The sequence below is a fragment of the Camelus dromedarius genome, chromosome 3, assembly GCF_036321535.1.
Source record: "Camelus dromedarius isolate mCamDro1 chromosome 3, mCamDro1.pat, whole genome shotgun sequence".
Classification (NCBI taxonomy): Eukaryota; Metazoa; Chordata; class Mammalia; order Artiodactyla; family Camelidae; genus Camelus; species Camelus dromedarius.
In genome coordinates, this window is record NC_087438.1 from 33,627,668 (window position 1) to 34,204,383 (window position 576,716).

At 37.9% G+C, this 576,716-nt stretch overlaps 4 protein-coding genes and 4 long non-coding RNA genes across 10 annotated transcripts; 3 read left to right on the forward strand and 5 right to left on the reverse strand.

Annotated features, from left to right (window-relative positions):
- Positions 1 to 56,001: 56,001 nt before the first annotated feature.
- Positions 56,002 to 188,146, reverse strand: LOC116150587 (uncharacterized). Of its 2 annotated transcripts, none has more exons than XR_004134320.2 (3): positions 187,600 to 188,146; positions 186,893 to 186,940; positions 56,002 to 56,099 (listed from the first exon to the last, which is right to left on the reverse strand). It is a non-coding gene; the product is annotated as an uncharacterized LOC116150587 (long non-coding RNA). The 2 variants fall into 2 exon arrangements; XR_010378267.1 differs by lacking the exon at positions 56,002 to 56,099 and adding an exon at positions 88,102 to 89,089.
- Positions 169,723 to 176,177, reverse strand: LOC135319561 (uncharacterized). Its single transcript, XR_010378268.1, has 3 exons — positions 176,127 to 176,177; positions 175,559 to 175,668; positions 169,723 to 170,027 (listed from the first exon to the last, which is right to left on the reverse strand). It is a non-coding gene; the product is annotated as an uncharacterized LOC135319561 (long non-coding RNA).
- Positions 176,299 to 329,469, forward strand: ITGA1 (integrin subunit alpha 1). The gene is made up of 29 exons (XM_010974354.3): positions 176,299 to 176,810; positions 229,096 to 229,216; positions 241,381 to 241,493; positions 243,902 to 243,990; positions 244,108 to 244,219; positions 244,823 to 244,950; positions 259,585 to 259,733; positions 263,274 to 263,424; positions 269,447 to 269,612; positions 274,959 to 275,032; positions 275,708 to 275,852; positions 282,065 to 282,207; positions 284,999 to 285,142; positions 286,290 to 286,547; positions 289,018 to 289,148; positions 292,831 to 292,997; positions 294,367 to 294,503; positions 296,587 to 296,697; positions 298,542 to 298,751; positions 299,982 to 300,062; positions 304,402 to 304,478; positions 307,073 to 307,162; positions 308,526 to 308,628; positions 311,659 to 311,772; positions 313,651 to 313,755; positions 313,917 to 314,021; positions 315,000 to 315,092; positions 317,400 to 317,516; positions 322,247 to 329,469. Exons 1-29 carry the CDS (start codon positions 176,750 to 176,752, stop codon positions 322,289 to 322,291), a joined length of 3,540 nt encoding a protein of 1,179 aa, XP_010972656.1. The 5' UTR covers positions 176,299 to 176,749; the 3' UTR covers positions 322,292 to 329,469.
- On the forward strand, positions 188,246 to 190,188 carry PELO (pelota mRNA surveillance and ribosome rescue factor). The gene is made up of 2 exons (XM_031444884.2): positions 188,246 to 189,286; positions 189,555 to 190,188. Exons 1-2 carry the CDS (start codon positions 188,561 to 188,563, stop codon positions 189,984 to 189,986), a joined length of 1,158 nt encoding a protein of 385 aa, XP_031300744.1. The 5' UTR covers positions 188,246 to 188,560; the 3' UTR covers positions 189,987 to 190,188.
- Positions 329,470 to 351,430: 21,961 nt separating the features above from the next.
- On the forward strand, positions 351,431 to 446,870 carry ITGA2 (integrin subunit alpha 2). 2 transcript variants are annotated; one of them, XM_010974368.3, is made up of 30 exons: positions 351,431 to 351,605; positions 375,844 to 375,964; positions 389,975 to 390,084; positions 392,604 to 392,695; positions 396,177 to 396,291; positions 396,453 to 396,580; positions 398,906 to 399,054; positions 403,746 to 403,896; positions 404,165 to 404,330; positions 406,863 to 406,939; positions 409,024 to 409,162; positions 410,476 to 410,621; positions 412,208 to 412,351; positions 414,156 to 414,359; positions 415,065 to 415,201; positions 416,433 to 416,572; positions 419,724 to 419,875; positions 422,059 to 422,169; positions 422,752 to 422,834; positions 425,576 to 425,717; positions 426,816 to 426,908; positions 427,494 to 427,570; positions 427,657 to 427,740; positions 431,004 to 431,106; positions 432,533 to 432,643; positions 433,623 to 433,727; positions 435,531 to 435,644; positions 439,275 to 439,364; positions 442,561 to 442,677; positions 443,141 to 446,870. In XM_010974368.3, exons 1-30 carry the CDS (start codon positions 351,548 to 351,550, stop codon positions 443,219 to 443,221), a joined length of 3,540 nt encoding a protein of 1,179 aa, XP_010972670.2. In that variant the 5' UTR covers positions 351,431 to 351,547; the 3' UTR covers positions 443,222 to 446,870. The 2 variants fall into 2 exon arrangements, with proteins under 2 accessions (XP_010972670.2, XP_064336637.1); XM_064480567.1 differs by lacking the exon at positions 443,141 to 446,870 and having other exon boundaries at positions 442,561 to 443,130.
- On the reverse strand, positions 407,020 to 412,127 carry LOC135319564 (uncharacterized). The gene is made up of 3 exons (XR_010378272.1): positions 412,105 to 412,127; positions 408,222 to 408,372; positions 407,020 to 407,094 (listed from the first exon to the last, which is right to left on the reverse strand). It is a non-coding gene; the product is annotated as an uncharacterized LOC135319564 (long non-coding RNA).
- LOC105084271 (uncharacterized) lies at positions 441,999 to 447,391 on the reverse strand. The gene is made up of 3 exons (XR_836681.3): positions 446,993 to 447,391; positions 444,747 to 444,904; positions 441,999 to 442,779 (listed from the first exon to the last, which is right to left on the reverse strand). It is a non-coding gene; the product is annotated as an uncharacterized LOC105084271 (long non-coding RNA).
- A 4,797-nt stretch (positions 447,392 to 452,188) lies between these two features.
- Positions 452,189 to 460,151, reverse strand: MOCS2 (molybdenum cofactor synthesis 2). The gene is made up of 6 exons (XM_010974386.3): positions 460,030 to 460,151; positions 458,697 to 458,841; positions 456,393 to 456,520; positions 455,655 to 455,805; positions 454,644 to 454,767; positions 452,189 to 452,763 (listed from the first exon to the last, which is right to left on the reverse strand). Exons 2-6 carry the CDS (start codon positions 458,792 to 458,794, stop codon positions 452,695 to 452,697), a joined length of 570 nt encoding a protein of 189 aa, XP_010972688.1. The 5' UTR covers positions 458,795 to 458,841; positions 460,030 to 460,151; the 3' UTR covers positions 452,189 to 452,694.
- Between the last annotated feature and the right edge of the window lie 116,565 nt (positions 460,152 to 576,716).

Sequence of the window (576,716 nt, forward strand, 5' to 3'; positions counted from 1 at the left end):
AAATGTACCCCAGATACATTTTTAAAAATTTAACCTTCTATATAGGTCTGTGTGTCTCAATCTGACTGTATATGGTGTAGGTTAGCAGGAATTAGACATGGAAACCTTAGCTGCCTTCTCATGTCAGCATTCACACTCCACAATGAAATATTGTTTGTCATATGATATTTGATCAAATCACAATGTTAGGTGATTAAACATGAGAGATCGTCTAAATTTCTCTTGAAAGATTGTATTCTAATTGAAGAATTTGCTTGCCAATAATAACATGCATTCTAAATCACATGGGGTTGAATATAGCTCAAACTATCTTGCAAAGGAGTCATCATTCTTTGATAAATAAATATTTACTGATCTGATCTTGTACTCTAAAAATTAATCTACATCTGGAATTCATTTCACTTTTCTTCTAAAATTTGAATGAATTAGGAACATGCCTGCCATTTTTTTCCTCCACTGTATATAAAATCATGGTTACAAGCCCTCTTATTAAAATAAGATAATTATAAAGGCAAGAGCCCTGTTAGGTAATAAATGTTTAAATTCTGTCAATGCAATTTAAGAAATGGAAATGAAAAGGAGTGTAACCTCCTGTGGGATAATCAACTTCTCAGATGACTGGGACTTAGGCATTCTTAGTCAGGCTCACAACATTCATAGTTTATTTACCTGTGCTCAAGGTTATGACTGGAGAAAGAAGGATGAAAAAGTCATAAACACATTCAGGTTAAAAAAAAAGTTATCCAAATAATCTTAGTAGAGTGGTTTCAACAAGAAAAATTCACTCAATTTTTTTTCCAAATTAAGCTTATTTTTTGTGGTTCCTTAGGATCCTTGCTGCTCCTAGACCAAAATTGCTACTAATAAAAGATTCTAAGGAATCACAAATAAATAAGACAGAGTCTCTGCCCTCAATATGTCCACAGTCTTAGTGGAAGATACGGATACATAAAAAAGCAATTATATTACAAAGTGATGAATTCTGTCAGAGAAATGGAATGTGCTGGGGTACACATGAAGATGCTAGCCCTTTGAAAGCCCTGTTTTACTGTTAAAAGTGAAACTATATAATTGATTTTATAAAAATTACAGAGTATGTAATTAAAAAGTAATTTATAAATATTTATTGCAAGCAAGTATTAACTAAACAACCTAGAAATCAGATAAAACTTTTCATTATGAAAATAACCATTATTGGAAGCCTGTATTCAAATGTTCATTTTGTGACTTTTTAATGAAAATTTAACCAAAATGGAAAGTTTATATTAGAAAATCAACAGTTTGCATCTGCATTAATTCATAAACAAATCAGAGAAGAAAAAAATGGAAAAAGAATCAACATCATTTTGCCTGGCTCAACTCTCAAGTCAGAGAGAACTGCTTGGAGGAACCAGTGAGCTCCGTAGTCCTCTGATAGCTACCGCTCCAAGAGAAAAGTCAGCACAAAACAATCTGTATAAGATACTCAATAACAGAAATATGGTGTAATAGACTGGCTTGTGGGCACTATCCCTCCTTTTTTTTTTTTTTTTTAATTTAAAACCAAACACCCATCTGCTGGCATATGAAGTAAAGAGAGGAATGAATAAAAACAGTTAACCAAACAAAACCTAGACTAGGCATCATCATAAGAAAGAAAAACACTTAAATCTCTATTCATGATAAAAATGAGTAAGCATAGTGATCTGGAGGATAGAATAGATATATTCTATGTACGTGATTCACACAATCTATATACTGGATTACTTTTGACTCTCTAATGCAACTGGCATATGTGAAAACTCTTCACAAACTACAAGATACAATGTAGCATGAGCTTATAATTATCAGCTTTAAGCAAAATGGTTTTGCAGGAGTTACTTAGTCTTAAAACATTGTCTTTCTATTCAAGAACCAAGAAAGATATAGAAGAGCGGGCCTAAGTCTTGCGAAAGGGGAAAGGTGTGTTGAGAAATAGACAAGCATCTACTTGGTAAAACCTGGTAAACCTTACAGATGGGGACAACTAACTTAGATCAAACCCAGAGCCCCCTGGTCCCACGAGAAAGTCTGTCTGACTTTGGCCAACGATAAATATGTTCAGTCTGAATCAGGGAGGCAGAGCAGAAAGGCACAGATCCTACCCATTGGGGGAGGATGCCTCCTCTTCAATCACAATACAGAAATGTGAAGGTCAACTAGAACTTTGCGGTATCTGTGTCCCTTTTATCAAAGTCAAGAAGGTTGTTCTACATGCATGATACTCTCTGTGGCAGCAGAATTTCCACATGAGGTGATTTCCTTTAGCAAATGATTCCAATCTGTCATCAGCTTCATACACAGCCCTCTCCTTTATGCTTATTAGACTTTTCTTTATTAAAAAACTTAAGCATATTACTCTCTGATAAATAATTCCTCCCTAAATTTGCATATGTTAGTGCAAATTTAGCAAGCACATCACTCACACTGTCATGTTGAGCTTAACCTGCAGCTTTGCAGAAGAAGGAATGAAATTACACCTAAGTAAAGTCTGCAGTTATCCTTAAAATGAGGTGACCCCTTGGAAGAAATAATGTCATTCTGAAAAGCTGCATAATTCTGAGCACATCACTGAAGACTGATTTTGTACTTAAGTCTGAGAGGAAGAGAAAGAAAAACTTATTACCTTGATGATCAGTAGCTTTTGCTCAAAGAAAATGATTCATACAGTTTTCCTGTTTGAAAATCTTACCAATACATATCTTGTGGAAATGTAAACTTTGACTTGTAAACAAGCTTTAAAGAGACAGGGATGATACTGAACAGTAGTTTTCTAGATGTCCTTTAGTCTTTCCAAATAATTCTGTAGCATTTTTTTTCCTAGCCCCGCCTCACTCCTGCTTCTGATTTGCACTTGATTCTTTTAGAGGCTGAATAAATTACTGTTTACATATGCTTCCTCGAGCCTTGAAGGGGAATTTAATGTAGTTGTTCTTGTCTATGACAAAACTCAGGATGCAGAAACCTAGGAGTAGTGTTAATGGTGCACGTTCGCAATTTACAGATGCTCTGCATACTGCAGTATCATGCGGAACTTAGGTGAAAGAGAGTAAGTGTAACCAAATGCCAAAATAATAGGTTTTTACCTAGGCGATTCAGGATGAGAACATTTCAGCACGCCCTCCTGATAGACAGGGAGAAGGCACAGGCATTTGATTCTGTTGAAGGTCTCTGGTAACAAATCAGTCAAATAAAATAAAATAAAGAAAAACATCATGATTAATTAGGTAAGAGACTTTGAAAAATATAGAAATAAGCAAAATACACACAGCTGTGTAAAAATCTAGGCCCCACTGAGTTAGAAGATCCTCTCTTGATGAATTATAATAGCTGTATTGTGTAAAAGTGAAACTGACCCTAGAACACTTCAACAGAGATTCAGTTCTTACACTGAAGCACTTATCAATATTAGTTCATAAAAGTAAAAGGAATTGTCTCTATTCTGAGATAATCCACCTGCTCTTTTGCTTTATTTGAGGCTGCAAATATTCATTTAATAACAAAAACTGGTACACAGACTTGAGTTTTCATAAGCTAAGGATTTTCCAAAACTTCAATTTCATTCAGATCTCAGTAGATAAAATTCTGATCGGGCTATATTTTAAAGAGCAAAGCAACCACATTTCCATTTCTTAAAAAACAAAACAAACAAACCCCAAAAAATCCCTAAACAAAAAACTACCTACTTGAGAGTTCTAAATTAATGAAAATTAGCACAATGAAAATGTTTTCATCCTTTCCAACCTCTATGTTCATTGAAATCCAATTATCCATCCACTTTACTCCAGAGGGAGAACTGGGCATTTAGGTGAAACACTTGTTTTAGGACAAGCTGTTTTTCCTTATGTCAGAAACAGACTGAAAGCTTTTCATGCTTGGTGAACAGTCTGGGCTCCTAGAAGGAAAGAAGCGACTCTGCAGAGTGTGGGGCCAGAGGCTGCTGCTCTCACGTGCACCTGTGCCGGTTGTTGATGCTCTGGCCCACAAATCACCTCCTCATCTTTGTCAACCTCAAAGCCTCTGTTCTTCTCCAGTGACCTGAGGCTGATGCAACAAAAGGAGGCAATTCCAAAGCAATGTCAGAGGCCCTTTGCTACCAAAAATAACACCCTGCTAAAACCTGATAGCCAGAAATCTAAAAGGTAATGTTTGTACTGGTTTTTATGTAAATCATCTTAAAAAGAAGACAACTGAAGCATTGTTAATGCAAATTCTGAGATGTTAATCCAGAGTGGGCTGTAAGTATTAAGTTCTATAGATAAAACAGAAAAGAAATATAATTATGAAGATTATAGCTCCAGCAGGCAGCCGCGGAATCTCTGGCCCAGAACAGCAGCACCTCCTCACTAGCTGTTATTAACCCCTTCAGCAATCCCTGCTTCTTTGACAGCAGCCAGTTCATGTATTCTTATGTACCTCTCTCTTCCTCTTTACGGAAAGTACCAAGCTGCCTTCTATTGCTTTTACACACATGCTGCTGCTGTCGCCAAGTGTATTTACAAAGGTATTAAAAATGAAATTTAAATTCCAAGGATTTAAATATATTCACATATAAATATAAACATATACCAAAAAAGGAGCTTAGAAAATACACTTTGATAAATTACTTTGTTGATATATTTTCAAAAAGTAGAGGAAGGGCTTTCTGTTTAGAAATAGTCCAGTGCTACTCACAGCCTCATGGTTTCCCAGATTTAAGTGTTTTCTGATGTGGATAATTTGGTCCAATGTGCTTTTCACATTCTTCTACTTAATATCATTTTACTAGTGCAGTTTTTCTTGCCTCCAATTTCTAAAGATACTGTGGAGATAAAGAAAATACTAAGTCATTTCTAAATGATTTTACATCTATTAAGCACACAAAATTTGGTCATCTTTAGGCAGCCCTAAAGGGAGGCATGGAGGAATTACAGCTGCAATGACACAAATATACATACTTCTTGAGTATTAACTATGTGCCGGGAATCGTGTTAAATCCTTTCCATGCATTATCGCATTTAATCTTCCCAACGAGCACATGAAAGAGTTAGAATAACCATTGTAATCTGACAAATGAGAAACAGGTTTAGGGAGTTCAACAGCACATGGCATTTTTTATACCTGGCAAGGAGAAGAGTCATATTTGAAATTCCTCTAGTCTGAAAATGTTGAAGTTTACAATTCAAAATATAAAGTCTGTACCCCTTTCCCAATTCTTCCCTTGCCATTTTGCCAAAATATGCCTCCTCCCTTTTTTTTTTTTTTTTTTTTTTTTTTGAGCAGCCTCCATCAAACACTGGAAAAGGTCAAATAACAGAAGAATAAATATCATCAAAGCACACCTACAGGTCACCTGGCAAGATTTCCTTGTTGTGAGAACAGCAAAACCCTTGTCAGCAAAGTGATTTCAGGTGGTTGCCAAAGCAGCCTGTCTAGACCCCTTAAAAACCAGGTACAGAAACAGGTAAGAATGGGGATTTGTTTGGAGAATGAAAGTACCCACATAAAGAGCAACCTCATAGTAAACTTGAACCATTTACACCTGCTAAGAGAACGGTCCAGGGGTCCCTCCAATTTCCTCCCTATCATGGATGGATTATAAATTCCTTGAGGCCAAAAAAGAGTTCTTGTATATGAATGGCTTCTGTATCCCCACTGGCGCCCAGTATTTCTTGAATTAAATTAAATTAATCAATTAAATTAAATTTATCTGGGAGGATAGTCGGGCAAGACTGTTAAATTCTAAATAGTGTTCTCAAGTCTCAGGTGATGCATAAGGTAGCATTTCCCTCTAATTAATAACAAGATGTTTCAACTGAGAGAAAGATCAGATATCATTCAGCTCAGTCTTCTCACTCTACTTTTCCTAAATGTTTAATCCTAAAATGTTCTTTTTCTATCTAGAAGACCAATTTTGCCATTTTTAGGATTTTTTAAAAAAAATTTACATGGATTAATAGGAATCCTGTCAATTAGGTATCCATTTACACAGGGAGCTGGGATCAGTACATTTAAATTAAGGAAATGGAAGTACAGTGAGCAGCTAACACAGTTTGCTCAGGACTTTTCCGGTTTTAGAAATGGAAGCCCACATCCTAAGAAACCCTCTATCCTGAGCAAACTAGGATGGTTGGTCACCCCCAAACATCAGAAATAATTTCAATAAAATAAATGTAACTTTATCTGAAGGAACCAATCAGATAGTAAATATTTTATGAGCCCCCAATTGTTGCATAAGTTTTTTTATTTGGGTTTGTTTGCTATTTCTTTGTTTATTTGTGTGAGAACTAAGTGGATTTCCCAATCTCAAGACCTCTACAGTCTGTAGGCAAATAAATTCATTCTAATATTAAATATTTATATGCTCAGTCTGAGGGGCTTGGGGGGTTAAAGTTTGAAAGTAAGCTGGTTTCATGCAAGCAGTGTATTCTAGTGCAGAGAAGAAACACATCTGATTAAACAAGAAAACATGACTGAAATTAAACAAGGGAAAATTCAAGGAGAGTACCTAAGGCAATGGCTTTCAGAGTGGGGAGCTGTGAAAAACTACTCATGCCTGGACCCCATCCCAGAGATTCTGATCCCATTTTACTGGGATGGAGCCCAGGCAGAAGTATTTTTGCAGGTTCTCCAGGTAAATGTAATGTCTATTCTGTTATCCTCCCTTGAATTACTACCGTATTTTTGTGGAAATAAATACCTTTAACAAGAGCAGAATTCAAGTTGAAATGGGCCTTTTGATTAATAACTGGTTAATAATTTGCCTTTTCATGCTACTATAAAGAAATGTCTGCATATAGTTAGGTTTTCTTTTAGTCTGGTTAGGAGTTGAGAATTTTTAACTCTGTCGATAGAAAATTTATGTGTTAGCAGATTACTCAGGTGGCAACAATAACTAATGGAGACAACGCTTCCATTCCATGAGCTTGGCAAAGCATATACCATAACTTATCTATGTGTACACATGCAGGCGTGAATGAAACAGTGCAACAGAATTGATTTTTTAATCAGATAAGGGAAGGGAACAAATTATCATCAGTAAAAGTCCTCTATAATGAAACCCAAGGACACAGATAAAGAGAAATGGACATTTGGAATTGGTAATAGGATATGAAGACAATGACCTCTTAAATGCTATTCTAAAATTTTTTCAGATCAATAATAGCCAAATGTTCTAATATACTGATTTCCCAGTGACCCATGTCAGTTGACTAGATAATGTAAGTCTTACAAGTGAAAAAATAATCAATATTTTAGCAACAAAATTGCATGAATGGATACTTCTTATAAGATATTTTAAAAATCAAATCGAGAAAATACTTGTTTACATTCTGAACAATTTTAACTCTAAGTCTAAAACACATCAGATCTAGAAACTCTAAAAATACACATTGTTAATAAGAGGTTGCTTGAATTGATTTGTTCAGTAAGAAATACACATAAAATAGCATAAAAATTTAGGACTTTGGAGATTTAAAAAGGGGTGGTAAACTGAAAATCTGTTCAGCGTAAATGGTGAGAGGAAAATGAAAAGTCAAGCCAGTTCTGAAACAAGAAATTGAAAACAAACTGGGATTCTATTACGATGACTAGCTCAGGGATAGGAATTTCAAGTCTTATTCCACGCTCTGTTAGGCAATTCACTTTGCTGCCTGTGACCTGATTTTACATTTGAAATATTGACTTTAAAAACACATACACAGAACTTGCTATTTGTATTATCTACAATGGTTAGGTTGATCAGGTAATCAGAATAAGGCTACTCATTTGATTATCATATTGACCAATCAACTTAGAATCAAAACTCTGAAATCACAAGCTAAATTTACAAATTTAAGGAGTCATTTTTCAAATGTGTATTATTTATCATGAGGACAGCTGAAAAAGAATACATCCTTCTATGGTACCTTCCCAGCAACATCTTCATGCCAAGGTTTTACAATAATATGGGGTCTAAACTGACAAGTACTTTTCTAATAAAATCTTACCAGAAATAAAACCCAATGCTTGTATTTTTATAGTTGGAAAAAAAAAACAATATTTCAATAGAAAACACCCAATACTTGTGTTTTTATAGTTGGAAAAAAAGAATATTTCAAGAGAAAACATTTCCAAATGATAACAATTTGTTTCCATCTTTGCAGCTGAAATAAACATTTGGTTTAATGTTATTAAAATGCCTAAATGCCCTGAAACTATTTCCAAGTAATAGCTGCTCTGTCATCAGATGGAAATTGTCCAGCTATTTCAGCAGAGTTTTTGAGCAGTAAACATGGTTTTAGCCTTGATTAGCAGTAAGAAAAGTAAAATTTTAAGACATTAATATGTCTTGCTCCTTCTCAACCACCGTAAGATCTTCAAAGAATTTTATTCCTTTTTCCATTTCAGGTACTAATGATGTTATCAAATGATGCAGGAAAACATATAACTCCATGTCCCCAGTCTTAATAAATACCTCTTATTTAGCTTCTGTCATTTTTTTCTCTAAAATTATGTTAAGTTTTCAGTTGTCCCAAGAAAACTTTAGACAGACCAAGTAGCAAGTGTTGCCAACCTCATTTGTTAAGAACTTTAGCAAACCATGAAACTCTTACTCAAAAAAGTATGTTAGGGGAAGAAAAGGGAATGGTTTCCATCCTTTAATAGCCTATTTAGGTATTATAGGTGTATGATATAAAGTAACAATTCACATTGCTTTTAGCAGCTACGGGAAAGCCCAGGTGGACCTGTTAGGCTTTGAGCAAAGGTGAAAATGCACGCTGCTCATGCGAAAATGTACTGAATGCAAAAAAAAAAAAAAAAAAAAAAAAAAAAATTAGTGTAATATATTCTGTTTTTCCCATCATATTGTGATTAGGTGATAGCCTTTGTAAGTTCTTATTCAAAGACCCAGAGTGAAATATATATGGAAAAGAAGGACAAGAGGTCAACTTTGGTATTCTCAGTGACATATTACTCCTAACAAAACAATCAACATGACTTAATAGCAGTAAAGTGAAATGAAAAAATAGTTATTGTCCCACTGTTTAATCATAATGTAGAAGATGAAGATAAAAACTCCAACATAGTACCTAGAAATTCCCAAATATTGCCAAAGGGCCAGGCAACCATAGCACACTGTGGCAGTTGCGTGCTAAAAAGGAAAGAGGAAAGGAAGCATTTCCCTTAGCTAATCCACGGTGCAGTTCAGCCAGGATGCTTCACAGAGGATCACGAGAAAAGAAAGTTTCTGCCTTCTGCAGCAGCTAATTCTACTTCACACACGTCCAAACTGCAGATTTTTGGGGGATTGGCTGCTGGCTTACAATGTCCTAAGCTAGACAGCTAGATCCTTAATTTCTTTGGTATTGTAAATCTACCAAGTTAATCAAATAGCCAGAAATTCTTGCACTTTTTTGTAGCAATGAAGCACGGGGACAAAAAGATTAATTTTGTTTTTATCAATAGCACTGATAAGAAGGCCAAGAGACTCAGAGTTCTGCTAATCTTCTCAAACTTTACCTATTCAATGTATTCCAAGCATGATTCTTTTATTCTGTTCTAAACTTTAACCCCAACACAAAGCAGGGTTGTTAAGTAAGCCATTGTCTCATTATTCATACAAGTTAAACTCACTCACATCTGGTTCTACCCACTGTAACCTGAGAAAATACATATGCATACATATCATGTTAAAGATATTTTATATATGACATATATTTTTTAAATACAAGTAATTTAAAAAAACAATTGCTCAGAGCTTTCACCTTTGAAAGCACGCACTTACTGTCATCTTCTTTAATCTACTGTATAATCTTGATTGAAACTAAACCAGGTATTTATAAGATTAAAGAAATAAACAAAAAACAGAGGCACAGGGAGATTATGATTTGCCTAATGTTTCAAAATCAGTGAGTGACGGAGGCAAGTGATCTAGAATCCAGTGTTTTGGCCCATGGCTCTTTCCATTAAGCAAGAGATTAACGAGGTTGAGAGCAAGTATCGTTTTTCAGGACTTACTCTAAAATATTGAAGATGCTGATTTAGTAGAAATTTTAAAAGAAAGCAAACAAACAAAACAAAACAGAAACAGATTCACTAATACAGAGAACAAACTGGTAGTTGCTAGAGGTGAGAGGAGTGAGGGGATGAACAAAATAGGTGAAGGGGGATTGGGAGGCACAAACTTCCAGCCATAAATTAATTAAGTCAAGGGGATGTAACATACATATAGGGAATATAGTCAATAATGCTGTAATAGATTTGTAGGGTGATGGATGGTAATGTGTTATTTCAATGATCATTTCATAATGTATAAAAACACTGAATCACTATTTATACACCTGAAACTAATATAATATTATATGTTTAATTATAAGTAAATAAAAATAAGGTGTTTACTAACAATAATGTTTAAAACTTTTTTAAATAGAAAATTCATACTCCAGATAAATACAAGTTATATTATAATTTTATTTGAACTGAATTTTTTATATATCTTGCTTGTACAGTCTTGCTATTTAAATTTTTAAAATCAAATATTGTATCTGCTTCACCAGATTGTAAATTCATGAAAGTCATGAAGAATCATCTTATTCAGGATGTCACATCGTACCAAGAGACACATACACACTCGACCAGCACAGTTCCTTGCACATAGTAGAAAATTCAACAAATATTTGTTGAATGAGTGCATGGATTTCTCAAATAAATGATCTAAAAGTTCCAATAAACATCTGGAATGACAGTTGTCAATTATGTACTATTTCTGAGTTTACTCAGAATGTCCTTCATCTTCATATTCATACACTCATATTTAGATTACTGGGAAACTTCTTATCTAATTGTCAAAACATGAATCCTATATATTCACATAAGTTTTGATTACAAGCATCATTCATACACACAGAGTAATGGCTTCTTTCTGTCAAAATAATCCATGTTTCCTCCTCCGTCCTTCTCCTCTTACCCTCCACAGGAAAGTCGGATTTGGACTGAGATATGATGCACTCTGTATTGGTTTAAATTTTGTTACAGGCAATGAGAATCCACTCTGTTTCACCCTGACTCTCCACCAAGAGTTATCCTCAGCTTAATCTCAGAGAAACAATTGGGGAACTCAGACCCAACTGAAGAGTACACGATGACTAAAATAGCGACAAAGTATCATTGCATTATCAACACTACAAAATCAAGTCCCTTTAGTTTCATCACCACTGATATACTTGCTAAACTCATCTACTTTGTCCTATTTCAACCATCTCCACTGTCTGCACTCAAACTTATATAGTCTCGCACCTAAACAACTAAGATAGCCTCATAACTGATCTCTGTAGATCCAATCATATTCTTTCACCAAGATGTTTCCAATCCATTCATCACAGTGCAGTGACAATCACCTTTTGAAAAAGCAAATCAATCCTTTGACACTGTCAAGGCTTCCTTTTGCCATTTGGACCGAAACAGAAATTCCTAATGTGGCTTTAAAAGGCCTGCATTACCTCCCTCTACAGTATTATCTCCCATGGTTTCAGTTATCTGTTGTTGTGTAACAAGACACCCAAAACCTTAGCAGCTGAAATATGATCATTTATTTGTTCATAATTTTGTAACGTGAACAGGGCTTGATAAGGACAGCTCGTTTTGGCTGCATGTGGCGTCAGCTGGGGCCACTCACCTGGTGTACTTCCATGATGGCTCACTCACATGCCTGGAAAGTTGATTCTGTCTGCAGGCTGGGAGCTCAGAGCTGTGAGCAAAGGGCCTCGATTTTACAACTTATGGCCCCCACTACTTGTTGCTAATTGGGCTTCCTCTCAGCATGGCAGCTAGATTTCAAGAAACAGAAAATTAAAACCATCTTTCTTTTTAAATTCTAGTATCAGAACCAGTACAATATCACCCCTGCCATACTTTATTCACCAAAGTAGCCAGAGGCCCAAGTTAGATTCAAGAGGAGCAGTATCTGGACTCACCTACCAGTGGGTGTGGTGACAAAGAATTTGCAACAATATTTAATCCCTCAAATCCATCATATTCCTTCTTTCTTTCTTTGTTCCAGTCTTTTAGCATCTATTACCATAGAATTGTATATGGATAAGAAAATGAGAAAAATAGATCTAAATCTATATCTGTTCTCTTTAATACTTACACAATTTTACATTGGTGCCATGGCCATATCCTGGATGAAAGTTTTGTAAATTGTACCTTAGGTTAAATTATCAATCTTTATATTACTAATGAAAGTTTCCTGAAAATGCAGGCCCAAAGCATAACTTATGTTTGCTCTTCCTGCTCTTTTCCTAATCTTTTCACACCCTGATGCTCAGTTTGTGATATACCTGGTCTCACTAGACCATCAGCCAGAAAATGAGAGGAAAGATGATACACAAGTACAGAAAGGTGGGGGCGTGGAGGAGGCAGCAAAAGACAGAGAGTGAGAGAAAGAGTACGCAGAGCCCTTAAATAAACACAATTAATTCTGCAAAATCTCTTTAGCTCTACATTCACTTTAACTCAAATATAATAAATCAAACATACTTATTTTGTAAAGTTTCTTCTGCAAAGAAAACCACTAGAAATATTTGTATTTGTAAAATAAAATCATAATAGATATTTTCAAAAATAAAGCCAACCTATATGCCCAGAAAAAAATGTAAGTATTTATAAATTATTTGACAATATTTTAATTAAGAAATAATTTGTATCCAATTAATTGCTTTGAAAGCAAACATTAAACAGAGACATTAGGGATTTGAGGACTATGTTATACCAAAAAGAGATTCAATTTTTCTTTTTTTCCCGTAAGAGGGATTCATTTAAAGACTCAAAATACATGAAAATTTATCATGAATCAACGCTATAGTCGGTAAAAATGTATATGGACTGGTCAAGACTATACACATTCCCACAGCAAATTTTATACTAAATTCATAATCATCTAAACCATTAAAATGCTTTATAAAACATTATACTCTAGTTCTCAATAAATTGCACCATCTATGAATGCTTAGTACCGAACATGAAATAAATACATCAAGTTTTATTTACTACATATAGATTTTATATCCTAGAAAGATAACCTTCCATATCATATTTCACATATATAACTGACATATTACACATAGATGAGCTAGAATCTGGTTGTGACATGTAAAAGATGTGCAATGAGGATACGGAGAACTTACAAGAAGAGCCAAACAGTCACAAATTGGTTTCAGCTCATTTTTAAGGTCAAGTTTTGTACATTCTATGAAAAGACTTAGGAACCAGAGCTCTGACCAGACAAAGAGAAAGAGTGAGGTTTCCTGTATAGAATTATTTTTCTGGGCATTGGAAAGTCAGCTGTTCTTGAACAGTTCAGCCAACATGACAGCACAACATACAGAATTCATGAGAAAACCATTCCTTACACTTTCCTATACAGTTTACACATTAGATTAATCTTCTTAAAACATGAGTGATTTACCATATGCTTCTTTTTAACCAGGGAGACTGAAGAACTTGTGGTTAGTGATCCTATAGGTGAGGAGGAGGAGGAAGAGACCTGAGGGGAATGAGAGCAGTTTCCAAGGAGGTAGAACACTTGTGAGAAAATCTTTGTCTCTGCCACCATGTTGCCTAAAACAATTTCTATAAGATAAAACCAATGAAAAATCATGTCTTTAGAACTGTGAGGTTAAAAACAAGACGTATCAGGGAAGGATAAAACCAAATGGCTAGTAATAAAGTAATGATTAAATTAGTGAACAGTTTCCTAGATGGAATATGTTGGACTTCCTTAAAAATTAAGACTTGAAAATATAAGCTTGAAATAAAGTTCATTGAAAAAATACATTTATAAGTTCATTCTGCCACTATTCATACAATTATTACTTATAATATACATATACATGATTATATATACATAAATATGATAATATATAATAAATAAATATACATAAATATGATTATATCAATATATTTATTTATACCATGACAGGTGATAATAGGTGAGTGTTTTACTTCCCATAATTTAAATTGTTTAAAGCTAAATTATACTTTAATTAAAATGAAGAAATTGTGAATACCCCAATGACCATTGTTAGAGAAAATACAAACACTAAGAAGGAATTCTTGGGGTAAAATAGATCATGAAACTATAAACAGAGGGAACACTTATTTTTGTTCCATTCTAAGGAATAATAAGCAGGCTCTAAAGGAGAGGCTATGCAAATTGTTGGTCAAAGAGTTGGTCCAGGATACAGACTATTAAGAAACTAAAAACTGATTTTAGCCACGATTGTCTACATTAGTTGGTTTTCTTCAATACTCCCAATATCAAATATTTCTTCAATATTCTTTTGTTGCTCAAAAGATCATATGACATTTTCCACTGCACTAGTATGAAATCCTGTCAGGTTTCTTCTTCTCTTATCAGTCCACCCCTGGGTCTGGGTCTCAATTTCATGCCAAGGTGCTGACTTAGCAGAAATGCCATGCACAGTGGCATGGTGACTTCTACCCCTAACCATGAGACATTTTTCATTTATATTCATCAAGGAAGGACTCCACAGGCATCAAACCATGTACCCAGATCTCAGTTTGTTATTTGATTATCCAACTTAATCCCATTAGACACTGATCTTTTAAATAGCACAAAAACTGCTGACAAAATGCCTCTGCAAACATTAAAAATTCCCCATGTGAGGAGGATTCAATTCCACAATTAGCTTTAGTAAAAGCTGATGTTTACATTTATTTAAATAATAATCAGAGACAATTTCAAGTGAAAATGAAAAGAATTGAAGGTCTTAAGAAAATGAAATCCTGCAGGACACAGTGAGACTTGGTAAAATGAGCTGACCTCTTTACTTTCACATTTAGGCTCCAATCTGGAAATTCTCAGGAACACTTTCTCCATAAAAGGAAAAATGGTATACTCTCTTCAAAAAGCCACATTTAAAGTCTGTTCCCACTTTACAGAGATCTTTTAACTCACAGGGAGTTTAGGAAAAGTATTATATTAATATTAGTACATAAGTGTACTTGTGGAAAGCAAATCTTTACAAACACTGAATACTTTTTTAAATGTTTCCTTTACCAAAATGATCAAGGAACAGAATAAAAGGAAAATTTTAAAAGCACACTTTTATATAAAAGGTTTCTACAAACTTAACAGAATCTTTTTTTCTAAAGACAATGTGAATTTTAGAAAGTCTCTAAAAATCAAAATAGTGTATCAACAAATAGTATAAAATATTCACAATACTGAAGAAATTTTCCATGTAAATTAGTAAGTGTTAACAATCCTCCTGAAAAGACAAATTCGGGTTTTAGTTCTGACTGAATGGTGTTGGCACTATTTCATGGGTGGAAGATAGGAAGGACATATAGGGCTAAATTGAAGTCATTCCCTAAGTTGAATAAGAAATAATTTCTTCTCTTGCTCTTACTGCCCATCTTTATTTTCTTGATGTTTGTCTTAATTGGTACTTAAGCTATTGTATATTTTATCATTTAACATTCATTGTGCAACTACCATGTACTAACCTTTGTGCTAGGAATCTGAGATACAGTCCCTGACTTTGATGGTTCACTGCTCACTGGAGAACATCAGGAGACACATTCTCTTACAATAAAGAGTCAATGCCCGCTGTTGACAGGAGTGCAAATGGACTTACACATTTTGGAAGCAACTTGTCTTTTTCTTCTGAAGTTGAACAGGCATATATTCTACCACCCAATAATTCCAACTCTAGGTATATGCCCTAAAGTGACTCTTGTCCATGTTTATTCATGGAATGCTCAAGAGTGCTCATAGCAACACAATATTTAAAAATTGAGAAAACAAAGCATTCGTCTTTAAGAAGATATCTAAACAAATGTAAAATTGTCTCACAATGGAATACAATACAATTGTGAAAATAAATTATCCTCAGTCCACAGGCAATGCTACAGAAGAATATTAGGAATACAGCATTGAAACAAACTGGTAGAAGACTACATATAGTATGATACAATTTTAATAACATGCAAAAAAAAAGAATATACATCCATTACATTCTTAAAGATACATGCACACCTGGTTGCACTTTTTTACATGCAAAAGAATCATAAACCCTAAATTCAGCACAGCACTTACCTTCAATGGCAGGCGGGATGGAGGCAGTGGGAGGTGCATCCACGTAGCTTCAATGGAATTGTCGTAACTAGTTCATAAGCTGTTAGGTGGCCTCACAGTTCATCTTATTACTATGCTTCTTCACTTCCTACACGTTAGGGATATTTTTGTTTGCATCAGATTTCTAAAAACAAAAAGTAGTTAATTAAAGGAAAACAATGTCAAGAAACTGCACAAATTCTTCTTGAAGGTATTAGGGAATGAAGGCAGGTAATTTCAACAGGGCAAGACAGATGAATTAATTTTCCACGAAAAGGGCAACTCAAAGACAGGAAACCTTATGAGCAAGGGCCCAGAGATGTGAAAGAGCAGTGTACTGAAATAATGAGAAATAGGTTGGGGCTGGAGTGTAGGACACATGGAAGAAGAGACAGAAGATGATACTAACAGAGGACCTCACTGCTTCTGTGGAAAGCCTTATATGCCATGAAAGGAAGTTATCTGGTAAACAATGGAATGATGCCTATGTCTTGTTTTAAAACAGGTAAGTTACAAGATCATGATTTAGGGGAAGAATAACAATGGTGGCAGAACTGTGGAAAAGAATTAGTAGAGGTAAGATAAGTGTCAGCGACAGCAATTAAAAGAGTGATGTAATAGTCTAGGTGACACAGATGAAGATTTTCATAAAGATTTTAGTGGTAAAGGAGAACAAAGGAGATGGGCTTAAAGATATTTAAGGGTCCATTATAACTCAATAAACCTGATTTTTTTTAAACAAAGGCACTTAAGGGGTAGATTTGGTAACTAAACAGATAGGAATAACTGAGCCATAGACAACCCTAAAATTTGATATTTAATAGGTTGAAAGATGCTGAAGCTTTCAAGCAATTAACATGAGGGAAGAAATGGCTTAGCAGGGAAGATAAATTCAGTTTGGGACTTGGTGTTAAGAAGGTTTGGGAGATCCATGTGGATATGCTGGTAGACACTTGAAAGTATAGTAGCAAGTTGATATAGAAATTCAAATTTATACACTCTAATTAGTAATTGTGACCAAGGAATCAAATGATGTCTTTGGTAGAGTACGTAGAGAGAAAGACTTGAGGGTACCAGGGATAGATGAAACTCTGGCAAAGAGAAATAGAAAGAGAGAGAGACTATGAAAACAAAATGAAAAAGGAAGACATGGCTGAGAGCACTAGACTCTGGAACCAGAGGGATAAGGTTCATAACATCCTTCCACCATCCTCGAGAAAGTTACCCCAACCCTCTCTGCCTCAGTTTTCCCCAGCTATAAAAACAAATATAAGAACAATTACTTCATAGGACTGTTTTGTGGATTAAATTAGACAATGTGTGTAAGATGTCTGGCGTGTATTTCTTATCCATTCAACAGTTTATTAAAAGCATGTACTGTAGACTAGGCGGCTGGCGCGACTGTGCAGGACTGTGGCTGTCCGTTACCTGAGAGGTGTTTGCACGTATGCTGTGATTTGAAAATCCAGAAAGGATACTTTGCTGCTGCTGCCACCACACTCCCCAAACCACCCAATATATCTCCCATCTATTGATTAGTATCAAAACACTTTTCCTGGTGGCAAGACTTTTAATCCACCACCCTAAGTAAGTTCAATAATGCAGAGTAAGACAACAGCAACACAGTAGTTTAAATTTACAGTAGAAGACTAAAGGGCTAAACTTAGATCCTTTCCCAAGAACATATTTCAAGGGAAAAAGCCATAAGGCACTGAGCACATGACGTGGAGTGAGAGGACCAGGCCAGGAGACAGCCTCAAGAAAGCTGAGCCTGGAGTGAACATTCAACTCCCTTATCTTGCACTGAACTAACTCCTCCTGACCTAAAAGTTTTGGTGATCCGTGCTTTTCTGTCATAACAAGGAGTCGCTCTAGCACAGGACCTCCATTTTCTCTTTTGTGGACCAAGTGATAAAATCTGCATAATGTACTTGGCATGGTGTCCATCATATAACATGTGCTCAGTAAATGTTGTCCACAGCTATCAGTGCTTCAGGCTGTACAAAACTCCTGCTAACTCACAGTAATCCATCCCATTCTCTCCCGCTGATGTGACGCAACTGTTAAGAAACACTCTGAAGAATATCTTATGAAGGTGAATTTCTATGCCTGGGAAAGAGATGATAGCGATAAAGGAATAACAACAACAACAATATTAATACAGAGCGTTTAGCGTGTGCTAGATACTATGCTATCACATTCCATGCAATACTAAGTACATAAAGTATTTAGTCTATGGATTATCTCTTTCATTAACAAATATTATTACCAAATTTTGGCTAAGGACATAGGTTTTTTTTTTTTAAAGAAGTATAGTTGATTTACAACATTGTGTTAGTTTCAAGTGTACAGCAAAGTGATTCAGTTATACAGATATATATAGATATATAGATACATAGATGTTCTTTTTCAGATTATTTTCCATTATAGATTATTATAAGATATTGAATATAATTCCCTGTGCTATATAGTAGGTCCTTGTTGTTCATCTAGAATATAGTTATTAATGAAAGATAAGATGGTGCTAAAAATTTGTGAAGGTATCAAATGAAAAATTAAATCAACAATAGAACGAGTTAATAGGCGAGAAATGTGTCATTTCATTAACACCACCATGGACAGCTGCCCAGAACGGCACTGTTATGAAGAGTAACCATTGATACTTTCCCTTTTCCCTCTTTATTTCCTTCTGTCCCTCTTGAAAGTACTAGTCATTGACTGTAAAATTCATGTTGCTCCTCAGAAAGTCAAGTATAACTGACATTTTCAGATATTTTGTAGCTCTCCTCTTACTTTTCATTAGTTTCAACCCCAAGACTTGAAAGCTATCTATATACATGCTTACTATTTTTAAGATCAACTACTCTATAATAAGATGAAAAGACAATTTTTTCAAATGGCTAAAGAATAGAAATTTGAGTCCAAAAAAATGTGTGAAAGAAATAAACATGGAGGGAAAAAACAGTCAGCTGCTTTCTCTGTTGGTGCCAGTTCAGGACTGAATTTTTCTTTAAGGAGGAACTCAACAAAATGAAGATGAACACACAGAAGCATAATTCAAATTATCATCATTAGACCAGTTATTTAATGCACCTAAACAAAGTTTCTCTAAAATCATATGTGGTTTCTCAGTCAAAAGGTCTTCTTTATTTATGGTGCCAAATTTTGTTTAAAATTATATTCCTTTTTTAAAAATCCACAATCATTTTAGAGTAGAAGCATGTTAATGCTTTATGTACAATTAGATAAAATGTTTTTCAGTGATTACATATTACAATGAAAGGAATGTACAATAAATGAAAGAGAAAACCATTTTATTCTGGTTTTAAGTGAATTTGACAAGAGTGAGACAAAGAAAATCATAACAATGAAGAGACTTTTCTCCTTATGACATCTTAAATACCTGCTTCAGGTAAAAATCATGTTTTTTAAAGTTTTCTTCTAAATATTTTTCACAATAAACTTGTTTTTATTTATCAGATATTTACTTTCACATAATATTTTGGGTAGAGGAAAGGAATATCTGACTTTAAAATAAAAATGAATTACTCAAAAACCACCAGTGATCAGACAACATCAGAACAGAGGAAGATTTATATAATATAGGCTTTTGCTGCCCCCTTTTGGAATAAATAAGCTAACACTATCAAAATGAGTCTGCATTCCTGCCATTGCCACGTTGCTTAAGGAACAAAGAACTAAGACTCAATTATCATATGCCTTGTTGTTAAAATATTGAAAATTTATTTTAATTTTAGAGATGCAAAAACATGTTATTTAGCAGAGGATTATTTAACAGTATACTAAATGAAGTGTAATTGTTCTGAACACAACAAATCTCAATTACATGATAACACCACAAACTGAAATAATAATCTTATAATCAATATTTTGGGTTTCATAAAGCCTTATAAATAGTTATAATAATTTAAGTGTAACTTTTTAGTGTAAAATACTAAAGTAAGGAATTTCATTATGAAAAACACTAGAAAAGTTTTTAGTCTAGCATAATTAACAACTGAGTATATCTTAGTTTCTAATATATTTATACCCACTTTGGCAATAACATTGAAATTTTCTGGTTATACTACTATCATTCAAAGCTAGTATTCAAATATATGGTGAGCCTGTAGAGATTTTTAAAATTAGGTAAGTTCAGACAAAGTTTAGGTGTGATCACAGAACTAGAAAAAATCAGAACTAGAAATCATAGAAAAAATCATAGAACTAGAAAAAATCATAATAAAATTTATACGAAACCACAAAAGACCTAGAATTGCCAAAGCATTACTGAAGGAAAAGAAAGAAGCTGGAGGAATAACTCTCACAGACTTCAGATAATACCATAGAGCTACAGTAATCAAAACAGCATGGTATTGGTACAAAAACAGACATATAGACCAATGGAACAGAATAGAGAGCCCAGAAATGAACCCACAAACTTTTGGTCAACTAATCTTTGACAAAGGAGGCAAGAATATACAATGGAATAAAGACAGTCTCTTCAGCAAATGGTGTTGGGAAAACTGGACAGCAGCATGGAAAGAAAGCAGAGAAGCTAGAACACTCCCTTACACCATACACAAAAATAAACTCAAAATGGATCAAAGACTTAAACATAAGACAAGATACAATAAACCGCCTAGAAGAAAACAAAGGCAAAACATTATCTCACATACAGCTCAAAAATGTTCTCCTAGGGCAGTCTACCCAAGCAAAAGAAATAAAAGCAAGAATAAACAAATGGGACCTAATAAAACTTACAAGCTTCTGCACAGCAAAGGAAACTAGAAGTAAAGCAAAATGACAACCTATGGAATGGGAGAAAATTTTTGCAAATGAAACCAACAAAGGCTTGATCTCCAGAATATATAAGCAGCTCATACGACTTAATAAGAAAAAGACAAACAACCCAATCTAAAAATGGGAGAAGATCTAAACAAGCAATTCTCCAAGGAAGACATACAAAATGATCAATAGGCACATGAAAAAATGCTCAATATCATTAATTATCGGAGAAATGCAAATCAAAACTACAATGAGGTATCACCTCACACCAGTCAGAATGGCTGTCATTCAAAAATCCACAAATGACAAATGCTGGAGAGGCTGTGGAGAAAAGGGAACCCTCCTATACTGCTGGTGGGAATGTAGTTTGGTGCAGCCACTGTGGAAAACAGTATGGAGATTCCTCAAAAGACTAGGAATAGACTTACCATATGACCCAGGAATCCTGCTCCTGGGCATATATCCAGAAGGAACCTTACTTCAGGATGACACCTGCACCCCAATGTTCATAGTAGCACTATTTACAATAGCCAAGACACGGAAACAGCCTAAATGTCTATCAACAGCTGACTAGATAAAGAAGAGGTGGTATATTTATATAATGGAATACTATTCAGCCATAAAAACTGACTGCCATTTGCAGCAACATGGATGCTCCTAGAGAATGTCATTCTAAGTGAAGCCAGAAAGAGAAAGAAAAACACTATATGAGATCGCTCATATGTGGAATCTAAAAAAAAAAAAAAAAAAAAAAGAGAGAGAAGATAAATACAAAACAGAAACAGACTCATAGACATAGAATACAAACTTGAGGTTGCCAAGGGGAAGAGGGGTGGGAAGGGACAGAATGGGATTTCAAAATTTGTAGATACTGGCAGGCATATGCAGAATAGATAAACAAGATTATACTGTATATCACAGGGAAATATACACAAGATCTTGTGGTAGGTCACAGCGAAAAAAAAGTGACAATGAATATATGTATGTTCATGTATAACTGAAAAATTGTGCTCGACACTGGAATTTGACACAACATTGTAAAATGACTATAACTCAATAAAAAATGTTAAAAAAAATAAAATAAAATTAGGTAAGTTCAGACAACATTTAGGCATGATCCTACCATTCATCATCCTTCCCTTCTTCCACCAGAAAAACTACCAACAAAAATGCAGGATCCCAAATATTAAACTTCAATAATAACTGTAATTACGTCTGACATCAAACTGAACAAAGCAAAATCAGCAAAGTTAAATATATGCATATGCTTTTGCTAAGAAGGACCCCAAAACATCAAGTACAGTGTGTATCAAAAGTCCTAAGAATGTTGAAATCTGGCTGTTTCTCAGTAACATGAGCCCCCTGGAGGGACGCACCTTGAAAATATGACAAGAAAAATAGGAAAAAAATTACTGCATGTAATAATTCTAGGTGGGAAGAAGCTAACACCTCAGGATTATCAGACTATAACATCATACACAGAACTCAAAACAACAGCAAACAAAACAATGAAGTGGATAAGACAAACCTGTGGCCAAAATCATCATGAGAAAGAAGAATCATTGTTTCCTTGAGAAAAACTTGTTTTTGAGTATATAAAAAAAGTGAAGTTTTAGAAAAATTTATTCCTAAAATTAAATTCTTCTACTACGGTGTACAAATTATGACAGCAGTTTTATGTGTGGACAAAAACCTGCCATAATTATTCCATATAAAGAGAAAATTTGAAACTTCTTGGCTACAATAAAACGTATCAAGAGCTAGGATCGACAATTTCAGATATTAGCAGGAATTAGTATAATTTTAGTATACTAACTTATTTTACATAAATAAATTGTAATCAATAAAATATCTATGCAATATATGAAATTTTTTAATTAGTAGTCTTCATTCCTTTTTAAGTAGTTTTGCAGCCCAACCCTACTCACCATTATTCCATGAGACTTAGATACCTAATCAAAATACTTGTTAACTGAATTAATATTTTATAATTATAAATATGTCTCACCATTCAAACCCCCATATTATTTTTAAATTGCATAAATTTCAATTAGTTATTATTATTCAAAAGTAACAAGATATCTCAACACAGGTAGCAAACAAAAATTATCAACTGATTGACAAGGATTAGATTATCAGAAGTAAGTAAAATTTCTGGATAACCTTTGGGCTAGAAGGCCATCCTGGAAACGAGGTATAAATGAAATTAAATTATGTGGTCCTGCAGGAGTCAAAACACCCAGGTGCAAGTAACCATATTGGATATTGTAGAGTAAGCCTAGATCTATAGATAAGTAATTTGTTTGATTTGGGGTAAGAAAATTAAATAGACTTTGTCTAGACAGGATGACCTCACTGCATACATTTGTTCCCAAAGAAGCCAGACTCTAATGAAAATTCTAAATTACTTTATTAAATAAATGTCTTTAGCTATGCATATGTGTTGCTTTCTATTGAGTCCCTGACAGTTCTACTGTGGCAGTAGCAAATTTCATACTGCATTGAAAATTGCAGAAAAGTCCTGTGACTTGAACATAACAAATTGACCACACTCTTATTTATTACTTTTTTGTACTTACTGACTTTTATTTAAATTTTCTACTATCAGTGAATGATTATGCAGTCTCGCAGGTTCCTGCAGACTAAATTTGGTGATTTCAGGACATATTGTATAATTGGCAAAAACAAGAACATAAGGAAAACTCCAATTTGCTTTTACTGTCCTATGGCAATGTGTGCACATGTGTGTGCTACTATGTTTTAAATTTAATTTAGTTTTGTTGTTCTTTTGATTGCAGCTTGCTAAGTTGGGGAAATGGAATATTTCACTGAAGGAATATATAGGGAAAGGTACGGATGGAACTTTACAGTTAGGATTGAAACTCTCCCTTGATTGGCTTAAGGTGTCAACAACATAACTGTCAGGAGAAGTTAGTAATAGGAGATATGCGGGCAGCAAAACTAAACTTTATATTTGGGCCACTTGTATTTCCTTTTTATATAACCAATCTTTAATGAATCATGTCACAATGGAAGGATCAGATCCTCACAAATCAAGTTAGAGTGCTGACAATTATTTGGGCTACTTTAAAATACAGCAATGAACAAATGTTCATGATGAATAATTTAAGGAAGAAACAATGATTAAGTGGCTACAAGAAGTCTGAAAAAGATGCACTGGTGTAAGTCAATGTCCTGTGATTTTACAAATTGTATAGATTAGCAGGTATCATATTTATGCAGTGGCTGTGGATTCTCAGAGCAACAGTAAAGCAGCATCTGTTGCTTCATAGTTTGTGAACTAAGGACAAAAAGTGAAATATAGCTGGTCAGATATAATTATATAGAAGGTACCTTCATTTAAAAACAAAAAATTCTGCTGACCATGCTATTTCCAGCAGAGCTGAAATGTCTGTGGGTAATCCGCCTTTCAGCATGGCTCCATACTGTAGCTACTGAGGCTTTTTCTTTTCTTTCTTTTCAGTTATTGGCTGCTGCCTACAATCAATTCCTATTGCCGATGGTAAATCAAACTTGCAACACGTCCATCTTTCAAGGCTTAGCATAAAAGCCCAACTCTGACGTGGCACAGAGAGACTTTATCAGTTGCTATTCTTTGTTGGACTATGGGTGTAGGGAGACCAGAGGCAGGCTGGGGAGGAGGCAGGGAAACACCATCTCTTCCCCGTCATGTGCGTGGTGCCAGAGGAAATACCAGGATCTATCCCAAGGGAAACATGCGAACAAATGAAATGGGATAAATGTCATATACGTCGATTCCCACACCAATTCGGACATGAGGCTGCCAAAATTGAACTCCTTTTCTGTGAGAGCCTGCGTCCCCTGTCTTGGGGCAACAGACTGATTACAGGAGTTCATGATGGGTTAGTGGGTAGCATGGATGTTTAAAAGAGAGGTTACAACGCATGGAGGACAGCAGCTCTAGAGAAGAAGGGAGAAAAGGCCACAAGGAGCTCATGGAGGCCACCACATGAAGAAGTCAAGGCAGCAGTCCTCCTGGTCCCAGCACGGGCCAGTGCTGTCCACGGGTCAGGAGAAGGGTCAAAAATAGCAGTCCTTTTAGGAAACTCTTTAAGCTACTTTATTCCCGGGAGGATAGATTGGTAGCCTTGTTGCACAGAACACATATTATCCAGGTGATGGCTGACCTCCAGCACCTGGTGAGCACTCCTAGTCACAATGCAAAAGGCATTACCCCCTTCTTCCTTGCTAAGAGAACCCCAGTTCAGTATGCATGGCAATGTGGTCAGCCACAAGGATGTATCATGTTTAGCAGTCACATTCCACCTTGCCCAGAAATTTATGCAGGAATATGTGTGTAGCCACACATACCCACTCATATTAAACTACAGGGAAGTTGGCTGGGTGTACAGGATAACACATGTAATGAAGAACACTTTTTTTTTCCTTCACTCTTGTGTTTGCTACCTAGGATGCCACCGTAGGAAGATATGAAGCTTAAGGCTTAGAGCTCTGGCCGTCACTGATCATAAATGGACCATTGGGATGCTGATCCACTGGGCAGGAAAGACTAGAAAGAGGGAAAGAACCTAGATCATTGTAACATCACTGAGCTGTTGCCACCATCTGTACAACCAGACTTCTTGCTACTTACAATAACTGTATCATTATTATTTGTTACTCTTTGTTGACCAATTAGTATATACCAGACATTAGACTAAATATTATCTTGATTAATCCTAGTAACAACCACTATCCAGGAAAGTCCCAGACATATAATAGGTCTTCAGTAAACTTACATTCATTAGAAAAATAAACACAGGAATAAATGACATAACTCTTACTAATTCCATTTAACAGATGAGGAAATTAAGTTTCAGAAGAGTTAAGCAAATCATCTAAGGCTACACAGATAGTAAACGGAAAGGCTAAGATTTAAGATCATGTCTTTCCAATTCCCAAACTCATAACCTTGAGAAGTTGCTGCTGAGGTGTTCAGTGAATGACCGTTTTTAACATTTAAAAGCAGGTAATGTACTTATGTTGGTGTGGGCTGAGTTTCTTGAGTTTATACCAGATGTCTTATTTCTGATGTTCTGAGCACTCAGCTACCTGGGTTATGGCTGACTGAATACTGGACACCCCCAATTTGTTGATGTACTCTTCTGTTCTCCATCTTGATGGAGGTGGCTTCTTGAATGACGTGATCTGCAAGCGAGGCCTTAAGTGGGAAGCCCCCACTGCCCTAATGATGGGTGTAGGGTTGTGTGGACACTGGAGTCCACCAAGTGTGGCTCCGTCCATAGAGATTCTTGAAACTAGGGCCTCAATTCGGGAACAAGAGTCCACCAGCTCCAGCTCCTTAAAGAAAGATAATGCCTCCCTATTTCACACCTCGAATGCTGGTCAAGTATTAGCAGTAAAATTATAGAGTTTTGTGGGCCCTGATTTGTCCCCTGATATTCTGATAGCTTGAATGTATTCCCACAGTTAGAGTCTAATGTCAGCTCTGGCCTGGAAGCCAGCTTCAAGGAGGTTGATTCTACTCTATTTTGTGCAAGGTTACTTGGGCTTCAGTCTGTTCTCAGGTACTTATTTAGAGTACCTACTTATATAAGTAGCTTTCTTTTATAATTAACCAAGTGACACCTATCATTAGGAAATAACTGACATATGAAAATCACAAATAATTAATACTAATCTAGGTCCTTAATGTGAAATGCACTTAATGTAGCTGCTGATAAATTTGTGCTTGAAATTCATAAAATCTATGAGATTTGCAATAGATGTATACATTTTCTTCCATATGGCATATCTGCAGAAAAGTTTTCTTTTTATCTAAGGAAAAAAATCATATTTATTATCAAATAACAATCAATTAACCTCTATTACTTATTAGTGGTTAATTATTCATTAATTTTAACAAAAAATGAAACACTATTAATGATGGCCAAGAATTCACTATTAACTATTGGTATGGAAACACCAACTAATAATTATCAGCTACTTAATGTGAAATATGTTAAATATAATTGCTGACAAATGTTTCCTGGAACAATCAGGTTGTCTTTGATTTCTTTATGGCAAAAATTGCTTCCTTAAGGCATTGTATGTCTTCATAAAATTATTATTTTATTCTGAGGGAAAATTGCTCTAATCACCAGAGAGTAATTAATCAGTCACTTTTCACAGAGTGTAAGCAGTGTGTGTCCTAAAAAATTACTTACTAGGTTAGTGCTAGATTTAGGTTGCCCTAAAAGTTTTTAGGTAGACTTTTTTTACAATCACAGTTTAGATAACATGTGTGTTCATGTGTAATAACATGTAGAGTTGGTATGAACATTTTTGAGCATAAGAATAGAAGTGTGTCCAATGTATGATGAGTTTAATCATCTTTAAAACTTGAATTCCATTTCTATGATAAAAATATTAGTAAACAAGCATAAAATAGGTTCAAAGCCTAGAAAAGACACACGTAAATAAGGAAAAGGTTCTCAGCATGATTTTCCACATTGCAAAAATCTGTATCTTAATGCTTTACTGTAACTTTGCTGAAATGTCTTAAAAAGTTGAGTGATGTGCAGCAGTAATGATGTCACATTTATGTTGTCCAATTAGTTGAACTTTCTGCGTTGCAGATATATTTTTAAAAGTAAAAGTGTACACTCACACACACACAAATTCTTCACTCTGATAGAAATACAGCTTTATAGATAGCCATGTGCAGAATAAGCTCTCAAGAGGTACACAGAATTTCTAGAGATCAAAGAAATTATTTATCTGGGCCTTGACTATATAAAGCAGAAGTTTAAAGCCTGAGATTTTGAACACTCTTTTGTCATGGATTCATTTCATAGATATTATATCAACAGTAGTACTAGACATTGAGAATTTAGAAATGAATACAGTATAGTCTCTACCTTCAAAAACTCTCAAGTGCATAAGCAAGAAAGATGGAGATAAATCATTAGGCCAAGTGGCAAGTGATTTAACAGAATGTAAACAAAGTTTACAACAACAGAGAAAGAACCACTAATTTAACTTGGAAAGGGAACACTTCACAGAAATATCATTTGAGCTGCCGTTTCAAGGATGAGTAGCATTTGTTAAAAAAAAAAAAAAGAAAAAAAAAAGGCGGTAATTCCTAGTTTAAAATGAAGACTTGAGGATATAAGTTTGGTAGATTTAACCTTCTAATACCTTATCAAAATGACAGTAAAATTATTTTTCAAAATCAGCAGACCAGCAATTTTTACATATTTCTGAATAATGGAAAGTTACTCCACTTATACTTCAAAGTAACACAGAATAAAGGGAACAACATTAGGGACCATGCTTGGCAGAAGACTTCTCTGACCTGGAAAATATCGATGTCTTAAGTTGGCAAGCTTGGTGCAAAAAATTAGTTGTCAGGCATCAGTGAAGACGGTTAATTAGAGAAGTGTTTAGAGAAGGGCTAGGTTAGATACTCTTCCTCTTCAGCTGACAGATAAATTGACTGCAGTATGTATTCTTATTGGGAAATAGGAAGCGGGGGTCTCTTTGGGTAAGTGGCTGATGAGAGCAGCAGAATAGAACCTAAGATAACGTTAGACTTCTACAACATACCCAGAAAAATATTGGGAAAAACATGTCCAATTAGGAGTCAGAGACTCTTAGGTACTCTTACCCTAGATGAAGCCCTCCTTATTTTGAACCAGTCTGCCTCTGCTTTATCATCAACTGTGACCATCCATGTCACAGATTCTACCTTCTCTTTGGGAGAATGGTATTTTTCGTAAACAGATCTCCCAATTGCTACTAAGGCTAATTAGCAAGCCCTTCCTACATTATTTTCTTTTAAATTGAAAATAAGGAAAAAAAAGTAAATAAAAAGGGAAGAATTTTTTTAAGGAAAAGAAAAAAGACAATAAATTTACAAATCATATCTGAGCAAAAATCAATAAATGAATAAAAAAGAACCAAAAAGAAAAAAAGTTACTGACAGCAGAGGAAGCAGATTTCATGCAAGAAGGAGACAAAAATATTTTTAACTGGTACCCTCAACAAGCTGTATGGGAAAGAAAGCAATGAGGGAAAAGGAAGTGTTTCTAGATAATAAAAAAAAAGTGATTGCCTTTTTTTTAGAGGTGAATTATAGCTTGGGCACTATTGGAAAATCCCTCAGAAAGTAAATCTAATTCTTGTTAAATGCCACCAGAAAGATAGTGATGGGATTTTATATTTTAGACATAAACTCTTAATAGACAATAAAAGAAGACATCAACAAAAAATATTTCAGAAGCTGGGAAAGCCTATAAATGGGTTGTGACAGATTGAAAAGATCTGATATCTAAGCAAGCAACACGGGGAGCCCAGAGGATTACCCTTTTGTACTCCAGAATCCACCCCCCCGCCAAAAAACTTAGGAACTGGCAGCAGAGTGGGGTTGACAGTGAGGCTGATTAATAAGCACTGGCTGTAACCCTATTTAAAGAGCAGGTGATACCTGAGACTTTCAGCCCCATACAGCTGTGAGATTGTCTATACCTCCTCAAATCTGAAAGTCTACTTCCCAGAGAGGGTCAAGCAGAGGAGCTCTGAACTAGTGACACAAGGGCAGCAGGCAGAACTGAAGGTTGTGGTATTTTACTGAAAACAAACAGCTCCATCTTGGGCCTAGAAAGTTATTTCAACAAGAAGATCATGCAATAGATATGGCTTTACTTCTTATTTTCCAATCTTGAAGTTTGCTATTTCATTTTCTTGCCTAATTGCTCTGGTTAGAAACTCCGATACAATTTAATAAAACTGGTGAGGGATTAGGGCTTTATCTAGTTTTTCTTGGACACAGGTATAGTCCTGAACACATGCATGACCTTACAGTTTTCCAGGAATATGTCAGAGCTTTTCAGAGTCCCCGATGGACTTCTTATTCTCCTGATTTTCCTCTTAAGTTTTTTTTGGCCAATCTGTTGTTTGACTCATTTGGTATCGCTACCCTAGGCAGCAGAGATGTTAATAATTGCCACTGATTATTTTCACCAAATTCCCTGGGCGTAAGGTTTCTTAGTGAGTGAATTCTGAGTCTGGTCAAATAAAGACAATCCAAGAAAATGAGGCTTTCCAGACTGCTACCAGACAGGTCAAATTTTGACGGCTGTTTCTACATGGCCTTTGAGGGGAGCTCCAAATCCAATACGTCCTCTCCAGTGGCTGACAGGCTATACACAAGGGTTCCCAATCTAACAAACGGAATGGCATACCTACTTTAACTGATATGCAGAAGCCTCCAAAAGTCTTCAAGATTAAAAAATAGATTCACGGAAAAGGCTGATGAAAAATTTAAGACATAAAAAGGTACCCAAAACAAAAACTGTATGATTGCCATGACACCTACTCTCCCCTCCACCCTCTTTGACCTGAGTACTCACAGTCTCTAATCCTTTATCTGAACTGCTTTTCCATTCTGAGGAGACCACAAGAAAAAGCTACCGCTTTCTTGTTTGTCTCATCTTATGCCCTGAGAACTTGATGGCTTTCTGTCTCCCGGGGCACGCAAGTTGCAAATTCTCGCATATGAAGGCAGCTCCTCTGTCTGTTGGGGACACAAACATATGGTTGAACAGAAATGTGGGTTTCACTTCATTTGCAGCTAGCGTCAGAGCAACTGTTGCCAGATCTTAGGAGAATTCTCTTTCTTCCTTTTGGCTATCTTTGGGAGTGGATCTGGATCTTGAGAGGATAGTGTCTTCTGCACCCACTCTGGTGATGCCTCTCTCATCCATGGTGCCATTTAACACTGCCTACTTTAATGCCACCCAGTTTTCCTCCCTTGATGGGCATTTACCAAACAACTTGCAGTTAAACAAGTTCACAAGACTAGGTCTAGGCAATAAGCTGAGGGCGGGAGTGACTTATGAATTCTAGGCTAAAGCATAGAAGAGAAGAGGCAAGACCATCAGCTGACTCTTGATGCATCAGCTAAGCCGGCAACATATTCAGGGTGGTCCACTACACTTGTGTGTATGGGGAGACAGAGGAAGGAGCCCTCAGTATGAATAGAGATGCTCCGGACAGCCACTTGGTCTGTTAGCAGACTTTACATGAATAAGAAATCACCTTCTGCCATGGTAAGCAATTTAAATTTGGGAGCTTGTCTAAGACTGCAGCACAATCTAGCCCCTTAGGTTATAATAGCCAGTTGTGTAAAATGACCCACATGACTGATTTTCTATAAATAAATTCCACTCGGGAATGGGTGAAGGCCATCAAGTCCATGTTCACTTACGTAAAGTTTATTTGGTCAAACTATGCCACTCATTAAGATATTAGTGAATTGAATCTATAAAGAGTCTAAAACATAACTTTAATTTGAAAATTGGATTTTAGAAAATTTTGAATATACATTTTAATTCTCTACAATGTTATCAATGCTATTTTTATGCCAACCTTTAACAGAGGAGCAAATGATCAGTATTTTTAATTTTCTACATCACTTCTTATGAGGGATGAACTATTTCCCTTCATAAAGAAGAGAATGCAGACTTAAGGTGACATTTGTCATACTGAATAGCATTTACAGGTCTTTTATCTGGGCAGATTCCAAGTTTGGACTAGGACCGGTTTGGTGTCAGTGGTAAAGTGAAACAGAACATAAGCCTATAACTTTCTGCACAGGATTGCCAAAGCCTGCCACCGCCCCATGGTGTGTGGGTATACTCTCGGTTTCTCTCCAACAACGCGCAAGGGCTGGAGGGGTTAGCGTAATGGGGAGGTGAGAGTCAAAGGCCAAGGGCTGGGGAAGTGATCCCTGGCCATCAGCTATTTTACTATCAATTCTAGTTTCCTTAAGGGGTTTAAATCTGTCATTCTGTTCAAAGGTTTAAGCACTTATGAAAGCTTTGGGCTGCAAAAGGGTAGTCGATTTTCCACTCTTAATATTACAGTAGCACTTGTGCGGTAGTAAGCTGTGCTCACATGAATTTCTGGGTCTAGTGGGATATAATTTCCAGTGTGGCAACTTTACAGGGACTGTTCCCAGCCTTAACATGAGTTTCAATGTTGAGAAATGGTCTTTTCCTCACCCTTCACAGTGATGGCCTTATTTTTTGTTTGTTTGTTTCCTTTTGTTTTAAATAAAAGCAGACAGAATATAGTTGCATTTCTGAAATGTTTTAGCACTGTTTATGAAAACTGGTGAATAATGAAGATCTGTTATCTTCATAATAAATCACATGTCCTGAGACACTGTGATAGTTTATATATTCTGTAATTTTATTTTTTTGTTCTAAAAGTTATCCATTCAGAATTTTCATTAAAATATAAGAATATCTTTATGAATTGATTGAATGAAATATACCTATCTAAGTTTTTGCATTTGTGGTCATGGAGTTTTATTATTGAAATACCAATTACTATATACTTAAAGCTTGTAAGCAGTCGGCATTAATAATGTCATATTTTCTGATCACATCTATATTTCCCTGACAAATATCAAAGTTAAAAAGGAAAATAGGTATTTCTAGAATTAATTGTAGACTTGGGAAAATTGAACTTTCTCCAATAATTGGTGTAACCTGCATGAATAAAGCACTGTGATATTATAAACCCTTGTCAGATGGTCTATTTAATATGTATGATTTACAGTCACAGAAATGTTTGCAAAACAAAACTAGAAAACAAAGAGCATATAAGCAATAATAATATCATTATAAGAAGCTTTATATTTCAGTTATAAGATGAATAAGTTTTGGGGATCTAATATACCGTGTAGTGATTATAGTTAATAATACTATATCGTATACATGAAATTCGCTGAGAGTAGACCTTAAGTGTCTTCACCATACACATATACACATACACACACACGGTAACTATATGAGGCGACGCATGTGTTAATTACCTTAATTGTACTAATCATTTCACAATGTATACATACATTAAATCATCACATTGTACACCTTAAAAAAATCTCATTGTATAACCTAAATTTGCACGCTTTTTTGTTAATTGTACCCCAATAAAGCTGAAAAAACTATAATAAAATAAAAGAAGCCATATACAGTGAACATTCATGAAGGTTCATGTGTATTTTGAAAAGTAAGTCCTTAATTAAAAAAAAAAAATCAGTTATTTACCTTGCTTTGATTGTACCAGAATAAAAAAATAAAAACATACTAAACTTTGTCTAAATTTAGCCAACATTGCCTTCATTCTAATATACTTTTCCAAGACCATATTAAAAAACAAAACCAAACCAAAAGCTAGTTATCCCGAATATCAGCATCTCATTTAGGTAACAGTGCAAGTCTGTGGAACAGAGAGGTGGGGTTTTCGGTCAAAGCGTTTATTTCATAAGCTTTTCTGAAACGCTCACCTATTTAGGTCAGGCTACTTGACTGGATGGTCTGTGTGCAAGCTCTGTAAGGGTGTTTACTAAAAGTGAATATATTTGAATAAAGGCATACCACAAGTATGTTTATCCAAACAGGAAAGTTGAAAGTAGGACTGAAAGGAAGTGAGCTATGGCTCATAGAAAGTACAAAAATTATTATAGTTACTTTTTTGAGCACTTAATTAGCTCCCAGACACTAGGCAAAGTCCTTGACATAAATCATCTCATTTCATCCTTACCCCGATAATAAGATCCCATTCATCATATTTTACAGCTGGTATTTATAAAGCATGATGCATTTTTAATAACATCTGTCACTTATTTCTCAAAATTATACTATGGAACAGGTCTAATCACTTTATGAAGAATCAGAGAGCCATTTAGCCAAGCTCATTTAGGGGCAACTGCTGCTCTCCAAAAGGAGGACTTTGCACCAAAATTTCACATTGCTATGGCCAAACAAAGGAAAAAGGATCTGAAAGCTGAAATCCTGGTGACCAAACAAGTTCTTATACTTGTTCATCACACTGAATTTAGTGATAATTCAACTTCTGGTTCTAATTTCCCACAAGACTTAAAATTTCTCTCTTTTAATCTGAAGACTATATGATAATATTAAAAAAATTCATTAGTAAATAAGCATAAAGTACATATTTCCATGCTTTGATTCTAATGATCTTCAGGGAAATATACTGATTAAGGGCAGAGCAGCGTGAGCATCAAGGGCCTGGGTCCAGGGTCAGAATCCCAGCCCTCCTACTTTCTCAATGCGACCTTGGGAGTCGCATTGAACTTCAGTTTTAATAGTACCTACATCACAGAACTCCTGTAAGGACTTAAAGGGATTAATCCATTTAAAGAGCTTGGAATGGTGCTTAACCCAAGAGGGTTCTCAATTATTCTTCATGAGGACTGTGCAAGTAGGCAGACATAGCAATATGTGTACCCAGCTTCTGCCCTCAAAAATATTAGTAGGAAAGATTGACTTACAAAACTATTTTTTTTAACAATGTGATTAAATTTTAGTGCTTCAAGGGCAGGGTAAAGCTCTGTGGTAAAGTACATGCTTAGCATACATAAGGTCCTGGGGTTCCATCCCCAGTACCTTCATATAATAAGAAGAAGGAGAAGGAGAAGAAGAGAAAGAAGAAGAAAATAAATTTTAGTGCTTCAAAAGACACCATGAAGAAAATAAAAAGATAATCCACAGATAGAGAAGATATTTCAAATTATATATCTGATGAATAATTTGTACTTGGAATATGCAGATAACCCTTGTAATTTTATAATAAGACAAACTCAAGATTAGTAACTCAAAAAATGAGCAAGAGATATATAAACAGCCATTTTACCAAAGAACGCCTAATAAGAACATCAAAATCATGTTCAACAACATGAGTCATGTGCATATTTAAACCACAATGAGAGACCACTTCACACCCACTAGGATGGTTATCCTGAAAAGACAAACAATAGCAAATATCAAGGATACAAAGAAACTGGAACCCACCTGCCTTGCTTGTGGGAATGTAAAATGATACAGACACTATGCAAAATAGTTTGACAGTTTCTTACAAAGTTAAATAAAAATGTATCATACAACTCAACACTGCCACTCTTAGGTATCCAGCTAAGATACTCAGTGCTCTAGACATGGATTTTAGAACATCACAGATCGGACAGATGCAGGAAGCACTAATCGTGCTCAGAGGGCATTAGAGAAGGCGTCCAGGATAGATGTTATCTGAGTTGGGCCTTGAGTGATCAAGCCCCTGGGAGTGAAGAAGAGCGAACACACATGCCTGCAACCCCTTATATGCCTGGCAGGGAAACCAGGCTCAAGAAGCAACAGGGGTACCCTTTCCCTAAAACTTCTTTTGAAGACCCCGAGTGTCATAGCAGACTCTGCCAGTCCCACACGCCCCCTTGGCACTCAGAGTACCCTCAGCTTCTTACTACACACACTGGACCCTTGTCTGAAGGCTTTCTCTGGGCTCAGGAGCACATGAGGCCTGCAATCAACAGGCTGGAAGGCTGCGTCATAGCCCAGCAACAGTCCTCAGCCCTGAGCTACATTCTACCCGGCCTCCAGAGGTCCCAGGGATGCGGGCCGAGTTACCCGCAGAACCTGCCCATTAATGGAGTCTATACATTGACTCCTTCTCCTGTCTCCCTTCCCCACTCCTCTAGTGGTATTTCCTTTCATCACCAACTTTTTGAGTTACTGATCACTGTGTAACAATTACCCTAAGACACAGTGCCTTCAAATGACAGCCATTTTAATTTGCTCACAGTTTTGTAAATCAAGAAATCAAGCAGACCCCACTGGGTGATTCTTCTGCGTGGCATTGACTGAGGCCAGTAGGTAGTATAGTCAGCTGGTGGACTGCCTGCTCTGCGGGATACAGGACTGTTCCACTCCACACTAGATGACTTGGCAAGAATGGCCAGAAGGCTGGACTCAGCTGGGACATCAACCCAAAGAGCTACTTTGGGCCCCTCCAGAACTCAGGCTTCTTATCTGACACCGTGGAGCTCGCACATGGAGCACTCCATAAAGTGGCCAGTGGAAACCGCCATTCTCTTAGGGCTCAGAAACCGTGGTGTCACATCTGCAGTATGGACTGGACACAGAAAACACCCCAAGAAAGAAAACACTGTAGACCTCAGCTTGGAGTGACAGGATTAGCAAAGATTAAAGATCAGCCTCCAGGGCAACTGAACCTAAAGCACAGGTGTTCAGATTAAGCAGGGCCGTGGAACGCCCGCCTCACGGCTCACAACTCCGGTAACAGCCAGAGGCTAGCTCATCAGAAAGCAGGCGGGCAGTCCTGGAGATGGGGATTCCAGGCCTTCCTGAGGAGTCCAGCTCTGTGCGGGTGATCCTGCTCCTATAAAATCCCACCTCAACTCTCTCGAGAAGAGCATGCACGCCTGTTTCCTAGCACACCCACATGCATGCCAGTGCCTTGCCCCAGCCATGGGCCGGGCGTGTCCCTGAGGTCACTTCTCTCACCAGCCTACTGGTGGCTCTGAGAGGCTCGATCCCCACTCTACCACAACTCTAAAGCTGACACTGTCAGCTCGTTTAGGGGAGGTTGTGCTGTGACTGCTACTGATGTGGGTGGCCTGGAGTGTGTGGACACTGACAGAGTGCAGGCATAGATGTTCAAAGCTCAGCTGAGTATGGTTGTTGAGGACGGGTAATAATATCTTAACTTATTTTTTCTTTTTTGATTTTTCTCTACTTCTTGTGTTTTTACATGAACAAAAAGTAACTTCACACAAAGGGATCTTATGGCTGGCAGAGACAGTCATATTATATCATTTTAAGGGTGTTGGTTTTATATATAAGCCTTACATGATTTAGTTTCTCCTAACTGACACATTGCAATAATAATCTTTCTTTAGCCTACTTCACAGAGATGTAGAAAGATTAAATGAAATAAGAGATGGAGAAATGACATGGAATCCACAATAAGCCAATGTTGGTTAAATGTCTCAGTTCCTTGAGGGCAACAATCATCAGTATTCCTGGATCACAGCACACAATAGTAATAACTCAAAATGAATAAAAGCATTAACATTTAGTTCTGTAAAAAATTAACAGTAGCTTGTAAATTATACAAGATGCTTTAATTTCACAGAATAAGACCCAGCAAATAATTAGAACCAGCCAGTAATTATCCTCTAGCAAGAAGTATTATGAATTGTCCCAAACTTAACATGTTCAGGGAAACTGCAACATATAACTAACCCTAACTCTAACCTTAACCCTTGCCTAGCGCATTTCTAAGAAGGAAATTTTTGGTTGCATTAGAAACAGGAAATAGTAAGGAGACAGAATTTTTCTATGAAGCAGATGGATTTTTTTTTTCACTCTTAGGAAATACTGTAACCAGCCACCATAAAAGCCTCTGGCTGAGATGTTTAAAGGTGAGCAGTTCCAGCCTTCAACCAGGCAGTCTGGGGGGAGGGGTGAGTCACTGTGCTAAAAGAACAGGGAGTCATGTGGTCCAACTGTAAAATAGAAAAATTGCATGTAATTATTTTACAAGCAGAGTGCGATGATGTGAAAGGAAGAACTAATGATGGTGCACTCAGCTTGTTAGAGGCTTTTCCTTCTGGGGAGCTCAAGGTTACAAGAAGTACTGCTCACTGGAATTTTTTTTCTTCCTTTTCCCTGGATACATAATGTTACAATAAACCCTGCACAGAGGGGGTTAATGCTGCAAGGATGTTTTTAAATAATTTCTGTGACCAAAGCCGGAGATACAAGCCTGGCAATAATTCTCCCTGACTTCCAGCATCCTGTATTGATTGATTAATTATTCCACCAATGAACTAACAGGTATTGACCTTATCTGGTTGAGTAGCATTTAGCCAAAAGTCAGTAATCTACATCGATCACTTAATGGAACATCAAAGCTCAGCATTCTGACAGGTTTATGTCATTCAGCAAAAATCTGTCTATGTTTTGCTGATACCTTGACCTTTCATATCAAGCAGCCTTTACAGAAAACGAAAAAGCAATGACAAAATTAAATCTTGGAAATAATGCTTTGTTATGTAAAAGGAAGTTCTTCTTGGACTATTACAAACAGCTTCTGCTAAGATTCCATTGAGGGATTTTTTTTTTTTTTTGCAAACTGAAAAGCAGTTTTCTGCATGCTTGCAATACATGATACTCTGCTGAAGCATAAAATTATCAAAACAATGAACCCTGAGCTAACTAACACAGAGCTTCATAGAGGTAACACTGAACAAATTACATTCTCTAGGGAGGGGCCCATGTAAAGAGGGCTTGGACCAATGGCTCAGAATGGCAGGTCTAGGAGGTATCCATCCTTGCCATTTTGAGTAGCAGAATCCTAATTCAAATAGTCAGACAAATCCACTGACCCAATCAAATACCCATATATCTACGTCAAAGACTGGAAGAATTTTTTTTAATTCTTTTTAAAAATTCTTTTTATTTATTTATTTTAGATTTTGAGGAGGGAGGTAATTGGGTTTGTTTGTTTGTTTATTATCTTTTAATGGAGGTACTGAGGATTGAACCCAGGACCTCTTACTTGCTAAGCACACACACTACCACTGAGCTATATCCTCCCCTTAGAAGAGTTTTCACAACAGAAGGGTCAGCTGATAATATCTAAGACCACCTTTATAATGATAATTATATACTTTGATATCAGATTTATGGATGGCAAATATGAAAATACACAGGGGTTTCTTGTTATCTATCTCCTCCTCATTAAGGAACTGGTGATGAAACCCTTAACAAACATGGCCCAGGCAGTGGTCTCTAGAGTGGTCCCTCTAGAATCCCCTTCTGTGACTCCGATGCTACTGCCATCCCAGGAGGTCTGGCTGCATAAGGATGCTCACATCTGACTTGAGAGGTCTTATTTTCACATTTTAGTGATTGCTCATGCACTTGACTCCAGTACAGCTCCTGGGTACTAAGGCTTGCCTTCTTAGGAGGATGCTGCCACCTTCCACTATGTTCAGATGGTGGTCCGCCTCGGCAGTGCTGTATCACAGTGCAACGTGCTCTCTCGGCATCTCTGCTCCTACACGCTGCTTCTGGTCTGGAGGATGCACCTTCTAATATGCTATGGAACTGAGGCCTGTTATGTTTAAAGATGTTTTAGTGTGAAGCAGCCATTCCTGCTCGAAGTCTTACTTAAAATGCTTCTGACGATTGCCAAGCAGTTTCAATTCATCACGTGCAGTGCCCAGTATGCCTTATCTGTCTGCATTTGAAGACAAGCCCTGTGCCATGACTCCCCTACAGTTTGATAAGCTTGTACGCTTCATGACACTCTAAACTCTCGGCCTATGTCTATGACTTGTTTATTGACTAAAACTAAAATTTGTCTTTACCAATAATGCTTATTAATAAATGTTGAATATTTCCACAACTAATGTAATAATCACTGTCTCTAATAAAAATGGTAAACAGATTTCAGGCTAGATTCCTTCCATGCTTATTCATTATTTCTGTAGTGCTGGACAAGTCACGTGGCATCCGTTTCCTTACCTGCAGAATATGGGTGTCAGCCTAGGAGAAACTTAAGGTCCCTCTATCACTTACAGTTATTATGCTTTAATGAGTATTCATCAATAATTTATTTCAGAATATGTCGATAGGAAAGCTCACACACACACACAAATAATAATACGCTGGAGTAGCTTTTCCTCCAAGCTAAAAATGCAACCAGAAAAGGCATGAAACAGGAAAAATACACTAACCTTAAATGATCACATGGGGTGATTTGATTGACAGATAATGTTCAATGCTTTTGAACTGAAAGTTGGTTTCATTAAGAATCTGACCTAACAGGCACAGAACATGTGATGTCATAATATTAAAAAAAAAAAAAACCACTAGATATTTAGGGTCTCTGAGAAAGGAACTCAGACTTTCATCTGGGCCTTCGGTGCGTTTGCGGTGCATTAACAATGATGAGAGAACTACTGGAAATCTTACATGGGTAGTTTTCACATTAGAATCATTTTCCCTTTAAATATGAAGTAATTAAATTAAATCAAGGTGGCTAGAAGAATGTACATCTCTTGTTATGGTTTTGTAGAATGCATGATGTACTTTGTCTGAAAGTAGTCCTTACTTTTGGCCAAAACATACATATTAATACTGACTGTTGACTGATACTGTAGTCACTTGTTTGGATTTTGTGTTCATTTTGTATAAACTGTAGAATTTTGTCTCCTTATATATTTTGCTCCATGATATAAACTAGTCAATTGAATTTACATTAATGCTTATTTATCTTCATAATATGCATAGAGATCCTATACACTAAGTAGAAGATACATTATCCTCCTGGAGGAATAAAAATGAGATTTACTTTTCCAAAAGCACTAACCTTTGGATTTGAAAACGGATCCATGTATCTCCTCGGTAAAACAAGTTAGCAGAATAAACAGCCATACAATTGGCAGATCTTGGTCCAGGTAGCTTGGGAAACAAATGCATAAAATATTAGTGAGTATAACTAAATTAGATAAACTCATACCAACTGTAAATTTCTAGAAGCCCAAGTCACTGAAGAGAATGAGGAACCAGGGATCTAAATATATGAAATCCAATGATTAAAATATAGACTTTGATTAACAGAAGAGGCATTACTCTACTACAGTTCAGGGTTCCCAAGTGTTTTGGTTTCAGGACACTTTTATATTCTTAGTAATTACTGAGGACTTCAAAGAGTTTTGGTTTCTCTAGGTTTTACCAATTGACATTTAGCACATTAAAAATGAAAACTGAGACATCTAAAAAAAGTATGCATTAATTTATTTTTAAGTGACATTAACAAATATTTTACATGTAAAAAATTACAGTTTTAAGAGAAATAAGTACACTTTTATGAAAAAAGTTAATGGAAAGAATGACATTGTTTTACTTTTTTTCCAACTTTAACATGTATCTTCAATGAAATAGCTAGAATCTTTAATCAACACTTATATTTCATCTGTTGCAATGTTATTTCCACTGAAGAAACTAAAGAAAATCAGACCTCACACAGAACTATAGTTGAAAAGGGAAGAATATTTTAATAAGTTTTTCATTTAATCGTGGGTATTCTTTATTGATACTACAGCAAAACTCACTAAGCGGTAGCTTCCTAAAGCTCAGTTGCAATGTGAAATCTACAACCATATCAATGAACTTTTTGTACCCCAATTCATGAAAATTCTTTATTCTATCTATTGTATGGGGTTTTTTGTTATTATGTATGGCATTTTTTTATAAATTTTTTTACCCATAAGTGGTTTTTAATAGGTTTTATTTTTTAGGACAGTTTCAGGTTCACAGCACAACTGAGCAGAATATAGAGAGATCCCCGTAGACCTCCTGCTCCCACACATGCATTCCTTCCCCCATCATCAACATCCTGCACCAGAATGGTACATTTGTTACAATTGCTGAAACTACATTGACATATGTCATTATCATCCAAAATCCATTGTTTACATTAGAGTTCATTCTTGGTGATGTACATTGAATGGATTTTGATAAATGTATATTGACACATATCTATTATTATCATATTATACAGAATAGTTTTTCTGTCCTAAAAATTCTGTTTCACTTATTTATCTTTCCCTCCCTCCAACCCCTGACAAATACTGATCTTTTTACTGTCTCCATAGTTTTATCTTTTCCAGAATATCACAAAGGTTGGAATCATATAGTATATAGGCTTTTCAGATTGGCTTCTTTCACTTAATAATATGAATTTAAGGTTCCTCCGTGTCTTTTCGTGGCTTGATAGCTCATTTCTTTTTAGTGATGAATAATATTCCATCACCTAGATGTACCACAGCTTATCCATTCCCCTTACTGAAGGACCTTGGTTGCTTTCATATTTTGGCAACTAAATAAAGCTTATATAAACACCCACATGCAGGTTTTTGTGTGGATATAAGTTTTCAACTTCTTTGGGTAAGTACTAAAAAGCATGACGGCTGGATTCACGGTAAAAGTATGTTTAGTTCTGTAAAAATCTGCTAAACTGTCTTCCAAATTGGCTGCACCATTTTGCATTTCCACAGCAATGAATGAGACGTTCCTATTGCTCTCCAACCTCCGGAGCATTTCATGCTGTCAGTATTTTGGATTCTCCCCATTCTAATAGTTGTGGAGTGGTATCTCATTGTTTTAATTTGCAATTCCCTAACAACACATGATGCTGAGCATCTATTCATATACTCAGATTTTATCACTGGCTGTGTAGACTGCCAGTTGTTTTCCTTTGACTGGCTCACTCACTTTTCAGAAAGTATGTCTCAAACACCCAAATCTGAATAACCATATGTTCGTCATCCATTCTTTAGAGTAAAAATGGTGTTTGGGGCAATAAGGACACCTAGTTAAACTCCTTTCTCAAATAACTCCACAAATGTTTTTCTGTGAGACAGCCATCATACTTCTCATATTGTCATGCAGAATATTAAAAAGCCATATACTTAATGGTCAAGAATCAATAAAATCAACTTTTATACTTCATCATTTGTAAGTTAAATGGCTTTTAAAAAAAACTGTGAAAGCATGGCAGTGAAAAATACAGTGACAATAGTATAGTTTCATGGTAAGTGGCTTGATTTTGTGCTAAGGGGCCATCAGTTTTAGCCACTATTAATTCTGCACCATGCCACAGTGAAAGGCAAATAATGTCTTAGTATTGTTATATAAATAGTTTTGAACTTTGGACTCCCTAGGAGGGTCTTAAGGATTCCTAGGGTTTCATGAACCCGTCTTTTAAAACTGCTGCTGTGTGTTTTACTTGCCTGTTACAGAAGTCTTGAGGAATTGCTGAAATATGTACACCTTCTTTCTAGCAAAGGTACACATGCAAAAACCTTTACATGTGGTTTCAGGGATTCATGGACAACAAAGAGGCCACCACTGGACAACCAGAATGTAGTTAATGAACCCTACCCAAGACTCACGGGTTTTATTAGTTGCCCATGTAGAATTTTCTACCACAAAACTCTGAAAATCCTTAAAGTAAAAGTGCCTTTTTCAAATAAAAGATTCTAGTGTCCAGAAATCATGTTCGTGACATAAACACATGGCATAAATAAAGACTAGAGTCATTTAAATAATAACAATGATGTTTCTACAACTAAGGTTTAGAAATGTAATTTCTAAAAATCCGTAGATCTGTCCCTTTAATTTCTTCCCTATTAAGGAAATTAAAATAAATTATTTGCAATGATTGTTTAAATTTTGACGTACCTGACATTAAATGAACTGGTTAGATGTTCATTTTCTGATGATTTCAGTTTTGTCTTGTTTTTCTCACCATACTCACAGACAAGGAGCATAAATAAAGTTTTTCTACAGTTGAGCCTATTGCTGCCAATGAACCCAAGAGAGTATCCCACATAACACCAGCCTCAAGTCAGTTTCAAAGGTATTCACAACAGAGCAGCCACACTGATGCTCTACCCTTGGACCAGTGATACAGTAGACAATTATTGGCATCTGCAATTTTTAAAAACTGCCAGTCTGGCATTACTTTTAATCATACAAATAGACACATAATACTCGCATCTTAACAGAAGCATTTTCTGGAAAAAGGGAAAGTAGCCTTTTAGTACCTCACTGCCCATAAACTGGGCTTTATGTTCAGGAAGATACTTTACATGGATAATAAACCTAACATACAACAGTTATTTCTGGCAGCTAATTTACCTTTATAGTTTATAGAGGTGTCTTCTTCATAATAGTACCTTCTGATTCTACTTTCCCTGAGTTCAGCAATCAGTGAAGATTACTGCCAGTTTCCATAGCAACGAGACAACTAACGGTTTTTTAATCTTCATTCATGGACTAGTTTTACAAATAATGTAGAGTTTGGAATGACTGCTTACTGAAGACATCATGCTTGAAACAGATGCCAAAAATTTTAAGCCTTCAAATGATATTTAAATTTTTTTGTGTAGTTTTTACTAATAATAGACCCACATATTTAAACATAGTGATCTACAGATGAAACACTAAGGGGATTAAGTGACCTCCCCTAAACGGATTTTAAATGAATTGTATAATATGGAAGCAGCTGTTGAGCATCATGAAACCTGAGTTGTTAGTACACACTGGCTGTAATTTGTCAGAAGCTTATTGTCCCTATCAATATTAAAGAAAATCCAGACTTTCCTTTAAAAAAAATTAACATTTAGAAAGACTTCTAAAAATTAAGGAGAAAGAAATGCTGTTAAAGTTAATATTGTTAAATTACATGGCTTTAAAATGCATTTATGATCTTAAGTAGTGATGCCAAATGTTGGTCCTTGATAAGTAGTTACTTATTACCCAGTCTTGGAACTTTCCCTATTTGTAACATAAATTTAATGTGTGGAACTCTTCTTAATAGTTTCTTTTTTTAGTGCATGCTATGGTTGTACATGGATAACACATTTGCAATCCATTTATAGCACTTACCAATTAATTCAGTAATTAAAATACAATTATTAAAAGCAACACAAATCAGAGTTCCATCAATTAGCGTGTCTCATTAAAGCTGGGATCTTACTTTCAGCTCTATAACTTCCCTCAAACCATTTGCAGGATCTATTTTTGTTTTGCTAGCATCACTTCACACCACTGAGATCACAGCTGTAATGCCAGGTTTTCCTATCACCTCTCCCATCAATACGATGCAGCAGCAGATTACTAAACTGCATCTTAAACTGCCCAAGGGGGTTTGGGAGGAAGTATTTTCTGGTCTTAAGGGGCACTGGAAAGGTGGAAAGGTACTAGTTTTCTGAGTTTTTGCCCTCCATGTACATTTCAACTTGAGTTAACAACAAAGCTTCATATTCCTCCACTTAAGCACATGGTGTCACATCTCTCATTTCAGAACCAAATCTGCTGGGGGTCCTCTAATATGGTGCCACCTCACACTCGTTGCAGGGTGTAATTTATAGTCATCAAGGGTGCTTTATCTGTGACACTAAAGTTAATCCAAACCTCACTTACCCTCAGAGAAGATTATGCCTCCTTTTGCAGGTTTGGTCTTAAGTAGAATGTTTGCATGACTGTTATGTGCCTCAGTGGGGTTACTTGTCCCACATTTGCTAATGTCTGTTCATGTCAGGAGTTCACCATAGCTGGAGCTCACTGTTACCTAGCATTTCAAAGGCAAGTTAAAAAACCCCAGCAGGGCCCAGCTGAAATATTTTCTTTCAGTACAGCCAAGCTGCAGGCATAAAACACAATGGTAAAATATACAATGGAAGAAAGTAAAAGGCCTTTATAACAGATCTTTGTCCTGCCACTGTGAGTATTTCATAACATCAGCTACTGTTTTTCTCAATTGACATCATATAGGTCTCAGTTAATGAAAAGAGACACGGAGCATACTGCATCAAATAGACACTGGACAGGAAACAGAAAATGGATCATGAATCCAGGCCCCCTAGCTAAAGCAGTCAAACCTCTGAATAGCGAAAGGACTAATGTGTTTTAGCTGTTCTCCCTTCCAGCCATAAACCTAAGAGCAACATTGAAAGTATTTTCTTTTCTAGGTTGCTCACCAGCCCCCTACCCACCCCATCCCACCGTGAAAGCCAGTCAGCAAGGATCAAAAACATTTCCTCTTAAATGAATCATGGCAATCCAATAAAGATGCAACACGCAGATTATGTTCAAATCAATGAGGGAACCAGAGCCGGTATCAGCAGGCCTCAAGGAACAAAAATTGCTCACAGTCAGGGAGTGTCTGGTCAATAATGAGCGGTGGGGCTAAACACAGAACACATGCTACGCTCTGGGCAAAAGCCCTGGAGCTTCCACTGTTCTGGCTTCTTTCAGCAACTTTGGGCCATTGTAGTATTGTCTTCCTTCTTACCTCCCCCCAGGTGGGCCGTGACGGCTTAGCTTAGCTTTCTGAAGGGAGCCTTCAGTGACACAATTACATCCGGGAAACAGATGAACAACTGTAATTCTAACATCTAGAAATGTTCACATAAATAGGGGACAGGACTGACTTAAAAGAGTCAATTATAATGCATGATTATTCAAGAATCCTGAAAAATGAATACAAAGAAGATTCTTAAGTGTTCAGGGAACTTGCAAACAACTGTCAATTGTTTTGTAATTGCTGTTCATTGCAAGTGTTTGAGGGAGGAGATATTTTTCTATTTGAAAAGCAAAGGGAATAAATCTATATATGTAGTGCTATGTACCTACATTTTAAAAAATATTTAATAGCATCCACCAATTTGCAGACCTGTCTAATTTCCTTACATGTCTCTTCCCCAGCAATCACTATTGTTCTTTTCATGCAACACTGAAAGTTAATTTTCATATTGGCACAGAGAGGAAAGCAGGCTGACACGAGGTTCAATAGGCTAAAGCATGAATGGAAAGAGAAAAGGATAATCAAGGATCAATCAGCAAAATCACAGAACATGTTTCAGAGATGCAGGTTTTCATTCCAGAGTTACATCGATGAGGTGTAAGACTTCAGACAAGTCATCCACCCTCCCAGAGCTTTAGTACTTCATCAGCCACATCTTTTCAGCTCTAAATTTTCATTTTCAGAACTAAGAGTGTGCTTCCAATTAAAAGAGAAGCAACCCAGAGTCTTTCACATTATTCAAAAGAAAGTTGATGTCCTTCAGTCTCTTTCAAAACCACTTCATGTGCTACATAAAACTGGACAACAGTGGATCTACCATAGACTATTTTTTTCTTTCACATTAGAGAGCTACCTTATTTAATCCATTACCTGCTAATAGTCTCCTCTGTGATTAGCCCAAAGGTCTAAAATAATAACTAATAATCATCTGCTTGTTAGAAAACAATCTGCTTCTGAGCATGCTCCTACTTCCTCTGAATTCAGCAGCCCATTGTGCTTCACATTCATATTCCCAGGGCTTTCTGATCTCCGTGAGCATCAGGGCATATGGCACAGTTATCCTCTCTGGGAGGAGAGAACCAATTTATTCCAAACAGAAAGAACTTATCAGATCTAGACAGATCTCTAAAACACCTGTAAGATAATTTGGATTCACAGCAGTAATAAAATAGCAAACAAATTTCCCTCTGAAATGACAAATTACTGTATTTCATTGAGCAGACCTTTCCTTATCTGATTTGTTTTAAAAATGATAAATATGACTCCATAAATCTGAAGGCAACCCAGGAGTCACCATCTACCTAATTGAATCAGAGGTTGTAGGATTCGAAGAGATAAGAACACATTAAACAAATGAGGATATTTTACACTGCAAAAGTGGATGTAAAATTCACCTTTGAAGAATACAGGGTGAAACATAAATACTCAAAACAGATGAAGTATCAAGGCTGAAGTATAATTAGTGGGGGCTGTCGCCATTTATGGATAAAACCCTGCTTGAAATCTCACTTTTACCTCTGCAAACATTCTGACCAGTTTTCTTATGATTTCCTTGTACATTTACTTGTTGATTACCCAGTTCCTTGCAGTTTATAATGAAATCTTTTGTCAGTAAATTTTCCTTTCTGTTCATGACCTCAGTGTTTCCATTATCAACTATGAAATGTTCTGTGGTTTTGATTTTCATCTTTTCAGGAAAAAAAAATCCTCTTTCCGATACACACTTCTGCAATTCTTGCTGTCAGCATCCTAGCTGGCTTCTTGTCTCATTCTTCTCTCTTCGTGGGCTCTGCCCTCTTCCACCTTCTGGCTGCCCTCCCATTGAGACCTCTGCTTCATTTCCTCTGAACTCTGTGTCCTTATTTTTTATTTTCTACTTTCTCTTCAATTCCTCTCAAAGTAAGACTTTAGCTCCTTCTCTGACCACTTCTGGGCAAATGTTTGGCTTTGGAACTCTGCTTCTGGTTCATTATTTCTGCCACATGGCAGGAGGAAATCTGAAAACTCACAGTGGCTTAAAGAAGAGCTTGGTCTCCCTAAACAAGTAAAGAATGAGTTTCCTGTTGATTTTTTAAATTTATTTTTTATTTTATTTTACTTTTGGGGGAAGGTAATTGGTTTATTTATTTATTTCAAGGGAGGTATTGGGGATTGAACCCAAGACCTCGGACATGCTAAGCATGCACTCTACCACTAAGCTATACCCTCCCACTACCACTGATTTTTATGAACAAAGACACTGATACCATTTGGAATCAGGAATCCTTGACACTGTCTCTCAAGCTAGAAAAACAGAATCTGTCTTTGACATGAGAGTGGTAGGTAACTTTCATTTCATATCTGGAGACCTTTCAAAACAAAACAAAATTCTTTCTTTTCAGATGGCTTAAGTGAATACTACATGAGATCAGTGAACCTTTTTCAGTTTATAAATATATACATATATCTAATTATTTTAATGTAAGTAAAAGGAAGAAAAGAAAAAATGATGGGGTGAAGAAACACACGTCTGAACAAACTATGGCATAGGAGACACTGGAAAGCTTTTGAAAATACAAATGAGATCACAATACTCCCAGATAAAAATCTCCAAGGGCTTCCTGTCATATTTAAAATAAAATACAAACTTCCTGTTATCATCTACAAGGCCTGACATTATCTGGTCCTGGCCAGTATCTCCAACCCTGTACTTCAACCTTCTCTCCCCCCATAACCCAAACCCTGTCCCCGACATGATCCACTGGAACTTCTGATGCATTTGGTCCATCTCTGGAGCAAAACAAGCTCATTCCCCTCTCAGTGCAGTAGTATTTCTTGCTCCTCTTTCTGAAATGTTCTACCTCCAAATCTACTCATCTGCTCAAGGGTCTCTCTCACTCCTGTTGGCATATGATCTCCTCAGAGACACCTTCCCCAACTCTGTTAAAAAAAAAAGACAACTTTTCCTTACCATTATGCTTTTATGCTTTATTTTTTTCTAAAACACTATAGAAAAGAGAGCCAAGCACAAAACACATAATCAAAAATTATTTGTTAAATAAATGAATAGAATAAATTAGTTTATTTTGAGTAAAATGAAATAACGTATGAAGAGTATTTAGTACGGCAACCTAGTACATAGTAAGTGTTCAAAAAATTATCTTCTACAATTTTAACTTATTATATCTATCTTTTTCTACCAGATGATTAAGTTCCTTAGCAATGATCATGTCTTTTTTTTTTTTTGCTTACTATTCTATTCTCAGAACCTAGGAGAGTTCCTGGCTCATAAGAAGTGCCCACGCTAAAGCTTTTTCTTTGAATGGATGGAAGAAAGAATATTATCACCTTAACATAGTTACTAACCAAACAAACAGTGAAGATCTGAACAATACCTCCAGCTCAATCACCTAGTGTATGAAATTAAGCAAGCATTTAAATTCTCCTCACTCAACTATATTTATTGAGAACTTACTATACACAAAATGTTATGCTAAATGCAGCAGAAGAAGTAAAGATAAGCAGCAATAGATGCAGCCCCCACAAAGCTCAAGATAAAACTAAGAACCTGGCGCAGAACCATTACCTGGTGTGGAAATGAGGGAGCGCAGTTAGGCAAAGATGCCACAATTTTAAATTGGATACCTTGGAAAATTGTATCAATAACTGAATGGAGAAAGAAAAAGGAAGCTAGTGAGTATCAAACTACAATGTAAATAAGGGAGAAATTCACAATCCATACATCACATTTAATCTCGTTAATTAAGACATATCTACAGTTTTAACAATTTTTGATGCAGTTAGTATCACACAGCAAGAAAAATACATTCATGCCATTTTCTCTAAACTATTGTCTCCAAGAGGGTAACACTTTCACTAAAATCTCCTAATAATCAAGTGTAACAATAAATTTCCAGATCATGAAAAAAATAAAAAGATAAAGTATTTCAACTAAAAATATCTAAAGACACAATCCACAAGGTAAGAGACACAAATATATGAAAAATTATATGATTATTTTTAGGGCACCAGGGATGAAATCTTCATACAGATATTATAACCTACTTAAAGACAGGGAGAAGAATTTTAAAGCCTTTTTAGATGCTTCATTTTTAAAACCGTGCCACATCAGTTTACAGCACAAAAATGAATCCCAGTTTTCGAAATGTATGTGCTGAACTCCTGATTTTGAAGCAAACTACAACTGAGGAATTATTCCAGAAGCATACACAAATTGTCTCTTTAATTACAAAAAAAAAACAAATGATGTTGTATAATATTTACCAATCATTCTTTTTCTAAATGTACAAAAATTTGATGAAGTATTTTCACAATAATCTACTCTTAAAAACAAGAATCATTATCTTATGAAGTCAAGATAAATTAATTTTTTAACTGCTTCTATTATATGTGTTTCCCAGCTAATTACTACAATAGTTTGAATTAACATATTAAATTATATTCAGTTGGTAAATATAACATAACTTCTAAATGTATTCACTGGACCTAAATTGAAATGCTTCTTTAATTAGCTTGGAATTGGTGTTTTTCTGTAGCTAAGAGCTTCCTTGCAGCACCCTATTCCATACAGTTCAAGTTTAGTAATGAATTAAAATTGTTAACATAAAATTATTTTTTAAAAAAGAGAATTGCATACTTCTGCCTCTACACAGTTCCCTTACCTTACAGATGACTCATATCTGATATTATGCTCCCATAATCAATACCACCCAAAAATATGTATCAAAAAAACTAAGAAGAGAAAAAAAAAACCATTACTCTAGGACATAGGCTCGAGCCCATGTTTCATGCTAACTTTAAAGAATAAATTCTGATTCGTTTTTCATGCTTATCACAGTGAAAGAAGCAGAGGACGGGTCACCAGGGCTGCTCGGATGGCCAGGGGCTGCCATGTAGTACTGCTAGTTTTGTTCTCATAGAGTAGACCACTATTTAAAATAGTTGAACTTGAATAATATTTCTCCTTTTTAATCATCTGAACTTTCCCAAGAATTCACTATACTAAAATAAAGAGGAAACTATCTTGATGGGTAAAACTCATTATTTCAAAAAGAAATAATATAACTCCTGCAGATTCACTTAGGAAACAATATTAGCATTAATAAAAATGAAAAGATTTACAAATACACCAGCTGATGAAAACAACTGGGATGTCCTTAATGAGAGAATCATTTTCTACACTGATATGGCTGATCTGTGCAAACATTTGCAGGCTAGCCCCTCATGGGGGACCACAACACGGACCTGCGAGTCCTCTCTGACAATGATCATTCTGGCCTCATAAATGACACAGAACAGAAAGAACTTGAGTATAAATTCTGTGCATACTAGTATATATTTTATGACTCATTTGGAAATTTATATTGTCAGAATACTAAAATGCTTCATTTAATGTTACATTTTAATGAGATTATTACATTTTTAGTTATGATCTCATTAATTCTCAAAAAACTTTAATTGAATGCCACAAAAAATTCAAGGAAAATGAATTTACAGTGATTCAAATCTCAGAGTTCTACTTGTGGAAAATATTTCAGTAATGAAGTGTAACCAGCACATTAATAAGCATGGTGTGGACCTGTGATCAAAATGCATTTCTAACTTTTTCTCTAAATATCTCTTTAAACTTTCCTCAGTTTCCACCTATTCTTCCTCTGTCCCTATAAGAAAACTTTTGAAGAGTCTGAATTTTCTACTCACTCTCAGGTGATAAGACAAGTCTACAGTCACTAAAGACTGCCAACAACCTTAAGTCGAAATTTAGGCTTTTCAATTCTCTGCAATAATGAAAAATCTAATCTCAATTTAAACCCTCTTTTCTCTTGAGGTTTGAAACTTGATGTGTGAAAGGGGTGCCTAGCTGCCGTCTCTTATGCCCCTGCTCACTGTCTCGCCCCTGCCTCTAACTGCTTTTGCACTCCCTCTAGGATGAAACATAGGAAAATTTGGAGAAATAAGGACAGAAAAGGTCTTTCTGGGCTTAATAAGTTCTTCCTTTCTGGTTCTAAAGATGTTTACAGATGAGTTCATTTAATGGAGTGCTCTCAAGGCTCCTTGGAGGTTCCTTGTTAAAACTCTCTGCGTTTCCTTTGACTAAGATAGATGCTTTCTCAGATCCCAAGAATCCACTAGATCCAGGCATCCAGTAAATCTGCTGAGACTTTCAGTCTTTTGCAGACTTTCTGGAAGAGAATCCAAGTTGATCCCTTTTTGATTGTCTCTACAGTGTGGTTCACATATGTATGGAAAACACTCACTCATTCTTTAACTCAGCAAACTCTTGGACTGTTCTCAGCGCTACACCACTGACTGTCCAGGCTCTTCCAACAAAGCAGCTAAGTCAACCCTTCCCTTGCTTCTGGGGTTCTCAAGAAGACAGCATCCTCTCTGCCTCCCGGTGTTCCCAGGAGGCTTCTGAAAGCTCTTCTTCCTGTGGTAGGAATTAGTATACATCCATCCTACCCTTCCCCAAAGACGGGTCAGGAGCCTCATAGCACGTGACTACTCTCACCAAAGAAACCTACATACAGTCTCCCTTCTCACAAAGTCCTCTGTCCAGCCCTCTTTAAAAATTTGGAACAGAATCTCTCTCCATCCCCTTTGTTAACTCTGCATATATGGGCCAGCAGGGTCAAGGGTGAGAAGAGGTCTTGTCTCACAACACTTTGGTTTCTTGATATCTGTCACACTGTGACCTCAAATGAAACTGAAGCCAGTCCATGTTGTGAGTTATGGCAATAGCTTAGTTACTCCGTACATGGGCAAATGCAAGAAAATAAGCAAGAAAATAATGAACTCTGATATCCACATATACATTGTTTTCACTCCTCAGCTTTTGTGATACCTTAGGTTTTCAACATGAACTAAGTCTCCATTGTACTAACACTTCTGTACCGTCCATATAGCACTGAATCAATTTTTTAGCTCTTTCCTTAGTGATTTGCATTAGAAAAGAAAGGATATTAAGCTTTCTGACATCTAAGCTTTGGGGCTGCCATTGATGTTATTTACTTTCAATTATGTACCAAGTGACAGCAACAATGCTGTGCTGTGAATTAAATGGCTTTGATTCTCCATGTAGTGTGAAATCAAAGCTCAAATAGAGATATACCCAGGCACGATAGAGGTGAAATCCAACAGGGGTCCTGCAAATAATGGCATTTAGTTTAAATAGCCACGTTTTGAACTTGTACTCTCCCTTTATCCTTTTCAGCAAGTAGTGACCATTATAACCAAGAACCAAAAGTACTAACACTAGGGGCTACAGGCAAATAAATGGTGCTTTCACCAACATTTAATACAGCCTGTAATTATTTACTTATTTGATTAATTGTTTACTTTCCTGTCTATATTACCAAAATGCATATGCATTGGTCTTTCTTAATCACTATGTATTTCCAAGTTAACTAGAAGAATAATGTCTAGCACAGAGTGAGCATTTGGTCAACATTTGATCAATTAAAATGGGTTGAAAATGAATGAATAAATTAATAAAAAAATAAATTTGGGGGTGAATACTGGACATAATTCTAGAATGGAGATTTAATGTGTTATGCTTTCCAGTTAATGACCAGCTTTAAATTATCTCAACACTGATTTTTATTTTTAACTATTACCATAGAACTTTAATACATTCCCAGAGCTTTAAAAAAATAGATTTCACCATGAATAAAAGTGGAAAGAGCGATCAAAGGCAATTAAAACAAATACACCTCTCACATTAGCTGGAACACAACATCTAGAGAATAATGTCAGAGAATAATGTCGGGCATGAGTTATCCGTAGTGTTAGGTTCCTAGGGCTGCTGTAACAAAGGACTACAAACTGTGTGGCTTAAGAACAACAGATACTGATTCTCTCACACTTTTGGAGACTAGAAATCCAAAATCAAGGTGTTGGCAGGGTTGATTCCAGAGGCTCTCAGTCTGTTCCAACCTCTCTCCTAGCTTCAGGTATGTAAGCAGCTCTTAGCGTTACTTAGCTGGAAGCTACTTAACTCCAACCTCTGCCTCCATCTTCATTTGTCTTTCTTTTCTCTGTGTCTCAAATTCCCTTTCCTTTCTCTTATAAGGACATCAGTCATTGGACTTAGAGCCCACCCTAAATTCAGGATCATCTTACTGGAGATCCTTAATTTAACTACATCTGCAAACACCTTATTTCCCAATAAGACCATAATCATAGTTACTAGGCTTTAAGAAGGACATACCTGTGGGAGACACAGTTCAGTCTACTGCAGTAACTTCCAGGTATTGGCCAATGGAAGCCAATACTACTGCTCTTGAGAACTAGAAATCATTAAGTTCACGTTATTTCCCAGTCTTGGTCTCTGAATCAAGTGCTCTGATTTCTCCACATAGAGGTTCAAATGCATTCCAAATCCCAGACTAATCCAGGCCTGATTTAGTCTTTCCTGTTGGACTGGATCCTGCTTATGAAGTCCTGCCACACTAAGATAATGACCACCTGCCTTTCCAGCCCCCAAGTGCCAACTTCCACCTGCCATCAGACAGGCACTGTGCACGCTAGCTGCCATATCACTTCCTTTGGCAGGAATCTAAATCACGGCAGAGGCCTCAACACTGAGCTTTGCTCACCTGTAGTTTTCTTCCCTGCTCACCTCTATGTTCAACACAGAGGACACATTTCATAGGAGGTACGCAAACCCCACCTGTCTGTCAGGAAAAACTACAACGTCTTCTATATTCAACTGCCCTGAAAGCAACATCCTGCCCTGACGTTTCCTCTTTGCTGAGCTAGGAAGTTGTCTGAAATTCAGCATTAAAGTGTTTGATCCTCAAATGCCTTCTTAGCATTGCTGAGGTGGTGTTCTGCCAATAGACAGAGAAGAGAGCTGGGAGGAATCAGGGAAACAGAAACCTGGGAACTGACTAGAGGAGCCGCTGCCTTTGTCAGATATTTCCCTCTACCTGACTTGCCTTGAGTCCAGCCACTCTCACTAGTAACTTTCAGTGCCTCTCCCCCAGCTATCTCAATGGGATGGTGAGCATGGAAGAAGGAGAAGGTCACAGTTTCTCAAAAGTGCAATCCGTAGTATTTTACTTCATGAATTTCTACTGCAGGCCCTGTAGAAATTTTAGAAAAATAAAAATTGATCTAACACATGTTCTTTGAGGTTTGCAAGAAATAGCCTAACAGAAAGGAAATTCAGCTGGACATGGTAGGCACCATGTTTTTCTGGAAAATTCCCTGAGCCAGGCAGATGAGACCAGCCACTTTGTCCTGAGCAAGCTACTAGCCTGCTTTGTGAGTTCAGACTATTGGGAACATAGCTTCCTCCATCAATATAAACCAGCACAGAGATTAGATCCCTCTGAACTCTAAATAGCATAGTTATAATTGTTAGATAGAATTCAAAAGAAAGATTCATCACAAGAAGAGAAGAGCATTGAAGCAGTCATCTATGCAGTAGCAGTCATTAGTACATATGCCTAGATGTTGACACCTGGTGCTGTAATGCACATTCTGTCACCTAATTGAAACTAGAACCTTGTATTCATTAAAGTGAAAACTGAGATACCAAAGGATGGTAGTTTGTCAGATTTTAAAAGTTAATAATTTCAAATCAAATTCTAACTGCTCTTGAAAAATCAGAAACTCTTCAGTACTGAGTATGCATTTCCACAGGCATTAAACAACTGGAGCTGAATGCAGCTGCCTGCTTTAGATAGGGCACAGAATTTCCAGTTTGCCACAGTCCCCACCACTCCCTCTTGTCTCCCTGAGGCTGTGGCTGAAAATCAGTTGCTATGCCCATGCTATTTTTCCCACACTAGGCCTGTTTCAGGCACTTACAACACAAACCTGTCCCCTAGAAATCTACAAATTTGAAATTTACAACCTGTGGTGTAATATCCCAAAAGGTCCCCATTTTCTGTGGAAGGATGGATCCTTTAGAACCTTGACTTCTAGAGGGAGGACAGGCCTTGACTGTGAGTCTCTGCTCACTGCACTAGGTACTGAACTGTGGACTTTCACTCAGCCAACACTTAGCTCTCTTCCTAGGTGCCGGAACCATGTGACTCTAGAATTTCTGCGTCAACAAATTGCATCCATGAAGACTTTGGTAGTGCTCTGGAAATAGCAGTATGGGACTGAGTAACATCAAGAATTTAGGCTTACCTCTTTCATATAGCTTTCTCGTCAACCTGAGCCTCTCTCCCTCTTTTGCTTAAGACAGCCAAAAGGGTGGAAAGGCCTCTAAAGCACCCTGGAAATACACCTCGTAGCATGTACTTACCTTTGTCTTAATTTGACATTGGATCTCTTCTTCTGTGTTGTAGAGGATGAAGTCCAAGTCCTTTGGGCAGACTGTGGAACAATCCATTTAGGCTTCTACAGACTTTGGAGGATAGGCAGGATTGATCGGTTTGCAGTGCAATAATACCTCAAGCTGACCAAGGATAAAGTTCCACCTCTGAAACACAAATTAAATCAATTTTTAGATGTTCCTTAGCTAAATCTTGCTAATAGCAGGCTTTTTGCATTCTCTCAGCTCCCTCATCTGCTTTTGAGATTTCTGCATGCCAGGGCAGAAGAAAAATAAAAACAATTCCATAATGACTGAAAATGAAGCCCAGTTCTTCTCCTACAAGAGACAGAGAGAGAGAGCGTGAGTGAGCGAGGGAGCAATGAAGATGTTACATGTTGGGATAACTGGATACAATATAATCAATTTCTCAAGAATTTACCAAGTTATCATCGAGTGATGCTCCCCTTCCCTTGTGTGAACATTGGCAGACACTTAAAGTGGTGTACATGTTGTCTGAGTTATGAAGGTTTTGAGGTGAGAGCAATAGAACCACAAGACTTTGTTTGCACAGACAAACGGTGTGATAAAGGAAGACAATGTCTAAATGCACTATTTTAATTATCTGTACAGCTTGTTCAGCTGATCGAGAGAATATTAGCTTCATAACCTGACAGAAGCATAGGTCACAAAACTGAGAGTTTTAAAACAACTGAAATGGTCTCTGACTTCATCAATATTCCTTTAACCTTTGCTGGGAAAGCTACACAATTCATCACAATCTACAGTTTCCATTAGAATCAGCCTTTACCTTGAGACTTCAGACTCCTGGAACATATCTGACTTTCTCTGCTATTTATTCTAAGTAAACTTTGCTGAAGACAGAGATTATAAAGAGGATCTCCATTTGTTATTGTAACCAAAATTTCATCTAGGTCAACAAATTTCTGACTCAAATATCAACTGTTCCCAGTAGCCTTCCATTGGTCAACTTACCCTTGTGTTAATCTTAATTACTCCATGTGTCAAATTCCAAATACAAAAATATATTCAGCTTAGGTTTTATTAAAAAAAAAGCAGTAACCAAATATCAAACCCTAATCAAAGGTATACGTGCAGAAGTGCTTAGGGGTGAAGTCTGAAACTTCTAAGAACACACACACACACAAAATAAGATGGATTGACGGATGGCCAGAAGGATGATGGATGTATGTGTGATAAAGTAAATACAGCAAAATGTGAATTGCAGAATCTAGGTAGTGGGGATACACAATGTATAATTTTTTCAACATTTCTGTATGTAAAAATGTGAAAGGAAAAATTCTCTTGCAATATGATAGTAAAAGATGTAATAACTGGAGTGATGTGGGCACTGACCAATCAGAACAAAAGCTGGCAGTTCAAACTGGCAGGGACAGGCCAGTTCTCTGCATTGAGTCACCCCTACTAGTTTGAAATCTAGGAACTCTGGAGGATATAAGAGATATAATTAAGATACCAGGCCCTGACCTCTGAGAGCTGACACTTTTATGGAGGATAAAGGTTTATACGGTAGCATGGTCAAAAATAAAATTTGCACAACATGAGTGCATTAGGGTTCTCCAAAGAAACAGAACCAATAGGACATATACAAAATATTTTTATAAGAGGAGATGTTTTTAAAGGTATTTGTTCACGTGGTTATGCAGGCCAGGAAGTCCCACAATCTGCCATCTGCAAGCTAGAGAACTAGGAAAGCTAGTGGGGTAATTCAATCCAAGTCCAGAGGACTGAGAATCGAGAAGTTGATGGTGTTAAGTCTGGTTTGAGTCCAAATGCCAAGAACCAAGAACACTGATGTCCAAGAATTTGAGAAGACAGATGCCCCAGTTTGGGCAAAGAGAACAGATTTGCCCCTCCTCCACCTTTTTGTTCTATTCAGGCCTTCAACCAATTGGATGATGCCCACCTGCACTGGTGAAGGTGAAATTTTTTACTAAGTCCACTGATTCAAATGCCAGTCTCTTCTACAGACATCCTCTGAGACATACCCCGAAATATTTTATCAGCTTTCTGGGCATCTCTCAACCAATCAATCTGACACATAAAATTAACCATCATCATGAGAAAATGAAATTCTTTTGTTTTTAATTAATTTGCCATTTCTCCTGAGATCCTAGATATTGGCAGCAGAATAGAAACAACTTTCATCAGGTTTTTAATTTTATTGTGATCTGATTATTTAAACAGTTCCTTTGTGATAGTACAGCTTTTTCTTAGAGAAATATTCTGTCTCAGACTTCTTGGTCTTCTCTCCATCTCTCAGGCTCCTCTCCAAAATTACATGTTAATGTATGTGCAGAGGGAGGGAGGTGCGTGCTTTCCACCACCTCACAGTGGCAAGAATGAGCTAGTCTCTCTCTGGGCATTGCCCTCTCGCCCTCTGGTCTCCAAGGCAATGCCATCACTTTATTGCTGCCTGCTTTATTTGCATCTGCATCTGAATCCAATAATTATGAGAACTGGGGAATCTCTGCTGTGCTTGATCAGGTCTCCAAAGAGTTCCCTGTGCCAGTGGGCTGTACCTTGACTTCCAGCTGCCCCTTAGACCCTGCAGTGGAACCTGCAGTGACTAATTTCACCTCTGCACAGAGGAACCAACTGCTGACCAGGAAAGTTCAACTTCAAAACCTCCTCTTGCCTAAGCAAACGACAACGCCAAGCTGCCTTTACCACGAGGTAATGCATTGACCCCCAGGCAGGTAGAACATCTTGTGAGACCTCCTTCCAGAGGCCCTCCCTTTTCCAGCAAGTGTCCCCTTCTGCAGTCTTTAGCCTTGAAGGATTTGTGAGGAGGCCAGGTATTGGCGCCACATGATTTATTACTTTCCTTCAGTTTTTCTTCTCCCAGCAATAATGGTGTATTATTTCCTATCACTACTATAACAAATTACCACACACATAGTGGCTTTAAACACCCCTAAATTATCTCATCGTTCTATAGACCAGAAGGCTGGGCACAGTGTGGCTCAGTGCAGACTTCTACTTAGAGTCTTACAAGGACTAAGCACGGGTATTGTACACAGCTACAAGTCCTGTGGTCTCTGCTGGAGGCTCTGGGAAAAACCTACTTCCAAGCCCTTTCAGGTCATTGGATAAAAGCAGTTCCTTGTTGTCGTAGGACTGAGGTCCTTGCTGGCTATCAGCAGGGATAATTCTTTGCTTCCACACACTGCCTGCATTCCTCCTCATGGGTTCCATGTGACCTCCTTCCATCAACAGCAGAAGGAGAGCTGCTCTTACACTTCAAATCGCTTCCTCTTCTGCTGCATCTCTCTGCCTTCCCTTCTGCTTCTAGCCAGGGAGAGTTCTCTGCTTTTACAGGCTCATGGGATGAAACTGAACCCACTTGGTTAATCCATGATAATCTCCCAATTTTAAGGGCTAAAACATATTCATATTTCTAGGGATTAGTGTTTGGACATCGTTGGGGTGCTTTATGATTTCCTTTTCCTGTATGGACCTCCGTTAGGTAAAACACTTTGATCTAATTACCTAGCTTACTATTTATATATTACATGAAAGCCCCCTCAAAAATTGCTATAGCAGTTTTGACCTATTGTACAGATAGGAAAATTAAGGCTCATAGAATTTAACGGCCTTGTTCCCACACTCTGAATGTTCAGTGTCAGTGATGAATCATATAAACAATACACATACTAATTTTTTCCACATTCTCCCTCTGGTACGTGGAGTTATTTTTTCAGTTCTGACATCTGGAGACAGCCCCCAGGAACTATGATGTCTATTTTTAACACTGTGGTACTAGATCAGTCTGGTTAAGCAACATGGGCTTATGGCAGGCACTGGCTTCTCAGGTTTCCACTTTGCCTGTGGTGCTGAGGTACCTGGGGACCCAGAAAATCTCCATGATGAACATCAAAGAGTAAAGAGAAGAAAAAGAAGTCATTTTAGAGAAGGCAGGAAGGATTGTCACAAATCCAACTGTTTGCTTCATTTCTTTTTACTTTAATAGAGAGGCATGCTATGCACCACAAGAGGCTGAATTTTGAAGCATGAGTCGGGGTTTATGCAATTTATCTCCAAACCTATTTTATACTATTACAAGAGTCAGGCAATACGCAGAGAAATGTGAACAATTTAGACAATACAGCAAAATGTGCCATTTGGTCTCATTTATCATAATAGGAATTTAAAAGGATACTCATGAGCCATTTAGAACCTATGAGTCAGTTGAGCAGAACAAGTGGTTTTGCATAAGATCTAAACTGAAATCATTCAGTGCCTGTTGCATCATTAAAAGGAAATACTAAAAAACAAAACAAACAAACAAAAACCAAAAACCTGTAAGAGTCATAACAATTAACTTCTCAGAAAAACTATTTCACTACTGCTTAAAGGGCTTGTAAGTTCAGGAGGGCCATTTTTATTCTGAATTCCAATCCCTTTGGGATACCAAGGTGCATTTTCCCTCAGTTTATATGGAACCTGCTGGGCCACCTCCATCCTCCTGGGTAACAGTCTCCAGCTACAGTATGTTCACCAACTCTAGGCACTCTGTCCAGCAGAAGAGAGAAACTGCCCACAGCCAATTCTAAGACACGAACACTGAACACAGAGCAAGAACAAAAGGAAAGGGTCAGCTTTGTGCAGCAGGCTGTTCTGCACGCTGGGACATGTGAAAACCAGATCTAGCCTCCTGCTCACAGGCATCAAGCTCCTTTCGTGGACGAACACAGCACGAAGGGATTCACACACGCCCCTCACAGTAGACACCAGAACAACAGACTGGGGTCTCTCTTTTCCTTTTTTTTTTTTTTAATTGAAGTATAGTCAGTTACAATGTGTCAATTTCTGGTGTACAGCATGTTTCAGTAATACATATACGTACATATATTCGTTTTCATATACTTTTTCATTATAGGTTACTACTTGATACTGAATACAGTTCCCTGTGCTATACAGAAGAGATTTTTTTTAAGTCTATTTTATATGTAGTAGTTAATATTAGCAATTCTTGAACTCCAAGTTTATCCTTTCCCAACCTTTTCCCCCCGGTAACCACAGGTTTGTTTACTATATCTGTGAGTCTGTTTCTGTTTTATAGGTAAGTTCACTAGTGTCTTCTTTTTTCTTTCTTTTTTTTTTTTTAATTCCACATATAAGTGATACCATATGGTATTTTTCTTTCTCTTTCTGGATTACTTCACTTAGAATGATGATCTCCAGATCTATCCATGTTGCTGCAAGTGGCATTATTTCATTCTTTTTTATCAGTGATTAGTATCCCATTGTATAAATATACCACAACTTCTTTATCCAGTCATCTGTCGGCAGACATTTAGGTTGTTTCCATGTCTTGGCTACTTTAGATAGTGCTGCTATGAACATTGGGGCACAAGTATCTTTTTGAATTAGAGTTCCCTCTGGCTATATGCCCTGGAGTAGGATTGCTGGATCATATGGTTAAGTCTACTTTTAGTTTTTTGAGGAATCTCCATACCATTTTCCATAATGGCTGCACCAATCAACATTCCCACTAACAGTGTAGGAGTGCTCCCTTTTCTCTACACCCTCTCCAGCATTTATAGTTTGTGGACTTTTTAATGATGGCCATTCTGACTGGTGTGAGGTGATACTTCATTGTAGTTTTGATTTGCATTTCTCTGATAATTAGTGCTATTGAGCATTCTTCATGTGCCTATTGGCCATTTGTACATATTCAATGGAGAATTACTTGTTAGGTCTTCTGCCCATTTTTGGACTGAGTTATTGGTTTTTTTTTTGTTGTTGTTGTTGTTGTTATTAAGTTGTATGGGCTGTTTATATATTCTGAAAATTAAATCTTTGTCAGTCACATCATTTGCAAATATTTTCTCCCATTCTGTAGGTTGTTTTGTTTTGCTTATGGTTTCCTTTGCTGTGCAAAAGCTTGTAAGTTTAATTAGGTCTCATTTGCTTATTTCTTCTTTTGTTTCTATTGCGAGGGTAAGACTGCCCTAGGAGAACATTGCTAAGATTTACGTCAGAGAATGTTTTGCCTATGTTTTCTTCTAGGAGGTTTATAGTGTCTTGTCTTATATTTAAGTCTTTAAGCCACTTTGAGTTTATCTTTGTGTGTTGTGTGAGGGAGTGTTCTAACTTCACTGATTTACATGCTGCTGTCCAGTTTTCCCATCTGACACATTTCCAGTTTACACAACTTGCTGAAGAGACTGTCTTTTCTCCATTGTATACTTTTGCCTCCTTTGTTGAAAATTAATTGACCATAAGTCCGTGGGTTTATTTCTGGGCTCTCTATTCTGTTCCATTGATCCATATGTCTGTTTTGGTGCCAATACCACACTGTTTTGATTACTGCAGCTCTGCAGTGTTGTTTGAAGTCTGGGAGGGTTATTCCTCCAGCTTCATTCTTTTTCTTCAGTATTGCCTTGGCAATTCTGGATCTTCTGTGATTCCTTATAAACATTAGGATTATTTGTTCTAGTTCTGTGAAAAATATCCTAGGTAATTTGAGAGGGATCATATTAAATCTGTAGATTGCCTTGGGCAGTATGGCCATTTTAACAATATTGATTCTTCCAATCCCAGAGCATGGTACATATTTCCATTTCCTTAAGTCACCTTTAATTTCCTTAATCACTGTTCCTTAGTTCTCCACATATAAGTCTTTCACCTCCTTGGTTAGATTTATTCCTACATTTTTTTGAGGGGGGATGCAATTTTCAAATTGATTGTTTCTTTACTTTCTTTTTCTGGTATTTCGTTGTTAGTGTAAAGAAATGCAACTGATTTCTGTATGTTAATCTTGTATCCTGCTACCTTGCCAAATTTTTTATCTGCTCTAGCAGTTTTTGTGTGGAGCTTTTTGAGTTTCTATGCATAGTATCATCAGATTGAGATCTTTTAAAGGTCTATAAATCAGTGTTCTGATGTGAACACAGGAGACTGAGCCCTACAGTGAAGAGATTGCTTCGAATACCAAGCACAGTTGGTCAAAATTCTCCCAAGAGGCAGAGACTCTACTAATGAAGTCTCTCAAAACCACTAAAGACACTGCTAACATCCTACTTCAGGATCCATGTGCTCACATTACAAACCGAGGGTACGGAAGATATCGATAGTACATGCAAATTCCCACTGGACTACATCATCACAGCTACCATGACATCATTTTGCTGAGTAGTGTTATAGCTCTTGTCATAATACATCACAATTATTTATTTAAAATTTAAGGTAAAGTTTACATATGTTATCTCAGTTGATCCATACAGTAACCTGAAGAAGTAGACACCATGATTGCCCTATGTTCTAGGTGAGGAAATGGAAGTGGTAAAGTTAAGACATTCCCTACCAGACCACACAGCAGCTGCTAACCCCAGTCAGCCTGCAGAGCCTGGCTCTTGAATTCTGAGCTAATAATACTGGGAATGGTTTGCCTTTCCTGCTGGGCAGTGAGCTCCCTGAGGGCATAGGCTGCTTCCTACACATCTCTGCAGCTTCGATGACTGATGCACAATAGCTGCTTAGAAAATGATAAATAAGTGCCATATGAATAGTCCCAGATCTCACCCAACACATTCTACTGATCCTTTCGGCTAAAACATACTTTCTTTAGGGCCGCGGACAAATATTCATGCATAGGAAAAACAGATTGAGGAAGTGGCAAGTGAAATCTGGTCAAGTGGCCAGTAACACTCCTTAGATTGGCTATAGGACTAGTTACTTGCCCTTATCAAGCTACTGGAGGCCAGGCTGACAAACTCATTTGGCCAAGTTTCCTTGACTTGGTATTATTATTTTTGCTTTTGAAGTACAAATTTTTTTTTAATTTTATGTAATTTTAAAGGTTGTACTTCACTTATAGTTACTATAAAATATTGGCTATATCCCTCATGTTGTACAATATATTCTTGTAGCATGGACCAAGTATTATTACACATAACACATGAGTTATTAATCAAGTTATAATTTATTTACCTACATAATCACTATCTAACAAGTATTACTATTCTCTTTATTACCCAATTGGGAGATGAATTTGGAGGGAAAATTCAAATACAGAAGTACACACAGGAGAAGATCAAATCCTCTAACTATGTTTTCCTCCCAGAGGTAATGACTATAAACAAGTGAGTGTGTATCTTGATTTGCATTTGTATATAACTTCTTCCCAAATTAATGAGATTGCGTAAACTGTTGCTAGACCAGCAGCACTGAAACTAGATTAAGCCCCATAACAAAGTAAGAAAGAGGATGGAAGTATAACTCTTGGCTCAGCAGAGACTGCTCGAACAGTAATGGGGTGGGTCTTTGGGGCTCACACTCCCACCCTCCATTCCCATCACTTTTCCTCCTATTCTGGGAGTTTCCTCATTTCTTATAGATTTCAGAGACCTTCAAGCTTTGTGTGAGCCTCTGTTAGGAAACAGGAGCAGATTCATTTACTAACATGCTCAATACCCCATACTGCTCAGTTGTTGCTTGAGTAAAAGTGAGAGTAATTTTAAGTGAGTGAGTCTGCAGTTTCAGATTTCAGACCATGCCTTTCAGACTTGCCTTGCTTGGGATCACAAGATCCTTATTGATTTTATTCTAAGTAAATCTTGGACATCCTTCCATTTTGTTAATAATTGAGTAATATTCTCAGGTCTTTCTGTTCCATAATACAATTAGCTATTTCCATTTGATGAAGGAAATTTGGGCTCTTCCAACTCTTTCCCTATTAGAAACACTATTATAATACATTTCCTATAAAAACTGCTGGACTTACTGTAGAAAAAAGGTGTCAAATGTGTATTAAAATATATGTAAAAGATAACTATTATGGACTGCATGGTTACATGCCCCCAAAATTCATATGAAACATCTAAAAGGAGATAGTGTATTAGTAGGTATAATTTTTAGAGCTAATTAGGTTTAGATGAGGTCAGGTGGGTGGAATCCCTACAATAGAATTAGTGTCCTTAAAAGAAGAGAAATAGACTACAGCTCTCCTGCTCTCTGCCATATAAGGGTACAGCAAGAAGGCATCCTCTGCAAACCAGAGAGTGCTTTTACCAGGAACAGAACGGACTGGCACCTGGATCTTGGCCATCCCAGCCTCTAGAACTGTGAGAAATAAAATTTTGTTGTTTAAGTCACCCAGTCTATGGTATTTTTGTTTTAGCAGCCCAAACTAAGAGAGAAATCCTAACTTAAAAAGATAACTGCTGATACTATCTTGAAATCTTTACTTATTTTGAATCATTTTCCCAAGTATGCAAAATACTAGTTTATGTGTTTGGCTAATGCTGTATATTTGATTGTACATCCTGCTTTATATTACACTTAACTTTCTATCATAACATCATTTCAATCTATTATTTATTAAACACATGATTTTTTCAAGGTTGCCTAATGCATCATATGCATGTGACAAAATTTACTCACCCATTCCTCTATTTTGGCCATTTATAGTTTCCAATTTTCAGTTATAAACAATGGTCAAACAAATATTATAGTCAACCTGTAAGGTAGTTAATGTTATAATGAAAGTTTTATAGATAGAGACTCTGAGCCACAGGAAGGCTAAGATTCTGGCTAAGTATCACAAGCATACAGAGTAGAGAAAAAGAGGAAAGAATAATGAGGGTTGTTTCCCACCATTACCCTCAATATCTTACTGCCTCCCAACAGGGTAATTAGCATCAAGTAAACAAAATGTTAAAATAGTTTTGAAAGAGAATATTATCATGGAATACTTACAGTGTCCAGATTTTAAGTTAAAATTGAAGGTGAATCTCTACTCCGGGAAAAGAGTCAAATATAACTATTATTTAAACAATTTCCATGCAGTGGGAGTTTGTCTGAAGATGACAAAATTGTGTTACTGTGTGAAAATAAACAAACTTGCATTGGATACTTAGAAAATTGACTGTTCTTAAATCTCGCTTTATTGTTCCTTGGTAGTTCCTTTCTACCATCTGAGTTGATTCCAGAAGTATCCATAAGAAATCAAAACATTGCTGATGTCTTTGGAAATCCTTAAATATTAAATCGAGTTTCTTCAATTACACAGTATAGAAATTCCCACTCAAACTAGCTTAAAACTGTAAAAGGAAATTATTGTCTCATATTACTGAAGATCCAAAGGAAGTTCTGAACCCAGGAGAGGTTTTATGGAGCAATTCCAAGGAGGTTACAAAAACTCAGTTCTCTGCACCTTTGCTCAACTATCAATGGTACTCACTCCATCCCTGAACTCTCCAAAGAGGCCCAGCAGTATCCCAGGGCTCTGCTTTGGTGATAGCAAGTTTCTACAAGGTTCCAAACCTTGCATCCTCAAATTATATCAACTATAGGAAGAGAGAAAATATCTAGGATCCAGAAACACCAGTAAACATCTCCTCATGTCTCATTAACTATGACTGGGTTATTGCCAACCTCTGAACTGGCCAGAATGAGATTTGTTGACTGGGTTCAGTCACTTAGGATTCAAGGCCCATAATTTGGAGTGGAGTGGACACTAGTCAAATACCTGATGGTTATTTGGAAATATTTAGTATCCCAAACCAAAATTAAGCTATTCTTCCATTGGAGGGGGACTGGATGCCAGGCCACAACAGCAACAACAGCCCCACAGATGGCTTTATAGCTGTTGCGCTAATGTTTTAGAAGAGGGAAGACAGTGAAGGGACAAAAGGTAACGCTATCATGACAGCACGTAAGATCCAGATGTTGTTCTAAGGTCTGTAAAACCAAACAGATCAAGAAAGATTTAAGTCCCTTAAAAAACTAAAAATAGACTAAACATATGGTCCAGCAATCCCATCACTGGGCAAATATCTGGAGAAAATTATAATTCAAAAAGACACATGCACCCCAATGTTCACAGCAGCACTATCTACAATAGCCAAGACATGAAAACAATCTAAATGCCTATCAAAAGATGACTGGATAAAGATGTGGTATATATATGTGTGTGTGACATGGTATATATATGTATGTGTATTGTGTATGCACAATAGAATACTACTCAGCGATAAAAAAGAATGAAATAATGCCATTTGCAGCAACATGAATGGACCTAGAGATTATCATATTAAGTGAAGTAAGTCAGACAGAGAAAGACAAATATCATATGATATCACTTATATGTGGAATATAAAAAAACACAAATTCTATTACAAACCAAAAACAGACTCACAGACATAGAAAACAAACTATGGTTACCACAGGGGAAAGGACGGGGAGGGATAAAATAGTCACTGGGGACTGACAGACACACGTTACCACATATAAAATAGATAAACAATAAGGACCTACTTTATAGTACAGAGAACTATATTCAATTTCTTGTGATAACATATAATGGAAAAGAACCTGAAAAGGAAAAAAATAAATGTATGTGTATGTAAAACTGAATCACTTTGAATTACAGCTGAAATTAGCATTGTAAATCAACTACACTTCAATAAAAATTTTTTAAAAAGAAAGAGTTAAATCATACGACCTCACACAGCAACAAACAAAATCTTAGAAAAACTCACTTACCTGAGTTGCATATGCCGACGAAAAACGTGTAAGGCCATTTTCTCATCACTACTGATGTTAATCAGTTTTGAAAGAGCACTTATTAAATGTTAGAAAAATTGGAAGAAATATATGATCCTCAGAAGACATTTCAAACATACATTAACATAGTGACAAACCTTCTAAAAAGCAGATAGTAATACATAAGGTAAAAACATTCTTAGTCCTTTGAAACATGAGAGGAAAAAAATTCCAACCCACTCTAAATGGAATAGAAATTCATTGTAGGAGGCAGATTTTAATGCCACTTTGAGAGAGTTGTTATTGTCTATTATGTCAGCTCTCGCACCTTCCTCAACACATCTTTGTCACTGCACAGTCATTCAAAATACGAAAAATCATAGCCCTCAAAATGTTTAGAAATCTGCGGTTTGTTGGCAGTGCATTAGAAGAAAACATATTTAATAAGATCAGAAAATCCAACACAAGTCAGTAATTCTCTGAGTCAGAAAGCAGCAATGCTTTCTCCGCAGGTAGTGAGAGAGAAGTTGGCATCACACCAATCAACCCTTAGGCTCAGGTGCCCCCAGGAACCGACGCGCAATTCCAATCTATTACGCTGCTCAGCTTCTCTCCTACCTGAGAAATTGGCAATCTAACCCAAGGGCCTGAAGGGTTCACGATTCAAGTGTATGGGACTCAGGCTGCTGCCTCAGGGCATGTTGACACAAGAACTTATGGACGAAAAAACATGTGACACTGACTGCAAAAGATATTTCAACTCATTTATTTATTTAATAGACAATTACTGAATAGACTTTTGTGCCAGGTATTGTGGTTTGCAATAGAAATAGAAGCCGTGACTAATAAAGCTTAGTAATGGACAGTGACGAAACTACCGTGTGAAACAGTCTGAGTTTGTAATTGAGAACTGAGAGACATGAGCTAGGTCTGTGGGATCACAGAGAAAGAGAAGCCCACCTAGAAGGGTCAGGTCTGGGGTCAAAAGAACTGGGGATGGCTGGAAAATGCACTATGATGACCATAAACTTGAGTACTTAAAGCAGGAGTATTCAAGAGTCTCTGTAACTAGTTAATGTAAACAGGTATTTCCTAAAAGAGCGTTTTCAAACCTTCATGCACATAATTGGAAACTTGAGTATCATCTTCAAGGCATTCATTTGTCCCAGTTTGCCCGAGGCAGCACTGATGTATACCTGCTGTTACAACAATGTTTATTAATGGCACCCCCTTTCATCCTTAAAGTATCCTGGTTTGGATGATAAATTACCCTATTTTAAGAAAATGTCAGTGGGACCTTCTGTCACTCCTAGATTTAAGAAAATTTGACTAGAAGCCTGTCCCTTCCCTCACACTGTCTTGGCCTCTGGAAGCCCAAATCACTCCCTGAGATTTTAAGTTCCCAGGGTCTTATATTAACCCAGACTTCTGGGCTCCCATGACCCTGCATTCTCCCTGTGGGCTGCCCTCATGGTCCCAGGCAGAAAACTCATCTCTTCAAACTCCACAAAAAATACACTCCCACAATTAGCACTGAGATTCTTTTCTCGCAAGGACAAGTGGAAAACAGAGCAGAGGTGTGCAGCGCTCACCACCCAGAAAACGAATTTCATCTATAAAGAGCGTGTCTTTCTTCTGATGGAAATGGCTCATCAGTTTCCTTCTTATCTCGTCCCCCAGGTCGTGTCCAGTCTCCCATGTTTCCAAATCCTCTCCCTCCTCAGTTTCTTTTCTCCTCACTCCCCTTCTTTACCTCTTCCCTTCTTTCAAGGAATCAATTTAACCATTTTTCCCTTCAGCCAATATACCTTCAACATGATGCCTCGGGGACCAGCTAACATCTGTTCTAACCAACCACGAGGCGACAGAGGCAGTTCTCTCTCTAACTGCAGTGCCAATGCCAGTAGAAGCAGAGTTAGAAGTATGGGAAAACGAAGAGGCAGTGTGTCTGGGTGAAGACCAACCAGGACAAGAGAGCAGAGACCCAGATAAACACAGGTGCTGATTCTTACAGCCACTTCTAAAACTCATTACCCTAAATATGACCTAAAAGTGTCCTGTTCTTGATTTTCCTTTTATAGGTATTTATTATTCTGGGGAAAAAATTCATAGCTTCTTAAAACACAAATGAGATTACATAGAAGGAAAACATAGAAGGAGAAAAAGTTTGGTTAGTACATTTTTTAAAAATGCATTTCACACGGGCTAGAAAAACAGGCTGCAAATTTGACTCAGCATTTCCTAGAAATAAAAGCAAAGAATGAAATAAAACCAGTGAAAAGACTCTTGGTATCTATAATTAAAAACAAAAGCAAAAACAAAACAAAACACATGAACAGATGATTTTCTTATTACTAAGATCTGAGAGAAACTTCTCTTGTGAGTTCTCATTAAAAGCGAACTCTGAGATGCAATGGACCCTTTTCTCAGTGATGACCCTGTAAGAACTTTAAGTGGATTTCCTTTGCATAGCTGCTTCCTCCATTGCTAGTTAACAGCATACACGCAATGTAACTGATTAAAAACCTTTTTAGAAGAGGCTAAAACTACATGGTAAAAATTTGGAACATTCTTACAGATTGAGACACATTTTTTTTAAAACCATCTATAGCACTTGAGGATTTGCTAGCTTTCAGTCAATCCCCCTTGATTATAATTTCTCAAAACCAAAAGTTTGATAGGAATTGAATAGCAAAGATTTCAAAATTGTATTCTTTGGCTAGAACTTACAGTGCAGATATTGTGTGCTGCTGATTAAGGGCAAATCCAAACTCTTTGACAATCAGCTGAACAGGTTTCCTATAGCAATTAAATAGCCTAACCAAGACTTGTTGCTGAATAGGTGGCTACCCCATCTACACATCGGGGTGGGGCAAGAAACCCCTATTGGCAGAGCAAAGAATTCCTCAGAACAGTTCTGGGCCTACTCCAACACCTTGACAAATATGCAATCAACATCCAGGAATTCTATGCCACGGAGCATGGGCATAACACAGCAGCAAGTTGAGCAAGTCTTAAGGTGAGCAATGTCACTCCCCACTGCACTCTAGTTCTGGTTTGCAAAACACACTATATGATATTTGATCTGCTGAATAGAATTTGATGATCTCAAGCTATCAAATATTGGGTGACAAAAACTGAAAACAGCAATCTGGGTTTTGAATCAGATTATCTTGAACCTTTCTCTGTAACAACCATTAGCTAACTGAACTTGCTTAAAGCCATTCATTACTTAGGATAAAAGAATGAGGAAGTCCCTATTTTCTCATAATGGCATGAAAGAAAACAAGGTATTCTTCTGCAGGCTGAAGAATCCCTTGAAGAAGTGGGAGATCCATGCTTGAAACACACAGAGGTGCTAGCCGAATTCCACTGGGGGCAGTGCGAGGCACGGCTGCGGAAGCACAGAACCACAGCCTGAGGGCCGGGATCTGAGCTCCAGTTGGAGTTCTACCATTTATCTGGTGTGACCTGAGTCCATCACTTAACCTCTTTGGATCTTTGCCTTATTTCTACTAGGAGGAAAAAGGAAGGTCCAGAATAGACTAGTGGTTCTTAGGCATTTTAAGATATAGAATTTCTTCAAATAAAAATTCGTTGCTACATTGTGTAATATAGGTGATTGCACTGTTGACCTGAAGCAAACAGACCGCCAGGCATTTCTCCAACAAAGATGGGTTTATTTGGGGTCAGCAGAGAACTGCAATTTGAGGTCTGCAAACATAGTGAGCCACGTGCAAGTCTCTGCAGAGCAAGGGAAGGAGAATGCTTTGGGAAAAGGAAGTTGGGAGGGCTACAGCAAACACAGAGTCCATGGCTTTTCATTGGCTGAGTCCTTGCCAGGAAAGGAGAGGATTCTTTCTTCTCCCTGCTGGGCTCTGCTATCATCAAAGGGCATGAAAGTTTCCCTTTCTGGCTTCCCAATTGTATTTAGTTGAGGCTTCTGTTTATTAGATGTTTTTGCAGCATCAATATGCCTTCATCAGCATGTTAAAGCAATTTTTTCTTCTCCAAAATTAATCTGTCTTCCAATTTAGAATAATGAATATGAATAATACATCTCCATTAAAAGAGAACAATGTGGAGCTATAGATAAAATATACAATATTTTCACCTATATACCCAATACTTCAACAAAGGTGTATTTTTTTCTTCAGTTGTATATAGATTCAGTGGAATTTTACACATATGAGAAAAGCTACCAACATGGAGTTCCTAGGTTCTCAATAGGGGAAAATGTCAATCCAGACATTTACATATCCCTATTTTACATACCCCTATGTTAATGAAAACCATTTTCTTTAATGTTGTCTATAAATAAACTTAATTGTGAAACATGTGCATTATTTTAGTACCACACAGATCAATGTATACAAATAGCCTTCACAGGAAACAAAAGCTGAACTCATTTTTCACCAGCGTGGACATTTGCTTTCCAATAATGCTATATATGCACGTGGCTTCCACATAGTTCACTGGTGATGGTTTCCCTCTGAACCAAAGTGGGTCCTTCAAATGCAAAGGAATCGACCACAGATAAGGAGTCTATTTAAATAACTCAGCAAAGACTGTGTGTTTCTTTCCTTCTTAGTAAAATCGAACACTCTCATGTTAATCCTCCTTGAACAGAGTAAGTCCAATATTCCATTATGCACAATGATATGAAGGCACACTTTCCCCCATTCGATGATCATTTATAGATTTTAAATAGCTTTAATCTTTTAAGTAGAGTTCCTCTTTCACAAGTCTTTAAGATTGTATTTTCTAGCTAGTTAACCTTCAATTCACACACACACACACACACACACACACACACACACACACACACATGGTAGTTATTTGAAAAGTCAACCCAAGTCTTAGATTGGGTCATATACTATTCAAGTTATGCCCAGTAGCTCACCAGCCAAAGTGCAAATTTTAAACTATAATTTCTTTCTCACTTTTATCCTCATAAATATGGAGACTAAAGAGGAATCCATTACCTAGAGAAGCATCATGTCCACACAGAAGGGGATCAAAATGGATTCTGAATTTTTCAGAAGAAAACATAGACTATGAATTTCCCCAAATGTGTAACATTTAGCGGCATTAAAACTAGTATGTGTTACACCAATATGTGGTAAAACTGCTCTGGTTTCGGGTGAAAATGATCACTTCTTATTTGTTCTGCAAGGAGGTAGGTAAAGCAAAATACCCAATTCCTTCAGCAGTGTAATTAGGAAAGAAAGAAGAAAAAGAAAAAAAAAAAAAAAAAAAAGAAAGAAAAAGAAAAAAGAAAAACTTAACTGTAAAGGCAATACTCCCATCTTGTGGCTGCTGTTGAAATAACATGTTTTAAATGAGGACTGGCTGCTGCAGAAAATTTAATTCAAAAAATCATCACAGTCATCACTGCTATTTGTTGATCCTTCCTAAGTGCCAGGCACCATGTTAGGTACTCTGTGTAAACCATCTTATTTAATATTCATAGCAACATAAAATGCAAACATGCCATTTACATTTTTCAGTAAGTCATGTAATTTTATAATAGGAAAGTTACTTTGTGCTCCTACAATTCACTTTTTTAATTTAATTGATGAGAACAACTGAAATCCTAGCTGGACTCATCATCATTGATTAGTCATTTATTCTAATAGAGTGGACCTCCTGGTTTCCAGTCTTGTGCTAAAATATCCCATCCCCTCTTGTTTTGTATTATTCTCAGTCATATGTGAATGGGAAATACCTCTAAATTTAAAACTAGTCATAGTCATTATGATCTTCAAGTTCTTTTAATCAAAACAAAGAGGATTAATTTCTCTCTCTTTTTTTTTTTTGGCAATTGGGTACAGAGTTACAATTGGTCTCTTGCTGAAAAAACAACCTAATGCTGGATCAGGTCAAAATACTACTTCTGACTGGTCAAAGGCGACTGAAAAACTTCCAGAAAGAACAAGTACAATTCATCTTCAAATGACAGAAGTTCACAAAGTTCATATGAGAACATAACCTGAAATTTCATGAATAGAAACATACATTATTAGCAAACTCATTTTATAAAAAGCAATTATCAAACCTCCATGCTATGGAGCTCACTTTACTGTATCATCTAATTCTAGTAAAACCAATGAAATGCAGAGAGAGAAACAAAGAGAAACAGAGACAGAGTGACAGAGACAGAAAGAGATGCTCATTATAGTCACATCTCTTTTAAAAAGAAAGTTACATTTTCTGGAACTGTTCCATAGTGAATATTTGTTAAGTTTTCTCTAAAGACTTCTTGGCAGATGCAAGAGACAGAAAATGACATTACTGTAAGAAGTTATCCACTTCAGAGACCCCAGTTGTTGGTTACTGGTTTGGAGGCCTCTGCTCTTAGATCATGGCAGTGAGCTAAGCTTAAATAAAGACTTCCATTTTTAAAAGCTTGCTTAGGCTTGGAAAAGATAAGATTGTGCAGATAAAGCCATCTATCTTAATCACTATCTTCTGGTCATTTCCAGCCTGTTGACAATGTGCAGATTCTATTTTGTGTGAGGAGTGGGAAACAACTGCTACCTTACCCCTGCCCCACCCCTCACTCTTTTAACATAAATTCTCAGATCTGTGGGAACTGAAGAGAACTTTCTTACTTTACTTATACAGACAAGAAGGATGGAGCTTTCCGATCTATTTTTATATTATTATTGGGAATATATATCTTTCCTTATTTTAACTGATAAGAATAAGGTAAAAACATGCATATAAGTTAATTAAGAAACTAATAGGACTACATGTTCTTATTAAAAAGAGAGCAAAAATTATACTAACTGCACACACTAAGTCTTAGGCAACACGATCTGGTTTTTGAGTAAGTTTAGTTGTTAAAAAAAAAAGTATACCTGATAAAAGTTTTCAAATTATTTAAAAAACTAATCTAAATATGGTTTAATCTTTTTATAGTAAAAACACTGAAACATCAGAGCAGAGTTGTCAGCTCAGCAAAACATGGTTCCTTTCTCCAAATACATGCAACACTACATACCATCCCAAAATAAATGTTCTCATATTTTCAAAAATAAGCCCAATTTTTCAAGTGAGCTTTCATTCTTGCATATTCCAAATGTGTGACTGAATCTCCAATTATTCATACAATGTGAACATAGTTTTACCCCTATGCTATTCCTATGTTATAACCCCCTAAATTGCCATTTTATGACTTCCGAAATGAGTTAAATCCAGAGACTAGCACTGTAAGTTGAAAGGTTGCCTTAGAAGTTGTGTGTATTCTGCCCTTCTTGACCAATAAGCAAAAGATTGTGTGTGCTGCATAAATTAGCCGCTGGAGGGAGGAACTGATCAGTAACACAGTACAGAAGGTGTAACAGTCTTCACAGCCTGAAGGAACCCCTGAGGTTGTATCTTCAACACCTGTTTGCATGCCTTAGCACTGGAGCTACTGTTAACATTGAGACACCAAGCTGGGATACATACAATGACTAAAATAACGCACCACTGCTTCTCGCTACTGTCAAATTCCACGAGGCTTTCTTTCCCCTGAATTCTGCCATCACCTCCTTCCACTAAGAACAGCAATTGAATAAAATGAAATATAAGCAGATGGTATCAAATCCGGAAAGCACCATTTCGATAAAGGTCTCTAAAACAACAGGATGCCTATTGGATACTTTGAAACAACATGTGGAGAGTGGTCATGCCTAGACTTACAAAGGGTATATCCATTCATAAACCCATGGATTCTTGCTCACCTCAGGGGAGACACAGAATTCCCCTAAATTCTCAATTGCCCTAACACTTTGGAATAAAAAGTAAAAGTAGATACAACATCTCTCTCAAGCGTTCTTCAGGGCCCTTCCTCTGAGGAAAGAACCTTCTTCTTCCCAGTAGAAATCTAAACTCTATACACCCAGCCTCTGTAATCCTGACAGTGCTTGGGGCAGCCTGGAGGCAAAGAGGGAAGAGAGTTCACAACTCACATAGGATGACAAGAGTCTAGATAAAATATGTGTCCACACATATGCCCTGATTTGAAGAACACTTCAGGAAGTATCATCCTTTCTCTTTGAAAGCACTGAATTGCCAGCATTCTAAATTCACTCCTTTCATTTTAATGCCAGAACTTTTTGACATTCAGGAGTTCCTTACTCAAAGGCAGTTACCCTCAGGCAGGGTAAAAACCCCTCTGCAGGTAACACTTAAGTGAGGGTCAGTTGACCCTTGGCTGAAAAGAAGTTGAAGAAGAAGACAGTCAGTTGCTGGTTACTTACCAGCAGAGAGAGAGCAAATGGCGAAAGCACGAGTTTTATAAAAATACACTTTGTCTAGCATCTAATTTTTCCCAGGGCTGATATTCTGCTCAAAATATCTGCTTTTGGTGGCTCCTCTAGGAGTAAATAGCTATGATTTGTGCCTCTCAAAATAAATACAAAGGCTGTGGGAAATATCTCACATCCTCTCTAATTCACAGGCACAGGATATACTTTGTGTTTGGAAAACCTATATTCTGATTTCTACCACTGAGATTTCTACTAATGTGGTACTCAAGAATATCACATGACTGAGATGTTTTATTATATAAGGGAAGTGAGAACCAAAAAGCAAGGGAGACGTTAGTGACAGATCTGGATCTCTTGATTCCTACTGTATAGTTCTTGTTTCCATTTTATCAAGAAATATTTCCTAAATACTCATATTTTCATTCATTGGTAAACTTTTGTTCTCCAGAATTAATATTTTACAAGACATCGCCTAGTTGCGTGCATTCTTGTTAGTTAACTTGTCTGTCTTCTACAAATGTGGGAAGTGATAGGAGGAGGTCAAACCTGGAGAAATGCACATGATAGGAGCCATTGAGACGTCACTGGAGACTCCTTGTCTCCAAGGCTCCAGGTCTTCTGGGTGTGCTGCTGTCCTAAAGTCTTACCCTCTAGGAAAAGCCCGACATTTATTGAGCCAATTTCAAAGAGATAATCTACCAGACCTAAGCAGGGTACCTCAAAGTGAGAACAACCACTGGTGAAGCAAGCACTGTTAATATAAAGAACAACAACTGCTCTCACCTGATCGGAGTATACATTTCTTTAGCTATTAGCACCTTTGTACCAAATTACCTTTGCTATCTTACTGTTCTCTTTGGGAAGTGGGTGTCATTGAACAAGTTTCTCTCATCTCATAAAACTCCTAAATTTGATCTCAACATATAACTTCTTTCATCTAATCTAAGTAAGGAAAAAATATATATCAAAACTCCCGAATTCAGTGAGTAGGTCTTGTCCACTTTAGATTAAAATATTTCTACTCTGTTTCAAACAGACTGAACCAGTTTCTTTCTGTGCCTTTGGTGGCAGATAAATCCTGGACTATATTCTTTTGGTTAAGAATGAAGGCCATAAATATTGGTGTACTATGTGTTAAATATCTGAAACTTTTAAACAGGAGTCTCTTCAGATTAAGGAAAAATGCTGAACACTTCAAGGTTTAAAGTGTTTTGTAGATTCTTACTGAAAGAGAAACCAGAAAACAAGAAATAGGTATTGAACTAGACTGAGGGGATAAACATTTCTTCAAATAATGTAAAACAGTATTTATCAAATTATTTTCACTCTGGCTGTGCGATGCTAAATTTGCAATGTTTGAAATTGTGGGTTCCTACTTACAAAAGCAACCCCCCACCCTTGGTTCTCACTTCTGTTTATATTTGGCAAATGGTGTCTTCCTGCTTTTAGGAAAGGAAGGCTTAAGGAGGCTTATGACCACCTACACATCAAATAGTTGCTACAGACATCTTCCTTCTTAAATACAAGTTAGATATGTACGTAATAATTATAAAGTTGAACTAAAGTGGTCAGAACAAAGTACAGGAGACCAATTCTATCAACTCTTAGCTATTAGAAAGCTCTCTTGAAGTATTCATGAAATGAGAACTACAGCTGAATTCCCACTTCCTTCACATAAAACCATCTTGGCTATAAAAACTTGGCTTACCTCCAGGAGAGGATGTTTAGTGGACCAACCCCAGAAACACATAGTGAACAAGCCCTGAACTTCATTCCCAAGGATTCTGGAAAGCCAGAGAGCATGCAAATGAGACTTCCTAAAGCTTAAAATGATTTTAGCTGTTTAAAAATATCTAGATAGATTCATATAAGCATTTAAATCATAATTATATATATATATATTATAAAATAGATAAACAACAAGTTTCTAGTGTATAGCACAGGGAACTATATTCAATATCTTGCAGTAACCTATAATGAGGAAGAATATGAAAAGGAATATATGTGTGTATGTGTATGACTGGAACATTATGCTGTACACCAGAAATTGATGCAACATTTTAAACTGATTATACGTCAATAAAAAAAACTATATATACATATAGGCATTATATGGGAGTAATTTCTTATAAAGCTTGACAACTCTGCTTAAAATATGCTGAAGCCTTTCATCTTTAACCTTTTAATCTTTTGTCCTCTGGTTCAATTCACTTTTTAAATATCTCTCAACTTACAGATGGTTTCTGAAGTGAAAATCCAAGACCTAACACCTACTTACTTGGGTCTACTTGGCTTTTCATGGACAAGTGTCCTATAAGAAGGAAGACAAATGAAATGAGACACTGTTAAGAACCAATAAACCAACTAAGTCTAAGAAGACGGTCACCACCAGACTGTCACCTTTCCTTCAGACAGTAAGATGGCCATCATTCAAATCCTGCACCCAGATGTTTTTAAAAATTAAAGCAGGAACTGCAAACGTGGCCATAAATCCCAACAGACAAGCAGAGGTCTGAGAAAACCTAAATAAATCAAACATAAGTTGAAGAAGCTCTGAGGGTAAGAGAGAAGTTAATTCCAGGAAAGTCAATAGCAAAATTTAAAATCTCTTTATTCTCAATCAAAGAATTCATCCTATATCAATTTAATGAATTCTAGTACCTACTGTTATTTGGATTTAGCCTTAAGAAGAAAAACTATCATGGATCCAAAAAGGTGTTTTTCTCATTAATCTCATAGCAGAACATCAAACACAGCAATCTAAAATGGACCAGCTCCAATCCATCTGGAGCAATCAGACTGTGGTTTCCAAAATCAGAAATGAAAACTGTATCAAAAAATAGTCATCTCACAGGAGGAAGGAAGCCTCCATGCCCCTCCCTTCCACCCACTACCTCATCCCGTTACTTCAAATAATCCCCAAATCTGGGAAACATCAGTAGAGTTGCTCCAGCTGACCCCCACCACTGTCCACAGTAGGTGAAGGTAGTCTCTGCAGTGGCAAATGTCAAGGTTGAGCATAAAGTGTAACGTTCATTTCAATCACAGAGATACTGTATATGAAATAAAGAGGCCATTGATAGAGAAACGCATAAATGTCTGACAAGCAGAGAACAACATCCTGGGTGAGGAAGTGATAAATAATAAAGCATTCTGACCACACCTGCTACTCGTTAAGAGACAGAAGCCTCTTAGACACCATTAATACTTTCAGCATCTGCCAGAGGAAATAGAGGGCTTTATAAAGGACAAGATGTTTTTTCAAAGGTGGTGTTAGGACCGAGCAGATGTGTGTCTATTCGCTGATTACACTACAGTGAGATTTAGTGAATAAAGGTTTAATAATTAAAGCTGAGGCATAAACAACATAGATCAAACACAACTTATCTAAGGAAGTGAAGAGATTCAATTCAACTCAGAAAGACTTGGTTCCAGTACCCACTCTGCAGCTAACACTGTAATTAAAAGTTATTTCTTAACTATTGGGACATCCTTTAGAATTCTATAAAATGAGACTTCTTAAAGATAGTTTTCAGATATTTGGATTAAGAGGGAAATGAATAGTATAAACAGAAGCCAGTCCTTTCTTCATAAGATGAGAAGTAAGCTGCCTTAAGTGGCCCGAAGTGGCCTCTGGTGCTTTTGCAAGGCCCCCTGTCATGGGGGACGAAAGCAACAGTGTGCAGACAAGCCCTTGCATTTTCTCAACCCAGGAATGAACTCACAGTGCTTAGGAATGGGGGTAAGGGAACCAGTAGAACTACAGACCTCTGGAAACACTGAAAGTCGTACTTTTTCTATTCCCACCTCTCTCTTCCTGCCCAGAATCACTGGGACCCAAAACAAAGCAAGCTGTACTAGGAGAGATCCACAAGGCTGGAGTTCTTCCATCCCAGGAGGCCTGCACCTACAGAGGTTGCCTCTACCCCCGGCTTGAGTGTGAAAAGGAAAAGGAAATTTGGCAGGCAAGTTAATTTCTCTATTAGAAAAGCATTTGGTTTGAGTCCTCAGAGCCTGAGTTTCTGGGAGAAAAGCAGCAGGAGCTTTAATTCTTTAGCACCACTGAGGGATTATTTAAGCTATGACTGCTGGGCTGCTATGTGTCCCTGGATCCATTTTTAGTGGCTTTGCAGTGCGACTGACTTCTTTCCCAGAGTCTGCTTGGACATTAAGGGAAAGTGATTTGATAACTCTTGAAATTTTGATTAAGATCAAGGGTCCTCTCAGGGGACTTAGCCCACTCTCAGCAATCTGATTTTTTTTTTTCCTATCTCAATAGCTAAACTTGAGGTCTAACTCTTGAATACAGCTTTTGCTATTTCAAGTTGCAACCACAAGATAGCAGAGTAACTTAATTTGAGCTCCATCCGGTGAGGTAATGGATTCCAAAACTGATAAGAGTAAATCAGGAAACGTGAGAAATATGATTATGATGTGGTACAGGACAATATAAAACAAAAATTAAATTAATGTAACTATTTTAAAAATATTTTCAAGAATTTAATGCAGAAATACATTATTTTTAATAGTCGATCATAAAGGAATATTACAGAGAAGTTTATAAGTTATACAACAAACTGAGTACTTATTAATATAATGATGGCCATTAATATTAAAATTCCATTTTCAAGTCATTACAGATTAAAATGATACATATGAATATATGTAAATATGTGTTTCTAAGTGATTCCCAGCCCTTACTATTTTGAATGTGTCTCCATAAAATTCATATATTAATTGTAGAATGAACATAGAAAAGGAAAAGAATGTTGTATTAGGGTTTTTTTTTTTTAAATTAACTACTGAAGTAATAAAATATTCTCTAAGAATATTTAAATAGACTAAAATGTCTCATCTTAATAGTCATGGGTGATTCTTCACAGAGCTAAACTATAAACATGTCTCAAAAATCCTCGCCAGTCCCTGGAGATTTCGCAGAGCTTCCTTCACATCTCCTCCAAGAGCAGAGCCTGAGAAAACAGATGGGTGTCCCTCTGTGGCCCCGAGGCCAGCAGTCCCAGCCTCTGGGACTAGCCAAGGGGAGGGGTTTCAGGGCCAAGGGCCCTTCTCAAAAAACATTCCGCTTCCTTTTCCCGGGAATCCAGATTGAGACTGTAATTCATACATCATCGAGGATGTTGCCTCTCAACAAATTACTAGATGTCACACCAGATTCAGTCTAAAAAAAGACAAGGAAAAGATAAACAGATTTGGGAGAGTAAGCAAACCACTTAGAGGATAACGTTTGTTAGCAGGAGAAGTCAAATAACGTCATAAGATATAGTGGTGCTATGTGCCGTAATTATGGACTGAAGTAAAATAAGTATAAAATCAAGCAACTTGAACTTGGCCCTGAAAGAGAAAGTACTAAATGTTAAGTATGCTTATAAGAATGAATAGTTAGTACCACACTGGGGGCAGAAGGATAAAAAATGCACAACTGGTGGGAAATGATGCAAAATGTTTTCTCAGCCTAAGGAATTTTGAGAAGTATTTATGAGAATGAGTAAATCTCAACACCCATATTGGGAACAGAGTAGGAACTCAGTAAATCACTGCTGGAAAGGCTGTACCCATCTTCATTCTTTATTTCTGTCTCTGAAAAGACTTGATTTCATAAAAATGAAACGAGAAGAGTTTGGGGCTACATGACTTCCACACAACAGAACTGGAGGTGGGAGTGAGGTGTCATAGGATCTTATTCTGTTTTCATCAAAAATGTCCCCAAGTTATCACTATTTTTAAATACACTATTCTTCAGATATACATTCACACGACTGTCCTCAACTTCCAACTCGTAACTAGAAAAGATTAGCAGTTATTATGGTTATTCTAGTAAATATTACAATAACTGTCTTCCTTCAAAACTTCCTTTCCTATATATCCTAAAGCAGGAGAGATGAAATTAGTTTCCTTTAAGCATAAATCTTTTCCTTCAAAGCCTAGGGGGACAAAATGGCAAATCACTGAAAAGACGTTAGGCCTGCTTGTCCTTGCATCCTGTCCCAAAGCAGACTTTGGAAAAATATTTATATTTTCACTTAAAAGCTGATGAACCTCAAATTATATCTCCATCTCAAACAGCTCTCTTGACACCCATATTTCTGGATTCAGCTGCCTCATGGACACTTTAGTCTGGATGGTCTAGAAACCCCCTAAATTCAGCAAGTCCAAAACTTCAAGGAACAAATGAATTCATACCCTTTCTTGCCAAAGCATTTCCTCTTTAGAATACCTTTCCTTCATTAATTCCATTACCATCCATTCACCAATCATTTTTTTGGAGTCTTTCTCATCATCCTCTCTGCCACTACCTTAATTTATGGCTTCATCTCTCTTGCCTACAATATTGCAACAACTTTTTGAACCACGCTGCTGCCTCTGATATTGAATCCTTCTATTCTCCTACCAAAGAGAAATTTCTGAAAAGCAAATCTAAAAAAGTTACTCCCCTACTTAAAACTCTTAGTGGCTTCCCTCCAGTAGAAAGCTGAAACTTCTCAGGATGACATAGGACATGCTTCTCTGCTATAAGGAAGGTCCTCCATGTATGCTTGAATTTAAGGCTTCATGGATACATTTTTCTTTTGCACTCCCCTAACTTCTTTATGTACTAATCCCCTCGTGTTCTAGACACGCGGAAATACTTGTAGTTATCCAGCACCATGCCATTCACACCTCTAGGCCACTGCCCAAGCTCTTCATGCTCCTTGGGTGCTCTACCACCTTCTGACTTCTGAGCAAACTCCTTCTTCAAGCTCTTTAACATCTAGATCTCTCAAGATATCTTGCTCTGCCAAATTCTCCTTAAATCACCCACTCAAATTTGATTACTCCTTCCTTTGTGCCAGACTGTACCTGGAACATAATTCTAACACTACACACATGACACTTTAAACTAATTTTCAGAATGTCTTTCCTACTCGATTTTGAAATCCTTATAACAGAGAAGCATGTCCTTTTTTCCCTTGTGTTCACAAAGACTTGGAGACTGTTTGGTATGAAAGAAGTACTACAAATTAAATTTAAAATAGCTAAGAACTGAATTAAAGTTATATAAATTCTGTGATTTGTAAGTCATCATTCTAGGTATTGTGGGGTTACAAATACAAATAAAACAATGTTCTACACTTGAGCTCATGGAGGTCACATGACGTGCATGTAAATAAAAATATAGCAAGACAGAAAGCCATATTGCTGTGAGAAATTAAGAAAGAAGGGATTTTTTTTTTCTAACCAAAAGGACTAGAAAGTTTTCATGGGAAAAGAGGAAATGGATGTAAGCATTGAGAGACTCATGAAGCCAAAACCCAAACTGAAGTGCCTGACATTTAACTGGAATGAATCAGAAGCCCTCGACGTTTTGCAAGCATGAAAATTAATGTTCAGAGCAAGATTTCAGAATGATTTATTCAATAGCAGTATAGAGGATAAATGGAATAAATGAAGGATAACTGCAGAGAGGCCATGTAGAGAATTATTATAATATTCCAGACAAACCATTCTGAGAGACTTTAGACTTAAATTTCAGAAATGGAACTGCAGTTGGGAACGCAAAGAGGTGGGAATAAACCTGGCATATTTGTAAGACAGGATCAATGAAACTTAGTAAATGATTTCATACAGGGCCAAATAAAAGTATCCTCACCCACGAGGAATTAAAAGTTTTAAATCTAAAGGATTGATAGGCTGGTGGTACCATTATCAGAAACAGGGTATACATCAAGAACAAGTGTGAAAAGGAAGATTCCTTCTGTTTTTGTCACATACTTGGAGACAGTGGTACATCCAAGTAGGGATGTTCAGTACAAAACTGGAAAGTTGTCTAAAAAAGCTGAGGGGAATTGTGACTGAAAGTTAAGATTTTGGTCATTCATCTAAAGAAGATATTGAAAGACAGAAGAATGAGCATTAATGCCAAGAGATAAAACATAGGAAAAGAAGAGGCTTGAGAAAGAAACGCAGGAACAACTTACATATAGGAAACTGGAGGAAGAAAAGAACCCAAAAAGAGAGCAGAAACAACAGAACAATCATGAGACCATGATCACTGAAACCAAGGAAAAGCAAAGTGTAAATACAAAGTTATTGACAAGATCTAATGACACTGAGGTATTGAAGCTGTGCTGTCCGCGAGAGCGGCCACCAGCTCATGTGCCTATTTAAATTTAACTAATTAAAGTTAAAAATGTAGTTCCTCAGTTGTATTAGTCACATTTCAAGTGCTTAACACCACATGTGGCAAGTGGCTTCCACAAAAAATGGTGCAGATGTAGAATTAATCTCTCATGACAGAAAATTCTTTTAGTGTTGGATTGAGGGATTTAAAGAATGGGAGAAAAGTGAACAAAAAGGTGGCCTTTCAAGGCATTTAACGACATTGGTTTTACAATTAAGTCAGAGTTAATTCCTCCTTGTTCCACTTACTACCTGTGTGTCCATCCATAAATTAATCTTTCTACCCAATTTCTAGCACTTATCCTGTAGAGTTCTTTTCTAAGTTATTAAATGGTGACATATGATATTTTTACCATAATTCCTGGACCACTGTTCATCCTCAATTAAGGGGAAATAGTCGTAGCACCAGCAGTAGAGTGCAGAGGGATGATGCTGCAGTGCTGATGATTAAGAAGAAAACAGGTGGTCAATGTGTGGATGCAGCAGGTCTGGACCAGACCTTCATGAGACAGAAAAATAGGCAGGTGGATGATGCAAGTAATAGTCTGGGGAGGAGTTCTTTTTAAATTAGGTATCTTGAGGAGGCATGAGCATAACGGATGACAGAGAATACATGAAGAGGGAACAGATAAGAACAAAGCTGGAAGGATGGATAAGTGTCAATGTGTACTTTCTAATTGTAGAAGGTATGGTTGTGTCATCTGTCAAAGATAATACCACATATGCGTGCAGTGATTAGCTAGAAAAGCTTTTCACTGAGAAAGGTCAGAAGGAAATCAAACTGGGACCAAGAGATGTCTCCCACTGTCTCTGAAATCACACTATTATTAGGGCAGGGATTGATTCATTTCTAAAATCCAAGTCTGACTTCATTGATAGTTGCTGCTTCAAGTCCCATGTTGAAAAACATTCTGAGGCTGTATTTGAACTCATTGGGAAAGAGTGCGTGAATAAAGAGCACTTCCACATAGACACAGAAGTCAACTCTGCATGTGACCCTGCTTCACTTGGTTGCAGGTGATTAAATGGTCACAGCCAGAAAGAACTGATCTGGGCTTTTCTTCCCGACAATGTCTCCTGCTTCTGGGACATAGACTAAAAGGGCTTAGATTCTGCCCCTGGAGAACTGCGCTCTTCTGTTCACATCCATGTAACCGACAGGCCATGTTGTATTCCTTCCTTCGCCAAATACAGGATAAATTCTCCGGGCTCTCATTTCCCACCCTTCCTGGGCTCCAAGACTTCCAGATGACCTCAATGCAAAGTTCATCCCCACTTGCTCTCCAAGGTCCCCTGAGACAACACTGGCCCCCACCCCTGGTGGATGTTGACATTCCTTCTGCATACCATTCACAGCCACTTGAACCTTGAAAGGCAAAGAGCTGTTACTTAAACTGGTTCAGGACACAGGTCATGAAAGATTGAGGCTGAGATTAACAAAAACAAAAAGTGGTGACACAGAGACTTTAACCCAGGTCCTTTTTTGTTTTGTTTTATTTCCATGCAGGATTGAAGGTGATGACATTGAACTGATAGGAGGAAATGCATCACTAAACGTGATGACACACATTGGGAACCTAAAAAGGAAGCAGTTTATAAAGATTCTTTGTAACAGGCTCTGAACACTATTTATTTTTGTGTGAACTTGGAGTATCTACCAATCATCAGTGTATGTATTTGACATTGGTGATAAAACGATGAGCAAGATGTCACTCCTGACTTTAAGGCAATTAAAATCTTGTACATAGTAGATACACAGTGATTTCTGCTGTTTTTAAGTGAGTTGAGAATGATAATGAGGTTTCTATTCGACTATGTGTAAGAGACATTAATTTCAGTCATTACACTCTCTTTACACACACTGTGCCTAAAAACTTCTTAAAACAACAGTGGTCATGCTCATCATCAATGTGTCAGAATAACTTAGAGATGTATTTAATCAGATAAAATGAATGAATTTTTCAGATTCCCTTAATAAGTTTTAATCATAGTCCAGCATCATCCACAACTGAAGAAAAAAAAAATGGGAGAACACGGCTCACGCCCTTGTTCTCAATTAAAACCCCAGCATGGCTGCTTATGTCCTGTCCTTTCTCACTCTCCTCAACAAAAATACTCAGTTTGGGGAGAGAGGCAACTTCCTGGATTAGGTCAAGTTTTGCCAGAAATATAGTAGCCAGACATTACCACATGTTTAGTTGTTCTGTTCTCATAAGTTTTTCTTCTTTAAATTGAATCATGTATGACAGGTTTAGGAGAACTCAGAGAAGAATGGAAGATTCAGTTTGAATGATCCTGTTTGGGAGTGGAAAAAAAAACCCTGGAATTAAGCCTTTTCCCCTTTACCTGAAGGATCGCTAATGCTTAAGGTTTTATTCTCTGCAATCAAATGACTTTGAAAAATTAAATAATTGGGGAAGTGAGACAAGGAGTGTTTAAGCTAAAACAGAGGCCTCTCAGAAGTTTGTCGAGCCACACCAGAAAAACAGGGCAACGTGAACCTGAGAGAAGGCTTGCTCTGTGAATCTCAGTGCTGTGACACCGGAGCTCTGTGGCTACTGGAGCCCAAAAGAGCCTTTCATTTCTCTCTGAGGCAAATGTTTCTACGTAGATACAAGAGGTCTGTAAATCAACCAAGCCTTCCAAATCAGTGCCCCAACTCTCTCTCTGTTTATATACACTAAGCATATGCTTCCTGTGACCACTTCAAAAGAAATATAACTTTCTTAAATATTACTTAAGTGCAGCTCTATGGCTGTGAGAGAGAGAAAGTATAAATGATTTTGAATCTTTTACTACACGGGTGGAGAAAGAAGGAAGGAGTGATTGAAATGTTACGCTGACCAGTCTAGGAAATGGGCAATAACTTGTGATTAAACGCAGATGTTAACCTGAAAATTCAGTTAATCACAGATATTAAACATGCCTGGAAGCTATAAAAAAGCAGAGAGTAAACCAATGAATAACCTTTCATTGAAGTTGTGTAGTGACACACAATTCGCATTGGAAAAAAAAAATAACGGACTAAATTTAAATCACTCCAACTTTTCCATCTTGTATAAATGTTTATGTACAAATGAACAGACCATTACATGGACTAGTAACCAGGGAACGTTGGCAAACCAGATAAATCAAAATCAGAGTGGAGAGGGCCCTGAATGACAGGTGTGTAAGCAGCACTTGGAAAGAAACAAGCTGAAAAATATTCCATTTGAGTTCGCATGAACCACACGAGAAACATTACAAATAGGCTTTAAAATTGAGAATGCCTGTTGTATCTAAAGATAGAGCAACACTTTAGAAAGCAGATCACAATTTGCCATAAGTGGTGCTTGGAGATCACAACTAAGCATTTCATAGCTAATGCTCCCCAGCCTAGCACTGGGCTTGGCACATAATTGCCACTCCACAAATGTGGGTTCTGATTTACTGTTAGTAGTACTCCTCCAAATAAAATAGCTCAATGTTATAGTAATAAGAGGCCTTCAAATTGAATTCAAATAAGTAAGTGTAATTGCTACTATAATATGTATATTCATACATTTGACCAGCAGTCCCCACCCTTTGCCGTGTCCAGTAACCAATCTAACATTGTTGAAAAGCACCTATATTTCACTTTGAGCCACAATGAGTCTCTCATTCATCATTTTCAGCTGCTGATTTATCACTTTCAGCAGCTGGTCCTTCAAAGCACAGTCGTAATGCAGACAGGAGTTTGGGGACAGAAGAGGAGAACCACAGGTTACAGACCGGCTTTTTTGAAAACAAAACAAAGCTATTTCTTACCATATTTGTTTTCCAAAGCAGCTTCCGAGATGCATTTTCACAAAATGTGGGGATGTGCCACATCCATATGTCAAAGGAAAAAAAAAAAAAAACAGTCCTGAGAGCTGCAATATTGGTCAAATCACATTAGGAAGGTTGAAAGAGAATTCCAAAGTTTTGAATAGGAGACAAGCAAAATGAAAGGGTTTGGTGCTGAGGAAACCAGTGAGACTGAAAACTGAATTTCTAGTGCCATCGCTGAAATTATATGCTTTTCTCCACCAGATTAAATGATTATGCAGTATTCTGGATCTATAAGGACAATGTCCTTCTAAGACAAAGGGAAAAAATTTTTGATGAATTTGGTAAAAAAAAAAAAAAAAAATCCAAACTGAGCATGCAACCCAGTATAGAAAACAAAGGAAGCAGGCCCCTTAGGAGGTTTGTAAATTGGAATAAAACGATGGAGTGGAGGGGTAAGAGCCTTGACGCGCAAGTCGTGGCCGTGCCACTTAGAGCAGGTCAGGTCAGATTCTCTTGCCATGAGGCATATTCAGCATGAAGAACTAGTCTACAGTTTCTGCGTCAGAAAGGGAGAGACGGAGAATATGAAAGTTGAGAAGATACCTCAAATTTCATACTTACGGTCCTTAATAGTAATTAAGGAAGAAAAGTCTAACGAATGAGGCTCGTAGAGATTCCATCGAATGCCATTTCTTATCTTTCTAGCATATGCAAAATCCCACATTTTGGATGGGCCAATGTTTGCAAAGTTGGTAATGTTATCATTGTGTTTCTACACATCAGTTTTTCTTATCACAGGAAAAATGCTCTACAAAACTTAGGCTGACAAAACTGCAGAAAAAAAAAAAAATCCCCAGTCATTTCCAGTGCTGAATTGAGAAAATCTGAATATCAAAGAGCAAAGAGTCATTGTCACAGCCGGAATCGTGCTATAGCTTTTGAAGTTCTGGTTTCTCATTCAGTGATACATGTCTATAAACATGGAAATACAAGTCAACTCGCTCAATTAGAGAAAAACTATTTTGACATTTTTCTTCCTTTTTATTCCCCCAAGCACACTACTGAAATAAAAAAAGAATGATACCTATCTCCCATGATCCATTTTAAGTTTAACACATAGTTGGATATATCCAGGGATGAAATAGGTTAGACACAGAGTCTGCAGTCTCTTAAGAATTTAGTGAATTCCATCTTTTGTCAACTGTGGCTTAGCCATTGAAGATCTCCAGTCCATTTGATGAGGTCAGTCACTTGGTTTATCACAGGCCTTTTCAAATAGAACCTTTTTCCTGGTTCATCAATACTCTGGCTCCATCCCAAGATAGCTCACCATGCTCCTTCACCTCCTGAGATCTCTGTGGGTTTTGATGCTTATTTTTAATCTTGAGATTTCTTTACCTGAAAACAATGATTTTGTTAGAAAGAACTGAAGCCCACTTAAGTGCATCATGGCATAAAATAAGAAGATACCAATGAAGCAGCCTGCAAATATGAGCAAACAAAAACTACAAACTCAGCAGCTCTTAGTAAACCACAAACACTTTTCATTCAGGAAAATAAACTTCATTAAAGCCAGGAAAAATTTCATTGCTTATAACTCCAGAGCCTACAAGGGTGCCTGGTTTATAATAGGTGTTCGATTAAGATTTATTGACTGACAGAGTGAATAAATGACTGAAAAATAATCTGGGATTTATAGATGGAATTAGTCAAAGGATCCTAACGCATATAACATTAGTCTGCTGTACCCAAAACTGTGGGGCAGTGAAGGTGATAGATGATTATTTGTGGTCTCATCCAAGATTGCAAACTCAGTAGAAGGTGCAAAGTGAAACTCAAAGTATTCAATTATTTCTACTTACATGTCTTCTTAAAAAACTTTTTATTTTGAAATAATTGTAGACTTATATGCAGTTGTGAGAAAAAATGCACAGAGACTCTGTGGACCTACTATTCTCCAATGGTAACATCTTGTATGGCTATAATACAATGTCACAGCCAGGAAGGTTATACTGATACAGTCTGTCAACCCTAGAAATATATGCACTTATAAAGTGTGCATTTATAAAATATGGGCTGATTTGCATATACATGTGTATTTAGTTCTATGCAATTTTATCACATATGTAGATTTGTGTGATCCACTTAGATGTCTCTTATTATTTTTAATTCTATTTTATTTCAAGGAATTCTGCCAGAGAGGAGGTGAAGTGGCCTTAAGTGGCAGGAAAATGACTGAAATCAGGAAGGCTACTCCAGAATCTGGATATGTGAGTGAACATAAAAGACAGTCTTTTACAACATACACTGAGGGAGATACAAACATGAAGAACAGGATGAGATCTGCCTAGAGCTGCGTAGATAAATAAGGAGCTAGTCAGGGACACCTAAAGGAATCAGGTAAATGACAGAATACAACAGCGTGAACACTGGAAATCCGCTTATGTGAAAAAAGGCAGGACAGAGAGGAAAAATTCCAGATGTTGGGCACCATGGGAAAATATCCAGGGAGAGATTTAGGACTATGAAAGAAGGCTATGCCATTCTTTTTCTGTAATATATATGTAAAATTTATTTCTGTTTGCCAAGGTTATCATCTTCCTTGTCTCATTAGTCCCTACTAATTTCATGCTGCATTCATTATTAAAGACCTGGTTAGCAAAACCATTGGGCATATTTAAATAGTTCAGCACAGTATTTTATAAACTATGCAAGATATGAGTTATAGTTTTTTTTAAAAGTTTTCTTTCACACACATACATAAACACGCACACCCACAAACTTGGAACGACATCTACTCTCAGGTAGAAAAATAAACACATCAGGTAAATGTCCTAAAATTACTGACAAGTCTTATTAACATCTCTTTCCTTTATTTTAATATGCTTGAGAAGTAAAGAGACAACCACAAAAAGAGTACAAAAACTGGAATAGTGGAAAAAGTGGTGTGTTTATAGAAAAACACTCTAAAATATATCTGTTCCCCACACGAAGTTTGAGTCTAAATAGTAGTGATGCCTCTTGAAATCTTAGCAAAAATAAACATTTGCCATTTTGATCCATATTATTTCTTCATGTAATTACAGATTTATCTCTAAAGGTTTGTTTATAATGTTAATCACCCCAAGTAAAACTCTGAAACCATGCCATGCCTTAGAGTTGTTGCAATGCTCAGACATTATGAATTCCTTTTGAATCTTGCTTACTTGCTATATAAGGCTTCTGACAGTTTTTCCCAGAATATCTACTGGCTTTCTGCCCACATCACCCCCCATCCTCCATGGTAACTGACCTAAAGAATTTATTAACATTTTAGTAATTTCTTCATTCTTTTCTTTTTTTTAACATTTTTTATTGATTTATAATCATTCTTTTCTTTAACCAATTTTCCTTCGTTTTTTAATAACAGCTCTATCACATCCATACTTCTGATCTCCAACCATATTTATAATTAACTATTCACATTCTTGAGGGATTAGGCATACAAATTCTTTGGAAGCCACTAAATAGTACTCTCTTTATATTTCTAACTGAGATATGAATAAAGAATTCTTATAATAAGATTTGGCACTGGATTGAGAAGAAACTAAGACAGACAAAATGACATTCCAAGCGTGGTCTCACCAAGAAAAACAAAACAAAACACATATATTGGTATCTTCTTGATAACTCTGATTTCACACACAAAGGGATTATACCTATGTATGTATAACAGCTTTTAACAGAAAAGAAAAAGGGATGAAAGTTGGCACTAAAATAAGATGCCATTCAGATAACATAGGAAAATTCAAAGTGAATCGTAAACATCTATTTTAAAAATATATTGGACAAGTGTCTTTATGATTCAAGACAACTGAACAGAGGATAAAATGGCTTAAGGTAGAGTTATTTCAGTACATTAAACACTAAAACAGCATGATTAAACATAAAAGGAAGTGAAAAAACTTTATACATTCTTTCCCGACTTTCATTAAACCCATAAAACAAAGATTAGAAAAAACTTTAAATGCTAACCACTAGCCTGGAAAAGTAATAAGAATGCTTGCTGAAACCCAGAGCAGTAAAGAGGGAAAAAGACTTTGATAAAAAGACATCAGAACTCCAGCCTCATTCTCTATGTGAGTTTAAAATCTAATTCACACCAAGCAGAAAATTTATTGTAAAAATTGGTCCAAAATCAGAAAAACTCACGGGGATCCAATGTAGGTAAGTTTAAATCTACCCCTTACAAATGTTTCCTCAGACCTGGGTATCAGTATCCATGAAATCGATTGGAGTTGAAGATGTAGCCAACTGTTAAATGCCTGTATTCTAGGCAGATATGGGGAAGCATCAGTAGGCTCAACAAGAGGGAAATTCTGCACCCAAAGGACAAAAAGTAATTTTTAAAAATCAGAAGGAAGCTTCAAATAAATAAGTTTAAAATGTTCTACGAAATAAGGAAACAAATAGGAACAATAAGGTTTCTTGTACCAACAGAAGAAGGTGAAAAAAAACTAATTTAAAAATGGCCAAAATAGAATATTTGGAAAGAGAAATACAGTTGGCCCTTGAACAAGACGGATCTGAGCTGTGCAGGTCCACTGACATGCGGATGTTTTTCGATGGTATCTGCAGTTGGCTGAACGCACTGAAGATACAGAACCCTGGATACAGAGGAAGTGGGGATAGAGGGTTGATTATAAATTATATGCAGATTTTCAACTGCTCAGAGGGTCAGCCTTACTAACCCCTGTGTTGTTCAAGTGTCAACTGTATATTTTGTGTGTCAGGGCTCCCCAGGGCCACTCCCAAGCTCAATGTTTCACTTGAAGGACTCACAGGACTCAGAAAAGCTGTTAAAATCATAGTTACAGTTTGTTATAGCAAAAGAATCAGATTAAAATCAGCAAGAGATAAGGCACAGGATGGGGCAGGGGTGAAGTCAGGAGAAACCAAACTCAAGCCTCCACGTGTCCTCTCCCAGCAGAGTCACACAGATGCTCTTAAGTATACCAACAATGATGTGGGATGACACAGGTGAAGCACTGGCACCCAGGGAAGCTCACCTGAGCTTTGGTTCAGGGTTTTTACTACCGGTAAGTCACATAGGCATGCAGCACCTGCAGGACTTTCCTTAGCTTCTTAGAGTCCAGCCCCACAAAGCAAAGACAGAGGTTTCTTATAAATCACATTCATTAGCATAAACTATCTGATTAAATTGGTACTGTGTGGCCCAAAACCTCTGCTCTTATCAGAAGGAATACTGGAAAGGGAAGGGAGGGTGGGTGGAGGTATAAACTGGGAGTTCAGGATTTGCAGATACTAACCACTATATATAAAATAGATAAACAGCAAGGTCCTACCGTATAGCACAGGGAACAATATTCAATACCTTGTAATAGCCTCTAATGAAAAAGAGTATAAAAAGAAATATATATATAACTGAACCACTATGTTATACACCAGAAATTTACCACAACACTGTAAACTGACTATATTTCAATTTAAAAAAAGAATTAAAAAATTACACAAAATAATTAAACAAAGAATACTCCAGAACTCAAAGAGCTCAACTTCCAGGAGCTGTCCAAGAGCCAGTTCTGAAAACAGGTCTTTCTTGGGATTGTGGAGGGTTTGAACAACTCGCACCTGAAGAGTTAACCCTTGTCTGCACACATTTATAAAATTAAAAGGAAAAAAATCAGTGAGTGAGTTGAAGACAAGAATAGACATAAGGAAAACATAAATGAATAAACTGAAAGACTGGTCCAAGGACATCTCCCAAAATTCAATTCAAACTGACAAAGATAAACATAGACACATGAAAGATGGAATGGGAAGGCCCAGTGGCCCAGCAGGAACAGTTACTGAAGGAGAAAACAGAATTAGAGAAAGGCTTTCATTTTTCAGACAGATAAAGAAGAACGTGAATCTCAACTTGAAGGAGCCCAGCAAGTCACTGGCAGGATAAGGAAAGCAAATACATACCCAGACCTATCAAAATACATCTGCAGCATAGCAAATAAAAATATTTAAACTTAACAAAAAGAAGAGATTCATTGTCAAAGAAAACAAAATAATTGGACAATATATTTGCATCAGCAGATGTCCGTTAAGGATAGAATTTCAGAGTAGTTATTTTCTCTTCAAAATGTATTGTTCCATTACCTCTGGCATTCATTGTTGGTAACTTTTAAGAATTTTCCAGCCTGAGAAATGTGTTTATTGAATCTGTGCTCAGTTTCCTCATTTATGAAATGAAGATTAAAAATTATAGTGCTTACTTTATGAAATAAAATCCGGACATTTTCAAGTATACATAGGTGAAGAGTTCATGATTTGGTAGGTCATTGTTAAAACACATACTAAAAGAGGTGATTCAACAAGAAAGAAATTGAAACCAGAAGAAAAGAATACAAGAAATAAAGACATTTTTAAGCTTGTTGGTAAATACAAGTAAGTATTGGCTGTAAAATATGTTAATGGTGAAATGGAGAAGCAATGTTAAAACAAGTTGGAATTAAAATACCAGACAACATGGGATAAATCAGAGTTCACTTTTTCTAAGATCCTTGTACTTTATAGGTATTCTATAGGAGGAGGGTATAAAGATACTAAACTAAACATCTTTCAGTTAAATATACAAGTTAAAATTTAAGATAAACCATTAGTTTAAACATCAAGTGAAATGAATACTCTCTGAACCAGAAGACAAGAGAAAAGAGAGCAATTCTGTCAAAATAAAAAGGCAAGCAAGGAGTAAATTTGGGGGGAAGAAGGAGGAGGGAAAGAATAATTATAAAATTATATGATTAGATAAATTATATTGAAAATGCAAACTAACTTGTAATAAATAGTCAAATATGGCAGTAATTACAAAGAATATGAATGCATTAAATCTACCCTAAAAGACAGAATATCAGATTTGATTATGAATAAAATCCATTTATATTCTGTTTATAGGTAAGTTCACATGTCCCAGTTTTCCTTAGGACCATCGTGGATTTCATCTGTTGTCCTAGCATAATCATGAATAGCATCCCTTATACTCTCAAAAGTTCTAGTTTAGATAATAAATGACACACTAAAAGCAACATTATACAAGTAAGCTGAAAATAAATGGGTGAAAATATAGACAAATAAATATTTACCAAAAGAATACTTGTATAAAAATATCAATAACAAATAAAACGGAACTTAAGATGAGTCGTTAATAATGACAAAGGGGCATCTCATAAAACTATAGGGAGCAAGCCACCAAGGAGATTAAATAATCATTAACTTGTAAGCCTTCTAAAACATCATCCTAAAATATATGAAGCAAAAAAAAAAAAAAAAAAGAAAGGAAAGACATAAATACAAGGAAAATGGAGAGGTTCATAATAATGGTGGGATATTTTAATATAATTCCCTGAGAAACTAATGGGTAAGTCAGAAAAAATAGTAAAGACAGAAGCTGAAAAAAAAACTTGATTTTTATAGAAAATACACATAGTTACCAAGTGAACATGGAACATTTATAGAAATTACCCATTTACTAGACCATAAAGTCTGTGCTCCCCATTTTTACTACCTTGAGGCTCATGGCTGCAGTGACTAGCTCCGTCCACTCCAAGCCCAATCCTTCTGTGCCAAGAGCTGAAGAAATCAACACATTGACATATCTGTACTCTATTCATGGTTGAGATGCTCTATTCCACAAGTTCTGAAGAATCAGTATAATATTGTTAATGTTCTCTGCCCAATATGCACTCCATATTCTTAAGAAATAGATTGGCAAGAAAACCACAATAAAAATTATGGAATATTTAAACTGAGTGACAATAGAAATAATGTTTTAAAACTTGTGTGATGGAACTAATTACTAACTAGAATGTTATTTCTTTGAATGCCTTTTTGAAAAAGTACAATTTTAAATAAATATAGAAAAAGAAAACAGAGTAAATCAAACGAGGAGGAAGATAATAAGATGAGAGTAGAAATTAATAATCCAAAAAAACAGCCAAACATAAAGAAAAATGATTATGAAACAAAAGTTGGTCTTTGAAAAGACTAGTAAACTACAAAAATGTGTAAAAGATTAATCCAAAAATGGGACACAGAGACACACACACATATGTATGTATATCTATATATTAACTAAGGGGTGTGTGTGTGTGTGTATTAAGGTTACTTATCCTTTAAAAGGTGAAGGTTTGAAAAACTGGTAGTTGGTAGGATGAAACAATACACAAAAGTTTGAGTAAGTGGAATAAATCTGTAAATATCAGAAGTAAATCCTCACAACATAACAGTATGGAAAGAGCAAACTGCAGAATGTCATCTAGAGCATGGGCATTATTTGCGTAAGTATAAAAATAGTATGAAATTCTTACTGTTTATGAATACATATATATGTGACAAAGGTATAACCACATGGGTTGACTCTACATCTAGTTTATGATAATACTTTCTTCTGAAGAAAAAAGGAAAGAAAGAGGAAAAGAGGATTTCAGAGAAATAAAAAGTTACACTTATTTTTAGTGTTCTGTTTGTTTTCTTTTAAAAATCTGAAGCAAAATGACAATCCTTTCTTTTTCTTATAAGTTATAGGTGGGTGGCTCAATTTGTAAGGTATTAATCTTTAGATTCAAATACTTCTCCATCAGCTCTTCTGATCCAAGGGATATCATCAGAAATCTGGGATTCAGACATATTCTGAGGTCAATTTGGTGATCTACGGTATCTTCAACATTCCCTACACTAATGTTATGGGCTGTCATGAATCTCCTACAACAGCGGTTCTCAATCCTATTATACCCAATACTCCACCATCTTCTAAACAAAGAATTGTATAATATACCATCCTAAAATAAAATCATTAAATAACATGGAATGACTTCATGCAGTTCTTAAAAATTGATGTATATCCTAACTATAAACTGACGAAGAAATCAAAGTAATTTAAAATAAAACAGTATGTATTTAAATATGTAAATGCTCAGGCACTATTATATTTGAAATTGCAATGAAGTATTCAGTTACTTAAGTCTATCAAGCTATCAAATAGACAGATACAAAAGCAGATCAATGTATGTGTTACATACACAGCCATGTACAGCTTAACACCATAAACATTGTGATTTTCTAAAATGATTGACACCTCTTGATAAAGACCTCAACAAGGTATTATAAAACCTTCCCTCAACTTATACAGCACTGCATTTTTGGTAAATTGGGTGTATACTACAAAGTTGAGATCTAAGCTTAGATCCGTGGTTCTCAACGTTAATGTGCAACAGAGGCTTGATAAAACATGGATTTCTTGGTCTCACACCTGAGTTTTTGATTCAGTAGGTCTGGAGTGGGGCCCCAAAATCTGCATTCAAACAATTTCTCAGATGATGATGGTGCTGTTGGTTTGGAGGCCAAAGTTTAAGAATCACAATTTAGAAAATTTTAAGTGTGCTTTTTACACACATGAATGCCTTATAGAACATTCGAAAGACAAGTGTAACAATTTTCCATGTGGCACGACTGCCCCACTGTTTTGGAGGTATAGCATCCCTGGTACCCACGCACTAACCACCAAGGTAGCTCACCTTCTTGCGTGGTAGTTCAGAGTTCCCTGCACAAGTGTTCTAAGAACAGGAACATGGAAACTATCCATCTTTTACATCCTGGGCCAGAAACTGGCACTTTTATTGTATTCTATAATTCATGGAGTCAAAGACACTTCTCAGATTCAAGAGGAGAAGAAACAGACCCCCCTCTCTCAATGGAGATAGCAAAAAGTAAATTGCAGACGTCTTTGATTTATCATAATCTACCATATTACTACAAAATTTACATTCCTCTCACATGGAAAATTACTTTCTTATCCCTCCCCAAACTCCCACCCTTTAAGGCCTAAGAGCTTGTCATCTCTACCAGGTTCAGGTGCAGGTGAGGTTCTTCAGATACAGTTATCTCAGGTACAGCTCAAGTACCATCCTTCTCTGTGTGACTATCTGCCCCCCCACACACCCACCATAACAACGTTGGGACAGAGATGACTTCAGTGGATACTGCCATTCAAAAAGGAGAGAATGAGAGGCACACAGCAGTCTTTGGTCCATAGATATTTTGAAATTCATTGCACGTATGCTACTAAGATCTGAATTGTGTCCCCCTCTTCCCAAATTCATACATTGAAGCCCTAACCCCCATCGCAATGGTATTAGGAGATGGGGTCCTTGGGAGGTAATTAGGCCATGAGGCTGGAACCCTCATGATGGGATCAGATATGAAAGAATTTTCTCTCTCTCTCTCTCTCTGTCACATGAAGTCGCAGCAAGAAGTCAGCCATCTGTCAGCCAGGAAGAGGCCTCTCATCAGGAACTGAGTCTGCCTGTACCTTGATCTTGGACTTGCGAGGATCCAGAACTGCGAGAAATTTCTGTTGTTTGAACTACCCAGTTTATGACGTTCTGTTACGGTAGCCCAAAGAGAGTAAAACACATTCCCTAGATTAGTGCCCAGCTCTGCTTCCAGGTAAAGATTGTCTGCAGCTCTTGGCTCCACTTTTTGGGCTCTTAATTCCAGTCATTCTTCCTTTTCCATTAAAAATAACTCACTTTTGCAGCTAAGTAACCCAGGTTTCTAGCTAGGTTTGGGGTCTAAAGACCTCTTTCCATTTTGCACAGTTCTGCTCCTTCAGTCCAAACTGATGCTATTTCTTTTAACATATGTAGGTTTCCTACAAATTGGTTTATAATCAACTTTGTTAAACAAAAGTCACAACTATATTTCTTTCCAAGACAAACTTCTTTATACCTATTCCTAAGAAATCACTGTGGGATAATATACTTAATATTCTTGAATATACTACTGTCCAGTTGAAAAGGTTTAAGAAACATGCCTTTAAAATACTTAGAAGGTATATGAGGTCCTGCCTTAAATCTTTCTGAGACCTTAACAAATAGTCTTATAGCCACCTACATCCTGAGTTGATCCTTTTTTCTTTTCTTTTTTTATTGAAGTATAGTCAATTTACAATGTTGTGTCAATTTCTGGAGTGTAGCATAATGTTTCAGTCACACATACACACACACACACATATATATATATATATTCCTTTTCATATTCTTTTTTATTATAGGTTACAAAATATTGAATCTAGTTCCTTGTGCTATAGAGTATAAACTTGCTTTTTATCTATTTTGTATATAATAGTATCTGCAAATCTTAGACTCCCAATTTATCTCTGATTTGATCCTTACCTTAAAGGAATTTCTTTGATAATATTTTGCTCAGAGCAACTGGGATGAAAAACATCCCCCTACTTTGTTTTTAACTCAGCAAATCCTAAATTCTTTATATTTTCTCTAAATGTTGCTCAAAACATGAACAGTTCTATTTAGCTCATCTCCCTTTTTCCTAATCTATCATATGCAGCTAAAAATAAGCAAGTTGGTACTTTAGGGATTCCACTTAAAAACTTTACCTGATACACCAGTTTATTTGATACCTTTTCTATTTCCCACATGACTGTAGGCAACAACTTCACTAAACTTCCTGCCACTACATAACAACACAATCCCATGTTTTTAAGCCTTATCAAGAGTCTCCTAAAGGACCTGCCAGTTTTAACTAATAGCTTCCTTGAGGCCTATCCAACTTCTACTCACTGCCTCATCGTATAGGTGTATGAGTGAGATAGCACTACCCCAAAATCTTGCATGTAGCTTCAGCAAGGACAGCTAGAGTGCTGACCATGTAGGACAGCTTCCATCTGGTCTCTCCTGAAGATCAGACAGACTTCTTGTACGGTGGGTCAGGGCTCCACAAGTGAGAACTCTGAGGGAGTAAAAGGAAAGCCACCAGTCCCTTAAGGCCAGGCCCCAGAGATGGGCACACGATTTCTTCTGTCAAGCATTTACAAAGCCCACCCATTCAAGGAGAAGGATATAGACCCCACCTTTCAACCCACAGAGCAGCAAAGAATTTGTGTCTGTCTTTAATGCACCACACCTCCTATCACTATGACAACCAAAAATGCCCTTTCCTGTTTCAAAAATTCCTCCCAGGGAATGGGAGCACACCCTGTGAAATTTCTGTTGATAAGACAAAGTTTTCAACTCCACTTTAGGAGAACTACTATTCCTAAGAACCTGAGTTCTCATGTCCAGCTTCAGTGAAGGAGTTGTTCTCTCTGGGGAAGTGGCCACACCCACAAGCAGTTCCTGGACCATGCTGGGTTCACCTCTGTGGGCTAGAAAGGGCTTTACGGAGAGCAAGTGCTCTTTTCCTTGGGATTAACTTTTCCTCTTTTTGAGGTGGGGCAAGGCAATTACCAAGTGCTTCTGTTTTGGCCAGCAAATACATTCCTGGTTTATCTCCAAGGAAGTCCCAAACTGAGTTTCCTATTTACAAGCAGAGAGTCTAGACTTATAAATCCTTTTAGATTTCTTCTGGAAGAGGTAGGAACAGGCGTCCCTGGGCTCTGACTGCTCACTGACTACAAAGCTCCTTACAGAGACTATGCTTAAACATCCCTCTCCTCCTGCTCAGCGGGATCTGTCCTGGGCAATGCTGGGACAGAAGAGAATAATTAAAAGGCTCCAGATTCAGCCAGAAAGGTGCTAAGGGCCTAAATTTCTGCAGAGCCAGAGCTACTCTGTGGCCCAGGACTGGAGAGAAGAGGTCATCTGTGACACAGACATGCAAAAAAACCACAGAGGGAGGGCTCTTTGCTATTCTTCTGTCCACAGCCTTTCAAAACTTCTGCTAAGACACAGACATCCTAAACTACATTTCAGTTGTATTAACTTTTTTTCCGAAACTAAGTCTGACTACAGACATTTGTGTAAAGCCAGAAACTTCAGAACTGGGGGCTTTCCCCCGGGCAGTAGCCTCCGTAACACCTGTGACTACACACCTTCCTCCCCTTAGCAATGGGCTATAAGGATTCGCTAAGCTTCTTGCCTTTGTGGAGGTGAATACGTTCTTTCAGTTTGGGGTTTGCACCTCTCCTACTGCTTAGAATTTCTTTAATCTTCTATTTACAGTGAGCCATGATTAAATACTGAGGTCAGCTGTAGGGGCTCAGGTCATGGAGTTAAATGCTGTTGACTTTGCCATTTCCACTTTAGTTACAGATAGATTACGCTTGTGAAGAGTAAGCATGAAATAAATATTTCTGCATTGCTTACTAATCTAGGATTCTCTGCTATTTTGTAATCTAGTTCTCCTTTTTTTGAAATTTACTAATTCCACATTAGTGCCCCACTCAACATATTTCAAACCATCTCAAACCTATGTAGCCTTGCTGTATTCCTGATTTAGGGAACTGAGACATAGAGCAATAATCCAAAGTATTAACATTTTGTGTCTGTGTCAAAGCTTCTTTTTTTTACATCCAGAAGAATTCAGCTGAATCACGCATGTGATCTACAAAAACAAACACAGAGAAACTATTGGTGACTTTAAATTAGTTAGAGGTGGAGAGAAGTTTCTTTTGTTCTTTTAACAAAGAAAAACCTTTGGTTTTCTTTTGCAAGCCCTTAATCATGTTCTAAGCAATTTCAAGGATGAGTTTATCATTGATGAATACAAACTACGATGGCTAATTTTCTTTGATTTGCTTGGGTCTTGTAGACTAGTCAATAGATTAACTGCATGAAAAATGGCATGTTACATTATTTCTTTTTTTTGTTGTTGTTAAAGAGCAGATTAATGTTTTAAGCCAAACCTAAATGAGGCATGTTCCAAAAAAGTCACAAACTATAACTGTAATTTTATAACACATGGGAATTTAATCTGTGCCAGTTGAAACTTGGAAGGAAACAGTATAGAGTTACTTGTCTCTTTGTGCAGGTCATGTTACAGTGCTTCTCAAAGACTAATTCAATATTCAGTGTGTGTTGTACAGTAACATCTACAGTGAGAAAGGGGGAAGAAAGGCTGAGTTGGTCAAATGCAATGTCCTCTTTCATGAGGTCAGCCAATAGGAATTGTAACAGCTAATATCCTAGACAGTGGGAATGCAGTAAAGGATTTTTTCCCTTCTTTCCCAAGAGAAAAAATAAATATCAAGGCAGTCATTTTGAAATTCAGAAGAATCACAGCTGGAAACCCGAAATAAACCGTCCTCAACTCTCAGATTCTATCACTTGAGCTATTACCTCCTTGAGAGTCCAGCTAAAGGAAGATATTAACTTTACAGGGAATTTCATCCTGATGTCTATTAGGAGATATATTGCCATTTGGATTAAGGTTTATGTCCACCTTTAAAGTTTAATAGCACTTACAATTTAACATAAATGATTTTCTTACTCTTTTACATTCTCTTCCAGCAACCTGACTTTTGTCATCTTCTTCACCGAGTTAGATAAGCCTTTATGAAGTTTAACCTGGATGCTTTCCTGAATTACAGATTTTACTCCCTCACGACCTTTACCTAGATGTCAGCTCCCATTCTTCCTACTTTAAAAGGCTTCATCCCAACTCTCAGCCCCTTGCCTGATGAAGTGGGGATAAGATGTAGGATTCTTCAAAATCATGGCACAACCAACCAACTTCTCTCCACAAGCTGCATCTACTGCCCTTCTTGCCTTATTTCTATTTGAAAGCAAAAGGACAGCAAAAAAAAAAAAAAAACAAATAAAAAGCAGAAAAAAAAAAGGACCAAAGGATGGCTACATCCAGCCTTTCGTATTTTACTACTGGTTTTACAGTACCTGATTGTGCATTTTATCCATATAGATCTTGGCTGTATTCTGTGTCTAGTGATGTTGGCCTCAATATAAAATAAACAAAGTAAAGATCAAATGGTAAAACCAAACCATCTCCATTGCCCATCTAACACCTGTTCTCAGCAATACTCAAAAATCTTCTTAGCAACTGAAAATCCTCTGCATCATACTCCTATAAATTCTGTTAGATTAACATTTGTTAAAACTCTTCCCCCAAAGTATTGATGGGAGCTTATGTACACTATAAACTTATGTTAAGAAAATATTCTCTCCATAACCATAGCATACAATTATATGGCACTTCCCATGTAACATGGCACTGTTTTCAGTATTTCACAAACACGGACTCATTTGAGCCTCCCCAGATCCCTGGGAGGTAAGTATCACTACAGCCTCATGCTATGGTATAGATGGGGAAGCTGAGAGACATCAGGCTAAGTAACTTCCCAAGGTTACAAAGACAGCAAACAGGCTGTGGGTTTGAACTCAGGAAGTCTTGATTCCATCCTCTTAACTATGATGGTATGCTGCCTATCTGGCCACCAGAGGTCAGCTTCCCTGAAGGAATCAAGATTGACTGAGGTGTGGCGCTTGGCCAAGGGAAGCGGAAAAGAGTCTTCGAGATTACCACAGTGTTTACACCCTGGGGTTTCTACACAAAAGAACACTGGCAACAGATGAGGGATCACAAATATGCCTTAATTCAGAAATTTCCTTATACACAGTTCTTCGGAGGCTTGTTTGCTAGAAGCATAAAACATTTCTGGGAATAATATAGTTTGAGAGACGCTATCAGCTACCCAGAGTACAGAGGAGCAGAGCTGCACATGTATCATTTTCTGCTGCTCATCAAGTTAATTCTCCAAACATTTATTAGGTACCTATTATTCATAAGACACTAGACTAACAGGGGGATGCAAAGATGAATTTTGTTTGTTTGAAGACTGGAATGCATGAGCTTCCTTATTAAACTCAACTTGTAGAGTATTGGTTCTTGAACTTTGTTACATATTATAATCATTTGGGGAGGCTCCAATTAAATCCAATGGGAAAAAGTCCAATTTAGAATCTCTAGGGTGGGACAAAGACATGAAGATTTTTTTTAAAGCGCCTTAGTTATTCCAGCATGAAGCCAGGGTTGAGAATCCTGAGAACCACTGCTTTAGGGTATCCTTTGTGTCTGAGCCTGCTTGCCTTCAGCAAAAGGATCTCTCTTGCCCTTGCATTTTCTTTTTCTTTTTCCTTTCTGGACAGATAGATAACAGGCTGTAGTTTCCTTACTGCATTTTATTTAACCCATTTAGAGTGCCTTTATCTGGAGCATTTGTTTGCTTCTAATTCAACACTGGCAGCAGGTGGAGTGGTGTAGGGTAGAGGCCATCACTGCTATTTGCTTTCCACTTTGGATTATGGGAGATTCGAGGGGCAGTTGGATGGGCAGCAGTAAAATGTTGTAAAAAGGCCTGGGCTCTAAAGATCCCAGTTCACATCTCAGCTATTTTACCTCATATTATGACTTTGAGGGAACTGCTTAACTCTTAGTCTTGGTTTCCCTTTTTATAAAACAGTTAATGCCTGTTGGCAAGAACTAAGCTAAATAAATAGCATATAATGTGTGGTACAGGGTAGGTGCTCAATGAATGGCCCCTTCCCCTCTACTATAATTATCTTGCTAATTAAAATGAACTCTGCCCCTTTTTGAGGCCTTCTTTGCTAGGCTCTTTTATAACTTATATGCTGTGTGATGAAGCCGAGGGGCTATACTCCTTTTCAGGCAAAAGTCTCTGAAACCCTCCATGTCCTTTAGCAGCAATTTCCCACACTGGCTCACTGAAGTCTCATCTTGGCTTCATCCTAACAGTTTTCAATTCTTCAGATTCTTTTGTCTCTTTCATTTTTCCCCCCATTTCCTCAGACTTCCACTTTAAAAGTGGTCTTTGCTCTCAAGATCTTTCCATATAGTTCTTTCCCGTTAGCTTTCTCCTCCCTGTGCTGAATCCCATTTTAAACCCTCACCATGATTTCAAATACATAAAATGGACACTAAAACTCTTTCTCACTCCAGCTTTTTACTTTAGCTTTTACTTTTAATATTAAGGTTATAAACCCAATGAATATTTCATATGGAGCACTTCTCAGCCTTCGTTTGCTGAGGTAGATGTAATAACCAGCAAAAAGCTGTAATAAAGTAAACTCAATAAAGATAACCAGACAGAACATATTAAGAGACCCAAATTTATGACTGTTTGATGAGTCAAATGTTCTAGAAGAAAGTTTGCAAGTTCCCTTTTTATCTCACATTCTTCAATCTCTTTTCTCAGTGCTGTTTGGCATCATCCTTCGTATCTAACCTCTACCGGCTTCCTTTTTTAAAATCCAAGAGCACTTTTTATTCTTCATTTCAAGTACTTTGCTTTCACTTTTATCGATTGTGAAATAGACTGAGAGCAATGATCTGCTGAGTCCCTCCTAATATCTCTGAATATCACAACACTGGCCCCACTTAATGCTCCAGAGCTACTGCTCCTCATTTTTCCCTTTCCCACGATTCTAGCCTAATGATAGACGGCTCTGCTGTGCGCCTCCTTTCAATGCATAGGGCAGAGTCTTCTGTGGGAAGCTAGACTTAATCCTGATGCTGCTTCTTCCCACCAACCCACCCACTGACTAAGGAGATGCCAAACATGGATCTGTGAGGTGCCACGCGTGCTAGGCAGCAAAGAGCTCATATTCACTATTTTAAAGAAAGCTACGTCTTCAGCCAGCCTAATGCTAGTTGGTCTATCCATCTTCTCATTTCTAATTTAACCATTTTTCCCCACTTTCTGAACCTTTTAATGTAGTATGCCACCTTCCTCTGACCACTTCTATCTGTGACTTTTATCTACTGTTGCTCCTGCTAAATTAGCTTTTCATCAAGGCTGCGAGGTAACATCTTCAATTCCCTTTGTCATAAATAAAGTCTGTAAGGGTTTTTTCTTGTAGATGATTATTTTTAAAGAATCCTTTGTCTTAGCCATGCTATCACTTAGTAATTCAGAATCTTCTGAATATGTGTACGACCTAAAAGCAGACTTTCTTCAAGGCCATGCCTATTGCCTATTAATAACTGTGAGCCCTTCAAATAAGTACCAGTCTGTCAAAGTTCTGTAAGCTTTTAAAAATGGTAAATCTTCACTGCTGCACGATTTAGTTTATTTTTGTAAAAGTTGCAATAATACTGACAAAATACAATCTCTAAAATCCAGAGATTAATTTACCCAAAGTTACTTGTTCTCGTCAAAAATTTTATAAAATGCACTGATCCTAACACAACTAAGACTAAATATATTCTCTACATTTATGTGACACCAAAATTGTGGGCTTTAGAGAGGAGCAATAAAAGGTCTCTGAACAAGAAATCCCAATGCATTCCAGGAAAAAAATTCCAGTGGGGAAATCACAGAATCAAATACCTGAATGCAGAAAAAACAGAACCTTTTTAATTTATACCAAATACTACGCTATCAAGCACAGAACTACATACACAATAGAATCTGCAAAAATACATGGTAACGTGTTGAATTTAGATAATGATATTTTAGCCTAAATGGATAGTTAGGAGAAGGCCATCATCTAAGCAGCTCAGCTGTGATATTACTATAAATATAGAATCAGAGAATTGCTTACAAGTAATAATTTTTTTTATAAAAAGACAATTGAAGTCATCAAGCTCAGTCACTGAAAAACTTACATAAACAAAACGAGAGCTCCTTCTCCTAAAAAATCCTAAGAGATAAAAACAGTTTCTGGCTTAAAGAATGGGTGGAGTAGAGCCCCACTATGTCTAAGCCCACCCAGCCTCCCCACCCCATGGAGATCTGTTTGAAAATCTCTGACTCAGGTCAATGTATTTATCTATGAGTGAGGACACGAAGTCCTGAACAGGCTAAAGACCTCACCCAAGGACACCGACCTCATTAGCAACACAGCATAAGCAAGAACTGAAGCCTCCCAATTTCTGGCCTGGAGGGCTCTGCCTTGTGTCATGTTGTCTCCTCTGCAAAGAAGTCCGTTTTGAAAATCAGACTTTGGTCTCAAAGGTTGTAGTGGTGAAATGTCTTGAGATTCTGCTCAAAATCATGAAGTGTGCATTTCAAGAAAACAAGCAGACAAGGTCCATCACTGTGTCTGCATGCGTCCTGTGCTTTCTGTACTCTTGCACTTATATTTGTGAACTTATTGTTAACAAATGGGTTGTGTAGAAGCTCATAGCTGAGAATTCTGAGGTTTTACATAGTATATGGGAAACTGTGATTATAGCTATAATAACAAAGATAAAATTATATAAATATTTATTATAGGACCATTCAGCTGCATTTAAATTTAGGTAAGCTTTAGTGTATTTGAGTAAGAAATATTTTCAGATATATTCAATAAGGGTCACTGCCCTACAGTTATGACTCAGCCAGTGACAAGAATCAGCCAACAAATAAACAAATTTCTATAAGCTGAAGTTTTCTTGGGAATAAGATATTATCACAAAGCTTTAGGGATCATTAAGAGGATAAATCATGCTTATAAAAGACTATGAAAACTTGTATATTATTTATTCATAATGACTAAAAATAATCTAATTTATGAGGCCCTCTGAATTCAGAACCTATGACACTTACAGTTGATACACACTTTCTTAGTCAGCTTGAGCTGCCATACTAAAATACCTTAGACTGGGTGGTTTAAACAACAGAGATCTGTTCTGGGGGCTAGAAATCCAAGATCTGTACACAAGCATGGCTGAGGTCAGGTGAAAGCTTTCTTCCTTACTTTGCAGACACTGTCTTCTTGCTGTGTCCTTAAGTAGCAGAGAGAGTGAAATAGAGGAAGAGAGAGAGAGAGAGAACTCTTTGGTGTCTCTTCTTAAAAGGATGGTAATCTTATGACCTCATCTAACCTTAATTCCTTCCATAAAGGTCCTATCGCCAAATACAATCACATTGTATGTTAGGGCCTCAACATATAAAATTAGGGGAGACAAAATTCTCATTAAATATAAAACTTGGAATATATACCATAACATAGGCCCTTGATATTTATAGCATATATTATAAAATACTCTCTCTTTACACAATTATATTGAAATCCATATTGCATCTATGTTTAAAATATGTCTAATATAGAGGGAAAAACATTTGTCAAATATCATGTGGGAAAAAACATCTAGTACATATGAATTTTCCAGATAGGGAAGAATTACCATTACAAGAATTTAATGGAATTATTTGCTGTATGTTCACAAGTTTCCTCTTACAGACAGCCTATTTAAAATGTTAATTCAAAAATATTTTCTTGACAACACAAGGCCATCATTTAGAAGATCAAGCATTATACTCTGTAAGATGTGCAACACTGTTTCTCTCTCTTATAAGACATTCAAGATTCAACATACTCTATTTCTATGAGTCTGTTTCTGTTTTGTTTCATGTTCATTTGTCTTTTTCTTTCTTGTCTTTTTTTTTTAGATTCCACATACAAGCAATCTCATATGGTATTTTTCTTTCTTTTTCTGAATTACTTCACTTAGAATGACATTCTCCAGGGACAAACAAGATCTTGTGGTAGCTCACAGTGAAAACAAAAAAAAAGCCACAATTAATATATGTACATTCATGTATAACTGAAAATTTGTGCTCTATACTGGAAATTGACACAACATTGTAAACTGACTATAATTCAAAAAAAAAGATTCAACATACTCAAAAATAAAATAAACACAGAAAAACTACAATCCCAGATACTTCAGAAAACAGACCATCTATTGTACTGGTCTACACTGCTATTATTTTTTATTGAAGTATAGTTGATTTGCAGTTTCAGTTGTACAACAAAGTGATCTGGGTATATATACATATATACACATATATATTATTTTTCAGATTCTTTTCCATTATAGGTTGTTACAAGATACTGAATATAGTTCCCTATGCTATGCAGTAGGTCCTTGTTGTTTATCTGTTTTATATATAGTAGTATGTAACTGTTAATCCCAAATCCCTAATTTATCCCTCCCCGCCCCTTTCCACTTTGGTAACCATAAGTTTGTTTTCTATGTCTGTGAGCCTGTTTCTGTTTTGTAGATAAGTTAATTTCTGTCATTTTTTTTAGGTTCCACATACAAGTGATATCATATGATATTTGTATTTCCCTGTCTCACTTACTTCACTTAGTATGATAAACTGTAGGTTCATCCAGGTTGCTGCAAATGGCATTATTTCATTCCTTTTTCTGGCTGAGTAATATTTCATTGTGTATATCTTTACCACATCTTCTTTATTCAGTCATCTGTTGATGGACATTTAGGTTGCTTCCACATCTTGGCTACCGTAAATGGTGCTGCTATGAATGTTGGGGTGTGTGTATCTTTTAAAATTAGACTTCCTGTCTTTTCCAGATAACTATATTGCTATTTACTGTATAAATTGGTACATTAAATTGCAAAGCTTCATTTTACATTTAATTTTGAATAAATAGGAGGTGGCCTAAGGGCCTGAAGTTTCATCCCTAGGAAAAGAATATGAATTCTGTAATTTTTAAGTTTGTTGCTACACGTCCTTTATTTATTTGTGCATATGTGTGTTTTTAGTTTAAGTATCAAAGTTATTAAAAAACCAGTGATATGTAAAAACTCATTATTTGAAAGAAATCAAGTTGCATTTAATTTAAATATCACATAATTCAGGCTTTTCACTAAATGTATTTGTAAGTATAAATTTGGATTAACTTAGCATTAAAGAAATGAATGGGAAATACTATACTATATGGGTATGAGGATAATTACTGAAATATAATCATGTAAATATTTCTCAGTTCCATTGGGAGTAGCTTAAGTACTATTTTTAATGTATGTACTTCTTTTTCTCATAGATTCTACATATTTAAATAATTTATACTAATAAAAAATTTTTTATAGTCACAAGAATTTGACTATGCTTTCTCATTACAATAACACCATTTTATACATTTTCAATCTTTATTTCATTTCTACTGAGCTGACTCATGATGTTGCTAAGAATTTTTATAGTTATTTTGATAGATTTTTATTACTATTGGTGAAACTAAACCCTAAATTGTACTTTACATATACAGTATTCATTCTTTAAGTAACATTCAAGTATGTATTAAATGTATAGCGTGTCTATGTGCATTTTGAGGTTTTAGAACATATTCTCTTTCAAAATTCAACATGAACAATTCCAGGGAGACAAAGTAAAAGCTATTGGTTATTAATGTTAATGAAGAGATCAGTTCTAGATATGTCAGAATCTATTTCTTAAAAAGATTTTGCAAATATTCTATGTTGAAATCTGACTAAAACTTCTGATCTATTTTTTCTTAAGATTATGCTAGTGCTTCATTAAATGTTATTTTTGTTGAAAAGAATTTGGCCTTGGTTTTCTCTCTGCCAACCTCAACCTGGTAGATCAGGCATTTGGATTCCAGGAAGCTGTTACATAAACTTCACGGACAGTGATTTAAATAATAAGTTATTTTTAAAGTCCTTCATTTTCACAGTCATTGGCAGAAACTATGTGGTATAGTAGAAAGTTTTAAACTTACACCAGAAGTTTTGATTCGAAGTAATTTGGGTATATGTATCAAGAAACCAAACTATCACATCTTTTGACTTAGTATTTTCCTCTTGAGAATCTATTAATAAATAGGAAAATATTAACTGATACTGAAACTATGCACAAAGATAGACATCAGGGTATTATTTACATTATAAACATCTGGAAAAATTCAACTTATCTAACAGAATATTATGTTGTCCTAAAGATGTAGGATGAGGCCTAAAACTAAGACCCAATATTATGTTCTGCCTTGACAGCCAGTGAACTCAGGAAGGCCTAGAATAGCCTAGTTCCCCTCCACATTCTGCCCTCACATGTAAGGTATTCCTAGCCAAACAACCCTCTTTAGCAAGGGGACCAGGTGCCTTCCTGCTTACCACTGAATAATGAGTTCCACAGAATTATTCAAATAAGCAGGCACATCTTCCCACAGGAACTCAGGGGTGCCCCGCCCTTAAGGTACCACAAAGCCTGCCTTGCACAGCTCGTAGGTGCTCATTCTGTTCCTGAGTGAAATGCTTGTGTAGCCCTGCGTGTTGTAGTGTCCTCGTCCCTTGGGCTGTGAGTTTATATGACTAATAAACTGCTGTCAACCTCATCCATCCAGTGTTGGGTGTCTTGCATTCTGCCGTCCTTATAAGCCCAAGGTGGGGATCCCTTCCTTGTCAATAAAGTAAATGGGAAGCGATTAACACATTATATGGAATAACAAAAAATGTATACAAAAATTTTTCATTAAAAAGAAATTTTTAAAGGACTGGGAGGAAATGATAAATATATTAATAATGATTTTCTTTCCATAGTGAAATTCTGTATTTTCCCTTTTTTCCTACTTGCTTTATTTATCAATTATCTAAAGTTTAATATACATAAAAAAATTTTTTAAATAGGAAGCCCTATTTTTCCTTAGCTACAAAAATTTGAACAGATAATTACACTCTCTACTCCTCATTTTATTCCCCCAAAGGGGTATAATAGTCCATTCCAGAGTCATTGCTAGACTCAAATCAGAGTATTTTTGAGACTACCTTATAAATTGTAAAAGGTTGTATAATGTAAGGCATTTTTGTTGTTAGTTATTACAGTAATAAACCAAATTATTTCCATTAACACGGCTAGAGTTAACTAACTGCACAGAGACAATTTCCTGTCTTCTAGGCTGTGCTAGCTCTATTAAAAAAAAAAAAAAATCCCATAGTTAGTAAGCTGACATCAGCATTTCCTTCCTCGCCCCAGCATCTCATTGTTATCCTCTGGATGTTCAGGGCCCCCAGATCTCTCTCGGACAAACCACAGAGAACCTCACCCCTCGATGTGGCTTTGCCCTTCTTCCTCCCTCTTCCCATCTCTTGTCAAAATAGACTGAATTGTATTCAAGACTCTCTAGTTTCTCCTTTCTGCTCTCCATGATAACAATCAAAAAGCCATCTAAACCAAGCTCTATAATGGGTTAAAAATCTGTCAGCAGCTTGTCTATCCTGGGTAAGATGTGTGTATTTTAACAGTGACTTCTTATAACCTTAACCTAAAGAAGTGAGTCAAATAGAAGTCATTTATTTGAGTCTAAAACTCATTCTATTACGTCCCTGGATTTATGGCACCAAAGCTGATCAATAGAGCAAATACATAAATAAAAGTGGAGAAACCCTCTATACCGCCTCTGCCCAACATATTACAAAGTCCCTCAAGGAGAAAACTGGATGGAAATGTAAGGAAAAGGGTGTGTCCAGGATTGGCTCCACAACCTGCCTGAGACACTGTGAAGGAAAGGGCTAATGCAGCCAAACTTCTAAAATGATTGGTTTCTATTTTCCAAGTTAAGTTTAGGGGAGAGGGGAGTTTAAAAAAAAGAAAAAAAGGAGAAACTCAATGTGAATTCAGTCACATACAAAAACGTACCCTGAGAAATGAATGTAATTTATATTCTCATTTTCATTTTTACTTGTTACTCCTTCACGATGGTGGATGTCAGGAAGCCACATTTTTCAGGCAAGTTGCAACTGCTTCAGAACTGGCATGTACACTGTGGTTACACCCTCCAGGGTCGACAGCCGAACCCCAATGGCCCTTTCCAACTCTATCAGCAACACTTTCTCCCTTTGTGCCTGGAATCCAGGTGCTTGTGTACTCCCGTTAATTCTGACATGACATTTGGTACAGGCTGGGTTTGAGCTATCTTTTTAACTACTGATCTTCAAAAGACTGCTTCAATCAGAATTTCAAACATCTTAGGATGTCTGTTCCCATCTAAACTGTTTGATCTCATGTAATTATAGGTTAATACTCTATTTAGAAAGGCCTCGGTAACCACCCTTGGAGGCATTCACAGCTGTATGTGATGCATTATACAGGACGTCAAGAGTACTTCTGGAAAAGTAAGGTTAATAGTGACAGACAGTGGACTGGAATATGGTTTGAGTGATAATAAGGTGCTGAGTGAAATTAACTGAGTCAGGGGAGAAAACAGACAAACAAGCAAAAAATTTTCAAGACCTATTCTGCAGTCAGCTGCCATTAAATAAACCACTTCCTTCCCTTGAAAATGAAAAAAGGTAAAATAAATTTAAAAAATCAAAAGGCACAACAGAACCGAGAGAAAGGCATGCCATCAGATATGAATTCTTTCTGATTGTCTCTCCTGAATGGGTGTGTTTGCTTTCATCCAGAGATTGTAAATTAGTTCCTTTCTGTCCAACTGTCTTTACAGCTGTGGGATGGGAATTAAGAGTCTCTTTCCCACAAAAACACCACCAATTATAACTTATATAGACAAAGAGTCCAGTAGCTATTTTTAAGAATATTTTGGCTGCTTTTCTTTCGAAAAATATTAAGGAATGTATCTTAAAATCCACAGAAGCAATTTTGGAAGGCATGAAAGTATTTAACTCTTTGACTTAAAAAGAGTTCTCAGGGATACGGCGCATCTCAATATGTCCTGCGGAGTCTGACTAACGGGAACAGCCAGCCCTCCAGACTCTTCATTGTCAGGTTTAAAACAGTAACCACCACCTAGCCTTCCATAAGAAGGTTTTCTAGAGTCAACTGTCCTGATATTAGTGACATAAAGTTTTATCTGCACATGCTTTAGGCAGAATTATAATAGGTACCCTTGAGTAGGACTTTCAACTTACAATAGAAGCTCAGGAGGAAGGAAGGTGCCCCTTATAAGAAAAGTGAGTGTGTGGGGGGGGGTGCATGGGGTGGGGGCAAGAGATTTGCTGTGTGATTTACTTTACAAAGGCATCAATATCCTTTGCACAAGTTCACAGCTATACATTAAACCACACACACGTGAATACACACAAACCTTTTTGACATTAACCCAACAGATATTTCCCCATCTCTAAGACCATATTTATTAGATCACTTCAACATCTAATTATAAGTTCACATTAGAATTCAGCTCTTGGCAACATACTTATTGAGGCACAAAGAACAGTTACTCTTTCCCAGTCTCAGGAACTGGGACCAGAGTTAAAATTTTATCAAGGCCAGAAATCTGTCAACTTTCAATTCATGCACTAAACAAATCAACCAATAAATATGAACAATTCTTTCCATGTAATTTTCTTAGAGCTGTCAGAGCAATGAAATTTGGTTTTGCTTCTTTATGTATGTGTAGGGGCATCTAGCTAAATATTTCTTGAGGAAACTGCCAGTAACATCTTTTTGCTACACCACTGGTTAAATACTCACAAAAATCATCAGTATTGCCATACACTTTTGTGACAGACAAGCCTGAGAGAAAGTTTATCTCCTTAAACTTTCTCTCATGTATATGAATTTACTAGTTTCAAGCCAATTAAGAGTAAAGTCTAGCGGAGAAGCTCTTAGTGGAACCACATGTAAAATTTGAGTATTAATAGCAAAGCCCAAAGTTTACACAATTCTCAAATCATATCTTCAGTTCATGCTCATTATAAAGATCCCACATTTTTCTCACACCTCTGTACTTACAGTTAACTTTAAGACTGAACACGGAAGTGTTCAAATACCAAAGGCATTATTCTTTTATGTTATTTATGGCTAGGGCATATATTTTATGTTATATTATGACTAGGGCAGGAAGTATCAAAAACCTCAGGAGGATTCCCTCCCTCGTGTTATTTTCAGCGTCATGTTCCATGTTTTTGAGGTCTGCATAGTTCAGAGGGCTTTCTCAAAAGCAAATGAACCTGAATCTTTTCCCAAAGCAAGTCCAAAACATCCTCAGAGTTGTACTCTAAATTTTCTAAGAGCTAAGAGATACGCTTCCCAGAAAGCTATTTCCTGACCTATAAACTAGATTCCATGAAAAGCAAGAAGGTGCCATATATTTAAAAGGTTTCATCTAAATCTTACTCAGTGTGTGTAAATAGTCACACAATTCGCATGCCCATGAATAATATTGCCCAAGGACCCAAGTTGAATATAGAGCATACAACTCAATATACTTATCCCCATTGCTATTTGACCAACAGCAAGTTTTGCTGATTCCATTAAAAACACCAAGTCATAAAGTTTCCACAGAAAGGAGGGTATGGAAGAGTAGAACCAGATTTCACCACCAGAAATCATAAAGGCACAACAATAACTCAGCAAAAGGATAGTAAGCTACAGTAATTCTAACCAAGACCACTGCTATTGTCTATCTCTCCATCTGGAGGGATGTAATTGAAAAGGTATCTCCACCAGGAAGACACATTGGAAAAACAATGCCCTTCCTACAGGAAAAGGCATTTGCAACCTAGGGTACATAGCGTGGGGGATGGAGCACAGGCTGAAGAATTCTGCCCCTACCTGCCTTTCTGCCACCGCCTTTGCACCCAACTGTTTTTTATACACAGCCTTGACCGCTGTCCTAGTTCACGTGCTCAAAGCCTAAATCAAGTCAGCAGGAGCTGGATTTAAATCCTCGGAGAGTTGCTGGGTGGGTCAGGAACCCAGAAGGTGTTTTCTACTGGTGGGGTCTGTATTCTCTTATTCTTCCGAGGTAGGAAGCAATAGAAGGCAGAAAAGAGCAGGAAAGGGGCAGAATAGCACTTGTTTGTGCAGGGTTAGTTGAGACTACATGAATTTTGTGCAGCAAAAATCACTTTTTCAGGCATGTTGAATTTCATAAACTATTCGCAAGGCTGACAAATGTTCAACAAAAAAATACCTCACAAAATGGCTGAGTATTTGCCAAAACAAGGAGACAAAAATATTTTTGTCACATACATTATCAGTGACAGACTCACACTGAATTATGTAAGAATTTCAGATGGCTGTAGCCCTGCTGGAGTTACCGTGCTGTTCGTTCTGTTCTCTGTTCTAACCCAGGGGGTTGTCGGGTAGATAGACAACTATTGAGTATTAAAAGACTTATAAACTATCGTGTCAAAACTCTCCAATAACAAGCTGACAGACGACACGGTGCACTAGGTTGGAGAATACATTAGCTTGGAATGTGGATGGAAAAGCTTTAAGGCAACTCTGCTCATTTGATGCTCTTAGTTTGCCTGCAGGTTGAACAGCTGCCACCCACGTTTAGAGGGGAAGCACCACCTAACACATTCTAGCTACAGTGTTCATTTGGATTCAAGAGCATCCCTCCCCTTGCACTGTATGTTCTAGCAACTTGACAACAGCAATGCTACAGAGAAGCCTGAGGGCACATTTTATGGTCTAGTTCACCTTTAATACAGCGTAGGAGAGAATCAACCAGCATGCTAGACCTAGGGTCAGCAAGTGATAGCCCCCAAGCCAAATTAAGCCACTGCCTATTTTTATTAATAAAGTTTTATTAGAAACACAGCCACCCTCATTCACATCGTCTCTGTGTCTGCTTTTACACTGCAACAGCTAAACTGGGCAGTTGTGACAGAAGTGATGTGGCCCACAAAACCAAAAATATTTCCTACTTGATCCTTTTACAGAAAACGTCGGTGGGCCCTTGTTTTAGATGCAGCTGTGTCATTTACTATCGGTGTGATCCTGAGCAAACCACCCAAGCTACCTGACTTCTCTGGGAGAAGGAAAGCTCTGACCTCCTCCAGCTTTCGTGAGGATTACAGGAGATGAAACCGGTGCAGCACCTGACCCCAGGACTGGCTACAGAGGAAACCAGTCTGATGGAGGTGGGGAAGAGCTGATCTTAACTCCGTCAGCAAGTTGTTGGATTCCATCAGAGAAGCTTTTGAAAACCTTTTGCATAGTAGCTCCTGGCAATTACAGTTGGAAAAGTAAAGAAGAATTTTTAAAAGGCTTTGGTGTGTTTAAGGCAGGAGGGAAAAGGCAGGAGCAGAGGGGACACATAGGAACAGAAGCACGTGCACTGTTGGACTGCCATTTATTTTTCTTCCTGAACCTGCAGACTCTCCTCATGGCTTTTTCTTTTTTTTTAAAGTGAAAACAAGTTTATTTAGAGAGATACACATTCCATACATAGAATGAGGTCCATCTCAGAAGGAAGAGCAGCCCCTCCTCATGACTTTTATTTGCAACAAGCATCCTGAACAAGACAGAATACCCCGAAGCACCCACTCAAGGGTGTTCATGAAGCTGTAGGGGTGCAGACTGTGTGTTCATTACTGATGTCACTCTAAAGTAGGTGACAGTGAAGAAATGCTAGAAAGACACCATTTTTTATGCTGGAAAAGGCATACAGAGGTTTTTGGGGGGCTTTTTGTCTTTTTAATCTTAAAACAAAATCAAAACTATCACCTTAAACCTAATAAACCATCTCTTGATATAATCAGAAATTACTCAAAGAATCTCCCTACACAAACATCCATCTCTCTGTGGTTCTCAAACAAGTTTTTCCCCCATACCTTCCCTCTCTCCCCCTTGGAGACATGGGCAAAGTCTGGAGATATTTTGGTTGTCACAACTGGATGGGTGGGGGGGTGCCACTGGTATCTAGTTTGTAGAGGCCAGGCATGCTGCCAAACACCCTACTGCCACCGCCCCTTGCCGTACCCCAAACAAACGCACACCAACCAAATGTTTTCCAGCCCAAACGCCACTAGTGCCAAAGCTGAGAAAACCTGATCTAATTGAAGTCATATCAAAAGTCAGAAACAGAAACCGAAAACTCGTAACAAAAGAACGAGTCTCTAACACCAGGTAGTCCTCTTAGAATGGACTTGAAGTGGCCTGGATTAAATTTCAAGTAACTATTCTTTCTCAGTCCTTATTTTAATGACACTCATACAACTGTTTAATTACTTCACTGTAGGTACTAGGTAAATGCTGCTAGGTAAAATGCAGAAGAAAATACCTTCTCTATGGGGCTTACTAGTAACTCTGATATGATGTGGTAAGTGTTACAGGATACTTTAGTGGTGCAAGAAATGAATCCCAGCCTTGGGGAGCTGGGGGGGATTTCCAGAGGATGTGACAACTAAGGAAGACCTGAAGAAGGCATACACATTGCCCAGACAAAAGAAGGGTGACTGAGGCAAGGTGGGAGGGTTTCAGGAAGCTGTAAGTGTCTCAGTGTGGTTGAAGCACAAAGAAATGAAGCCGACAGCTAAGCAGAGCCAGATCGTAATGAGGTTTATATCACATATTTGACGTTTGAACTTCAGCCTAAGGGCAACTGGAACTATCAACAGGTGTTACAGAGAGAGAGACATGATCTAGTGTGCACTTTGTAAGGTCATTTTTAAAAAGATAGGAACAAAAATAACATGGACACTGGCAGATGAAGAGAAATTTGTAAACCCAAATAGGAGGCAGCTGCACTAAAGCTACTGAAAAAGATTGTGACCTAGAGTAAGATGCTGGGGGAGGGTGGGTGGAGATAAACAGGAGATTTTGGAGATGTTTAGGAGGTAAAACAGACGTGAATTGATTGTTGACATAGTGAGTGAGGCCAGAATTGGAGGATGATGTCATTTTCTGGCTTAGGCAAGTGAGTAGAAGGCGGCACAAGATGACAAGTCAAATTTGGGCCATATTTTGAAGTCACTGTGAGACAGTCTAACGGGACTGTTTGTTAGGAGGTCGAGTATGTGCCTCCCCCTGCTCCTCTCCACCCTCAGCCCAAGTCCAAACTGATCCTTCTCATTAGCATTTGATTCTATTTGGCATAAACGAGAAGTGGGAAAAGAGAACAAACTAACATGCACGACTACTGACGCGTCACATTCAGTGTTCCTCTCACCATCCTCCACGCCTCATCCAGCAGGAGGGGTTAGCTACGCGGAACCAGGAGAGGACAGAGGGAGTGATGTGCTGGCTGAAGAGGGACATCTGCTATCACAGGACCCCTTTCACTATGCAGGGCAAAGAATTACTCAAATAAACATTTTTATTATGTGCATGTGAACATGATATTTAATTGCAGATAGCATATTATAAGGCATTCCGGTGGCTGGTTATGGAGTGCCATTTCAGCCCATACCATTTTAGAAAGTTCTAAGGATTAATATCTTGGGACATTTCACCCAATAAAGAGTTAAATCCTGGGACTTGTGGCTCACTATTTGAGAACTTCCTCTGGATAAGCTGACATTAACCCACCAATGACTTTTTTTAAATGGGGTGGTTAACCAATTACGAATTCCTCAACAATAGTATCAAGAAGTTCACACTTGTGCACAAGGATAGCATGATGTGTTTTTACAATCCTCCGAATTCAGAGATACAGCGGCAATGCCTTCCTCATCTTTGCCTGTCGTAGCACCCTACCAAATAAAGGAAGTGAGGTGTTCATAGCATGATTTGGTTTCCTCTGAAACTATGAGGCTTATGATAATGAACATTTTATTTTTAGGGTGGGTGCAGACCACTGGTTTATCAGTTAGGTCTAGAATTTTGTCTTGGATTATGTTGTTACTCTCTAACTTCCAACAGTCTTTTTTTTTTCCCCCTTAGTGGCAGATGATCTGCTAGTAACTTAACATCATTTTCTCCCCCAAGTGCTCTCAACTGAATCAGAAGGCTGAAGGGCAGACAAAATGACGATTCTCTGCTTTTTTATTTTACTTTCCATTCTCATATCCCCATTTTAAAAAGCAAACCTAGGAACTCTATTTCCTAGAATCCCTGCCAGTAGTTTCCACTCTAGACATGAGACACTCAAGCAAAATTCAGAAGGAAGGAAAAAAACAACAGGCAGAAGCCACATTTTTGGTCCCCCACAGGCCAGAGTAGAAGGAAGACCCATGAACATGAGCAGACGTGAAATTATAGCAGCTTCTCCTTATTTCCCTGAAAAGCACCTTTCTTGGTGCTGGGAGCAGCTGTGATCATTGTCAGCCATTCAATTTCCTCAAAGCAGCAAACCTGAGATCTAGAGGTAAGCTTTCCTCCTGCCTTTCCAGAAGTCTCATAAGCACCTAACGTCTGGCTTGAGTTCTTTATGCCTGAAATACACAGAGGGGCTTCTGTTTTCCTGACTGTTAAATTTCTCATTTAAAACAATAAGAGAGTCAGTATTGCATGGTGATTAACAGAGTGGACTGCTTTTTCTTTCAGATTTTTCCATCAGAAGCTTTATTTTACAGGGAACCAAGTAAAGTTATTTTTATCTACTGTATTCCAACATTAAGCCTAAACCTGGAAATACGTCAGTTTTGGAAATGGCACTTAGGACCCGTCATGATTGAATGAGAGTAGCTATTTATAGAAGAAAGGGGGGAAATGGCACAAACTAATTTTATTAGCAGTAATGGTTAAGATATTTAGTCTTTCAAAGGCAAAAAAACCCATGACATTTAAGAAAAGTCACTTTTTCTCAAAACATGGACACTCATATGTGGAATCTAAAAAAAAAAAAAGAACATAAATATAAAACAGAAACAGACTCGTAGACATAGAATATAAACTTGTAACCAAGGGGGAGGAGGGTGGGAAGGGACAGACTGGGAGTTCAAAATTTGTAGACACTGACAGGCATATGCAGAATAGATAGACAAGGTTATATATTAGCACAGGGAAATATATACAAGATCTTGTGGTAGCTCACAGTGAAAAGAATGTGACAATGTATATATGTATGTTCATGTATAACTGAAAAATTGTGCTCTACACTGGAATTTGACACAACATTGTAAAATGACTATAACTCAATAAAAAAGTTAAAAAAAAAACTACTTACAGGAAACATGAATGGAAATTCCATGTTTAAAATTATGCCTAAGTAAAGTTAATATATATAACATAAAAAAAAGAAAAGTCACTTTTTCTCAAAACATGGACATTCTTGACGCATACGTCGGTGAAGCCAGATTCTTCTTAAAATGCCAGATTCATCCAGAGAATTGTTAGCTGAGCATTTCTGTCACTCCAATGCAAGTAACATTCTCCTCTGGAGTGTCAGACATAAGTCTTCATTCAGTACTTGGAAAAATAAAAATAAGGGGAAGTTTCAGAGGAATTCAGGCAGACAAAACGACGATTCTCTGCTCTTTAATTTTATTTTCCAGTCTCATTTTAAAAAAACAAAACCTAAAGGAGACAGTGTTTGGCTTCCCAGCATTTATCAGCTTTTGCACATTAAGAAAAGAAAAACTGCAAAACATGAAGGCAAATGGCTTCCTAAGAGGGCTGAGCAAAATCACTTATTCAAAAAGCCCATGATAGGTTTTGTGGTTTGGGTTTACTGGTGTTCCCTAAACATCATTTTCTGCTCATCTTCCTGCATATTCTGTAAAGGAAGTTTCTGTTCAGAAGAGAAAATGAATACTCAGAATCAAAGACACCAAGAAGTGAACTTTAATTCTTGCTATTTGGTTATTTATTTTTATTCTACTCTCAAATTAAATTAAAGATAGTCTAGCATATTAGATGTGCTTGCTTATTTTAAAATAAAAGAGGCTTGATATCCTTGTGTGCCCATTATTCCTGAAATAACCATGAGGAAGAACCCCATGTATTCAACTTGTAACAAATATTTAAGGCCTACCTACAAGATTCAAGTCATGATTATGGTTTTAGCTTCTGGGTTGGATACCAATATGGAAAAGCCATAACCCTTGCCCACAAAGGGCTCAGAGTTTGTCATTCTAGGCAACAGATCTTACTGTCCTGTGGTTCCTATGCCTTTTCTTCAGCAGTAAGGAGGGAAAATAAACCTAAGGGTGAAAAATAAATCTTCTGGCCTAAAGTCACATGTATGTAAAGAAAAGAGAACAAAAAAAAAAAAAAAAAAAAGCACTGGACTCTTCAAAGCTTTAGAGTTTTGTGTGGGAAAACTTCCAGCAGCAAAAATGACCGATGGAGGTAGTTAGCAAAACACTGGACATCCTGTCAGATCTTCCTTGTTGGCAAACTTCACTACAGACCTCACAGGAATGCATGCTATTTGTTCAAGAGATGTCTGGTGTTTCCCCAGGAGTCACTGATGGACGGGTCTGAAATGTTCACTTCCTCCTGCCACACGAGCCAGAAGCAGATGGCCTGTTCTTCCCACACTTAGCTCAGCTGGAAGGATGCAGCAGCCCAGGGCTGTGGTCTTTAGGGCCGACGAACAATTCCAGGACTGAACGCTGCACTTGCCATTTCTGTGTACGTGCTGCTGAACCCATCACTTTCACGCCCGTTTAAGCTGTGGGTACCGTGGGTTAAAGGAGCAGCTTGTCCTGCTCTTAGTGACGGGTTTCTCCTAGACTCCCCAGGCATCTCCCTGCAGAGCTGATGGAAAACTCAAATTCACCTGGATCAAAGGAGAACCCCCATCAGACACTGCCTTTCAAGGGGACTTCTACACCCCAGTTTAAAGCTGCTCCCTCAGCATCTCCTACACCCTCTCCTGCTATGTTTACAGCATTTACTGCTTTCTAACTCGCTGTAAAATGTCCTTCCTGCTTATTAACTGTTTCTCTCCACTAGCATGTTAAGTGGGACTTGACGTCTGTGTCTGTTTTGTTCACTGCTGTAGCCCCAACCCTAAATTAGTGCCTGGCCTATAAGAATGCTCTGTCAATCATTATTCAATGATTTACACGTAATCTTTACTGAAACTCATTGTGGACATATATGGTCCACGAGCCTGGGAAAGACTAAATAACACTGTGGACCTCTTTCAAACACAGATTTGTTTGAGGCAGTGTCTGGTGTGATTAGCTGCAAGGCCCATACACTCAGCCTGTTGAGTTCAAGTTCCAGCTCGACTATTCCTTGCTATGTTACCTCATCTAAACCTGTATTTGCTTTCTGTGAAAGGAGGATGAGGGCACCCTGGAGGAGTGCTGTGAAGATTCAGTTAAACATACATTGTGTGTATGACAGTATTGCTACTTATTTCTGCTTATTTCCACCTAATGCAGTCTCAGTATGTGTGGCCAGGCTGTATTTACAACAGCTCCTTTCACTCCACAGGGCAAATATTTCACTAGGGAATCTGCCAATCATCACAGATAGTTGACAGACTTCCATTCCTCATCTTTAACTCAGCTGCCAAACTGACACATTCTGGGATCAGTGACCCAGGAGGAGGCCACTTTCACAGTGTCTTCATTAATTTCAGAAAAGACTATACTCTCTTTCTAGGAGTCGCCTCTCCCAAGCCATCTCCTCCACCCCAAAAAACCTAGAGTTATAGCATCCCATAGACTGAAGAAATTTCTTTCAGATTTCATCAAGTCCTCTCTCACCAACCACTGTTCTCACTCTGACCCCCGCACACTAGATCCCTTCCAGAATTTCCCTGGAGAGGTGGCCATACAGCTCCTGTTTCATCTCTTGCAGTTGCCTTCCGCCCCTTTACCAAGAAGTGTGTCTCATATACACCGCATGTATTGTTTGAAGCCTTCCTCACACAGAATTAAATCTGGCAGGGTAAGATGGCTCCACTTTCCATGTCCTACTCATGGCAAATTAAAGAAAACCTTGGTTTCTCTTCCCAGATGAAACATTCCTGGTCTTTGTGACCATTCCTCTTATGGCAAAGTTTCCAGATCCTTCTTCATCCTGCTCCACCTTTAATATTTTTTTTCACTCCAACAATGACCCTTTGAATTATGAACCCCATGATATGCCTCTAAATTGTAAATGTGGTGTGTCCTGCACTGTGCCCTGGAATTTGACCATCCAGGCTTGAAAATTCAACCTCTTTAAAGGCTCGTGGGCCTTGTACAGACAATTTTAGAAACTATGTCACACTGTTGGCTCAGAGTGAGGTTGTGCTCAAGTAAAACCCCAAATTTGTTCTATGTGAGCTGCTATCAAGTCAAATGTTCTGGCTCCTTTGTAAACTTGGGTCAGTGCTCTGTCCTCTTCAGATGCTTCAGAGCTGTGTGGACTTACACGTGGTTTTCTTTTAGCAGGCTCTGCGCTAAGCTCCAGCTACAAGATTGTCCTTAAGAAGCCCAAGCCACAGGTTTGGTGTCAGGAGGAGACAAACCTGAGATATGTCTGAAGGAACTGAAAGGGAAGGTCTAAGTTCTCACAGAGAACTTGTTAATAATTCCTAATCATTAATAATTATTCATGATCTTAAAGTGATTTGAGGAATCCCATTATATATAAATATAAAGTTCAAAATCTGTTCTACCTAGGTATTCTTATCCTCAAGCCCATGGATATACTTCAGGAAGTCAGTGACCTTCCTCAAAGCTATGCACAATTTAGTGCAAATACGCATTCATAAATCTTTCTGGGGAGAGTATCTGTAGATTTCATCAGACTTATATAAGCACCCAAAACCAAAAAAAGAGATTAAGAACTGCTGTCAACCTCCTTATTTTAGAAAGGGCATATTTGAGCCCTGGAGGTGTTAAGAAAATTACCCAAGGTCCTCGTCGTTCTTTAGTGCCCAGAAACTCTCAACCGCTTCACATTCTTCCTTCCCAGACAAATTTAATCTTTCTTACTATCTGATTAGTGATCATGCTCAACAGTAACTCCCTCCATAAAGTATTCACTCAACTCGTTCAACATCAGGAGTTATTTTTCTTAAGAGAATCTACTGACCTTTATTTGTCCTTTCTCTTCTCAAGGCCAGTTGTGTAGGGGAAGGGAGGGTGCTGTGAATCCCCCCTAATCATTAGTAATGTTGTCTCCTCATACTAGTTTTGACCAAGGTTGTAGTGGGAGCTCTAAGAAGATAGGGCTTCATTCTTTTTGAGAAAACCTCATCAACCCGGGTCCATTAAGCCCAAACAGCTTAAAGCATGCATGTGTGTGAATAAACTTATCTCCTACACATCTGGAATGGCACCAACTATTTCCATCTTTAAGAATTGAGAATGTAGTCACTCAAATCACTTCTATACAGCTTAATTCTCACATGGAACTGGCTGAGAAAGACTGCTTGAGAGAGCAGATTAAGGTTAAAAACAATTGCTTCTCTATATGATCTGCATAGCATCAGGAATTACGACTATCAGATTCTCACAGCCCTGAGTGAATGGCACAGTGCACAGCATCTGATGAGGATTTGTGGAACTAATGAATAAATGATTTGGTACTGGTGGGTCTATCCAGATAAACCTAAGTCCCAAAAGTCAGGGCCCCAAAGTCAACAAACAGCAGAAAACACCTGACAAAGATTAATTTGTACTTTAACTGTGCCTAGAAATTTCTTAGTGACAACTTGCTCATATTAAACCGTGACTACATGAACTCCATCAGTCCCTCTCTCTGTTGAAAAGGTTCAGCTGTGCACCTGAATGGTATGAGCTGGAACACAGTGTACCACAACAGACAAGGAAATTTCCAGAGAATAGAGCAGGAGAAAACCCCCCAAAGTCAGTGGTTTGCTCTTTGCAGACACTTGTCTTATTTTTAACTTGGAACCCACCACATTGCCATGGGGGTAAGGCCAATGCTTGGTCTTATGATATTTCTAAACCACTCACTGCTTGCTGTGTAAACCACAGCCATCAACCTCTTCCAGCAAAACTTCCTGTTGTTTCATTTGTCAGATGACGTTTGATAAAAGCAAGGTGGGGAGTCAGGGTGGGCTTTGTTCTGCTTCTCATCTCTGATAGATAGGGCTCCGTCTCCATGCAGCAGACAGCGTTAATGTGTAAAACAAACCACATTCAAACTGCCAACAAGCTGCTGGAACCTCTCAAACTTGTGTGTGTTGCAAAGCTGTCTCACCATGTTTTGGAGTCAAGGTGATGAGTATTTCCTTCCTTCTTCCTCTACTCTTCTGTTCCAACTAGACTGTGGATTCCTGAACTTTCAAGATGACATGGATCTGCAAGAGCGGGCACACCTGGGTTCTTGGTCAGATTCAACAACAGTAATTACAGAAACAGAACATTAAATACATGGAAGAGCATAAACAATGGGATCCCAGAAGGCAGCCAGTCCCACAGCCTTGAATGGGTACTTATCACAGCAGAACTCTAATAACTGGACACAGGTGGAAGACCCAGTAGGGTCCCCGAGCAGCTGCCATCCTGTAAGTTCAAGTAGGGCCATGTGTTCAGACTTTCTGGAAAGTTCCACTTATGTGTGTGGGGAAAAAATAAGTATTGGCCTTTTCAAAAAGTGGAATAGACTACAGCCTAACAAATGAGTTCCAGATGTCTAAAATTAGACAACTACAGGGAATTCCATATAAAAATATCCCCTAGGACTACAGCATTCTCACTAAATTAGAACTTGAATGTTTCATTCACTGATGATAGTGGCCTCTCCAAATTGAGGCTGGAGGCAGTTTGAAAAGTATTGATAAGCATGTTGGTTGTAACCGTGCTGTCTCCATGACTTAAATGGCTTACTTTACTCACATTTAATGTTGTATATTTTTTAAAAACAAAATACTTGAGTCACCACTCAGAAGACACTAATCACCCTGTTTGACTCCTGGGAAAGCAAAAGAGTGTAAGCTGGAAGAATTCTGTGCTAGGATGCAGGAAACCTGGCTAATGATTTCTGTGTTACCACTTGTCAATCATATGAACTTGGCCAACTCTCTTCATCTCAGTTATGCAACTGTAACACAGAGATGATGTGTATGTTGACAGAACATCCTAGTTGCCTGAAGTCCATTCTAGCTCTCACATAGACAATACCATGATCTTCCTGTTATGGACTGTATTTTTTAATATATATCTTTAAATCAAATATAGACACGTCTAACTCGGCCCCTTAAACTGGTGAGGGTTTTCTCCAGGAGGTGTGTTTTACTTCTTCCCAGGCCTTCTTCCTGTGATAAAGATCCTAATGTGACAAGATCCTTCCTGGTTTCTCTTCCGCTGGTCTTAGAGTCAGATCTTATGACAGTGTTTGGTCCGTTTTAATTACAAAGCCCGCCACTCTTGTTTCATTCTTTGAAATAGCAGTTTGGCTGACAGTTACTCAGATTTAATGCAAAAGACAACTCAAGCATGCTGAGTTTTTTGATAAGTTCTAATTATTTATCAGAAGTTATACAAAATTACACAAATATTATTTATTAAATATTTGTAGTTAGATATTCAGTATATAACATCTCCGTAAAATGTTTATGATGCACATGGCCCCTCCTGAGCTGAGTGACTAAAACATATTTCTTCTTTAAAAGATTTCCATGTTAAATGACTTGGCACTGCGCCACCTAGACGTGCAGGGTGAATCTGAAAACCACAAATAAATTCTTGTCGTTCTTTTGTCCCTGTTTATCCTTTCAAAAAAAAACCTTCCATCATCTAAGGCCATGCTTCTTAAACATAAACAAACAGAAATGCACACAGGTTGACAAAAAAAGGGGTCATTCAAGTCAAATAGTGAGCTTGATGCATCTTCCTAGAACATTTTTGTTTTAAGATTGTTTGAAAGTTTATACGATTTTTAAAAATAAGATAGAAGACACAAAATAATTCTCCAATTTCCTACACATGGCTTGAGAACATGCTAACAAACCCAAATCCCCTACAGATTGAAGATATCATTCTTACTCTTCTGTCACTTAGGGACACTTGAGGTGAACAGCCCTATGAAGATCTGAAAGTGTCTCTTCCCTGAAATACAAAAGTACCCATGGAATAGAAAATATACATATCCATTTTCTTCAACTGTATAGGTAACTCACATTCAAGTTTATATCTAAGTATCCTGAAGTCCTTGGAGATTTATTTGCCATCAACCTTTTCGCTGCCTACTCACTTGCGCTATTTCTCACCCTTCGATACTTTCCCCAGTGTACCATCTCAGAGTCTTAGAAGGGCACCCTGGTCCTGGAAAGATGCTAAATGTTTCTCATCTGATAAGTTCCATCTGTGCCAAATCAATCAGCATTATTCTGCGGAAAATCTTGTGAAAATGAAATAGGCAAAAATTTCAAACCTTTCTCTAGTTGTAACAAGGAAGAAGAAAATGATACATCTCTTGCTCACACACACACATACACACATTCACACACAAAATAATTCTTAGAACAAACAAAAAGAATCCTGAGGTAGAGAGAGTTTCTGAAGGGACTGGAGTAAGAAGATAAATATCACACCAGGAATTTGGCCCCCTCCCTCACTGTCTACCCTTCAGCATAAAAGAACCAGCTTTCTCTAAAAATGTTTTGTTCACAGAATGCTGGAGAAGGCTGGGTTTCCTTTCCACTCATCTGTCTTCCATATCAATGAAGCTTGGGTCACAGACTTTACACGGCCTGTTCTTTGGAAAACAACTCTGGCACACTAGGTGCAGAGAGGAAAGAGGAGACCAGAAAATAGAGCCAGCTTCACTCTGAGTCAGAGACCGAGAAAAGAATTGTGGGAAAAAGAGCTGGCCCCCAGGGCCTTCCCGTCCAACCACTCTTCCAAGCCTCTCCTTTGTCCCGAGGGAAGGAGTGGGCTGAGATCTGCTGCCACCAGAGGAGATCAGTCGGCTCCCTTTGGGCAGGAAGAGCCACGTCCCCTGGCTTGCCAATGACAAAGGATTGATTTCAAAGGGAGAGATATGGCAAGTCAACAACCAATCAATCCACATGCTGCTTTTCCGCAGGGAAAACAGCCTAATTTTTTTTTATTAAAAATACCACATGTTTATCCTACAAAACTCAGACAACATGTAAAAGCACAAGGAAGAATGAGAAAAAGTCATCTGAAATAGGCATAAGTTTTTGAGAATCGACTCTGTGCCCAGCGTTGTGTGCAACCCTGCTGGTCATAACGTTGCTCCCCAGGAGTTTACCACCTGGCAGCCCCCTAGTGTTTGAGGCCTTCTCAGACAGGAGGACAGAGGAGACCTCTAGACACATATTGAAGCCCTCGGGGTGCTTCTCTAGTCAACAGAGGGTTGGTCGAATGCCCATGGAGAGAGGGCACACTGGGTGGCTCTTCTCATTCCTCTGAAGGAAGACAGACTTGTAAAGACCCTACTGGGGAGAGAGAGCACCCCAGGCACTCTCCCCTCTACTACTTTTTTTAAATGACATTGAGAAACACTGAAGTGCTGACTCCGAGTTCAAATAATGACTCTGCCACACACAGCAGTGTGACTTTCAGTGAATCTGTTCAACTGTCTGATTATTTAAAGCCAGCATAATAATGTCCACCTCACCAGGCTGCTGTAACATATAGTAAATCATTCAGTCCTCATAACAACTCTAGGAGGGAGCTAGTTTATTATCACCACTCTACATATGAGGAAACCAAGGCACAGGAAAGTCTGTGCCATTGGCCCAAGGTTACAGATACAGCAAGTGGTGGAGCCAGGATTTGAACCCAGGCAGCCAAGCTCCAGAGTAAATACTCCATCCTCTGTAGCAGTAGTCAGTCACTACTGCCTCTGCTTTTTACTGAATTTAGTAAAAGCCCAATTGCTGCATTCGAATCAGAGTCTGGTGAAAACAGAAGAAGTGATTTTTTAAAGCCTGGGGAGGTGGCACTAAAGAACAGGCTTAATAAAATCTTAAACAGAGTAATAATAACAGTGGTTGATGTGCTTATCAGCTGAAAGGCCTTATACCAAGTAATGTGTGAGGGGGCAAATGTGTGTGTGCATGTGGGTGTGTAAATGATCTCATTTAATCCTCACAATAATTTGTCGGTTATGACTTATTCTCATCACTCTACAAATGCAGCACCTGGGGCCACGAGGGTTTTAGCTACCTCCAGAAGCCACAAAGCTAAAACAACACAATGCTCGAGTTAGGGTGATGGTCTGTGTGACCAGATTCTCAACTCTTGGCACGAATTTGTTGAGGCAGAATGTTATGCAGGCACTATGAAAATGAGAATAAATACGGGAAAGAAATGAAAATTCAGGGATCGTCTCCTCCACAGTGTGAAAAAGTGACTGACAGTGGCACGGGATGCCTGGGTGCTGATCCCAAGTCAGCCACTAATGAACCACATGGTGCGCAGCAGATCACCCAGCGCCTGTGCTCTGGGTTCTCCATCTATCAAACGAGAGGGGTGTAATAGGTTACTGGTTCTTAATCCCTTGATGATCATAAACCACTCTTATGAATTCAGTGAACTCTCCCTCCAGAAAAATACATACATGAACATAAGACACACATCTCTGCATTCAACTTGGTATGGACATCATGTATTATATATTAACTGCCAAGCCTTTCCACAGAAATGTAATATCCATGAGGGCAAGGGACTTGGTCTTTTTCACATCTGTATCCCCAGTTACCCTAATAGAACTTGGCCCATCGTAAGTTTCCAAAAACTATCAACTGAATGAATAAATGGATTAGGGCCACTGGTCTCTTTGAGGTCAACCCATATTAACTCGAGGTTAAGAAAACTTGGATTAAATTATATCCAACGTCCCTTTTGGTTCTGAAAGAGCTAAGGTTGAATCACATGAAATTGCCAATACTCCACTGCTTCTGACCCCAAAATGGCAATTTCATTGTGCTTTAAGCCTATAGGTTAATTTACAGTTTCACTGACTCTCCTGGTAGTGACTATGTAGCATGTGTGCTTTGATACCTGGTGCTAATCTTTTAGTGCTAATCGTGTTTATCTGTGACAGCTGTTACTCACCTTGCATTTACACATGATGAAACCCAGGCAAGCAGATAAATGTATTTCCTGCTTCTCGTAAACTGCCCATGAATGCGAACAGAACCCATTTCTGTTCAAGGTACAAATCAGTTGTAGTTTCTTCTTAAGTTACATAATTTGAAATTTATCAGCATTTATATAATTCCAAATGCTTCCTTAATGAGGTAGCAACTAAACAGGTTAAGACTGGATTTCATATAAATAAGGCAGACTTTTGGAATAATTGTTAAAACAAGAAACTCTTCTGTGTTCAACCAGAAGCAAACCTTTTTAAAATGCATGCCAACTATAAACTTCGGGTTGGTTAAAGTATAGAAAAGCTATTCCATTGTGTGACTTCTGTATTTGATCATAAAAACATCGTGTTTAGCATTTATTCAGCATTCCAGGTATCCTATAATATCCAGTATCCACTATTCAAGCATTATGCACTATGAATTTTTTAAAAGCCTCTAGAGATATTTGCAGAAGGCTTTTAATATTAAAAAATTTTAAAAGACTGCTGAAACAAATAGAATACACTTTCATGAGTTAACCTGATACAGTTTAACTATTGTGATAATATTTCTGAAATATTGTATAGAATGTCTTGTCTAATTAAGTCTTACCAATTACTTACCAATGGTAAGGGCAGTTTATGTGGATTTGTGAGAAAAACAAAGTGACAACATGCGGCAGTTCTGTGTGTGCTAAGACCGCTCCTACATCTTCTTGACAAAGATTTAATAAGCGGTGCGAGCGGGGCTTCAGCGAGACTCCTACCAGCCTCTAGCTAAACTGCCTTTTTCCTTCTCTAAAAGAATGTTTCCATTAAGATGGGTTGAGTTCAGGTCAGGTAGAATTAAGATTAAAAGAATAAACCAAAGAAGCTTCCTGCAGAAAGGGCAAAATCTAAGAGAAGTCCGGGGCATGGCAATGCCTACCTAATAAAAGAGGAACAGAAATAATATGACTGGGATATTATAGCATTTAGCATGTATTCCCCTAAAGTATTCCCACTGTCTGTTATATTCATTAGGAAATCCTAAGTGGGGAAAAAAGAAGTAAAGCTTTTTTTTTTTCCATCTTTACTGGCTGCATTTTAAAAATATTTGACTTGCCCATTACTAGCTGAAGATGTCCAAAAAAATGACAGAATTGGATGAAAGAAATGAGTAGCTGAATCTTAAAGTAATCCAAATTCCTGAAGGGGGTGTGTGTGAGTGTGTGTGTGTGTGTGTGTGTCTGTGTGTGTGTGTGTGTGTGTGTGTGTGTGTGATGTGTCCAGGGGCAGGGGAGGGTATTAAACTAAAAGCAACAAACATTGTAGGCAAAATATTAAAAATTAAATATATTTACTCTTCAATTGAATGAGTAAGTAGGAAACTTATCACTATTACAAAAAGGTACTGAATAAAAAGGAGAGAGAAAAACAAAGATTGGATCATCTAACCTGGAACTACCAAACTTTGTAGTCCTCCCCTGTCACTAGGTCATAGGGAAGCAAACCTGAAATCTATTTTCTAGGAAATGGATATTATCAGCACACCACAGAACTCTCCAAGATACCTCTTTCTGAAAACAGTATTATCACCATCTAGACTTAAGCATCCATGTTCTGGAACTTTTCAAGGTAATTAAATGATCGAAGGGGAGAAAAGATGCAAATCAGATCTGCTTATAAACTATACTTGTAACAAAAAAAGGTAGAGAGAAACTTGAAACTATTGGATACGATGAAGTTGATGACTCTGTTAACTTTATTAGTTCTATATTCACCCCTTTTAATCACAGATAACGTAGTTGTCTAAACCCAGTAACAGTAAGTGTATTATGTTTAGAATTTAAAGCTATATTTCCCTCAAGGAAATGCCTTTTGTAGTAGTGAGTACAGTTCAAATTGCAAAATTATTAACTATTTTTATGGGCATGTGTTACGAAGTGTTTTGAAAACCGGTAGCTCAGAATTCCTTTCTAATCTCTACTCCTACTTCTCTCTGAACTCCTTATGTCATCAAAAATTCTGGAGAAATACAATAAAATTATTTTCTTTTTGAGTATATCAGTATTAAAAGAATTTTAAAACTAAAAAGGAGAAAGAGAAAGCTAGGAGAGAAAAGAGGTCTTTTCCCTTCCTGGAGAGAGCCACAGGAACCATGAAGTGCTGCTTTTGTGCGGTCTTGTTTCAGAAAGGAAAGTGTGAGAAAATCCAACATTTGCAAAATCAGAAACCAGAGCTCAGAGTCTGTCTGAGACAAGGATGTCCCTCCTCATTATCTTATCTTTCAGTCTGAAAGGAAGCAGAAACAAGGCCAGGGTCACTCCCTAATCAGTAGCCAGAAAACCAGATGTAAAGGACAAAGGCCACAATTATCCTGAAGGAAGATTTTTAAAAAGATACTGCACTGAGAGAAAGGGTACTGATCAGTGCATTTATTTACATTAAAAAAAAATATCTCTGGATAAATTACAAGTTCCTACTGTATAGCATAGGGAATCTTGTAATATCAATATCTTATAATAGCCTATAATGAAAAAGAATAGGAAAAGGAATATATCTGTGTGTGTGTGTATATATACATAGATGTATGTATGTATGCATGTATATATGCGTGTGTGTATATGTGTGTGTGTGTGTGTGTGTGTGTGTGTGTGTGTATATAACTGAATCACTATACTGTACACCAGAAACTAACATAACATTGTAAGCAACTATACTTCAATCATAAAATTAAAGTTTAAAAAGGTCTTGAAAGTATTAAAGAAAGCCAGGGAGAGGAAAGAGGGTACTAAAACATAAGAAACAATCACCATAGGCAAAAAATTAAATATGCTTATTTTTCAGTTGAACAAATGAATAGGGAAATTACAAAGAGGTCCTGAATAAAAGGGTAAAGAAAACACAGAATAAAAAAAACTCAAAAAACAAAAAGCCCATTAAGTCTTTACTCACAGTCAGATGGGAAAAGCTATAAAGAGGAAAACTATACAGACTTAAAACAACAAAACAGCAAAATAGTCCTCCACTTGAAATTGCAAAACTCCATCCGAGCGGGCATCTCAGCTTACACTGGAAGCAGGCCTTCGCTGGTTGCCTGCAGTTGTTCGGGCTCAGATTGCCAGAAGGATTCACAGGAAAAGGTTGCTCCTTTCCCCCAGATCCTCACAGCAAAGGTAAGCAATATGATGCCTTTGTATTTGTCCAAAGAGTGAGGAAAAGGGCCACTAACAAGAGCTCTCTGATGCACAGTTTGCTAGAATCACCCAGGGAGCTGGCTGGGAACTCTGATTCCCATGATTTCTTACCAGGGATGCTCTCTCATTATCCGAGAATGAGGCCCAGGGATCCACATTTTAAAATTTTAAATCCCTTAACACAGGCATTGGGGAATGAACCCAGGACCTTGTGCATGCCAGATACATGCTCTACCAGTGAGCTATACCCGCCCCCAGCCCCACCCCAGGGATCCACATTTTTAACTAACATCTAGGGTGATTCCGAACTACGTTGACTCTCACCGTGAGAAGCACTGCATTAGAAATTTCTATAGAAATCACTCCGCTCACATGCCGTCTATGTAGGCTGTCTTGGTGAACATAAGACATCTTGGTTGGCTACCTCAAAAAAAGGGACTAGCACAAGTCTAGTTGCTCTCATATTTGGGCAGAGGGTAAGACTCAAGGCATTTTCCAGCAACCTGTACAGTTAGGAGCAGGCACTCTATTAAAGCCAGAAATTTTGCTAAGTTCATCAGACTACTGCCCTCATAGATATGACGGAATACTGTGCTTTCCAAGCCATTTTCAGATTATTTCTCAAGATTCTATAAAAGCAGTCTATGTAAGTATATATTTAAGTATGTTTTAGAGGGGAAATATATGCTACTCATCCAGGTCACCAGGTTTTAAATATAATATTAACTTAATTTGAACGGAAATTTTTACAAATAGGACTTTAGAAGTTATCTCCAAATAATTAAGATCACAAAGAAAAAAAACTGGACAGCCCTATGTCTCATTTCTGATAATGCTCACCTTTCCAAATTTTCTTACTGCTCTTTGACCCCCGACTTGGCTAGTAAAACTCCCCTCAGGCACACTGGGCTGCCGACACGTATTTATGTTTGTGAGACTGGCAGTACATAAATTGACTGCAGATCAAATGCCCCCAGAAAATCCCTTTGCTTCACCGACTTAAAAGGGGCCTGGACTGGAATATCTCTTTTCAAAAGGGGCCTCATAAGTTACTTTGCTCCTCCAGCAGAGTTAAGGTGTATTATTTTGCCTCAGACTAATCTACCTTTTTAGGGATTAAAAATGACAATTATTATTCTGTTTTTTTTTCAATTGTGGAATCTTATAGTGTTTTTTTTGTTTTTGATGAAGTACAGTTGACATACAACAATATGTTAGTTTCAGGTGTACAACATAGTGATTCAACATTTAAATACCTTAGGAAATGATCACCACAGTAATTCTAATAACCATCTGTCCTCATACAAAGTTATTAGAGTGTTACTGACCATATTCCTCATGCTGTATTTTACATCTGTTTTTTAGTACTCTACGATCTACTGAGAAATCAATGAAAAATATTTTCTATAAAATAAAATATAAAGCATTAGTAGACTTTAAGTCTTCTTTTTTAATGGCTACGGTGGCCTATCCAAGCATTTCGATCCGAGTCTAACAGATGTGTTAACATTTTTTTATGTTGTCGTTGGAGCCATGAATCACATGAATTCCTCTTGTGGGAGACTGAGCCTTATATCTGTAAGTCAATTCTATATTATGCTACATAAAATCACTCTTCTCATCTGTTTTTCTAGTCCAAAGTAACTACAACAACCGTTTGGCCTGGATATTCTGAGAGTCCTAATATTAAATATGCCTCTCCTGTTGTCAGACTCTGTATCATAATGTCAAGCCACCCATGGCAAATTTTTCTTTGGAAAATGTAATTACAAAGTCAACACATGCCTTAACACATGACTACTTAATTTGAGCATCTCAGAGGGACCCTCTGTACCACTTCCCCCCTCTCCTACTCTTGGGATCTGTTAGGATGGTGACTTGTTGAGGATGGCACTGATCTTAACCCTCAAGGCCTTGGGATGCTTTTGGTCTGTGAATTATATCATCTGTTTCCTGCTTCAGCAAGAAATAGGCCTTCTGAGTAGACGATGCTTTGGTTTTAAAGCTTTCTTATCTCTTGGACAGGTGTCTGCTACTGCTCTCTGGGTAATTTTCCTTACTGTGACCTCGTTTTGACCTCTGGTTTTCACTTATTCTCTTGTTCTTACTCAGCGACAATCTCCTGTTTTTGATCATTGATTTGATCTATCCCCATTACTCTGGTTTGGCTGGTCGAAGATCTTAGTCTTAATTACTACCCATAACATCCTTATCTGTGACTCAGCCTAACTCTACTGCCTGCTTTGAAAATTCTCCTCCCAGACTTTCTCATGCTCTCTTCCCAGCTCCATAGTAGCTGTTCTCTTCTTTATAGTTCTGTTCTAAACTTTGGTCTTTTTCTTCCCTGCAGCTTTCCCAGTGTTTCCCTGATAAATTTCTGGCCATTGAAGCTACTGGTAACAGAAGTAGAGATCCACTAAGAAATAATGTCCCAGAAGAAATATATGCAAACTTGGGAGGAATAATGACATTGAACTTTGAGAGAAATTAGAGTTCAGCTTCATAAAAATGAAGGCTATACACATAAATAGAATTTTTTTCATACACAAACAAGCTTAATTGTTTTGATTTTTTCTTTAGTAAAAAGAAATATCAATTTAGTAAAAAAAAAAAAAAAAGAAAGACAGTATAATTAATTATTCACTGCCTTGAGGTGTCTTTTAACCAATTTTTTACAGGCAATTTGATCAGAATAGGCAAACCTTTTTGTACATGTGGTTCAGTCTCAAAAATATATAGCAAGCATAACCAAGAGCTTGATATAAGGGTGTTTTTTTAAAACTATTAAGTGTTAGACAAAATTATCAGCCAGCAATAATAATCCAGGTACTTTCCAACTTTCTAATCATATACATTCCTTTGTCCATATCCTGCTTATTTTATTACTGTTTCATTCCCTAACAGTATCTAGCCTGACCTGTAATTCATGCTAAAAACACTAATGCCAACTCCCATTACCTCACACACCATCATGGTTTTCTACGGGCCATCTGCCGAAACACAAAGTGACTGGAAGTGAAGGCGCCGTTGCCAATGAAATACATCCCTCATAACAATAAGGAGGCCAACTGCACTCAGAACAAATGAAGAGAAGGAATCACTCACCCTGCCTTTTAGCAGTCTGCTGAATACACTGGTTTCATTTGAAATACAAGTTTTTGACTAGAGCTTTCTCTGGAGGGCTAGAAATATTGCATGAGTAGTTACTAATAGATAGGTGGTAGTTGAAGTTACGGGGTTTGATAATATTTTAAGAGACATACACTGTGGAGCATTAAAAGAAAAATCCATGTTGGATTAGTAGGACATACATTTGGAACAGGCAGGGCCTTTCATGTTTTCCATCAAATCAGGGCCAACTCTTCAAGTCAAAGTCTGTCTTTAGCACACACACACACACACACAAATTACACCTATCACTTGAATTACTTATACACACAAAAAAGTATGGCAGGTGTCCTCAAGACTGCAGAAGAAAGAAGTCAAGTCAAGCCATCATAAATTTGGGTAGAGTTAGGAGTAAGCACTTCTTAACATCCCTATGGTGATCATGATTGAAATTTTTGGATAACAGAAGAACCCAAAATAAATATTCTTAAATTTTATGGATCTTTTTATGTGCTCTGTGGGTACCACAGAAATACATACAAGACTATACAACTGGGTTCTTAGCTGCACATAGATGTTTACTGGTGTTGGCCCTTAGTAAAATTGTAATGTGATTAAAATATATCCCTGGCATTTCAGAAATACGGAATTGAAACTATTTGGAAGTCATTCAATCTAAAATATCAATTTTACAGATGAGGAAGCTACAAACCAGTATGATTAAAATATCACAGCAACTATACCTCAATAAAAAAAAAAAAGTATCTCATATCTTTTACACAGACTATTGCTTCCTCATTCCTTGTGACATTTTCTTCTTGATGACAGGAAGCAGCTGTCTTTTGGGATTTTCCCCAGGGTGAAGGCCACATGTGCATCTGATTTGCATATTTCCTCTAGGCTGGAGTGCTGGCTAATTTTAAAGTCCAGACTTGGTTTTCCAATGACAGGATGCCAAAGGTTGACATCTTTCTCACGAATGTAGCAGCATCTGCCATGAGCATTAAATGTGCTGGGCATTGTGCAAGGCACTTCATTCATATCACCTCATTTCATCTTTAAGACAATCTTGGATAGTGGATATTGTTACCCCATTTTACAAGCGAGGACAATGAAGCTGAGAAAATAGATATTATTCCCCACATATTATACTGAGTAGATAATAAAATCAAGATATAAACCCATCTGATTACCAAGCCTTTTCCACACTTCTTCCATCACTGGATTCTATTACCAGGGCCCAGGAATAATAAAGGGAAGACAAAGGGCCAAACAAAGTCAGAGTCAGTCACCAACCACTGCTCCAGGAGGAAACGCTGTATGAGCCAACCTGGCCCCACTGCCCTGATGGTTGTCACTGTCAGGAGAACAATAGGTGATGCTGTCCCAGCACTAATAAACATGTGCTCGATGGGAAAGAGGGGAGATGCTACAGCAAAGACTCTCGCAATAATCACCAGGTTCCATTTTACCAGCGTAGACCCCAGTGGCCACCTTCACCAACTTGGTGGATGGAACAAAGTATCCTGCGACAAAGGTCTGGTGATCTTGAAAAAGAATAAATACCAACTTGGGATACTGCCTGACTGAAATTATATATCCTAACTTGAGTATTAAAGCTAGTCCAACGTGGGTTTTTTGTAACAAACTCTCAAACCCTATGAGATTAGGGAATGTTATCTTTAAGTCGTTGGGGACAGCTGGAAAGAAGTAACACTCAGGGCTTGAACAACTTCTTTGATATGCCCTAGCTTCCAGGAGCCTTGAGAAATGGACTCCACCTTAATAAATACCAGGTGTCAATTTTACATGGAATCTGGAAAATAATTATGACCAGGCAGGATCAGATCTAAGGAGTTATTTTGATTTCAGTAGGAGTTATGAATTTCAGTTTGCCAGTGTTCAAAAATATACCCTGGAATATGGTCAAGGAAAGAGATGATGTTTGCCCTTCAGCCTTCCCACTGAACCTGAAGAATCCAAACCCCTGTGGGGACATCATGCCAGTTGACAAGCTAGATTTTGTCACTCCCTAGCTTAAAACCTTTCCATAGTTACCCATGACATTTAGAATAAAAGCCAAACTCTGAAACACAAATTTTATGCCTCTCTCTTATTGCCTTTATTTTTAGCCATCCACTCACTGTCCAGTTATAGTCAATTTCTTTCCAAATTCTGTCTCTTCTCCAAGCCTTGGCTCATGCTGCTCCCTCTTGCTGGAACATTCCCTACTGCAACGTTCCCCTCCTCTCATACTGCATTACCCACACAGCCACTGCTGGCTGGCTAAGTCCCACTCATCCATCACTTCTCACTCCGACATCACTTTCTCCGGGAGTTCTTCACTGAATCTCCACTTTCCTCTGTACTTAATCATAGTTCATTTTAATTTTTTGTTCTATGGTTTATTTGCCAGGTGGACTGTAAGTTTTATGATGGAAAAGACATGTTGCCAACTAGCAAATATTTGTTGAATGTCTACACTGTGCTAGACATTGGAGATAGTGTGGTAAACTCAATTTTATAAGATCCTATGTCTGCCTCACCCAATGCTGCTTCCTAACATGAAGGATGTGCTTCTTCCCCTCAGAGAAGATGTATTTATGACATAGGATGCTTGTAGGAATGTCATGGATCTTTTCATTCCTTGCATATATATGACGCATCAACTTCTAGATGATGGAATCTTAATCTTTTACAAAACAGAATCAGGGTGATCCAGAGGGCCACCATTAGAGACTGCCTCCTGCCTGGGCCAAATCAGGCAGTGCCAACAGTGGGAACCTTGGGGGATCTCTGGGACATTATGTGGCAAGCCCTATTCTAGCAACAAGAAAGAAACTATCTCTGTCTTCCTAAAGCCAACATGTCTCAAAATACTCTAAGCATGAATCCTGGTCATCTGATGGTACTTCTTTATCCATTAATGATGAAATTTTTACCTAGCACTAACCTATCTGGGAGCTAATTTACTCCCAGAACTCCTGGCATGTGATATATATGCCAAGCAACCAATAAAATTACAAATAAAGCAGGCTGAGAATATCAACTATAGAAGGCTACCATTTCTACCCAGTAAATTTCAATTTTGCTGAAGATTCCCAATTTAGACTCCATCTCTCTGGTCTTACAGCACCTGGACTAAAGTAGGCATCTTATTTAATTAGTCAAATGTAGTTATATGTAAATTCAGGCCATCAGTGGGAATGAAGTGAGATAACAAATTACTAATGCCTCAGCATTCTGAACTTTGAAAGCCTTTTCTCTCCCTGGTATAATTTGTGCTACTTTATCAAGTCAGAAGAGATTTCATTTGTCATAGATGTACTGAGGTGAGGGAAGTTATTAGCATGTCGATTTCTGACTCTCTAATTTTCTGTTACAGTAAGTGCAATTCATATATGTAAGAATCTTCACCCATTGAGCAGATTATATCATTTTACATTTTTCCTTCAGTCTAAGAACCACTTGTAAAATGGAAAAGGTTGAAAGGGAGGGAGAGAGAGAGAGAAGATGAAGAAAGAAAACTGTAAATTATTATATCAGATGCCTAAGATGAAAATAAATGAGCCGACTTGGGGGTGGCTTGGGGAGAGATGCCTCTTGGTCTTGAGTCCACCAGAGAGAAATGAATGATTTATTAAAAGAAGAATTTTGGACTTCTGAATGTGCAGAAGTTCATTTTATTTCCCAAATCTTTTAAAAATTATAATGTATAAAATAACAGTACTGATGCTGCTAAGTAGATGTAGGCCTGGTTACTGACTGCACGGAGCAGAGGACGTGACAACCCAAGTATCTGCAGGGGAGAAGCTCCCCCGCAAGTGAGTCGTTTCACTCTGCAGAAAACCTCGAGGGGCTCGGGGTAGGGCCACCGAGGTCAGGGCAGGCAAGGCTTTGGAAAGACACCAGGCTGAAAAGAGAGGGGTTATTCAAAGTCAACACACTAAACAGAGTGCTCTTTCAAACAGGCAATTATTAATTACAGGAAAAGCCAAAAGTTGTCTGAGAAAGGAACTTAGAACAGCAATGGTTATCATTTACACAACCATCACAATGTTGACATGCCTGTTTAACCAAAATGTGCAGTAGAACTAGAATGGGAGGCTGATGAGGAGGGATCTTGCAGTGTGGTGATGACAGGAAGGATGAACTTTTTAACTGTGACAACAGGAGCTCAATAAATTATACCTAAAATTAATATATCAAGAAATAATAGGAATGTTATTTATAAATATGGAGGAAGCAGAAAGGGGGAAAAAGCTCTAAGAGTTTAAAGTTGTTGCCTCTGGAGCATGGGGTAGAGCAATGTAGGAGAAGAAACAGTTTTTCAATAAGAAACTTTAACTTTCTATGATTTTTTAAGTTATGTTCATTTGTTACATGGATTTTTTAAAAATGTAAGAAGAGAAGGGCCTTTGGGTTGCTGGGATATTTGGAATATTAGCCTGGAAGAAGCTTTGATTCCATAATTTTATGTATCCAGGATGTCAGGATCTCCTTGGTATGTATACAGGAGCTACATAATCATGTCCGAGTTGGTGCATCATAAAAGCCACTACAATGATTTTACACTGAAAAGAAGACAGTACACAAATTTAGGCCACAAAATGGTATGCTCTAATTCTTTTGTAAATCTCAACACAGTGCCCAAGGGTTCTTTACAAGGACTGGTTGTGTCCTGTGGACTGCTACATTTCCAGTGCCTAGCACAGTGCCTGGTTAACGTGGATCCCTTAGAGGTAGTTGCTGAAGAAAATGTACAGAGATTGCAGCAATGGTAGTTAATAAACTACTGCTGAATTAATTGGAGGGGGTTGGGAGAGAAGAGAGGAAGGAAGTTTTAAGGAAGACAACTTGTAAAAGGCCAAATATAACTGGGAGCCATGCCAAATTTTCTCCCATTTAAAGAATCAAAATGAGGGTGAAGTCCAGATCAAACCACTCAAAAAGGGAAATAAGAAGAAAATAAGTTCAAGGTGGTATATCTGTGAATTGAATTTGCTTGGTAATCACTTTGTGTATGAAGGGGGTGGGGCTTATGAATGGAGAGGGCAATTCTATGTCCCATACATGTCATTCTGGTTGATATTTTAAAATATGGAAAAACAGTATTCATCATTCAACTTGGATGGTTAAGAAAATGTATAAAAGTCTATGTCACATATGACACAACCAATCAATTTCAAAACGTAATTTTTAAAAAGAAGAGAGGTCTTCTGTCTAAACAGAAAAACAGATTTTATGTTTAAGACCATAAATTAATTTGCTAGGGCTGCCATAACAAACTGTCACAAACTGGTGGCTTAAACAACAGAAATTTATTGTCACACCATTCTGGAGGCTAGAAGTCTGAGATCAAGGTATTGGCAGGGCTGGTTCCTTCTGAGGAACAGACAGGAGGACTGTTTTTGACCCCTCCCTCAGCTTCTGGTGGTTTCTTTGTAGATGCATCACCCAAATCTCTGTCTTCATACTCACATGGCATTCTTTCTATGTGAGTTCTGTGTCCAAATTCACCCTTTTTATAAGGACACCAGCCATGTTAAATTAGGGGCCCACTCTACTCCAATATGACCTCATCTTAATTACATCTGCAACAGCCTTATTTCCAAATAAAGTTGCATTCTGAGATACTAGGGTTAGGGTTTCAATATATGAATTTGGAGGAAGACAATTCCATCTAAAACAGAGAAATAGTTTAGTCTAGGTTTTCTAGAATCAGAATTCTCCTTTTTTTTCCTCCCTAATACTTCGATTGTAAGCATGGATTTTGTACCTTTCCTTCTACCTTCTCAGATCCACCTTGCAAACAGGCAGATGTGTCTGCTTGTGACTGTTAGGCTGGGGCCACCCTAGAAGATGGTGTGGGTCCTTGAGAACCAAAACTGGTAGACCAAGTGTCTCTTCTTGATGAAAGCACTCAAAGCTGGGGAAAATGTGAAATTTTGAATTACGTGGATGGGGAAAGGAAGAGTCCAATAGCAAAGGATCCAGCTCACACGATCAAAGATCACAAAATCAAAGAAGAGGGCCAACAACTGAGATGTGGGGCACAACTAAAAAGCTAAGGCACTTGAAGAGCCAGTGAGAAGGGTACAGAACATAGCAGGTTACACAGTCAAGCTCGGGAACCTACGAGGAAATACCTTAGAGTCAAGCTGTTACCTGCTGTTGTCCTTTAGGTGCCCTTTGTAGCATGTGCTATGGGCAGATTAGATAGATCTGCAAGGCCAGGAGTAAGGGGCATAATAGTAATAATTATTTTTCTGTTTAACTATAAAATTTATGATTTTCACATGAATGTGATATTGGAGAGCTTAATGTAAAACTGCATCTGACGTTAATCTTTGCCTTGGGTGATTAAAAACAAGGAAGAGAGAACAACAATTTGCATGTTCTGTGCTCCAGAAAACCCTTGTGTAGCTCCTAGTGCAGGAACCACTCAAGGTCAGAAAAACCAGACCTAAAGGAATCATGATCCTTATTACCCACATCTTTCAAATTACACCACACTCTAAACCGCATGTAATCCTGGCCCCACATGAACACCAGGTTATTGCAGAATTATGATGCACAGGTGAAAAGTTATATCCAAATGGAGGCTGCACTTCAAAGACACCCCCTGAAGAAACTGTTTTACTTTCACAATAGTTTAATACAATTGCAGAGCTCCCACTTCAGAACTACATCAGAACCAGTATTACAGGGGGTGAGTCTTTTCTATGAAGTACTAGGATTATGCCAGAAATGTCACATTATTTTCTTAAAATTTAGTTCAGCCTAACTTGGAATACCTACTGAAATAGGCTGGTATGAAATATTAGTTATGATTAGTTATGATTAGCTACGATTGGAGGTTTCTTCTAATACCATTCCCTACTACCCATCACAATCATGCTGAACTCAGAAATCCTACATAGAACAAACATTTGTTGGCTTTCTTAGGTCTTTGGGACACACTGGTAACCCTAATAGTATCTTTGTCCAAGCCCTCATGGTCCCTTAATATCCAACATCTCTGTGTTTTCACTGGGCACAGGAATCTTGACCGAGGCTGGAATCATCAATACCCAGGACCCAGTCTCCATGTGAAACTATGCCTTCTGCTATCAGGAAGAACTTGGCCAATGTTCTGGATCACTTTAAGCAGAATAAATCGTGGGTCCCAACCCCCAGAAAAATATGAATGTTTTCATCCATTCCCCAGTCTGGGGTTACTTCTTACATGGAGTTCTTCTAGTTCTTCCTCCTGCCTCTCTCACTAGTACTTTTTAATATCATTAAGTAGCCCATGCTTTCAAAATATAAATATACCAAAGTACAGAAAACCCTATTCAGTGAGAAAACAAAAAGCTCCCCTAATACAAAAGAACAAAAAGAGCCTATCTACTCTCTAGGAACTGAAGAGGAAAAATACCCCTAGCACTAAGCACAAATTAATGTATCAATACATTACCACTATGATTTCCAACTTCCATTAAGAAAGTAACATTATTATATCATAATTACATTCACTTCTTTTAAAAAAGTAGTAATGAGCTTTAGAAAACAGCACCACCACCAGGAGAGCATTCCTTGCACCACACCAGGGTTCTTGAATGAAATTCTAAAACAAGAGGTTTAATAAATTATCTGAGCAACAAAAGTGTCATCATTGAATTTAATTCTCAAGAGTGATTTTGTAAAAGAGATGGTTGGCAGTTCAGGAAAAAGTTAACTTCAAGTAGTTGATACTGTCATGAATTATTTATTCATGAACTACTTAAGTCATCTCAATCATAAGCAGAATTCCTTTTCCTATCTCTTGGTTTTTATTTGAAATTTACTTTCCCTTCCACCATTTCTCTGCTCAGCCCCTCAATGCCTGCACTTCTTCCACCACTACTTCTAGACCCCAAGACCAATTACTGCAATGAATGAATAATTATTACAACCACAGGATAAGTAGCAGCAGGTTCTGAAGTTGGCCATATGGACGAAGGTAAAGAGGAATTAAAGAGAAACTATAATACATTGTTGAAAGTAGTGAAAAAAAGATGGAAAAAAATGGAAAGACATCCTGTGTTGATGGATTGGAAGACTTTCTATTGTTAAGATGGCAGTACTTCCCAAATTGATCTATAAATTCAATACAATCTGTATCAAAATTCCAACTGCTTTTCTGGCAGAAAAGAGCAAGTTGATCCTAAAATTAATATGGAAAGGTAAGGGAAACTGCATAGCAAAGTCAATCTGGAAAAGAACACAAGTGCAGAACTTCTGAGAAACTTCCTGCTTTCTAAACTACAGTAATCAAACTATAATACAAAGCCACAGGAATCAAGACAGTGTGGCATTGGCATAAGGACAGAGATATAGACCAATGGAACAGAGTTAAGTGCTCAAAAATAAAGCCATATATGTACTGCCAATTGATTTTCAATAAGAACACCAGGACCATTCAATGGGAGGAAAACTGTCTTTTCAAACATATTGATGGGAGAACTGAATATCTACATTCAAACAAATGAAGTTGGGCCCCTACTCACATCATATATAAAAATTAACCAAAAGTCTATCAGAGACCTAAACATAAGAGTTAAAAACTATACAACTCTTAGAGTAAAACATAGGTGCAAATCCGTGTGACCTTGGATTAGCAGTTTCTTAGTTATGACATTAAAATCCCAACAACCAAAGGACAATAGATAAATTGATCTTCATCAAAATTACAAATTTTTGTGCTTCAAAAGACACTATCAAGAAAGTGAAAAGACAGCTCACAAAATGGAAGAAAATAACTGCAAATAATATATATGATAAGGGCCTAATATTCAGAATTCATAAAGAATTCTTACAACTCAACAGGAAAAGGACAACCCAATATAAAAAGGGGGAAATGATTTAAATAGAGATTTCTCCAAAGAAAAGTGACCAACAAGCACATAATAAGATGTTCACCATCATGAGTCATCAGGGAAAGCAATGAGATACTACTTAACACCAACTAGGATGGCTATAATCAAAATAGAAAATAATAATAAATAACCTCTTTGGGAGTTTATCGAGAACTTAGGGTGTCCAGGTGAAAACAATTTGAGAATAATAAAGGGTCAGAGGATCTCTAGATCACCTGTAGTCTTACAGAAAACTCTTAGGACATCCTGGGACCAGGACTTTGTGTCCAGACATGTAAATGCAGACCATGCACTCTGTTAGCCTGGCTTGGTTGCTACAGGTCCCAGCTCTGGGTTGTGCAGCTAGTGAAGCAGCTGCCTAGAGAAGCAATTCAACAGATCACTAGGAAGTGAGCAGGAGTCTAAACCCAAGCATGATTTCTATCTTTAACCTAGTTTTAGAAGAGGAAGCAGATGGAGTGACACTGTATGGAAACAATCTTGGCTCTGCATGGACTGTGCTCAGTGTACTTAATTTCAATGTGAAATTGAAGAAGTGAATTAATAGCTATGTAGAGTCCATTCTCTGATCAGTTTTATGTGTTATATATTTAAGAATCTACAAGATCAGAAAATCATAGATGACATTAACATTTCCTTATCATTCTCTTGTTTGTTCCAGAAATGCTTGATATAGTTGTCTGGCTATTTTTACTGTCCTCATTACAATATTTATTTCATCAAATAGATGTTCATCACTTTCCACTCTCTGAAAGGCACTAGTGTAGTTTGTGCTCTTGTGCTCTGACCTTTGAAATAATTCATAATTGGACTAGTGAATGCTGTTCCCTCATTTTCCAGCCTCAAAGCTAGCAAGAAATTGCTAGAACAGTCTGTGACCTATAAGAAAGAATGCTAAAGAGCTTATAGTTATTAGAGAATGGTCCTATTTTCTGCAAAACAACTAAACACTGAACATCTTGTTCTTGAGAAAGTTAATGATAGAAATAAAATATAAATTTCCCTATAATCCATGACTAAAGTTACACTTTAACTCATTCAAAAAATAGTTCATTTTTCATAGTTACTACATCCATACTACCTGCCACATCATCTGCTTAAGACAGAGACTCAGAAATGAGAAAGCATCTCACAGCTTAGGGGTGAAGACAGACATACAAACAAATTTAAATTTTGATAATTGTAACTACAGAGCCATGCAGACAATACCAAAGAAAGGAGTGTTTAATTCTGTAGAAATGTCAAGAAAACCTCCTCCACAAGATCAAATTTCCTAATTACACGCTTGGCTTGTAGCACAACTTTATCTTTGATAGAAATTATACCACAGATGCATGTATGCAGTGAGCATCTGCCTATCTCCTCCATTAATACTTAAGTTCCATTTGGGCATGGAGCATGCCTGTTCTTGCCCACTGTTAAATTCTCAACAGCCAGGATAAAGTGTGCAAAAGGCCATCAAGTAGTCTCTCTTACATACTGTTGAATATATGTAGGAAAATATTCATAAAGGAATATATTAGGATACTTGGCTGTTGGAAGTAGATTAGGAGTTTGCCAGAACTAAGGAAAAAGAGGGGAATGTTACAGGCAAAGGGTACAGAAATATGTGCAAAGAGATGAAGGCACATATGCTTGGTGGTGAGGTATAAAGTCTGAGATGGGGTCTGGGGGAATGTGTGATATAGGGCAAAAGAAGAAGGAGTGTGTAGAACATGAGACATGTCATGCTAAGCAATTTTAGCTTTTATCTCATAGGTATGAGATAGGGCGTCACCAAAGCATTTTAGGCAAGTGAGAAACACAACTGGACTTTCCTTTAAATCTTAGAAAGACCAACTTTTACAGCTTCATGTTCATTAGGATTCTCAGGTTGCAAGCAACAAAAGTTCACTTAGATTACACAGAAGAGTTTACTATAAGAATAAGCAGGAAAGTAAGGGAACTTTCTGCCAGAAATTAAACAGATATTACAGATAAATAAATACTGGATGTCTTCTACGATTTTGGGAAGAGCAATTTCATTGATGTTGTGGGGGCAGATAGCTCATTGCAAGAGGAGGATTTAATTGGTGAGGAAGAAATGAAGATGCTGAAAATGGACTACTTTTTCAAGAAGCTCGAAAAGAGAAGGAGGCTTTCAGCCAACATGATGCTGAGAGCTTATGCTTCAGAAAACCTTCTTCATCAGTGATGGGTAAAATGTTAAACATACACACACACACACACACACTACAACTGAACTCAGATATAAGATAGCTACTTGGATGAGAAATAGAACAGAAACAAAGAGTGGCGAATAGAGGCTGAAGTCACAGTGTTCTGGATTTTGTAGCTATGACAAATAATATAGCAATGCTTGGCCAAAGGTCATTAAAAGTCATCCTCTTATCATGGGGGAGGACTTGAATTTCACTCTGCTTAGAGCCCTGGATTTGGTGAGCTCTCTCTCACTTGCAAAAAGAAGTAGGGGGAATCTAAGATTTATCAACTTACTGATGAGAGGTATGGCTATATAGAAATGGTGAATTCAAGAAGGCATTGGGGGAAAAAACACTTTCATTCTCTAAAACTGAGTCAAACTGCCTTCAGGTTTCAGCCTACATTCGTTGTACTTCCAACAAGCCCATGAGGCAGTAACTTCAAACTATGATTATAAAATTAGCCCTCTCTTGGAGATTCAAAATGTGCAGAGGCAACTACAAAACCCCTAGACAAAGAGGGGTAAGCAATGTGTGTGTGTGTGTGTGTGTGTGTGTGTGTGTGTGTGTGTGTGTGCAGGCAGCAGAAGCACACATATGTGTATGAGGGGGAGGTATGTATGTATGACAAAGACACACAGAGAGAGGATCAGAGAGACAGAGACACACACACAGAGAAATCTTATTCAAAATAAACCAGCATACAAGAATTCCAAAACACATGAAGAAAATCTAATACTAAAAAACATGATCAACAAAATCAATAATCAGCTAGTGGAGCTTTTCCATATGATATTTATTTCAGAGAACAGTCTGACAAAGATTTTTAAAACGTCAAGGATGTCAAAGATATAACTGAAAACGTAATTTCCATTTAAACAGAATAAAAAATTTTTGAGCAAAAACAAACATGAACACAGCAAGATCAGAGACAGAAAGAAAGAAAAAGAAAGAAAGACGGAAAGAGAGAAAAGAAGGAAGAAAGACATGCCAATTATAAATCCTGGAAATCAAAAATAAAATAATGAATTCAAAAATGCAATAGACGGGATATTTCTAGACAAACTAACCCAAGAATTAATTAATGAACTAAAACACAGAAATGAAGGATTCTAGCATAAAAAGACAAAGAGAAATAGAAAAACATAGTTAAGAATCTAAACTGAACCCAACATTTACAAAATAGGAGTTCCTGAAGAAGAGGAAAAAAGAGAATAGCAGAGATGAAATATTTAAAGAAATTATTATTGGGAAGTTTCCAGACTTAAAGAAGGACTAGGTTCTCAGGTTTAAGAGAGTCCAAGAAACAAGGATATTAAATAAAAATAAAACTTACACTTGAAAACATAATAATCAAGAGAGGGAGCTGATCTTAAAAGCTAGCAGAGGAAAAAGAGGGACTACTTACAGGCAATGACTCTAAATCTAACAGTAGATTTTTATCATCATAATAGAAGCAAGAAGAAACTAGATAAAACCTTTAAGTAGGCTAGGGAAAGTCAATGCCAATCCACAATTTTATGACCAGTCCATGCAAGACTGAGAGCAAAATAAAGATACTTGCACATATGCAAAGTCTACCCACACACTCATGCACACTCTCACACACGTAATCCAGTCACACATAGTCACACTCACACTCACAAACACACTTGTACTCACACTAACACATAATACACACAGTTCTTATTCAAGACATATTTCAGTTGGCAGACAGGTAAATCTGGAAGAAGGGCAAGAAATATGAAAAATTAATAAAATATGTTAATCAAATTAATTTGTTACTGACTACAAAAAATAATTTTTAAACTTCTTTTAAAAAACATAAAATTAAACTTCCAAACAAAAATAATAAGGTGACAGGGGTCAAGGGATATCTAATAAGTGAGTAAAGCCTGCCAGAGACCTTATCATGATTGGGAGAGGATAGAAATATTGCACAGCAATAAACTTTTTAGATAGTTTTATACTGAAATAAACATCCTTAAATTGTAAGTGTAATTACTAAAAGAAAAAAAAAATAATTCAATCATGAGTCAGAAGAGATCTGGCTGAGATGAACCATTATCACTCATCAGCAAGTTTTCTCTAGGTGGAAGCAAGGCTTCTTAAGGACAAAGCAGTGCTTAGACCCTTCTTAACAAAACAAGGGGCTACCCACAGGGTGACGAGTAAATATTTCTGTCAGAAGATAACAAGTTTCAAGGGAGTGAGTTTCTGTCTTCACCAGTGAATGTGTCCCTGGAACTTGGCCCTGGAGTGCTTTGTTTGATCCTGGATTCTTTGCGAAGACTGTTCCCCTGGAGTGGAATCTTTTATAGAGTTTTTCAGGAGATAGGAATTCCCCTCCAGGCCCAAAGTTCACAGCCCCTTGGGATGAGCTCTTGGGTTTTCTTTTAAAGCCATCTATCAGGGCCCAGGTCAGCCTTAGGAACACTAGGTCAGGACAGGACCAACTTCTGCCACTGAACTAAGAGAAAAATTGTTCCCTCCCATTCACCTGAAAATCTGCTTTCTCAGTGGTGTCACACCAAAGTGGGTCTTTCTACAGCTTTCTTGTCCCCAGATCCTCACATCCATGGTCCCTTTATTTGCCTTATGAGAGCCTACCCTCAGTGATTCCAGAGTGACATTCTGTCCCTGCCTATGCCATGGTAGAGGGTCATACAGAGTGCTACAGAAGAGAGAAGAACACAAGCTGGTCCCTACTAGGCTCAGGGAACCCCTCCCAGCTGGTCCCAGGCACTGGATGGAGACTTAGGACATGGTGAGGAACACACAGGCTCTCTAAGGCACAGGACTTCTGCTTTCCCAGGTCTAAGGTATGCAATGAGGACCGTGCTACAAGAATAATGCTTAGTAATGAATTTGACCCAAGTTCCAGATTCTATTTGGGCTGCCTGCCCCCAAAGTCAGGTCTCAAGTTGGCCAGGGCAGTAGTAGAGAGCTGTTCCAACTTGAGCCCCAGAAGATATGAGATAATATACAAAGCCGGTTGGTTCTAAGAAAGAAAGAGGACACTTTCCATCGAACTCATTGTTCTTGTTTTGTGTTATCGCGGGATGTTGATTATTTCCGTATTCATGTCCAAGACTCTACTGAATATAAAATAATGATTACTACCTCAATAGCTACTATTTAATTACTTTGCCTTCAAGAAATTTACAGGAGGATTTAATTAGGCCTTCTTAGGCCTGACAAGGCAACATATTTCTGAGAAGTTGTTGATGCTACAAATGGTGACATGAGGGCAAATGCCAATGGTTTTATCCTTAAATGAACTGTAATAACTTCCCTGAAATGCACTCCTTGGAATTACAATTGTTATAAAATAGATACAGGAAGAAACTAACAGTGTGCTGGACTAGAATGGAAGTCTGGAAACTCCAACTTATTTTTAAGTATAAATAAACACAAAGAAGGGAATAGAAGAGAACTAACGTCACCCTAAAGTCTGTTGAGAGCTGTCATAGATCAGATAGTGTATTAGACAATTATACTTTCAGCATTTAAGTTAGAACTCACAGTGGCACAATGAAGAATGTTCGTTAAACAGGCAGGAGATTTCGGTATTAAAGGCACAGCAGCAATGCTTGCCAATGAATGGATTTATTAAAAGGGAGTCTGGGGATAAGTAACAGCAAATACTTCAAACAGCCTATGGGCAGACATTGGAAGACAAATCCAGGACACAGATACTTGTTTATAATCAAGCCTCAGGGATGACTATAACTCTTCCAGGTGCCCTGTCAGCCTGTCTACCTTTGCACCAGGTCCTCTTTGCTCTCCCATTATGACTCAGATACACCTTGCCGCTGTTTCTATGTCTCCTTTGCTAAGTTCCAAATAACATTTTCTGTGGGTTTTAAATTCAAACTCAAGGAAAACTTAGAGAGCATTAGAGAATTATCATCTATTTAAAAAGAGATCTGGCATCAGAATCAGAAGATTTCATGTGATCCTGATTCTAGGCATTATTTCTGATAAACTGAGATTCAGTTTACTCAACTGAAAAATGGGTATATTACTATCTACCATGAAGAGTTGTTGTACACATTAGGCATAACTTTGTTAAAGTTTTGCATAGTATTTGGTATAAGGCAAGATCACAATGTATGGTATCACTTACTTTTGCTATTATTTTTTGGATCCAGAATTCTTGGTCAAATATCATGTAATACAAAGGGTGAGCATACATATTTAGATTATTGGCTAACTTTGGGGCCAGTCTAGGCCTATCAGTGGTGGCCAGAATGGCAGGGTCCTGGGATACACTGTGCTAGCAGTGACTATTTAGCTGGGCTACTTAATCAAGTTCTGGAAGGTTTCAGATGTTATTCTGAAGTAGGTTGGCACGAGTTTGTAGTTTTGCCAGTTCACTGCAGCATCTCCAAAAGGACAACTGGTGGCAGGCTTGGCCAGGTACAAGTATCCTTTGTAAGGAGTCTCAGCAGGGAATATGGCCCATAGTTAGCATAACAATTCACAATTAAATGTTTTGCCCCATTATAGTCTAGTCTCAGAAAAGCACACAGAGTGATTCTTCAAAAACTAAGTCAGATGATACCATTTTTACTCAAAATCCTCCACCGGCTTCCATCTCTGAATAAAAGCCAAATTCTCTAAATAATCTGCAAGTCCCTACATGACTTGATCTCATATTCCACCAATCTCAGCCTCAATCAATCTGCTCCAAACAGATTGGTTTCCTGTACATTCCAGGGATGCTCCTTCCTCAGAGACCTTCCACTCTGACCTTCTTACCCTGGATTACAACAAAACCTTCTTCCCATCTGCGCTCAAAGTCATCTTCACAGTGAAGCCTTTCCTGACGACCCTATCTTAAATTCACCCCCCACAACTCCTTTCACACAATTTTCCCACTATTTCTGCTTTATTTTTCTCCATCAAACTTAATCACAATCGAATATATTATTTTCCATATTTTATTTATTTTATATTTCTCTCCATTAATGTAGCTTCATTAAGATGGGAATTTTTTCTGTTTTGTTCATTGCTATAACCCCAGCACACAGAGAATTTCCTAACAAAGAGAAGTCTCTGAAATAAATGAATATAATGAATTGATGAAGCTTTCAGGATGGAGATGTGATTACACAGAGGTTTAATAAACTCTTTACTGTTGGGACAAAATGTTCGTGCATTTAAACTATCACTTGTCCTCAAATGTCTGTTTTTTCCATTTCAATTATCAGAAAATGACCCACAGCTATATTTCGTTTTTAAGAGAATTTCTCTCCAACTGCAAGTCCATGGATCTTGCCTGGCTATACTTGGAAAAATAGAGATGCAAGGAACGTTACAGCTGGAAGGGGTCTTAGGGAACCTACTTCAGTGGTTCTAAACTATGTTCCCACAATGGTTAGGCCAAGATTTCCCACCATAAATTGTACAGTGCTGTATTTTTTTTTTCTAATTTGTAGTAAGTTAATAGAAAATTTTTCTCAATTAAATTTTTCTCTCATAAATTTCTCTTAAGATGTTAGTGCTACAGTCACTTATCAACTAACAAGTACTAACAGAGATTAAAAATCAATAAGCAAGAGGCAAACAGATGAAAATAGAAAAATCCAGAAATTTTTATTGCAGCAACTTGATTGCTCATGCACGGAAATGGTTGTGATTATATTTTGCCTCTGTCTAACCATATTTTCTCTTAGTTTGTCTGATAAATAAAAATAAATACATGGTATTCCACTAAAAATGTGTATCTGGGAAGCAATTCCAACTTCAGGTTCTCTGCTGGCAGACATGTTCGAGAAATTCTGATGTAGTCTAGGCCCTTAATTTCACAGATTCAGCAACTTACACCCAAGAGAAATGACTTGTCCAAAGTCACATAGGTAGTGACAAAAATAGATACTTGACAAATCTTTCCTGTTTGTCTCTTTTCCCCTTATTCCAACTCTTAAGGATTCAATCCACTTTTTAAAAGTTCCCTACATTTATTTTACTATGTGAAAAATATTTACTCAAAAGTCTGTCTGTTGAGTACAGTGGAGGTTTCGATGTATCTAAGTCCCTTTTTAACCCTCCAAACAAACGCATTCTTCTAATCACTATAAAAGTTATACTTTTTTAAGATGAAAAATTACAAAACTACTCAAAAATATAAAAAGACAGAGAAATTTTTGACTCCTCTTCCAGACATAGAAACAAACTAGAGACCCATGGACTGTTTGCAGCCCTCAAATAGGTATTCTTTGAAGAAATTCCAAAGAAGAATTGAAGAGTGGAGGGGAAAAGCCAATATATAAAAATTAGATGATTTCTAATTTTTAAATTTTCTAAATGTCTGACCTCTTTTAAAGCACTGGAAGATATCACTCACTAAGCCCACATTCTTAAGTGACAACAATTATTAGGATCTAAGTAGCTATTAATGGCTTTATACAAGGCCAAGATCTTCCTGTTCACCCCAATTCTCTCTACCCTTTTCACCAAAAAATGTCAGTTTCCATTTGTTATCTGATTTGACCTGCATTTTTATTTTATTATAGTAAAATATTTCTCAGTTTCCATGTCACCATCAAAATAGAGGACAAAAATTAACAGAGATGGTAAGGAATTTAAGAAAAAATAAGAAGAATCACATTTATTTTTGGAAATGAAGAATATTCCTATATGTTTTACTATGCATATGATGTTTATCTCTAGGAAAACAACTTAAGATGGAGTTTTTCATACTCCATGGCATGGCCTTATTTGAGTTTGTGACTTCCATCTTATAGTCATGATTGCTAACTCACTTCATAGATCGTAACTGAAAGCCACTAGCTTCCTGTTTGCTTTTTCTTCTGAAGAATATTTATAACTAAGACTGCTAAGCCATAGTAGACGTGTGTGTCATGCCTAATGTCTCAGAAACTTCCTTGTTCACCACGTACCCACCTCGCAAACACGCACAAACACCCATAAACTATATGTTCAGTGTAACAGCTCCACACTGTTCATTGGAGAAGAGGAGTCATTCTTTGTGACATTCCTGAGCACTGAACCCAAAAGCGTGCAACTTGGATTAGCCTGTGAGCCATAAAGTGGCCTGGCTTCTCACTAAGATAACCAGACTTGCTCCTTTTTGATTTTTTGCTTTTATAAGAATTTCATTTTTATATTTGTAAAAGTTTAACTTTTAATTTTGTGAGGTTGGCCAGATAATAATGTTATACAACAGAAGAGATAGCCAGAGAGAAGCAGAGAAGTAAGATGAGACCATGTGGGCCATAAGAAAAGGGATCATTGATCTTTAAAGTTGCCCCTGTGGCCAAGTGATTGTTCCCTTAGAGAATATATTAGATTATGTTGTTACAACAGAAAGAGTCTTGTTTACTTTTCATTATATCTTAGGGACAACTCAGGGAACTGTCCTACACTGAGTGATTCATACCTGGGTCGGTAGCCCCTTGTTCCATACATTTTCTATTGTAGGTCATGTGACCAAATCCACAAGTTTGGGCTGCATGAATCTTTCATTGGTAACACTGGTAAAATATAACCCAATAAATGGGCAAACATGCCAAAGAAATCTAAATGTATTTTAGTCAATTTCTTAAATAAATAAATAAATAAATATATAGATAGATAGTTTAATTGACCAACTGCTACTAATTGATCAATTTTTTTTCAAAATAACTGAAACTATTTTATTGGATATAAAGAATTTGTACATAAGAAAAAATTTTAAAAATAACTAATTCCAGTAGAGAAATAGACAAGAACACTTCACATCACTTTAATTGATCAATTTTGAAGTAATGAGAATGAATTTTTGGCATTTAAAGAAAGCTAAAGAAATTTTTTAGGGCTCACTCCAATTTTTAATCTAGGTTAACATTACCAATGGTGACTTTCGTATATATTTTGATAGTTTCTGCTAGTTGCTTGCCCAGTTAGGTTACAGAGCTGAATATTTCATTGGTTTTAAGATTTATTTACACATCTCCAGGATTCCAAGGTTCGTGAGTCAACTTATTGAGGAAAGTTTACTTGACAGCTTCATCAGTTTCTTGGGATACTGAGGCATGCAGGTATACCAGATTTGTGATTATTTAGAAAGATCTTGAGGTTCATCTTCTAAGGATTTCTCCCGAAACTTAAAGTGTATTTCATATTTCTTGTAACTTGAGAATTTCCTCTGAAATTGGAGTTTCATTTAAACCAACATATCTGTAAATATGGGCAGTCTATGACTCTACTAAACTCAGGGCACATCAGAAAAAGGAACTCAATCTCCATTTACTCAACTCTCAAGTCTGGTTTGATTCTGAATATTTCACTTCCTTGAGAAAGACAAGCTGTCCTTATCTAGTTTGGTTTTTCCTTATGATTAAGTTCAATCTATGGTGTTATCTCCTAATATCAGTAAGGAACTACCATCCCATGATCCCTGTAGGGTGTGACAAGTTGGTTCTCACAGATCTCCTTAACTCAAAAAATTCGCTGATACCAACATGTAATCTAAATTCTCTTCAACATTCTTTCATCTCCCATCCAGCTGACAGCACAAAAATAAGAAAATTGTCCATATTTCACTTGTAATTTCTGCATACATTGGTAAGGTATGGTTATGAGTATAAAAACTATTTATAATGTTGATAATTTTCTTTGTCACGTCATGAAATGAACCCAACTTGGAAACCTCACAGCAATATTTGCCCAATGAATTTGGACACTAGGCACACTAACATTCTTTTGGAACATGAATAAACTGTTGAAAGTGTCTTTGGTCCATTTCTTCACAGTGCTCCATCTAAAGGGAGTAAAAACAATTTTCCAAAGTTTGACCAAACCTCCCAGCTTTTTGTTGGCAAATACTTATTTCATTATACTGTTCTCAGAATATTGCTAAAAATTTCAAAAAAGTCTGCACTGGGAGTCAGGAGGCCAAAGCTGATTTGCCTGAGACTATTTCTTTCCAACCTCTAGCTCTTCTTATTTCCCCCAAGCTTTTGGGGAACAGTTTCTTTCAGGCTGATGTTCTTATTTGCCACAATATAATGTCACCCACCCACCTCACCCAAAACAGAAGCAACAGACAAAACTGATACCTCATATGTGAATAATTCCCTGTAGTCTACACAAAACCAGTTCCTAAAATTCTAGGCAACGTAAAATAGACAAATATTAATATAACTTTGCCCACAATCTCTATTTGACTCATGCCTGAAGTGACAGTTGACCGAAACACTATTTTAAAATCAACTCAACTGGCATGTTGCTATGTGTGATCTAGGAATTCTAAGCTTTATCTGTGTATTTTCTCTGGCTTATGACATGGGCCCTATCCACAACTGTATTATAATGTGGAAATTTATCTCCCATGTTGGATCCTTCCTTACGCTCTACTTTTTTTCTTCCCATCTTTATCTTAAATCCTAATGTTTAATTCTCATCTTGTGAGTTTCTTTACTATTTTATCTTCCAGTCTTCACTATTCCTTGGGTTCTCCTAACCACTGGGCTCAGCTCGAGGGGCATAGTTTATAATTCCTATAATCCACGGTCACTTCTAGAGACTCTGTGGAAAAGATGACATTGGAAATGGACCTTAAGGATGGTTAAGACTCTAATGAGCAAAGATGGGCAAATGTAGGTTGACTTTTCTGTTTTCCAGAGCCCTCACATCTGCAGGGTTCCTAGGCTGCCATGAAATGACTTAATTTATCACCTGTAAGGTTTACCTTGAAAACCAGAACAGATATCTGACCAGTTTCCTGGTAGGGCTCTGTAAGGACTGATTCTACATAAGAAGTACAACCCTTTATTCATTAATGATGGACTTGTTACGCCTGATTAAATGAGACTAGGCTCAAATGTGGCACTCCGGAAGATATAAGCAATTTGGTTTCATAATATTTGTTCATATTTCCTGAAAAAAGGAGGACCATTTTTATTGTACCTCTACAAATAACTACATTGTTATTAATATGGCAGAAAGAGAGGAAGAGAAAGAGACAGAAAAGAGTAAAAGGATTTATTTCTGAATTCTGAGGGTCAAGGAGAACAAGAAAACATTTAAAGAATGTTCTACTAAATTAATGATTAAAGAAAGATTAAGAATACAGAGAAAGAATGTTCAACTTAGGTCTTATCTTTCTTCATCATTTACAGACGGGCTTCTCAGGTCTCAGTTTATATGTGTCAGCTGAGAGGTTTAAGGTTCTAGAAACTTTCACTGACCTTGACTGGGTTATGTGTCCATCATATGTGCTTTCATTGTACCATTTGTGCCTGATTAGATCCATTAAAATATTGTTCTTAGTAACAAAAATTGGAAATAGCCAACAGAAGAGCACATGGTAAATCTATGTAATGAAATATAGTCATTAAAAATAATGATGTCAATGTATATTCAATGGCATGAATATATGTCATAATAAAAGTAGATTACCTGGTAAAATTACATAATGAAAAAATAGATTACAAGAACATAGTATGTATAGCATGGTCACGTTTTTATAAATATCCTTTTATCTTGTATTCATGTGTGTATCTAAATGTTACTAACAGGTCATCACTTAATGTAAAGACTATGTATTATTTTACTTTATTGTCTAACTTCTATTTGTATAGATTTCTTTTGTCATGAGGATAACAATAAATGTTATTAAAGTAAACATTTCCTGAGCAAAGAGTTGGTCATTTAAGAAACAAAGTATGATTTATTCAACAAAAGCACACAAAGATGCTTTATTAACCATCACTCTAGATATAGCATAGAGTTCTAAAATCATATATTGCAAGATCTGTCTTTTTCTGTTTAGGATAACAAAATGTGTTTCCCTTCCCCCCTTCCTCTGGGGTAGAGTAGATTAAAGTAGATTAATCCTCATAAACAGACATTTTAAATTGCACCCACAAGTTCTCAAAATATTAATGAACTCCACTCCATTTCTAAAGGCCAGATCTTTTTCTTTTCTGGACGCTTCACATTAGTGTTCTGGATTCTGTCTGGCAGTGCTAACTTTGAACACAACCCAGTTTCACTTAATTCATTTTTCTGTAACTTCAGTTTATGTACCACAAACATGAAATTAGAAACCAGCTGGCTCATAGATTTTCTTACTTGAGACTTAGGCATCCCATTTAATGATCAGCTTTGTTTATGCAATTTTATTTTCTCCAATTATAAAGAGCCACTTAGACATAACTCTGAGATGGAAATATCCTACCAAGCTTTAAGGATCCACATTTAGATTTATCCAAAAGATAAAGAAGCCACAATTTGAAAGACAGCCTGGAATTTTCATATCAGTACACTAAGGTCCCCCCCCCCAACCCCGCCCAAATCAGTTGTGAAAGGAAAGAGTCTGATGTACACAACTAGATTGTTACTCATTCTTGTGGTTTAAAGAATACTTAACTCAGATACTCATACCTAATTTGATCCTTAATTCAGTGCCAAATTCTGAGTAAAGCAATGCTATTAGCTGTGGATGAAAGTGACTTGAATTTTCAGTAGTCCCCTCCTGTGACTGCACAAGCAGCTGGTGCTGCTTGGCCAAGCTATTCTTTTGTAAATCCTTTGCATCTCTAGGCCCAGTGAATGAGAGCTGAGAAGTAAAAGGGAACCGCTGTTTAATTTCCTTGTTCCTCTCATGTTCTCCTTCTTCCCACAGCTTCAGTGTGTTCATGCCATGGTTCACTCTTATTTTATATTCACCTCTGCAAATAACTCACCTTCAATGCAACTTACTCCTGGTGTTATTTTTCCAATGTCTCTTGTTCCATATCACACATTCCCCAGTCTTCTAGGTCAGAGGTACACACATTTAAGTTAAAGCTTACTTTTGTCTTTTCATATAAACTTTGGTTTATACTGTGCGAACTTCACAAGGTTGGGTTCTTGTCATTCAAAAAACACATTAAATGTTATTTCCTCAGACAGGTCTTAGAATTCTGACTATTTAAATGAAAGCAGTCACCAATCTCTGTACTGTAATTATCTGCGTAATACTTAATCCTACGTAACATGTTTGCTCATTTATTTATTTATTGTTTATTATTTATCTCCTCCCAGCAAATAGTAAGCTTCATGAGGGCAGGGACCATGTCTATCTTAAATATTACCTGAGAATGGCTTGGGATTTCGTAAGTACTCAATAAAGTTCTAAAGACTGAATGAATGAATGAATGAGTGAACATGTGTACAAACCCTCCTACATGACAGCAGTCACTTAACTATCAGAACAGTCTTCAATGAATATAGCATGTAAAGCTAAATGACCTTAAGCCTGCATTCAATCTTGCTCTACAATTAAGGATTCAGTTAAGGCCAAGTGGAGAATAGATATGATTTATCACTATTATTGACTTATGCAAAACTTCATTGTAACGTAGAATACAGTACACATATCTTGAACAGCATGTAAAATCTCAGTTCCAAAATTAAAATTCAATACAATAACAGTATCATGTGACTTGAACAAGCTATTAGGTTAAAATATATTATGGCATTCCCACTAAGTCATCAACACCCTAAGGAGTTCCTCTGTTAAATGACAGCTCATTCTAGCAAAAATTACATTAGGAGGCAATGATTAAGTGAGGCAGAATCATGGGTCTTACTTCAGAAACATAGAAAGTGATTAAGTATGCACTTAAACTATGAATGTAGGTTTTTAAGATTAAAGCCATCCTTGGCATCTATGGAATATTAATCACTATGCCTGAAGAGTTTCATGACAAAACCTAAAACTGTTTTTTATTTGATGTCAATATATTCTATCTATTGAAGCTCATTGGAATTCCTGTAAATGCAGCTGTTTAGAGTAATCCAAATAATAAGCAATATAGTGACTGCCAGTTACTTAGTGTCACACTGCATTCAACAAAAGCCATTACATCCTGTGTGACAGGAAAATGGGTGGAGGACCTTGTATATCAAACTTCCAGAAATCCTTGTTTACAAGGTTGATTTTTTTTTGTGTTGGCTGTCCAGACCTTTTTCAGGAGGTCATGGCTTTTTGCTAGGGAAATTATCTTTATAAAACACATTGATAGTTCTTTCCTTTTATATGTAACAAAATATCTAAAACACACACACACACACACACACACACACACACACGCGCGCATACCAGTGTGAAAGACTCTTATTCAATTAGAGGTTCTGAACTAGAGCAAAAATTGATACTGTGATTTTTTTTTATATTTTATAGTGGCTTATAATGCTTTACAGACAGTAAGTTTTCCATAAGTATTTATTAAAACATTGAATCAAGAAATTAAAGCACAAGCTTCCCATATCCTCTCTGCTGTTTAAGTTCTAAAGACATCTTTCAGGTTCTTGAATAATAACTTTTTAACAGAAGTGGCAGGTCCTACTGATAAGCAGGTTTCAAGGTTATGTAAATATGTGTGTGTGTGTGTGTGTGTATATATATATGTATATGTGTGTATGTATATGTGTGTATATATACATATATAATATGTATAAATTTAAACAAAGAAGCCCTTCTACCCCCAGCTGCTCTCTGACCCTCTGACTGTTTTGTGTTTCTCCCTGGTAATTCAGCTTTTTGAAATGAAAGCACTAATTTGTCTTCTCCTTGCCCTTCAGCGTTTTCACGACTGAAACAAAAGCAAAAGGAGTCCTACTCCTGAAAGTGAACATCTCATAGCCCCTTTTGTTCAGCTTCTTAGAAAACATACTCATTGTTCCTTACCTGGGCGCTCACAGCAGGTTGTGGGACATTTTGGTAGCACTCATTTCTGTATACCTCCTTGATTTGTCTGCTAACCAACCAGACCTCCCCTTAAAGTGCCCCCACCCTTATTTTGTATGTCCCTGTCCCTCTCCCTACTCCAGCACTTAAAAGAGGGCCTCAGAGTATGTGTTGATAAATGCACCAATAAAAATGTGAATTTAAAGACAAGAGGGTTTCAGGTGATATCCTGTGATCCTCCCCTACATAAATAATGACAGATAAGATAATTTTTTGGTACAGTGAGCCATCAGTAGCAAAATCTCAAGGGCAGCTTATTAAGTGGCAGAACAATCTAACATCCTTATTTGTAAGCTTCACATTTTCTTTTTAACCATTCTCTTCCTGTATTTCCTTCTTCAACTTTAACACTATATTTTTGACATAAGAGAAGAACTATGGAAGGACATTCTGTAGTAATAGCAATCATAGCACTGGTGATTTTCTCCATATTTTGAAAGCATTTAATTCCTGGAAGAATTGGATCTCACTGGATCAATGGTGTCATCCAGTAGAAGGTAGCAGTTAATTCTCATGCGTTGGCTACAATTTTCTGTTGGACCTCCTAGGGAGGTGAATTTAAGCAACCTTCAAAATATGGGAAAATAAGATTCATTAATAATGTTCAATAATATTTAACTATCTTCATATTAGTCCATGTTTATATGATACCAAACAGATGTATTTTTAAGGGAAATTCCAGTATCTACTGGCAAGAAGTTTTCTTTCCTAAAATGAGAACCAGAGCTGCATGCAAATGTAACACAGGATGCCTATTTCAAATATATTTTGTCACCATATTGAGAAGTGTATATGGTCTGAACCTCCAGCGTTAATCAAGGTTGAATATTAAATTTGGTTTCAAAGGATTTTCACTGTATAGGAGCATGATATGTCAGAATTTTGGACAAGGGCCCTTCCAGTCTCGTGAATTTTCGTCTGACTGGAATCTGCATGCCAGCACTTTGAGCACAACCAAAGTCCCTGGGCTCCTCTGAGGAGCTGCTATTAGCCTCAGGGTTTCAGCCAACGTGAAGATCAAAAGTCCTGATCTAACTGAAGTTAGCTGAGAGGGCTGCAGCCTGCCAGAGCACATCAATATCAAGCTCTGTACAAGAACCCCCAGGACTCTCCTCCAAGACTATGGCCCAACTTTGATTCATTCTCATAAATTAACTAGGGGCATGGGCAGCCTAAAATCAGAGGGACTTACTTGTTGGACAACATGCATCACCCCCCAATCACCATCGCCAATATGTAGTCTAGGAGTTGAGGGCAGGGGCAGAGGGCGGCCTTGCCTGCTCAAGTCATGTGGTCCCGGGGATAATACATCACCCTTGCCTTTTGGGAAGGAAGGCTCACCTACAGAAGTACAGAGTCAAAGCAGTGAGAGCTCAATTCACCTGGCAAGTTAGGCAGCCAGACTAAGAAACTGAAGCACTGTAGATGGGGCTGGTTATCTTCCAATTTGCTCCTCCGTCTCCCAGATACATTCTCAGCCCTTTTCCACTCAGCTCTGTGTTCAGGGAGACTGACGCCTATGGATGGCATCACCCAGATCCCCCTGACCTCTGAGGGTCAGGCCAATAGGAGACTTTGGCAGGATACTGGAGGGTAGAAGGGAGAAGCAGATGTTTCCTGGTGCCTCCCTGGCTCCTTCTCACTCTAGGCTCTATCTCTATCTCCATCCCACCCCACTGGCACTTCCTGCTAGAAGGACAGGTTCTATGGGACACCTACTGCTTTCCAAGACTCCAGCTCTCACCAGTAATGCCATCTCCTTTGTTTATACCTGGAGGCCTAAGGGTGGGGATAGTTTGTGATCAGACATGCCTTGCTGGTTTCCTGGACCCTAACTACACATCTTGGCAAACAGCTCCTTCACTGAATTTATTCCAACTCTCAGCTGGTTGTAATTTCTATTATCTGCTGAGTGATAGCTGACATATAAAAATACACACATATGTACATACATACATACATACATACATACATGTATGTGACCAGAGAGACCTCATTCCTAGTGACAGATCTTTGATTTCTACAGAAAAGGACCAAAGATGGCAGAAACCTTCCCTTGAATGAGATGAGAAAGGAAAGAAAGGGCTAGAATAAAAGATAGAGGCAATTTCTTCTTTGCCTTAGTACAATTTTTTTTCAGTTCTAGATGTTTGATGTATGTTTAAATAATAAATAAATTCCACTTCAAATAAAGTTAGACATGTTTTCTCATCAAAGGAATTCTAATCCTCAAACCCTTCATTTAGATTTTTAACATCTAAATTAAAAACCTCTTAATTTAGCAAATTAAGATCAAAGGGAAAATTTCAATAATTTTCTTCCAAATCAAAAGTTAGTAGCCTGTCCCAATAAAAGATTATTTAAAAGCTGTGCATCAGTTTAGATAGAACATATGTTCTGGTGCCTCGACCACTTGTGTTACCCAAAAGATAGAATAATGTGTATTGTCCACATGCAGGCATCAATTTGTGACAGCATCATAAAATTAACAGAAACAACCTGGGAAAGTATTTAAGAAATGTTAGTATTTTTTTTAAAAATCACCAAGTTCTTTGTTGGAACTCTTATCTTCATTTTTAAAAAATATTTTTATTGAAGTAGTCAGTTTACAATGTTGTGTCAATTTCTGGTGTACAGCACAGTACTTCAGTCATATAGGAACATACATGTATTATATATATTCATTTTTGTATCCTTTTTAACCATAAGTTACAAGATATTGAATATAGTTCCCTGTGCTATATAGCATAAACTTGCTGTTCATCTATTTTATATATAGTAGTTGGTATCTGCTGTCAAAACTCTTACTTATTGCTATTAGAAACCATATAATGTCAAGGTTTTGGTTAGGAAATAGTAACTGGATATATTCTAATGTTTGCTTTATTTTATAAAAGGTTTTGAGGTAAATAATCAGTTCCCACGTTACCACTGAGAGCCGAAAAACATCATCACTGCTGCTATTGTCATTTCTTGAGGTTTTCAAATGCCACTTTTCATTCCAAAAGCTTATAATCTGATGTGCACAATGAACAGGAAACAGATGTGTCCTAGAGATTTATTCTAAATTTTATGTGTATTTACTGCAAACAGACAAAAATTAAAATACCAACTTAACATTAAGTAAATTTTCTAAAATACTCTCTCAAAAATGTTCTCAGATTGTGAGTACACAGAATTAAAAAAACAAAAAAACAAAACCACCAGAGTTAAGTTTCAGCCTTAGCAAGTCCACTTATCGTGTGGCTCCAAATTTCTGAAAATTAAGTAAATTAGAGATACCTAGCCAGCCTTTCTAATGAGAAGACTGTGAAATTCAGATATAAGAATAAATGGGGGGAAAAGTATGGAACAATTCTCAGTAATTATAAAATCATACAAATAATACTTAAGATTTTTTTCTGTGAATATTTATGAAGTGTCATAACGCCCCTTAAATCTGAAAAGAAACTAAATCTTTGCAAACAATGATGAAAGACTTTATCACTTAGAAGCCTATGAAGCTGAAATGTAAAGGCAATAAAGGAGAAAAAGGATAAAATATTGAGACAAACTACTTATATAACTAAGTGGGTGAGCATTCTTAACCTCAGCTTGTGTTTCTGCAGAGACCAGTGTCATATTGAGGATGACAGGCTGGGATGTGTGTGTCTGTGTGTGTGCAGGGGGGAGGTTCTTGCACACTTGCGCACAGCTATATGTGTGTTTTAAGTGTTAGGACACAACCATTCTTACTTAATTTACTGTTAGTTTTTGATTGAAGAACAGTCAGGTCTTTTTTTTTTTTTTTTTTTTTGATTGTAAGAAAAATCTTGCTCTTCTCCTAGATAGAGTCACTTCAAGTTTATTTCATTTTTTCAACTTTAAATTCCATGTAATTGATTAATAAATAAGGGTCAAAATAATTCTTATCATAAGCAAGTGGAGTTCATTACAGGCCACTAGAAGTTGATTACTTGTTGGAATTTTACTTCCAGCATTTCTTCCTGTTTTCAATGTTAGGACATCTCCCTTCCTTAAGATAGTTATAATCACAGATCCAATGACAAGGCTGAGAGCAAATGGAGAGCGTTTCCCTGCAACGCCCACTTTGCCCAAGGTCTCATTTTGATTTCTAGAGCACTTTTCCACTGAATATTCTCTATGCTTTTTGTTTTCTTGTCTACTTCATGCAAGAACCTTAAAATTTTGTCCTCAACAGAGGTATTCTGGGTGAACTTTATATTGTCCAACACTTTGTTCTAATTAGTAGATACTACTGAATCAGTACCTCAACCACATAGTAAACCAATCACTATCATTTAAATAAACAGTATTTATTTTGAAGAAGTCTGGTGATTTGTTTTTTCTGTTTTGAAATATTGCCAGTGTAGTAATTCACATTGTTCTCTGGCATTCTTACATGCATCAACTTGAGAACTGAAAAAGAACATAATATTTTTCACTTGTCCTGCACCTATATGTATAGCAGTCAAATTGCTATTGAATATTTGGGACTACATTAACAATCGAGATTTTCTGCTTTAAAATCTCTACACATTACCAAAAACTGTAACAGGCAGCAATTATGAATCACTGATTATTCCTGATATGCCACTGTAGACAATTAGCCTTATTAGTTTTATGAAAAGGTAAAGAAGAATTCATTCTTCATTAATTTTACAACTGTGCATGTAGACTAGGCTTCTTGGTATATACCCACCCACCACGGATTTATTAGCAGGGTATTATTTTTTAATAGCTTTACTGAGATAACATAAAATTAACCCTTAAAGTGCACAATTCGAGTGGTTTCTAGTATATTCAGAGTTGTGCAACCATCCCTACCATCTAAATTTAGAACATTTCTATCATCTTAAAAAAAAGAATCCTCTTACAGATTAGCAGTCATTCCTGATTCCCTTCTCCCTCCAGCCCCTGGAAACCACCTTCTTTCTTTATCCAATTGTCTATTCTGGACATTTCATATAAATGCAATCACACAATATGTGGCCCTTTGTGTCTGGCTTTTTTCACTTAGCATGTTTTCAAGGTTCACCCATGTTGAAGCATATATTAATACTTTATTCCTTTTTATGGCTGAGCAATATCACAATATATGGATATACTACATTTTATTTATGCATTCATCAACTGATGGACATTTGGGTGCTACCACTGTTTGGTTATTCTGGACAATGCTACTATGAACATTTGTGTGTAAGTTTTTGTGTGGACATGTTTTTAGTTCTCTTGCATATTCCTAAACTGGCTGCACCATTTTGCAATCTATGAGAGTATTAACTTTTCCACATCCTTGCCAACACTTGTTACTGTTACAACCATCCTAGTGGGTGTGAAGTACTATCTCATTGTGGGTTTGATTTGAATTTCCCAATAACAATGATTTTTAGCATCTTTTCATGTGTTTCTTGGTTATGTTTATTTCTTCTTTATAGAAATGTGAATTTATAATCTTTGTCCATTTTTAAATTGGATTGTTTGTTGGGTTTTTTAAATTGTTGAGTTGTAAGAGTTCTTTATGTATTCTGGGTCCTAGATCCTTATAAGATTTATGATTTTCAAACATTTTCTCCCATCAAGTAGGTTGTCTTTTTACATTCTTAATGGTGTCATTTGAAGCACTAAAATTTTACATTTTAATAAAGTCCAATTTATCTATTTTTCTTTTATTATTTGTACTATTGGTGTTGTATCTAAGAAATCACTGCCTAATTCAAGGTCATTAATATTTGCTACTATGTTTCTACTGTGTTATAAAGCTTTAGCTCTTACATTTAGGTTTCTGATCGATTTTGAGTTAATTTTTGTATATGATGTTAGAAAACTTCCTTTACTCCTCCATTACTGTCTTCTGTTTTGTTAAATAGACATTTTTACTGCATACTACAGTAATTCCCTTGTTATTTCTCTTATATATTTTTTAGTTATTTTCTTCATAGTTATAATATCTTAAAACAATCTAAGTGGGATTAATTTCAATAGTATACAAAAACTTTGCTCCAATATAGCCCTATTCCCTCGCCTTCTTCTGTACTATTACTGTTAGATAAATTACATCTTGTTTATTATAAGCTCATCAACACAGCTTTTATAATTATTGTTCTATGTAGTTACATTTAAATATGATAGAAGAAAAGAAACAAAACACATTTCTATTCTCTTTCACAGTTACATAAGTAATTACCTTTACCGGTGTTTTTTATTTCTTTATGTGAATTTGAGATACTGTCTAGTGTCTTTTCATTGTAGAATGAAGGACTCCTTTAGTAGGGCAGGTCTACTAACAATGACATCACAGTATTTCTATATTTGGGAGTGCCTACATTTCTCCATCTTTTCTGAAGGATAGTTTTGCTGGATATGGTTAATATTCTTTTTTCTTTTAGAAATTTGAAAATGTCATCCTATTCTATTCTGGCCTTCATGATCTCTGAAGAAAAGTCAGTAGCCTATCTTATTAAGAATCCCTTGTACATGATGAGTACTTTTCTCTTACCGCTTTCATTAGTCTTTCTTTTTCTCTGGCACTGAACAGTTTGACTATGATTAGTCAAGATGTAGATCTCTTTGGATTTTTTCTAGTTTGACTCATTAAGCTATTTGAATATAAATATTAATATTTTCACCAAATTTAGAAAGTTTTCAGGCATTATTTCTTCAAATGTGCTTCCTGGCCCCTTTTCTTTCTCTTCTCCTTCTGCAACTTCCATCATGTATATATTGGTACACCTGATGGTGTCCCACAGGTCTCTGAGACTGTTTATTTTATTTATCTTATACTTGGGTTGCTATTGTTCTGTTCCTCAGACCGGATAATCTCTTTAAGTTCACTGCTTCTTTCTTCTGCCAGTTCAAACCTACTGTTGGGACTGTAGAGAAATTTTTACTTCAGCTATTAGCCTTTTCAATTTCAAAATTCCTAATTTTTAATAATATCTATCCTTTATTGGTCCTTTGTTTTTAATGAGACATCATTCTCATACTTTAATTCTCTAGACATGGTTTCTTTGATTCTTTGAATATATTTATTATAGTTGATTTAAAGTTTTTTCAAGAAAACCCAACATTTAGGATTCCTAAGAGATGGTTCCTATTGCTTTTTCCTGTGTTTATGTCTTTCTTTGATTGAAACTGAACAATTGAAATACTATGATATAGCAGTCCTGTGAATCAGATTTCTCACTTTCTAGCATTTGCTGTTGTCACTCTCTGCTGTTTCTGCTGCTGCTGCTGTGTGTATGTGTTGAGTGGCTTTCCTGGACTAAGGCTGTAAAGTCTTTGTTTTTTATGGCTACCAAAGTCTCTGCTTGGTTAACTTAATAGTCACTTAATGATTAAACAGAGATTGCTATTTAATAACTTGAAACATTAGGTCTCCCAGCCTTTGCTGAAGGGCTCTCTCTGATGTTAGGGTACATCTTCAATGCTCCACCAGGCAGTTTACAGTTCTGCCGTAGCCTTCACTTCCTGGCTGCACAGATTCAAGGTCAGGCAGAGGTGAGAGATTAGGGTCTTTTCCAGAGCATGCACAGAGCCCTGCACAGGCACGTGTCCTTCTAGATTCTTAGAAACACGTAGAACCTTTTCAAAGTACCCTACAAACATCTTATTCTCTAGTTTTATCTTTTGTGTTTTTGTCAGCCCTGACTGACACTGCTGCCTCAGGCTGCTGTACTATGAAACAATGGCCAAAGATTTTTTTTTTTTACACAAATGCCCTTGGAATAGGGCTACTTTCACAGGGCTAGCTCTGAGCCAGGCCATATAAAGACAAATCTTGAAAACAGAGTTTTTCAGGAATCTGCCATTCAGGTCAAATAGTAATGATTCTTCTGGGTTAGGGATTTTTTTTTCTTCGTGGAGGTTGGGGGGAGGTCTGAACCCATGCTGTCACATACAGTGGTTGCTAGACTGCTGACTCTCAGTCAGTCTAGTTGTGAAGCCATCTGCTTTCAGGGTACCACAGAGCTGGGAGGAAGGGGGTGGAAATAAATAGGGAGAAGTCAAATGCCACAGGGTTTGCTATATTTTTAAGGTTCCTTTTTTTCTTAATTTTTCTTTTATTTTTGCAACCCTTTGTTTAATTCCAGAGTTCTGAAAAAGTTGATTTTGACAAATTTTGCTAATGTTCTCATGGCCTTTATGGAGGAGTGGAATTTTGGAGATACTCTGTAATTCCAGAAATACTTCTCCCCTTTTGTTTGTTTTAATATTGCACAAATATGCTTATTATTATAGTCCACACAAAATGAGCTTTTCATTAAGACATTTTCTTGGAATAAAAACACTGCTTTTACTCAGAAGAGTTAACTTTGATCACCACAAAGTAGAAAATTCTGATTCACTTTCCCCAACTTCTAGTGATATAAAATACAAAACAATCTCAAAACTAAGTACTGTGAGATATAAGAAAAATCTAAATGTTGTTACTCTAGGTAGACTGAATTTATAAAAAAAGATTTTATTTTATTTGTGTTTATGTGTTTTTTGCAGGGTGATCACTGTAAAAATGAGTTAAAAGATCTTGTGAGACAGATATAGAAAACAAACTTATGGTTACTGGGGGGAAAGGGGGTGGGCAGGGATAAATTGGGAGTTTGAGATTTGCAGATACTAACTAATATATATAAAATAGATAAACAACAAGTTTCTACTGTATAGCACAGGGAACTATATTCAATATCTTACAGTAACCTATAATGAAAAAGAATATGAAAATGAGTATATGTATGTATATGTATAACTGAAACATTATGCTGTACAACAGAAATTGACAACTGACAAATTGTAAACTGATTATATACTTCAATAAAAAAAAAGAAAAATAAATCTCATGAGAGATTAACATTATCTTTGTAGCCTTTCTAGGCCCGGTTCTCCCACCTCAGGATCCACCAATTTCTCTCCATCCTTAAACCCTTTATAACTCTTTTTTCATCCAAGGAGTTCAACAACTTTCTGCAGCTCTTGTGAAAAGGAGACTCATTCTTTTGGTCATATATTCTTCCATTTTTCTTTTCTTCTCAGCAGGACTTAAATTTGAAGGGAAAAAAAAAAAAGTCAACCCCAGGAAAAAATAAAAGAGAAGAAGAAAACACTGAATTACTTATTTGTATATCGGAGGCTTGAGAGAGAAATTTTGTTTCATAAAGTAGTTTCCTTTCTTATACTCTTCATATTTGTGACTATCAAATTCTTCCCTGCAATATACATATATAATTGCTTAATTATTTCTTTATTAGCCTTACTAATACATTTATATTACAACTACTTGTCCTATTACTTTTTATGGCTCAGCTAAATTAAGCCATAACTCCATAGAGGGTACTTCAAACTCTTCTCCTCTGCCTTTGTAGCGCATTTGGGCCCACATGAAAGAAAAACCAAGGCAGATCCTGGTACCTTTGGCCTTAGTTTTGAGTTTTCTAAGCCTTTGGGTTCAAACTTTGCTCCACATCACTTCTATCTTCACCGCCTATTCACACTTGGCTGTTCATTCTCACTTTACTCTGGCAACTTGAGTGGCTTTTAACTCCCAGTCTCTGGCTCTGTCCTCTTGGCCGCCCACAGTTTCCTTTCCTGGAGAAGGATCAACTAGTCTCTGCTATCTTTCATGAGAAGCACCACTACTCCTCTTTCAGTGCAGGGCCTTTAAAAACAGTTCTTACTCCACAGAACAAAGACTTGGGTGATTATGAGTTCATGACTCCCTTCATTCCAGCAATCTACTTTGGAACCAAGAAGCTTAAAATGGCCAATACTGGCAGTACATCTTTCCTAATGTTTGAATACCTATTATATGGTGTCCAACTGGAGTATCCAAAACTTCTTTTAGGCATCATGATAAGTGGCTTCATTTTCATCTTCTTCAAATTTTAAAAGTACCACCAAAGTTTATTCTTCTAGGTTATTCATGCTGTTTTGTCAGAGACAAATGTCCAACCTTCCACTTTTACCATGGTAGTGCATGTAATTGTATTTATTGATAATAAAGAATAATAAGTTTCCTTAAAGAAGGCATTGCATAAAAATTCAAGAGAGAAAGATTCACAGTGTGCTTCATGGCTTTAATATATTTCATCTCCTCAAATATACTGCAAAGTTAGATCAATCATGCTACTTCAGGAAACAAACAAGAGTAAGGAAATAAAAATAGAGTAAGAACATGTTTGAATATGTCACTCAAAACTTTGAAAATATTCTATGCTTAGAAGAAGTCCAAATTCTTTGACATCCTTCCAAGATCCTTTCAAATCTGGTCACAGCTTCACTTGCCTTTCCTAACTTCCATTCCATTCCATTCCATTCATCCACTTCATGCTGCCTGTGTCTAGAATGCCCATTACCCTTTTTCTCCATCTTTGAAACCCTCTACCCACTTCCTGCAAGGCTAAATCCCAGTGCCACCATCTCTTGAAACCCTGTCTTTTTCTTCCTGTTGACTTTATCCTCTATTCTAGGGCTCATCAGATGCAATTAGAAACATCACTTTATGCATATATTTAGGTAACTTGTGAATTTTCTTGAGGATAGGGCCAAGCACTTCAACATCTCCGAATCTGCAAGGAACTAGAAGACTTCCTGCTGCACAAAAGTAACTCCATAAATGTTTCAATGAATGAATTACGTGGGGGCAGACATTTGCAGGCAATAAAAATGACTAATTGACTGCCTCAGTATATATTATGGCCCAGTAGAGAGGATGAAAAATAGCCACATAATTTGTAAAACAATCCATTTAAGTGTTATTATTTCAGAGCCAAATAATAGACTCTCCTTCTCTTGATGCATTTATTTTTATTATTTACAAAAGAATACTTCCTCACATATATATCTAGTTACCCAGTCCTGTTACAAGAAATACCTATCTTCTTGGGCTGATTACCAACCAATCATGTATTTGCTATAGTTCTGAGATTTTAGACTCCACCTACTGATTTAACTTTTTAGAAACTGGCTAAAGGAAAATAACTAAATCAACTTGCTCAAGTAATTCTAGAATTGCCTAATAGCTTAGAACATAATTAACTCAAATTTCAAAGGAAGAGATCCAGCAACACAGCTAAAATGTGACCACTCACGAGTGGTGGTTATTCTGAGTCAGAGAGTGCCACAAATTGAATTTTCTTGCCAGGGCACCACCATGGTACTCCCTCCTCCACTGCAGCCTTACTGTCTCACTTGTGTTGAAGTCTGCCAAGAAGTTTTTGAGAAGTTTCCTACAGTGTTAAGAACTGTCCCTCACCAGGATTCTAAAGTCAGATTCTTTTTTCATAAGCTCCAGTTGCCCAAATGTCTTTGGACCAAGTTTCTGGCACAGACTTATTCAGGAAATAGGAACACCTATTTTATATTTTAAGTGAAAAAACATTCACACAAGAACATCACACAATAACAACAACCGAAAAAAATGTTGGTTGGTGGTGAAGTTCAAGCCCCACATCATTGTGAGAACAAATATGACTTAATTTTGGTCACAGAAGAAGCAATCATGGGCTTTCAAGTTGAAGTAGCAACAACTAATACAGTAATTTCAAGAGACTACATAATATAACAGGCTTAAAAAGAAACGATTTAGAATTGAGGACCCAACTGCTTATTTTCTGTTCCTAGTTACAAGTGCAAGAAATTAATGAACTGCAGATTTTCAGTAGAAAAACAACTGTCCTACACATTTTTGCCTCTGCAGAACATAGTCCTGGAGTCCAATCCACAGCACAAACTTAAAAATTATTGAACTAGATTAAGCTGCCCACATGGGTTAGTCCTGTGAGTTAGCGTCACTATCTTAGAGTGCATGACCCTGAATACATACATAGTAAAATGTAGATATCTGAATCATCCTGAAATCTCTGTAAAAGTAGAAGCAGCTCTAGACAATACCACCTACCCCTTAATCCTCAGAGTCAAGCAGAAAGGATGAAAGCACACTTGAAGGCTACCTTAAAATTTATTTGGAACCTCATATTTAACTTTTCAAAAGACATCATTTGTATTTTTCTTATAAAAATGATATTTTAACATACAACAGTTTTAAAATTATTTGTTATTGAGTAAAACTGACACCACCACCAGGTAGAAATACCTTATTTATCGTATGGTTTGAGAATCCACGATCTTACTGTCAAAGAACCCAGCTATATACCAGAAGCAGAACTCTAGACCCTCTTTTTATTCTCAACCTCTTAGTGAAATGTTTCTTCTCTTGTTAAAAGAAAAAAATTCTTTCACAGCTAGCTAATTTGAAAAGCAAATTCTTGCTAATGCCACAATGGGTTCTGATGTCTTAATGTATACCCATTTTATAGGGATATCTTCAAGATAATTCCTAACCCAAAGTAAATATTCTAAAGGTCAGGACTCTAGGAACAATAATAAAGTGGATGGAAATATTTTTAGCCAAACATTAAAAGGGAAGCCATTACCTTCCAATGGCCATCAAATTACATCACTTCCTATAGGGTCCACCACACACAGGCCCTGCCCTACGTTTCCATTGTCTATCTAATCCTAATTCTCCTACTACTGGGAAGAAGAATGAATCATTTCTATTAAGTATTTACTTTGATCCAGGCATTGTGCTAAATGCTCTGTAGGCTTGTCTCATTCAATCTTCTCAACAATCCTCAGAGAGAGGCAATATTTTCATCCCCATTTTCCTTCTGAGAAGACTGAAACTTAGAGAAATGAAATAATTCTTCCCAAATCACACAGCTACCACATGGTCCCAGAACTTGAAGCAGTCTAACTCTAGAACCTACCGTGATTTCACTCGCTAGATTAGATTACCTCCAAAGGGAATACTTTGGAACGAAGTATCTGTTTCTCCTTTTGAGATTCTTGGTCAGTAACCTCAATTATGCTTGCCTCATTTCATAGACTCTACTTCCCAGATTCTTAATCAGTTCACCCTCAAACCTCTTAGTGTACTCTTAACTTTCACTCGTATTTCCAAACTCTAAAAGAGTTCTGATCAGATTAGGTCTCAAAGTAGAAAAGGTCTAGAGCCTTCTGCCATCAGGTGACCTCATGTAATTACTAGTTTGTGACCCCAGTTTTTATCTTCTCTAAGCCTCTGTTCACTCAATGGTATGTCAGTGAGGATAAAACTGGTTAAGAAAATAGCTTTCCTGATATTGATTTGTGTTTAGATTTGTTGACGTTCAGAATATGAGCACTTATTCTAAATTAAATTCTCCGACAATAGCTGCTTTCTCAGTCTTTACACCTGCATTGATTTGACATGAAGATCAATAAATATTGCCGTAAGATTCATAACACATATGAAAATTAACTTCAACCACAGCACTGGTAGTGGTGGTTATCACCACTAATTTGTAAATTCCAGAGGAGGTTTTAAAAATATTTAAATTCAAAGTATGTATTAACCCCTACAAAGAAAGGTAAAGTTCCCAGTGACAATAGCCTTGATCGTTTATAAGTATGATTTAATCCTACCTTAAGATATAATTTTATAATTTCTTTAAATTTTTTAAATTCAATATATTGTAATTTTCTATAATTCCATATATGTATATGCATATGTATATACACATACAAAGGCACACACATTCACACATATATATGTGCACACTATTATCTGTTTTTGAAAACAGGAATTTGGAAAAATGTATCTGAGAAAATAGTTATTATGATTTTTAAATATCTAAGCACAAATCAATTAATCAGCATTTATTGATTATTGTGCAAAGCCCTTCGAGTCATACTGAGAAGTGTAAGACATAAGTGAAACTAAAGACAGGGAGATGAGATACACACAGGAAAGGCATTCTGTGGCAAAGCTTTCCCAGAAAGGGGAGCAGCAGGAAGCAGATTGATGATATCAAGTTAATGACGATGCAAGAGAGATGGGAAAGCCAAACTGGGAGCCCATGTAATGTCTAGTGGGATTGAAATGTGACCCAACACAATGCAATTTTTCTAGAGATTTATTTAAGCAATTTTGAAGACAGAACTAAAAAATTAAAATATGAGAGCTAGAAACTAGGGGGAACGGGATTTTTAATATATTTACTAAGTAGTGGATCACTTCAAATTTGTAAATTAGAAGAGGAATTCTTTGGCTGATAGGTCCCATCCGAGGTCAGATGGCCTTCCACCTCTCACCTCTGCCCAGCCTACTTCTGATCTTAGTTAAATTTTTTCAATTTTGTCTTCTCCAGCTTTTAGCCCCTGCAATCTTCTATTCGGCAATCTATGTGATCATCTGTGTGGGCTTATCCTTACCTTTCCCTTGGATTCTCTGTACCATATATATCACCTGTCTGGTGTTCTAGGCAGTAAGACCTCCTTTGGGTGGCACTCTTGTCCTGCCTACCCCAGTCCTGAGACAGATAAACAATTAGTTCAATTGAATTGAATGGAGTTGCCTAGAATTCAGTCTTTCCACCACCTTTAAACACACATCCACTCGTCCACTCCTTCCCTTTCTTTGAAATTCTCAAAACCACTAAGACACAGCTGCTTAAAAAAAAAAAATAGCAAGTACTTGGTGAAGCTAACATGTGGATATGGCTCTTGATTCAAAGGATGCAGAACTCACCAGACAAGGGAAGCACTGCAAAATTCTAAGTGCTTCCTCTCTTCTGGGTCCCCGAGGGACCTGAGCGGAGCATTTTGGCTGGCCAACTCAACTTCCCAATTCTCAGTTCCCTAGAGTAGTGGGAGTGAGGAAGGAGGGAGTAACACGCTTTCTAACTTATAAAAGTCTGCAGCAAGAAGAAATAAAACAGTGTCCCAAGTTCTTTATTAGATTCAATTTCCAGGGTACAAACATCCTAATTCAGATTAAACAAAATAGCCCACACACATTCCATTTGTAAGGAGACTTTCCCTCCCTTCCTCTCCCTCCCGCTTCACTCTTGGCTTTATCTTTCTCTCTTTCTTTTTTCTTCCCGTCTTGTTTCTCCTTTCCTCCAGCTTACCATAGTCTTCCCAAAGAAAAGCCTCCCTTTGACCACGAACCACCATAAAGGGAGCAAACCTCCGAAAAGCGAAAGCCAAGCCCTCAGCGGGGCGTGTCGGGGTGGGCGCTCCCACCCCCCTTTTAGGGCGAGAGAACTGGGCAGACAAGTTCAGTGTCCCCAGGAGACGGACGGAGGGTACCAGACCTGCTCGCTCTGACAGACGGACTGCTCCTTACTGCGCAACAGGACCCCAGGAAAGCAGCCTCCCCTCAAGGGCCGAGGAGCCCGGCACTTTGAAAGCGCCCTCCTTGCACAGACCTGGGGAGAAGCGAGGGGTGCGAAGGCGGGGCCACTGGACTGGCGGCGCTCTCTCTAAGGTCCAGCCCTCGCCCGCCTTCCTACTACCTTAGGGAGTTGGCACGGAGAGCCGGGATCACCCTCGCAATGAAAGGCAGATGTCCCTTTAAGGTTTGCTTCGCAGCCCGTGGACTTTAGCCTAAACAAGGACCCGCGAAGCTGGCTTTATTTGTCCATGTCTCGGACAGAGCCTGGGAGGCTGCCAGTGAGATTTCAGAGCCCGAGAGCGCGAAGGGTAGGGCGATGTGGCAATCGGTCTGGGATGTGAAAACTGTGGAGCGAACCTAGAGGCACTGGTCGAAAACACAGGAAATCACTCTGCTGCAGCTCCCGGGCGCCGCGGCGGACGGTCCGGCGACGGAGACTCGCGGAGGTCGCAGTGGCCCAGCGCTAAGCGGATCCGCGCTTGGTTTTGCCGAGTCCTTCCCTCCGATCCAGCGCGTCCCTCGGGCGCTGCGGCCGCTCCGGCCATGGCCCCTCGACGCCGCGCCAGCCCAGGGGTCGCTGTCGCCTGCTGCTGGCTCCTCACCGGTGAGCGACCCTGCTTTTCTCTGAGCATCTCCTGCGCGCGGGGCTCGAGGCTTTAAGTGGGGAGGGAGGCACGCGGAGCAGCGGCCCAGAGGGGAGACGGGAGCGCTGACCCAATTTCGGGCGCTCCAGGTAGTCTGTCTGGGCAGGTGGGAGGACCGAAAGCAGTTTCCGCGTTTGGGTTTTGAGATGAATTACTTTCCATGCCGTTTCAAACCCTCCACCCCAATGGCAGGCGGCAGCAGTGCCGAAAACTTTACAAGGCGGAATTGACTTTTCAAATTAAAGTTGTTTTGGCAATATATAGTATTTTTAGGACTTTGGGATGGCTTTTCCCTCTATCTACCTATCTATCTATCTATCTTTCTCTCTATTTATTTATTTATTGAGGGAAGTAACCTGATTTATAAGCAAAGTTCCTACTTTCAGGTTGCTTAAGAGTAGGCATTATTCACTTTCAAAGTATTTTCTGCTACAGAACGAGGAAAGGGAAGAATGAAATGCAAAATTTCCACTTGTCCCGAAATGATGTTTCTGTGTTAGCACAGAGGAGGAGGAACATTTTGAAATTGAAGAATAGTCTACACTTACTTTGTAAATATCACAGAGACTAATTTTTAAAATGCAAAATACAGAATTGTTACTTGTGCATAAATAGGTATGTTTTAAGGAGGGACTTAAAAAACACATGAAGATGCAAAGTTATATCCAACTTAGAAAAAAATGTTGAATCATAGCATTTTTCTAAGAGTTTTTCAAATGATTAACCCCTGCTCAGATTGTTTTTTTTTTTTTTTTTTGTTTTTTTTTTTTTTACACCAGTTACTGACTGAGGTGGGGAAGTTGCAAGGGTGAAAGAAAGAGAAGACAGATGGGGTGAAACTTTGTGTGAAAGAGTAACAGTTTAATTAATGATTGGCTTTAGCATATCATCAATATTCAGTCATTCAGTGTCTTTACTGCTGGCATGCTTTTTAGTACCAGTTAATTTAGCATTTTATCATTAAAAACAAGGGTGATCCTGCCAGTTTAGCCTGGCTTAGATGACCAAGCATTGCTAACTTTCATTAAGATCTCTTAGAAATGGGTTATTTTTTCCCAAAGCGATGTGGTGTAAAGAGAATTAATGAGCTATTTGCTTTTCGTATAAATATTTTCTACTACTCAGGAAATGTCCAATAATCCAAACAGTGGCAACTTCTGAACAGCTTTACAGCCAGTGAATACTTGAACTTCTCAGCCACTATCACTACCCTTTATACATATTTGAACTATGACTCCTCTCCAAATCAAATTTTTTAGGTTGTTTATATTTTTGTTGTTGTTGTGCAAAATATGAATGGCTTACTAACTACTCAAGTTGTACTTTTTTCATTTTTACCAAATAAGCAGTCACTAACATAGAAATGATCAAATGAGGTTTGTATATGCTCTAAAAAGACAAGAATGAAACTTGAAAAGATAGAGGTAAACAAATTACAATTTCAGATACACACACACATATATATACTTTTTTTTTAAGTTCAGCTACTCTTTTTTTTTCCCATACCTAAAACAGCCACAAGTTGCATACTGTGGGTTTTCTGCAACTGTTGGGGGTAATAAACCTTGCTGAATCCACGAAGGGACTTAAAGGAAAATAGTGCATACATATTTCTAAGTTATATTTAATTCTCTTTTGTGTGTGTATATACTTATATTTATATCTGTACATATGTATTGTTTAATCATATTGAAATTTATAATTTAACAAGTTATTATCTCAGAATCATATGTGCTATATTTATGCCCATTTTACCACATAAGAACATGAAATCTGACTTCTTCCTTTCCATCAGTGGTTACCCTGTCAATCATCGTTTTGTCAGCTTCCTTAAGTCCCCAACTAATCTGGGGTCTCATCACCGTACCCACCCATGCACACTACTGTAGAGCTGCTCTTCTTGTCTTCAGTCTGAACCTAACCTCTAATCCATCTTCCTAAAATGTAATTTTCATTATATCTTAGTCTTTAGTCACAACCTTTGGTGGTTCTTTGCTGTCTTTCAGATAAAATCCAAAAATTCTCAACTGACCTTTCAGGGTCTGCCTTAATCCAGCACCTTGTATTTCCTACTACCCCGTATCACCTTCTTACTGCTGTTGTAACAAACTGCCACTGCCAGATTTACTGGCTTAAAACAAGAGAAACTTACTATCTTACAGTTAAATAAGTTAGAAGTCTTACTTGATTTACTTAAAATCAATACATTAGTGAGGAGACATTTCTTCTGGAGTCTCTAAGGGAGAATCAGTTTCCTTGCTTTTTCCAGCTTCTAGAGGCCACCTGCATTCCTTGGCTTGCAGCTCCATCCCGCATCTTCAGAAGCAGCAAAGTAGCACCTTCAAATTTTTCCCTGTGATTCTGCTTTATCATCACATCTTCTTCTCTGACTCTGACCCTAATTCTGTCTTCCTATTAAAAAATCCTAATTATGCTGGGTTTACCTAGTATAATTTCCCCATCTCAAGATCCTTAATTTAATCTAATCTGCCAAGTCCCTTTTGCCATAGATTCTAGGGATTAGGACATGAACCTATTTGAAAGCCCATTATTTCTGCCTCTAAACATGAATAGCCCATGATAGACAGTCACATTTCCTTAATTCCCCATACTCCTCATGTTCATTTTGCTACTGTGCATATGATCTTGTTTTGTGCTTCTAGAAAAGCACTGCACCTTTCTTTCTTACTACCCCCTGCCATCTAAACAAACTCACTCCAGTCTTCAAAGCTGGGTTTACATCACAACCACCACCTACTCATAAACCATCCTGGTAAACTTCCCATTATATTCAGAACGGTCTTGTATTAGCTTTCCCCAATATTTAAGAAGGATTCATCAAGAAAGATGCCCTTCTCCATGTCCAAATAAAGTACCAGCAAAAAAAACTAGTGGCACATATAAAGGATTTAACTGAAGAAAACTCTATAAAGGGGCTGTTTGCAGAAGCGTTTAAAGGAATTGACAAAAGATGGTGCCACACCTAGAATAAGCAATAGTGGGAAGAAAGCACCTGAAGCAACAATGAGGGGAAAAGCCATTATCATTTCCAGGCCTGAGAAGGTAGCAGTGTCAGCTTGACTGTGAACTCTGGCTATGGGAGGAGAGCCATTGGACAGGAGCTGTGGCCATAGGACGAGGATTGCAGTGAGTGCCAAAGTTGAAGCCCAGCAGGGAGAAAGCAGGGGAAATGAATACCCCTCCTTTTCCTCCTACAGGCTAATGCCTTGCCCAGCCATCCACTGGCCAAGTTCAAATGGCAGAATTCAAACTCCCAGGGGACAAAGGTCAAGACAAACAATAACAGAGAAAAACGAGCACAACTTATTGCTGAAAGGCACATATTTTTTTGAGAACGTATTATGTATGAGGACCTGTGCCAAGAACTTTGCATATATTACATTTTAATCTTAAAAAAAGGAAACTTCTGGAACTATTATCCATATTTTAGAGATGAAGAAACCAAAATCCTAAGAGGCTCATTTGTCCAAAGCCACACAATTAGTAAATGACAAAGCCTGTATTCAATTCAAATCTCTCATGCTCTGAAATAATAATACATATAAGCTGTCTAAATGTAAGCCCATTTCCCTCTTGCTCAACCCTCAAAATGTTAAATCCAAGCATAAATGTTTAAAAGACTTTGATAAGGATATAATTTATGATGAAGTGAGTGTGTTATTTTCATGACTTTTAGGTATACATGAAATTAGATGATTTTCCTCCCTACATTAATTACAACTCAAACAAGACTACTATCTCTGGTTATTAAGAATAAAAGTATAGAATTACCCCTAATCAAGTTAGATGTCTCTCCTCCCTAGAAACATTTTAGTTAGCCTACAAGCAGAAGTCTCCTTTTGTGATTTTTTTTTCAATAGGCAAGATTTCCTCTTCTAAAAGAAGTCCAGTGAGGTGATGGCTGAATATGGAAGGCAGTCAGCCACTTACCATAACAAAGAAATGACCTCCAATGGCACAAAATAGATTGATAGGAACTACTAAAGACAGTGAAAATATTTATTCATTATGATGTCTATAAAGGCAGCAATAAATTCATAGGAGTTCTGTTTATTTGTTTGTTTGTTTAGTAAATAGGCAATGACAGTAGCGATAAAATATAAATGCCAAACTAGTTTGCCTATTTTTCTTCTCTGCTGTCATAATGCTATTTTGATGCATGAGCTCTTGGGCCACAACTTTCAACTGTTGATCTTACTTCATTAGATGGATGCTCTTCTGCCTATGTTCCAACAATTCAATCCCACAAACTTCCCATCAGATTCAGAACTTGCTGAATTTTAATATGCCCCTTAAGTATTTCATAAAATAAAGGAGCTCATGTTCAAAATATATTCAGAAAAGCAGGCATCAAAATGGCTATTCTTTATCTACACTGTTCTTCTGTTGTATGACGTACACAATAGTGTATCTGAATTCATGTTAAGAAGTTGAGATGAAAGATATTTGGAACTGCTGCCACAATGTTGAAGTCAGAATATTCAGAGTGGTCTGTGACTGGAGAATTGTATTCGCTCTCAAAGCAAGTAAAGTATCAACTGATATAAATGAGCTGAATATATTCCTGTCCTCACGGTTACTGAGCTTCTTTCAGCTCCTCTCTTGTGCCAGCTCCTCTGAAGTCTCCAGGCCTTTGCATAAGCAGTTATACTGCTACTGATGCTCAAGTCCCCATATGAATGTCATTTCCAAGAACTCACTGGCGTAGATTAGACCCCCTCCCCCACAGACATGTATGCCTCTAGCACTTTCGCTTCTGTAACATCCTACACATTAAAATTAAGCATCTAATTGTCTGTCTTTCCAGCTTGCTGTATGCTGTGAGAGTAGGGTCTTTGACTGTTTATTACCCTTGCCATCTAACAATAATAGGTCCTTGAAAATTTGTTATTGAATGAATCACGAAAGAACAGACTACAGACAAACTCATAAAATACTTAAGGGGTCAGATTGTCTCTTTTAATTACATCCCTACCTAGAATATTTCTATCTATTCATATGTATATCTAACTGAATGAAAGAGACCATCAGCTCAATGTGCTATTATTTTATGTACTATTAAGAAAGAAAAGTACTGCCAATCCAATTACAATTGCTAAACTGTTAGATGCCTCCTAGTTTCAAGAGATGAAAATATACATCTTAAAATTATAATAAATACCTACATGCAATTTTCTATCACATTTCTTTGTATTCTTTGCATCATAAGATTTCAAGTACACTCCTTCTGGAAACAAAGATATGAACATTTCCCGCTAGTTCTCTTCCAGAGCCAAGTTTATATCTGATTCAGGGGATAACTGCTCCCCTAGCACCAGCAGCCTTACCAGATCCCAAGAGCAGAGCTTTCTCAGAATACTCTACCTTTAAAAGGAAGCTTCAGGAGAAAGGTGACAATCAAGTTATCAAAAAATGTTCTAGTTCACAGATCAACTCCAGTTTTAACAAGCTCTAACATTCTGTCATATTGGTGGTTAGTGCTAGGGCTATGTATATGTGAAGGGACCTAATTTGTATCTAATGTCTTCTGTAATTAAAAGGGAAGATTAAAAAGTCAACTAAGTCTTAAAAGGAGATTAAAATATATGCACTGGTTGATGTTAAAAATTCACTTCATGTGCAGAAACATTAATATCGTTTTATCCAAACAGTAGAACTCTATATACAAAGTAAGTTACAAATCTGAATTAAAAATAATTGTAATTCAGATATTAAAAGGAGTGAAGGTAAATGCTTTTTTTGTATGAATTATCTGAGATCTGCTGAAATAAATGCAAATTCTTAAATCTGAATAGGACACGTAAATCACATTAGAACATCAAATGATTAAGAAGAATGGTCTGCACATTTTATCATAAATCCTATACTCAATACAAATTACAATGTATTTTTCAAAATTACTTTATTAACTATATACTTTTTAGTATGCCAAATACTACAATTTGAAAATACATGGGTATTGACCAGTCCTTAAAATTATACATTTTATTGTAATATTTTTGGTAAAATGATCCTGTACTGTATGGAGATAGATACAACAGGAATGCACACACTTTTGTTGATAAGATTTTGTTTATTTGGTAGGAGGTTTTGTATTGTTTTGTGAGAACTGCAAGTAAGTATTTTTAATCACAGGAAATTTAGATAGTAAGCAAGTGAGTACAGCAATTTCCTTTAAAAAAAAACAAAAACAACAACAACAAAAACTTTCTCTCTCCCCTTTTGCCTGAATTAGCTGAATAATCCTCCCTGTCGTCCACTAGCTTTGCTTGTGTTGATCACAGCATTTTTGTACAATCTGAGGTTAGCACCATTCTCTCTAAATAAACTATTGCATTTACCACTAGATATTCATAATCAGAGCTCTGGCTATTTATTTTATAAAGATCATTTTCCAAACATGCATAATAAAACTAATTGTTATTATACATTATTTTAAAACATTATAAAGACCTTTTCTCATAAACATGTGTTTAAAAAATAATCATTTTCTTATCCACACATGGATATCTCAAAAAACTAAAACAGGTTTATAAAACTTAAGAGTAATCTTCTTTTTAAATCATTAGTAACATTATAAAACAGAATGTGATTTCCTCATTTTAAAATGTCAGTGAGACAGACATGGAAAACAAACTTATGGTTACCAAAGGATAAAGGGGAGGAAGTGATAAATTAGGAGTTTGGGATTAGCAGATACAAACTACTATATATAAAACAGATAAATAACAAGGTCCTACTGTATAGCACAGGGAACTATATTCAATATCTTGTAATAGCCTATAATGGAAAAGACTCCGGAAAAAATACATATGTGTGTGTGTGTGTGTGTGTGTGTGTGTGTATTTATTTATTTATTTATTTATATTTATATATATTTATATATATATACAGCTGAATCACTTTTCGGTACACGAGAAACTAACACAACATTGTAAATCAACCATACTTCAATTTAAAAAGTTAAAAATAAAAAAGGTGTCAGTAACAGATAAGTCAAAAACTTTCAATTACAGGAGAACTAATGACCACTCATTCTTTCACATAATTACAATTATGTACCAGTCATTGTGCTGTGTTCCAGGAACACAAAGATAAATAAAAGGTAGTGTCTGCCCTTAAGAAGCGCAGAGTCTGAAAGAGGCAATAGACAAGCAAAGAAGCAATGATTCAAGAAGCCCCCTAAGCAGAGAAAGGAAAAGATTAGGTTTGTGATGTTGGAAAGTAAGTCTGCAAAAAATACAAGATGAATACAAGAAAATTTACACAGCCCCTACTATTTAAGGGTCACTGTGCTAAGCACAGGATATTCAAACAAGGGAGCTCATAATCCCTGCTACTGTCACACAAACCATTTCTAACATATTATTATAACAGGAAGAAAGATTGTGATCCAGTTTACCATGAGGCACACACCCCACTTCATGCAGCAGAACTAACCTAAGGTTTCCCTGGAAAGGAGGTACCAGTATAAATAAATGCACCCAACAGATCATGTATCAGTCAACTCTACTGAACCCGTTATTTTTCCAAGGCTGAATAATTATGATCATGTTAAAGTGAGCCCTTGCCCCTTCCTTTGTCTGATCCAGATCTCTAACTTCAATCCAGGCATTCTTAGAGATTTATAATAGTACCTTGCATGTTTAGAGAGTTCTACAATTTGTGAAGTATAATCTCCAAATGAGACAGGCAGACAAATAATCTTATTGACAATTTAGAATAAAAAAGAATGAAAGAATGAAAAAGGTCAGGTTTATAGAAGTTAGGGGACTTATCCGAAGTTGCTAAAATCTAGCTAGAAAAGACCGTAACTCAAGTCGGCTGACTCTTGGCATGCAAGCATTAAACTTAGTTATCAATCCTTTACCATTAAAATTAAAATGGGCCTTTAGGAAGAATTGAATTCAAAACTGAAAATAAATGTGTCAGGGTGAGATTATGGATATTGTTTAATTTTTTTGAAATACTGTTGCAGCGTAATTCTTACAATTAAAACAATTTTAACTGCTGAATTCAATTTCCTCAATTCTTAAGTAGAAGAAACTGAGTTTCAAAGAGACTGAGTAGTGCCAAAAATTACAGTGAAAAATAGTTGACAGGGTAAGAATTGCAATCCAGGATACTTGACTTCTAGTCCAATTCTCTTTTTCAGACACTAGAAGTATATCAAAACAACAAATTGAAAACTTTTGGAGGAACAACACTGACTTCTTTTTCTTCTGGTGAGATAAATATAAATAAAAGATTATAGGAAAAGTAGATATAATTAAAGTTACTGATATAAAGTCTTCAGCCTTCAAAGAGCCAATAAATAAATATGAAAGTAGAATTTACAACAACATAGCTAAATAGTGGCGTTTTTTCCTCATGATTTTGCTTATTTCAGTAAAGACTGAAAATACCTTATACTGTTACGTATCAAATCACTACTATATCCAAAGAAGTTTGAAAATAAGAGGAATTACTTTGTATGTCAGGTGAACTACAGTTAATAACAATATCAGTGTCTTAAGAAGTATCTGTAATAATATTAAACATAGTTGCCAACATTTCACATGTGATCCACTCAGCTTATCATTCATAAATGACTGTCTGGTAGGTGCAAAGGACTTTTCATGGGACAGGGATACAAGGATGAATCCACCCAGAGTTCAATAAGAAAGAAAAGATATGTACTCCAATTAATATAATGCATGGCTTCAAATGTGAGATAACATTTTCGTTCGTCCTTAAAGATAAGTAGGATTTACAGAAACTTGAGTGAGAGAAAGTGACATTTTTAAAAGAGAGAACAGTATGAGCTAAGGCAGCAAAGAAGAAAGTTGCCAAAACTTATGGGGAACAAAGACTCCCCTCACAGGGGAATACAGGCAGCTGTTGGGGGCGGGTATGTAGGAAATAAAGCTTGTAAAGCCATGTCATGGAAGCCCTGAACGCCAGGGAATTTGAATTTTGGCTAACAGGGAATGAGAACCCCAAATACTCAAAAGTGTAATGGCTGGTCTAGAAAGAAAGACTAAGTTATAACACAAAGTCTGGGAGAAAAACACCTGCTCATTCAACAAGAAGCTCAAGTTACTAAAAAAAAAAAAAAAAAAAAAAAAATTCTGTTACAGGTGTTTCAGATCAAATTGTAATTCTGTGAAAAATTTTATAGGATGTTCAATCACTGAAGGACATTTGTATTTAAAAAGCAGCCCAAAGCAGTTTGCCTCATAATTAAAAAAAGAAAAAAGAACCACAAATTCAACAGTCAGTATGGATTTCCCATAGGTTTTCAATGTAAAAATATATGTGTATTTTTCTAAAGTAGAATATTAGATCTTTCTCAAATTATAATGGTGACCCAGGCTCTGAGTGGAAGTAAAACTATGTTAAAAATAACGTAAGGATTTTTTTTTTAAGTAATAAAAGAGCAAGGGACCCTTCCTTTCAAATCCTCTAGGTTGGTTCCTAAACTGTGAGCCTTTCCTAACGTGAAAGTTAAGAGGAAACAGCAGTGAGTAACAGCACATAAATTCTAAGGTTGCAGAGATTTCAAGCATCCATAATATAGAATTGTGTTAGTGGAAAGAGAAAGTGTGGAGTTAAGGAGGACTGAACTTGAATGCTAGTTATATGATCTTGAATACATTTCTTAACTTCCCTATAATTCATTTTTTTTTCATCTATAAAATGAGGATAACAAATATTTACCTTATAGGCAAGGATGAGAAAGCATAGGAAAGTACCTGGTGAATATTCAATAAATATAGCTCTTGAATAAAAGCCTAACATTTATTAAGATCCTACTGTGTGCCTATCACTGTGATTCTGTGATACTGTACATACAAAGGTGATCAAAGAGTATCTTAAAGCACTGCCTCCTGTTTGTCTGTCTGTCTCTGTCTGTCTCACACACACACACACACACACACACACACACTCCCTCCCTCCCTCTACCAATTAAGAATTCTTCTAGGTTAACAAGCACCTTTTAAAAAGATACACATCCTTTGGAGACATAAGCCATACTTACACTTTAGTGTGATCAGTTCCTTGCTCAGTGAAAAGTTGTCGGGTTCTCCTGGAAATAGAAGAAGGGAGTCTAAGTTAGGAACTTTGTGAGTTCCTCAGTATGATAGGAAAGTGGGGAAGGAAAAAGGGCGGAAGGAGGTACAGAAGGGGGGGGGGGCGAAGAGGAGAGGCCAAAAAATAACAGTTTTAACTTGCTCTAGAGCTATGGAGGAGAACTTTGTGTCCCCTGACAATCTCTGAGGAAGTTGAGACGAGTACCAAGACTTGTGCCAAAGTCAGATTGCTCCCTTTCATCCCTGTCTCCACTAGTTCGGGGTGGTAAACTTCCCCTTCAGTGCCACAGAGAGGAAGACAGGAAGGAGAATGAGATTTGTGTCCTCTGCCCTCCAACCCATCTTAACTCTCAAGAAAACTTGGGTGGCCTTTCTCTATTCACTGATCCTTTTAAGAGGCAATCCCCACTTCTCAAACTCCCCTGTCTCCCCTTCCCCACAAAATGTTAAGTGACTTAAGAATTTTCTTTTAAATCAGTTCCGTAGCTATTCTGTAGGGATTGGTCACAGTAGATTAGTTCTTCCCCAATTCCCCTATCCTCAGCTCTCAGCTCAGCTTTGACAGTAAAGATCCTGTTTTCTAAACTACTGCGACCCAATCCCCACCCTAAACACTTCACAGGCTACCGCGCTGCCCAAAGCTGAGACTGCCAACCTTGGATTCTGGAACTCTCAGGACGTCAGGTCCATCCAGGGGTAAATTCCACAGATGGTTTCTTCCCTCTCTGGGATCAGTGTTCTAAAATTTGGGTTAATCAGACCGTGCAGACTTGGGTAACTAAGCACAGAAACAGCTGGGCACGTTGCTCAGAGCCCAGACCCAGCGTCACCAGTCGCTCTTAAGAAACAGCTTCTGGACAAACCGGCTCCAATAGGTGTGTAGCGTCTCTGTGCGGATAAGGCAGGAGCAAAGCGGAGCACAGTTGGACCTTGAGGACAAGTCTGCACCTTTGAGAGTTCGTTTTACTTTTCTAGTATTTTTTCCAGTTTTGAAATTGGATTTATCCAGAGGGAGAACGGGTAGAGAGGCAACTAACTGCACTCAGGTGAAAAATATATGTATTTGCACTCACAAACTCCCCAGATTCTTCACAAACAAACAGGGGTGGAAGAGAAAACTTAGGAAGTCCACGTTGAGCATTAAAATAAAATTCGCTACTAAGGATTCCGTGCACTTTCTTTAGGCGGTTTCTTCTTCTGGAAACACCTCCCGGCTTAGTGCGCCTGCGCACGCGCACGCTGCGGCCCCGCCTCCCTCCTGGGGTCGTAAAACGTACGCCGCGCGGCCGGACGCGGGCGGCGCATGCGCCCTCATTGCGTCAGCCTTTCGGTCCTTGCCGGCGGCTGGAACCGCGGCGTGGAAGGTGTTCGCTGCGTTGTCTCTCGCGCCGGTTTGGCGTGGCGCGCCCGGAGACCACGAAAAGGAAGGGCTAGAGTAAGTGCTCCCCCTGGCCGCTTGAGTCGGGTATAGAGTGTTTCCTTCCCGCCAGGAAAGTGCCCGTGGGAACCGGACCCCGCCCCCTTCCCGGCCTAGACTTCCTTTCCCCTCCCTATTCCTTTCCCGGTGGGGACCCTGTCTGTGCTTCTTGTTCTGGCTGTGAGCCCCTGCCGAGATCATGAAGCTCGTGAGAAAGGACATCGAGAAGGACAACGCGGGCCAGGTGACTCTGGTTCCGGAGGAACCTGAGGACATGTGGCACACCTACAACCTAGTGCAGGTGGGCGATAGCTTGCGTGCCTCCACTATCCGCAAAGTCCAGACCGAGTCCTCCACGGGCAGCGTAGGGAGCAACCGGGTCCGCACTACCCTCACTCTCTGCGTGGAGGCCATCGACTTCGACTCTCAAGCCTGTCAGCTGCGGGTCAAGGGGACCAACATCCAAGAGAATGAGTATGTCAAGATGGGGGCTTATCACACCATCGAGCTGGAGCCTAACCGCCAGTTCACCCTGGCCAAGAAACAGTGGGACAGTGTGGTTCTGGAGCGCATCGAGCAGGCCTGTGACCCAGCCTGGAGCGCCGATGTGGCGGCCGTGGTCATGCAGGAAGGCCTCGCCCATATCTGCTTAGTCACTCCCAGCATGACCCTCACTCGGGCCAAGGTGGAAGTGAACATCCCTAGAAAACGGAAAGGCAACTGCTCCCAGCACGACCGGGCCTTGGAGCGGTTCTATGAACAGGTGGTCCAGGCTATTCAGCGCCACATACACTTCGATGTTGTAAAGTGCGTCCTGGTGGCCAGCCCAGGATTTGTGAGGGAGCAGTTCTGCGACTACATGTTCCAGCAAGCAGTGAAGACCGACAACAAAGTGCTCCTGGAAAACCGGTCCAAATTCCTTCAGGTAAAACAGTCTTACCCAGGGATAATTAAGAATGGGCAGAGGGATTTGTGTAAACTGCTCCGAAAGTTTTAAATTGACTGGGATTGTAAGTGAGATAACGAAATGAAAAGAGAACTGTTAAAATACGTAGCAAATTTATATAGTAAGCTTCTTTTAAATCTTTAAACAAATGAAGCCTTATCGGTGCTTTTGACTTGAGGTCACTGTGGGCTGATTAATGGGTGCCCTAAGAGATTCTTTTGTCTAACTTTTATAATTGTGATTCTAGGTACATGCCTCCTCTGGACACAAGTACTCCCTGAAGGAGGCTCTCTGTGACCCTACTGTAGCTAGCCGCCTTTCAGACACTAAAGCTGCTGGGGAAGTAAAAGCCTTGGATGACTTCTATAAAATGTTACAACATGAACCTGACCGAGCTTTTTATGGACTCAAGCAGGTGGAGAAGGCCAATGAGGCCATGGCAATTGACACATTGCTCATCAGCGATGAGCTCTTCAGGCACCAGGATGTAGCCACACGGAGCCGGTATGTGCGGCTGGTGGACAGTGTGAAAGAGAACGCAGGCACTGTTAGGATATTCTCTAGTCTTCATGTGTCAGGGGAACAGCTCAGCCAATTGACTGGAATAGCTGCCATTCTCCGTTTCCCTGTCCCTGAACTCTCTGACCAAGAGGATGATTCCAGTTCTGAAGAAGATTAATGATTGGAACTTAAAATTGAGATAACCTGTATCTCACTTGTCAGTGTTACATTTTCTCAGCTGCTTTGTGACAGAAAGCTGCAAGGGTGGGTGGCACTTTGTGATTCCTACAGGGATTTCTCATGTATTTGGTCACTAGGTGTTTTGTGGTTGGCAGGACTTGTATTCAAACTAGACAATAAAAGGAAATAATCTCCAATAATTTCCATGTATTATCATCTTTATTGGGATAATTTTATATGGGAATTATGAATTATTTGCAGTACTTAGAAACATTTTGTATGTTTAATAAGATTGCCAGTGTACTTTCAGATAGGTCGTAAAATCCCATACTGCATGCTTTGAAGTAGTATTCCTTAGGAAAAGATTTTTAATATCTCATTATCTTCAGCTCTGATTGTTTGTTAAATTCTGCCTGATGTTCTTACACTGGATTTTTTCATGATCCCTTTTCTACCAATTTCTCCCACATTCCATTTATTCTTTATTTTTAAATTTACGTGCTGTTTTAAAAGATAGCTAAATAATTAGAAGACTTTTTTGAAGACAAGTTTAAAATGTGTTTTTCTTAAAATACTTGTTAAACCTAGAATTAATTATGTTTGCTTTAGAGGAGCACCTAATCAGTTATTTTTAGGTCATAGAGCTCTGACCTGCTAAGGAGTCTTAAGATAATCTATTTGAGGGGTCTTTATTTTTTAAATGAGGCTAAGGTATGTGATTTGCTTGTCATGTGGCTAACTAGTGACAAACTTGGAAGTGGTTCCCCATTCTGGACTCAAGTTCTTTGCACCGTCACACTACTTATGTATTCATTTTTTGCCTTATCGTAGTTATACTTAATGTCTTGTATTTGTGTGTACTTTTACATTCTTAATGAATTTTCTCTACAGCCTATTTCATGGGTGAGAAAGCCTGTTTAGAAAGTGTTAGGTCACATCATTAATACGGGGCAGTTGACTTGTACTTCAGCTCTTTACTATAATTAGGGAATTTCTGCAAATACCTGAGATATTAAAATATTTTTCTTAGGTATTTTTATTGTGCATTTCTAGGAGTTAGGGTGGGGGCTTTGAAATGTAATTGCATCTTGACCTTTTGCAAAACTCAACTTAGCAAAATAATTAGGAAAGTCCTTATGAGAAAGAGGATAATTCAGTTTGTAACTCCAGATCAATGGTGCCTGCTTCAAATAAGGAAACTAGGTAAACTTTTACTTGGTCTTTCTGTGTCTGGGCCTTTCTCCTGGTATAAGTGCCAGATTTGGGGATTGTTTTTTATAAACTTCCTAACTAATTTGAACTTTTTAAATCAGTAATTAGGGGTAGACACTCCCATATACTTTAAAACCAATTTTTATGTATCTACTTCCTAATCAAAAGAATTTAGATTGTCATTTCATTGTAATTTCATGAATATTTAACTTTAAGATATTAAAAGTATGTTACTAAATAATTTAGTAGGAGATGAAGTCACTAAGATTCTCAGTGTTAGAACCTGATTGATAATGCATCATATCTTCAGTAAAACTTTGGAGATTTGCAGCATCTACTGCTCACCATCTGTGCAGTCCTGGCTATCCCTAGCTCTGTTATCTACAGTAATAGAAACTAGGGGAAATCAAACCTTCAGATACATCTAACCAATAAATTTTAAGGCTCAAATTTAGCTGTCTGTTAGCCTCACCTTGGGAGCTTTTAAAACTCAGCACCCTGACTGGATCCCGGACTAAATAACCTTGTACCCCTAGAAATGCTTTTGCTGTTTTTTTAAGCTAACATAATTCCAACAGGCGTCAAGGCTGGGTACCTTGATTCCCACCTTGCTATTCAAAAGTGTGGTCCATGGACTGACAGCATCCACTGAGAGCTTGTTAGAGACTAGAATCCAGGGCTAGACCCTAGACCTAGAGAATTGCATCTGTATTTTAACATCTCCAGTTAACTTCTGTGCATAATAAAAGCTAATAAACACGGACAATAGCTTATGCTCCTTGTGCTAGTCAGGCTCTGGCTAGGGTTGCCAGCCACAGAGAAAAAGATTTGAGTTTTAAGATTTTTTAAGAGAGCTAACTGCCAATATTCAGTTAAATTATCCATAAAACTAAATGAAAGCCAGTTTTTGGTCTATAAAGGTTTTCAAATGTCTTTAAGAACTCCTATTTTTAACAACTGCATTTTATACCAGTACCGTTATCAAGAGTATAAATCTTCCTAAATGCATAGGTGTAAGTATCAAAGTAGTGACAGGAGCACAGAAAATTAAAAATTAATTCAAATAATTATTTTTTACTATTCACTAAAAAAAAATGAATCATAGGTCTTTGGAAATCATATACAGTAGTTTAATTCCAACTGCTATTCCTTAATAAGGAATGACTGGTAATAAATGGAAACACTATCAATAACATACCTTTGGAATTAATGCAATGTTCTGTAAGTTTCCATTTACTATTAAGTGCTTGTTCTAAACAAAGATTGCTACCCTAGCTGGGCTCAATAAATAAGTTTGGAATTTGTTTCATTTTGCTCCACATATGATACATATAAAATTACATTTTGCATAGAATTACATTTTGCTATTCCTGGTCTCCCATTTATATGTTAAATATTTGCTAATTTTATGTCTCGATTCTTGATTCTGGACTTCACTTTCATTACTTAGTATACAAGTTGGATCTTTTTCCTCCTGGATGCCACTGGAGTAGCCACTGGAAAGCTAATTTTCTTTTATCTGCTTGTTTTCCTTCACTAACTTTAGTTTCCTCTTTTAATCCCTAAACCAGCTTTCTGGAACTGAAATTCTCTGTGTTGCTAGAAAAAAGTACACAGATGATGTGTCTGTGTGAATTCCCCTAAATAGAAGCTGTTGGTTGGGAGAAGACTATTGCACTTTCAAATCAGGTGGTTTTCCAAGCAACTAAAACTGGCTGTTTGTGTTCAGTATCAGAATAGATTGAATTGCATGTTGAAAAGGGGTTTCTGAGGGTTTGAGGAGACAGAAGTGCTTTTTTGCCTGTGGCCAGAACTTAGATATGGGGCATCCTTATTTATATTACACCATCATTAAAGGTAGTACATTTAATTTTATCCACTTATTTTTTAGTTTCTACTTGGACCAAGTACTGAGCTGGATTTAGGAAAGAAACATGTAAACAAATCACTTACAAAAGTAACTTGGAGAAAGTATAAGAGGGCACAGTGTTGTAAGGGGTCACTTTAGGTGGAGCTTTATAGAGCTAGAGCCAGTAAGTTTACTTAAAATGATAAACCTGGAGACATTATCAGGCAGAGTAGGAGAGCAGGGCAAGTGTGTTAATCACATTAGACCCTCTATGCCACAAGAAAAAATGTGGGTTCGACCTTAATGAGAAACCCTGAAGAGCCTGAGCAGGAGAATGGCATGGTTAACTGCATTTCTCAAATTTTTATCACTGGCAGCATCAAGGATGGATTGGAGGAAGCAAGACTGGAGGCAAGAATGCAAGTTAAGAAAATACTTACTGGAAAAATGTAAGAAGAAAATGACAACAGCTTATACAAAGTCAGTAACAATATTCCTTGCAATTAGAATGAAAAGTCTAGAGGAGACTTTAGGAGATAGGATCAAAAGGACTTGAGGCTGTTGTTCAGAATTATGGAAGGAGTAGTCTAGGGGTAAATCTCAAAACGTTTTTTCTTGCATGGTGGGCAAGGTGATGGCATAATTAAGAGGCAGGAAATAGAGGAAGAGAAGATGGCTTGCAAAGAAAAACAGTAAGTTCAGTTTTGAATCTTTGTTTTGAAGTGTCTGTGGGACACCTGGAATGCTTTTCCACCAGATTGCTCTATGCTCACTTCCTTACTCCTTTCCAGTTTTTTGTTCGAAAGTCACCTCCTCCTCAGTAAGGTCTTCCCAAACCAGTCTCTTAAAAAATGTAACTTCTCCAAGTTTCTCTTCCCTTCCTTGTCTTATTTTTCTCTGTAAAGTTTATTTCCCTTAGTCGTTTTGCTAATCATCTGTCTAGAGCATAAACTCCGCGAGGGCAGAGATTATTGTCTGCTAGGTTCACTGCTGTATCCCCAGTGCTAATAGCGATCCCCAGCACAGAGTAGATGCCCAAAACATGTCTGACTGAATGACTGAATCAGTCTCCATAAGAAAGTCCCCTAGGCAACTGTGCATACAGGTCTGAAGTTCAGGAAAGAGCCAGGTGGCTGGGGATAATTATACAAGAGATGTCACCGTGTAAGTAGACCTGAAATCATGGAAGGGAAAAAAAATGACCTAGGAAGAATGAGTAAAACTAGAAATAACAGAGGGCTAGGCACCGAAGCATAGGGAAACAGCAATATTTAATTTCTTTAAATTCTATTTGACTCCATTATCTATATTATAACAAAGCACAGGTGTTTATACATGTCAGCAGTCAATATGGTCATATAATTGTTTCTTCTCCTATACATTTCTCTAGTATATTAGAGATACACATGAAGAATAGCTGAAGTGTTGAGTTCATAGAAAGTTGAGATTTAAATTCTTAAGATAAATTTCTAAGTTTGAGGGTAAAAAAGTCAAATTACTTTTGTATATGGTTTTTAAGCAGATCTTAACATATATGTATATTTACAAATTTAGTATATGAAAGGCTCCAGTTTTTTAAAAATAAGTTATATTAGAGGGTGATGATTGAATTTATTAAAAGACTTTTTCCGGGATTCCCATAGTATAGGAATTGTTAGCAAGCTCTGTCTCATTCAGGCCTAAGGGCTGCTGCTTTAGGGCCCTTAGCCCTTGTGCTCCCAGTCCTAATGGGCATCTTTGATTTCTGTCACCGCTTCCTCTTCTCTGTCTACAGAACCACAAATGTCAGAATTACGGCATAAATCTTGCAAAGTTATTAATATCTTTTAAAAATTGATTATGATCAGCCCATCATTTTGTTGATACACATTTTTCAGTAAATAAATTGCCACGTAGTGAAAAGCAACTAAAGTGAGGATGTAAAGAGAAGGTAAAAAAAGAATCAACAATTTCAGATAAAGTTTTTAAAACCCTAAATAAAATAGTTTTCTTCATATTGATGTCAGTATATTTAAACTCAGTGCTGTGGTTCAGTTTCTGTATTTTAAGAGATGCAGTAGTTTAGAAAAGTGCTATTCAAGATTTTCTTAATGTATTGTGTTTATTGCTGATGACTTTTCAGTTTAGAAGTTTAGTGCAAACATGTTACTGAAAACCCAAAATGATTTCTAACGAAGTTGAGATGCAAGTATAATATTTTTGTGTGTCAAGGATGCCTTATGTAGAAAAGATTCGAAGTCAACAAAGTAGCTAATTAAGATGTTGAAAAGTAAGATCTATAGTAATGCTACAGAACAATTTGAGGAATTACTTAACATCATTAAGTAGCAGGTAAACTTCACTAGAAATAGAAAAGAAATTGGCTAGGTTCAGGAAGGAGATAGTTAAATTAGAAAGACTATGAAAAAGCATTGGCAAAAGATAATTGTTAAGCTGCAGTGGAGATGATAAGATCTCATCCTGTTTCTTTGTATGGCAAGAAGTCTTCCTTTTTAGAGAGTGTTTGATATAGTATCACTATCTGTATTCTCATCTGACTTTTAGTTCTTTATAGATAAATATAAAGGGTTCTTTATAGATTTCCAAGTATACTAATTGAAATCCTATTTATTTTGCAGTATTTCATTTCTCTATTTTAAGAAACGTTAGTATATTCTGTTGTGGTAAATAACACTGGGAAAGAAACTGGGATGTTGTGAATTTAGTCATTTAAATTTAGGAGAAGCTAATGTGTTTCCATGAGGAAAATCAATTTTTGTTGCAATACTGTAGTTACATACATATTTGAGACTATCATTTTTGCCTTTGACAGTGAATATTTTAAATTCTATAATAATTGGCGTCAATATAGGAAGGTCTTACATTTCTAGATGCCAGCTGCTAAAGATTGTGACATTTATGATGAATTGTTGGGATTTGGATTACCAGTCTTCTTTTAAGTTTCCTTTCCTTTATCCCTTAACATTGCCCACATTGAAATCCCATTGTTTAGAATGCTGGTGTAGTGGAAATGCCTGTTTCCTATAATGGAGGAGACCTGGACGACTTAGAGCTTATTTTGATTTAGACTGTAGGCTGCCACATTTGGTTCCAAAACACTCAAAACTGAGGTAGACAGTATCTGCGAGGCAAATAACAGGAGAAAAATGTCTTTGCAGCCACGTTGCCTGGCCCTGCACAGGGTTGCTACCACTGCCCCAACTCCAGGGGCAGTGCATATGAAGGGCTAAAAATAAAAGTAACCATGTGCTTATGAAGGGCCAGACCTATGGCAAGTGCTTTAAAAGGAATTATTTGATTCTTTGAAGAGCCCTGTGAGAAAGGTTTATCATTACTATTTTCAGATAAGAAAACTAAAAAGAGATTAAATAATTTGTCCCAAACCACATAGCTGGTGGCTATGATAAGGTGCCCAATCAAGCAACTCCCTAAAAAATATAAGAATGTCAGTTCATTCCTCCATTTTCTGTTTGGAATATGTCAGATGTGCCTAGAAAAATCATCTGGTAACACGAAGTTTTATATAATCAGCCAAAGTTAATGCAACCCTTTTGTCTGTTTTTTTAATTTACCTACCACTGTTATTTTTCATCTCATGAAAAGAAAAATCAGGAACTCAATCCTGTGGCCCTCTAATCCAGCTGGAATATAGTTGAGAATTAGAAAGTATACAGAAACTATTGCAAGTCTGTGTGTTAAACCAGCCCCTCAAGCCCTTACTCAGAATCTATTTATTATTCACCCCAAGTTTTAGCAAGCTTGTTTAAGAAAAAAAAAAAACTATAAGCACCTTAATTAGCAGGAACTATGCCACCCTTGAGTATGCAAAAATGAATTAAGAAATTTGTCCCTTTAATCAGCAAATTATCGAGGAGAGATGACTACAAGTGGCCAAGCTGACAGGGAGGTGACTGCAGTGAGAAATGACAGCTCAGATGGACCCTGAAGCCCCATCAAAAGAAAAAAGGCCGGGGCTTAGAGTGTTCCGCCGGGGCCTGAGGACATTGCTGTGTTATCGTCACTGGTGCTCATATTGATGAAAGCATTGAGTGACATTTCAGTGCATTACATTCAGAAGTGAAGGAAATACAAGGTAAAATCATTAAGAGGTAGTGGAACCTGAAATCTTTAGCTATCTGCCGGACCTGGAATGACAGTTCTGGATAGCCAGAGTTTTACAATACCGTAATAGTCTCAATAAGAGAACATAAATAATTGCTGAAAGATGAATACTTGTTAAGGAATTAAAAAAAAAAACCCCAATAGATTTCAGTTGTAAAATTTATTCAGAGGTAGGAGTTTCTCTGACTTCAAGTCTAAGTTCCAGAACTTTTATGTCTGGAATTTTTCATCAAGTCCTAGTGTAAACATCCACTAGAACTTTTTGTTTGACACCAATGTGAAAAATTGCTCTGTGGATGTAAAACATTTTAATCTTGTGTTTCAGCTCATTGATCCTGTGACCATAATTTAGAGTTTTTTCTTCCTCTCCAAGTGTAGTGTTGACAATGCTAGAAGTCTTTTTTTCTTCTTCTTCTTCTTCTTTAGATGAGGTGGAGAGGAAGATTGAAAATACACTGCAGTACATGGCTCTGAATTATTTAGAATCATAAAAGGTTAATGCTGTCAGGAAACTTATATATCATTTGGCCTACTCACTTCATGATACAGATGTAAACTGAGAGGGTTGGCAACTTGATCAAAGTCATACAAACGAGTTTTTCTAGGGCCCACATTCCTGTTTGATCCATCCCATTCCAATTTCTTACTCATCTTCTTGTCATCATTGCATATTGGGAAGTGGTTGGGGTAAGTGAGCAAAGAATTATGTGGGATTCTAAAATGCCTTAAACCCTCCTTATTTATCAAATAATTCTTCATCTTGGGGCAAGACCATGTCTCTCTCAGTGTCACTGAGATTCAAACTCAGCTTTGAAGTCCGGTTATCCATTCTTTGAAAGACTGTTCATTTTCTGCTGGAGGAAGACTCTGCCCCCTGTCTTCTTCTGAGAATCATTTCATTCTTCTGATAACCATTTACTAAGTACCTACGATGTGCCAGGCACTCTGGCAACCCTCAGCAATACGAGGTGAATAGAGGAGATCACAGTCCCTTCCTTCCAGCGAGGCCGGGTGGGGCAGACAGAAAGCAAGCAGTCACAGCACTGCAGGTACAGGAGTAAGAACTGTGCAGGAATCTGGGAGCTTGGAGGGCGCGCTTAACTCAGCCTGGCCTCACTGGGGAGGTGTGTCAGAGCTTAGACTGATCAGTTCCAGAAGCTCACACTGATCTTGCATTATTTTCTAGAGAAATGAGGCAAAGGGAACTGAGAGCATTTTGTTCAAATTTACTTGGTAACATTTTTTTCTTCTAAGTAGTGGTCCCTAAGCTCTCTAGATGTTAAATGTTTACAGAAAAGAGTCAGCAAACCTGTGAAGAAGAGACATCATGGAGGAAGGAGGTTATGTTGCCTCCTGTCCTCAGAACGGACAAAGACGTCAGTGGACTCAGAAATACAGACCAGGGACCCAGACTGAAAGGAATGGAGAGATTCTGGAACCTTTGTGTTACCCATGTTTTGCTTATCTCCTGTTTCTCTCTCATGACTTAACAGCAAAACAATTAAACCAGAAAAGAGAGCTTGTTGCTTTTTTTAGGACAGCAAGGAAGGGGACAGAGAGGGAGGGAGCATGGGACATTATGTCCAACTCCACAGCCATTCTTGGGAAAGAGGATGTGCAGGGTAGAGTGGGTGGTGGTGACCACCTCAGGGAAAGGGAAGCAGACTTCCAGGTCTGCTGTCCGGAAGGAAGTGTCTGGAGCTGGCCTGGGCCTGCGGAAAGCGTGGAGGCTAAACAGCAAGAGGATCTGGGGTCGTTTCTATCTCTTTATTCATCATTTTATCCTTGGTATGAAATTCAGGGAAACAGCCTTCATAAGCAATAACCACTCCTTTCTTAAGTAGTGGATTTCACTAAATGGCCAAGATGGATTGGGTGTGGTGGAAGGAAAGGAAGTTTTCTGCAGAAGGGAGAAAAGAACACAATATATTTTATGAGGAGGAATGAACTCTGGGAATAGTTCTCTGCCCCTTTGTGTCTCCAGGGTATTCTCAGCCTGGGTGAAAGGAAATGGAATAACGTGTGGAATGTGGAGAAGTGGGAAGAGCTGAGATAAAATTCTCTGCCTCATTAAATGTAGTCAATTATTTTTAAGAAAATGAGTCTGTTATCACTAGAGTCACTCTGGGCCTAAGTCTCTGCTAGGACTTAACAAAGCTTAATAAGAGTTAGAATTTTTCCTGCCCTTCCGGGAATCATTTTCACCCTTAGCTCTGGCTTCTACACTGTCTGTAGGTCACAGTAAAATATAGTGGGAAATGGTGTGAGTAGACAGGAAATGTGGAGAAGACCCGGCCTTTTTATAATTGTTTAGGGTAGATTTACAGCTCTTAGCTTTGCATCTGATGCGTGGGTTCACATGATGCCCTTCTAAATGAATTAGAAACTTTAATTGTCAGAATCAAGAAAGTAATACAACCAGATTTTACATTTGAGACTATAAAAAGGATGTTGCACACTAAAAGTTACTACGTAGTTTACATGCTGTTTGCTCCAGTTACCAAAGATTGTATATAAGCATTTGCAGAAACAGTGCATTTCTGAATAACTGAATCACAGAAGAAATCAGCCAGGCCATTCTCAGAGGACGCTGTGGCTGTGGCAGGGCAGGCACGAGAACGGGCCTGGGAATCAGATCAGGATGTGCCCACGCCCTACCAACAGGCTGTGTGACAGGGAAATCATTTCATCCTTTCCAACTTCCATGTCTTCGTCGGTGGAAGGAGGGAAGACGGGTGGCACTTGACTTCATAGTCGCTCTTGCAGATCCCTGGTTCTCCTTGCTGCAGTAGCAATAACTGCTTGTTATTTTTAAAAGTCGTGTCTTCCCAGCAGAATAAATCTTCAGTGACTCTCAGGTTTAAGAAGAATCTGTTTTGCACCATATTCCAAAAGCTGCCAGATTTGGGGTTTGGCTGACTGCTAAGGAGCACAGCCTGCTAGGAGCAAATTCCAGAGCTGAGGGTCAGTTTTTGGAATGCTTTGCCAAATACTCCCATATTTTCAAAGTTGTTGGGGGCCTTTAAACTTGAACATTAGGGGAGAGACAGTTCTTTAAAACACTTTATTAATAGGAACACAAAATTTCTGAGCTTTACAAATATTTTTAATAGTTTGCCACATTCCAGTGACAACGCCAAGTTGCACAGTCCTGCCACTTTCCTCGTTGTATTTTCCTCCCCTATCAACCTTGCTTGCCATCCCAAAGAATGAGGCCATGAGAAAACACAGGTCTTTATTTTTACTGGAATGTTCTTTCAGTTCGACCAGAAATCCTCAAAACCAGGCAGCACATTAAAATCAACTAGAGAGTTTTAAAATCACATGATGACTGGGCCCCACCCCCAGGCAATTAAGTCAGAATATTCTGGAAAGGAACCCAAGCATCTGTACATTTTAAAAGCTCCCCAGGCGTCTCTTCTCTGCAACCAGGTGAGACTTTGGCCCTTCCTCTTCTACTAGGCACGTTGCCCTCAAGTGTTCCATGGCCACAATACCAGTCAGCATCTGACTAAGAGAGATGAGGCATAGAAGAAAGGGTGAAATTGTAGATTAATTATCCCCACTGTTGAAAAGGCAACTTTAAAAAGTTGATGAGGGAAATGTATTTCTTTAGTTTTAATGCCTCACTGAGGGATTTGACCATACCTTTATGCATTTTGACTTGCTATAGTAAACTCACCATTATGACTAATAGTCACTAATTTGTAAATATTTATTGATGCACATATGTTGCTGGATACAGTGAAGGGGGTTACAAAAAAGTAGAGAACCTCATTCCCACCTCTTGAAGGAGAGAGCTTATAAATCTTGGTATGTGAGAATTACGTAAGACAAAACAAGACAGCAAAATCATAAATTGTACACAGTAAAAGCTAAAATCGTTGGCTGAAATTACCTGAGAAAATGGTAGTTGAGTCTGGATCTGAATGTCTTCTTTTACTCAATCAGCAGGCAGCAGTGGTAAGAACATTGGCTCTTACCTGGCACATCTTAGCTCTACTGCAGATGAGCTCTGTCATGTTACCTTTATGATCCACAAATTTAGATTTATGAGTTTCAATCTGTACAATGGAAAAAAGTGATAAAACTTTCCTTATAGAGTTGAAAGGAATAGATAATATGATTTAAGCAAAATACCTGGAAATTAATAAGAGCACTATTTAACTGAGTTTTATTCCTCCTTCCTATTGCGTCTTTTTATCATCTCATATACTGCTTGAGGACTAGATCAGCCATGGAGGTATGAGGCAAAAGAAATGCCGCAGCTTCTTCCTATTATAAGTGCCTACTATCTGTCAAAAATGGTGCTATAACCGGAAAAAGTAGACCCACTCCATCCAGTTATCCTCAGCAAGACAGGCTAGCCAGATTGTGCTCAGTCTTTATAGTAGTTTTATTTCTTTATGTTAGGCTACCTATGCATGTCTCACCTAATCGCACGAGGATGGAGGTGAAAACCTTACTTTTGTAACTGATACAAGCCAATAAGGAAGAGGAACATAGAAAGGCACATTTCAGTTGGGAAGTTCATGCTGGGAACAGTAACCCCTTGAAGGATACCACTGTGTGCCCACAGAGAACCACCTTGGAGGTCCCGGCTCTGTGTGCTGAACCACAGAAGCTCATGCAGTCCCATAATGCTGAGGTGGGGTTTATATCAACCATGGCCCACCATTAAACTTCTAATCAAGTAAAATTAATGTTAATTCTTAGGTTGAACAATAGTTTTTGTCTTTCCTTCCATTTAGTCACCTCAATTCCTGTGGTACCTGTTAATGATTATTTAAATGTCATTCTTCAAGTACTCAGCTTTCTTTGGGTGTTTTAGCCAGTTTGTAAGTCATAAACAAACCACAATCCTCTTAGTATTTCTAAGTCAGTTGCAAATAGCAGAAAGTAACTGTGGTGATGCAGGCAACAAGAAATATTTTAAAAGATGGGGAGGCTCAGATGGGAAGAAAAAGAGGAAGACACAGTCAGATCCCTGCTACAGAAATCATTGGTGTGGGACAGTGCAGCAGAAGGAATTGCCACCCCCAGACAACCACCACCCCTCGGCTTAAAACTCAACCAGAGCTTCTGAGAGTCATCTTTAATGAGCAGGAGCATCAGATTGACCATCCAGAGGTCACATGCCCACGTGTGGACCAGAGGCAAGATGAAGGGCTATTCTATATTCCTATCCCCATTGCCTCTGTATCCTGAAATGCCGCCCCGTCTCCCAGCTAGGAAGAGTGTGTGGGTGCTGGAGAGCTAAAACAAAACATCCACTAACCCTTTTAGAACAGTGGGAGTAAGACAGCTAACATTTACTAAACTCCTTACCATGGCAGCCTCTATACTGTGTTAGGGGTACAGGCCTGCAGTCAGACAGGCATTGTTCAGACCCCAGCTCAGCCACCTGCTGGAAGAAGCAGGGGTCCTGCTGAGCCTGGAACTCACGTGGGTCTGACTCCGGGGCCTGATGTCACGTTGCTAGTTCATCCAGTCCAGGGGGACAGATTTTGGCTCGCATCCTTCATCAGGGAAGAGATGCCAATTAGTTAGGAAAACCATAGCCTGTATCCCTTTCAGGCTTCATATCTGCTTGGAAAAAATTTTTTACTTAATCATATAAACCAGTTGAATAATTGGCACATTTTTTTTTCTTTTACCTGATTTTTTTTCTGACTACTTTCTTTAAATCTTGACTTCAGTTTACTCATGGGCTCCTGATATTGGGGTGGATGTCTGATTCACCAGCAAAAACTTCAGAACCAGTCACACTGCTAGATTTTAAATGATCGAAGTCAGTGGATTACAGAATTTTCAGCCTGGGAAATTCTCAGCAAGAGATTCATTTTAGTTCTGAAGCCTGATGGAAGTGTCGGAGACTCAGGGAGCACCTGGCTTCTACAGTCACAAGTCTGTTTGAGGTCACCTCAGGACACTCCTGCCTCTTATCTCTGCTTCTCCCCAGCTGACTTTTGGCTCTGGAAGGAACCGGAAGCCAGGAGAGAGGAAGGTGATGTTGTTTCTCCCCACCCCTGACACACATTTGTCCTCAGCCGAAACACTGTTGTTCAATCCAGCTGGCAGACTTCAACCATGGAAGAGGAGGAGCTAGCTAATATATGCAGATTTCCTACTGGGCACCAAATGCTAAGCAGGGTAGGCCAAAAATTTAAAAGAGCAAAACCCACCAGCGTTTTTACACCCCCCCCCCCACAGTTAAACTTCAATTTAGAGGCGTGCCAAAGTTTAAAATACAAAACATAGAGCAAGTGCTTCTCTTCCACCTTCCTAAGATTGTCAGATTTAGGGGCTAGAGGGGAACAGGACAGACTTACTTGAAATGATTATTCATTGTTTATCTGAAATTCGAATTTAACTGAATGTCTAGCAACCTTACACCCCCATGTTCATCTCTTTAGCACCACTGGGCATGATCGGCTTTGGTTGGAGAGATCTTCACTTAGGTGGAGGTTGGGAGGCATGCTGGTGACTGCACTCCCACCCAGGATTGGTCTTGGCTCTAGTTTTGGAGCCTTTGTTGGAAGAATGGAGAAGGGCTGGTCTTTTCTGTTTGGAAAACACTGATCTAAGCCTTCCAGTCTACTAGAAACCATCTTATGATTCCTATATCCTAAAATAATAAGGTCATCACCTTTCTCAATTCAGTCATCTGAGACTGTTACTCCAAGGAAGCGCATAATTGCAAGATATCTTTACAGTAGTGATAGTTATGTTTATGATGGGATTTGACAATGTGAGTTTCTCTTACAAAATGAAATTGGCAATTACAAGTAGGCTTATATTCTTGATAAACTAAGGAAGATTAATTTTAAATGTATCACTAAACATAAACTAAGTCACAAAAACTCCATAAAGACAAGAACAGCAAAGTTACACAGAGAAAGACAAATATCATATGACATCACTTATGTGTAGAACCTAAAAAAAAAAAAATACAAACAAATTTATTTACAAAACGGGAGACTCACAGACAGAAAACAAATTTATGGTTATCAAAAGGGAAAAGAGGGAAGGGATAAATTAGGAGTTTGGGATTACCAGATACAAGCTACTATATATAAAATAGATAAACAACAAGGTCCTAATATGTAGCACAGGGAAATACCTTCAATATCTTGTAATAACTTATAATGAAAAAGAATATGTATAACTGAATCACTGTGCTGTACACGAGACACTCACACACATTGTAAATCAATTAAACTTCAATTAAATAAAAGAAAAAAGGAACAACATACAACAGAGAGACAGTGTTAGGTGGTTAAGTCTCTGGCGTTAGACCTCCCATGTTCAGTATCTCTATATGGACTATTTCAGTGACTGACTTCAGTTTCCTCACTTGTAAACTTTGCCAACCTAGTAGGGTTTTTTTCTGAAAAATTAATTGAGATTATTGACATTTTTTATAATGCTTGGTCCAGAGTAAATGCTTAAGACATTTTACCTGCTTTAGGTGCTATAGGAAACCAATGTGCCAGTAGAAACAAAAACATATTCTTGTTTTCAAATAAAGATAGTTTCTTTATGGGAAAGATGAACATTAATGATGTCTTACCGGCAGTTGAACGTATCAGCTGACCATCGTTGGGCACTTAAACCATGAAGTTGGTGTTTATTAGTCTACAAGAATTGTTCCTGAGTCATAGCATAAAATCTCTATGCTGCCCCTCCACCCCACATAAAGACACTAGAAACTGTCATTCTTAGGGAGGAATAGGGAAGCTGGGGCTGTTGAAGGAACTGTGTTGTGAATTAGGTAGTCAGTTAAGAAAGCTCATTCACAGATGGAGAGAGAGTTGGGGAGGCCTGTGATCAGCTGCCCAGGCCATCCCTCTCTTAGAGACAGGGTCCTGGACACAGAGGAAGGACTCTGCAGCCACATTCAGGAGGAACAGGCCCCAGAGCCCATTGCCTTGCACATCTCGTCCTAGAGACTTGGAGGTGTGACCCTCCCAGAGAGATGGCAAAGCTCTTTTTCCAGTACTTCATATTTCTGGAAAGTGGTATGTTTATTCCTCCCAGGCCTTTTCACTTTTATTCTGAATCACAGGAAGAATAATAATAGTAAAAGTCTGTCTGTATTATGACTGGCTACAGCAGACGGGGGTTTTCTTCGAAGTAATGTTTTCAAGGAGTGTCACCTAGCAGCTGGGTTCCTTTGCCTGGACAGAATTGGCTCCCTAAAAGCAAAAAGTGATGGAAGCACTTGGGGCGATAAACTTGTGTCAGTTTGGAATCAGTTTAGAACAGTTTAAAACCTCTCAAATCCAACACATTCGAAAGCCTTAAATGCTATCCACTAAGAAATCATATCTGAGGAATTTTTTCCATTAAACATTTAGTCTGGTTCAAACCTAATAAGATGCTAATCTTTTCAAAACTTGTTTTCCCTTATTTGGCTTTCTAACTTTGAGTAAAAAGTCAGTGAGAGTTTAATACATGGGAATTGCTGAATTGCTGAATGTAAGGGGTAGAATAGAAAGTGCCCCGGGCTGGGTTTCAGAACTAGTTCCAAACCTGGTTTCCGTATCTGTGACCTTGGGCATGACTAAGACATTGTGAGCCTCATCTGTAAAGCGAGGATAATGCCACCTGGAAATGTGGGGAAAACTAAATTTTGGAACCTTTATGTAAGCACTGAGCTCACATAGTAGGTGCTCAGTAAATGTTAAATCTGTGGCTGTAAGAGGATCTGGTCACAAGCTTCGTTAGAGCTTCTTTAATTAAGTACAAAGTGAATGTTACTTTTAAAGCTTTTATGTCCTGCCCAAATAGAGATTATGATCTTCTCAAATGAAAATAGTTTGAGAAGACAAACATCATTCTAGGGTAATAATAGAAATGTAGAAATATACAATTGCACTTTAATGCATCGAAGACTGAAAACAATGCAAAGTCAGACTAACATGCATTTCATTAGCTGCCAGAAACTTACCCTATTTCTTGCATTCGATTTGTTTAAGTATAGGAGAAGAGGATGGTACAGATTTTTGAATATCTAAAATATTTGAAAATATGTATCTTTGCCTATGCAAATTATACATATTTTAAAAGGTTGTTTCAGCTTTATTTATAGCAGAGGTCAGCAACCTTTTTTCTGTAAGGGGTCAGAGATTGTACATTTTTTAGTCTTTGCAGGACTCACAGTCTCCTTAGTGATTACTTAACTCTGCCACTGCAGTAAAAAAAACCAGACATAGACAACAGTAAGCTGAAGGACATGGCTGTGTTCCAATAAAACTTCATTTACAAAAACTGGTGGTGCGTAGCATTTGACCCATTGAACAGTTTTCTGACCTTTGGTCTAGAGCATAATATAGGGTCCTTTTATAAATCAGGCATAATTAAGATAAGTTTTCCAAGGAGAAAAATGTGTATACTTATATATTCATAAGTTAATTCAGCAGTTATATAAAAACAACCTTATTATGTATGTTTATTTCTTTAGTATCATGGCTTGCTGAGTTTAAAAAAATAGCATGGTTCTCTAAGTATATTCAGTTGAGATCCTGGTATATAAATCACATTGGAATCCCCTTTTGTTACTTTTGAAGTTCTAACATGGAGCCATGTGTACTTACACAACTGGCTTTAACGTTTTTTTCTGGTAGACAGATTTCAAAATTGAACTCAAACCCATTACATAAATGTTCAGGACAGGATTTCCTTCTGCTTCACAAGAATATTTTGTGAATTTCCTGGGAAGTTCAAGGATATCTTACCTGACAGCATCTAAGTCATTGTGTTTTAAGGAATTTCCTGCAGGGATTAAACCAGTTAGGCTTAGCCCTCAGTTTTTTATAGCTATTTCCCACATTCACCTTTAACAATGCCTTTTAAGAATGTCTTTGTGTGATTCCTTTCTCCAGGAAGAGACTGATAGTAATGAAATGCCTAGACCGTCAGAGAGCTTTGAGAATGAGAAGGCCAGTACATCCCCTTTGGGCCATAATACTGTGAGAAGCCAGTCGCACAGTGTTGTGAGACCTAGTCCTCAGGGTCCTAGCAAGTCATCCAGCACAAACATGCACATTAGAAGAAGGCATCCAATCTCTCACCATTTACAGTTTCTAATTCTAATTGTGTAAATTCTAATTCTATTGTATTTTGAGAGTATCTAGAAATCAGAAGGTTTATGCAAGAGTAATAACAAGGTAAATAAGCTTAACTATCCAGAGACCCCAAGATGTCAGTGTCTTAACACTGACGTTATTTCTCTCACATTTCTCAGTCAAGTGTGGATGGAGTGACCTTACTCCATCTTGTACTATGCCATCGGGAAAACATCCCTCTAAGATCGCAGCAGAAGGGAAGAGAAAGGTGTCAGTAGGAAACGGTGCTCCTGCTCTTAACTGCCTTGGCCGGAGGTGACCCATTATCACTTCTCATCATTCATTGACCAGAAACAGCCCACATGACTCCCGCCTCCCTGCAAGGGAGGCTGGGAAATTTGAAGGAGCACATAGGTGTTCGGTGATCATTGGTGAAGCCTACCACAGAACAACATTTAAAGCACTTGGTTCTTGTTCTGAGTCCAAAAATCAGTCAGATAACGACTAATAAGAAACTTATAATGTTACTGCAGTTTTAATTTAGTTTGTTTTGGTTTTGGCAAAATCATAAGCTGGTAGGATGTTTGCTGCATTCTCTGCTTGTTTTCCTATTTTAATGTTGTCTGTTGTGTTTAAAATTATTTACTTCTTGACTGAGTGGACAGATAAAACTCTTGTCTAATTATGTAATCCTTAACATCTATGACATTAAACAGATACTTGTCATAAATTCCTTTGTAGTGATAGCCTACCTTCAAACTTCTAAGTGTGTGTGTGTTTTTCTTATTTCTCCAGTTACAGTTGCTACATATCAGCACATACTCAATAAATAAGTGTTCCTTCATTAATAGATAAAGGCAATTTTGTACACACCAGTGAATGTGGAGAGTTGTATTCAATAAACTTTGGTCCCATCAACAGCCTGAAGATTAAGAGTGACTGCCTTTAGTTTGCATTTCTAGACCACTTAGGGATTTTAGTTTGGATCAGTATTTCTCAAAGCATATTCAATAAACTAAACTGGGAAGTCTGTTATGGAGTCTAAGAATCTACATTATTTAAAAAATTATGTTTTTAGGCTGGTTTTTCCTGCATTGTGAATGAAAATAGTCCTTCTGAAACCCATAAAAGAAGAATATTCTGTCTGGGTGCATGTTGCTGTCAGCAAATGAGCTCATACATAATTAGTAAATGGCACAATGATGTCACTATAACATGTCACACTCAAGCAGCTCTCCCCAGCACCTTCATGTTTATGCCACCAAGGACCAGCACGTGAATGCCAGTTACGCTAAGAGCTGGACACAGCAAACATGGACTGATACAGTGTGTGCACAGTACCCATTCTCACATTCTTCCTCTTGGCTTAGTTTTGCCACATGTATGATTTCTTGGAAGAACTTAGTACATGGTTGGCCCCACACTCAGTTCATTTCTGCCTTGTCCCCACTACTCTGCATTCCCAACATTTTCTTACTCTCGTCCGTTGGGGTCCCAAGTTTAGTATAGCATTTATTTGTTAGGAATTTAATGTGGCTTTAAAATTGTGCTTGTATTTTTGTTTGAGTTGTTACTGGTGTTGTTTGTGCTTTGGCCAAAAAGTTGTGTAGGTTTTGAGTAGGCTGCCCCAAATTTATTTTTACTGTTAAGTTCTATTATTTTTATACAAGAAAACATGAGGTTGCTTTTAGGAAAGCCTATATCACATTATAGTAGACATGCCTGTTTTCTTACAACTTCAACTGCATGTATTTTGTGGGATAAAGAATGTTAGTAAGAGAACTGGCACTGTGCCTGTTTGAGAAGTTGCCATGTGGAGGCAGTTTTCCGACCTTTTATCCTTTATATTTTACAGTGCTTAGAATTCCCAAACAGTGCTCACATGCAGAATCTCACTTCAATCTCAGAACAATACGGCAGGAACTCTATTAGCATTTCTACTTGGAGTCTTAGAGACTGAGACTTAGAGGAGATAAATGTTTTGTCTAAGGTAGATTGGTGAAAAAAATTTGGCTATAATTAGTTATTCTACTCAAATAACCGTATTTCAAGCATCTATTTAATGCAAGGTACCCAAGATAGAGATAAAATAAGAGGAAACCCACCCCTCCTCCAGCCGCCTTCCTCCCAGTAGTGCAGGGACTCTTCAGCTTGGGCTAGATGCGACCCGGAGAACTTACTCAATCCCAGAGAACCAACAGCATTGCTAGTTTCCTAGAAGAGCTGGCAACTGAGTACCCTGGCTGCTCTGTGCAAGGCCGTGGGACACTTGGGTGGCTCTTCACCAAGGGGCATCAGCCTGTTGCCAACTGGAAGTCTGTCACTTGACTCTCCTCCCTCACCAGTCCCTATTCTAGTCTCTACCCATGACTTCGCTTTGCCCGGTGGAAACACAACTGCAAGACTGCAGAAGGCCTGTTGCCTGTAATCGTTCTGCTTTGCATGAGCAGTAATTTCATCCACGGATGCACAGTGAAGATGGTTCATCACTGGTTCATGTGCTTCCTAGTGTCAGACAATAGACAGAGAACTCAGATAAGAACAGGGAAATTGTTTTCTCCTCTAGGTTCCATCAGTAAGCCAGCCAGGGTATCTTAGGCAATGTATTTCAACTGTTTGGGCTTCAGTGTCCTCATCATTTAAGAATAGTCTCCAGTTAGATGGTCTAAATAGGCCTTTTCTGGGTGTAGCCTCTGATGTTCCTCAAGGGCACACTTGGGTTTGCGCAGTGGGTGCCTAGAGGAGGGATCCAAGGAGCCAGGTCCAAAGAGCTTTATGGTGAGTAAGGTCTCTTGATGGTGACCTGACTTTCCTGAGCTCATTCTGAATCTTAGACAAGCTGGTTCAGAGCTGGTTACAGATTGAACAATCAAAATGGCGGCACCTGATGTGTGTGGAGTTTTTAAGCATTTTAAATGATCATGAATTTTCAAAAAACATTTAAAAAACCCATTATAGAGAAAGTAAAGAGCTGTTTAAGATACAGAGACATTAATAAAGAAGATAAATGTGTTTGAGAGCAGTTCAAATTATTTTAATGAATAAAATGTTGGAAAAGATAATCATTTTCAAAATTAAGGAGAGTCTCTACAATATTCACATCACTATCATTTTCATGACTTGATTACAGATATTTAAATCATAAATGAACATTTAAATGTATATATTTACAGTGAGTGGTAATTAAGTGACATCTTTTTCTCTCTGACACCCAAGTCTTTTTTTTTTTTTTGCTTTAGGAAAATGGACGTCACCTAAGTCCTGAGATATCTGTAGTTTTGATTCCATGATCCTACTTAGGCAGAACCCGCAACCGTTAAATGTTTATTTACTTGGTCAATGTTTAGCCTGTGGTTGGGCATTTAAATATCTCAATGGAGACTGAGAAAGCAGGGCAGAGAATGGTGAAATACAGGCAAAGGAAGAGAAATAATTGGAAACCAGAGAAAATAAGGGGAAAGGGTCAAACAGTTCTTTTACCATTTCTTTCTAATTTCTCCCACGTAGTTAGAAAATAGGTTTTTGTGTGCTTGTGGTAGTCTTACAGGTAAGTTAAAGATATCATCAGCACTTGTCCATTTATTTCACAAGTATACAAAATCCAGTTAGCATGTTATACACTCCCAGGTATGTCAGCTGTTTGAAGAGCTACAGCTTGAAGTAAATGCACCGTCAGAGTGCTGTGTTTGTTTTATATTCTCATACTTAATGATCTGTGACTTAATTTCTTTCAGCCTTGACCGTGCTTTGTTCTATGGTTAAAAAAAAAAAAGAGATGAAATATATATACAGAATTATAAATTATTTATCAAAGGAATTAAATATGGAAATACATTTGAATATGGACATGGGTCATCCAAATTTTAACGTCCATCCTTATTTGTGTTTCCTTTTGTCTCCCAGTAAAGATAAAACAGCTGAGAAGTTGTTCTCCCTTAATGGGCTGATAAGTAACCAAGTAAAACATATTGTACTTTTACCCAATGCTAGTGGCAGGAAGCCCAGCTTGCAGAATGCCCAATTACACAATCCTATATTAGCCACCGAAGAGAAGGGGGTTTATTTTATGTTTATTTTATTGTTTAAATAGGAAAAACAAAGACCTAAGATTCTTTAAAAAAGCAAATTGGGTAAAAGGTACATGGGAACTCTAAGTATTATTTTTTACAACTGCATGTGTATCTACAATTACCTCAAGATACAAAATTTAATTTTAAAAAGGCATATTGTATGATTATGGCAGCTAATTGAGCTACCTTGTATTTTTTTACTGTGGTAAAATATGCATAAAATAAAATTTGCCATTTAACCATTTTAAAGTTATAATTCAAACAACACTGTACAGTACATATAAAATGTTGTGCAACCATCACCACTACCCAGTCCCAGAACTGTCTCACCACCCCAGAGAGAAACTTCATATCCGTGAAGCAATCACTCCCATACCTCCCTCCCCTCAGGCCCTGGAAACAAATCTGCTTTCTGTTTGTACGAATATGATAGTTCTTTAAATTTTATATAAATGGAATCATACAATGTGTGGTCTTTTGTGTCTGGCTTCTTTCACTGAGCATGTTTCCAAGATTTATTCACGTTGTAGCCTGTATCAGTACTTCATTCCTTTTATAACTGAATAATATTCCAGTGTATGGATATATCCTATTTGGTTTATCACTTCATTAGTTGTTGTGTATTTGGGTTGTTTCCACCTTTTGGCTATCATGAATAGTGTTGCTCTGAACAATTTGTACAAGTTTTTGTGTGAACATATGTTTTCAATTCTTCAGGTATTATAACTGGGTTTGGAATTATTGAGTCAAATGGTAGCTCTGCATTTAATTTTTTAGGAATCACCAAACTGTTTTCCATATCGGCTGCACCATTTTATGTTCCCTTCAGCAACATATGAGGCTTCCAGTTACTCCAAATGCTCATCAAAATTTATTTTCTGTTTTTTAATTTTTTTTAATGACCATCCTATTGGGTGAGAAGTACTATCTCATTGTGGTTTGGATTTATTTTTCCCTAATAATTAATGACATTGAGCATCTTTTTATGTGCTTATTGGCAACTTCTGTAGCTTATTTGGAGAAATGTCTTTGAAAATCCTTTGCCCATTTTCTAATTGGGTTGTTTGCCTCTTTGTTGTTGAGTGTTTTCTTATTTTAAAAGGAAATAGACCCAAGGAGACTTTAGTTGTGTTGGAAATGTTCTTTTTCTAGACTTGGGTGGTAGTTACACAGGTATATTCACTTTGGGATCATTTGTGTCCTTATGCACATGCATCAAAAATGAGGATATGTGCCATTTTCTGAACATATTAGTTTCCTAGGACTACCCTAACAAATTCCCACAAACAACAGAAATGTGTTCTCTCACAGTTCTGGAGGCTGGAAGTCTGAAATCAAGACAGTGGCAGAGCGATCCTCCCTCTAAAGACTCTAGGGGAGAATCTTCCCTTGCCTTTTCTAGTTTCTGGTGGCTCCTGGAATTCCTTGGCAGTCCGTGGCTTATAGACATATCTCCTCAGTCTCTACCTATGTCTTCACATGGTCTTCTCTTTATTTCTGGTTCTAAATGCCTCAAATGTCCCTCTCCTTTCTCTTAAAAGGATATCAGTCATTAAATTTTGGGCCCACTTTAAATCCAGGATGACCTCATCTGGAGGTCCTGAGTTATATCTACAAAGGACCTATTTCCAAATAAAGTCACATTCACAGATACAAGGGGTTGGGGCTTGGACATATTTTGGAGGAGACACAATTCAACCCACTACACTGAATATATGTCATGCTTCATTTTTTTTAAAGCAAGATTTTAAGAAAAGATATAGAAAACAATTTTAGAAAAATGTAATCTGAGCTTCTGAGTCAACAGATCTGTAGGTGTAGTGAAAGGGAAATTCATACGAACTTGCCATCCTATAAAGGAAAAATTCTTAATCAGGTTTTGAAAAATGTTTTTACTAAATATGATTCTGAAAGTAACATTTTGAAATAAGGTTTTCAAAGAATGTTGATGTGGTTTGTTTTTGTTTGTTTTTGTTTTTTGAGAGGAAGCTCATGAGAACAGCAACATACTCACACATAGAGAAAGTATCTTTTAAGATATCAAAGAGTTTGGAGGGTTTTGTATTGTCAAATCCAGTACTCTATTAAAATGTACAGGAAGAATATTTTTGTGTTCACACTGTTACCCATGATGCACTTTTTTTTTCTTTTGTCCCTAAATCATCAATAATGTTGAGCTATGGGCCTTTTGACCACTGTGATCCTCAACTTTGGCCAGGTCATAAAAGGAATATTATACCTGCCACTTAACCTTCGTATATTATTACGACATGTGGTTCGCCATGACTGACTTTGTCTGGGTCTCACTTCATGTACAGTTAAAGAAATATGTAAATGAAGTAATCTTTTCTTCTCAAGAATGACATTTGATCCAATGTATTAAAAGCTATTTGAGTTCCTAAATAAAAAAAGCTCATAGAGCCTAGTAGTTCTGTGAAAAACTGTTTTAGTATGAGAACACACAAATTTAAGAATTCAGACAATGGCCTTATTCAGAAGACTAAGAGCTTGGAAGCCCATTTTCTGGACCCCAGTGCATTTTTAAGTCTTTTTTTTTTTTACTTCTTGGGTAGTGCTATGTGTTAAGAAATAAATGACAAGCCTTTAATTCATCTCATTCTCATATTGTTCCCACTATTAAATATGTCTTCAAAAAGAAATTTCAGAAGCTTTCATATGTATGAGTGTATAAAGGTTTTGAATAAGCCCTAATTATTTCACCAGAGAGTGTATTTTAAAAACAAAAACAAAAACAAAATTCGTCCTTACTTTACTTGACTGGTATTTTTTTTTAATAAACTAACAGTCATTTTTAAGTTGATTGGAGTTCATCCAGAAAATCATTACTTGTTGGTAAATGGTTAAAACTTAAAGAAATCCAGTTTTTAAAAATTTTCACAAAGCTCTCTTTATCCTTTTAGGATATTAAAAGGCGGGCACTTTGTAAAAAGTGTCGACACAAATTATATTACTAATCGTTCATCATAATACAGAATTGTAGTTTCACTCAAGACGTGGAAGAAAACATGCTTCAGGGTTTGGCTGTGAAGTAACTGACATACAGCAGAATCCCTCACCCCTGTCATTTTTCACTCTGGACGCCAGGCAGGGTGTCAGCTTGTGGATGGACAAGCTGGTGCCTCATTCAGCTTTGCCCTCCTAATAAGACCAGCCCGACACAAAGCTGCAATTATTCTGTGGTGACATCACCACCATCCTGACCTTTCACTTGTATTTAAATGAATTATTCTTAGGTTACATAATGGAAGATCTCAACTTTAAATCTGACCCAGCAATGAAAGTCAGTGTGAGCTCTGTGTCATGTTTTCATCCTGCTTTATTTTCACCTCTGGCAATGCTTCTAACACAGATGTAACATTCTGAAAGCAGTTTCCAGCTTGAAATATAGAGTCCTCTCAGGGAAGTTTTAACATATTTAATCACCTGCCTAAAAGAGGTGTCATACTTTTTCATAATACCTAGAGGATTACCCCAGTTAAGTCCCAATATGTATCTATTCCCAACTCTCCCTTACACAGACCTTTTTAATGATTCGCTAGGAAAGAAAAAAAACAAGATTGCTAGGATTTGTAAAATTGGCACTAAAATTACAGTAATCACAATTGTAATAATCACTTATGGCTCTTGAGAATTTTTTCTTTCTTTTTTTAAACTCATAGATGAGTTATTTGATTTTGCCTTATGTCTCACAGTGACTAAAGCTCTTTGAGGGTAGGGCTAATGTTTATTTCACCCTTTACTCACTCCTACCTCTTCCACATGATGTTGCACATGGCGGACCTTTATTAAAGTTTGCTGAATGAATACCATATATTCATAATGTAGTCACATATATAGATTTATTTACATACTTGGAATTTACGGATGGAGCAGCCCCAGGACCCTTTTCTCTCTCACTCTCAGTCTTTTTTAACTTTTTAATAGCTTTGGGAGGGAGCTGGGGAAGTAAGAAGGAAACAGTGAATCAAGTCTTTGTAGCCCTATTTAGCTGCTCTGACTCCTTTTTCTCCATCCATCCCCCAGCCACAGGGGAACAATAAAGCTGACAGGGGACCACTTAACGGACTAGACAGTCTCTCAGTTTCCTTCCATACTTTAGAACTCTCTCTCTCTCTCATCGTGATTTCACTCTCTCCCACCATGAGCCAGCTTCCTGGCAGAAATCAAGCTCATGTCTATTCCCGAGCCTCCTGTTCCACGACCTATTCCACCGGAACTGGAGCCTACGTAAGGTGCCAGCCTAAGATCAGAGACTTGAGTACGCTGACCGCCTCCCCTGGAGTTGATCAGCTGTGGCCGGGAGGGTGGGATGCTAGATGGCTCATTTTAGAGCTGATGCTCGTTCTTGGACCTGTCAATCATGGCCTGGGAGGCAGGATCACTTAAAAACATGGCAGCACCTTCTGGAACCCTTGGTTGGAGTAAGACAGGTGTCAAAAGTAGGTCATTGCTGGCCTCTGATGAAGTAGAAAAGCCAAATTAAACGATAGCTAAGCACCTCATATCTTCCAATTACGTGAGACTGGTTTATCGCTATAGCAGTCAAAAATTAGTAAGGCATGATTAATTCCATGCAAGTTCTCCTAAACTCAATAGTTTGACCTAGGATTGGTCAAATGGATTTCTCTTGTAGGAATTACAATACAGAACCACATATTACCTACACTATATTAAAATAGAGGATGAACATTTTCACTAGAAACCTGGAAGCAGATTTAAATCTTGACAAGTATGCCAAGTATTGAGAAGACTTTTCATTCTAACAGAAATACCTATTTATATATATACACATATACATATATACACACACATACTCACACTTTTTTTTCTGATGCCATTGCTCAAAAAAGTTTAGTTTTGTTGGTTGTTTTTTCTTAAAATTTTTGTTTACTTTCAGTAAGCCATCAAAAGCTTTAAAATTGGAATGTTTGTGTGGTATCACTAGACAAAAAAGCCCATCTTTGAAAAGACAGTAAAATGGCCTTTCATTAGGATAAGCTGCTCTATAGAACCCTCAGGTTCCTGACTATTGCCTCATAAAAAGTGCATGCAATCTACTCCCACTTAATTCTCCATACATTTTTCTAAGGTGTACTCTTTGTATAACTCTACAGGTCTTTAAAAAAAAAACCTCCTCATAATATTATTTAATATATTATTGGCTCTATAATATGGCAATATATTTTCTCGAAAAATATTTCGTAGTAAATATGCATATCCCAGACATTTTACCTTTCTCTTAAGTTTTTCCTTCTGACATTACTATGCTGATCTTGTCCAGAATTAAGAGTTTTCTGAAAGCTTATTCAGTATCAACGAAGACTTCTTTTGGGGGCTACTGTTGTAGGTATCGTGGTTTCTTTTTCATGGAATCAAAAGATTTTAGTTTAGAACAAGTTTATTTTGTTGCAAAATATTTTGAGGAGTAATTTTTTAAGTAAGTTGAAGTTGTTCTAATAAATGTATACATAAATTAAAACACAACTTTAATCTGTGATTTGGCCATTGACTTAGTTTATTTGAATTGTACCATTGAAAACCAAAAAAAAAAAAAAAAAGGAAGGAAAAACAATGGTTGGGTAAGATAGTGTAGAATTTCAGATTTACATGAGGTGATAATTAGACTCTTCTTATTAAGTCAGGTTCTGTGGGGACACAGAGAAAGAATGGAGAGGAGGACCTTGAGACAGACTTTGAAAGATGGGTGGAAGTTCATTGGGCTAAAAACTGATTCAGATTAGAATACAAGATGTTTCAGGGATCTGCAAATATTAAAGGGGGGCCATAACTTGAAGTTCTTAGCCAGAAGTGGTCACGAGATTGGAAAGGGGGACTCATTTTAGTGGGTTTGAAATGTGATGTAGGGAGTGGGGCAGCATTTCCTGTGCTCTGGAGAGCCAACCAAGAATTAGACAGTATCAGATATGTGTTTTTAAGGATACACTTCTTCCTTTCAACAGAAAGGAAGGTAAACTGATGAATTTTTAGACAGGCATGTGTGTATGTGTGTTTTAATATAAGAAACCCTTCTGAGAAAATGTAGCATTGATACCACAAGGTGCAGTCCTTGTTATCACTAATTCAGTTGCACTAATTTCTGCCTCTTTAAAGATCCAAATAATAATTTAAGATCAGAAAGTGGAAAGAATACATGGAATGGTAAGAAGTGATGAGGTCAGCAGGCTCTCTAAAGTCACAATGCTTGAGGAAAACTGTCAAATACACCTTCATATTCAACTGCCATTAATCTTGCTGTATCCTATTTAAGTTTGCTGATAATTGTAAAACTCCTTGGCATTTTTTTCCTACCATCTTTGTATGTTTATATTTTCAGAAGTAGATATTCCATTCACCTCTAGCATGCTGGACAGTTCTAAATGGAGTGATGACTGTTTCTTTTATATCTTCCCTGAGTGCCTAGTGTTTGTGATACAAAGATGGCCAGTGGAAAGTCAGTAAGTGTACTTGACTTACCGCCATAATTCTTAGTTAAACTTCTCCCTGACAGAGTAAGGAATTATGAGTTCCTGGAGAAGCATATGTGTCTCTTTCTTAATGTAACTCTCATTGCCATGGTGAGAATTATCTGCAGTTCTCTGAAAAGGCAATAATCCATCCATATAAATAGCACAGCCTTAGGATATAAAATAAGAAATTAGACTGTGACCAGCTACTGAGAAAATTATGGAGAGAAACCAGTGAAAATTCTAGCAGTCAGTATCTTTTCAGGCCAGTCTATTTGTTTAACCAAGTGGTATAAATTAGATAATCATAGTGTTAATTCTATTAGTTCCAAAATCTTTGGGGTTTTTTGCCCTTCCAAGTTGAGCCTCAGTGATGTTCACCAGAGTGAGAGTATGAAATAGCAGCTCCCATAGCAAACCTTTGGCCAGATCCACCACACTGTTGTTCACCTTGCCTGCCTCTAAAGTTATCATATTTCCCTCTTATTCTTATCATGCCTCCTCTGTCTTCTTACCCCCTACTCTGAGTGTAAGTCTTGAGAATGTAGAAAGCAGGAAATGGGTAAAGATAACTAAAGCCATCCATTCAAGTTCTTTTGTTTTGTGCCTCCTTGCAGCTCCAAGCATGGCTTTGTGTTTGTTCTAATTTCTTTGTTAAAAATTACGAAAGTAAGAAAAAAAAATAATGCAATTAAAAAGAATTCAAGAAGTTTTATTTGGCAAAACATCTTCAAATGTATAATGATAATTATACAGAGAAAATTTGTAAAGCTTTTTAAAATCATGAAATATTGCAAGAAAATTAAGGAATAACATAATAAAATACAAATGTACCCAATACCCAACATTGTGAAATCTAAATGTTTTCCTAATGTTGTTTATTTTTTATAAGAAATAAAACACCATTGGGATTATTGAGAAAGCTCAATAAGCAAATCTTTATCACTTGAGGTCAGAACCAATTCAATCAGGAAATGACAAAAAAAAAAGAATGAAGCATAGCTGCTAAGTGAAGTTCCCACTGTTGACCCCTAGATGAAGCTGACTTTCTCTTCAGCACAAGCTCAGAGGCTGACACTAGAGGAAGAGAACAGAGGTGTTTTGTTTTGTTTTGTTTTGTTTTGTTTTGTTTTGTTTTGTTTTGTTAGGCTCACTTCTAAGAGACACCCAGACAGCTTCTCCTTTCAAACCCACCAACCAGTTAAGGGTGAAAGGTGGGGCAGGTATAGAAATAGACAAAAACGTGTGACAGGTTGTGAAACTCCCTCCACGTGGAAGGAAACATCAGGAGTGAGAAGGAAGCATTTTCCTCTCAAACCTGTAAAGTCAGAGCCACATGTTTACCTCCTTTTAGATCCTATTCTCTTCCTTCCCTTTCCTCGAGTCCAGAAGTGACCTCCACCTTGTGTATAATAAGTACTTAGTCACTAGAGTTTTTTTCCTAAGTAACAGAATGCTTCCATTTAAGGAAAATATTGGCTGCCAGTTCTTGGGAATCTTGACTATAACATCTGTATTTACTTCCATTCCAAGACACCCTCATGGTCTAATGGAAAGAATGTAAAAGATGCTGCTACTAGGTAGGGGTAGGGTTTGGGTCCAAGGATGTTACTGCTCGACTAATGTTCTATGTGCTGAAGGACAATCATGGTCTTAGCAACAGCAGTATAGCTAAGAAACAAAGTTTAGAGCCATCTAAAAACAAAGAAGAAAGCATCAAAAAGTTATCTCTCTCCCTCGAAAAGAAAACAAACATTCTACTGACCCTTGCCTTCTGAAATAGTTCAACATTCCAGGCTACTGAGACTTGACTTTATCTGATAAACAAACCCCAATGTTCTTTAAAAAGACTTTCTGATTTATTTTCCAAATTTTTCCAGGTAAATAATAAATTGTATTTGTTTAGCTTATTTCCTCTGGATAAATTGGACAAATTTTCTGTCAACAGAGGTGCCAAAAAGCTTTTGAATGAAGAGAATGTTTGGTAATGAATGCTACGATGGAAAATTGCTATAATAAGTAGCGAGGAAGGGAAAAAACTTATACAAAATCATTTTGATTTAAGTGGTAGTATATTATTAAGGGCAGTACTGATCTGTCCAGAAAAATTAGCCTATTAAGTGGGATAGGAGAATTAATAATGCCATCTCTTAGTGTCTGGCATTTGAAGTTGCCAGTTAAACTACTGGGTAACTCTAGGAAGCAATCATTTTCTTACAGATTTTGGTTTGGGTTGCAGTTTACTGTTGGAGTTTATACAGTATTTCATTTTGTTAGTTAGTTGCATGAAGCCCTTAATTTATTAATGTTAATAATTGAGCACCTGTGTGTCAGACCAAAAAGTATTTAGATAACCATAGTCCATTAAAAAAAGAATATTATAAATCTGTATATTTTGCTTCCTGTTTCTGAGCAATATGACAAAGTGTTGTTTTTTTTTTAATGAGAGGTTAAGGCAAGCTGAATCTAGTAGCCCTTTGTAATCCACAGCAACATGAAATATAGGCAGACTTCGTTTGATGTGTTGATTGTGTTCTTAAAACTGCATAAAATCACAACATCTTTAAAACTCTAGGCATGCTCCCTCTTTGAAAGACTATTATAGCTGACTCAAAATGCCAGTAATTACTTTCCAATCTAAATAATCATAACCTAATTTAACTGATGTTTTTCACATGTTGGAATTTCACCGAGTGAGGAATGTCTGTTAGATTTTATAGGTGATACCATAACGCAATATGAACAATCATATTTTTTAAAAAAGCCTTACACTTTCACTGCTCACATTTCAATAATCAAAATGAATGCTTTCAAGTAATGTATACATTTGAAAATTTTATGATTAGTCTTTTATATTTATTTCTACTTTATTTTTTATTGCACATATGTGTTTTCACTTAATTTCAGCTCCAAACTCCAAATTGTACAATTGAGAAAAAGAAAAAGCTTTACACTCTTTTTTGTACTATATGTACCTTAAATAACTGGTTAACTCTTTTCCTACATATTTGAGATGCCATTGGTTCAATCTCAGAGTCTAATCTTAGCCAGCTATTGTATGCTTTCTGTACACTGAAGCCTTAGAAGAAGGAATCTGGACAAAAATTTGTACTTTTATTAGCAGATTCTTTTTAATAAATTTTGCTAACTCACATATGATTTCTTCTCAGTGATACGTATGAGCTAATAACACGTTGTGAGGCCTAAGCTTATTTTTGCTTGTGTGCACAACAGGTAGTTTAATAGTTTCATGGGTCAGGAAAGCAAAGAAGTAGTATATACAGTTTTGTAAATGATTTTCAATTTCCTAACTTTCATTGGAGCTAAGAAACTTGTAAACAAACATACAATAAAAAAGAAATATGAAACCAAAAATATGTATGTATATGCAAGACTGGGACATTGTTCTGTATACCAAAGATTGACACATTGTAATTGACTGTACTTCAATTAAAAAAAAAAACAAAAAATGAAGTAGGATAAACTCAATGTCCCCAGAAAAGCAATGGAAGTTGTAACTTTGCCTCACATACTTGGACATGTGTATGGCCTTCAATAGCCAACACCCCAGCCATCCAGAAAAATTATCCCATTAAATGGTACAGGAGAATCAATAATGGAATCTCTTGGTGCCTGGAATTGGAAATTGCCAATTAAATCTACTAGGTAAGTTGAAAATCATTTATTTTACAATGTATACTACCCCTTCGCTTTTCTGGCCCTAAAAAGTACCTATTGTGCATACTAACAAAAATAACCTTAAAACTGGCAATGTCTTACTGTCTCACCACAAGGAAATTACATGTAAATTAATAAAATTCACTGAAACATTTTCATTAACAAAAGCACAACGTTCACTCAGATTCTTACCCATCTAAAGACTTCATATCTCATATACCTGGATAAACACTTAAATAGGATACAACCCTACTCTGTTTGGAATTGGAATATGCCTTTTCATATGCAGCTCTCCGTGCTGTGTAGTCACAGAAAGTAATGAGTTCAGCTCTCAGGGTGCCAGGGCAGCTGGAGAGCAGAGTTCTGTGCTCATGTTGCTTGCACAAACACACAAGTTGTGTTTCCCACAGTGGGATCCAGGGACCCCTGAGGTTCTGCAGCTTTTTTATCCTGTAAAACACAGAGCCAGCAGATGATGCTGATAGGGTGGAGGTGTTTGGATTCTGAGACTGTTTAAGAATTTCAGGAGAAGGCACAGTCTGAGAGGAGCTGGCAAAGCAGGCAATTATTTGTGGTGGGAGGATATGGGAAAAACAGCAGATGTCTGTAGATACTACAAAGGAAAATAAACACTGTGGAAGAGCAAACTTATGTAGAAAAATTTATAAGGGGGATTTTTAACAAAGGATGTTTGGGAAACACTCCATTGGAGTTAAATATTCTGGGCAGCACTTATGAAAGGGGACAAATTCTTACAGCCAAAATGACCTTTATACTGAAAATCTTCATTTCTCTGTTTATTCCATCCTGTTCCATTTAACAAACTTGTATTAGACACTTACTATGTGCCAAGAATTAGACCTCCTTGCATCCTTCCTACCAGTCATATACAGATGCATACATATACACACACTCACTTTGAAGTTCAACTACCATTTGTAATAACTGGAAGCCCAGAGGACGTCAGCACTGAAAGTCAAAACAATTCGCTCACTATGGCAAGCTGAAATTAAAAAGCAACTTCACAGGATGAAACTTGGAAAATGCTTGAATACTGAGGTGTTTATTTGGATTGGCTTTTCTGGACTTGCTGATGGAGGTAGAATCTTGCTGACATATTACATCATTTCTGTTGAAAGGACTTTGAATGGTGAGATTGACTGCACCAGATTTTCTTTTTACATAATTGTATAGGGAAGTTCCAACTGTTGGAAGGAGATACTAAGTGGGGTATGGTATTTTCTCCAGAAAACACAAATTTTCTGAATTTGAGATTATGATGTTATTTCCAAGTGCTTGTGTTGATTCTACACTCTTTGCTCAAGGCTCTAGTATTGTTTATCTTATTTTCATTCTATTTTTATTTCCTGGGTCTTCACAACTGGAGTTCTTTGGCTCCTCCTTCTCAAGACTGCAATGCTATGAAAATAATCACCTCAGAGTTCAAACCAACTAGAATGATGTAGAATGTTAACTTTTGTGGACAGACTCACTTACACTGTCGACCCGATTTTATCTTTTAAGGCAACATGTACACCACCATTGAGAGCCAACTCACTTAAACTAATTAAGATTTCAGACCCACAGCACTGATATTAGAAAGATGTTTCATTATACATTACAAGGTGCGGAAAGGACTTCCAACTCTTGTCATTGAATTGTTTTCTTCCAAATCCCTGGAGTGGCTCAAAGTTGAATGTATTTTACCTAAATTCAAAGAGAAAAAGTAAGTTTGGAGTAATGTAATATATTTAATATATTACATCATTAGTTATACTGAGCATATATGATTTGGGGAGTTTATCTCCACTTGAGCAAGGGTGGATGAACTGTTTTCACCTGGAGGCTTTGGCACAGCAAGAGACGAGGTGCCCAGGATGCATCACTGCTGAGGCTGGGGGAGCACAGAGGGCCCAGCAGCTCTGCACCACCAGGGCTGCACTTGTAGGTGTGCTCTGTGGTTCTCAGGTGGCTCAAGGTGGTGACTCAGTGTGGCCTAAATATAGTAGAAGAGCCACCGCAGACTCATCCTCTTTTGGGAGCAGACTTGTAATCTTTGCAGTAGGTTAGAGGGGAGTAGATTTTCACTGGCTTGAGAGAAGCCTTGACTTGCTGTTGGCCCAGAGCCTGGGTGACGTCATCAGTATGCACCACCTGTTGAAGGACTGAGAGAGAATCCACGGGCTCTCTCCGCAAGAACAGGAATCACGTGCACCCCTCCTCCTCGGCTGGCTCTTCCGCTTCGCAGGCCCGACCCCTCATCGCAGATTTTCTTGCAGCTGGGCTTAGTAACAGGAAGTTTGCTGTAGAAATGAGTCAGTGAACCCACTGGCCTTCCCCAACGATACAGCACGACTGTATCAATTTTCAAGATACAAATGGCCATCAGAATGCGGGGAAAATCCCCTTCCAAAAGAAAACTCAAAAGCCAGATGGTAAACTGACTCTTTGGGTTCTACCTGTAAAAGAAGTTAACTCATTTTTTGAGCATTTTCAATTGCTACATGTCTCATGGCAGCCAATACCTGAAAGGTATTTTTGTAAGCTCCTCTTGATATGATAAGCTGGGGCTCACTTGCCATATTTTTTCCCAGGTAGACTGTAAGATCCATGAAGAAAGGAGCACTATCTTTTTATGACTGTATCTCCAGGGTCTAGCATATATCCAACCCGAAATAAAGACTAGATTAATATTTGTAGAATAGTTAAATAAATATGAATAATTAACTACATAATATCAATGAAAGGGCTAGGCTTAAGCCCAGGTTTATATATCTCTAAAGATCACCATCTTTCTGTAATACCAAGGAATTTGCTCTAAAAACCATTAATTAATTATAATAACACAATTATTATGATTTCCTATATTAGTACTGTATCATGGTTTCACTCTTTCTGTTAAAAATAATAAAAAATAATGTTAATTGCATAATTTCTATTATTTCTAGATTGGATAAACATGCAAAGGTAGTTGTTGAAAGAAAGCAATAGGATTTTAATATGTATTCTTCATCACCATTTATTTGATACCCTCTGGCCTTGGAATTGGAATTTAAAATATTCAGAATTCCACTGGCTATTAAATACTCCAATCTGGGCATTATTAGGTCAAAATTTCTGGACCGCCCTGTGAAAGACAGACTTTTTTCATTAAGAAGCAAACAATCAAACAGACGGTAGTGACTTTTTTTGGAAATCAGAGGATGTGTGGAGGAGGGGGACCTTCCTTCCACCAAAGAGTCAATGCCCGCTAGAGGTGCCCAGACTTTTCCCCCTTCATTCAGCTTTTCCTTCCAGTCCTACCCTTCAATGCTCCAAAGTTACAAGATGATTAAGAGCTCTCATGGACCATTTAGGGGTTGTGTTGAGCTAGGTTGTAATTTTTTATTAAAAAAATTTTTTTTATCTTTTTAATGTATTTATTTTTATTGAAGTATAGTCAGTTACAGTGTGTCAATTTCTGGTATACAGCATGTTTCAGTCATACATATACATACATATATTCATTTCTATATTCTTTTTCATTATAGGTTACTACAAGATATTGAATATAGTTCCCTGTGCTATACAGAAGAAATTTTTTTATCCCTTTTGTATATAGTTGTTAGTATTTGCAAATCTCAAACTCCCAATTTATCCCTTCCCACCCCCTTTCCCTCCAGAATTTTTTAATTTTTATCAATCTGACTAACTTAATAGCACTCTAGTAACAGAAAGCCATGATTTGACCTCAGAAGACCAATGTTGAAGTCTTGTCTTTGCTACTCACACAGCCTAACCTTGGAAAATGACTTAAACCTCTGAGCTCCAGTCTCTTAACACACACACAAAAAGGAATGACAGCTGCCTCCCTAACCTCCACAGCTCATTGACTAGCTCTATACCTTTATTAATATGAAAATACCTGTGAGCAGAAGACATTACACAGCTGTCAGTCTCCCTCCCTTTCTCTCTTTCTCTCATTCCCTTTCTCTCATTTAGTTGCCTTACACAACTTATTCCATCCTGGGGTAAAGGATTGGCACAAAACAATCTCACAAGAAATGCCCTTCAACACCAGCAATCTCATCGTCCTCTTCAGTTTTCAGCCCTTAGATATACAACTCATCTAACTGTATTTGAAGGAGAACAAGACTTCCAGTTTCTTTTATACCTAAATATATGTGTTTTAGCTGAAATCCCTCGTGCAGCTTTTTCTGGCTCAGTGGCCATGACTTCTCTCCTTGTTATGACCTTCCTCCTCATTCCCAGCATCCTCCATGTCCACGTAGAAGAGCCTCCTCCCCAAATTGCTTCTTAGGAGATGGAATTATATGGACTGATGGTAGCCTCTCTTGTAAACCCATCCCCATGTCACCTACTAGCTCTTTCTAGTTTCAAGACTAAGATATAAAAATTGAGTTAGTGTGAGTAATATGAGAGTCCTGGAGAAATGTGGGCAAATTTCTCTATCATCCTGAGCCTCCTTCTCATCTGCCTGATAGTGATAATAATGGTATTTGATGGTTGGCTTGTTGGCAAAGTGAATGAGATAGAGCATATGAGGGATAGCACATAGTAAGTACACTATATAGTTGTTACTATTATTAAAGGGGAAACGCTCTCTTTTGCTGGTTCATGTGAAATCAGAATTAATTTTGATATCTTATTATTGTCTATGTTTTATTTCCCATCATTTTCACCCTATGTTGCCCTTAAAGCCACATCAGTCTGTTTGCTCTTTTTTTTTTTCACTTTGATTAAAAATAAGTATGATTTTTGCTTTACTTCTGGTACATAAAGTTCCAAGGCAACTTAATATAACAACACGAACATTGAACGAAAAGTTGTGAGAAGCTGCTTTTACTATTTATGTGCTCCTTTAAATCAAAAGAACAAAATGTAAACTATTTTTTTTTTTATGTCATGTCCTGTGCTTCAGGCTCCTTGGTGCCTCAGAAAACATGAAAGAGGCTGATTTACAATCGCTTTGGGCAAATTGCCTGTGGAATTCTGAGGACAGGAAATGAAAAAAAAAAAGTGTAGCACACACCCCTGGACATTCCGCACAACATGTAGAATAAACAAACAGGCCCCAAAAGGAAACCCAAAGCTCTTGGTCTTCTGTTGAGGAGCACCATGAAGGGCCTTTGGGAGAGCCTATACTGAGAATGATGAAGTGCTGGAAAAATCCCTCAAGAAGGGTGAAGTAGACCCTGATTAAAGAAAATCCTTTCCCCCTTGTGTCTAAGGGATGGTGAGTCCTTTTACTTTAGGTAAATTCTGTTCCCTGCATCGGCGTTATGAAAGAGGAGTGCCACGTTACAGACCTGTACTTCCCTGACCTCCACAGGCATCCGGTTCTCTGGGGAGCTTGTTGGGATGACTGATTCAGGAAATCTGGGAAGAGCCTGAGAATCTGGATCCCTCACAAGCTCCCAGGTGATGCAGCTGCTACTGATCTGCGGGCCACAGTTGGCTCTCAGCCACCTTCTGTAACAAAACCGTTGGTGGTAGTTTTCTACCCCCTTGTCTATAGTACAGTGGTCTTCAGCTCACGGTGGTTTTGGACCCACTGGAAATTAGCAGTATCTGGAGACATTTTTGATCTTCCCAATTCAGGGGGGACAACTCACATCATGTGAACAAGGGCCAGGGATGCTGCCAAACACCCTACAATGCAAGGACAGCCCCTCATAACAAAGAATTTTCTGACCCAAAATGTCAATAGTGCCAAAGTTGAGAAATCCTGCTGTAGAAGTGCAATTTGGTATATCTCTCATATTTAAAATAATCCATGAAAGTGTTTTTGCTTTAAAGGTAACTGTGGGGAAAGAGTAGGAACGTGTACTATTTAATTTGGAGTAGAGAGTGAACAGTATTTAAAACTGTCTTCAAACATATGAAAGGCAATTAAGCAGAAGATGGTAACCAGCTGTTCCCTATCATCCTTGAAGAATGAACAGGAAATGTGCATAAATGGACCTGTGCTACCCATCCGTTCTTTTTCTGCATCTTCCACGCCAGCCAGGCAAATCTCTCTATGATCTTGCAACCATATTTGTCCTGTCCTGTGTCTTATTACTTACAGAGACGCTCCCAAATCCTGGGGACATATTTCCTTCTCACTGCCAAGTCACATCTCTCCCTCTCCCTAAAAATCTAACTTGAAAATTTCCATCTCCATAAAGTAAGTCTTCCTTAACTAAGATGTAACAGAACTAAGTTCTGTCTACAACTGGCACACTTTCTCCTTCAACGTGTAGTCTTTCACTCTGTGTTATTGCCCATCTGTGTACAAGGAACTGTGCTAGATTTTGAGAAGGGATAAGAGAGATGAGTAAAAGAGTCCCTGCCTTTAAGAATTTTCCAATCTAGGGGGAAAAAAATCCCACACAGGTAACTACAATATAGATTGTATTTAATAATTATTTCTATTAAAGATTTTTTTAAAAAGAGTGCTTAGTAGTTAAAAGATTATCAAAATATAGGTATTTATGCATTTTTTTATGAAAAATAATTTTCTCTAAGTTATATACAATTTTGTGCATCATAGAAGTATTTAATATTGTTACCAAAATTTAAAGGTTATGAATTAGAGCATGAAATGAATTAGAGTCTGAATTTATACTATGGAAGAGTTTACAGTGAATAAGGAAGGAGAATTTTTCTGTTTACATGTAGTTATATATCTTGATTTTAACAAAGGAGAGTGAATTTAATCACCTCTGAATGTGCCATGTGATGTTCTGTGATTTTATAAAGGCATACTCTTTGGGAAGAATCCTTAGTTACATCTAGGAGGGGAGTACCTTGGAACATCACAAGTATGCTTTAAAAACCAGTACCAAAGATGGAATTTGGCACCATTCATTTGAGAGAATTTGTCACCATCCAGAACCTTTGCAGGAGAGAGTCTCACCTATAAAGGATTTCCATTACCTGAGCTACAAAGAAATTAAAGAGATTTAACTGTCTTTAGAGATATCATCTGATTTAATCTCAACAGCAGCCTATGAGGTTGTCAGCACCAACACATGAGGAGACATTAGTGTATGAGTACAAGCTTCCCCCCACTGTTTGATTCGGAGAGACACAGAGCAAATCTCAAGCCTGCGTAGGAAGCAGCCTCTGGATGGAGAGCATCACCTTGCCTTCCCTTTCGAAACAGAGAGGAGAAAGCTTTCTCTCCCAAGGCTTTAAATGGTGATGGTTGTATCCTCTGTAGTCAGAACGGGAAAATGAAGCTGTTTACATTTCATGAGTGGCAATGGTTTAGTGTTGGGCTCACTACTGGAAAACTGTCTGCAGCTGCATTAGTCATATGTGAGCATGAGTTTCTGCCAGGCCCTTCCCACACACTCTGAAATCTTTAGTTCTGGGAATGGTACAGATACTAAATTACTACAGGATCTTATTTGAATGTTAATACTTGTGTTTTTTAAAGTCATTATGTTGATTTCTAGTCAGTAACACAGTTAATATTGTGCACCCTCCTTGTAGTTCTCGTTTTTTGAGCATCATTGGTCTTGTTAATCAGCACACAGCTATGAGTGGTAACCTCAAAAATGCCTTCATAATTCAAAACATAACAGAATCTTTGTTAACTCCATGTAACTGGACTTTGTTTTCCCTCTTAAAGTTGTTCTAGGCTTCTGCGTATCATTCAATGTTGATGTGAAAAACTCAATGACTTTCAGCGGCCCAGTGGAGGACATGTTTGGATATACTGTTCAACAATATGAAAACGAAGAAGGAAAATGGTATGTCCATGGGTTTTGTTGTTGCTGTTGTTTTTTTTTTAACAAGATAATGGACAATACTATTTAGCTGCAGTTCATTTTATGAATGAGACTTAGAATGAATCACGTATGGTAGGAAATGCAGTCTGATCATTTGGTAATGGAAATTGACAAAGCAAAGAAAGGAAAAATTCCTTGGCAGTATTAAAGGAAGTGGCTGGTGATTTTTGCTGAAGCCTGGGTTGACCTCAGGGAAGGTCCTTATCCAAAATAGCCATTGTTCTGTAAATTGTGTTATTCTGGCGAGAGTTCTTTAATTGTTCTCATTTTAGAGTAGCTGGACTTCAGCAGGAGGGGTTGGGAGGCAGATGATCACTGTCTTTATATCACTTCCATAGCATAATATTGGGCCTATATTTTTGGTGTTTTACTGATCTGAGCTTGGTCTGTTATTTATAATGAGTCTTACTGAATTTCTTTTACACACTTTGAAATGATTTAATATTGGTTAAGTTCATGTCAGGTGTGATTTTTAAAGCATGTTTAACTTTTGAAAATGACACAAAATTAGTATTAGAGCTCTTTTGCTTTATATTTAGCAAATGTTAATGAGTTTTTTTTTTAATTGAACCTTGTAGAAAAAGAGAACAGGAGTTAGTTAAGCTTTCTTTCAGTTTAGTAACAAGCTAAGCAAGCCCATTTTTCTACTAACTATAATAATGCAAACAAAGGGATGTTCCTCTCCTTGGAAAACATCACTCTACTATAGCTCACAGATGAAAAGATGTGGCTTTTCGTTATTTCATTTTGTCTTCTAGACTTGCTTAATTTGACAATAATTCCCTACATACTATCACAGTAAGCATTTGAGTTCTAACATTTTCTAAGTATAGATATTGCATCCTAGGTGTAAACCAGAATCTGTGTGGGTGCTTCACTCTTCTACTCTCCTTATAAATAGCTCAGATGTGAAATCTAACAACAGAGTATGGTTTTTCCCCCACATATATATATATATATATTTTTTTGAAGTATAGGCAGTTTACAATGCTGGGTCAATTTCTGGTGCACAGCACAATGCTTCAGTCATATATGAACATACATATATTTGTTTTCATATTCTTTTTCACCATATGTTACTGCAGGATACTGAATATAGTTCCCTGTGTAGAGTAGGCGTTTTTATATTCTCTGTCCTTCCATCCTATACTCTCACTTCACCCCCCCCCCCAACTTTTGTAAGGTTAGACGGATGAAGTCATCCTTCTGGATACCAACTGTATTCTCTTAGGCATTATGCCTGCAGTTTGGGGAGTTCTACCCATGTGAGAGTAATGGTGAGTGGGCCAGCTGGTCATGCTTCTTTTTGGGCGCAAACTAGTAAATTGAAACTCAGTGTGTGTTCTTCTTAGAAAGCTTAAGTTTTACATAAAACACATATAAAAGTTAATTTTCATTAATTCCTAATCATTACATAAATTTTAAAGAGGAATATGATAAATAGCAAGCCTTAATGAGTTAATCCACCTACTTAAAATGAACTGTCTTTCTAAAAGATAGTCAAATACAGTTGACCCTCCCTGTCTGGGATTTTGGTATCCACAGATTCAACCAACTTCAGAAACTGGAGATGCGGAGGGCAGGCGGGCTGACTGTACTACACCATTTCATATAAGGGACTTGAGCATCTGCGGTTTGGTATCCAGTGGGGTCATGGAACCAATCTCCTATGGATACCAAGGGACAAATGTATTGTTAACATATGTTGTGAAAGTCTGGTTCTCATCTTCCAACATGAGGAAGACCTGTAAGCTTCCTCCCTCATCCAGTTCTGTCTCTCTGACATTAGGACAGGCTGATAGCAGAAGTCCTTAATTATCAGAATGAATCTTAGTAGAGTAAGAAGGGGCTCATATTTCCTCATGGACCCTTAGTGCATCCACTTGATATCTTCCGTTTCTTTCCATCCTTTATTCTAAGAGTCCAGCCTATTACGAGATTTCCAACCTCTAAATTCTTAATCCCCCTCTTACAAAGCACCAGAAGGCAAAGAAATGGGAAACCGAGAAATCAGACCTGAATGGGGCCTTGGTATCGTGATGAATTTCCTTCTCATAGTCACTCTGTCTTTGAAGAAGTGAACGTGTAGATGAGAGAGACAGCCAGACCAACACTTAGAAAGAAACAAAAGAGTGCATAGAGTGGATAGTAAGAATATGGTTGAAAAAAAAAAGTGCTCCTAATGGACTGTCTGAATGAGTCTATACTGAATTGAACTTTAGGAAAACCATTTAGAATTCTATATACATGCATGAGATGTTAATAAGAAGATGTTAACCTTTTGAGATTAGAGACTGTGTCTCATACGTCTTGCATCACCCGTAACATCCAGCCTGCTTGTCGCTGTACAAATGTTCATTGGTGGGTTAGAGGTTTTCTTCCTTCAGCCATAGCATAAATGTGGACCAATCAAGCAACAAATAATACATCCTATGTGTCTGGCATTATACTAAATTCTGTGAGAGATTTAACTATAAGACAAATATGTAAGTTTATAATCTAGTAGAGGAAGTATATGAAATAATTAGTAATAAAGAATAGTGTTAATCAGTGTGGTATGGACTAATCAATGGGAGTTCAAAAAAGGAGGAAGTGATGCTTGATTCTTGAGCTGAGTCTTGAAAGATGACTTACTTTCAATAACAGAAGAAGAAATGTCACTCCAAGCAGGGAAGCTACATAAACAAGGGCATAGACTTGAGAATAAGTCAGCATGTTGGTAAGCAAACAGGCCTGACAATTGGATGACAGAAGGGAAAGGATAATGGCAGACCTTAAAAGCCAGACAAAGGAGCTTGTACCTAAGTAGAGGGTGTTGAGAAGCCATTATAGGTCTTTTTATGAAATAACCTGTGCAATTAGGGAATTACATATAGATTGGATAGGAGAAAGGAGTGCCTGAAAGCTAGGAAATCTGCAAGCAAGCAAGAGCAGCACTCTGGGGCTTAAGAGATGAGGCCCTTGGCTAGATTGGGTGAAGTGCAATGAAAAAACAGTGTGTCCGAGATAAATTTAGATGAATAATTAAGTCTTTGTGGAAATTTGGGAATGGCAAATGAAGGTATTGGGATGATTCAAACATATTCCAAAGTTTCTACACTGAATTATTGGGAAGTGGGTAGTCATTTAGAGATAGATGTGCAGGAAAGGAAAACCAGTTTTATCAGGAAGTTGATGAGTGTGGTTTTAAACAGGTTGAGTTCAAGATAATGTCTAGGTAGCTGGAAACTCCAAAGTGGAAAACACATAAGAGGGAGAAGTTAGTGTATTAGGGAAAATGTTTAGAAGCAAGAACTGGTTTTGGTTCCCACTTGCAGCCCTGTGCAGTGTCCAGCATCTGGCACAGGGCCTTCAACATAATGTGCTCTCACGGTTATTTGTTGGCTGAACAACTGAATCTAGTTTAACTTCCTGTTCTCATTGATGAAAAAAACAGACACATAAAACATAAAAGTTAAAAGTGACTCCCCCATGACTATTAGAAAAAAATATTTTTGGTAAGGATGTGGAGAAAAGGGCACATGTGTACACTGTTACTGGTGAGGTAAACTGGTGTAGCCACTATGGAAATAGTGTAGAGGTTCCTCAAAAAATTAAAAATTGAACCAACTACTTCCGGGTAAATATCCAAAGGAACTGAAATCAAGATCTTGAAGAGATTCTGCACTCCCACGTTCATTGTGGCATTATTCACAATAGCAAGACTTGAAAGCAATCTAAGTGCCCATTGACAGATGAATAGATTTTTTAAATGTGTCATATACATACAATAGAACATTATTCTGCCTTAAAAAAGAAGAAAATCTTTCCATTTGAGACATCGCGGATGAACCTGGAGGACATTTGCTAAGTGAGATAAGCCAGATGCAAGACAAATACTACGGGATCCCACTTACATGAGGCACCTAAAATAGTCCAACTCGCAGAAGCAGAGCATACGGTGGTGGGTACCAGGGGCTCAGAGGCAGGGAAAACAAGGGGGCAATAGTTAAAAGATTCAAAGTTTTACTTAAGCAAGATGAGTAAGTCCTAGAGATTTACTGTACAGCATAGCACCTACAGTTAACATACTATATTGTATACTTAAACATTTGCTAAGAAGAGAGATCTTGTGGTAAGTGTTCTTATCACAAAATAACAGTAATAATAACAGCAACAACCACTAAAGAGGGCAGGAGGAAACTTCTGGAGGTGATGGGTACGTTTATGGCATAAATTGTGGTGATGGTTTTACGGGTGTATTATCTCTAAACTTATCAAGTTGTATACATTAAAGAAGCACTGCTTTGTATATGTCACTCATTTAATAAAGTGTTTTTAAAGTGACTTCCCCTAGGGAAATGCAACTATTTGGGGCCAGAGCAGAAAATAGAGCTCGAGTCTCTCCAATCCCAGTCTAGTGCTGTTTTCCTTATTAGAACTATGTTGAAAAGTAAATCTTGATTACAACTATCTCTGCGGTATTAGACTTTACCTTTTAATATATGTGTGAGAGTTTGTGAGCCTTCGAATGTATACATGGATGTCAGATACTTTGATTCCCTTTTGACTTTCCGTATTTATAATGATCTTATGGAAAAGGTGTGAAAAATCAGGGAAACAAAACCAATGTGGCCAATTGAATTTAAAAGTAAGCCAACTACAAAATCTCAATGTCCAAATCTTTAAGGATGGCATGGTAGCAACATATAATTCTAAAGGGACCGAGACACTGGTAATGCCAAATAAGTTTTAGTAATATGTTTGGATATTCTATGTTTATAAAATCATATAAGATGCAGACTTACTTTAAGAAACGGACCTTGAAATAACTTACATATTTGGGAGAATATGGATTTTGATAGGTGGGCACCTGCATAAATCATATGTACTGCTCACATTTGGAAGCTCAACAACCTCAGATTTTTAAAAAAATCATCCTGACCCATCTTCCATCTTGACTGAAGTATGCCTAAAGAAGGAGTACTTGGTCCCTAACAAGTGCAGTCTGTGTACTTGAAAAGCATTACTTTAAATCTTTGGAAAGAATAAAAGTTAACAAAGAAGGCAGCCTATGTCTCCTTTACCTTTCAGAAGTGTCCAACAGAGTGTAACTTAACTTTATATCTTTGGCTCAGAAACCACATGTTTTCTCAGTAGCAGAACACATTACACTTCTTATTAAGACCAGCCGTTATTCATTATGGTTAGCATGTGCTGAAGCATCCAAGAAATTGCAATGTGGTTCAGAAAAAGTCATAAAGAACACAATTGGCTTAATAATTTTGCTTTGAAGAAAGGAAATTCAAATGTGCTTAACATTGCACAAGCCTCCCAGATTTAATGGTAATCACCAGTGTGGCAGGGTCTTGACCAAGTGGGAAAAAATGAGATGTTGGCTTGAGACTTTCCACTCTCTGTTGTCCCGTTGCTTTCTTCCTTCCAGCATGTGCTTCCACCCTTTTGATTTCTATTTAAGCATCCATTCTTGGGGGCTTCAGTGACTTCAGTGGGCCTGTCTCTTCAAAGTAGATCTTTTTTATGATGCGGATACCTCCGTAGCCAGTTCTCAGTCCAATATACATCACAATGTATTGGCTTCATGAGTTTTTGTTTAGGACCCTGCTTTGTGTCAGGTAAGGTTTACTAGTGGGCTCAGGTGATTGATGCCCTGTTTCCAATGCATGTATGTTTTAAATAAAGCCTATTCAAGCTTGGGGAAAAAAGACTTTTTAAAGGTTCTATCAAATTTTCTTTTATAGATTTTAATATAATATTTATTTTAAATTGTTTATTATATCTTTTGAGGTTGAACTTTCCTCTTTGTCAAACTTGTCATTTCTTTGGCTCACCTCATTCCTACCCCAGTACGTTTCATGACCGAAAGCACAACAGCTAATGGGGCCACTGTATAACTTCATTCCATAGGATGGCCACACACTTACTCTGTTTATTATGTTTTTAATGGCTGGCAGGAGGTACTTGGTAGAGATTTTGGCTTGGACATCAAGAAAGCGTTAAGTGAAAAGCCTGTTCATGAAATAATGTAAATATGAGACAACAGTCTCCAAGAACTATCTTTTACAGAGGAAAAAAATATAAATATGAAACAGAGAAGTCAGAGGCCAGCTACCCTTCAAATAAATATAATAATGATCATATTGACAAAAATGACTGTTACGAATACCAAACTTCTCAGTTTTAAAAATTTTACTGTAATTGGAGCTTTTTCGTGGAGAAGAGATATTTCTCTCACTTTGAGGACCTTTGAGTTCATCAGGTAATTCTCTAGCAATCAGTAATGAGATCTGGAACTTTCTTTAATCCTCTTAATCTGCAGACAAGTCATTTTAATAATGTCATATAAAAAGCAAAATTTTAATATAAATAAAATTTAATAAGTTATGTTAAAATTTAAAGTAACAACATCCATAGTTTATGAAACAATGTGCTTTGGGTCTTCATATTGACCCTGTGTGTTGGGTGACTATGACTGTCGTCATCCTCATTTTCTGGACAGGAAGCTGGGACTCAGAGGATGAATTCCCAAAGGTTTAATACAGCAAGTACGTGACAGGGCCAGGATGTGGAACCCCAGCCTTTTGCCTTCAGCCAGTTCTCAACAACAGGGATTCTCTGGAATCTTGACCTGTGGAAATGCCTCCTTTGTCACCCAAAGGCAAATATATCATTCTGCTTAAGCAAAATATCCATCCTCTAAAATGAAAAAAAAAAAAAAAGACTTCACAATTAGGACCTCTTAGCTGGTCATCTGAGTCTGAAATTCCCAGGTCTTCCTTATTCAGATTCTTAGAGCATTTGATGCAGTCATTATTTATTCAGTACATGTTTATTGAATGCCTGTTTTGTACCTGGCACTGTTATAGGCACTAAGGATATGTGAGTGAACAAATAGCTGAAAATTCCTGCTATTGTGGAGCTTAAATTCTATTGGGGAGGGACGAACAGAAAATAAACTTAATAAACAGGTAGGTTATAGCATATGTCAGATTGTGACAGTGATAAGTGATATGAGAAAAAAATAGAGGAGGTTAATGTGGCTTGAGAATTCCTGAAATCCCATAAACTCTATCTGATACTTTTCTAGGATCATGTCATTTTTTATGCAGCTTGGGAAAGTGAGACTTTCTGAGGATTAAGTGGTGAGATATATGTTCTTTCCAGAGCTGCGTGTTTGATGTCAGAACAAATAGCTCCTAGGAAAATACACAAAATTGTTTCATGTTCTGTGGCCTGCTAACCCATTCTTTACCATTGATCCCTAATCTCAAACTCCTTGTCTCAGTCCTGGCCTGCTACAGTCTACCATCTTCTGTGTTCTCATCAGTCTTTACTTATCCAGATTACACAATAGGCCATGGTTCTAGTTCTGTATCAGGTTATTTCCAATGATTACCATACTCTCAGGGTTTTGTGTTGCCCTGGAGTTCAAATATAAACCCTAGACCCTTTCCTCCAAAGTTCACTACTTGCCAATCTCAACCTTCCTGCTCCAGGTTATCCAGAAGCTTTACGCTGTGTTCCAGTCACCCATACTTCCTTGTCACCTCTACTTTCAGCCCTCGTGCTTCTGTTTCCACACTTTTGCCTGGGCTAGCCATGATCTCTCTTCCCTTCTGCCTTATAACTCACAATAACTTTACTATTAACGTGCTGTTCAGGACTCACTTGTTATAGACTGCGACAGATTTTCCCCAGTTAATGATTTATATCCCCCAGCTAATTAGTACTCTTCTACTCACTTACAGTTTGTTGTATTCAGATGATGGAATCTTAGAATTGGAAGGGTCTTTGGAGGCCTGTCTTACATCTACAGTAGAAACATCTTCCAAAACGTCCCCGGCCAGCTATAACGTACTTCATTTAACCTGAGGGGTTGTGTGTCCAGCCTGTGTTTAAATAGTCATTACTCTCCACAAGCCTGCCACACTGCTACCTCTTCCCCTAAATCTCACTAGATGACTAGAGCCACTGTTTTCTAAAGAAGGAAGGAAGAAAAGGAGGGAGGAAGGGAGGAAGGAAGAAAGGAAGGAAAGAAGGAAGGAAGGAAGGAGAAATGGGACCTGCAAGGCCTCACCTCAGAAGTCACCATATTATATCTGCTGCATTCTATTTATCAAGCAAATCTCAATTTCAACAGGAGGAAAAATAGATTCTAACTCAATAAAGGACAATGAGGGACAATGTCACATCACACTGGTGCACAAAATTCCAGACCAGCTACCACACTTACAAGCCTCTGGATACTGGACCATCCAGAGCCCTGCCTGGGGAACCAGTGGGCTTTCCTCATTTCAGAGACACAATTGTCCCTCTGGATCCACCCCTTCTACCCGCTCAGGGAATTCTACTTACTCTCCTGGGACATCAGCCTTTCCCCTGTTACTGGTTCTTATTAACCATTATTTTACCCTATCCAGGTTTCCCCCATAAGCAATTTAAATCCGCCTCAAGCCCTTAATGGTTTGCTGGGAAAAGCCAAATCTTCTCTGTTTTTAGCCAAGTTACTTAAAATGAAGTCTGTTCAATTCCCACGGCTCTCATTCTTGATATCCTTTCCTTCTCTGGCTCCTGTGACATCACTGTTTTCTGATTCTCCCTTTCCCTCTCTCATCACTCCCACCAGTTTCCTTCCTTCACTCATCAAAATCTTGTGCTCTTTTACCCTGGGTGTCAGCCGTCGGCTGTCTTCTTCTCTGCATGCTCTTGAGTTGGTGGTGTTCACTCTTGGGCTTCAGCCATGCTCACAGCATGCTCATGTATGTTCCATGCGGTTTTTGAGATGTTCCCCAGCAAGACTGGGCCCAGAAGCCTGCAGAAGTAACCCTTATCAATGCACTCTTTATTGGCATTTCTTCCTTCTGTCATTTCCCCTGCCTCCACATTTGTGCATACTTGGAACTGCCTCCCTGAAATCTATCTGGAGCAGTATGCTTTGGGGGGAATCCAAGCAAAGACAGCTTATATTTAAACATTTCTGGAATTGGTTATCCCTTCTTTTCTACTTCCTTAATTCAGATGCTCCTTTCTTATCTGGATTACTTTAGGTATGCCTCCCTTCACTCTCTGAGTCTAATTTTCCCCTTTTCCCAATTTATTCATGACACTATGAGTAAAAAGTTTTATAAGTCAGAGTTGATCATGTGACATATCTCTTTAAAAGCTTCAAATAGTTCCCATCTCTCCCCTCCATATAATAAATCCATGTTTCTTAAGTGGACAATAAGAATGTGTATAATCTGGACCCTATTTACCTCACCAGGTTCAAGTTCTACTCCAGCTACACTGAGCTACTTGAACTTATCAAAAGAGCAGGCTTTGTCCCTTCTTGCTTCTAAGACTTTGCTGAAGTTGCACCAAGTTCAGACTTATTCAGTATTGTGTAATACATTTGTATTTTTCCTTCTTCCTTAAGTTATAAGCAATCTAAAAAATTGTTTTATCCATTTTATTTTTTTTTTTACTGAAGTATACTCAGTTACAATGTGTCAATTTCTGGTATACAGCATAATGTCATGCATATATATATGTATATTTGTTTTCATATTCTTTTTCATTAAAGGTTATTGCAAGATGTTGAATATAGTTCCCTGTGCTAGACAGAAGAAAGTTGGTTATCCATTTTATATTCCTAGGGCCTGGCATTAATGCTGAGAATGTAGGATGTCCTTAATAAACATTAATCAATCTATCTAGCCTCAACTTAAATGCTTTCCATAACACATTCGTTACTTTTCTCCAAACTGTTTTAACTATAAAACTAGTTTAATCAATCACATTACAAAAGGTTTTGAAAATATTGGGGGAAAAAAACCCTAAAGCCTAACCATAACTTCATTAATACAATTTTTTTTTTGGTGTACTCTCTTTAAATCTATGTTTTACGTAGATACAGTTGTTCCATCATGTGAAAAAAAAATAATAAAAAGAACCAACACTTAGCACATGCTATGAGCCAAATACTGTTTTAACTCATTTAATGTTCATGATGATCATGTCAGGTAATTATTCTTATTATTTCTATTTTACAAAGGAAGGAACTAAGGCACTTTAGATAATTGGCTACTACTAAACCGTATAGCTAAGTAAAGTAAAACCATGATTTGAACTCACAAAATCTGGCACAAAGTTCATGCTATATTTTATGGAGAGGATTAAATTACTTAGTACCTGGAAAGCACTTAGAACTGTGTCCTGTATGTGGTATAAATTCAATAAATCCTGTCTATTATTATCATTGCTATTATAATGAGTACATTGAATATAATTTGGCATCTTTCACTTCAAATTGTAATAGGTTTTCAATAAATTAGGTAGGTTTTTTACCTTAAATTATGTCATAATTTTTAATCCTATCATGCAATCTTATTAACTATTGTTTTTTTATGGCTGTGCAATATTCTATAAAATTACTGTACAATAATTAATTAGTTTTACTGTTGATCACATTTATTTTAATCTTTCATTATTATATATACCACTATAAGCATTATCTTTATGCATTAAGCTTGTTTCCTTTAATTTAGGTCATTTTTAGGATAGATTCCCAGAATTAAAAAGTATGCATTGAAGGGTTTGAACATTTTTATGGTTATTTATGGATATCAGAAATGGCTTTGCAAAGGCATTATATCACACTTATGTTTTAGGGAGTCTGTTCAAGTTGATATTTGCAACTGTTATAAAACATGTCCATTAATACTAGCTTTGCCCAAATGACTTACACAAAATAAATTCCATCCCATTTCAATATGACAAACTTTCAAATTTTATAAGTTTTAAAAAGGCATGCCTGATCCACCTGCACTCCTTTACAACCTTTCAACTCTCCTTTAGACTTCTTTTTTTCTCCATGCTAGACATCCCCAACTTTCCCTCGAACATCTCTGGTGTGAAAAAATTAGCAGGCTCTTAACTATCTGAGTCATAACCTCCTCCACATTCCATTGTGCCCATGTCCCTCTTAATTTGGAGATTCCAGACATGGCCTGACAGAGCAGAGCACAGAGGGGCTATCACTTTCCTTGACCAGGGCATCTATTTCTAGCAATGCAGCCAAAGGTCACATTAGCATTTTGGCACTAAAATTCACTCTTGGCTCACATTTGCTTGCTGTCAACTAAATCCTCCATGACTTTTTCACATGAACTCCTATTAAGTCAGGTTTCCCACATTCTGTAATGATGTAGATAATCGTATGCAGTTAAGTGAAGTTATTTGCATAGGTTATTATTAAACTTTAGTTTAGGTTTCTTGTTTCAGAATGTTAAGACACTTCTGAATGCCCAAATAGGTATATTGATTTACTTGATGGGTAAGTACCTTTAAGCTTTCTATAGCTCTTTCAAGTCATTAATAAAGATAGATGCTAAGCCAATCCCAAGTGGGTCTTATGGTACATAATTAGAGTCCTTTGGTGGCTAGCAATCAGTGCCTTTGGATATAGGTATTTAGACAGCAGTGAATTAGCAGCTGTGGATCCCCCAAGTAACTTAACACTCAGCCTGAAGTGTTCCTGAAGATATCATAGGAAACCTTGTTAAATGGCTTGCTAGGACTGAGATAAATTGTGACTATATATTTTTTTCATTAATTATTATTAGAGCGATTTTATAATTCTGCCCAGAAAGACAGTAAGTGATTTTAACCTGAGTCTTGTAACTCTCCTTATTTTCTAAGTGCTTACAAACTAACATATACTAATATTAAATTTTATGATTTAATGTTTATATTTCCTAACTTCTGTGTGAAATTATCAGTTCCTCATGGGAAAAAGTCATTTACACTTCCGTGTGTGTTGTAACTAACACAGCAGCAGGTTTAACCAATAACTATGATTTCAGTCTCCAAATTTAAAAAATATATTAAAGTAACATATAATACAATAAAATAAAATACTGTCCGGTCTCTCTCCTACACATTTTATTTTTTTTTTAATTTAAATCAATCTGCAATTTGGAGAAGACACTTTGCTTATTTTAGAAAACATTAAATTACTAACTGAGGATGACTATCTAATTATGTCTCTGGGAACTACTGTCAGCAGTCTTAGAACTAGTCGTAAGTAACTAAAATAAAATGTCTCTCATTATTCAGAAATGTTAATTGAGTTATTTAACTTCCAGGGTGCTTATTGGTTCTCCTTTAGTTGGCCAACCCAAGAAGAGGACTGGAGATGTCTATAAGTGTCCAGTTGGGAGAGGAGAATCATCACCTTGCATGAAGTTGGATCTACCAGGTGTGTAAAGTCAAAATGTCAAAGTCTGATCCTAAATTATGCCTGATATTCTCACTGAAAGTAAATTTCAACCATCTCAAGAAAATATTGGAAGTGATCTATAAACCCTCTTCAGTTCTTATCATTCAAGTTTACATAAAGTGATGTTTTGGTTCCTTCTGTCCTTCATGTGCTTTAGAAATTCATCATAGGATATCTGTAGATTTAGAAGGTCTTCCTAGTTTTATGACTTGTAACTGCCTCGATTATTCAGAATCCTTTATAAGCCAGTGGTAACATAAAAGAACTTTTCCAAATAAACCTATCCATCACATTTCCTCCACAAAATTTACCTTAATGTTTTTTTTCAAAGAGAATAGTACAAGAGGAATTGCAATAGAGAAACTTAATTTTTAAAAAGAGACTAGCACAAGATAAATTTATACTGAAGTATATATATATTTGATGGAAATATCACTGTAGTTAGAACATGACTAGAAAATTCCTACTAGAACTCTCTGGAAATTAGAACCCTGTCAGTGTTCTCTAAAATATTAAGAACCATGGAAATGACTCATCCTTTGCAGGTTTATTTAAGATATTGTATTTTTCAGTTTCAATTTCCTATTTGTTTGTCATGAACATTTTTCCTTTACATTCATGAGCATAGTTATAATAGCTGCTTTAATATCTTTGCCTGATAATTCCAACATCTGGAATATCTCAACGTCACTTTCCACTTATTCCCTTTCTCTTAGGTTGGGTTACATTTTCCTGTTTCTTCTTATGTTTAGTAATTTTGGATTGTATCCTAGATTAAACCCTTGAGTTAGAAGTGTGGAGATTCTCAATCTGTTAACGTGCCTTCAAAAAGTCTTAACTTTTTGTTTTTGCAGGCAATTTACTTGGCTGAAGTCAATTTCCAAACTGCCGTGGAAAGCAGTTAAAATATTTATTCATTTCTTATGATGTTTAGCTGGGCTGTTTGAAGTTTGCCCTGCATATGCACAGTTCAGGTCATTCAAATATTTGGGAAGAACATATATGTACATATTTGAGCTCTCCCTTTGGAGCTCAATGTTCCAAGATACCCCCTTTCACTCTGCATTGCTGTCACTGCCCCATTTCCCATTCTCTGTTTCTTCCAGACAGGAAAACTGCGTTCTAGTTGGGGTTTAGCCACTGACTCAGGCCTTCCCTTAGGGGCAGACAAACAAACAGAAAAAACAGGAAACTCATCCAGTGCTAATCTCTTCTTACGAGTACAGACTGCTCTCCAGTTTCAGCCTGCTTTTTGTTGGTTTCTGGTGCCTTCAGATGGTTGTTTCATACATACTTTTTCCCCCTTTCCCAGAGTTTATAGTTGTTATTTGCAAAAGAGTTGTTCTGATAGGAGCTGCTCCTCCATTACTGGAAACTGGAAGACAGCTTTAATATTAGCATGGAGATTTTAGCTGCATCAAGAACAAGAGGGCGGTTTCCACTGTAGTTGTTAACGTGCCAGGAATGCTCACCCTGGGTCAACCCAGGTATAAACCTGGTCAACCCAGGTATCTCTAATCAGAGTAAGGTGCCATTGTGACCGTTCAGGAATCTCTGTCTCCATTCCCCACTTTGTATCTCTGTGTAATTTTATGGTAAGAAAAATTTCTAGGCATGAAGACGGAGACAAATCTTTCTTGAACTAGAGTTTTGCCACTTTCAGATATGTTAACGCTCCACGAAGCAGACTTCAGAAGCTTTTGCTTTTCCTGTCCAATCTTTGTTTTCTTTTTTAATGTGAGGAAGTGGAACTTCTTTTTGCCAGGTTGGCATGCTATAGGGCCCAACATTCTTATTTGTAATATCAAATGTAGTCCCTTCATGTGTTCTTTTATTTAAACTTCCTGACTGCTGTTCTAATCTTGCCCCAGTTTTCTTTGTAACTCTTATGATGTCCCTATGAAGGTGAAATTAACCGTCAAAATCTTGTGTTTGAGTTTTCTTTTTCTGGTCTTCTCTCCATTTTCGTTCTTCTCAGAAATCATGTTTCACCATTGGTCATTTCTAACATGTACGCATATCATGTAAGTAAATGTATAAGTTTACTTTATATCTACAGTATTATGAGACTAAACATTTTATATATTTTAATGTGTAGCAAAAAATATGCAAAAGGCTATCCTGCATTCTCATTGCCCTGATAGCTGTGCATTCTTTTACAGGTCAGCAAAACTCTTTGAGACAGTGATCCAGACAAAGTTTCTGAGTCAAAAGCCAGGTTTTCAGCCTTAATTTGTTTATTATATTCCCTAATAATACTTTGGAGACTTTTTAGTTGAACCAAAAGAATGTGCTATGGTATGAGCAAAGCAAACAGAATGTTTTAATAAGACGACACTTCATTTTACTTTGTTTTCCACCCTTATAAAAGTTTGTTCTATTTTTAGTTAATACATCAATTCCCAATGTCACAGAAGTAAAGGAGAACATGACATTTGGATCTACTTTAGTCACCAACCCAAAAGGAGGGTTTCTGGTAAGAAAAGAAAGAGTAACATAGTTAATGAACCAAGAATTCTATGATTATAAATCTTTATAAAATTTATTATATAATTTTTGATCTTATGGTTTTACTTTTTTTAATTTTTAAAAGGCATGTGGGCCCTTATATGCCTATAGATGTGGACATGTGCATTATACAACTGGAATCTGTTCTGATGTCAGCCCCACATTTCAAGTCGTGAGCTCCATTGCCCCTGTACAAGGTATGGATTTTATGCAATGTTCTTACAGTGTTTGAAAAGCATAAGCAATGAATGAGACATATGTATACACAGGAGCATACCAAAAAGCTTGAAATATTTTCTCAGCTACCAGCATTACCAACTTAGGTAAGTATTTGCTTTGCCAATATATAACCAAACCTCCCTACTATTTTTGGAATTGATATTAGTGTAAATAACCTTTACAGAGTCATGTTTAAACATCATAGCTAAAGCTGTCACATTGCTTTTATTTAAAGGATGATTTTCTTCCAGGAAAGTAACCTCATTTGAAATATACGCAGAATGAGAATTCACAGAGAAGTCATACTGAGAAAATTTCCAGAGATAACTCATACAACGTTCATTAAAATTAAGTAGAGATGGGTTTTACTTGATATTAATCCCAAACCAATTGTTACTGAATACAGTATTTCTTATCACCTTTACTTAATATAGAACTTTTTTTTCTGATTATAAAAGTAATGTGTCCACTCTGTAGAACATCAACTCATCTTTAAAATGAGCTTCTTTCAGCCATGAAAACAGTTCATATACCTCTAAAGAGAGACTTCAAACTTGCACAGTTAACTCTTTCTCTTGCAGAATGCAGCACTCAGCTGGACATAGTCATAGTGCTGGATGGTTCCAACAGTATTTACCCCTGGGAAAGTGTTACAGATTTTTTAAATGATCTTCTAGAAAGAATGGATATTGGTCCTAAACAGACACAGGTATGTGACTCTATGTTTTGATTTCCATTGTCCTAAAGATTAAAATGTATGGATTTTTTAATAAAGAATAATATTCTGAAAATAAATTAATCAATAAAGCTAAAATTCAGGATGAACTTTATCTTCTATATCCCTGTTCTTATTCCTGAAGAAAGGCACATTCCTGGCAGACTGTGTTATTTTTCTAAATAGAAAATACTGTGAAAACTGCCATTTCCAATGCTCTTTGAAAATATCTCCTATAGATCTCTATAAAATCATAATTTAATTCTTAATTATAAAAACAAGTGTAGCTACCTTTGGTAATACACATACGTACACCTATGTGTATATATATGTGTGTGTATTTATAGTCCAATTTCAATGTAGGTGTGACAGACATTAAGGTGGTCAGACAACTTTTTCAGTGCAGCATTTCAGAATTTGTAGAAACTAATTGGACATCCCAAAGAACCCATGATATCGGAGTCTCCTTTCTCCTATTGTACAGATAAATTAGGATTTGACCATAAGATACTCCTGAATGTCTGTTTTTCTCTATATTTAATAATTCCTTTCCTTAAGTAAAAAGCAAATGATCCTGGCTTTAGCAGCAGTAAGTTGAATAATTGGGAAGTTCTTCCTCCCCGGGAGTCTCTATTTCTAACACATCCCCCTTTCTTGCCACTAAATGAAATGAAACTTCTCACGTGGCTCTTCCACTGTAGACACTGCATTTCGGTTTAATCAATCTAATGTTCATTAACATTATATGGATGCATGGCTTAAAATGTAGAGAAGACACAATGGATAACAGGCAAATTAAATGTGAAAGAGAGGTCAGTGCCTGGAGGGCAGGAATTAGCACTGGCATCAGAGTCAGAATGGCTGTCACAGAGCCTGCGGACTTCAGGAGAGCACCAGAGACGTTACAGCTGCACGCGCAGTCCAGTGTTCTGTCCTTTGTCTCTGAGGGCTCTACTCTTGGGAAAATTTCTGAGGCACTGAAGAAGTTGTCTGACCACATTAATGTTTGTCACACCTACATTGAAATTGGGCTATAAATACACACACATATATATACACATAGGTGTATGTATGTGTATGTCCATCTATGTATACACATACATACATCTATGTATATTCATGCCTATGTATATAGACATACATATCTGTGTTTATATATTTTGATATTTTTGTATCTGTGTGTGTATTTTTATCTTTATATTTATTTAAAATACATAATATACAATTTATATAATATATATTTAAAACATATTTTATGATATATATGTATCTTACATTTTCGTAAAAGGATGGTAGTAGAAGATTGCAAATTAGAATTCAAACTTCAAAGTGAAATGTCATACGACTGTACTCCAAGGCAGATTAGATCTCTTTAGGGAGCTAGTTGAGGTTTTATGTCTGTCCTACATGACAGCACAGAACCTCTTGAAATCAGAGCAAAATTATTATAAGAAAATGGACTTTTCCACATCACAAAATGTTAATTTTCCTGTATGCGAGCCTCTTATCCCAAGTAAAGTACTGGAAGTTTGGAGAGGATATTACCTCTTTTCTTGCCATAGGCTGTCCGGTGGCCTGCATCCTTTAAAAGAAGGCTCAGAATTGTAGCTTGGTCCTCTTTCTGGTCCATGTTTTTCCCCTTCTGAGGACTTCTTTCCCTTCCTCCTTTCTTCCTTTCCCCTATCCTTCTTTTCCTAGGGAATAAGATTCCACAGAGCCATAAAATTAGAGCTAGAAGTAATCTGAAAGGTCATTTAGCCCCAAATCTCAATTGATGGAGGGGACACAAGAAGCTACGGGACTTATTCAAGGTCCCTTGCTTGTTGTGGCAGACCCAGACACACAGCTCTCCAACTGCAGTGCAGCCGTCTTGCCTTTCTGAGACCTCTTCTGCAAAAGTTTCAGAGCCAGTCCCATCTGCTGTCCCTAAACAGTGGTCTCTAGTCCTTTGTCCCTGTCCTCCCTTGGCCAGCCCCCTGGATGGAAGCAGGCCAGGCCTCTTGGCCCTCCATTGCCTGCACTGACATACCTGAGATCAAACGGCTGGTCACAGCTCTCCCCTCCCTTACCACGATGTGTGTCTCCCTTTCACCTGTTTTATCCACCTCATCTTACCTTCTTATCCAGTCCTTTCTTTCCAAAGCTAACGATAGTCTTGGAATATTTTTAAATTTGCAATATTTTTAGTCATCTAAATATTTGATTTTACTTTTAAATTCGTCTATTTTACTATAAAAATTAATTTACGGGAAGCTATTTTTGAAATTAATGTAGCTGTTACATGTTTGAAGTTGCTCCACAACTTTCTGAGGAAAATCTACCAGGTTACTTTAAAGTAATAATCATTGCTTCAGTGCAAATCTGTGCCAGTGACTCAGTTTTGTAAAGAAATAGATGAGAATCAATTGCTTATTTGCTCCATTCATTCTGCTGCAGTGTTGATGTTTCCATCTATTAGAACTATAATTAATTTTATGTTTCAGTAGTGAGAATCCCAATAGAGGAGCTATTCTGTCCAGCACCAGCAGAATTCCAGCCTGCCAGAGTAGGCTTCGTGGAGTTATATGTCTTTCTTGGAGGAAACAGTGACTCTATTCAGAGGAACAGGGGCCAGCCTTTGGGGTCCAGATGCTACCAGTGAATGGGAGGGACACAAACTCTGAGAAGAGTCAGGTCACGTTTTTTTGGCTCCCGGTCCCCGTTCCACAGAGAGGATGAGTTCAGAATGCAACCCTGTGCACTGAGTCATTTCTAGCAACGGCTGACTTCACCTAAGGGAACCCGCTTCCTAAAGAGAGAGGGGAGCTGCTTAAGTTGCTGAGTTTTTATGTCACAGTTTGCTCGTATCATTTTTAGTGGAGCTTAGCTAGACTCATTCGTTCATTTATTCAGATGTCTTTTCCTGAGGGTTTACTATATACTGGGCTATGTGCGAGGGCTTGGATAATTGTGGAGAACAAGACAGACGTGGCCTCTGCCTTCATGGAGCTTCTGTATAATGCAGTGTTTCTGCAAATGGGGCTCATGGAATTTCTGCTCCTGAATTCCAAGGGTACTCGGACTGTACCCAGACTTTCAGAATCAGAATCTCTGAGGGTGGGACTATAGAGCAGTATTTTAAGTAAGCAAATCCACATGAGTCTTAAACAGGTCAAAGTTTGAGAAACAGTGGACTCATGCATTATTATAGTGATGTGTGTGTGTGTGTGTGTGTGTGTGAGATTGTGCTTACTGCATCCTCCGGATTACAAGAACCTTAAGACTGAAGAGTTTATGTTATCTTTTTTATCCATATCCGTGGCCAGCGCAGTGCTTTGCTGTGACATAATGGGCCTTTAATGAGCACCTGTTATGAATGAGTGCATTTTTGAATTTTTCTCTGATAGGTGGACATTTAATGAGACTTTTTTCTATAACTGACATTTTAGTATTCTTTTAAGTATATTACTTATATGTTTGGCTTTAGTGTTTATACTGTAGTAATTTCTAATCTTTTTCTATTTTGGCTTAAGTTGGATTAATGACTAGTTTTGTAAGTAATTCTCTAAACAAAAGGGATTGAGAAGGACATTTACTAAGCTATCACTTTTGCCAAACTGTATTTAATAGGGTTTTAAGTATAACACATTTAAATGCCCTTTAAGTTTGGACTTCTTTCAGTGGAGTCAGAAAAGAAATTCATTCATAGAAATTTGGAAAGTTGCTTCTACTTCAAAGAAATGTGTACTAAAAAGTCTGCTTTTCTTTCATGTGGTCTTACAGTAATTCTCTCTAAAACAGACCATTTGTTTTAACAATCATTTTTTTCCCTGATTGGTTGCTAACATAATTTAAATAAGTTTTTTTCTTTTTTTGTCTTTTGGTTTTGTTTGTTTTCAACTGAAGCACCCAATCCTGCCCTAAAATTGGCAGGATTAGCCTCTGGAATGTTTCCTCCCCCTTAATTATCCTCTCTACCTCTTCATTCCTGAAAGGGGCAGGTTTAAAAATGAATTTCGAGGGATACCACCCAGGAGAAGTTGCACAGATGGAAAGTTAAGCTCTGGGTGGAGGGCTCTTAGACTCCTCACCTATATCAAGGATGTAAAGGCATTAAGAGCAGAGTTGAGAGAATTCATAAAGCGGATTTCTCTGTAGAAAAAGTCTAGTGAAGAAGGCTTCAGTGGGATCATACAGTGAGTGTGGGGTGTGTCTATGAAAGTTAGGACACACAGTTGACAAGTGCCTAACTCCTGTCTGAAGTATCTAAAGGGAAAGATAGCCGTCTGGCTGCTGACAGGTGCGTCAGAGCACTCAGACTGGCCTCACTCCCAGGGTCGTCAGTATGAAGAATGTATGTGTCTCCCATGGATCATCATGCAGATCTGTTAGGTCCTGCCTATAGAATCTCTTGGAAGTGAGTAAAGGCCTCTGCACAGAAAAGCCAATGATATCCTGAGTCCTAAGGACCACGTAGTGAAATGCATTCACTCGGGCAAAGATACAGGTGCAGGGAGATCTCCAAAGAGCCCACCAGAAAGTCCAGAGCTGTTTGCACCTGATCCAACTTAGGACAGCACTGGTCAGGAAAGCATTTCTATACTCTTTATTTATCTTCCCTGCCTCAGACGCTGGCATGGTCAGAAATTATAGTTAACAGCCAGTCATGACCCTTCCTCAGCTACATGCTCTCACCTCCCGTAAGTCTTACTAGGGGGAGGAGAGAGGGTTTAACTACAAATCAACTTTGATGTTTTGTCTTGTTGAGTTTGTTTGAATTTAGGTTGAACTATATGAAATTGTTTGATCGTTTTTTGACCTACAAATAGAGCAATTTCACATGGTACAACCTAAAGAAAAAAGAGGGCTTTTTAAAAAGACATTTTAAAACTAAGAATAAGAAAAGCCGTAAGACATTTATCTTTCCATCCAGAGAGAGTAGAAGAATTTCACCCTAAAGAAGTTTTAAAGGGATAATAGGCCAAACAATATTTACATCTAATTATACCTTGTGTGTTCCTGTTTGTTATATTAATTAATTCACTTGGTACAGCGGGTAAAGATCGAATATGATGGCCTACTCTCTGCTGTCATAGATTTGTCATTTAGTAATCGCGAGTATTGAAAGGCAGTCTCAAAGATATGAAACAGTTCCAGAAGAAACTGTCACCCTCACAAAAAAAAAAAAGGAAGGAAGAAGGAAGGAAGGAAGGACAAATTTTAAAACTTGCATTAAAGTTTCCATATGACAATTAGTATACATCATTAGGGGAATGCAATAATGTAAGTGATAAAAACATCGACTCTAAATAGCTACTCAAAATTTCTCCCATGTTTCTGTGTGGTCCTATTAAGACTTTTGCAAACAGTCAAGGAACTTTTGTAAACCAATTTTTTACCCAAGACAGAGTAAAGGCTATAAAATTGCTTTTTAAAAAATCACCTATAAAAACAAACCTGAAACACTCTGAGCTCGCCATAAAAGATATGATGGTATAAACGTTATGAAGGTCTTATTGATCCTCAATACCTAAACATAACGTTGCTTTTAATAATAAATGAGGATGGTATAAATATGCCAAATACGAGTGCATTACCCTAAATAAAACCAGTAAATTGTGAGGCTTGATATAAAAGTGAAATATACTAATGGAACAATGTCTAGATTGTTCCCATCAAGAGTGTGACATAACATTAAACCAGGCAAAACGAAAGAGAGAAATTAATTAAATTTTAGGAATATTATTTATCTTTCCTTTACTACACATTTTATGGCCGTTTTCCTAGGAGCCTGAAATATGAGGGCTGATTCATTGTTTTGAAGTCTGAAAAGAAGCCTGTCCGAGGCGTGCAGCCATATCCTTGTCAAACAGACTATAGTTTCTGAACACAGTGCTGTGAACCAGGTGAATCTTCTCGCTGGCTAGTCTCCCAGTCTCTGTGGTCCTCCACCTCCATCCATCCATCATCTGAGTTACTTTTCCAATGGAAAGTTCAGATCCTGGCATTTCCCTGGATAAAAATTCTTCCATCCTTACCTGCTGAATAATATCCAAGCTCTCCAGTGAACTGTAAGACATCTATCACCTAGTCCCTGTCATTCCACTTCCTCCTGCCCGCCTCTCTTCTTGCCCTGCAGCCACACCTGGCCTGGCCTTCCCTGAATACATAGTTCTGTGCTCAGGTGATTCTCTCTGCCTGGAATGCTCTTCTGCACCCCAGGTCCCATGTGCCAGGCCAGCTTCTGAGACTCAGTACAAATGTCACTTGCTCTGTCATTTTCTATGGTTGTTCCACCCATGCTTCCAAAGGAAAATCCCTTTCCCTCTCATGTTCCCATAGCATTTGCATACCCTTCATCCACTGCTCATCACTCTACTGATGCTTTTTGCGTCCGTCCCTCCTAGGCGACTGTGAGTTCCACCATGACAGCGTTGTGCCTTAATCTTTTTATCTATGGATTACTGTTCAGAGTTTCCTGTGCTGCCTAGCACATAAGAGGCAAGTCATTTATGTTGGAGAAATGTAATTCCTGGAATCTTGTATTTCTCTTTGTGTTAAACATCATTATTGTAGTGACCACCATATCTCACTCTGCTTCATGAAGCCATTGAGCTAGGAGGGACTCACTTGTGGGAGACCACACCTCAACACCCCCTTTATATTGTGTTTCAGGCTTTTCTTTGCAGGTGTTCAACACATCTGGCCCCATTCACCTCTAGTCCTGATTTCTCCCATAGTCTTCCCCCTTCTCCACAAAACTTTAACACCTCCTAGCCTTGCATTTTTGAGCATGGATCAGTTTCATCGTGGCATCTTCCATCAAGCAAGAGGTCAACTAAAGACATCCTTTTCCTAGGATCTACATCTATCATCTACCAACCTTATTTTTGTTTCTGAGGACTCATTTCATCTCCCTGTGAATCAGTCCTGCTCATGTCCCTCTCCATAGTAACAAAGGTTAAGCCAGGTTTCAGCCAATATAGCCTCAAAACGGTTTATGTGGACAGTTAAATTGGATTACAGGATTACAGCCTGTATTACCATCACATCATACCCTCACTTAGCTACGGTAGAAGCATATTGTAGGGCAGGACTCTTGTACCCCTAGTTTGGTAAAAGGAAACATAAAATGGTCAGACACAAAACCTGAGCTCTTATCAGGCAAGTATCGTGCATCTTAACAGATACACAGAAAACTTTATTGTGATTCCCTGTCATTTCTCCCCTAAGAAGCCATGGATCTGGTCATGTTAATTGTTGAGTGAAAGCCCAGAAACTTAGCTCATGCTGGGCATTAAAATTCAGTTGCTGGTGTTATAATTCTGACTTAACAATACAAGGTCATAATATAATTCCAACTGAAGAAACGATTCTATTCCCTCTTAACTCTTTGCTGCAATATACTTAATAGCTATTTTAACATTTCTCTTTCTCAAACTCTCTTGTCATTCTGTTTTATGAGGAAAAAAGATGAGTGCTTTTTGCAATTTTTACCAGCCATTCCTTCCATGGTCACATTCACTTTCCTCCTCTTCTCAACCCACAAAAGAAAGGAAGCCATTTGGATGATTAATTCACTTTAATTCAGCAGATATTTATGAAGTATCTTATTGATCAAGTATTATGTCAGGTGTCACAGCAATGTCCCTAATCCCAATGCTTTGTCCCTAATGCCAAAAAACTCCCAATTTAGAAATGGGCTAAAATCTTATGTTGGGATAGCTAACAATGCATGATGGTGGGACATAAATATAACAAGGGTGGATGAAACAGATTTAATTGATCATTACAAGTAGGTAACTCTTAATAGTAGAATAAAATAATGTTTTCCAAGCTATAGCTACATATTAAATAAGTTCCTCGCAAAAAAATATATATTCCCTTAAAAAAGAATAAAATACATCCCGTCTTCCAATTCATGATGCACAATGCATGTTTTCATATTAAAGACTCTGGGAGCACTTTCAAAAGAATTTGTGTATGAGTCAGAGTAGAGCTACTGGGGACAGGAGTAAAAGCCTTGCTCCTTTGCACCATTTGAAATTTGTGGCGTTTTTTACTTAATATAAACAGGAGAGGGAGACAGACAGACATAGACAGAGAGACAGGGGGTCCTGCTGAAAAGATACATTTAATTTTGTGTTAATCATTGTTTTCCAAGATTATTTGACTTCGGACTCTTGTTTAAAAAATCATACCTAGTAACTTAGAAAGTTAGTATTCCCTGGAAAAGGGATAGGGGAATATTAGTTTGGGGCTTAGCTGAGACAAAAGTGTAAATTTGATGTTTAGGTAGGAGGTTCTAAGTGTTACAAACCTCTTGTTCACGTAACAGAATCCTCAGTCAGCTGTGTGCCTGGTTTAGGAGATAATGTAAGTCAGCTCTTAGTTCTCTTTGGCCTTAGACTAAAGTTACAACTACTTAACCAAGGCATTTAAACTGCGTCTCCCCAGGGGGTAAACGTATCCCTCACAGTTGTCCCTGAAAACTAATTGTTCCTTCTACATGTGACTTATCCCACCTGAATAAGAGTTTACAGTAACATCTTCATCCACTCTTTTACTGATGCCAGAAGGTACTCTCTCCATTCTCCCTTAAGGAAAGCCCATATCTGAACCAGTTGTTCCTTTTAGCTGCCTTCTCTGCTTTTTTTTTTTTTCCATTCAGCAGAAATGCCTAGAATCTTTCCAACTTCACTGCTCCTCACCAGCTCTCTACTTAAGTCCACCCTCTAGGTTTTGAACCATTCCAAAGCAGTTGGCAGCTTCAAGTCAAATACAATGATTGTTGGTTGTTTGTCTTGTCTCAATGTCTGAAATTTGATGTAAATGTCTTTAATGATGATCCTTGACTGATTTCCCAGGCTCAAGACTGCTTTGCTTTCTCCCATTCTACCTTCATAACCTGCCGTCTGCTCTTTCCCTGGGTATCATTCAGGAAGCTGGAGCCTCCTTCCTCCACGAGGCCCATCAGCGTGAGACAGTCAGCTTGCTCGAGATCCTCTCCTGCTTTCTCACCATGTGTGTTCATCACTTTTTATCTTGTCATTTAATTCTCATGCTTATTTGACTCCATCGTATGTGCATATATACACATTATGTGAGTACAAATCTGTTTCACCTGCCTTAAATTATGAACAAAGCTGGGACTGAAACTATTTCTATTAAAAACTGAGTCTCACCAGTACTCAGCAAAGGGTTATGTATGTTTTGTGATTTGATCATTTCCCTGTGATTAAAATTAATAAATGGCACCCTTTTCTGGGGAACACACAGCAGGCCTTTTTCTGTCCAGTTCCTAGGGAAATATGCACCTCGCTGTCAGCCAGGGACCTACACTGAATGTCGTCTTCCTGAGATTTGAGTTCCCACCACCCGCTCTTCTAATTTCCCACACTTCTTGGTATCTCTTTTTCTGCTTATCATTATTTCTCCACTATCTCAGTTTTCTAGTTGCTTATGTGAAGTGTTACAGTCATCTAGTAAGAATGTTTGCGGGTCAGCTGTGAGCAAAGCAAAACAGCGATAAAGGATAAGAAAATACCAAAAGCTATGATGTAGGCCGTGCTCTTTACCCTTGCTTGCCCCTTTCGAACTTATAATGTCATTGAGAGACAAAGAAATGGTATACAAACTGAGAAGATGGCAGTGCTCACAGGAGACAAGTTTGCTAAGAGTTTAGAGACCAGAAAGCTCAGTACGGGCCATGTTGGCAACTAGGTGGGGAGAGTTTTGCAGAGAAAGTGGGACTTGAGCTGAATCTTACCAAATGGGTGGCATTTGGCTTAGTTGGAGGGAAAAAGAAGGATATTTGGTCTGGGCAGAGTTCATGTTGGGGAGTCCAGAAGAGGAGGAGGAGTAGAGAAGGTAGGGCCAGACTGTTGAGTGACTGAAAGTCACGGGGGTGGGGGGGTGGAGAGCGGGGGATGATTTTTAACCTATAGGCCTAATCTTTCAAGAAGCAGCTGGAAGTTTTATCTACTTTCTATTTTAATTAGGATAAAAGTTCTCTTTTAAAGTATATTTCAAAGTCACTGATGGAGGCAACGCAGAGTTATTGGAGATTTTTTAACGAGGAAGACATGTGATAGAAGCAGAATTTAAAGACAGCTAATCTACCATTAATATGTGGAAGAATTTGAGGAAAGTGGAAATGGAAGGAGGATGATCAGCAATGGAAAAAGAAGTGATTTCCGTGGTCCAGGTTCAAGGATGTCTAGCCTAGGCTGAAGAAGGAATGTAGAAGCCTAGGTAATGGCTGCCTTAGATACAGTTCCCCAGAAGCAAAATCTGAGAGGAGTCAAGTGAGAATGATTTATGAAGAAAGTGCTTCCAAAAGAAAATAGGGAGGGATTTGTGAGAGCCAAACAGAGCGGACCCAGAGGACAAGCAAGGGTGTGACTTCAGGTGAAGTCAAGGCATCTGCCTGATCTGAAGAGGGGGCTCCAAGTTAAGTCAAGGGGCTGGTCTTGCATTGCCTGAGCTCAGGTGTTGCCTATGGAGCAGGGCAAGGGGCGAGGAGGGAGAGAATTCCCAGGTACTTCTGACTCTGAACCCTGGGGGCAAAGCAGCTCTAGCAGTCCCAGGACAGCCATCAGAGGGAAGTCTCAGGTGGACTTGCTAGAAGCAAAGTGTACAGAAAGGGTGAGGGAACAGGCAGTTATGAGTCCTCTTATATCCTGACATTTACAAAGAATAAGCTTACAGAGGTGAGATATATGTTAAGTAGGTAATTAGGTAGGTAGGTAGGTAGCTAGGTAGATAGGTAGATAGATAGATATAATGGATATAAAGCACTGATCTCTGACCAAGGGGTTATATTTTCTGCTATTCCTGGTGTGAAGATAATTTACCCAGATAATCCAGTAGTTCATAGTATGTCCTATACGTGGAAAGTGTGTTGTAAATGTAAAACATGAATCACAGAGCAGCCTTATTTAGTCGGTGTGGCTTCCATCTCTTCTCACATGAATGCCTCCCCATGTATAAATGATACTGACTGTTTTTCCTGAGGAGGTAACAACTTATAACTAGAATGTGATTGAACTCAATAAATGGGAGCAATACACTCATTAGTAAAAAAGTAGTAGGATTGCTGGGCAGTGCTATGGGCAACTGCGTGTGAGATTCATGGTCAGAACTTTAAAGTGAGACCAGTCTACAAGGTATGTGATTTTTGCCTACCAACATTTAGTATCACAGAGTTACAATTATTTGGATATAACAACAGTTGGAATTTAGCCAAGTTAGTTGATGGAGGGGAACAAGATTAAAGGAGTTAAATGTTTGCAAGTAAATGATTATGGTGATGGATCACGGAATCTAGACCGGGTACAAAAAACAAGAAGGTAAGATCTATGAATTAATTGGTAATCTTAATGTAGTCGAGGGATTGATGAATTAGATACACTAGGTAAATGAGCCGAAGTTATGGTCAGAGAGAAGAACATTTGACCTTGAGTTTGAGGTGCTATAATTTTTCCAGATGACAAGGTCAAGGCTAAGACCTTGGGAGCGGGTGGCATAGGTGAGCTAGAGGAAAAGATGACTAAAGTCGAGAAAGTCAAAGAAATGAGAGACCAGGGTGTTCCATAGATTTGTCCAAGTAGTAACATGCCCAAGAATAATGTGTCACAGGAGTGACAGTTTTCAAAGTTCTTTAGCCTCCTGCTCAATCAAATATAAACAAAGGGAAATAAAAACAAAACCAGCTCTGTTAGTCGTTCTGAATGGATAAGCAATTAACCTCCACAGCAACATTTATTCACCCTGGCACCATAAATTAGGCATAATGATTATCTAAGTAAAAAAATATTTTTCTTTTATTTACATTGAAAATTTATGTATACAAAGAGAATGTCAAGCCTACATGGTTTCCCTTAATAATTATTCAGTGTCTCCCTGGATTACTAATTAAAATCTGTTAGGGTCATTGGGAAGAGAATTTTAAATCTCGTCAGAGAGTAATAAGTAACTGTGCATAAGATTTAGTTATGTCAGGGAGTAAGCAGAACTGGGCTCATGGCAGATGCTAGTAATTCATTCCAATTAGAACAGCACATGGTCTTGGGACAGATGGTGACAGATATCAGGTGAAAGGTATGTTCTTAGAAGGGCAAGGCCAACCTGGACATGAGTGGAGTAGATTTCGTGTTTATTTGGCTTGTGGGGGAGCCTTATCTTACACTTACATATATTACCTAGTTATTTCTTATTTATTTTATATCTGACTAAGCGACTGGAAGGAAGGATTCATTCCTTACAGAAATTCCATTTCTTTTTTAAAAAATATAATCTATTTGTTTGTTTGGTCATATTTTCTAATGTATCTCTGTTATTAACTACCTAGCTACCTGAATTTAGCACAAGCTATCAAGGTGAGGTGATTTGAAAATGGGGAAGTCAGTTATGCTTCAGTTTTAAAAAAAAAGAAAAAATTTTAAATTAAAAAATAAAAGAGAGGACTGACGTGGGAACATAACTCTATATGCTGAAACAAGTGAGTTTACATCTATAAAGATTTAACACAAGCACCTAAAAACAAAATATGACTAGAAAAAGAAGAATAAAAACAGAAAATGAGGGGGCCTGGGGGGAGGTAAGTCTTTGTTGAGAGGAAGTAGAGAGATGAAGGATACACACCCTAGACTAGACCCCCTTCTGCCCCTTCATTATGGGAAGTGAGTTTTTTAAACTCAGTTTCCTCATTTATAAAATGTAGTACTAATTCCTGTTACTGTAATTTGAATAAATTAGGAGAGAAAGCTGAAAACAGCAGTAAAAATATAGGATAATAGTCTTATTCAGGCGTGGATGGTGGCATAATTGCTCCAAGATGTCTAGTATACTCCAGAAGGTAGCTTGGAAGTGATAAAGATTATGTTTAATTGGGGGTTCTCTTATTTGTTTCTGCAAGTGCCAGAGTATGCTTTGGTTTCCAAAAAGACCTAGCTGTGGAATATATCTCTAAATCAGACAAAGATTTAAGCCTAAAGATTTCTGACAACAGTGAGACCAGGGGAGGCTATAAGGTAGATACAGATCCTTTGTGTCATTTGGAAATAGGATCAGACTTGGAAATAGGATTGGCTGTACAACTGCAACTTAACTAATGAGCAGACCAGACAATTGCCTCGGAAGGAAGGCAGCCCTATCTCAAATTACTTTCCCTACCCAAGAAATGAAATGTCTAGAATTCCTACATTAAAAAGACCTTCCTTTGGGTAAGGAATTCTTTTGAATCCCTTATTTTGGGATAGGAAGTTTAAACAACAAGTAACTTCAGGCATAATTCTTGATACAAATTAGTTTATTGGTTCACATCAGCCATCCAAGGAGGGTGCAGAAAAATGGGCATGGGGTGGGTGCGGGTACAGAGTAAAGGAAATCGAATCTGGGGCACTTCACCTTCCAAATCATTTTACTTCATGGGGGCTCTGCAGTTGGCTGCCAGTGTTACCCAACCTGTGGAAAAGAAGGAATGAAAGGAGAATGGAAGTAAGAGAGGGAAGACAGAGAGCAAGGAAAACGAAAGCTGACTCAGGAGAAGTGACGTGACAGCTGAGCTACAGAAAGCACGAAGCAAGTGTGTGTCCCTGCCAGACATACCCCTGCTTGTTAGTCTAGCTTCATCTTGCTCCACTGTCCTGTCCCAGCGGGTCCAGGCTCACTGGCCTTTCTGTTCCTAGAGCACCTGCCTCTTTCACATCTCAGCTTCCTCACGGGCACCATTCCCTTTGTGTGGACCATATCCTCCCTGTCAGCCACCACCCTCCCAGCCATATCTTTGTGTGTGTGTGTGTGTGTGTGTGTGTGTGTGTGTGTATTTTTATTGGAGTATAGTCAGTTTACAATGTTGTGTCAATTTCTGGTGCACAGCATAGTGATTCAGTCATATGGGAACATACATATATTTGTTTTCATATTCTTTTTCACCATAAGTTACTATAAGATAGTGAATATAGTTCCCTGTGCTATACAGTATGAACTTGTTGTTTATCTGTTTTATATATATTATATTACATATATAATATAATCTGCAGATATACATATATCTGCAAATCTCGATATGTTATATATATATATATATATGCAAATCTCAAACTCCCAGTTTATCCTTTTCCACCCTCCCTGTTAACTATAAGTTTGTTTTCTATGTCTGTGAGTCTGTAAGTACAACTTTTGAAAGGCCTTCCCTTAGCCCCAATTTAAAATTCGGCTCCTAGCTTATACTTGCTAATAATAGCTTTTCTGTTACAGCCCTTTGCACAGTTTGCAATTGAACATGTGTTTGAATGATTTTGTGTTTAATCTCCCTTCTCCTCTAGTGTAGAAGCTCCATGAAGGCAGAGGCCACGTCAGTGTGTTTCATGTTCTAACCGCCACCCTCACCCCAAGCCTACAAGAGTCATTCAGTAAAAACAGTTGAAGAGATAAACCAATCATGTGAAGTTTAATAACAGCACTCTCACTTGTGTAAATGGCAGTGATCACTGCTGTCGTAGAAAGATTTGTGCCCTGATAGAGTTTTAAACTTGCCTGAAAGACTAAAATGTATTATTACATCTGATCTGCATGTTTCAACTAAAGAAAATTGAAACAGGGAAGATTGCGAGGTGGATAACTCACAGTGGTTTGGTGTTTCAGGTTGGAATCGTACAGTATGGAGAAAACGTAACCCATGAGTTCAACCTCAATAAATACTCATCGACGGAAGAGGTGCTTGTTGCCGCAAATAAAATAGTCCAGAGAGGTGGCCGCCAGACCATGACAGCCCTTGGAATAGACACAGCCAGGTATGTGGATAAAAATAAACCAGGGTAAAAGACTGTGCAAAACTAACCACTTATGATCTAGCCCTTTGGAGTATTAACTGAACAGTTACCTTAGCAATATTTAAAGCCATCTTTAAAACTAAATTCAGCTGATCAGCTGATAGTTATAAGATCAAGTTTTTCTATATTAACAATCTCACCGCTCTCCTTATCTTTCCTCTTATTCCAAGGCTTTGATTGATGGAGAATCAGTCCAAGAAATCACTGTAGTCTACTGCATCACGTTCCTGGGTACCAAGACATAATATTATATTTTCCCTTTATTCTTTGTTTTCGGCTTCAAGGAATCTCAATTTTTAAAAATGGATTAAAATTAGTCCACTTCTACTCAATATATATTTATATCCTAATATGTCTATAATTTCACAGCATCTTACAGATTTAGGGTTACTGAAGCCCTCAAATAAGAATTTTTAAGAGGGTAAATCAAATGTTGTACTATTTGAAATCATTTTCAGTGAAAAGATTGAAAGAGGTGGAAAGGATTTCATCATTTGTGCACTCTCTCTTTCTTCCTTACTTTCTCCAGATTCCCTCTAATTCACATCCCTTCCTTCCTTCCTTCTGCAGTCTCCTTCATAGAGTATAATCCACCTTGTGGTTGAACTTCATTCTGTAAGAACCTACAGGACTGTGCCTTTTTTTTTTTTTCAACAATGTAGAACATTCTCTTTTCTGTATTTTTTCTGATCTCATTCAGCGCTTAACTCTTGCTGTTTCTCCCCTTAATCATCATGAAAACTTCTGAACAAAAACTAAATAATACCAAAATCACAGGAAATCTGATAAGCAGTTTGACTAATGTCAAGGATCCTTCTGTTAAGTGCCTTCAACTTCTGGACTCTCACCTGATTCTGAAGAGCTAATTCCCATGCTCTCACTTTGCCTGCCTGCTAAGATCAGTGTTTTAAGGGGGCTAAATTAGTTAATACGGATACTTGAAAGGATGGGTTGGATTTTCAAAATTTTAAAATTTCACGTGCAGCTTTAGACTCATAAATGTTAGAAAAGCATGTGGTTCTAGTTATATGGGGCCCATGAGAAAATAACCACAAACAGATGGGGTAATTTTACATTCACCAGCCAATAGGATCACCAGTTTGCATGCACAAAAGGGCACGTGTTCAGGTGTGCTGAATGCACATGCTTAAATAATTGACTGAAGGTGACCGCACATTCAAAGGAAATCAAAATGTTCTTTGAAAGGTCCGAGTATATAGGGAGCTGTGCGTTTTCCAAGGCAACTGCTTAAGGATGAATATTCATCTTTGAAAACTAACTGAAGAAATGTTCTGGCTGCTTTTGCTCCTGCGTAAATACCACTCTAAACACCACGTCCGTATATGGTTTCTGCCTATGTGGTTCACAGAGGGTCTGGCTGTAGGACACAGAGTTTATGGCGTTTTGTATATAAATAAAACTCCATAATATGACTACTAAGTACCCTTCTTGTATATTAGTTTTTCATGTCTAAGTTTATTTTCACTTGTTCTTTATTCCTTTCAGGCAAGGCCAGTTGCAAACAATATATCTAATTTTTTAGAATCCTATACTTCCATTTTCAGTGTCTCCCAGTTCAAAACATTTTTGTGTCCCCTTATCCCAAATTTCCTTTCATTTCAATAGGTTCACAAGTGTTGAACCGTAAGGCCTGGATTCTCCTGTCCCAAAGGAAGGGATTTTCCTGGGATATGTTAATATTTAAAAGCAGGCAGAGAGGTCAATGCTTCATTTAAAGAAAGAATACTGATTGGTGGTAATTGGGGATCAAGGGCAATTTGCTGAAGATATTTGAAACAGAAAGTATATACTCAAGAGTTCTGCCAATGCTATTCATATACAGCCAGCCCTGGTTTCAAAGCTACCGGACTTTCTTTAAGGAAGGTCTTTTAATCTCCCCTTCAGCTAATATCCATTCAGTTATGGCCTTGATCTTCAAGGGCATTAGAAAGTTTTGGTGGTCCTCTAAGGAATTAGAACTGTAAAAAGGATTGAATCTCCTTGTCTGAACTTCATTTAAAGACTAGCCCTTTAACATCTATTTTCATCTTTGTGCATATCAAGCAGTCAGAAAATCTGTATGTATACTGTAGAGGGCAGAGATACACAGTTTCCTAGTGATCGGTATTTTTTAAAATAGTCTTTTTTCTTTTGCAAGTTTTACAAAAATTTGAACATACAGAAAAACAGTACAACAAAATCCTATGTACGCATCAAACAGAATCAACAATTCTTAACATCTTGTCGTATTTGCTGTAAGTCCTTTTAAAGGAAAAAATAAACACAGATAAAATCTCTTTGCTCAATCACCAGGATCCTCTCTCCCTCACAAAGTACCCACTTTTCTGCATTTACTGTGTATCTGCCGTAGAACTAACGTGTTCTGTGACAAACTGCTGGAAGATTAAAGAGAGCTGTTGCTTCGGTAGATTCCAAACTGCAGCTGTTTGTCCTTATGACCAAAGTAAAATTTGTAAATGGACTATTCTGTACAATGATTGCTACATCTTATACCAAAATCTAAAAAATATTATATGAAATCCATTCATTGTTTCAGTCCTAAGTGAAAAGTACTCTTCCTTTCCAAGACTCTAGAGAGAAAAGTGAGTTGAGTGAAAGAAAATAATAAAAAGAGGGAAAGGGTGCCTCTGTGTGTGTGTGTGTTTGTGTGTGAGTGTGTGTGTGTGTGAGTGTGTGTGTGTGTGTGAGTGTGTGTGTCTGTGTGTCTGTGTAGAAGGCATGAAACAAACAGTTGTCAGTTTCCCCTATCCTCTACTTCTTTCCATAAATGCTTATTGAATTAAATCAAAATTCCATTCTTTGACATTAGTTTCTAGCATTTGTCCATGCCCCCTCCTCCCACCCACCCCCAGCAGCCTGTGTCCTAAAACCTTATTCAGACCAAACTTTTCATAGCTACCCTGACCCTCCTTGCCCCATATCGCCCTGCTCTGTCACTGACTCAGACCACTGCCATCTGCAGTCTTTCATCCCTATGTCTGAATTTTTGCCCCATATCCCAGCATACAAATATTCTGTTTTCTCCCACACCCCCTCTGCAGCTCAGAGGATTTCCAAGCTGTTCTACGAATGTCAGAGTAGGTGTGGGGGAAGTGAGGACTAAAGCAGAAGAGGAGACCTGTGGAGCAAGGAAAGGAGTGTTTACAGAGAAAGGAGTGGCTGGGAAAAGATTAAAAATCTGAACTTCTCTCAATCTGACTTATGCTCCAGTCACTCCCCGACCCTGTTGAAGTTTTCCAAAGAATGACAGGCTGCTGCCTTTTGTTTCTGGCCAAACGGTAACCTCTCCATCATCTGGAGTAAATCTTCAGCTATTACAAATAGCAAGCGCCATGCCTCCCAACTTGAACAGTGGGCGTGATCCTGGAGGGAAAGCAGTGGGCTACCTGGAGTTGGCAGCGTCTTCATGCTGTTTATCACTTTGCCTAACCCTGCAGTAGTGTTTTATTTGCTTCTCTTTTGTTCCTGTGATTATTTCAGGAAAGAGGCTTTCACTGAAGCCCGGGGTGCCCGAAGAGGGATTAAAAAAGTCATGGTGATTGTGACTGATGGAGAGTCCCATGACAACTACCGACTGAAACAGGTCATCCAGGACTGTGAGGATGAAGGCATTCAGCGGTTTTCCATAGCTGTAAGTACCAGGCTGGAGACGGCTTTCAGACTCCGGTGTGAAGAGAAGAGCCGAGCACAGATCATGGTTACTTTCTGGAAGTTATACAGACAAGCTTGACAAAAAAAAAGAAACTTCTCCATTTGGAGGTCAACTCTGTGGGGGTAGGATTTTGTGTCCTTGGTGCCCAACACAGTGCCAGGCAAATGGAGACTCAACAATCACTGAAAGAAAAGAGGGAAGGAAAGAAAGAAAGGTAAAAGGAGGGAGAAGGGAGAAATACATAAGAGGAAGGAAGGGAAGGTGAGAGGAAGAAAGGGACAGAAATAGGGAGTGGAAAAAAGGAGGAAAAGAGGAAGAGGGAAAAGAGGAGTGGAGGGAGGGATCAAGAGAAGAGGGAGAAAGGGAGGGAGAAAAGGAGGGAGGAGGAAGATGGAAACTGAAGACATGCTAGGGAATAAGTAAAAACTGTCTGCTAATCAACAATTTCCCATAAACTGGGGGAGTGGAAAAGCAGGATGTGACTCTTACCGTAATTTACTGTAAGTCTACAATGATATTCCCACGCCTACAGCTCTTTGAGTTGCAGGGAAGAAGCAAAAGGTCACCCAATGTTTTGTCTAGCCTGGGCAGTCTACGCTGGGACTTAGGAGAAGGGTGACTGCTGTGGCACAGCTTTCTTACGGGGTTCTGTGGTCATGGGTGCTCCTCTGCACCAGCCACCTCTTGGCGTCACTGGTGACACAGAGAGGGATCAGGAGATAGTGCCATTGCTCCTGCACTCTGTACGCAGCCATTCCCTCTCCACTTCATAACCCCAGACCGTGCTGCCTAAGTGAAGCGGCCCGCAGCTATAGAAATACATTTTCTCTAGAGTTGCGTTTAGGGTGGACAAGAAGGGCAAAGGATCAGCAAAGAAGAAACTTCCTTTCATTCCATGGAAAAAGTAGCCTGCCCTTAATGACGTAGAAAATATTACATATAAAGTATTTGTGCTCTTTGTGAGCAAACTTGTATCAATACAAAGCAGTCTGTTATTAATAATACATGTCCCTCGGGAGGGTGGGTATAGCTCAGTGGTAGAGCACATGCTTAGCATGCATGAGGTCCTGGGTTTAATCCACAGGACCTCCATTTAAAAAAAAAAAAAAGAGTCTAAAATATTTTTTAAATAATAATAATATTTGTCCCTCAAAATGCAAAAAAAAAAAAATTGTAAGAGACTGTCTGAATACTTTATAGCCCTTATTAGTGATTTTTTTTTTTGTAAATCAACTTCTAATAGTTCCATGAAATCAGCTGACTCAGTTTTCATGGTGCCACCCCACGAAGAGGGACATTCAGAAAAAGAGACATAAAAATTCCACCTTTTTCAAACATGGAAAAGCAGTTAAATTACCACTTATACAGCACTTTGTAACCTACAATGGCTTTTCATACCTGTGTCCTAGGTACCTTTCTTTGTCCCTCATGGCACCCCCAAAGAATGTAGGGCATCTTTCACTTCCCCATTTTATGAATGAGGAAAACAAGGTCCAGCAGGCCCTCGGCTGAAGACCACATGGCCAAGTCCAGACTCTCCCATTGACTCATCATATGACCCACTGCCCTGGGCTGGTCCTCCCCGTTTTCTCTCATGCTGCCACCGGTCTCTCGATGGTGCTGCAGAGCCATCATCACCTGTGTCCATTTGTTCCCAAGGGCACCACAGTCCTTTCCATGTCACCACTCTGCTTTTCACCAGAACAAAGAAGACATCAGCACAGAGACACTAAGCATGTCCCATGATGTGTCACAATCTTAAACAACAAAGGACTTGTGGACATTTGCCAGAAATGAGAAGCAGAAGGGTGGGGGTGGGGAAAGGGCAGAGGAGAACTATATTTTGGAGCCAGAAAGACCTTTGTTCAAATTCTGCCCTTGCCATGTGCGGGCTGTGTGGCACTGGGTAAGTGACTTCATACTCCAACTTCCTCTATTAAATAGAATAATACCATTTCTCTTTCTCTGTCTCAGAGAATTGGTGAGACATGACTGTGAAAACATCTAGCACAATGCAGGCTAGGCAACTAATAAATATTATTTTCCTTAAGGATCTTTATCTCGAGGAGTTTGCAACCATGATATAATAAAAAAAAATAGTGTTGTCACATTAGAAGGAACCTTAGAGATAAATTATGTTGCCCCCTTACTCAGAAACCTTCAGATTTTCCCCCAGAGACTAGAAAGTCTTAATATACATTGATTAAAAAAAAAAAAAAAGTCAGGGAACAAAACATTTCAGAACTCTAAGAGTACAATTGAAATTGTCTTTCAGCAAAATCTTTTATTTATAGTAAGTAATAACTGATATCGCCCACAATCGCTTTTCAGCATTTAGTCAGTGAGATTTCCTTCTTTCCTTTCAAAAGTGAAAGACAGCCAATTGTAGGTAGTGAAGAAAAAGATTCATCCCTGATGAAACCCCAGAACACACAGTTGGCTCACTGCTCCCCTGGGGCAAGGGGACTCTACTTATTTTATAAACAAGATGACTAGGTTATAAACAATGATAACTTCTGACTGCAACATTTTCTTTTTCATTTGGGGTACAAGATGTAACAGAAAAAATTAAAACATCCCATTATATCTTTTTCCTTTTGTTGTTACTTCTGTAAGTTATCTTTTGCCAACTATTATTCAATACATTATTATCTCCCCTGTTACTCTAACTATTTGGATCTTTTCCGTGGCTGAGAATACTTCCACGTGGTCCAGGCTTCACGCAGAGATACCGTCCACAATTGGAGTCAATGCCTGGTCTCTTTAGTATGCAAAGCTCATGAGTGCTTATTTGTCGCACACAACTAGGTATCAAAGGTGCCATCATCTATTTGCCCTCCCCCAGAGAATACAGTCTAGCATTTCAGGCACCAAAGATGTGGGCCATGAGCATCAGTAGCATTGACAGCATTAGGAAGACTTCAGTGGAAAGTTTCTATCCATGGACTGCTTCTTAATTTTAAATTAATCTTATACCAATCTTACATTGTATCTGGCCACAGATCCAGTATTTCTTGCCCTTTCTCATCATTGTCGAAGCATGGCCCACTTTATTTGTTTCTGTGTTTATAATGGTACCTGCATACTTATTTTAACAACATTATAAGCATCCACGGACATACTACCCAAAATGATACCCTAGCTTGGTCCTCTGACAACTTACATCTGACCACATTCACCACCTGCCTTCCTCCACCTAGTAACCATCAGCCCAAATCCTACACTTACCATCTCTTGCTCTTTCTAAACAGTCTTTTGATAGCTGTACTATCTGAAAAAAAAATTTTTTTAAAGGGTTCTTTATTTTTAACTTTATAAAAAGACTATCATGCTGTATACAATATTTCAAAACTTTCAAAACTTAACTCTTGCTAAGATTCCTCCATATTTTTCCATAGCATGATAGGTCATTTAATTTTTCAAAATTGAAGTAACACAGTGAAATGTAAAATTTCAATGTGAACACTGTGTACAAAGTGAACAACTGATGAGTTTTGACAGTTGTACACATCCACATAACTGACACTGTAATTAAGACAGAGAGCATTTCCATCAAACCCAGAAAGTTCCCTCGTGCTTTCTTTCACTTTATACTCACCTTCCACAGCAACCACTGATGTGACTTTTACCACCATAGCTTCGGATGCCTTTTCTATTTTATATAAACGAAATCATACAGTCTCTGCTGTGTAGTGTTTAGCTTTTCACTCGACATAGAAATTATCCGTGATATTTTCTGTACTAGTGATTCATTCTTTATTTTTCTTACCCATTATATATACCACAATTTGTTCTACACTCTACTGATTATGGGCACTTGGGTCATTTCCAGTTTGGATTATTATAAATAATGGAGCCATAACTGCTGATTAAAAAAATATAAAAACCAAGGTAATAATCTTCAGATAACACTTGCAATGAGGTAAAAACGAAATATTTCTCTCTTATTACAAAAGTAATGTTCTTACTGAAAAAATTATAAAAAAAATTAAAGCAAAAATAAGAAGGAAACACAATCTAATAGAGATAAAAATAATAAATTACAGTACACATTCTACCAAATTTTTTCCTTAAAAATCTTCCCATTTTTCTAAATGTCCATAATGCCATTTTCTTAATGCCATTTTTATGCAATTAAAAAAATTGAAATGCCCTATCTGCATATTGGGTTTTTTTTTTTTACTTTTTTTTGTCTTTTTAATTTACATATGGGTTTTTTTTAAGATTTTTTTCATTTACTTTAACTGGAACATTTTCATATTCATTTCTAAATTTTAAGAAATGTTTACCTTAACAACTAAATTTTTAGGAAGAAAATGTACAAACCATTAAAAAAAAATTAGTTGGGCTTCATCAAAACTAAAAAAGTCTACTCTTCAAATGATACTGTAAAAGGAAAAGACGATATACAGACTGGGAGAAAACGTTTGCAAAACACATAAAGGACTTGTATCCGGGATATATACAGAGTCTCACAACTAAATAACAAGAAAATAAGCAATCCACTTTTTTTAACTAGCAGGAGATTTGAATAGATACCACACCAAAAAAGGAAATACTATGGCAAATAAGCACATGAAAAAGTCTCAATATCATCAGCCATCAGGGAAATGTAAATTAAATGAGATGCCACTACACACACCAGTAGAATTGCTATAACTGAAACAAGCAAGCAAAGAAAAAAAACTGATAATACCAAGTGTTGTCAGGGATGCAAAGCAACTGGGTCTCTCATACGCGGCTCGTGGCAAAGGCAAAATGGCAACATGGAACAATTACTCTGGATGACAGTTTGGCAGTTTCTTATAGAGTTAAACATACACTTACTGTAAAACCCAGCACTCTCATTCCTAGGTCTTTACTACACACAAAAGAAAACATATGTCCACACAAAGACCTGAGTACCAATATTTATAGCAGCTTTATTCATAGTCATTTCAAACTGAAAACAACTCAAACATTTTCAACAAATAAATTATGCATCTCTACAATGGCATCCTGCTCAGCAATACAGAAGACTGAATTAGTGATCCAGGTGACAACATGGATGACTCTAAAAGCATTATGCAAAGTGAAAGAAGCCAGATTCAAAAGGTACATGCTGTGTGATTCCTTAAATTTAACATTTTGGAAAAAGCAAAGCTATTAGGACAGAAAATAGATCAGTGTTTGTGAAGAGTTAAGGGGAGGAGGAGACTGACTACAAAGGGGCAAGAGGGAAATTTGAGGGGTGAGATATTCTAATCTCCACGTGGTGGTAACACCACTGTACAGGCTTGTCAAAGTCATAGAACTGTACATCTAAAAGGGGTAAACTTTACTTTTTATAAATTTTATCTCAATAAACCTTACTTCAAAGAATAAATGTTTGAGAAAACCTACTAGAATATCTAAATTTTAGTTAATTTTAGCAGATAATTCCTGCCTCTCTTCCCAAATAAAAAGAAAGCCCTTGTCTTGAGCATTTTGTTTCAAACAGGAATATCCCAATTGTTTATTTTTTAGACTGCCAAGTTAGATTTCTACTTAGTCCCAAACATCTGTTTCAAAAATATACATGTCTGATTGCCGTTTGGTAAGATTTTCAGGAAATACTGCCTATTCAAGATCAAGAATCCACTTGCTTATTGCTTTTGCCAGCAAATGGTGATGTCACTGGGATAATATCAGAGACATTCAGAAACCATAACAGTACTTTTGAACTGTCAGATTTTAACGATACAACTATTAATAAACAGGGACACAGGAATGCAAGAGAAGAAACTTTCATAAACATACAAGATTGCCCTTTATATTTTTCTACAGCAGTTAACAGTATGTAACGGTTAATACTAGGGCATCTACATATTCTGAAAAGTATTTTTCTAAGAATGTGGAAGCACATAAAAATTGCATTATGCCACAGTACTATACACTCTCTTGTTTATCAACAAAACGCTTGTCATTCATGTTTAACATACAGAATTTTAAAAATGTTTTTGCCGTGTTTGTTGTGTCTTAGATTCTTGGCAACTATAGGCGTGAAAATATAAGCACTGAAAAATTTGTGGAGGAAATAAAATCAATTGCAAGTGAACCCATGGAAAAGCATTTCTTCAATGTCTCTGATGAACTGGCACTAGTCACTATTGTTGAAGCTCTGGGAGAAAGAATATTTGCCCTGGAAGGTATGACTGTTTCCTCATAAGCCTGAGCGTTCTTCTTAACAATTCAAATGCACCGTGATGGGTTTTGCTGTTTATTTCTATCACATAGCTAATGTGTTTTTACTGGGTACAACAGCCACCATGGAATAATACCCTATTATATAAATCTATCATTAAGAAGGCTATTTCACATAGCACTGTGTTTGCTGGAAGCTCTCTTTATATGTACACGGCACAGCTGATGTGAGAGCCAGATGCCGACAATGGTCAGTGTCGGGGCGCAAGAACAAAAATGTGCCCGTGTGTTTTATTCCTTTTCTGCAACACAGGTTTAGAAAATGGAGGCACTAACTCAAGTCTTTGTTTTTGTTTTTCACTTTGGGCTTCTATGGGACGGTTTTTATACAATAACTTCTTTTTTCATTTATTTTCTCCTGTTTTGCTCCTTGCCCGTTTTAACGGTCTTCGTGGAACTCTGCCTCAAGACCCAAGGCAGCGAAACATTAGTTCACTGTATTTGTAAATTTTTTCTTTTATTTTAATGGCTGTTTTCCATTCGGAAATTCCTCCACTGTCTTAGGTAGAAGATGTCAAGGAACAAATTACCTTGGAACTAGATCTCCCCTGACAAAAAAAAAGAAGTTTTCAGGATTGTTATGCCAGGCAAACTGAAAAAGCCTGTTTCTTCACATTCTCTGATAATCTGGAGTCTTAGAGAATGTGCCCTTTTTTCTCAACCTAGGATGAGAAACCACTAGTCAGTTCCGCTCCGAGGCTGCCTGTGAGCACAGGACACACCAAGGACTGTTTTTCAACTTAAACATAGAACTTTACAAGGACCTTCTCAGTCTCCCTGATATGACCTGATAATGGGAAATACAAAGACAAAATGGGAAAGAGACATAACTGAAAAAAGGTGGACCATTTTGATTGAGCATTGTGACTGGGAAAAGTGACTGACAAAGAAAAGGTATAGAAAGGAAAGAAAATGATTTACAGTGATAGCTTTCAAACTTTTATTGGCAATGATTCATGATAATGAATATATTTTGCTTTGTAACACAATGTACACATATGTATACATATAAAAATAAAATTTCAGGAAAAAGCTTTATCATCTGCAATGCACTCTGATAATTCCTCATCACTTCTGTTCTATTCTTTTTCTTTTTTTAACCTTTTTTAGCTGAGGTATAATTTACATTGTTGTGTTAGTTTCAGGTGTGCAGCAAAGTGATTCAGTTATATATGTATTTATATCTCTGTGTATATATATATAAAACTGAATCACTGCAACTTAGGTAGGTTATTACAAGATATTGAATTATAGTTCCCTATGCTATACAGTAGGTCCTTGTTGTTTGTCTGTTTTATATATGGCAGTGTCTATGTTAATCCCAAATTCCTAATTTATACCCCACCTCCCCTTTATCCTTTGGTAACCGTAAGTTTGTTTTCTATGTCTGTGAGTCTGTTTCTGTTTTTTAAATAAGTTCATTTGTATCATTTTTAAAGATTACACATATAAATGATAGCTTGTATTAATTGTCTTTCTCTGTCTGACTTACTTCACTTAATGTGATAATCTGTAGGTCCATCCATGTTGCTGCAAATAGCATTATTTCTTTCTTTTTATGGCTGAGTAATATTCCATTATATACACACACCTGTATACACCACATCTTCTTTATCCAATCATCTGTTAATGGATGGTTAGTTTGCTTCCATGTCTTGGCTAGGGTAAATAGTGCTTCTATGAACATTGAGGTATGTATCTTTTCAAATTAAAGTTTTCTCCAGATATATGCCCGGGAGTGGGATTGCAGAATCTTATGGTAGCTGCATGCTGTAAGTTTTGGATCATTGTGTTTTTGTTTTCATTTGTCTGTAGGTATTGTTGATACAGATATTATTACTTTTGTCTTTTAAACTCCCTACTAGCTTTGTGTGTGGATGATTTCCTAACTTTATTGTATGTTTGCCTTCATCAGTGAACCCTTCCATTTTTTAATTTTCTTGTTTATAATTGTGGCTTTTTCTTTTCCACCTAGAGGAGTTCCTTTAGCGTTTATTGTAAAGCTGGTTCGGTGGTGATGCATTCTTTTAGCTTTTGCTTGTCTTTAAAGCTGATGATTCCTCCATCAAATCTGAATGGGAGTCTTGCTGTGTAGAGTATTCTTGGTTATAGGTTTTTCTCTTTCATCACTTTAAGTGTATCATGCCACTCACTCCTGGCCTGCAGAGTTTCTGCTGAAAAACCACATGATAGCCTTATGGGAGTTCCCTTGTATGTTACGTGTTACTTTTCCTTTGTTGCTTTTAATATTCTCTCTTTATCTTTATTTTTTGTCATTTTCATTATAATGTGTCTTGGTGTGTTCTTCTTTGGGTTAATCCTGTATGGGACTCTACACTTCCTGGACTTGCATGACTGTTTCCTTTCCAAGGTTAGGGAAGTTTTCAGCTATTACCTCTTCAAATATTTTCTCAGGCCCTTTCTCTCTCTTTTCTCCCTCTGAGAAACCTATAACATGAATATTAGCATGCTTGATGTTGTCCCAGAAGTCTCTTAAACTGTCCTTATTTCTTTCTATTATTTTTTCTTTTTTCTGTTTGGCAGCAAGCCCCTCTGGCCTTCAAAGCCAAATGTTCTGGGGGATCCTCTTCCTGGTGCCAGACCCCAGGCTGGGGGCCCTTATGTGGGGCTCAGAGTTCTCACTTCTGTGGGAGAACCTCTGCAATGTAATTATTCTCCAGTTTGTGGGCTGCCCACCCCAGGGGACATGGGGTTTGATTATATCATGAGTCTGTCCCTCCTAGCCATCTCATCGTGGTTCCTTCTTTATGTCTTTAGTGGTAGATCTTTCCTGGTATATTCTGGTCTTTTACATCTGTGATTGTTCTGCAGTTGTGATTTCAGTGTGCTCCTGAGAGGAGGTGAGCTCAGGGTCCTTCTACTTCACCATCTTGGCTGCTTTCTCCAGTAGTGTATTTTTAAAGAGAGGCTATCTCAGCAAGGACCATCCAGGCTGCAGGCACCTCTATTCTCTTTCAATTAAAAACAAATGCTGGTTATGACTCACTCTGTTGATTTCATGACTTGACCACAACCTCTAAGTGGGAAGTTTGTTTTAAGATGACAGGGGTCCAGAGCCCATCCAGACTGAATTTTTCTGGTTTCCTTTTGCCCTGGCTCCTTTTCCCCTCTGCCTTTAGAAACAGAGCACTCACCTTATTTATCAGTCTGAAGTCACAGCTGCTTCTAGAGAACTTGGCTGTCCTATGTTCTGTGTACAAGCCATTTTTAAGTGGCCTTAGTCTCACAGCAGCCAGCCTGTATCATTTACTATTAGGCCAAATTATGAGCTTAGCTGGCCTTAAGGAAAGATCGTAGGTTTTCCAAGTCATTGTGCACTTTTGATTTTTAATAACATGGACCAGATATAATAAAACAATCTGCAAAGATCATTTAAAAGAAAAATTACTTAGTTACAGTAGATAGTTAAACACAATACAGTCTCATTTCTAAATCTCATCTTAAGGAAGCAAGAAAATATGACCTAAGACTTGTAGAAATGAAGCCTGTATCAGCTGTTGGGTGGGGGAGGGGTCAATTTGCCTTACATGACATTTTCAGATTCTTTCTAACCTAACCACACTGTGAGTTAAAGGTTATAACATTGGAGTACCTACATATTCCAAGAAGTCTTCATATTTAAAAACCAAATTATTTTATAAGGAACTCCACAGATTAAAAATGTCTCCCACATCTTCATTGCTGCAGTTTTAGGGCCAACTCAAACAGTGTTTTGACTAGCCCATTTCTGACATTTTACATAATGAGGTCAGAAAGGGCTTCATTTCTTTGTTACTTGGGAAATCTCCATTTCCTAGCAACATTTATCTTTAGATAGCAAATAGCAGCAATTATGAAAATCATGCTTTTCGAAGGACAGTGCCACCTAGTGAGGTAAGCAGGCCAGCTCTTTGCCTGATGAACTCAGAAAATGATCTAGTGTCTCCCTTTCCCATCATGTACTGGGAGAAATGCTGAAATTCCTCACCAGAAGCTGCACACAGATTACAGTAGTTATTGCAACACCCAGGAACAAGTCCAGCGAGGAGCATCAGGGATGCACAGTGTGTTTTGTCGTTGTGCAGATTCAGCAGGCAGGGTTTCACAGAATGTCCTTCTCTCTGTTCTCAGTTGTAAACAGAACAGCAGCAGGGGAAGGTGCTGGAAATAGTAGGTCTCTACTACTGCATTCTTATAATTGATCTTGCAGAGACAAATGGCAAAGCACTGTGGACATAAAATAAAAGTCTAAATTAAAGCTAAAGTGCATCTCAGTCATTTAAATTACAGGGCACTTTGTATGTGAGATTAAAATAATGTATTTGAATGTTTGATTGATTTCCCCCATTTAATCTAGTCCTATAAAAATTCAATTACTGATGTATTTGTTAACAAACTGATGCCAGTAAATAAAGAGTAAGTAAGTTTGATTTCACAAGTTTGATTGCTGTCACGCCTCGATGAAAGGGCAGTTTGACTCTCTTAAAAGTATGTGCTAGTTTTAACTTATTGGCAAGGCCAAAGAAATCAGTAACTCCCTCCAAAAGTAAATAAATCAACATTCCATTAATCCCCTCAGGAGCTTGTGACTTTGGGTTGGTAAATATTTTGCAGGTAGCACACTCCCATAGAATACTGTGGATTAGCTCTGTGTGTCAGTAAAGAGCTTCAATGAGGGTACAGAATCTTTTAAAAATGTGTGATTGAATGGCCATGTGTCCCGGAGCCCTGTCAGAAAGTCCCCTCCTGTTCTGGAAGTGATACCCACAGCCAGACATTAGAGCAAATGCAAACCCAGAATCCCTAAACCCTCTATCAAACAATGCAATTCTAAGAGGAAATATGGCAGGAAATATGGGTGAGGCTGGTAGAGTCAAGAAACCTATTTAAATATGTGAATCAACTGTTGTCAGTCCTGTGACTTATCAGGTAAGTTTAGCCTAACGTGTCAGGAGTGAGGGTAAGCACAGAGCTTTCAACCACCTGGATCCAAAGCACCAGAGGACGAGCCTACACAAGCCCACTAGAGAAGAACAGAAGCGTGGATAGATGTCTCAAGTCCTCCAGCAAGAGTGGGGAAGCGAGCGGTCAAGAATGTGAACCTCAGTCCTTCTGCTAACCTTCCGTGTCTCCACCCAGCCCAGCCCCACCTAGGAATCTGGGGTTGAGAAATGTGTGGCTAAAAAGGTCCTAAAGATGCTAGAAGTTCTGGTTGGTAGAGACCACAGACTGTACCAGGTTTCTGTCTTCTGTAAATCAGCAATGTGCTTAAGGCGATTTCTACATTACAGCTACAGCTGACCAGTCGGCCGCTTCTTTTGAGATGGAAATGTCTCAGACGGGCTTCAGTGCTCATTATTCACAGGTACGTCACCCAGCTGGTAAAAAATAAAATATCTTTTTGTTTGAGATTTCCTTTCCCAAACCCAATACCAAGGTATCAGCATTATAAGCGCAACTTGCAGTTCACTTGTTTCCAGTCCAAATAGGCAAACACTATTTCATAAGCTTCTTGTTAGGAAAAAATGTTATGTTACACAGCTCACTATATTGTACTGATAATTGCAAATCAGTGTGAGGTCTGCTTTCTGTAAATCTACATCTAGCTAAATAAATATTTAATTTAATATAGTGGCTAAAAATATAAAATGTATATTTTTTTCAGTGTTGAGGTACCCAAGGGTCTTGCTGGAATGCCATGTTCAAGACCCAGATTCTTAGCATCCATAAGGCAAAAAGATTGGAAAAGATATCCCTTGCAGTTGATGGAAGAAAAGGTACCATGGTCCCTGCACAGGAATACTGACATTTCAATGTGCAGTTGCACTGTATAACCTAGGATGCTTTACTTGCTCTGCCTCAGTTTCCTTTTCTGTAAAATAGGGGTGAAAATCATGGCATCTAGCCCAAAGGGTCATTGTGATAATTATATGAATTAATATATGTAAAGCACTTTGAATAGTACCTATCGTATTAATGCTATGTAAGTGTTTGCTCTTACTACTTTTGTTAAATGTTGTTTTCTTTATTTGGATATAAGGACTGGGTCATGCTTGGAGCTGTGGGAGCCTACGATTGGAATGGAACAGTCATCATGCAGAAGGCTAATCAAATCCTAATTCCCCAAAACACCACCTTTAATGTTGAGTCTACGAAGAAGAATGAACCTCTTGCTTCTTACTTAGGTAAAGTTTGGATGTCATGGATAGAAAGTTGCTTTTTCACATTTTTGTGTTTTTAAAATTTTCTTAGCTTAATTTTCTCATATTTTTATAAGCATACCTATATACAACCATGTAAGAGAGATCATTTCTAAGGGTTAGATGTTTTCCAGGATCCGTGAAAGTTTCCAGACCTCTGAGTAGCCTTAGTAAAAATAACAGAACATGGGAGAGCGTTTCTTGGAGGGGCTGCTAGCGCTGGGAATGATTTGGACTGATATTCGCACTTTTTGAGGCCTCTCTGTCTGAATTCTCGTTAACTACAAGAAGTGCTTCAGGTCGAGTGGACAGGAAGCAGAGTTAGGAAAAGAAACCTTAACTCAGCCTATATCCTGAAGATTAGGCTCCCATATTCTTTCAAATATCCTGTATCATTTGTTCCTTTCTATGGGTCTTAATTTTGGAAAGTAAACTTTTCATCTATTTTGTCATATGGCTGCTTCTTTAATACTTCTGTTCACAATCAGGCACATGAACGATTTTCCAAAGGCTTGTCTAAAACGAGGAGGTGTGTGTCTGGTGTCACTTTATTTTGGATCTGTGCCCGGCCGGGGTTGGCCAGGGGACTCTTTTATCACTGGATGATTTCAGTAAACAGTTGGGAGAGTCTAGGATAGAAAGGACCCCCAGGATATGGTTTCCTAGCCCCCCTATTCACTCAACAAATATTTAGGGGGCACCTGTCCCGCCCCAGGCATCATTTTCGGTGCTGGGGGTGCAGGGGTAAAGAAAACAAAGACCGTGCAGTGGTCATACTTTAGCATGTTTGGATTCCTCTTTGTGATATTTCTGTCCTGGGAGGGGTGAGTCTTTTTCTCTCTCTATCCCAGCTTTCTTCTGTTTTACAAAGAAGGTGGCAGGTGTTTACTAGCACGTCCACACGTCTTATTCAAGGGCGTGTATTAAAGCTGTAGCGTCAGCAGGATTTAAGAAGAATGAAAAGTCTGAGTTTAGATAATTAAAAGTATAGCAGGAAGCAGCAGGTATAACGTGAATGCTAAAACCCCTTAAGACATGTTGAAATGTGCTAATGAAAGTCTAGTCTATTTCCCATAAAAGTCCTATTTCATTCTACCCTAAGCAAGGAGCAGCTAAAGTATTCTAAGCATTGTCCTAAGCATCACACATTATAAAAGAAAATGCCAAACTAGGATTGCCAGTAAAAAATTATCTACAAGATACAGAGCTGGAAACAGTCCCCATCTACCCATCCTTCTCCTCACCAAACCTGAAGAAATTGATGGTTAGAAAACAAAATGTACACTGCATGTCTTTTAAATATTTGGAGGATTATGATGTAAAAATTAAGGGGTTGCCATTAAAATCCATGTTTTTTATCCTTAAAAGAAATATTAGAAAGCATATAGTAAACATCTAATTTTCCAAATTAAGAAATAGAGAAATATAAATGTTGCATCACAACTACCTGTGGCAGGAATGAAACTAGAATCTGGGTCTCAATTCTTATTCCAGTGTTCATTTTGCAGTACCAAAAATGCCTGATTCTGGGTTGATCAAGAAAGCACTTATAGATAGTGAGAACCTGCAGTGTGCCAAACACTGAGTTATAAAATGAGAATAACAAGATAAATAAGAGGTATCTATCCCTGCCTTGATGAAGCTTACCTTTTTGGGTGAGAGACAATACTGAACCAAGCAATTACTATCAGTATAATATGTGCTATGATATAGAATGCATAAAAAGAGGACAGGAGGTTAGGTTAGATGGCTTCTAAAGGGTCTTCAAGATTCTCTAAGACTATTCTACGTGAAACACCTTGAAATCAAGGACCAGTTTTGCCTGAGGCTTCTTTCCATCCTAGATAGAAGAATCAGAGGATGCTAATTCTCATACGTAATGGTGGCATATACATTAGTGTAACTTTCTAGGAAAGTCATTTGACAATGTTTATCCAGAGCCATAAAAATGTTTACACCACATTGACCTAAATTTTTTACTTCTGAGGATCTAACCTAAGGGGAAAAAATCCAATTAAAGAATGCCATGGGAGCAATTGTTTTAATTGTATTATTATTTATGGTATTGGGATAAATGGCATATCCTAAATGTCCAGAAGTATAGGGCTAGTTAAGTATATGTTGATGGTACATTATGAAACCATAAAAATAAAAATTATAAAGCTGCTGATCCCATGATACTAAAGGCTTGAAGTGATTAGGGCACTGGACGTACAGTCAGTCAGAGATACTCTGAGGTCATGGAGACTTGAGTTTGTTTTCTGACCTTGCTCCTGGCTATGACTTTAGGCAAATTACGTTATTTCTCAAAGCCTCAATTTGCTTATGTCTAAAAAAAGTATTTTACATAAATATAGTAATTATTTATAATGTATTATATGTATATTTGGATTGTTATGAATATAAAATTAAATAATACCTATAAAGTATTTAGTATTATGCTTGATAGACAGTCAACACTCAATAGGTGCTGCCTGTTATTGCGCTAGTATGTGATGTTATATAATAAACATTCCTCTTATTAGTAGTATGACAGGCAGAATAATGACCCCAAAGATGTCCATGTCCTAATCCCCAGACCCAGATCTTATATGTCAAAAGGGGCCTTGCAGGTGTGATTAAGTTAAGCATCTTGAGATGAGATTATCCTGGGATATCCTGGCTGGGCCCAGTCTCATCACATGGGCTCTTAAGTCAGAGAAGATCTCCTATTTGTGGCCAGAAGATAGAACTATAGAAAAATGGTCACAGAGACGCAATTTTGTTGGCTTTAAAGATGGAGAAGGGGGGCCACAAGCCACGGAATGTGAGTGGTCTCTAGAAGGCACCATGGGCAAGGAAATGGACTCCCTTTTAGAGCCTCCGGAAAGACCCCGGCCCTGCCAACGCTGTGATTTTAGCCAGAGAGACCTAGGTCTGACTTCCAACTTTAAAAGATAAAAAAATTTGTGCTGTTTTAAGTCACCAAATTTGTGAAAATTTGTTACAGCAGCAATAGAAGACTAATACAAGTATATTACATAAATACTAACAGTAGCTGACATTAATACTGCTACTAATTAGTACTGAATATTTACATTAAAGACGCTGTGTGAAGTCCACCAAGATGTGAGTGACATTGTCACTACTCTAAGGAAGTTCACACATTTTAACAGCACATTTAATAAAATATTAAATAATAATGTTATTTGATAAATAACACTAGAATATTTTTGATATTCTGAATGATGACAAAGTGATTAAATTCCTTAAAAACAAATAGCCTTAAAGAACCCTAAATCTATTATTTTAAAAATATTTGGGGTAATGGTTTCCTTAAAGCAGACTTAGAGAATTCAAGACTTAAAGATATTGCTGCAAGCAAGATAAAATTAATAGAACCTTCAATCCTGACCACAGTATTTATATGATTCTTCTCTTTCCAGAAAAGGAAATTTGGAGGCGTGTTGTCTACAGGGTGCTAAGATGATGTTTTTTTCTGTTTCAGAACTCATTTCATTAGCTTAGTCACAGGTCACTGCCTTAGACATTTTGCCAACATAAATAAAGTCAAATATATGTAAGATTTATTTCAAAATAGAAAAAGAGGGCAGGGAGAAAGAAAGAATTCAGGAGAGAAAGACAGCTTTTTCCCCCTAAATATTATTCTAAATCTAAAATTAGGCTTTCAAAATGTTTCCTCACGTGGGTTATAAACTAAGAAGAGATTGAACATGTTCACCTGAAATCTGTGTAGATTGCAAGTTGTTAGACTATGGAAATTCATATAGAGGAAACAAAGTAAGAAACAGATAGTCTGTAAAAAATCCCAAACTAACCACTAATGATCAGAAAGAAGTAGTAATTGAAGCTGTGGAACCTCCCTTTGGATAGTCATGCGCCCATCTTTCTGTAACCCAGTGATGGCTTTCTGCCCATATGTGCTTAGCAGGTGGTTTTGCTGTAACAATCCAGTCGATGGAATTGTGTTCCCTGCCTCCCCCGCCCACAGTTTGCTAATCATGCCTGACTAACTCCAAAGAAAAAGTACAGACGTGAGGCAAACGCATGAGATTCAGACAGATCATACCTGTTTCCCATTACCTCACCAGATCCTAGCAGTTTTCTCATGAGAGCCAACAGGAGTCACTCTTTATAAATCCACACACAGAGCTACACCAGCAACTTTTCTTTCTCTTCAAATGTGTGCCTTTTTCAGAAAGTGATGTTAAGCTTTTAAATCTTTATAATGATTTTCCTTTTATTAAAATTTGACTTTCCTGGGACCCCTTTCTCAATCCCTCTTCACTGTCTTTGGACACCAGAGCTTCAACCAGGACTGCCTCACTGGTTGTTTCTGCCCCTGTGAAGATTTCATCTAATAGTTTTAGTTATGGAGTGTGACTCATCAAAGTGAATTAAATAATCACACAACTCCAAGCCTCAAACATAGTTTTCAACTTATTTTTTTAAAGATTCTTTTATCAGTTTGCATTCATAGCTCTAAAAGTTGAAAAAAAAAAAAAGCAAATCAATGTATCCTAACACTCATCCCATTCCGTTGTTCGTATTTCTTAGTAGCAACACGAAATAAAGCAGCCTTTGTTTTGCATATTCTCCTCCGTTTTATTTATGTTATAAACTTGATCCTAAAGTTTTTGTTTTTTCAACAATACTGTGGTTAGTAACATAAAAATATAACACATTACATGTTTAAAAATAATAGTCTATTTACAGTTAAATTATTAAATTAATACTAAACTATTAAATTTACAGTCTATTATGTATAGTTTTTTTTTAAAAGCTCTAAGATGGATGAAGAAATGAAAATGTGAGAAAAATATTCATGAAGGAAAATACGGCTGAGGAATTGTGTTCCTTTAGCACTTGTAAGAATAAACATATTTTAGTACAAAACCTCTGTGTCTTTTTAAAAGTTTTGGAGGAAAGTAGAACTGTTGTCTTATGGTAAAATATACTTGGTTAGTATATATTATCAATATAGTCATTTTCTCAGTAAGAAATGCTGTTCTGTGGCATTTTGAAAAATAATTTGCCCTCTGCTCCAATGATGGTCAACTCTGGTTATTAGAACATTTCTTCCTCTTGTAGAGTTGAAATCTGCATGTGGTAATTTTTATCTATTGATTTAGCTCTTTTCTCTGGAGATACAAAGAATGTTTAATTCTTCACTCAAAAATTAATAATAATCTGCCTTAAAGACATACTTTAAATTTTTAAAGGGCATGAAACCCTAATTAAAAAGAGGAATGATTAAAGATGAAAAGCTATTCAAGCTCACTTTTAATTAAACAAATGAAAATCACAATCACAGGAAGGTGATATTGGTAGATTGTTTAACACCTATCAGAACAGCCACAAATTTAAATTGTAGTAATGATACCTAATGTTTGTGAGAGTTTGGTGAAACTACTCTCTTAGATGGCTGTTCATGGAATAGTATACATGCTAGTATAAATGTTCTGGAAACAATTTGCCATACACTATAAGAACCATCAAAAATTTGATCTAGTAATCTGTTCCTTGAAATTTATCGTCAAAAAAATCCAAAAGAAAGAAAACAAATTAAATGCTCAATGATGTCTTTGCAGGCTTTAAGTGTAATGCCAAAAAATTAAAAACCACCTAAATTCCACCATTCCATCAGGGAATGGTCTTGCAGTATAAACAGAATGTATTCATACCTTAACTCAGAGAAATAAGCTTCAACCATTTAACATTACAATTAAAAAACTAGGCAGCAGTACAGAAGAGGTTTACATTTACTGTGATTCCAACTGTATAAAATGATCAATTATCAATTTGTATAGTACAAACACATGGATCCAAATGAAATACAATTGATTTAGTACAAAGGAGTAAATTGAGACTACAAGAGTTTGTGTGTGTGTGTGTGTGTGTGTGTGTGTTTTCTGTTGTTGTTATATCACTAATGCCTTTAAAAAAATGAAAACTGAGGTTAGGGAAAAATACCTTTTTAGGACAAAGCAGTTAGGGTAGATTATCAGGGAGCACACTAAAAGCTCCTACCAAAACAAACTTATTTGCATTAAAGTATATATATATTTTTTTTAAAAAAAGAGAAAAGTCCATATAAACACAGAAAAATGATTCCCTACCGTTTAAAATGGAGCTTAACTTATTCCTTGCACACTCCAAGGGGCCAGCGAGTACACCTGGTGTCTCTCTTTTGTTAGGTTACACAGTAAACTCCGCCACTGTCCCTGGAGATGTGCTCTACCTTGCCGGACAGCCGCGATACAATCATACAGGCCAGGTCATCATCTACAGGATGGAAGATGGAGACATCAGCATTCTCCAGACACTCAGTGGAGAACAGGTACCCTTCAAAATTATTGTTTTCAACTAATCCATTCATACTGTTTGTAAACTTAACTGTCTACTGTCCTAAACTTAAAAAAAAAAAAAAAAAACAGCACCCCCACATACACCATCAACTGTGAACAGGGCCCTGAGTTAGTTTCCCTGGAGGCATGTAAAGTGTCTCCATCTTTGGCCTCAGGAACATTTCAGCCGGAAGGAGGCAGAGGTACGGTGTGTAGATAATGATGTAGATACAGACGTACAAATACATATCAGAAAAAGAAATCTAAAACATTAAGAAGCATGAAGGTGCCAGTGCCACAGACAATAAATTCAGAAGGTGGAAAGATTCCTTTTTAAGCAAGGATTGGTACAGGAAGTCTTAATACGAGCTAAAGTGTGGGCTAGATGAAAGACAGAGTGTAGACAGGTAGGAAGAGCAGGCCAAGAGCCAGTGAAAAAGAAGTGGGCCCCCATTGGGTGAGGTTTTGAATGGCAGACTAAAGAATTTGGATTTTTCTCCTGGAGGTGATGGGAAGTAATCTATAACATGTAAAATCAGGGAAGTCTCATTAGATAATATGGAATATTAAAAGTAATTTAAGAAATCATATATGCAATGTGCAAACATAAGTGTGTATATAACTATTTTTTTAAACTGAAAGAAATACCTATGGTATTGTTGGTTATTATTAAATTGTGATCATTTGGACAATTTTTATTACTTTTTGCATAGTTTTCTGTGTTTTACAGGTGTTCTAGAACGAGAATTTATTAACTATTCTACAGTCCTCACTGGTGGGGGCATTCTTCAGCTTCACTAAATATTTCACTAAATATTCTAGACACACACATGCAAACCACTTGGAAGGGCAGGGCAGCACCAGCCTCCACCCCTCCATTAGCCCTGGCTGAAGCCCTGCAGCCCTACAACAGGACCGCCTAGGTGCCAGGAGACAGACACTTCGGGCAGGTGCAGGAGCTGCTCTAGCTTTAAAGCCCCACGGGAGCCATCATCTTTACAATAGCACCACAGACACAGCTCCTAGCAGTCCTGCTAAGAGCATGCAGTCACAGGGGTCACTGCATTCTAGGAAGCCCAGCATAGGTTATCTCCATCCAGTATTTGAAGTTCCACCAAGTGCAGTGAGCCAGTGAGGTTATTTTTACCACATTCAGTGTTACTAAGTACCATAGTTGAAATCCTTCCCTCATATTTCCAGGGGACCAGAGTCAGAGTAAGCCAAAGGCCAGATTCTCATTTACCAGGTGCAAGGATGTAATTAGCCCTTTGCCCACATTTATAACCAGAAAATGCATCAACAACAACAACAAAAGGCTCTTTTTGGAGCTCAAGGATACGGCGAGAAGACCTGAGATGACATATCAACAATAAAAATGGAAAAGGAAGGTCTGAGGCAGACATGAATAAGGAAGAACTGGCAAGACCATTAAATGAAGCGTTTGGATGACACCTTAGGTCTCCAAATGAGTTATCACTCTATTAATTGTCTATGAGGCAGGAAACATAGAATTTCATTTGAAAAGTGCTTATGAACATTTGAAGAGAGAATCACAAATGATTTAAATAATGATTTGATTTCAAGCCTGGGAATCTGGGAGAAAGATGGCACTATGATTAGAATGCCAGCATCTCAGGCAGTTGAGATATTTTTTTAAAGTGGTATTTTTAAAAGTGGTTTTAGACATGTTTTCTGTAACAGGGAACACAAATTCAAATGGTTGCAGGTAGAGAGTGGGTAAAGCAAATAAAAAAGCTGCTGGATAGAAGACGATGGGGGGGTGGGAGCCATGGCCTGGGCAGCTTGTGGACCATCTAAAGGTTCAGCTCCCACTCAGCTCCAGGTGACTATTGCTGTGTAGAAATAAAAGTCCAACAATGCCAGATCTGCCAACATTTTGTGTTTGTAGTTAATTAATTAATTAGACCTTCTAAACCCTTCATAAGCCTGTGAGAAAAATCAATATGGAGCATCTGTCTAAATGTCTAGCAATGTGTAGGAATGTGGAACTGGAGTCCTGAGAAGGAGCTGGAGTGAAATTTGCCATTTGAGATAATAGAAATGTTTGGGAAGAGCTGGTCATCTAAGGTGAGAGGTCTGAACTCAGGGGAGGCCAAAACCTAGGGGACAGAAGAAGAGAAAGGAACCAGCAAAATGAAAAGAAAGGGTGGGCTGTGATATCGTGGCAGAATCAGGAGAACAAAAGTAAAATCATGGAAGCCAAGACAGGAAGTTTCAATGAGAAAATTTTCAAGAGAATCAAATATCAAACACAGGTTGATACTTGGGAAACTTGCACAGATCTCCTGGATTTCCCTAAAATTCATCCCTATATTTAAAAGAGAAAATATAATCCTACAAGGGGATGGTCCCCCTGCAATCCATCTTTTTATATTTCTCTGTCTTTCATAGCTCCTGGGACAAGACTTAGCCATATCACTGAGTACACAGTCTTCTAAGACTCTAAGATGAAATGTGCTGCCCCATTGCTCCGAGACAGTTCAGTTCCTCACGATGTATTTAATTTCATACTTTCACCTTACTGTATTTAAACATGTACTGAAGCCATTCGGGAATGCCTTCTGTTGTTTATTTCATTTATTTTCTTTAAAAGTCATTATATTATTTCTGATCTTTTCTGATTTGTGGAGAAGAGAGGTTTGGGTGAAATCCAAAGGAAATCACTCTTCTGGATTTGTATAAGCTATAGAAACAGAGGTTTTTAGCTTCCTTGAGAATTTCTGATGTTCACAGTGTTTTGTTCTGCTTTGTTTCATATCCTAGATCGGTTCCTACTTTGGCAGCGTTTTAACAACAATTGACATTGATAAAGATTCTAATACTGACATTCTTCTGGTTGGAGCCCCCATGTACATGGGAACAGAGAAAGAGGAACAGGGAAAAGTGTACGTGTACGCTCTGAACCAGGTAATGGTAACTGTGAGTTTGGTAGAGACCTAGGACAATCTCTTCCTTTCTTAAATTTTCAATTAATTATGTTGTTCTAATTTTCTTCACTCACTTCGGAAAAAGGAGGAAAGAGGCTTTCAGGGCCAATCAACCCCACTAACCCCTCAGTCTCTAAATAAACATTTAGAATTCTAACAAAGTATTTCAAAACACTAGACATCTTCTGCTTGTAAATGTGAACTTTGGGTACAGAGTATATGAAATAAAGGTAAATAAATTGTGTTAAATTGCTAAATAAACTCACAAGGCAAACATTCATGAGCTCTGGCCTAGAGGTGGGTAATGTTAACATTTAAAGCTGTGTGTGTGTGTGTGTGTGTGTGTGAGTGAAGGAGGCAGGGAGAGAGATTGTGGAGAAACAGTGAATTGTAGGCAATGACACTAAGACACTTTGAGCAACCTGCTATGGTCTTTGGAATACTTCACTGGGCTAGAACGAGATCTGGTTTTTCTGATCCTACCTTTAGGCATCATTTGCAAAGTGAAATAATTCTTGATTTCTTCATTAAAAGAATTGTTTGCTGTTTACAGCAAAGTCAGGATGTGTCTATTTGGTTTGTTAAGTTCTTAGAGCCTGTCCCATATTAATTATTTTAAATCATAAATTACATATCTTTCTCCCTATCATATTTTTGCTTCTTCCTGTCAACTTCTTTTGGTCCTTTGTTACTTTCCCCTTTTTTCCCAAGAAAGCGTGTTCCTGTTCGTCATTGCTAGTACTTTCTGTCCTTTATAGGAGAAAATACATAGAGACTTTTCCAAAAAGCACAATAATGGGTGAAGAAAGGATAGTGACACAACCTGAGGGTTTAAAAATCCAGTGCTTCAGCTTTAAAAAGCTGCTGTGACTTATACACTCACTCGGTTACATTGAAAAGAGAATCGTTAAAATCCTCAGTATGTTGTCTTTCCCACACTTCTACAGTCTGTTTTTTGAAATCTCTAACTTTGCTCTCAGCTAGGCATACTTTTTAAGAAATTTTACAAACTTTACCGTTGAAGTACAAATGGTTTCTAATAGCATTGATTTAGTAGGTACTTAAAAACTCCACTCGGCTGTAGTAATGATAGAAATCCATAAGTATCCTGTTTATCTTTCTTCCAGACAAGGTTTGAATATCAAATGAGCCTGGAACCCATTAAGCAGACTTGCTGTTCATCTCCGAAGCACAATTCATGCACCAAGGAAAACAAAAATGAGCCATGCGGGGCTCGTTTCGGAACAGCTATTGCTGCTGTGAAAGACCTCAACCTTGATGGATTTAATGACGTTGTGATAGGAGCCCCCCTGGAAGATGATCACGGGGGAGCCGTGTACATTTATCATGGAAGTGGCAAGACCATAAGGAAAGAATACGCACAAGTAAGAAGTCAAACCTACAGATTCTTTTATTCATTTGTTATTTTAGTGTAGCAGGAATGGATGTCACTGCAATACAACAACACTATATTGTCATGTAGTCAGTAACAGTGTATGGGTTTTTTTAAAGTTTTATTATTTATAGAGGTAATGCTGGTTTATTACTATAAATATAAATTTATATATATTATATATATGTATTTCCACTTCTGTGATTCTTGCCCTTAAGTGATAAGTGGATTCAATGCCAGGCATCACCTGTCTTGCTTCATTGAGTTATTTAACTTTTTTTTTCTGACTCTATTGGGAAACTGGATTTCTAATTCTCTCCTAAGTTTTCTTTGTAGAAGAATTACTTGTATTTTATTCTTTTGCCTAGTCTTTTTTTTCTGTTGTTACTTGCCTTGTCTCCATGATCTAAGCTTTTGAAATGGTAAAAAAGCAAAATTAAAGAACACTTTTTAATAATGCTATTTAACATCTACAGTGTGTCTGATCCTAAACAGAGGGTACCACTTTCTAAATGAGAGAACAGTAATTATATGATTTAGCCAATAAAGGAGAAATTACAGTTTTTATATCCAATGCCTATGTTGTTATAATAAAATCATATTAAGCTTATATTTATGAATTAAATTGGTAAATTTTCTTCAAATAAACGTGGGTTTCTGAATGTTTATAATTTTCTCACAAGTAATCCCTCTTGAAGAAAATCTGAATAATTAAGCTTAACCTGCAGGGGTTTCTATTGTTCTTGTTTTACATTTATTGTCAGCTAATGGCTCTAATCTACAAATACCATTTTTTCCTACACGAGAAAAATATCAATTTACAGAAGTGATTCATGCATTATACAAAAAGAGAGTTTAAAGGAATTCTTCTAGTGTAACTGTCTGTTTTTAAGTAACCATAGTTAATTAAGCACTGAAAAACTACTTATAAATAAAATAGGATTCATTACTTTTTCCAGCTTGTATAACATGAGAAGAAAATGAGAACATCAATTATTTCTTTTTACATTTGACTGTTCTCTTTGGTTCTGTAGTCAAAAGAATTCTGAAAATCTATTCATGTCTTGTGAAGTTGTACTTAATTTTTCATAAAGTATAATGACATTACTAATGAAACAACAAAATAAAGGCGTATTTCAGTAACAACACTCCTACCCACTTAATAAGTAATTTTTTTCTGTTAAAAATCTTCATGGTATTTCTTAACTAAAAACAGACAGTATTAACTATTGGGGCGTGATGGAACCGGGAACCAGAGAAAGGAGTTTGTTTCTTGTGTTTTTACCACTTTATTCATTCAGTTTCACTCCTTCAAATTTAATGGAGTGGCATTTGCAGTAGACAAAAGAAGAATTTTTAAATCATTAATAAACAGAATAGATTGTCACAGGCAATTAATTTTGTAAAATGGTAGTAAATCAAGATGCAGCTTTAAGCAACAACAGAAAAGAATATTAGAGTTGAGTTTGTTTAATTATTGGCAGAATGCTTTCCCAAGGATATGTGAGCATTTGCTCATTCATTTCCGTGGTAACTAAAGGTGCTGTTTGTATATGGAGTGATCCAGAATCACACTGAATCAAGTCCTCCAGAAGCCATGGCGCAGATATCTCCTGATTTCTTTGTTGAAAAAATAAAGAAATTCTTTCCAATGAGCCACAGACATTTAAGCATGAAAAATGTTTCCATTTGGCCTATCTTGCTTCTTACTTTATGATATTTAAGTGGAAAACAGGAGGATAAGGAGATCCCAAGGTTAGAAGGGCCTATCAGTCCAATCTCCCTGCCATCGCGTTCTATTAAAATATTATCAGCTTGAACCTAAGCTAAGTCAGGAAGCACAGTGGTCAAACTAATGGTGCACGATAAGGGGCACAACTCAGTCTTCGAGAACTCCATGTTCACGTGTGCCTTCCCAACATTGTGGATACATGTGAATGAAATTGAGTCTCTTATGCTCTTGACTTTCAGGACCATTTTTGGCAGACAGTAAAGAATGCATATTGAAAAATGTATTTGATGGAATGTATTATTTATCCCCAGCTTCAAAGTTCAGTGAACCTCCAATTGACCCTAGGACTATTTTCTACTCCCTCTCTTGCTTGTAGGGTGTGTTTCCAGTATGTTTAAGTATCTCTGTGTCATGGAATTCGACAGGAACTAGAAAGCAGAGCCAATTACTCATAATGTTTTCCTTGAGGGTTAGACAAGATGACGTTATATAATTTTTCCCCTCTCTCTGGTGTCACTAACCCTGAAATGATTTTGTCTGAACTATAAAAAGAATATCCTTTGGGAACATCTGAGTAATTCCTCTTGTCTCCACATGAGGGGCCTATTGGGCAGGCTTCCAAAAGATCGCTAATTTTAATTGTTAACCAATCCAAGTTCTCAGATTTATTTGAAACTATTATTGAAGAGACTCTTCTGACATAAAAACTCTCTGCTGGGGTTTTTCACAGCGTATCCCATCAGGGGGAGATGGCGAGACACTGAAATTTTTTGGCCAGTCTATCCACGGAGAAATGGATTTAAATGGTGACGGTCTGACCGATGTCACTATTGGGGGCCTTGGTGGTGCTGCCCTCTTCTGGTAAGTATTTCAATAACACCCAATTAATTCCCCAGTCAGATAAAAATTATGCAGTTTGGGAATATGGAGAAGTTGATACATCTTAAAAATTAAAAAACCATATTAAAGGAACAAGTAGAATCAACTCTTAAGCTGCGGTATCTATTATGTGGCTGGCATTAAGGTAAGTATTCTGTTTGGGGGGAGTCATAGGGGAAAAGAGGGCCTCATAAAGGAGATACATAGACAAGAAAGTTTCCCTAAATTTAAGTTGCTTACGAACTTTTAGGGGTAACTGACTCTTCATTCATTTACCTAATACAAAGAGTTAGACAATTGTGCATCATTGTCTGATTGTGTTTATATTGTTAGTCAAGCAAAGAAGCATCTACAATAATACTTTTTCTCAGCCTTTAAAATGCCTACATCCCCAATGAATTTCAGTCAATTGTAAAACCTTCATCAATGGTTAGATACATTTATTAATGCCATTTATTAATGTTTTGATTGATTAGTAAAATAATAATCTATTAATTAATAACATTAATAACCAACTTGTAAACCAGTTAAAAAGATACAATTTCGAAAAAGGGTTCTGTTTGAAGAAAAGGTAACTAAAAAAAAAAAATCAAGAATAACCTTAATGAGAAATGTATGTGATAATTTTGAAAAATATTACTAGCTTTGTTAAGACATATAAAGGAAGGATTTAGTAAATTTGAATAATGTATTGATGCCATGTCCCTTGATGGAAAGTCCACATGTTGATTCTTTCAAATTAATCATTGGTTTAATACAATTCAGATGGTCTTTTTCCAAAAATGTATGTAGGATAGTAAAGAAAATTGTGAGGTGACAACAGAAACTTGAAAATAGGTGACTTTATCAGAATTTAAGATAATGCTTAAGAACTAATAGTCAACTAAAAATTGTGCACCAAACTATACACAGATATGGTAAAAACTTTACCATTATGGTAAAAACTTTTTTTTAACTTTACAGTAGAGGGCAAGGAAAACTGACCGGTGATGCCTGGGAGGGAAGAATACGGGCAGCAACGACTGTGACTTTGTGGGGGGCCCACCCAAAGCAAGGATCCAAACCAGAAGTCACCAGTGTCAGGAACAAAGAGTACATTTAGTACATTTAGGTTTTGTTTGAACTGTTAATCCTGGATTAATTCATTAGGATAATCTTTACTCACAAATATTTATTGTATTCACCTTCTTATATTAAATATATACATATATGTTTTAAAGGCAGTTTTTATTCTCTAGTTTTGTTTCAAGGGCTTCTTACAAAGCTCTGAAAACAGAGCCTTTCCTGCTTCTGATCAAGGCTTTATTATTAATGGGCCAAAGTGACAGAATTGGGTCCCTGTAATCACCCAGCAAAATGGATTAACCCAGCATACTGCAGCATGAAGACCAAGATTTGCAATGCTTAAGGAGGGACTGAGAGTGGATATGGATGGCGGGTGATAAACAGAGGCCCGCCCAGCATTCAGAGAGCAGATAATGAAAGCCCCATTCTGTGGGACAGGCTGAGTCATCAAAGCTATAAAGATCTGTGCCCGGCAGAGAGGAGCTGTGGGGTGGGGAGTGGTCAAGGCAGCCTCATGCCTGGAGGGGCCAGACTTCCTAGCAGGGAACTAGACACACTCATTCGTTGCTGGCAAAAGGGTAAAGCAACTAAAACCCATTAGCAGGTATTTGTCACTAAGGTGTTTAAAAAGCCTTAAAATGTTCATACTTTTTAACAAGGAATTTACCTCCTAAAATTTTTTAAACATATAATCAGTGGTTAAAGATATATGATCTTTAGAGATCACATGCTGCAGGTAATAACTATTTAAAAAAAATTAAATATCCAATAAGAGGGAACTGAGTAAATAGATTATGGTTCATGCATATGTTGGATCAGTATACTGCCATTAAAAATAATGTTCTCAGAAGAATGTAAGTATTGGAAAGCTGTTCATTATATTATAAGTTTTTAAAGTATGTATGTTTACATATGTATATGGGCCAGTGTGTATATATATATGTATAGATGCATGTATATGTGTGGGTCTCTCTGTGTGTATATATATATAAATGTGAATATATATGAATATATATATATTCTTCTGCAAAGACAAAAGTGCTTAGTGTACCAGTGTGAATGGTGATTATTGCTGAGTAGCAGAATTACAACTGATTTGTATTTCCTTTGTTTCCTTCATTGTGTTTCCATATTTTCTATGAGTAAATCATTGTAAAAGAAAAATAAAATTTTTCTTTTCAAATGCAAAAGCATAAGCAAGGAACTTTGTATTCACAAGATACCTTGCTCTAAAGAGCCAGTCTGGTTACAAGGCAGATTGATTCTCTGGCTCCATGCACTCTTCTTGCCTAATTTTGGATTACTCTGCTCTCACTGCAGGATTGGCTTTGGAATTATAAAAAACTGGGTTTAAATCCCAGTTTTACACTCTGGACAGCTTTTGACCTTAGGTTAAATACTTAATCTCTCAGAGCCTCGGTTATCTCACATATGAAACAGAGATAATAGTATGTCTTGCTATGAAGGTTAATATGAAGGTTAATTTCAAGTTTAAATGAATTAGAAAGAGCGTGTTGCCATGCTTCAGGTGCTGATCTGCTCCTCCTTCCCAGAAGCAGGGGCAGGGCTGAACCCACAGGAAAAACAGACAAGTGTTACAGTGCAGAAAAGTCGTCCAGGGGCCTCTCAACTCTTTCCAGATTGGGAACAAACTCGAAGGTGCTGAAAATATGGTTTGGATTCTGAGGTTGCACCTGGCCACTTGATTTCACCTCTTTTCTATCACGGGCAAAACACATCTTTGGCCTATGAATTGTATGAGGATGAAAAATAATTTCCCCTCTACCCTTCTGAATTCTTGGCTGAGACCCTTGTAATAAAACACAGATTAACAACAACAACAACAACAACAACAACAACAACAACAACAACACAACAGAAGTTTATTAACACGTATCCCTCCGGTATACATGGGAGATGCCCAGGGGGACATGAGTGACTCCCCAGCTAGCTTAGAATTCATACTTAAAAACCATCTTAATAGGGAAAGGGGTAGGGGACATAGGCCTTTTAGGGGAGAGTAAATGATTTTTAGGGAAGATGAATAGACCCTTGAAAGAATGCATGGGAGTTAAGATGGTTTATAGCAAAGTTTGTCTGGGTGTGGCATCCACTTCAGACTCCTCTTGTGATAAGTGTCAGTCTTCCCTGGTTGATGAAACTCGTGGGGAGGAGATGTATGACAACTGAGTTCCTCTTGGAGGCTCTATCTTTAGGCAGGTAAGGGAGGTCAGAGAAACTCTGAACTGCCTCTCCCAGCAGTTGTTGTATTTTAAGTGCCTGCAACTCAAAAGCATCAATATGCCAGAGCAGTGTGTTTTGGGGAGGGTAGCATGTCCTGAAGTCCTATATTTTAGGGTGAGATATTCTGCCACCCTTCAGAACCCAAAGCCTGACGTGGTTCCAGAACAACCTGGGTGTGTTCAGAACATCAGATACAATCTCTTTTGTATCAAAGATTCACCAGAGAAAGGAGTCCTGAGAGCGTCCTACACACAGAGAAGAATCCCGCTGATGCGCCCACTTCACACTCCTCCAGTGATGGCAGGCATCAAATGTAGAAATGTGTGAGCGATCACCATCACTTCTGTGTTTGCAGGTCCCGAGATGTGGCTGTAGTTAAAGTGACCATGAATTTTGAACCCAATAAAGTGAATATTCAGAAGAAAAACTGCCGTGTGGAGGGAAAGGAAACAGTATGCATAAATGCCACCATGTGTTTTGATGTGAAATTGAAATCCAAGGAAGACGTGCTTTATGAAGCCGGTAAGTGTCATATATGTGGAAGGGCTTCGGGGTAGGAGGACATTGTATTTGCTCCAGCAGGATGAAATCCAGTACGACATTTTATTACCTCGATGAGAGGAATCTGCACATCACATTTGCCCCTGTGAACATGTTGAGCCTTGAAAAAAAATTCTGCTGTGGAAGGAAAAGGTTATGGAGCCCAGTAAATTCTGGAGCAAAAAATACCTGCTTATATTTGATGGCCTTCCATAGTTGGATTCCATATCTCCCCTCTGCCTCTCCTATTTATTCTGAACAACCAAGTGCTAAAGAGAGAGAGAGAGGGAGAGAGAATTCAGAGACAGAGTTGGAAGCTGGAGTCTGTCCAGTAAGACCGGTGCTGCAGAGGAGCTGAAAGTCTCACCACCCCGACCTTCCTGAGTTCCCTTTGCTCCAGTTAGAAGGTGACCCTGGTTTTTGAGAGATTCCATGTATGTTCTCAGGTGCATCACGTCAGCCAGGGTCTCCCCCTCCTCCCTACATTCTACAACTTCTAAAGCAGCTTTTAATGATACTAAAACATGCTGGAGTCAGAAGTATGAAGGCCACTGGCTGCCAAAGAGTAATTTACTCTGCAAACCCAGGATAAGCAGAATGAGAAAAACCATTAATCCTTAAAATCTATTTTTCTTAGTTTGCTCTATATGTGCGTATTTATGATCTGCAACAAACCCATGACTTGAAGATATGTGAGTCATAGGAATGCAAAATGATAATTTACATTTTCATATGCAACATTTTAAGTCTTATTTTTATGTAGTAATTAAGCAATCAAACAAGAAAGATTGTTGCCTTCACGGAAAGTGTAAGGTTTAGCATGTTTTCATTATCGTGATACGCTTATTTTATTAAATTTATTTATTAAGTTTATTTTATTATATCCTTTGAACACAATCTGAAATGACATTTTTTATAAAATAGGTTAAAATGCCCTTAATGTATATTTTTATCTCTTGAAATACAACATAATCAATATTCTAAGCAGGGTTCCAACATTTCTAAACTAAAAAAATAAGAAAAGAAGTGAAAACCCAGTACACTTAGACACGGTCAAGAGATTAGGGGCTATGTAGGGGATGTGTGTGTGTGTACATACATATACAATTTTAAATAAGTGTAATTAAACATTAAAAGCCTTGTGAACTCAGAAAGCAGTTCTGTGGAGTTCCTCGAGGTTACCTTCTTAACTGAAAATCCCATTGTACTATGGTAGTGTGGATATGCTGAATAACTTTTTTTTAGCTGATTGCCCAGGAGATTTTTCTATAATACTAATTTAATGAGCTGGATCATATGAAAATCACCCCAAATAAACAATTCTGTCAACTTTTTTTTTTTGCTTTTATAGATATGCAGTACCGTGTCACACTAGATTCTCTAAGACAGATATCACGGAGTTTTTTCTCTGGAACTCAAGAGAGAAAGATTCAAAGAAACATCACAGTTCGAGAATCAGAATGCACTAAGCATTCCTTCTACATGTTGGCAAGTAAATCATGTATAATAGCTGCCTTATTTCAAATCGAGAATGAGATATAGATGTCTCATTTTCAGGTCAATTTTATTGTTTTATTTCAAAGTGCATATCATGAATTAAACTTTGCTCACTATTATCAGAAAACCACAGGTCTGATTTTCTAATTTGCAATTTCATAAAACTATCTTTCATCTTCCTGTGTGTGTTGTCAGACCTCTATATATTATGGAACAGTAAAAGGCACAGTGCACCAATTGATAGAGACCTTGCATTTTGTTCATATTTTCATTTCTTCCATTCGTTCATTTTTTTCTTTCAACTTGAAAGCATCACTGAACTTTTGTGGGCCTTTTCTGCCAATTATGGATAAGTGGTCAAATGCCCTCAGGGGAGATTTTTGGGCCATTTGCTTTCTGGGGTCTGTTCTCCTCCATTGAACTATGTGTTTCATTCTTTGACTTTAAATTGAAGGAAAAAGATCTGGTATTTTCTATCATCTATAGGCTTTGCATGCCTAAATTTCTATTTTAGTTGATGAAGGATCCTTGGAAAGCAAATTTTTAATCTCTAGAGATGGCTGGTAAGCCAGTTTGAACCACTTTAAAAGTATTTTATTGGGTTACTCTATAGGGGGGGAACATCCCCAATAAGGGCAGGAGTTTCTTAAACATTTTCTTAAAATGTACATGATACTAAAAAAAAAAAAGAAGAAGAAGAGGAAGAGGAAGAAAGAAAGAAGAAGAAGAAGGAGGAGGAGGAGGAGGAGGAGAAGAAGAAGAGAAGAAGAGAAGAAAGAAGAAAGAAGAAAGAGAAGGAGAAGAAGAAGAGAAAAGCAGAATGGATGTATTGAGAAAACACTGATTTTAGTAACAGGCATTTGCACCTGACCTTGAAATTTTAAAGGAATCAGTCCTGTTTCCCCCAGCCTCTGACTTCTTTCTGTACCTTTATGTATGTATTCATGTTCCATATTTTGAAAATATTGTAGTTCGGGGCAGGAAAGTGATGGAAGTCACGCATGCTGTGTTTATTCATGTGATTTTTCAAGTCAATATTTCCCATGATGTATATCAAATTAAGCTTATTCTGTCACCATTAAATCAATCTATAATTAGAAAAAAATTAAAATGGAGTTCTTTTCCTATTTGCTTCATCAGAAATGAATATCTAGGAGTTAAAATTTGTATAAAATTTGAAAAGGCATGAAACCAGATTTGGCAGTGCCTCCAACCTAAAATCACTGTAGTATGTATTTCTCCAAAAATTAGTATCTAGCTATATCTAGGCACTGGTCTTAAAAAGAGTGAACTAGTTTCAAAATTTCCAAAATTCCAGATTTTAATGAATACTTTAGCATTTGTTCTGGAGTCAGCCAGGATGGAATTTCTTTCCCAGCCTCCCCACATTCCAAATAATTTTGACAAAGTGGTTTAGTCTCTTAGAGGCTCAGTTTTTCTATCTGTAATATAAAGATTGTAATTGTTATGCATCTTGAAGGATTGCTGAAATAATTCTCAGTAATGTGTACAAAGCTCATAATTCTGGACATGCCATAAATTATGGCTGTCACTGATGATAGTATAAACAAGATTGATCGAATTCACATTATTTCCTTATCATTTTACATTAGAAAATTCTTACAACTCCAAAATATATATTATATTAATGAAATGAAACTCAGTTTAAAGAAAGGATGCTCTCTTGAAGTTGAGAGACTTCCAAGAAGTTTTACATAGTGATTTTTAGCTCAAGGTCTCAAGAGAAGCATTATTGTTAGGCAAGCAGCTTGGAGTGGTAATCCTGAATGGCCAAGTTCAATGTATCCATCATTCCAGCAAGCCTGTCTGAGGAGCTGGAGGTGAGTCCTCTGGTCATAGTCGGAAGCCTCTGCTTTTCATCAGTGTCTCTTTTCAAGGCAGAAGGGAAGTCTCTCTCTGGTGAAGCCAAAGCCTGATCAAGTCATATGTCAGGTCAGGTGCCCAAGAGAGTCCAATGAGCCTGACCCACAGGGGCAGAACAAGGAAGCTGTAACAAGTTCAGAACATCCAATAAATGTGATACCAATGATATGTTTTATGTTTTAACCTCTAGGACAAGCATGATTTTCGAGACTCTTTGAGAATAACCTTGGATTTTAATCTTACCGATCCAGAAAATGGGCCTGTTCTTGATGATTCTCTACCAAATTCAGTACATGAATATGTAAGTCCAATTTTTTTTAATTCAGAATACCTATTTGTGAGTGTGTTAGGAGAAAACCTGAAAAACATAAATAGATGCACACACACAAGCCTAAATCAATTATATTAATTAAAAAATTAGTCTCTTCTAAACTTTTCCCAATTCTTCTAACTTCCTATTGTTGGAGTGTAAAGGAACTTACAAATGACACCTATTTTTATCTCTCCTGAATTTAGGAACAGTTGAAAGAAAGACAAGCGTTGGCCAATTGGAACTCCCTTTTATGACAAGTCAATGATGGTTGCAGGATATAGTTTAGGTATAATGGGTGTCCTCCAACTGAGCCAGGCTTAGACCACAAGCAACCAAACAGGTCATCAGCAGGGCTCAGCTATCTCAGGCCTTGCCACAGGCCCACCCTGTAAAACTTGCAGAATGGAGAAGTGGATGTATGCTTCCCATGGGCACACCACTGCCCCAAGTGTAGAAAAGACAGAAAGCTGTGAGCTGTGTTCACCTAGTTTCTGTTTCCAAATTCAGAGTCTACTGTCCCAACCCTGAGAAAGAGTCAGTGGTTAGAGGGATGTGGTAGCAAGTGTGGCACCAATAGAGGAAACACTGGGGATGGGGAATTACTTTTCCCCCTGCACCTATCTTCTGCTTTCCCTTCCTCCCTTCCAAATACATCCACTGAGTGTCTTAAAGCAACAGAGCTTACAGTCTAGCCTAGGAAAAAGGTATTAGGTAGTAGTTGAACTGTGTGCTCTGGAGAAGAACTTCAGTCCTCTATAGGAACTTCTGCTAGGCTGAGGTGTCGAGAGGCATTCCCTGAAGTTGTGACATTGAAGTTGAGACTGAAAGCATAGGAAGATGTTGCATCCTATTTAGAGGAGTGGAAGGAGTGATGTTCTGGGCAGAGGGATATGTGCAAAAGTTCTGAAGCATAAAAGGAACTAAACTCAACTCACTAGTGTAGGCTAAAGTTGAAGAGCAAGCATGGAAGGTGATGTGGGATGAGGGGGAGGCACAGGCAGGATTTGTAACACTGCACACATTTTAAGCTTTTTTGAAGGGCAGTGGAATGCTATTGAAGGCTTTAATTGGTTCGGTGATAGCTCTGGATTTCTTTTCTTTTCTTTTCTTTTCTTTTCTTTTTTTAAGGCTGACTTAAGCTGCAAGGCAGAGAATAATTGGAAGGAATCAAGAGTAGGTATGGGAGACCAGTTAGGAAGCTGTTGCTTTAGTTCAGAGAGGAAATAAGGGAGGCTGGACTAGAGGTGGTGGTGGAAATGGAGAAGCAAGGAGAGATGGGGGAATTATTTAGAAGAGAGGTAGAATGGACTGTCTTGGTGATGGACTGGATAAGCAGGAGGGACTTAAAGCTGTAGAAGAGTTAAGGAAGCTCCCAGGTAGGTGGCTTGATCATTTTCTACCCTGTTGACTGAGCTCCATTACTTTTCTAAGGAGTTGATAAGAGAAAGTCTCATAATCAGAGTTGAGTGTGACCGTGTTCTTTCACAGCTTTGAATCTGAGAGTATTTGACTGGATTTTTTGCAAAACTTTTCTACTCTGGCAGACCAAAGCCAGTGAAAAACATCTGTGAAAACTGTGCATTCCTTAAAGGACTGGAAGAATTTGTATCCAGAAGTGAAAGATTTTTCTTTTCCCTTATAAATTATAGGAACAAATATTAAAAAAAATAAATAAATAAAGCACTCCTTATGATTCCTGCAGTGAAATCTGATCTCTTTACAACTCACTTGACTTATTTTGGCAATATGTCATTTCTTTTATGCAAGTTCATAGGTAATTTTCAATAATGCTTAGCTGAATTTTGAAAACTGCTCTTCTGTGACCATTTCAGATTCCCTTTGCCAAAGATTGTGGAAACAAGGAAAAATGTATCTCAGACCTCACCCTGGATGTATCCACCACAGAAAAGGGCCTACTTATTGTCAAGTCCCACAATGATAAGTTCAATGTTAGCCTTACAGTCAAAAATAAAAAGGACAGTGCCTATAACACCAGAACTATAGTGAATTATTCTCCAAATCTAATTTTTTCAGGAATCGAGGTAAACTTTTAGTTTTATATTTATTTATTCTTGTAATAATCACTCTTTGAACCTACTTTTCATACTATTGAACTAATTCTTTTTATTACACTGATTTTAGAAGCATAGGAAGTATTTTATGCAAAATTAGTACTCACTATGGTGAAAGTGCCAAGGTTTTTTTCTAAGCTTTCATTCTGATATATTTCTTTAGAGGTGTATGACTCTTCTTGGATTCAGGATGAAAAAAGGATCGCTGATGTCCCAAAACTGTGTGCTTCACAGAGGCCTTACACCACTGAAACTGAGACTGAGTCAAGAAAAACATAAACATAACACTCAAAGTCAAACGAGTTTAACAGAGGTGCAAAGAGAGCGTAATACGTGTGCTGGACGACAAAATATTTACATGCAGAAAAATCAAGATACTATTTCCCACTTTCTATGCAAAATCCTTACAATGGCAAGAGAGTTGTAATAAATAGCTATGTCTCATTGTCATGACTGACTTTTTTTTTATTTTGGCGATAACATAGGTGCATCAAGACGCTATTCAGGATTAATTAGTACTTCCAAATTTGAACTTTGCTTTTAATTCTGACCTCTGAGTGAATTCCCCTGAATTAAAATGCTGTACATATTTATATGAATTAGTAATATATGTAATTCATACTAAAAGCAAATATACTTACATATTTACTATTAAAACTTTAATTGTCTAGTTCTGTAAATTCGGATTTTCACTGATATTTCTCTCCCATTTATTGGGATATCACTTAGGGACATGATACTAAAATAGGCTATATTACTACCATATATTTTAGATTCAGTAAAGAATGTTAATTAAAAATTCAAATATGCAAAGTGATACTGGGAAAATATTACCACTGAATTTTCCTCAGGAAAGTGTACTATATTTAAAAAAAATTTTTTTTGTCTGTATCTTCTTCAGCTGACTTCCTGGCCTTGGCAGAGAGGCAGAGCTGTAAAATCAACAAAGCCCCTCTTCTACTTTTGTTACCAATAACAATAGTATTAATAGTGGCAGTAATCACTCTGTGGGGTCAATGCTGTTAATACTCCCATTTTTCAGTGGAAGATCTAGACGGGTTGGTGTGACTCTCCCAAGTAAAGTGAGAAAAAAATCTTAGTAAGGCAGAATCTAAGGCGTGGCTGGGAAAACTCTAGAAAATCAAGCTCAAGTATTTCACCTGCGCATCTGCTCTAACTCTGTTTACATTCCCTTCCCAGGCTATCCAAAAAGACAGTTGTGAATCCAAGCATAATGTCACATGTAAAGTTGGATATCCTTTCCTGAGAAGAGGAGAAATGGTAAGCAGATTATGGAAAATACATGTGGCAATTGGATACAAAAAATAATACGATCAAAGCCAAATATATAAATTTTTCTAATGGTAGTCGAGGATGATGGAGATGAAGAAGATTGAATTCAAAATTTTGAGATCTTGGAATCAAAAGGCAATTATTGCATAAGTCAAATTCAATCACTAAGACAAAATTAAGAATTTATTCTAGATAACTTATCTGACAAAAGGGAAATGGGAAATTCTGGTATTGGAGTCTCCTGTGGAGTAGGCTTTTCTGGCCTGTAGGAAAAAGAATCTTATGGACTGGTTGGTTTAGAATTTTTTATGGAAACTCTACTTTCATTTCTCTTTTTTAAAATTATGACCTCATTGAGATATAATTCACATACCATACAATTCACTCAGTTAAAGTGTACCATTCAATGGGTTTTAGTATACTTACCATATTGTAAATTGTGCAACCATGACCACAGTTGATCTTAGAACATTTTCACATCCCCAGAAGAAACCCTGTACACATCACCAGTTACTGTTCTTTTTTCCTCAGTAGCACCACTCCCCTTTACCCTAGGCAACCACTAACCTACTTTCTTTCTCTGAGGATTTGCCTATTCTGGCATTGCATACAAGTGGAATCATGCAATATGTGATCTTTTGTGACTGGCTTCTTTCACTTAGCATAATGTTTTCAAGGTTCATCCATTTATCAGTCATTCATTTTTTTAAATTTCCAAATAATATTCCATTGTATGGATATAGCATATTTTACTTACTCATTTATCAGTTGATGAGTTATCAGTTGATTTATCATTTTGAGTTATTTCCATTATTTGACTACTATAAATAATACTTCTATGAATATTTGTGTACAGGTTTGATATAGACACGTTTTCCGTTTTCTTGGGTATAAACCTAGAGGTGGAATTGCTAGGTTATCTGGTAACTATGTGTAACATTTTGGGGAACTGCAAAACTGTTTTCCAAAGTGGCTGCACCATTTTACATTCCTACTAACAGTGTATGATGATTCCAATTTCTCTACATTGTTACAACCTGTCTTTTTTTTTAGCCATCCTAGTAGGTGTGAAGTAGTATCTCATTGTGGTTTTGATTTGCAATTGCCTAATGGCTATTGATGTTAAATCTTTTCATGTGCTTATTGGTCATGAGTATTTTTTTTGGAGAAATGTCTGAATACAGACCCTTTACCTACCTTTTAATTGGGATATCTTTTTTTATTATTAAATTGTAAGAGATCTTTATATATTCTACACGCAAGTCTATTATCAGAAATATAATTTGCAAATATTTTCTTCTATTCTGTAAGTTGAATTTTCACTTTCTTGATAGTGTTGTTTGTAGCACAAAAGTGTTTATTTTGATGAAGTCCAATTTATTTATTTATTCTTTTGTCATTCATACTTTTGGTATCATGTCTAGAAAGATTTTGCCTAACCCAAGGTCATGAAGATTTTCTCTTATATTTTCTTCCAAGAAGTTTATGGTTTTAGCTCTTGTATTTAGATCTGTGATCCATTTTGATGAACTTATTTATATGGTGTAAGTAAAGAGTCTAACTTCATTCTTTAATTGTGGATATACAGTTGTCCCATATCATTTATTGAAAAGACTATTCATTCCCCAATTGAATTTTGGCACTCTTATTGAAAAATCAGTTGACCATAAACATATGGGTTTATCTCTCAAATCTTAATTGTATTTCATTGAGCTATATGTCTATCTTTATGACCATACCACACTGTTTTGATTACCATAGCTTTGTTGTAAGTTTTGAAATCAGGAAATGTAAGTTTTTAAACTATATTTTCTTTTTAAAAATTGTTTGGCTATCCAGGCCCCTTGTATTTCCATTTGTATTTTAGAATCAGCTTGTCATTATGTGGGAAAAAAAAAAAGGCCAGCTGGGAGTTTGATGGGGATTACATTAAATCTGTAGACCTATTTGGGAAGGGTTACCATCTACAAATATTGCGTCTTCTGACCCATGACCATGGGATGTATTTCCATTTATTTAGATCTTAAATTACCTTCAAAAATATTTTGTAGTTGTTTCAACTTCCTTATATTATCATATTTTATAATATAAGACTTCAAAATAGATCCCTGACATCTTTAACATACATTCTAAAAAGCTGAAAAACACTGGCTTGGACATCTGGAAATGGCAGATGCCTAGCTATGTGAAATCTTTAATGATAGATTGTCTATAATGAAATCTTTTAGCTCTTCTTTTTGCAAATGAGAGTTCAAAAAAGCCTTTCCCTTTAACACATGTGGCATGGTTACTAGTGACTTAGGAACCTAACTATGAATCACAGTAATTATTGTTAAAGTCAGTAAATCTTTTCTATGTTCATTTTAGCGTATGGAACTACCTCAGTGTACTAATTTACTTCTGGAACCCCATCATAAAGTCTGTTTTGTGGCTATCCCAAATGAAATACACTGTGAAAGTGCATTTCTTCCCTATAAATCTATAAAATACACATCACACTTGAAAAAAATACATTCATAATTCCTCTAATTTGATGTGGAAGTAAGGAATGTCAGCTCATGTCACCTCCTTCCTCTGACCACTTCAATTAACCATGGCATTATCTGCATTTCCTAAAGAATAATGATATACCCCATGTTATATCCCAATCGTTGGAGGCATTAATTGAAATCTTAGTAATTTCTTAACTATTTCTTCCTTTCTTTAGCTGTTTCTTGATGCTTAAGGTAAAGGCTTAAATCAAAGTGTCTCATCATCAATAGAGAGATGGGAAGATAATGTACAAATAATGTTTACATTGACTTTACATTTAGAGTATATTTCAGTTTCCAGATCTAGATTTGTAGTGTCAGCATTTCAGGATCAGGTCAATATGCAAAGGCAGCTTCTTCAGCCCACTTCTCTGCCATCTCTTCCCTCCATCACAAGACTCATCTGGAATGCCAAGACTAATGTCCAGGACAGTCAGAAGGCTAAGGACAGTCAGGGAAAAAGGAGCTCACTGAGAGATGCCAGCAGTTTGACCCTTTGTATATTATAGTTCAAGCTCCACACCCCTCCAATAAATCTTCTACTGGAATTGTTTTTTGTTTTGTTTTGTTTTTCTTTTACTTTAAATGTTTTATTTGTTTTTGAATATGGAATACATTCATATGGTTCAATAATTTTTAAATATATAAAAACATATACAGTAAAAAAGTGTCCCTTCCATTCTCATCACACTTTTGGTTGAACTCTTTTAACACTTTTATTGTTCCTGTACAGTAAATTACACATATTTCAGATGCACACTTTGATGAATTTTGATAGATGTATACACCAGTGAAACCACTACCACAATCAAGATAGCTAACATTTCCATCACTCCCCAAGAAGGGCAATCTATTAGAATTGTGATTACTGTTTCAAAGCAAAAAGAAAATTGCCAACCTACAGATTCTTAGAACTACTTTTTTTTTAATGTAACTCAAAAAATATGTGGGATAAGAGAATACAAGAGAAAATTCCACACTCCATAATATAGTACAACCATGCAAATCTTAAGCCCCATGAGTTCTAGTCATCCCTTCTATAAATGGTGCCTAAATTGATTAAAAGAGCTTTCAGTATCAAACCTTGTCCTGTTTAGCACTTAATCACAAAGTTAAGTTTTAAGTAGTGTTTATTCACTGTACAGTGGATAATGTACTCTCAATTTTGCTAGCCCAAATTCCGAAACACTCAGTTAGCACAGTATTGGGTTTGTACACATTGTTATGTGGCTGATAACATATTTCTTCAAACAAGCAATCTAGTTTTTGGTCTGCCTGGTGGTATTTATAAAGAATCATGAATTACATAATTCATGTACTCAAGCATAGTTTCTCGAAAGTGGGTTACCTGAATCAGTGTCAGTAATACAAAAACATTTTCCAGTTTTTCTTAGGTATTGATTTTCACTATGCAATTTGTAAACAAAACCCACTGCTTTTTAAATTATGTTTATTATAGTTTACTCGATTCTAAATAGCCAAGCCTTTTATTTGTTTTATACTGTTTTTTTATTCCTTAACAGTCCACACCATTTTTATACTATCAAGTCAATGGAACCAAGTATGTTTTTGCTCTATTTCATAAGGAATATGTATGAATGGTTGCTGGTACTTGAAGTTTCCATTTTAAAGAAGCTTTAATTATGACAATTTCATAATTATATTGTTTATGATTATGGTCTGGTAGACTGGTATTGTAATAAAATATCATTTATATAATTTACTATTTTAATCAAAACAAACATTATACTTTATTTCCTTATCTGTTACTAAACTAAAAACATTTTATTTTATAGGTAACGTTCAAAATATTATTTCAGTTTAACACGTCTTATCTCATGGAAAATGTGATCATTCATTCAAGTGCAACAAGGTTGGTTTATATGCGTGCATAAGTATATGTGTATATGATTTCTTTCATGTATTTAGAATATTTTGTTTTATAGACTCACTGGAACTTCTTACAGATTTTATGAGATGAATAGAAGTAGAAGGCAGTGAACCCCTTTGCTTCACAAAAACGTCCTTGTGAATAATTAGCAAAATTTTTAAAATATATTTAACAGAAATGATACACCAAACTGGATTAAACCATTGGTTCTATGAGCTATAAAACATATTATAATCACATATCATTTATATCTGCCAGATTGCATTTAAATTCATTTAAAATTTTATAGGCTTTGCTAATTTAAGAACTTTTACTGGCTGACCATCAAGGTCAACTGAATCATTAGAGGGACTTAAAGCTTTATGATACCCTTTTGTAGTTTAATCAATTTTATTCAAATCAGTCACAGCTTCTGAAAGATGGCATAGAATACACAAATGAAAAATAGCAAAAGTCTAATAAGGAAATTGGAATAGCGCTTTCTTCTAAGTGTAACTTTCTTCTAAGTGTAACCATCCACTGAACCATAAGGTAAGAACTTGAGATAAAGTTTTATCATCTGTTACTTTATTCCCCAGTAAAAAACAAACAAAAAAAAAAACAGTGCCTCATATCAAATAATTAATAAATAAATGTAAAGTGTTTAATAATTACTCATATCTAATAATTACTAAATAAATGTAAAGTGAGTGAATAAATGAGAAAATTAATTGATGGATGAGTTAATTCTGTATGCTTAATTCAGTTCAATTCAACAAATATTTACTTAACATCTGCTATGGACAAGATATTGAATTTGTCACTTAGGGAATATAAAATTAATAAAATTAATAAGGGCACAAACCTCATCATGGAGTGAAAATCACAGTAGGGAACTGAGACTAGTATTTATTGTAATACAGGATAGGGCAAGGAACAGTCACTAGAGAAATATAAGCCATGTATCAGAGACTTAATGGGTGAAGTTATATCTACTTGGCAATGAGAACCCAAATGGAGAAGGACCTTAAAGAATGGGTAGCAATTCAGAAAGGTTGGTAGAACATTTCAGGCAAAACATACAGCTTGTGCCAAAACTCAAAGGTAAATCTACTTGGGGGAAAATTGGGTAATCCATTTAGTGCAAATATAGAGAATTCATAAAGGAGTAATGGAAGATAAACAGGGAATGCACATCTTACCTGGTTATGGGGACTATTGAATTTCAAAATGAGGTATCTTTTATTAATTGAACAGGCCCTGAGGAGACAGGAAAGGCTTTGAGAGGTGCAGTCATATGTACAGAGCTGTTTCTTAGGAAGATTAAGTTGGCTGCAGTGTGGAATGGGTAGGAGGGACAGGGACCATTAGCAGCAAAAGCCCAGCCACACATGTATTTATAACCCATGTCACGGGGCTGCCTTCACTGCCCCACCCCAAGCCACTTAATACACTTGGGAATAAGCAGACCCATTAAAAGGTACTCTTTGCCCATTCTCTGAGACAAAATGCTAAGTCCTCGGTCACCTGGTGGAGGGGTATGTATAATAATAATAATGAAAGCTAATGCTTATTATTTCTACAGTGTCTTAGGTACAATGTTAAGTGTTTTGTATTTTTACTCATTTATCATCATTAATAATTTAATGATAAAATCTCCATTTTGTAGATGAAGAAACCAAAGCACAGAGAGATTAAATAACTTTCCCAAAGTGGGTCAATGTCCAAGAGCAATTTCATGCGCTCTGGCCGCAGAGCCAGGGTGGTGACTGTCACATCACTTGTACGTGCTTTGTTTTGAACTCAGGAGAGTATGAGATACATGTATGTGTATACGTGCATATACACATATATGCATATATTTACATAGTATGTCATTGAAATGTTGACTAAGCTCAGGGGAATAAATAAGTGCTTAACAAATAGCATAAGCGTCAAGCACCAGGCATGGAAGGACTATTAAGTGAGAAGACAGAGATTGTAGAGTTACTCTCAGCTGTGTGATCCTAGTTTTGTCTCTTTACAAGGACTTCAGCTGTGGTGGAGGGTGTAGCTCAAGTGGTAGAGTATATACTTAGCACGCATGAGGTCCTGGGTTCGATCCCTAGTCCCTCTTCCAAAATTAAAAAGAGAAATCTAGTTACCTCCCCCTGCCAAAAATTAATTAACTTTTTTTTATTTAAAAATAAAAAAAGGACCTCATCTGTGATAAATAAGAATCTCTGTGTGATTTGTAATACAAATTCATGCTAAGTCATGCTCAGACCTGCTAAATCCTATGTTTTCTAGGAGAGAAGCCCAATAGTCTGTGTTTCTAACAATCGACCCAAGGATACTTACCATTATTCACGCAGAGGTTTGACCTCATACCAGATTGTGTGGTTTCCAACCCTGGCTGCATTTCACAATCGCCTCAGGAAGAATACCCATCTCTAGTCTCACTCTCCACCCTGAATTTTTTTAAACAAATCAAGAACTCCATCCTTTTTTGTGCCTTTATTTAATTGCCAAAATAAGCTTCTCATTCAATTGCTTAGAAAGGTCTCTCAGTAGTCAATGGTTTAATGATTGGTCTGAACATGCTGTGTATTTTCTAGTGACAGTGAGGAGCCGCCTGAATCCCTTTTTGACAATGAAGTAAACGTTTCTATCCCTGTAAAATATGAAGCTGGACTCCAGTTTTACAGGTAGGAGAAAAGTGCACTTTCATGTTGATGCTTTTCTGTAACCCAGGGGTTCTCAGATTGTGGTCCCTGGCCAAGGGCATCAGGATCGCCTGGGAACTTGTTAGACAGACAAATTCTCTGGCCCCAGCCCAGGCATACAGAATCAGAAATTCTGGGGCTGGGGCTGAAATCTGTGTTAAACCTTGTAGGTAACTGTCATGCAGTCTAATGTTTGAGAACCAGCATCCTAAATAATGTAGACTGTGACATGCCAATGATACCAGATTGTATTCGCAGTCCGGTTATAACTCCTGAATGCAAGCTGAAGACCCAGACATCCATCACAAAAGGCAGTGTTCTTAGAGGTCACCCGAGTATTCCCTGGCTCTCATTTGCATCCTGCTGGGATCTCATTAGCCTGCCCATTCTGGTCATACGAGATTAAATCATTGTTTATTGACAAGAACTATTTATTTCTTTCACTGCTCGTAAATCATCCTTTTTCCTAAGAACTTCTGATCTATCCGAACACCAATCATGTTAGCAAACTTGCATAAGCAGGACTCTAGGCTTTTGCTAATAAGGTTGTGCAATGTACAAAAACTACAAGAATTTGTGGCAAGTTTAGTCTAAAAGTCTTGACGTTTTATTAATTTATTTTCTCTGGCACTTCCCTTTTACCAACAACAGACTGAAAAAAATGAGAGAACTATTGGGTATACATGTAAATTTTGCTTGTCTTTCTTAGCCTTTAATTCTACTGGCTGTTTTCTATCTTGCTGCTTCCTCTTCTCTTGGTACAGTGACTTTTCCCAAGAAGTTTTCATTTATTTTAAATCAAATTTTGGCAAACACAGAAATACTTTTTATTTGTCTTCTTGTAACCTAAGTGCTGCTTTTAAATATGTTAATATTACATTTCATTCTACCAAGTTCATCCAAAGAACATGGAGAAGTTTATGGGAAAGATTGAACTTTTAAGTTTAGCAGTAAATATAAGACTTAAAATTGTGAAAAGGCAACAGATTTTTTAAATCTATTTAAAATTCAGCACAATTGAAAATACCAAATGTTAACAATGTTAGCAAATTTATGGAAACTTTTAACTTGGTAATGATGAAACTTTTACATTAAAAACTATGCATATTTTAGCTTTTTAAAGCTAAATAAGCATCAGTGGCTACTGAATTAAATTATAGTCTTTCTCATCCTCTTAAAGGTTTAACTTTAGGTTTCAGGGTAAAAGAATTTGCCTTTGATTTGAAACCTCTATAAGTATTTGTTGTGTGGAATTACCTGATATGAAGAAAGAAAAAGAATGAGGTCAAGTAGAAGTTAAATTTTGTTGCGTTTTACTTTTCTTCTTCCAATTAATTCTTTCAAGCTCTGCAAGTGAATACCATATTTCAATTGCGGCCAATGAGACAGTCCCTGAAGTTATTACTTCTACTGAGGACATTGGAAATGAAATTAATATCTTCTACTTGGTAAGAAATTTCCTCTATGTTAGTGTTGTAAATGAGCTATTTGTAAGTTTATAAGTTATATAAAAGTATTAACAGACACATAGAAACATATTTTTTCAATTCCATCATATTTTTCTTTATAATTTTGCTACTTTAAAAGAGTTTTGTTTAAATTGATGATAATTATACTTGGAAGCAAATTTAAAGGCCCAAGTCTCTAATTTCCTTATAGGACACACTTTATTAGAATGACTTCCTGGAAAAAATAAACTAGGGAAGCAAGTAGACACTACCTATAAATCTGGAGACTTTATTTGCATTTATTTTTTTCAGTATGACTGAAAAAGTGCTTTTTAAAATAATCTGACTATTTCAGAAATTGATTATTTCACATTGTCTTGGTAATAATTTTCTTTACTCAAAAATAAATTTGTATCTCATTCTGCTCCTTGCTATCTCTCAAATGTATTATAGCATAACTTAACTGATGTTTCCACTACCACCTCATTAAGTGATGTTTCTATTACATCATTTATTTTTCTTTATGAACCCTTCAAAGCAAACTTTTTCTAACCATTATAGTAAACAATTATGGAATTGAGCAAGGCTGTCATTTTAGGTAATGCCTACTCGCAGACACAGACTCAAGTTAATGTTACTCGAGTAAACGAAAGTCCAATTTAAATTATGGATTTAAATCTGTATTCAAGAGTATGAAATAATGCGACATTATTATAGGTGAAGATGGTCTCAGCCTCTTGAAATTGCCAATGATGAAAAAGGAAATTCTCTTACAAAATGGAAATAAATGTATACTCTCAAGAACATTTCATTATTTTTATTTGTGCCCTTTGCTGAACTGCCTATGACAACTTACGTTAGTATGAATGCCAGTCACTCTACTACTGGGATACATTTTTGAAATTTAGGCTACCAGGTTTTTCTCATCCCATTTGCTTTCCCTCGTGTAGAGAATTCAGCAAATGACAAGGGAAAAATGGGAAGAAAGGAAGGGAGGAAGAGAAGAAGGAAAGAGAGGAGAGGAGGGAGGGACTTTGAATGTGGTAGATCTTCATGAATTGTCACCTTCTAGGGTCCAGACTTGAAACAGGTGCTCTCAAACTATTATAAATAATGCTGATGTAAATAACATTGTTAAGAATATCCCTCAGCATATATCTTTTGTATCTCTGCCTGTTTTGCTAGGGTAAAATCTAAAATTGGAGTAATGGGATTAAAAAAAGAAATTTTTTTTTTCAGGTGGGACCCAATAATTTTACTGCTAGGAATTTACCATAGGAAATTATTGGTGGTACAATAATGCTCAGAGATACTCTTAGCAATGTTGTTTATGGTAATTTAAAAATTAAAACCTGGGCAAAACTTAAAAGCTTAACAACATGAATTTGCTTAAATTATCAGTTATTCAATGGGGAGACAGCTGTTACAGTAGTTCAGAGGGCACATTTTGGAGTTTACAAAACCCTAATTTTGCTATTTACTAGCTCTGAGATCTTGGAAGATTTTATTCTTATTCTAAACTTATTTCCGCATAGATAAAACAGGGATAATAAGAGAATCTACCTCATAGGGCTGTTAACAGGGTTAAAAACAATGCAAGTAACAAAGTTAGCACAGGGCCTAGAACATGGTCAACAATAAATATTGATGTGGTGGTTGTCACTCAGTGGCTAATGAAATTCATATTCTCAAAGAATCCCTAGGTTTATGGAAAGATGCCGTGACGTAATAAACTTTACAAATGGGATGCCAAATTTTGTATTTTATATGATACAAACTTTATGATATGCGTATACAAATATAAAAGGTAATTTGTACACTAAAATTTTACCAATATAGTGGAAATGTGGAAAACTTTCTGTTTTTCAATATTTTTCAATGTTTCTATAAGGAACATTGTTTTCAATCAGAAAAAAATAAGTGTGCATTACAGAATACACAATTTATGACTCAATATCAAGAAACAGGTGGAATTAGGCTGGGAGGCCATGCCAGGCAAGCCCAGGGCACACTACAATAAGCAGGTAAGAAGTGGGGAGCATAGTTAAGAGGCCAGGCACAGCTGGACAGGGATCTCCAGAGTTTAATCCTCAGCAAGCACAGAGAACAGCTCCAGATCTGAGTAGCTCTCAGTCTGGAAGGCTCAGGTAGGTAGGTGAGTTGGATTCCCTGGTATCTGTCTCTGTATATTAAGGAGCACCCCGCTGACTTAAGGATTCAGCCCAGGGAGGCCAGGGGGAAGGCTGAGGGCTGGAGATGATGGTGGGGAGGGAGGGCACATCACCGGGTGGCTCCAGTTCAGTTGCATCTCTTCTAAGCAAGGGAGGGCTTCTGCATAGGGAATCTAGCTTCCTGCTGAATTCCATCCCGCCCAGCTTTCCTCCCCTGTGAGCCGCACTCACTATTGGTGGCATGATGTGATGTCAAGTGAGAATTTTAGGTTACTGGATAAAAGCAATGGCAATTGAAATGAGAATCAGTCTGATTCTCACAGGACTGGATTATCAACAGCCAGCGCCACGACCCTAGGTGGGCACAGGATTGTGAAGAGAAGCAGATGAGTGTCTGGTTTGCCTGTACCTTGGTGGCAGAGCTCATCTAACTGGGGTGAGAAATAATTTTGTGGGCTCGGAATTATAGCAAGCTGGGTGAGGCAAAGGAAAATATGCTCACCTGTTCTGAGTGAATTAGGTAAACGGTCTCCCTCATTTCCACCTTCAGGAAGACTGATATGCTGGAACAGACAATGAGCATGGTAAACTGAAAAAAATTAACCCTGATTTTGGGAGGATGAAGGAACAATATATGATTGTAGCTGATGCGTATAATCACTGACCGTTAAACATCTTTATTTTTTGCTTATTTAATTATGCCAATTCCCTGAACAGTGCCGTAAGCCCTCTGCATTTATTTTGGGATGCAAAATATTATACAACTTAATTCATCAGTTAAGAACCAGAATCCAATATAAGGCAGAAAAATGCTGTTGAAAGAGGAAGAAAGAATTACCTTTCTTTTTTTCCCTTGTAGATTAGAAAGACCGGACACTTTCCAATGCCAGAACTGAAGCTGTCAATTTCATTCCCCAACATGACATCAGATCATTCTCCTGTACTGTACCCAAGTGGATGGTCATCTTCTGACGTGAGTCATGTGTGCTTCGGAATTACGTCGTTATGTTATCTTCTCCAACTTGTATCTAAAGCCTTTTGTTCTGCGTGCCACTTGTGATCAAGAGCCTTTACCAAAGTAACCTGGAGTGGCATTTAGACAAATGCATTATGACTTTCACTACTACTAACTACTACCGCCTGCCACTGGTTATTTAGTAACTGTATTCATTCTGCATAGCTGCTATGGTAACAAGTTACCCCAGACTGGGTGGCTGAAAACAACAGAAATGTATTCTCTCCCAGTTCTGAAGGCCAAAAGTCTAAAATTAAGGTTGGCTCCCTCTGGAGTCTCCGAGGGACAGTCCGTTCCATGCCTCTCTCCTAACTTCTGGAGGCCGATGTCAGCCCTTGGCGTTCCTTAGCATGTGACAGCATCACTCCTACCACTGCCTCTGTCTTCACAGGGCCATCTTCCCTGTGTTTCAGTGTCTTCTGCTTTTCTGTCTCCTAAAACACACTCATCAGTGGATTTAGAGCCTGACCTAAATTCAGAGTGATCTCATCTGGAAATCCTTCATTTAATTACATCTGCAATGACCCTGTTTTCAAATAAGGTCACAGTCACAGGTTCCAGGTGTTAAAACTTGGGCATATCCTTTGGGGATCCCTATTCAATCCACTAGAGCAGATTTTAGATTAATAATTGTTGACTTATGCCTAAAAAGTTTGTTACACCTTTAATTTACTTGAAGTGTTCAAACAGCTCTATAAAAAGACTCATTCATTGCTCCTCAGCACATACAGCTGCACCTAAAACTGTACACTACAACTCTCCCCAGGTATTAGCGATGTCACGCCCCCTTGGCACCTACAGCATTGAATGAGTCTATATGGAAGTTTATTGTTACGCTTTTGTCTCAAAGATAGAAAATCACAATAAGTATTGAATTAATCCATGCATGATTTCAGCATTTGACAATCTCTTCTTTTTAGACATTATATTTCAGTTTAAGTATTCTCAGAAATCAAGAAATAGCATCAGTGGAAGTTGGCTTGTAATATTTAAATGTTTCCCTAAAGGCAAGGAAAACATAAACCTCTAGCATTTACCTCTAATCCAAAAAAGCAGATTTGTGGGAACCTAGAAGAATAAAATTGGACTTGTCCTACTACTTATGAACCTCTATTTTTTATTGAAGTGCAGTCAGTTACGATGTGTCCATCTCTGGTGTACAGCATAAGTCCTAGTCATGCATGAACCTCTATTCTTGATACTTTTTATCAAGGATGGAGAGAGCCCTGGGGAAGCAAAAGATTTTTTAGATTAAGTCTAGAAAAACAATCCAAGAACCAGCATCTTATAAACATGGCATTTTAATATCTCTAGGACTGCTTTCTTACATCTTCCTCCCACACAGACTGTGTCTTACCATGGGACATAGGGACTCCTGGTGAACTGGATGAATACATAAACACAGACGAAAGTCCCTCTCTGGTTTTTGTTTGTTTCACTAACCATCCTATGAGCCATCATCTTGAATAACAAATGCTAATCCTTTTTTTTTTCCTCAGTAGAGTTAACTTTTTTCTCTCTCTGTTTTGTGGGGATCTACAAACTAATGTTTGATGAAAACAATAAATTAATGAGTGTGTTACATAACAGTAAGTTCTGTGAGCATCCTTTGTTTCCTACAGCAACTTTACTGCGACCTCTTACAATTCAAATGTGGCATGGTAACAGTAATTCTGATCTGGGGTCGTGTGTCTTCCATATGCACACTTACGAAGATGGATGTTTCACAGCTGGCACAGTGGCTTTCATTCACAGATTCGTCACATTATCCCACCAAGTCATTTTCCCCTCTGACATCTGGCATTGTCTGATAGAAGAAATATTTTTATTTCTTAGAATGCAAACTGCAAACCCAGTAGCCTCCAGGATCCTTTTGATATCAACTCCGGAAAGAACACGATTATATCCAAACCTGAAGATCTCAAACGAGGCACCATTCTGGTAAATTCAAATTACCAAGACAAGTGTTAACTCTATATCCTGCTTTCCAAGTGAATAAATTCAATATCAATCTAAAAATAACAATCTTATAAAATATTTTACTATACTATCTTTTATCAAATAGCAAGAGTACTAATTTATATCTCTGGACATTTAAACAGGACTGCAGTACATGCAAATTTGCAACCATCACATGTACTCTGATTCCTTCTGATGTAAGCCAGGTGAATGTTTCGCTTATCTTATGGAAACCAACTTTTATAAAAGTAAGTAATTGCATTGTTCTCTGCAATAATTGAACTATATGAATGCATATTTGTTCATCACTTAGTATATGCAAAGCAGAGTGCTTCTGCAGAAAGAACACAGACTGAAAGTCTGAAAACAATGTGGTCCAAGCCCCAGCTCTACTAAACCAGCTATTTGGATCTCATTTTCCTTGTCTGTTAGTTACTAAGTTATCTTCAAGGTCCCTTTTCAAATATATGCTTGTTTTTTGAGTTTCTCTTGTTCTTTTCCTTTACACCTTCAGAGATAAACACCTGTACAATGCCAAAGTTTGCACTTACCTTAGTGCTTCAGTTAAGGGGCAAACAATTTTAGAGAGACAATCCTTGACACCATTAACAAAGAGTAGAGCTAGTATATATTATAGACTCACTGTGTTTGATCAGACTATCTATCTATCTATCTATCTTGAAGGACATTTTTTAACCCCTAATAAAGTCAAGCCCATCTGACAACTAGCTACTTTACAACTTTGTCCATTGTAGTTTGCATTATTTGTTTCTCTATTAGATGTATTTTGTTAATTATATGAAATTTCCACTTTTAGGTTTGAGCATATCAGGTTGTTATTTTTGTAAGTCACGAATTGTTGGATATGGGTGACTTCATGCCTGTGTAAACCTCTGCACCAGAGTGTAACTATTTCCATATCTAGCCACGTGAAAGGGATGGCAGGGTGTGGGGTTTGTTTCTGCTAAGGATAAATCTGAATGGAAACTGCTTTATTCAGAAAAATTCCTCATTCTGTAACAAGGGTCTAAGTGAGAATTTGAATGCAAAGAGGAAGGGTGGGTACACAGTCATCATTTCATACCACCAGTTCTGTTTGGATGTTAAACCGCTGTTTCAACCCTTCAGAACAATTTTAGGTTGAAAAATTGCACTACTTAAACATGACTAGCTCTCATTGTGATTAGCTTTATATACTGAAAATGAAACCTGTTTGCTTTTTTCAGGCACATTTTTCCAGCTTAAATCTTACTGTAAGGGCAGAGCTTCAGAGTGAAAATACATCATTAGTTTTAAGTGCTGGTAATCAAAAAAGAGAGGTAAGTGAGACTCCAAACTTTGAAAACATTATACATTTCATTCTGTTTGTGACATAATGTTTTATATTTGCTTATAGTCCCTAAAGCAGTGACTAGCACTGCTCCCAAAAAATGACACTTTTTGCTTCAAATTATACTCGATTAGCTTCAAGTGTGATTTCAGTCTCATTTTTCTTTGTAAGAAAATGGGAAAAACATGGTATTTACAATTAACATGTCATGTTTTACTTTATTGTTCCTAACTATCACAGTAAATTGATGTTTTTACTTTCACCTTGATAACAAATGATGCGTTTGTAATTTTTCATCCTTAAAAACTGACATTATAAAATGCAGTTGAGATCTGAAGAACAGACGTGAAAAATAATTTCTTTATAGAAAGTATCTTTATACTGTACAGGAATACATGTAAACTCTATAAAATTTTCTTCATTTACTCATTGGGAAATTTGAAACAAAAATGAAGTGTTATTCCCTAGTACAGATACATGCTGGAGCCCTTGATAAAAATAAAATGGTTTGAGTTTTTTTCCTCTTGTCCTGTTACAAAATAAAGCCAAAGTATGTGTTATAGATGTGGGCACTTCAGCATTATTTCCCCTTTTACATCAGAGTTTAAATATTTCATGTGGATATTATGAGTCATAAAATTCTATTTTGAAGCTACCTAACATTGAGATGTTTTAAATTTTTATTTCAAATAATTCCAGTGTCAGTGACTGCTGATAAATATTCACCTTTAAAAAGTACAAGCATAGAATGCATAGAATATCTGCATATAATGTTTCCTTACTTTGTAAAGAGCACTTAGCCCAATAAATGAAAAGTTGTTCCACATACAGAAAAGCTAAAATTTCACAGGTAAGCACCAAAAAAATGAGTAAATATTATTGGAAAGTAATATTAAATAATAATATTGTAAAAGAACACATTTGATTCCTAAATATATTTTGTTAAAAATTTATAATTAGCTTTATTTTCCCTAAATACTAGTTTAAAAATTCCCCACAGAGCTGTTTATTCTACATTTTATCCTAAAGAAAAATTAATTTGTTAAAATTATTTAAAATGATCACTTTGTAAGTGTGTGATCTTAGAGAAGTCAGTGATCACATCCAGACTTCGGTTTCTGTACCTTTAAGTTCAGGGAATTGTTTTAGATGTGTTTAAAGTCTGTCTTAAAGAGTCTGCTTCTGAGGGGGAGTTTGTAGTTCAGTGGTAGAGTGCCTACTTGGTATGCACAAGGTCCTGGGTTCAATCCCCAGCACCTCTATTAAGAAATAATTAAGTAAACAAACCTAATTACCTCCCCCACCCGCAAGAAAAGGTCTGATTCTATGTATATCTGTACTCCTACCTGCTCCATGTTCCTGATACATCAGCAGTGACCTACCCAGAGCAATTTGAGAAATTTGGACCAGTATCCACCACATGCAAGTATCTCCCCTGTTAGTTTCCCTTTTTGACCCCTAACCTTCCCCTCTAGGTTAAGGAATTGAGATGTTCCCCATTAAAGGCAAATAGAGGATCTTCAGCTATCCTTGGTCATTGATAGCTACACTGAATTAGTTTTTTTTTTCCTCAGAAACCTCAGAATGGGACATAGGAAAAATACTTTTCATTGGGGTTTGGGTGCCATGTTGAGAAAGCTTGAGTAGCTGGAATGCTAAAAGCTGTCTCTTTCAAAGATTTACTTCAGTTGAGACCTAATTTGTAGATACCAGGAGTATGTCAGGAATAGACAGTGTAGTATAACCAAAAACACATTTGGGGCGATATATGCAAAAATTCATTTATCTGTACACTTGAGATTTGTGCATTTTACTATACGAAAATTGTACCTCAATTTGTTAAAAAAAAATTAAAGCACATTAGAATTAGAATTGGGAAACCTACTCAGGTTTATGTGTCAACAACTTGTGACAATATTCCAGCTCCAACTTATGCCATTGTGATAACACACTGACGTCTATTAACAAACCTTTAAAACATGCAATACTGTTGGTTCTCCCTGAGTTAAATTCACCTCTGCCCTTGAGCATTCTAATTCATAGACAATTTACTCTTTATGTATGAATTTCTGAAGGATAAGTTTATAAAATTGTTTTGGTAATAATGAATTTGACATGGTTAGAGATTTAAAATAGATGAAGGGCATTTTTAAATGGAAAGTCAATGTTTTCTCTGCATGTAGTAATGAGATTAAGTACACTGTTTGGTAGAAGATTACAGCCTATAAGAACTCGGTGTATTAGGAGTTCTAAGAGGTGTTTATCAATGTTAACAATCTTGTTTAATAATTTTCAGCTCGCTATTCAAATATCCAAAGACGGGCTGCCAGGCAGAGTGCCATTGTGGGTTATTCTCTTGAGTGCTTTTGCTGGATTATTGCTATTAATGCTGCTCATATTAGCACTGTGGAAGGTAAGAATCAAAGTTCCTTTGACTTTTCTATTTCAATTATCAACAGCATATTGGTGAAACAAATTATAATTTATCCATCCTGTGGAATACAGTATCATACAGCAATGAAAAACATTGAAATGATGACCAAGACAAAATTAAAAAGAAAAATGGATGTCTCAGACATGGTGTACAACTTGACCCCATTTTTGTACCAGTAAAAAAAAAAATCATAGCCAAAAATCATGGAAGATCTCTCTAAAGGTTGGGATTAAAGGAGACTCACTTGCCTCTAACACGAAATTTTAAATTAGGTATACGTTACTTTTACAAACAGAGAAGAATGAAAACTCTCTTTTACAGAAAGAGAAAAGGATGAATTCCTATGTCAATTTAAGAATATTAAACCATGTAATTACGGTTAAGATATGCCTTATCCTAATCACATATCTCTATGTATCTTAAAAATTAAATGCTCCTTTAACCTATAAAAATACCACATTTTTGCAATCATTGTGTACCTGAATAAGAAATGAGATTTATTAATTAGTTGATGAAACAGAAATCTTACAGTTTTATAGACTTCTGTTTCAAATCCTCCTATAAAACCGAGTAACCATCTATTTTCTGTCGAGTAAATCCACATATTTACATATATGTTTTGCTTAAATTGAGATATGCAAGATTTTTCAAACACTTAGCTGTATCATTTTCAAATTAAGCAGAACTAAGATGGTAGCTTTTAGGATAAATTTAATAGAGGATAAAATCTCATAGGAAAGTTGAATTTAATGTTTTCTAATTAAGCATCAAATTGGCATTAATTCTAGCATATCACCCTATAGTTTACCTGTTATTTTGTTGAATAGCTAAACTATGCTAAAAATACAGATTGTGGCTGCATGTTCATTTTTCTAATTCCTGAGCAGCAGAATTACCTTTAATCAAATAATTTAAATAACAAATTTCTCTCCCACCACATGATCAACTGTTCCTTTCCTTTCTGCCCCTTATAATGACTAACTTCCTCTTTTGGAGGGTTACTCTCACAGAAGATGAACAAAGCCATGTTAAAGATGTAGGTCAAGAGCATTTAGCTCAGTAAATAGAATCCATAGCTCTTCTCTAGCAAAGTCTTCAAGACAGAAATCTCCACCATCTCAAACCTCCAGCTCTTCCTCCTACATTGCAGGGTATCCGTGCTCTGTCTGTAATACCTGGCTTTGCCACACTGTGGTACCCAAGGGCCGGCTTAGTGGTGTCAAGTTGCTTGAAATGTAGGATGTGGTTTCTTCGCTCATAGCCACCTCTAGGAGAACGTTTTACTGTTAATTTCTTTCAGTGTGGTCTCCTATTCTAAGCACAGCACTTGCTCCGTGCAGTTTTAGGACACTGCTGCCATGAGAAGAGGAAAGCCAGCGCTGATATTTGGATAGTCTCTCTGGCTGCGTACCTCTGTTTAAAACTAACAAATACGTTTCAGCCAGCTGTTTTTTTTTTTTGGTCATCAATCTGGAAAAGCATAAACGTAAAATCAAACACATTCTTCCATCCAGTAAATGTTTTGATGATACGTTCTGATGGCTTCATAGATCTTCTTTTTAAGCCCAAAGCAAGATCATTTAACCACCTTTGGACTGTCCTGCCCAGTAGGTACAGTTTGATCAGCCACATCGGTGGGAGACCTGGCCATCAGAACGGTGATTCCACAGTAGGACGGAAGGGAGCCAGCACTTAATTATTGAATAAGTTTACCACACTCCAGGAGCTGTTGTAAGCTTTTCTGCTTTCATACTAACATCAGTTCTAGAAGGAAAACACTATTATGAACCTCATTTTGTAACCACAGGAGCTGAGTTATGGGCAAGTTAAATATGTTTCCCAAGGCCACAGGGTTTGTCAGGTTCAGAGTAAAGATCTGAATCTGGGCCATTTCACTTCTGTGCCAACACCATCAGCTCCTCTCTCTGCGTTCTCTCTTGCTTATTCACTCTGTGATCCTTACAACCTTCTCAACTAAGTGTTCTAACTACATTTTACACCTGAGGACCCTGAAGCAAACAGTTAACTCTTGCAAGAGTTACCAGCTAAAATCAGGGGCCGGTTCAAGGTTCAAGCATTGCTCTCTCTGCAAAGCCCACCCCTCATCCAATATATCCCACCCCTGCAGGCTGTGGGGCGGGGCTCTTCACTCTGGAGCTCCAGGAATTGGGTTTTGTTTAAGAGGGTCATGAACTCTCCAAAACGCATAAACACTATTGGTATTAGAGAGAGAGTCCCTCAGCAGAGACTGGGCTCAGACTCGCAGCAGCTTGATTACACTGAAAATCTTAATTGGCCCTCCTCCTGCTTGCACCTCCCTGAAGCATTCGGTCTGCAGGAGGCTCAGAAGAGCTACTCTCATCCCCAGGCATCTTTTTTAGACTCATTAGACCTGGACCAGAAACCTCAGGACTATTCTTTCTTCCTCCTTCCTCCAAATCCCACCACTCTGTAAGTTCACCAAAACTCTCAGTCTGAGACTTCGTGCAGGAAACAGGCCAAACGTTCCCCCCGGAGCTGGGATTACATTTCAAAAAAAAAGTCTTTATATCTTTATCTTCGTAGCTCGCATAGCAGGGATTAAAGCTTGACAGAATCTTAGTAGGTGTTTAATGTACTTAATGGTGAGGGGAGAAGGCTTGTAGGGGACACAGGTTTAAACATAGAAAAACATGTCCTGAAATATGGTACCACACCCTCAGAGAGAAGCCCAGTCAGACCAATATAACCAATAGAATAGAGTGAGACTCAGTCCACAGAGGAACCCCAGAAAGCAGATGGTTCCTCTCTCTTAACTTAATCTTATTCCGATGTCTGAAGTTCCACCATTGATGATTTATTTACGAATCCTAAAGCTTGTTCCTCACTTAATATGCATATCCTTGGGTAGTGTGGACAGGAGAATAGCACTGCCATCTTTTAGTCTTTTATATGTTAATATAAATGTATATGACTATATGATAGTCATTGAGCAGGTATTTCTGCCAGGGACTGTTTTATAAGACCTTTGCCATAGGGTTTTGAACTAGGGGATCACAAGTCAGATCATTAAGTAAATACAAAAAGAAAAAGAAGGAAAGCAAATGCTACAAAGAAAGTCTGGGTGCTGAAAACAAACTTACCTTGCTGCAAATGTTGGCTTGTATTGACCTCATTCAGTTTGAAGCTATAAACTATGTTTTCTTAGTCTTCACTCTAATCACCCAACTTCCACTAAAAATCCAATGTTAATAGAACCTGTTGGGTGGGAAAGTTTAGATAACTGAAGTTAAGTTTTAAAATAAAGCATGGAATGTGTGAAAGCAGAGAAAGGTTGAAAAGAAGCAAAAGGACTTGAAAAGGATAGACGTCAGGAGCCAGGCGGGGCGGAAAAAGAAGTCGTAATTCGCCACCTGCTTTTGTGACAGCCTTGTCGGATTTATCATCGATGCAGGATGTGCAGGGACAAGTTAAGAGGCCTAATGGTTTGTGAATTCAGAACTTTAATATTTGGCTCAAAGGAAAAGACCTGATACGTGTAGGAGAACTGGAATTCTCTAAGGAAGACAAATGTACTGTTTTTTCATGTTCATTTGTTCTGTTGCCATCTTTTCTGTGACATCTCCCACCAACTAGATTCTGGCATGGAGGATGACATGAAGTCCTGAGAAAAACTGCTCTAATTTAAAACTGCATGTTTTTGACCATTTGTGCCCTTGAAACCTTCACCTATTCAATAATTATTTAAATATATATATAATATATATTTTATATATATAGTGTATGTGTATATATATATATATACATAATTCCCTTGCATAATTTACCATGACTTCATGATTAAAATGATGTGAAGGTACCACACTTTCATAGACTTAACTCACTATCTTTGCTTTAACTATTATAATCCACTCTCAAATTAAAAAATATATATATACATAGACTTTTTTTAAAAAACACTTCTCTAGGACCTTTTTTAAAATTTCTTTTTTTTAAATATCCATTTTAGATTAGAATGTTGCAAAAATCCCTTTCAGCTCCCATACTTATTATTCTGTATAATCAGAAATAAAGAACTTGTAATTTTTATGATGCCTGATATCACAAAGCATAATGAAAAATGACCCACATTCACCACCATGTGAAATTTTTTGTATATTCAGGGACTTCGTTTTCATATTCAAATGACACAGGGTGATTTCAAGAGGCTCTTTGTGTCAGGCCTATGTAGACAGATGTTCTAACACATTTAAAGTTAATCCAGACAATTCAGAAATCTCCCCAACTCCTTAGCCATAGTGTACCTACCAGATTCACCACCAGCTCTAATGACCTCAATTTATGACCATTGGTTATTTGATGGAAATTTCTCTGCAAAATCCCTGAAAAAGAAAGATGATGGCAGAGATAGTGCTAGGTAACTGCAGTTTGTATGTCTCCCAGAATATTTTCCCAGAAGCCTTTTAGTTTGCTACATGTACTAGTTTTTACTAGGAGATATAATATATTTAATCAACAAAAAATTTGAAAATGAAATAGCAATTTAATAAATGTCATTTCTTGACATTCAATATTACTTACTAGGTCAATGAAAAAATACCTCTCGATTATATGATTTTTATGTCCACAATTGCTAACATATTACTAAACTAAATTTTATCTGAGAAGATTAGTATTTATTACCTAAATTCAAATAATTAATTGTATTTTGTCTGGTATTTTCTCAACAGATTGGATTCTTCAAAAGACCACTAAAGAAGAAAATGGAGAAATGATACATTTTTGAAGAGAAAAAAATTATTCAATGATCTGTCCTCAGGTTTGCCTCAAATATGTGACAAGAAATTTATCAATTCAGTTAAAGTCGTAGTCACATAATTTATGTAATCCATCAGGGATTAAGCACTTGGAAAATTACAGATCAAGCATGATCCAGAAATAATACCTTAATGATATATTTTATAAGATGTTGAAAAATATTTTTAGATAATTACTCATTTTTGTTGAGTATTTAAGGAAAATTTCAATGTTTTGAAGATGAAAAATAACCTGTAAAAATACGCTTATATATTAAATCACCATTCAAAGTATTTAAGGGAGTCATAAAAAGGTTTTTATGATTATCACTGAAACATTTACTTTCCAGACTATGTAAGTTAAGCTTTTTCCATTGATTCCTGATGGATATCCACATTCAGCATGATAATCAACATTTTACGTGCCAAGAAAGGAATTACCTGAAAAAGGTCACTTTCCCCTGTTTAAATGAGAAAAATTTCCCAGGTAGAGTCTATATACAACATGGACCAAAAATAGAAGTAAATCCCAGAGAATACCTTCAGCATCTTTTTGTTGGGTTCTGTACTTGGAAAGTTTTCTTTCCGAAGTGTTTAGTACAATTGAGCTGAAATTCTGTCTAGGATGGAAAATCAAAATAGACTTGTTTAAAAGCCAGTGCACTGAATGGGTTGATTTAAGCTTTTACAGAACACACTTAATTTTGATATTGAACTCTAAAACTCAGAACTCTTTTGTACTGAGAAAGCACAGCAGTTTTGTGTGGTATAACTGACTTGCCATGAAAGGTCACATTGTGTGTGGGATGTGCTAAAGTGGTTTCTGAATGAAACATGGCAACATACATGGAGCGCCACTGAAATGCTGGCCATCTTTGCCCGGCGGCTTCTGAGCATTAGAAGTCCCAGGATGTAACCGAATGTAGGAGTTTTCCCAACTCCTTGGTACATGGTTCACTCAAACCCTCAAGCTGTGAGAGTATGTTTATTTTTCATCTTTTTAAAGGTATTTAATTTTCCAACCACAATTCTTATTTTTATGAAAAGGCAGTATTCCATTCCAGTATTGCATTTCACCACAAAGCCACTGCTTTTGGAGTGTGGCTTATCAGTATTTAAGGAGATCTCCAGAAGTGTCTTTTGAAGGATTTCAGGTTTGAAAACTCGCACCAGTAGAAAGACATCACAGCTTTGTATGAGCTTCTTTGTTCTTGAAGTAATCATTATGGTGCATTGGACTCTGCTGTAGCATAAGCTCCTAGGTTGCTCCATTTCTTAGGAAGAAAACAATGAATGAATGAATGCGTACGTGAACTACTGCTGTAAAAGGTGCTGATACTGCAGCAGCAACGCCATCTCTCCACCCAACTGACCGCAAGATCGGAACCCACAGGTATCCAGAAAATTCTGGGCTCTGCTTTTCTCAAAAAGCATCAAGTCAATGAAGAAATTAAATGCCATGGATTTAATTTTTAAAAACTAACTTCCAAGGAATTATCTGTGGACTCAGAGGCAGCCTACCTCATGGCTCTCCACACCTACATCTAAGATCCTGATGTCAAAGATGGGCACCTGGGGAGTGCTGAGGTCATCGGTATCTGGAAGAAAGGCTAAATCTTTCCAGAGATTTGATACCCTCTTGCTGGCCTGTCATTGTTCAGAAGTGTCCAGTTTCATAATCTTCTTCATTCCCACCCTCATCTCCAGGTTCACAAATCATTGTTTCCACCTGTTCTTTTTTTGCCCAACAAAACTCATGTCTCTCTTATTTGGAGTCACCATGTTGCCCTGCTCTGTGCACGGTCTGCTCAGCAGCTCTGCTCCAATCTCAGCACATGCGCAGAAATAACTCTACCAGATAAAACATTTTAAAACGCACACATGTCCTCTGTGACTGCGAGGCAAATGTTCACTGAACCAGGAGTGTGCACATTTAAATTAAGTATGTTGTTAACCCAAAGGGGAAAACAGGAAAGATGGCATTTTGAACTTGCCAGAAAACAGAGGAAGAGCTGTTTGGCCAGATCAAATGGCTACTGATAAACCTGGCATAATTTTTAACAGAAGTCATTCCTGGTGTTTCAGTATTTAATGAGCCAGATATCCTACTTCCCTTATATTTGTCATTTGTTGAGGTTTATGTGCATACGTGTCTGTGCTTCTGTGCCCGTGTGTATATAAACACACATGCACACACACATGCGTGGACACAAATTGAACAAAAAATACCTCAATACCAAATGACAGAGTTTACAAAAAATAAACACATAAAAGATACACCACAAGAAAAGTTTGATTCATCCACTTTGCATATAGTTTTCACTTTAACTTTAGCTTACAATTATACAACTATCTAAATATCACAAATGTAGAGGCTTTGAGTAAAATAGTAAGTCAATAGACATCCCAAATTAGCTTTGTACAAATGTTCTAAAACATAGTCAGCAATTAAGAAATATACTAAATCATTTTATTTTTTAAAATTTTAATAAGAAAAGCAATATTTAAGACTATTTATGAGTTTACTGGCTAAGTTAAATTGCAAACAAAATTTCTTTTTTTTAACTTTGATTTTTTTAAAATTAATTATTGCTTCCACTGTGAACTGAATATCTATGAAGTCTCTTTCCAGACCAAACTCACAATGTTATATTGGTAAATTATTTAACAACTGGCTCTCCAGGAGGAAAAAAATCCTTGATTTGTGTCATTTGCCAATTTCCACGTTCTAAGTAGTTTTGCTATGGTCATTTTCAAGCTATCAACTTAACCCTAACCAGTTGCAAAATTCCTGAAAATGTATCTGTCAGCTCTTATGATCCAGGATGAGCTGGCTTCAGCACACCATTGAGATAGATTAGAAGACAAATATAGGCAGATAGACAGATATAAATATTATACACACACACACACACACACACACACACACACAAACACGCACAATACAATCATATTTTGAATTATTCTTAAAATGCTGATCTCAAGCCCAGCAGACGTAATGTTCATGTGCCCGACACAGCGTGAGGCCAAACAAACCAAAACATCAGAGTTTGCAGATAAAGGTTTATGGCAGGGCCGATGCTCAAGAAAATCGCAAACTCCCAGAAGGGTTTGAGCAAAGCCTAAGTAAAGGCAAGGTGGGGTGGTGGGGGCGGCCATCGCAGGGTACTTGCTCAGCTCATGCACAGTTCTCTGATGGGTTGATGTGGAGGTAACAGGGCCGTCAACACTATCAGCCCCTGGGCACCAGAATGTCTGGAGGCCACGTGCTCACTGTCATCAGGTAGTTAATTCCTTCCCTTTGGTGGTGGTTTTTAGCATCTGAAAAGCTCAGGAAATATGCGTGAGATCCTATTATCTGGGTACTTCAGAGAAGAGCTACAGCAGAGGGCATGGGGAGGGGTCTGTCCCAGGAAGGCCCAGCAGGGTCCTGCTGGGTTACAATCCTGCTACATAGGTCCCCAGTCTTCAATTTCAATTTCTAAAATTATAGCCTTCCTTTAATATTAATAAAAACTGATATGAACTTGTGGGAAAAAGAAGGAGTTATAAGCAAAAAAAAAAAAAAAAAGAAAAAGAAAAAAAAAAAGAAACGTAAAGGGCGACACACAGTGAAAATCAGACCTACACAGCCACTAAAACACTGCTCCACTTTCTCTAGGAACTGGAGCCACTCTGTGAAAGGTCATCCTTTGTAAATGTTTGTAATTTCTATGATCTAGTTTGAACTTCGGTGATCCAATTTGTTTATTTTCTCCGAGCACTAGATTCATGGGCAGTTTAATCTCTAAGTATTATCTGTGTCTTTAGTGGGCTGGACATGAAGCTTGTGGGAGGAGGTGTTTTTACCAAATGTGATGTTGACTCAACCATAATAATTTATAATTTTACCTTTTTACAAAACCAATTATCTAGGCTCAATTGGAAAACAAATATTCACACAAAAGCAAAAGATGGTTGCGTAGTGCTTGAGGAAAGCTGGGTGGGAGGAGAGGCTAAGAGGAGCCCCAGCCGCGTCTCTCCAGGCAGCCCGAGGGCTTGCGGTGGCGCTGCGTGGAAGGCTGCCGGCCAGCTTCCATGTGGTGCACTTTCCTACAGGATCATGTCTCCGATAAGCGTGTCCTAATCTGCTCTGCGCGAATTAACTGTCTTGCTCTGCCCGATGGTGAGAAAACCAGGGCCGACCTGTGCTCAGGGCGTGGTGCGTGTGCTGGTGCCCTCACATCATTGCTCAGTAAAGAGGCTTCCAGCAAGTCAGCCTTTAAAAAAGAGTCTCCTACTACCTTCACTGTTCTGCAACCCTTCTCAGTCCCTCTCCGTTAGTCTTCTTCCCCAGGGGAGGTTTTCGAGAAGCCTACCAGGGAAAAACCTGTTTAAAAAGTGTGTTCTGTTTGCTGTCAACACCAGCTTCTGTGATTTGATTGTTTATACAGGACTTCAGTCCTTGGTCCTTCTGTGGCCCTCTGAAGGGTTGGTATGGAATAATGTAGTAGGGACAGCATGAAAGGTGCTTCAGAGATGGAACATCTTTAAGAAATTTACAGACTATGGTGGGACACTGTCAGCAGCTATGCCAATGCGGGGGGGCCGGCAGGATTTAGTCCTTCAGTGGATCTCCATCAGCACCCCATAATCCCCATTCTCACCCATGGAACTAATAATTAAAAAATGAAAAGAAGAGCATTAACATCCTCAAAATGATGCTACTTTTTAGTTAAAATATACAGGTTAACTGTAAACAGCAGAATTTTAATGCAGACACAACTTGAAGGTGAATCTGCTGGGCAACCCTTCCAATCAGACTGGCATCCTAAATCCCTCCTTCCCAGAAACTCTGACACCACCCCTGGGGGTGGACTCTGCAGTGCATGACCAAAAGCTAAGTGCAACCATTTCCTGAATGTGAGCACTGTTTGGCAACACCTTATGTAGAACAATAAAAAGAGAGTTAAAATCTAACATTGTAATCTGGTGAACAAGTCAGTATTTTTGATCCTCATATTAAAATTTAACCTGGAATTTAGAAATTCCAAGTAACAGTCTTTAACCATCAACCTTGAGGAAAAGTAAGGGAGCAAGTGTAGTCTCTTTAGCCCCAGCCCAGTTGTCGCTACATCTGGTGCCCAGGAGGTCCAGTTTTTAACTAATGAGAAATGGCTCCTCTACCCCATATAAATGCCCTGAGCTCCCGAATCCACTACATCCCAGAATCAGCTCCCTCCATCCCCAATCAGGCACACATATAAACATTTCTTGCTGAAATTTTACCATCCCCCCAAAATATTTAAAGATGAGTTACCACTTATCACTTCTAATGTTGAACTCCTTGCTTTGAGATCAGCCTTTATTTTCCTTTTTAAATACATCAAAGCCTTTCTCCCATAGCTAATGATTTCAGAACTCTACACAAGAGCTCCTTGCATTTTCCTCCTGTCAGAGCCTGGAGAATTTCAATGCCATGAGGACCAAGCAGTAGGACCCAGGGCCCATTTGCAGGATCTCTCTGCCTTCTGTCTTCCACTTGCTTTCTTCTCAACTGTACAGTGGGAATGTTTGACTCTGATTTGAGGCTTCCTTGGCAAGGCCATTCTAAGCCTGGTGCCATCCTGCAGGACCTTGAGGGCTGGATGTCCCTTGTTGGTGAGTTGAGGCTTGGAAATCCTTTAATTATCAGAAACATCATGGAAATCATGGCAATATACTAGGCAGATACCAGAGACACTCGTAACTGTGATTATGTTTGATCTTACCATATTTCAAGTCACATCTTGATGAAAAAAGACTACCTGGAATTTCAGGAGCTTGTCTGCAATAGACTGAGACTCAATGTTTAATCTTTTCTTTCAGTTTGATCTATGCATAGAGATTGGGAAAAAAATTTTTAAAAGAAATCTTCCAAATGACAGAATGAAAGGCAGGTCTCCTCTTGAACCGCCCCCTGCTGACAGTCCCTCTCCTCACCCTCATTTTTAAGAGGTAGAAAGAGGATTGGATTGGAAAAGTGAGTGGCACAATTGCATTTTTTTTCTATAGAGTAGCCAAGCAGAAGGGGTCACCACACAACACACTAGGGCTTTCTGAGAGATCTTCGCATCATAGGTCCGGTGACAGGTGACAGTCTTCCTGTCATGTCCCCAAGGCATCTTGCATCTTGGGAGACAGAAGAAAATTGGAGGAGGCGGGCAGGGGGGTGGGGGGGAGATGAGGCTGTCTGTCTTTTATGTATATACCCTTACTCTTCAAAATACTGTAAGCTCCCTTATACCGCATCATACCCAGCCGCGATACTAACACACGTACTTCACACAAGTAAATTGTTGATTAAATAAGAGTAAAAGTACATTCTTATCTGTCTACTGACTAGAACTAATTTCCTGGAGTTTAACATACTTTGGCTCAAGTAAAAACAATCATTTGAAGCAACAACAGCTCAGATCCTCTTCATGCTAGAATCATTTCACACAGTACATCCGGAAACTTGGTGTTTAATTGAGAGACACCCCTGCCCTTATCCAGGTTGCAGCAGCCACCCTCTGCTTTCCTTTTAAGGGAACAGTGGCCCGTAAGGAGACTGGCGGACTGCGTATTACTACTGTGGAGTTGTAAAACTGTTAATGGACAGTGTAAAGCATTGTATCCATTTTATTAGAAAGAAAAATATTGTATATAATAACTACTGCCCCAAAACATGTATCATACTCCTCACTCCAATAAACTTTTCTGCAGAATCTAACGTAAAGTACATTCATTGCTTATTTTTATATTTACCTCGGGATAAACTCATTAAGAGTGTGTGCATTTCTGCAAGACTTTAATTGGACAAACTCATTGGAAGAAAACGTTTTGATTGCATTCAAGAACAAAGAAGCACAAACTATGTTGACTCTAAGAATTTGTGCCTAATTTCAACCCATTTTTTAAAAAGAAATCAGTTATCAGGTAGCAATGATTTAAGCTGATATAATTAGAAGTAGCTGAGAAAGTAAAGAATGTTTTGAATGTCCTATGTACGGTGCATCCTGTACACTGACTTGGGGTCAGAGGTCTGATATTTTTGTATAACTGTATCTTATCTTGTGCCTCAGCTGTGTATTTTACGTCAAGGTAAATGAGCATCCTGTCTTATATGTTAAATAAAAAAATGACTCAAAGAAGAATGTGACTGCTATGATTTAAGTACATGAATTTTATCCAAGATTAATATATCTTCCAAAGCACCAACTTTTTTTTTAGCTCCTTGGTAGGTTTTCACTTTGATGCTCTGAAAGGAAAAAACAAAAAGCAAATTGTCTGTCTGTGGTGTTTCCTGTGCACAATATAGCAATGCGATTAGTCTTTTGTAAACTCGAGACAAAAACCACAGAATCCATATCACTACATAGATTCTCCTAATGAGATGTTTTAATAATAAATTATCTGCTGTATAATAATAGATTGGACCACATAGTGTAAAACAAAAAGAAAAGTACTAAGAAGTAAAAAAAAAAAGTTATTTTCTCTCTTCAACCTATAGTTTAAAGAAATAAAATTATTTCATACATAAGGGCTAGAAGAAAATGCAGGAAGAGGTTTTGGAAGTAATAACATTATGTGCATCTTGTAAGTGATTTTATCCTCAAACTATGCTGGACGGTGAGTGAGGAAGGTGTTTTTACAGAAGAAACAGGCTGAGTTATGAAGGGGTGATTTGTAAGATCCTTACCTAATCTGTGCCAGTACATGCCCCAGTGCACAGTCTTTTCTGTCTTGCTGTGAGGTGAGTATTTCTCCCACTTCATCCCTCACCCCGGATGAGAATGCAGTGGAGGTACTAGAAAGAATCTGGATATAGTCTCTGTAAAATAAATGGCATACACAGGAATTTATTATTCTTAAGTCTAGAGCATAGGCTGACTCTAGGTTTATAAATAATAAATAAAATAATAAAATCTTTTGTGATGTTCAGTTGTAAAATTAATGTGACGATCATAAGCAGATGTCAGAAACAATGTTTACCAAATAGAGGTGATCATTAAAAGGACTTGAGATGATTTCTGTTTCGTTTAGAATAGGAATGTTATTTGAATTGTTTTTAAACAAAGGAGTATCAATTTTTAAATCAGGGGAAAAAATCCTTGTGGGCAAAAGGGAATGTATTCACGTTGTAGAAAATACGGAAAACAGAAAAAAATTTTGAACAGTTATTATACCAGCATGAGAAATTTCTAACATTAAATTGTCTTGTTTCTGAGCATATATGTTTATTTTTTCCACATTTCTAATTTGACATGCTTGAAATCACAAAGAATATGGTACCTTGTACTTTTTAAAATGTAACATAGTATTTCTTAAATTTCTTTCATATTAAAAGGGTGACAGCTATCAAATTCTTTCCCTTATTCTAGAGTTGACAAGAGGGAGGAAAATTATTTCCCTCCCACATTCTCTCAAGTTAATAACCATTATACACATAGACACACATCATACTAGAATTCGCCATAGTCCAAGTAGCAAATAATGACTGTTTACCTGCTTCTTCAAGCAGGAGTAAAGTAGGGCAGAGAGAAATGAGTGGATAGGAAAAGATGGGAAAGATAATCTTGCTAAGAATAACAGCAAATGTGGCCCCATTTATCCTGCACAACTGAGTTATTTTTTAAATAATCCTAGAAAAAAAAATAATTTTTGCCAAAAACAAGGCCTGGCCCCAATATATTATAAGCATTAACAGAAAGAAGTCAATGAAGGGGAAACAGAGGAACAAATGAGACAGGAGACAGAATAAAAACAGTAATATGGCAAATGCAACTCTGACCGTATCAATAATTACATTAAAGGTGGATGGTCTAAGACCTCAAATCAGAAGTCAGAGATTGTCCGACTGGTAAAAGAATAAGGTCCATGCATACGCCCTTTAAAAGAGACGGAGTCAAAGGCACAAATAAATGGAAAGGAAAATGATGGGGGAAAGATACACCATGCAAACAGTAACCATAAAAGAGCTGGAGTGGCTGGATTACTATCAAACAAAATGAACCGTAAGATGAGTACAATTCCAGACTTGGGAAGATTCTAATCTTGTGAAGGAGGCCCCTGGAATTCCTCTACGTATATAGAAATCCTAGATTTATACTTGAGTTGACTTTGATGTCTTGCAGACTTTCAAGGATTCATTGGTGCCTGAACTTAAACTTCTGTGTGGATTAGAGCAGAATCATGGAGTCATCCCACTCTGAGACTTGAGTCTTAAATCAGTGTGTAGAGTCCCCGACCTGCACAGAGTTTAGTTACAGAGGTCCAATTCCTCCTTGATCACAGGAATAATAGGACAAGCACTGTCCATAGGCACCCCGGCTGCCAGCCACTTCACAGACGAATGCAGTTTGGTTATGTGCCAGGGTCTAGTTAGGACTTGATTGGCAAGTACTGGCTTGAATTAATAAAAGAAGCACTGAAACATCTACAGGTTTGGTCTTTAGCTGCCATTTCACTCAGCTATTTTTTGTTTGTTTTTGTAGTATCTTTCAACGGAGTGTGTGGCATGAATTCATTTAGATACCACAATCCCGAATGGCATTCTAAAGGCAAAAGTAGAAATGCCTCAACCTGGTTAATGAAGAATCACATCCAGAATTTTCCATCACACCGTAATTAGCGGAGCTGGAAGTTAGCCATGCCAGGGACTCTATTAACCGTCCTTGAAGAAATGCCCTTTAGTTTCACATGCCGAGTCTCTCATTTTCTATTTTCTATTCCCTTCCTTTACTCTCAGACTTTTCTATTCTATTTGCATCCAAGTAGCGTTATTCCCTTTCACACACTTTCAAACCTTTCTTTCACTCCTGCCCACTCTGCATACTTCATCATTATAAGAAGGGTAATTCTGCAAAGATCCCAATTAGTGTGTTGCTTGACAGCACATTAGTTTTTCAGCGTCTAAGATGGGCCACATCATCATGAATGAAAAATGTATGTTTAAATGGAATCATTTAAGTTCTGCTAGAGGTGTACATTTGGGATATGTGAAGGTGGTTTTGTTTTGTTTTCCTAATAATTTTTTTCATTGACACATAATTGATGTACAATGTTATATTAGTTTCAAGTACACAGCATAGTGATTCAGAATTTTTACAGATCATACTTCATTATAGGTTATTATAAGATAATGGCTATAATTCCCTGTGCTATACAGTATACCCTTGTTGCTTATCTATTTTATACATAGTACTTTGTATCTCTTAATCCCATACTCTTAATTTGCTCCTCCTTTCTTCCCTCTCCCTATTGGTAATTGCTAATTTGTTTTCTATGTCTGTAAGTCTGTTTCTGTTTTGCATGTACATTCATTTGTATTATATTTTAGATTCCACATGTAAGTGATGTCATACAGTATTTGGTTTTTTCTGACTTATTTCACTAAGCATAATATTCTTGAGGTCCATTCACTTTGCTGCAAATAGTAGAATTTCATTCCTTTTTATGGTTGAGTAATATTCCATTGTGGGTGTGGCTATATATATGTTTATATACCACATCTGCTTTATCCATTCATCTGTTGGGTTGCTTCCATATCTTAGTTATTGTAAGTAATGCTGCTATGAATGTTCAGGTGTATATATCTTCTCAAATTAAGTTTTCATGTTTTACAGATATATGACCAGGAGTAGAGTTGCTGGATGTGAAGCAGGTAGTTTTGCATGAAGTTGATGCAGCTGGGTGAGGTCTCCCATTTTTCTACAAGGAAAGGGAAAAAAGGGGGGAGACTAACATTTATTGCCTGCATCCACGTGCCAGGCATTGGACTAGGCAATTTGTCAACACTATGCTTTTTTATCCTATCAATTACACTAAATGATGGTATTATTTCTGTTTTACAAGTGATGCAACTGAGACTCAAAGGAGTTAAGGGCTAATTCAAGACTATAAAGCCAGTAAATCGTGATGCTGAAATAAAAACCAAGATCCATCTGATTCTAAAGCTATTCCCCCCAAAGGCAGGGACTTGAGAGGAAGTCTCAGAAACAGAAATGAAAACAGAGTTACTGGAAAGTACACATTTATCTTTGTAGTACCTGGCTCATAGTAGACACTCTGTGAATATTTGTTTACCATTGAATGAATGCAGGAATTGATAAACTGAGCTAAGTTTTATTTATCCTGTTATTATATCTCTTTGGAAGGAAAACCATGAATATACAGTGTTTGCTAATCATAGAGTCATAGATTTGGAGGTAATTTAAAAGTCACTCAATACTGGAAACTTCTTTACTGTATCCCAGACAGTATGAGCCAGCCTCTCTCAAGCCTTAAGAGTGAGGTTCTCGCCACTCCAGCTGCAGACCCTGCTCTGCTTCTGAGAAGTACTAATTGTTTGAAAGCACATCCTTATGTTTCAGATTTTAATATTAGCTCTGCCTCAACCAAGGTGTCTGTGCGTTGATCTCAATTTTCTTTAACCTATTAACTATATCCTAGAGTGATGAGGTCCTTAAACTGCCTATTCTGCAAAGTAATTCTTTAACTTTTCTGTCTCCATATTAATTTAATGTCTAAAATTGCCTCTCAAGTTACTGTTTCTCAGTGTATTTCCCTTCTACCAACTGTCAGGAGTCTCAGACAAGTGTTTTAACTTATCAAAAAATACAAATAAAAGAACCCAATTGATAAAATTGTAGTAATATTAGGATCATTACCGTATGATAAGCTACTGTGAAAACCAAGAGAACATATGACAGAGTAAACATAAAATACAGCACAGCTATGATGCATTTTGCATCTAATGATCTTTTCTCATAGTGACAAGTTGGTTCTTAATAGAATTATGAGAGCTTATAAGGCAGAAGTATAGATTTCATAATATATTAGCTCATATATATTGCTGTTATAGGTCAAAAATTAGTACTACTTATTTAAGATCTTAGATATTAAATTATTATGCTATTGGGTAAAAAGTTTTAAATGAAAACTATTTCAGCAGTAGCAAGTGACTTAGTAAAAATTAGTAAAAACAAAATATGAACTAAAAATGGTAAAAGCAAATTTTTGAATAGTATTTAGAGGGTGGTAAATTGAGACTCTGAAGAATTCCATCCCTGATAGTGCCTTTAAAGTTTTCCCAAAATTTTAAATAATATCAAAGCCATAATTGCCAAACACTTTATAGCAAAACATGAAAACAAATCATCTTCCATTTGCATAAAGAAGGATAAATATTTTCATATACATGTTCCAGAAAAAGGAAGTATTTTGGATAAATAATAATTCATTCGGGGATGTGTTTTGCTTCATGTAACAGAACACTCAGCCTAGAGTGGTTTAAAATTGTTTATAATTAAACAAATTATGGTATAGCCATGCAGTGGAATACACTCAGCAATTAAAAATAAATGAACTATTGATACCCAACAACGTAGTTTAACCTCAGAAGCATTATGCTAAAGACCACACAAAAGATAACATTGTGGATGACTCCATTTATAAGAAGTTCTAGAAAAGGCAGAACTATACTGATGGGGGGCAGGTAATTGGTTGCTGCACCTGAAATAGGGGGAGAGGACTGACTGCAAGGGGCCATGTGAGAAATTCTTTATGCCCAAGGAGTGGGCTTTATTGCATGAGTGCCTCTTACCCACAAGCTGTCAGCTTTCTGAAGGCAGGATGCATTGTACTTCCATTTTGTCTTCCCTCTGCTCTCCAAGAGGTAGTTGCCACAACAGGTACTCAGTAAGCATGTGTTGGGTTGAATGTGACAGGGTCTATGTAACATGAAGAGAGGAACTTCCCTTACTACACAGAATTCAGAAGTTGGCAAAAATGAGAATGAACACCAGATTTTCCTAGGAATGTTGACTGAACTGCATGCAAGGCATTGTGAGAGAGGGGTCCTTAAGCTGATAGAAATAATAGAGCAAGAGGGACTGCTCAGACATCCCAGGAGTTGCCTAGCTCTCCAAAGAGGCATTTTCTTTATGTTTAAGTTTCATTTTCACTGACTATAAAAGGAAACATCATTCTCTTTAATCAATTTCTAGTCAAGACAGCCATGTGGGCTTCGATTGACAATACCTTTTAAAGATGTGATTAAATATAAAGAATTAGTCTCTCTCCTTTCCTTTCCTAGACATCGTGGCATTAACATTGGCATTTTGTTTCCTTAAATGCATGCCAAGCTCCATTTCCGCCACTGTCCCTTCCCCAGATGTTATTTCTGAGTCTAGAATTTACCCCACAGATCTCCTTTTCTATAGACATATTTTCTTTCTATTTTGGATTTTTTTAAAATATAAAGTCATGATTATTGAGGTATAAATTATTCTTTTCAAATAACAGTCCTTTGAGTTTTGAAAAATGTACATAGTCATGTAACCACCACCACAATCGAGATATAAAATATTTCTTCCTCACCAAAATTTTAGCAAATAGAATCCAACAACACATAAAAAAGATTATACATCATGACCAAGTGGGGTTCATCCCAGGGACACAAGGCTGGTTCAACATACACAAATCAATCAGTGTAATACATCACATCAACAAGAGAAAGGACAAAAACCACATGATCATCTCAATTGATGCAGAAAAAGCATTTGATAAAATTCAACACCCATTTATGATAAAAACTCTCGCCAAAGTGGGTATAGAGGGAACATATCTCAACATAATAAAAGCTATATATGACAAACCTACATCCAGCATAGTACTCAACAGTGAAAAACTCAAAAGCTTCCCACTAAAATCTGGGACAAGATAAGGATGCCCACTATCACCACTCCTATTCAACATAGTCCTGGAAGTCCTAGCCACAGCAGTCAGGCAAGAGAAAGAAATAAAAGGGATCCAAATTGGAAAAGAAGAGGTAAAAGTGTCATTATATGCTGATGACATGTTACTATATATGGAAAACCCTAAAAGGTCCACACAAAAGCTACTAGAGCTGATTGAAGAATTCAGCAAGGTAGCAGGTTACAAAATTAAAGTTCAAAAATCAGTTGCATTTCTTTATACTAATGATAAATCAACAGAAGAAGAAAGTAAAGAAACAATCCCCTTTAAAACAGCACCCAAAGTAATAAAATATCTGGGAATAAATCTAACCAAGCAGGTGAAAGAATTATACACAGAAAACTATAAACCATTGATGAAGGAAATTAAAGAAGACTTTAAAAAATGGAAAGATATTCCATGCTCTTGGATTGGAAGAATCAATATTGTTAAAATGGTCACACTGCCCAAGGCAATCTACAGATTTAATGCAATCCCTATCCAATTACCCAGGACATATTTCACAGAACTAGAACAAATCATAATAAAATTCATATGGAACCATCAAAGACCTAGAATTGCCAAAGCATTACTGAAGAGAAAGAAAGAGGCTGGAGGAATAACTCTCCCAGACTTCAGACAATACTATAGAGCTACGGTCATCAAGACAGCATGGTATTGGTACCAAAACAGACATATAGACCAATGGAACAGAATAGAGAGCCCAGAAAGGAACCCACAAACTTTTGGTCAACTCATCTTTGACAAAGGAGGCAAGAATATACATTGGAATAAAGACAGTCTCTTCAGCAAATGGTGTTGGGAAAACTGGACAGCAGCATGTAAAACAATGAAGCTAGAACACTCCCTTACACCATATGCAAAAATCAACTCAAAATGGATTAAAGACTTAAACATAAGACAAGATACAATAAACCTCCTAGAGGAAAACATAGGCAAAACATTATCTGACATACATTCAAAAAATTTTCTCCCAGAAGAAATAAAAGCAAGAATAAACAAATGGGACCTAATGAAACTTACAAGCTTCTGCACAGCAAAGGAAACCAGAAATAAAACAAGAAGAAAACCTACGGAATGGGAGAAAATTTTTGCAAGTGAAACCGACAAAGGCTTGATCTCCAGAATATATAAGCAGCTCATACGACTCAATAAGAAAAAAATAAACAACCCAATCCAAAAATGGGCAGAAGACCTAAACAAGCAATTCTCCAAGGAAGACATACAAATGATCAAAAAGCACATGAAAAAATGCTCAGTATCACTAATTATCAGAGAAATGCAAATCAAAACTACAATGAGGTATCACCTCACACCAGTCAGAATGGCCGTCATTCAAAAATCCACAAATGACAAATGCTGGAGAGGCTGTGGAGAAAGGGGAACCCTCCTACACTGCTGGTGGGAATGCAGTTTGGTGCAGCCACTATGGAAAACAGTGTGGAGATTCCTCAAAAGACTAGGAATAGACTTACCATATGACCCAGGAATCCCACTCCTGGGCTTGTATCCAGAAGGAACTCTACTTCAGGATGACACCTGCACCCCAATGTTCAAAGCAGCACTATTTACAATAGCCAAAACATGGAAACAGCCTAAATGTCCATCAACAGGTGACTGGATAAAGAAGAGGTGGTATATTTATACAATGGAATACTACTCAGCCATAAAAACCGACAACATAATGCCATTTGCAGCAACATGGATGCTCCTGGAGAATGTCATTCTAAGTGAAGTAAGCCAGAAAGAGAAAGAAAAATACCATATGAGATCGCTCATATGTGGAATCTAAAAAACAAAAACAAAAACAAACAAACAAACAAAAACAAAGCGTAAATAAAGGACAGAAACAGACTCACAGACAGAGAATACAGACTTGTGGTTACCAGGGGGGTGGAGGGTGGGAAGGGATAGACTGGGATTTCAAAATTGTAGAATAGACTACACTGTATAGCACAGGGAAATATACACAAAATGTTATGATAACTCACAGAGAAAAAAATGTGACAATGAGTGTGTATATGTCCATGAATAACTGAAAAATTGTGCTGAACACTGGAATTTGACACAACATTGTAAAATGATTATAAATCAATAAAAAATGTTAAAAACAAACAAACAACAAAAAAAAATATTTCTATCACCCTAAAATTTTCCTCATGCCCCTTTTAGCCAGTTTCCTCCCTCTTCGCCCTGCTCTGCAACTGATCAGATTTCTGTCCCTTTAGTTGTGCTTTTTCCAGAATGCCGTGTCAGTGGATTCATTAAGTACGTGACATTTTGTATCTGCCTTTTCTCATTCAGCACAATGTTTGCAATTCATTCATATCGGTCGTCTGTTCCTTTTTATTGCTGAGTAGCATTCCACCATATAGGTGCATTTTGTGATTGTGATATATTTTTAAGTTTGTTTTCCTTACCTTTGAAACTTTGTGTGTGTGGCAGTCAGGAGGGAACTGTGTTTATATTATATTTGGATTTTTTTCATTTTGTATTTCTTATCAGACGTTATGGGAGAGAATCCTCTTAGGATGCAATGTAAGGAAACAAAATGCCGATGTTAAAGCCACAGTGTCTAGGAAAGGAAAGAGAGACTGATTCTTCATATTTAATCAGGTCTTTAAAAGGCATTTTCAGTCTAAGCCCATTTGGCTGCCTTGACTAGAAACTGATTAAAGAGAACAAACGTCTCTCTCAAATATTGACCAGGCTGACTGAAATACTCAGATCCTATATGCTGCATTAACAACCTGTACGTTTATATGGTTCTTTTCCCTATAAAGCAGTTTTGAAGAGTGTGATCTGGGATTTTGTATCTCAAAGTATAATTGTATCTGAAAATAAAATTTGGCCCTTTAATATGGTGGAAAGAGAGTGGATTTTGGAGTCTGGGAGACTTGGGTCCACATCCCAGCTCTGCCATTTACTAGCTGCACATTCTTGGGGCTGTTTCCTGACCTTGGCTCTCTAAGAATAAGCTTCACACAATGGACATCATAACAATAGCTCATAAAGTTATTACGAGAAGCCAAAACAAAATAAACTTAAAAGAAGACTACACACAGCATTCTTAGCACATGGTAAACAGTCAAATAATTCTCTCACTGCCCTCTGCTCATTGGTATACATAGATTTTTAATTTCTGTAATAATTTAGAGCAACAAGGAAGTTGTTTTTCCTTTAAATTCAAAATAACCTTCTTAAACTATTTTAAATGTAATCTCCACTGTAAATGGCGTTAACAAACGTGATTTTTTTTTTAGTCAAAAATAGTTACTTATTTCTTTTGCCACAGTTTATAGACCATACGTCTGTAATTTTAAGCATGTAGAAATAGCAACAGTTAGTTTTGGTTTGGGTTCAAATGAACTGTATATTAACAGATAGAAAGTGATTCAACAACTGGTTGATCTAAACCTTTCTAATCAGCACTGATGCTTTTCACTTATCTTCCCCTCCATCCACATGCCCATCTCTGCAGCCTACAACCCAAAGATAAGTACAGGAAGTTCTGCTGCTTTGCTGCAGATATTGAGAGCCAGCGAGAGGGGCATAAAAGGAAACCCTTCTCTGGGGGTGGGGAAGAGACTATAAACAAAAGTAAAAAGTAGCTTACATGCAATAATACATACAGGCACACCTCAGAGACATCTCGGGCTCAGTTCCAGACCACATCAATAAAGCGAATATTGCAACAAAGCGAGTTGCATGAAGTTTTTGGCTTCCCAGTACAGATACAAGTTATGTTTACACTACATTGTAGTCCATTAAGTATGCAATAGCATTATGTCTTAAAAAAGCTAATGTACATAACTCAATTAAAAATTCTTTATTGCAACAAATGCTAACAATCATCTGAGCTTCCAGCAAGCAGTAGTAATAACATCAAAGATCACTGATCACAGATCACCCTAACAAATATAATAACAATGAAAAAGTTTGAAATATTGGGAGAATTACCAGTATGGGACACCGAGACACAAAGTGAGCAAATGCTGTTGGAAAAGTGGTGCCGATAGACTTACTCGACACAGGGTTGCCACAAACCTTCAACTTGTAAAGTAACACAGTATCCGCAAAGAGCAGGAAAGAGAAGCGCAATAAAATGAGGTCTGCCTGTAATACAGCGAGCAGATGTGTGAGATCCTTGGGTTCCCAGGCCTGAGGGCCATTACACTGAGACACGCAGATGAGCTAGATGGGGGTATTACAGTAAGAGTTCTCTGGTTCAAGTCCTGTTTAGAGCTGTGTAGGACCGCCAGACCTAGATCTTTCCTCGGATCTTCTATGGGTCACTAGAATGTGGATCTCACAGTTATCAATTAGCAGCAATCCTGTCCTCCTGGCTTCCTTCTCCTCTGCTCCTCTTCCCCTCATGATGGGCCCATCTGCATGGTATGGTGCCCAGGGCATTGTTGCCTTCTTCTGCTCTTGGTATCCATCATCTGAACATGCTTGGTGGGGGAAGGATGTTTTCCCTCCACCCTTTTATGTTCACAGCCTGGGGCACTGTGAATTAGACTGACAAAAGAGAGAAAAACAAGAAAATAAAAAGCAGAAGTTTATTACGTCGTGCAAGGAGCATATACATGGGAAGTTCAGTGATGAGTAACTCAAAAGGTGTTGGTTTGCAAACTGGCCCCTGTGCATGGAGAGCAAGGAGAGACAAAAGAAAGAGGCAGCCACTCCAGATTGGTAGGTGGCAGATTCAATAAGCAAGGGAACTTACACACAGGGCTTGTCTTAGGCGGCTGTAAGATGAGTAGATCTCTGCATTCACCTGCCAGAATCTTAAAAGTTTACATGGGGGGCTTAACAAGGTTCAGTCATGTACACTGTCCAGATGTCTCAGTAACACATTACTCTCTCCAGGCTGCATCCTAGATGTGGCCCCTAGTTAGGGAACAGTGGGTGGCACACACATTCCAAGGACAGGGGATGAGGTGAGGAGCCCCTGGTTGCCTGGGTCCAGCTCGTGGGTCACTGGCTGGTCACATCTTCTGGACAATCATCTCCTCCAACAGAAAGGGGTGGTTGGAACTTGGGCTTATAGAGCATCCAACAAAGCACAAGAATTTTGTAGAGAAAATGACAAGACAAAGGAAAAGTAGTTTAGGCTTTTATGGGCTGCAAACTGTGGAAAAGTAAATGTGGAGAAATTAATGAAAGATGAGGGCTAGTTGATAAGGCTTGTTATGTTATTTTCTCTGGTGCCCTCTTTTGGTTTGGAAGTCTGGAGTAGTCTCTGGTGATTGAGAGTTGTCCTGCACTCCAAGTAGAGAGGGGAAGGGCAGAGAGTTTTTCTTGAGTCTGTTTATTCTCAATTGCTTTCGGCTCAAAAGAGCCCTTATGTCAAAGTGGTGTGTTCTGTGGCTTCTAACTGGTAGAGGAGTCAGTCCCTCCTCTGGCTCATAATCCAGTCACTCACTTGCTCAAATGAGGAAGCCATTGACCACACCACTTATGGTACAACTTGGCCAAAATATAGCAGTGTCTTTTACTCTGTCCCTGGGATGATACTACCATTTACCATTTTGCTCTGTAATCCTTCTAATCTATTCCCACACACCCAGAGCCTGGGGATTTAGAGCTGACACCTTGCTTTACTGAGGTTAATAATTCCCCTTGAAAACCTCCAGTTCCTTGGGTTAATATTTCACAGGGTGACTGTCTCCTGGAGACAGTTCCTACCCTGAAGGTTTCACAGCTCAAACAGACGTGTGGCTCTGAAAGACCAGCCCTCCTGTCTCTGTCTGGGTCCTCGAGTTAGTCTGTCTCCTCTGAGTGCCTCCTTCTTGCCCTCCAACCCCACACACAAATATGCATGCGTGTGGGAGTACACACACACTCCTACACAACTGTGGGTGTGTACTTTTAAAAATCTTTTAGTATTATTTAAATTTTATTCAAAGTTTAAATATGCAAATGCATCAAATCATACAACTGTAATAGTGCAGTTCACATATGTCAATTATATCTCAACGCAACTGTTAAAGGAAAAACCAGAACAATCACTAGTATAATTTTCTACTTAAACAAAACATATCTAAGTGTATGGCAGGGAGTTGTGCTGGGGTTGGAGCTGAGATTTAGTCATATGTGTCATGTGGAATTAGGTAGTTGGGGAAGAAGAGGGAGGAGAATGGAAAAGATCAGAAGCAAAAATTCAAGGAAGTATGGTGGAAAAACTTCTGAGCTGGCCTAAGAAACAAAGCCAAGTGTCAGGAGGAAATAGTGTTTCTGGATAAAATGTGGTAACTTGTTTGAACGCTTTGGAATTCAGCTGCCCTGGATCCAGGTATGCACCTGGGGGAGGGGAGGGAAACAGGGCCACAGGTGAATCCCACTGGCTCCTGTAACTCATTGGAGTGAATGCAGGCCTCTCTGGGTATCCCTCTAAGAAAATGTCAGCTGGAGAGGAGGTAGCAGCCTCCTCATTTTCAGGCAGATTCGTGACAGCATGAAGTTTGAAGTCATCACAAGTGTGGAAATGGGCAGAGATCCACACACACGCAGTGGTGGAGGAGAGCATGGCCTCAAGCTGCAGAGGCCAACGGCAGCCTGATCTTCAAGTCCAGGTGTGTAAGTCACAACCCAGGGACTCAAGAAATAGCTAAGGGGTTGAGGGCCCTACACAGGTAGGAGGGAACAGTGACAGGAGGACATTTGGGCATTGGCATGAATGCGATCTCGTCTGTACTCAAAGACTGGCAGCTGACAAGTTTCAGTTCACAAATGTGTGGCAGTCACTACTGCCTCTATGTATCTGCCATGGGCTGCAACTCTAAGAGCAGGAACTGCACCACCACAGCATGGCGTGTGGAGACGGATGGCTCTAGGGCTTGGAAAGTGCTAGGTCCCCTCAAACTGCAGCCTTGAAACATTTCCATCGACCCTCAGATCTAAAGGTTTTTGATGAGCCACCTTCCATATAACTGTACTTTTATAAAGGTTCAGACCAAATCTAAAGAAAATGTGCCTAAACGTTCTTCCATTCCACTGAATGGCATAAACCAGACTGAACTTCCATATTCTCCACTTGTATGCCTCCCATGACTTCAGCTAGAGCAAGGCTCTGAGGACAATATTTGTTAATGAGATCTCAAGCACACTGAGGATGGGCAGTTAACGTATTGGTTCTTACCGCAGTGCTCAGCCTATGACTTTGCACGTGGTAGGTGCTGAACAAAATTGTATTATGTGGATAAATGACAAAAGTGAATTTACTGCAAGATTCTCAACTTAGTTCGAGTGAAGGATCACGTTAGACACTACAAGAATTTATAAGAAAGAGCGATAGAAGGTCTGGAAGAGAACTATGCAAGAAACTTAAAGACAAATATGACAAGACTCAAATGGACCAAAGTTTCTGAGGTAGCAATAGTAGCAGTTGCTTTCTTATGTAGCGTAACAGGGGATGCAGAAGCAGAAAAGATCTAGATTGCGTGATTAAGACTATAATTCCTGGCAAAACTTAAGTTCAAAATCTTTTGAGGCTCTCCCATCTTCACTGATTTCATTTTTTCGATGTGTAAACAAAGCTCCCTGGCCTGCCAGTCAACTGAATCCTAATGGCAAAACTGGCTCTGTTTGACCTTTTCATGTTAAATGTTTGAAATTCAGTTCCATCTAAAAGGACTGACTCCAATCCAAATGGTACAATCAAAATTACCTCAAGTAAAACAGGAGTGAGTGTCAGCCATAGGATGCATTAAAAGTGAAATTGTCAAATGGTGGAGAAAGGAGGGGTCTTAGATTGAGAAAAGAACAAAAGTTACCTAAAAAAATCAAAGATTGGCAGAGGACTTGAAGGGGGAAAAATCATCATGAATGGTCTTAAGAGTGTGTCAAACTAAAGAAGATCCAGTACTGAGTTAAACTTGGGTCTCATAGAATCAGAACTAGAGGCAGGCCATGGAAAGCTAGAGGTACTCGCTGGTCGAAGTTATCAGGCACTGGAAATGATGCGTAATTAGACAGGTCAGTGTACAGAGAGGAGAATGGAGCAGGTACACACAGGGAGGCAAAACCAAGAACTCATATAATTGCTAAAAGTTATAGAGTGAACTGTATTCTTATATTTCCAGTGTCCACGTTAGGTCCCTGAGACCAAGCTGTAATTCATGTATTTGGTCTCTCTAAAGTGTCCTCATATCTGTTCAATCAACTATTCTTAGATTATTTAAAGCAAGATTGATTTTTCCCCCTTAAAAAAAATAACTGATCTCTGACTAAAACATCCAAGTTTTCCAGAGAGGGCAGAGCAGCTGGCTTGACCCATCAAATGACACATTTCTTCAAAAAAAATCTTAAGTATATATGAACAATGTTTCCCCTGCACTGAGCTTTTCCATGTTCTAAGAGATAGACTTAACTTCTTCTTTTCTCTGGCTTATCTTAATAAATTAAGACGTCAGTCATTAGTTGAGCAAATATGTTTATTCATCAGAGGAACAAACTTCTACTGTGCATCAGCCTGTGTCAGGCCCTTTTTCAGGGACCGTGAGTGAAAGAAGTGAATGAGACATGTTCTCTGTCCTCAAGGATTTCCCATGGGAGAAACATACATGCCTTAAAGGTAAGTTCATGCTAGGCCTGGAAACCCACTCAAAGTAGATTAAAAGAAAAAGAAAAAATATTAGGAGGATACTGGAGCATTTCATGGAACTAAAGTTTGGAAGGGTGGTCAGATCTCACAAATAACAGGAAACAGAAAATTGAGAAACCTCTCTCTCCCCATCCTCTCTCTCCCTGGTACATGCGTGCTTCAGTTTCTTGGTCTCATCTTTCCATTTCTGTTTTCTAGAAATAGCTGCAAACTGGCTTTCTTGGTACTCATTAAAGAAACCCCGAGGGAACAGGAAGTCCAAGTCCACATGGTTAGCAAGGTCTCTAGAATTTCTGTACCTGAATACAAATCCCTGAGAGACAATCTGATTAATCCAGCTTGGGTCATGTGTCTACCCGTATCACTAGGAGACAGGGTGATGTGACTCAGTGACTCCTGGAGGGGGATCAGGGCAAACTCAGAATGACCTCTGAGCAGAGCAGGCAGATTGCTTCGCGTGTCTGCCACACGCCTGAAAGCAATAAGGACAATTAAGCCTAGTGGTGCTAGCACAGAAGGATGAATAAAATGCACAGGTGTGTTGATGAGTCCAGGGAGCTGGGAAACATAGAAGTTGTGTATTTGTTTCATTTGTTTTTAACTTGAAATACCGCTTTTACTTTGGGGCATCATGCAGCTCAGTCAGTGCCTGGACATCTTGGGGGTGAATCAAACTCAGTGGATCCTCAGTTTCACTCAGTCTTGTCATGGATTTTTTTCCCTGGGTGACATTTCAGGAGTCACTTCTCTTTCAAATTTTCAGATCTTACATAGAATTTCACATTCATCACCTTTTTCAGGTCTAGGGAGAGGAATATCAAACTCTTAGGAAATTCAATTCCATTTAGTAACTAGTTTTAGGAACTTACTTTCCAGGTACAGGACTAGACTTTTGTGATATAAACATAAAAGATTTAAGAAATCTAACATTTAATTGAGAAGGTGAAGTATACATATATTACTTATTCAAGTCACATCATAGTATATGCAAAAGAAAGATTTCTTTTTAAACTAAGGGTTCAGGAGCCACGAAAGAATAATTCATTCTGAATAAAGGGATAGGAAGGGCTGGGCAGGGATTATAAAATTGGAGCCTTGAAGTAGAATTTTAAGAAACGGAGAAAAGGGAGAAAAATATTCTAGGCAGAAAAATAGCTAAGGAATTAGCAGAGAGGAATGGGAGAATTCGGCCAGTGAATGGGTGAATTTGCCCTAAGTGTAGAGGGCAAGACGGAGGAGCAGTGAGAGACACTGCAGAGGTGGGCTGGGGTTCAACAGCGAGCTTAAATGCTAAGGTACTTGAACTTTTTCTTGTAGATTTCTAATGATTTTCAGCAGACCAGTCCTGCATGTTAGAAAGAGAACTGTGATGATGGTATAAAGAGTGGGCAGAGATGGGTGGAGAAAGCACAGAGAGATTATTTGGGAGACCGTCTCACGGTAAAAGATCAAAAGAGCTTTAACTAAAGAGGGTAGCAATGGAACCAAAATTAGGAGATTACATAGAGAACCCTGGCAGAGAGAACTGATACGGTGCGGTAGTAGCTCTGAGGACAGAGAGCAGAGGTTTCTGGTTTATGTGAATGTATATATGGAAATAAGATAAGTAAAGAGCCCAATATGAAGATAAAAATAGATCAAAAGGGAACACTGGGAAAAACTCATCCGAGCCTCCTCTCCCCACAGCTCCTGCCTAGAGATGAAGAAAGGAAAAGAATTCTTGGCGGTCCTCAGAATGTGGTCCCTGGGTGTCTCAGGACCCTTTTAAGTGAACAGCAGGTCGAAACCATTTTCCTAGTAATAGAGAGACTAGCTACACTTCTCACCGTTTTCACGTTTGCCCTGATGGTGCAGTGTGATGGTGCCCTGATCTTGCACTGCAAGAACAATGATCAGGAAGGGCATTAATCACTGCATTCTTTTACACTGAGTACTCACAGGGAGACAAGGGGTGGGGGAGATGGAGAGAGAGGGAGGAAGAAGGGGATGGAGGAGGCAGAGAAGGCAGGAAGGAAGGAAGAGAGGAAGGCAGGCTATTCTTGAGAATGTCCTTGACGAAGCTGTAAAAATTGTTACTTTTATTATATCTTGACCCTTGAGTGATTGATGTATGAATATTTTGCATGAGTAAATCTGGGCGCTACACATGAAGCATTTCTGCTGCCTGCTGCAGGAGGACAGTTGTCTCAGGGATGAACTAGTCACTTTTTCGGTGGGACATCAGTTTTACTTGAAAGAACAATGGGTAGACAAACTGTGATTATTGAGCCTTGGGCATTTCACAGATATTTCTCAAAAATGAATGAAATGGGCCTTTCATTTGAAGCAAACAACTGATAGTATGTTTTGCCAATGATAAAATTCAAGCTTTCAAATGAAAATTAGAATTTGGGGAAATGTGTATCTGCCAGCATAAGCATGATGACTTCCTGATACGTGAAGACTTTTCTGATGAGATAGGTGGCAGTATGTTTTCTTGTTTTGCTTTTTTTTTTTGATATCGTGTAATGAAATGTATCAATAACTGGAAGAGCTGCATAACTCAGTGAACCAGTATTTCCCGAATGAACAACACATGATGGGATGAAATCTTGCATGAGATCTATTCAAAGTGCTCAATAGACCGATGTTTAATGTACCAGGTGTTGGAGGAGGTCACCGAGAGGACGTAACTGTGAGCCGAACCCAGGCAATTTCACAGGCACCCTCCACCGTTTGGAATGCATGTTCTGCTCACTGTTCCCACAAAAGAAGCCCCTCCAAGCCTTGAGAACGCAATGTGCTATTGAGATCATCTGAGCTGTATGTGTGACTGAATGCTATTAAGGCCTCCATGAAAACTCTTCATTTTGCAGGAGGGCACAGAGATCTACTTATCTTGCCCAAGACAAGCCTCCTATGCAAGTTCCTTTGCTTATTAGAACTGCCACCTGCCCATCTGGAGCGACCCGCCTCTTTCTTTTGCCTCTCCTTGCACTCCATGTACTGAGTGTACACGCATGTCCAGTTGGAGGGTTGGTGGTCCTATCCAGGATTAACCAGCTCAGCTCAACTAGATGCAGCTGATTCCACATGGAGTCCTAAATTTAGCAAAAGTGTTCCTTACACAAGAAAGTCTCCCAAGACCCTCTTGGTCTGATTCAGATGGCCCCCTTTGTGACCCTAAGCCACTGTCTGCATGCATCTTTTGGAAGTTATCCTGTGGCTGTTGGTTTATTTGCCTGTCTCCCCCAGGAAATTATACTGTCTTTGCGAAGGGCCAATTTTCATTTTCACCTGGAGAACTCCCGAGGTTGCAGACCAGCACTAGGGTAGGAAAAGTTCATTGATATGGTTGCAGGTTCCACAATGCAGCTGTTACCGAACTGGGTTCATCTTGTCCGACGCATGGCAAGACAAAAAGCCGAGACACCGAGGTTTGCAGCAGAGAGGGTTTATTCGCAAGGCGGCCAAGAGAGGAGTTAGGAGGACCAGTCTCAAGTCTGCCTCCCAAAGGCTCGTGGTATTCACAGAATCACGAATAAAGAAGCCGGGAGGTCCAAGGCAGGGGGAACATGAGGAGCCATGATTGGAAAAAGATGAGATAATCTGTGTAGGCAAAGCTAAGCTATAGGTCTCCACACGTTCAAAAGGTCACTGAAGACACTCACGCATGTCCAGCTGCAGGGTTGGCGGTCCTATCCAGTCTCAACCAGCTCAGCTCAAACTAGATGCAGCTGATTCAAAGTTCTTAGAAAACAACTCGGGCAAACATCTCATTGTTTTGGCTATGTGTGCTTAGAGGACATGGAAGTCTTAAAACGACCTTGATTATTATTGAAGGTAGGTGAAATGGATTTAACTCATGGTATCACTGCTAGTCTTTAAAAAGCTACCACTTGTTGAGTTTGGGTGCAGTATCAGAGAAATCTCCACAGTTAAGTTCTGTTTTTCCAACTGCCTGTCTGTATGTTGACAGATTAATTCATACAATTTCACCAAAACTACATATCACAACAGATTGAATGTGGAAGCAGATATGAGAATCCGAGTGTGTATTTTTAATCCACACATTTAAAAGAAACAGAAGCCATTTTTCATTCTTTTATTTTAGGAAATAGTTATTTTTCATTAAATGTATTATTTATGTCAACATGTAATACCCTTATTATTTTTAAATGAATTAACATAAATATTGGAAAACTTATGTTTCAATTTCTTCTATGGTAAAGATTGGTAGAAATAATCCATGTAAACAAAAGTTCTTTGGGATCCTCAATATATTTTTCCAGCTCTGTTGATGGGTAATTGACCATTTTAAAGTGCATATATTCAAAATGGACAAATTACATTTTGATATATGTATACATTGTGAAACGATAACTGCAACTGAGCTAATTAACATATTCATCACTTCACAGTTACCGTGTGTAGTAAGAACCCTTAAGATTTACACTCTTAGCAAATTTCAAGTATACAATACAGTATTATGAACTATAGTCACCATACTGTATGTAAGATCTCCAGAACTTATTCATGTTATAACTGAAAATTTGTACTGTTTAACTAACATCTCCCCATTTTCCCCACCCCACCCCAGTCCCTGGAAATCCCCATTCTACTCTTTATACAATAAGTTGACTTTCTTAGATTTCACATGTATGTAGAATCATATAATATTTGTCTTTCTCTGGCTTATTTCACTTAGCACAAGGTCCTCTAGTTTCATCCATGTCTGCAAATGGAGGGATTTCCTTCTTTATGGTTGAATAATATTTTATCATATATAAATGACATTTTATGTATAAGTGTATATACACCACATTTTAAAATCCATTCATCTGGGAGATCTTCAGTAGTTTTAAGTGTGGAGGGCTCCTGAGGCCAAAGAGCGCGAGAAGCCCTGCCTTACACTTCTTTCCTGCTCAGAATGTGACATCCAGCAAAATGACACCTAGGCAGGACTGTTCCTCAGAAGGTTAAGGCGGGAGTTCTCACACTGTTTTGTCTTAGGAAGGCTTTAAAATTAATGTGGGGCAGGACTTGTCTCTTTGCTTCTTGAAATTTGAAATTGTTGCCTGCCCCGGAAAAATACAGTTCCTCATTTACTCTGTCCCTCAGGCCAGCCTGTTAACTTGTCCAGTTCTGAGCACAAAAGCAAAGAAGGGTGCGTTTTCCTCTCCAGCACCCTGAGACAAAGCGCAGATTCCTGCCTCACATGAAGGGAACTGTCCTGCCTCCCCAGCAAGGGTCTGTTCCAAACACTTACTCACATTTCAGTGAGTCAGAAGGAAACAGACAGATATTCATCTCCCTGAAACCTGGCTGACTTCCTGCAAGAATTCTGTGTGGAGAGTCAAGATTGGGTGTCAGGGTTAGTGAACGGCCACCTAAAGGCTCTCAGGTGTTGTGTGGTGTCTGAGTAAGCAGGTGAGTACCATAGACAGGTCAGAAAAAAAATGCCTTCAAGTGTTTATCAGGATTAGTAAGTAGAGTTAGTAAGTGACAGATAAGAAAGCAGGAAAGAACCAGGGACTATACATTTTGTGTACAGATGTGTTGGGTTTATGTCATGATTATAAGCAGTAGCACTTGATGAATACTAGTTTAATACTTTAGCAATCCCAGACTCCAGCCCTAGCTATGGTAAGGGGAGCATTTGACGTTTACCAGTTAAGTCCTTCACACCTTGAACCACTTTGCTTCCTAGTGGCAGTATCTCAAGCACCCCTCGAAGTACCTGCTCCATAAAGATTTGGAATGGTGATAGTAATCATGATTAGACTAGTAACTCCTTAAGTTTAATTTATTAAAACCTTTGATGACTTCACAAAAGTAGTCACTGGAAGAATTCTGGTTTCAGCAATGTGCTGGGAATTTGTGGGTGAACTTTCGGAGGAAAAATCGGATTTAGAGAAAAGTGAACATCCTGTATCCTAGGCTGGGAAGTAAAGATCTCAGATATGATTAGAGAACGCCCTCTTTCCAGATCTGAGACTGAAATAATGGAAGAAAATGCTCACGGTGTAACAAAGAGGAAGAATCACGAGTTCAGAGGGGGCTCTCACTCTTCTCTGTGTCTTGAGGTAAATCGCTTAAATTTAGTAATCAAATCGGCTTCTTAGTCTCTTGGAGGAGAGGCGTGAATGAGGGTTTATAACACGCGCACACGCACACACGGGCCCCTGCAGCAGGTCTGGCTTAAATATCGCCTCGGGATAATCATAACGTGTGGGCAGATCTTCTTTCCTGTAGAGTTAGTTTCTAACCTGGTCATTCTGCGCTTATTTTTGTCCGTTTCTCCACCCACTTGGGAAAGACAGAGAAGGCAAGCACGGCGCAGCCCTGAGAGCCGTGGCTGAGGCTCGAGACCCCCGCCTTCCCACCCCTGCCAGGAGCGGGGAGAGGGAAGGGCTGCAGGAGGGCCTGGGTCTCCGGAGAACCTGGGGTCTCCGGCGGGCGGGCGTCAGGCTGCCAGAGGGCGGGGTAGTTACAGGCTGGCTCTCGCTCGTCTGATGTGCCCAGCCCGTCCCTTCCGGAGCAGGAAAGGCCCCTAGGGCGCTGTCCCCCCCACACCCCACCCCCGGCTTCCGAAATCCCGGGGCTGGGACCGTGTGGAGGGTGGAGGCGAGGTTCCCGGGGCTGTGCGGGAGCCCAGGTGCAGCCCGCGGGGCGGGGCGGGGCGGGGCGGGGGCAGGCCCGGTGTTTGCGGAGGCGGAGGGGCGGGCCCGGGGCGGGCCTTGCCGCCCCAGGAGCTGCCGGGCAACTTTTTCCTGCTCACACCCGGGCGCAGGAGAGAAGCTCTCGGGACGCTTTCTGAAGAGTTTCTGGGTTTTGGGGTCTCCGTGCAAACCCAAAGCAGCTCCAGTGCCCAGGGCGGGTTCGCGATGCGGCCAGGACCGACAGGCGGCGCGCTACTGCGGCTGGTGTTAGTGCTCAGTCAAGGTAAGCGAAGGGTTTGCGCCGCATCGGTTTCAGGAGGGACCTGCTTGGGTCCTGGGGGCAGGAGCGAGGAGTCCTGTGCCACCAGGGCCCAGGCGGAGCGCGTCTTCACTTAGATTCCACGTGGACGCAGGCTCTCAGCCATCTAGAGCGGAAAGGAAAGAGACTCCCCATTCTCGCTCTCCCCCGCCTGGTGTCCCCATAAGGCATGTCTCACCTTGTCTGTTACGCACCCTTCAAAGTCAACTCGAAGCGCGCTTTGCTTCTAGGCACACATGCACATGTGCACAAGGGGAGTAGAGATTAGTGCGGAGCTTGGAGACCCAGAATCCTGCAATCTGGCTCAGACAGGTGCCGCACCAGACCCAGACCCGGAGGTTCTGTGCGTCCCGGAAATCTGGTCCTGGGCGGCAGCCTGCCCTTCCTCAGCATGATGCCTGGTGGCTTTACAGGAGCCTGGGAGCCCACAATGCTATTTTCCAACCCCAGGGTGTGAATGATGCCCCCATTTCTTCAGGACGTGTCTTCCCATAGGGGACAGAGGAAAACCAAGCGCTTCTTAAATTCTTGGCAGAGGAGAATTCTTCCTTCCCTTCTGCCTTCCTCTTATTGTTGTAACGTCGTCTGTTCAACGAATGTGAACTTCGGCCAGGAAAAGTTCTTTCCACTTTCTTCTTAGGCGCCGCTAGAAGAGAATTACCCTCAGCTGCAGCACCAACTGCAAGGAGGGGAGAGCCTGGCCCACCCACCACCTGATTCCTTTTAAACTAAGTGGGGAAACTAGGCTGAGGGTGCCCAGCTGCAGCGGGACTACAGCCCATCAAGAGTACTTCCTCCAAACCTTATCCAGAGCGAGTGTGTGCTTACTTCAAGAACTTTGGGGGAGTCACGTTTGTATTTTGTAGTTTGAATAGCTATCAAATCAACAACAACAAAAATTAGTCTGAGATTTTCAACTGTTTTTACAAAGAAGATAGATCTCCTTAGAGGTGTTTAGCTAGTTGCTATTCTTTTTTTTTCTAAATTTTTTTTGTGGGGGGGGGGGAGGTAACTAGGTTTACTTATTTACTCTTCTCTTTTAGAGAAGGTACTAGGGATTGAACCCAGGACCCTGTGGGTGCTAAGCAAGCACTCTACCACTTGAGCTATACCCTTCCCCCCAGTTGCCATTCTTTATCATGGAAGAAACCTGATTCAGATGACCCTGTAGCAGTTTCTCCAGGTTAGAGGAAGAGAAACAGCACCCCCGCCCCAGAGCGGAGAACAGGCATCTTAGTTTTTCTGTCTAACCCTGCATCTGGTGCTTCACAGCTCTTCTCTCCTGGGACCCCAAGAGTGTTCTGAGGAATCATCAGCCCTAACCTAGGGGTTTCAGATAAAGTCAGATTCACTTTGATAATCAGACCCTGGAACACTACCACCTTCCCAAGAGCTAATGGACATTGCAATCTAAGCTTTTCATCTCTCTTTAATTACCCATTATTAACAGAAGCTATGGAAACATAACATCATTTTCTTATGTATGAAGTGTTGAGGCTTGTTTTTCCAAAAACAGTGAGAAATACTTCAGTGGAATGTGGTGCTGGTCCAGGCATGAAGTCAGGTATGGAGATTTTACCTTGAGTTGGTTAATAAGGACTATTGGCTGCAAGGCAGGAGAGATGATTTAGAATGACATCTGTACGGGTAGTTCCTATATTTCCTCCTTCCTCCTGCCCCAGTTATTTGCACCCCCAAGGGTTTTCTCTTAATTCAGGATGATCACAATAAAGCTTTGTCATTTGTGATCTCAACTGAAGTTCCTAGGGAAGCAGCATCATGGGTTTTTTTGTTTGTTTGTTTTGATACCATGAACATCCAAGGTTAATTAACATGAACAATTGAAAAATGGCAGCTGTAATTTTTTGTGGCATGACCCAATCTGTATACAATTTTTGAGTATTCATCATTACCCTTATATACACACATATAGTTGTTTATAAATTATAGCCATGTATAAATGTGTAATATATAATACCAAGTTAAAATATGAAAGGCTCATACGCATGTATGTTTCTACATCTCTCATATGCTCCAGCCAAACACTCAGAAAATTAAAACCCTGAAATTTCATTTTAACACATAGATTCTAATTTGATTTCCATAAACCTTCCCACAGATATTTGAGAAAAAGCCATGCTCGGAGTTTAGTTACACATTTATCGCCTTTCATTGATTGTTCCTTGGTTTAAGCGCTTGCAATCATTGAAATGGTAACTGGGAGGTTGAGAATGGAAAAGAAAGACCATAAGACGCCTGGATAATCCATAAACTAAATAATAGGTCCATAGAGGAAAGGGAAATGTAATTTAAGAATGCACAACATCATTGACATTCTCTAGTGTGTTGCTTGGGCGAGGATAACCCTTCCCCCTGGATTCTGGGCCTCTGGTACTCTGCTCCTGAGCACCCCCTCGCTAGTGATTCTTTTCAAATCCCTACTTTCCCCTCAGGCTGTAAATATTCTAATTTCCCTCTTAGTAAGCAAGTCCTCCTTTAGTATGTAATTTGGCAGCTCTTTCCTCTGAAACACCCTCCACCTCTGGCTTCTGTTCTCCCTGTTTTTCTACTTTCCTGGCTGTTCTTTCTTAGTCTCCTTCACAGACTTGCTGTTTGGCCCCGTCCTGGGTGGTGTTTGCAGAGTTCCATTCTGGATTCTCTTCATTCTATCAGTTCTCTCCCGGCCAGCTCCCCACTCAAGCCAGCATCTCCCGCCAGATTCCTTTCCTGATTCCCAATCAGCGTTTCCATCTGCTGCCGAGTATCTCCATCTAGGTGCCCTATACACACGTCCAGCTCAACATGTCCCCAACTGAAGTCAACACCTGTCCCCTGAAATTTTCTCCTGTATTGTCTGTTAATGTTTAATAGCAGCATTGTCCTGCAAACATGAAAACAAGGACTCTTCTCTTGTTTTCTACCTCATAGCCCATCTCCAAGTTCAGTCTGTTCTCCCCGGCTCTTGTACCTTCTGACGCCACCCGGTGCAGGCCCTCACTTTTTTGTGTCTGGACTACCATCATTTTTAAACTGGTCTTCCTGTGCTTGCCTCTTTTCCCTCCAGTCCATTCTCCTCTTTGTCACCAGTGTTATCTTCCTAAACACTTATCTGTATCCACCCACCCCCTTGCTTCAGACGTCTGTCTGGTGGCTCCCCATCCCGTGTAGTACAAAGTCCAAATTTTGTGGCACATCGTAAAAAGCCCTTTGCCATCTGGCTACAGCCTTCGCGACCACACTTCCCAGCACACGCTTACACACAAACACACATGCTGCACTTATGCACACACGCAATACACACACACTCCAAGCCATTTATATGCACGTGCACACACCCTTCTGTGTTCTGACGGCACCTGATCATACCATGTTTACTGTTAGAATATTTTCGAGACTGTTTTCTTTGCCTTCACTGCCTTAATGCTTTTTCCTTTTTTTTCCTCATCCCTTTGCAACACTGTTGTCCTCTGCTAAAAGAGATAGTCCTAAGTAAAAGGATAAAGTAGGGAAGTATTTATAACAAAAAGGGAAGTTTGCAGCAATCTCTCATTTATGGGATCCACGCCTGATGACCCCTCTCCTCTCAGCCCGTCAACGGCCTTAGACCATCATCTGATAAAGTAACTCCCCTGCTGCAAAGCTCTCCAGCTACACCTGCCCAACCCTGATGAAGCTTTACCCTCCTAAATCCTGACTCACAGGCCACTGTTTTGATTCAAATTCATGGATTGGGGCTCAAGATTCAGTATTTAAAAATAATTATTCATACGGTTCTGATGTACAGCCAGGTTTGGAAGTAATTGCTTAAATGCTAGCGCTGCAGCTTCTCTGTCCTGACAAATTAAAATTCCAGTGTTGCCTGTACCACCTTGTTTGAGATGACCACCAAGACAGGTAGATTTCAACACCAAGAGTCAGTGAATGCGTCAGTTCAAGTGAATTCCCTCTAAAGTGGGTGATGACTGCCCCTGGCTTAATGTGCTCGTAGCCTTGGGTATAATAAAAAGGAATCTGTTAAAGTAAAGACACGAGCTGCTAATGAGGGAATTTTAGACACTCAGCAAAATGAAGATCGTTCAGTCAGTGTGTCAAAAATAAAGAATTTCAGGAAGAATAGGGAGAATATTTGGGACCAAAAGTATCATCCTGATGTCATGTAAATGTGACCACTAAAGGCACAGTTTTATTCTAGACTGCCAGCCCTGCTAGGCTTGGGGCATTATGGGAAGATTCAGCACAGTGTAGAAGAGAAAAAACCATGGGAAGCTATTTCTCCAATCAGCCAATTAAGATGTGGAGGTTGTGTGTATGTGTGTGTTTTAACTTGTTACGGTAACTAATGATTTACCTGGAAGAAAACAAAGAATAATGGCTCTCTAAAGAGAAGAATCTTGATCCCACAAGTCCTGAGACAGCAATAGGTTCTGTGTATGCAAGTGATTCCTATCATGCCCCTTCCGATGACAGATGTTTTGTTGATCTGGCTGCAGTGAATTCCATAAGACTAATTTCTGATCATATCTTCATGCAACACTTGCTTTATGTAAGGCAATGTGCTGGCTCCAACACGGAACCATAGGAAACTTGAATGTGGTCCAGAGAGGTTGTAGTCTGTATGGAAACAAGCCCACACACGAGGAAGACATGCTGTCTCAGTCCTTGGAGGGTGCTGACCGATTTTATGCCCTGGCATCCTCCTTTCTGACAGAAGTCCGATTACTGGGCTCCCCCGTCCTTTGCACAGCCAGGAGACCCAGGGCGTGTTGAAGGATGATTGGATGGAGCCGGTGCTGCTGGTGCCATACCTCTCACCCGTGTCTGATTTAGACGTGGGCTTATAATGGAATTTTGGCCAATGAGATGTGGAGGGAGATACATTTAGGGACCTTTGGGAGAGAATTTTTCATTCCTAAGGGAGGTGCTGGTTAATAAACACACTGTCAGTTCTCGATGTGAATCTTGGAACAACCGTAGCTACCTTGAACAGTGATGTCAGCTAGCTTGGGGATGAAGCCAATATACTGGCCTAGTGGAAAGATAAAAAGAAAGCAGGTCTTTGATACTGTCTTTGAGTTTCTGAGCTACTGAAATTTAGAGCCATCGTACCTCTCGGTGTCTCAAAAAGTTTCCATGTAATTCAAAACTTAGGCTGTTTTTGTTAGGTTGTTGTGTTGTCTATGCCTATAACATAAAGATGTAAGTTTCTATAACATAATAGATGTCATAAGGTCTCATGTAATTAATTGCTGAATGAGTGGTACAGAAAGAGATGCTGAGTTCAGAGGATGGAGAACTATGACTGTGACACATAGCAAACCTCTAGAGAGGTCGTCATGGGGGCAGGAAGTAATCATTGCCATTCAGATCCACTGTGGAGGGCCTCAGAGGTCAGAGCCCAGTTCTCTCCTTGTAAAATGGCTGAAAGCGATAATCTGGTAACATAATCAGGAATAGGACCCAAGTCTCCTAGTTCCTGGACTAGACACCTTAGATGCTTGAATAGCAAAGGAGAAGGTCATTATGCCCGGAACACACTGCTCGAGGTATTCACAGAAAGTGAGAGCTGGGAGGTGAGCCCTTGTGAGCCATGGAAAGGAACACGAAGTTGATCCTGAGGACAGTGGGGAGGCTTTGAAGGGCCTTAACAGGGGAGCGACATGCTCAGGCTGGCTCCTAAGACAGGTCCCTCTGGCAGCAGGGCGGATGGTGGAGTGAATAGAAGCCAGATTAAAGGCACCAAGACCACTTACGAAAGAACTGGGCCTAGTGTCAGTGTTAGTTTAGAACCACGATTGAGAGATGATGGTGGTTAAAAAAAAAAAAACAACAGTGGCAGTAGGGAAAGACAGCTGGGGACAGATGTGGATGATATTAAGGAAGAATGGGCAGGATTTGGTGATTGATTTACTCTGGTGGCAGGGAGATGGGGAGAAGGTCATACCAAGGCCTGGGTTTCTGATGGAAACAACTCGAAGGGGTCTATTCACTGAGACAGGAGGTGTTGATGGAGGGCAGGTTAGAAGAGGTGGGCAGTTCAGCTTGACAGGTTGAGTTTGACATCTAGGTGTACACATCTAGGTGGTAGATGGTGATACAGAGCCCTGTTAGGAACAGGAGGAGAGCAAGGAGGGGACAGAGATGTAGGAGTCGTGGGCATCTACAGAGTGACTGAAGACATGACGCTGATGAGTCAGAGACTAGAAGACGACTTGGCTCCAACCTGAGGAACTACCTTAGAGGGTCAGGACAGAGAGAGAAGATGCAGTTGGAGTGGGAGAAAGGGGACTGCAGAGAGTGGGGGCCACGGGAATGTTTCAAGAAGGAAGAGTTGGTCCATAAGGTCAGCTTCTCCAGAGAAGTCAGGCCAGTCTGACTCGCTTGGGGAGGGCAGTCTCCATGAAGGGAAAAAACGGGAAGCAGAGTGGAGCAGGCCAAGGAGTAAACGGAGGTGAGGGACAGTGTGAGGAAGCTCAGCAGGAGGAGAGGAGAGAGGAGCTCCAGGCACGAGAGGGGAGTGCTGCCTTCAAAACAGACAAACAAATAAATTGTTGGAGAAACATGTGCTCATAAACGTTATGGTGATGAGCTTTCTTTCCTTCTATCACTTAGGGTACCACATGGTATACATGTAAGTCTTGAACAATCACATTGAGGCATCTGGATGTGGCAGGAGTCCCTAAAACAAGAGAAACTGAGAGGAGAGGAGGGGCACTGGTGTCCATGGAAGGGATGCTGTCAGGGAAAAAGAAGAGGGGGAATTGGATGACCCACAATAACAGCAGCCCCGTGACAGATTAGAAACCACGGAAGGTCACAGGAGAGAAGGGAGAGGAAAGCAGTTCTGTGCTATGAAACGGAGAGGGTATTAATTGATGGGAGAAAGGTGAGGCTGATCAAGGCACTCGAGGAGGAAAGACAGCAGAACTATGGGACTGCATGGGTGGACGAGGGAGCCCATGTACACCTTTTTGTTTGTTTCAGAACATATTTACTGAAGCAGTTGAAATGAATAAGCTTAGTGCTGTTTTTAGGGTGTGTAATACATAACAATAGTCCAATCTTATTCATAGAATTAAGTTCAGTGCTTTTGTCAGATTTCCAAAAAAACAAATTCTTTTAAAGCTATAGATTTATGTTTCTCCAGCTAAGCTTTTAATGCTTTATTTCTAGCCAGTATAATAAAAATCCCCAAACAGCCTTTCAGAAATCATAGTTCCATTTGGCACAGAGAACTAGTGTCATCTTGGAAAGTTTCTGTTAGTAAAATTTTAAAGCCTTTACTTCTGTGTAACTCAGTGGTTTTTGTTTTTTTCCAAGGCATCTTAAACATTTCCGTTTAATATATATTAGAAAAGAAATTAATGCCTACTCTTAATTTTGTTGATGTTAGAATTAATTCAAAGTACTTATATTCAAGTGTCTTATCCGGTCTATGCCTTCTGACTCTTGTACATGTAAATTGCATTTCCTAACCAGTATAAACTTGAACTGCATATTTTTGTACTGTTTTCAGGCCCATTGAATATTGGGACTGTTAATAATTTTCAAACATGTTTTTCTTCCTTTGAGAGAATGGTCTGTTCTGCTAACCAACCAGTTCACAGAAACTGGGCCGTTTTGTCAGTGAAGATCGCTACGTTAGTCCATGTTTTGAAAGGGTGACTGCAATTCTTCCTGTGATTAGTTTAAAGTGACTAGAGACAGTTTTTACTCCAGAAGCTGTACATAACTCCTAGTCATTGAAAGGCTTTCTGTGTAAAAATGAGGTTAATGTTTAAACAGAGCAATGAAAAAAAAAGTGTCGGACACCGTATTGTCAGTATAAGAGATTATTTCATTGTGTTCTGAAGAGCGTGTGCAAAGCTTTTGTGCCCATGGGTGCCTTGAACACTGGCAGTTGTCATTCTCCTGGTTCATTTGAAGGTGGCCTTTGTTTGTCTTTGTTCGGACCTGATCTCATTTCCATGGATACCATGTAGAAATGCAGACTGCATACAGGCTGCCTTCTGGTAGGTTCTGTCAGATAACTCTATTCCAAATTATTTGCCAGCTTCCCTCAGATCCTTTAACCAAATAGCTTCTTGGACACTTGTTAGAATATGGACACAGAACTTTCTGAATTATATAACCTTTTTGTAATGGTATTCTGAATGCTAGTGCATGAAATAGATATTACAGAGTAATGGACTTAGTTTTCTAGGTACTCGTTAACGTTGTGTGTGTGTGTGTGTGTGTGTGTGTGTGTGGTGGGGGTGAGGGGACCTAACCTTGAAAATTGGGAGACTTTTATGTGATCTTTATTTCTCTTTCAGTATAAAATGTAATTAAATAGCCCAAATAAAAAAGTCTTAATGCCAAATTGAAAGATGGTTACATAAATAATTTATGTAAATATCAATGTGTCTTAGTTCTGTCCGGCTGCTGTAACAAAATCCCACAGGCCTCTGGCTTGTAAACAAAGGCATCGCTCGCAGTTCTGGAGGCTGCGGAGTCCAAGAGCAAGGTCCCACGTGGCTGAATTCTGCTGAGAGCCCTCTTCCTGGTTCACAGCTGGTGCCTTTTTGCTGTGTCCTCATATGGTAGAAGGGGCTTGGGGCCTCTCTGGAGCCTCTTAAATAAGGCACTCATCCCATTCATGAGGGCAAAGCCTACGCACCTCCCAACGTTCCCACCTCCTAACGCCATCACCTTTGGGAGTTAGGATTTCAACATACGAAGTTTGATAAGATACAAACATTCAGACCATAGCATCCAGTAATTAATAAATCCCTTTTATTAGTACAGTATTTATTTTTTGCCCCCAAATCATCAGACCTTAATATATTTGTGTCATTTTATTACTTTTGGGGGGCTATGGTTCAAGTGAGATGTGACCTTAGCTCTTTTTAAGAGTACAATCCCATGGTCTCTTACCTTTATCTGTGTTCTCTCTAAAATACAGTTCAGCCCCCAACCCCTATTCTGTACATCCTTTAAGTCGCAATTTCCCTGAGGCTTAACCACCCCAAGAAGCCTTCCCAACCCCTAATCCAGTCTAGTTGTCCTCCTCACGTGGACCCTTCCACAGCAGTTGTCACATCCTATCTCGGTGATCTATTTATGTGGCTCTAACTCCCAGGGATCGCAGAGAAGACGGCGCCCATGTCTTCTTCACTTGTGCCAAGTTGAGTTTTGTCGAATGAATGAAACGCATATGACAGCTCCTGTAATGTGAGTTAAAGGCACACTTTCTGGATGGATGCAAAGCTGAAAACTTCCCAGTTCTTTCCAGCTAGTATATGCCCCAAACCCTCTGTTTGCAGGTTTCTCCAAATTGGCTAAACTATTCCCTTTAGCTGATCAACTTTTCTTTTCACTTCGAGAGTTTGTTTGCTTTTGGAATGTTTCTCTTTTGTCTTGAAATGTCTAACTAGGATGGCTCTATTGACAAATAACAAGATGAATAAAAGCATTAGGATAGTGCAGGCTTCTTCCCCCACCCCCCACCAAAAAAACTCTTTCCTGTCCTGAGACACCTTTTTTCCCCCTAAAAAAACTCTTTCCTACTCCCCTTTTCTGTTCTCATAAAGCAGCACCGTAATTTATCTTCAGCTTGACTGTCACTCCCTCTGAATACATTTTTAAGCTCACCTTTCATCCTATTTATCATTGTACTCCCAGGACCTAGCATATAGTAAGCACTCAGAAAATGACTGGTAAAAATTTTTTAAAAATAAAAATAGAATTCGCATAATATAAATAAACTTGAGGTTGAACATTCAAGTACTAAACTTGATTAATACTTTCAGTTTATAACTTTTCTTTAGAAAGCAGAGTATCTTAATATTCTTATAGAAAATGACATACTAAAATATTCATGTTAACAGAAAAAATATATTTCTTTTGATATTTATAAGTAAATATAACTTCCTATAGATAAATTCACCATTTATATGAAAATGACTGGCTTACTTTTTTCATGTGATGTCTTTTGTATATACTTTTCCATGGGGCCCTCGTATTTATAACTTTACATTAATGCATCCTGCCATGCCATGGTCAACTATTGTCCCATTGTCCCATATTTAGGTTGTTTCCTGTGGGTTTTTCCCCCTACTGCAAGTAATGTAGCTATAAATATCATTGTACAAGAAGCTTTTTCTTTCTTTTTCCTTCTGGACAATTTCCAAAAGAGACATTACTGGGTCAAAGCGTGTGTATTTTTTAGCCCTTGTTGCATACGGTACAGTGTGGTCATCAGCAATGGGGGTTTTTACCAATTTTACCAACAGTAGATTTTAACTTACTTTTTGTAGGGGTTTGTTTTTTTTTAAACTTTGTAGTCCTGTGGTTGTAAAGTGGTGCTTCATATTTATTTTAATCCTCATTCTTTATATTCATCAGGGTGTATTTTTAAGTTATAATTTAAAACTGCCCATCTTTTGAAAAATATGTGTAGAGTAGGATATTCTAGAACTTAGGCATAGAAGAAACCTCAAAATGTCATCTAGTAAATGCCTCAATTTTACAATCACCAGCTTTGGAAATGATTAAAGCCCAGGACTCCAATGTGCAGTGCATGGTCCATCATTTCAAGATGGCCTTCAGAATTTCTTCTGAAAATCTCTTTGACAAACATCTCTTTGTCACCTGTTTCCCACAGACTGGTTTTAATTCATTTTTACTTGAGGGATGGCAGTCGTCTAGTTAAGATTTCCATGTTTCCGTGAGTTGGAACCCTTTAAGGGGAAAGAGAAGACATTCTGTTTGCCAGAGCACTTGACTTTGAGTCTCCGAATCTGGAGACTGGTTAGCTATCGCCATGTAACCGATAACCCTAAAACTTAGTGGCTTAAAATGAAAACCATTGTTATCTCTCATGGCTTCTTGTGTAGGACTTTTGAGAAGAGACTGTCTGGGCAGTTCTAGCTTGAGGTTTCTCTGATCACATCAGAGGGTAGGTAGCTTTTTCTCTTCATGTGATCGCATCAAGAGGTTTCTCCAGCATGGCGCCCTCTGGATGGCCTGACTTCTTGCTGGACAACTCAGGGACTCAAAGTCAAGTGTTTCCCCCCAAAATGGCAAAAACTGGATGGTCTTTTCTACCCTAGACTCAGAAATCATGCAACTGCATCTGTTCATCAAAGCAATCACCAAGTCCCACCTAGATTCTCGGAGAGGAGACTTACTCAACATCTTGATGATGCTGGAGGGTGTTAACTATGTCCCAGACATGTTTTAAAACCACCACAGTGACTTAATCAATGTAATGGTGTTTACAAGAGTGTTGATTGTTTAGATCAGAGTTGTTTAACTTTGATATTGTTGACATTGGGGACCAGATGATTCTTTTGGGGGATGGGACAGTGGGAGTGGCATGTGGCGCTACCTGTGCACTGTAGGGTGTTGAGCAGCGTCCCTGGCCTCTGCCCACTAAATGCCAGTAGACTCTCCCCTCCTCTCCCCTCCACAGTGTGACAACCCAAAATATGTCTAGACATTACCAAATGCCTCCAAGGGACAAAATAACTCCCAGCAGAGTACCACTACACTAACCAAACATATATTAAGCACATGTAATGTTCACGGCATCAGGGAAAGAACTCTGGTTCTGAAGACTAAATGTTAATTTTAATGCCATTTCCCTGGGTGACTTTGGGTAAGTCACAGGCAAGCTATTCCCTGCCGTTGGGAGGATCAAATGGAATTATGAATGGAAAGGTATTTGCAAACTGTAAAAGCCTATCTAATGTTACTTTTCAAAATCCATATACTTGGTATTCATCCATTTTTATCATCATTCATTATTTTAAGGGACCTTAATGGACACGCTCACATGGCAGTAGTGTCAGACACTTGGAGGAATTGGGTTCAAGGCAGCCCCTCCAGGAGCTGTGCTTTCCATTTCTAACGTCACCTGTGGAGGACAATGGTAGCACCTAGGTCCTTAGTGAATGTAAAATTTAACACTCCAAACAAGGACTCTTAAAGAAAAACTGCATTTTTCCTCTCTTAATGAAAGCAGGAAACTTACACCAAAATATTCCAAAAGCAATTTTAAGGGTCATTTTGTGCTTTTGGCTTTTGTACTACTTTTTTTTTTTTTTTTTTTAAAGCATTATAGCTATCAGCCAGACGCTGGAGAGGTAAAATCTGTATACAGTGAGAGTGTGGTCATTTTCAAAGGGCCTGTAATTTCTAAGTTTAGTTGCTTATTTTGAGAGGAGAGAGAAGCTTCTTTCTAAATTATTTCTGCAGTATTGTACTTTCAGCGTGAAGACAGTGCTATTGGGAATGTTTTCTCATAATTTTGTATGTGTTTAAAGGATCTCATGCTACCTATGACCATTTTCTGTTGTCGTACATATTCTAGGCAATGATTAGCTACACTTGAGAGTTTGAAGTCTGTTTTCTTAGTTTTAAAGTCAGAGTGTGAGTAACCCTACTTCCTGCTTTTGTGGCTTCCTGGAGGGTCCACGGGCTGATAATACTTCGTTGGCTCTCGTGGTGTGTTCTGAGCGTGCCTCAGCAAAATGCAGGCACACCGCCTCCTACCATTACACAGCAGTTCTCAGAAACTGAAATGGAAGTGTATTCAGGATATGCTTTTCATGTTAGGAGTGGAAGTGGGGTCCTAGATTAGTATGCCTTTTAAAATTTCTCAAAAGTTTTGCTCTCATCAGAAACATATAATGATATTAATAGTGAAAAAAATAAGCTGACTTTACTAAGCACTCATTATTTGCTGGACAAGGGGTTGAGAGTTTTATAGACACTGTCTGGTCACAATGAGGTCGGCTCATAGATTATGTCCATTTCACAGGTGAAAAAGCACTGGCTTATTTGTATAGGATGAGGAACTTGCCCAAGGTCACAGAGCTATGCAAACCTCAGAGGCCAATGAGATATTGTTGGTCTTGCCCAGTATGTGGATTTTTTTCAGTTAAAAAATAATAATCTTTGTACTTCCAGCATTCTGCCACCTTATCACCCCCAAATGTAGTTGGTCTTCTTTCTAGCACTCTCCTATAGCTAGGTAAAAAGCGAAGTTAAATATACTCTAAAATTCTAAATCGAAAATAACATGTGTGTTTATATTTGTTTAGACATACGTCTGTACTTATCTGTATACATATTTATTAATCTGTCTTTTAATCCATCTACCTATTTATCTTCTTGGTAACCTGCCCTCATTCAAGCATCCTCCTTTGAACCAGTATGAGTCTGGAACATATGTTTATTAACGAACCTGGTCTTTATCCATCTCTCATTATATGCATAATTTATTGTTAGGTGGAAAGTCAGACAATGAGCAGTCTACCTGTTAATTCAGTTGATTATCACTGACCTATAACCATGTAGATGCTGGGCACTACTCTGAGTACTGAGGGATATAGCAGTAAACAAATATGGCAGGAAAACAAGGTCCCTACTTTTAGGGACAAAGGCACATTTACCAGAAAACCAGTGAGATGCTTATGCTTCAGGGACCCTCACTCTGCAGACCTCCTTCCATGTATTCACATGCCTGATATTTTTATTAAATATGCAAAAGCTCAGATCACTGTCTCTTTTATACCCTAATACAGCATATGTAAACAAAGACATCAGCAACAAACTGGTTGATACATGTCATCAACTCAAAACATTTCTGGATTAATCCCTCTAAAAGAAAACTTGAGGTGCCTTGAAATACTGTACCTCCTGTATGATACTGGAAAACCGTCCTAAACATTTACATGACATTACAAATACGGAGTTATGAAAAGGAAAAGAACTTTTCTTAACTATAATGAAATTTTAAAAATCCAATTTACCATACCCCCTAAATTTAAATACTTTTTAGAGAATATTATTTTATAAAATTGTCAAGTGTGTGTGAAGAGGTGATCAAAAGATATAGAGCCAAAAACTGTAGGGAAAAGGTATTATAGAAGTATGTCAGGCATCAGAAAATGTGTGTTATATTTTTTCTGTTTTTCAGCTTTTAAAAATATATAATTTGCTAGGATTGCTTTTCTCATCCTAAATAAATATTTAATTTTGTACTTGAATTTGATTCATAACTTTGTAATTTTTTTCCCTTAAAAAGCCACCCTGCCTCAAATTATAGATGCTTTAATCCCTACAAAACTTAGATCTTCCTGTACAGGTTCTAATTAGGGAGACAGACAAATTAAAAAGATAAAATATATAACACATGAGGTAGCAATGCTCTATTAAGAAAAATATAGCAAAATAAGGGGGACAGGAATGCTGGGCAGGGAGTGTGGATTGGGAAGGTATTATATCCTGTGGGGTTATGTTATATCTACTGCTATGTAACAGCTTACCACACATATAGTGACTTAAAATAATATAAATTTATTATCTTACAATTTCTGTGGGTCAGGAATTTGGGCTTGGCTTCACTGGGGTCCTTTGCTTCAGGATCTCTCAAAACACTGCAGTCAAGGTGTTGGCCAGGGCAGAGGTCTCATCTGAATGCTTAACCAAGGAAGGATCCATTTCTGCTCACTTTGAATGTCAGTAGAATTAATTTTCTCCAGGGCTGTTGGACTGACAGCTTCAGTTTCTCACTGGCTCTCAGCCAGAGGCTGCCCTCAGTTCCTTGCCTTATGGTCCTCTTTGTTTCATCAGAGCCAACAAGAGAAAGCAAACTGGCAAGATGAAAGTTACAATCTTATGTAGTAATCATAGAAGTGTTATCCTATGATATTTCATTCTACATTTTGAATCTTCAATTCTATTGTTTCGAAGTCACAGCTCCTGCCCTCACTCAGGGGGAGAGGATCACACAAAGGCATGAATAGCAGGAGATGGGGATCCCGGGGAGTGAGGAAAGGCAGCTCTGATAGGTTGCTATTTGACACAAAACAGAATGCTCTCTGGGAAGAGTGTTCCATGCAGAGGGAACAAATATAAAAGGCTTGAGGTCAGAGTGCATTTAAGGAAAAGCTGGGAGTCCAAGCGAGTGAGCTAAAAAGATAAGGTAGGGGGTGGGGTCAGGCGGGTTGGATAGGCAATGCTTGTACAGCTATCGAGACGAAACTTCCCCACGAGAACAGCGGAGTACTATTTCAGGGTCGTACACCACAATAAGAGATGCAATTCGTAAGTATCCTGGGAGTTGAAGAAGGGTGTGTGCAGGCTAGAAAGTCAGGGGAAGACCGGAACCAAGAGTTTACAGAGACAAGACCTATGACCAGAGATATGATAGAAGCAATACTAACTTCAATTATGCCAATTATTTCCACACATGGCCTTGAGATATGTGAGGCATATCTTGTTACTGAGTAAGCTATTCAGTGGGCGCTGATGTGGTAAATGCACAAAACTGCTATTCTGAAAGAGAGGGAGGGAGAGAGAGGAGTTTCTCCTTTCACACAGAAGGAATTTAGGAAGAAAGTGTTAAAACAGAAAGTGAATCAATGAGCTAGTATTCCAGTAACTTGCCTGGGCCTCCTGGCTACTGGGAGACAGCCTGCCAAACGGCAACTCATCCTGCAACATCTTTATGAAGAAAAGACCATCTATTGAGTTGTTAGGAAGTACTTAATCATAATAAATGGACTTAAGAAGCAATTGCTGTGGACTTTTGAAAATGTTCATTGCCTGTAAGGTCAAAAAATGTGCAAGGGCCTCAAAATCACCTAACTCCATGCTACAGTTCTCCAAGATTTGATGCAATTACTTTGTCACCAAAAACTCTTGGATTTTTTTTTTTCATACAAACTATGAATCTTAAATGATATAACTGGAGTTAGTATATCTCTCTCTCTCTGTTTATATTTGTGCCTCTGTGTATTGACAGAATTATCTTTGAAACTCAGAATAGTAAATTGACAGTTCCTGGTATCATCTGATTTACCCCGTCTTAGTCTGCTGGGGCTGCCATAACAAGATACCACAGAATGAGCGGCTTTAACAACAGATATTTATTTTCTTATGGTTCTGGAGATAGTAGTCCAAGATCAGGGACCATCAGGGTTGGTTTCTGGAAATGACTCTCCTCCTGGTTTATAGACTGCTGCCTTCTGGCTGTGTCCTCATGTGGTTTCTTCTCTGTACACATACAGAGAGTGAGATCTCTGGTGTCTCTTCCTTGTCTTACGTGATCACCCATCCTATTGGATTATGGTCCCATCTTTATGACCTCTTTTAATCTAATTACCTCCTTAAAGGCTCTGTATTCAAATATAGTCATATTAGAAATTAGAGTTTCAGCGTGGGAATCTGGGAGAGATACAATTCATTGATAACAACCCCTTAGGCTTAAGAATATATTCATGCATTCATTTCTGGCCATGGAAGTGATGCACATATTTCTTTAATATGAATACAGAGTAATAGTCAAATAAATGATATATGCATTCACTATAAAAAAAGTGTCCATAAATTATGAAGCACAACAAATTATGAAATTATTACCCAGAGTTCAGCTAGAGTCTGTCTGCTTCTTAAAATTGAAATATGATTATTTTAAAGTTCCTATTCCACCTTGTAAGAAAATACAATGCTCTCCCAGGATTTCTCTGAACCCCCAAGAGGTATGCATTTTCATTGTCATTCAGCCCTCAATATCCTGGCTTCCCAGTTTTTGCCCTCAATATCCAGGCTCCCCAGTTTTTATTCTCTGACAGGTCTGTATTTGATTTTACCCTTTGTACAAGCCAATACGTTAGCCTGTTACTGTTTCATGGATGCTGGCAGATGACATGAGATTCTTGAGTCAGAGACGAAGGACTTGATTACTCACAGTGCAGCGGGCAGCATGAGCGTGAGCATGTGGACATCAGTTCCCCTTGTGCTTCCCCTTGAAGTCTCAATGAGGGCTACAGGAGGAGATGCAAATGGGTGCCTGCACACACAGTAGGTGGCATTCTGAGAGAGAAAAACTGAGCTGGGTGACCTGCTGTTTTATAGCAAGAAGTCAGCAAAACTGTTCTTTGTCCTGGAGAGAGAGAGATGACCTCACCCTCAAGTTTGCTCCCTGCAAACACGGCCCCAGGAAATGGCCCAGGTAAACATCAGTAAGGATCTTACATTATTGGCATCCCCATTGTATTGAGTTGAATTGGATGGAGGTCCCTCAAAAGATATTTCTATCTCCTAGTCCCCCAAATCTGTGACTGTTTCTTCATTTAGATAGAGGAGCTATGGAGGTTGTCTTGTGGAAACTGTGAGGGGTCAGAAGGGAAGAAGGAACATGTTATTGGAAACTAGAGGAAAGGTGATCCTTGTTATATAGTGGCAGAAAGTTTGGCCTAATTATCTCCCACTGTCGTGTGGGCAGCTTTCAAGCAATGCACTGAGATATTTAGCTGAGAAGATTTCCAAGCAAAATGTCGAAGGTGCCATCTGCTTTTTTCTTGCTGATTGTAGTAAAAAGCAAAAGGAAAGAGAGAAATTGAGGAAGGAAATGTTAAACAAAAAATAACAGTACTTAAGGATTTGAGAAATTCTCAGCCTGCCCAGATTATCCCACAAAAGCAAATATTAGGAGACTCATTGTTAGGAAAGTGTGCTCTCAAGAGTAGGCCAAGGGTGCAGTTGGAAAACATTTTGCTGAATGGATTAGGTGTATGATTCATGGATTCATGGATCCTCTCAACCACCTCGGCAGAGGCCAGGAATAGAGTCAGAGTCATCCAGGAAAGATCCGTGGAGAGCTCTCTTGTCTGATGGCATGGATGCTCATGACATACACAGGAGACCTATGAAGTTTTTAGAAATGTTGTCTCAGCAGAAAGGCTGCCATCTTGGACCAGAGGGGACAGAGAGGCAGAGGCCCGTAGGGCTCTTGCAGACCGTGAGGATGGAGTCCTGAGCAACACAGGATTATTCTCAGGCTTTGAAACCTAATGGAATTTGACCTGCTGTGTTAAACTGTCTAGGTACCAGCGATTCCTTTATTCCTTCCAATCCCTCCCTTTTAAATGGAAATGTCTATCCCATGCCTGTCATACTCTTATTTTTTTTAAAGCAGGGAACTTGTTTTCTAGGTTCTCAGACCCCCCAGATGGGGAGAAATTTTGCCCCAAGACCGATCAAACCTAGAGTTTCACCCAGGCCTGATTTAAATGAGGGTGTTGCTCCTGGACTGTTGAGCATAGTTCTCAGAAACTTTGCTGTCCCCTAATAGTGTTCACCCATGTCTCGGCGATGGCTGGACCCTCCTGTTGCCCCTGCAATGCTCAGGTCACTGTCCTATACCCCTGCTTCTGCCAGTACCTCCGCAGCTTCTGAGGACCAGTCCCCACCGGGCATGGGCGAGAGATGTGCTCCACCGCCTTAAAGCTATGACACCCTCTGCTTGCACTGTCATAGAGATTCAGGCCCTTAGCATTCCCATACATGATTCATTTGGATTTTATTTTTTACTGAGATATAACTGGCATATAATATTATATTAGTTCAGGTGTACAACACAATGATTTGACACATGTATATATTGACAATGATCACCACAATAAATCTAGTTAACATCCACCACCACACGTAATTGCAGACTTTTTATTTGTGATGAGAACTTTTAAGATCTAGTCTCTTAGCAACTTTCAAATATAAGTACAGTATTATTAACTTCAGTCACCATGCAGTACCTTACATCCCTCTAACTTACTTATTTTATAACTGAAGGAGTTCTTATGTTTTTGTTCACTATTTCACAGAGACATTGCCCCCCTAAAATGCCAGCCAACATCTGCAGGAATGGGCCAGAATGCAATATACCATCTCTTCCTAATTCTACCTCTTACTTTTTGCCTTAATTCTCTTATTAAGAGATATGAATTTTTCCCCCTTTATCTCTCTGAATCTTTTTTTCAATGGAACCCCTTCTATGAAAAGCCTGCACCACCGGCCCTTCAACATATGTAGATATGCTTAAATTTTGCACTGGCCACACCAACTAGATTCTCCTTCTGCCACTTTCTACTACAAATATATGTCATTAAGCTCTAACAATGACATCATGGAAGTAAATAAAATTTCCCAACAAATTTTTGTTGTTGAATATAAAATGAATTGTTTTGTTTAATACACTTATTTCTACTCTTGTTTCCCAAAGATTTCGTTCCTTTCAGAGCAAGCTTCACTACATTTTGAGAACAAAACTGGGTTAACTCTATCTAATCCCAAAACATTTATTTATTTCTCTTTTGAATTATCTATTCATTTAAAATAGGGCTACAGGATAAAATGGGAGAATAAACTCCATATTTGCTGAAACAAATTCTTAAATTATTAAAGTTTCCCAGAAATCTATTTCGGAGATGAACAGGAACTCTCAGGGCAGGAGGTGCTATAAAATTTTTAAGTGAGTAGAAGAAAAAAGTCTGCATTAATCAATGTGTGTTTAACTATCTGGTTTGCCTATGGATATTAAAATGGCAACAAGCCAGGTTATAATCAAGGATGAAACACAACCCCCTTTTAACTGGCGACATAGAGGAATTTAGTTAAACCTCTAGGAGATATGTTGCTTATATTTGCAGTAAGTTTTGGTGAGATTCGCTGAATGCACGGGCTCAGTTACTGTCAACAAATGCACAGCAAGGTCACCTTGGATAAATACTCTGCTGTGCTATTACTGTGTTCACGACATCCACACGAGGGCAAGGGAGGGAAGAGTTACACTCTGGGTGATAACATGACCCTGGCAGGGCAAAGCTGAAGTCACCCTGAAACTCACTGCATCTAACATAGACCTGGAATATATAAATCAGTGAAATAATCTACGACTTACTGTGCCAGTTTTTCATACTCCCCACACTCTTCTCTTTCATGTCTCCATGATACTGAGCAGGATGTTCTTGTGCCGGGAAATACCCTGGCCTTCCTCTTTAGGTAGTGAATTCCAGCTCATCCTCCAAGGTCCAGATGGATTGCCACCACCTCTCTGAAGCCTTCAAACTTAGATTTACCATCTTCTCAACTTTTAGTTCAAGGTTCTTTGTAGTTTTCTGAAATGTAGTACTTATCCCATGATGATGTAACTGTTTTTTATTCAAATTACAAGAATGAAAGCTCAAAGAGCAGGGATCTTGTCTGTTTCATTCATTGCTATATCTCCAGGATCTAGGAAAATGCCTAGCACAAAGGAGTTGGATAAATATTTTTTTGAATGATCCATTTCTCTCTGTGGGCATGTTTTGGCAGAAAGGAAACACAATGAACCATATAGGGTAGTTATTTTCCAAATGATCCAGTTAAGTTATGAGGACAGACATAGGAACATGTTACTATAAGCAGTGGAGTTGTAAAGAGGAAATAGACATTGAATTAGACAGAATACTTATTAAATTTATAGAAGCTAATTAGCTATCATAGTCTAAGTGGGAAATGGTGACATAGATAGTGAGTTGTGAACATATATTTGAAAAAAATAAGCATAGTGAACTGAGATTGTCCATATTTATCAAAAGAGGCAGGCTCTTTTTTTAAAAAACTTTTTTTATTGAGTTATAGTCATTTTACAATGTTGTGTCAAATTCCAGTGTAGAGCACAATTTTTCAATTATACACGAACATACGTATATTCATTGTCACTTTTTTTCGCTGTGAGCCACCATAAGATCTTGTATATATTTCCGTGTGCTATACAGTATAATCCTGTTTATCTATTCTACATACGCCTGTCAGTGTCTACAAATTTTAAAATCCCATTCTGTCCCTTCCCACCCCCAAAAGAGGCAGGCTTTTGAGGGAAGGATTGAAGTAGCAGGAAAGAAGAGATGTAGGATCAATGGAACGAAGGGATGGTGATGGAGAAGGACATGCTTGTAAGGAAAATAAGCAGACCATTTATGAATGGAAATTCTGGACAATAAGGTTGAGCAGATGAGCCAGACCAGGACTCAGAACTCAGAACTCAGAACTCAACCACCAATTGTGTGGCATTGAGCAAGAAAGCATCTAAGCCCCATGAGTTGCAGTTTCCTTATTTGTGCATTGGTAATAATAGCCAAGTTTTACTGTTTCACAAAGTTGTTGTGGGGATCAAGTGAGTTGAGATGATTCTGCCATAGGCAGGCAAACAAGCAGTAAGAAATAGGAGTCTACAAATTGTAATATATACTATGGTTTAAGTATTAGAGGAAAAAGTACTGGAAGGAAATAGCATTTCCCAATTAACAGCACTTACATTAGAATGATATGATTATGAGTGATCTTTCTTCCCCCTAATTTTCTCTCTATTTCAAGTCATCATCAAAGAAATATATTCATTAAAAATTCATTTCACTTGACAAATATTATCCTAGGTGCTGAGAAAAGAGGAGTGAATAAAAGATACAAGGTCTGAGCCCTCAAGTTGCTTAGATTTTAGTAGGCAGAGAGACACAAAACAGTGTAGATACATAAGATCATTTCAGATAACAAGTGCTGTGATTCTGGTGTACTGAAGGAGGAGGGTGTTGCTGGTAGACAGAGGAGTCAGGGGAGGTCTCAACGAGGCCAGCAGAGACCTATTTGAGCAGAGAACTAAATGATCAGTAGGTGGCAAGTCATAAATACTGAGCTGGGAGGAATGTTGTAGATAGTGGGTCAAGCAGCTATAAAGGCCATAAGCAGAATGAAGGATGTGTTCAAAAGACAGAAGGAAAGCCGGTGTGGCTGGAACACAGTGAGCAAGGAGGGTGTTGGAAAGTAAGAGCCACCAGATACACGAGGGCCAGATCATGAAGGACCTTTGAAACTGTGGTAAGGAAATTGGATCTTCTTCTCAGGGTAGTGATAAGGCACAGGGGTAATTTAAGCAGAAAGATGAAATGATGTGATTTAAACTTTTAACTAATATTTTATATATATGGATATATATGTGCATATATATGTACACACATATAGTAAATACATGTAAGTATATACACATATATGCATATATATATATATATATAGTAAAATATGACTGCTAGTTGATAAAATGGACTCCATCTTGATGTCATGTCATTCATTATCTGCCAAGGTCTAATTAATAGGAAAAAAAATGAGGTCGTTATATATACAGCCATATGTGGTCTTTTCAGTATTAGCTATTTTAAAAGAGGGGACACTTTGACATCACCTCCCAGAGCTTTATTAGTATGTTAGATAATTATTAACATATTTAAATAGGATTTATTGGATTCTCCGCTATGGGGTAAAGTTAAACTGTTGATTGGAAAGAGCAGTATTTTGAATGTCAGTTCTGGTTCTCTGCTTATTTTGCTAAGTTATTTTCTTTTGCATTTTATTTCCTCAAAACTATAAAGAAGCAGTGGTCCACATGAAAAAACAGGTATTAAGAAGAACTTTTTCAAATGTAAAGTTGTACAGATTTTGCTACTGAGTATTTGAAAATTATTGTTTGTCCTTCCCTTCCTGGCACATTCTTTTTTTTTTTTTTTTTAACTTACCATTTTAACCATTATTTTGGAGAGGGGGCATAATTAGGTTTATTTATTGTTTTAATGATGGTGCTGGGGATTGAACCCAGGACCTTGTGCATGCAAAGCACAGCACTCTACCACTGAGCCAACCTGCCCCCAACACCCAGCACATTATTTCTAAGAAATAATAATGAGCTGAGCTCTTTTGAGTGAATAAATCTGCAGTAGAATGTTTTTGGCAGAGAGGCACATCAACTACTTTGTCCCCAAGATTTTTGTCACACTGGAAAAAGATTATTTTTAAATTTTAATAAAATACTTACAAATAATGAACTTGACAAAAATAATTTGAGAAGCCAGAAATATAATAATGATGCAAATATATGTAGAAAAAGTAACATTGCAATAGATCTTTGAAAAAAAATTATACACCATTCTATTTTTTGTTTAAGCATTCTTTAAACTTGATAGTGAACAGTGCCATCAAAATCTCTTTTAACATTGTTGAATTTAATAAATATCTTCCAAGAATTACAAGACTCCTTTTCAGCTTTAGTTAAACATTTGAGTGTCTTGGAAAGCACTGAGTATAAATTTGAAACTACTGTTAAATATATGATGGGAAAATCAAGTTGATACTTTCATGCCAATAAAACACTCAATTACAAAACAACAGTAACAGCAAAAACAAAACAAAACAAAACAAAACAAAACAAAACAAAAACCCAAAACTAATGTAAGTTCCTAAAGCTCCATCACTGGCCTGGCTATCCCTTTGGAGCAGGCTACAGAATCTGCCCTCGGAAGTACGTGGGCACAACGAAAGAGCCAGCCCTTTTCCTCTGTCCTTTCTGTGCCTGAAACAACAGACTTATGAAATATTGCACATTTTCAATGTTGCCCAGAAAGTGAAAACACTTACTAATGAACTTTGATGTCAGTTTTAAAGCCATCTCCATAGAGAATGTTAATGCCCACACAACCTTCTTTCTCCCAAACAAAGGATGGCTTGCATTAATGCTGTCAGTGTCACAGAGGGAGACTTCATTAACCTTACTTTTTCCCTACTTTCCCTTTCCATCGGAAACAAAGTTGTTCAAAAAAGTCTATCAAGGCTTTATGTATCCTGTGAAGGCCTTTGTTGATTTTGAAAGTGAGTATCATTTCTTGAGCATTCACAAAGAGTCATCAAAAAGCACAGCCACTTTTGACAGTTGGAATAAAAAAGATATGATACCTTTCCCTACACTTTCATCCTCAGAAATGAAGATGATACAGTTTTCAAGGTGCTGTGATTGTTCTGCCTCCTTTGATGTAGTCAGCAATGCTTTTTCAACAGACATTTCACACAGAGTTCAAGATCTTCAGAGAGGTTCAGAAGATATAGGAGATTCTATCCTATTCTGCCCTTGGATGGTTTAGAGTCTTACTGTGTTAGGAAGGACAAATAGAAATGAAGTTACTTAAGAATTGCTAGATGGACTGTGTGGTTTAAGAGCTCAGGCTCTTGATTAGACCGCCCTGTGTTCAAATCCTGCCCTTACCACGTTCTACCTTTGAGACACACTTATCTTCGCGAACCTAAATTTCTGCAAAACAAATTTAAATTTAGCAGCCTAGGGTTGCTATGAGGATGGAAGAAATAATGAATCATGCATATAAAGTTCTGAGCATGGTGCCGGGGCCCCAAATTAGTACTTAACAGCAGTAGCCATCACTTCTTGGTAAACAGTAATAAAGAAAATGATTACTATATCAAACCAGTTGTTTGTTTTCAGGGAGCCTTTGAGAACATTACAAACTTACATTCACAAATTGTAAATATGGACTACGTTTTCATTTTTCTTTAATAGGCATTTTAAACTGTTGTGTGGCGTACAATGTGGGTCTCCCAGAAGCAAAGATATTTTCCGGTCCTTCAAGTGAACAGTTTGGCTATGCGGTGCAGCAGTTTATAAATCCAAAAGGCAACTGGTAAGAATGTTCTCTTCTTTCTGATTTCAGTAAAAACACTAAACAGATTTAATATTTGACTATAATTGCTTGTTCAAATTGGTACATGAATATATGATTAATAGCCCTCAAATATTCTTAAATGAGGGATTTTTCTGTGAAAGTTGATACCTCGCAGATTGATAATTAATGGGATGGCATAGAAGTACTTTTTAAAACCTAGGTAAAAAATTTTGTCTAAATATTCCAGAGTGAATTCATATTACCAGATGTGACTTTAATATATAGATAATAGATGATAAACAGACAGACTTGTCTTCCTTTCTTACTCTGTAAATCGGTACCCATTAGGCTTTGTAGATATTCAGCTAACTAATGCTGCCTCTGGGCCATTTCTAGATGGCAGAATTGTCCCCTAAATTTTCCCCTTCAGCAAAGCTTTATCTACTGGCTTCATTCTAAGTCTGTGGACCTTACCTCATGTGATGTAGGGTCTCATGCTCCGTGTTGCAGCAGAAGGCCCCAGGCTCACCCTGGATCTGGATCATCTAGAGCTCTTTCCAGTGATTTATATGGGCTATTGTTGGCTTATCAAATAAGAGCTATAATTTATACCCTTTTTTTCTGTGTGAACTTGTCTGATACTCTAAAAAAAAACTGAATTCGAAGAAACATTTGGAATCTTTATCACATTTTACAGCATGCCTGTCTCTGTGATGGGGGAACAAAATGAAATTATCAGTCAGGAGGATAGTGTATCTTAGAAGGCATCTTGGAGGAGGCGAATCATGAGCTGGGTCTTAAGGAGTGGAGATGAACAGATGGGAGAAGAGCATTAACTACCGTGAGGAGACGTGGGAAGCGATACATGTTGCAGACAGTTTGTCCATCATCTGGAAGGAGAAAAACACTATGGTTGGAAACCCAAAGAGCAGCATTTACTGTCATCACTTACGGTATAAGAGAGAGAGCATCTCTAACAATTAGCTAATTATGCTTTGATAGCCATAAACCTGAAAAATGTTCTGGTCGGAATAGTTTGACCTTGGAATTTAGCAGGTGAAGTTGTAATGCCCTCCCATGTTACCTGTCCAGCCCTGACTCTCCTGAACTGCAACACCCATATCGGACATCTCCACTTTCATGCCTAATAGACATAGACTGAACTGACAGAAAACAAATATCTGATTTTCTCCATCAGCAGGTGACGGCAATATCCTTGACCCCTCCCCTTCTCTCCCCTCCTCTGTATCTCCTCCGTTAGCCAGTCCTGCTGCCCCCACCACCAAAACACCTAAGACAACAGACCATTTCTCACTATCTTTCCTGTGCCCCTGATCCGAGGCCACACAAGCCCCTGCAGGGACAGCAGCCACAGCTTCTCAGCCCCTCTCCAGCTTCCCTTCTACAGCCTCCACTCTTCCCACTGCAGCCAGTGTGGACTTTGTAAAACACAGTCCAAGTAATGTCACCCCCTAGAGGAAAACCCTCTGTGGCTTTCCACTGTAATTAGAATACATTAAAATTTCTTAAAGGCTGCTTCATGATCTGGTCTCATCTGCCTCTCCTATCTCAGGTTTCACCCTTCACCCTGGTTCTCTGTGCCCGTTACTTCCGTCTTTTGTCTGCCCCTCAAACACACCAGCCTCTTCAAAGCGTCTGCACGTGCTCTTCTCCTGGAAGGAGCGGTCTTCCCAGATCTTTACTCAGCTGGTTGGCTCTTATCTCTCGGTCTCAGCTCAGATGCCTCCTCCTCCAAGAGCCCTGTCAGAGCCAGCCTATCTGAATGAGCACCTGACCACACCTCTCACTCACTCTCTAGCCTTTTATGCTGATTTATTTTCCATACAGCGGTTATTACCATCTGAAATTACCCAGTTTTGTTTATGTGCTCGCTGTCTTGTTTTCTGCCCTGTCTCTGAGTGTAGGGGCACTGCTTTGTTCCCTGGTGTGTGCTCAGAACCCAGACTGTTCTGAGCACCCACCAGTGAACAAAGCATCGAGTGGGGTGGGGGTGTCAATAATTATTTATTGAAGGACCGAATGAAAGTCCTGATTCCAACTGATTGACCCAAGGCAGTTTACAAACTGAATTCTAGTAGACGGACTTCAGTAGGAGCTGAGAAAGACCTTCACAAGCGTGGCCTTGCTGAGGACAACCTGGCATTAAGCTTGAGGTTATTTTTTCTAAGTAACAGTTTTTCTGGGACAAGGAAAGCGCCACCATGAGTAATAGATGCTGGTAGATAGGATAAGCCTATCAAGGATTGTAGGCAACTCAACCACTGGCCACATTGCAGGTAGGAAGTTAAGACCAAAAGGGACAAAAAGTTGACAACCTGGCAAAAAGCCATTCTTCTGTCCCTCCCCAGGATTCCCTCTAAGCATACAAAGCATGCCTAACAGACAAGTGGGTTAGCACTTTATGGTGAGACTCTGGTACTGACAGGGTTATGTCAAGACGGGGGACACCAGACATTCCTAAATTCTGCCTTGGCCTTCTCGTGACATTCCTGAAGACACACAAACACAGGACACCGGCTGCTGGCGAACAAGGCACAGGCTGCTGTTGGCTGGGCTGGTGCTTTTAGCTCCAGTGTAGAGCTTTCTGGTAAGGTGTCGTGTGAGGCTTATCAAGGCCTTCCTTCCCTCAAGCCTGGATGTAACCACCAGCTGGTGTGGGCAGAGCCACCACACGGGAAGAAGGGGAGGGCGCCATCTTACCTGAGGGCCCCACCCTGTGGAGTGGAAAGCAGGAGGGAGAGAGAACAGAAGCGGGTGCGGCGTGCCAGCCCGGGTCCTTCACCGCCCTGGCCTTGTAACGTCCAAGTCACGGACGTGACCTTCTAGTCCACCACAGGCTGGACGCTACGTGAAGTGCAGGATGCACAAAACATAGCCCTTGACTTGAAGGCGCGTGGAGTGGAGTCAGTGAGGAAGACGGATGTGCAGAGCAGGCAGCAGGGAGGAACGCCAGAGACGGAAGTGCCAGCCCCGTAGTGAGCGGGGGCTGGGTCCCTTTAGTGTCGCTTGCTGCGTTCACTTACTGCTCGTTTTCTCTTCCCGGGGCCTAGGACGCCGGGCCCTGCGGGCCTCTCCCGCTGGCCTGGCCCCCCGCGGTGCCCTGCTCGGAGGGCAGGGCTGGGGCGGGATCCCCGTGCGGGCGTCCCCGCCCCCGTGCTGGGGTGGGCCACAGTGAGGACCCGCAGCCTTCCCAGCTCTCAGGCGCAAGGAAAATAATACGAAACTTGGCGTCCAGAATGGCCTATTTGTTTTGACAGTTGGCACCGTGCCCTCCCCCACTCCTAATTTATGACAGTCGCACAGACATTATGGAAGTAGCAGATGTGGAAGGACTGTTTAAACATTACCTCTCCTTCTGATTCTAATCAAGTTATCTTTGGCCACAGAAAGTGGTATTACTATGAATTCCTTTAATAAACTGTGAATCTTTTCCCCTCAGACTGTACATATGTAACACACAACACACGTGTGCACACCCTTATTTGTTCACTCCCTTAAAGCTTGTTCTGAAGCTGCTGTTTTGGTAGTGTTTTCCTCTGCATACTTTGATTTTCTTTACAGTCTGTCTTGTTGAGCCCTGACTCCATCTCTCAGCCCTTTCTTTCCTTCTGACAACTCGCTGAAGGCTCTAGTCTAAGTTTTCTTAAATCACACTTTGCTGTTTTTAAAGTCAACTTTAGCTATTCCATATGTCCAATATTGCTAAGCATTTGCAGGGGGATATTTTGCATTGGGATCTACAAGATTTTAACAAAATAATCTCAACTCCTTTGCTAGTTTCATTTATTACACTTTTATTACTCTGTAGACTTTCACTCTAGAAACAGTGGTGATATGGCTTTGAGAATTCATGAACCTTTTTAACAGTCTCAAATGAGTTGGGTAATTTTAAAAGCAATTACCTTCCAAGTAGAGCCCTGGAGCTCCCCTCTGTCTGTAAGTAAGATTGTGGTCTCTTCTCCCTTCAGTGTGGGCAAAAGGTCATCCCATTTTGGAGTCTTCATTTTATACACAGGATGTTCAAATGTAGGTGATGCAATCCTTATCACAAACAGTTACACAAAGGATTGTGATATGTTTAAAGTCATTTCCTGAAAGCTTGCAGTGGTACACACTGTTTCTGTTTGTCTAATCTGACGGCCTGTCTGAAGAATGATCTGAGCTCATTATATGACTCAAAAACCTTAGAAGACTGCAATCACTTGTGTGACGAGGACTGTCTGGGAATTGGGGGTATTTCCAGTTACAGTAATGTATTTCCTTGTTCTGGTGAGGGCCACTGCATGCTTGTTCCTTAACAGGAGAAATAAAATGAACATGTGTCATGGCCCCCCAAAAACTTCCATCTATATATGAGCTTATATTATAGTTTTTACTTTTTAATTAAGAAGCATTTAGGAAAGCTTTTGTGTGTTATAAATATGACAGATTGTAAGAAATAGCTCTGTAAGAAAATTTTAGGTAAATAATGAAGAAACATTCAACTGTACAGCAGACATCAGAGATGATGTCATACAGTACACTGGCAACATCAACACCGGTATTTGCTGAATACTCATTCTTTGCCAAACACATAATACTCAGGATGATTCTAAAAGCTTTGTGAAATTATTACCAATTTTACAAATGAGAAGAGAAGAGTAAGACTTAAAAAGTTTAGTTTGCCTAACTTTACAGAGCTAAGAAGTAATATGCATAGGGTAGCTTAATGCAAAATGGAGATAAAGTGTACCCTGTGGATGAATTTTTATAAGTATCAAAGGAGGAAAGTAGCAGAATGTAATTGGCATTTATGAATAATATGTAAATAACATTTTCATATAAACTTTATAAAGTAAGATAAACTTCATTCAGCATTTTGAATGAAAAATTCTGTTAAAAGTGTTGCCTGGGCAGGGATGATGGTTCCCATCTGTCTTTTTATTCTCTCATAATCAGGGATTTGTCATATAAGTCAAGAGCCAGAGCACAAGGGTTTTGCCCTCAGCTTCCCCACCACTTAGCTGGGTGACCTGGGGAAAAATCACAAAACCTCTCTGGAGCACAAAGACAATGCCATCCCCACCAGGGCAGAAGTTCTGGGCACCTTGTGAGAGAATAAAAGTCAAGCACTTCAAAGACTAAACTACTGTGCATATATGAGGTGCTGTTATTAGCGCTGTGTAAAAATATACAGGAAGAAAACCTGGATTTTTAATAATTCCTTCCTCCCCACCTCTCTCCACCGCTGCCTCAGCCGTTTCTCATCTGCCAGGGATTAGCTTCCATGCATATTGGATTAGCTTTATTCCATTTCTTCTTCTTGGTCAGGAATGCTGTTCTGATCCCTTTACAAAAATAATCTTTGTCTTTCATTATATGGCCTTTAAATATTATGTCTCTTTCCCCAGATAAAATCTCTTGCCATTAGGTTTTCCTGGCAGTGTCATTTAGCATGCTTTGTTTATTCACAAGGTTTGCTTTTATTGTAAATTCATGACATATATATTCCTTTTTGTTTTTCCATTACATTTTAGTTGTTTTCACCAACTTGTAACTTAGTTGTATTTTTGATTCTGCAAAGGCATTAGAAGTCTGACCGTAATATATTCTTGCACTTTTAAGTTTGAAAAACTTATTGTTACTATTTTTATAAATATTTATTATGCTGTTGTCATGTACTCAAACCATTACTCAACACTATCAATATAGGTGTGCAGAGTGGCGGGTTTCCTATCAATGCCTTTCCCTTGACTAGCAGTAGGGGTGGGGTAAATAGGGAACCAAGTACCTACTTGATAACCCCATGAACCCCTCTAGTGTTGATTCACCTATGTTTATCTCACCATAGTTCATTTTTTTGCCACTAAGTTAAAATAATCTTTATGGCTAAAATTTTTTTTAATGGTTTGTGTTATCTATCATAAATAAAAATCTATAGCAGAAAAGTCACTTTAAATATCCCTTACTCTGACTGACTTCTCCCTTCCCTGGCTCTGGTCACAGATTTGTGTGTATGCCCACAAACACAGGGACACACACACGTACCATCTTCTGTGACTTGCATGTGGGATAGATCTGCTGCCCCAGAATATCTGGAGACCTCCAGTGGTCTGTGAAAATCCTCCATGCTTCACCAGCTAGTCTCCTGATTTTAAGCTTTCCTCTGTGTTAATGCCTATATGTCTGTTTTTAGAATGTGTTCATTCATGATAGTGAATGGGACTCACACACGCCCACATACACCTTCCTGGTGGTTGATTACCTGAAACTTTCCCATCCATCTAACTCCATCTGAAGAAGGGTCCAGAGAATGCTAAGTGGCAAGGGTGGAGCCTATTTGTTAAGTTGCTCCGGGCCCGTGTGATGGGGCCACAGTGAGTACCCTCTCCTCTAGAGGAGTTCTTACTCAATTTCCTATGGTGGAGAGAATTGGAGATTTGGAATGAAAGGACATAGGTGCAGGTATAAGCGTGGTTGCCAACTAGACACTTAGACTCAGTTTCTTTATATGAAAACAAGAATAGTTATAACATTTGACCTCACCGGGTATCTATCTATAAGGATCAAAGAATATAATGCACATAAATGTGCCTTATAAACTGTAAAGCAGTTTACAAATATTGTTGCTTTTCCAACTTTTAATCATTATTAACCATCTGTCAAAGCACATAGTTAAAAGGTACTGTCTCATGGGCTTTGATTTATAAAAATGTGGTCTTAAAAGCATTCCTTCCATCCTTGCTGGTGCATAAGAATGTGGAATTTGTATCATCACAAGGCTTTAAATTGAATGTTTTGGCTCTTGAATTTAACTTCAGGAAAACTACATGTTGGGTGAGGCAACCTAATAGAATCAGTTTGTATTGATTCGTTTGCTTCTAGTGCAAAAGCTAATTTCCAGGGATTTTATGAGACAGAACAATAGGCTTAAGATGTTTCATGTAATGAGCTTGGTGGACTCTGCATCAGGGAACTGAATGAAAGACCTTGAGGGTTCAACCATCCCACTGTTTGAGGAAGCGATCTGGCAGCCAAAGTGGTCTGAGGCAGCATAATGAAGCGAGGATACTAAAATTGCCTTTCAACATATGCCAAGGAGTTTATTCCATTTATAATAGCAACGTTTCCCAACCACAGGCTAAAAATGAACTCTCCTACCTGTCTTATACCTTCCTAGAGATGTGAAGGCTTTATGGGTGAATTTTTCCCATCAGAAGCTCCTGTTAACGTTGCAAGCAGGGAGCCGTACAGAATTCAGCAGACTCCTTGTGTTGACGTGGCCTGGAACTAAACCATATAGGGAACAGTATTTATAAACTGTAGGCTTTTAAGTTTCTCACCGTAATGTGAGTATTATATATAACAAACTTCTGATCTCAAACAGAATATCCCCTTGGATGTCTGATGGACATCTCAGACTGACAAATACCTCCGCCTAAACTCCCGAGCTTCCCTTCCCTCAAAATCTTGCTCTACTTGACTATATTCCCCTAATGTGACGAAGGCCACATGGTTGCTTTCAGTTCTAGCCAGAAATCTTGGGGGTCATTCTTGACCTTTTTTTTTTTTATTGAAATACAGTCAATTATAATGTGTCAATTTCTGGTGTACAGCACAATGTCCCATATACATACACATTCTTGATCTTTTTTCTTTAAAAACTAACCTCTCAAGGAATCGTGCTGGCCATGTCTTCAAAATACATCTAAAATAAGGACACTCGTCACCTCCTTCCCTTCTGCCTGCACCGTAGGAGCCCGGCATCACCTCTCACCTGCATTATCGCAGGTGCCTTCTAAGTGCTTCACCTTTACCCCAATGCAATCATCCTCAAGAGAGAAGCCTTCAAAACCCTTCTAAAATATGTTAGATCACATCACTTCTCTGCTCAAAACCCTCCAGTAGCTCTCTCATTTCACTCAAGAGGAAAGCACAGTCCTTACAGTGTCATAGAAGTCTCTCCATGATCTGGGCCCATTACCAGTATGACCTCATCTCCTACCATGTCCCCCCTCATGCATTCTGGTGCAGACACAGGGCTTTTGCACTTGCTGTTCCCACAGCCAGGACTAGTCATCCACCAGAGTCTTAGGGTTTACTTTTTTCCTTCCTTCAAGTCTTTACTTAAACATCACCTTCTCATTGAAGCCTCCTAGTCATCCTGATAAATATTACAACACCCTCCATCCCATACTCCTAACTCTGTCCTGCTCATTTTCCCACAAAGCACTGCTTACCATCACCATATGTTTTACCTACTTATTAAATGTATTGTCTGTCTTTTCCCACTAGAATGGAAACTTGATGAGGCCATAAAATTTTGGCTGACTTATTTACCAATATATTCCCAGTGCCTAGAACTGAGTCTGGCACATAGCTGGCCTGGCCACCATATACAGTCTCACAAGTTGTATACTGCACAAGGCCCAGGCACGCCATTCATGTGGGAATAGTGCCCCCAGAGTTGTGCAACATGTCGGCCCCATAGGCGCTCAAGAACCATTTATTGAATCAAATAAAACAAGTTTTGCCCTAGTATTTTAAGTACACCTCTGTCAATAATCTCTAGAAAAATCTCCAGTATGGAAGGACCACTCAAAGTGTTTAGACCAAAGGAAGATATTTATAACAGTCCCTGGATTGCGGGTTTAAAACTACCTACGCCACCATAAATACTGTTTACTAACTAAACAAAGTATTTTGAATTCCACTGGAGGTGGGCAAATTGGCTATGTTTTGGAAGTCTATATAATCACTATTTTCCCACAAGAAAATTGAACAGTAAGTGTTATTTTAAGTAGTCTTGGAAGAATTCCCAGTTTCAGTGTAGGAAAAGAGAAGTTTATATCTTGGGATTTTTGTTTTGTTTTTAGAATCAGCACACACGACTGTTCATGCAGCTCTTTGTCTGGCTGTGATTAAATTAAATCCCTTACTTCAAAGAGACTTTGCCGTCTTCAGCAGGGTTGACCCACTAATGTATCCTGTTCCCCACCTTTACAACATTCTCTCCTGGCATGTTTCTTCCTGCCACAGCTGATTACATAAAATTTTATAGATAAATATACCTGCCTCCCTCAGCTTCCTGTCTGATTAATTTAAGAATGTCCCAATTCCCTCGGAGTAGCCACAGGTGATGTCATAGCCTCTCCTTATGAGGATGAGTTGTCAGGAACAAGGACTTCACTGAGACCTATGGGTGCAAGGGAGGAGGAGAATCTACTGAAAATGTTGCCAATAAAGGAGGTGGGCAATGGTTTTGGGAATACTCTCTGCAGTGACGAGTATGACCTGTGACTTACTAATTGCTAATGTGGTTCACTGTATTTAAAGAATGAGTCATCTAGGATGAGGGCAGCCTTGCTGTTCTTCAGCAGTCACCAAAACGGTCTAGTTTTCCACCGTCTTCTATTGTTGTGTGTTAAGATGGTGCAGTCCCGCTAAGAGATGTCAATATATGCTTTGAGAGAATCTCAAGTACTTTCGCATCCTTCTTGTTTAGTGGCACACAACTTTCCTTTCTTCCTGTCTGATTGATGGGGGGGGGCAATAACTCTCACGGCTATAGTCAGGTAACCCCTCCTGAGGTTCCAGGTGATCAAATCCTGAATTGTGAGATGAAGTGGGAGGAGGTGAGAGGGAGGGTGTCCGTGGAATGCTTAGTCAACAGGAAACAGCAAGTAGCCTTTTGACTTTCTCACTGAGAAAACAGGGAGGGAGTGGTGCGGCTTTACTGCTGGAGGCTCTGAGAACAGGATGCTTACACTGTAGATGAGAAATATTTAACTTCTGTTCCTCAGTGTGTTTCTTTGGAATGCGGTGGGGATGGCTGGGACGTGTGCACCATAGAAGCCACTCAAATGACTACAGTTGGGACCACCTGAACATACCCTGTTCTTACCGGATTGTAAACCTTACAGCCAAGGCCCGCGCACACGTCCCGTCCCCTGTTCCACCCCACCCCACCTCAGTAGGTGTGGCCTGACCCTCAGGCTCCGGGTTCTACTCCTTGATGATTCTAAAGCCCAACCCATCTGTTGAAATAGTTCTCCCAACTGGGCCCTTTGCCAGACCTTGCTTCTGGAGGAAAGAGAATAAATAGCCAAAGGGTTAGGAGCTTCAGTGTCAGAATCAGTTATCCTTGGCTCTCCCGACCCATGTAAACATGTAAATCTCCCTGGGTCTCAGTAGTTCCTTCTGTAAAATGGAGATAAAACAATCTCAGACTTGTTCTGCACATGAAATTAATAATGTTCAGAAAGCCTCACACTCAGTACCTGCTGTTGTAAGATTTGCTGTCATTAATGTCTTCCCAGCATGTAAAGGGGCAAAGCCACACTTCCTATTATAGTTTCTTGCTAGAAGGGGCTATTTTTGTTCCCTGCAGACTCCTCAGTCAGCTTTCATTTAAAAAAATAAAAACACAAGTTGGATGCATCACAGATATATGGAGACTGAATCAGTAACAGCTGATAGGACAGTAACAGTATGATGTTTTCCTCACAGTCTGGTTGAGGTTTTTCACCTCTTTTTTTGTTTTTGTTTTTTTTTTAACTCTAACTTGGACAAAAAAAGAAATGCTCCTCAATAAAAAACAGAATTAAAATATTTCTTCTCCATTTTTTCTCAACCAAGAGAATTCTCTTAAATAATAATATAGAATCATCCATTCATTTGTTCACTTGCTTTTTCATTCATTTGTTCAACAAGTGGTCACTCAGTGCTGTAGGCACAACTCCTAGTCCCTGTGGGTGGTTCCTCTCTGGTGGGGGAGTTGGTCAGAAGGCAGGTGCTCACAGAGTAATGTGATGAAAACTGGGACAGGGAAAGCTCAGAGCACTCAGGAAATCCACCTTGGCTCAGATTTGGAAGAACCAGGAGACTTCCTGGAGGAGGTGGTTGTCTAATGGGAGACCTCACTAATGAGCAGAACTTTGCAGGCAGGGAACAGGTGGAGGTTGAGAAGTAAAAGACTGATCTGGTGGAAGAGCTGAGTTCAATGACTGATACAGAGTTTCAGGAAAGTACATGGGGAAAAAACAGGGTTGAAGAAATAAGCAAGAGCCAGACATCTCTCTCTTTCTTTCTTGCATTTTAAGATACGCCCTGCATATACAATTCAGAGGTGGTCTGTGTAGTCCCACTATGGAATAAAGACCAAGGACATGTACAAATAGAAAAAATCAACTGCTGGAAGATAGTTTTTACAATTCAGAGTTGTCATAATTTTCCTAATTTTCTCTGAGTTGTCATGAATTGGAAAAATTTAAAATACACACTTCAAATCCTGTTCCTTGATTCTCTCTCTCCATTAAAGCAAATATTCAGACTTACTAAGGCCAATATTAGATTTTTTTTCCAAAAACCTTAACCTATATGTCTGATATTCCTGTATTCCTGTCTAGTCTATAGGCATTTTTTTTTTGGTGTATTACTTTTTTATTAAGATATAGTTACATAAGTTTCAGGTGTACAACATAGTGGTTCACAATTTTTAAATGTTATATTCCATTTACAGTTATTATAAAACATTAGCTATATTTCATGTATTGTACTATATATCCTTATAGCTTATTTATTTTCTGCCTAGTAGTTTGTACCTCTTAATCCTCTACTCCTGTATTGCCCCTCCCTTCTTCCCTTTCCCTACTAATAACCACTGGTTTGCTTTCTATGTCTATGAGTCTGCTTTTTTTTTTTTTTTAATATTCACTAGTTTGTTTTATATTTTTAGATTTCACATTTAAGTGTTATCATTCAGTGCTGGTCTTTCTCCAAGTTCATCCCCGTTGTTGCAAATGGCAAAATTTCATTCTTTTTATGGCTAAAGTAGTATTCCATTGTATACATATACCAAATCATCTTTATCCATTCATCTGTTGTTGGACACTTCGGTTGCTTCTGTACCTTGGCAATTGTAAATAATGCTGCTATGAACATTGAGGGACATGTATCTTTTCAAACTAGCATTTTTGGTTTTTTAGGATAAATACCTAGGAGTGGAATTACTGGGTCATATTGTAGTTCTATTTTTAGTTTTTTGAGAAAGCTTCATACTGTTTTCTGTAGTGGCTGCACCAATTTACATTCCTGCCAACAGTGTATGAGGATTCCCTTTTCTCCACATCCTCACCAACATTTGTTATTTGTGGTCTTTTTGATGATAGTTTATTCTGACAGGTGTGAAGTGACGTCTCACTGTGGTTTTATTTTGACTTTCTCTGATGATTAACAATGTTGAGCATCTTTTCATGTGCCTGTTGGCCATCTGTATGTCTTCTTTGGAAAAATGTCTATTCAGGTCTTCTGCCTAGTTTTTGATTGGGATTTTTTTTTTTTTTTTGATGTTGTGTTGTGTGAGTTGTTTATATATTTTGTATATTAACCCCTTATCAGTCTTATCATTTGTAAATATGTTCTCCCATCCAGTGGGTTGTCTTTTTGTTGTTGTTGATGGTTTCTACAGGCAATATTTTAATAGGTAAATTATGCTAAAGTAACTGCTCATAAGGAGACAAAAATCTTTCAACTCTAAGCTTAATCAAAGTTAATTGATTGAAAGTATTCTAGAATGCTCTACAAAATATTAGTTTGAGAATAATTGTATAAGATGAATAAGGGGAGAAGATTATTACTGAATCATTAACTCTCTTTCAAAATAATTTTTTTTCCCTCTTCCCATAATTCTTCATGCTGTTCCCTGTGATAAGAATGTTGACTACCAGCCTCATCCTTCGATGCCTATTTTTGCTTTCTCTGACCATTTTAATGTTTTTCCAAGAAGGGGAACTTATTTGCTTCTTCCCATTCATTTGGATGATTATTATTTTATTTGTCATGTATTTTAAATAGTTTTGCTACATTTAGTAGACAGAAATGTGCCTTGGACTTTTTATCCACTCTAGCACTTAATTGAGCACATGTTAATCAATAATTATAAAATATTTAGACAGAAGGCTAATGAAAGAGTTGAAGTTTCATTGATTGATAATCTAATCCTTCCCAGCTTTGACAAGGGAAAAACGTTGAATCATATATGCCTCCTTAGTCACTGGATGCTGCTGAGTAAGTTAACCTGCTGGAGTTTCTAAAGATTAGATTGTTTCATGGACTCTGTCCATTCTTCTGTGGCCAGAAATGTCCTGTGAGTGGTACTACAGGGAAACACACAGTATCTAATTAGAAATGCTCTGTAGGATGTGAAACTAACCAAAGGGAAGGTGTTGGGACCCGTCTCTGACCTCTGCATTCTGTATTCTGGCCCTAAACACGATACATACAAGGAGAGCCCCACAGTACTCTTGCTCTGTATTTTTGCTGAGGATTCCTTTGTATAGACAGTAAACAGAAAGCCACTTAGATAACCCATCTGCTCCCTAAATAGAATATGAAAGTGCTTAGGGCATAGCAAGCACTCAACAAATGTTAGTTTTTGCTCGAGGTTTTAATATCGTTTCATTCTTTAGAGCTATGCTGACCAATATTGTAGCCACTAGCCACATGTGGCTACTGAGCACTTAAAATGTTACTTGTCCATGTCGATGTGTGCTCAAAGTATGAAGTACACACTGAATTTCAAAAACAGTATGGAAAAAAAGAACGTCAAATAGCTCATTAATCATTTTAATGTTGATTGCATGCTAGTTTGGATTTAGTGAGTTAAATAATATATATTATTTTAGTTTTACCTTTGCTTTTTAATTTTATTGATGTGGCTATTGAAAGCGTAAAACTACACATGTGGCTCACAATTGTGGCCTGCATTCTACTTCTGTTGGACAGCGCTGCTTTAGAGACCTCCCAGGTGTGGCAAGACAGCTGTACTGCAGACATTCATTAAAGAGCTTGATTAGCTGAGAGAAAAAGAAAGGGCAAGTTATAGCTGAACAGATATAAACTGTTCATTTATTAAAAATTGAAATTAAATGTGTGGGTTTTTTTTATTGTTTTATGGTCACTTTTATCTTTAAAAAAACTATAGCATACATTTTATGTCTAATGCGAAAAAAAAATCCCTATTTCTAGGTTACTGGTTGGTTCACCTTGGAGTGGTTTTCCTGAGAACCGAATGGGAGATGTGTATAAATGCCCTGTTGATCTGTCCACTGCTACATGTGAAAAACTGAATTTGCAAAGTAAGTTATAATTAGCAATGTGATTTTTTTTAACAAATAACAAAATCTCATTTGTTATATATCCAATTGAAAAACAACAAAACCAATGATAGTTTTGTCTTAAAGAAATATAGACAGCTTTTTTTCACCTTTATTTCTGTAGTCATATGGGGCCCAATTATACCCAAATCTCCAACACAGATTGATGACCCGATAAGATAAGATGCATGGGAAACATATTGCTTCCTGGACCATCCACCCCCGGACTGTAGACCACCTTCCATCAACATTTAGGATTATTTTGCTGATTACCTACAGAAACCTGAAGCTATCCATACTTCTCTCCCTCCTCAAAACAAACCATGAAGTATAGAAATTTCAGTACAAGGGCTGATTTTGGAAGTGCTGAGGAACACTCTGTGTTTCTGGTCACATCTGAATGATACATTCTAATGAAATAACAATCCCAATTTGGAATTATTTGTAATTTTTTGGATTTGCTGTTTTAATTATCCATATCTCAGATGCCTTCTATTACTGAAAAAAAGTTATTAAGGTACAAGACTAGAAAGTTACATGAGGCATATTTCAAAGCAATATTTTCTGATACAAGTAAAAAGTTACTCAGTTTGATTATCATTCTCCTCAAATACCCTGTACTAAGGAATCAGAGTTTTGAAGAATTAAGGCATGAATCAGGAAAATACACTGTTATGGGGATCAAGGGAAAGAAGAGAATCAAAAATACTCATGAGGACTTAGAAACAAGAGCAGGAGTGCTTCTCACACATCTCTGTATACCTAATTTCTAGCATAATTTCTGGCATATGGTAGGAGCTTAATAAACATTTTCAGTGGAGTGGTTGGAATATCAGTGGTGTCAAATGCTACAGAGGTTGAAGAGTTTGAGGACTAAGTACAGATCACTGACTTATTTAAGGTTGTGGGTGATATAGATCAGTGCTCTCCAAACATTTGGAACACTCACTATATGCATATAATACATGTATACAAATATTTACACATATATACATATACATGAAATTATGCTATTTATGTACATGTATGTAAATGTACATTATGCTAAAGTATCTGCTCATGTATATATACATACAATTTCTAAAAATAATAAAAATATACATTACGGGTCAGTGTTCAAAAGTTTTATTATATAGTTCAAAAGTTTTATTATATCACCCCTAATATAGCATATCATAACCTCTGACTTTGGAACACTCACCTTTATATGTTTTATTTTTTATTTATAAAATATATTTTAGAACAATTCCTAATAAAAATAAACTTAACAAAATAAAAGCGTACACATAGAAGCTCTGTTATTTTCTTTCTGCACTCCAGCAGACTGTATTTTGTAGTTTTCTTTCCTACAATATAAATCCAGTAGTGCTGAGAGGAGAAAACAGATTACAAGAAATTAAGGAGCAGTGAGTAGTGAAAAAGTGAAATTAGACCTCCATTTCAGGAAGTTAAGGAGTGGAGAAAAATTGGGAAAATAGTTTGATGGGGTAGCAGCTTAAAGAGAAAAAAAATTTGTAATAAAAAGGGGATGATCTATTTGTAGGGAGACTGGAAGGAGGCAATGAGAAGGAAGTGACTTTTGGTCAAGAATAGAGTTAACTAGATGGGATTAACATCTCTGGTACCTAGGAAAATGAGTCTTAGGAATAATGCTCCCTTCTCTGAAACACAAAGGAAAGAGAAGAAGTAGGACTTCTAGGAGGACCTTTAGGTAAAGATGAGAGAAGTTGAGATGACCCTTCGAGTGTGATTCTCTTCTGTGCAGTGGACAGGTTATTCACAGACAGTGATGGGATCTGGCTTGAGTCAGAGGCTTGAGAAGAAGGATGAAGTTGTAACATGGTTATCCTGGGAAATGGGGATAAACTATTTAAGGCTTTTGAGTACTCAGCCCAAAATATATATTTGTATCATTTTTAGAAATTTTATGTGTGTATATCAGCAGATAGTTTAGCATAATTTATGTATGTATACATATACATAAATAGCATAATTTTTCTATGTGTATACCTTGGCAGAGATTAGAAGATAAGAGTAAATAATATTATTGAGAAGAATTTCAAATTTCAATAGCTCAAGAACAGATACAGTAGATAACACACTAGTTCAGTGGGAGAGATTATCTATTATTTTACATACTGGTGTTGTCATTTCCTTTTAACATTCACTCACTGTTGCTTTGAGCCAGATTCTACTATATGGCATTCTTTGATAACACTTTGAGGATATTTTTTTCTGATCCAGAATAAAGCATTAGTTAGAACCATCATGACCTTTGTAGACCCCAATCCCTAGTATCGTACGTTCTGCAGCCGCATGCATTTAATTCAGTGAGCACTGAAAGCATCTCATATCCCTCCACTTGATTATATACCACACGCACTAAATTCAATGCTACATGTCATTGTGAATGTACCTGTTTGTTTTTTTTTTTTAAAAAAACAGCTTCAAATCAATGATGAGGATTTAATCACTTTTTAAAATTTTCTCCCCTTTGAAAGGTTCCACAAGCATTTCCAATGTTACTGAGATGAAAACCAACATGAGCCTTGGCTTGACACTGACAAGGAACATGGGAACCAGAGGATTTCTTGTGAGTGTTTACTTTTCAAATTCTCATGCCTCTCAGAGTATGAAGTCAGTGTCTTCTCACCATCAATCCTATCAAACCAAAATTTTTCCCCATGAGAACTACTTGCTATTTATTTTAGCTACCCATATATAATTGGTTTAAATTTCACATAGTAAGCTATCTGACAGTTTCATTTCTTTTCTTTTAAGTTTTTTTGAAGTATTGTCAGTTTACAATGTTGTGTCAGTTTCTGGTGTACAGCATACTGTTTCAGTCATACATGAACATGCATATATTCATTTTCACATTCTTTTCATTATAGGCTACCACAAGGTATTGCCTATAGTTCCCTGTGCTGTACAGAATAAATTTGTATATCTATATCTATCTATCTATCTATCTATCTATCTATCTATCTATCTATCTATCTATCTAGTTAGTATCTGCAATGCTCAAACTCCCAATTTATCCCTTCCCACCCTTTTCCCCCTCTTCAAACCAAATCTTAAGGTTTACATGTTCAAGCTTGATTTGGGATAAATCACGCCAGGTAGAGAGCCAACATGAACTAACAGTATGCTAATGTGTAGATGTCTTAAGATATTCAGCAAAACCATTGCCACAGAATGTTTTGGGGAAAGGGAGCAAAAGGAACACGATTCTTTGCCCTTGGAAAATGTGCTTTGTACTTGTTGATAACAGCAGAATTCTAGCTCTCATTTCTCTCCTTCCTGTAGGAACATTCAAGACAGGTATTGCTAATTCAGAAACTCGGTTTCATAGCTACAAAGTACTTTTGTTTTTAATCATTTCCTATGACCGTTGGCTAATCTGATATTTAAGGCTGGGTATGGTCTCATCTTGTTTCATGTCAGTGTTTACTCTCATTTACTTTTTAGAATGCTGTGAAAAGTCACCACAAGTCAGTAAAAAGATGCCATATTTGAGTGATCTGGGAACAATTAATTGCATATCCAGCTATACTTTCCAAATATACTTTCAAGTGAATCAAAGAGTTAATATAAAAAGCTAGAAGAAAATAGAAGTTTCTTGAAAGAAGTAAGAATTTCTGAACTTGGAACTAACAGAAAAAACAATGTAAAAAATTGTTGAAAAGATGTGACTATGTACAAAAAATGAAAACCATCACACACCAAAAAAAAAAAGTTTAAAGACAAATAAAAACCCAATCTCATTTGACATTTCTACCAGCTCATATAGATATAATTTAGTAGATCAGCCCTGTTAAAATACTCTTAGCTTAATTTAACTTTATATTAATTCTATCTATACCATCAATATGCTAACTTAAAAGCCTATGTGTATAACTGGATTACTCTAAAATATAATCAAGTCTGAACAGTGTCATTCTATTTTTACTGATAGACATTAGACAGACTTTGGTACCTTGGTAAATTAGGTATCGCTTGTAATATGTGTTAGATCAATGCATAAATGAATATTACAATGAACCTTCCAGGTTTATGATCTTCCAAAGTCTGTCATAAGACTGCTTTTGTCTTTTATTTGTTTGTTTTTAAAGTTGAATAAATTAAGAAAGAAAAACATACTGAGATATAGGGATTACAGAATATGTTTCAAAATTTTTAATCTGTAACTTCAAATTTTAATATGTAACTTTATATACTTTTATATAAAATGTAATATTTTATAAATTTTACTTAAAAAATAAAATTGCAAGATAATTTGGGAGATTAATTTAACAGTCAAGGTAGCAAGTTAAAGAAAGAAGGAAGGGAAGGAGAGAGAGAGAAAAGAAGAAAGGAAAAAGAAAAAAGCCAAAGTTTCCTTTCCATACCTAAAAGGTCAAAATCTTAAGATACTCTTAAGAATTCTGTGGAAAAGACTGACAATCATCACTCTTTTTTTTTTTTTTAAAGTCTTCAGTTCTGGGCTTAAAGCAGGAATGTTATTCTGGCATTGACAGTTGGCATATTCTAATTTCAACTCCTTGATGCTGTTTTCCATTGCTTTTAAAAGGAAAAAAAAATATTTTTGAATATTTCATGTGTTGTTATTTTTCAAGATGATTAACAAAAACCAACTTTGGGATGGGGGTATAGGAATCAGTAATTGGTATCTGTTATTTGGCAAACTAACCCAAGGCATCAATCATGAATTTCCCCTAATTGGCAAAATGAACCAGTTTTATAAGGGAAAAAACTATGCTTTGTTCATTGAGCATGAAATGACCACAGCTGCCTCTCCTTTGAGCGACCAACAATTAAACTGGGTCAGATAAATTCCCTTTTATTCTTCCAATCACTTTCTGCAAGTCCACACTTCTTGGTTAAGTTTTAATAATTGATCCATAGCTTTATATAAGGTTAAACTTTGTAGATTTTTTTTGAGACCATGACTTAACTTGTCTCTCCCATTTTTTTCTCCTTTTACATCTAATGATTTAAATATTATTTAATCTAATATTCCCCACATGGTTTCATCATGATTTCATCAGGAGCTCTCGGCATTCAAGGGCTGCTGAAAGGGGGTAATGGGGGACTGGGTTAACGGAGACAGGATTAACTGGAGGATTATGTGTGCAAGAAGGCAGGTGCCAACTTGGATGACTGAAGGTTCTAGGGAGTGAGAATAGACAGTTCTGAAGTCCTCAAAGAGATATTTTGGTAACTGCAAAATTAAAGAGTGGCAGTTCATGAACCTTCTTTGTGTTTGTTTAGCACGTAGAGTATTTCAGGTTTTTTCAACTATAAATTTTCACACAAAATTTTCCGTTTGATTCTCCTTGAGAATTTGGGAGATCTGGCAACACGGGGCCTGTTTCACCCTAGCCGGCGGGCAGGAGCTGCAGTGGCCCGCCCTGCCCATGAGGCACCAGCTCCTCATTGACTGTGGTTCTCCTCCTGCCCCGAGCTGTCTCCCAGGTTTCCTGCCTGGCCCTTGAGGGTTTATGGTTTCTGCTAAATTCAGGATAAATGGAAGGGACCAGAGGAGACCTAGAGACCGAGAACTAACAATGATAATAATGCTGGCTGACAGTGATCACCACTTGCCATTTGCCCAGCACTGTTCTGAGTATTTTCTATCTATAGACTCATTTCATCTTCACAACAACCTTACGTTAGGAGGTCTGATTATCCTCATTTTATAGAGGAAGCACCTGGGACTCAGGTAACCAAGAGACAAAAAATGAACTTTGCACGCTTTTTTCTCCTGGATGTTCTCTGGAAAGCACCCCTGTTCTCCAGCTTGGTGGGTGACCTGATGGGCTCCTCCCTCCGCTGGCAGCCCCAGTGCCCCTGTCCTGAGCCACCTGCCTGGGGCACAGCACATCTGCGCACTCCTCCCTCCCCTCTGTTCCAGGGCACTTTCACTCAAAGGCACTGTTGACTTGTTAGGCTCAAGAGTTGATGATTCCCAGTGTCTGATTCCGGGTGTCTTTTGAAAGAATGGAAATGATTTCAGAGTTTCACGAGGTGGAGGGTTAAGGTTTTTCATGTGTTTTGTCATTTCTTTTAAGACCTGTGGTCCCCTGTGGGCACAGCAGTGTGGAAGTCAGTATTACACAACTGGGCTTTGTTCCGACGTCAGTCCCGATTTTAAGCTCCTGACCAGCTTTTCACCTGCAATTCAGAGTAAGTCATGAATGTGCAGAGGGTCTGAGCAATGCCTTACATTAAAGGAGCGGGAAAGTTATATCAACTGGTGCCATCCTGTCTTACTTTGTCTCATTTTTATGTGGATGTGATTTTGCCTTACCAATGGAAATGTGTTTCTTTCATCTTCTCCTGTGTAGCCTGCCCTTCCTTCATAGATGTTGTGGTTGTATGTGATGAATCAAACAGTATTTATCCCTGGGATGCAGTAAAGAATTTTTTGGAAAAATTTGTACAAGGCCTGGATATAGGCCCCACAAAGACACAGGTATGGACATACAGAGACGAACCCATGACTTTCTTTCTGAGAAAACATTATTAGGTATGAGGTCTTAACCTTTGCCTTTGTCCCATTCCCATATTAAATGTGTTTAATGGTAATGTTGAAAGTTAATTGAAACTTGCACTGCTTTGATTTACTCTTATCTACGCCTTTGCCCAGGGCTGGTGTCGAAGCTTGGATTCCTGTTTCAGACACAGGCCTCAGATACGTGATACAGCATTTTAATCCTCTTTAGTTGCTTACTTTTTCCTCCTCTAATCCATGAACTTAGCAATACATTTTAAAATCCAATATGTATTTTTTCACACACATTCAGACTAATAATGAATTTTTTTCATTTACTCCTTACTGGTGAAACAATTATCTTTGAATTCTGGTGTTTTTATAAATAAGTTCATACATAGCATAGTTCTCCCATTTAGTATTTTATAGTCTTTTATCACATTCTAGTCTAGCCTTCCATTTTTTACACAGGACAAGTCTTTTCAATAATGTTGTATAGCTCTCTGTGTTTTAAGGGGCCTTTAATTTGGTTTTCTCTCTTCCTGGGGTAGGCAACCAAAACTCAGGAGCAGAAATGTCATGCTTTTATAAAACTGAATAGCATTTTTAAAGTTTTGGGTTTTGTTTTGTTTTGTTTTTGGTCTTTCTTGTTGGAGCTGCCATTTCCTGGGTCATTCCAGCTATAGCAGCACATTAAACCAATATGCACGGGAACCATTTACAAAGTCCCCAGTTCTTGGGTTGCATCTGATGCTCCAGGGTCCAACAATTGTTGAAACACTTTTCCCTGAAAGCTTTGCAGTTATCTGTATTGAAATTTGCTTTTCTTCTTCCTTATACAGTATTATAAAATACTGTTACATGTTTTACCCATTAACATTGCTTTTTAATACCAAGAGGACATTCATGTCTGCCAAAACTTTAGAGGTTTCACTGTGGGTTTTAACCAGAAAATTCTGTTAAATAAGATTGGGTACAGCACTGCTTTCTGGAGAGCATCACTGGTAGGGCCCTTCATACGAGTTTTCATGTGTATCTGCTTATTTTCTCTGTCTCTGAATGGATTACCTCCATAAAGTGACTTCTTATATTACCAGCCTTTCTCATCTATCTCCCAAACCCAATGCATCTTCTTCATTTCTGGAGGTGGTTTTACTCAGTATCCTTTCTTATGATCTGAATGTGACCTTTCTGTGAGTCCTAATACACCACATTTAAAAAAAATTTCTTCCACAACTTCATCTTCCTCACACAGAAGTCCTGGAGCTGTGTCAGGAGGTCACCACCATCTTCCTCTCATCCTAGACTTTGAAATCCTTTGAATTATTTTTGATCCTTTCCTCTCTCTCAGGTCTTACATCCTATCCTAAAATGAGGGGTTCACCAGTATCATATTTTTTTGCCGTTTTCCCAGTGCCTCATTAACTGCCTTCCTAGCAAAAGTAGCTGGTTGAACTCAGAAATCCAGGCCTTGCCCTTTCCACCTTACATACTGACCTCTATTTTAGAGATCCTTTTACCACTAGCCCTTTATTACCACTTCTTTTTCTAGAAGCTCCAAATCCTAGGCACGGAGGGTGATCTCAGTGCTGAGAACCAGGACATTAACAAATGTGTTTGACCACCTTGATCTAAAGGATTAGGGTGTGTGCCTGACCATCTTATTCAGAAGTTGGTCTGCCTCTCAGGTTTCTCACATAAGACTTTCTAATGGCATTTTCCTTGAAGGCCAGAAATTTTCTGCCCCGAATGCACATATAGGAGCTTTCTTCCTAAAGTCTATGACGAGAGGAAATCTAGCACACTAGATTAGAGGAAATCATCCAAACTGACTGTGTTGATTAGCATATCAGCTTTTCTTGTATTCAGCTATAGTTCTCTGTTTATTATATAATTATCATCAATTGGTGAGATGTTATCTTCTATGATTGCTTACTAACATCTTTATATCAATTAGTAACTAGAACATTTATTTATATCATTTGACTCTTCCTGCTATGATCTTGATTCTAATATTCAGCCTTACAGCAGTGCTTAAAAATCTGTGACTATCACTCTTGAATGACAAATGGTACACGATAGCCCCATTATCTTGCTTATCAATAAGAGCGGCTGCTGTGCACTGATGGCCTCTGACAAAGAAGTCATTCCACTGGAAGAAAATAGCTATTCTTAAGAAAAAAGTTGGAAATGACTCCCTTCATCTATCAGTCCATGTCTCAATGCACTTTTGATTTTCATTATATTGGTTAAACAGAAATGGTTTCTAACTTAATGACAACCCTGTAATAATCTCTTCTCTTGAAGGTGGGGTTAATTCAATATGCCAATAATCCAAGAGTTGTGTTTAATCTGAATACTTTTAAAACCAAAGCGGAAATGATTAGAGCAACGTCCCAGACGTCCCAGTATGGCGGAGACCTCACAAATACATTCAAAGCAATTCAATACGCAAGGTAAGTTATGGCACTGAGAGGCCAGCATTTTGATAAAGTAGAAGTGCTTGTAAGTGAGAAAAAAGAAAGACAAAGGAGAATAGATACATGGTATGCACACTTCAGTCAGAACTAATAAAGAAGAAAAGTCTAAAACATTCTGTAACTTGAACACTTTGAGATTTAAATTGTTAAATCTTTGCTTTCTAGGATTTTTATAGGCTATTACACAATTTTTTAAAGATTTTCTATGAAGTAAATAAAATGAAATTGAGAGACCTTAGGTTAAGTAGGAGATGGAGCCATCTGCAATTCATTGCTAATATTTTTGAAGGCCATGGATGACTTGAGCTAATGGCGCACTTCATACAAATTAAGAAGGGCCATAGTATCTGAAGTGTTAATGACCTTGAGTTGAATTGAAGAGCTAATTATACTTATTACAGTCTGGGGCAGTGTGACTTTCACAACTATGGAATATTCTCCTAATGCTTAGCTCAGTTTCCCTATTTTCTCAGCACTGCTGACCTTCATCTTCACTCAAGTTTTAATCAGATATCTTTACAAAAATGCTAAACACTCCCCTACTGTTAAAAAATGAGAACAGTGAGTTCACCTTCCTTTGAACCTACTTCCTGCGCTTTTTCATCCAGCTGTGCATTCCTTCCTTCCACTACCGTAATTCCTTGAAAGAAGAGTCTGTACTCTCTCCCTCCATTTCCTGAAACATAATGGCTCTGTTGCCAAGTAAACATGGTCCTCTTACTCCTCCAGTGACCCACTGGTCCCGCCTCAAGCCTCGTCCTCTTTAGCTTCCCTGAATGTTGGACAAGAATGAGCACACATTGCTATTTCTACCCCAGTTGCCATGACACCAGAAACTTCTAGAAAACCTGTCAAATTTTTGTCAACAATTTTTCCTCTTCACTGGCCTTTTCTACTTCTTCACTAAACAACCCTCTTTTTTAATAGCCTTTTCTCTTAGGCCTTGTATCCACTCTCATGGATGCACAAGCATCAGCCCTGCGTGGGTCACCCCGCTGCTGTGTTGTCAGCCCTGGACTCTCTCCCAGATTCACACAGTCATCCAGCTGACTCTGAATATCTTTATTTGGAATGTTGGCTCACTTATCAAATTCAGTACATCCTAAACTTGACTTATTCTTTTCCCTACCCTTCCTCATGACTTTGCCATTTTGATTCATTTGTCTTCCTTTTTTCCCAGTCATTCTGACTAAAAACTTGGTGGTTTCCTTTTCTGTTCCTCCTTAGATCACATATCTGGTCAATCACCACATCCTGTCATTTCTATTTCTGAATTTCCTATTATATCTGGCCCGCCACCCCTTTTCTTTTTTTAAAGACAGTTTATATTCTAGTTGCTGCTTCTATCAACTGGTGACTCTCCTTCTGTGTCTCAAAAGTAGATTCCCTACAAGAAAAGATATGATTGGTTTGGTTAATCTTTTTTGTCCTTATTAAGATGTTCTTTGGGGTCAAGCTATCTCATAGGCTGTTGGCCAATTGCCATTAGGCAAAGTACCCTTCCTGGTCCACTAAAATAGACTCAGGGGAAGACTAAGTTGACTTAGAAAGTGGCCTCCTAGGAGTCAGAGATGGCAGAGGGCCTGTATTTTTAGCAGGGAATGTGGGTGTGGCCTTTTTTCCCTGGAAAGAGCCTGAGGACCTTCTCAGGAACTTCCTTCTCAAGGAGATTGGCCACTTTCTGATAAAACAGGACTTGAATGGCTTTCATGATTTTTTCAAAACTTTGGTTTTCTCCCCATCATATCTCTTACCACTGTTTCCCAAGCTAATAGGAATCATTCCATTCTTAGGAGAATCACCTAACTTCTTAGTCACACCTTCCAGAATTGAATTACTGCTATTTCCTTCACTTTTTCTCCTCCTTCCTTCCCCACGCTCCTCCTCCTCCATTTCCCTTTCTTGTTCTTCTTGGTCTGTTTCTTTACATCAAATAGATTTCCAATACTCTTTCAGTAAATATTGCCATTTCTATTGATCTTATTTCATTGAGTGCCTACAGTTACAATCTATTTTCCAAGCCCTGCAGATAATCAAAACTAAATGAGGTCCAGTTTCTACCCTCAGCAAGCTTATAATCACGCGTGAGTTCTACTGTATGTTGTAAAGAGTATAATTCACTCAAAAATTTGATGTGAGTACTGTAGTTCAAACTTGTCTGGCTGTGAAATAAGAAATATTTTTCTATATTTCGTATTGTGTTATGTAGAATACTGAAAATCTTTAGGAAATAAAATAATGTTTTTTAAGTGTTCCTTATGTATTCGGGTGAAAATATTCAGTGCATTGAATATATAAATTTGAAGATGGGAAGGCTGAATGGAAACAGATGTTGACTAAGTTGTCATCATGTAGGTGGAACCTATATGATGATACCAGAAAGAATGTGTAACCAGAGAATCCAATAGACAGAAAAATGTCGTTGAACAACTGGCTAACAATCTAGAAACAGAAAAAAGCTGAATCCTTGCCTCACTGCTAGAATCAAAATAAATTTCAACTTGACCAAAACTTGAAATCTAAGGAAATGGAACTGTTAAAGGATTATGAGAAAACTTGGGGGATTAAAGAAATAAGTCTTAGAGATAAGAGGTCCTTTTAAAATACCATGTCAAATATGAAAGACACACAGAAAAATTAGTGGATTTGATTATATCAAAACATAAAATTTCTGTCCAGAATTAATATCACTAAAATTTTAAAAATGATTAAAGAACTGACAAAATTGTTTACAATATATTTGACAAAGGGTAATTTTCTTTATTATCAGAAATCTTACTGGTCAGGAATATGATGAAAAACACAGAAAAATGGGCAAAGATAAGGAAAAATCAAGAGTTCATTAAGAAAGAAATATAAATGGCTAATGAATATATACAAATGCTCATTATACCTCAAAATGAAAAAATGCACATTAAAACAATTATATATTATTTCTCACATGTAAGAGTGTCCCACATTAAAAAGTTAATAATCCTCATTACTAAGGCAAGTTGGTGGAGAACCATTTTTGTACACTGATGGCAATATAAATTGGTGGAATTTTTGAAGGGCAATTTAGTATTATTTATCAAAATTTGAAATGTGTAAATCCTTTGTCCAAGTAATTTAACTGCTAAGATTGTATCCTGATACATTTGAAAAAGTATGTCAAATATATCCAAAGAAAACTCTAATTAGGGAAGATACATGCACCCCAGTATTCATGGCAGCACTATTTACAATAGCCAAGACATGGAAGCAACCTAAAAGTCCATCAACAGATGACTGGATAAAGAAGATACATATATCTTGTATGTGTGTATATACATACATACACACACACACACACACACACACACAAAGGAATGCTAGCTACTCAGCCATAAAAAAGAATGAAATAATGCCATTTTCAGCAATATGGATAGACCTAGAGATTATCATACTAAGAAAAATAAATCAGACAGAAAAAGACAACTATCAGAAGATATCGCTTGTATGTAGAATCTAAAAAAATGATACAAATGAACTTATTTACAAAGCAAGAACAGACTTCTGGACATAGAAAACAAACTTATGGTTACCAAGAGGAAAGGGTAATGGGGAGGGATAAATTAGGAGTTTGGGATTAACATGTACACAATACTATTATAAAATAGATAACTAATGAGGACTGACTGTATAGCACAAGGAACTATATTCAGTATCTTACAATAACCTAAAAAAGAAAAGAACCTGAAAAAGAACAGATATGTGTGTGTGTGTGTGTGTGTATATCTATATATATATACACACACAGACATATATATATAATCTCTGTATAACTGAGTCACTTTGCCGTACACATGAAACTAACACATTGTAAATCAACTATACTTCAATAAAAAATTTTAAAAAAAAAGAAAAATTATGCCAAGATATATACACAAGGGTATTCATTACAGCATTATTTGTAAAATTCAAAATGGCCTAAATTCATAATAATGGGGGAATTGGTTAAATAAACTATGTTTCCTCCAAATAAAATCACACAGCCATTAGTGAAAGGAGAGCTCTATATGGGCTTATATGGAAAGATCTCCATCAAAATGAAAAACAGCTATATAGCACATGCCCTCTATTTGTATAAGAAGTTTAAGTAGTAACTTTTGCATATGTATCTCTAGATGAATCATTTTCTAGAAGGAAACATAAACTAATAATAGTGATTACCTTTGGAATAGTGGCTTGGTGTGAAATTTTTGTTTCATGCCTTTCCAAATGCTTTGGATTTCTTTTACTATGTGTCTTTATTACTTAAAAAAAGAAACAATTTACTATTGAAAAAATAATGAACGTCCAATAGTGAAATTTATGACAGGAATGAATATCTTTGTTCTGTTGATTAGTAGTAGTAAGTTTAATTTTCTTAGCGGAAGATAATTCTAAGGTTTCCTGATATAAATACATACACACATATCATGGAAATCATGGAAGTTATTTTTAATGCCAAGCAATGTTTATATTTTCATGTTTCTCTATAAGCTATGAATAGAATGTAGCTAAAAAGTCACCAGAACTGATAGAAAGAGCAATTCTAAATCACAATAGGTTATGCTTAAAGAATTTAGTTTCATATTTATATTTTGAACCAGAGGTCCTCATAACTTTATCTTTTGGTGGTGAGTCTTTAATTTTATCTACCACAGAGATTCCGCGTATTCAGCAGCTGCTGGTGGACGACCAGGTGCTACCAAAGTGATGGTGGTTGTGACTGATGGTGAATCCCATGATGGTTCAATGTTGAAAGCTGTGATTGATCAATGTAACAATGACAACATACTGAGGTTTGGCATAGCAGTAAGTGGCTTTTCCTTTTACTTGTCTTTCAGTTGATGGATAAATGTTCCTTTATAACATCACTTCCCAAGACTGCACTTTCTTATTGGCCATTCATAACTTAATATAAAAGAATATTCTTAATCTGCTTCTTGCTGATTTTCAGTCCCAGTAAATTATGATGTACTTCTCCAGAAGGTCTATTGTGTTCAGAAATAGCTAGAAAGTGCTGATGGGAAAATTGAGGCACCGCACTAATGGTTTTTTCTCCTCTTCTTCTGTTTCCAAGGTTCTTGGTTACTTAAACAGAAATGCCCTTGATACTAAAAATTTAATAAAAGAAATTAAAGCAATTGCCAGTATTCCAACAGAAAGATATTTTTTCAATGTCTCTGATGAAGCAGCTCTACTAGAAAAGGCTGGGACATTAGGAGAACAGATTTTCAGCATTGAAGGTAAAAGAACTTCTTTCCAGAATTTTCTTTCAAAACCTTTCTTCAAGGATTCTTTTTCACCACATACTTGCTCTATTAATGTAACTTATATGCCTTGTATAGAGAGAACTCCTATAGATAGACAAAGAATGATGAATAAGTAGTTTATAAAAGGTAAAATATAAATGGCCAATAAACATAAGACAATATTCCCAATTTTAGTAATTATTTTAAAATATAAATTAAATCAGTGTTACTTTGTACCTAAAAGATAACAAAGATTAGAAATGTTTAATCTTGGAGAAATTATGGGCAAGCAAAGAAGCTCATATACTGTTGATAACATTATAAATTGTAGAACCTTTTGAGGCAGAAATTTAGTAATATCTGTTATAATCATAAATAATTTTACCTTTCTACACTGTGTGAATATTTCTTATAATCATAAAAAGTTCTACCTTTTTACACGATTACATAATTTCTGAAATTCTTGAATCTGTTTGCAACAAATGTGCACTTCTAAAATTAGAAAAATGCAGTGAAAATAAGATCTACAGTTCTTTACTTAATGACCTTGGAAGGTCTAGCCAGTATAGAAATAGCATGTGTTGGAGAGCTCACTGTAAGGAGGACTGGAAAACAATTCCCAGTTGGTAAAAAGTAACCCTCAGCAATAAACAGCGTATTTTATTCAGCAGCGACTGTGCGTCAGGTCTGGCTTCAGAAGCTGGATCCAAGGGGGTTGCATAAATTAAATATTAATTCCTATAGTCAAGTCTTCATCTTCTGATTATCCACTGGAAGGGTCTATCCAAAAAATTTTATTGCCACTTAAACACCCAGGGTATGTCTAAGTTGTCTGAATCATCATCAGAATCTGTGTCCTGAGATAATACAAAATTATTTGACTATCTGTGGTAATAATTTTGCTTCTTTGTGGCAGCCTGAATGAATATGAATGATCACAGTGCAATCTAGAAGCTAACTAGAAATGATTTTGAGTGATAGCTGCTATTATGAATTTTGAGGGAGCAATGCTCTACTTTATTAAAAATTGTATAAATCATTACATCTTCTAAATAAGTGACTATGTTGTACAGTATAGTTTGTCTTCTCCACATTAATGTGGCAGTCCAGAAATTTAACTTCCTTTTTGCAAAGATGAGTGAAATGAAGCCATTTTGGCTGCACAGTATGGAAAATGAGTTCTAATTGAGTCTTACAGTGCTAGTGTCTGAGGCAAGCCCATATGTAGAACTTGGACAGACTTTTCAACTGGGAAAATTCCTACTCAGTTGTGAATCCTGGTTCCTGAAGCCTAATCCAAATATCTCTCAGCATGGTCTTCACCACAGATCAATTGCCTGGCTCCTCCAACTGTATCTGAGATATGTGTGCATTTTTTAGTACCAATATTTAAAAGCAATAAAGTCAGCTAGGTTCTTAACTAGTAAAAAAAAAAAAAGACAATCACTTTCATCTTACCTCACCCTCTGTGTTGAATGTTCTTTGATATCAGGAATTTCATGAGCATGCCAATAAGTACACTAATGCATAATCAAGATTAATGCCAGCTTCAAACACTACCTTAAAAGTATTGTGGATTTCTAGATCTGTTTGAATACTTCCTCAGAGATTCCTCCCTCCCAGAATCTGGTAGCTCTACATTTCTGAGTGGACATCTGAACACTGTGTGAGTTTGTGTGTGTGTGTGTGTGTGTGTATGTGTGTCCACACATATGTTTGAAATTTTGATTTAAAATTAATAATAGGGAGAGTACAGCTCAGTGGTAGAGCGCATGCCTACTATGCATGAAGTCCTGGGTTCAATCCCTAGTACCTCTGTTACCGCAAAAGGTAAAGACCCCGGTTCTTATCATACCCAAAAGACAAGTTTGCAGTTGGGAGACAGTGCGTTGTGTAGGGAAAGATTTTACAAAATTTATTTAAGACGAAAGGAAAAGTATGCCCCCAAGAAATGGAGGCGTGCTGATCCAAGGGAGGAAAAAGCAGTTGTTTTTTATCTCCCCTTTCTCTTATACCCTCACTTGGAGGAGATCTCTTGATTGATGGCTCGTGTCCCTGGAATGCTGAGTCATGTTTGGGCCCTTTGCGCATGTCCTTACCCATGGTGTACACAGAAAAACCCTTGGGGTGGGGGTGGGGCTAAACCTCAATGTTAATTATAATACAGTGAACGTTGGTCATGTCTGGTTAGGTCTTTTCTGCTACTGCGAGGTCGTGGCTGTTGGGTCTTAACCAGTTTTTTTTTTTCTTTTCTTTTCTTTTCTTTTCTTTTTTTTTTTTTTTTGCTGGTACTTGTTTAGAAGTAAAGTCTCTTTATGCTGGAGGCGGGCATAACACCATCTTCCGGACCATATCCTCCCTCTCCTCCTCCTATCTGCCCACTGCCGCCACTTATCTAACTACCTAACACCTCCACTAATAAACAAACAAACTTAATTACCTCTCCCCCAAAATTTTAAAAATAAAAATAAATAAGTAAATAAAATTAATAACAGTGATATCATTTTTGAAACTGCTGTTCCCCAGGTACCGTCCAAGGCGGAGACAACTTCCAGATGGAGATGTCACAAGTGGGATTCAGCGCAGATTACTCTCCTCAAAATGTGTGTATTCAGGTCGCTTCCAGCCGTGCGGTCATTTGCTTAGCGCTTCTGGGTGCAGTAGCCTTGTGTAAAATGGGAAAAACAGCCATCTAGTGATCAAGAGTTCTCATTCCTAGTCACAGCCATTTGGTTTCTTTGTGCTGCTGATTTACCATCTGAAAAAAACAGGTTAATAATGCCTTCCCTCCCCTATTTCACAGGGAATTTTTATGGAAAAAAAATGATAATATACAAGAAAGCCTTTGCTCCAAGGAACAGGCACTATGTTAATTCAAGGTATTATCACTGCAGGAATTTTCTTTAAATCAATGAACTACTGGGAAAGCTTGTTAAAAACACAAAATGTTGTCATCACTGTCATTGTTAAATTCTGATTTGCTGGAGTATCTCTTTTCCAAGAGAAGAGACAGAAAAAGTAGTTGAAGAAGTGAAGCGTTAGGGGAAAATGCGAGATGGGAAGTCTTCTTAGCTCAGGGAAATGTGTTCTTTCTCAGAAACATCCATCTCTCAGGCCTCTGATTCTCATTCTGCTCAGGATGTGAGGGGAAAAGAGGCAGAGAGATCGGTGACACTGGGAAATACTTAGGGGACAATATGAGCTCAGAAGATGTGACTGGCAGGATAAAGGACCCGGATCAGCTTATTTTCTCTCTAGAATGAAAGGTGCTGATGTTTTCTGGATCTCCAGTGGGTAGAGATGCTCATAAAAGTTACGGGTCTTTCTCACAGAAAAAAATGTAAATGAACCCCGCCCAGAGAATGTTTCACAGAATTTCTTGAAGTTTTTGTATTCTCCTTGAAGCCTGTTCCTGCATGCAGATTCAGAGTCCCAGAATTATCATTCACAAAATTTCATGGTCTCTTATCCTCAAAATGGGGCCCATCGTGTCCCTATTTGCTATATTTTTTAAATGACTTTGTATTTTTCAATCCAATATCGTAATCTTGGGTGTTTTCTAAGATCTAAGATCAAAAACTTAAAAATAATAAGTCCCATCGTGACCAACTCTGCCTTCTGTGATGATTTATAGCTTTGAATATTCAGGTTGGGTTTTGAGTCAAACCAGGGTGGCCTGTCCGATTTTGCTGTTCCCACTGGTGCTGACCAGTGATTGTCACAGCCATAGGTGCCTTTTGTAGCTGTGCCATTTTCAAATAGATGGGTAGGGTAGAGATGATGGAGGAACATTCGAGAAGGAATCAAGAAGAAAGAGGGAGGAAGTTGAAAATAGGCCAGGTCAGAAGAGAGTCACCCTGACCAGTCTGGGGTAGCAGTGCCCACCTCTCGTCCTCTGGCAGCAGCTTTCCTGTCTCTCAAGCGGGCTTCATATCCAGAGCCCTTCTTAGGAATATGTGAGGCTGGAGGCTCCCTCCCTTCTGATTCCTTTCTAATGGCTCACAACTGTTCAGCATTTGCAAACGTGTGCCTTTGCCTGGAAATTCAAAGATAGCTATGTGTAGTACAGAGTCATCTTTAAAATGTGTCATACCAAACGAAGCCCAAGGTGACATAGCCTGTGGGAAGGCTTTTTTTTCCAGAACAAAATATATCAAAACAATTCAGAGATATGTCAACGTACAATCTGTTTAAAAGACAAAATTCAGCCAAATGAATTTGAAGGTCTAATTGGTTCTATTCAGCGATTCATGAATTGGACCGTATTCCATCTAGCCAAGAGAAAATAGAAGGCTTTTATAGGCAGAGCGGGAAAGGATGGATTGTTTCAGGCAAGGTCACCTTCCCGTGGGGGACAAAAGGTGTCTCTTAGGCGGATTACCTCACTAGTGCTGACCAGGAAATTCCAGACTGACCAGTTAAGAGGGCACTCCTGGGAGAAGCTGAAACTGGAACTAGGTTAGGTAGTAGATCTGGGTCTGGTGATGTCATCGTAGCACAAGTGATTCCATTTTTGGTCTGCTGTCTCTTTTTTGTTTGTTTTGACAATTCATATACATTTTACTTCATCATGCTTAGTTTTATTTTTCTTTAAATCTAGACCATTAATTTAATGTTTTGCCCACCTTACACTCTTATGCTTTAAAGGTGATTTGTTTTAATGCTTTTCCCTTTCCCATTATTTTAGGATATTCTGATGCTGGGTGCCGTAGGAGCTTACGACTGGAGTGGGACGGTTGTCCAGCAGACACCTCACGGGCATTTGATCTTCCCTAAGCAAGCCTTTGACCAAATTCTGCACGACAGAAATCACAGTTCATATTTAGGTAAGGCCTGGCAGCATTTGGCTCAGCAAATGTAAGTTCCTTCCTTTAAACTAGCCTCTTGTTGAGTCTCAGGATCAGTTCAGCCAAGCGATCTACCGCCCTCTGATCACTAGATTTATTACACGTACTGGTGTTGCCTCTTGGCCGGTCAGGTCTTAGCCCGTACCCGCTTAATGCAGTGCTATATATTATACTCGTTAATCTCTCCTGGCTCTTCAAGCAGCTGTTATTCTGTCATTGACATCACTGTGTTTCTCTAAAATGGAAATAGTTCCTAAAAGCCAGAGTAGTAAGTGGGTGTCTTATATCAATTACAAGTTCTTAGTCATTTCTTCCTATAACAAGCAGCCACTGATTTTGAGCACCTACTATGGGACAGTTACTGAGCTGGCTATTCTTTGTATGTAACTTTTTTTTAACCTAAGTATAGTCAGTTTATAATATGTTAATTTCTGGTGTACAGCATAATGATTCAGTTATACATATATATATTCCTTTTCATATTCTTTTTCACTAGAGGCTATTACAAGATATTGAATATAGTTCCCTCTGCTATACAGTAGATGTTTTTTTTTAATCTATTTTATATATGGTAGTTAGTATCTGCAAATCCAAAACTCCCAGTTTATCCCTCCATCCCCGCTTCCCCTGCCTGGTAACCATAAGTTCATTTTCTGTGTCTATGAGTATGTTTCTGTTTTCTAAATAAGTTCATTTGTGTCATTTTTTTTTTTTAGATTCCATCTATAAGTGATATCATATGGCATTTTTCTTTCTCTTTCTGGCTTACTTCACTTAGTATGACAATCTCAACATTTAAATCCTTCCAACTACTCTTTGGAAGGAAGAAAAAGTGTTGTTATCCTCATTTTACCTTTGAGAGCCAAAGAGGTTAATAACTTGCCTAAAGATAAAAAATACTTAGTAAGTGGCAAATCCAGAATTTGAATCTGGGACTGTCTGACTGCAATGCCTATGATCCTCCCACTGTGCAATATGACCTTTTAAATTCATTTAGTTATTCATTCAAAAAATATTTGTTGGGTGTCAGATTCATGAGTGGCTGATGAGGACAACCCCGAGTCGAGGGCCAGCTTTATAGGGAGAGGTTCCACCTACACAGCGCAGTGCTGTCAATCAAGGAAGCAGTTCATCTTAGAAAAAGGAAGACGTGCCCCCAGCGATTTACTCCGGAGCACCGAGAACTGTGCATCACACTAACCAAAAGGACCTCTGATCATCTCCACTAACTTCACCAGCCTGTCTGGCCTAGATAGTCCATAGCACCCACTCTCTAATTCCTTCTCTCCTAGGTTACTCTGTGGCTTCGATTTCTACTAGGAAAAGTGTCCACTTTGTTGCTGGTGCTCCTCGGGCAAATTATACCGGCCTGATAGTGCTGTACAGTGTTAATGAGAATGGCAACGTCACAGTTATTCAGTCTCACCGAGGTGACCAGGTAAATTCCATCGTCCGAATAGGTGGAACTGCTTTTAGGGACACCAGGAGCCGGTGGGGAGGGAGGTCAGTAGAAAGGGAAACTAGCACTCATTGAGTGCCTGCTCCATGGCTGGCTCTGCAATCCGCTTCTACCTGAATATTCCTTAAATCTTCACAATACTGAGAGCTGCCATCACCTTTTGACAGGGTGTTGAGAGTTTAACTGCCTTTCAGAGGTCACGGCTTTTCTTGGGTTGAGCTGTCCTTAAAGCCCAACAATGACAGGCACCTAACCGCTGCCTTGTAGGTAAGCCCCGACCAGGAGCCGAGGATATGGAGGAGCAGTAATGAGAAGTAGGGAGCAGGATGGCATCATGCAGACTGAGCCCCCACACCTGGGCCAGCCACGGTGTCCTGAGGCTCTGACGTTTCTAAACGTAAAGCGACTCTGTTCTCTGCCACTTTCTTCTGACGGGTGACAGTTTGCTATCAGAGCCTGTGACAACTCCCAGTCATGGCCCACTAGAGCAAAGATCAGCGGATGGGGTCCTGTTTCCTTGCTGAGTAATTCTGACCCGTGGGCTTGGCACATATTTGAAATGAGCATCACTGAACTCTACCAACCAACAAAAATGTTTCTTCCTTAAATCAGAGAAACCGACTATCCACAGATTCCCCTTCTCTGGGATTAAGTCTGATCCACTGTCTCTGTGGCTTTTCCAGGAGTAAGAAGGCCTCAGTCTCTGACTTCCTTGACCACAAACCAGCTGTGGTCACATACTTTTCCTTTCTCTTAATATTTTAAAGAGTGGTGCTTTTGAGAAAAACAATGAAAGCGTAATGGAAGGAATCATTTCTTACTCATGTGCGAACCCTCGGGAGGGATTCACACAGGCGTGCCCTGAGCCTTGGTGGAGTGGAATGATGAACGTTCAATTTCATTTTACCTCCAGCTAGTCCTCCCAGCCCAGTCCGTCCGGGAACTACTCTCCTGTCCCAGGTGATGCCGTAGACACTGACATCACTCGTGCTGTCCCCCTTCTCTCCACCTAGAAAATTCCTTGCCGTCTCTCAAGATGCAATTCAAATAATACTTACTCTTTCTAGTCTTCCTGACTCCTGTGCACTCTGATCATACAGCATTTGGCACTTGCCTCTATCTGTATTTTACTGAGGAAACACAATTATTTGTTCCACTTCCTTCTTCCCCTGCTGCCTTTGTCTATAACATCTCACAAACCTTCTAAGCATTTCTCTCCTAAATGTGATCCTTTATGCACCGGCATCAGAAACACCTGGAGTGCTTGCTTAAAATACTGTTTTCTTGACCGCCCCCTAGACATTGCAGCAGGATCTCTGGAGTTGGATCTCAGGAATCTGTATTTTAAAGATGCTTTTTTAGTGATTCTTTGCACCCTAAGGTCTAAGAGCCAAGTGTCACATTGCAATACAACCAGAGAGAAAGGACTATGTTATCTATCTTTATGTTCCTACCCTCTTACCGGCAGCAAATGCTCAATTTTTGTCTGTTGAATGAGTAAATGAAAGTTCAGTGTCATATTAGGAGTATAGGAATCCTAAGGTTGATATGCTTTATTACTCCAGATTGGCTCCTATTTTGGTAGTGTGCTGTGTTCCGTCGATGTGGATAAAGACACCATTACAGATGTGCTCTTGGTAGGTGCGCCAATGTTCATGAATGACCTAAAGAAAGAGGAGGGAAGAGTCTACCTGTATACCATCACAGAGGTAAAAAAAAAAAAATTATTAAACTGACTTAGTTTGATTTTTCTCTAGTATTGGTAAATAAAAGTTAATCTGCATTTTTGCAGAATAAAGAAAACATATTATCATTGGATGATAATTTTCATATATAGTATGGTTTATATTTCATCATTTTGAAGATGTCACCAATAAGTTATAGTTTTAAAAATCACATTGAAAAGCATAACCAAGAGCTTAGTGCACGGCAGTTTTCCGTGAGAGGTCCTTGAATATGTGTTCTCTTTACAAATAAAGTCGTTATAAATGCACATCACTTTTTGAAATACATACACACGCACACACACAAACATCTGTGTATTTCCCAAGCATCTCATTCAGTTACTCTTCTTTGCTATAAAGAGATAAAAGGGCAAAACTATCTTGTTAACATTTTACAGTGTTAAGGACAGATTACCAGGCACTCTGAAAATCTCCATATAATCCTGAATGCTTTCTACATTAGTTTGTCAGGAAATTCCATTGCTTAGTGTAACATGTAGGTATACATCCAACTCTTGGAAATCCCTATTCTTATACATAAAACATAGCATACTCTAACATGGAAAAGCAGTTTTTCCAACTTGTAGACTGAACTCTAAATCCACACACATAAGGGTAGTGAATGCAGTGAAACCTAAAAACCAAAATTAAAGGCACAGGTTGATGGAGAAAATGAGATGACTGGATAAGAAAAGGATGGAAAAAGAGAAGCTGATATTCACATGGTAAATATTATATTTAGCTACTATGATGTTTTATCTACCTTATTTATTTAAATTAATGTAAAAATTAGCTCTCGAACAGAAGCAATTAAAACAATTTTAAAGCTTATAAAGAATGTGTAATTGAGTAATAAGAGAAGTGCATATCTACTAGTTTGAAAATTAAAGAAATCTCCAGTTTCTTGTCAGAAACTGATTTATCATTAATTGTTGAAGGTGAGGTCTTCCAGTATTTCACCTGCCTCAGTAACAGACTGGTTTCAGTAAGACTGTTACAGAGGAGAAAGAATCCACACTGACCCGGTTTCATGGTTGAGGAGCATTGCTTTCTTGTGAAGTCATGAAATATTTCCATTCTTGATTTCAAAATCTGAAAGAAAAAAACAACAACTGTATCTTTCACAAGAAAAGGTCTTTTCTTTGGCAGATTTATTTAGTGTTTTTTATAATAGGATATTAACAATCTCATTTTTCACTTCCTATACTGTTATAAATACTACCATTCAATGGTTTTTAAGTAAAGGACTAAATTAAGATACTGTATTTTATTTTGTCTCCACCTTAATTTCATATAAAAGATTAGATTTTTACCAGAAAATTTTTAAATTAAAAAATTTGGAAACAGGTGAAGACCCTAATATTGAGGAAAGCAAGACAAAGAAATAGATACTTTTATGTAGGTTGTGCAGCCACAGTGAAGAGAATTGCCTCTTTCTACCTTGGTTTATGAGCAGACAGCCTGTGACTTTATTTGCAAAAAAATTTTTTTATGTAATTCTCACCATAGAGAGCTTTGAATACTAGGTTTAAAATCCTATCTATTTTTAACAGTTTGCAGATTGGTCTGAACATCATTTGCCATGAATTTGAATTATGAAAGTTGCATGGTTTGCTTTAACCGTCCCTTTTTTGAGGGGGAGGGGGGTAATTAGGTTTACTTATTTATTTATTTGTTTAGAGGAGGTACTGGGAATTGAACCCAGGACCTTGTGAATGCTAAGCAAGCACCCTACCACTTAAGCTATATCCTCCCCCCTTTTAACCGTCCCTTCTACCCCCTTTGCAAGGGCGTTTTGAATTCACACCTATTTCTAGACGGCCCCGAGGGTGTTGAAAATGCTCGGTTTGGTTCGGCGATTGCAGCTCTTTCTGACATCAACATGGATGGCTTTAATGACGTGATCGTTGGCTCACCTCTGGAAAATCAGAACGCCGGAGCAGTGTACATCTACAATGGTCGTAAGGGCACCATTCGCATGAGGTATTCCCAGGTAATCCGTAGGTTCGTGGTGATGTCTTTACGTGGCAGTATCGTCATGTTAGAGGTGGAGAGTATTGGGCAGACCTCCCAGGCCACCCCTCTTATCTTATAACATCACTCACTCACTTCAACAGCTATTGAGTGAGCCCCTACTGGGTGTCAAGACTCCGGGGATGCTGTCAAGAACAGGACAGAATTGTGCTCTTCATGGATCTTACCTTCTCATGAAAGAGACCAAGGGAAAATAATATAAATAAGATAAAGTATCATAGGTAGCAGTAAATGATAAGGAATTTTAAAAAATACTGAAATAGGGAATAATTTTTCAGGGCTAGGAGTTGTCAGGTATTTGAGAGGGTGCCCAAGAAGGCCTCATTGAGAAGGCAGCTTTTGAGTAAAGACTGGAAGGAAGTCAGCGTGGAGAGGAATCTGGACCCAAACTTGCCCCCGCTCCCCACCAGTCCACTGATCTTCCACTGCCTGGTGCTGCTTTATTGTTTTATGGGAGATTCATGCTGTTTCTTGGATGAAAATGTGGCTGCAAGAATGATAGTCAGATCCGGTCAGATATGACTGGAAAAAAGTCAATGGAATTCTGTCGAGAATAAAACCATGTGGGAAATGGCTGTCTACTGGGCGGAGAGGATGGTGCCTTTTTTCATTTTCTCTTTCAGTCGTTGTGCACTACAATTTCATCTCACACTTGCTCTTTTAGAAAATCTTGGGATCTGATGGAGCCTTTAGGAGCCATCTCCAGTACTTCGGGAGATCCCTGGATGGCTATGGAGATTTAAATGGGGATTCCATCACCGATGTGTCCATTGGTGCCTTTGGACAGGTCGTTCAGCTCTGGTGAGTCAGGGAGAGCCAGACACGAGCTAAAGAAAAACTGCCCTGCTAAGTAGAACAGATTGCTGTGCTGGGCTTGTTGAAATGTCACGTGTTATATAAGACTCTAGGACATTTACGTGTCATAGTTTGCATAGAGGAAGGAATATGTTTTTCCTGATGGGAGGGAAAAATACCTGCTTAACATTAGAATCAAGTTTCTCTTCTTTATATGGTGAGCAGAAAAAGTGCATTGAAAAGACAAAGCCCTTGAAATGGTTTTCAGGATATTTCTGTATATTATCTTCTGAACAGCTTTACCTCAGCTCTCAGAAAAGAATCCGCATGAGAATGCTCTAAAAATATTGAACACTCAGACCACACAAGTAAAGAGCAACTTTTCATGTGGTCAAAAGGTATCTTTTCAAATTATTAGTCATAAACAAGAGCCATTATTTAGGGTTAGCTGACCTCTCATTGACCTCAGAAGGGGTTTAAGAGCAGGGGGAATAATAAAGGATTCAATGTGAGTCAAGGACAAAAATAAATGTATTAGGCTGGTGAGGGAATAGAATCAGAAAGAAACTGAGAGTTCAAGCGAGAGTCCCCAGGAAAATACAGTTCAGTTATCCATTCATGTCTGTTGAAAAATGTGCTTTACATAACCCAGATACATCAAGGACAGAAAAAGTTACATACTGATGCTGTGTTGTTTCTGAGCTTAACAAAGCTATTTACAACATCCCCTTGTGCTTCCAAAGGATGAAATGCATTGGTTTTTAGTGCATTATTTTAATGAAAACTTCATATGGAAAAAAGTAAAACTCAAGGGTAATATTTAAGAAAATATATTTACTGAATAAAATCAGTTAAAATCAGTTGGGAGTAGCATTAGAAAAATAGAAGATGTGATTCCATAATTATATGGCTGATTTCTAAACAATTCTGTGAGAAATCACACCTTTCGGTGAACATCACCCTGTAGCCATCTTGGCAGGCTTCATGCTTGGTAGGCTACAGCCTTCTATGTTACAACATTCCTTTTTATGGTAGTCCATGGTGGCCAAATTTTTTTCTTTGAAGGTGGATGTGATTCTTCTAAAAAGTCAAGACACGGAGTCAAATCAATTTATTGACAGGATCAGTCACGTTAGGTTAATGCCATTTTGTGGTCACATTCCTATAAGGGTCTAAGACTGCTTTTTCTGGATAACTTCCTAAGAATAATTTTTTAAAAAACGTTTATGTTTTTCAGGTCACAGAGTATTGCTGATGTATCTGTAGATGCTTCATTCACACCTGAAAAAATCACTTTGCTCAACAAGAATGCTGAGATAAACCTCAAACTCTGCTTCAGTGCAAAGTTTAGACCCACTAAACAAAACAGCCAAGTGGGTGAGTAGACCTGAAATAGTCTGTACAAGATATAGGTTTGCTTATAGAGTTTTAGTCCTGAATACAACCTACACTTTGGATTTGGAGACCAAAAGAAATAAAGGTCTTGCAGACATTTAAATTGCCACATATCTGAAGTGCCTGAGAATGGTTAATTAGGCATGGAAGGTTTATTTAGATCTTCCTTCATCATCTTTAGAAGGTAACATTCTGCTGCAGAAAGTCATAATTTCAATGATATAATCATGGACTCTCCCAATCTGTCCTTCAAATTTCTGTTATCCACAGCTTCCTAACTTAAAACCTCGGGCACATGCAAATGACACTGAACTATAGCTCATCTTCAGTGACTACACTGTGTGTTGGCTGTGCCATGATCTAGACAGAGTGTGTTCAGTACAAGTATCAAATGTTCTTATTCTTGAAAATTTAATAAGCATGAAATGAGAGGAGATATAAAACTAGAAATATTTAAAAATGTTTTTATTGAAATGTAGTCAGTTTACAATGCTGTGTCAATTTCTGGTGTACAGCATAATAGTTCAGTCATAACAATATATAATGTGACCAGTGTTTTAAATTTTCTAAATAACCTAGGGAAGTGAGTAAAAGTCTGAAACACGTCCTATCAGCAGGAGGGGGTAAGGAAGACTGTAAGCAGATGTCAGTAGGAACTGTCATCCTCTCTCTGGACGGGTCCAGTCACCTTTCAGGACCTGGGTGAGGTCCTGCGTCTTCTCTGAGGTCGTATCTAACCACCCACCTCACCTCCATCTCACCCGCCCCAGCTGTCTCAGTACCCTCCATGTGCAGCAATTGAATTAGCACTTGACCTCGCACTACCTTCTTTCATTTACTACTGTTTCATGGGCCCAAAGCCCCCTCCATCAGATTCTGACTCTAAATTTTAGAAACCTGTATTTCCTATAGCTGTTTCATTATGTGGAGGACAAATGACCTGCCTCTATGTTTTTTCCCTTTCAGTTAGTTTATTTGTCATGATTTATACAAAGAAATAAAAAGGTTAAGAACACAAAGATAGATTCGCATCTCAGCACGCTTACCATGTTTCCTACTTTTCATTCATCTGACATTTTTCCTTCCAGGTGTTCAAACATTGACTCGACTCTTTGTAGCACATGTCACAGACCTCCTGGTAGCACAGCCATCTGTAGTCATAATAGTTGGGTCAAAAACCATTACTATAATAACATGAAGTGGCTACATGGAACAGACAGCTCGGTGATCCTCAGTAACAATACTGTATTCTACATTTGAACACTGTTAAGAGAGTAGATTGTGAACATTCTTGCCACCAAAAAAAAAAAAAAAAAAAGTCACTTTGTGAAGTGATGGGTGTGTTAACTCGCCTTATTGCAGTGATTACTTTGCAGTATAGAGAATCACTATGTTGTGTACCTTAAACATACACAGTGTTACGTGTCAGTGATATCTCAATAAAGCCAGAGGAAAAAACATTAAACATGAAAAATTAATTTGGAAAATCTCTGAGTTGGCAGAAATGACTATCCAGTCACCTCCCCTAGCCCTGAAGTGTGAATGTGTCTCATGTATCTTCCTTCCAATTTTTGACTGTACTTCACTTCTGTTGCCTCCCACTCGAAGGCCTTCTGTTGTCAGGGGATGTCATTCCCTTCCGCTCACTGTTTAGGGTCTCTTGCTGTTGGGCATCATCTTTCCCTTTGGATCCTTTGTCTTGATGCCTTGGCCCCACTCAAGCATGATTGTTCACCATTTAGAGATGCCTGGCAGTGATGGTATGCAAGACATGGCCCCCATCTTCCCTTTTTTGAGAAGTGCCTTTATGAAGTACATGGTCTCCATTGTTTATTGCATCAGGTGCACACTCCAGTGTAAAGTTAGTAACAAAAACAATTATTATATTGCCTGTGTGACTGTGTCATTTTTTTCAAGGTGCTTGAAAAACATGGAAGAGTGTTACCATGTGTACTTTGTCCTAAGTGTAATCACTTCCCCGCCATGACTTATCCTGTGCATTATTTCTCCAGTTATTTTGTTATTGATTCTCTAATATTTTCTTTGTTAACCTCAATAAGTCACTAGAGCAAGAAAAATTATATATCATCTCTAATAGATATTTTAAAGGTAACACATAGAATGTTTTTGGAAGTATGATCAACCTTTAAAATATGGGAAGTAATAAAATAAGACAGAGTAATCCCAAACAAGGCAGTCAATACTCTTAACAGTATCATATCTTCTTTCTCAATGTGGACACGTAGCCAGCAGACTTTACTGAAGGTTCTGACAGTTTGTGTATTGGCCACTGACATCAGTTTTTATCACATTTGTTTCTCATTTCCATTTCTGTAGGTTAGTATCATTATCTCTGTTTTATAAGGGGGGAAATAGAGGTTCAAAAAAGTTAAGCAAATTGCCTAAAGTTCTTAAATGGTGGAATTCGGATTCAAACCAAGTCTGTCTGATTCAAAACTTGTTACTGCAAAGTTACATGCCTTTCCCCAGGTAAGCATCTGGAATATGCCAGGCACCAAACATGTTCCCTTAGAGTATCTAAATTAATCCTCAAATGACAGTTAATCCTCAAAACTGCAGAGAAACAGCAGGAACATGGAGTCTGATTTCAAAACTACCCAAATTGTATTCCTGACTATGCCCTAGCTGTGTGAACTGAGGTGACTTTTTTTACCTCTATTATTCCATTCATTATCTGAAAAATAGGATAATAATATCCGCATTCCAGGTTTACTGTAAAACTTGTATAAGATAACATATAAGAAGGTGTTCAATTGTAGGCACTCAGTGCCTTTCCACATCACCATGTTATGGACAATGAAACTGATATTTGAGGAAGTAATCAGACCAGCTTCATTCAGTAGATTTCCCGGCAACAAGTCTACTTTTCTTTCCACTGCGTCAAGCTACGTTTCTTTGAATCACATTTCTTTGTATGCAGTCACATACATCACACCAGAGCTAGAATTACAAATGTCACAGGCTCTCCATGGTTCCCACTCCATCCCTGGGAAGACTTTTTCTTGTCTTCTTGAAGGCAGAGACTTCCCCCAACAAGACACAGTAAAACAGGAATGCTTTTTCCTGAAAAGTTTGTCATAACATTTCTTTGTATTTTTTTTTTTCATTATAGCCATTGTATATAACATCACACTTGATGCAGACCAGTATTCATCCAGAGTAACCTCCAGGGGGTTATTTAAAGAAAATAATGAAAGGTATTTGCAGAAGACCATGGTCGTAAATCAAGCACAGACTTGCTCTGAGTACATCATCCACATACAGGTGGGGCCTGAGTCACCCCTTTTCATCCCGTTTCTTCTTAAAGACTAATGAAGGCTGAAACCCTGAAATGGAAGCTTATGAGTTAGAAAACGCTTATCCTTCTAATTAATGCTTTTTTTGTCTATGAACGGGAAGTGTATTTCCTTTATGCTAATACGTATGAGTACATTCTATTATTATGTAGATTAGTTGCATTAAATTTTATTTGGGATTGCCAGTAAAAAGGCTAAAAATAAGATTCCTAAAGCAATCAAACAGCACTTTTTAAGATGTTTAACAGGAAGAACTTTTAGTTGACAGTAAATTTTACTCTGACATTTTCCCATCAGGAGAAACTTTATTCGTTTTTAAGCTACTGAAAAGGACAATTCTAATTGTCATTTCCATTACTGGATTTAAATTGATGTAGGTGAAGGATGGTAGATTATGAGGTAAACATTATTTGCTCATATCTTATGCCGTTAATTACTACAGTTCACGAGGATTTTCAAAATCTCTCGAGTAGGAAAAATGCTTTTCAGGACAAAACTTCTAAAAGAAAATTTATTTTCTAAATTATATGAATATTTCCCCCTAGAAACCATGTAATGGTATCTGAAAGTGTAATTCACTCAGGAAACCATTTTTAAAGAGCTGTTAAAGAACTTTCCTAGAATGTGGTTCTCAGAGTTTAAGATGCATAGGAATTGCCAAGGAAACTTTTGTAAAATAGATATTCTAAGTCCCCACCACCAGAAAGGTTTGGGTTTGAAGGTTCAAGGAATGTGCAGGACCCCAATACTTCTGATGTAGATGGATGTACAGAAATCACATCTCAAGAAACGCTTACCGTAAGAGTTGGAAAAACAAAGTTAATAGTGAGATGAAAAATCAGTTGAGTTATTTAATTTATTATTCAAGCTGAAGGTTTCTTGTTTGAAGGCCTGGACTTTTTTCATTGTTAATGTGCCAATTATATAAATTCTTTAAAGGAATAAAAGCCAGATTCCATTCTCTCCTAACCTTGTGCTAAGTGGTTGATCAAATTAAACATGCAATCCATTGTAGGGGAATGCATGCAACCAGGCTGTGTGTGTGTGTGTGTATGTGTGTGTGTCCGTCCGTCCGTCCGTCCGTCCTGCTCTTTCTCATGTGTACTTGCAAAGTTTTCACAAGGTGTGTGCTATTATGGTCAGCTAAGAGGTAGTATTCCAGTTAACACACCATGTTTGATACCCATACCAAAGTCCATCCTATGTTCCAACCCTGCAGCCAGCCAAGGACACATTTCTTTGCAGTCAGGAAGCCATCCTGATGATCAGAAAGATACCACTTCTAGGAAAAGGCAAATTCCACTTTTAGGGTTTACCATTTGTACAGGTATCATTCTTTCTTGAAGAAGAATGCTAGATGACATTTGCAACCCTGATTTGGCATTTGTATAATTTTCAATAGACAGGAAATCTCAAAAACAAGAAGTGGGCCATGACTCCTAGAACACTGCAAGTCCTCCACCCTCTCTACTAAAGACAGAAGCGATGTTGTACTTGAGCTGGATGGCGTTGGTTTTAATGACTGCTGAGTGATCTGTGCACCATCTTCTATGTGCAAAGTGCAGTGCAGCTTCTGACAGTCAGCTAGACCAGAGGCTGAAGAGCTTGGTTTCAGGGGTGTTTTGTAGTGTAGAGTTAGGTTCTGACTAAGGAAAGAGAGTCCCCTTGTCCATTCCTGACAGCCAACCCTGGGCACTTTCCATTCTAGGTCATAATATTCTCTTGCAGAGATTTGGGCAGGACATCGAAGGACTCCTTAGGTCTTGGCAATAGGAATTAGAGTAACATAGCCAACAACCCAAGAGCTGGATACTGACATAGGGATCTTTTGAGCATTTAAAACTGGACATCTCATCTAAATATTTATTAAATAGTCGTGTATCAAGAAGGAGATTACTGATGAGCTTAACTAAGAGTTGCTGCTTCTGATTTTTACTGAACTCAAGTTTTTAAATCTCTTAGCAGCAGAGAGGCTAAGAGTAGAATTAGGACAGAAGAGAAGAAGCAAGAGTCTTAAAAATTCAAAACAGGGCTATTCTGCATAATTGAGAATGGACTGTTTTCTTTAATTGTGAACATGTGTGTGCTCATTTTTCTTGTTTTGAAACTGCTGTGCCCTCATAACCTGACTCTGTGCCTGTGTGTATTTAGAAGCCCTCTGATGTTGTCAACTCTTTGTATCTGTGTGTGAACATCAGTCTGGAAAACCCTGGCACCAGCCCTGCCCTTGAAGCCTACTCTGAGACAGCCAAAGCCTTCAGTGTAAGTGTGGTTTGCCCTTCCTGGAATTCAGACTGGCTAACAAAGTTTCACAGTCACTGCAGTAGTGTTTGAAAGATACTCAGGACATAGCCTTTACACTGTTAATTTTCTAAGTGAAATGCAGTTACTTGTATGTCAAGTTCACCAGCATGTAAGTTCCATGAAGGCAGGGATTCCTGTCTTCCTTGTTCTCTACTCTATTCCCAGCACCTTGAGCAGTGCTTGGCCCACCATAGGTGCTCAGTAAATATTTTTTGAAGAAATAAGCAACAATGAAGCAAACATCTTGTGCTCACCACCCCCTTAAAAATAATAAAATGGTACCAATACCTATGAAATTCTCTATCACTCCCCACCCCATCATACCCACTTTTATCTTGTGCCACCAGGCAAATCATCATCTTGAATTTTGCATTTATTGGTGCTTTTCTTTCTGATGTTGCTAAACATGTATTCCTAAAACATTGTTTATTTTTACATGGTTTTGAACTTGATGTAAATGGAATAATACTACATATGTTCTTCCATAATTTGCTTTTTTAACTCAAGAGCACGTTTTGGGATTGTTTTTCCTTTTTGTAGATTCCTTTCTATAAAGACTGTGGAGATGATGGAGTTTGTATCTCTGATCTAGTTCTAGATGTTCAACAGCTGCCAGCCGCTCAGTAAGTTTTACTTTAATGTTCAGTGTAAAAGACATGTTAGGTTACTTTATTCAAATAAATGTTTATGGAGATTTTTTTTTCCTACAAAAGAAACATCCATAACTACTAAAGACCTTTAAAATCTAAATTTCAAAATATCTAGGAATGAACTTAACCAAGGAGGTGAAAGACCTATACTCCGAAAACTATAAAACATTGATGAAAGAATTTGAAAGTGATCCAAAGGAATGGAAAGATATACCATACTCTTGGACTGGAAGAATTAATATTGTTAAAATGGCCATACTACCCAAAACAATTTACAGATTTAATGCAATTCCTATCAAAATACCCATGCCATTTTTCACAGAACTAAAACAAATAACCATAAAATTTATTTGAACCAAAAAAAGACCCCCAAATTGTCAAGGCAATCTTAAGAAAAAAAGAACAAAGCTAGATGTATCATGCTCCCTGGCTTCAGACTATACTACAAAGCTACAGTAATCAAAACAGCATGGTACTGGCACAAAAAGAGACATATAGATCAATGCAACAGAATAGAGAGCCCAGAAATAAACCCACACACTTATGGTCAATTAATCTACAACAAAGGAGGCAAGAATACACAATGGAGAAAAGACAATCTCTTCATAAGTGATACTGGGAAAGCTGGACAGCTACATGTAAAAGAATAAATTTAGAACATTTCCTCATTACTATACATAAAAATAAACACAAAATGGATTAAAGAGCTAAATGTAAGACCTGAAACCATAAAACTCCTAGAAGAGAACTTAGGCAGATTTTGATACAAATCACAACAGTATTTTTTTTTTTCTTTTTTCTTTTTGGCTCTGATCTCCTAAAGCAAAATAAATAAAAGCAAAAATAAACAAATGGGACCTAATCAAATTTGAAAGCTCTTGCCTAGCAAAGAAAACCATTGACAAAACAAAGAGACAACCCACTAAAAACCCACTGAATGGGAGAAAATAATTGTAAATGATTTGACCAATAAGGGGTTAATATCCAAAATATATAAACAGTTCATACAACTCAACATCAAAAAAAAAAAAAAAGCCCAGTTTAAAAAATGGAGAATGTCATTCTAAGTGAAGTAAGCCAGAAAGAGAAAGAAAAATACCATATGAGATTGCTCATATGTGGAATCTAAAAAACAAAAACAAAAACAAACAAACAAACAAACAAAAACAAAGCGTAAATACAGGACAGAAATAGACTCACAGACAGAGAATACAGACTTGTGGTTACCAGGGGGGTGGAGGGTGGGAAGGGATAGACTGGGATTTCAAAATTGTAGAATAGATAAACAAGATTACACTGTATAGCACAGGGAAATATACACAAAATGTTATGATAACTCACAGAGAAAAAAATGTGACAATGAGTGTGTATATGTCCATGAATGACTGAAAAATTGTGCTGAACACTGGAATTTGACACAACATTGTAAAATGATTATAAATCAATAAAAAATGTTAAAAAAAAAAAAGCCCAGTTTAAAAAATGTGCAGAAAATCTCAACAGATATTTTTCCAAAGAAGACATAGAGAAGGCCAACAGGCAAATAAAAAGTTGGTCAACACTGCTAATCATCTGGAAAATGCAAGTCAAAACCACAATGAGATCTCACCTCACACCTGTCAGAATGGCTATCATCAAAAAGAACACAAATAACAAATGGTGGCCAGGAATGTGGAGAAAAGGGAAACTTGCATACTGTGGTGAGAATGTAAATTGGTGCAGCCACTGTGGAAAAGAGTATGGAGGTTTCTCAAAGAACTAAAAATAGAACTACCATTTGATCTAGCAATTCTACTGCTGGATACATGTCCAAAGAAAACAAAAACACGAATTCGAAAAGACACATGCACCCCAAAGTTCATAGCAGCATTATTTACAGTAGCCAACATATAGAAGCAATCTAAGTGTCCATCAACAGATGAATGGATAAATATGACACATATTTATACATACATACGTACACACACACACACGTATATATACAATGGAATATTACTCAGCCATAAAAAAGATGAAATGCTGCCATTTGCGACAACATAGATGGACCTAAAGGGTATTACACTTAATGAAAAAAGAGAAAGACAAATACTCTATGTTACCATTTCTATATATGGAAACTAAAAAATAAATAAATGTATATAACAAAACAGAAATAGACTCACAGATTAAAAAGAATAAACTAGTTGTTGCCAGTGGGGAGAGGGAAGGAGGAAGGGGCGTGATAGAGGTAGGGGATAAAGAGATACGGACTATTATGTATAAAATAGATAAGCAACAAAGATATATTGTACAGCATAGAAAAATATAGCCATTATTTTATAATAACTTTAAATGGAGTATAATCTATAAAAAGACTGAATCACTATGTTGAACACCTAAAACCAATATACTATTATAAATCAACCATACTTCAATAAAAAAAATAAAGAATATAAATTTCAGTTTCTCTCATATGTATAGGTGTAAAACACTAAAAAATAGAAAACCACTTGTATTTGGATGGCGCCGTTTTCTGCAATGTAATTAAAAGCAACAAAGAAGAAACTAATAGCATTTATTCATTTATTGTCAATATTATTTTACTATGAAGAAAATTTATTAAGCAATTTTCTCAGTAAATCTAAAGAGTTTATTTTTAAAATGAGTGAAGCATTTGAATACTGGCCCTTTTTTTTCACCTGTAATGACTTTTTTCTTTTTCTCCTTTTTAACAGACAGCAGCCCTTCATTGTCAGCAACCAAAACAAAAGGTTAACGTTTTCAGTAAAACTGAAAAACCAAAAGGAAAGTGCATACAACACTAGAGTTGTTGTTGATTTTTCTGAAAACCTGTTTTTTGCTTCCTGGTCCATGCCGGTAGGTGATGGCATTCTGTGTTAATTGCTGCTCTGTTTCGTACTTGTCAATTACCGTCTTCTTTATACTCAAAGCTCTGTGTCCTCTGTGTTGTCTAAAGAAGCACCTTAACCCTCAGCATAAGCAATCCTAACTGTGTGGCTCCCAACTAGTTAAAGCACTTGAGAACATAGCCTGGCTGTGTATCTAGACTAATTCTACTTCACAGCGTGGGTCAGTTTTTCCTTTGGCAGCAGTAGCCAGACTCTACCGTAAACTTTCCTCAAGCCATCTGTGTGATGAGGCTGCCGCGGTGCTGCACAGATGCCATGAGCTGCACTTGCTCTGAGAAATTAGAGCCCCACAGCTCAGCCCGAGCTTTGTAACCACAGGTCTTGCTGCTGCCAAGATGATGCATTCCAGCAGGGTCAGTTAATCATGTTGACTTGATTGCTATACCAGGAACATACTTGACCATGAATGCCCCCTGGTCCCTCCTCTGCCACCAAGCAATGAAAAGGGGAGAAGGGAAAAGCTGAGATTTTCCAAACGCACTACTTGATGAAAGGATTAAAAAATGGTTTCATCCAGTTTAAAGTCAATGTAAACTTAATAGATTTATGTTCTAAACTTATTCTGTAAATTTCTTCTGCCAAATGACAACTTCTTATTTTAAAGAGATAAAGCCTGAGGAAAACTAAAAAAGATTCTTTATTTAAAATATAAAGACCAAAATATGGTTTCGTTCTCTTCTCCTGAAACAAAATTTCAAATATATTGAAAGGTGTATATCAAAGACAGCATTTCTAAATAGCAGATTAAAGTTATTTTGTGATCCTGAAATATAAGAACTATGACTGACTTCTGGGGGAAAAAATTCCAGTATTTGACCTCTCCTTTGACTTGCTGGGTATCCTGCTTAGCTATAAACATAGTATATTAGCTATCTGGACAATATATACGAAATTTTTCAACTCTTGGGAGATAATTACTTGGATATGAACCAACCTTACTATTAAAATGTCCATGTGGTTTAGCAGCCCCTTTGGCACGTATGTGCACACACTCACATGCACGCACTAAATACTAATTGATCATTGTTTCCTTGGTCTCATTCAGGTTGATGGGACAGAAGTGACATGCCAGATTGCTTCGTCTCAGAAGTCTGTTACCTGCGACGTAGGTTACCCTGCTTTAAAGAGGGAGCAACAGGTACAATTTGCATTTCATTCTCACACCCATGCTGGCCCCTTCTGGCCTCTGGTGTTGATTCACCAACATAGCATCTTCTCTATTAGGCGTCATCATTTGATAGGCACCACAAAATAACTGGTTGTATATTTAGAGGAAGTTTTTCAATAGCTGCATGTTTTCTTTAAGTTATTAATAAATGTGAGATTTCCCCTCAAGCAGTTCATTCCAAAAGCACATGTGGAAAGTTCTTTTTCTCAACACACTTGCCAACACTGGTCAAAGTGCTTTACACAGAGTCATGGATATCATTTGTTAAACCCTGGGTAAGCAGATTTCACATTAGCACAAAGCCTTCGAACTCGGACAAGTGTAAGTGCTGGTGGTGTGCTGTTTGTATATGGTAGTTAAACTCAGTTCAATTCTGAAAGTGAGGCAAGGTGGACAGATACACGGATGTTCTACAAATGTGAAAGCTTAACTATATAAAAATCAGAATCAAATGAAATCAGAGAGTGAGTTTACTTTTATGGGACACTTTTTTTTTTCATGTTGGCCCCTGAGTACAAAGCATCATAGATTGATGGATTTTAATTTTGTGTATAGGTGACTTTTACTATTAACTTCGACTTCAATCTTCAGAACCTTCAGAATCAGGCATCTGTCAGTTTCAATGCCTCAAGGTAAAACATAATGAAGTCATGATTTGATAATGGGTGGCTTTTATAACATTTCCCTTTAAGTAATTTCCTAATGTTCCTTTCAACAGTGAAAGCCGGGAAGAAAACCAGGCAGATAATTCAGTCAATTTCCAACTTTCTCTGTTGTATGATGCGGAAATTCACATAACAAGGTAGGTGAAACAGTGGGCAGCCTGTGACCATGGCCATCACTCTGGCTTGTAACACATTTGGCTCGTGACTAAAGTTGTCTGTATGCTCATTCTTAACTGGGGAATTTGAATTAAAATGTTTCCCCCTAGGGTCAACTAAACAGAAGTTCAGGGACAGACTGGTCCCTAGGGGAATCTTCAGTGACCCTTTAGGTTTACTGACAACACCAGACAGGCAAAGGAATAACCATCTGCCACATTCCACAGGGAAGTCCTTGCAGGTCCTCAGATGGGCCATCAAAGCAGAGTGCATAGGGCCCTGAGGAGATGCCACCACTTCATTCCCACGCCTGTGTCCTGCTGTCCACCTGAGATCTGAAGTGGTAGCTCCACTCCTGGATATTAAAGCCCTAAGCACAATGCTTTGGCATACAGTAGGTCCACCACAAATATTGAATCTAGTCACAGGAAATTAGTTTCTGGGTGGAAAATTCCTGACATAACAGATTAAAAGTTTCTTGCAACCAGGAGGAAATGAGGCATTTTTCAAAAGAGGTCACCCAGAAAGAAATGAGCGCTTTCCTTTTCTTGCCTGCCTAGAGCAAGTAAATCTGAGAGACCTGGCCAAAATGGTACTTGTCGATACCAGTTATTTTTTTAACTGTTCAGAGACAGGTGTCTTGAGAGGTGAGTAATATAAACACTCAAGGTGCTAATATCATCACCTTCATTCTCATTTAGCAGTGAAGTGGGTTCATGGGCACAGACACTGGGGCACAGACACACAGGTCCACAAACCGCAGGTGACGCCCACCTCCAAGCCTGGGAACCAGAGTTCTCTACCCGCTGACACGCTAAGGCAGCTTCCCAGCACAGATCAAGGACCCCTGGGAAACATGCACCAGTGTATTCCCAAGAGGCCAGGCTGCGAATCCAGTGACCGCAGGTTTCTCTAACATCACTTCAGCCCCTAAAAGCGTGGAATATGTGGGTCATCCAGGAGCTCCCTGAACAAAAACAAAAAGGAAAATATGTCATTATGTCTAGAGCTCGAGACACATGAGCAAAGATGAAAAGAAGGCTTCTGTATCGAGTGAGTTGCAAAGAGCAAAAGCAGAAACAAGGTCCAGCCCAAGTCATCCATCCCTGAAAAAGTATTCAGTAACTGCAGACTTCAAAGGGCCCTCAGCTGCTAAAATAAGTAACTGGAGACAGACACAGCCAAAGAGATTGCTAGCTCCACTCTTACCTGAACTTTTTTCTTCCTACTGTAACTCTTCCTTCTCATCCTAAATGCTTTTTGTTTATAGAGCCTTGTTATGATTCCACTCTCCCACCAATTTTTTCAGATATTTTAACATGAAATAAATATAATATTGAAGTGAGACTTCACTTTTACTAACAGCTTAGCTATATACTTTTGTGATGGTAAATTAGGTTCTCAGACATTCTGATGTTCTTGAAAGTATATTATATAGTTTAAAAAATTAATATGGAGAAGTATTAAGAAAAAAGCTGAAGTGGCTTCTAAACCTACCACCCAGATCATTTCTCTTGATGTTTTGTTAAAAAGAAAGGCCTTAAATGTACGTGGATAGAAAGTCTAAACATTATGAAGGATACATAATGAAAAGTGACATCATCCCTTCCCACCTCCTCTGGTCTTATAGTCATCTTAGAGGTGATTAATCTGATTCTTCTCAGAATACCTTTCAGACATAGGGTTTATTTATATACTAAGATATATGCATGCCTCAAACACACACATTTTATTTACTTTTTTTGGAAAAAAAAAAAAAAGTCCTACCCAATTATTGAGTGTATCCCTTAGCAACCACTTTGATACTGTATAAACAAGCAATTGGGCAAATATGGATGGAAATAAGTGACAGTAGGATTATTTCTGTAACAGGACCTTCCTGAGTATAGCTAACTGCTATTATAAATACACTGATCAACACTTGAGTAACTTAAGGAACACTTAAGTAACAAATGGAAAAAAGCTTGGATCTCTTTAAAATGCAAAAGCAAAGCATATTAATCAGTTTAAAAGTTGGCCATACTTAGGGGCTCCCACAGAGGTCTTCTGGAAGGCAAAGGGAATAATTCATGCACATACAGCCAGACTTTCTGTTTTAAGCCCTACTCAGTTTTCCCATTTTCCATGTAAGGCTGACAAATCATTGTTTCCTCTTATAGACAAAACTTTGAGAAATACTCCATCTATATTTAAGTCCCTATGACATATTTTCCTTTTGAGAATTTGGAAAAATTAAGGCATTGAAAAATAAAGGCAAGATTTTCAGTAAAGAAATCAAAAAGACTCTTATCTCAGAAACTGTCCAGTCCAGTTTTTAAGAAAACAGAGTAAGCCTCCTATAATTAGGATAAATTATCTGGTGGGAATAAATATTGCTTCTCAGTCTCCCACCCCTGCTATCTGCCCCCGCAACTCTCAATGTAGCTACTCTGGTTGGAATCCAGCCTCGGATTGAAAGAAATGAGTGAAGAAAAGGAAAGGTATCCAGTTACATCCAAGCTGAGTGGTCCTGTGGGGGTTCCCCTGGCCTGGTCATCACTCCACTTGCAAACGCTAGTTGGCAGTCCCAAAAAAAGAAGTCCAGTTAGGTCAATGCCTCTAGGTCTAGTCTAATGAAACTTCTGGGTCAGCAGTCTTCAAGGTGGTCTCCATACTAGTGGTGGAAACAGACTGACCAGCCCCAATTCAGACCAAAGTGTCAGAGTTGATTTGGAACCAGGGAGGCATAGGGAGGAGGAATAATAAACAAAAGGTATACCCTGATTCACAGGCATCCAGTGATGAATACTGCAGGAGCTAATACCCGATACCCTGTCACTGTATTTCAGCCGTCATACCAAGTGGAAAGTCCTCTGGTTTTCAACCAGTCAATAAGGACCAGGTGTCTACTATATTAACATACCGGTCAATATAATAGCAATCTTGAGAGGAGTTTCACTATAAGTTCTCAAGTAATACACTTGTACTTATGTAAGAAACTTTATAACTGAGACACATATAACAGAGTCTCAGCAGAAGATCATGAAGGGAAAAGTTTTGAAAAGAACTTGTTTTAGCCTTAGAAATGTAACCTGGACCATAAGTCCATAACGGGCATTTGTTTTCATCTAATGTTTTATACCTAAATGCAAAACCTTTTACTTGTAACAAAAGATAGAAGATACTTAAATAAAGGAAATATTAGGCTCCAAGAACAATGGCATAACTAAAATATTTATCTGACTTTACAAACATTATCCAACAGATCTACCAATGTAAATTTTTATGAAGTCTCTTCAGATGGAAATGTTCCTTCTGTCGTGCACAATTTTGAAGATATCGGTCCAAAATTCATCTTCTCCATTAAGGTTGGTAAGCCTGTCATAAGGATGTGAAATTAGAAGAAACGGGGAAGGAAAATGAGGCCAGGAGGAGGAGAAGAAAGTAAATAAAAGTTGAAATATACCAGTGGTTCTCAAACTTTGGCACGCATTAGAATCACTTGGGGTCTTTGTTAAAATACAGGTCACTGGGCTCCAGCTCCAGTGTTTCTGATTCAAAAGGTCTGGGGTGGACCTAACAGTGTGCATTTCTAACGAGTTCCCAGGTGATGCTAATGCTTCTGGTCCAGGTGCCATACTTTGAGAACCACAAAGATAGACCATTGATAAGTAAACAGCTGGGCTTTATGCATAGTTATGTGTCCTGGGTAATGGATATCTGATACATTTTGAAAGCAAATGCTGAATATTAATATAATGGTACTACTATGGGCAAAAGTCTTCGGGATATAATTAGTATGCCAGTTTATCCTTGGAAACTTCTATTTGAAAAGCTCACCATTGTATACAAATACGTGTTCTGTACATGCTAAGTAGTATATAAAATATTTTTCAATCTATTTCTATTGACTGTTCATTAGCAATTATTAAAGATTGTTTTGCTATATAAGGAGAAATGAATTTATGAGAGAATGACTATTTTATGATATTACATAAACTTTGGAAAATAAAAAGGAAAGAATTCATCCACTACCCTAAGTCATTACCATTTTAGTTTTGAACATGTCCTACTAGTCTGTCACAAGCTTGCAACTCTGCAAGGAGTCTTGGTTTGTAATCCAGATACTGAAATTTATTAAATGTGCATGGTATTTGACAATTACTTCTTTAGTGAAACATTTAGTCAATTAGTAGTAACAATACAATAATATTCTTAGAACGTGTAATAAGTATCAGCCTTTGTATCAAATGCTTTATCTGTGTTACTCCATTTAATTCCCAGATCAGTAATGAGATTAGTAGGATTATTATTCCAATGAGTGTTCTTAAAAATATGTAACAACCAGTAGGGCATGAGCACTGGCAACTAGAACAGACTTCCCACCAGTGAGCATAGAGGCTGTACCTGTGCATACCTACTGAGTTGCTGATAATCTGTATTTTACAAATGAGAAAGCTGAAGCATAGAGAGGTCAAGTTCTTTGCCCAAGCCACACTGCTAGTCAGGGGCACAGTGGGACTTCATGCCGTAACACTCCAAATCCATGGATGGTAGGTGTTTTAAAACCATCTCCTAAGTCACAAATTATTTACCAGTTAAAATTGTAGATGCTGAAATTCTTCCAAGCGGTGAAACACAGGGACCCAAAGAGAGACCATAAAGTAATGACCCACTTTCATATGGACTGAATCTTAGCACCTAATAGTTACCCTTCATCAATACCAAGGTTACAGAGCACTTTCTTTGTAATGTGTATGAGGTAGCAACAATCAGAATGTTTTTTCTACGCAGGTAACAACAGGAAGTGTTCCAGTAAGCATGGCATCCGTAGTCATCCGCATCCCTCAATACACCAAAGACAAGAACCCGCTGATGTACCTGACCGGCGTGCACACAGACCAGGTAAGGGCAGCCAAACTGCCTACGAAACTGTGCACCTTTGATATGAAATGAACCCATGAGGTGGGGGGGACCATGTCTGCCATCTCGTAGACATCAAACTAAAGAGAGAACCCCTATGCATCCTGGGTGCAAATTAACTAGCAGTTAATTTCATATTAGAAGCAGGATATCATTATAAGAAAACAAATGTCTGAGTCTAGGAGTTTACAGATAGCAGAAATTATTATTCAAACCCCATTTTGACCAAGTGAAGATCTGACTTTGTCAGTACCCTGTCTATAGAGAAGTTAGTTGACTGGGAAGTGAGAGGTTGAACCCACGGGGAGAGTAGCTGGTCTACACAGCTGCAATCAGTAGCCTGTCTTCAACCTGCCAGCCTGGACTTCCGCTCCATAGCCCTCGACCCTGGCTGTGCATTTAATGACTGGGGGTCACTTTTTAAATAAGAGTGACACCCAGGCCCAACCCAGGCAGTGACATCAGTCTCCAGGGCTAAGGCTGCAGCACCGGTGTTTTCTTTAAAAGCCCCTCGCCACCCCCACCCACCTGCCAGGCAGTTCTAACGTGCTGTAGCCAAAGCCCCTGACGGTGGCTCAGCCCTACTCTGGCACTTAGCTAATGCTACAGCGGTGTTGTTTCCGTGGCGTTCAGAGGTGACTACAGGAAAGCAAACTCCTCAACTGCTCCACAGAAAAGAACCCTGAGCTAAATCACCCACAGCCCATTGTTACTGCACATTTACTTCCTCACGCATGGGCTGTAAGGACCAGCACCACCCCATCAGGTCACGTCAGGAGGCTCTGAATACTTCAGCACTTCCATTAGTGACGACCAGGAGTGTGGCCAGGTCAGCACTGGGAGAGGTTCCCAGCAGCCCGTCCCTTGCCCCAATGTGTGACAACAGGACTTCCTAACAGGTTGGAAGGAATATCATAAACCATTTTACTGCCTAAGACTGATTTGACATCCTTCTCTGTAGGCCGGTGACATCAGCTGCAATGCCGAAATAAATCCACTGAAAATAGGACAGACACCTTCTCCTGTATCTTTCAAGAGTGAAAATTTCCGGCACATAAAAGACTTGGTGAGGACAGGTTAACGCGGTGAAAATTTCCTTTGGTGATTCACTGTGTGTTTAACCTGGAAATCGAGGCACTGTTTTTCCCCTTGCCACCTCATGTTGTAGAACTTTCTAATTTTGCCTTTGATGGCCTGTGTGAATCAAGATACAGAAAATACACGATCAAATTGAGGTTTAACACCATTATTATAAAGCGCATGTTCCAGATTTCATGAAATCAGGACTCTGTGTAAAACTGTTTTTGTGCCGTGCACTTTGGAAACATTGCCAAGAGCTGAGCAGGAGCTGGGCATGTGTGGGAGGTGAAGCTCCCCCTCACCTTCCACATAATCACTGATGTTTTTTTATTAAGCTGCTAAATCTGACTCCCTGACCCCCATTCTCTATTTTCGGTATTTTATCACCTCCTGCTTCAGAGCTATGCCGCTTTCTTTGGGAACAAGATTTGTCTAGTGTCTGGCATGGTGTTCGGCACATATTAAGCATTCAAATAAGTAAAATTTAGTCAAAAGTAAAACCTAAACAAACCACAAGTCTCCCCAATGAACAACATTGTAAGTCTTCTGTTTTCCTCTCATTGCAATTGTTTGATTTTGTGAAGGACCGGAACGTAGAAAACTAGGAGAATGAGAGTTTCTTTTTAAAATAATTATGGTGTAATTACAGCATAAATGTGGTTTAAACCTAAACAGAAGTATGTAAAAATGCCCAGGAGAAACACGTCTCTGAGTATGCCAAAATATTCTACATTTTCCTTATTTTTGTGAAAATGTTTTGATTTTGTAAATACAGCAACTTCTGTGAACAGTATAAAACAAACGTAACACAAAAAGCTACAAAGAAACTGAAGTTCTCCAGAAAGCTAACAGCAGACCACTCTTAACATTTAATGAACATTCTCTTCCATACCTCTGATCATTAATCTACATACATGTATATGTATACAGTTATATAAAAGGCCCATGCTACCTTTTTTTTATTGGCCAATATGTCAGGGTTTTTTAATAGACTATTTTTTTAGAACAGTGTTTGGTTCACAGCAAAACTGAGATGAAAGTACATAAATTTCTCAAATACCCCTTGCCCTGCCCCCCTTCCCCTATCCACAGCCTCCTACACTATCCAAATCTCCTGACATCAGAGTGGTACATTTGTTTCAACCGATGAACCTACACTGATACATCATAAATTACCCGAAGTCCACAGTTTACGTTAGGTTTACTCCTGATGTCGGTCACTTTCTGGGTTTGGACAAATGCGTAGTGCCGTGTGTCCGCAGTTACGTGCACAGAACTGCTCCGCTGCCCAGATTCTCTGCTGTGCTCCACCTGGCCCTCTCTTCTTCCCCACTAACCCTTGGCCATCACTGATTCTTTTACTGTTGACTTTAAAATTTAACAAATGTATCTTTATCATTAGGTAATTGACTAAATTGTGCATGTATATTCAATAATTAACTAGTACGTTGTTGATAAACACAAATTCTTTTTTTTTTTTTTAACTCTCAGAAACAGTAGTGCAATAAACAGGCTTGGTGTACTCTTCTCTGTATGTTTATGATTCTCTCCTGAGGCCTCCACTCAGGTGGGAAATGACTGGGGCAAAGGACTTGCACATTTTACATTTTGAGGCAAAGTGCAAAAATCTCTAGAAGAAGGGTTATAACTACTAATGGTTCATGAGACTGCCGATTTCCCTAGATCCTTCCCAGTCCTGGTTTTTATCTGTTTTGTAAAATTTTAGCATTTATTTTTCAAAGCCCGTGCTAACTCCCCTTTTCTTTTCCCGCCGACTCCAACCTGGAAGACCTGCAGGACCGCTTCATGTAGTAATGTCACCTGCTGGCTCAAAGACCTCCAGGTGAAGGGCGAGTACTTCCTCAATGTGTCCACCAGGGTCTGGAACGGGACCTTCGCAGCAGTAAGTACCAGCGTTACTTGTTTGGTTTATCAACAGCAAGGAAACATAAGGCTGCGTTGTCAATAAGGTCATCCCCCTTGACAAGATTCGTATTCTGGCTAGCGTCAGCCGTGCCCAAGTGACACTGAGCACTCTTGCCTTGGAAAGCGATACGCTTCCTCCCTTGCCAAAGAAGCGTGCCCAACCTGACTGCGCCTCGGACTCACCTGGGATGCTTGTGAAGAGCCTGCTTCTTAGACTCCACATCAGCCTCCTACAGCAGAATCTCAGGGACCCAGTCAGGACCCCCTCCCCTGCTTGGGGCGCAGTGGGCCACCTTCTTTGTCTTCCTCCTCAGGCTCTTGCCAGTTCTGGCTTCCTGGTCTCCTCCCCTCGCCCCCATCAAAGTGTGCACATCCCTGCCTCATTCCTTGCACTCCCAGCTGATAGTCTGATCCCACACCACCTGGCAGATGACACTATCCTAAGGACCCCTCTTCCTATTTGAGAGCCAGACCAGTCTGCTCTCTTGTTTTCACCCTTTCTCGGGTGAAAGCCCCAGAGTACTTACAAATTTTCAGTCATTTTCATCTCATGAGAAGTTTGAAAAATGTCAAAACACAGATAAACAACAAGTTTCTACTGTATGGTACGGGGAACTACATTCAGTATCTCGCAGTAACCTATCATGAAAAAGTATGAAAAAGAATAAACACACACACACATATATATATATATATATATATATATATATATATATATATATATATATATATATATATGTATATATATATACACGCCTGAAACATTATGCTGTACACCAGAAATTGACGCAACATTGTAAAATGACTATACTTCAATTAAAAAAAAAATCTTCAAAAAGAAAGTGCCAAAACTGTCAGTGTGTTTTTTCAGTTGGCAGGTGTGACTTCGCAGTAGTGATATCTGCTTTCAGCAGAGATTTTCAGTAGCCAGAATTTCAGTCTGGCGTGGAAAATGTAGGATAGACGAGGCTCCTTAAATCTGACTACATAAGAGGCTAGCTATTCATTTTACTACCCCTGGCTCTCACTGAGGCAGCAAAATAGAAATTAATCTGAAACCTCTAGGGGGCCTTATGGCTCTCAGTGAATTTTTTTTTTTAACTAATAAATAAGTCCTCAAGGTGTTTACCAACCAGACTCTATTCCCTATTTTCAACCACTTCATAATCTCGCCAACAAACCCCATTCCCTGACAGGGAGTTCTGTGGAAGATCAGGGAACTCAGCTCCCTCCAAACTTGTCCCAGGAACCCAAAACAGAAGCAATATTCTTGGATACAGACATAATAGGAGGAATTGTAAAGGCAGGGGAAAAACAGAAGGGGAGGAGTGAGGAGTTTGGCTTTCTCCTTGCTTGCTTTTGTTTTCTTGTTAGTTGCACTTGCTTTCAAGGCTTCAGGACACCTCTAAGTCCCGAAAGATGCGAGGCAGGCAGTTACACCACCATCCCAGCTGCTGCAGCCTGGTGCTCAGTTTCACCCTTTGGTTCTTGGCTCCTTGGATTTGAGGAACAAATGTTTTCCTAGTAACCTTTGCCAGCTGGGAAGGAAAACTGACTGTTGCTAATCAAAAGGCAATCACGCCAGCCCTGTAAAAATCATTTGGTTTTTCTTGAGTTTGTTTAAAGCTCCATCACTTTAACTGTAAGACTTTTTAAAGTACCTTCCCCAAGGTTTTCAGAAACAGCAGTTTCATTTCTGGGAGCAAAATCCTGAAGAAGTGTATTATATATGCTTTCTCAGCATGGTTTTGAGAGTTAAGCTGAAAAACACCCATGAGAGTTACTGTACATCAAAATCCTTCACATCTTCATCCTTCTCAAAAGGTCAAATGTTTATCCTCACCTTGTTTTCAGTTATTTCAACAGCCAGGTAGATGTTCTCAGACCACCAAGGAGATCCAGTCTGAAATACACATCCTGTTTCCTGTACTAGAGCCCACTAGTAACCTGCCTCTTACCCTTTTTCTGAGACAGTGCAAGTCAGCGTTTCAAGCAATTTCATCACAAAGTGACTGCTCACACCTCCAAATCAATGTCATTGTTGGCTGCCATTTGTAAGGAAAAGGCTTTTTTTCCCTTTTTTAAATTGAAGTACAGCCAGTTACAATGTGTCAGTTTCTGGTGAACAGCACAATATCCCATCATGCATATACATACATACATTTATTTTCATATTCTTTTCCATTAAAGATTATTATAAAATACTGAATATAGTTCCCTGTGCTATACAAAAGAACTTTTTTAAGACCTATTTTCGTATATAGTGGGGGAAACGGCTTGTTGAATGCTGGCAGGTGTGTGACTTCACTCGCCCAGGTATGTCTGGTAAACTGACCACTACTTGTCAACCCTGCAGGCTACTGTGTACCTGTGCAAAGGGCCAGGCTGAGGTGGACAGATATATCAGTGTTATAAGGACTTCCTTTTATCTTGAGTCTACAGCAGTTATTCAGTGAGCATTCATTTAACTGCTACTCCCCTTTTTTAATTTTAAACTATTACCAATACTCTTAGTGTTCCCCAAATAATATGTTTAAGAGACCAGCGATCAGGGTTCACTTCTGATGCAATCTTCCATCTTGAGAAAATTAAGAAGACTAATCAAAGACTGAGCCAGTGGAAAGGAAATAAATTGCTCACTTTTTGGATGTGCATTCTCGTTTTCTGGCTCCCAGATAGAGTTTAGCAAATTACCTCATGGGGTATATTGAATCATGAGACCTAGTAACCAGAAAAACTAAATCCTAGTAGCCAGAGCATGTGAAAGTAGTTCTCCTATCTGGGCACTGAATTCTATTTCAAAATAAGCATCAGTCCCGATATTTGATTACAGAGAAAACAATGTACACATCAATAATGTGTCCACTAAAAACACTGTTTTTCTGTAATTAGGTTCAGGAATGCATGTAGTTATTTCATATCAGAAGGTTATTAATAACATCAGCATAAAAATATGTCCTTCCTATATGCCTGCGTCAAATCCAGTATTTTTATAGAAATGCTTAGATTAGGAAATCTGAAATTACTCATGTTATATAGCATTGGACAATGTTTATTATGGTGTCTGACACTGACATGTGTGGTCAAGTTCAAGCTTTTAAACAGTATTACTGTACACACATGTATCCAGAAGAAAAATTCTCGTCCTTTTTAATCTGATTTTTCCATTCTATTTTGTGTCTTATTCTGGTAGGTATTTAAAAATACCAAGTTTTCAATTTTCCCTCACGTCACAAACTTCATTAACTTTTAAAAATCTAAACTATGATTTTTCCCAATTAAAAACTTCATTGCTAAACCCTTGTTTTTCATCCCTGTTTTCAAGTCAGAATCACCTGGAGCGATGTTTTAGCCTGCTGAGGCTTGGACCCCACTCCCCCAGGGCCTCGGTTTAATTTTACTGTGGCAGGGCCCAGTCACCCACGCAGTTTAAGTCCCCCCAGGCCCTTCTCCCAGGTAGCCCTGTCACATATCAGCGATGCAAGCATACAGATGCTTGAGTCTTCAGAGTTGGCGTTTGGTCGTCACTTTCCATGGGAAATAAATAACAAACCTGCTGAGATTTATGCATTTAGGGTAAAACATATTCTTTACTCTTATGTTCCAGTCGACATTCCAGACAGTACAGTTGACAGCAGCTGCAGAAATCGACACCTATAACCCTCAGATCTATGTGATCGAAGAAAACACCGTCACGGTGAGTGCATCACACCCTGTGGGTGCTGGGGGCGATCCCAGGCATTCCACTTCTGACAGCTTAGAATAGTCAGTCTTCTCAGCTGCATGTATACAGAAGTGTCTTACTGAAGCTCTGAAAGTCCAATGTTTATCATGCTGAGCTTTTGGCAAGGGCATTTGCAACTCCCAAAATCCCAGTGGTATCCTTGCCTTCCTCCTCACCCGTGAGTTGGCAAAGCTGGATCAGAAGTGATGATCTGACGAAAGGCACAAGGGAAGAGGCGCCATCTTGCTGTGGCTCCCATCTCCTGTCTCGCTTTTCCAGCCAGCACTACCAGCTCTTCCCTCCTGCTCATGCTTACATAAAGCAGTGTAGGTCTTGGGCCATGAAATCTAAGTCATGCTCACTTGAATCACATTTTTGTACTTTAGAATATTTTTTAAAGAGATGTGCTAAAGTATGCTTAATAAATAAGGTATTTAGTAGAGGCCTTTTTTTTTCCCCCAGTAATAACCCTTACAACTAGACGCTGACACTGTGTGAAATATCCATTCATTAGCTCTTCAGTCCAGAAAACTATAAATGCTCCTCTTGATTAAAAAAAAAAGAAGATTTGGCAAAGAAACGTACATTCACAGAAAACAGAGGCTTATTGTTCCAAGGGCTGGCATGGGACAACTTTCCTTTGCTCCAGAACTCTGGTTAGAATATGCCATATTTAGATATAGTGGGATTTCTACGCTCAGCTAATCTGCTGGCAACGCTCTGGGCATTTTCCTCCCGATGCTTTTGAATTGGAACTCTTGAATTGGAAGCCAGTTCAAGAGTCTGCCCCCAAGGCCAGCTTGGCAGCTGGCCTCAGCCCACTGCTGCAGCCTATGGACTTGGTTAGAAAGCCCGTGGCCTCGTGCACTCTGGGCCTCGCAGTGCCTGCGAGGGGAGCTGCCAGCGCTGCTCTCCCACTGCTGTCTCAGCAGAAATGGCTCCACACAATAGAAGGTGCTTTTCTGCTTCTGGTTTAGGACCATCAGCAGAGGCCTACACCCTCTCTTCAGAGGCTGGGGTGTGGAAAATCAGAAATGGAGCCAAAGGAAACGTGGGCTTCAAATTCAAAGTACTATGAACTTAGCTTTAGGGGAAAGTACTATAGATATTTTAAAAACTCATTTCAGAAAAATGTAGTGTTCAGACAATACCTGGACCTCTGCTGAAGGCTTTTTTTTTTCAGAAAGCAGTATTAAATACATGTTAATTAAAAATTCAAATTAATAATTTTAATGAACCCTTTGGGAGATATTTCTTTTCCTGGTTTTCTCTGAGCAATGCTAATAAATAAGAGGCCAACTATTGTATCTTTAAAAATATTTTTTGAATCTAAATCATTTTAAAATATTTTGGAATCCAAATAATAGACATATCCCTATAGGTAAATGAGTGATTCTTAAATTTATATGAATCCCAGTCCCACTTAAAAATCTGATACAAAAATCTTGTACTTGTGTTTCCCAAAAGACGCATGTAGCCCAGACTAGGCGGTTCTGGAATAGAGAGAAGTAGGGATGTGACTGCCACTAAGCAGTAAACTATATGAATTTACAGTTACATTATTCCTAAGTTTATAAAACCTTATTTTAGCTCTTGAAGACCCAAATGAGAAGAAATACAGTCACCAGAAGGCCAGACTCAAGTCTAGCCCAACTCAAATTCTGTGGTGAAAAGCACCTCACCTGCTACTGTAATTCAGTGTTAAACCAAGTAAACAAGCTCGGTTTTCTCCCTTTGTCTAGCTCCACACTGTAGCTCTTTAAGAATATACTGTGTGGAGGAAAATATTATGATTCTTTCTCCAATTAAAAAAAATAGAATATACAGTTTTACTGCTAGCCAGGCTATTACAAAGCCACAGAGGCTGCCAGGAAGCGGACAGTAAAAATCATATGACCCAGGAATCCTGATCCTGGGCATATATCCAGAAGGAACCCTACTTCAAAAAGACACCTGCACCCCAGTGTTCACAGCAGCACTATTTACAATAGCCAAGACACAGAAACAGCCTAAACGTCCATCAACAGATGACTGAATAAAGAAGATGTGGTATATTTATACAATGGAATACTATTCAGCCATAAAAACTGACAACATAACACCATCTGCAGCAACATGGATGTTCCTGGAGAATGTCATTCTAAGTGAAGGAAGCCAGAAAGAGAAAGAAAAATACCATATGAGATCACTCATGTGTAGAATTAAAAAAAAAAAAAGAACATAAATACTAAACAGAAACAGATTCACAGACAGAATACAAACTTGTGATTGCCAAGGGATGGGGTGTGGGAAGGGACAGATTAGGATTTCAAAATTTGTAGATTCTGACAGGCATATATAGAATAGATAAACAAGATTATACTGTATAGCACAGGGAAATATATACAAGATCTTGTGGTAGCTCACAGTGAAAAAAAAATGTGACATTGAATATATGTATGTTCATGTATAACTGAAAAATTGTGCTCTACACTGGAATTTGACACAACATTGTAAAATGACTATAACTTAATAAAAAAAAAGGGGGGGGGGTGCAAACTTCAGGCAAAATTGGCCCAGGCTGAGGCTGCCACCTGCTTCTGTAAATAGTTTTACTGGAATACAAAAAAAAAAAAAAAATCATATGTATCCTCAAGGACACTTTATCATGAAAAGGACAGCTTGAGCCTTGAGATATTACTTCTACTTTTTAAACAATCCATATCAAGTAATCTTGAGCGAGAGTGAGATAACTATTTTAGGACCCCAGTACAAAGTTATGGTTGTTGTTGTTTAACCACAAGGGATTTATTTGGGTTGTTAATTTGTTGAGTCCCCTCCCAAAGACTGGGTGCTAAATGCTTTCACTTGATGAGACTGGATGCCAACAACTGAAGTTGCCATTTCGTAAGTGATTAAAGCATCTGAGACTGCCAGAGATGATGTGTCCGCTGAACACTGGTGCAACTAAAGGCAGGAAATGGGAAGACATGCTTGGCTTGCCTGTATTCTGCAGGCACATCTTCTCTGGAGCTTGTACTGCAGTGTTTAACTGAGGATCACGAGCCTGAGGAAGTCACATCCCCTTTCTAGATCGTCACTTACAAAATTACAGGATTTGGCTAGACCATCTCAGTCTTTTTTGGTGCTAAAATTAATTAACGCAATTGTTGTGTATACACATTTACAGATCCCCATTACGATAATGAAACCTCATGAGAAAGCCGAAGTACCAACCGGAGTTATAGTAGGAAGTGTAATCGCTGGAATCCTTTTGCTATTAGCTCTGGTTGCAATTTTATGGAAGGTAAGACATGTTTCATATTTTAAATTACAGATTCCTGAAGACTTCTGTCTTGAATCTCCTTATCAAACAGCAACCCTAAGTTTTATGTGGTACTTCCTCCTCCTTTAGTAAGAAAAAAGGAAACACAAGGTTACCTGAAAATTTTCACTCATGTTCTTGGAAACAGTAAGAATTTTATCTCCTTGGTCCTGGTCCCTTTTTTTCCACCTTCCCTTCATCAGACCCTTGAATGTTTGTTCAGCTCCAAGTGTAAGTAAGTGGACCCTGAAAATATAACTCTGTGCAGTTCAACTCTGGGTATGACTCTCCCTGCGGAGGGGCTGATGTCAGGTCAGTACTCCGCACACTTGCCTCTTCTGGAGCCCCATCATTCCCAGAGGGCTTTAGAAAAAGCCATCAGCTAGTGGGGTCCCAGCCCCGTAGAAAATAAGCCACTGGTGGTAACGTACATCATCTCTTACAGCTTGGATTCTTCAAAAGAAAATATGAAAAAATGACCAAAAATCCAGATGAAATAGATGAGACCACAGAACTCAACAGCTGAATCACCCAGCAGTTCCCACTGCCTTGGGAAGAGGAAGCGTCACAGCCAGGGTTTGCTATTTGCATGAAAGGATTTTTTTTTAAATCCCAGTGTAATTTTATAATGTGATAGGTACACTATCCTGATATTTTAAGAAAACTGCAGGTCGGTTTGTAAAGAAATCGTGGGAGGTTTGAGAGGGTTAGGAGTATAAAGGGTAAAAGACTTATTTTATATGGGGGAAAAGTGGTCTTTACGCTGGCTGGTTCAGTTTGTAATGTGTATTGTGTCAGAAACATGAAATGCTTCCAAACAGTAGACGTCTTAAAGAAAAATATAATAACCCTTATCTGGGGGTGGGGGGGACCCAATCATTTAAAATGATTGTTTTTAAACAACAACAAAAATGGAAGAGTACTTGGTATAGGTGTGTAATTAGCTTGGATATTGATGCTGATGGGAAACTAACACAGGCCTTCAACTTATGCTGCTCATCAAAAGTTGCCACAGAGGATATTTTCAGTGATAATTTTGTTTATAAACTAGGTAAAATTTGCTTTGTCAGCCCACAGCTGCCTCCTCCAAGTCCCTTTCTTGCAATGATGGACTTATCAAAACATGCTTGACCGCCCGCTAGGAGCCTCCCGTGTGCCTACTGCAGGGGAAACTGCCATTCAGGTGGCGGGGTCGGGGGTGTCTAGAGGCCAAAGCACAAACTTCTGTTTAAAATGTGTAACCTCATTTCTCTCTGCTGGAGGTCCCACCTGGAAGGGAGAGGAAATTTCCTTTCTCCTTTAGGGTTTATGGCTGGCTGGCAGGCAGGCAGGGACCTTGTGAATTGCTAAAAGGTGAGTAATTTCTTTGGAAACCTTCCTCCTTCCACACTGAACCTCTCCCCCACCTCCTGGCACCCCATATTCTCGAAGGCCACTGCTGCCCGCCTTCCTCTGTAGGACGCCGGAGTTACCCACCCTCTCCCATTCCCGGGGCAGCAATTCTTCACCAGGTGTGAAGAGGAAGTCATCTGTTTAACTTCCATACTTGGAGTGAATTCCCGTACAATCCCCTTAACTTCAGGGAGCTATTTTCATTTGTTGCTAAACATGTAAAGAAAAATAAGCAAGTGAATTTCTAACTTTTGGGATTTCAGGCAGCATAAACAAGGTAAAGTATAAACATCTCAGGAATTTGCAAGAAGCTACAAGGAGACATTAGAAACCACCAAGTCAGCATGTGCACCAGCTGTGCTTGTCTGTTTCTGGAGGACTTAAACTTCCAGAAGGACTTTCACCCGGGAGTTTGCTCCCCAGGCAGCGTCTTAGTCCCCAGTGCCTGAGAGTCTAAGGGTCAGACTGGGATGAGGCCCGGTGATCTGTATTGTAACAAGCATCCTGGTCCTTAGGATGTAAATGGGCCTTCATGAGCAACACCACCCACTTCTGCACCTTCTTTTCTCTGGTTCTGAGCCCACATGTGCTCTAGGAGGGACTGGGAGAGGGGGCACCAGTGAAGGTCGGGGGACTATTTTATGTCAGAATATACATACCTAAAGCTTCAGACAAGTCACTCAGCCTCTGTAAACTTCAGTGTCCTCGTTATGAAATGGGAGACTGGGTTGGAGCTCAGCAGCGACGCTTTTAAATTTAAAAATCTACTATCTGGGTTTCTTGTAATGCAAATAGACAATCCTCCAAGAATCTGACTCTGAAAGGAAGTCAGAGGAAAACAGGTATTTGCCCACGTGTGCCTGGCCTCTGTAATGGCAGTCATGGGCTGTCTGCACAGTTTCATTACTTTGTATTTGACGAAACAAAGGAAAAGCAAACAATTAGCCATAAAGCGCCTGGAGTTTGTAGCAAGAACAGCATGTTATTCTCTAGTTACAGGTGCTAGAAACCAATCTTATAACAGCTGTGTGGACTCAAACACTGTCTCAGTCCAATAAAATTTTCGTTTAAAAAAGAGTGGAGGAGAAATTGGCATTAAGCTGATAAAGACTATTTAATAAACTGGGTAACTGCTGTATATATGTGCTAGTTCTTCAATGTAATATACTGAGAATTACAGGATGTCATCCTTTTACTTTACTCTGCCTCACTTCCTCAGATAAACACTAAGCTGAGGTCACATACACACAGAGCTCTGGCAAGACCTGCCTTAGACAATCTGCCTTGATGGCGGTTTCCCTTTTTTTTCCCCCTAAAAAGTCACGACTTGTCTCTGCACTGTTTATCCCACTGGGGCAGGGCTTCTCAACCGTGACACTCCTGACACTGGGTGCCAGGTAATTCATTCTTGTGGGTGCTGTCCTGTGCATGGCAGGATGTTTAAAAGCATCCCTGGCCTCTACCTACCAGTACCAGCAGCAGCCTCTCCCCCTAGTTGCCTCCAGACATTGTGGAGCGCCTCCTGGGAGGCAATATCACCCCGATTGAGCAAGTTGCCTAAATATACAACTTCTGTTAACAGGTCACAGATTTGAGGCAGAGGCTCTAGAGAGGAATTATTTCTCAAACACTTTTAAACAAAGGTTGAATATTCATCCAAAAAATTAAAAAACTGTTTGAAAAAAACAGCTATGTATTCTTATTCAGTCATACTTTTGTTTTAAAAGTTAAGTAGAATATGGGGCTTAAAAGATGCTGTCTTAAAATTTCCATTTCATAAATGGTGTATAGACAATATATACAAAATGTGATAAAAATTGAGGTGCTATATGCATGGCTGCCACACAAGCCTTATAAAATAGTAACATGGTAAAATAGTCTGTGAAGAAATTGCATTATTTGAAATTGTGCATCATTCATTTTTGCAGCAAAGAGCTGGCCAGAAATTTTTCCTAGCTGGCTGTTACTTTCATAAAGTAGTCAAAGTTATCTATTAACTGTGAAAAGAAAACTAAAACCAATTTATCATAATCACACAAGTGATTATACTAAAAGTTATTATAAAAGGTGTAATTTTATAATGTATTTAACTATTGATACACAGCTATAACTTAATATATGAAAATCTCATAAATTAAGACATTAAACAGGATTCCTCAAACTGAGCTCCCTGGTCCACCTTTAATACTTCAATTTGCACACACAAAATAATCACATACATAACCTTCCAGGACTATGCCCTTCATTAACACATACTCATTTTAATCAATTCAAAAGACTAAACATCTAGAGGTAAAAGGTATTTACATGGGGGTAAAGTTTGAAATAAATAAGAATGTTAACTACTACTTTGAACTTTAATGAAAATGTAGCCATTATGTAAATATAAAAAGATGGTTTCATATGTACCTGAAATATTTTGGCAGATAAAAGTCAAAATATAAATGTATATATTGCACGACTATGTTCAAAATGTGTATTTTTTAAAGACAGATTGTCTTGGATAGTTTCCTTCATATGTAATGTATAAATCTTTAAGATGTGATAAGTATATTTGCTTTTTTTGATTAACTCATCTTTTTTTCACACCAAAAATACTGAAATGTATGCATGTTTGTACAATGAAGTGTCACAATTTGATTTCTAAGAAACAAAAAAATCAAATTGGAGCTGTAACCAACAAGAGCTTTTCTCCTATTCAAGTATGAAAATTATTATTTAATTGTAAGCCACTCTTTACCATGCCACATTACTAAATATCATTAAATCATCTTGAAAGTAAAGCTATTTACTTTGGAATTTGAATTTTATAACTTATGTGTTTCACTATATCTTATGCACTCACTGTGCCTCAGAACACCTTCAGGACAGTGTAAGAAAAGTAAGGATGTATCTAATCTCTTACATTAGTAGCAGTGGCCACAAAGATGCTTTGCAGGAACCTTTAACTGTCTTCATAGTTCGGGGACTAGTTGTAAAACCTTGCTCCTCACAGTGCAGTCAAAGGGTAGGCAGCGCTGCATCACCCAGAACCTGTTACAAAATGCAGATCCCAGGTGACAACGAGAACTGAATTCCAGTCGGAAATTTAAGATCGCCAAATGATTCATGCTATGTTAAAGTTTGTAAAGCGCTGCCCTAAGACACAATTTACCTCCAGAAATACGTGCTTGCGACAGAAAAAAGAAAAAATTGGCCGAAGTGTTACAGCCTAGCAGAGCTGTCATCTGCATAGTTTAAACTTTTTAACAGTAAGCAAGAGGTTTTATATATTCTTAAGGATTAAGTATGATTATAAAACAAGCTACGTACCAGGCTCAGAGACTGGCCATCATTGCATAGCTGGTGCATCGATGCAGAGCCTGGGGGGAATGCGCTGCCTTTCACACTGAGGCACAAGCATCTCTGTTCCCGATCAGGGGATCCCTCACATGCCGCCCTCCATTCACTCCATCTCAGCTCTGGTGAACTATGTCATAAGAGCAGCTTATTGCAGAACCACCACCAGTAAGTGTGTTTGATATGCTCTGTCCACTAGAATACAACTTTGGAGAAGAACAACATTCATTTTTGTTTGTTTTGTCACAGAGTAGATTAAGAAGTACTGCTAAAGACCTGTATCAAAGCTACCATTCTCTCCCAAATCAAAAAACAGCTTTTTATTTGTTTCTTTAAAAAATAATTCCTTTCATTTATTCTACATCACCTGTTAAAAACTACACAGAGCATTAAAAAAAAATTCCTCATCCTACCACAACCATTAATATTTAAACTAAAATACCAGTTAAAAACTGGAAATCATCTTACTCAAAAACAGGCACTGATTTTTATCTGAGGACCACTCCAACCTAACCAAAAGAAAAAGGCTATTAACTGAACTTTTTGGTTCTGTGCAAAAGTAACCAACTAAAAAGCTAACTCGAGTTGCTCTTACATAGCCCTGACTCCACCGCCCTCTGCTGGATGAGCTACCTAACTACATCACACAAATTATTGCCTCAAGAGAAGTGACAGATGGATTGTCATTATGGAAAACAGTATGGAGATTCCTAAAAAAACTAAAAACAGACTTACCATATGGTCCAGCAATCCCACTCCTGGGCATATATCCGGAAGGAATTTAATTTGGAAAGATACATGCACCCCAATGTTTACAGCAGCACTATATACAATAACCAAGACATGGAAGCAACTTAAATACCCATCAGCAGATGACTGGATAAAGAAGCTGTGGTATATATATATACAATGGAATACTACTCAGCTATAAAAAATAAAATAATAAAATAATGCCATTTGCAGCAACATGGATGGAACTGGAGATCATCATTCTAAGTGAAGTAAGCCAGAAAGAGAAAGAAAAATACCATGATATCACTCATATGTGGACTCTAATAAAAAAAAAGGAAAGAAAAAAGAGGACACTAATGAATGCATCTACTAAACAGAAACAGACTCACATAGTAAAACAATTTTATGGTTACCGGAGGAAAGCAGGTGGGAAGGGATAAATTTGGGAGTTTGAGATTTGAAAAGGTTAACCACTATATATAAAAATAGATAAAAAACAAATTTCTTCTGTATAGCACAGGAAACTATATTCAATATCTTATAATAACCTTTAATGAAAAGTATGAAAACAAATATATGTATATATATGCATGATGAGGACATTACGCTGTACACCAGAAACTGACACACTGTAACCGACTATACTTCAATTAAAAAAAAAACCTGTCAACATCATGAATTCCAAATTGTCAGTGAGAGATGTGAATTAAAGGAAGAAATATTTGGCATTCCTTTTTATACTTTTCATAATAAGCTGAAAACTAAGGGAGTAAAGGAAGAAAAGTCAAAATATTTAATAAATTATAGCAAGCAAAAATGTAGGTAAATCAAATCATAGCAACACTTTAGAACATGTTAAAATCAGCTTTAGATTTCATAGCACTCTTTCTAGATAATTTAGAATACTTTTTTTTCCCTAGACATATCACTCCAGCTGAATTCTGACTGTATCAAGCAATTCCATTTATACATTATAAAGTTAAATGAAGAGAGGAAGAGAGAAGGGCAAGGGCAAGGGCAGGGCTGGATTCAAGAGATACCCAGGTCTCATCTTCTAATCCTCCAACAGGTCATTCAGGGATCTAAGATCCACACTCAAACTTCTGGTTTCTTAATCACTATTTCTCAAAACATACTGAAAATGTACTGTGACTCAACATCATATCCAAAGGACAAAAATATCCACAAAACCATGAAACACATCATGTTGATCATCTGTTGTTACTTTCATTCAAAGATAAAATTCTTTCCATTTTACTACCTGTTGAAAAACTTGAAACCCAAGTCATCTGAATTTCCTGCTTCTTGAGTGGACTTACCTATGCTGTCATACAGAGCCACAGTTCCAAAGCAACTTTTTAAACCTTACAATCCACTTAAAGGCTGGTTTTTCTTAGGTTACTTGATTCCTTAAGCAGCCAAGTTACAGATCTAGAAAGGCTGTGTCAGAGTGATGCTAGCCCCTTACTGTCTCACCACCAATTAACTCTGCCACTCCCAGGAAAGTCAGGATCAACAAAGACCCCATTTAAGTCCTACTGCAATGAACTAAAAAGCTTTCATCAGAGATGTCCCATCCCAATTTCAGCATGCCCCAGATTAACTCCTTAACCTTTGTATTGCAGACTGAAAAGCATAACAGTTTGTGTTCTTAACTTAAAACAAACCCAACTTAATGACGGCACGATTCTTTAAAAAAAATGCATAAAGAAAGTCATATTCTTTAAAAATATAACTACCATCAATAAAGACCCTCTGGAGAAATATCTGCCAAGGAAAATCCTGAAATCCACACATATCTCAGATGAACATATATGACATAATAAACAAATATCATACTAACACATAGGTACAAAATCCTAGGAACACTTGGTGGCCCAGTAACCTAATGACAATGTGCTTTCAGACAGAATGCAACTGACTCTTGTCCAATCACCAGCCCTTGTTCTCAAATGGGAGCAGGATAGTTTGGTGGAAGGGAGAGGGAGGCACTAAATTCAGAGAGGGTAAAGCTGAGGCCAGACACCACAGCAGAGGAATAGCTGGTGGAGGATTTGTCTGCCTTCCCAAGATCCTGTGGCCCAATTTCTGGACAGGTAAGGAATAAGCACCAAAGCAGAGGAGATTCCTAATGTCTACATGGCTGTCCCATAGGTCCCAGCCAAAGCCAGGACACAGGACCTTCCCCGTGGTCCATAAAGATGGTGGACAAGGACCACTGGTGGTGCCCAGCACAGAACAGGCACTCAAGATTTGAATAAATTCCTCAGGTAAAAAATGTTTTGTTAGGTCCCATTTGTTTATTTTTTCTTTTTATTTCTTTTGCCTTGGGAGACTAATCTAAGAAAATATTGCTCAAATCTATGTCAAGGAATGTTTCACCGATGTTCTATTCTAGGAGTTTTATGGTGTCATGTCTTATGTTCAAAAACATCCCAAACCTAAAAAAGGAAACAGATATTCAGGTACAGGAAACACAGAGGGTCCCAAACAGGATGAGCCCGAAGAGACGCATACCAAGACATATCATAATTAAAATGGCAAAAGTTAAAATGAGGATTCTAAAGGCAGCAAGAGAAAGAACAAAGGATCCTTTACAAGGGAACCCCTATAAGGTTATTACCTGATTTCTCTGTAGAAACTGCAGGCTAGAAGGAAGTGGTAGAGCGCATGCTCAGCACGCAAGAGGTCCCGGGTTCAATCCCCAGTACCTCCTCAAAGCGGAAACCAATGAAAAAACCTAATTACCTCCCCCTCAGAAAACAAACAAGAGAAATGCAAATTAAAACCACAATAAGTAATCACCTCACACCAGTCCAAACTGACTATCATCAAAATGTCTAGAAATAATACATGCTGAAAAGGATGTGGAGAAAAGGGAACCCTTGTACACTACTGATGGAAATGTAAATTGGTGCAGACATTATGGAAAACAGTATAGAGGTTTCTTAAAAAACTAAAAATAGAACCACCATATGATCCAGCAATTCCACCCTTGGGCATATACCCAGAAAACACAAAAATTCTAATTCAAAAAGATACATGCACTCCAATGTTCACAGCCATACTACTTAAACTAGCCAAGACACGGAAGCAACCCAAGTGCCCATCAAAGATAACTGGCTTAAGATATGTGTATAATTATATACACAAATACACACACTGGAATATTACTCGGCCATAAAAAAGAATGAAATATTGCCATTTGCAGCAACATGGATGGACCTACAGAATATCATGCTTAGTGAAATAAGTCAGAGAAAGAAAAATACTATATGATACCACTTACACATGGAATCTAAAAAATAATACAAATAAATCTCTAAAAACAGAAACAGACTCATAGACATAGAAAGTAAACTTATGGTTACCAAAGTGAAGAGGGAGCAGGGAGGGACAAATTAGGAGTATGGGATTAACAGATACAAACTACTATACATAACACAGATAAGCAACAAGGATTTACTGCATAGAATGGGGAATTACACCCAGTATCTTGTAAAAACCTATAATGGAATATAATCTGCCAAAAAAAACCCAAATCACTGTGCTGTACTCCAGAAACTAACACAATATTGTAAATCCAATATATGTCAATTAAAAAACAAACTGTATGGAATTTATATACTAAGATCTATCAAGATAGCATATAAATTGTCCACACAAAAATTGGACCATTGTTTAGTATAAAGATTGCAGAAAGCATAGCTTTATTAACAACTTCACTAATGACAAGGTTACTTAAGCAATTAAAAATGATCTGAAAATGCTTTTAACTAAATAATTATATAATTTTCCCTTTCAATTGGTTGTGGATCCAATTTTATAACTAACATTATAGCACAAAGCATCCTTGTTGCTAGTTAGTTTGCCTGGTTTTACAATTTTCAGCTAATTCATGTATTGATACAATACTAATAACTAATGAAATACAGTAGGTGTTATGGTAAGATTATACATTCTGAAATACTAGAAATCTCCATATTTTGAAATAGCTATTACTGAATTTTTAAAAATAGGTAAATATGGCTTTTAAACTTTAAAATCATGTGTTTATTTAGCTTATTTTTAAAATATATAGATTCCAAAAATACATCATATCAAGAGTGTCTGGTAAAGACCTTTTATAACTTCCAGTTCTGCCAATATTCCTATAATGCACCCCTGATAACAATGACATCACTGGGTATAGGGGCGAGGGGCTGGGGGCAGCCTCTGAGACACAGTCACTGAGAAGGGGGCCACACTTCAGTGTAAGTTACAATCAGAACTTAGTCATGGAATAATATGCCTACCACAAGTATCTTTCCTCAAACTTAAATTATTCTTCCATTCTTTTCCTAAAGTCTTTCCTCTGTCTCTAGTTCCCATATAAGCCCTCATTCTAAACACACATTTATTTTACTTTTCTCTCTTTTTTTCCACTCATTTACGTAAGTATCAGTACACTATCTTCTGCAGAAGAAAAATCAAAATGTGATCAAAGATAAAAATTTATCAAAATAATATCTCAGGACTCTAAAAACCATAAATGATTTAATCACTGGTTGCCCAAAAGCATTCTTTGTTTCTTTTCCAAGATGATGATGATTCTTCATACATTTCCTAAAAAAACAGAACCATAACAAAAGTTCAAAAGAGAGTATTTTAATAAATGCAAATATATTTGAATAAATCATGAAAATGAATATCACAACTATTTAAATCTGTTGCTCTTTTAACAATCCAATGGCTATTTGCATAAGGCATTGAGAGCAGAAAAATGAATAAACATGTTCCCTGCATGCAAGGACTCAGTCCGGTAGGAGAAATGACAGAAGAGAAGCCTTAACAAGACAAGGGGCAACCACAGAAAGGAATACACAATTAATTCCACTCAGGACCAAGACAGGAGACAGCCTGGCAAAGGTTATACAGGGAAGATGGAAGGTCTTTAAACCTTTTTTTCTTTCCAAACACTCCTACTACTTCTACATTTCTAAACATGCTTTTCCAAAGGCAGGAAAGACATTTCTATTAGCTGTGAAATTAAGAAACTGCCACAGAGGTTCTTAAACAGGTCTGAGCTGCGTTCTGGGGACAAACGCTCTGTAAGTATGTGCCCTAGCCCCCTGTCCACCCCTGGCCTGTATCACAGATGATCTAAAGCACAGGCTGAGACCAGAACCAGACTAGGATTCAGCTAACCTGGGGAGGAAGGGGAATAAGAATTATCGTTTTCTCTTCCCCCTCTCTAGTCAGATTCTGTTTCTGTAGGAGTAGAAATCTGAATTCAACTGTCCTCTGAACACCTGTACACCCTCCCACCCTCTACAGATAGAAAAGTAAATAGAAAGCCCAGCTGGTCCTCAAGCATAAAAACGAGAGCGTGCCCCAACTCCTGCCCACTGCCTTATTCAGGGGTAAAGGGGGTTCCCTCTCATCTACTTTGTCAGCTGACTGTTCATTCTTTCCTCTCGGGTAAAGAAAGCCACCTCTGTCAGCCAAGCTCACAACTCATTCTGGAATGCTCTCCCTGTCTCGCTCTCTCCAGGGGCCTGTCTCATGTTCCATCAAAACTGTGGCCGCCCTGTTCACAGCAAATCAGCCAGATACCTGAGTTTCAGTGGGTTTCAATTTTTATTCAGTAAATATGGTCACTAAATGTCACAGTGGTTCAGAGTCCAATATGCTCACTGCACCACTGCCTGAGGCAAGAGGCTCCTAGGAAGGACTCGCCCTCTGGCCTCAGCTCCTGGCCTTCTGCTCTACTGGGCGCTGAATGCCTTCCTCAGCCTTGCTCTCAGCCACAAAGCTGCAGGCAGTTCTAGGCTCTTAAAGGTCATTACACATGTCTGAGGGTACAGAGCAATGCCACTGTGGAGGTTAGCACGCCAGGCGAGAAATTAGGGAGCTGGGCCTTTTCATCTCTTCAGAATGTTCTATTTAACCAGAGAATTGTTTGCTTTTATTGATGGGTTTCACGTACGGACAGAAAATAAGCTAGAATTTCCAATTCAGGCTTTTAAATCCACTCACTATGCATGTTCTCCAAGGAGGCAATATCCTATCCTTTTCTCTTCCAAAGATGAAGGAGCTCCAGAATGCTCTTTTTTCCTGAGGAACCCCTAATTTAGCCACTGTTTAAACAGCCACACATTATTCCCACTCTCCAAAGGAAAGACCCTCTAATTGAAGGGAATTCTAATCTAAGTATTACTTCATATATGAACCACCGGAATGGCCCAGACGAGGAATTCTGTTACCACTTGTTGTGGTCTACTCCGCACCATGCATTCTTCGGGGCACATATTTTTCATGCTTAACAACCTTCAAAAGTATATTATTACACAGACATCTTATTTCACAGATTAAAAAAACAAGGTTCTACAAAGTCAATGAAGGCCCATGAATACAAATTCTGTATGTACTCTTCTTCCTTAGCCTTTAAAAATTCCTGAGAAAAATCATGCCCAAAGGCAAAATCAGAGATGGTCTGGACTTACCTTCTTCCATATGGGCACCCTGGCTTTTAAAGTATCAATGGCATAGCTCACAGCTTCGAGGGCTGCAGCCCTGTGGGCTGAAGACACAGCAATGATAATGCTCGCTTCCGACACCGGAACTAAGCTTTAGCAAAATGAAGAAAAAAATTCATCACCTCCTCTGAGGATACTTGTTAAAGAATCTACTATTAGATACATGGGGAGGGGGGAATTTCCAGTGAAGCATCCCTGGAACCAAACACTCAGTTCTGTTTTACCTAAACATCCCATGTAGTATAAAACATTAATTCATCCCAGCTGCTTTTGGCAGAGGGGAGGTCGAGGTTGTGACTAACTTGTTAACAGCTACTCACTAAATTTATTTGATGGGCACCAAGGAGAAAGGCAACTTTCACTGATTCAACAAATAAATACCTGATTCAAACAAACGAGGCACAGTGCCAGGTAATGTCGAAAGATACAAAGTTATCCCAGGATGAACACAAAAGAGAATTTACAATATTAAATAGCAATAAATAGTAAATAACAGAATTATTAACATTATTTTTAAAATTACACTTACTAATTAATAACTAATAGATGATAAATTTAGTCTCAATTGTGAGGTTCTTTTCAAAGTATGGAACACCACTCTTCTTTGTGGTGCAAAAAGGCAAACTAATTTAAGGACCTTAAAAGGCATTTATATAAAAAAATTCTCTTAAGAGACTGTCATTTAAACAGAGTCCAGACTACAAAATAGTTCTGAAAGGGCCTCAGGGCCTTTAGCACATATCAGCCCAGGCTGTTGGGCACAGAGCCTGAGTCTTGCACGTTTGGACTTTGTTCCAGCATCAGCCACTCTCCAAATACTACAACGTAACAACCAGCCTAAAAGGCACCCTCTGCCAGAATACACAAATCTCCCTCCCAAGGTAATGCAGGATGCCAATGAAAGATTCTAGAATCAGAATTAGTATAAAAGTGGAAAACAACTATGCTTAACTTTTAAATTGATAAAAGGAATCATACCCAAGTCGATGGAATACTGCTATGTGTCTGACTGGCCATTTTTGCCTAATGTCAATACAAATTTTTCTGATTTCATTTTCCGCCATTGGTAGATATGCTTCATATTCTAAGCTAATGACTTTCTTCCCTTCAAAGTTATTCCTTGTAATCCCTAAAAAAAAAAAAATTACTATTAAAATTTCTCCTTAAAACAGAAATGCACACTAACAGAATAAAAAAGGATTATTTTTGAATAGACAAGTAGCATACTGATTGTCTAAAAATTACTTTGAAATCTTCTGAAGACAAAACCTTGATTAGAAAATCAAAAGGTAATTATCAGAAAGATAAGGAAGTAAAATGACACTGATCTGCCAAGCTTACTGAAAACATTCATACAACAAACCAGTAAGTACTCTAACAATTAACACTTGACCCTTAAAAGGAAAACTGTCTTCTCAGGATTATCATTAAGATACTATCCTTCACCATTTCTTTCCTCTCAATATTTGGAAAATACAGAATTCTCTCTGCTAATAATGACTGTTATCCGACTTTTTTTTTCTTTGCCTTTAACATAGGTTAATTTGAAGATTACTAAAACAAAACAAGAACTAAAAAATTTCTACTCACTACCATGGGTAATCTTGGCTTACTGCTCAGTATCTTAAAATCCTCTATTAAAACTGAACATGAGAAACACTTGATAATTTCTATTGTCTTGTATAGTCAATAGGTTCTGTAAAAACTGCAACTCACCTACAAATAGGGATATTGCACCACAGAGTGGAGAAATCACCAGCCGTGAGACTTCATCTATGGAAAGTTTCTCAGATGTGAGTTTTATTATATCTTTAGATTTCTCTTCAACTTCATTCATATCTTTCCTAGAAATAAGATAGTAAGAAACTTTAATATTGGTACCAGAGGCAGAACACTCCACTTATAGGCTGTGTTTCAATTTATATTTTTTTCTGCATTAGATGTGTTAGGAGGCATGATTTGATATGAATGATAAAAACAAGCAAGTGTAAAATTTTAGCAGAACTCAATAATTTTACAAATATCCCTAATGAATCAAGCATGATATAAAAAGGAATTCACTACTAACATGATCACTTAAAATGTAATCTACCTCATACGCCAATGTATTCCAAATTCTGGAATTGCTACTCTTAACCTCCTGTTCAGACGTGACACCTTCACCCACATGCACATCACCTCTAACACCTATATTACCAAGCACCACACCCAGAACTGCCTTTTTCTTTATCTAAAAAGGAGAGAGAGCAGAAACGATGGTGACTCCACAGGAACTAGGTTCATTTCACTATCAGACACAAGCTCAGTTAGGTAATTGAGGAAATAAGGGAATGGAATGCATGCCTCTTCACCAGATGCTGTGAAAGTACTTTGCCACGCATTTGTCATTTCATTCATCAGCATTTATAACAGACTCACTAAGGTTCAGAAACTGGATCCCCTGCGCTGGATATAGACCAGGGAACAAAAGACCTGGCTCCTGCACTCAGGGTGCTTACACTGGAGTAAGAACAAAGGAATAAATGGGAATTACAATTAGGGAAAGCATATGGAAAAAAACAGGGTTCTGAGACAGAGAATGGGGGCTGGGGAAGTGTGGTTAAGATAAGAGGCTCATGCTATCAGGAGAAAAAAAAAAAAAAAGACAAATTTTCATATGCCAGTGGATTCCAGGATGTTTCAACCTCCTGTACATGCCACCCAAGCTGCTTCTACTTCTTTCTCTTGCAGTATGATATAGTAAATCCAAACATGGTCTACGAACATCACACCCCGAGTTTCACAACTTGATTCTATAAGAACATAGGTTCTAAAATCCTATCAAACTCAAATAATACACAATGCTGTTGAGTAATCTTCGTCTTCCCAAAGAACAGCTCTAGTCACCACACACACAGACACACAAGCACACCTTCCACGGCGGCCCACTGTCTTATGAATAAATTCCAAACTCCAAAAAATAGCACTTTTCTATAATCAAAATAAAATTGAGACACATATCTAACAAGGAATTCTATTATTTCCAAACAGTAGAACTAAGAAAATCCAATCACGATCAACATGCTTGGCAATTTGCTTTGCGATATTTATTCTTCATATTTTGGGGCACTACCCTCCAGGAGAGTAAGGGGAAAAAAGTAGGTGAAAAAAATAAATAGGCATCTTTGGCTTGTTTCTTTCTTTAATGAAACCAATGTTTTCCCATTGAGTATGATACCTTCTCTTGATTTTGGAGAAAAACACTATCAAATTAAGAAAGTTTTCTTTCATTCCTAACTTACCAAGAGTTTTTAATTGAGGATGGTTGTTAATTTCTACATTATTTATTCCTCAGTTCACAAATAAAGCCTCATTCTGTCTCTCCAGATCACACTGAGAAATGTTCTTATATAGTACCTTACTCAGATATGGACTACATTATTTGGAAATATGGAAAGATGACATTGGTCCTAGAGTCACTTGCAATATAGCTGTAATAAAGCTGTCTCTTTATACCTAGAAAATGGTAAGCTTTCTTTTTAGGAAGGGTGATCTTTTTACTTTCTAGCAATGCAATTTTTCTACATTTCTCTGTGCCCAATAGTAACAAGCATATTTGTGAAAAAGTGCATGGAGTCCAATAATCCAAATTCAAATGTTGGCTCTGCCACTTGTTAGCTATGTGATCACAGATGAGCTTTTTAATTTCTCTGAATTTCAGTTTCCCCTCTGCAAGACAGAGATATTAACACTCCAGTGTCCAGCAATGGGCCTGACATGAAATAAAATCTCAATAAACTATGATAAATCAATAGAATGAAGGTATCAAAACGACATTAAAGTAAACTGTTTACAACAGAATTGATAAAGAGATGATGAGTATTTATAAGTCTGTCTGCATCAATGCAAGAGTTGCTGCTCTCAGAAGATTTGGTGCAGACAGAGTTACAAAGAGGACACAGTTAAATCAAACCATTTAAAAGTTGTCATCTACATGATCCTTCTCCACAAGATTGGTTAAGAAAAGTGTATCTCACATACCCAAATGTCTCAAAAGCACTATCCTCCACTAATGGGGGGGATAATGGCAATTTCGTCTCCTGATTGTAGCTGGAGGAGCTGATCTCCAAGCTCGACATATTCTTGACGGACAGCAAATATCACCTGATTTCTGACATCGGCCAACCTGAAGGAATTAAAAAAAAGTATAATTAGATGCAGCAATGCTGAGTGAGACCCCAAATCTTCTCAGCTGCAACTAAAGTTACATAAATACTACTTTATAAAGCATCTTCTACAAAATTACTAATTAAACAAATTGATATTTTGCAGAGAAAGGATATATCCACTAAAGAATACACTTATTCTCCACAAAGAACACAGTAAACTGCTAACAACTCTTTATTGGATGCTATGTGTCTTGGGAAATTAAAGAAACAAACAAAAAAAATACTAGACTGGAGACAACATTCAGACCAGGTCAGGGGAAAAAAAAAGGAAAACTTAATTAGTACCTCCTGCCTTCACCAGGAGCTTTCTTTAGTAAACAAGCATACTAGTGTACCTAGGAAGGTTCCAAAGCACCAGGTGCCTCTCAGTAGGTAAATGATTAAAGGTAAAATAGGCCAGAAGCCCCACCACATTTCATTGATTAACAGAGCACTTTAAGAATTTAAAAGACATGAAGCCAAGAAGGAATGGTTTTCTTTTTGAACATACATTGTAGACTATCTTTTACACATCACTGGGACTTCCAAGTTAAATATCCAAACGGATTTGAGTGACACTATTAATATTCCTGGAATACGTTCAAATAAACCACTTTCATATTCTGTTCCACAAAAGACTTGAGACAGAAAAAACAGCAGTAAAATTATACATTTTCAAGAACCAGGAAAAAAAGTCAAATATTGCAAAAACTCAAATTTAGCAGCACCTAAGATTTACTGTCCTTCAATTTTCTTTCAATCTTAGAAATTTCTATTTTGAGTTCTCTAAAGAAGGGGCAGGACATAAAAGTTTAAAGAACACATTTTTAACAGAATTTGTAACAATTTCATATAATGTTATAAAGATGCAAAAATCTACATTTTTCAGTATTTTGTAAATTATAAAAGCAAATATAATCATGTCTCTTTAAGAGTATCTCAGTTCACTGTGTTTTTTCAGTAAAATATCTTTAACTTTTCTTAAGGAATTCTGCATTTAAAAACTAGAATTTAAGTTTTTAAGAGTAGTTCCAGAAAAATACAACTAATGACCCTTTGACATTAAGCATGTAAATCAAAATTAACTTTTTTTAACTTTTATCATTTACTCACACATTTTTAAATATTAAGAACTGTTAATCACATGCATTCTAAAAAACATTTACCCAGGATGGCGTGTTTCTATCTCATTCCACAGCTGTAATGCTTTTATTTTTTGTGGCACAGAAATGGTCTCTGAGCGAATTCCTGTTATTTCAGCACTTACTGCAAAATACAACACTTCAACCTGAAAAAGAGAGAACACGCTTTTAACGGTAACAACTCATAGTCCTTTTCTGACTGTCCTTGCTGGGTTTTCTTGTTTTCCAAATGTATTTCTTTAATCTAAAGACACTTCATAAGTTAGAGAAAATTAAGTGCCCATAAAGCTTTCAGTATATCTACAAGTTCAAATTTTGAAAAAAAATTGTTTTAAGTACAATTCAGACTAATTTCTGGATGCTTTTTACTTTTATAATGTTCGCATGCCACAACTAAAACTCTAACAATATCTTCTTAGAAACCATGAAGTGGGCCTTCAATTGACATGGTATTACAGCACCTTTCATAAATACTTAGGCAGTGAAGGAACAAATGTCTCAGTCAAGAGATGAATTACACAAATAAAATAAATGACCAAATACGGGAAAGACACGTCTTTCACGGTTGTCACAGAACCTTTGACTCAGGTCTACATTACATTGAACCCAGCTGTCCAGGATTAAGTTACGTAACACACAAACCCTGATATTTACAAAAGCAGATGGGCCTGAAATACAGGATAAACTGGTATTTCCTAGGACAAACCTATGCAGACTGCCTGGTATCTAAGGACTCCAACCAAGTAAAATGTCACTCAGAGCAAATTATTCTCTATGAAATAATCAAAAGTCTGCAAGTAATCAAAGGTTTGCAAATGCACAGATGAAGCACATTTCATCAGAGTTCTCAGTTAACTGCATTTCTTTTTAAGTTGGAAACCTGTCTTCGAACGAACAATCTGAGACGCAAGGTGGGCAAAGACCGTGGGTGCCTTTAGAAACCTGCCAAACGCCGTCACCTGCACCAAGAGTTCTAGGGGTGGACTTGCCCTTCAGTGGGGAGGCCGGCGCAAAGCCTCCGAAGCCGGGAGGGGCCCCCGTGGTAGCGACGGCCGCCGCGGTCTAGCTGAGCAGGGCTAGGTCTGTGGCGGGAAAGAGCGAGAACAGACACATCCGGACGGATCCCCATCCTCACCTGGCACCGCGTCACCATCCCGCCAGACGTCCCGTCTCCCTCGCTCGGGGTCCGGGCCGCGGAGGCGGAGACGCCAGATCCATGAAGCGCGCAGGCGCAACCTGCCGGCCCCTTCCGCCCACACAGGGCATGCGCAGAGCTAGCCCCGCCCCGCTGTTCCCGCAGCTTTTGCGCCGCTGACCGATCCGCGGAAAACTGGTTCACGCGCTGGTGGGTCGCGATGGTGAGCGAGAGCTGTAGGTGTCACTAAAAGGCAAAAGGGCTGACCACGCATGCCTTCCCTTCCTACGAGAAGTCGAGATGCGGGAGCAGTCCCCAGACTCTGCTGGAACCCTGCCACCTGCGTTCCGGCAGTTCGGCTTTTCCTCTTGCTCACCTGTAGGCTTCTTCTGACAGTTTTTAGCTACCCCGCCTTCCGGTTTAGGATTACTGTTCCATAAAGACTTAAAGCCTTCAACGTATCCGAGCACTCGAACTGTATCAAATTTCCGCTTTTTCTGTTTACTAGCTGCTTAGTAATTTATCCGCATACTCCATCTAACATCTCCACCTTTTTACCAATGAGAACTGCTTTGAATTGCATAGTTATGAGGGTATAGTTAGGCAGCCCTCCCCTTAGAGCTCACAATCCTGGATGTGAGACAGTCATAAAGCAGTAATGGTAATTCAGTGCACCAAATGTAATACTAGGGATACATGTTACATTTCATGGGAGTGGAGGGAGAGGGTGGCCGGTCACCTGAGGATTGTGCTCTAGGAAGTCCTCATGGAGGGGATAGATGCTTGAGCTAAATCTGCTGGAATGAGCGGCAGCAAATGGTAGGTAGGGGTAGTGGTGAGGAATTTTTAATAGCCTGTGCCAAGCCAGAGGGATATAAAGAAGCATAATGAGGTCACAGAAGAGCAAATAGTTGGCAAGGTGGGCGTGTCCCTGCAAGGAAGTGGAAAATGAGGCTGGAGATATGAAGTATTAGCCCATGGCAGGAAAAGCTGACAAGGACTAATACCAACGTATATTCTGGCAAAGTTGCTAAACATCAAGGATAAAGAATTATATTCACATCCAGGTAGAAAATCAGGGGAATGACAGCAATGACCATAGACTTGTCTGAAACATCTGATGCCAGAGGATGCTGGTGTGCAATACCTTAAAAAGGCTGAGAGCAAAAGCATGACCCCGAATATTACATACAGCCAAGCTGGTGTCAATAAAGGCCAAACCTGGTACTCCCAAACCCAGAAAAACTGAAAAAATACCATAAACAAGAGCCCTTCTTTAAAAATCTCCTTGGGCAAAAATCCCATCAATCAGGAGGGTAACCGGAATTTAAAACTCAGTAACAAGGAAGTTAATGGTAAAAATAAATAAATAAATAAACTGGAGGTGAGATTTTAATCCATTTAAATATAAAACAAACATAATTGTGGGGTTATGGTGATGGAATAAAATATAAATGACATCAGAATATTTTGAAAAAGTAATAGAAGCTGCCCAAAATTGGAACATCTAATTACAAAACATTGATTCAAGCCTCTTAATATTTCCCATAATCTTAAATTTAGAAGGATCTTTTAGGGGCAACTATGTCTTGTGAATAAATAATCTCAGGATTTTTAATTTCTTGCGTTTCACTTCAGTTATTTTGCTGTTAAATCCAAGTAGAAATAAAGTTAAATCTTAAAAGAAAAATAGTATATAGTGTAATTGCATATGTGTGTATGTGTGTGTAAACTTTAATGCCCAGAGAAAAGGGATGGAATAACATTCACTATATGACAACAGTTGCTGTACCTGGCCAGTGGAATTGTGGATGATATTAAAAATACTTTTGCTTCCTCTTGTAATTTCTGTGTTGCTTTATTTTTCTAAGTAATATATTTATTCTATGAATATTTATTGAGTCCTTATTGTTATTTAAGCACTCAAGATACATCTGTGAACTATAAAAATAAAGACCTTGCATCTTGTACCTTACTGTCTAGTTAGGAAGACAGGCTACATGTAAGAAAACAAGTAAGGACAGTGTGTGACGAGTGATAAGGAAATGAGCAGGGTGCACATTTGTCGTTAGGGTCAGGAGGGTGATTTGTTAAAATGAGCAATTCTAGATGGGTTTATGTTGAACTTGTATAATTTTATTCATTGGTCATTTTGAATACAAACATAAAACCTAGGATAAAATACATACACTTGTTTATTGAGGGAAATGAAAAATTTAAAAAAAACACTCCCCCTTGCGGTTAATTATTCCAATTGCAGGTCGTGTTCTTGACTGACCTTATTCCAAAACCAGTGTACAATCTCCCAGTTTTAGATGGCAGAGGAAAGCCAGACCTCAGAATTTCATTACTGTAAAATTGAACCGATACCAAACAAATAGTTTAAAAAACAGAGAAAAAACACCACACAGGGGCTGTTAGCAAATGAAAAGCAAACCTCTTTTAAGGAGCTTGGTGTAGGCTCTAGAAAGCTCCTAGTACTCACTTTCTGGAAGCATTAAGAGGGAGAGCTGAGGAAAACAAAAAGCTGAAAAAAATCTTACCAAACAGAAGCTGGTGAATCAGAAATCTACAGAAGTCCCATCCCACCCCTTCAGAAATAAAAAGAGACCTGAGGCAGTTGCAGGTGCAGAGAGGGGCTGAGCCCAGAATCCTTGGTGGACAGGCCAGGAAAAGTCCTCCTCATCCTGCAGGTGCTCAAGAGGGGAGCCAAATCCACTTTCATACATCTGTCAGCAATCTAAGAGTAGAAATGTCTGACACCTGAATACAGGGCAAGAGCACAAGTGGGGCTGCCTTTCCTTAAAAGTAACAAAAGTTCCAGAGGCCCAAATCCAACTAGCAGCTGAGGAGGACCTGAGGATACACCCAAGTTTATCCCTGGATATAAAGAAGTACTCCTGGCACTATGAAATAGACCCAGGCTGAAGACTTTTAATAAAGCCCCAACGAGAGAACAGAGCCTGGTTGGGTCAGTGGAGGAGGCAGGCAGGCTTAGCAGAGAAAAGTCTCTTCCAACTTCAATTCTCATCCTACCCCTTGCCCTCAGGCTCCACGTTTTTCCTTCTCTGTACCTCAGGGTTCGGCAAACTTTTTCTGTAAAGAACCAGACAGTAAATATTTAGACATCCCACTCTGCTCTGTCACAGCCTCTCACCTCTCCGGTTGTAGCATAAGAGCAGCTGGTGACAACGTGTAAGTGAATGAGTGGGGCTCTGTTTCAATAAAATGATTTTGAAAAATAGGAAATGGGCCACTTTGTCCCTCAGGCCATATTTGCCAACCTTGCAGTGTCGCTTATAAAGTAAGGAAAAAAGAATGGAGTGAAAGAGAATTTAGGTTATAAATGAGCATAAATAGGTCTGGACAAATCTTTCCATGTTAAGTGTCAGTAAAATGAGAAACAAAACAAAATGTAAACAAGGGAAAATATATTTCGGTGAAACTTAAATAAAGTTAAACAAATATTTTAAAATGTAGGTTGCAAATGATAGATTAAAAAATATAGTAGAAAGCAAAAATCCTTGCCAAGGAAAACCTCCCCACAGGGCTTTACACTGTAAGAGAATTTACAAGGACACAAATTTGTATAAGACAACTTCAAGGATAAGATAGAACCACAAAATAGAAATAAAGGTTACAAGGAAATGTCGAGGAGTAACATAGGACTGTTAGCAAACCAAGCAATAAATACATAAGAAAGCAGAAAAATACAAGCAGAGACCTAATTATTGGTATAGAGCAGCACTGTCCAGTAGAACTTTCTGCAGTGATTGGAATGTTCTATAACTGTGCTACCTGTTAGAGCAGCCACAGTGCCTACTGAAGACTTAAAATGTGGTTAGTGCAATCAAGGAACTGAATTTTACATTAAAACTATTTAAAAATTAATTTAGATATAAATAACCACACATGGTTAGTAGCTATTTATTGAACTGTAAGTCTAGAGGAAATTCTGAAAACAGTTACAGTTGATTCTTGAACAACAGGGGTTTGAATCATATGGGTCCAATTATACACAGATTTTTTTTTCAATAGTAAACACTACAGTACTGTGCTATCCGGGGTTGATGGAATCTGTGAGCCATGGATACCAAAGGCCAATGGCAAAGTTATACGTGAATTTTCCCGCACGGAGGGTCGGCACATCTTGTTCAAGAGTCAACTGTATTATGAGCACAGAGAAAGAGAAGAGGTTTAATGATTACATAGAACGTAATAAATATGAAGTAGGTATAAAGACCATAGAACATAAAGTTAATATCTGTCCCTGAATAAGAAATCAAAACAAATGGAACTTCTATTAAGTCATAATAGAAAAAGTAGCTGGGCTCAGGAAAGTAGCTTCCTTTCACACAAAAAGATATCAAAGCTGGAAGAATACATTAAACAACTGTCTGCAGACACTGGATAGAGAGGACTAAGGTCCTTGAGGGGAGGAAAGCACACGTGGTGAGCCTCACTTTCATTCCAGATTTCTCTTTGAGGGTATTTTCCAAACCCTGGCACAGGGAAACAGAGCTCAGGAAGAAAGTAGGCAGACTGAAAATAAAAGAATGGAAAGAGATACACTGTGCAAACACTAACTAAAAGAAACCTGGTGTGACTATATGCACATAGTACAAAATATATTAAAAGTCAAGAAGTATAAGAGATATGAAGGATATCACATCATAATAAAAAGGTCAATTCAAGAAGAAGGTACAACAATCTTAAATTAGTATATACCATATAACATGACTTCAAAATACATAAAGCAAATATTGACAGAATTAAAGCAAAAGTAGATAAATCCATCATCATAGTTGAGGATTTTAACACATGTCTATCAACTGATAGACAAACAAGCAGACCAAAATCAGTAGGCATATAGAAGATTTGCATATAACAATTCATCAATTTAATCTCATTAATATATAGAACACTATATCCAACCTAATTCTAGGTTGACAATTATTTTTCTTTAGGTACTTTAAAGATGTTTATTTATGGCATTTTATTTTTATTGTTTCTACTGTTACTTTATCTTTGTTCCTCTGTATATAATGTCTTTTTTTGGCCTTTGTCTGCTTTTAAGGTTTTCTCATTGTCCTAAGAACTGTTGTTTCATATATTTTTATCCAGTTTTTTTAGCTGTTTTAATTGGAAGGATAAATCTTGTCCATGTCACTCTATCTTCACCCAAAGAAGAGGCTTTTTCCATAGCATTTTGGAATAGAAGCCAGAGAGACACATTCCAATTTTGGCTGGGAATTCAGGGGTTAATTTTTCTAAGTATAAATTTTAATTTAAAACTCTTGCTTTTGCTCTGTGTTCTCATTCCTACAGACCACGGTACTTTTTCTCCAGCTCCAGGTTTCTAAAGCCTAATCTAGACCTCCTCAGCTGTATCTTTCTCACTTTTTTTCACATTTACATGCACTCAGCCTACTATATTGACTACAAAACCTTGCCTTTATATATTTTTTTTGTAGTTTCATTACTTTTTTATTGAAGTATAGTCAGTTTACAAGGTTGTATCATAATGCTGGTCAATTCTCTTAGCACTCTATATATTTTTACTCAGAGAATCAATTGCATTACTTTGTAGAGCTCCAAGCAAAGCAAAACAATCTAATGTCTAGTTAACCTTACCCTTCACTTAGCTTCAGGAGTTTTTTTCATATTTTTTTCATATTTTATGCACACTTGAACTACATGCATCTGAAGTCATCTAACTAAAAAATAGTTATAAAGTTTCACTTTGTAAAATATTTGAAATAACAATAATTTAAATAATTGAATTCATTGAAATAAGTGAATGAAAATCAATTAATCCAATTACCAAAATCAATCAATTAAAAATCAGTCAAATACTGCTGCTCAGAACTGCCTCTGGGTGCATGCTATTTTTGCTCTTGCCACATGATGGCATCACTTCTGCTAATAATTACAAATTTCCTCCAAAAGAATTTGTCTTAAATTACACATCTTCTGGATGCTAGTATGTCTTCACAAATTATCCCTTTGCATACACTGTGATCCCCCAGTGTGTAGGCCTGACCAATCCAATACTCTGACCTTGAACTACGGAACAGTCAGGGCTCATCTATCAAAATTCTCCACAGGTACTTCTTCACCTGGGGACCTAAAAGTTTTTGGTGTCAAGCTCAGAGATGTCCTAAAGAAAAGACAAGTGAGTTGTACAAATTACAAGTCTCTGCCCTTATCAATATATAATTCTGAGTCAGCGAAGAGTGCTTCCACTGTGTGAATCCAAATGCTGAGAGATTAAAATGTGCCCTAATCAATAATCAAAGATAAAATATTAGGGAAGATGGATACAGTCACCTGATTCATAAGGTAAGCTTATCAGGGATAATCAATGAACACAATTTAACTGTATACAGAGAACACTTATCTAGTGTTCCTTCTCCATACCTACGGGGTCTTAAACATCAGGGACCCTTTAGGGCCACGGCTCCACCTTTTATATTGTTTCCGCCCCTTATCGAGAATACCTAACATATTTTCAGAGCCTTCTGGGTGCTAAGTACCATGCTCTGTGCTTTCTTAAGCCATTTAATCCTTACCCTGTGAAGTAAGCACAATCATTCTTATTTTACAGATGAAAGGAGGTTAGACATTTATCTGGGGTCATTCATCCAGTAAGTAACAGAACCAGGGTTAGCAGCTGGCTTCTCTGTGCCCCCAAACCCACATGTGACCTCACCCCCAGATGCTTCACGTTTCCCTTGAATATGTGCACCTGCACCTTCTACCACCTCCCTGTCTGAGCCGGCATCCACCCATAATTATGCTTGGCTAAAGATAATTTATAAATTCTGTGATTATTTATAACTGTTTAAAATAATGGTGAAAGGGTTTCATGTGTCTGTTATGCTCTGGCCTGGTTAATGTGCACTTGGAATGGTCCTGTGAAGGTTCTGAGAGTTTGACAGAGCAATTCCAGAGGGACATCCAGACCTGCAAGGAGGGGGTTCAAATCTGCACAGCTATCCCAGGACTGATGATTAGTTCACTCAGTGGGGCAGGCCATCAGATTACCTAGAGGGGCTTCTGAATCTCAGAGTTGGAAAGGGTGATGAAAATCACTGAATCCAAATAACTGACCCTGAATGCACTCCGCTGTGTGCCTACCAAGCAGTTGGCCACCCACTCCTTGAATACCTTGAATACCAGAGAATTCTGTAGCCCAAGAATCACTTTCAGTCTTGGATCAATGTGGCTGTTCTTTATATTCTGACATGTAGCAGGATGGCCAGCTGCTAAGGAGATGGAGGGGGCCGTGGCTGTTGAAGCTGGTAGAGGATTTTCTTAGTCAAAACTGGTTCAGGAGCTTGGTCAAAACCTGTCCCTGGAGGGAAGCCATCAAGAGAAGTTTTGGCAGGGCAGAGGCTGGACAGAGGTTTAAAGCTTGGGAGAAGGATTTTTATTTGTATTTCAATGTACTTATTTAGTTCAACTTTTTGAGGTGAAATACAAATGTACACACACAAGGTCTGATTAAGGTTCATAGAACAGCTGAAGCAGACGACAAATCAAAATCTACTTAAGAAAAAAACAGCCATAATGTAAATGTGAAGACCATCATGATGCTACATACTAAAATCTTCTCCTGGACTTCGTGTATAAACAAAAGTATATGATTAATTTGAAGTCATCGAAAGTGGAAAAAGCACATCTGTGATAGGCATGCCTCAATACTGCGTAGATTTTCCTTTCCAACGTCTAAAATAATCATTTCCACAAGAGGGCGCCAATTGCTATCTTATTCTCAGACTAAATGGAAGCTCAGTTTTAGAATACATAATGGGCTGTTGTTACATTTTATATTTACGTAGTCACAACAAATATTTCAACATAATTCACATATTTCATTTGGGAAGATTGCCTCCATGGTTGCTATTTCTCAAAAAAAATAACATTTTATGTTTCAGAAAGGTGCAGTTCCTAGTTGATATTAAAAAAGTTCTCTCATGTTTAATCCAGTATTAATTTTTTAATAAATATAAAATGCATTTTAGAAATGAATTAATACTACAAACATTTTTACAATTTCCTTAAATTTAAGGGCAAGATTGCTTTGCTTTAAATGTCAAATCAATAATGCTTCAATTTTCCCTGTTTTGTGGGGACACATCTAAGAGTAGAGGACTTTTGCCTTCTGTTTGGGGGTGCTGCTAAATTCATACGTGACTCAAATTTGGCGTTTTCTAAAGTGCCCTATGTTGCTCTTTGGAAATGATCAACAGATATCTGGTAGCTTATTCTTAACATGAACTTCCTAGTACACACAAACACACACACACACACACACAGGTGCTTAAGACATTTCATATACTAAGGTTCCCCCCACCATACATCTTTCACACTGGGTCCTCGATTTGCTGTGTGTAAAGAACAAGAGGAGAATTGGCAGGAAAATATACTCACCCCCGGGACAACACTGTCAAATTGGTCCCTTCTAGGAAATGCAAGGAGAACCTTCATAATTTTTTACATTCTTCCATAGTATTGGTCTCTGTACGCAAAGGAGGAAGTTCTTACCAATAAAAATAGTATTTATGGAGGACCTAATTGTGCCAGGCTTTACACAATAATTATTGTACCAGGCATGATTTATGCTAACCTCTTAACAACTCAATGATTTACATATTATTAACACTCCCATTTTATAGCTGGGAAAACTGAGTCTCAGAGAAGTTAAGTACTTGGTCATGTTTCCTTGCTCTCATAGAGCCAGGATTTGGATCCAGTTCTGTCCTATTCCAAGGCCCTAAACTTGTAACCATTATTCTTCAGGCTGCTCTGAAACCCAGCGACAGCTTCATTATGTTGCCAGACTTGTACTTTAGACCCAGGTCCTAAAGTGTATCTACCCTCAGGTTATGTTTGAACAAGGGTGGTTCTGGGAAACCAGTGGTCTCCTTTGATAGATGTCATAAGAGGTGGGAGAGGAGAAAAGTCATTTCCAAACTACAGTTGGCTCTCAGGGTGGCATCAGCCATCTCCAAATGCTGTGACTGGGTCAGGGATAAGCACATGACCTAAGCCACATTCCAGGATTTTTGTTTGAGCAACTGGGAAAGTGGATACTCCTCTGCTGGGGTGTGATGATGTAAGCCTTGAGCCAGCCTTCACAAGGACCCTGACACTCCTCCACCTACCATTTCTCACCCAGAGAAAATACAGTGGAGATGGGGACTCAAGGACACCATTTGAACCAGAAGTCAATATGACCTGAAGCCATATCTTCCCACTCAGACTTCTGAATTTAAGTGAGACAACCTACTTCTTCACTGGCCGAGCCATCTTGGGGCACATTCTCTGTCACTCCTAACTGGATGTGCTTGAGCGGATTCAACCAGCTCAAATACAACAGTTTAGCAGATATTGAGCAGACTTCTCCAGACTCGGCACCAAGAACAGAGAACACTACATGTGAAATTATCAAGTGCCTGCATTCTGAAGAGAGCAGCCAGCAATGGATCAGACAGCTCCTCAGGGCTTACAAAGAGTCTGCAGAACTAACCCACCCACACGTGACTGTCCCCCTCCCCCCTTCCAGTTTGAAAGTCAGAGGACTGAGAGACGAAAGGGTAAGAGTCAATGGATTTTTGTCCTCAGGGTAATTGTAAAGTCTAAATGAAAGATGATTCGCCCCCTTCCCTGGGGAGAAGAGGAGAGCACTCCTGTCACCAAGACAAGTGCTAGTGAGGCTGCAAGAGAACGGCTCAGACTGAGCCCTACGTGACTCACACTCTTAGCTGAATGGATGGATGCCTTGGGGAGATGTCTGTTTAGGCAGCAAACTGGTTGATTTGTTCCTGTGCCTATCTGGGTGGGGGACCTAAAGAGAGACAGCAGAAGGGAGAGAGAGGGGTGGTCCCCTTCTCCACTTCATGATGGCAAAGATGAGTGAACAGACTGCAAGTCAAGCGGGTACCACAGAAAGTAGCCAGGTTTTGGGCATCTTGCGCTGCCCACACTGGTGACCTCCTGGTCTCTTGGGCAGGCAACTGTGGCGTGGACAGGTTCTACAGGCCCTGAAGGATTCATCCATGGACCACACAAGAAAGATCACAAAGGAGGGAAGGGATTTAAATCAAATTTGAGGTTGAAATTTAAAATAAGTGAGTTTTAATGGCTCCAAGTGACTGGAAATTTATGTGATAGACCCCAGATGGTATTAAATGACAAGAAATGGAGAATGAATGAGGCACAGTCGAAGGCAGTAACTGGAAGAAACAAAACCTTTATAAATTTCTACCCTACTGAGTTGAGACACTGAGTTGCAACTGCTCAGACTGCTCAGAAACTCTAATGGAATATTGGAGAATTCCTCCCTTACTATACAGACATCTAAAAATGGACCAAAAAGCAACAGAAAATTTGGCATTAGGTAAGACGTGGCCACAGCAAATGCAGCACCAGTATCTCTGTCCATAGTTGCACTGCACTGTTGGTCTTTCTATAAATCCTGCTTCAGAAGACTCTGCTGGAACAAATTTGAAGTGGGGAGGGCTAGCCAAGGGGAAGGTCAAGGTTAGGTCCAGTGCTTACCCAGGTTACACTAAACTGCATAACTGGCCAAAATCAATTTAGATTCTTATTAGTTTAGATGCTATAAGAAACCAGTTGCTCTGTTGTTCTTTTCTATGTAAAAGTTATGTGTCTTATTCTTTACTATAAGTTGAGTGGTGGTGATGTTGCCTTTTTTTTTTTTAAGGTATAATTTTAAGGGATTATTCTCATCTTTAAAAATTCTGTAAGGGCATTGGGGACCTCTAGGCTAGTGGGATTTTAAAGGCTAGTGGGATTCGGGAGAATGAGACCAGTGACCGAGGTTTTGCACAAAACATCTAGAGGGACCAGCAGGCAGGGAGTACCGCGGTGAAGAGGGCTGGGTGGGCGGGGAGCACTGTAGTGCGCATGCCTCAGCGGCTGCTGAATTGCAATGTCCCGTCGCCAAGTGAGCATGTGTACTTGGTTTGGCGAAGTCTAACAATTTTTCAAGAGAAATGAAAATTTTAGGTTATTATATAAATCCCATCATTTTTAAGTGTTGGCAATTATTCAAAAAAATTTTTAAACAGTACTGTATGGGCCAAATGAAACATATCTGTGAGCTGATATGGCTGGTGGGTTGCCAGCAACCTCTGGCATAGGTAATGTGAGAAGGTGATCGGAACTGAAAAATGGAATGAAGGCTCAGAGCCTGTCAATCATTATTGCTCCCAAAATGAGCTCTGGACCAGAGGCATCTCTCAGACTGGAAATAGGAACTTTGTAGGAGGTCTGAGGGGTAGAGGAAGCAGGACAAATTCCGCTAATGCTGAAGAGGCACTAGTGCCCTTAGGATAATGTCACCCACCACAGGGTGCAAATCAGCTACAGACTAATTTCAGGCACCACTGAGAACAGGTGAGGAGACTGAGATCCAACTAAAGCCAGAACCTGCTTTGGTAACATTCAACTGAATGTGCTGCAGGTAAGACCAAGATGATTTTTTTAAATAGACCAAGGTATGGAAGAGAATTTCTCAAATCAAGAGGTATCAAAGACACCTTGGATGACGAAAAAGATATAAATGCAAGATTCATGCAAAAACATCTGAAGCCCAGAGGAAGACTCTTTGAGAGCCAAAAGGCTGAATGTCTTCCCCCTGCACGAGGATAGTGTCACAGAAGCTGAGTAGGGTGTAGGTGGATTGGGGACACATTGGTCTGTGTATAGAGGGGAGATCGCAGTGGGTTATGAATATTTCTGAGATAATGCTATGCCCAGAAGTTGGCCTTGAGGTGAGCATCTTGCTTCAACATCTATCCCAGACAAGGCAGGATATATAAATTTCTAAGACAAGAACTCATGTAGATGTAGCATTTGAATTCTTACAATAGCCTGCTATCTGGGCTCCCTGCTTATGAACCTGACCCCTGAAGTGCGTTCTCAACATAGCAGCCAAAGTGATCCTTTTAAGACTTAAATCTCATCACGTCAATCTGCTAAAAGTTATTCCATTCACTTGGAGTAAATGCCAGAACCCTTAAAACGGACAACAAGGTCTTGATCTGGCCTCAGCCCTCTCTTATCTAATGTCATTTCCTCCTACCGCTCATTCTGCTCCAGCCACACTGATACCAGTCATTTCCTGAACACATCAACATACTCAGGACCTTTGCACACTCCTGTTTCCTCTGCCTGAAAGGCTCTTCCTCCAGGCATCCACATGGTGCATCCCCTCACTTCCCTCTCCATGCACACTGTCAGAGCTGACCACCCAATGCAAAACAGCAGCCCTCCCACCCAACTTTCTCTTTCCCCATAAATCTGCTTATTTTCTTCATATCACTTATCACTACCTGGTATACTGGTTTTTGTTTATTTGTAATCATCTCTGTCTTCCCACTAGAATGCAAACTCCATTAGGATTTTGTCCACTGCTACAACCCCAGAGTCCAAAACAGTGCTCCCCACATAGTAAGCACTTGATAAATATTTGTTGAATGAAGAAGTGAATGAGAGAATGAACAAAGATAGGAAACTTCCAATAACATCTGAGAAAATTGAGTCATAGATGAGGAAATGATTTAGGTAATTTTGAAAGAAGTTTGGAACCTTGGGCTGTTCCCAAATTTTTAAAAAATATGATTATCCTTGTCTATTCCTCCACTGTGATGAGTAATGTTAGTGACATGAAGTTGAAAGAATGGGTGGTTGCTTTCTGGAAAGAAGGAAGGCTGACTCCTTGAAAACTGTTGAAAGATCTGAAAGGAGTAGACAGAGTTCCAGGCTTGCATGAAGAAACTGGCTCTGAACTTGGCCAGTAAAGGAGCCATATGTGGGTTTACAACCAAGGGGACATTATGTCTAAAAACTGTTGCTGAGATTGTGCCAGAATCTGTAATCAGGACCTATGACTTTTCTGGATTTCTTAACTTTTTTAAAAAAGTCCATGATTTAGATATATTTCTTCAGAATGCTGGCTGTCATCAAGACCTAGTAGTGACAGCAGTCTTTAGGGAATGCTCGTGGGCTTTCCTTATTTGCTAAGCATTTTATCCTCTGTAATACATATCTGTAAAACATGATGAGGAGAGAGAGGCAAATATTTGAAATATTTTCTCCCAAAGGTTTCTCTCTCTCTCTCTTTCTCTCTTTAAGGCCATGGATATGTCTGTCTGTACATTCGTGTAAGTATATTTACTTCCCCTCATGGAAATATTTATCCTCAGCCACCCTTTGCTGCTAGAACTGGGTGGGGAGGGGCTAGGCACAGGATGAGTAACTTAATTCATTACCTAATATTAGGCAATTAACATCACATTAATCAAATATCCTCAACTGGAAAAGACCAAGGGATAAAAATGACTCCCATGTTGCTGTAATAAATGTCTATATCTGATATGGGCAAGGCCTTACCATTTTTAAGATTTATATTTACTTAATGTTTTGAATTTTAATGTTATTTAGTTTCAAAAGTTTTTCAAGGTCCAGTGTAGAAAACAGAGCTTTGTTTTTAGAATAATTTCTTTTATTTCAAGTTTAATAAACTCAAGATGGGGAAATGACTCAAAAACAATGAAATGTGTTTTTCTAAGCAAGCATATTAGGTTATAATATGAAGAAAACATGTGATTAAGCCACAAAGAATATAAATTTTAATTAGAGTATTTTATGGGGTTGGTTATCCTTGTAGAATATATAGAATTATGTGCCCAATTCTCATTAAATATAACAAAAACAATGTACAAAAGCACAAGCATTCAATAGTCAAAATGTGCCTTGCAACTAAAAAGTTGCTTCATTACATGCAATTGATCAAAACCTCATTAGGTTGTCCTGTAACTGATGGAACTTTTCATGCTCTCCTTACTCTGAGAGGATACTCTCCTCTTTGACTCTATCTATGGAGTCCTCTCTGTTTCACCATTTCTCAATTCTGTTGCTCCCAGACTACTTTAAATTTTAGATACCTCCAATCTATTCCCTGTATTCATTAATCTATTCATTTAGATAGATAGATAGATAGACAGACAGACAGATAGACAGACAAATACCTAAGTTCAACCCCTCCCCAAGGAGAAATAATGACATTATAAGTCAAATGTTAGTCGAGTATTACAATTTAGAATGTAGGTAATTTTATTCTGGGGCTTGATGTGATCTTTGTTGTACAGAGCCAAGCTCCATAGGGATTCAAAGAAGGAAGGTATCACCTCCAGAAAGAGCAGGAAAGTTTTCATGGAGGAGGTGACATGTAAGTTGGACATCCAAGACTATACAGCAAGACAAAAGACAAAGAAAGGAGTCGGGGTGGGGTGGTGGAAGAATACAAGAAAAGGAATTCCATGCAGAAGACATAACACGAGCTAAGTCACTACAGCAGGAAGGGCCAGGGAGTGTTCTAGAAGTGGAAACTAGTGAAGATTTTTCTGAAACACAGTGATCAAGTAGAAAATATAAATGTGTATGGAAGGACAGCTTCAAATCATATAGTGTAGGTGTCTGAATGCAAGGCTGAATGAGGAATAATGTCATCTACAAGAAACAAAACCTGATTAAAACATAAAGACAATGTATTGTTTGCTTAGCAAGAAATCCGCAAGTAGGCAGTCTCAGGTCAGTTGTGTCAGCAGCTCAACAGAGTCCTCATGGACTAGGGTTTTTCTACTGCTCTGCCATCCTTAGGGACTTTTTATCCTTCTATTTGTCTCCTCATGGTCACAAAATGACTGCAGAAGCTACAGGCATTATGACTACATTCAAGACAGGAAGTAGGGAGAAAAAATAGCAACAACCACATATATTCTTTTTATCAGAAAAGCAGTCTTTCCCAGAAACCCCAGTACTCTCATATCTCATCTAAAACTGAGTCACTGGCCACTCACAGCTGAAAGAGAGACAGAGAAAAAAAACCATCTTCTTTCCAGCTTTTGCAGTGGGGTGGTGAAGAAGAAAAGTGCTCGGAATGCTTGTTGCCTTAGCTAACCAATCTGCCCAAGTGAGGGAAGACTGTATGGATCTTACTGGCAATAGACAGTCATTAAAGATTTTCAGGAGAAAGCAACACACAGGCTTTACTATGATTGATCTAGTGGTGGTGCAAAGAATGGATAGAGCTAAGAGACTTGAGGCAAAAAGAAAAAATTCAGAATATGTCTCATTTTAAACATGTTAAATATGAGGTCTTTTGTATATGTTTGTGTGTGTGTGTGTATTCTTTCATTCATTCATTCCCAAGCTGGGGCAGTTTGATGATGGGAATGGGTCTGTGTCAGTTTCTGTCTCCTGCCTTTGAGTGGGTTTACAATCACACTCTGCCCACCCACACTGGACCAAAGTTACAGATACTTACCTACCTGCCTGCAGACAGCTCCACTTGAGTATTCCGCTGTCATCTCTAAATTGTCACTTTCAAAAATGGATTTACATGGCCACTATGACTGAAAATTAGTTTGTGGCCAAAGGCATATGCTTGCATTGTGTTGAGGTCTTATATTAATAAAAAGAATAGGAAGTGGGTTTGTTTTAGAGAAACAGGAAATAGATACAAGTGACTCTAAGGCTAAATTCTAATTGGAATAAACTTTATTTATTCATTGTGTCGGCCACAATTATAATGTGTTTATAATTCAAAGATAACATTTTGATTATGTACAGGGCAAAACGTCTGACATGCTGTTTATACTGAAACAGCATAGGAAATTTACCATTCATTCTATTAAAAACATGGACAATTATGAAAGTTTGTCAAAATTTGCATATTACTTTCTGAATCTGGTTGGTAAGCAAATTTTGAGGCAATAAAACTTATGATTTCCCTACCATGAGTAGGCCAGGTATTAGAAAATGACTGATGGATGCAAATTGCCCCATTCCATCACATACTCTTTCTGATTATGCTGTATAATTTGTATAAGCTGCTTCAAATTGGTTTTCAATTGAAATGGAGATAATTAAGTAAGTAAATAAGAACAAAATATGCTAAAAGAATGGTTATGGGATCAGGAGTCTGGCTTTCATAATAAAGTATGATGGAATCTAATGCCTAAAATGTAATCTGCTGAAACACAGCACTAAGGCCACCCTTGTTCCCGCTTCCTGAGTGTCAGTATAGCAGAGTGGTGGGGAGAAACCCTATGGAAACAGGAGGACTGGGTTTGAATTCTGGACGCAAGCCATTATGGCTGTGTGACTCTGGGAAAGTTAGTTAACTTTTCTGTGACTTAGTTTCCTCCTTTATAAAGAAAAGGATTACTGTGAGGATTCAATGAGAGAATCCACATGGAGCACATGGAACAGTTAGTGCCTGGAGTGGGCTGCCGCTGCTGCTACTACTACACTACCACTGCTACCACCACCACCACCACCACCACCACCACCATCACCACCACTACCGTGTGATGGCATGTCATTCTGAGCATAGCTCTCAAAAGACCTTGAACACTCCTGCTCCTTCTCTTGAAAACCTGCTGCCATCATGTGAATAAGCACGTGAACCAGTCACCCTCATTGTCCAAGCCAATAGCTAGGCAGCTCCCTGAAGCACAGCCACTTAGCTGACCTGTAGCTGCCTGCAGACAAGACCAAGTAGAACTGCCCACCTGAGCCCAGCCTAATTTGCCAATCTAAGGAATTTTGTGAGCTACATAATGGTTCTTGTTTTAGGAACTAAAAATATAGGATGGTTTGTTATAGTCTATCCATAGCTATTGCTGATGGATACACTTTCCTAACATGTGTCCCTGCTATTACTCTTGGGCTTGAAAGTCTATGCTCACAGCACACAGGAATAACTTAAAAAAAAAAAAAACAGAAATCAGAATCATATCATACCTTGGCTCAACACTCTACAGTGAACCAGTAAGGCTCTAATTCTTCTGGCTTCCTGTTACCATGATGCTCCCATCTCCTACTACTCAACCCTTTGTGCTCCCCATTCCAGCCACACCAGCTTCCTTGCTATTTCTTAAACACACCAGACACAATTCTGCCTTAGGACCTTTGCTCCAGTTGGTTGCTCTGCCCCTTGGCTAACTCTCCCAGTATCTTCAGATATTCTCTCAAATCTTGTCTTCTCAGTGAGGCCTCCTCTATTTAGTAAAACAGCCTTATTCCCATCACCAACATTCCCAGTCCCCCTTATCATGCTCTACTTCCCCCCGTTTTCCTTTCACAATTATAACATATCATATAATTTACTTAAATTATCATGTTTATTATTGTATATCTCTCTGTATTACTCAGAGTTCTCCAGAGAAACAAAACCAATTGTGTGTGTGTGTGTGTGTGTGTGTGTGTGTATGTGTGTGTGCTGAAGACGCACAGAAAGAGAGATAAAGGAAGACTTATTTTAGGAAGTTGGTTCATGTGATTGTAGGGGCTGAAAAATTTGAATTCTGCAGGGCAGGTTGGCCAACAGGAGACCCAGGGAAGAGGTGATATTGCAGCTCGAATCCAAATGAAGTCTGGAGACAAAATTCCTTCTTCCTTAGTCTTTTTCTCTTAAGGCCTTCAATTATTGGATGGGGCCACCCAAATTATGGAAATTAATCTGCTTTACTCAAAGTCTGTTAATTTCATCTTAAAAATACCTTCATAGTAATGTCTAGACTGCTATTTGGCCAAATACCTGGATGCCATGACCTAGACAAGGTAACACCTAAAATTAACCATCCCACTCTCTCTGCTGAAATATAACTTCCCTGAGGAAAGAGATCTTTATTTGTTCACTAATATATCGTAAGTTCTTAGAACTAGGACTAGCGTAGAGTTGGTGCACATATTAGACGACTCAAGGAATGAATGACTGAATTTTAAAAAATAAAAGTAAGACCTAACAGGAATATTGTGAGAGTGACTAGAGCTTGGAGGGGTTAGTCCAGAAAGCTCCCTGAAGGATGTGTGTTTTACACATAGTTTTGAAAGGAGACTGGGATGTAATTTGGCAGAAGAAGGAGTGAAGAAACTCTAGGAAATCAGAGTGATGTGTATCTTGGCTCCAAGTAGGAAGAAAGCAAACAAAGTGTGCCTCTAAGATAACCACATCTTATGTAAAAAAGAGGGATATTTTTCAATTATCCTCTAAACTAAACACTTCCTTATTATCTCTTGAAGTTCCAGAGCATCATTTGTCCATCTATAATAGTCAAAAATTGTGGTCACTCAGCCATTTGAACTTTTTCCAAGTGAAATAGAGCATTTATACAAAGTAGATGCACGCAACATAACCTTCAATCATGATTTTCCTGTAGCCACAATAAGACTGCTACAAATAAAAGAAGTCATGCCTTAGATCAAACTACTTAAAATTCAAGTACAATTCATGACAGTATTACAGTTACCAACCAAACCTGGGTAGTTTTCTGTAGGGACAAGCTGAATTCCTGGTGTGGAACTGCTGCCAAATTCACTCAGGTGCAAAATTCTCCTAACATTTGACACTAATGAGGACATGGGAAAGTCCCAGGCACCTATTATTTCTACTAAGTACCAGAAACTACAGATTGTCTGGAGAAGGTATTTTAAAAAACAATTATTTCTCCTTGCAGTGAATGTAATCACTATCACAAAAACTATTAACTCTATCATGTCCCAATATTTTGCACACTAAAATGATCCATGGGCATCCAAATTCCAATGTAAGTGCAAGTCACCCTCCAGCTCTTTGAGTCAAGGTCAGAATGGGCTGCCTGCTGGATTCAGAGTAGAGAGCCTGCTAATCAATGGCACATCAACTCAAACTGCCCTTCAGACTCAAGTGGTTGCAAATCTCTCTGTGACCACAGTTTAGAAAGTGGTCTTTATTTTGTTTGTTTTTGAGCGACTGCAAAGACCTTAAACTTCTCGTGGGATAAACTGCCAGAATTGTATATAACCTTTGAGAACAAAAATTTCCAGAAGTCTGGCTATCCAGGGAAGGCAATGACATCTCCAAATATTCATTGTTCTATTTCTATAACAGTACACGGCACTGGAGCAGATTGAAAGACTACAATAGATTTTTTTAAAATAAGATATAAACAGTCATTCATTTGTCCATTCATGAGATATTGTTATTTTAGTTATTTATGTATTTTTCTTTAAAAATTTAAGTATTAATCTTTAAGCATATACTTAAACATTCATTCCAAACTTGGGTACTTACAATTTGAATGAAAGGGAGCAACTCAGGACATACTGATTTCCACATGATACTCAAATGGATTTAAAACATATTTCACAGTTGATTAGTGTCATCTGCCAGCGATTAGGAACTATTTTATTGCTGATCGTGGGGAGCAACAACGAGTGTGGTAGAGCAAGCAGTTACCTGAGGGCTATCTAGAGATTTTTCCTTAAGTCAATAAAGATATCAGAGTACAGCAGTAGTGTATGCAGCCTTAGTTACCCACTGCTAGCAGCATAATCCAAGTTTATTTCAGAATCCCTAGAAGCCCACGATGTATTTTTCTGATCCTTTGGGTAGTCTAAGCTTTTAAAATAAATTCCTGTCTGGCTTTTGCAATTCATCTCCATCTTTGGAGTATATTACATTGTTGATCACATATCACTCGAGTCAGAAAAATGACTCCCAGGGAAAAAAAAAATAAAAGAAATCATGTTTAAACTATCCATCTTAAAAAGAAGGGGGAAATAGTGAGTATTTTACTGGCACTTATAATACATTTTCTGTTTTTTTCCATCTTAACTTGCTTGATACCAGATATCAACCCTGGTAATTCTCTTGCCGGAAATTTGTTCTGTATAACAGAAGAATATGACCACCAACAATCTTTCAGAAATAATTTACAGGCCTACAAACTCTTACAGTGTAATTTGTAGCTAAGTGGCCTCCCCACCAACACCCTTCTGAAAAACAGCAACCACTTTCACAGACTTCAGTTGTTCACCGTGAAGGGGTTTAATTTCTTCCAAGTGAACTTGTGTTTGGATTAGTTTTATGATTTCATCTAAAGTCAAGTTGGTGCTGGTTATTTCTTTTCCTTATTGGGTAGTTTTAGGAGGCTAAAAAAATTTTTTTATAGTCAGGACAGCTTGAATATCAGTGGGAACAGTGATATTTCTGAAAGCCTTTCCTCATTAGTGAAATGATATGCCAGAAAGAATCTTTGCTGCCTGCCCTAGGCCTACCCTAAGTGGTTGAAGAAAGAAGGACATTTATGATACTACAAGAAATAGCTTAATATAATTTGCCCTGAATTTGGCCTTTCTTCTGAAAAGCAGAAAAGGTAAAGTTGGATTCTAAATTCATCCACCCTATAAAAATACACATAGCTTGACTCTCCTAGTGGAAAATCAGAGGTAATGAACTAACCTATACTCTGCAGTCAATCACAGGATGCTAAAGTTTCAATAGTCTTATGTATTGTTTGCTTTATTTTCTTCACTTTTCAGATGTTAAAACTGAAACTGGAAGGGGTGATATAACTTGTCCAGAGTCAAGAGCAAGTGACTTGCAGAACCAGGATTTCAGAAGATAGTTATGATGGTAAATCTCTTAATCCATTGTTATTAATTATTTACTATGAGCCTTGCACTGTCACAGATAATACAGCTTTAAATATATATAATGTGGTATTGTATTTTAATTGTCACTTTAACTATAGCATTCATATTGTGCAAGTGAAAAAATAATACAAGAATAAGGTAAAACTAAAGTCTGTGAAGTGCCCTTGTTATTTTCTCAAAGTACAAGTAAGAGCTGCCAACAAATGAAAAGTAAAAAGAATACAGGCAGAAGGCAACCAGTAACACCCACAAAGTTGTTGCGATAAAAGCAGAACCTAGGGGTGAAAATAGCCCATGTGCACCTGCCTCTTTTGTTCCCTTACAAAAGAGAAGAGGTAATATCAATTAAAATACAATGTACAAGGGTACAATGATGACAGTTGCTGGCCCAGGAAAATATTTACAAAATGAAAGATTTCAAATGTAGAAATGTTTTTCATTCAACATTCTGTTGATATTTAAAGACTCAAAAGGGTCATCTACTAATCCACAAAAAGTATTAAACTTGAATCATGCCATCTAGCCTTGATTCTAAAATATTCTATTTCATTTGGGAGACAATCAACAGAGTACTTTTCTCTAGAAGCCTATCTTTGTACACTCCATCTGTCAAGCCATCTCAGCAGGAATGAATTCAACAAATGTTGGGGACTTACCCCATCAAGAATTACTGGATACTGCTGGAGAAACAAAGATGGCTAGGACAGTCTCCAGCCCCATGGAATGGACAATCCAGTTAGGAGAGATAAAGGAGTATAGAAATACTTAGCTAACTATGATTCAGGGCACCTGAAATACTTTCTAGGACAAGATAAGTTATAAATTATTTTTAACTCCATAGTCAACTTAATTTTACATTTTTAACTCTGTAAGTTAAATATAATTTAAAATAAAATAAAAGCATAAATAGCATATCATGAGATTGTCTAAACGATGCTAAAGTGACATCACAGCTTTTGTTTTCTGACTCTATGTCTGTCTTCTACATCATTTTGTTGTCATCCAAGTCCTAAATGAATCTAGAAAATAACATTCTATGGTCCCTAATCAGTTACAATGTGTCAGTTTCTGGTGCATAGCACAATGTCCCAGTCATGAATATACATACATATATTCATTTTCATATTCTTTTTCATTAAAGTTTATTATAAGATAATTGAATATAGTTCTCTGTGCTATACAGAAGAAATTTGTTTTTTTTTTAAATCTATTTTTATATATAGTGGTTAACATTTGCAAATCTCAAACTCCCAATTTATCCCTTCCCACTCCCTTTCCCTTCTGGTAACCATAAGTTTGTTTTCCATGTCTGTGAGTCTGTTTCTGTTTTGTAGAAAAGTTCATTTATGGCTTTTTTTTTTAAGATTCCACATGCAAGTGATATCATATGGTATTTTTCTTTCTCTTTCTGGCTTACTTCACTTAGAATGACAATCTCTAGGTCCATCCATGTTGCTGCAAGTGGCATTATTTTATTATTTTTTATGGCTGAATAGTATTCCATTGTATAAATATACCACAACTTCTTTATCCAGTCATTTGTCAATGGACATTTAAGTTGTTCCCATCTCTTGGCTATTGTATATGGTGTTGCTATAAACATCAGGTTCATGTATCTTTTCAAATTAGAGTTCCCTCTAAATATATGCCCAGGAGTGGGATCATTGGATCATATGGTAAACCTATTTTTAATTTTTTGAGGACTCTCCATACTGTTTTCCATAACAGCTGCACCAAACTACATTCCCACCAGCAGTGTAGGAGGGTTTCCTTTTCTACTTACCCTCTCCAGCATTTATCATTTGTGAACTTTTGAATTATGGCAGTTCTGACTGGTATATGGTGATACCTCATTGTAGTTTTGATTTGCATTTCTCTGATAATTAGCAATATTGAGAATTTTTTCATCTGCCTTTTAGCCATTTGTATGTTTTTACTGGAGAATTGCTAATTGGCAGAAGACCTAAACACTTGTTATCTTTTGATTTTTAGGTAACAGCCATTCTAATCGGCATAAGGTGATACCTCATTGTGGCTTTTATTTGCATTTCCATGATGATTAGTGTTGTTGAGCATCTTTACATATATCTGTTGGCCATTTGTATGTCTTTTTGGAAAAATATCTATTCAGATATTTTGCCCATTTTTAAAAAAGGTTATGTGGATTTTTGCTCTTGAGTTGGATGAGTGCTTTATGTATTTTGGATATTAACTCCTTATCAGATATATGGTTTGCAAATATTTCCTCTCATTCCATAGGTTGCCTTTTTATTTGGTTGTTTATTTACTTCCATTATTATTATTAAATGGCTCCCCAACCCCCTTTTTTTCCTTCTACCACCTGGACTTATCTTCTTCCGTCTCTCCCTTCCCTTCTTCCTATAGGCCTTCCAATTACACATATTGGCACTCATAAACATTTTCCCAGTTAATCACTTGATATTAAAAAGTCTTCTGACCTTGACAGAAATCCCAAGACTCTTCTTTCTTAGTCCACAGTAAATACCCTTGAACATTATGTTGGTCAGTTATTAGAGCAGGATTGTCATTCACTCTGATTTATTTCTGATCCCCTTTGGCCTTTGGTTACATTTCCTTGGTCAGAAGAGGCTGACCCCTCTGGCCAGCCCTGCAGCTTTGCTGAGAGTGCTCCTAATGAGACAGAGGGCACTGTGACAATTTCATAGACTGTATCTTTTGCCTTCCTTTAGTCACAGTTTTCCTCCTTTCTTAAAGGGAAGGAAAACAAAATGGGGAAAAAAAAACTTTTGAAATAAAGTGCTGTTGAATATACCTTTCCAGAATCCATGAAATATTCAGAAGTGATGTGTACCCCAGCTTCATATTTCAGAACTGGAAAAGATGAGCTCAGTTCCTGTTCTCTCACATGGTATGTGCTACAACACTTTGGCACAGATGCCCCAGATCCACTTGAAGAGACAAGCATTAGTCTTTAATTTGTATCTAAGCTGGCTTTTCATGACAGTTTAATGTCATCCTTGTGTTTTTATATGTATTAAAACAGATAAATATGAAGGTTTACTTATGAGGCCCTTTGTTTTCCTATCATTTGGAAGAGAGGATCTGACTAATTTGGGAAGGCGAGGTTTGTTTAGCTAGAATAAGAAAGGAAATGGTCAAAGCTGAAATTGTTTAATTCTTTCTTGCCGAGTAACTGCCGAATTACAGATGTCTCTTGAATGCAATAAATTAATTTCAGTCATGCTTGTTTATTTGTACACATGTTGCCAAAGTAAAGACCTAATCCAAAACTAATGATTTGAGAATCCACTGGGTATTCTTTTGGACCCAGTTCCATTATTTTTCATGTGCACACACAGCCGAACATTCCTACGGTACAATAGGCAGCTAACACATAGCAAGTCACAGTTAAACTCACATCTTCAAGCTAAGGCAAAGTTCAGCTACTTAAGTCATCTTTAAATGTAATTAAGTCTACTGGGCTCCAGTTCGTGGAACCAGACTAGAAAAGTTGGGTTATTCAATGGAAATAACAACTGGTTATAATCCACAGACAAAGTTAATGAAAGTATTCAAGGGGAGAAACTTTTTGTTAAAAAGAATCAGATGTTGTGTTATTGACTTTTTAAAAAGTGTAACAAACTGTTTCATAATTTGCCAAATAATATCCACCTATGTAGGTTAATAAGAGTACTACTGATTTGTTTGGGTGGAATATGAATAGGGTAAGAGTTGAAAGTTATATGCACTTAGTAACAGGAAGATTTTCCCTTTATTACAGCATCTTTTATATGGTCATCCATCCTGATACACAGAAGAAACACCACCACTCTCCATGCACAGTGTGCCACTCTGTAAACTGTATCAAGAAGATTATTTATGTTATAGAACTGAAAGAATCAAACAGTGACAACTCATTTGCCCCTCGCTAGTTCCTCTAAGGATAATAGCTACAATTACTTTATATGATGAAGTTCTCTTGTGCCATAGGAATTTTTTATTATGCCCATACACGGCATACTCAGTCCATCCCTCTCTTATTTATTTAGGCTAGACAGGAGAATGGTAAAAATGGCAGGTTTGTAAATTGCCCTCTTAGTGACAAAACTATATATATATATATTCCTTCAATCAGTAAGTTCAAATTCCTACTTACAGAGAAGGAGGTTCCCATTTGTGAATACAGCCAATATTCTGTAATAATTGTAAATGGAAAGTAACCTTTAAAATTGTATAAAAATTTTAAAAACGATTTTAAGAAACAGAACTTTAAAAAGAGAGAGAGAAGCTAATAGATATACATATGACAAAGAAAACAAAAAGAAACTATGGACAAATTTGGATATCATTATGGCTATGATAAAGTTTTAGAGTTCAGAGTTCAGAAATATGAAATTTTAGAGTTGACAAAGTTTTACTTAGGCCATGGCTTGGTTGTCTTGGAAAGGCATTCTCTGTGCTATCTCTTGGTTTTCCATCCATTATATGACGTGTTATAAGTTTTGACTCCTTAGAAAGAATTATTAATTTGAGTAATTTCTTTGTGGTCATCTTAGTAGCGAAAACTACAGAGAGAACTGAATTTTACTTAGAGGCCATTATGGTGCCAGATAAAAGTGGTGAGTGAAAAATCTAAGAGTTAAGGGAAGCTTAGGAAATAGAAACCACCTATGAATTAGCAGGCACTCTTGGAAAGGCTTAGAATTCTCAGAGATCATGGAACTTCAAAGGTTCAAGCAACAGGGAGGCTCTTGATGACATCTGAGTCACTATTGGCATCTCACCTGCACACCTCTACTGTCGTCTTTGGGGAATTATGGAAAATGACAATTCTGCACTTTGAATAGCTAGAAAAGAAGATTAGTGCATTCCTAGTTGCTGGGCATGGTGAGGGTAGTAGTGGTACTGTCCTGGCCTGTTACAGAGCTCAGGAGCTGCTCCTGGAAAATGTCATCGGCTTCATCTGAGTTATCCACCAAATGCATTCTTTCGAGAACAGCATCTCTTTGGATCAGTATGATACTTTTTAAAATAAGATAAGAACTAAACAACCTGATGGATTCCCCATTGTGCCTTAGCTGCTGGGATGCTCAAACCTCAATTGCTATCATCTGGGTGTTATCACCATCTATGCTGAAGACTTATTCAACTTCTGTTGACATCCTTTCAATAGTTTTCAAATTAGTTGTACTTCGGTCATTGACTACCCAGGCTGGTGATCCACAAGAGACTCTTCTTCACTGTGTACTGTTGCCTCAGGTAGACACTACCATCAGCTGGAAGTGAATGTCCTATGACAGCATAAACTCCAGTATATCAGTATCTGCCCACAGCCTCTCATCCCTCCCAACTCTTTCGCTGCCTAGGTTCTAGAGCTCTTGGTCTTAGATATCAGGGGCCTCCCTTTTCTTCCTAGACCATCACTTCCTCATGGCTTCCCACCCTTTCTTTCCACCACAACAAATCACACTATAATCTCACTTGCCAGCACCGTGAACATTCTGGCCCCATTTTTTTCCATTACACTCACTAGGAAAACTTTTAGCTTTATATCAGTTCTTAGGCCAATCTAACCATATGCATTCTGGACCCCCACCCCCTGGAAGCCGAGCACCCCCAGAGAAAAATCATATAAATCAAATTGATTGGTGCCAGTGCAGATGTGTGGACTTCAACTTTGGCTCGGCTTCAGCCCTACTTAATGATCTTTATATGTGCATATGGTTGGCTTTCTTTCTTATTTTTCCATAGCAGTTATTTTAAATCCTTACTACTTTCCTCTTTATGTACCACCTTATCTGTTCTTTTCCCATACTAGTATGATGCTAACTATAATTCAGCTAACACTCATTGTATTCCTTTCTTCAATTCCCAGTCATATCTCAACTTCCCTGTCCTCTAGTTTACTCTGAAATTGCTCTAGCCAATATTTTTTAATATCTTCTTTGTTGCTAAAAGCAATGGATATTTTCTAATCCCCACTTTACCTCACCTGCCGGTATCTTTTTTTCTTTTTAAAGCTCTCCTCCTTTGGCTCTTTTTTATTTTTCTTTTATCTAATTCCTCCTTTCAACCTCCCTTTAAAATTTATCTTCCTTTGCCTGCCCTTTAACTGCTGTTACTCCCCAGGCTTTACCATTTTCTCTCCTCTTGCTCAAAGCATGACACACTAATCTCATCCCAACGAGTACCAAAGGTATACCACCAACCTACCCTTCTTTCCTAGGTTTCAGACCCAGACATCTAACAATCCACTGGGGATTCAGCATTAGCTAGCAGGAGTAGTTAGTTCAGCTTTGAGAGCCCATGTTGGGCCCATGAATAGCCTCCATCCTTGCCAATATGGCTACTAAATTCATGTGTCCTTTATGACAGCAATGAGGTGGCCAATAGCAGAGTCTGGCTGATGTCCACTGCCAGGTCATTTTGATTACCTGATAGTTTAGTGCCTCTTCTCTGAGAGATGCTCTCTGATGGATATTAACATGATATACAAAGATATTCACCCTTCATGTCCACTCCCATAGCTCCACTTGTCTCTAGCTTAAAATTTTCTCATTTTCAGGTTCCCACAGACTGAGCCAAACCATTGGGACTTCCAGGAAGTCTATTTATACTGTGTATATTCTAACGTCAGACTACTTCTCCTTCTACACAAGGTAGACGGCCAGGCCTGCTGCCTAAAGCTCTGTTCATTACAGAGATTTCCCTTTACCACCGATTCTCAAAGCCATACCCGAGCAAAGCTACAGTGCAGCCATCACCCATTTTTGGCTTATACTCACATTTCTAACCTGATTTATCCATGAACCAAGCTTGGGCTTTTATTATCCTTCTTTTCCTGGTCATAAAGGATTCTCCCATAGCTGTAAACCAAGAAAGGCATAAGTGCAACAGTGGTAGATGACACAGGGGTCTGGGCTACCTGCTCACATGCTTGCATTTCCTGTACTGGTCCTATTTGTGCTTTATCTTCAGGGTACCACTTCCATCTCAAGACTGATTAATACGGGACTCACTTGACTTTTGGGTTTGATAGATTTGATAATACTCATGAGAGTAGTTCTGGTGACGTGGTTATTTGAGGTTCCACAGTCATGTGCTCTGTCTCTACTAGGGTCTAATAGCACACATGAAGTTGTTTTTTGAAAGGTATACAATTTTACACTGCAGATGGCATAACGTTACCCTAGAACTGACGAGATTTGTATTGAGTTCCCTTCTGAAACTCGTCATAAACTCTATACAGTATCTTTTCCCACCAGCTATACTTCTACTAACAGGGTCTTATAGCTCATACGGTTAGAGCAGTAGATCTGCTTGCTTTGCATCCTGGAACTGATGCAAAGTCATTTCCTGCTCAGGATCCCTTTCAAATCTGGCAGTCTTTTTGTCACCCACTATATTAGTTGGAGCAGTATTAAAAGGTATGGGATTGCCAATGGGGTAGGAGGTATAAAAATCAACAATGTGGCTTTGCATTCCCTCTAAGATCAGGAACAAAACAAGGATGTCTATCCTGCCACTTTATTTAACATAGTTTTGGGGTCACAGCCACAGAAATCAGGAGAAAAGGAATAAAAAGTAATCCAAATTGGAAAGGAAGAAGCAAAACTGTCATTGTTTGCAGATGACATGATACTATACATGGAAAATCCTAAAGGCACCACCAGAAAACTACTAGAGCTCAACAATGAATTTGGTAAATTTGCAGGACACAAAATTAATTACAGATTAATACACAGAAATATGTTGCTTTTCTAAACACTAACAAATAAATATCAGAAAGGAAAATGAAAGAAACAACCCCATTTACCATCACATCAAAAATAACAAAATACCTAGGAATAAACCTATATGAAGAGGCAAAAGACCTATACTCCAAAAAATATAAGACACCAATGAAAGAAATTAAAGACGATACAAACAGATGGCAAGATATACTGTGATCTTGAATTGGAAGAATTAATATCATTAAAATGACCATGCTACCCAAGGCAATCTACAGATTCAATGTAATCCCTATCAAACTACTAATGGAATTTTTCACAGAACTGGAACAAAATTTTTTTAAATTTTTATAGAAACACAAAAGACCCTGAGCAGCCAAAACAATCTCAAGAAAGAAGGACAGAGCTGGAGGAATCATCTCCGACTTCAGACTATATTACAAAGCTACAGTAATCAAAACAGCATGGCACTGGCATAAAACAGACACACATATCAGTGGAACAGGATAGAAAGCCCAGAAGTAAATGCACGCACTTATGGTCAATTAATCTATGACAAAGGAGGCAAGAATATACAATGGAGAAGAAACAGTCTCTTCAATAAGTGATGCTGGGAAAACTGGACAGCTACATGTAAAAGAATGAAATTAGAATATTCTATAGCATCATGTATAAAAATAAACTCAAAATTAATTAAAAACCCAAGTGTAAGATCTGATACTATAAAATTCCTAGAGGAAATCATAGGCAGAACACTCTTTAACATAAATTGCAGCCATATTTTTTTGGATCTGTCTCCTAGAGTAATGGGAAAAAAAGCAAAAATAAACAAATGGGACCTAATTAAACTTAAAAGCTTTTGCACAGCAAAGGAAACCGTAAATAAAATGAAAATACAGCCTATGAAATGGGAGAAAATATTCACATACAATGCAACTAAGAATGGATTAATTTCCAAAATAATCAGCTTATACAGCTCAATTAAAAAAAATCAAGAAATGGGCAGAAGACCTAAATAGACATTTCTCCAAAGAAGACATACAGATATCCAACAGGCACATGAAAAGATGCTCAACATCATTAATTATTAAAAATAAAAATTACAATGAGGTATCACCTCACACTAGTCAGAATGGCCATAATCAAAAACTCCACATATAATAAATGCTGGAGAGGGAGTGGAGAAAAGTGAACCCTTTTACACTGTTGGTGGGAATGTAAATTGGTGCACCCACTATGAAGAACAGTATGGAGGTTCCTTAAAAAACTAAAAATAGAGTTACCATATATCCAGCACTCCCACTCCTGGGCATATATCCAAAAAAGATGAAAACTCAAATTTGAAAGGATATATGTACCCCAACGTTCACAACAGCACTATTTATAATAGCCAAGACATAGAAGCAACCCAAATGTCCACCAACAGATGAATGGATAAAGAAGATATGGCACATATATACAATGGAACATTACTGAGCCATAAAAAAGAATGAAATAATGCCATTTGCAGCAACATGGATGGACCTAGAGATTATCATGCTAAGTGAAGTAAGTCAGAGAAAGACAAATATCATATGATATTACTTAAATGTGGAATCCAAAAAAATGACAAAAATGAACTTATTTGCAAAGCAGAAATAGACTCACAGACATAGAAAACAAACTTATTTATGGTTACCAAAGGAGAAAGGGGGGAGGATAATTTAGAAATTTGGGATTGAAAGATACACACTACTATATATAAAATAGATAAACAGCAAAGACCTACTGAATAGCACAGGGAATTATAGTCAATATCTTGTAATAACCTATAATGGAAAATAATCTGAAAAATAATACATATGTGTATATAATTTAATCACTTTACTGTACACCTGAAACATTGTAAATCAACTATATTACAATTTAAAAATTAAATTAAATTAAAAAATAATAATATGGCCTTGACTTTGAAGGGGATGCCCCAGCATGCCCCAGACCACTAGCCACCTAAAATGGTGGTTGACCCCTGAAATTTAGTTAAGTTTCATCTCCCTCCCTCTGGAGTGCATGTATCTTACCAAGGCCTTCAGTGTACTTCCATTTTGTACTCATGCAGTCTGATTAGCTTGATGTCCTTGATGTGATATTCTGCAGGATGTCTAGTAAACCCAGGTCTTTTTAGACTGTATTATGATGAAGGCCAGGAGAATTGATAAAGCCCTGAGGCAAGACTGAAGATGTATATTATGGTTTGTTCTAAATAAATACAAAATGATTCTGAACGTCTTTTCTGATGGAGATAAAAAAAATGCATTCACAAAACCAATGGCAAATTATGTTCCTGGATTTGTGTTAATCTGCTCTAGCAAAGAGAATACATCCAGTATATTGGCTTAATAAGGGCTACTATTTGGTAGATTTCATGGTTAACCTCTAGGATCTGTCTGATTTTTGCAGGAGCCAGACTCCTGCATTAAATAGAGATATGATGGGAACCATTACCCCTGCTCCTTTTAGATTTTTTAAGGGTGGCACTGGTTTCTGTTATAACCCCCAGATAATATATTGTTTTTGATTTACTCTCTTGGCTTAAGCCAAGGTAGTTTCAGAGGCTCTACTTGGCTTTTCCCACTATAACAGCTCTTACACCAGATGCCCAGGAATCAAAGTGGGTTGTGTCAGCTACCAATTTGCTTATTTCAGTTATGCATTTGGGACCAGGGAAATGGCCACAGAATAGTCCATGGATCTGTTAGACCCACAGGGAACCAGAGGTGGACCAGGTCTCCATTTATCACCTGCCCCTTACATGCCCCCACTTTAACCAGAGCCCTTAAAGTCACATCAGATTACCAGATACCGATGTCAGCTCAGACCCTGTATCCAGAAGTCTTCAAAATGTATATGTATTAATCTTTCCCCAGAATATATTCACCACAGTAAATGGCTGTAGGTCCCTTTGGGAAGGACTAGGGAATTATTATTGTGTACATTTGTTATGCTGTTGCAAATCCTTCCTCCTGGGGCCCCGACCTCTTCTTCAGTCAATGTATTCTAGTTCTCAGAACCACCCCAGATGTGAAAATCGGGCGACATTCCAGTTTCTTGATTACCCACCCTTGATTTTATTTGTCATTAGGGACACCACCTTCTTTTAACTGTATCCATAACTCTCTGTGGATTAGCATTACCCACCTACCCACCTCCCTCCTCACCCCTCAGTAGAGTCATTTCTTCCACTACGATTCTGCTGGTTAAGTGATCTACCTGGTCTATTAATATTTTGAGCCCAATTCTGTAATGGCATTTCCTACCATTCCCCTGCCTACAAAGGGGCCTTGTTGATGGAGCTCCCAAATGATGCTGGAGCTCCTTTCACCAGCACACGCTTTATTGCTTGAGTAAATGGTATATCCTCCAGACCCTCCTGTGCAACACAGTCTTAGTGGGTTTTCTGCCTTATGGTATACCCACTCCAGCTTGCCTACTTCCTTGAGCCATTCAATCTCTTTTTTCCCCATGAGTTTTGGCACTTCTGCCTGATTTAGAGTGGGCCATCACTTTCCCCACACTCTTAGGGATCATCCTAATAACTAGTGTGCATCATCTCCAGGATATTAAATGCTGTATCTTAGGAATGGGACCCCAAATTGACAACTCTTCCCTTTTCCAAATCTATGCTCTTTCTCCTTTGATTAATATCCAATGCATATGTCCCTGGCTCAGGACCATGGTAAGTGACCTAGCTCCAAAATCACATCTCAGCACCTGCTTTTTTGGAACACTCCTGGCACTAACTACTGAAGTTTGTGTTCTCTGGAAAGCAGACCCTGCGACTAAGATTGGCAAATAGTCTGTTAATAGGTTGTGCTCTTGGGATCAAGACCTGTGGAAGTGGAAAAGAACAAGATCGGTCAAAGGAAGAAGCTGACCAGGATACAGTTCCAATAGAAGCCTCAGCTGATTCCTTGGGTAATTCTGAAGACAAGATCCTCCTTTAGCGATCCAAGTTGGGGAGAAAGGGCAAGGCCTTTATCACACCGCCACAATGAATACTGACCACCCTAGGAGGCAGATATGGCACTAAGAGAGGCAGCTTTTTTAGCCGAGGCAAACCTGAAGGAGGCTAACAGCCAAAGGGTATTTTGATAGCACACCCAGCAGCTAGGGTAATAAATCCTTCATTCCTGAAGGGGAATCTGGGTGGGGCACCACAGCCTCCACACATAGTGTTAGAGTATACTCATACTAGACAAGTCATGTCTGCAAGACCTTCCATTTATCGCCTTTCCAAAATTAGACGAGGATGAAAAATCTCTGGAGAGCATCCGAAGATCTGATCCAAGAGCTTAGGAATCAGAGAAATTGACACCAGTTAAAGGGTATGACCATGTTTAGGCCATGGTCTATTTCCAGAAACAGAGCTGCACAAACTTTGTCTTCACACAGAATACTACATTTCTCCCAAAAGTGGTTGGGAGCCCAATGAAACTATATTGAATTTGGGTCAGTACACTTGCAAAGCCTAAAAGAGGTTGTATGTTTTCTTGCCTTGAAGATGGGCCCCAGGTCAATCGCACAGTTTTATTCATGCTGGAAACAAGGGCAAGGAGACCAGCACAAGAGAATACACTTCCTCATAAGCAGCATGCTTATTCACAACCCACGGCACAGGGGTTGCATGGGGCTTCATGGAAGAACCTAGCTCATGCTAGCATAAGTCTGAAAAGAAGCCGAAGGTGTAGCTTACTTACGAGAATATCACATAAAGGACCTCAAGCCAGGAAGGTGAAGATTGAAGTATACAGTGTAGGGAGCACATGATCAATGTTCTAGCATCTCAGGATTTTCCTCACACCTCTCTTAAGAGATGTGGTCTCCTGGATCACTAACCCAACTGTTACTGAAGTATATCCGAAATGCTAGAGCCTTGAGGTAGATAGTCAGTCAGCCTGGCCAGACAATCCAAGTTCCAATCCAATGCCCATGAATCTATTGTTGTCATAACCTGGAGCAAACCCCCATCTCCTGGAAAACCACTGGAACTATAACTTCCCCTTCAGGGAGTGGAGCCCTAGCATGCAGCAGAAGTAGTTCCAGCTGCAGGATTTGGGGAGAGAGGAGTCGGGGTGGGCCAGAATACCCAGCATCAAGGCACCTTCTTCCTCTTGGTAGGGATGGGAAGGGCAGTGAGTGAAATGTGATCCTCCCACCAGTCTCATATCTAACATCAAGGTAAAGGCTACCAGCCCTTGGAAGTGGGGTTTTCAGAGCATTATTAGGCATTCATGGCATAGACAGTTCTAAGACTTTCCTAGAGTGGCAGTCACAGAGCTAAGTTTGGGCTCAGAAGCTGAATTACGCAGTGTGACTGGGAGCTGACCTCCACAGGACCCTCAGATAGTACTGCTATTCAGCTTACAGAGATGCTGCTGTGTGACTTTGTGTGGCTGAAAAACACCCTGATCACTTTGTTACCCCTGCCAAGCACAAAGTCAATATCACACATGATCCTGGCTCCTATGAGCCCAGGACTTGGTTCATCCTGACATAAGTTCATCTTCAGGAGAAGAGACAGAAGGTTCTTCAGGTTACATAATCCCTCTGAGATTGACAGCAGTGGGCAGCAGGATTTTGATGAAGTTGACTAACATAGTACTGAAATAGGTGGCGGCCTCTCCCTAGATTTGGTCTATGCCATAACAGTCAAGCTCAAGGCCTTAATCCAGTGACTTTTAAAGTGGGAACTTGGAAAAATATCCCATGGCAACAGTATCTTAGTGTTGGCGGGAGGTAGGAAGAGCGGCTTTTATGTCTTGTCCACCTCTGAACCCTTGGGGAGAGAGGAAAAAGGGCTCTGAACAGATTAAGATAAATCTTTGTCTTAAAATTCTTCACAAGGTCCCCGTCTTCTACAGCAGTAGTTCTTAATCCTCCCATTTTTATAACAAATATTTTGTGATGTCCTTTTTATTATCCTGAAAGAAAATTTATAGGTTAAGTAGAAACTTTCTAAACATATTTAAAACAAAACAATGCAAAAACCTAGAATTTTTTTCTAGCTGTATTATGAAGAAGAAACTTATAAAGAAAGTACTTACAATAAAATAAAATAGCTTTCAATAGTAAATGCCCAAACACAAAAACACTGAAAGACGTAATAAAGTAGTCAGATGTTTACATCTATATGCTGAGCCACCACACATGACAATACATATGCCAACTAATACAGGCAGACATATTGGAAACACAGACACAAAGAGTCATTTTATTGTAGCAACATGACTTTATGAAATTCTGAATAATGTTTAGACATTTAAAAAATATTTTTTCTCAATTTACACACAGTGACATTCCCCAAAATTTCAATGTATATTAAATTATATAAAAACTTTTGGTGTTTTTATGTAAAGTGGAGATTGGTTCTGGACCTAGAAATGATAAACATGTTTTTCACCTACATAAATGTCAGGTGGATGTGGGGCATTTCTTCATTGCAAGGAAATACTCCATGAACATCTAACACCCTTGGCCCCTACCCAGTAAATGCCAATAGCACCTGGCAATCAATGTGACAGCCAAAAAGAAAAAAAAAATGCTCTCTCAAATTTCCAAAATGCCCCTGGCAGCAGTACTTCCCTGTGAAGAATCCCTGGCCTGCAGGGTGAAATCCAGACTCCCTCACTGCCTTAGTCAGCGTGGGCTGCCATAATAAAATACCAGAGACTGAGGGGTTTAAAAAACAGAGATTTTTTTCCCTGGAGGCAGGAAGTCTAAGATCAGGGTGTTAGCAGTTCTATGAGTAAGCGCCTCCTGGCTTGCAAATGGCTGCCTTCTTACTGTATCCTCACTTGGGTGGAAAGAGAGAGGAGGGGCAAGCTCTTTGATATCTCTCTTATAAGGGCACTAATCCTATTGGATCCAGGCCCTGCCCTAATTAACCTTACTTCCATTAAGGCCTTATCTTCAAATACAGGCACACCTTGGGTTAGGGCTCAATATATGAATTGTGGGGAGACACAACCCAGTCCACAACACTAGCACATCATACAAGGCCCTCCATCATCTGCCTTCTGTGGGCATCCCTGCCTTGCAAGCTCATCAACACTAGGGTGATTGTAACTCCCCCTGCACACCCTGCCTTCTCATGTCTTTGTACCTTTGTTTGCACTGTGCCGTATGTCTGAAATGACTGACCACTTCTTTAATGAAGTCCTTCCTCATTTTCCAGGCTGACTTAGGTATTCTTTCCTTGCATTTCTCTGTATGATTCTACCTTCAAATTCAGCAAGCTGCATAACTTAACACTCCCTTTTTTGTGAGTTCCTTGAAGATACTGTGTCTTATTAGGCATTGATTCCTAATCACTGAGCACAATGCCTGGCACCCAGTGGCCCTCACTTTCCATGTGGTGGAATCCTGAGTGGTTAGAATCATGGGAGCAAGTGGAATTACAAAAGAAGTGAGTGATGAGAAGGGGGGAAAATAGCTCCTATCAGTAGTAGCATGGAGAAGGAATGTTCACACAGGATGAAAGAGAAGGAGAAAATTTCAGTGTCACTGAAAATAATGGGAAGGGATATTCAAGGAATATATAGCCAGCTGATTTCTGGACCATCGAATATCGAGAGAATTAAGACCAAAATGACATCAGGTCTCTAAAAAAGACAAATCATTGATAATATTCAAAAGAGAGTCCCATCTGAGTGGGATTGAAGAGGAACAGATAATGGAGGTTTAAGAAGAGATTAAATTGATGAGAAATGGAAGTACTTGCCGCAAACAACAAGCTCAAGGGTTCTGTAGATACTTTAAAGTTAGCTCTATATTAACATTCCTCAAAATACAACAAACTTTGTCTTTTTAGAGTACAATTTTTTTTACTTAAGACTGTTTAAGCCATATATGAAAAGTTTAAAGAGAAAGGAAAAGTCATCCAATATTTTACAACCCTGAGGTAAACACTTTATTTTTTTGGTGAGCATTTTCCTAGTCACCTTTCTATGCAATTATACATCTTTATGAAAATGAGAGATTATTTCTCTCTCTCTCTCTCTTTTTTTTTTTTTTTTTTTTTTGGTTAGCACATTTGGTAGTTTATGGAACTGTTTTTAGGATCCAGTGATTGCAAAGTATTTGTATAATTTTTGAAACATTCAGCATCTCATTACTTCATGTGTTGCAGATCACTTAATTAAAGGTTAGAGATATTTTCACTGGTAAAAGAAATGGACATAATTTATTCTGGGAAACTTGGCTTTCAAATGACATGCATTTGATTAAATAAAGTGCAGAGTTTCCTTTGGTTTTAGTGTTTTGGTGAATAAACAACTTCGCATTTCTCTTGTGTGTTGTTGGGGACATGTTTGCCTCGCCTTTGTTTTCACTGAACTCTAAGCTCTGAGAGATCAACCAGGGTGGGAGGTCATGGCCACTAGTCTTGTGAATGAAGGCCTGGTGAAAATCCAAGGACAAAGTCCTCTGCTCTGGCTTTGGAGGTGGGCTGGGTGACTTTGTCTTTCCTACCCATTCCCCAGAGGTATGGAGGGTGTCAGACACATTTCTTTGTGCCTCCCACTTACCCATCTGTGGGAGGCAGGTCCTTGTTCCTACTCCAAGTGGAATTTAAAGGTAGGACCACTCCTCTTCCATGAATTCTTGACTCTCTCTCATTTGCATGCAGACAAAAGTTAAGGGGAGTCAGGTCTCCTAGAATGAGGGACTGGATGGCTGACCCTCAAATAACCTCCCAGATCTAAAATTCTGTGCATCTCTAAGGCAGAAGCTCTGCAGAGGCAAACAAGTTTCCATTTTATTGTCAGGAACCCTTAGGACCAAACTTAAGGGTGAAGCTTCCAGCCCAGGTTATGCGATACAGCGTCTCTGCTCTGTAAGTAACAGAATTGGCAACATCTCAACTTCTTCCCACTCTGTAGTTTTGTTCCAGAATCAAGTATTTTCTGCTTATGTACCAAAAAGCCTGAATCTCCTAACCTAGGGCTATAAAAAAAGACACAGAATCAGATATAACATACGAGTTTACACAGGCTCTGTCAAAGGAATGTTGTTTGTTCTGATGTAAAAATTAAAGATCAAAAAAAAAAAAAAGATGCAACCACACATTTAGATGCCACATTGGACCCATCAGAAATAATTTTGACCTACCTAGACATTTGTTATTAAGAAACTGAGACTTTATAAGATCAGTTGTCTTAAATAGGGTCAAACAGTGTCAGAGCCTGGTCTAGAAGAGAAATCTCACGACAAACTGTTCGGTGCTTTCCCTATTTTATGGTTCTGCTTCACACACCGCCATATGCTCTCTCAGACAAGCACATCTATGAATATAAATAGATAGATTCATATATGTATATATATGTGTGTCATCAACCATTTCCAGCATTTATGCACATAATGGGGTGCCTGGGAATAGTTTACTTTTCTCCTCAAAAGTGCCCACAGTTGCTTATTCTGAACATCTGGAATAATGGAACGCTAAACAAAATACAGTGTGCATAATGCCAGGCACACTTAATCCTTCTTTTGAATGAATTACTGAAATTAGTGTAAAGGAAAGAATTCAGTAGACCTAATAGCACCAATCTTTAATGTCACAGCTAATATACTGCAACACAAAAATCTCCCTTGAAGTAGATTTATTCATATGGAAGCCCTGTCACATGGGCTGAAAACAAGCCAGAGTATCACATCCAAAAACAGTGATAAATGGCCATCCCCAGACAGGGGAAGGTGTCCAGTAAGGCCTCTAGAGTATTGGAGTGGAACCAGGTTAATTTAATATCTTTATTCATTGCTTGGTAGAGGGTAGGGGGGTAAACTGTATCCCCTACTTGTTTGATAAGTGTGTTAAGTTGGCAGCTGTTTGAAATTGTAACAATAGACGATATAATGCACCATGGAAAAAAGAGGCTAGAAATATGGCAAAAGTCGTGAAATGAGATTCAATTTGGAAATACGAATGCTGATACAATCGGGAATTATAATACGAAACAGGGAAACTGTCCAAAATCTGGTCTGAAGGGAGAAAAAAAGAGCAAGTAACAAAAATCACAGTAATTTTCATTCCCAAATAGGATCTGCCACTTCCAAGAGCAGAGACTAAAACTTTACATATTTGCAAATATTATACGAGCCAGAGTGTGTAGCTGAGAGCGCTGTAACAAGACCACAGAGGGGCACATCAGGTCAATAACCATGTGAGGCCACTCTAATAGCAACACAGAATCAGCTGGCAGCACTTCCAGAAAAGCCTGGAGAATTGCATTAGCAGATCTATTAGCCTCAGGTGACTGGAAGTCACTCACAGCAGAAAGGTTTTTGGACTCCTGGAACATGGAATAGGTAGCAAGTGACTGGCACTTTAATTGTTTGCCTATGACAGTCAACCTGTGTGCAGTTAAGGGCCAAAGCATTAAAATGGATAACATAATCCTTCTGATAGAAGGTGAAAAATAACATGCTAATGCTACCACTGTTTAATTATGACCAACAGGCAGAATCCCGTCCAATAAGTATTTTTTTTTTTTGATACAAATAGTGCTGCTCATGGGCAAAAGTGACATGGAGACCTCAAGCGAAAGCCAAGATGAAAGGACTTGCCAGAAGAATGAAGGAATTTTTTTGGATATCTCCTCATCAGAAATTTTAACTTATTCTGAGGCCATTATTCATTTTTCAGATTATTTCCCATAAGCATCAACTCTGAATGAACCAGATTTAGGTACAAATCCTACTTCTATTACTTTCTATCAAGGCATCACTGAAAGTCTCTTATCCTTGATTTCTTCAGCTGTAAAAGGCAGATAATAGTATTACTTGGTTTGATACAAGGACTCAGTGCATTATGCATAAACAACTCTTTGCCCAATAGCCACTCCTAGGAAGCACTTACAAGGGAAGCCAAAAAATTCTAACAGAAGCAGTACAGTGGAGGAGAAATATCTAGTTCAACTCTCAGTTCTTCCCAGCTCTGTAATTTGGAACAAGTTATTTAAGCATGCTGTGCCTCTGTTTCCTTTTTTTTTTTTTTTTTTTTTTTTTTTTTTTTTTTTCAGTGCAAAGAACAGTAGAACCTGCAACCTGGATCGGGGAATAGTGATTGGAAGAGAGAATGAGAGGTCTCCTTGGATGGTGGTAACGTTCACTTTTTTGACCTGAATAGTGCTTTCCATTTGTGAAAATTTATTGAATTGTACATTTGCGATTCTGTTCATTTTCCCACATGTGTATTTCAATAAAATGTTATTTAAAAAAAAAAGGATGGTGGTACCTGCCTTACCACGTGGCAGTTGTGAGATTTAAATGAGAAAATATATGTAAAGCTCTGGTATCTAGCACATAACTACTCAAAAATATTGGCTACTATAAATTCATATATTAAATTCAAGAGACTCTGAACTCCAAACATATTAAATAAGATACAAATGATGAGGTCAGTTGCATTACCTTTCATTTGTCTTAGCTGGTAAATCTGAATGTCATAAGAGCTGTTTACATGGTAGGTGTCTGACTTGCAGTGATTAAGAGCATAATCCATGGAGTCATGTTCAAATCCTGGCTCTGACTCTCACCAGCTATGCCACTGTGGGCATGTGATTTAACCTCTTGAAATCTCAGTCTCCTTATCTATAAAAGGACTGTCTACTTTATGGGGTGGTTGTGAAAATTTAAGGGACTGATGCCTATAATGAGAATGGAAGGGCATGGCTGGAAGTTGATGTCCTCCCATTGCCTACTATAACAGCCCCATGGGTCCATGAAGCTGGAGAGAGCCTAGGAAATCTCTCTTCTATTCGTCTCATCTTGTGGGTCAGCTTCTTCTGGCTAGTTCTGAAAACCGGGAATAGTTCCAGGGACAAGCTGCAGCTGAGGACAAAGAACAGAACTGAGAACAGAAATCAGGGACAGTTGGGAGACATAGCTGTGGGCAAACTCAGATCCTCGTGGATGGAAGTTGGCTGGACCTAGCGTCATTGGGCAATGACCATGGGAAGGAACAGACAAACAAGAAACACTGCATGGTCTTAAAGATACAGAAAAAGTCTCAGAGTCAAAAGAAAGGACAAGGTGGTTTCTATGAGTGAGCCTGTGGAGAGTGGAGGATGAGGGTGGCTCTGGAGAAATCACAAACACTCAAAATGTTTGTTTTCACTTTGTTACTAAGGGCATATATAAAGTACAACATGGTTTTCCTTAACTAACTGGTTGAGGTTTTTGCCCATTCATAAAGCACTGATTTATCATGAATGAAATCAACCCAAAGACATTCTTTTTTATCCTCCAAAATAATCAAGTTTTATTGTATACTGTCCAAATTAGAAAGTCCAGATGTGGTCACAGAATAGAAATCTTTTCACATTAACTATTTCTCCCTCATAGAACACTCTGTCTCCTCAGTTCACTGGAAGGGAGAAGAACAGATATAAATTTTGTCAAAAGAAAACAAAACATCTCCCTTAAAAGGAGTTGGAAAACTAGAAAGATAACAGAGGGTTCTACAAACAGTGGATGTGTAGTTGATGTTATTAATGATGGACAACAAAGTTAGATATAATGGAATAAAATTAGGCAAATTAAAGTTCACTCTAACCCTGTAAATCAAGACCCAAAATATGAACAGTCTATGAAGATACTGATTAGTCTACCTGCCTTCTGACCTACAGAGCAGGCCCCCACATAGATCAAAACTAGGAGCTTCCTGTTCATAAATTATTCCCTGGGAGTCATTTGGGCGATTTTCGAAAGTTTTCGACTCCAAGGTCACTGGAGAGCTATTAGTGAAAGAGTGAATTTGCTAACTGGTACCCTGAGGACTTTGTAAGAATTAAGATGGAACTGACTTCTGTACTTGGATAATTTGGCCAAGAGAAAGACAAATAGGGTGTAAGACAGATCCTTTTGTGACTTGGGCAAGTCAAAAACAGGGTTAAGATTTACATGAACTTCTCTAGTGATTCTCAATCCCAATGAACTGTGAGACAGAAGAGACTTTCTCTTGACTAGGCATGTAGATTCCCCTGAAGCCCTCCAGCAACTTTCTTTGAGACAAATTTATTCATGAGAACCTTGCAGAGCAATTACATTCCCATGTGTTTAATTTGTCATTAGAGTACCACACTGTGTCTTATATACATACAACATTTATAATTTTTAGTGGAGTATAATTATTAAAGCAATCTGGTTTGATTATGAAAACTTTCTTCTGGATAAAAGAAGCTATCCTTGGCACAGTTTTTGTTAAAAATTTGTTATTTTTTAATGGAACAGAGTAGTTTCTAATTACAGCATCGATGTGCTAATTCACATGATGGTCAATTAATGGAATGTACCATCACACTTGCATTCAGTAGATGGGATTCACATTTTGAATTATTTTCTGTCTTAGACAGTAAATGAGCACATGCTGGCCAAGCCATCGTAGTGTTCCTCCCTGACTGGGCAAAGATTCTATGTTGTTACATATCTTTATATCCATATGTATAGCAAGATAGCTACACAGAGCACATAGTAAGTATGCAATTGATGTTTGTTGAATGACTAAATGATGTTTACCACTTCTGATACTTCAATAAACAAACTTTGCAAAGCTTCTATGAAGCACAGCCTTAATCACCTATTCAGGAAATCTAAAGAAGAAATGTACCATAACATTCTTCATTAAACCACTCTAATCTCTCTTGTCACATTTCATAATATAACTTGAATAGTCATATGATACATCGTTAGGTAACTGTTCCCTTTGGAGACTGAGGTGTTAAGGTAATCAAATGATAAATTCAGTAAGGCAATTTCTGCCCTGGAAAATTTTTCAGCATTCCCAGTAGGGTATTACTATGCTCACACCTTCTTAACAGCTGAAGTTAAAAAGGGAGCTTTGGGCTCCTATGTGCTGGGGTCCCATCCAATGCCTTCTGTTACCTCCTATGGGAAAGGCGGAAGGGGCATTTTGGACATAAAGGGACTCCACAGCAACATTCTCACTGAGCTGGAAATGACTTTAACTTTTCCTGAATAATGAATTCCCTAAAAAAGTAAGCTTTTGATACTAGGCTACCTTCTTATTTAAAAACTTGCCATGGGATAATATACTGGCTATCTCAATTTCTTGATCAATAAAAATGTGAAAATGCCTATTCAGTATCTTTTTAAAGGCACCTAACATACAAGTGATTTTAAGAACTTCTGAGGTGAGTTACATTTTCCCTCTCTTTAAATACTTTTTGTCAGAGGCTTGAACAATGACACCGATAACGTAATCACGAGGGTAGAAGGGAGACTGAGGAACATTCTAGTTCATTCCTCCTCTTGAGCACTCAGGATCCCTAACAAAATACCCTTGATACGTAAAAATCAGGCTGATTCTACATAAACAAAAAACAAAACAAGAAGCAGGCTGAAAGTTTAGAGATCGGCAGACCAGAAGACCGGCGGTCTATTCCACTGGTTTTTTTTCCCAGTGTCAGTTCTTCATGATACAACTTGTACATAACATGGAAAGGTCGCCCCTAGCATGTTGGTGGTGTTTCCATTAAAGGGTTACTGTTACTTGGTCTCACTCAAGATATTCATAGGCAGTTTCACTATTTCACTATAGTCACCTCAGATCAGATTTTGAATAAGGCTTTTTTTGCTGGGTTTAGAGAGGAAAACATTTTTAGCTAAAGTTTCCCACCCAACCCCTCATTCCCAGGACAATCCAGTTCATTCTGGGCAGAACACCTAACACACTAAATGATTTGCTCAACAGTACTACTTCTCCAAAAGTATGTATGGTTTCCAAACCTACAAACCAGTGCCATTGGGGCACATCTCCATTGGGTGGCAGTACGTGTTCAGAACAACCTAACACTGCTAGTTTAACACATTATTTTTGAGATGGAATTTGTATGTCATTTTCTTAAATTCTAATGACAATCTTTTTATAAAGGAAAGTCATTGGCCATATAACTGATAAATGATCTTGATCAAGAATGAAACTATTTTTCAGATGTTTATATATATTTAATTAATGAGTGCAGAGAACATACATATTTTGTTCACTGATATATATATATTATATATATTTTATTCATGGATATCTAGTTCAGTGCTTGGCAAGCAGCAGGCATACAAGATAATGTTTTTAAAACATAACTTTATGTCAATATAAAAATCTAAATTCTGAGTTCAGAAAGATTAATATTCCTGTCTATTCAACCAACTGTTCAGGGATTCAGCCTAAACCATCTAAACTTTATTAAATTCAGTGATCATTTTTGTCTGGTACAGTTTAGAGAGATGTGCAAGATCCTGTTTTTAACACAGCACAGGTGGCAGCTGTACAGGTTATCATGTCCCATTAAGTCATGTGTATAGTCACACAATCAATTTTCTATTTCTTATATTTTGTATTCTAGATTACATTAAAAACTAGGACTAGTGAGGTGAAAAGGGCCACTTATGATGTTCTTAGGGCTTCAATTCTTGTTAATCTCTGTTTTGACTGTTTATTTTCATTAAAGATGCTTTTTAAACTAGTTTATTGAGCTAGGGTGCATTTTGGAAAGTGTTTTTGGCTATAGACAAATACCATCTGTAATAAAGTAAACTTGGAATTATTTATAAGAAGAAAAAATTATTACTACAAACCAAAAGCAGAAAAGATCCCAAAATTGGTCCTTGGAGAAAAGCAAAAAGAATGTACAGGTTTTGTTGACAACATTTACAGCAAGTGGATGTTTCAACTAAATAATTGTCACTTAAAGTTGATTAATCCACAGTAGTAGTTTTAAGGTAATCTATCTCACTAAATAATTGCTTAAATGACTCAATGATTTTTATAGAAAGAAAAATTACAGTTCACTAAAGAGAAGCTGAATTGAAATAAACATATATATTATAACATACATACTTAAATTTTAAAAGTTCACGTTGATGTGTAAGTAGATATTTTTATACATCTCAAGATGGAAAATGTAAGATTACGTTTGAGTGTAATAATTACAGTTGAACAGATTTTCGAAAGTATTTTTTAAAGCCTTTTCCAATTTTGTGCAGCTAAGATCAAATTAAACCACAAATACAAATTAAACCACAGAAAAATAGATAAGCAACTATTCTATTTGTCATTTGTGTAAGTATAGAATGCAATGTAAAGAAAGTTAAATTTTTATTTTCCTTGCCATTACTTGAAGAAACCAACCCGTTATATCAAAGGGGTATGACATACAGAATCTATCGAACAAGAATACAACTTACCCATTTTAATAGAACGTACAGGGGTATTATGTTTGTATATTTCTTTTTTTTCTATTTAAGTATAGTTTATGTACAACACTGTGTTAGTTTCAGGTGTACAACAAAATTATACATACATATATTTAGATTATTTCCCATTATAGGTTATTACAAGATACTGAATATAGTTTCCTGTGCTATACTGTATATTTCTTAACAAACAACAGAATCTTATGCACTGTAGAAATATTTAAGATAATTAAAAAATATACGATTCTTGATTAGAGGATTGCTAAAAGGTAACACTACAATATTACATGAAGAGTTTGAGTGAATTAAGCTAAGACTTCAAGCCTTGAAAGCCTGTCTCCAAAGGAACACTCCTCTGGCCTGAATTCAGTAAGATGCTCGTTTACAGCGCCCTGATGCTACTGTTGATAATTATGCCGTCAGAGGGAGGAAAGAGTGAATCAAGCACAAACCATGCCCATTGCTGTATTTAGTAGTTTTCTCTGTTCACCTTCCTGTGTGGGGAATAATAAAAATGAGGTGTGGTTGAATAGAAGTGGAAGGATTTCAGTGTTTCACATTCTCCATTCCTGCCTGGAGCACTCTCAACCATAATCTTCCAGGCTCTGCTGCTTGGTAAACAGCGGAAAACTACAGCTGAAGACTTCAACCGGCACCCAGAAGAAGCCTTTGCCGACATGTGATGTCAAATATTTTTCAGTTGACTTAGAAAGACTGAGATTAAGAATCTCTGTAAACATTAGCCAGAGACCTTGAGAGCTTCCTGAGGCATCTTCCTTCACGGTGGAATTGTGTAATGCTTTAAAGTCACCGTTAATGGAGCAGGCATTTGGCCACGGAACACTTAATGAGACATCCCAAGAAGTCCTCCTTCACTGAGGCGGCTTTTAAGTGAGCCAGTTTCAGTGAGTGGTGTTAGTTTGAGATTGGAAATAAAGCTGCAACTGCCCATAACTAGTTTCTTCTCTTTGTATTCTTTCTGACCTTGTCCAAATGCCAGTCTCAAATGCTGGGTGGAGTGGCTTTTGAATAGAAACCTGAAGGTGATAGAACTGATTGTAGTCTCACCTGTGACCAGGTTAGAAATAGCTGCATTTCTTTTTCCTCCCGATAACCCCAAACTCCAATACTTTGAAGATGTCCTGTGTCCATGGTTCCCCTTAGCCAGACTGCTCTTTTCCTCATTCTTCATGGTAGGTTCCACTTCATACCCTCACGTGACACCTCTAAAGAGCGACATTGCCAACTTCCCTGTTACAGACTGAATTGCGTCCTCCTCCCCAGTTTTATGTGTTGAAGTCTTAACCTTAAATGTTTAATAAAATTCAACAATGGAAGAGTTTTTAAAAAATGAACTGAATTTATTTAATAGGTTCAGGGCTCTTCAGATTATCTATTTTTTTCCTGAAAGAGCTTTGAGAATTTGTGCTTTTCAGTGGATTTGTACTTTTCACCTAAAGAGTCAGATTTATGTACCTTAAGTAGAAGAAATGGAGAAGGTAGAAAACAGTCCCTTATTACCCCTTTAATGTCTGTAGGACCTATACCAATGCCATCTCTTTTCTTCTTGATATTCTTGATAATTTATAATTTTTAAATTCTTACCATTAACTCTTTCAATATTTATTCCACCCAATTCTCTCTTTCTTCTCCCTCTGAGCCTCCAGTTATACATGTCAGCCCATTTAATGGTGGGCCCTAGCCCTTTTAGCATTGTTCTACGTTCCTTCTGTTTTTTTCCTCTTTGTATTAAAATTTGGGTAATTTATATTGACTGTCCCTGATTTTTTTTCAGTTGTGTCTGGTCTGCTAACTGTCAAAGGAATTATTCATTTTTTATATTCTAATTATTCCTAGAATTTCCATTTGACTTTTTAAAATAGTTTCCATCTCTCTGCTTCAATGTCCTACATATTCATGCATTTTGTCTATCTTTTCCATCAGGCCTTTAACATGTGAATTATAATTATCCTAAAGTCTCTGATAATTCTAACATGTAAGTTATCTCTTCATCTGGTTCTATTGACTACTTTTTCTCTTGACTATAGATCAGGTTTTCAGTTCCTTGATTCTTTTTATATGTCTCATAATTTTTTTGTAGTATGTTGGGTATTTTGTGGGAAAAAATAGCAAGAGAGACTGAGGTCTACAAAAGAAAATTTGTCCTCTTCTGAAAAGCTGTTAGTGTAGGAAGCTGAGTCAATCTACTCAATACTCAAGCTGAGTTTGGGTTTGCTATTGATGTAGTTCCTTTCAGTGTACCACAGACTTCTACCTCGTCCTCAGCAGGAAGACCAGTGAAGCAGGAGAGTTTCCTGCCTCTCCGTACTATCTCCTGAGTTTTACTCCTACCCTTCCACCATAGGCTTTGGATCATTTCCTGGACTAGTGGGTAGAAGGATTTCTTGGCACTCCCATAGTGATTTGCATGTTTTCCTTCATATAAGAGAAGATTCTGTGGAAGAGGAAATGGTTTTATGTCTGTGCATTACCAAGGAACTCTCAGCTCTCCTGTCCTGCCCCCAAACTTTCTCATGAGAATGAGGTTGAGACCTGGCAAGGAAACGAGCTGGCAAGTAAGTGCAACTTCCCCATGTCTTGGATTTAAAGGGCTCTAAACTAGGGGTCAAGACACGTCTTCTGTAAAGGACCAGACAGTAAATATTTTAGGTTTTGCAGATCATGTAGTCTATTGTAAATACTCAACTCTACCACTGTTGTGCAAAAGCAGACACAGATCATAGATAAACAATGAGTATGGCTGTGTTCCCCAAAATCTTATTTAGAGACACTACAATTTGAATTTCATATAATTTTCATGCATCACAAAATATTTTTTGAGTTTTTCCCAATGATTTAAAATATGAAAAGTAGGCAGGAAGCTAAATTTAGCTCATGGGTTGAGGTTTTCTAACCCTTGCTCTAAACTATGAGGTTAGCCTGGACTCTGCCATTGAGAATTTGTTTTCTTCTTACTCTCTTCTATGGTGGCTGTCTCCTCCTCCAATGTGCTGTCAAAGGTTTAGAGAGACCCTGTACCCACCTTTCATAAGAGGGGCTCGACACCCTTTGGAATTCAGTCCACCTGGTTGCCCTGCAATCTCACTCTCTGATAGGCTCAAGAAAAGTTGTGAGTTTGTAGATTGTACAGATTTTACTTGTTGTTAGGATAAGATCATATTTTCTTTTATCTTCCTATAGCCTAAGTAGAAGTAGAACCTTCACTCACATATGTTTTGTAAAAGTTGCAGAATTAAGAAATTTTAATCAAAAGTGACCCTTTCCACTTTATTTTCCCCTCTATCTTAGTCTGCTAGGGCTGCTATGACAAAATACCACTGACTGGGTGGCTTAAACAACAAAATTTATTTTCTCACAGTCAGGAAGCTGGAAACCCAACATCAAGGTGTTGGCAAGTTTGGTTTCTCCTGAGTCCTCTCTTCCTGACTTGCAGATGGGCACTTTCTCATTATGTCTTCACAGTCTTTCCTTTGTGTGTGCACAAATATCCCTGGTGTCTTTTCTTATTATTAGGACATCAGTTCTATCAGATTAGGGCCCTATCCTTATGACCTCACTTAATCTTAATTACCTCATTTTTGGCCTTATTTTCAAATACAATCACATTGGGGGTTAGGGCTTCAATAAATAAATTTTGGAGTGGCACAATTCAGTCTATGACACCCTCTGTCACATGAACCCTTGGGTTACATGGAGTAGTCCTGGGCATAACTGAGATCTAGCTAAGGGGAACTCAAATTGGGGATATATGTAGTTTGCATTTAGTGGTATACATTTATGAAGTTCATAGTCATTTTGTGTGTACCATTCATGGGAAGGTAAATTTCACATACTTCCACTGGCAGCTGGAAGTATTTGGACAATGGAGGATAACCCAGAAACTAGTCTGGAAAATTCTTCTAATCATGATATATGTAAACTGGAAGGAGATTTGGTTTTCACTGATGCTTTGTCGAAAGGGAAGTTCTTTTCCTAAGGAATACATTAAATAATACAGTGAATACAATGATAAATGCACCATACTTTAAAAAATTTTTTGATGGAAATCATACAAAACAAAAATTTATCAGAATTCCTGTGTTTATAGGGCACATTAGCAGCAATGCAACAAAAATCAAGTATATCTGTAATGCTTCATACGTGAAAGAAAGTTGGTAGGTATTGCATTGCATAGTTAGTAACAAGTTCTAAAGCTAGAAATTTTCTAGCTCTCAATAATAAAAAATAATTTCAATCTATCAATTTTCTAAGCAATTTCTTCTAGAAACAATCATAGAATCACAGAATATCTGAACAAACAGGGAGATGCAAAATTGCTTCCTAGTCTTATTTTACAGATAAAGAAAACTCCAAGGTTAAGTAATTTGCCATAGGTCATCCTACTATTAATGTCAGAGGTATGTCTATCTTGGTGTTTTATATTACTGCCTTTCTCTTACCCACTCAAGTTTAGAACTAAGTGAGAGAGAGATTTAGGAGTCATGCAGATAAAGTGTTAACTTTATTAATGATGAGAATATTTGAGGGAAACAAATATTAAGCATAAGACCAAGTGGGCAGGCTAAAACTTCGTCCCTGAAGTAGGAACTTCACTTACCTAGTCATTAGGTGGGTAACTTCAGGCCCCCTCCTCTAGGTGAAAGTCCCTATTAACTCATGGCAAAAAGTAGATCATAAAACATGCTCTCTGCCAGTAGGCTGACCCCAAAGAGAAGACGGCACTGAGACATATACATCGGAGTCTTTCTTCCAAATTTATAAATCAGATTACAACTTCATTGCCTGGGAAGGGATTTCCTTTTCCTCATCCCCCTCATTCAATACTCTATACACATCACTTAACATAGCACCTGGCACATAATAGGTACTTAATAAATATACACTGAATACACAAATGAGTTGTAATTCCTTAACTAGTAATCTGCACACTAAATGGTTAGTCAACACGGTACCTAGCCTTACCTTAAGAAATTCACAATTTTTGAAAAAAATCCATATATAAACAAAAAAAGTAAAATTTGTCAATCATCTAATAAAACTAAAGTCCTGAATTTATTCTTCTGTGTATTTACTACTCATGCAGCATATTATATCTACCTTAGAAACACTGTGGTGAAAAAGACACTTTTGTCTACTCTACTTCCCATAAGAATAAAAGTGTTTGCAAAGACTGGTGTGTGACTGGTATCCCTGATTACTGTCACAAGCTGTTATTAGACTCCTACTTACACTTCCTGCTCATGAGTCTGTGGTGATTTGCAGATTTCTCTTCCTCATAAGCAAAAAGAACAAATTTGGCTCAAACTGGGTCACTGCAATGTTAATCACTGTGTAGCCACTGCTGCTCTGCAAGTAAAGTTATAGAAGTAAAAGTAAAGTTACATAGTCATGCCTCGGTATTCTTTTTGAAAGGCTAACTTTTAAAACTTGAAAAAGTTACCAAAGAAGAGAAAATCTGTGCCAGTCTTAAGAAGAAAAGGCATGATCTTATTTTTAGCTATCATAAAGAAAAACACTTATTTATTTGAAGATAAGGGTAGGATTCTATTTCATCATTCAAACACTCCTACATCCTTTTTCTATAAAATATGTGGAGATTATCTGGGGCAACATCTCACACTCATTTTTTTTCACTCCAAAACTCCTCTCTTTTTTTAAAAAAAAAAATTTGACTCTCTTTGTGGGTGTCAAAGGCTGGTGGGGGGAAAGTATGGAGATATGTACCTTTAAAATTTTTGAAGAAAGAAATATTTTTAATTTTAACCAGTAAATTTTATATTTCTAGCAACATTGCTTAATTTGCTAGAAAGATAAACTGTATTATTTCAGCCAGTTTAAAATAGCCCTCCTTGAGATTTGAAAATCAAAGTGTAGTTCAGTATTTGTTTTTTCTACTACCACGAAGGTAAAGCTTCAGGGATAGGGATTTGGATGGGCATTATTTTGATGATGTACAGAGCTGAGTAGATAGAATCCAGGTCACTTTTGTATGGACTTCAAGGCTAACAGTAGAACAACTTGCGTTTGGGGTCAATATGTACTATCAGAACATGCACGCAACCCTCACTGCTGTTGCGTGTGAGTGAATGAGGACATTGGTTGGACCACTGTCAGTAAACAGATGTGATCCAGAGACACATGGGGAGCTGCAGATATGGTTCAGTAGGAAGGTGACATCTTTCACAGAGTTGCTTTCCTAACTCTAATCATGCTCTCAGGTTAATGTGGCCAAACATGGGACTTAGAAATTTAACAAAATCAAGCTTGTCTCAGATGTAGTGAAATCTCCCATCAGAAGGGATTATAGTCATTCAGTGAGCAATTTTAAATACCCAAATCATCTTCAAAATGATTCCCATGTTAACATGGTATTTCTGAGAACCTAAATCAAGCCAAAATAAATCCAAATATTTTTGTTTAACCAAGCCACCTCCTCATTAGCTCAGGGTAATGAGTCTTTGCTCTCTTAGAGGGAGGCATGCAATTTGATTTCGTGACCATCTTCTACTTTTATCCCAAGTATTGCATAGCATTTCTTTTTTAAAAATAAAATTTTACTCTGTTTCAGAAATCATTTTTAGGACTTTCTTGTTTCATATTGAAATAGTTGTAGACATATTAGATGACACTGTATCAGGTTTAAGGATTAAAAATAGTGTCTCTAAAATAGCTTCTTTGTCATCTGATTTTAAGATAAAACAGAAAGAAAATGTTGTTTGTTAAAAGAGACACACAGATCAATGGAACAGAATAGAGAGTCCAGAAATAAGCCCATACACTTATGGTCAATTAATCTATGACAAAGGAGGCAAGAGTAAACAATGGAGAAAAACAGTCTCTTCAGTAAATGGTGCTGGGAAAACTGGACAGCTACATGTAAAAGAATGAAATTAGAACATCCTCTAAGACCATCTACAAAAATTAACTCAAAATGGATTAAAGACCTAAATGTAAGACCAAAAACCATAAAACTTTTGGAGGAAAACACAGGCAGAACACTCTTTGACCTAAATTGTAGCAATACTTTTTTTGGATCTGGCTTCTTAAGCAAAGGAAATAAAAGCAAAAATAAACAAATGGGTCGTAGTTAAAAGCTTTTGCACAGCAAAGAAAACCACTGAAAAATAAGAAGACAACCTACAGAATGGAAGAAGATATTTGCAAACAATATATTCAACAAGGGGTTAATATTAAAAATATACAAAGAACTCATAGAATTCAACATCAAAAAAACAAACAACCTGATTTTAAAAATGGGCAGAAGATCTGAACAGACATTTCTCCAAAGAGGACATACAGATGGCTAACAGGCACATGAAAAGGTGCTTAACATCGCTAATCATTAGGGAAATGCAAATCAAAAACACAATGGCATATCACCTCATACCTGTCAGAATGGCTATCATCAAAAAGAACACAACAAATGTTAGTGAGGACGTGGAGAGAACGGAACCTTTGTACACAGTTGGTGGGAATGTAAATTGACACGGCCACTATGGAGAACAGTATGGGGGATTCTCAAAAAGCTAAAAACAGAACTATCATGTGATTCAGCAACTCCACTCCTGGGGATATACCTGAAAGACACAAAACCACTAATTCAAAAAAAAATACATGCACTCTATTATTCATAGCAACATCATTTACAGTTGCCAAGGTATAGAAGCAACCGAAGTATCCATCAATAGATGAATGAATAAAGAAAAAGTGATATATATATATATATATACATATATTTATATGTGTGTGTATATATATATATATATGGAATGTTACTCAGCCATGAAAAAAGAATGAAATCTTGCCATTTTCAGCAACATGGATGGACTTGGAGGGTATTATGCTAAGTGAAATAAGTCAGGCAGAGAAAGACAAATACTGTATGATATCACTTACATGTGGAATCTAAAAAATACAACAAACTAGTGAATATAACAAAAAAAGAAAAAGAATCACAGATATAGAGAACAAATTAGTAGGTACCAGTGGGGAGAGAACAAGGAAAGGGGCCATAAAGGGTAGAGGATTAAGAGGTACAAACTATTATGTATAAAATAAGCTATAAGAACATGTACAACATAGGGAATATAGTCAATATTTTATAATAAAATGGAGCATAATGTTTAAAATTGTGAATCACCATATTGTACACCTATAACATATAATATTGTACATCAACTACACTTCAATTTTAAAAATGCTGTGTGTTACTCAAGGCTTGAACATAATACCAATTCTACTACTGAAAAAAGGTTCACATTTTATATCATGAATTTATTTAAGAAATATGTATTAAACTCTAAGCATGTGCAAAGACCTGATAGGTAAAGAAAACATGGATAAAGATTGATTTAGACAGCTTAAACTTTCAAACCAGAGGTTGTAGATCCAAGATAACAGCCCCAATCTTCTAATTTAACTTCTACTCTGTAGATATTTACATGTAATATTCCTGTTTCTAATATGACCTTGAGCAAAAATAATGACCACCCAGTATGTGTTTTCCATAAGACAGAGGCTATAAGTGTGATCAGCACAAAAGGCTGCTCATGTGGTTTCAATCACTCATAACATATTTAGTGCAAAGTCTGTTTGGTATAGAGGCCAAAGGCCAGAATTGTGTAGACTGGTCATGGCTTACTAAGTGTTTAGACAACTCTGACGAAACAATAATGTCTGCATAAAAAGTAGCTGCATTTCCATTCATGTTAAGAATCTGAAATTACAGCAAAGCTGAGGCTGTTGGGGCTGCCTTCCACCCAGCATCCTAAATCAGCATTGTCATTGCCAATTTCCTTCCTGAGCCTCTAGCTCTGCTTGGCTTTATTTGAAATGCTGTTTGCAACCTGAATTTACTTTTTATATGTACTTTAGATTGTGAGCTATAATGTCAGATGCGGCTGTTTAACCTTTTAGATTTCTGATGCACAGCTGTGCCTACAACATAATAAGTGATGAGCAAATCCAATAAATGTGATAAATAAATAAGTAACCATCTCATTGTCTAGAAGATTTTCCTGGCATCCAGGCTAAATTTTCTTTTCCGCAAATTCATCTTCACTTTTCTTGTGTCCCATTTGGAACTGTAGGTCATTCAGATATCATCTGGTTTAGACTTTTGGTCGATACTGTAAACTTCACAGGTTTCATATAAAGCCAACAGCTAATTTATAAGGTCAGTGCATCTGGAACAAGGTAGTATAGTCTCACAGTACTTGACATTTACATGATAAAGCTACAAGATAATTCACAAGTATGACAAACACATAGACCTACCTACTGTATTTACACACGCAAACTTCCAGGTCATGCTTCACTACCTCTACCCTATTTCGACGCTTTGCGATAGCAGTCATTCTCTCTTCATTCATTCTCAAGTGAAACAATTAAGGAAGGAAACACTGGCATTATTATGAGTAAAGTAAGAAAAAGTAAACAAACTACAGAGAAGATATAAATTACCTAAGTTATAAGATCTGTTGTTTTTGTTATTGGAGGCAACTGAAAACCCCAACTGAAAAAGAGTGGCTTAAAGGGAAACTGTTGGTTCATAGATTTGAAAAGTCCAGAGGAACTTCTGGCTTCAAGTAGTGCTTAATGCCAGGACTCAAATATTGTCTCTATGTCTTAGTTTCTCTCTCTCCATTTTTCAACTTACACCTCGAAGAAGTAGGACGACTTCAGCAAGTCTACACTTTGCATCCTTTTTGCTTACAATCTAACAATCTCTTGCCCTGTAATTTGTGCAAAAGTCTCATTCCATTGTAACAGCTCTCACTGGGTCACAGGCCAATCCCAGGGGCCGGAAGCCCATAGGCTCCAGAAGCCCATAGGCTCCAGCCACCATAAGCTCCTGTCACATGATCCACCCCTGAGTGGAGGAAACTGAAGCTCCTGGGCTGAGGGGAAGAGAGTCATTGTTTAGAGAGATTCTGGTTGGGTTACCGGAAGAAGGGTAAATGGATGCAGAGTAGCAAACACAATTGGCATCCACTAATTGCCCCTCCTTCAAGTCGTAGACTGAAACCCACTCTTTCCAGTTAAACTTCTGAACATACAGTCCTAAAGGATTCCACAATGAACTCCCAAACCTACTTACTGTCTCTATCACTCCTTTGGCAATAACTTCTGCACAGCCTGTGCTACTGTGTCCCTAGCTGTCATCAATTACTGTTCATACTTTGTACTCTTAGCTTTCCATGTGGGTGTTGGGTACTGTGCCCAGCTTTATGTTCTCATGTCCTATATTTTCAGATCAGACACTGGTGCAGCCATCAGCTATGGCCAGTGTTACCTGGCACACCTCATCCATCTCATCTAAATGGACTAACTTTCGGCCCTGAGGCCTCTCTGCCACCATCATGCTGGATCCCGGCTGCAGGGACCCACGCAGCCATCCTGAGGCAAACCTGGAAGTGCAAGGTTCCTTCACCAACAGGGGACGGGAACCAATAGGTAAATATTCCCCTTTATTGTCTCCTGAGCCAAAAATTCCAATGCATAGTCTACGTGAATTCTCAGCAGGTCTAAAAGAGGGCTGAGCCCCAATTGCCAACAGCAGTAACCAATTTGATGGTGACTCCCGGACTGACCTTCTCTCAGTTCCTATTTTAACTTCTCAATGCATCATTCCTGAGGTTGCCCAGATAAACTACCTGTCGTCAAGTCCTTGCCTCAGCTTTTGCTTTCAGGGGAAACTCAGGTTAAGAATAACAGTTCTTTGGAGGCAAGCTTAACACCTCCAGTACATGAGGGTACTCAAGATACAGTTATTGTTATCTAAGTGAAAGGGAAAGGTAGCAATAAGCATGACCACCAAAGTGGGACAAGGACATGGGCAGATCAATGTGCCAGACAGCATAGTTTTGACTAAACAGACAACCTCTGAAGTGCTAATGTGAGAAGAAGGTCCCGTGGCCAAAGTAAAAGAATTTCAAGTCAGCCAACCAGTTGAACCTAAAGTGGATGACATCCTTGATATTATACATTCTTTTCGTCATTATTCATTTCAGATATCCCATTGCTTATCATTCCATTAACAGTAATTTTGTAAGTGAATTTCAATTTTCACTTTTTCAGTGCAATGAATATTTTATCTTGTGATTTTCCCTCTTGACTTAGGGTCGATGAGTTATTAAAATATTTGTCTCTTCGTCAAAAAAAATGTAAGGGTTGATGAGTCTGTAAAGTTGAGCAATATCTTAAAGTTCATAGCCAAGAGCTATGACTCTTAAATTGCTCCTAAGTGCTACTTGACCTCTGTAGTGATTATTTTTCCCATATGCTGATGGGCAAAGGAGAATGAGTAATGTTTAGAGAAGAAAAGATCAATATATAACTACTCTAAATTGCACACAAAGCCTATTGCCATGCCTGGCAAAATGAAACGTGGAAGAGAAGTCCTCTCTGAAATGTACCACTGGGTACTCAACACAATACTGTTAATGGTTTAGACTGCATTAGCAAAATAAACAAAAATTGTTTCCTGCATTAACACAAAGCAATTCGTCTGTGTACTCTTTTTATTTGTATACTGACAGGCTTATCTGGAAGCCCAAGCTGTCTAACCCTTGCTTAGAAATAGAAAGGTTAACAGGTAAAAAGTCTGACCATTGAGATTAAGGCCCATTGATGGCCCAGCTAACACATAATAGTGGGAGGGTAGGAATTTGCATGTATGGAGGACCTCAGATTTGCCAATACCCTTTACATGTCCTAGTAGGTTGAATAATGGCTCCATAAAGATATCAATCCTAACCCCTGGAACCTATAAATGTTACCTTATATGGAATGGGGGTCTTTACTGATGAAACTAAGTTAAGGATCTTGAGATGGGAAGACTATCCTGGATTATTCAGGTAGACCCTAAATGCAATCATAAGTGTCCTCGTAAGAGAGAGGCAGAGGGAGATCATACCAAAGACGAGAAGACAGTGTTGTCATGGAAGCAGAAATTGGAGTGATGTAGCCACAAGCCAAGGAATGCCAGCAGCCCCAAGAGCTGGAAGAGACAAAAATGATTCCCTCTAGAACCTCCAGAGGGAGTGCAGCCCTACTGACACCTAGATTTCAGCCCAGTGATAGTGATGTTAGACTGCTGGCCTCTGGAACTATAAGAGAATAAATTTCTGTTGTTCTAAGACAGCAAATTTGTGGTAATTTTTTTTTACAACAGTCACAGAACACAAATAGACATATGTTATCTCAATCCTCATGACATTTTGAGGTAGCTATTATCCCTATTTCAAAGATGAGGAAACTGAGGGTCAGAAGTGGCACATAAGTGGCAGAAAAGTCAAGTTCAGTTGAAGTCCAAAGCCCAAGCTCTTTTCTCAAACCCTGTACATCAGCCACACAGACCTATTCAAATGCCTTTTCCCATCTCTCTACTGTCTGTGTTCTGCTCCCTGCACCAGATGTCCTTTCATAGGTGACCCTAAGGTCATAAGTCACTTCACTTTCTTTCCTGACCCCCATCCCTGGCTTGAGGATCCCATTTACAGGCTCTTTTACTCTGGTCTAACTCATGTGCTTGTCCGTTGGCTTGCCTTTCTCCTCACTAGACTATAAGCTCTCCCGTGTCAGGGTCTGTGTCTTTATCTTGGATCTCCATGTCTACCAAGTGTCTGGTGCACAGTCTGTGCTTAAAAATATTTGTAGAATGAATGAATTGTATCACATTAACTCCTAAATAAACACAAGAATAAATAAGTTTACATTAGTGAGAGTGAGGGTCTTTGGAGTTTCATGTTCAAGCAAAGTGAGATACAATATGGGGAGTCATCACTTTTCCATTTCTTTATGCTGCCTCAATTTGCTCATAGGTAAATGGGTATAATAATGGTATCTACCTTATAGAGTTAGTATGACTATTAAATGAGTTCATATATATAAAAGGCTTAGAACAATGACTGACACAGAATCCGAACTATGTACTCTCTATAATTTTTATCAACTCTTTTTTGTTATTAAAGAGAGAAAGATTTTTTTAAATAAATGAAAACATTATTTAAGAAGTTTTGAAGTGATAACTAATTTTTATAATTTTGTGATTTGGTAGAAAACAGAATCAATCTCAAGATGACAAATTTAACTTTGAGATAAACATTCAGCACAACACTAGTAGTAAGATATACTTGAAAGGTCAGTGCCTTTAAAGTCTTTCACTTAAATTGAAAGTAGAAGTAGCATTTCAGAAATACTAATATACACCACTATAGAAAATCTCAAGTGAAACTCCCAGGAAAGGAATCTTACTGACTCTGAGTTTTAACGTTGTATTAATCTTTCAATACTTTGAGACTCCTAGATTAGCCTCTGCCAGGAACTCAGTCTACTGCTTTATTTCTCACTGATGAACAAACGGAAATAATTTGAAACACATGGAGAAGAAAGAGCAATTCTTTTGGTTGCATGTGTGAGACCTGATGTTGTTTTTAATTGATTCACAAGTTTTTATATAATAATTGAAAAACAAGGACTTTCGAGAGATATACAGATTAAAGAGTAAACACACTAAAAAGTTTTGAGGCTGATTTTTATTTTATCTTCTTTTCTGGTTTCAAAAAGTAAACACAAGATATTTTTGCAATGAGCCCTTATTTCAGGGCACAAAGATGCACAGGTTGAAACACAGGATATAAGAAACCATTGTGTGAACTTAAGTAACCAAAATCCCCACTGTAATTCATGGACATTAGTAAGGAAGCCAAGTGATACCAGTAGAGTTTTGTAGCTTTGCTGCTATCCCATAGTTGTCCTTGGTTGCAGTAAGATGTTGGTTGCACTACAGGGAGTGTACCAGCCCACTTCTTTCCTCAACAGGTTCACCATGCATCAAATCCCCTGTACCAGGGCCTCAAAATATGCCTCTGTATTTTATGTAAGGGAATATTTTTTGTTGGCTGAAATATATCATGACTACAGGCTCTGAGGCAGATGGTCACACAAGAAAGGACTGAAATGCCTGGTCTACCTTATATCACATAGGTGGCACTGGGCACAGTCAAAGGGATGGGCCCAGGAACATCCAATGATCCTCTCCTATAGTAAGCCATAACTAGAATAGAGGTAACACATTGTCGATAGACTGGAAGAAGAAAAATGATCAGGATCTGAAAAGGGAAGAAGACTAGCAGCAGTCTGAATGGAATGGTGGGGGGGATTTGAGAGGCATTTTAGAGGCAGAATCAACAAGATGTATAAACTGATTGAATGGAGCAAGTCTGCAGGTTCAGTAGAGACATGAGTTAGAGATGACCTTAAGGCTCCCAGTTGAGAAAAGTGGCCCTGAAGTAATAGAGGAAATACAGGAGGCAGAGGACAAGGGGACGGGAAACCCCATGGGAAGCAGAGACAGAATTTGTTTCTGAAAATGTTGAATTTGCAGTGCCTAGAAGAGTAGACAGGGCTATGGCTTTATATTTGTTGTCCTTGGTAATATTAAGAGTGACATTTTTAATAGTTCTATACATTAAACAAAAGTACATCCTCACCATTTTCACATTTCACTGATGCTATAGGCATATAAGGGTAAGCAGAACAAATTTTATTTCCATTTTACACAAAAGGAAACCACAGATGTTAAATAATATGCCCCAAAGCCACCCTGAAAGATAATGCCAAGACCAGCAATAGGCTTGCACCTTCTGAAATTTATGCTGATATCTCCTAGACACAGAGCGCTGGGAAACTGGAATTCTTCTTTATTTTTTGCAAATATGGATGGGGTCTGTTGCAAAAAGATGACACACAAAACCATGCAAGCTGATAAACCTCCCCTGGGGACTATATTAAGTGGACAGCTGGAGGAAGAGGAGCTATGGAAGAAAAGAGAGAAAATGGTTAGACATGAGAAGAAGCAGGAAGAAGAAGGGTCAGAGAAGGAAAAAGAGGAAGAAATCTGAAGACCAGGGGGTAAAAGACTGTCAACAGTATCAAGGATTGTTTCTTCCCTAGTTCCTTCTACTTCCCATGCCAGTCCCATCCAGAGGGGCATAGATGAGTTCCTCTCATAGTTAGATGCACCGGAAGTCCTGCCCCCCACGTGAAATACTTCTGCCCATCTGTAAGGAACAGATATGTGTTTCTATATCCAGCTCTTTGCCTGCAATCTCAAAGATTCAGCTTGAGGGTTATTTGAATGGATTTTATGCTCTACCTCCCAGTGATAAAGGCATCAGTAAATTTCACAAGATTCCACGTGTAACCTTTAGTCATAGATCAATATGTAATAACATACTTTTAAATGTAGATCACATTGGAGAGGCCATGTCCACACAACAACAAACAGATGTTTTGGCAAAGAGAGGAGCCTCCATAAGTTTATGAGTGGTAGTATCTCATGGTGAGAACCAATTCCCACCCTTTCCTTATCTTTGTTTTCAATTTTATTTTAAAACATTCATTTCTGATATACAGAGGTAAGTTTGCCAGACATAAACCTGGCTTTCAAAAAGTCAGATTTCTATATTCAATACCTTGTAATAACCTGTAATGAAAAAAAGAATATGTGTTTATCTATATACATGGCTGAATCATTATTCGGTACACCAGAAAATAACACAACACTGTAAATCAACTATACTTCAATTTTTTTTAAAAAAAGTCAGGTTTCTTTTTAAAGTAGGCAAAAAGGGAAGCAAAATGGGTCAAGGCAAACCACTCAACAAATTCAAGAGAATGAATAATTATTGAGTGTTTTCCGTGTGTCCACCACTATGCTTAGCACTATGGGGATATAAATATATAAAAATGGAGACCTCAAGGATCTTTTCTTCAACAGAGATAATGGTATCCACCATTTATAGCCCCCCTGGAGTTAGGCAAGACCATGTGGCCAATGATCTGTGAGTGGAAGGAAGGCCAAAGCACAGAAAAGCACGCTCATTACTTTCCTCATTTCCCTTCCCCTTCCTTGACAGTGAAAAATGCTACTCTAGATGGTGCAGTCCCACAGTAACAGAGCCTATGGCAGCTGGAATTCTGAGTAGCTGTATAGATGTGATCTCCCCACTGCCCCGCTGCCTCATGTGGGACATACAGGGTGATAAAGAATCATCTTTTTTTTTTCCAATTAAGCCACTGACATTTTGGAGTCATTTGTTATTGAAGCTTAAACCTGACCTATCGTGACCAATATACTTGCCTTTCTGGAGCTCACATAATAGTGAGAGCAAACAGGTACACATCTAAAAAACTCCAATAGACTGATGACACATCTCACTTTTTCAAACCTGTTATACATTAATTAACACCTATTAATTCTTTTTAGCACATACTTTCACTTTCAAAAGGATACTGGTTTGCATGATAAATTACATGGTTACTCTACAGAGAGAAGGTAGGATAAATAGTATAGGAGACACATAAATATGGCATCGAGGAGAGATTAAAATAATCTTATTAACAGGATTTGATCATTGGAACTGGAACTTAAAAAAAAATATAATGTTCTGCTAGGCAGATATGGGGTAGGTGAGGTTTGGGGTGAAATGCATTCCAACAGCTCTGAGGTATTTTTGGTTCATTTGTTTGTTTTTTATTGAAGTATAGTCAGTTTACAATGTTGTGTCAATTTCTGGTGTACAGCATAAGTTCAGTCATATGTATACATACATATATTCATTCTCATATTCTTTTTCATTATAGGCTACTATAAAATATTGAAAATAGTTCCCTGTGCTATACAGTAGAAACTTGTTTATCTATTTTATATATACTAGTTAGTATCTAAAATCTCAAACTCCAAATTTTATCCCTTCCCACCCCCTTCCTCCCAGTAGCCATAAATTTGTTTTCTATGTATTTGAGTATGTTTCTGTTTTGTAAATAAGTTCATTTGTCTTTGTTTAGATTCCAGATATAAGTGATATTATATGGTACTTTTCTTTCTCTTTCTGGCTTACTTCACTTAGAATGATAATCTCCAGGTCCATCCATGTTGCTGCAATTGGCATTATTTTATTATTTTTATGGCTGAGTAGTATTCTATTGTATAAATATAACACAGCTTCTTTATCCAGTCATCTGTTGATGGACATTTAGGTTGTTTCCATGTCTTGGCTATTGTAAATCTAACAGCTCTGAGTTTGATGAAAAGCTCAAGGTAGAAGTGAGTAGGACATTTTGAAGACTAATAGGCAGATTAAGGTAAGTGTAGTAGGGACAAGGGCAGAGAAGTGGCAAGAACAGAGAAGCAGGAGGAAGATTAACTGGATACATTATTGAGGGCTTTGAAGACCCACCTGAGGAGTATGCTTTTAAGGTGTTCACCTGGGTGAGCTGCCATTATACTTGACTTTCCTGATTAGTTTTTCCTCTCATTTTTAACTTTCTGACCCAAATCTGGGGATAATCCAACTCATAAAAGACTAAAATACATATTGCTAAGGTAGAGGATTCTTAATAGACTTTGAATGGAAATATGTTTTTTAAAAGGCTAGCCTAGGAAGAATGAGGTGGCTGTTCAACTGAGCCTACAGTGGCTGATGCTTATTATATTCTATATATGGAGACAGATACCCTGCCAAGCTCTAAAATATCGCACAAAGAACAACAACTCCAGATATGGCAGATGTGAGCTGCACTTCCAACACTGCCTGGGACTGACACAGTCCATGCCTATAGTAATAGAATCCCCTTTGACCTACAAAGGAACCTCAGCTTGGATTATAAATTCTACAGTCTTCCTTCCTGTGACATTCAGGATGGAGGTAATTTCACCTTCCTTTATTTTCCTTCTTCTCTCAGGTTTAATTAAAACTTACTTGAACGTGAATCTGACATAAATTGATGTCAAGTCCAGGATGAGTCATTTGAGAGGCCCCCTCCTCCTGCCTGGGACAGCATGAGAACTGCATGGGTTCATGGCTTAGGGCCCCCCTCAGGCTCTCCATGCCAGCCAGCAAGACCCTTCAACCAGCTGAGCATCACCTCCCATTGGCTCTTGTACAGGTTTCTCAGGCTTCAGACTTAATACCTAATTCTTGCCCATACCCCTACACGTGCCTTCTTCCTGCTTAGTAACAGAGGTGTGAATGGAAAAGGTATGTGAGAAGGGCATAAAATAAATGTTAACTCAAAAGATCACCAACTAACAAATAGGATCCAGGAAGCCTTTAAGGCTTTACCTTTACACAGGCTTATCTTGTATTGTATGCCATAACCAAGCCCAGTTTAGTCTCTGTCCACCTCAAGGAATACCAAATACCTAATTGATTTGGATATATTGCCATTTTTCCTCTATTCACAATACTGATATTTTAACCTAAGTCCTTCGATTTGTCCCAGAACTGCTAGTTCATAAAGCTGCTTGCTGAGCCTGTAGGCCTGCTGTGAAGTATAAAAGACTTGTGGATTCAGCCCTGGTAGGTCCAGGCAATGTGGCCACGTTGTGATACCTATGGGGGTTGCCCCAGTTTGAATTCAAGCTCTGCCATTTACCAGCTGGACGCTCAACAAGTTACTGAGCTGTTTTAAAGCTTCAGTTTTCTCATCTGCAAAATGCAGATGACATGAAAAGCAGTTTCCTCATAAGGGTGTTGTGAGGACCATGTGTATGTTCAAACATATGTTTAATACTTAGCATAAGGCCTGGCACATTTCCTGATTTTCTCAGATTTAATTAGAACCAACTTGAACCTCCATCTGCCAAAATGTGGTGGAAAATCCAGTATCAGTCATTTGGAAAGTCCCTTCTTTCTACCTTGGAGAGTACATGAACCTCAGGAGCTCGTGGCCTTAGAAAAGGGCCTCTGCTTCTCAACAAGTGGTAGCCGGGGTTACCTTGAACCATGCTTAGCAAGACCCAAGTGGACATCCACATTTGACATGGAGTCACAAGTTCTTACTCAGAGTAGAAAGCCACTCTTCCTCTCCACTGTGTTTTTATCCTTATTTTCTCCAGGTTTCCACTCCGAGTTCATACCCATTATTCCACATTTAGTTATATACACCGCAATGTTCTAGTTGTGGCCTATTTATCATTCTCCCCAACTTTCATGAAGACCCCTGAAAAGAAGGTAGGAACAAGGCCCTGTGTGCTGCTAGTCAGGTCGTACCACACAGGCACCCAGATGGGGGCTGAAATCTGGCTGGTGCTCTGCCCTCCAGCCTTGAGCCCTGGTGCAGGGCTGTGACTGCCAGGGGAAGGGCACCTTTTTCAAATTTGCACAAAGAATCTTTATAGGCTATGGGCAGCCCCAATAGGAAACACATGTTTTAATTCTATTACATTTTTCATAGCATCTAACACAGTTCCAAACACAAACTGGAAGGGAAGGGGAATCTAGAGAGAACACTTCAAAAAATAAGTCTTAATTTATTTTTTGAAGTATTTTCTGGTGATGAAAAAAAAGTGGATGGAAAGGAGACCACTACAGACTAAATGTTTGTGTATCCCCTCCACCTCCAAATTCACATGTTGAAACCTCATCTCCAATGTGGTATTTTGAGGTAGAGCCTATGGGAGGTGATTAGGTCATGAGATTAGAGCGCTCATGAATGGGATTAGTGCTCTCATAAAAGTGACCCCAGAGGGCTCCCTTGTGAGGACAGCAAGAGGACAGCTATCTATGAATCAGGAAGCAGAGTCTCACCAAACCAGGAATCTGCTGGCATCCTGATCTTAGAATTCCCAACCTCCACGAGGACAATGAGGAATAAATATTTGTTGTTTAAGCTACCTAGTTTATGGTATTCTTGTTATAGCAGCCTGAATGGACTAAGGCAGGGATTGGAGACGACAGAGTACTATAAAAGCAGTGAATTTTTTTACTCACCTCTACTGCACAGAAGACAGAAAAGCACTGAGGTTCTTATGAAAAAAGCAGACTCAAAATGTGCAATACTATGAAATGTGTTTTTATGCATCTCATACCTGCAACATATAGGGTGACCGATGGAACTGTAGATTATTAAGAGTAATTAAATGATTTGCCACTTAACATGACATTATCATATGATTCACTGTTAGAGAAAGGGGTCGTAGGGTTTCCTGTCAACATTGAGTCATCAGCAACACAAGAGTTTGCTCTCTTTTTATGTCAGTGTTCCTGGAAATGATATATGTTCTCACTGATTAAGTAAATCTTTTCTTTCCTCTTCCCTCTATGAATGTTGATTATGGAGAGTAGGAGGTTCATTTCCTCCAACTTATCTGGAATTTCCCTGCATGCAAAAAAAGGAATGACACAGATTTGGTACCATGATAGATGTAATAAAAGTTATATACTTTTAGATGTTGCCTTTTGCACATGAAAAAAAAAAACAAACTTAATAGGCGAGTGATTTCTATTTGTCATTCAGTTTTTCCATTCTCAAACTAGTCCCCAGCAATCTTTTCATGCCATTTAAAGTACATGTTCCCATTACAATTCATCACACTAACAAATCCAAGTCAAATACTTAAGTAAAAATCATCTTCAAATATCCTGTGGCATCAAGCTTTCATTGACATTTTTTGATCTTTATTTAATCAACATTACCTTCTCATTCTCTTTGTCTTGATACCTTTATAACTATCACAACTATATGTATTACAGTTAGATGAATAAATGTATAGTAGACAAAACTGTCTTTAAGTCTACTTTGTCAACATTTAGGAAAGTTTCAAGTACAAAGAGGAATGTAAACTATAAACCAATTTTTTATTTTTAAATTTTGAAATATTTTAACTAAGAATAGACTGCTGGCCAAAGAAAGTTTATAAGTAGTCTGGATTACAAAAGTAATGAATATACAAAGGAATTAGTTGGTACAAAATGTAAATTGGAGGAAAATAATAGTTTTTCCTGTTGAAGATGATTTCTTCTTAAATATCAGAGGCACTTGAGCTAAAAACAAAGACATATAAAGTCTGCACCTAAAGAAATAAAGAGGAAAAAAAAAAGATTCAGAGCAAAATCTGCTGCAAAGAAGGTATTAAAAAGCAGATTATCTGGCTTAAATTTGTATTCAAAGTCCACACTGTGGTTTTGGCAGTCTTGAATTTGATTATAAATCTGTTTTAGGAGATATTTTAAATGACCACATGCATATTGAGCTCACTAATGTCCAGAGTATGTTTGAAATAAAATTTTAGAAAACAGTAGTATTTCAAAATGTAATAAAAAGACTTCATTTATGCATACATATTTAGTGTTTAATGAATAAGGAAAAACCTATGTAAAAGACTTAACATTTGCAAAGACACCAAGCATATAAATATTTTGAAACCAAAACAAATATCTCAGTCTTTGAAACATAAAAATTACTATTGAAAAAGATTCTGTGTAAATCATTTCAAATGAAGCACAGAAGGAAAAAGATTTATTTAGTTTGGCATTCCCTAAAGATTTTTTGAAAAGATATTCTGGATATTACATAAATCACAATTTGTGAGTTTTTGAGTTTTCCAAACACAACAAGATATTAAAACATGTTGTTGGGATGGATGCAAAGAATGGGAAGAGAGAGAAAAAGATTTTAAAAAGAGCACAGAAATAAATGGTCTTCACTCAGCCAGCTCACCAAGCCTACATCAGTGAGTCTAGACCAGATCTAGAAGGGCTGCTGCCTGTCACAACATCACTCAAATTCACAAGGACTCAGTTAATGAAGACGTAAAGCAGATGTATCATGGCTGAAACACATCCTGAAGAGCTTATGCTTCCTGAGATCAGGGATGTTTCCCAGAGCAGCTTTTACTGACTTCATTTTGCTTTTCTTTCCAGTCTTATTAAAGGTATTGGTATTTAGGTGAGAGGATTCCTGGACTGGCTAATTATGATTTCAAAAGAGTTGACCTGTATGTTGTTGGCATTTCAACCTACACTGATTTGCACATTCCACTCTCAGCTTAAAAATGAAAAAGAGAAAGACAGAGAGACAGAGAGAAACAGACTTAAAATTCAATCATCAAATGATTGAAAATAAAATAAAGTCCATTCTCTTAAACACCTACTATGTGCATAAACCACTTAATTGCTTCATTGATTGCTTAAATTAATAGCTACATTCTATGTGTGATTTGTGGTGGTGACCATAATGTACCACCCAGATGCCCCTTCAGTGAAGGACCTACTGCCCAAGCTGCTGAGGGCTCTGCAGATGCTTATTGCTGTCAGTCTCTTCAGGGGCCGTCCCAGCTGCAGAAAGTGTCCCCACTGAAAGTCACCTTTTCCCAGGATAACTGACATCTAACAACTTATTGATGTAAGAGTATGAAGGATTGGCCATCCTAGCTTAATGCGAACAACTCTGAAGGACCATTCTAGCTCCAGAGCTCCTGTGGGGTCAGCCATGACTACCCTTGGACTGCATCACAACTTGACTTCTCCTTTCCACAGGTGTTGATACCAAAGTCCTGCTCAGTAAATATGCCACACACCAAACTTAGCCTCAGAGTCTCCTTCCAGAAAGACCAAATACGTGACTATGTTACATTCACATTTAATTAAGTGTCCTTTGTCTTACTAAACCAGACAGTGTGAAAAATGTACCTTATAAGTAAAGGACAGTCCATCTTTCCTTAAGAAAATTGTCCAATATTCTTAAATTCACTGGCCACTCCCAGTGTCTCTGCTTTTGTGTCTCTTTAGCTAACATAACAGAGAAAGTCATTACTGTGACTGATTTACTTAAAGCGTGAGAAAAAATCGAGATGCCTTTATCCCTACCATTATAAAAGTTGTAAGTATATTAATAAAATACAGAGAGGGATGAATCTCCCTGATCTGTATGGAAAGCTATACTGGGGAGTTTCTGTATGTATGGCCTTACTCAAGTTGGGTTATGCTGACCAAAAATAAAGGAATTAATGAACCCAAATCCAATCTCCAAATTAGAGCTAATTAAGTGACAAACACAAATTTGCACATATAAGAAAGAGGTAAGTAGGGAGGAAGGAAGGGAAGAAGGAAGAAGGGGAGGAGGAAGGGAGAGAGGGAGAGATGAAGGAAGGAGGGAAGAAAGAAAAGAAAAATGGAAGAGAGAAAAAGAAAAGGAAAGAAACAAAAATTTTGATAAGCTTACATTTTTAAAAAAGTCATAAACCCAAATGCATACAGAATCAGAGTTGCTGTAAATGTATGACATGGAGTTGAATGTGAGATGCAATAGGGAATGGCAGGGACTGTAACAAAACTAGAGATTGAATGCCCTATCCAAAGGGAGTAGTCACTTCTTAGCTCCAGTCTACCCTTTTCTTGGAGAAAAATGATGCTGGTATTGCCAGGTCTTTTAAATTTTTTTGAGAAGCCAGAAATTCAAAGTTTTTATAAAGATTTTTGGTTTACAAAATGTTCTGCAAACCCAAACCAAACACCTTTGCAGGCCAGATATTATTGCTCAGAAGCTGCCAGTTTGCAACTCCTTTCAGAAGACTGATTACAATGTAGTGGTGACCTTTTCATCACATAGTTCTTAAAGTATATCCAAATAAATTTGTGTGAATATCATATTTTAAATCACAATAATCTCACTATTTAATGGAAACATGAAAAATAAATGACAGTAATTAAACTTAAAGATTTGCCTATTTTACAAGCTTTTTTTTAAAAGGAAAAAGTCATGTTAAAGTGGGATTACTTGGATAGACTAACCTGAAAAGACAAAATTACATTACATGTGATGGAAGTATAATATAAAATCTGTACAGTGTGTGTATGGGGTGTGTGTGCAAGTGTGACGGTGAGGAAATACTTAACAAACTAAAGTCTATCTCCTGCAGAGCATTTCTCTCATCTTCTAGTTCTAGGTGTAACATCATCTCCAAAAATTCACTAATAATAACTCATCAGTTTTGAACTAAAACCAAATTATCTAATGACTTGAAGCAGCATAATATATTTTTAAAATTGAGATATAATTCACATATCATAAAATTCACCCATTTAAAGTGTACAAGTCAGTGGTTTTTTTGTGTATTTACAAAGTCGTGCAACCATCACCACTATCCAATTTCAGAACATTTCATCACTCCCCCCAAAAAATCATGCCTATTAGCAGTCACTCCCCACATCCTCTCCTTCCAGCCCTTGGAAACAACTAATCTACTCTCTCTATATATAGATATACCTATTCTGGATATTTCTTATAAATGAATTCACACAATATTTGTCCTTTCATGTCTGGCTTCTTTCAATGAGCACAATGTCTTTGGGGTTCATCCCTGTTGTAGCATTAATCAATACTTCAATCTTATTTATGGCTGAATAATATTCCATTGTATAGAGACACCACGTTTTATTTATGCACCCATCAGTTGATAGATATTTGGGCTATTTCCACATTTTGGCTATTATTAATTTGCTATGAACATTTGTATAAGTGTTTTTGTGTGTACATAATTTTTCACCTCTCTTGGGTATATCCGTAGGTGTGAATTTGCTAGATTGTATGGTAACTCTAAATTTAAATTTTTGAGAAACTGCCAACCTATTTTCCAAAGTGGCTGCACCAATTTCAACCCCACCAGCAATATATGAGGGTTCCAATTTCTTTACATCATTACCAACACCTGTCATTGTTGCTGATTTTTTATTTATTATTATGGCCATCCTAATGGGTATGAATAGTATCTCATTGTGGTTTTGGTTTGCATTTCCCTAATGACTAATGATGTTGGGAACCTTTTCATGTGCTTAATGGCCATTTGTACATCTTTGGAGAAATGTTTATTCAAACCCTTTGGCAATATTTTAATTGGGTTATTTGTGTTTTTATTGTTGAATAATGTATTGTTTTAAATGAGAAAAAATGATCTTTTATTATCCTGTGAAGGGTCACATGAGTGGATGGCCCTCTTGGTTACTGCTCTTGAGAATAAGAAGATGCCCGCTGCCCCAGGATTAGCTATTACAGAATCTCCTTGAACTCCATCAAACTTGGTATATCATGTGAGAGCTGGTGTGAGATCTTGGGGACTGTGGTAGATAATTTCCACATGAGTCCAGAGGCTTTTAGGGTGGAGGCTCCAAACCTGGTTTTGAAGGTAGGGAGACCCAGTGGAGTGAATCAAGACCACAAGGTATAGTGGGTTAAGAGGAGGAAGGAGATCTCTGAAATAATATTCTTAGGAAGAGAGGAGTCCAGACTTGTGATTCAGGCTCAAGTGTGTCTAAGGATTCATAGATAAGAATTAATTTCAACCCAGTTGATGCTGACAGGTCTCTTGAAATAACCACTCTAGTTAAATAAGTATTATTTGAGGGGGAGCAGTGTGAAATGGTAGTACATGAATCTTAAAGCTAAGGTGGCTGTGTAATTTCTTTTTTAAGCCATGACTCTTTTAAATGGGAAAGAGGTGCTGTTAATAATTCTCTTGGACAGTAGGGAGAAACTTGTCCTCTTGCAGTGATGTTCCTGCTACTCTGGAATACTCTGGTTCCTAGGGTGTTTCATGTTTAAGACATCACTGCAAGAGGACAGGCCTCTGGCAATCACTGAAGAAACAGTCTGTAACAGTGATAGCACATGGAGGTATGTGCCAATGGTGGGCCTAAACTTAGCTATTCACCTGGCATTTCCAACCAGGAGAGACTGCACTGCTTAAAGGGCAAATGATGATTTGTCCATCTATTGGTACCTGAGTTTGTGGATCAGATCATGTTGGTTACAAACACATAGGTGTCAAATTCACAGTTTAAAAAATACTTACTGCATTTACAACAGTTCCTAAACAGTATAATATCTATAAAATGTTTGCATTCTTTGTGTAACTTTCTATCTTGTTAACTTTTGAGCATTTAAAAACTATTTTGGTCAATTAATCCAAAAGCACATGCATCATAATTTCCTATTTTTTATACATATTTCTCAATGCAAAATATACTATATATGGTTTATCAAGTTTTGCCTCTTTTGGATAAATTTCTCTCCCTTTTTATAATTATATTTTTGTTAAAGATAACCTAAACTATTTATTAGTTTCTCTGACTTTACTGAGATATAATTGACATATAACACTGTGTTTGTTTAGATATATAATGTGAAGATTTGGTACACATTACACATCATGAAATAATTACCACAATAACGCTAGTTAACACCTCTAACACCTCATATAATTACCTTTCTGTTTTGTGGTGAGGATATTTAAGATCTATTCTCTTAGTAACTTTCAAATATATAATACAGTATTGTTAACTGTAGTTACCATGTTGTAATACATCCCCAGAACTTATTCATCTTATAATTGAAAGTTTGTACCCTTTGATCAGCATCTCGTTTACTCCCAACCCCACCACAGCCCCTGCAATAATCTATTTCTATGAGTTTGGCTTTTTTAGATTCCACGTGTAAATGAGATCATAGAATAATTTATCTTTCTCTGTCTGACTTATTTCACCTAGCATAATGACTTCAAGACCCATCATGTTGTCACAAAGGGCAAGATTTCATTCTTTCTTTTGGCCAAACAATACTCTCTTATATATATATATCCCACAATTTCTTTGTTCATTCATCTGTCTATGGACACTTACTATTATGATACACTGTCTAAAAGAAAATATTTCCAGTATCAAATTGCAACAATACTTTTTACAGAAAATACTTCATTTCTACCTCTGAAATTCAAAAGGTACTGAATTATATCATAATTCTTAATTAAGTTCCCATTGCCAGAATTAAGAATTTGATGTGTACACCTCAACTTCCCTGATCTTGGGATCATGAGTATTCATTCTACCTAATTCTCCTTGCATAATGCAATTTATCTAACTAATGAGGTTCATTGTCAACCATTCTGTTTTCCTCTGATTTAAAAATAGCATTTAAGTGAACAATGGAAGGTACTCATGAGCCCTACATCCTGCAAAGGAAGTGCTGCTAATTATATTCCTCCTTTAGTTATAATCTCTCTTATAGGAAAAGTACTGCCACAGCCAAAGCACCGACCATCACAATTTTATCAAGCATGACACATATTTTTTTAACATTTTTTATTGAGTTATAGTCATTTTACAATGTTGTGTCAAATTCCAGTGTAGAGCACAATTTTTCAGTTATACATGAACATACATATATTCATTGTCACTTTTTTTTTCACTGTGAGCTACCGCAAGATCTTGTATATATTTCCCTGTGCTATACAGTATAATCTTGCTTATCTATTCTGCATTTTGAAAATCCCAGTCTGTCCCTTCCCACCCCCTGCCCCCTTGGCAACCACAAGTTTCTATTCTATGTCTATGAGTCTGTTTCTGTTTTGCATTTATGTTCTTTTTTTTTTTTAAGATTCCACATATGAGCTATCTCATATGGTATTTTTCTTTCTCTTTCTGGCTTACTTCACTTAGAATGACATCCTCCAGGAACATCCATGTTGCTGCAAATGGCATTATATTGTCAGTTTTTACAGCTGAATAGTATTCCGTTGTATAAATATACCACATCTTCTTTATCCAGTTATCTGTTGATGGACATTTAGGCTGTTTCCATGTCTTGGCTATTGTAAATAGTCTGCTAAGAACACTGGGGTGCAGGTGTCTTTTTGAAGTAGGGTTCCTTCTGGATATAAGTATGATATATATATTACAGTGGTCCCTCTTTGTTAAAAATGCTGGACTGTCTACAGCCTTTCACACTTTATTGGTAAGTATCTCAGGAGTATAGATACAAGGAATAGAAGGCAAGATGAAACACTGCCAGTGCCAGATTGACAAGGCTGACTGGTGCTTATTGAAAGCATAACTCCCCTGAAGTATTAAGATATGCACACTAGCTTTGAGGTGATCTTATTTAAAGGTCACTTTAATTGCCTGTTTTTCAGTAACTAAGTGGTGCACTGATTGTTTTCTGTTAGCCCCTTAAATTCACCTTCCTTGCTGAAAATGATCTGGGGTGTCCATTTCCTGCCGAGACTGATGGGCTCATTGGACACAATCTAGGTCACGTGTTCCTGGAAAATGAGCCTGAGTATGTCTAACACCCAAAGATTTCAGGCAGAGTCATGAGCCTCCAAATTGGTAAGCTCAGGGATTTTCACCACTTATTTAACAGACTCCAGGACAGTAATGATTTTCTAAAGGTTTGGTTGACCATTTTGAACCTTCCAAAAATACCAACAACAGCCCGTGTATCAGAATGTTTCACAGCTTTGCCCAAATTCCCATGTATTTAGTATTGCAGTGAACCAAGTGAAACTTTTCAGGATATTTCTACCTATGCACGGAAGAACCCTGCTCATGGAGGTGACACCAGTGGAAACAAAACCAAAGCTCTCTGTCAAACCCAGTGAGTGGTTCTCCAGTGAGTACCAACTACCTCGGGAATCAACAAAGTCTGCGCTGATGCAGGGACCATTGCTGTGAACTTCTAAGCAGGAGCCTGGGCATATAACAAACACAGAATTTCAAGGAAGGGTCATGCTTGGCTGTCTGCGGTTTGAAGTTCAATCAAAGATTGGCATTCTTCACTGGCAACAAAGAGGGTAACAGTAACATACCCTTACTTTGGATTGTCTAGCACATCTCCACGAGATGGGGCCTGATCTCATGGGTGGTTAGGAACAGGATGAAGCAGTTAGCATGGACCAACTCTGCTCTAATTTCTTCAGGATGCACCAAATTTCCCCCTTTTTATTGTTTTTTATTTGAGGGGGAGGTGGTGAGGAGGATGGGTCATAAGAAATAGCCTTTGCCTACCTTTGGGCATCTCACTGGTTTATGACCCAATTCAGCACATGCCCACGGTTTTAAAAGCAAACTCCCTCAGCTCCTCTGAACTTTATTTTTCGCAACACCTAAATTTTGTATAATAACATGAACCTTGAAATATAACCCAAGGTACAACAGTGGCCCCACCCTGTGCGCTCCTTGTGCAGTCCTGGTCATTTACATCTGTGCTCCATTCATAGACAACTTTTTCAGACCTGAACGCTTCTCTTGCAGTGGGGCCAGCTCTTCCATTTCACTGGTGCTCTGCTCATTCTGGATATGCTGCTTTTGAAGGCAAACATGACCTCTGGAGACTTGGAAGCTACTACCTGTTGGGATCCATGGTGTCACTTTTTAATGTTACTCTCTGGCAGTGGTCCTTGATAAACCATACTCAGTGGGCTCTGGGCTTGAAGGGACTGAGCATATACACAAGCCTGGATCTCTTAACCATGTCTCCTTGAGCTTGTCTATTACTCCCATGTGCCCATATCCCAGGGATGCCACAAAGGACATTAATATTGGTGATCACTTCCATAGCTAAATACTGCAATATTCCAGAAACAAGCAAAGCTTCAAGGTCGTATCCTTGGTGTGTGTGTGGCTGGAACCTCAGATACAATGACTTACAGGGTCACTGCTTTAGTGTCTATCACAATAAATGAGGACTTCTGGTGAATCCTCGCATTTTTAATTCTACCTCTTTCTTCTGTAAGAGAGTATTAGTGCTTCAGTTTGTTCTCTTAGTTTTACCTGGGTCACTCATATGCTATTGCTCATGGTGTGACAAAACGTATGGTTTGCATCAGGAAAAGAATATGAGCATTTGGGCTGTTTGAGACCAGGACTGAAGCTTTGCACGGGATGATCCTTTTGCACTTGCCTTGTGCATGCTCAGAGGTGGCCTGTCACAGGGGAGCCCAGAGAAGGTAGCCCATCTTGAGTTGCTGCTATTGTTGTTTTAGTACAAAATCTTCTCTTGGCTCCTCTTCCTCTTTAAATAACTTTTTATTTCTAAGTTTAAAAATATCCTATACATATCAATTATTTGAAAATCAAAATGAGGAAAGAGTGAAAGAATATTCATAATTTCACATGCCAAGAGAACTTCTCTAAACACTTCAAAGTATGTTCTTCAAGACCCTTTGCTAACATTTAAAAGCTGAATAGAATTCCATTTTATGAACATACCAGAATGAAGTATATTGGATGAAAGGGGTTATTTTGGAGGCAGGCCATCTGGTATCAAATCTTGATCCTACTCTTTACTTAAATCTTTTGGCAAATCACTTCACTCTATGCTAGTTTACTCATCCACAAAATAAGGGTAATAATAGTTCTTATCACTATTGTTAAGACTGCAGGACTGCTGCAAGTATTAAATGCATTAATATATACAAAGTAGCTAGAACACTGCTGACACACAGTGATAACTCTCATTATCCTTATTAGTACTATTATTACTGTACATTCAAGTTTATAGTTTTCCTCTCTTACAAACATTGTTCCAATAAACTTCCTGGAAGTTAAATCTTAAGCACATCCTTTTTTGTGGGGAGCAGGGGGTTCCGGAGGGAAATAAACATAATTGACACTGGTCTCAAAGATAATTTAATCCCAAATTTGCAATACCAAAAGCCTACAGGGACCAGGCAAGTACATAAATGTGTGAATCAGACTTGTTTTTAACAATAAGGAGTTGTGGGGCCAGTGTCTGAACTGGCCATCTTAAAGGAATTAAAATTTAATACAGTCCATTGTTCAAAAAAACTAAACCAAAATAAAACAAAACATGCAGCCTAAACAAGACACATCTGGGGCTTCAAGTGTCCCTCATCACCAAATACAACTCCTGATCTGTTCTACAGCCTCATTTTTTAAAATGTTATTGTGATATAATTGACATATTATATTAGCTTTTGGTGTACAACATAATGATTTGATATAGGTATATATTGCAAAATGATCACCACAATAAGTTTAGCTAACATCCATCATGACACATAGTTACAATTTTTTTCCTTGTCATGGGAACTTTTAAGATATACTCTCTTAGCAAGTTTCAAATGCACAATCCAGTTGAGCACATCCTTACGTTCTTAGGATAGACTCCTAGGAGTTGAATTGCTTGCTATACAGCACACCTTGAATGTTTTAGATACATATTACCAAAATTCCTTCCCAAATGTTGGTAACTCTTTATGTTTTCAAGAATGGTATATGTAGCAGCACAAATCTCGTCAGTGAGTTGGCATTTCTCCTCAATCAGTGCAGCCAGCGTTTTCGCCAATTTGTCTTCGTGTCTCCCATACAGTTGTCTTCTACAAGACTGAACAAGTCTGAAAGTACCTAAGACCCCCACCAATAAGCTGATGACAGGCAGAGATGTCACTGTCTGCCCTTCTAGGTTCTAGAACGTGAACCATGAACTCAGGCCATTGGGCAGCAGCAACACCACGACCTCACTCAGCTTCCCAAAGAAGAGCTGTAAGTCAAGCTCCACAGAGGACAGCAGCCCCCCCTGGCACTGATACACCACAGGGCTCTGCCCCATTATCATGGATCAACCAGCCACAATAAGCCCCAGGGAACACATCAACATTCCACCTGGAACCCAACCAGCAACTGACATCCTGGATTGGTCAGGTATCTTGTCAGTGTTGGGGGAGGGGCTGTGTCAGAGGAGAGGTTTGTAACGAAAATGTGATTCTCTCCATTATGGTCTAAAGGTCATATTTTCTTCTCTCTTTCCTTTGGTGTTTGTCTCAATATGCAATACAAACGGAAAAAAAAAGAATAGTATATGAATGCCTGTTATGATTTTTTAAATTATAACTTGAAAATTTTGCCAATCACAGACAAACATGTTGTATCTTACTGTGAATTTAATATATATTTCTTCTATTACTGTTTAGCACTGTACTCCTGGCACCTAGAATAAGGTCTGACACAAAGTAGATGATTGGTAAGGCACAAAAATGCATTTATGGGCTTACTGAATATATATGTGTATATATATGCAATGTCTACCTACACACACTCACACACACACACACACACACACACACACACACACAAAACACAGAGTACATGAATTGTCTATTTTCATGACTCTTTTTAGCAATAGACCTGCCAGAACTTTGGAGCAACAGCTGAGCAGCTCCAGCTTCAGCAGAGGAAACAACTTACTAAGAATGATTCATAAATAGCTTCCAATAATCTACTACTATTTTATGTATGTAGCTTTGTCTAAATGTTTGGGTCCTAACCTGTGGCTCGTAACAATCTGAGCCTATTACCACTGGTGTTCCACACTGAAAAACATGTCATGTTATCCATATTTAAGTCCCACACATCACTTCTTGTAAAATCTTAGGCAAGTAAAGTATTTCCTTGGGATTTCAGTTTTCCTATCTGTAAATAAGGAAAACAACACTTGACCCACCTATGTCACAGGGTTGTTGTGAAATGAAAGATTCTTGGGAAAGTGTGAACTGCTTTGGAAATGTAGAAGAGCATCCTTAGGGTCACTAATATTATTTGCATATTGCTTCATTCAAGATCAATGATAAAGTCGCATACTTTCTCTTCCAGATTGCCTATCGCTGGCCAGGCATCAAGTGTTAAAGGTAATAATAATGTTGAATTGAGTTAAAAGATTCTTAGGCATTCTACATAAAAACTCCAAGACTTTGACCCAAGCTATTACTAGGACTTATCCTGTCATGGGCTAATCAATAAACTTGTAGCCAAATATTCATATTTCAGTTTCCTTTAACCTATGTCCACTGACCATTTCTGTATTCCTGACATTTTAAAAATGAAATACAGAGGAACCAAAAAGGCCTCGAATAAGCAGGATAATTCTGGGGGTGGAGAGGTGGGAATTACAGTGGAAACAATATATTGTCCAAGTTTTTACTATAAACCTTAAAAAAATCATGCTGTAGTTTGCCATATCACTGCAGAATACTGGAAATTAATTTCATTTTCCTCCTTAGATATTTTTTAAAATATTCCTCTCTAAGAAATACTCAAATCTGGGGCCATGAAAGAATAAAATGAAAATCCGAGTAAATTTCAAACTGATCTAGCTTGCCCATTCCTTATGTAATTGTATTTTGACCTTTTAGTTATTGAATTTTAGCCCTTTTAGCTATTGACGTTTAGCCAGCTCCACAGTAAATTACAATTAAAGTTAACAAAGAGTCTTAAAACTATAAAACCTGATAGTTTTGAAAGGTATATGCCAAGTAAGTAGGTTTCCAGGGACCCCCAGTTCCCTGGTGTGGAAACCTTTTTCATCATGTCTATATTCTATGTCAGGTTTTAAGTAGGAAAAGGAGTTTAGCTTTGTTCATGAAAGAAAAGAACAAGCAAGGTTTTTCATAAAGTCAGAAGCTCTGTTGTATTCACACACAGGCTCCTTACTGAGGCAGAGAAGACACACCGTCTTATCACTTGTTCTCCACCTGAAGGGACTGTCCTACTATCACTGGGCTGGACAGCAGGGGCGATGCTATTAACAGTTGCAACATGGCCGCATAGATCAATGGCAACCTCAGAACATGGGATTATGGAAAATCTCCTTCCCCTTGTCTCCTCCCTACCACTCAGTTTTCCCATCCCTAGGCTCTTCTTGAAAACCTATCTAAAGAGAGAAAAAAAATTAGCAATACACTGTGTTCTAAGATTATATTTCCTTAAATTTGGCTGACATCCTAACACCTTAAGCCACAGGCCATTCAGAATGGATCAACTACGAAAGGTCAGTTCTGGCCAATACTAAAATGAGACTCTTCCAACAACAATAGAAATATGGTCAACTCCTTTGCCTCCACATTCCTGAGAGACTGTTCTGAGTACATTGTGCAGAAGAAGATGCCTTGTATATCTAAGTTGTCAGGTGTGTGTGTGAGTGTGTGTGTGCATGCGTGTGTGTGTTTCAAGCTGTAGCCATCTCAGAAATTTACAATCTAGTATTAACTTTTCTTTCTTCCCTGCTTAACTTCTCTTTTCCCTTTACTCTTGTTGTCCTGAGATTTCACCTCCCATAAAGCCGAAGAACTTAATCTTTGTCTCCAGCTCTATTGTCTAGGAAATCCAGGCTAAGACACCCTCCATAAGACAACAGCTGTATTTTCAATTTATGCCCTATAAGAAAATACATGTTGCTAAAATATATTAGACTCAATTACTTTTTCAAATGAATTAGTGCTTTATATAAGCTAATAGTTTAAAAATAATAAAGTTAAATCCTAAAATTGCTAATATTTGCATGTTCTTGACCTAAACAAATGGCAATTTCTTATGGTTCAATCTGATAATATTTATACTGAAAGTAATGGATATGGTAGTTAAGAGTTTGGAAGTCATATTGACTGAGCGCAAATCAGTTCTACCACTAACTACCTGTTTGACATTGAACAAGCTACTAAATCATGCTAGATCCCAAATATCTCATAACATGGGGATATTATCTACAATCGTGAGAATTAAATTATGCAATTCATGTAACTATTTAATAAATACTAGTAATTTTTAATAAAATTAATGTATTTATCATATCTATGTATGGATAATGTCTGGCATGTATATATGAACTTAAGGATCATTTTCCCTAAATCACTCTGCACTCCCATGCCTTCAGACCAGGCATCCTTGGCCCTCAGGTCAGAAACCACTGACACAAAATACATATTTATATGTTATAGATAAGCAAAGATAAGAAAAAGTATATTTGTTCATATATTTGCTATTATGCTTCCATCTCTCAATCACTAATTTCAGTTCTATTGATTGATCTGTTTTTATATATGAAGATATAGGATCTCCACTAATTCTCTTAGGTTATTAAGTTACTGGATTTTTATAAACCACTTCCAAAAATATTTAGATGACAAAAACTATCTGGCTTAAAAATGTTAAATTAGGCCATTCCCAAATTTTTCAGGGCTACTTTCCTCCACATCTAGGTCAAATATATTTCCACTTCTCACTTTATCACTAGACCAAAAGCAAAACTGACCAGAAGTATTAGAGTAATAACCATTACATAGCACGCTGAAGAGGTTCTAAGAAACCTATGTGCTCCTTCACTGCCCTACTTAATATTCACTCCTCTTAAATTAGGACATTTAAAAATAACAATCATAGATAATATTTATATAGTTCAATATAGTTTGCAAAGTCTTCCAAATATTATGATTTGTTCCTCATAGCATTTCTATGGTGGCTTAGTCAATCCTTTTAGAAGTAAATAACAGAAACCAATGTCCAACTTTTAAGAAAAAAAATTATTTTATCATTATCATCATCACCATCATCATCATTTCATGAAACCCAATCAGCCTCAGGAAAAGCTAGAACTAGGACCTGGAAGGTCATGAGGAACTGAGGGCAGTACTTTCCATCACTTGCTCTGCTACTCTCTGTATTTCTGTTTCATTGTGTCCAACTTGACCATCAAGACTCCTAGTTTACCTCTGCTTTGATTAAGAGACCACTGTAGCTGAATTACAATTACTTGGTCTCAATTCCAAGTTCCCAGGAGAGCGTAGCTCTGATTAGTGCAGTTGGAAAAGATATCCTTTCCTGGTCCAGTGGTCTTTGGCCAGGAGGGTGGGGCCATGTGCTGCAAACATGGCTGCTAAGGCTCACCTATGGGCAAGGGGCAATTTCAGAGCAACTGGACTGTAATAAATTAAGCAGACCACCCCAAGATATGTCCACTACATTTGAGGAAAGTATACGTGTTCCAGACTTTTTATTTTTATTTCATTGTGGTAAGAACACTTACCATGAGCTTTATCCTCAACAGATTTTTAAGTGTATGGTACAGTATTATTATCTATAGGCACTATGTTTTATGGCAGGTCTATAGAACTTGTTCATTTTGCATAACTGAAACTTCATACTTATTATTAGAAGCCCTCCATTTCTCCCTCCATCAGCTCCTGGCAACTACCACTCTACTCTGCTTTTATGGGTTTGAATATTTCAGGTACCTCTTGTAGGTGGAACCATGTGGTATTTGTCCCTTTGTGACTGGTTTATTTCACCTAACATAATGTCCTCAAGGTTCATCCATGTTTCACATATTGCAGGATTTTCTTTTTTGTATTTCTATTTTATACATGAAAAACCTAAAGTTCTGGGAATTTGACTGCCTAGGGTGAAATAGAAAAATTAGAATTTGACCCAAATATTTTGACTATAGATTCTATAGTTTTTTTTCAGTTCTACCACACAACCAGTCTGGAAGCTGATGTAGAGAGGATCATCATTAAAATTCTGTAAATAGCTTAACTGGAAATGGTAATGCAATAATATACTAGTGTCGATTAACAGGGATAAAGTAATCAGCTTAAGTTCTTTAAAAGAGCCTGGAGCTGGCCTCTGACGAAGCACACTCAGTTCTCTAAGTTTGGAAGCTAGAACACAGGAGGAATATTCAATAAAACCTGATGAAGAGGAGATACAAAGGGAGGAAAGGCATTGTTAAAAAAAAAAAAAGGTAAGATAAGACATCATATATTTACATTTAATGGAACCTACTCCAAGAAAATACTAGTGTCTGTGAGTAACAATTGCAGTTTGTGCTTCTTCCAAACATAAAATCTCATGTTTAGGTGATGAAGAGAATCTATTTTATGTCTCTAAAGCATGACACCTGATTTCCATTAAGTACACTGCCTGATTCCTTTGAGCATACGCTGATCATTTATAAGCTCTGGGCAAAGTCAATTCCACTGTAGACCAAAGCTTATTTTCATAGTTGACACAGACCATAGCTACCTGACTTCAAACACTGAGATGAAGGTTCTCTACAAAAATATCCCAGCATTTTAATGTATAATGCCAAACATCTGGTTATTTGGATATATTAGTTGATTGTTTTAAATGTTTGGTTTTCAAATTTTAGAAAGTCATTAATACAGTCTCTAAGAAAGTGCCCAAGTTCTTTTTTTAAAATATGAAATATTGTTTGAAACACATGAGCAATAGCCTCAGTTTGGGCGAACAGGATTATGGCTGTCAGTGCTTTGCATACCAAAACAGTATTGCACTAAATTGCACCTCAGGTTTGAATACTTATGGAGAGCACATTCATTAATATCTAAAAATTAACTGGTCCTTTAAAATCAGTGTGTTATGTAAATCTATATCATTCTTCTAAAGGTACAAATACATGCACACAACATGTATGGATACATACATACACATACACACGAGTTGGCTAGTCAGTGCCAGAACAAGACATGAGTCCTACATCCTTGCTAGATTTCATCTTAATTATGAGGTTGAACTGCCCTCAAACAATGAGGAAAGGTCACTGTTATCCCAAGGTGGGGAAAGGGTGCTGAGTTAGCCTTTTGTCCTCATTTAGGAAGCCCAGATGGTGACTTCTCCATAAGAGTGAATGAAAAACTCTCCAAGCTGCTGTATTGAAATGTTTGCAGGGGCACAGATTAGGAAAGCAAACTGCCTTTTGAAGATGTGTACCCTAAGACTGGTTAAAAGAATGCAACTGAGCAAAAATAATGGCTTTGACAGAAAGATGCTTCCTGGTAATACTGTACATGTCTAAATTCAGCACATAGAAATTAGTGATGAAATTTAAAAGGACAGTATTATTTTGAGAATCCAAAAAAAATTTTTTTTAGATAAAAAGGAAGACTTGCTTTTTAAAAACTGAGCTATCAATGTGTGATGCATTGTGGCACACTTATTGTTGTTTAATTTATATACTGAACAGCTACTAATCTTATGCTTGTCTACACCACATACAGTTGTTTTGATAATTGTTTACTTCTAATAAACTATAACAAGATGAACGGATGCCTAATGTTACACAGCTGACTTTATTAGCAATACTACGTACAATCTTTGATTTTAGAATTTTCTCTTAATTATACAAATAGACAGGATTGCACACACAGACAACATAATGTGAGTTATGAGCAAAAAACTTGAAAAGAATGTTTTTCATTTAAATTGTTTTGCCTTTTAGACAGCTTGACTTACTCAAAAGCAATAGAAGACCCTTGACTTCATTTCTGTTTCAAAGCACAATCATCACTTAACATCTGTTTTTCTGGGCAGTTGAAACTGCCTTGCTGACTGCATGACTTCAGATGAATGTTTAAAAAACCATCCAGTAATGTGCAATTTCATTTGAGACAGGTACTATCATGTCAGTTTGAAGAAATTGTGAATAGTCCTTCCTAAATATTTCTAATGCCATTTGATAGGTGTCATTGACTTTTATGAAAACTACTGAGCCACTTCCTTTTTTGACTGTGTTTGGAATTACTATACAGATCTTTTTCCTGGCCTCTGGCAGAGGCTTGTGATGTAAATAAGCTCATATGGCTGGCTGGAAAGGAAGAAGGTGTGTATTACTAGATCCAATACATCAAAGGGGTGTGCGTGGTTTCAACAAAAATTAAGAACAGGAGCGCCTTGGAGAGACACCTCTGAGAGATTTCTGCAGATCATGGCCTGCCCTGAAGAGTACTTTCTCTCCTGGTTAATAACCACCCTTCCTGTCTCCTTCTCCACCCCCATTCCAAAAATGCAGTGAAACCGGTGTTAACTATGGAAAAAGTTACGAGAAAGTTCGTATAACCAGGAAAGGAGCTGAGAAAAGGGGAGGATGGAACGTCCACATCATAAACACAATTCTAACAAACTTTATATAGAAGCCTCCATATGTCACCACTATATAAATTCTCTCACATAGACAATTTTATGCCTGAAAATCTTGCCTTTGACAGTTTCTTTCACTATGAGATATGGCAGATTTTCAGAACTCTTCCATCAATATCTTGCAGAACTGACACAGTGTGTGGTCTGATTCAGGTCCATGTGCTAAACTGAGGTTTCATGTTTATAGAAGCAGTTACTAATTCTCAAAATCCTATTATTATAGAAATACTTAATATAGAAGATGAAAACCTCTTAATCCTTCCACCCCAAAGAGAATCACTCTCAACATTCACTGTATATCAATATTTCCCACACAAAATGGGAAATACATTATTGCACTTTCTTTCTACAAAAGTATACTTTGACTACAATTTTTATGAAAAACCCAGAAAGACAAGACTACTTTCACTCTTCCCCAATTTTCAAACAGGGAGAGAACTTCCACATTCTTTCACGGGTGCTTTTTTTTTTCTTTTTCTTGATCTGATTCCTTTGTTTGATGGAGCAAGGTCTTTGGTGATGGAGTTTATAGAACTCTCTTGACATTCTCAAAAGATGCCATTCAGTTTTAAACTATAGCATTCATAACTGGCATTTCTCTTTTCACTCGGGAAATTTTAACAAATATGTTCTAACAAAGTTTGCTGTAAAGTAAATTGCTGGTAAGTAAAACAAGCTCTCTCTCCTGATTTTTGTCTAAAATTAAACATGCATAACAAAAGATCACAATTTTATGAAACATTAAAAATTATATTTAAAAGAAAAAGACTGATTTGGGGATTAACAAAATTGAATAAGACTCAATATAACATCATGAAAAAATTATATATTGACTACTTTGCTTCTATTAGGATTTTAAAGTAAGAGCTGCTACTGCAATTCTCTACCTAATAGTGCTTCCAAAAGTATGTCACAGATAAACATTTACTATTTTCCCTTTCAAATTTATCCCCAAAATGGTAGAAAGTGAGACGGTCCAGAAGACAGGCACTCTGGTGTCTGTCTCTAGTTCTACCAGAAATTTACACTTATGTGAGAAAGTAATTTAACTTCCAAGACCTTGATTTTCTCACCTGTAAAATTAGAAGCATAGATCCAATTTTTTAAAGTTATTTGAAAGACTTAAACAAGTTTATTATGGATTTTGGTGAGAGTTATTAGAGTGAGTTAGTTGTTATGACAAAATCTTCCAAATTCAGGGGCTTAACACGAGAAGTTAATTTTATGTGACCACGTTCAATGGGACTGTTCCAGGTAGCTTTCTTCCATAGATCAACTGGAGAACTGAAGTTTCCTCTATCTTATGGTTCTACCATTTTCTAAGCTTTGGATTTCTCTGCACCTGACCCACAAAGTAAAGAAGAATCAAGGAAAGGAGACCCACTTCTTAAATACTTTTGCCTAAAAATGACACATTGTATTTCCACTTGTTTGTTTTCCACTGGCCAGAATGATCCCTACCTACAAAGGGGACTGGGAAATGTAGTCCTTTTTTGGGCTGCCACTTTGCAGTTACAGAAGTTGGACACAAGTTTTGGTAGACAATCCAACAAACATCATCCTAAATGGAGACAGTGGCTCAGTGTAAAGAAGTAAAGATCCTGGGAAAATTCGGTAAATACCAATACAAGCAAAGCCCCTATACTCAAGCAACATCCCGTGCTGCAGTTGACAGAATGGTTCATTTCCCAGAAGATATGAAGTTCTATAAATACATCGCAGAAGTCATGGTTTGAGATATAACCTGCCATACTATAGAATACTAGAGGGATGCTGTGTTCTATAGCACTTTACCCACCCAAAGTAATTGAATCATTTCCAGTAGTAAAGCATGTTGAGTCTAATAAAGCCAGCACTCTTCCTTCTTATAGCAATGATGTCTTAATAAACTTTCCTCCTGGAGGTGGCTATATGATTTGTGAGTCCCAGAGCAAAATGAAAAACCAGGGTCCCTTGTTCAAAAGGCTGGGAGTAAATGCTATTGAAAGGTACTAAAACATAGAGCTTTGTCTTTTCTTCTAATGACCTCTCTCTAGACTTGTGTTGGTTTTTATTTACTATTCAATGTCATTCTAAGTAAATAAAATTAAAAATTTAAATTATTAGTATGAGTGTTATCATCAATTTATATTTTGCAGTGAGTTTTACATGGAAATATCAGAGTATTTAACTGGTAGGGAGAATTACCAGAATTTTGCAATTCGCATTTCGTGGTTCCTCCCCAGAGGCCCTCTGAGCTGATCAGAAGAGACAAACACAAGTTAGACTCAGGATGGTTGGAAGTAGAAAAAGAGTATGTTTGCAAGCACAGAGCAGGTTAAGGGAGCCCTCTAGGCCACAGAGATACCTGCCAGGAGATAGCAGACATCTTAGGCCACTCCCGCCGCCCAACCCCAGGCCCTGGCAATCCAGCCCTGCAGCACAGAGCAGAGCTGGAGCACTGCGTGGATTCCCTCGGGTCTCATGCTGCCAGGCCCACCTCCCACCAGCTGTCCTGGAGGAAGTCAGGTCAGGCATTTCCCCTTCCCTCTAGCCAAACTCTGGAAAGCCCCCAAGGATCTTTAAACCTCTGTACTGGGAATCCCTCAGTTCCTGGATCAGGGTGGGCAAAGACGTTAGACTCTGCTGTGCCACCTGGTGCTCCAGATCTCGGGCACTGGGACCACTCCCAGATGCTGCCCAACTGCCACCAGCCCTCCTCTGCACCCGTGCTCCACTGTCCCATCAGACTTCACTCAAAAGATATCAAGTCAAAAATAAATTTATCAAGAACTTCACAATACAGTTGGCAAACATGGAATTCTTTGAGCACAGGGACGTTTGCCACTGCACTGGCCACATGCCCATGACGGCAGTCCTAACCCTACTTCAAATGTATGTCTTCAATAACAATGTGTCTTTCCTCTAACTGTGATGCAAAAAACTCCAGGGCTCCAAGTGACCCAGCCTTGCCAAGGTGGCTCGCTCAAAGAATCAGTTCAATAATAACAACTAAGGCTAATAAAAGAATCTAACTCATAACCCAAAGCAAGAATTTTTAAACTCCTGGTCTCTGCTCTCCAGTTCCCCCTCAGAGAAGCTGCTCTAGACTCTTTTATTCTTTGCTTCCCACTTGCCATTTTGCAACAAAAGTTCTCTCTGACATCAAGCCCACAAAGCTTTTCGCTTCCTCCCTTTACTCTCCCCCCACACCCAGCTCTTCTGTAAATCAACTCAGTCTTTTGGATTTCTTTTCCTTTTTTTCTCTGCTTTTCCTGCCCATTACTAGAGGTTCTCTACCCCAAAGGGGAGCCCGGAAACTGAGCAGAGGGCAAGAATCTTTTCCTCTCATGGGAGTGGGAAAAGCGACAGACTGTAAGAACACTTGTAGCCATGTTTTGTGTTCCAGTTACACATAAATAATTTTATTCCTCTTATATAAATCAAGGCCCACTCACTTGTGTTGCTCTTGATGTTATAGCCTCTCTTAGTTAACCAAACAGTGGCTCTCCCTCTGCTGTGTGGCAGCAAAAAGCACTGGCACCTGCTACCTGTGTGACACTGGATGAGTCATTTAATCTCAGCCTTCCGTTTCCTTGTGGTGTATAAAAACTAGGACTTGGGGGTAATCCAGAAGTCTGAGGAATGAACTCTTTTTCAGCCCCATGAATTAATGACCTGACTATATATAAGCCAGTAACATAATCGATCTTAAGAAAATATGTATCAAGGAAAGAGGTTGGCTCGCACTGTGTCCTTGGAGGAAACACTGGGGTAGTAATAGCTCATCAAGGTTTGCTGAAAGTAGGTAAAATATCTCCAGACATTTACTCTTATTTTTCTAATTACGTATTTCTGATTAATGGTTTGACTCCTGAATATATTGATTACAGGAGGGAAGAAATAGTTTCCAAGGATGAAAAACACGAAAGTTATGATCATCGGGAATAGATGTATCTTATTATAAGTTAAAATTTTGGCATTTGGGGACTTTTTATCAGCCTTTTGTGGATTTAGGTAGTGTGAATCCATTACTGAAATCCTGATCATTTCAAAGTATATGAAATTGTATAAATCATTAATTTGTTAAACTGAGTACACATCCTGAAATGTAGTGATCCACTAGTCAACATCTCTAACTGAATGCCACTCAATATCTTAGGATGTGTGAAATCGAGATGACTAAAAACTACCTACCAGGTTGTTGTAAAAATTAAAGAAATAGTGTATATGAAAGTCTAGAGCACAAAGTCTGACCTAGAGTTTCCTAAATTTTTTTGTATGAATAGATTCTTCTATTTATTTACCCAATTTACACTGAATTGTTTCAGTTTGTAATCTTAAGACTACAAGCATCATTGGTGTTTAATCTGTGCTCCAAAAGAAAGGAGAACAAAATAGTCCATGTCTGTGCTTTAACCAGGGAGAGGGAAGCTTATCAAAGGTTTTGGTCATGCTGAAAGAAAAAAATGAAATTTCAGAGCTTCTGCTAGTTTGTTTTTGTTTGTTTGCACTGTTAAATTTTAGACACACATGGTAGAAAGCCTTTTAGGTTAGCAGAGATCCTTAAAACTTTTGTGCTGTGAAATGGCAGTCACCCACAATAGAAAGTCTTTTATATTAAAACATGCTCAGTCATATGCCCACCTTAGAGTAGGCGCAAGAAAGCTAAATCATATTTCATAAAGAATTAATGGGAATTTGGGGATTGGAGGCTAGCAGGCAGAGTGGGACCAGAGACAAAAAGATGAAGGCAGCCAAAACATAAGGAGGGTATACAGAAAGAAAAAAATGTGTTAGGGTAGGGAACTGCTAATGAACATTAGAGCAGTGAAGATTAATATTCTATTTCTTGTTTTGTCTCTATAGTTATATTGTGTAATCACTTCATTAATTCATTACTGTCTTAGTTTCGGCTGCTATAACGAATGACCATAGACTAGGTGGCTTACACAATACATATTTATTTCTCATTATTCTGGAGATCAGGTGCCAACATGGTTTGGTTGGTGGTGAGGGCCCTCTCTTCCTGGCTGTGTCCTTACATGGCCTCTCTCTGGTGCATGCACACAGAGAATAAGCAAACTCTGAGTGTCTCTTTTTAAAAGGGCACTAATGGCATCATGAGGGCTCCACCCTCATGACCTAATTACATCTTAAAGGCCCCATCTCCCAAATACCATCACATTGGAAATTAAAGTTTCAAAATATGAATTTTCGGAGGACACAAACATTCAGACCATATCAATTACTCTCAAAGCAAAAGTCTGCTACAGACTCAGCCTTGTGTTACTGGCACTTTGGGGAACTGAAATAATCAAGGCAGTGTCCAGAATGGGTAAAAGTGGTATGGAAACAAGAGAGACCAACAGTCACATAAGGAAAGATTCAGAACAGAGATGGTAGTAATGAGAAAAAAACAGCAACCCTAAGCATTGTTAGAGATTTTGGAAATAAGGAATGTGGTCAAGGATGTTGGTTTCCTAGTTGACTGAACAGGGTGACCTCAGTATTCTGGGAGAATTGAAAACATCCAGGCAGTTGTTATCTGTATCACAGTTATGGAGCTCAACATGCCAAAATGTACAGTATCCTTGTTGCCCGATGGTGATGATGGTGATAGTGATAAAGGTCGCAGAGCCACCACCCAGGTTGTATGCTCTTTCTTCTGGGCGTGTTGGTCTTACCTATGAAACTGGGACAAATACTCCCGTACTATTCAAATAAACCATACTTTAATCAATCATGTCTTTCTGATATGCAAAACTATAAAAATTATTCATGCAGCTTTATTTTCCTAAAAGACAAGTGCATGGGCACACTTCAGTGTGACATAACAACACACTGTAGGACTTATCTATGTTAAATTTTTATACTTTTTTTCAGTATGTTCCTTTCCTCAAAACTTTTTATGTCCACAAAACATCTCACTTATTAACTTGGTTTGAAACTTTCATTGAAAGCAAATGTTGCTTTCAAAGGTGAGGTGACAATGCCCACTATATCATAATGCTTGCCAGCAAAACACAATGGTCCCAGTGTGTCTATCTCTTCTCTCCTGCCTAAGCTTATAGGTTTATGATCTCTTCTCCATTTTTATCACATTTAGTTGTTATCAAGGCCTCTGTCTTTTCTTTCAAAATCTATTCTTTTTTCCTTTTACTAAACATAGATTCTAGATGTGTAGTCTACAGCTCGGGCAAAAACCAATCCTCTTAAAATAAACGGAAACAAAATTAAAAGCAGTGTTACTCTTTTCTGAATGGCATGGCATTTGAGTTGACTGCTTTTTTTTTCCCCTTTGGAGATGAAGTGCAAGAAAGCTCAGTTTTAAAGAGGGATGATGTTGGATGAAGAGGAAACTTCTATAACAAAAAAAAAATTTAAGATTTGCTCACACAATGTAGTAAAAACATCTTTAAAGATAATCCTCTATGCCAACAGCTTCAAAAAACATCTTTGCAGAGAATGGTAATTTTGGGTGTTCCAGTGCTCAACTCTGACATTTAGATTGCTTCCTAAAAAAAAAACCTCCCATCCTCCCACTTGATGAAAAGACAAAAGGCTATTGTTGTTAACTTGCCAGAGAAACTGATTAGAATACAAAACAGAGAGTTTCTATATTACTGTATCTAGGGTAATATCATTATTTTCAGTTTCTTGCTATCTTTATCCTTATATATCCTAAATTTCTGTCTCTAAATACAGATCTTTATCAGCACCAAATCCCTACCTTCACTTACCCTTAGCAGTTCTCCCCAACAATCCAGTCACTGGAGTTTACTAAAATATGCTTATTACCAACTCAGTGCAAAACAAATAATTACCAACTATCTATCTGTCTGTCTCTAGCTGAAATGCTGTGTGCGTTTTTATGCATACAAACACACACATACATTCACACTTCTTTGCATCATAATCTCTGCCCCCTCCCCTCAAGGCTTGCTCCATATGATAGTCAATGGGAAGTAAGAATAGCCTGTGACAAGTTAGCCAGTCATAACCTCTGGCTCTCTGCGCTGTGGGCTTTGCTAGACTAAACTAATCAACACAAATTAGTACAACTTTGCAGTGTCTTGGCAAAATGGAAAGAAACAGTCATAAGGTATAAATCTGCATTAAATTCTCACTAAAATGACACATCCTAAATTAAAACATACAACCTCCTACAAGCACAAGTAGGTACACCTCCTTCTGGGATTCACAACACAGCACTTGGTATATGCTAGTTGTTTTCTTTCTTGTAACATGATCACATTGTATGAGATTATTTTTGTATTATAGCTATTTATTCATACGTTTTTTTCTTAAGCCTCTGAAGCAGGACCAGCTACATACTTTGCAAGGCCTAGTGTAGATGAAAATCAAAAATCTTTAAGAATGTCAAGACAGTGACACCTGTGCATCAAGCCAAGCATCGGGCCCCCCAGGAGGGGTCCTGCATCCCTGCAGACGTAAACCCAGGCAGCCAGCCCCGCCCAGAGGGCAACCACCCTTGTCTCCTTCACACGTGTAACCCCAGAGCAGTGTCTGAAAGTAAACATTCAGTAAGTGAATGCTGAAAGACTGAACCAATAAACCATTAGGCCCCAGAATTTTCCAGTAACTTATAGAGAAAAGTAGAATTCATTTGCAATGAAAATAAGCATGTGCCCTTTCGTACAGTTATTTTACTTGGAATTTCTGGTAGATGAAATGAGGAGTTAATGAAATCAATCAAAGTGTGCTTGCTACCTTCATATCTACTGTCCTCTTTCATGTTTGTTTCAGAGACTTTTAAAAAGTTAAAAGTCATATATAAAAGATCTCAATAGAGGCCAGTCTCCAAGAGACCAGGTTCTGATCTGGTCTTAGGGAATTAGAGGGCTTATAGCAAAGATGTACTTCTTTCCACACTTAGGCCTCTCTTCACCACCACAACCTCCCTTTTCCCACACCCATCATTTTTGGGGGAGTCATGTGTACCTAAAGGGTCCCATCTGTACCCTTTGCAGTACCAAGTTCCACCTTCACAATCGCGCCTGTCTTTTTATTCCTATATGTTCCAATACTGCAAGCCCAGTGGTTCCTCACATTTCAGAAGACAATTTAAATATTCAGCTGGAGTGTGTTTCTTGGCTAATTACACATGACTAACGATTTACAAGCTATGTGCCAGTTGAGATTCCCCTATTAGAGTCCCAACACTGTTCACTTGAAACAGTCACTTCTCAGCAGAAAAATGACTCTGGTAGAGGCCCTCAGCCAGATACCCATCAGAACCACCAAACTGTGCACATCTCTTGCTTTGCTAGAGGGATGAGGCGACCAGCTTACAAAACTAAGAATACTTCCCAGCATCTTCTGGATCAGAATGTGCACAGAACTCTCTGGGCTCTCCCAAAATGGTCAACTGACTTATTTTCTTTCAGTGTCTTCCCCTATCTGAATGTTTGGCTCTGGACCAAGACCTAAACTGGCACTGCACAAATTTAAATACAAGAAAAGCTGTTCTCACGACATATATGACCTGATGGGAAACAAAGTACCATAAATTTCATGGGAAATTATCTTATTGTAAGATTTCCAGTCCAGATTTGCTGGCTCTCAAGAGCATTTGGGGTTTGGAGAAGTGTCCATCCTCTTAGGTGCTTCCATAGACCTGAGCGCCAAGTCTTTTGATGTCAGCTTATCACTTGCCTAGATCATTTCCTATCCAGATGCCAAACCTCCACCCCATGCCGATGACTCAGAGGACGAAGTCTGTGTTATCTGAGTTGTCCTGCAATAGAAAGGGAAAGCCTGCCACAGCGATCTTCTTGAGTGGTATTTTCCTAGTCAAGTTTGTGAGAAATAGTCAAACAGGAAGGAATAACAGGGCAACCACATACAGCTGAACTTGAAGGAAATGATATTAGAAACAGAACTGCAAAGCCCTGAAAGAAATTCCATCAGGCCCTTAGCATGTAGAATCTATCAAGACTGCAACCCAAAACTCCTTTTTTGCGCTGCAGGTTTTCACCCTTCTAGAGCAAACGTTCAGACCTCGCTCTCCTGGCCCCCTTCTCCCTTCTCTGTTCCTGTGGAGCTTTCTTATTCATCCCTGACATTCTTTTTATCTATTCTCCTCACCCTAAATACCTTGGTTGGTAAATCCCCCAAAGGATTTGAAGCATTCCTGTCCTCATGGAAGAAGGCCTGAGCAACCTTTATTTATTATTAGATAAAATCAATTGTCTAAGTTTTCTTTTCTTATTCTTGGCATATGAGAGATTGCTGACAAGTCCAACTTCAAAATTAAATAGTTAATGAAACTAAATCAAATATACTAAAATGTTGGGCCAGATTCATGTTGACATTTGTCAAATATTTCAATAACCACACATGTGGCTTCAGTAAATCTTCCAGCATGCAAATAAAGCAGTTTTTCAAAATTCTGGAGTTTTCAGTTTCAGATCTTCTGACTTATTTTGTTTATTCCTGCTGAGATGTTGACTTTTACAAGTCATTGGGTATCTTCTCTCATCATAACTTTTCAAATATACATGTATCTGTGTCTACGGGGCAGATGATCTTTTCATCCTTTTCACTTCAGCTATTTAAAAATTATTGTATTAATTGCAATATCTCTCATTGCAAAGGTCTACTTACATCCAAGTCCAAAGAATTAGATCCAGGACTAGTTTGATGGTTGTGATTATTGCCTAATATAAAATATTCCCAAAGTACATCTGTAAATCAAAACTACTTCACCTGTGCCCTACTCAGCAGGCCATGTGCCTGCTGGTTCTTTTCCAAGATATGAGATTGAGTCATGCATTCATCCCCAGCACTCCCATGCAGGAACACAGCTTACATTCCTTTTCAAGAAGATACATGTGCCCACAAGTCACTGAAACAGGCATGCCCACCACTCAGGATTTGAACCTTTCATTTTCCTGGATGCTAAGATAAAATTTCCCAAGCCATTTGGGTGAGTAAGAGCTTGGCTTATTCATCTACTGAAATACACAAAATATTGGTGATTTATACACATATACATATTCAAATCCATCTATGTACATATATATTTATGTGTGTGTGTGTGTGTGTACACATCTTTGGGGTAGTTCTTTGATCAAACCTTCCCTTACTGAGAAATCCTTCTGTTCTGTGTCTGAAATTAGTAACCAGCAAGATTCTTAGAAATTTGCCTTAAACCTTACCCTAGGTCAGGTTCCCTTTGATGAGGATTCTGGTGCAATGATTTATTGAGAAAGTGATATCAGGAGAAAAAGAATAAGGCATGCAAGGCAGGGCAGATGAACTTATCATTCTTTTTGTTTTCGCTATTCACAAATTATTATATCCATGTAATAGCTCTGACTGCAAAAACAAGGGATAGGGTGGGGAGGGGCTAGGTGATTTGCTTGGTAGATCCTCATCCTTAAGAATTGAAGTCCCTAGTGACCATGTCCTTATCAGGCCAGGATTGTTGTGGTTGCATTTACACTTAAAACTGGACATGGGAAAACCAAAAGATGCCAAAATAGATTAACTTAATGACAAAATTATGCTTCATGCCTGCATTATTTAGCAGCAGCCCTACCTCCTCATGACTGGAGTCAGTTATCCTAAAGTTATGTAAGTGTTTCTTTAGCCTGCTGATCTACTGGCACAATAACCACAGAACAAATGTTTATGGGTCTTCCGGAGGAAGAGTCCTTCCTCTGAAAACCAGGACCTCCAGACTCACAGAGCTTAGAGTTGTAGGAACAAGAAGCACAAATTCCCCAAATGGGTCAATGGAAGTGAAGGTGAGTATAGCCATCAGTATATGTGATTATACAGCAGACACATACATACACACTCAACCATGTACACTCTGTACAGAGCACAGCCACCTCAACACTTCTTAAAGATACTGGTTTTTCCTCACCAGCACATTCTATGTGATTTTAATAAATAAAATCTTTAAGGCCTCCCAAGGAGTATAATCAGATGACGGCTTTTCTAGTCGTATATAACAGGCCCATCCCAGGATACCCACTCCCTGAACTCTTAACACCTTCCTTTATAGTCTTCCACAGAAGTGCTGGTACCTCTATTTCATTAAAGGTAGAGCAGCAGTTAGCAAGCTATGGTCCTTGAGCCAAATTCAGTGCTCTTCCTCTTTTTTTGTAAGTAAAGTTTTATTGAAATGCCCAATTTATTGGCCACACTTATTTGTTTATATATTGGCCATATGACTTTCAAAGTGTAAAATATTTCCTATCTGGCCCATCACAGAAAAAAATTGCTGACATTGGGTGTAGGGCATCATTTTTCCAATCTTCTAAGAGCCATACCTTTAGAGTATTAAAAAACTGCTTCTTGGGACCCTTGCTAGAGTGTTAAATCCTGTGTCACAGAAGAATGTTCCCACATCAATACACTATCCCTTATCCAGCTTTATATTACTCCCTGGTAGCTTCAGGACCCACCCTCAGGCACTGTCTCTTTGATCCTGCCAGTACATGTTAACTAGATCCAGGAGCTCTTTTGGTATTTAATACCTCTTCTCCTTTAGGAAGGTTAACACTTCCCCAGTCTAATTCTTCTACAATCTGACCAAGTTATGGGTCTGGTAAGCATTGGGGGAACAGCTCACAAGGAAGATTTTCCTAAAGATGCCCATCTCTTTTGAGACCTCTATATGGTCTTTAAACAGGGAAGAGGAAACTTTATCATCCAATAAAGGATAACAGTCAATCTGAAGACCAGGAAGTTCAGGAAGATCTGGGGTTTCAAGTGCATCTACCCAGATATCTCCATCTCAGTTTCCCACTTCTTTCCTTATCAGAGCTCTGACTTTGGCATAAGAGACTTGTCTAGGCTGAAAATTCAACTTTCTCTGAAGTTTTCTGCCGCTTACAATTAAGTCCTATTCCAGGCCATCAGCTTTGTCTGCCCTCCATCCACAGAAATTCAGGTTTTTTTAAATGCTGCCAAGGAGGATCTCTGACTCATATTTTCCTTTAAACTAATGATTAATAGATAATAGATGATCATGATCTCTCTTCAACATAAAAATGCCATATTTAGCAAAAGCAAACCATCCCACCATCCATAGAGTTACTCTTTTCCTTATACCTTTCAGATGCCAGAGACACTGAATCATCCCACAGGTAAATATTTCCGCAAGTGCACCTCTGCAGTGTGCCAGGAACTATCAGGCCGTCACCCATCCAGGATGGTGCTTTCACTGCCCCCTGGCCAGTGAATAATCCAAGTCAGGACTCCCATCTGTAGAGTTTGCTTCTTAGAACTATTCCTAGTACCAAATGCCCTAGAAGTGGAGCCTGAGGTAGAAATTCTTGTAAGAATGATTTACTGACAGATGACTTTCAGGAGCAGAGGAGTAAAGGTAACAGGATATGCCATGGTAAAACTGAACAAGGATGTAGTTTCAGCTGCATGCCAACTTTGCCTGATTTATAAGGAATTCTGCAGCATGAATATATCACAGATTTGTTCCTACCTTCAGGCAAGGGGTGTGTGGGCTACTTTCTTCAATGTCCCTCCTCCCCCCAGAGGTATAACATCCAAGGTGAAGCAGCTCCCGTTAGGCTGAGAGCAGTTCTCTAGAGAAGGCTAACACTCATAATAACTGAGGGATGGGTACACTAGCGTGGTAAATGAGGTCTGGGTTGGTACCAAGAGTCTACTACATACCTGGATATGCTGGAGAAATAATGCTGGTTAAACTGAACAGCAGTTTCCTTGGGGCTCTGACTGATGCCTGTCAGATCCTGTCACCTACTGAACTCTGGACTGTCCTTAATTCCCACTTGGGACAAGGGCCACCTTTAGATGTAGGAGAAATGGAGGTTTGGTTTGGATTTTAGGGGTGCTATCTAGTTTCTTGATTACTCTAACATAAGTATTCATTTGTTCTGGCTTAATCAAACGGCCCTAGAATGTAAACTTTCTAGATAGAATCAAAGTCATCAAAGTTTTACTGTGAATTCTGTTATCAGGTATTTCTAACTGGACCAGTATTAGAATAGATATTCAGGGAGAAATAAGGAGGGAGGTTTGAGACACAGACAATAACTTCAGAATGTCGGGAAGACCTAGAAAAGCAAAAGGTAACATGAGGAAACTACATCTTTGATAAAGGTTCATCATTAGCCATACCCCTATGGGAAGGCAGAAGGAAGTCAAAAATAAACCTCACCAGATTTTCAACAAAAATTCACTTTTTTTTTTACTTTAGTAGGCTGGACTCAGAAGGAACCTCCAGTTCACTCTGGAGGGTAAAAATTATTCCTGATCTCTGATAATTATTCTTAGTTTTCCTGTAATGTTGTTACCAGGAAGAAAGCAGGTTATTCCAGGTTATAGCACCACCAGTTTTGGAGAAGAAATGTCTTTATTTAGTATTTGTTTCAAATGCAAGGAACTAATGCATCCACTCTATTCCAATAAATGAAATAAAATAGCAGTGCTGATAAAACTGAGGCCAGACAAGAGTAAAGTGCTGTAGGTACTCAGGGGAAAGAGTTGGGTTTTTCTTTTAAATGGCCAGATGAGCAAAATCATTGGTCTCTAAGTTACAAAAATTTGTTGGATTCAATATTGTGTAAGCTCAGAGGAGTCACAGAAGTTCTGAGGGTCCATTCAGGTCTCAAAGTAAATAACCTTTTAGGTTCTTAGTGAATTGGAAAATTCTGTGGTCCCATGATTGATCACAAAAGAAATTTAGAAAGGGGATACGACCCTTCACCCAGAGGCAAAGAAGCAGAGTCTACAAACAGTCTCGGCATCTGAGCCAGAACCAGATTCTGAGCTTCCTTACTGTGTTGCCAGTGCTGTTTCTACTCATACCCTTCCCCTATTCCTGCATTGCCTGACATATAATTGCCCTCAATTCAGTTAGAACTCTCCCTGACTACTTATCATTATGTCTATGAATAACTTACTAAAGCAACTTCAGAGAAAGATACTAAAGAGATGTTGTCTCTCCACATAAAGATGTTTTAGGCTAATGGTCTGACCACCTCATTCAAGAGTGAAATTGAGACATAAATGTCAATTAATCACTGATCTCACTTTTCTCAAATGTTGTCCATACTCCAGGTTTATATGTTTAAGTCCCCTCAGCAAATTTATTTTTAAGTGGTACCCATACAACTACTTGTAACTGAAATGGTCTGCCTACTTGCTATTTTAACTCCCACTACAGCTGGTGCTTTTTGTTATCAAGGAGTCATGCCATACAGAGATGAAGACCTAGAGATGCTTTCTGGAGTCCTATATCTGCTGTTTCTTTCTGTAAGTTCTTAGAGAGCAAAGTAAACGTTTGAATTGAGTCTCCAAGCACATAGATGATTCCAGGAGTCAGAGAAAGGGTCTTAAGGATGGTCCTCCAGATTGAGAAAACAGCATGATCATAAAAGTAGAGAAGGAGAAACACAGAACATGTGTAATGTTCAAAAAGATCTCTGTAACCCAGATGTCTAGATCTAGATCTTTCCACTCCTTTCGATAAAGTAGATTCAATACACTAGTCCACATCCCATAGAAGTCCAATGCTCTATCCCAGCAAGGCTGAATTTCCAGGAGAGTTACAGTATCATGGCTCTGAGTTCCTCTTTCTTTCAAATTAGCTGAGTTTAGGGATTTTTCTTTCTAACCTGTGCAGGTTACTCCATAGTCCACATGATATCACTCAGGTGTGGTGTTTAGCCCCTTCCCATAAATTCTACCGAAACAACGACGAATGCTCACATCAAACTTCTGTGTATGCTTATATGCATGCATGTATGTATTAGGTCCTTGCATTGTGAAGTGTGCGTCACAGATAAGTAAAATCAGCCTGGCCTGGGAGTTTGTTTAAAATGCAGAATCTCAGGCACCAACTCTAGCCTAGAGAATTAGAATTTGATTTATATGCACATTTAAGAGAGCAATTTGAGAAGCATGAAGGGTAAATGGTGACAATAAGATAGATAGATAGATAGATAGATAGATAGATAGATAGATAGATAGATAGATAGATAGATAGACAGACAGACAGACAGACAGATAATCTAAAAAGGTAGGAAGATCTAGATGATATCTGGGTTACAGAGATCTTTTTGAACATTACACATGTTCTATGTTTCTCCTTCTCTATTTTTAAGTCATACTGTTTTCTCAATCTGGAGGACTATCCTTAATCTTTTCTCTGACTCCTGGAATCGTCCATATGCTTGGAGACTCAATTCAAATGTTCACTTTGCTGTCTTAGAACTTACAGAAAGAAACAGCAGATATAGGACTCCAGAAAGCATCTCTATATGGCATGACTCTTTGACAAAAAACCAGCAGATGTAGTGGGTGCTAAAACAGCATGTAGATAGACCATTTCAGCCACAGTTTGGGGAACTGGGAAAAGATTGCACTAACATAATATAATATAGTATTTCCCCATACAGGTATGTAACCTCAAGAGTGCAGGTTATAATAAAATGTGGTGAAATAATTAGGAAATGATGATTCTTAAATATATTTACCTTCACTTTTGATACAATTTATTTAATTATAATTTTACATCATTCAATTTTTAATAGTGGTCGTAATACCAATCAGGTTGCAGAATTCCCAAAAGTTTTAACACTGGGCCTTTGTGAGCCCGTGCAAGCCAGTTCCAGTATGTCACTGCCTCAGTTCTAAGTCAGTTATTCTGTTACAAATGGTTGAGCTAATTAGTTTTTCCTAGTGTCTGAACGTCCTTCTTCAAGTTTAAAAATGCAAAGCCATCTCCAACATTTCCATTTTTCCATATTAAGTAATTTGATGAATTCTCTAGTCACTACAAGTTCACTGGAGGTTATGAAGTGAATAAGCTTTCAGTTTCTAGGACCATTTGAAAAGAAAACCAATAAATGCACTTCCATTTCAGTCTGTAAAATAAACACACAGGGTATTCATGGGTTTTCAGAGGCTCATTTGCGATTGTTTTCACTTGTGACACTTATCCCCATTGTGTCTGGCACCTGGATTCTCCACAGATTAAGGGGTCTGGGCTGTCAGATTTCATTCTACCTGAGCCACTCACTAACCTTGTGAGGACGACGGAACAAGTCCTGTGACCTCTTGATGTTCTCTGAAGTGTAAAATAAGATAAATAATGCAGAGAAAAATTCACATGGTTGTGTAAGGATTTCTTATTGATTACCTAGAATTTTTTCAATGCGACCAGTATCATTTACTCTTAGAGATAATAAAAACACAACATTATAACGTGGGCTTGTTTCTTTCTATTAAAAAGTATAATTTTGATTATGTTAAGTGCTATTGGGAGAAGAAAATTCTAATTTCAACTGAACAGGTTGTTAAGAAGAAATGTGTACTTAGCAGAACCTTCATATAAGATTTTTGTTGGCCAAAAATTACACAAATCTTTAGGTCAAAAGCTGCTGTTTACCTGCTGTCTTTTGGGAGCTGTCAAGGGTCTGTCTAAAAGTCGCTGGCACTGAAATAAAGGACTTTGAGTGTTGGATTTGCATCCTTGACTTTCGGGTTCATGGTGAGCATTTGAGCTGGCTTTTGATAAATAAGTAGGACTGCAACTTCCCAAGGTCTCTAACATATCAGGAGTGACACAATGAACCACTGTTATCTGTTGGACTAGAAAACCAGGGCAATACTTTGGGGGGCAGCAAAAGCACTAAATTATGGCATGACCAACTGAAGGGCAAACCCTAAGGACCCCACAGAGAGTGGAAGGAATAATATCCTACTGGAGCAAATGGGTGTCTGGAAATATTTTTTTCTTAACTCTCCCACCCATTTTTCTTCTGGAACATTATTGAGTTGAGCTACAGAGCAATTCCACCTAGGGAAATCCATTCACACAGCTTCAACATGATACAACAGAAGATTCATACACAAAAGCAACATCAAAAAAGGCTTCTGTTTTGTTTTCGATTTTTCCCTCCAACAGGAACCACTTACAACTACCAGATAACTTCAAGTTTTCTATACCTCTACCAAGAAAACCTTTAGATGCATTTGACATATAAATATTCAACATTCTGCTGAAAACGATGCAATGGATTGATAATTCTAAATTAGGATTTAGTTGATTTTTAAAATTTTTCTAATACATTGCCACTTTTTAAAATAATCTCCATTCAAGAAGGGTTCCTGCAGTTAGTACTGGCAAGTGCAACACCTGTCCTGCAGCAGCTACAGCCGTGCTTTGGCTATTCTTTCCAATCAAGCCTCTCAGATGTTATTCAAGTGTTTTCCTATTTCTGTCCATCAGAACGCCAAGCAGGACTTTTGTCTTTGAGATCTAGTTTCTCATTCTCCAGCTGTGACACTTTACAATTTAAGTGACAACCTTTGTATGTAAAATCAGTAGATTCAGAAAGAAGTTTTAGTTCCCAGGAACTATAAGATGCTACTTCCTATCTAGGGAATTTGTTCAATTGGACATTTATATTATATCTTGTTCCATTATATTCCCAGAGATGCTGAAATTGTATTTAAAACTGGATTCTGATTCAGACTTGGAACCATTACCTATCTAAATCAATCCTCTGAAAGCCCTAAGACTCAAGTGATTGCCCAGCTGCATTCCTCAGGTATCAGCAGATTATGCTACCCAATCCTGACATGTATTGGAAGGCAATGCTTTATCATCTGGAATAATTAGATCTCAGCAAAGTTCTTAGAGAATTTCTGGCTTACCCAAAATACTTTCCACCCATTTTGAAACCTTCAAGAGAAGTATAATCTACAGTCTAGTTCGAGGGTCTAGCAGGAATGTGGAGAGGGAATTCAAGAGAGTGTGGAAAGGTATCATGGAGAATTCAGTTCCAGGATCAATGCACAGGAAAATGTGTACTAGATACGAATCCTTTGGCAGGAGGTATATGGTAACACAAGCCAAATTTTATTAGTGAATTCCAAAGACAGTGGAAATGTCTCTGTTTTGTATTGGATGTTGCTTGAAATAAATGGGCCATTGGCCAGGGGTGTGGACATGCTTTCTGCTATGAATCTTTCCATTCTAATGACATATTTTGTAATAGGATTTGACATGTAACACAAACATATTTCCCAAAGCACATAATATCCATCTCAATTACTAACAATACTAAAATTGGTTTCATTGTTTTCCCCATTTTAAATTTATGTGCTGCCATACCTATTGGTAGCCACTCACTGATTTTCTAATACTAATAACGATTTTGGTGCAAATCAAAAGTACAATGAGATATCACCTCACACCAGTAAGAATGGCCATCATTCAAAAGTCCGCAAACAATAAATGCTGGAGATGGTGTGGAGAAAAGGAAACCCTCCTACACTGTTGGTGGGAATGTAGTTTGGTGCAGCCATTATGGAAAACAGTATGAAAATTCCTCAAAAGACTAAAAATAGACTTACCTTATGATCTAGCAATCCCATTCTTGGGCATATATTATCAGAGGGAACTCTAATTCAAAAAGATACATGCACCTGAATGTTCACAGCAGCACTATTTACAATAGCCAAGACATGGAAACAACCTAAATGTCCATCAACAGAGGACCAGATAAAGAAGTTGTGGTATATTTATACAATGGAATACTACTCATTCATAAAAAATAATAAAATAATGCCATTGCCAGCAACATGGATGGACCTGGAGATTGTCATTCAAAGTGAAGTAAGCTAGAAAGAGAAAGAAAAATACCATATGATATCACTTATATGTGGAATCTTAAAAAAATGAACTTATTTACAAAACAGAAACAGATTCACAGACATGGAAACAAACTTATGGTTACCAGGGGGGAAGGGGATGGGAAGGGATAAATTGGGATTTTGAAATTTGCAGATACTAACTGCTATATATAAAATAGATAAACAACAAGTTTCTACTGTTAGAGCACAGGGAACTATATTCAGTATCTTATAGCAACCTATAATGAAAAAGAATACGAAAATGAATATATGTATGTTCATGTATGACTGAAGCATTATGCTGTGCAACAGAAATTGACACAACATTCAGTAAAAAAAAATTGTTAAAAAAATTACGATTTCTGTTGGATGACTAGGTAAGAAAACCAATTTTCATTTTTAGCACCTGGGGACATTTTTATTGGAATGTAGGTTGCTTGAAAAAATGTAGTGGGCTAATAAAACTAGATGTCTATTTATAAGATTTGGCAAGCTTTTCTTGAATATATAAAACAATGTAGATGAAAATAAAAAGTATTCTAACTTATCCATTGAGAAAAACAGAGTAATTGAAAAGGTTACATATGACTTTAGGTATTTTATATTCTGACCTCAATTTTGAATGCTTTGAATAGGTAACATTCTTATATATAAACTGCTAAATTCTTAGTCTAACAATTTTATTCAAGAACATAATACATGCCCTTTATAGGTACAAATATTTACACAAGAACTCACACACAAAGGGTGATAATGTATTATTGCCATTGACTAAGTTTCATGTATCCTAAAAGCCAAGAGGGCCATGGTTCAGAGCACTCTTGCGGTACTTCCATGAACAACACAATGTTGTGGCAACTTGCCACCCATCAGCAAATATGCATCCAAAAGGATCTACAATGAGTAGCGTAGGTAGAGTGTGTCTACTCAACTTCTAGTGAAGATGAATCTAATGTACACTCTCCTCTTAAAATTTAAGGCGGTAAATAAAAAATACATTAATACCCCCTCAGTTCCCCACAGGTGTTCAAATCCAACTGAGAGATAGACATCAGACATAGGAAAGCAAAATGCAAGCTTAATTACCATTAAAGCTGATATTCGAGAATGTGGTTTAGACATGCTACAAAATTGGGTTCTGAACTCCATAATTAGAGTGGAAAAACACAGGTCTTCCCAGTAGAGGAAGAGCCTTTGTATCTAATGGGCAAAGGTTAGGAGAAGATGTGCTCTCTGCAGACAGGCAGATCTCAAAGAGAGATAGGGAGAGACCTTTCTCCCAAATACATCAATCAGATAAGAAAGTAACTTCTCCTTCCCTGGGGAAGGGTGAATGAAAGAGCAGAGAGAGGCCAAGATTATTTTAACAGAAGAATCTTTTTATGAAAGGAAATAGCAGAAATAAGAAACAACGGTTTACCCCTAATAAAACCTAATGCAGGCTCTCCATTTCTGCTACTGGAGAATTATGCATAAATCAACAGACTATATAATTTAAAAGGGGGTTTGGGAGGCACAATATAAGTAAACAGGACTACTGAAATCCCAGTTAATCTGAGTTGTTGACACATGATTTTCACCTTCAGAATCAGATCTTGGCATTTTACATGTGTGTCTTTTACTTGATTAATGCCACATTTAAAAACAAATAGATTCGATTGGGGAAGATGAAAAAGTTCTACAGATGGATGTTGGTGATGGTTGCACAATAATGTGAATGTACTTAATGCCATAAGTGAACCCTACACTTAAGATGGTTAAAATGGTAAATATTATATACCATATATTTTAGCACAATAAAAAGGAATTTAAAAACAAATGCCATTTATAAATGTATCAAATCAACACATACACCTTATACTTACACAATGTTGTATGCCAATTTTACTTTAATAAAAAAAAATTATATGTATTGAAAACAGTTTAAAAAAACCAGATCTTGATGATTTTTCTGATTACAACAAATGCTCCTGATTTGATTTTAAAAAAAACCCACCACAATAGCATTAAAAGACAAAGAAGCGATATTTCTGTGATAAGCACATGTATACTGAGATGGTTAATTTTATGTGTCAGCTAGGCTGGACTATGGATTGCCCAGATATTTGGTCAAACATTATTCTGGTTGTTCCTACAAGGGTGGTTTTGGACAAGATTTACATTTAAATCAGTGAATTCTGAGTAAAGCAGACTGCCCTCCACAATGTGGGTGGGCCTCATCCAATCAGCTGGAGGTCTTAATAAAACAAAAGGCTGACCTCTCTGGAGCAAGAGAGACCTGTGCAGAAGACTACCTCTGTACTTTATCTGCAACATTGGTTCTTCTTATTTCTACAACAGACTGCATTTAGACTCAAACTGCAGCTCTTTCCTGAATTTCCAACCTGCCAGCCTCCCCCACCAGATTTTGGAGACATCAAGCACCGACTATTGTATGAGCCAATTCCTTAAAATAAGTCTCATTATATACATGATACAGAGATACATATATATATGCAAAAACACATATTCTGTTTTTCTTTTTCTCAGGAGAACTCTTAATACACATGCATACACACAGAGAGAGAGAGATAAACACATTTATAATTTATGTACAAATTCATCCTATATTCTGCATTATTCCCTCTACTTTATTATAGACAAATCTTTTTTCTACATACATAGCTTTATAAAGTTCATACCTTCCAATGGCTGCAGAATATTCTATTCTATGGATTTATTCAGCCACCTTCTCTTGACAGAAATGGATTTGAATTCAATTTGTAAGAATTTTAGAGACAACAACAATAAATATTTTTGTTCATATATTTCTCATAATTGTCCAATTTCTTACTATACATTCTGAGAAATAGGATTATTGTTTCAAATAATATTCACATTTAATTCTTCTTAACCAAATTTATAGAAATGTGATTTACAAACAACAAACTGCACCAATTTTAAGTGCACAGTTCAATGAGTTTTGACAAATATATTTGGACAAATATACCCATGTAACTACAACCACAATCAAGATATAGAATGTATCAATATAAAAAGTTTCTTCATTACTATTTACAGTCAACCTCAACTCCACAAGTTGCCCTAGGAAATCATTAATTTGTTTTCTGTCAATATTGACCTCATTTCCTTTTTCTAGAATTTCATAGAAATGAGATTATGCAGTATGTACTCTTTTGTGTCTGGTTTCTTTCACCCAGCATATTTTGAGATTCATCCATATTACTGCTTGAATCAGTAGTCCATTCTTTTTATGACTGAGTAGTATTCCATAGCAAGGATATTTAGCCAACTACCTCTTCATGGAAATTTGTTTTAATTCTATTTGGGGCTATTATGAACAAAGATGTCTTATTCACAGAGAAGTCTTCATGTGGATATACAGTTTCATTTCTCTGGGTAGATACCTTGGAATGTAATAACTGGGTTTTGTTGTAAATATATACATAATTTTATAAAAAATCTGCCAAACTGTTTTCCAAAGTAGTTTTATCATTTTGCATTCCTGCCAGCAATGTGAGAGTTTCAGTTTCTCCATATCCTCATCAACACTTAATATTTTCAGTCTTTTCAATTTTAGCTACTCTACTGGGATATGGTGTGTAGTACAACCTCACTGTGCTTTTAATTTTCATTTTACTGATAAATAATATTGTTGAATATTTTTATGTGTCTTCATTTTTGAAAGTATCTATTCATATTTTCCTCATTTTAAACTGAGCTTTCTTCTTCTTATTGAGTTGTGAATGTTCTTTATATATTCTGGATACAAGTCTTTTGAAAAATATCTGTGCGGTAAATTGTTTCTCAGTCAATGATTTATCTTTTAATTTTTTAATTAAGTCTCTCATAAAAAAGAATTTTTTAATCTTGATGATAGACAATTTGTAATTTTGATGGGTCATGCATTTGGTATGCCATTTAAGAAATCTGCACCTACCCAAGTCCTGAAGGATTTCTTTACACTTTCTTCCTGCAGTTTTATACTTTTAATTCTTATGTTTAAACCTATGATTCATTTTGAGTTAATTTTTATGTGTGGTGCGTAAATTTTGTGTATGGTATAAAGATTAAGATTCTTTTTTTTTCCATATGGATATCCAGTTTTTCCAGTACTATTTTTTAAAAAGATTATCCTTTCTACATTTAATTACTTTGGCATCTCTGTTGAATATCAATTGACCAATGGGTTTCTCCATTCTGTTTCACTGACCTAAATGTGCATCCTTATGCCAGTAATACACTGTCTTGAATTGATGTAGCTTTATAGTAAGTCTTGACATAAAGTTGTATTATGTTCTAAACTTTTGTTCTCTTTTTCAAATCTGTTTTAACAATTCTAAGTTCTTTGCACAAATATTTATATTTTGGAATCCATCTGTGCACTTCTTCCAAAAGCCAGCAGGGATTTTGATTGGGATTAGGTTGAATACATGAATCAACTTGGGAAGAACTAATATTTTAACAACATAGAGTCTTCTAATCAACATATTTCTTCAATTATTTAGGTCTTACTTGGGTTTTCTTATTCATGTTTGGAACAGTATACAGGTTTTGCATATATTGTGTTACATTTAGTTCTAAATACTCCAGGTTTTGAAGCTATTAAAAATCAAATTTTTGAAATTTCATTTTCAAATTTGTTATTGATATAATATACAAATGCAATTAACTTTTGTATATTAACCCTGTATCCAAACAACATCCTAATTCTTCTTCTGATTCTGTTGTTTATAGATTCCTTAGTATTTTCTACAGGCACGATCATATCACCTGAAAATAAAAACAGTTTTAATTCCTCTTTTCCATTCTGTATGCCTCTTCTTTCATTTTCTTGCCTTTTTGCACTGGCTAGGATCTTGAATAAAATGATATTAGAAGTGGTGAGAGTGAATAACCTTGTCCTGTTCCCCAGCTTAGGAATCAGTCTTTTAAGTATGATGATGGTAAGGTTTTATAGATTTCTTTTTCATTTTGAGGGATTCTCGTCATAGTTTGCTGGATAATTTTATTATGAATAAATGTTAAACATTGTCAAATATTTTATCTGTATCTATTGCAATCATATTGTTCTTATATTTTATCCTGCTTACATGGTGAATTATACTTATTGATTTCCTAACGTTACAGTAACCTTTTATTTCTGAGATAAACTCCACATGGCCATGGTATATTGTTATTTTTAGACATAAATGTATTCAATTTTCTAATACTTTATTAAGGATTTTTACTTCTTTGTTCATGAGGGATACTTGTCTAAGTACGTTCACATTATTGTGCAACCATCACCAACATCCATCTACAGGAAGAATACTTAAAATGTCCATACTACCCAAATCGATTTACAGAGTTAATGCAATCCCTATCAAAATTCCAATGGCATTTTGCACACAAATGGAAAAAAGAACTTAAAATTTGTATGTAACCATGGTGGACCTTGAACAACCAAAGTAATCTTGAGAAAGAAGAATAAAGCTGGAGGCATCACACTTCCTGTTGCCCTAACTACCATGAACTCTTATATCTGCTTCCTCAACTCAGTGAAAGTGGCATACTTTGGGGGGATCTCTTTCCTGCACAAAGATCCAGAAAGTATTACCAAGCAAAACCCACAGGTATCATAGGGCACACTTCATTTGTTTCCCTTATCTTAGAGATCAAGGTTTGCACTGTCTGAAAACAGATTATCTCACATATTTGCTCAATTTTCCGATCATTTATAGCAGAAAATAACTATTATAAGTAACAGGGTTAGGAGTAGGGTGAAGCTTTTGGCATCTTATTCTTAAGGAGGCATTCATTTTTAGGGTCATGCAAATGCAAGATGTGACAGCCCAAGTGAGAGCCTCTTTAAACTTTTCACCCTAGGCATCTCATTTGCCTTACCCTAGTTCCAGCCGTAATACATAAACGAACTAGAAATTATGGAAAATATTTGTAACATACATGACAAACCAAAAAAAGGTAATTGTCATTCATATAGCTCTTATAAATCTAAAAGGAAAATATAAAAATATCCAAATAGTGAAAAAAAGAAATGTAATCACTATTATTCCATCATGATCAGAAGTAAAAGTCTATATATTTACATTTTTGATAATTTATGTCAATAAACCCTCAAAAATACAGTACCAATTTAAAGTATCACTAGCCATACATGAATATGAAAGTTCTCAATTCCCATCATTTTCGCAGATAATTTTCTCAGTTTTTTAAATCTCTTCCCATTTGATAGTGAAAAAAAACTGTTGTTTTAAGTTATATGTTTTGAGTTACTGAGTGGACTCTTTTTTTTTTTTTTTAAGTTTTTTAGTCAAATGTATGTCTTCCTTTGAGAGTTGCCTGTTTATAATGTCTTGCCTATTTTTATAATTCATGGATCTGTAGGGAACAAAACTGGATTAGGGCAAGATGGTTTGGAGAAAAACTAAGTGAATGAACCTTTGGGCGTGGACACAAAACACTGCCTACTAGAATTCTTGCCAGAGTGTTAAATGCTATATCAAGAGAGAATGCTCCCATATCTAATTATATGTTCTACCTTCCTTCATCCAGCATCTTCAAGTTTCATTCCAAAGTAAAGTATTCCAAAACTGCAGGCATATTCTTCAGCCTCTTTGGCACAAAATCCCTCTTCTCCTTTGGCAGACCAACAGAGTCCAGCCTGCCTCTGTTGGGATCTGAGTCTTGCTGCCAGACTATGGGATTTGACTCTGATTACCTGAAGGAGGATTTGATCTAGATCTTGAGGAGGACAAGTTCTTGTAAGCATCTAGCTCATTTGAGGCCTTTGCATCATCCTAAAGCAACAGGCAGTCACTATTTTCTAATGGGGAGAATAAACCACTTCTGAAGCTCAAGGTTCTGGAGTGGACCTCCCCAGATGTCCCTATCTCAAATCTAATGGTCTCACTATTTTCTAACAGGGGAATGAACCACTTCAAAGAGACCGGATGTTTCAGGAGATTCTAGGAGCTCAAGGTTCTGAAGTAAATCTACTCAGATGTCCCCATTCTAAGTCCCAGTGTCCCATTCCTTCCCTATTTGTGCCCTGAGCTCGATGTAGAATACCTACTGGTATAAGAATTCAACCTTCTCAAACTTCACTACTCTAATGATTAAGCCTAAGCCTGGTGTTCTACTCTGTCCTCTGGTTGCAGAAGAGTAAAGGTTTCCTTGAATGCTCACAAGAAGACAATTTGGCTTTTATATTTTACCTTGATCTGTAAATAAGCACTTTACAACTGTCACCATACCACCCATGATTCAGTGGTTCTCAGGAAAGCCAACCAATTCCATAGTTATTAGAGTTACCATTTCCCTCATACCCCTCAAGTGTCAAAAATACTGTATTGCTCCATATGTCTCCTTCCACCTGTATGTTCATCCCTGGTGAAAGTTTTAACAATTGCACATCATTTGCATGGCAGGGATTATCCACATTCCACTTACCACCAGTGATGAGGTCCTCACTGCCAACCTATCACTGAGTAATCCATCTTCATGATTCCATTTTAGAGACTGTTTGCAGAATCATTCTTGTTCCACTGGCTTGAATACATTTCCTGGAAACAGAGAGGGAAAGTTGCATGCAGGCTGGCTGGCCAGGGGCGGAGTGGGTGGCGGATGCTCTCATGAAATACACTTGTAAGGAAGTGAAGAAAGCAGAAGTGGCTGGAAGGCAGATGGAAGACCTGACCTGCAATGTAGTTTTAGCTAAGACAGACAATCCTTTGAGAAGCTCTGAAGCCAGCATGGCTCTTAGAGTTGTCTCAAATTTAGACAAGAGTTTGGGGCTTAAGTGCCCAGACACTGACCATGGGCCATGCAGTGGTAAAGAGAGTAACCTTGAGTGAGGCAGTTTCCTTCAGTCAAGGGTAAATTCCATGCACAAAGCAACTCTGATCCTTTGAAAGCTAAAACTCAGAGCAGTTGATGATAGGTGTTTTCGCCTTACAGAGGGGATGTGAATCGAGCATCAGAGAATGCTCCCGTTTTCCCTAACTCCTGCCTCCCTGCTACTCAATTACATACTAACACATAAATCTTTGTCTCAAGGTCTGCTTTTTTAAGAACCCAGGCAAAGACATGGAGAAAAGGGTGGACTACACTAGTTATTTGGCCATTGTGTCTCCAAATACTATCTTCCATCCTGTGTTCTATGGTGCTGGTACTGAGACTCTGCAAATATATTACCCAAATTTCTTTGCCAGCTTCTTTTGGCACTTAGCCTCACTGAATCTCTTTAGGGGTACTGCCAACGTCTAGGTCAGATTCCCTCCTCAGAGGTCTGACCTCCACAGAGCCCCTCCTACAAGCTTCTAGGTTCAATACCCATTTTTGCCCTTTTGTTTTCCTGGTCTCAAGAGATGGTGGCTGGTTTTTTGCAGTTATTATCTCTGCAGTATTATCTTCACATTTCCTTTCTGCTTTTCCAGCTTTCCAATTCCTCTGTAACCATCTCCTACAGTCAATTTCCTCTGTCAAAATACCTACTATGGTCTCTGTTTTCTTGACAGATTCTGTCTGACATGGTCATTTGCTAAAAGAAAGACAGCAGTATGCCTTGGACTTGAGAAGAATGGTAACAATTTGGAATAGCTCTTTTGGTGAGTTACTACAAGAAAGGACATAGGATGTCAAAAAAAACTTGTTTCACTAAACTGAAAATTATCTACAAACTTTCAGTAGTACCATTTTGTGCAACTGTATCACTTCCTTTGGCAGCCAAGTTGTAGGAGGGACACCAGCAAACATCTCAGTTGATCAGAGGTTTGCTGAATAGATCGGTGTCAGGAGGACAAGGGGGCGATGTTATTGAGGATTCTGTCAGGAGAGTCTTAAGTCACAAATCACCCTGAATAAGGTCCAGTATATAATAGAACTTTTTTTCCCAGAGAAATTTAACTATGTAAGTCATGTAAATAGAACACAGTATCAAAGTCATCTTATACTAGCGTTTAGAAGTGATAAGAACACTACATTGTCCTTTCACATTTGTCTCAAGTTTCAGTGATGTAATGGCAAGTATTATCACATGATCAAATATTTCATCAAATCGTTGCAAAGCAAAACTAGTTCACTGCTATGGAGTCATCCTTGGATTCTGTTTAGGTTACATTTAGTTAATAAAGAAATAAATAGCTGAACTCTGTTTTGCCTTTTATATCTCATTCTCTTTGCCAAAATACTCAAGGCTTAGGGAGGGTCACTTCAGCACAAACTGTTGCAAATTTCCAGAATAATTGCTGATTCTATAATCTCTTATTGTGTAATAAGACTCTGGAGAACTACCTTGTCAGAGTGAAGACTGCCTCTCTCAGCAAAACTTGTCATTTGCTATTGCAAAATATGATTGAAGACAACTCATAATTTGGGGGTACACAATTAAGGAAACTTTTTAAAATGATCTTCCTGAAAAAGATGACAAACCCATGATCCACCCTTACCTACATCTCAGTTCCTTTAAGAAAGTTAATCACTTTCAGATGTAGGAAATTATAAGACAATCCAAGTTGTTCCTCTCCTAATACAAAATTGATTCTTGAATGGGCTGCTCTCCACTCCATCCCAGCTAAGCTTGGTTCTTCCTTTGACATCTTTTACCACTTATACCTCAGATGGAACTAGAGATGTTTCTAAGGGTTGTTCGCACACTCCTCATTAACTGCCCTACAGGGGGAAAAATAAATCTTCTATCACACTGAGAAGGCATGCCTCCTTGTTGACAACAAACACAATTCTTTCAATCATTCAGGGACATTCTCATTTGTCTGTGGCCTTTCTAGTGGGAACACAACAAACTGCATTTAAATAAAACCAAGAGGAAAACTGCAACTTGGAATGGGCTCTTTTATACTCTCTGAAGCGCTCCCTCTACACCAGAGTGTTTCAGGCCAAGGAGTGTTTGCTGAAACTGGGAAAGCGGCACTAAAGAACCATTAAATCTTTTTGTCCCCAAGCCATGAGCTCCCAGAGGGATAGTAAAATGACACACCTTGTGAAAGAGATTTTCCAGGTGAATGACATGGAGGACTGGGTTTGTGAAGGAACTCATGCTTGGATGGATAATTAACCCAGATGTTTGTGTTATCTATTACTGTGTAATGAACCACCCCAAAACATAGTGATCTAAAAAAAAAACCACCGATTTGCTCATGATTCTTCAAACTGGGGCTGAACATAGCAGTGGTCTTTCTGCTGGGTTCATCTAGAGTCTCTTAGTCGCTCAAGCATCTGTGATTGTCTGGAGAATTGAATGAGACAGGAAAATCCAAGACCTCACTCATGCCTCTGGGACTTCTTTTATCAGTGAATTTCCATAGATTCTAAACATTAAAGTTGCTTGTAATCATATCTTTTCCTCTATTCTTCCCCAGCTTCACTGAGGTGAGTTACCTCAGCCGGGCTACTTTTCTCTCCTGGGTACTCTCAAAGCACCCTGGGCATTGTCCCACGTTCGCCCTCATCTTCCTCATTACAGCTGTATTGTAACTGCCTTTCAACCTTTCTGTATCCTCACTGTCCACCCATCCTACTCCTCCCTCAGCCCCATCCCCACTATTAAACACACAGATTAGACTGTCAGTTGCTTAAGAGTGGAGTCTTCTTGTTCATGGTTTTATTCCCAGTGTCTGGCACAGTGCCTGAAACAGAGTAAGTGACCAGCATGTACCTGTTGAGGAATTATGACTAAAGAGCGAAATCATGAATTGAAAGTAAAAATAAAAATTGCATTCCACCCCACCGGAATTTCCACAAATAAATAACAGAAGTCATTCAAGGGGATGTAAAGTCCAGGGGTTGGAATGGTGAGTCATTACCATGAGGTAATGGAAATATTTGATAAATCTATTGCTTCATAAGCATGATATGCGACTAAAGTAGGTTTTTCTTAAGAAAAATGGTATCAATACAGAATAAGTCATTTAATAAAGAGATATGAAGCAATTATATCAGGGTAAAGTTTTTCACTAGTTCTGAGTATATGAAACACGTAACAAAATCATTTTAGGCCAAAGAGGTTTTTTTTTCTCCCCCAAGTTTATTTTAGTCACTGTGTGATTACAAAATGTTCTCTAATTCTTATTTTCTAGACATCACAATGTATAAAGTGATGAACAGAAAAATATGCTTTCTGAAACAAGGGGAAATAAGTGGCCACTGTTCAATCTTTTAGTTCTCAAAACCCACAAAGTTCTCACAGAACTCCATGTTTTGCACTTGCAGCCCTTGAAGCTGGCAATATCCTTATTCACCTGGCTAACTTCTATCTTTGAAATTCAACTAACTTAATTATGATTCCAAGAAGCTTCCCAGAAATCACTCTGACTGTGTTAGATGGCATCCCACCTGTTGCCCTCATGCTCATTACCTCCTTCTATATAGTGACATATCATTAAAATTGTAAGGCTGCTCAGCCATTAGACTATATAACTTCCTTGCAGGCAAGCAAAGTAGTCACTCAACAAATATTTGTGGAAGAAAAGACTGATGGGAAGAGAATTAAATCACTATGTCACTATGTACATACTACAAAGGGGCACTGATAATCACGAAACAAAACTAGAAGAATGTCTGAGAGTCATTCCTTTTACTCATCTTACCTGAGGCAGGACGTTGCCTAAATGTAAATGTGTCATTTGAATATTTTTTCTGCATTCTCCCATCAGCAATCATGGCTCATGATTCCATTCTTTTTTTTTAGCAGGTAAGAATCTAATTTTCAATTTCAAATAGACTTACTATATAAAGGTGTATTCATATAAAGAGAGATAAGGCTTTGACCACATATGAGATACGGTATTTGTGAATCTCTCAATAGAATTTGTATACTTTTTATTGCACAGGAAAGTTTTGCTTTTTCTACATATAAAATTAACCTGTTCCACATTTTCTAAAGAACCACAAACTGTTTTTAGTGAAACCCCAAGAGCAGAGTAAATAATGCTCATTTCAGTCCTTACTAATTTTTTTATATTTAAATACTGAACTATAAATAAAATCAATGTACTGAAAGTCTTGAATTATATTATTAACACAGATATTTCCTACTGCTATCACTAAACTTCTGTTAACCTGAAATTCATGTTGTTGAAATAATATTTAAGCTCTGTTTCTCAAATTATTTTGAAGCTAAAGGGAGAGTTAAATGTCATGTGATGGACTGTAAGCAGTTGAGAGCAGGAAGCAGGTCCATTCATTACCTTATGCCCAGTCTGGTAATGCCTTCCCCTGGAACACTGCTCAATAAATATTGGGTAAATGAACAAGTGAATGGAAGAATGAATGACAGAGTGAAATAAAAAGAATGTAAATAATATCCTGATAATTTAGGCAAAACTGTTCTATTATAAGAGAGAAAGGAAGATTCAAAAGCCTGGGTTATTAAAATTAATTGTCCACTATAATTGAATTCATAGGATAACTTGACTTAAATTCACAAGATAATTTCTCTCCAATTACAGACACAATCATCTGATATGGGCACAGTGCCAGCGTGAACACTGGATCACTGTGATCCCTCAGAATTAGCACTGTTTTACTGGTCTTTATGTTCTCTCCCAGAAAAATGATTTCTTACCACTGTTTAGAATTTATATTTAAGAAGCTGTTAATCAGAAATTAGGACTAAACATAGTTTAACTCAATTTTATTTTATCTTGATAAAAATAGAGACATTTTGTTTAACACATTGGTTACTTGAAGGAATGACTCTATGTTCTTAATGAATGGCGTCATCAGGGGAGGGGGGAGAGCAAAAGCACAGGGAATAATAGGAGTGGGGAGTATAAAAAGTGGGTGGAAAACAGCCCAGGAATCACAGCCCTTCCTGTGTGAAACTACTCCCAAGTCTTAGCAAAGACAATAAATTAACATTTATTTACTGAGAACTGTTAGCACACCCTGTTCTAAGGCTTTCCCGTATATTACTTCTTTTCATCCTCAAAACAGACATGAAGGAAACAGTGTTCAGTTATATAATTTGAGAAGGGGCAGATCCACTTCAGTTGGGGCTGTTTCCAAAACCTCATATTCAATTTCAACCACTACACTGTGTGGCTCTAGGGTCCCTGAACCATTCCAGCAAGAAATTCCCTTATCTTCCTACTAAAATCTGTCCCCTGAGTCTAGTATTGGCAACTATGAAAGTTCTTTCAAAAGATTAGGATTGTTATTGTATTGTTTACTAATAAATTATTTAATGACAAACATATCCTCAGACTTTGAAGTCTATTTGAGAGGCAAGGCAGTCTCTGCTGAAATTTTACTCTATTTCCATTTCAGAAGGAAACACCAGAGTCAGATGGTCATCAAACTGTCACCATGTTACTGGTACAGATGGACTGGAGGACGAGGCCTGGAGTCAAGGGTCTAGTTCTCCACCATGCACTGAACTTGCCTCTCAGTCACTGGGAAAACAGCCAGACAACCATGCAACTTGGAGCTTCTGCTGGTTTACCCCCACTTCCCCATCTCCACCCACTCCTCAAGACAGGCCTATGTTAAGCTTACTTGTTGGCTCCAAATAAAAGGAGGAGCAGGATCAGCTACATAATTTGCAGGGCCCAGTGCAAAATGAAAATGCAGGGCCCTTTCGTTAAAACCATGGGAAAAGTGCTGATAAAGATAATAATACACAAACTCTTTTCTTTTCTCCTGAGACCTCACAAGTAAGTAGCCTTATTTGCTGTTTAATGCCTTTCTAAATAAACAAAAACTAAAATATTAAATTATTAGCAATGCCAAATATCTCACAGTGATCACTCCCCAAAATTATTTTGATCAGCTGACAACCTGATTAAGAAATCCTGAAATTTTGCTGAAAGCAAAGAATTAGAAAGCACCTGACTTGCAAAATCTATTACCTACACACTTGTCATTCAGTTTCACATAAGCAAATTATCAAGTATGATTAATTATATCTGTTACTCTTTCAGTTACAGGCCTGTTGTAACATGAGATGCTCAGAAAGGATTGAAAAACTGAATTACTGTTCATTTTATTATATTTTTTCCAAAATAACTTTTAAAATAGAATTATTTTTATTTTATGTGCTTTATGCTTGCTATATGCTTGAAGCTG

Bases quoted from the DNA above. Each gene is read 5' to 3' on its own strand.
- ITGA1 (XM_010974354.3), top strand. From the start codon at position 176,750: ATGGCCCCTCGACGCCGCGCCAGCCCAGGGGTCGCTGTCGCCTGCTGC. The intron at 263,425-269,446 runs GTAAGTACCAGG...GTTGTGTCTTAG, and splicing joins TTCAGCGGTTTTCCATAGCT to ATTCTTGGCAACTATAGGCG. The intron at 285,143-286,289 runs GTAATGGTAACT...TCTTTCTTCCAG, and splicing joins ACGTGTACGCTCTGAACCAG to ACAAGGTTTGAATATCAAAT.
- PELO (XM_031444884.2), top strand. From the start codon at position 188,561: ATGAAGCTCGTGAGAAAGGACATCGAGAAGGACAACGCGGGCCAGGTG. The intron at 189,287-189,554 runs GTAAAACAGTCT...TTGTGATTCTAG, and splicing joins ACCGGTCCAAATTCCTTCAG to GTACATGCCTCCTCTGGACA.
- ITGA2 (XM_064480567.1), top strand. From the start codon at position 351,548: ATGCGGCCAGGACCGACAGGCGGCGCGCTACTGCGGCTGGTGTTAGTG. The intron at 422,835-425,575 runs GTAAGTTTTACT...CCTTTTTAACAG, and splicing joins CAACAGCTGCCAGCCGCTCA to ACAGCAGCCCTTCATTGTCA. The intron at 427,571-427,656 runs GTAAAACATAAT...TCCTTTCAACAG, and splicing joins GTCAGTTTCAATGCCTCAAG to TGAAAGCCGGGAAGAAAACC.
- MOCS2 (XM_010974386.3), bottom strand. From the start codon at position 458,794: ATGTCGAGCTTGGAGATCAGCTCCTCCAGCTACAATCAGGAGACGAAA. The intron at 454,768-455,654 runs GTATGATTCCTT...ATTTTGCTAAAG, and splicing joins GCAGTATTCCATCGACTTGG to CTTAGTTCCGGTGTCGGAAG. The intron at 452,764-454,643 runs GTAAGTCCAGAC...CTGTTTTTTTAG, and splicing joins GGGTGCCCATATGGAAGAAG to GAAATGTATGAAGAATCATC.